The following is a 576716-nucleotide window of genomic DNA, read 5'->3' on the forward strand; positions in this document are numbered from 1 at the left end:
TACTTACTCAAAACCATGTTCTTTATTATAATCAGAAGTTTTCTCAAGGTGAAACTATTCTTTAGAATGCTATGTTGTTCCTTAATAAGCCCAAATTCTTGCTCTCATCTTTCATGTCTTTTTAATGAGTAACTAGTACAAAATTATATTTCATTAATATTTCCTACTTTAAAATCCTTATAACTGTGAAAATGTCCTAAAAATAAAGAGGTTTAAATTATTATTTTCCTTGTCTGGTTAATAAAGCTTTCTGTCTTTGGTACTTTTGGTGTCGGCCAAATATATCACCTAACACTTTGTAACTGTTTATCAGTGCATATTTTGGACTCAAGAATGGAGAACCCAATTCCATCTTTAGGTATTGTATTTACCCTCGTGAAGAGAAGCAACACGAGTAGTTGGTTGATACATTTGCAATGCCAAATTAAAACCATGAATACTACTTTTCTTTTCAATAAAAGAGTTTTGCTCTTAATAGCACAAAAATATTTGTCACTGTCCCTAAGTGGAAAATTATTATATAAAAATTATTTTCATTTAATGTTTTTCATTCCAACTGAAACACACTTTAAAATTTATAATAACCAAATGTTCACAAAATAATTTAAAAAGAATTTTTGTGTAATTTAAGAAAAAGCACTTTCCCTGTACTTTTGCCCATGCATTTTCCTTCAGAAAGTTGAGATTTCAAGAGAGAAGAAATTGTAGATTTAATTTTCTGTGCAAATAAAATGTAGTGTATCAATTTTGGGACACTTTAAATTGCTCTAATAAGAATTCTTGAATCATTGAATTCAATCTCGCATAGTTTACTTTAGGAAATGCTAAGCAAATGTTATTAATCACTCAGTATATTATGTCATGTGTCTTCAATCATGTTTCTATTTTATTTAAAATGTTTGGAATAAAATTGCATTATGAGCTCATTGAAGACTTGGGGGAAAACATGAATTTCTCAAAAATACTATGAGTCAAATTTAAATACGTATTAATGCAAATATTCTTTTGCTGGTATTGAGTGAAATGCAAAGTCATTGCTTTCCTATATTTATTGAGATGACAACCAGGCCAGCTGCAAGTTTTGATTACATATTTAGAATAAAGTTATTTGGTAATTAATACTAGATTAATTTACTCATCAAGATGAAATAGGAATGTTTACTCTTAATGGGGTAATATTGTTTTGTCTTGATTTAAGGTAGGCTTTTCTCAGTATTATGGGAAATCTCATAATGGGACACACAGATATAATGGGAAATGGGAGTTACCTGATCTTACTTCCTGTGGAGATGAGAACAGAGAACAGAAGTTAACAATGTTCCATGAATGACAACAAATTCAAAGAAGAGCAAGGTAATGAGCTAAGTAGGGGAGTGAGAGGCAAAAGTGAACCTGGAAAATGAGGCCAATGGATCAGTAGTACAACAGCAAGAATGACACGAAGCATACACTGTGATGGAACCATGAGATCAGAAGAATGATGGAAAATCCTAGCATATAAGATAAAACTATAGTTTTGGGAATTTAAGAGACTGTTGAGTGTATACCTAAGATGGGCTATATTGGTCTCTATTAAGTTGTGTGAATGACTCAGATGTATTTACAGCTTATGGCATAGGAAAAGGCAAAAACAACTTTTCTACCATTAAGATTCACTGACACCGATGGTGATTAGGCACACTGACAAATTGCCATTTTATTAACATTAACTCCCTACATATCTTGCACACAGCACAGCCTAAAAGTGTTGAAAATTTTATATCCCAGGGAATGTTCTCAATCATAGATTGACCCTAATGACAGATAAATACTGTAGCATAACTGCAGGTTGGGGGCCAAGTCTAAGGTCAATTCTACATAGTTCTTTAAATAGTTCCCAAAGAGATGAAATCCTTGTTCAATAACTAAGCTGCTTATCAATGTGCTCTTGAAGGCTTTCCTCCATTTCCTCTCTAACTTTCCCATTGCCTCACTTGTGCTTCCAATGACCACCTTCCAAATAAACACAAATCTTTGAGTTCCTGTATGTTTTAGGAGTATTTAAGTTATGTACTGACAAATAAAAGATAAAGTAAAAATGTTAGAACTAATTAATATTTTATTAATTCCAGTATTTAATATAGTTATTACTATAAGATAGAGAGTGATTGGCTTTGACCATTTTACCTTTAGAACATGAATTCAGATCACTTGCTTTGATCTAGTTTCTTTTTAGTATATCCAAATACAAAAAAAAAAAAAATCTTTTTTTTTGCCACACCTATTAGAATGGGAAAAAATACATATTCTTTTAGGTTTCCATTATTTTGAGGGGAAGGGATTCCTCTGCATTCAAAAAATAAGGTTGCTGTTGGTTTTACATAGCATCAACAAAATGTCAATGGTAGCTTCATATAGAATCAATGAAACATTAGCAAGGCCTCCAGAATTAGGTTAGTCTGAAAGCATACTCTCAATAGTTCTACAAATATGACACCAGGTTAGAGAAAAATGATCAAAATATTTTTAAGTTAAACATTTTTAAAGTGTTAAAAATGATACAAAAGAAAGTTTAAATTGACAAATGATGAGTCTTAAGTAACATTATTAGATATTTAATTTTCTTCTAAAACTGTATGCCTTTGAAATTATATTATACTCATTGAAAGTCTTCTAACATAATTTTTTATTTGCTTTTTTCTTTTCACTTGAATATTTTTACTTATGAGAAGTATAATTTGTTGCTGTTTTTAAAATTATAACTAAAGTTTCTTATTTTCTAGCCACATAGCTTGTCCAACAGTAGGCTTAAATCTCTTCCAGGCATTGTTGGTATAAACTGTTTGCCTGCAGAAACCCAATCATTGTCTAAAAAACCCTCCAATACATCTATAATCTTAACTTGAATGGTGTCGTTCATATTTCCTTTACCAAGTATAGTTTACCTGATAAAATATAACTATTGAACTTTTTAATCATAGATAATCCTTTCACACTCACACTCTTTCAAAAAATTCTAAGGTTTTCTTGTGAATTAAGGAAAATAAAGTATAGGAACTCAGTGGCAACAGTAGTCTATTAATGTACTACAAAGCTGCAAATTAATGAAATTTGAATCATCTTCATTTTACAAGCAGACAATTCATTGAATCCTTTTTGGAAGTTAAGAATCAAGATGTTGGAGATTGTAATATTTCAAATGTAATTATGAAATGTTTATTTTAAACCCAGTAATTAATTAATGAGCCTATCCATGGATGCTTATGAGCATTATTTTGTAAATCAATTTTTGACTATTTGTCTTTGCAAGTTGTTTCATTTGTTATAAGCCAAGTCATAATTTATTGTTAATGCACTTTTCAAAAAGCAAGAAAGAATTTGTTCCTCTTTGAAATCAACTTAAAATAAGTAACAACAGTCTATAATTAAAGATGAGGTAAGAATACATATTTGGAAATTTTTAAAAAATAATAGATAAAATAAAGATTCCAACTGAGATGGTGCAAGAATTGGAAATGGTTACAATAATACAATATTTTCATCTTCCAAAATAATGATTTTTCATTGCCAATGCCATTTTACAAAGAGGCCATATCATTAGGCAGCTATTTTTGCATATGCGAGATGAAACATTATGCCTTTTCTTTTCTTCACAACTTTATCTTCAAAAGAATGCTTTATATGTTGAAAATGGTAGTGTTGCAAAGCGTGGTGAAGAAAAACACTTTTTGTTTCCTAATTTACAAATGAAAGTATGGAGTTTTAATCAGAAGTTTAATATCTCCTATGCAAGCTAAACACATAATTTTTATATTCCATTATATAAGTTTGTATTTCTGTTTCAAAGACTAAAGTTATCAGCATGAAAATATGTTCTCAATACTTATAATAAGTCATTCTTTTACTCAAGAAATTTGAGTACTTATATAATGCCAGACATTTTTCAAAGTACTGGGGATACTGCAAATAAAACTAAGTGAACACTATCTCTGCATTCTGGAATGTATACTCTAGTTAAAAGAGACATACAATAAACAAATATATGATATCAGATGGAGATGAGAGTTATAGATTGAAATAAAGTAAAATAATGGGCATAAGGCATGCTGGGTATAAAGGAGGCTGCCACAAGATCTGTAAGGTGACAAAAAAAAGACTCCATTAATGCCACAAAAATATTCCCATTCATATTCATTCTAGTAATTTAATGTTTATACCCTTTACTAGCTTTAATTATTTTAATTTACCTTTGCTAATGAAATAAAAGCTTATTTCCCAAAGAGCTGTTACTCAACACCATATATTGAATAAGCTATCTTTTCTGTATTTATATAAATCACTGACTTCACCACAGGCTAAGTCTCAAAAGTACATAGAGATGCACGTTTGATTTTTTTTTCAGTATCTACTTGTCTATTTTTGTGCCAAAAGCATACTCTTTCAATAACTCTAACTTTATAATATAATTTGATTTTTTGTAGGATAACAAACACCAACCAAATTTATAAACATTGAATACTATTTTTCTTTCAAATGAACCTCAGAATCAGATTTTCAAATTTTGGAAACTGCCTTATTAGAATTAGAATTGAAATTGTACTATATTTACATAGTAATTAGAGGAAAAACTATGTAAAAATGATATGAGGCTATTTCCTAACTTTTTTGAACTCACACTTAGAATTCTGGTAACAGGGTGGCTGGCAAGATGGCCAAATAGGGACAGCTGCAGTCTGCAGCTCCCAGTGAGATTAATGCAGAAGGTGGGTAATGTCTGCATTTCCAACTGAGGCACCCAGCTTATCTCACTGGGACTGGTTAGACAATGGGTGCAGCCCAAAGAGGGAGAACAGAAGCAGGGTGGGGCGTTGCCTCACCATGAAAGCACAAGGGATCAGGGAACTCCCTCCCCTAGCCAAAGGAAGCCATGAGGGACTGTGCCTTGAGGAATAGTGCACTCCAGGCCAGATACTACGCTTTTCCCATGGTCTTTGCAACCCGCAGACCAGGAGATTCTCTAGGCTATGTACACCACCAGGATCCTGGATTTCAAGCACAAAGCTGGGCGGCCATATGGGCAGACACCGAGCTAGCTGCAGGAGTTTTTTTTTCATACCCTAATGGCACCTGGAACACCAGTGAGACAGAACCATTCACTCTCCTGGAAAGGGGGCTGAAGTCAGGGAGCCAAGGGGCCTAGCTCAGCAGATCCCACCGTGACGGAGCCCAGCAAGCTAAAATCCACTGGTTTGAAATTCTCACTGCCAGCACAGCAGTCTGAAGTCGAGCTGGGACACTCGAGCTAGGTAGGGGGAGGGGCTTAAGTAGGCTGTTTTCCCCTCACGGTGTAAACAAAGCAGCCAGGAAGTTCTTACTGTGCAGAGCCCACTGCAGCACCAGAAAGCCTCTTTAGTCAGACTGCCTCTAGATTCCTCCTCTCTGAGCAGGGTATCTCTGAAAGAAAGGCAGCAACCCCAGTCAGGGGCTTATAGATAAAACTCCCATCTCCCTGGGACAGAGCACGTGGGGGAAGGGGTGGCTGTGGGTGTGGCTTCAGCAGACTTAGATGTTCCTGCCTGCCAGCTCTGTGGCTCTCCCAGCACAGTGCTTGAGCTCTGCTAAGGGACAGACTGCCTCCTCAAGTGGGTCCCTGAATCCTGTGCCTCCTGACTGGGAGACACCTCCCAGCAGGGGTCAACAGACACCTTATATAGGAGAGCTCTAGCCAGCATCTTGTGGGTGCCTCTCTGGGACAGAGACTCCAGAGGAAGGAACAGGCAGCAATCTTTGCTGTTCTGCAGCCTCCATTGGTGATACAGGCAAACATGGTCTGGAGTGGACCTCCAGCAAACTCCAGCAGACCTGCAGCAGAGAGGCCTGTTTTAGAAGGAAAACTAACAAACAGAAAGGAATAGCATCAATATCAACCAAAAGGACATCCACACAGAAACTCCATCCAAAGCTCACCAACATCAAAAACCAAAGGTAGATAAATCCATGAAATTGAGAAAAATCCAGTGCAAAAAAGTTGAAAATTCTAAAAACCAGAATGTCTCTTCTCCTCCAATGGATCACAACTCCTTGCCAACAAGGGAACAAAACTGGACAGAGAATGAGTTTGACGAATGGACAGAAGTAGGCTTCAGAAGATGGGTAAAAACAAACTCCTCTGAGCTAAAGCAGCACATTCTAACCTAATGCAAGGAAGCTAAGAACCTTGAAAAAAGGTTAGAGAATTGCTAACTAAAATAACCAGTTTAGAGAAGAACATAAATGACCTGATGGAGATGAAAAGCATAGCACAACAACTTTCTAAAGTATACACAAGTATCAGTAGCCGAATCAATCAAGTGGAAGAAAGGATATCAGAGACTGAAGATCAACTTAATGAAATAAAGGGTGAAGACAAGATTAGAGAAAAAAGAATGAAAAGGAACAAACAAAGCCTCCAAGAAATATGGGACTATGTGAAAAGGCCAAATCTACATTTTATTGGTGTATCTGAAAGTGATGGGAAAAATGGAAACAAGTTGGAAAACAGTCTTCAGGGTATTATTCAGGGGAACTTCCACAACCTCACAAGGCAAACCAACATTCAAATTCAGGAAATACAGAGAACACCACAAAGATTCTCCTCGAGAAGAGCAACCCTAAGACACATAATTATCAGATTCACCAAGGTTGAAATGAAGGAAAAAATGTTAAGGGCAGCCAGAGAGAAAGGTCTGGTTACCCACAAAGGGAAGCCCGTCAGACTAACAGCTGATCTCTCTGCAGAAACCCTAAAAGCCAGATGAGATTGAGGGCCAATATTCAAAATTATTAAAGAAAAGATTTTCAACTCAGAATTTCATATCCACTCAAACTAAGCTTCATAATTGAAGAAGAAATACAATCCTTTACAAACAAGCAAATGCTGAGAGATTTTGTCACCACTAGGCCTGCCTTACAAGAGCTCCTGAAGGAAGCACTAAATATGGAAAGGAAAAAGCAGTACCAGCCGCTGCAAAAACATACCAAATTGTAAAGACCATTGACACTATGAAGAAACTGCATCAACTCATGGGCAAAATAACCACTAGAATCATAATGATAGGATCAAATTCACACATAATAATATTAAGCTTAAATGTAAACAGGCTAAATGCCCCAATTAAAAGACACAGACTGGCAAATTGGATAAAGAGTCAAGACTCATCGGTGTGCTGTATTCAGGAGACCTGCCTTATGTGCAAAGACAAATGCAGGCTCAAAATAAAGGGATGGGAGAATATTTAACAAGCAAATGGAAAGCAAAAAAAAGCAGGGGTTGCAATCCTAGGCTCTGATGAAACAGACTTTAAACCAGCAAAGAGCAAAACAGACAAAGAAGGGCATTACATAATGGTAAAGGGATCAACGCAACAAGAAGAGCTAGCTATCCTAAATATATATGCACCCAATACAGAAGCACTCCTATTCATAAAGCAAGTTCTTAGAGACCTACAAAAAGGCTTAGACTCCCATACAATAATAGTGGGAGACTTTAACACCCCACTGTCAATACTAGACAGATCAATGAGACAGAAAGTTAACAAGGATATTTAGGACTTGAACTCAGTGCTGGAACAAATGGACCTAATAGACATCTACAGAATTATCCACCCCAAATCAACAGAATATACATTCTTCTCAGCACCACATCACACTTATTCTAAAATTGACCACATAATTGGAAGTAAAACACTTGTCAGCAAATGCAAAAGAACAGAAATCATAACAAACAGTCTCTCAGACCACAGTGCAATCAAATTAGAACTCAGGATTAAGAAACTCACTCAAAATCACACAACTACATGGAAACTGAACAACCTGTTCCTGAATGACTACTGGGTAAATAACAAAAATAAGGCAGAAATAAATAATTTCTTTGAAACCAATGAGAACAAAGACACAAAGTACCAGAATCTCAGGGACACAGCTAAAGCAGTGTTTAGAGGGAAATTTATGGCACTAAATGCCCACAGGAGAAAGCGGGAAAGATCTAAAATTGACACCCTAACATCACAATGAAAAGAACTAGAGAAGCAAGAGCAAACACATTCAAAAGCTAGCAGAAGACAAGAAATAACTAAGATCAGAACAGAACTGAAGGAGATAGAGACACGAGAAACCCCTCAAAAAATCAGTGAATCCAGGAGCTGTTTTTTTGAAAAGATTAACAAAATAGATAGATAGTTAACTAGACTAATAAAGAAGAAAAGAGAGAAGAATCAAATAGACACAATAAAAATTGATAAAGGGGATATCACCTCTGATCCCACAGAAATACAAACTACCATCAGAGCATACTATAAACTCCTCTATGCAAATAAAGAAGAAAATCTAGAAGAAATGGATAAATTCCTGGACACATACACCCTCCCAAGACTAAACCAGGAAGAATTTGAATCCCTGAATAGGTCAATTACAAGTTCTGAAATTGAGGTAGTAATTAATAGCCTACCAACCAAGAAAAGCCCAGGACTGGATGAATTTTCAGCCAAATTCTACCAGAGGTACAAAGAGGAACTTGTACCATTCCTTCTGGAACTATTCCAAACAATAGAAAAAGAGGGACTCCTCCCAAACTCATTTTATGAGGTCAGCATCATCCTGACACCAAAACCTGGCAGAGACACACACACAAAAAAACAAAATTTCAGGCCAATATCCCTGATAAGCATTGGTGCAAAAATCCTCAATAAAATACTGGCAAATTGAATCCAGCAGCACATCGAAAAGATTATCCATCATGATCAAGTTGGCTCCCTCCCTGGGATGCAAGGCTGGTTCAACATACACAAATCAATAAATGTAATCCATCACATAAACAGAACCAAAGGCAAAAACCACGTGATTATCTCAATATATGCAGAAAAGGCCTTTGACATAATTCAACAGCCCTTCATTCTAAAAACTCTCAATAAACTAGGTATTGATGGGACATATCTCAAAATAATAAGAGCTATTTATGACAAACCCACAGCCAATATCATACTGAATGGGCAAAAGCTAGAAGCATTCCCTTTGAAAATCAGCACAAGATGAGGATGCCTTCTCTCACCACTCCTATTCAACATAATATTGGAAATTCTGGACAGGGCAATCAGACAAGAGAAAGAAATAAATGGTATTCAAATAGGAAGAGAATAAGTCAAATTGTCTCTGTTTGCAGATGACATGATTGTATATTTAAATTGTCTCTGTTTGCAGATGACATGATTGTATATTTAGAAAATCCCATTGTCTCAGCCCAAAATCTCCTTAAGCTGATAAGCAACTTCAGCAAAGTCTCAGGATACAAAATCAATGGGCAAAAAATCACAAGCATTCCTATACAGCAAGAATAGACAAACAGAGAGCCAAACCATGAGTGAACTACCATGCACAATTGCTACAAAGAAAATAAAATACCTAGGAATCCAGGTTACAAGGGGTGTGAAGGGCCTCTTCCAGGAGAACTACAAACCATTGCTCAAGTAAATAAGAGAGGACATAAACAAATGGAGAAATCTTCCATGCTCATGGATAGGAAGAATCAATATTGTGAAAACGGCCATACTGCCCAAATTAATTTATGGATTCAATGCTATACCCATCAAGATAACATTGACTTTCTTCACAGAATTAGAAAAAAACTACTTTAAATTTCATACAGAACCAAAAAAGAGCCCATATATCCAAGACAATCCTAAGCAAAAAAAGCAAAGCTGGAGGCATCACACTACCTGACTCCAAACTATACTACAAGGCTACAGTAACCAAAACAGCATGGTACTGGTACCAAAACAGATATATAGACCAATGGAACAGAACAGAGGCCTCAGAAATAATGACACACACATCTACAGTCATCTGATCTTTGACAAACCTCACAAAAACAAGCAATGGGGAAAGGATTCCCTATTTAATAAAGAGTGTTGGGAGAACTTGCTAGCCATATGCAGAAAACTGAAACTGGACCCTGTCCTTACACCTTATACAAAAATTAATTCAAGATGTATTAAAGACTTAAATGTAAGACTGAAAACCATAAAAACCCTCGAAGAAAACCTAGGCAATACCATTCAGGATATAGGCATGGGCAAAGACATCATGACTAAAACACCAAAAGCAATGGCAACAAAAGCCAGAATTGACAAACGGGATTTAATTAAAAGAAAGAGCTTCTGCATAGCAAAAGAAAATATCATCCCAGTGAACTGGCAACCTACAGAATGGGAGAAAATTTTTGCAATCTATCCATTTGACAAAGGGCTAATATCCAGAATTTACAAAGAACTTAAACAAATTTACAAGAAAGGAACAAACAACCTCATCAAAAAGTGGGCAAAGAATATGAACAGACACTTCTCCAAAGAAGACATTTCTGCAGCCAACAAACATATGAAAAAATGTTCATCATCACTAGTCATTAGATAAATGCAAATCAAAACCACGAGACACTATCTCATGACAGTCAGAATGGCAATTATTAAAAAGTCAGGAAACAACAGATGCTGGAGAGGATGTGGAGAAATAGAAACACTTTTACACTGTTGGTGGGAGTGTAAATTAGTTCAACCATTGTGGAAGAGAGTGTGACAATTCCTCAAGGATCTAGAAACAGAAATACCATTTGACCCAGCAATCCCATTGCTGGGTATATACCCAAAGGATTATAAAACTTTCTACTATAAAGACACATGCACACATATGTTTATTGTGGCACTGTTCACAATAGCAAAGACTTGGAACCAACCCTAATGCCCATCAATGATAGCCTGGATAAAGAAAATGTGGCACATATGCACCATGGAATACTATGCAGCTATAAAAAAGGATGAGTTCATGTCCTTTGCATGGATGAAACTGGAAACCATCATTCTCAGTAAACTATCACAGGAACAGAAAACCAAACACCACATGTTGTCACTTGTAAATGGAAGTTGAACAATGAGAACACATGGACCCAGGGAGGGGAACATCACATACCAGGGCCTGCCTGGGGGTGGGGGGCTAGGCGAGGGACAGCATTAGGAGAAAGACCTAATGTAGATGACAGGTTAATGGGTGCAGCAAACCACCATGGCACATGTATACCTATGTAACAAACCTGCACGTTCTGCACATGTATCCCAGAACTTAAAAGTATAATAACAATAATAATAATAATAATAATAATAATAATAATAATAATAATTCCGGTAACATCTCTTCTTTCCAAAATCAGCTGGTATTGATGAAAAACAGGTCCGTCTTTCACATAAATAAATAATTAAACAAGTGAATAAATATATGCATATGTAGATATACACACAACTGGTATAACATCAGCAAAAAACTGTGAAAAATACCTAACATGTCATTTTAAATGCTTTATTTGTTCATTTTCCTTTATTAAATTTTTAACTCTGTAGGATTGCTTTTTTTTGCTTTCTACTTAGGAGTCATTTTCTGTGTCCTGTGAATTTGAAGTTTCAGACGTTTTTCTGTTCTGGATTATTTTGTTTTCTTCTTCCCCTTCTCTCTCTTCCTCCTTTGCATTTTCTGGGTCCTTTCTTTTTATAATTTTTATTAGACATACATCAGAATATTACCTCTGTGTCAATTAACTTTTTTTCACATTTTTAATCTTTGTTCATTTTCAGTGCTCTCTAAGGCAATTCCTTGGCTCCCCCCTCCAGTTCACTCTTTTTATCTTCAGCTGTATCTCTTCTACTAATTAGTTCTTTCATTGAGATTCATTTAATTATAATCAACTTATATTTTTAAAGCAACATTTATTAATATTTTTTGAATACTTAATTATTTAAATATGATATCTTCTCAAATATCTCAATGGATGTTAATTAGATACATATAACTTTTTTATTTTTCTTTATTCTTTTATGCTGTTTTGGTTTTTGTTTTTTGTTTGGTTTAGTTTGGTGTTCTTTTTCATTGTGTTTTACTTCCTAAAAGCATTCTTGATTCTTATTTGCCTGTTCATATTTGAGACTTAAAGCCTAGATTAAGTATTGGTATCTGGAATTTATTTCCCCTTCCTATCTGGGAATTCTTGGAACTTGGATATATTGTCTTATGTCTCAGGAAGGGTCTGGTACCAATTCTGGGAACATATGATATCAAGAACCTTTACTTTAGAGGGAAATATTTTTATATTTACCTTACAGGCAAACTCCACTGTCAGTCAAGGAGTGTTTCTCCCCTACTTCGTATCATCCCCAGCCCACACCATTATTTGCAATTAATTTAGGCTCTGATATGCTTCTCTATGGCCCAAAAGTCACACTTGAAGTATTAAGATAATGTTTTCATATTGTTTAGAACTTAATATCAGGTCTTTATTACAGATTACATAGGCCAAAAGCTCAATAGTTACAGGCCAGTGCTAATTATCTACCTATGAATCTACGCATGTATGTATGTATGTATCTATTTATCTATCTATCATCTATCTATATCTATCTGTAACTCAATAGTTACATAGTACAGTACTCTAAATGCAAACTTTTTTTTAATTTTATTATTATTATACTTTAAGTTTTAGGGTACATGTGCATAATGTGCAGGTTTGTTACACATGTATACATGTGCCATGTTAATTCACTACTTCTGACGAACAGTGGAGACTCTGCTATTTGTATTTGTTGACTCTGATCTGGTAGTTTTTCTGAGGTTTTTAAAAAGATCAATTTTCCCTCTCTCATCTAGTCTGATGTTAGTAACTTTCCTATCTATGCCTGTTTTTTCAGTAATAGCATATAATATCACACAACTTGATGCACTCAGTAAACATTGTTTTAAAAGTGAAAACCTCAACCTCAACCCATTTTTAATCCATTTTATTTTTACATGTGCTCTTTCTAGTGTTTCAAGGCTTCTTGCCAACTGACACTCATTTTTACTCTCTGACTCTTATTGATGCCAAACATATTCTTTCCATTCATGTGTTTATATTTTACAATGTATTTACATATCTGTAAGTGATATATGCCACTTTCATGTGTTCTTGCATTTTACCTAAATTGTATCATACCAAACTTAATATTTCTACTAAAATTTTGAAAAATTTTCCATGAGTTACATTTATACCTAGTTCACTTAATTCAACTATGAGATAACTTGTTCTCAACTATTCTATTGAGCATTCAAATGTTTTCTATTTCCCCCCAATATAACTAAGACTTTAACCACATCATTTATGCTTTTTTGTGCACATCTGCAAGAGCTACTTGAAATCGTCAGTTCTTAAATTTTGATCTGGGAATTCTGGAAGTACCCAAGATTCTTTAAGGGCATCCATAAGGCTAAAAAAATTATAATAAAACAGATAATCCTTTGCCTTTTTCACTTTTCATTTTTTCATACTATACAATTAAAATTTCATACTATACATTTGGAAGATTTGCACGACCCAGTAAGCCAATATTTTCCAAATGCCCAATAGGTGAAGCTATAATATTATGCATGAGTATAGACTTATTCATAGCACAAGAAAGGTTGTTTCTACATCTTTGCTATTGTTAATAATGCTGTAGTGAGTATGCGGGTGCAGACCTCTTTTTGACGTTCTGATTTCAATTCTTTCGGATATTTACCCACTAGTAGGATTTCTGGATCAATGGGCACAAAGTTTCAGTTAGAAAGGTGGAATAAGTTTTGGTGTTCTGGTCATAGTATGGTGGCTGTGGTTAATAATCATGTATTACACATTCCTAAATAGTTAAAACAGAGGATTTTAAATGTTCTCACCACAAAGAAATGATAAATATTTGAGGTGACGGATATGCTAGCCTGATTTGGTCATTCTACAATGTATACACATATAGAAACATCATGGTACCCCAGAAATACATAAAATTATTATTTTCAAATTAAAAATTTTTTAAAACAAAGTAATGGATTTTAGTGTAAAAGAGTCCAAAATATTTATTGACATGGCTACAGTTTCCATGGAAGTAAGCATTTTTAAGGAACTATTTGTTGAGTCCTACTAATTGGGTTCTGATATAGTATAATAGTACATCGTATAAAAAGAATATCCATAATTGTATAAAAATATTAAAATACTCATTCATTTAGCAAATACATATCTATGTGAGACCAGATTTTCTTCATATAGTTCAACCAGAACAACATATTGAATCAGAATTATTGCAGAGGCAGCTATGTGAATCCAACCGTCTCCTATTAAACCAGATAAAAAGATATAAACAGTGCCACTGTTCTCACTATTTTTTTTATTTTGGAAAAAGCATTTTTCATAAAATATGTCATTTTAACAAGTACCAAATTTACTATGCGATTTTAAAATAAATTAATAAAGTTTATCAGGTTTAACTTCTGTGTGGTAAATGTTGACATATATAATTCACAAAAATAAAACTTCCTAAGGCCTTCAAAAAATTTTCAGAGTTTAAAGGTGTCCTGAAACAAAAAAAAAGTTTGAGAATTGCTCTTCCAAGGGTATACACTTAGCAGCAGAAATGATGAGATGTAGGATATGCATCAATTTTAGCAGATATTGGAAAAATATTCTTTGGTACTGTTATACCAAATATAATGCCACCATTTACAAAGATTCTTAGTTTTTTTTTCATATCATTGCCAATGTTTGGAATATTGGGAAGTTTTATTTTTCAATATGATGGGTGTGAAATGACATATAATTGTTTTACTTTATATTTCTCTGCCCGTTGGGAAGCCCATAATGCTTTTAAAATCATGTTTTGAAGCACGCTCTTTTTTATACTGACTTAGTTCACTAAACGAATGCCATATGCTGGTTATTTGGCTTCTCAGAGAGTAGAAGATTCCCTTTCCACCATTTCCATATACTGGAGCTTAGCAAAATGTCTCCAAAGTATATGGTAATAAAGCATTTATTTATTTATTATTATTATTATTATTATTATACTTTAGGTTTTATGGTACATGTGCGCAATGTGCAGGTAAGTTACATATGTATACATGTGCCATGCTGGTGCGCTGCACCCACTAACTCGTCATCTAGCATTCGGTATATCTCCCAATGCTATCCCTCCCCCCTCCCCCCTCACCACAGTCCCCAAAGTGTGATGTTCCCCTTCCGGTGTCCATGTGTTCTCATTGTTCAATTCCCACCTATGAGTGAGAATATGTGGTGTTTGTTTTTTTGTTCTTGTGATAGTTTATGGAGAATGATGATTTCCAATTTCATCCATGTCCCTACAAAGGACATGAACTCATCATTTTTTATGGCTGCATAGTATTCCATGGTGTATATGTGCCACATTTTCTTAATCCAGTCTATCATTGTTGGACATTTGGGTTGGTTCCAAGTCTTTGCTATTGTGAATAATGCCATAATAAACATACGTGTGCATGTGTCTTTATAGCAGCATGATTTATAGTCCTTTGGGTATATACCCAGTAATGGGATGGCTGGGTCAAATGGTATTTCTAGTTCTAGATCCCTGAGGAATCGCCACACTGACTTCCACAAGGGTTGAACTAGTTTACAGTCCCACCAACAGTGTAAAAGTGTTCCTATTTCTCCACATCCTCTCCAGCACCTGTTGTTTCCTGACTTTTTAATGATTACCCTTCTAACTGGTGTGAGATGGTATCTCATTGTGGTTTTGATTTGCATTTCTCTGATGGCCAGTGATGGTGAGCATTTTTTCATGTGTTTTTTGGCTGCATAAATGTCTTCTTTTGAGAAGTGTCTGTTCATGTCCTTCGCCCACTTTTTGATGGGGTTGTTTGTTTTTTTCTTGTAAATTTGTTGGAATTCATTGTAGATTCTGGATATTAGCCCATTGTCAGATGAGTAGGTTGCGAAAATTTTCTCCCATTTTGTAGGTTGCCTGTTCACTCTGATGGTAGTTTCCTTTGCTGTGCAGAAGCTCTTTAGTTTAATTAGATCCCATTTGTCAATTTTGGCTTTTGTTGCCATTGCTTTTGGTGTTTTAGACGTGAAGTCCTTGCCCATGCCTATGTCCTAAATGGTAATGCCTAGGTTTTCTTCTAGGGTTTTTATGGTTTTAGGTCTAACATTTAAGTCTTTAATCCATCTTGAATTGACTTTTGTATAAGGTGTAAGGAAGGGATCCAGTTTCAGCTTTCTCCATATGGCTAGCCAGTTTTCCCAGCACCATTTATTAAATAGGGAATCCTTTCCCCATTGCTTGTTTTTCTCAGGTTTGTCAAAAATCAGATAGTTGTAGATATGTGGCATTATTTCTGAGGGCTCGGTTCTGTTCCATTGATCTATGTCTCTGTTTTAGTACCAGTACCATGCTGTTTTGGTTACTGTAGCCTTGTAGTATAGTTTGAAGTCAGGTAGTGTGATGCCTCCAGCTTTGTTCTTTTAGCTTAGGATTGACTTGGCGATGCGGGCTCTTTTTTGGTTCCATATGAACTTTAAGGTAGTTTTTTTCCAATTCTGTGAAGAAAGTCATTGGTAGCTTGATGGGGATGGCATTGAATCTGTAAATTACCTTGGGAAGGTTGGCCATTTTCACAATATTGATTCTTCCTACCCATGAGCATGGAATGTTCTTCCATTTGTTTGTATCCTCTTTTATTTCCTTGAACAGTGGTTTGTAGTTCTCCTTGAAGAGGTCCTTCACATTCCTTTAAGTTGGATTCCTAGGTATTTTATTCTCTTTGAAGCAGTTGTGAATGGGAGTTCACTCATGATTTGGCTCTCTGTTTGTCTCTTATTGATGTATAAGAATGCTTGTGATTTTTGTACATTGATTTTGTATCCTGAGACTTTGCTGAAGTTTCTTATCAGCTTAAGGAGATTTTGGGCTGAGACAATGGGGTTTTCTAGATATACAATCATGTCATCTGCAAACAGGGACAATTTGACTTCCTCTTTTCCTAATTGAATACCCTTTATTTCCTTCTCCTGCCTAATTGCCCTGGACAGAACTTCCAACACTATGTTGAATAGAAGTGGTGAGAGAGGGCATCCCTGTCTTGTGCCAGTTTTCAAAGAGAATGCTTCCAGTTTTTGCCCATTTAGTATGATATTGGCTGTGGGTTTGTCATAGATAGCTCTTATTATTTTGAGATACGTCCCATCAATACCTAATTTATTGAGAGTTTTTAGCATGAAGCATTGTTGAATTTTGTCAAAGGCCTGTTCTGCATCTATTGAGATAATCGTGTGGTTTTTGTCTTTGGTTCTGTTTATAAGTTGGATTACATTTATTGATTTGCCTATGTTGAACCAGCCTTGCATCCCAGGGATGAAGCCCACTTGATCATGGTGGATAAGCCTTTTGATGTGCTGCTGGATTCGGTTTGCCAGTATTTTATTGAGGATTTTTGCATCAATGTTCATCAAGGATATTGGTCTAAAATTCTCTTTTTTTGTTGTGTCTCTACCAGGCTTTGGTATCAGGATGATGCTGGCCTCATAAAATGAGTTAGGGAGGATTCCCTCTTTTTCTATTTATTGGAATAGTTTCAGAAGGAATGGTACCAGTTCCTCCTTGTACCTCTGGTAGAATTCGGCTGTGAACCCATCTGGTCCTGGACTTTTTTTGGTTAGTATGCTATTGATTATTGCCACAATTTCAGCTCCTGTTATTGGTCTATTCAGAGATTCAACTTCTTCCTGGTTTAGTCTTGGGAGGGTGTATGTGTTGAGGAATTTATCCATTTCTTCTAGATTTTCTAGTTTATTTGCATAGAGGTGTTTGTAATATTCTCTGATGGTAGTTTGTATTTCTGTGGGATCGTTGGTGATATCCCCTTTATCATTTTTTATTGCATCTATTTGATTCTTCTCTCTTTTTTTCTTTATTAATCTTGCTAGCAGTCTATCAATTTTGTTGATCCTTTCAAAAAACCAGCTGCTGGATTTATTAATTTTTTGAAGGGTTTTTTGTGTCTCTATTTCCTTCAGTTCTGCTCTGATTTTAGTTATTTCTTGCCTTCTGCTAGCTTTTGAATGTGTTTGCTCTTGCTTTGCTAGTTCTTTTAATTGTGATGTTAGGGTGTCAATTTTGGATCTTTCCTGCTTTCTCTTGTGGGCATTTAGTGCTATAAATTTCCCTCTACACACTGCTTTGAATGCGTCCCAGAGATTCTGGTATGTTGTGTCTTGGTTCTGATTGGTTTCAAAGAACATCTTTATTTCTGCCTTCATTTCGTTATGTACCCAGTAGTCATTCAGGAGCAGGTTGTTCAGTTTCCACGTAGTTGAGCAGTTTTGAGTGAGATTCTTAATCCTGAGTTCTAGCTTGATTGCACTGTGATCTGAGAGATGGTTTGTTATAATTTCTGTTCCTTTACATTTATTGAGGAGAGCTTTACTTCCAAGTATGTGGTCAATTTTGGAATAAGTGTGGTGTGGTGCTGAAAAAAATGTATATTCTGTTGATTTGGGGTGGAGAGTTCTGTAGATGTCTATTAGGTCTGCTTGGTGCAGAGCTGAGTTCAATTCCTGGGTATCCTTGTTGACTTTCTGTCTCGTTGATCTGTCTAATGTTGACAGTGGGGTGTTAAATTCTCCCATTATTAATGTGTGGGAGTCTAAGTCTCTTTGTAGGTCACTCAGGACTTGCTTTATGAATCTGGATGCTCCTGTATTGGGTGCATATATATTTAGTATAGTTAGCTCTTCTTGTTGAATTAATCCCTTTACCATTATGTAATGGCCTTGTCTCTTTTGATCTTTGTTGGTTTAAAGTCTGTTATATCAGAGACTAGGATTGCAACCCCTGCCTTTTTTTGTTTTCCATTTGCTTGGTAGATCTTCCTCCATCCTTTTATTTTGAGGCCATGTGTGTCTCTGCACGTAAGATGGGTTTCCTGAATACAGCACACTGATGGGTCTTGAGTCTTTATCCAATTTGCCAGTCTGTGTCTTTTAATTGGATCATTTAGTCCATTTACATTTAAAGTTAATATTGTTATGTGTGAATTTGATCCTGTCATTATGATGTTAGCTGGTTATTTTGCTCATTAGTTTATGCAGTCTCTTCCTAGTCTTGATGGTCTTTACGTTTTGTCATGATTTTGCAGTGGCTGGTACCGGTTGTGCCTTTCCATGTTTAGCACTTCCTTCAGGAGCTCTTTTAGGCAGGTCTGGTGGTGACAAAATCTCTCAGCATTTGCTTGTCTGTAAAGAATTTTATTTCTCCTTCACTTATGAAGCTTAGTTTGGCTGGATATGAAATTCTGGGTTGAAAATTCTTTTCTTTAAGAATGTTGAATATTGGCCCCCACTCTCTTCTGGCTTATAGGGTTTCTGCCGAGAGATCCACTGTTAGTCTGATGGGCTTCCCTTTGATGGTAACCCAACCTTTCTCTCTGGCTGCCCTTAACATTTTTTCTTTCATTTCAACTTTGGTGAATCTGACAATTATGTGTCTTGGAGTTGCTCTTCTCGAGGAGTATCTTTGTGGCATTCTCTGTATTTCCTGAATCTGAATGTTGGCCTGCCTTGCTAGATTGGGGAAGTTCTCCTGGATAATATCCTGCAGAGTGTTTTCCAACTTGTTTCCATTCTCCCCGTCACTTTCAGGTACACCAATCAGACGTAGATTTGGTCTTTTCACATAGTCCCACATTTCTTGGAGGCTTTGTTCATTTCTTTTTATTCTTTTTTCTCTAAACTTCCCTTCTTGCTTCATTTCATTCATTTCATCTTCCAGGGCTGATACCCTTGCTTCCATTTGATCGCATCAGCTCCTGAGGCTTCTGCATTCTTCACGTAGTTCTCGAGCCTTGGTTTTCAGCTCCATCAGCTCCTTTAAGCACTTCTCTGTATTGCTTATTCTAGTTATACATTCTTCTAAATTTTTTTCAAAGTTTTCAACTTCTTTGCCTTTGGTTTGAATATCCTCCCGTAGCTCGGAGTAATTTGATCGTCTGAAGCCTTCTTCTCTCAGCTTGTCAAAGTCATTCTCCATCCAGCTTTGTTCCGTTGCTGGTGAGGAACTGCGTTCCTTTGGAGGAGGAGAGGTACTCTGCTTTTTAGAGTTTCCAGTTTTTCTGCTCTGTTTTTTCCCCATCTTTGTGGTTTTATCTACTTTTGGTCTTTGATGATGGTGATGTACAGATGGATTTTTGGTGTGGATGTCCTTTCTGTTAGTTTTCCTTCTAACAGACAGGACCCTCAGCTGCAGGTCCGTTGGAGTACCCGGCCAGCCGTGTGAGGTGTCAGTCTGCCCCTTCTGAGGGGTGCCTCCCAGTTAGGCTGCTCGGGGGTCAGGGGTCAGGGACCCACTTGTGGAGGCAGTCTGCCTGTTCTCAGATCTCCAGCTGCGTGCTGGGAGAACCACTGCTCTCCTCAAAGCTGTCAGACAGGGACATTTAAGTCTGCAGAGGTTACTGCTGTCTTTTTGTTTGTCTGTGCCCTGCCCTCAGAGGTGGAACCTACAGAGGCAGGCAGGCCTCCTTGAGCTGTGGTGGGCTCCACCCAGTTCAAGCTTCCAGGCTGCTTTGTTTACCTAAGCGAGCCTGGGCAATGGCGGGCGCTGCTCCCCCAGCGTCGCTGCCGACTTGCTGTTTGATCTCAGACTGCTGTGCTAGCAATCAGCGAGACTCTGTGGGCATAGGACCCTCTGAGCCAGGTGCGGGCTATACTCTCCTGGGGCACCGTTTCCTAAGCCCATCGGAAAAGCACAGTATTCAGGTGGGAGTGGACCGATTTTCCAGGTGCCGTCTGTCACCCCTGGAAAGGGAACTCCCTGACCCCTTGCACTTCTGGAGTGAGGGAATGCCTCGCCCCTGCTTTGGCTGGCGCACGGTGCACTCACCCACTGACCTGCACCGACTGTCTGGCACTCCCTAGTGAGATGAACACGGTACCTCAGATGGAAATGCAGAAATCACCCTTCTTCTATGTTGCTCACGCTGGGAGCTGTAGACCAAAGCTGTTCCTATTCGGCCATCTTATTCCCTCTTTTTCGGTAATAAAGCATTTTGAATGAAAGTAGGAAGGTGGTTTTGTGAACTTGCTTCACCCTGATTGGATTATGTATCATTCTGATTTCCTTAATAGTCTAGATAATGCAAGATTACCTACATGTCCAAATTGAAGTGATGCTTTGGCTTCTCGATGAGAACTAAGTAGGTCATCCCACGCTATTAGAGAAAGCAGTGTTGACTAATAAAAATAGCACAGGCTGTGGAGATTGGAAACCTGCTTCTAGTTTTGTTCCTTAATGCTTGAAATGGAATAGTAAAAAGAATAGAATAATTATTTTGCAATTTAAAGTTGTTAAAATGAGTTGAATATACTTTACTAAGAGGAAAACAGTTAAAATTTCAGCATAAAAATATAAATTGAGGGAAAATAAACATTTAATGGACAAGTCTACTAAAAGTGAAAAAAACCTAGAAATTTGAATATATAAACATAAAAGATAAAAGAAAGATAAAATTTAGTACCATTAAAGAAACGAGTCATGATCAGAAGAGTAATTAACAAAGATTTGTGGAAAAACTTGAAAGATGAAGTAAATAAACAAAATCAATAATAAGATAAAGAAATTTTCTAAGAAAAAGTTTAAAATATAATATAATTGATGTTAAAATATTAGTATCCACTTTTTAAAAAAACAAAAATATTAGTGTTGAAAAATGAGAAAATTTCATCATTAAAATGTGCTTTCTCTCATTAGATGATTGATAGATGGTATAGATTACTATATATGCATATATAATAACTGCATATGTATACATAGCCTAACTTTTAAATATAATTATTTTCATAATAAAATTACAAATTGAAATCAAAAGATATTTCTGGATTGGGTCAATCTTCCTTCTGGGCAGTAGTCAAGAAAGTACAGAATTTTTTACTTAAATCTTCTACTAATGCCCCTCTGAGAAGTCCGGCTTACTATCTTGCTGGTCATGAGTACTGACTGCACTCTTCTCTCTGTCCTTTCCCAGACACTATGGTGTTCAGGTTTCTTAGGGATGAACAATTTTCTCAGCACAAACCAAATGGCTAAACACAATTATGCTTCTTCTAATGTAATTTGAAAATAGTGGACATGGAATCACTAAGTATCTGGGACTACTGACAGCATGAGAAGTTTACTGTCTATTCCGTTCATTGTATTTCTCCCTTCACCTGCCCCCAAAACACATAGAAATGTTCATAGAAATAACCTTTGTAACTTCAAAGTCACTCCCAAAGATCATAAATCAGCATCAGTGTTATTTCCTCTACAACAGGAGACCAGCCTTATGTACAGATCATATACTCATATTTGGGATATCATGGAGCTGAAAATCAGGACAAGAACTCTAAATTGACTATTTTTATTTTAGTTCAACTGGTGGTCCACTACAGTTCCATGACAAAAAATGAACTTATTTTCTATTTATACAATAATGTAGTTTACATGGGATTTGATTCCACAGACATTATGCATGCAAGATTCAAATCATATAAAGAACTGAAAGCCATGAAAAATGATCTAAATGACAGTTGAAGTTGTAACATCATCATGTAATTCAAAGTATAGTTAAAAAGTGATTACATATTGTTTTGCCAAAAAGTGAAAATAACCACTGTATGAATTCATTTAGCATTCAATAATTCATAAAAATTAAGGTCATAGTCACTTAGTGACCAAAGGATAGATGGTAATCTCTTTTTAGGTTGTTTTAGGCTTTAATTCACCAGAATTAAAATTAACAGAATTCTGTGATTAGGTCATATACATCTCATTTGTATTCCATAGCCAACTATTGCTGCTTCTCTTTCTGTGGCTCTTCAGTTGTGCTCTACCCTTGACTAAGCACCCTGCAATGTTGAAGATGAGGATTTAACTGATTAAACCCTGCCAAAGATTGAGAGCCTCTATGTGTTCCAATTATGTCAATATCCACTGGATCTAACAGCTAAAAATATAACTAAGTCTCTTCTTGTCACTTGGGTTTTCCAATATTAACACAAACAGATTTTAAGAACCAATCATTTGTGTGACTGACTTACCATTGATCATATATATACCCTCCCACACACACAGACACATACACACAAACACATTTATTTATATATTTTTAAAAATGGACAATACCCGGGGTAAGGGAAAGAGAGAGCCTCCAAAACTGTTCATTGGAACCTCAAAAATATTATTTAGAAATGTGGTATGTAATGTAAATGCAGTGATTTTGATTTATATAATGCTTTTAAAGAAAAGATTTAGATATCACAAATATGTCAACTTAATGTATTGAGTTTGTATCCAAAATAACTGCAATAGAAATTAAGAACTGTATTTGAGGAAATTGTTAAAAAGCATTCTAAATCTGGAACTCTGTTTCATGATGATGAAATTAAGCCACTTGTTTATTTCTCTTGCCCTAAAAAAATCCCACTCAAATGTCCAAAGAAATGAAAAAAAGAAAAAGAATTCCGTAGTATCAATGGAAAAAATGAAAGAAACTATTGATGCACCAAAGCACTGAGGAATTTCTGGAAGAGATGAATAAGAGGTCAAATTGATGGAATAAAATAATCACTGCTGGCTGTATAGGCAGAGAGAGTCCTCATGAGAAATACATAGAAATGTTCAAATGTCAAGCTCAGATGCATAGGAGCTAAGTTACTAGAGCCATGAGTAGTCAGTGGGGATAACTGAAGAAGTTGTTAAAATGTAATATCTTCCAGAATGACTTTACATAATGCATGCTAAATACACTGGGAAATTTTTCTAATATGGGTAGTAAGGCCATGAAATAGCCAAGTTAAAAGGGGAATAATATTGTATTTAAATTTGGGCAGTCCCAACAGATAAGAAAAACTTCTTGCACAGTGCAGCAGCAAAATCCCCAATGCCAACGTTAGAACTATTCCCATAATTCCCAATGACACTAAAGGTTTTAAGCACACACTGCCACAACTAAATTCCTACCAGCAGAGGTTGGAAGGATGAATGAGTTACAGAGTATCATCTGGGTTGAAAAGGGGATGAGTTTAAAAGAACTTGATGGATCCTCTTGCTGAATATTTCCTAGCAACCAGATGTGCTAATCATGGTTAACCCAATGTGTTAAATGGATGAAGATTAGGAATGAAGGCTGTGTCAGTGCTCACTTGCCACACAAGGATGAAGCATGCTCAAAGACTCCCCGAAACCCCTTCAAATTCCAAGAGGGATAATCAGTAGATAAAAACTTTAAAACCAAAAACGTTTTATAAGAGACACACTCTACTTACTGATATGTGTCAACGCAAACCTGAGGGTCCCATTTGGAATGTGAAGGTGTTTGTGGAATTCCTGAGCAAGCTTCACTCTCTCTATATATATAAGCTTCACTCTATATATATTTATTTGTGGAATTCCTGAGCAAGCTTCACTCTATATGTAGTTAGTAAATACATACAAATACAAACGAAATTAATCACATGAAAGCAAAACTTATTTTTTAAAAGAAAAAAGCATGGACTTTTTAAAATCTAGTAATATAGCCAATGAGATTCAAGAGACTGTGACATCCATTAAGTTATAATGTTGCAGCCATAAAAAGAGTATGCTTATTACTAAGGGCACAATTGTTGAATCATAGGATATGTTTAGTTTAGTAAATAAACTGAACAAACTTTCTTTGCAAGTGGCTATATCATTTTGCATTTGATCAGCAAAGAATGAGAGTTTCTTTTCCCGCACATCCTTGCTGGCAGTTTTGGATTTTAGCCAATTTAATATATCTTAATGGTACCTTATTGTTGCTTAGATCATTTTAATAGAGAGTCAAATATTTCTTTGTGTCTATACCCAGTAATGAAATTGCTAGGTCAAATTATATTTCTGTCTTTAGGTCTTTCAGGAATCGCCACACTGTCTTCCACAATGGCTGAACTAACGTACATGCCCATCAACAGTGTATAAGCCTTGCTACTTCTCCACAACCTCACTAGCATTTTTGACTTGTCAATAGTAGCCATTCTGACTGGTGTTAGACGGTATCTCATTGTGATTTTGATTTGCATTTCTCTAATGATCAGTGATGTTGGGCATTTTGCATATGATTGTTGGCTGCATGTATGTCTGCTTTTGAAAAGTGTCTGTTCATGTCCTTTGCCAACTTTTTATGGGGTTGTTTGGGTTTTATTCTTGTAAATTTGTTTAATTCCTTACAGATGCTGGATATTAGATGTTTGTCAAATGCATAGTTTGCAAAAATTTTCTCCCAGTCTGTAGGGTGTCTCTTTACTCTCTTGATAGTTTCTTTTGTAGTGCAGCTCTTTAGTTTAATTAGATCCCAATCAACCTAAATGCCTATCAATGATATAATGGATAAGGAAAATGTGGTACATATTTACCATGGAACACTATATGGCCATAAAAAAGAATGAGATATTGTCCTTTTCAGGAACATGGATGGAGCTGGAGGCCATTATCCTTAGCAAACTAACATAGGAACAGAAAACTAAATACTGCATGTTCTCACTTATAAGTGGGAGCTAAATAATGAGAACACATGGACACATAGAAGGGAACAACATACACTGGGGTCTTTCAGAGGATGGAGGGTGGCAGAAGGGGGAAGATCAAGAAAAATAACTAACTGATACTAGGCTTAATACCTGTGTGATGAAATAATCTGTGCAAAACCCCAATGACACAAGTTTACCTGTGTAACAAACCCACACTTATACCCCTGAACTTAAAATAGAAGTTTAAAAAATAAAAAATAGAGAGCAGAATAAACTCAACTAAAAATCAAAATATTCATTTAGAAGGTTAGTTCAAATATTTCAATCTTTGTCAAGAACAATAGCAAAAAGAAATGAAATGAAAAATTTTAATAGCTCTTGGGACATAATTTACATATCGTAACATTCATGCATTTTAAATATACAGTTTCATGACTTTTATAACCATGTTTAGACATGTTTTATAACCATAATCACAATCCAGTTTTTAAAACATATTAATCAACCCCAAAATTCTCATCATGACACTTTTCAGTAAATCCAGGCTCTCACTCCTGGCCTTACATAACCAGGGCTGTACTTTCTCTGTCATATTTCTAGACATTTTATAGAAATGGAATCTTACTATATTTCGTTTTTTATACCTGGCTTCTTTTGTTTAAAATAATGCTTTTGAGATTCATTAATGTTGTTGCATATATCATCAGTTTGTTCCTTTCTACTTCTGGGTAGTATTGTATTATAGACATATACCTCATTTTGTTTATCCTTTCACTAGTTGATGGACTTTTGGATTTTTTTTAAGTTCAAGGCTATTATAAGCAATGATACTTATGATCAATCCCAAGCAATGTTTTGTATGAACATTTATACTTTATTATTGTTGGGTAGACACTTAGGAGTGCAATTGCTAGACTTTATGGTAATATAGATGTGTAACTTTTTAAAGAAGCTGCCAAGCTGTTTTCCAAAGTAGCTTTAACATTTCCATTTTTACCAGCAGCGTATGAAGTTTCCACGTTTTTCCAAATCCTTTCTATCGCTTGGTATTATTAGTATTTTTGCTTATAGTCCTTCTAGTTGGTATGTAATAGTATCTCATTGTGGTTAAAATGGAAATTCTGAGAGAAAACCTTACAGAGAAAAAAGAAAAAGTGAAGAGGTATGACTATGTTTGACAAACTGTTCAAAAAAGGAAATGGCATGTAGGAAAGAAAAAATAAGAAAGATAGGATTTCAATGACAAATGTTGAATAATGATCTCTATCCAGATATATTTTTGCTTGTGTTTATAAACTTCAATGATAAAGGAAAAACCATGCGGACTTCCAGGCAGACAAATATATTACCTACAAATAAAGATAATCAGATTAATATAAAAATTATTATTTACCATACTAAGTTCTGGAAGGCAATGTAGTAGCACACAGTATGAAGACAAACAATTTTGAACTTAGATAAACAGCACAATTATTATTCACAAATGAAAGCAAAGGAAAATACTAGTTAACTTGCCTGGGGAAAAAATGAGAAAATATTGTAGCTAAATGAAACCATGAAAATAAAAAACAGAATATAGAAATCAAGAAATGATAACTTTCATATAAACAAATAATTACAATGTTTAATACTGTTATTCGAATAAGGTGCTGTGAGAACACAAAGGAAGGAAAATTCAACATTGAAGATATCAAAAGAGGCCTCTAAAAGGAGGGAGCATGTGAATTAAACCTTGAAGGATAAGTCCAATCAACAGGTGAACACATATGGAAGAGGGAGCATAGAGAAAAGAATAAGGAAAATGGATGGATAAAACAGTATTCTTTAGCTCAGGTCTAAAAAATTAAAAATAAAATAAAGCATCATGTGCCTATCTGTAGCGTGAATATATTTTTGAATATAATTTACTAAACAGTTCTAACACATCTGTTCATAAAACATATATTAAATGCCTATTATTTGTTTTTCCCTGTGTCAGATTCTGGGTGTTGAAACAGAGTAAGTTATTATTCGTATTGAACACCTGCTCATAGTGTAGAAGAAATAAAATGAACAATTACACAAGATATTATAATATATAAGAAATCAAATTATTCAGGACACAGACTCTGACACTCTGAAATTTGCATCCAGAAGATTTATTCAGCAATGTTCTTGAAAAAGAGTCCCAGATGATAGAAGAGGATTTGGTGGGAGAGAGACATTTAACTGTCATGCAGGCTCAACAAGAGTTTCAGGTGATTCCATAGGGATATCTGGAGTTAGGCTTTCCCTTAAGAGATGTCCCCAATTTAGCCAAAGGAGTTAAGCCACGAAAGTCAGTGTAGAGGGGAAAAAAAATCTTCCAATGGGCAAAGCTTCTGGAAGTTCACCTGGTCACACACTGTGTGAAATGAGGAGACACTAAGATGAGTATATACATTCCTTGGCTATTGCCAATGGCCTAGTTGTCTGGTTAGGAGCTTAGAAGGAAAAGAAATGGAGAGCGGAGAAAATGAGGTCTGGAATGGTGTCATATAGATAGACATAGAGGGGAAGTGGGTGCAAAGTGTGAAGATTTTATATGGCACATTAATGTCCACCAGAAACCATCCATGATGAAAGAACCACTGTAAAGTAGTGCAGAGTAAAATATTATAAAGTGTTGCAAAGTATATAGAATGGCTCTGCCAGTAAATACTAGCCAGTTTTTACGGATTTGCCACTATCAAACTGGCACAACAGGCACATGGACTGACCATCCACAGTGGCAGAAATACCGGCTACCCATCAACCCATGCCAAATCTATCAGTAACAGAGACCAAAGCGAGCCTGATACAGCACTATTTCTCACTGAGACCAATTTGCCACTAGATGGTAAGATAACCAGATCAGGCCTCTTTCTTGAAAGAATTAGAAGTTTCCCCTCACAGAGATAGATACCTATTCAAGGTATAGGTTTGTCATTCTTGCCCACAGAGCCTTAGCTAGCACCATCTAGAGGCTGACAGAATGCCTGATTCAGAATTATAGGATCTCACACAATACAGCATCTCACTAAGGGAACTGCCAGAACATACCACCTGACCATTGGTCATATTACATACCACACTATCCAGAAGCAAGATGGCCTCATTGAACACTGGAACAGTCTTCTGAATGCGTAGCTATACTAACATCTAGAAGGCAACGCATTGAAAGAAGAAGGCACCATTCTTCAGGATACAATATATGTATTAAATCAGAGACTTCTTTGTGGCACTCTGTTCTCAATAGAAAGCATACATAGGTCCAGAGACAAAGGGTAAAAGCAGGAGCAGTGCCACATAACATCTTTCCCAGTAATCTGCTGGGGATTTGAGCTTCTAATCTTTGCAACTCTGCTCTTGTAACCCTAGGCTTTGCTGGTTTGGAGGTGCTGGTCCCCAAGGGAAGCATATTCTTGCCAGGGTGCACAGTATGGATTTCAATAGTTTATAATATATGGCTCCAAACAAGAAATTTTGGACTCCCCATCTACAGAGCGCATCATCGAAGAATGGACATCATCAGTGTGGCAGGAGTAACTGATTCTGATTGGAAGAAAGTGATGGGGCTTCTTTTACACAAAGAGGTAAATGAGGACATGTAGAACCAAAGTGATCTGTTTAGGTACCTTCTGATTATAACTTGCTCTATCTTAACTGTGAATGAACACATGCAGCAGCTGAGTCTGAAAAGGATACAAACCAAGGTCTCAGTCCACTCAGGTAGAAAGTTTTGGTTGTAATACCAGCTAAGCTAACTGAGGTGATAACTAAGGGTGAATACAATATGAAATAATGGAGAAGAGAAATGATGAATACCAGCTATAATCTTGAGACCACCTGCAACAGGAAAGGATATAGTTCCTCCCACTAACTCCTTTCCAAATTTCCCCTCAGGAAGAGAGACCATAGGAATCATGGAGAAGCTGTTCCCTAAATGCAGGATGAAATAGATCTGCACTGTCAGGTGGAGTCTGATGGCCATAAAAATTCACCACTCCTTCTTTAGAAAGCATAATTGACTAACAGCCCAACTTCTGCTCTGCTGGATCCTCCCTCACACTGTGCTGAGGCCATGCTTACTTCAGGCTGTTGGTAGCCAGCACCGCAGCACAATGAGGACACTAATGTAAGTAAGGCTGGAATCCCTTGACAGGTGACCATGGCTTGAGGACTCCCCATAAACCCAGCCAAAACTTTCTCACTCTAGAATCTTTCCAATCTTTTTTCTTCCACTTTTAACGCAAAAGAGTGAAACCAACATCATGGTCTGAAGGCTCTCCCCCCTTTCTCTGTCTTCCTCTCCTTTGTCCTTCACAAACATTTCCTGATATATATGTCTTGCATATCTAATTTCATATGGAGGACTCAATTCAGGACAGAAGGGATCATGTCTTATTCATTCTTTTACTTTCAGCACTTTAGAGAGTGCCAGGTATACATAGAGCTTAAATCTATCCCATTTTATACTCAGAACTCAAGAGAAGGTCTGACATGCAGTAGTTATTCAGTACATATTTGTTGAATAAATGGATGCAATCAAGAAATGTTTGTTGAATTAATTACAGTGATATCTAAACTAATGACTTCATATAATCTAATAAAATACAAATTTCAGTTATAGCAATTTATTGGCATAAAGTGTACCTCAAAGGATATGAATTTTAAATGCTTTGAAAATATCTTCAAAATTTTATGTGGGAAATGTGCGTATGTTAATAAATTGGTAAAGTAAAGGTAATTTAGATTAAGAATGCATTAGAGTTTTTAGACAGGTTACAAATCACCTTATCTGTTAATGTTCTTTTTTTTTTTTTTTTTGAGACGGAGTCTCCCTCTGTCGCCCAGGCTGGGGTGCGGTGGTGCAATCTCTGCTCACTGCAGCCTCCACCTCCCAGGTTCAAGTGATTCTCCTGCCTTAGCCTCTGAGGAGCTGGGATTAAAGGCGTGTACCACCACGTCCAGCTAAATTTTTTTTGTATTTTTAGGAGGGATGGGGTTTCACCATGTTGGTCAGCCTGGTCTCAAACTCCTGACCTCGTTATCTGCCCACCTTGGCCTCCCAAAGTGCTGGGATTACAGGCGTGAGCCACCGCCCCTGGCCTTGTTAATGTTCTTAAAGAATGATGAAGTACCTTGTCCTTATAAATGACAGTTTGTGATTTTCTCAAACATTTTCATATTCTTTTAGATAAAAATTAATGTTATTGGAATGTTAAAATTATCATGGTCACAAAATTTCTATAGATATTAAATACTATCATTAAAGTGGACAAGAAAGTATAGGACTAATAAATTCAACCTAAAAGGGATGATATGGCACTAGCAACGTAAAATGAACAATAATTTAATATTATTAATGTATAAGTCAGGGTGGACTACCATAACAAAATACCACAGACTGGGTGCCTTAAACAATAGAAAATTATTTTCTCATAGATCTGGAGGCTGGGAAGTCCAAGATCAAGTTGCTGGCTGATTCTGCCCCTGATGAGGGCTCTCTTCCTAGCTTACAGATGGCCATCCTCATGGTGGAGAGCAGTAAGGAGCTCTCTGGTGTATCCTTTTTTAAGGACACTGATTCTGTCAAGTTAGGACTCCATCCTTATAAGCCCATTTAACTTTAATCACTTCCTTAAATAAAATATATCCACAATGAGGGTTAGGACATTAACATATGAATTTTGAGGGGACACAGTTCAGTTTGTAGTGCCTAATAAACATTCAAAGTTGAATCTAGCTTTAGCTTTTTCTTGGACCTATGGTTACAGAATCAGTGTTCATTTAGTTCTGACAAGGAGGAAAAATATAAATCATTTTGTGAGCATTTGAAAGGAATAAATGTTGCAAGAACAAGGTTGGGAAATATGTGTAGGAACACTGCATCATTTCCACCTTTGCAAGTAATCCATTTTTGGCTTTCTGATATCTCTATATTCTCTCTCTCCCTCTCCCTCTTGTCACTCTACCACTTTTTCCACCCTCAGCCTTTTTTTCTCTTCTTCCCAAACATCTGAGTATGAAAGTTATATAATGAAGGACATGTACACACCAATTATAAAATTACAATTCTTGATGGTGTTTCCAGTTTATCAAAAGAAACAGAGTAACAAAGCATTTTACAGAAATAATACCTATTTTTCCCCTCACAAAGATAAAATTTGATGTAAGAGAATACTGCACTCCCCATACTGTCTTTATTTTTCTTTGTCTAGCTTGGGGCTTCTGAGACGATGGCAACCAAAGCACAAAACAGTCATGTCGGGAAAGGTTAGTATATTTGGTTTCTGTTGTTCCCTATCAAATTATGGCAAGCTTGGTGGTCTTAAACAACTTCTATTTATTAGTTCCAAGTTGTGTATGTCAGGGTCAGGCAGTGTGGCTGGGTTCTCCGCTCAAGGTCTTATAAGCTAAAAGCAGCGTCCACCAGGCTGCACTCCTAGCTGGAGGTTCTAAAAGGGATCTGCTTTCATGCTCATTCAGGTTGTTGTCAGAATTTGTTATTGCAGTTGGAGAACTGAGGCCCTTTCTGTTTTTCTAGCTGCGGACCTGGGATAGCTCTCAGCTTACAGACATTGTTCTCAGGCTCCCCCCTCAGGCAGCCCCTTCCACTTCAGCAGCGGACAACATCCTTTGTATCAAAACCGTCTTATACAGAAAATCTCTCTGACCTCTCTGCCTGACCACTGAGAGAAAAACTGTCTGCTTGTAAACGGCTCACGTGATTAGGTCAAGCATAACCAAATAACCTCGATATCTTGAGGTTAGCTGGGCCATAGAACGTAACCTAATCACAGGAGTAAAACTCATCACATTTACAGCTCTGTGGATCAAACAGGGATGTGTACACCACAGTTGGGAATCCTGGAGACCATCTTAGAATTCTGCCTATCATAGCCAGTTAGAGGGAAAATTACAGTTTTTAAAAAAATTATCAACAAATAAAATCTAAAACCCCATCTTGTTTTCAAAAATGTCTTTAAAAACAAGTCGCTTTAAAAAGTTTGTGTGTGTGTGTTTATAAATAGAAATAGTCTGTCACTTTTTGTGATGATTCTTCATCAGTTTTTTACTTCCTAGGCTGGTATGTACACACAATTTTAAAAAAGCAGTTGAGAGGAATTTAAGTTTAAGGTCCAACTCCATAACTCCTAAATTTATTCTTTCATTTTGGACCATTTTCCTCCTTGCTCAACTTTTGAGTTTCTGCCACAAAAACAAAGCTCTATATTATTGACATAAATGCTCTTTTTTTTTTTTTTTTTTAGGAAACAGAGATTTTCCTGCTGGAATATGCATAGTTCAGTCTAGTTCAGCATTTTTATCAAGAAAATGTATATAATTATCAATTCTAAAATGACACAAATTGTCCAAATCATCCCTATACATTACCATTAATAGCTACAAAGATAATATTTGTATCTGCCTGTCGTTTTTCTTATGAACATTATGTAAGACACTTTACCAGACTCACTTTTTGCCTTCAAACTATTACTCTCACACTTCCCACTCCCAACTCTGAGTCATATTCATTTTTATACTAATTTTTTTAACTGTGAAGTAATTTATTTGAACTGACATTCAGGTACTTTATGTGAAGTCATGTATATAGTTTTAAATTAAAGAAAAGAAAATCAACTGAAGATAGTACTCTCATTCTAGACTTTGAAACTTCACATAACTGGCTACACTGGATTTTTATTTAATTTGTATTCTCAGCTGTAATAATTCTCTGCTCTGGAAATTTATGCCAGCTATACTCTGAAATAACACTGGAGATTCATGCTTTTGAAGGCTATATTGGAACGGAAATTCCCAACTGGGAGGAGAATCCTAATTCTTAAGGTAGTGAGCTGGAGCTTTTACCTCCCTCTCCCTGAGTAAAGCAACTAGAATCAATACTGCCTAGCTGGCATGCCAAGGTGTCTTCCTAGAGTTGGATTCGGAATATGTCCACTACTGCCTTGCATCCAAAGTCACCAACACTGCCCAGCTGTGGCCATACTATACAATAGCAAAATTCTCAAATTTGAAGGTGTTCTTTGTGGACTACACGAAATGATTTCTGAATATCTGATCCTGTTAATTAATACTTTACAAAACTCTTGAAATGGAAAAAAATAATAAAGAAATGCTTTCTTTATGAAGACAGATTAAATTATCAAAATTGTTTGTTTGGAAGCAAATGAAATTAGACTACAAATGCCCCTTAGCTGGGTGTAAGCAGAGTAAGGTGAAAAGATTGGTGTTTTCATCTTGATGGCAGCTGCAGAGCACTGTGAGGCACATTTCTATTTATGTAAAGATTATTCTAGAAGTTTGCCACTGGAAACACAAGAGTGAGAAATCCAAGAAACTCATGAATCTTTTAAGTGTCAGCTAACAGGGCAAATGGAAGACAAAGTTTCTAGACCTTCTGAAACTTGATAAAAACTTACTTAGAGTATTATTTTTTGTGAAGGAAAACACAGTGTGCAGCAGACAATCCAAGCTTTTGAAATTGAGAAATGAAGGAATATTATGCTAAGTGTTGTTCTACAGGAGAAGATAAATCTTTAAGTTTATGTCAAATAAAGGTGATGTTTGAGCTGCAAAGTGCGCAGTAATGCTGATGCTTTGAAAATGCTACTGTTTAATTAAAAATTGAGTAATAGATATGGATTGGTGGTTTGGTTAATGGAACAAGCAGCATGTTACTTTTACTACTTTTCATTGTGTAAACTCAATAACCTTTTTAAGTATTTAGCTTTCATATTTATAAAATACCAGTACATAATTCTTGAAAAAATTTCTCATCAGCAGCAGCATCATCATTGTATGAAGTATCTATGAATGCTTCTCTTGATGCACAATGCCAGGCACTGTACAACTCCTATTCTGAAAGTCACAGATACGCCGTCCAAGTACTCCCAAGTGTAATAGAAAGCTATGTTGACAGGGATTGATATTTGAAAAAGGAAACTATTCAGCTAAGAAAAAAAGTAAACAAATATTTATATGTTAAGGAATAGATGCATTTGATGTTGTAGAGCATAAAGAGAATATCCAAAGCAGAGCCTGGAATAGAAAGCCAGCAAGTCAGTGGTCAACTTACTGAACACAGATAATTCCTGCTGTCCTGGAGCTTGAGTTCTAATGGTTTGTGAAAGTGAACCTCTCAGACTCACTCTGAGGAGAGCCACACACGTGAAGTGGAAACTTTCTGATAGATGGACCTGGTAAAATCGTGTTTTACCTACAGGGATTAATTCAAAAATGCAACCCAATAAAAGAGAGGCAGAGAGAGAAACTGAGTGAACAAAGAGGGTATGTAAGATATGTGCCTGTGAGAAGTTATGTAAAATGTAGTTTAACATAGATGTAGAGAGTGGAATGATAGGCAATGGAAACTCAGAGGGGGAAAGAACAGGAGGGGGTAGATGATGAGAAATTATTTAATGGGTACAATATATTATACATGATTCAGATGATACATCCCCTAAAGCCTTGACTTGACCACTATGCAATCTATACATGTAACAAAATTGTACTTTTACCCTATGGATTAAGAGATTTTTTTAAAATTAAGAAATAAAGTATAATGTCATGAAGAAAATGCATAATAGATAAAGCAGGATTTCAAAAAATATCACAAAAGAAGACATGACCAAAATGCCTGACTCTCCACAGAGCCCCTTTCTAGCAATCTCTGCTGAAACTCTCTTCAAGAGACCATTGATTGGATCTTATTGAATCTGCTTACATTTGCGTGCCACTCACATACTATGTAAATATTTGGATAAATTTTTGTTTATTTAGTCCTCATCTCTGTCCTGTTTGTTTTTGGAAACTCATAGAACCTGTCTCAGTGAAGTATATATAAGATTTCAATGTATGTGTTTTGGATTGAATAATTTGATAGTATATTTATATTCAAAATAGCAAAATGAATATTTTATTTCTCTTAGATTTTGTCACAATATATTCCACTTTCTCAGATTATATACATTAATTTGCTATCTTTGGGTCTTTTAAAATATTTTATGAAGAAAATAGCAGGGAGAATCTATTAAATAAAATAAATGATAGAATAATAATGTATCTTATAAAGTTTCAAGAATTTTTCTATCAAAGAGATATCACGTCATCCAACACTTCTAGTTTAATGACTCCAAAGAGACATCATAAAGTTAGTTTACATAAACTTCATTCTGTGACTTTATTTGTGTGTGCCTTCTTGGAGAAGTGAGCTCATGAATAAACTTCCTTGGTATTGATTGCCATGGATGATTTCACAGGTTAAGAAAGGGGCAAGGGAAACAAAAGTGTACTTGGCTGAAGGGCTTGTGTGAAAAATAAGGCTGCCTCTTGAATGGTCAAGAAATATCACAAGAAGAGAAAAATGATAATCAGAAATTTATGTAGGCTGATTGCAAGTCACACTGACCTAAGGAGAGTCCTGAGATGAAGTGAACTATTTTCCTCTATGTCTTGGACAGCTTATCCTTATGTCACTGTGACCCAACCAGTTTCCCTGGATACAGCCAGTGTCCATGTGTAGAGGGCTGAAAGGACAAGTGAATCTACACTTATGTTCTTGGTCACACACAAAAAATGCAACCTAAATTTTAAAAGCAAGTGCATGTTCATGTCTAAAATACCAAAAGCAATGGCAACAAAAGCCAAAATTGACTAATGGAATCTAATTAAACTAAAGAGCTTCTGCACAGCAAGGAAACTACCATCAGAGTGAACAGGCAACCTACAGAATGGGAGAAAAGTTTTGCAATCTACTCATCTGACAAAGGGCTAATATCCAGAATCTACAATGAACTCAAACAAATTTACAAGAAAAAAACAAACAACCCCATCAAAAAGTGGGCGAAGGATATGAACAGACACTTCTCAAAAGAAGACATTTATGCAGCCAACAGACACATGAAAAAATGCTCATCATCACTGGCCATCAGAGAAATGCAAATCAAAACCACAATGAGATACCATCTCACACCAGTTAGAATGGTGATCATTAAAAAGTCAGGAAGCAACAGGTGCTGGAGAGGATTTGGAGAAATGGGAACACTTTTACACTGTTGGTGGGACTGTAAACTAGTTCAACCTTTGTGGAAGTCAGTGTGGCGATTCCTCAGGGGTCTAGAACTAGAAATACCATTTAACCCAGCCATCCCATTACTGAGTATATACCGAAAGGATTACAAATCATGCTGCTCTAAAGACACATGCACACGTATGTGTATTGTGGCACTATTCACAATAACAAATACTTGGAACCAAGCCAAATGTCCAACAATGATAGACTGGATTAAGAAAATGTGGCACATATACACCATGGAATACTATGCAGCCATAAAAAATCATGAGTTCATGTCCTTTGTAGGGACATGGATGAAGCTGGAAACCATCATTCTCAGCAAACTATCGCAAGGACAAAAAACCAAACGCCGCATGTTCTCACTCATAGGTGGGAATTGAAGAATGAGAACACATGGCCATAGGAAGGGGAACATCACACACCGGGGCCTGTTGTGGGGTGGGGGGAGGGGAGAGGGATTGCATTTGGAGATATACCTAATGTTAAATGACGAGTTACTGGGTGGGTGCAGCACACCAACACGGCACATGTATACATATGTAACTAACTTGCACGTTGTGCACATGTACTCTAAAACTTAAAGTATAATAAAAAAATGCGCTGTAACACTTATGGCAAAAAAAACCCACAATTACCTTTGCACCAGCCTAATAGTTAACTGTCAGATCTAATGAATAATACCATTTCTACCAAGTAGTTAGAATGTTTCATTTTATCACTCTGTCCTCAATTCTTAACTCTTCCTCCTTCCTTGAATAGAAATCTGTTTTCTTCCTCTCAAATCCTACTGATATTCATTGCCTTAGTCCTCATCATCCTTATAATGGTTTTTTTTTCATTGGTTCGTCTTACTCCAGTCTCTCCCCATCCTGTGCACCAAAGTTACCAACCTCTTCCCTATCTCTTCCACCAGGGTTGCCTTCTATTACACACTTCTGATTGGATCTCCTCATAGATAATGACTTCTAATGACTCTATCTTGCCAGTTGGATAAAGTTAACTTTGCTTGACATAATATACAAAGCCCTTCTACATACAAGCCTATATTTCCTCTCCAACCTCATCTTTATCCACCTTTCCTCTATCACAATTCTAAACCGGACTTTTATATAAATGTCATGACACGTGATGTTCTAAACACACTTGCACTTTTTTTTTTGACTAGTATTGTTGGCTATTTATTGTTGCCTAGAATTGCTTCCACCACCTTGTCCTCTCATTCTTCTCCTTGGAAGCCCTCCATGACTGCCCCACACAGAATTAGTTGCACATTCTTTTTCTGCACCCATAGTATTTTGTACATAACAATATCAGTTTATAGTTATTTAACTGCTTTACAATTATCTGTTTACTTATCTTTCATCTCTACTAGATAGTGTTTTCCATAATAACAGGGCTATCTTAGTCATCTTTGAGTTCTTGGTCCACAAAATAATAGATGATCAAATGTCAATGAATTGAAATTTGATTTTTAGTTTGAAATGTAACTATTCTATTTCTCAAATACATTATGTGTATCAAAGTTTTCCTTCATTTTTTTTTTTTTTACAAAAGAATTCTCTATTACTTTAAATCTAGCCTCCAAAGTCGCACTAACAGTCTAATGGAAAATTTAAAAGCACCTTCGTAATCCCTTTTGTGACAATCTCAGGAAAACAGGTCTTGACAATTAATGAGTTCCACAACTCAGGAAGGAAAGTTTGGTCTCAGCAATAATAGTACGAAATACTTTAAAAATTCTAAATTTCAAGTGGAGGGAAGGGCCTGCCTCTGGATGTTCAAAAGTTTTTGTGTGGATCTGCAACACTGGTGTCATCTCAAAGTTTGCAAGAAACACAAAGGCCCCACCTCAGACTTTCCAAATCAGTTCACTCCGCAAGTAATTCAGATGCATGTTAAAGCTTGAGAAACACTGCTCCGGGAGAGATCAGTGTGAGTGTATGTGTGTATGTATAAACATTTATTAATATCCTAAAGTAATACTAATGTATGTATAACATTTATTAATACACACACTCTATGTGTGTGTATGTGTGTATGTATAAACATTTATTAATATCCTAAAGTAATATTCTGAGAAACGCCCTTTGGGATATGCTTGCCTAGCTCATACATTATAGGTTAGTCTCATTCCTTTTTCCTCTTCACCAGAAAACCTATTTACTTCATTTTATGTATTTCATTTAGCTTTGATATTTGACCTTTATTCCAATAAGTCTATCTCATCCCTGACCTAGGAACCAATTAAGAAGCCACTGAAAAATACAGTTTCAGGAAAGTTTTAAGCATTTACTTGCCCAAGATCATCAAGGCTCTGTGTATTTATAACTTTAGCTATCTGGTCTCCAATTTTCTGGCTTCACAGTCTGGTTTTCAAAGTGAGTCTGAATTCTTATTTTGATGTCCATTCTATCTTACCAGTTTCTCAGTTCACAAGTCTGAATGATTTCTTCATTTTCATAGTAACCGTGGCTCCGGGAAACAGAACATCCTTCTTCTGTCCTAGCAAAAAAAAAAAAAAAAAAAAAAAAAAAAAAAAAAAAAGCCATTGATAAGCTTAGTCACCTACTCAACAACACCTTTCTCTTAAGACAACTGAAATTGTAATATTTAAAAAGTTATTTCCGTTTAAACTGTACATTATTTTTTACCTAAATAAATAGCTCTGCACAAGATAAGATGTAAAAATTTCTAATGTTACACTGTGTCAATATTCATAGAGATAAGCCTTGAGGTAGAATGTTTAGCCACAGATCATCAAATATCATAGAGACTTACTTAAAAAATAATGGCATAATATTTTCTGTTTCTTTCCTTTATTAAAAATATGTTTTCCTTGTTTAGAGGAATAGCAAAATATTTTTAACCCCAGGTCCTACTTTTATACACTCATTTGCACTACAAATTCAAGATACAATAAAAGTAAATATTGGGTTCAGTAATGACAGTGTTTTCATTTACAGTGTCTTGGCTAACTGGTTTCCAATTTTCTGGCTCTGTAATATTCTGAGACAACCTTTGGAATATGCTTGCTTAGCTTATACATTACAGCCTAGTCCTATGACTTTTTCGCCAGATAACCTATTTACTTCATTTTATGCATTTCATTTAGCTCAGGTATTTGACCTATATACAAATATGTTCATCACATATGTTTGTCCTGTGCTTAAATCAAATGAATATAGGCAAAAGTTAAGATTTCATTTAGTTTTACAGTAAACTTCCACCTAACCTAGATGCCCATTTATTTACTTATTTATTTTTATTACACTTTAAGTTCTAGGGTACATGTGCAGAACATACAGGTTTGTTACATAGGTATACACGTGCCATGGTGGTTTGCTGCATCCAACAACCCATCATCTACATTAGGCATTTTTCCTAATGCTATCCCTCCCCTAGCTCCTCACCCCCTGAGACGCCCAAGTGTGTGATGTTCCCCTCCCTGTGTCCATGTGTTCTCATTGTTCAACTCCCACCTATGAGTGAGAACATGAGGTGTTTGGTTTTCTGTTCCTGTGTTAGTTTGCTGAGAATCATGGTTTCTAGCTTCATCCACATCCCTGCAAAGGACATGAACCAATCCTTTTTTATGGCTGCATAGTGTTCCATGGTGTGTATGTGCCACATTCTCTTTATCCAGTCTATCATTGATGGGCATTTGGGTTGGTTCCAAGTCTTTGCTATTGTGAACAGTGCCGCAATAAACATATGTGTGCATGTGTCTTTATAGTAGAATGATTTATAATCCTTTGGGTATATACCCAGTAATGGGATTGCTGCATCAAATGGTATTTCCAGTTCTAGATCCTTGAGGAATCGCCACATTGTCTTCCCTAATGGTTGAACTAATTTACACTCCCATCAACAGTGTAAAAGCATTCCTATTTCTCCACATCCTCTCCAGCATCTGTTGTTTCCTGAATTTTTAATGATTGCCATTCTAATTGGCATGAGATGGTATCTCATTGTGGTTTTGATTTGCATTTCTCTGATGACCAGTGAGGATGAGCATTTTTTCATATGTTTGTTGGCTGAAGAAACGTCTTCTTTTGAGAAGTGTCTGTTCATATCCTTTGACCACTTTTCGATGAGATTGTTTTTTTTTTTCAGGTAAATTTGTTTAAGTTTTTTATAGATTCTGGCTATTAGCCCTTTTTCAGATAGATAGATTGTAAAAATTTTCTCCCATTCTGTAGGTTGCCAGTTCACTCTGATAAGAGTTTCTTTTGCTGTGCAGAAGCTCTTCAGTTTAATTAGATCCTTGGTGTTTTAGTCATGAAGTCTTTGTCCATGCCTAAGTCCTGAATGGTATTGCCGAGGTTTTTTTCTAGGGATTTATGGTTTTAGGTCTTACATTTAAGTCTTTAATCCATCTTGAGTTATTTTTTGTATAAGGTGTAAGAATGGGGTCCAGTTTCAGTTTTCTGCATATGGCTAGCCAGTTTTTCCAACACCATTTATTAAATAGGGGTTTCTTTCCCCATTGCTTGTTTTTATCAGGTTTGTCAAAGATCAGATGGTTGTAGATTTGTGGTGTTATTTCTGAGGCCTCTATTCTGTTCCATTGGTCTACATATCTGTTTTGGTACCAGTACCATGCGGTTTTTGTTACTGTAGCCTTGTAGTGTAGTTTGAAGTCAGGTAGTGTGACACCTCCAGCTTTTTTCTTTTTGCTTAAGATTGTCTTGGCTATGCGGGCTCTTTTTTGGTTCCATATGAAATTTAAAGTAGTTTTTTTTTTCCAATTCTGTGAGAAAGTCAATGGTAGCTTGATGGGGAAAGCATTGAATCTATAAATTACTTTGGGCAGTATGGCCATTTTCATGATATTGATTCTTCCTATTCATGAGCATGGAATAGTTTTCTATTTGCTTGTGTCCTCTCTTATTTCTTTGAGCAGTGGTTTGTAGTTCTCCTTGAAAAGGTCCTTCACATCCCTTGTAAGTTTTATTCCTAGGTAGCTTATTCTCTTCCTAGCAGTAGTGAATGGGAGTTCACTCATGGTTTGGCTCTGTCTATTATTAGTGTATAGGAATGTTTGTGATTTTTGCACATTGATTTTGAATCCTGAGACTTTGCTGAAGTTGCTTATCAGCTTAAGGAGATTTGGGGCTGAGACGGTTGGGTTTTCTAAATATACAATCATGTCATCTGCAAACAGAGACAATTTGATTTCCTCTTTTCCTGACTGAATGTCCTTTATTTCTTTCTCTTGCCTGATTGCCCCGGCCAGAACTTTCAGTACCATGTTGAATAGGAGTGGTGAGAGAGGGCATAACCTGGATGCCCTTTTATTGGGTCAAATTAAAAAGATACAAATCCAGTCATTTCAATTAACAATTAGATGGGTGGATAATAGCAAAACATTTTGTGCACAGATTAGGACACAGCTGTTGCTGTTTTAAAAACAGCTTTTGAATAAACCTCTCAAAGATAAAGGCAACTGGGGTTGTGGAAGGGGCTGAACTCATCTTCTCATCCTTCAGGGACAGCTACTCAAAAGTGAATCTCCAAACCACCTTGAGATTATATCATGCCCAAAGCACTAGAAAGCAATTTAGGTTATTGGTTCATCAATTCTTCCCCTTCCACCACCACCTTTTTTTTTTTTTTTCAAAAGTTTCTCTACCACGAACTGAGGACAAAAGCTTGGATTTGGATCAAGTGTTGATTATAACCAGGAGTCAAATAAAAATTACCTGGTTTAAAATAACCAGTGTTATTTTGGTCAGTGACATCTTGTTGTGGCACATTCAGCGTATATTAACAATTGCACTAAAGTTTAAAAAACTGAATTTCTCACTTCTTTCTATGAAGCAATAGAGTATATAATTTTAAGCTCATCTTCTCAATTTAAGATATTTTATTTTACAGCTTTTTGGGATACATAACACTAGAATGAACTAGTGCCAAATATTCTTCAACTGTGTTCTTTTTGCTGGTCTTTCTTCATCTTTGAATCTTTTTTATAATCTCTATTCTGTCTGAAGTAGTTTGACAAAATATCAAGGAGAATGTATTTTAAGTTATGAAGGATCAACAAAAATTTTCATACAGGAGTAGTTCGTTGCAAGTCTTCAAAGTGCCACAAAATAAACTGTACTCTTTAGCCTGGCATTCAAGAGCTTTTACAATTTTACCCACTCAAGTTCCCTTCTTATACCCTTGTAAATGAAGTCTCCTATCTATTCAAACTAGCCTACTCATGGTTCCTTAACATACCCTTTGTGTTTCTGACATTTTGTCTCTTGTGCATGTCATGTCCTCTGCATGAAGTAGCTTTCTCCTTGCTTTCTTCTTCTGCCTCCAGCCTATGCGTCCTTTAAGGCACAACTAAAATCCCATTCCGCTGAGAAGTCTTTCTTTATTTCCCCCCAACATTCCTTATTATCAATGTTTCTCATGAGTCATATTAAAAACCCTAATTTACATTGTTACTTATCCTTTTATATATAATTTCTGTGATCTTTCAGAGAACAGGAATCTATATCAGTGATCAGAAAATTTTCTATAAAGATCCAGATAGTACATATTTAAGGTTTTTAGGCTAAGAGTCAAAATTTAGGATATTACATAAGTAGTCATAAAACAAGAGAGATAATGGAATTCTGCAATTTTTATGAAATTTAAATAATAAGAATTGAGTACAATCTTAAATCTACTGATGAAAAGAATAAAAATATTTGGGGGGATAGCATTTTGCTTATTTGGAGGTCAAAGTTATTTGACTACAAATATTCATCTCAGTGCTGATTTATAATTAGATTTTATGTACATTCATGTGTCACAGAATAATGTTTTGGTCAACAATGAACCGCATTTATGATGGTGTTCCCATAAAATTATAATATTGTATTTTTACTGTATTTTCTCTATGTTTAGATATGTTTAGATACACATATATTTCCCATTGTGTTACAATTGCCCAGAGTATTCAATACAGTAACATGCTGTGCAGGTTGGTAGCCTAGGAGCATAGAGCCTATGTTACACCACACAATTTCTGTTAAGTACACTCTAAAAAGTTAGCACAATGATGATATAGCCTAAAAGCCCATTTCTCAGAGCATATTTCCATCATTAAGTAATGCATGACTGTATTTCATGTTTGAAGCTGTATTTTTACATAGACAGGTATTGTCAAATACTGATGATATTGATTTCAATCCACAAGCATGATTTTAGTTGAGTACATTCATCATTTGGAAGACATCAATGGAATTCTATTAGGTTTTCTTTGATATTTGCCTTTTAGCATGTCAGTACATTGCAGATTAATCCTTCTAATTAAAAATTAAGATGAAACCCCCTCAATTGCAAATTTAGATTTTGAAATGCATAAATTTCTTTTGCACTTGCACCAAAGTTTGAACTATGTTAATGCAGCTGAGATTTAAGCAAATACATCCACTATGTTTTGTGTGAGAATGGAGATTTGCTTCTTGTTTCAACTTTTGGCAGCACAGGAAGTATATAAAGAAGTGTGACATTACTTGTGATTCAAAAATGTTAGTTGTCAAAATGACTTTACCATAGTGTGATTTTTCACATATAAACACTGTTTTTTCTTGGAGTTTTAGGTTAAATTCATTAAGAAACATTATCAAGATGATACCGCTTCTCCTTTAGAAAAAAAATGTAATCTCATTCTGGAGCCAAAAACATCACAGAAAGAGAAAAAGAAAAAAAAAAAAAACTGTGCGAAGTCATCAAACTACCCTTTGGTGAAAGAACTCAGGATATTCAAGATAAAGTTCGTCACTGACACTAGTGGTTCAATAACACATAACGGACTCAAACATTTTTTATAAAATAGTTGCTAATGAATAATACAATGAATAAGCTTTTAAAATCTTGACAGATTCCATTCCAGTTTGTATTGAATTTGAGTTTTCTAAACTTCTTTGAAAATATCATCATAGATATTCACATAGGCTAATGCTTCGGTCACTTCAAACTCAGCACCGAGTACTTGACAAAGCAATAACGACTGAGCAGTGTTGGTAGCATCAGGCAATTCATCAGGAACGAAGTAAAGCCAGGAAAAAAAAAATTGTTTTGTTTGAATTGTTGAGGTCTTTGGGAGGAGCATCAAAAAAAGAACAACTATTCTTGCCTAAAGGCTAAAAATTTAAACAAGTTTATTTTCTATGGACAGATTTCTTCAGCACCTGCAATCAAATATGATTTAATTAACTCACCATTGGTAAGTGGCTTTCCTTGACTAACAAAGGAAGTACTTGAAAAGTTACGTTGCAGCCTCGTTTTCATTTTTCTTCTTTCTTGGGAAGAAAACCGCACTGATAAGATATCTCATTTTAGATTTCCTCGTTTTTTGGCCATTGGTTTCCTATGAATTGGGAATATTATGATGGTTGCTTAGTCAGTGATATCGTTTGGCTGTGTCCTCACAGAAATCTCAACTTGAATTGTGTCTCCCAGAATTCCCACATGTTGTGGGCGGACTGAGGGAGAGGTAATTGAATCATGGGAGGTGATCTTTCCAGTGCAATTCTCATGATAGTCAATAAGTCTCACGAGATCTGATGGGTTTATCGGCGGTTCTGCTTCTGCTTCTCTCATTTTTCTCTTGCCATGTAAGAAGTGCCTTTCGCCTCCCACCATGATTCTGAGGCATCCTCAGCCACGTGGGACTGTAAGTCCATTTTTGTCTCTTGTTCTTAGTTTCGGGTATGTCTTTATCAGCAGCATGAAAACGAACTAATACAGTCTGGTAATGGTTCTTTTAACTAGCGATAGTGTCGTCACTCAATGAACAGAATGTTTTGTCATCTAAGTTCACAACAAACTTATTCACGCTTCACTTTGCCACAAAATAGTAACATTCAAAGTTCACTTTCTCTTCTTTTTATGTTTTGATGAAATGGATATGCACTGTAACTAAATACATAAATAAGTAAACAAATAAAACAAAATTTTACACAATATACATGACACTCAAAACACCTTTGAGTTATAACTGTGATTTTGTAGAGTGTAGAGCCGCAGTAAAAAACAATGAGAGCACCATATATGTTCTCTGTTCCAGTTGCCCCATTCTGCCATTGCAGCACAGAGACAGCCATGGACGATATGTAAGTGAATGAGTGTGATATGGTCCTATGAAAGTTTCTTTACAAACATTGAAATTTAAAATTCATTTAATTTTCGTGTGCCAGGAAATGTTGTTGTTATTAAACTATTTTAAAATATAAAAATTATTTAGTTTATGAACCATAGACAAATAGGAAGTAGGTTACCCTTGGCCCAAAGGCTGTAGTTTACTGACCCCTGATCTATACTATGTGCTTAATACAGACCAATGCAGAGTATGCAATCAAGAAATGTTAGTTGGCTAAAAATGACACACTTATGTATTTGGTTAACTGATGTTAATAAATTAAAATTTCTATTAAATGATTTTAATTAAAAATTTCTATTTTATGTATTTATTTAACTGATGTTAATAAGTTAAAATTTCTATAAATATGGATATACTCTTTAATCTGTGCATTGGCAAAGAAGGATACTCTCTACTATTTATTCATAAGGAACCAGAAATATGCTGTCAAGCATGTATTAGTAAAAAGAAGCAAATGACCTACTGTGTACTACTGAAGTCAATTAAGACTAAGGTAATTTGAGCTAATCTATATCCACATCCACTTGTTTGGAAAGAAAGCATTATACTGGTCAGTGCTGGGCTATTTAAAAATTTATAGTTTCAAAGTGTTTTTTTTCATTTTATTTATTTTTTTTCTTTCATTAGATTTATTCTATGTATTTTATGTTTTTGATGCTATTATGAATATTTAAAATTTTTTTTATTATTATACTTTAAGTTTTAGGGTATATGTGCACAATGTGCAGGTTAGTTACATATGTATACATGTGCCATGCTGGTGTGCTGCACCTATTAACTCGTCATTTAGCATTAGGTATATCTCCTAACGCTATCCCTCCCCCCTCCCCCAACCCCACAACAGTCCCCAAAGTGTGATGTGTTTATTGGTTATGTACCTAAACTTTAAAAATAATGCTTTTACATTTTTGCCTCTGAAGGAACTCATGGAATAACAACTGTGATGATTTAAATTTAGTTAAGTTTTTCTTATTTGACTGTTTTTCTTAGTTTAGATTTGCATCCTTGGAAAGCAGAGCAAGGTAAATAATTTATTTCTGTGCATTGGGACACTGAGTTCTGTTGTAACAACTGGGAGGTTCATTCTGCCCTAAAAACCAGTTGGGAACATATAGGCAGCTTAGAACATTTTCTATTTTTGTGTCTGTGGAAAATTAATCATGATTCAATAAATTAGCCCCACAAAAGTGAACATAAGGGGGTTACTTATAACATATTTTCAGATTGTAACTTTGTACCATCTACCTACAATGAGCCAGAACTTGAAACATTCTGAAAATATTTAGAAAAACAGCAGAACACGTGTTTAATTCACTTTATATTTAATAGAGATATATTTATTAATTTGGTACACATTTAAACTTTTCATGCTTCTTCTACATGGTTACCTAATTATTTTGTTTATCAATATTATTTAAAATATTACAGGCTAAATTAATGTTCATTCTCCAAAATACCACTAGAAAACCTGAAGCTCAACCAAAACTCACTTTAAAAAACCTATGTAGTGAAGGAGAACACCAACTTGACAGTTTTATTGATTTCTTAAAAGGAGGAAGTCAGGAAAGTGAGTTTTGAAGACAGGTCTTGCAAGACAGGCAACTGGTTGGATTGGGCAGAGTTTACGTTATGATAGCTTTGAACTTCTGGGCAACAGTGAAGCAAGGTTCTCAAAGCAAATCTTCATGAGAAAAGTGTTAGACTTGTTAAATGTGCTGTTTTTATTTTAGTGTATTAGTTTTTTATTGCCGCATAACAAATCACCACAAATTTAGTAGCTTTAAACAACATTAATTATCTTACAATTTGGGAAGGTTATGGCACAGCTTAGCTGAGTGCTCTGCTCAGGGTCTCAGAAGTCCACAATCTAGATGTCAAACTGCATTTCTTTTTAAATCTTGGCATCCTTTTCTAAGCACACGTAGTTGTTGGCAGAATTCAGTTCCTTGTGGCTATAGGACTGAGTTCCCACTTTCTTACTGACTGTTAGCTAAGTCCTTTCCTATCCCCAGAAGCCCTCACAGCCCATTCCCATGTGGACCTCTTACAGCCTCTCTCTGAACCTGGCAGCCTTACATTTTCAAAGACAGAGAATCAAAGGAGGGGATAGTCCCTCTTTTAAAGGGTTCACCTCATTTAAGACAGGTCTACCCAGAATAATGTCCTTTTTGATTTTCTCAAAGTCAGTGGACTCAGGATCTTCATTTATCTGCAAAATACCTCCACTTATTGCCATGTAACATAATTACAGGAGTGATACACCAATGCCTTGGCCACTTTCTATTGTTTAAAAGCAATGCAGAGATAACACCCACACTTAAAAAGAGGGCATTATGCAAGGACTTGGGTCATTGCAGGTCATTTTAGGATTCTGCCAAAGGTAGTTAGTTACTCTGATCTAACAAAAGCAAATTGTTTTTTTTTGGAGAAAGTAGCTCAATTATTTTTTACTAATCCTTATTCTATTTAGCACAAAAACAGGAAAGTATGCTTCATTGTAGAATTAGTTATCATAAGTACAAGAATGTTGGTTTTCTGTTCTCAAAGCACAGAGGTTTAACATTTCCTGATTTTCCAGTTAAATTCTCTCAGAGCATCTAGTTAGTGGCTCAGTTTGTACATAATTCCTACTATACAAAAGACAAAATGACAGGCCTGTAACAAATATCTAGCATCCTATGTTGGTTTGGACCATAGAAATCTGTTTCATATCTAAGCACTCTGCTTTCTATAATTCCTAGAATTGTAAAAAAAATTACTAGTAGGGAGGAAATCTCTTTACCTTAAAAGCCACTTCAACACCAAATATTATATTATTTATATAATACATGCTTACTTGATTGTGTGTTAATTTGTATCTTTCAAAATGGTTTGGAAAATTAATCAGCAAAGAGTCTTTCTTTTCTGCACACTGTATATCTCGCTTTCTGTGCCTGACCTGATGCTACTTACTGTGCATTCACCTTACCATCTTCCACTGTTCGTCATACATTTCTTGTGGCACTTTAGTCTTCTTAGGTTCAACAATCCATTATTATAATCAATCCCATGTCCCTCTATCCTTTCAAAACTCAAACACTAGTATTATCCAAATGTCAGCCTAGTCCATACCTCTTTCTTCATAGTCAAATATAATTGAAGAGAACACAAACTACACCAACACATTTTAAATACATGACCACTAAGTTCAAGAGGGCCTGTTTTTCGCTGATTCCTGTCTACCACTCTTCTGAACAAAATAAAAAAAAAACTTAAATATTCCTCTTTATTGGGGGAACCAGCCTCCAATATTTCAACGTAGGTTCTTTTCTATTTCCCTAAGTGTTGGCCGGTCTGAGACATAAAGGGAAAGAGTACAAAAGATAGAAATTTTAAAGCTTGGTGTCCGGGGGAGGCATCTCATGTCAGCAGGTTCCGTGATGCCCTCTGAGTCGCAAAACCAGCAAGTTTTTATTACCAATTTTCAAAGGGGAGGGAGTGTACGAATAGGGTGTGGGTCACAGAGATCACATGCTTCAAGGGCAATAAAATATCACAAGGCAGAAGGTCAGGGGAGATCACAAGGTCAGGGTGAAACTAGACTTGCTAATGAAGGTCCATGTCCTGCTGGGCACACGTTGTCATTGATAAACATCTTAGCAGGAAACAGGGTTCAAGACCAGAGAACTGGTCTGACTAGAATTCCCCAGGCTGGAATTTCCTAATCTTAGCAAGCCTGGGGGTGCTGCAGGAGACAAGGGCGTGTTTCATCCCTCTTCTGCAACTGCACTCCCAGAGTGGCCATTTTTGAGGCCCCCCCTGGGAATGCATTATTTTCCCAGGGCTGTTAATTATTAATATTCCTTACTGGGGAAAGAATTCAGTGATATTTCTCTTACTCATTTTTGGTAATGAGAGAAATATGACTCTGTCCTGCCCTGCTCCCAGGCAGTCAGACCTAACGGTAATCTCCCTTGTTCCCTGAACATCACTGTTATCCTGTTCTTTCTTCAAGGTGCCCAGATTTCACATTGTTCAACTACACGTGCTTTACGAACAATTTGTGCAGTTAACACAATCATCACGGGGTCCTGAGGTGACATACATCATCAGCTTATTATGAAGATGATGGGATTAAGAGATTAAAGTAAAGACAGGCATAGGAAATTATAAGAGTATTGATTGGGGAAGTGATAAATGTCCATGAACTCTTCACAATTTATGTTCAGAGATTACACTAAAGACAGGCATAAGAAATTATAAAAGTATTAATTTGGGGAACTAATAAATGTCTATGAAATCTTCCCAATTTATGTTCTTCTGCCATGGCTTCAGCCAGCCCCTCCGTTTGGGTTCCCTGACTTCCAGCAACACTCCCTCACTTTTCTTCACCTTCAAATGGTAGCCTTGCTTTCTCCATCACTGAGAAAAGTAGTGAGAACATTCACATGTTCCTTCTACCATAGCTGCAGAACCAGTTTTATCAGTTCTAATGAACTTTGCCATCCTTGCTAATATGCACAAATTCTCTGTGCCTCTGTCTAAGGCCTAACCCTCCACTGTTCTACCTCACTAAATCAAGAACGTTATTCTAGCAATGTTTCCTAGTTTATATTGCAGTATTTCTTTTTTGCCCCTCCTGTTGGATCATTCCCATGGGCACACAAAGATGCTATTGTTTCTTTTATCCTTAAATATATATCCTCAAGTGTATATATATATTTCTCATGCCCCTCCAGCTACTGACCCCAATTTTTATGCATCGTGTTCTAGCAAATTTGAAGATTATCATATATTCACTGTCCCAAAGTTCTCTCTCCCAATTGTCTTTCCTACCCACTACCATGAAATTTTAACTCCTGCCACTTTACCAAAAGAGTTACTAAATGATCACTTCTCAGCTTCACTCTGTCATATTAAGCTTTGTAAATTCAACTTTGTAAGTTGGTGCTGGGACTCTGCAAATAACATTCCTGCTTTACCTGCTTAAGATCTAGCAATAAGGCTTACTAGAGAGACTGCAAGGCTGCAGGAAGAAGAAATGATTCACTTTTTGTTTGCTATTGTGGGTTTCCTGTCTACTTCCTTTGCTTTTGCACATTCTCCACTCCGGCATTGGCAGTTCCTTACTGTAACAGTGGTTGAGTCCAGTTTGCAATGTTTCTGACACTTGTAAAACCAGCTTCATGGAGCCCCTACTCAGCAGTATCAGCACTAGATAGGTGGACGTCCCCTGTCAGAGGCAGTCTCAAATCTAAGGTGAGGCCAGTGAGGCACCTAGGACACAAATTTTAAGGAAGCACTCCCTCTCAAGGTTGTGCTCCTGCCAGTCAGGGACCTGAACTTATCCAGAGCCTGACCTTAGTGTGGTAGACTTGCCAGGGCTGAACATTCAATATTCAATGTGGGTCAGCGAATCTTATAATTAAGTTCTAGGCATTATTCCCAGCTTTTCTGCCTTCCAGTTGCAGCATATCAAATATCTTTGTGTGTTGCTGAGGAGGCCCTTCCACTTCCTCAGATTTTCATCACCCTTCTCCAGTGCAACAATGGCAGCCAACAGTTGCTGTCAGATTTTGCTGTCTTTATAATTATTGCATAATCTGAACTTCTCAAAAATCTGAGAGATTGTGACAAGAATTGCATTCTTGTCCTCTGGTATTTCATTCCAGTCAATGTTGTTATTGCACCTTGATTGCAAAACAGGTATCACTTTTCCACCTACCATTAATGACAGGGCTCCCACAGTTAGTTGGCTGGCTAGTGGTCCAACTTCAAAATCCATTTTCAAGTCTGACTTCTTAGACGACACCTGAAACCAATTGCTTAAGTTCAGATTTCCCAGGATACACACTGAGACAAAAATGTGCATGAAGGACAGAAACAGAAACCTGGGGAGCACCCTTGGCGGGGGATCAACACCTGGGAGAGAATAAATAACATAGGACTGACCATGGGGAGAAATTGAAGTTCAACACATCTACGACTGAGGCTTCAGTTGATCCAACAGGGAGCACTGAAATTGGAGTCATTGTTCCGTGTTGTACCATCCTAAGCCAAGGGACCTGAACCCCTACAGCTCCACATCTATCAGACATTGGGTCTTGTTGATCCCTGTAGAGGGGACATGACTTTGGCAAAACAACCCTCTTTGGCTGAGGGTAACTCCAAACAGGGAGACTCAGTTCAGACACATCAGCATTCATGTCCCCCAGAGGCAGGGGAGATGAGTACCTGCATTCTGAAGGAGACATCAGGAAAGCTCATCACAGCATCACTACAATTATAAAATATTAAATAAAATACAATATTTTTTTCTTTAAAATATTTTATAATCATTAATAGCATTTACATGTCAATAACTTTATGACTATGTATTCAATTTGTGGAAATGTGTGGCCACAATGTATGTCTACTAATCCGTGTAAAAAATTTAACTAATTAATAAATAGTATATTCATATATATAAATATGTATTATTAAAAATATACACATAGGCAAATATTTTAGTTTTTCTCCCTTGGAAATTTTAGTAACCAGGAAAGAGAACCATTATTGCAATGACTTATGCTTATTTTTAAATCAATTATAAATAAATCTGTGGCTGAGTGCAATGGCTCACATCTGTACTTCTAGCACTTTGGTAGGCCAAGGTGGGAGAATTGCTTGAGGCCAGGAGTTTGAGACCAACCTGGGCAACATAGCAAGACCTTGTCTCTACAAAACATAAATAGATAAAATAAATGTCTTAAACAATTAAATTTGTAGTTGCTACTTTATACTCTTCTATTCATCTTACATTCTTTTATTGTCATTTCTTTCTATGACTATGGATAACTAAGTGACTTTGTTCGTCCTGGGTAACTGAACTGAAAATATTCTTAACTAAGTTTTCATTTGCATGATAAAAGCATATCATTAAATATTTACTCAGACATCTTAAGAAGATGAATAATAAAATTGAATAAGTGTTGTTACTTAAGAATTCAAAGAGACATGAATTTATACAAAATAAATATTTGGAGTTATGAGAAATTTGTAATCTACAGTATTAGTTGTCCACAGATGTAATGTTTTCCTAATGCTTATCAAAGTATTATGATTCTAATATACTCAAAAAGATTTATAGTAGAGCACATTTTCTATTTAACAATGCTGGTAGCAGCAAGCATGTCATGTAGTAAAAATTTGAATATTGAAAGCAGTATAAGTATACCAATTAGTCTTTTATTGTGCAATCACAAGTCTTTGTTTACAGGACGATATGCAAATCAGAGTAAAGGCAGCCTTCAGGAATTACTTGGTATGATTAACCACATCATTTGCACATTGAATCAGATCATCATGAAATAAGGAAATATATTGTCAATGTCCACCTGCTTTAAAAGCTTTCACACATTTTGTGGGGGAGTTAAAACATTATGTTTTTAGAAGATAATTGCAGGAAAAAAGCTGAAAAGAATAGGTAAGAATTTTTTGTTATATGCTTACACATAGTACATAATAATTAATGGAGAAGTGGTAACATAGAAAACTCAGTTTTTGTCAAGTATTTTTGATTCATTGGTTCATTTGCTCATTCAGTATTTCCTGAGTACTGCTATGGTTGAGATGTAGCTTGTCCCCATTAAAACTCATATTAAAATTTGTTTTCCAATGTGACAGTGTTGGGAGATGGAGCCTAATGGGAAGTGTTTGGATCATGGGGGTGGATCTCTCATAAGTAGATTAATTTCATGTCACTGGAGTGAGTTCTCACTTTTCTGCTTTCTGCCGTAAGTTGAAGCAGCACAAGACCTTCACTAGATGCAGCTGCCCAATCTCGAACTTTCCAGCCACCAGCATCGAATAAACCTTTTTTCTTTTTAAATTACCTAGTGTCAAGTATTCTGTTACAGCAATACTAAACATTAAGATAAGTGCTTTCCTTTTTCCAGGTGCTGTTTTAGGACATGAGAGTACACCCAAAACAAAAATGGACAGAAATTCCAGTCTCATAGACGTGAGAGATCCAGAAGATATTTCTACAATTTCCCTTCCGTTACATATAGAGAGTTTAATAAAAGAATATTACTTTTAAGTGAAAAAACTTAAGCTTAGTCCTCAAGGTTCTAAAATTTCAATCAACTATGGAAGTGAAAAGTTCCTGGTATTTTCTATGAATATGAATTTAGTCCCACTCTCTTTGGTTTATACAAAAGGAACTTGTATCAGTTTGTTAAATCACAGCCTTAGAAATTAAGAATTAATGTTCAGGATTAGAGAGCTATAGGGTCTCATATTTTGGTTTTATTTTGTAAGAAAGTAACAAAGGGTCATTGTAGTAAAAGTTGCCAATTAAGGCTATCTCTAGAAATGAGGACCTCAGTTTTATTTTCTGTAGTGTCATATGTTTCTTCCCTTTCCACTTGTAAATTTATTTTTATTTCCTAATACATAATTTTCTAAAACATTGGTAATCACTAAAATTCTTATAGCATGAAGTAAAAAAGTTCTCTTTCACAACAAAGCACTCTCCTATGATATATTTTCTTATTTCTTAAAAAAGTTTTTATAAAATGCACGTACTTCACTAGTAACTGCGTTCAGGTGAGAAGCAAGATAATAACAATGGTTAAGTGAAAATATGCAGGACTCAGACATCCTGGGTTCATCTACATCCTAACTTGACCACCGCCTGGCCACCCTATGTTATTTAACTTGTGTGCATCACGTATTTTTTTTCATTCTTAGAATAAGGGAAATAATCTCTTACAGTATTATCATGAAAATTAAATGTGTTTATACACAAGAGCACTTATTTTAAAAATACCAAAAGAGAATTAACAATAAACGGAATAGACTAAGGCCTAACAGTTCTTTTTTCTTTTTTTGAGACAATTTCACTCTGTCTCCCATGCTGGAGTGCAGTGGCGTGATCTCTGCTCACTGCAACCTCCACCTCCCGGGTTCAAGCGATTCCCCTGCCTCAGCCTACTGAGTAGCTGGGACTTTAGATGTGGGCGACTTTAAGTGCGTGCCACCATGCCCAGCTAATTTTTTATTTTTAGTAGAGATGGGGTTTTGCCACGTTGGCCAGGCCAGTCTCGAACTCCTGACCTCAAGTGATCCACCTGCCTCGGCCTCCCAAAGTACTAGGATTACAGGCATGAACCACTGTTCCTGGTCAGGCCTCACAATTCTTATGGAGAAGTGAGTCAACCAGTTGTGATATTTATTGTGTCTATTGTGATTAGATAATATAAAAAGGAAATTAGAGATAAAGCAAAAGGGAAGTATCTCTGAATTTGAGAATCTTAATGAGAAAAGAACCATTGAAGTATTCATACATACAACAGATATAGCAACATAAGTATACAGTGGCATATTTTTACACATTACTGATGTATCACCTACATATCATAAAATTTACACATTTTTAAGTGTAAAATATAATGCCTTTTAGAAAACTTACAAAGTTGTACAATCACACTACAATCCAGTTGTAATATATTTTTATCACTCCAGACAGTTCAGTTAATCCACATTCCCGCTCCCAGTCTTAGTCAATTAACAATTTGGTTTCTGTCTCTATAGATTTGCCTCTTCTGAGCATATCATATGAAAGAAAACATAATATGAAGCTTTTGGAGCCTGTTTTCTTTCATGTAGAATACTATTTTTGTGGGTCATTATAGTTTGTATCAACTTGTCTTTATATTACTGAATAATATTCCAGTGTGTGGTTATATTACATTTTGTTCATTTACTAGTTGACAAATACTTGGACTATTTCCACTTTTTCGTGAATAAGGCTGCTATGAGCATTTATATACAAGTCTTTTTGTGAACATATGTTTTTATTTTTCTTGGGTTGATTCCTAGTCATGGACTGGCTATGTTGTTTGGTATATTTGTGTATAACCTTATTAAATATTTTCCAAAATGTCTCTATCATTTTCTATTTCTACTAGTATATATGAGGAGTCCATTTCTTCTGTATCCTCACTGTGCTATTATTAGATGACTTTTTATTATTACAACCATTCTAATTGTAGATTTAATTTGCATTTTCTTAGTGAATAATGATGTTGAGTATTATTTAATGTGCTTACTAGATATTTGTATGACTTGGTGAAAAGTCTATTAAAGGCTGGGCATGGTGGCTCATGCCTGTAACCTTAGCACTTTGAGAGGCCATGGTAGGCAGATTGCTTGAGCCCAAAAGTTCGAGAACAACCTGAGCAACATATCTAAATCTTCCTGTAAAAAATACAAAAATTAGCTGAGTGTGGTGAGCACATACCTGTAGTCCCAGCTACTAGGGAGGCTCAGCTATGAAGATTGTTTTAACCCAGGAGGTCAAGGCTGCAGTGAGCCGTGAGCATGCCATTGCACTCCAGCCTGGGCAACAGAGCGAGACCCTGTCTAAAAAAAGAAAAAAAAAGGCTATTAAAGTTATTTAGCCATTTTTAATTAATTTGTTTGTCTTAATAATGAGTAGTGGAAGATTTCATATATTTTGAATACATTATAATATATTAACATATGTTAATACATGTTTTAAAATTATCTCTCCCAGTCTAAGCCTTATTTTTCATTTTCTTAATGGTTTCTTTTGAAGTGCAACTTTTAAAATTATTTTGAAGCCAAATTTACCAAGATTTTTTTTCATGGATTGTGTTTTTAGTTTCATATCTACTAATTATTTGTCAACTAAAGGTAATAAAGATTTTCTCCTATATTTTATTCTGAAAGTTTTATAATTTGGGCTTTTACATTTCAGATTATTTTGAATTTGGTGTGAAGTAAGGATCTAAAGTCATCTTTTTGCACGCCTGTGTCCAGTTATGTTAGCACCATTTGTTGAAAAGAGTGTCCTTTCTCCTATTAAATGGTCTTGGCTTCTTTCTTGGAAAATCAATTGACTGTAAATGTAAGAGTTTATTTCTGGTGCTCTCAATTCCGCTCCATTGATCTATGTCTATCCTTACACTAGTATCATGATGTTTAATTACTATAGTTTTTAAGTACATTTGAAATGGGAAAGTTTAGATCCACAAACTTTGCTTTTTTCAAAATTACTTTGGCTATTCTCAGTCCTTTGCATTTCCATACAAATTTTAAGATCGACTTGGCAATTTATATCCCCACCGACACACACAAAACAGCCTGCTGCGATGTTTATTATGATTACACTGAATCTATAAATCAATCAGGGAAGCATTACCATGTTAACAACATTGTCTTCCAATTAATAAGTCTGGAATTTTTCTCCATTTATTTAGATCTTATTTCATAGTTTATTAGCAATATTTTATAGTTTGCAGTACACAAGTGTTGTGCTTTATTCATTAAATTTATTCCTATTTTGTTCATTTGTTCCTTTTGTCCTTTTTTTTCTTCAACATTGATTTTAATTTTGGGAGCACATGTGCAGGATGTACAGGTTTGTTACATAAGTAAACGTGTGCCATGCTGGTTTTCTGCACAGATCAACCCATCATGCACGTATTAAGCCCAGCATCCATTAGCTAATCTTCCTGAGTCTCTCTCCCCGCCTACCCTCTAACAGGCCCCACTGTGTGTTGTTCCCCACAATGTGTTGTCATTCAGCTCCTCCTTATAAGTGAGAACATGTGGTGTTTTTTTTCTGTTTCTGCATTAGTTTGCTGGGTATCACGACTTCCAGCTCCATCCGTGTTTCTACAAAGGACATGATCTTGTTCCTTCTTATGGCTACATAGTATTCCCTCATGTATATGTACCACATTTTCTTTATGCAGTCTATCAATAATGAGCATTCGGGTTGATTCTGTGTCTTTGCTATTGTGAATAGTGCTGCAATAAAGTATGTGTGCATGTATCTTTATAACAGAATGATTTATTTTCCTTTGGGTATATACCCAGTAATGGGATTGCTGAGTCAGATGGTATTTCTGCCTCTTAAGCCTTTAAGGAATCACCACACTGCCTTGAACTAATTTATACTCCCCCCAACAGTGTAAAAGCATTCCTTTCCCACTGTAACTGTGTGAGCATCCATTGTTTCTTGACTTTTTAATAATCGCCAGTCTGACTGGCATGAGATGGTATGTCATCGTGATTTTTATTTGCATTCCTCTAATAATCAGTGATGTTGAGATTTTTTTCATACATTTGTTGGTTGCATTAAAGTCTTTAGAGAAGTGTCTGTTCATATCCCTTGCCCACTTTTTAATGGGGTTTTGGGGTTTTTTTTGTTTGTTTTTTGGTAAATTTGTTTAAGTTCCTTGTAAACTCTGGATATTAGACCTTTGTCAGATGGATAAATTACAAAAATTATCTCCCATTCTGTAGGTTGTCTGTTCACTCTTATGATAGTTTCTTTAGCTGTGCAGAAACTCTTTACTATAATTCTATCCAATTTGTCAGTTTTTGCTTCTGTTGCTATTGCTCTTGGCATTTTCATTATGAACTCTTTGCCCGCACTTATGTCCTGAATGGCATTGCCTAGATTTTCTTCTAGGGCTTTTATATTTTTGGGCTTTACATTTAAGTATTTAATCCATCTCGAGTTACTTTTTGTATAAGGTGTAAGAAAGGAGTCCAGTTTCCATTTTCTGTGTGTGGCTAGCCAGTTCTCCCGGCACCATTTATTAAACAGGGAAACCTTTCCCCATTTCTTGTTTTTGCCAGTTTGTCAAAGATCAGATGGTTGTAGGTGTGCAGTCTTATTTCTGCATTCTCTATTCTGTTCCATTGGTCTATGTGTCTGTTTTTGTAACAGTACCATGCTGTTTGGTTACTGTAGCCCTGTAGTATCATTTGAAGTCCGGTAGCATGATGCCTCCAGCTTTGTCATTTCTGCTTAGAATTGTCTTGGTTATTTGGGCTCTTTTTTGGTTCCATATGAATTTTAAAATAGTTTTTTCTAATTCTGTGAAGAATGCCAATGGTAGTTTAATGGAAGTAACATTGAATCTATAAATTACTTTGGGCAGTATGGCCATCTTCCATTTGAATGAAATTGTTTCCTTAATTTCAGTTCTGGGTTGCTGGTTGCCTGTATATAATTATAATTTTGTTTTTGTTTGAGATGGAGCTCGTTCTGCCACCCAGGCTAGAGTGCAGTGGTGGGATCTCAGCTCACTGCAACCTCTGCCTTCTGGTTTCAAGAGATTCTACTGCCTCAGCCTCCGAAGTACCTGGGATTACAGGCACCCAACACCATGCCTGACTAATTTGTTTTTTTTATTTTTAGTAGAGATGGGGTTTCACCATGTTGGCCAGGCTGGCCTTGAACTCCTGACCTCATGATCTGCTCACCTTGGCCTCCCAAAGTGCTGGGATTATAGGTGTGAGCCACTGCGCCTGGCCTCCAATCCATTTTTGTATTGATATTTTATATTGTGAACTTATTGAAATTGTTTACTAGATCTATATAATTTTATTTTGAATTATTTTGGATTTTCTATATATAGAATCACACCTTCTGTATGTAAGACCATTTTATTTCTACTTTTCCAATCTAGATTCTTTACTTTTATTTTTTCTTGTCTAATTGCACTGGATAAAAACTTGTATATACTGATGAATAGTAATAACATACATGAACATCATTACCTTCATCCTGACCTTAAAGGAAAGGCATTAAGTCTTTCACTACTTACTATGTTAGCTGTAGGTTTCTGTAGATGCCCTTTACCAGGTTGAAAAACCTCCATTTTATTTTTTTCATTTTTTCGTGTAAATTTTTATCAGGAATAAGCATTTTCCTAATTAATAAGCTCAAGAGGGGTTTTAGGAATGATCCAGGGGTAAAACAGAAAGATAATGTAAAATTCATCAATTAGAGAACCTCAACTTTTTATGACATGAAATTCTTAGAACTAAAGCAGTGATGAGTAAGTTCATAGAAAATAATTCTAAGGACAGGAAGGAAAATATCTAGTAGGGGCCTAAGAAGAAATGAAGACCATCTTCTCCTTTGCCTCTGTAGTCATTTTCACTACAATTCAGACTCTGCATATTGCTTAAGAAAAGTAGTGTTTTCTTAAATGTTATGAGACAGGAAAGGTAAATAGCACCCTTGTGTGTGACTGAACTTCTCTTTAGCCGAGTGTAATCTTTACTGTTTTTGCTTTTGTTTTTAAGTTACAAAGAAGATCTTCCTGTTTCAATTCTATATTTCCTCTCTTCTAATGTCACAAATATGGAGCATGGCCCACGTGTATAAATGAAATCTTGGTGAGTGTTCGCTTATAAAACAGTCTTTGCTTTTAAATTGCTTTTGTTAATGAAGAAATAACAAAATGCTTAGCTTGTAAATCAGGCATACGTAAACTAAATGATAAACAGTATTAAAAGACAAAAAAACAGATGGGATAATGTTTGCAACAAATAGGAGAAACGTTAATATGTTAATAGTATTAATGTATATAGTTAACTTGCAGGTTTACAAAGAATACAAATTCAAAAGATAAAAATAGGAAAACTAATTAAAACACCGAAAGCAGAAATCTTGAAAAGAATTCAACTTTTGTAATAACTAAAGCAATGCAAGTTGAGACTGATTTTATTTATGAAATTGTCACAAATTTTAAAAGTAAAGGACGTGATGACAAAGACAATGAGTACATTACAGGTGGAGCATTAATTGTGATAACGCTTCTAGAAAACAGTATATGTGTGTGTCTGTGTATGCATATGTATACACATGCATGTGCACATATATTTATATGTAACATAAAATCCTTTAAAAATAGAAAATCTTATCATTTAAGCCATTATTCCTACTTATAATAAATTAACCTAAATAATGTTTAAGATGATGGTAAAAATTTGTGAACAAAGATTTTCTTCCTGGGTTATTCATAATTTTGGGGAAAACATCTTAAGAATTGACATAAAATTTTAAATAAATTATGGTACTTCCAAGTAGTTGAGTATTTTAATGAAATAGGTGAAATTTATAGTAAGTACAAATTATTTTATAAGTAAGAATCAATACATATTGTTTAAAACCATGAAAGGGGATGAGGCAGATAGAGAAATAGTCAAGAATCTGAGAAGCAAGCCTAACGTGTTGGAGACCTTCGAGTGAAGGATAAAACGTGCTTGATTGAAGAGAAAAGAAATGAATGAGGCTAGCTTGCATGATGGGAACCAGAAGAAGAATATTTGTAACTACAGAGAGCCACCTTCCCTACCAGGCTGTGATATGCACAGGTATGGTAAGAACAGAAATTCTTGTGCCCTAGTTGGATATTGAATATTTTTCTTTAAATAGTGTTTGAGCCAGAAGATGTGCATTTTAGTGATTTTAGTGCTACTTCCACCAGTGCAGTCTCTACTCCTTGAAAAATAATGTTTTAGTAGCCATACTCTCTTCTTACTTCACAATAGAGTTATGACAGCCTTCAACAAGAACATGTACAATTAAATAACCATAAAGTAGAAATGTAAAATAAAATACAGGAAAATTTTGAATACAGCAATAAAAAAACTATTTTGGATTCCTTCAATAATTTATATAACCCTATATTACAAACAGATATAACACAATCAATCATCATTTTAATAAAATCCCTCTAAACAGTAACTCTACAGTAAAACATAATTTCAGTTTTGACAAGAATGATATTTAATTTGAATCAAGATGAGTATTAACCCTTTGACTTCCAGTCTTTAGCACTGACTCCAAAGTGAGGAAGAATGGGCTCTGCATCACCAAGTAAAGCTTTCTCCTGCACCACCTCTACTTCTGCAGAGAGAAAAAGTCTTCATTTATGTAGAGTGGGGATAGAGGACTCAGGAAGATATCCCGGTGTCCCAGCAGTTGTACCAGTACTGCAGTGCTTTTCTTATTTTTTTTTTAAACAGAGAAGGTCATTATTTGGGTTAAAAAATGAAGTTTTTTAGCATGTTATTTTGTTAGTTATGCACATCTTAATATGAATTAATCCATCCCTCACTTTCATGTCCTAGGAGAAATCAGAAAGTTATGAAACATAGGATCATTGGAGAAGAGGACAGGGAGAAAATGTAATAAATTTGTCAAAAAAAAGATAAATATCGTCTACTCTACAATTTTATTCCAGGCCAAACCTGACGTCTCAAATCTATTTAATAACATAAATAAATCACTTTAAAATAATTTCTTTAGCAGATTACTGAATTTGAAGATCTGACGCAATCATTTTCAAAACTGTCTTCTGCCTAGGGAATCATAAGAATACCTGCTGAGTCATGGCAATGAGGCATCACCACATGAAGTTCAGAAAAGACTGATTCATTTTATGACAGTCTTTTGAAAAAGTCACAACTTTCAAAAGAGTGTTTTCGTAATGTTGACAGGTGTGTTGTGATTACTCATCAGGCTATAAGCTTCATAGTAAAAGGACTTCTTTTTTAACAATTAAGAAACATGGCTGTAAAACTGTTCATTCTGCCTACAAGATATATGTTAATTAGCTGAAATCATTTATTAAACTTGCAAGAATTTATGGCAGTGAATTGAACAGGAAAGATGTGAATGGGAATGTAAAGTTCAATGTTTAAGTTGACTTGGCCAGTCAAGTCAACAAAAATAACTGGTTCAAGACACAGCATGGCAGCATGGAAAAAGCATGGCCTTTTGGATGAAAGCATATGGGTTTGGATCTCCTTTTGTAAGATGCTAGTTTTGTAAGTTTAAATGAGTTACTTAACTCCTCTGTGACCCATTTCTTTCATGTTAACTTTGAATTAAATAAAAACGTAATAATTATGGAATCGCTATTAGTGTATACACACAGACACAGACACAGACACACACACACACACACACACACACACACATATATATATATATATATCCATCATCCATCCATTCCCTAATTAGTCCCTTAGAATGGAAAGAGCATATTTATTTGATGGAATCCTTTTGGTATCCTGTGACCTTATAAATTTCTTTTTAGAAAGATATTTCAAATGGAAAGAGTGAGTCTGTCTTTATTGCTACTACAAGAGCTATAATCTTTTAGTGGACAGAAAACAAAAATTAAATTATACAATTGATCTCCCACCTGGGTAAAGCCAGTACCTGAAATAGGCATGAAACTGAGCCCTGATGAGGTGGATAGAAGGAGGGATTAGGACAGAAAACTGGCAACAATGAAAGTAGCAGTGCAGAACATACCATGGCTTGTAAGGATCAAAACATTATTGTGGTGACTGAGACGTGTATTGTTATTTGCCTAGAATTCACTACGTAAGGAAATCACATGAAAGCTTGAGAACAAATTCTATCCCTATCCCTTTATTAAAGCCTGTGACTACCCGATTATGTGGTCTGAATCCTAGGGAAAAACAGAAAGTCAAGATTTCTAATGCCATCTCTTCTGAGGTCATGTGAAACCCACACTTCCTGCTTCTGGGCAATTTCTGAGATGGTACAAGTCAATGCTTCAGGGAAAGGCTTTCCAACATAAATTTCTTAATTTCTTAAAAACTTCCATTACCAATCAGGATTTGAAAGTCAAAAATTACATTTTATTAAATTTTAAAAATTGTGTGTATGTGAAATTCTCTCTACTTTCTTCATTGAAAAAAGACTTGGTTAGAATTGTCTTATTTTCCAAAGGTGAATCATATATGAGGTCAAGGAAAATAAATACATAGTTTTTCCAAAGATCACTTACAAAATTGAAAAATATACCAAATATTATGTAAAAGACACTGAATGGAAACAACTTTTAAAATAAACAATAATTATAACCACAAACACCATCTGAAGGAATAATAGTACCCAGGAAATTTTTAGTACAGTAAAGTTTAAAAAACTATTTAGGTGATTCTCTTTTAATGTAAAAAGCAAAGCTCTTCCCTCATTCATTGTTTAAAAACAGAGGAAAAAAAACAAAAAAAAATGCATAATATTCTCAATTAGAAAGTTACTGGTATTCAGGAGTTATTTACTGGAAATGTGAGACACATCTGTGAGAGACCCAGAAAGGAGAGAAAAAAGTGATTTATAGAGAGAAGAGTTCTCACCACCAAGTTGTCATCAGAGAAGCACTGCTATTAGAATTCCTCTTGATAAGGAAATACTGCGATTCTAACATGAATGACATCTGATATCAAATACGAAGTTGCTTTCTTATGTACGATACAATTACCCTCTGCTTCCCCCAAATATTCTGTAAACATTTGTAAATTTCTGCCACAAACAACATTGTGGTAAAGTGGAAAATTAAGAAATACATACATCACACTATAAAGTGTGATACTGAAAAGGAATATTAATTTAGGTATCAGCTATAAAGGCATTTATAATTAATAATAATAATATAAGCACTAGTGGAAATCTGTGGAAATAGTGGAGATGGGATTAGGGTCATATTTCGTGAAATGAGATGAAACTATGTTGCTCATTTATTAACATACAGGATGTCCTCAGATGACTGAATGGTTTGGAGGCATCTCTGTTACATTATTCAAGCACAGAAAACAAACAAGTGTTTCATTCTTGGGTCTTCAAAACAGGAATATCTTCTTTCTCCCTCTCTAGGCTCTTTGAGACCCTTCTATTCCATGAAAAATTTGACTGGCTTTATCAGTTCCCCGTTCCTTTTTATTTGAAACCTAAGTTTTCACTAACTATTGCATTTAGGAAATAATTTTGATGCTTGATGATTTTTTAGCTATCCCCAAACTTTTTAGAATCAGATGGATTAATAAACTATAAATATAAGGTAAATGCTGAGAATAAGGGAAAATAAAGTTAATACCATCAGCTATTATTAATTAATATTTCAGCATTCTAGATTTTTTAACTAGCTTTCTTTCCTAGAATAACAACTAGCTGAAGCAATGCCCATCAAAAAGGCAAACATCTCACTGGTCATAAAGATGTATAAAAGAAAGAGAAAGAAGAAAAGAGCAATAAAATATGAATTGGAAGTGGATGGATAACAAGCATATTGTACCTTTATATACTCAATTTTTCCAAATTCCATTCATTTTTTCCTGTTTGTTTCTTAACTTGGTCAGAGTAAGTGCTGCTTATAAAATAGTTTTGGCAAGTTTAAAGTGGTAAAAATAAACCAGACTAATATGACCCCATATTTTCAATTCCAGCATTAAATTGCTTAGCTGACTTTCAATCTTTGAAATGTCCTTACAGAAGCCCTTTTCAACTCAGTACACTGAAGTATGAATGTGAAAGTTTATCATTTTAAAAATTTACATTTAATGTTTTGACATTATCAGACAAAAATGACAGTCATAAAGCCCATTCCATTGCCTGTGAAATTGTAAAAAGCCTCATGGTTGATTGACTACTACAGAAGACTAGGGGATGGTGTACATTTTACACATAATGGATTTCTGAAGGGAATAAAGAGATAAAAGTACAATGTCTTGAGAGATAATACTGTTCTTAAGGTTTGCTGTGGTCCATATTTGCAAAAAAGTTGGTACTTAATAAAAACAGTCATATGGAGCTTAAAGTTGACATATGGAACATAGAATTGTACTTGATGAGCAAAGCACATACTGCTTCCATTGTATTATAATTGTGGCATTAATGAAATGTGAAGGAATTATTCTATCTCTGAGTGCATTTATTAACTCAAAGTTCACTCATAATATCAAAGCATAAACTTCAATTTTCAAAGGCCTATGCTTTTGTTATATTAAATTTGGTAAGGGAAAAATGTTTTCCAGTTATTCACAAGTAAGTAACTTACTAGTTCCAAAACAGACAATGACTTATTTCCATTTTTTTCTGCCAAGTAATAAAATTATTTCACCTTTTGACTTCTGATATTTATTTTCTAGGTAAATGAGATCATTGTTCATGGAATAGTAGAGACAGTCAATGAAAGAAACAACGTCAACAAGCCAAACACAAAACAATAACAAAACCAGTAGTTGGGCAAAGCCTAAATAAATTGAAAACAAGCAAGGAATAATCAAGATTTAAAGTTTCATTTAATTTTTGTGGATGTGTGTGTTAATTGAAGTTTTTAACAAATATCTGTACCTGTATATATCATGGATCATTTTATTTTTAATGTTTCTTTTTTACTATTTCTGGTTTCTAAATTTTCAAAAAAAAACCTGTATTGATTTTATAACCAGAAAAAAATGTTATTTAAAATAAAATTAATCTTATCCATTAACAATACAATGAAGACATTAATTTTGCAGAAAATTCTGTGTTACTTTGGAAAAGTGAACTAATCTCTCTATTCTAGAGTCCTTTTTACTTTTAAACATAAAAAATGAAATATTAATCATTGGCTTTTGGCCACCTTTAAAAGAGAGAACTTAGGCAGAAGGAATAACTAGCTCACCCTACCCCACCCACAAAAAATAACACACAGCTGTATGTTAGGGCAAGTTAAACAAATGAGAGGAGAAAGACAGATGGTGATTGACACTGTGCTTAGTACGTAGATTTGAACACTAGGTGAAGCCAAGTTTCTGTTTGAAAGAGGCATCCTTTCCAAAATATCACTGGTTTAGGTATTTGTAATATTATTTTCCATTTATAAAATGGCCCGTTTAATACATTGTAGTTTATATTGTGTATTAAATAAACAATATTTTATTTATGAAATAGTGTATAACTTTAGGAAAGAAGTATTTTACATGACATAGACATATAAATTTGTCCTTGATGAAGTTATTAAAGATATTCCATGAAATGTCAATAATAGTAATAATAATAATAATAAGAAGAAGAAGAAGAAGAAATTTCCCTTGGGAAAGGAAGAAAATCCAGATGCTATATGTTATTTATTTATTTGTTTATTTGAGACAGGGTCTTACTCTGTGACCCAGGCTGGAGTGCAAGTGGCATTATCTCGGCTCACTGAGATAATGAGCCTTCACTTCCTAGGCTCAAGCGTTCCTTCCACTTCAGCCTCCAGAGTAGCTGGGACTACTGGCACATGCCACTGCGCCTGGCTTATTTTTTTTTACTTTTGTGGAGACGGTTTCGTCTTGTTGCCCAGGCTGGTCTCAGACTCCTGAGCTTAAACAATTCACTTGACTTGGCCCCCAAAATCTTAGGATTACGAGTGTGAGCCATGGTGCCTAGCCTGTTTATTAAATATTTAGTTTTGATTTAGGTAGATAAAATGAGTAATTTTTTTTTTCTAAATGATATACCAAGAGATTTTTTATGAAAAAAAGTCAAAGTGAGGCACTTTGGTTTTTCTTGTTGTTGTTGTTTTGTTTTTTAAATTTTTTTAGAGGCAGAGTCTTACTCTGTCGCCTGGGCTGCAGTGCAGTGGTGGGATCTCGGCTCACTACAACCTCCACTTCCCAGGTTCAAGCAATTCTCCTGCTTCAGTAACCTGAGTAGATGGGACTAGAGATGCATGCCACTAGACGGGGCTATTTTTTTTTTTTTTTTTTTTTGAGAAGGAATTTCACTCTTGTTGCCCAGGCTGGAGTGCAATGGCATGATCTCGGTTCACCGCAACTTCTAGCTCCCAGGTTCAAGCAATTCTTCTTCCTCAGCCTCCCGAGGAGCTGGGATTACAGGCGCCCGCCACCACACCCAGCTAATTTTGTATTTTTTTTAGTAGAGACAGGGTTTCACTATGTTGGTCAGGCTGGTCTTGAACTCTTGACATCAGGTGATCCAACCAACTCAGCTTCCCATAGTGCAGGGATTACAGGTGTGAGCCACTGCACCCAGCCTAGGCCCTTTGCTTTTAAATTACATTTATTTTTCCCTATGTCATGCTACCTTAGACACCAAGAAGGTTTTGGGCAAGCTGTGGCCTCAATATCTGATTAATAAGACAGGAAATCTGATATAAGAAAATGATATAAGAGCCCAATAATTTAAAAAAATCTAAAGGGATAACATCAGTAAAAATCATGCCTCCAAAAACAATCTTCTCCATGAAAGCAATGAAAACACTGGCAAAAATGGAAAGAATCGGCTTTTTCAGAACTCTGTATATTAACGAAAGAATTGCAGCAATGTAGGGAGAATGTATTCAGGAAAAACACAGAAACTTGGTAAGAGAGTAAGTTTTGTCATGTGTTAACTTTCCCTGTTCCTATCTCACATTCACCAGCTCCACAATAGCCTTGTTATACAACATCCCATAGTCATGATGAAAACCAACAGGCTGGCAGCTAGTGGAGAGGAAAGAATGAGGTTGGAGATACTTTGGAACCCTCTGTCCAAAGAATTGTCACTATTTGATCTGTCTGGTAGTTTCCTGGAAGACCTAATATGCAAAACTCTTTGTTTGACCTGACTCAGAGCTTGCCCAATGCAAACAGCTGTTTCCTGAGGTGCAAATGCAAACAACCACATGCAATTACTGAACAAATCTGCTGAATGAGTAGTAAATAACAGCTGGGCCAAGCAACAAGCTTAAAAAGGAAATGTTTAAAAGGAAAAGCTAGGTAATAAAATGCCCATAGGGAGATTTGAAAAACTCTGACATATTTCTCAGAATCTGGAAGGTTGAGGCAGTGTTGTAAAACTGCCTAAAGGAGTGTTGAAGGCGTGCCCCAATATGCACAGGGGAGAGAATGGAAATAAGCAGGAGCAAAGATTTTGTATTCAGTTGAAATTCAATTGTTACTAATCAGAAAAAAAATTGTTTTAAGTTAAAAAGTAAATTGTAATCCTCATGGCAATAGGAAAAAAATAACTAAAAAAAACTCAGTAAAAGAAGTGACAAGAGAATTTAAGTGATACAGAAGAAAATATCTATTTAACACACAAAAAGACAGCAGTGGCATACTGGAATTATAATATATACAGAAAATTAACAGCAAAATGGCAAAATCTTACCTAATTACCAATCACCTTTAATGTAAATATATTAGACTTTCCAATTAAAAGGTAATGTGACAGAAAGTTAAAAAAATCTAACTGTATACTGTCTATAAGAGATACAATTTATACTAAAAGACAAAAATAGGTTAACAATAAGGTGATGGATAAATATATAGCATGCAAACAGTAGCCAAAAGAAAGCTGGAGTGGTTATACTAATATCAGAAAAAATAGACTTCCAGACAAAATTTGTTACAAGAGAAAAAGAGGGATATTTTATGATGATAAAAAAGTCCATCCTTTTAGAAGATACTGCAATTATATATTTATGGTCAATTGATTTTGACAAGTGTGTCCTGATATTTCCATGGAAAAAGAATAGCATTTTCAACAAATGGTTCTGGGACAACTGGATATCTACATACAAAACAACAAGATTGGATTCCCCAGCCTCATACCATATACAAAATTAAACTCAAAATAAATCAAAGGCTTAAAAGTAAAAAGTAAGATTATAGAATCCAAAATAAAAAACATATATGTAAATCTTTGTTACCTTGGACTAGGCAATGATTTCTTAGATATGGCAACAAATGCACAAGCAACACAAGAAAACAAGATAAGTTAAACTTAAAATTTAAAATGTCATGCTTCAAAGGACACTATCAAGAAAATGAAAATGCAGCTCAAATCAGAAGAAATATTTGCAAGTCATATATCTTATAAGGGTCTAGCATCCAAAATATATAAAAAATGATCACAACTCAACAATAAAAAGCACATGTTATAAATAAGCAAAAGATTTTCATAGATATTTCTCCAAAGAAACTAGAGAAATGGCTGACAAGCATATGAAATAATGTTTATTTGTCATTGGTGTCAATGAAAAGAGTCAAACTCTGTAAAATATTTGAAAACATTTACTTTGAGCCAAATATGAGTGACCATGGTCTGTGATACAGCCCTCAAGAGGTCCTGAGAACATGTGCCTAAAGTTGTTGGGGTACAGCTTGGTTTTATGTATTTTAGGTAGGCATAAGACATCAATCAAATACATTTAAGAAATACATTGGTTTCATTCAGAAAGCTGGATCAACTCAAAGCCAGGGGCTTCCAGGCTATAGGTAAACATTTTCTGGTTGACAGTTGGTTGAGTTTATCTAAAGACCTGGGGTCAAAGGAAATGTTCAGGTTAAGATAAAGGATTGTGGAGACCAAGTTTTATTGTGCAGAGGAAGCTCTCAGATAGCTGACTTCAGAGAGAGCAGGTTGTAAATTGTTTTTTATCAGACTTAAAAGAGTGCCTGACTCTTAGATGATTATCTCCTGGATTTGGGAAGGAAGGATGGAAAACAAAGGGAAAAAGGGATTCTCCATAGAATGTGGATTTTTCCCATAAGAGACTTTGCAGGACAATTTCAAGGTATGGCAAGGAAATAAATTTTGGGGTTAAATATTTTTTCCTTGTCTCACAATGTTATTCCAGAGTCAGATTAAAAACTAAGTCACAATATATAGGATCAAATAAAATCCATCTGATGAAAATTTATGGTTTGTAGGCATGACTTCCTAGACCCCTTAGGTAACAATTTGGGAAAGATAAAAAATCAGAGCTTAGTCCTCATTGGAAATGCAAATAAAAACTTCAGAGAGCTATGACTTTACACCAACTAGAATGACTATACTAAAATAGACAAGAAACAACTGTTGGCTAGGATGTGGAGAACTTAGAAGATTATTCATAATAATAAAAAAATGGAAACAATGCAAATATCCATCAACTGATAAATGGATAAACTTACAATGGGCTACTATCTACCTATATAAAGGAACAAATATTGGTTAATGGTATAATATGCATAAACCTGTAAAATATTTTGCTAAGTGAAAAAACCAGACCCTAAAAGCCATATGTTTTATCATTCCATGTATAGAAAATGCCCAGAATAGGCAAATCCAGAAATAGAAAGTGGGTCAAAAGTTGCAAAAGGTTGAGTGTAAGAGGAAATGCAGAGTGATTGCTAAAATCAGCAGGAGCTTTTTTTGGGGAAGGACATCAAAAAATGTAGTAAATTAGATATTAGTAATGGTCACACAACTTTGTGAATATACCAAATGCCACTGAATTTCATGGTATTTGAATTATATTTTGTTTTCTAAAATGGCTCTACAATACTCCATTTTAGCAACTAAACAACATCCCTTACTATAACCTCCTAATTGTCATTGATGGATTATATATCCATCATTGAGTTGTGGGTTAAGCACCATTACAGTTAATTTTAAAGATAAAGAAAAAGACACCGAGAAAAGCTAAGAAACTTACAGTCATGCCATGGAGGAGAAGGATTTTAAGGTCTGCTGTTTTTGATTCCAAGTTTATCCTCTAAACTTACACATAATGCTACTTCATCTGATAACTCAGGGCAATTCAGTTTTTTTAGTGTGACCTAATTAATCTCACAGAGTTAAAACTTTCTTTAGATTCAGCAATTTAGAAACACTGTTTTTGTCCATTCTGTGAATGGACATTTGGGAGCTCATTGAGGCCAACTGCAAAAAAGAAAATATCCCAGGATAAAAACTAGAAGGAAGCTATCTGGGAAACCGTATTGTGATGTAAGCATTCATCTCACAGAGTTAAAACTTTCTTTTCATTCAGCAGTTTGGAAACACTCTTTTTGTAGCATCTGCAAAGGGATATTTTGGAGCGCATTGAGGCCTGTGGTGAAAAAGAAAATAGCTTCAGATAAAAACTAGAAATAAGCTTTCTGAGAAACTGCTTTGTGAGGTTTGCATTAATCTCAAAGATTTGAACCTTTCTTTTAATTCAGTGATTTGGAAATGCTGTTTTTGTCCATTCTGTGAATGGACGTTTGGGAACTCATTGAGGCTAATAGTGAAAAAGCAAATATCTCAGGATAAAAACTAGAAGGAAGCTATCTGGGAAATGGTTTTGTGATGTGTGCATTCATCTTACACAGTTAAATCTTTCCTTTCATTCATCAGTTTGGAAACACTGTATCTGTAGAATCTGTGAAGGGATATTTTGGAGCGCATTGAGGCCTATGGTGAAAAAGAAAATATCTTCAGATAAAAACTGGAAAGAAGCTTTCTGAGAAATGGCTCTGTGATGTGTACATTCACCTTACAGAGTTAAACGTTTCTTTTGATTCAGCAGTTTGGAAACACTGTTTTGGTCCCTTCCGTGAATGGACATCTGGGAGCTCATTGAGGCCAATGGTGAAAAACCAGATATTCCGGGATAAAAACAAGAAGAAAGCTGTCTGAGAAACCGCTCTGTGATTTGTGCATTCATCTCGCAGTGTTAAGCCTTTCTTTTCATTCATCAGTTTGGACACACTGTTTTTGCAGAATCTGTGAAGGGATATTTGGCAGCGCATTGAGGCCTATGGTGTAAAAGAAAAATGTCTTCAGAAAAAAACTAGTAACAAGCTTTGTGAGAAAATGCTTTGTGATGTGTGCTTTCATCTCACATAGGTAAAACTTTCTTTGGATTCAGCAGTTTGGAAACACTGTTTTTGTCCATTCTACGAATGGACATTTGGGAGCTCGTTGTGGCCAATGGCACAAAAGCAAATATCCAGGGATAATAACTAGAAGGAAGCTATCCAAGAAAACACTTTGTGAAGTGTGCATTCATCTCACAGAATTAAACCTTTCTTTTGATTTGGCAGTTTGTAAACACTGTTTTTGTACATTCTGCGAATGGACATTTGGGAGTGCATTGAGGCCTAAGGTGAAAAAGAAAATATCTTCTGATCAAAATTAGAAGCTTTCTGAGAAACTGCTTTTTGATGTGTGCATTCATCTCTCATAGTTAAATTTTTCTTTCATTCAGCACTTTGAATACACTGTTTTTGTAGGATCTGTAGAGAGATACTTGTGAGCTCATTGAGTCCAATAGTGAAAAAGAAAATATCTTCAGATAAAACTAGAAATGAACTTTCTGAGAAACTATTTGTGTTGTGTGCATTAATCTCACATAGGTAAACCCCTTTCTTTGCATTCAGCAGCTTGGAAAAGCTGTTTTTGTAGAATCTGTGAAGAGACATTTGGGAGCGTGTTGAGGCCTATGTTGAATTAAAAAATATCTTCAGAAAAAAAATAGAAAGAGGATTTCAGAGAAACTGCTTTGTGATGTGTGCATTCTTCTCACAGAGTTAAACCTTTCTTTACTTTCAGCAGTTTGGAAACACAGATTTTGTCCATTCTGCCAGTGGACATTTGGGAGCTCATTGAGGCCAATGGCGAAAAAGCGTATCTTCCAGGATAAAAACTAGAAGGAAGCTATCAGAGAAGCTGCTTCTTGATGTGTGTATTCATCTCGCAAAGTTAAACCTTACTTTTCCTTCAGCAGTTTGTAAACACTGTTTTTCTTAGAATATGCGAACGGATATATGGGAGTGCATTGAGGCTTATGGTGAAAAAGAAAATATCTTCTGATAAAAACTAGAAAAAAGCTATCTGAGTAACCGCTTTGTGATGTGTACATTCATCTCACAGAGTTAAACCTTTGTTTAACTTTTGTTTTTATCCTGGGATATTCACTTTTTCGCCATTGGCCTCAATGAGCTCCCAAATGTCCATTCACAGAATGGACAAAAACAGGGTTTTCCAAACTCTGAATCAAAAGAAAGTTTAACTCTGTGAGACTAATGCACCCATCACAAAGCAGTTTTTCAGAAAGCTTATTTCTAGTTTTTAGCTGAAGGTATTTTCTTTTTTGCCATAGGCCTCAATGTGCTCCCAAATATCCCTTCGCAGATTCTAAAAAACAGTGCTTCCAAAATGCTGAATGAAGGGAAAGGTTTAACTCTGTGAGATGAAAGCACACATCAGAAAGCAGTTTCTCAGATCGCTTCCTTCAAGTTGTTATCCTGGGATCCTTCCTTTTTTGCCATTGGCCTCAGTAACCTCCCAAATGTCCATTCACAGAATGGACAAAAACGGTGTTTCCAAACTGCTGAATCAAAAGAAACATTTCACTCTTTGAGATGAAAACACACACCACAAAGCAGTTTCTCAGAAAGCTTATTTCTAGTTTTTATCTGAAGATATTTTCTTTTTCACCTTAGGCTTCAACGCACTCTGAAATATCTTTTCAAAGATTCTACAAAAACGGTGTTTCCACACTGCTGAATGAAGTGAAAGGTTTCCCTAAGTGAGATGAATGCACACATCACAAAGCAGTTTCTCAGAATATTCTTTCTAGTTTTTATCCGAAGATATTTTCTTTTTCACCATAGGCCTCAAGCACTCCCAAATATCCCCACACAGATTCAACAAAAACAGTGCTTCCAAACTGCTGAATGAAAAGAAAGGTTTAACTATGTAGGTTGAATGCACACATCACAAAGTGGTTTCTGAGATAGCTTCCTTCTAGTTTTTATCCTGTGACAATTGCTTTTTCACCATTGTCCTTGATGAGCTCTCGAATGTCCATTCGCAGAATGCAGAGTGCACAAAAACCATGTTTCCAAACTGCTAAGTCAAAAGAAACGTTTGACTATGTGAGATGAATGCACAAATCACAAGGCAGCTTCTCAGAAAGCATCTTTCTTGTTTTTATCTGAAGATATATTCTTTTTCACCATAGGCCTCACCACACTCCCAAATATCCTTTTGCAGATTCTACAAAAACAGTGTTTCCAAACTGCTGAATGAAAAGGAAGGTTTAACTCTGCAAGATTAATGGACACATCATGAAGAGGTTTCTCAGAGAGCTTCTTTCTATTTTTTATCCTGGGATATTCTCTTTTTCACCATTGGCCTCAAAGAGCACCCAAATGTCCATTCGCAGAATGCACAAAAATGGTGTTTCTAACCTGCTGAATCAAAAGAAAAGTTTAATTTTGTGAGATGAGTGCATACATCACAAAGCAGTTTCCCAGAATTCTTCTTTCATGTTTTTCTATGAAGATATTTTCTTTTTCACTGTAGGCCTCAATGCACTCCCAAATATCCCTTTGCAGATCCTTCAAAAACAGTGTTTCCAAACTGCTGAATGAAAGAAAGGTTTACCTTTGTGAGATGAATGCATACATCACAAAGCTGTTTCTCTGAAAGATTCTTTCTAGTTTTTACCAGAAGATATTTTCTTTTTCACCACAGGTCTCAATGCACTCCCAAATGTCCATTCACAGAATGGACAAAAACTGTTTGTACAAACTGCTCAATCAAAAGAAAGGTTTAAACATTCGAGATGAATGCTTGCATCACAAAGCAGTTTCTCAGATAGCTTCCATCTAGTTTATGTCACAGGACATCAGCTTTTTCGCAATTGGCCTCACTGAGCTCCCAAATATCCCTTCACAGATTCTACAAAAACAGTGTTTCCAAACTGTTGAATGAAAAGAAAGATTTAACTCTGTGAGATGAATGCACACGATTCAGAATGGTTTCTCAGATAGGTTCCTTCTACTTTTTATCCTCGAATATTCACTTTTTCTCCATTGGACTCAATGAGCTCCTAAATGTCCATTTGCAGAATGGACAAAAACAGTTTCCAAACTGCTGAAAAAAGGAGAAAGTTTTGACACTGTGAGATGAATGCACATACCAAAAAGCAGTTTCTCAGAAATGTTTTTTCTAGTTTTTATCTGAAGATATTTTCTTTTTCACCATAGGCCTCAATGCACTCCCAAATATCCCTTTGCAGATTCTACAAAAACAGTGTTTCCAAATGCTAAATGTAAAGAAAGGTTCATCTATGTGAGAATAATGCACACATCACAAAGCAGTTTCTCAGATAGCTTCCTTCTAGTTTTCATCCTGGGATATTTGCTTTTTCACCATTGGCCTCAAAGACCTCCCAAATGTCCATTTGCGGAATGAACAAAAACAGTGTTCCCAAACTACTGAATCAAAAGAAAGGTTTCACTCTGTGATGAAGTCACACATCAGAATGCAGTTTCTCAGAAAGCTTCTTTCTAGTTTTTATCTGAAGATATTTTCTTCTTCACCATACTCTTCAATGCGCTCCCAAATATCTTTTCACAGATTCTACAAAAACAGTGTTTCCACACTGCTGAATGAAAATAAAGGTTTACCTAGGTGAGATGAATGCACACATCACAAGGCAGTTTCTCACAAAGCTTCTTTCTACTTTTTATCCGAAGATATTTTCTTTTTCACCATAGACTTCAAAGTGTTCCCAAATGTACATTCAAAAAATGTTCAAAAACAGTGTTTCCAAACTGCTGAATGAAAAGAAAGGTTTAACTCTGTGAGATGAATGCAAACATAAAAAAGCAGTTTCTCAGATATCTTCCTTCTTGTTTTTATCCTGGGGTATTTGCTTTTTCACCATTGGCCTCAATACTCTCCCAAATGTCTATTTGTAGAATGGACAAAAATGGTGTTTCCAAACTGCTGAATAAACAGGAAAGTTTAACACTGCAAGATGAATGCACACATCACAAAGTGGTTTCTCAGATAGCTTCTGACTAGTTTTTATCCTGGGATACTCACTTTTTTGCCATTGGCCTCAACGAAATCCCAAATTTACAATTGCAGAATGGACAAGTACAGTGTTTCCAAATTGCTGAATCAAAAACAAAGATTTACCTCCGTGAGATGATAGACAGCTTCCTTCTAGTTTTTATCCTCAAATATTCACTTTTTCACCATTGGTTGCAATGAGCTCCCAATTGTCCATTGGCAGAAAGGACAAAAACAGTATTTCCAAACTGCTGAATCAAAAGAAATGCTTAACTCTGTGAGATGAATGCACACATCACAAAGCAGTTTCTCAGAAAGCTTCTTTCAAGTTTTTATGTGAAGTTGTTTTCCTTTTCACCACAGGCCTCGATACATTCACAAATATCCCACCCCAGATTCTAGAAAAACAGTGTTTCCAAACTGCTGAATAAAAAGAAAAGTTAAACTATGTGAGATGAAAGCACACATCACAAAGCAGTTTCTCAGAAAGCTTCTTTCTAGTTTTTATAGGAAGATATTATTTTTTTGCACCATATGACTCAATGCACTCCCAAATATCCCTTCACAGATTCTACAAAAACCATGTTTCCAGTGCTGAATGAAAAGAAAGTTTTAAATCTGTGAGATGAATGCACACCTCACACGGCAGTTTCTCAGATAGCTTCCTCCTAGTTTTTATCCTGGGATATTCACTTTTTCGCCAATGGCCTCAATGAGCTCCCAAATGTCCATTCACAGAATGGACTAAAACAGTGTTTCCAAACTGCTGAATCAAAAGAAATGTTTATCTCTGTGAGATGAATGCACACATCACAATGCAGTTTCTTAGAATGCTTCATTCTAGTTTTTATCTGAAGATATTTTCTTTTTCACAATAGACCTCAATGCGCTAACAAATATCTCTTCACAGATCCTACAAAAACAGTGCTTCCAAACTGCTGAAATAAAAGACAGGTTTAACTCTGCGAGGTGAATGCACACATCACAAAGAAGTTTCTCAGATAGTTTCCTTCCTGCTCATATCTCAAGATATTCACTTTTTCACCATTGACATCAAAGAGCTCCCAAATATCCGTTCACAGAATGCACAAAAACACTGTTTCCAAACTGCTGAATCAAAAGAAACGTTTAACTCTGTGAGGTGAATGCACACGTCACAAACTGGTTTCTCAGATAGATTTCTTCTAGTTTTTATCCTAGGATATTTGCTTTTTCTCCATTGGCCACATTTAGATCCCCAATGTCCATTCCCAGCATGGAAAAAAACAGTGTTTGCAAACTGCTCAATCAAAAAAAAAATGGCTTAACTCTGTGAGATGAATACACACATCACAAAGCAGTTTCTCAGAAACCTTTCTAGTTTTGATCTGAAGACATTTTCTTTTTAACCATAGGCCTCAATGCACTCCCAAATATCCCCTGGCAGATTCTACAAAAACAGTGTTTCCAAACTGCTGAATGAAAAGAAAGGTTTATCTCTGTGAGATGCATGCACACATCATGAAGCAGTTTCTCAGAAAGCTTCTTTCTACTTTTTATCTGAAGATAATTTCTTTTTCACCATAGGACTCAATGTGGTCCCAAATATCTCTGTGCGGACTCCACCAAAACAGTATTTCCAAACTGCTGCATGAAAGGAAACTTTTAACTCTGTAAGATGAATGCACACCACACAAGCCATTTCTCAGGTAGCTTCCTTCTAGTTTTTTTCCTGGGATATTCGTTTTTTCACCATTGGCCTCAAAGAGCTCACAAATGTCCATTCATGAAATGGACAAAAACGGTGTTTGCAAACTCCTCAATCAAAAGAGTGGTTTAAATCTGTGAGATGAATGCACACATCACAAAGCGGTTTCTCAGAAAGCTGCTTTCTACTTTTTATGTGAGGATATTTTTTTTTCACTGTAGGCATCAATGCACTCCCAAATATCCCTTCGGAGATTCTACAAAAACAATGTGTCCAAACTGCTGAATGAAAAGAAAGGTTTAACTCTGCCAAATGAATGCACAGATCATGAAGCAGTTTCTCAGAGAGCTTCATTCTAGCTTTTATACTTGGATATTCACTTTTTCACCATTCACCTCAATGAGCTTCATAATGTCTATTTGCTGAATGTTCAAAAACAGCATTTCCTAACTTCTCAAATGAGTTTTATTTCTGTGATATGAATGCACACATCACAAAGCAGTTTCTCAGAAACCTTTCTAGTTTTGATCTGAAGATATTTTCTTTTTAACCATAGGCCTCAATGGGCTCCCAAATATCCCTTGGCAGATTCTACAAAAACAGTGTTTCCACACTGCTGAATGAAAAGAAAGGTTTAACTCTGTGAGATGAATGCACACATCACAAAATGGTTTCTGATAGCTTCTTTCCAGTTTTTATCCTGGGATATTAACTTTTTTGCCATTGTCCTCAATGAGCTCCCAAATAGCCCAATGCAGATTCTTCAAAAATGGTGTTTCCAAACTGCTGAATCAAAAGAAAGGTTTAACTCTGTGAGATGAGTGCACACATCACAAAGCAGTTTCTCAGAAAGCTTCTTTCTACTTTTTATCTGAGGCTTTTTGATTTTTCACAGTAGGCCTCAATGTGCTCCCAAATATCCCTTCACAGATTCTACAAAAACAGTGTTTCCAAACTGCTGAATGAAAAGAAAGGTTGAACTATGTGGGATGAATGCAAATATCAAAAAGCAGTTTCTCAAATAGTTTCCTTCTAATTTTTATCATGGGATATTTGCTTTTCTGCCATTGGCCACAATGAGCTCCCAAATGTCCATTCACAGATTCTACAAAAACAATGTTTCCAAACTGCTGAATGAAAAGAAAGGTTAATTCTGTGAGATGTATGCACACATCACAAAGCAGTTTCTCAGATAGATTCCTTCTAGTTTTTATCCAGGGACGTTCACTTTTTCGCCTTTGGCCTCAATGAGCTCCCAAATGTCCATTCACAGATTCTACAAAAACAATGTTTCCAAACTGCTGAATGAAAAGAAAGCTTTATCTCTGTGAGATGAATGCACACATCACAAAGCAGTATCTCAGATAGCTTCCTTTTAGTTTTAATCCTGCGATATATGCTTTTTTGCCATTTGCCTCAAATATATCCCAAATGTTCTTTCCCAGAATGGACAAAAACAGTGTTTCCAAACTTCTCAATCCAAAGAATGGTTTACATCTGTGAGATGAATGCACACATCCCAAAGCAGTTTCTTAGAAAGCTTCTTTCTAGTTTTTATCTGAAGATAGTTTCTTTTTCACCATAGGCCTCAATGAGCTTTCAAATGTCCATTCACAGAATGGACAAAAACAATGTTTCTAAACTGCCATATCAAAAGAAACATTTAACTCTGAGAGAATAATGCACACATCACAAAGCAGTTTCTCCAAAAGATTCTTTCTAGTTTTTATCTCAACATATTTTCTTTTTCACCATATGCTTCAATGCACTCCCAAATATTCTTTTGCAGATTCTACAAAAATAGTGTTTCCAAACTGCTAGAAGAAAAGAAATGTTTGTTTCTGGTAGATGAATGCAAACATCACAAAGCTGTTTCTCATATAGCTTCCTTCTAGTTTTCATCCTGAGATATTCACTTTTTCATCATTGGCCTCAAAGAGCTCCCAAATGTCCATTCACAGAAGGGACAAAAATGGTGTTTCCAAATGGCTGAATAAAAAGAAAGGTTTAACCCTGTGAGATGAATACACATATCAAAAGGCTGTATCTCACAAGGTGCATTCTAGTTTTTCTCTGAAGATATATTCTTCTTCCCTGTAGGACTCAATGTGCTCCCAAATATCCCTTTGCAGATTCTACAAAAACAATGTTTCCAAACTGCTGAATGAAAAGAAAATTTTAACTCTGTAAGATGAATGCACACATCACAAAGCAGTTTCTCAGATAGTTCCTTCTAGTTTTTATCCTGGGATAATCCCTTTTTCACCATTGGCCTCAATGACCTCACCAATTTCCATTTGCAGAATTTTCAAAAACAGTGTTTCCTCACTGTACAGTCAAAAGAAAGTTTTAACTTTGTGAGATGAATGCACAAATCACAAATCAGTTTCTCCAAAAGCTTCTTTCTAGGTTTTATCTGAAGATATTTTCTTTTTCCCTGCAGGCCTCAATGCACTCCCAAATATCCCTTCACAGATTCTACAAAAACAGTGTTTCCAAGTGGCTGAATGAAAAGAAAGGTGTACCTCTGTGAGATGAATGCACACTTCACAAAGTGGATTCTCATATAGCTTCCTTCTAGTTTTTATCCCATGACATTTGTTTTTTTGCCATTGGCCTCAATGATCTCCAAAATGACCATTCCAGAAATGGATAAAAAGAGTGTTTCCAACCTGCTCTATCAAATGAATGGTTTAATTCTGTGAGATGAATGTATGCATCACAAAACAGTTTCTCAGATAGCTTCCTTCTAGTTTTTATTCTGAGATATTCCCTTTTTTGTGGTTGGCCTCAATGAGGTCCCAAATATCCATTTGCAGAATGGACAAAAACAGTGTTTCCAAACTGCTGTATCCCAAGAATGGTATAACTCTATGAGATGAATGCACACATCACAAAACCATTTCTCAGAAAGCTTCTTTCTAGTTTTTATCTGAAGATAGTTTCTTTTTCACCATAGGCCTCAGTGAACTTTCAAATGTTCATTCACAGTATGGACAAAAACAGTGTTTGCAAACTGCTGAATCAAAAGAAAGTTTTAACTCTGTGAGATGAATGCACACATCATAGAGGAGTTCCTCAGAAATCTTCTTTCTAGCTTTTATCTGAAGATATTTCCTTTTTCAACATAAGCCTCAGTGCACTCTCAAATATCCCATTGTGGATTCTACAAAAACAGTGTTTTCAAACTGCTGAATGAAAAGAAAGGTTTAACTCTGTGAAATGAATGCATACGTCACAAAGGAGTTCCTCAGAAATCTTCTTTCTAGCTTTTACCTGAAGATATTTCCTTTTTCAACATAGGCTTCAATGCACTCTCAAATATCCCATCGAAGATTCTACAAAAACAGTGTTTTCAAACTGCTGAATGAAAAGAAAAGTTTAACTCTGTGAAATGAATGCACACATCACAAAGCAGCTTCTCAGATAGCTTCCTCCTAGTTTTTAATTCTGAGATATTTTCTTTTTCATGATTGTCCTCAATGAGCTCCCAAATGTCCATTTGCAGAATGGACAAAAACAGTGTTTCCAAATTGGGGATTCAAAGGCAACTTTTAACTCTGTGAGATGAATGCACACGTCACAAAGCAGTTTCTCACGTAGATTCCTTCTAGTTTTTTTCCTGGGATATTCACTTTTTCGCCATTGGCCTCAATGAGCTCACAAATGTCCATTCACAGATTCTACAAAAACAGTGTTTCTAAACTGCTAAACAAAAAGAAAAATTTAACTCTGCAAGATGAATGCACACCTCAAAAAGTGATTTCTCAGATAGCTTCCTTCTAGTTTCATGCTGAGATATTCGCTTTTTTGCTGTGGGCCACAGTGAGCTCCCAAGTGTCCTTTCACAGAACACACTCAAAAACAGTGTTTCCAAACTGATGAATCGAAAGAAACATTTAACTGTGTGAGATGAATGCACACATCACAAAGCAGTTTCTCAGAAATCATCTTTCTAGTATTTATCTGAAGATATTTTCTTTTTCACCATAGGCCTCAATGGGCTCCAAAATGTCCCTTCACAGATTTTACCAAAATGGTGTTTTCAAACTGCTGAATGAAAAGAAAAGCTTAACTCTGCAAGATGAATGCACATATTTCAAAATGGTTTCTCAAATAGATTCCTTCTAGTTTTTATCCTGGGATATTAGCTTTTCTGCTATTGGCCTCAATGAGCTCACAAACGTCCATTCACAGATTCTACAAAAACAGTATTTCAAAACTGCTGTATGAAAAAAATGGTTTAACTCTGTGAGTTGAATGCACACATCACAAAGTGGTTTCTCAGTTAGCTTCCTAACAGTTTTTATCCTGAAATATTCACTTTTTCACCATTGGCCTCAATAAGCTGCCAAATGTCCATTTGCAGAATGGACAAAACCAGTGTCTCCAAACTGCTCAATCCAAAGAGCAGTTTAACTCTGTGAGATGAATGCACACATCCCAAAGCAGCTTCTCAGAAAGCTTCATTCTCATTTTTGTCTGAACTTAGTTTTCTTTTTCACCATAGGCCTCAATGAGCTTTCAAATGTCCATTCCCAGAATGGACAAAAACAGTGTTTCCAAACTGCTGAATCAAAAGAAAGTCTTAAGTCTTTGAGATGAATACACACATCACAAACGAGTTCCTCAGAAATCTTCTTTCTAGCTTTTATCTGAAGATATTTCCTTTTTCACCATAGGCCTCAATGTGCTCCCAAATATCCCATCACAGATAGTACAAAAACAGTGTTTCCAAACTGCTGAATGAAAAGAAAGTTTTAACTCTGTGAGATGAATGCACACATCACAAAGCAGTTTCTCAGACAGCTTCATTCTAGTTTTTATTCTGGGATATTTGCTTTTTCACCACTGGCCTCAATGATTTCCCACATGTCCATTTACAGAATAGACAAAAACTGTGTAACCAAACTGCTGAACCAAACAGAAAGATTTAACTGTGTGATATGAATGCACAGATCACAAAGCAGTTTCTCAGAAACCTTCTTTCTAGTTTTTATCTGAAGATATTTGATTTTTCACTGCAGGCCTCAGTGCACTCCCAAATATCCCAGCGTAGATTGTACAAAACCAGTGTTTCCAAATGGTGGAATGAAAAGAAAGTTTTAACTCTGTGTAATGAATGCACACATCACTAAGTGGTTTCTCAGATAGCTTCCTTCTAGTTTTTATCCTGAGATATTCCCTTTTTTGCCATTGGCCTCAATGAGTTCCCAAATGTCCATTCCCGGAATGGACAATAACAATGTTTCCAAACTGCTCAATCAAAGGAATGGTTTAACACTGTGAGATGAATGCACACATTATGAAGCAGTTTCACAGAAAGTTTCTTTAGTTTATATCTGAAGATATTTTCTTTTTCAACACAGACCTCAATGCGCTACCAAAAATCCCTTAGCAGATTCTACAAAAACAATGTTTCAAAACTGCTGAATGAAAAGAAACTTTTAACTCTGTGAGATGAATGTAAACGTCACAAAGCAGTTTCTCAGATAGGTTCCTTCTAGTTTTTATCCTGGGATATTTGCTTTTTCACCATTGGCTTCAGTGAGTTCTGAAATGTCCATTCCCAGAATGGAAAAACAATGTTTCCAAACTGCTCAATCAAAAGAATGGTTTAACACTGTGAGATTAATGCATACATTGTGAAGCAGTTTCACAGAAAGTTTCTTTAGTTTTTATCTGAAGATATTTTCTTTTTCACCATAGGCCTCAATGCGCTACCAAAAATCCCTTAGCAGATTATACAAAAACAGTGCTTCCAAACTGCTGAATGAAAAGAAAGGTTTAGCTCTGCATGATGAATGCTCCATCACAAAGCAGTTTCTCAGATACATTCCTTCTAGTTTTTATCCTGAGATATTCACTTTTTCACACTTGTCCTCAATGAGCTCTCAAATGTCAATTCACAGAATGGACAAAAACCATGTTTCCAAACTGCTGAATTGAAAGAAAAGTTTAAGTCTGTAAGATGAATGCACACATCACAAAGCAGTTCCTAGAAATCTTTCGAGTTTTTATCTGAAAATACTTTCTTTTTCACCATAGGTCTCAATGTGCTCCAAAATATCCCTTCACAGATTCTACAAAACCGGTGTTTCCAAACTGCTGAATGAAAAGAAAGTTTTAACTCTGAGAGATGAATGCACACATCACAAAATGATTTTGCCAGTAGCTTACTTGTAGTTTTTATCCTGGGATATTCACTTTTTTGCCATTTGCCTCAAAGATGTCCCAAATGTCCATTCCCAGAATAGACAAAAACTGAGTTCCCTAACTGCTGAATCAAAAGAAAGGTTTAACTCTGTGAGATGAATGCACACATCACAAAGCAGTGTCTCACAAAACTTCTTTCTAGTTTTTATCTGAAGATATTTCCTTTTTCACCATAGGCCTCAATGTGCTGCCAAATATCCATTTCCAGATTCTACAATAACAGTGTTTCCAAAGTGCTGAATGAAAAGAAAAGTTTAACTGTGTGAGATGAATGCACACATCACAAAGCAGTTTCTCAGAAAGCTTCTTTCTAGTTTATATCTGAAGATAACTTGTTTTTCACCATATGCCTAAATGCAATCCCAAATATCCCTTCACAGTTTCTACAAAAACAGGGTTTCCAAACTGCTGAATCAAAAAAAGGTTTAACTCTGTGAGATGAATTCACACATAACAAAGCAGTTTCTTAGAGCGCTTCTTTATATGGTTTATCTGAAGATATTTTCTTTTTCACCATAGGCCTCTATGCACTCCAAAATATCCCCTTGCAGATTCTACAAAAACAGCAATTCCAAGTGGCTGAATGAAAACAAAGGTTTAACTTTGTAATATGAATGCGCACATCACAATGTGGATTCTCTAATAGCTTCCTTCTAGTTTTTATCCTGGGATATTTGCTTTTGCACCATTGGCCTCAACGAGCTACAAAATTACCATTCCCAGAATGAACAAAAACCGTGTTTCCAAGTTGCTGAATCAAAATAAAGGTTTAAATCTTCGAGATTAATGTACACATCACAAGGCAGTTTCTCAGAAACATTCTTTCTAGTTATTATCTGCACATATTTTCTTTTTCACCATACACTTCAATGCCCTCCCAAATATCCATTCGAGGTTCTACAAGAGTGTTCCCAAACTGCTCAATGAAAAGAACAGTTTACCTCTTTGAGATGAATGCACACCTCACAAAGCAGTTACCCAGAAAGCTTCTTTCTAATTTTTATCTGAAGATATTTTGTTTTTCATCATAGGCCTCAATGCAATCCCAAATATTGCTTCACACGTTCTACAAAAAAAGTTTCCAAACTGCTGAATGAAAAGAGAGGTTTAACTCCAGGAGATGAAGGTACACATCACAAAGCATTTTCTCAGAAAGCTTCTTCTTATTTTCTATCTGAAGATATTTTCCTTTTCACCATAGGCCTCTATGAGCTCCCAAATATCCCTTTGCAGATTCTACAAAAACAGTGTTCCCAAACTGCTAAATGAATAGAAAAGATTAACTCTGAGATGAATGCACACATCACAAAGCAGTTTCTTAGATAGCTTCCTTCTAGTTTTTATCCTGGGATATTCACTTTTTCACCATTGACCTCAATGAGTTCCAAAATGTCCATTCACAGAATGGACAAGAACAGTGTATCCAAACTGCTGACCCAAAAGAAAGGTTAAACTCTGTGAGATAAATGCACACATCACAAAGCAGTTTTTCAGAAGCTTCTTTCTAGCTTTTATCTGAACATATTTTCTTTTTCACCATAAACTTCAATGTGCTACATATATCCCTTTGCAGATTCTAGAAAAACAGTGTTTCCAAACTGCTGAAAGAAAAGAAAGGTTTAACTCTGTGAGATGTATGCACACATCACAAAGTGGTATCTCAGATATCTTCCTACTAGTTTTTATCCTGGGATATTATGTTTTTCACCTTTGGACTCAAAGACATCCACAATGACCATTTGCAGAATTTTCAAAAACAATCTTTCCAAACTGCTCAGTCAAAGGAAAGTTTTAACTCTGTGAATTGAATGCACACCTCACAAAGAAGTTTTCCAGAAAGATTCTTTCTAGTTTTTATCTGAAGTTATTTTCTTTTTCAACATAGTTCTCAATACGCTCCTGAATATCCCTTCACAGATACTACAAAAAGAGTGTTTACAAACTGCTGAATGAAAAGAAAGGTTTAACTCTGAGAGATGAATGGGCACATCACAAAGTGGTTTCTCAGATAAATTTCTTATGGTTTTTATCCTGGGATATTCACTTCTTCACCATTGGCCTCAATGAGCTCCCAAATGTCCATTCCCAGAATGGACAAAAACAATGTTTTCAAACTCCTGATTCAAAAAAACGGTTCACTTTGGTGAGATGAATGTGCACATCACAAAGCATTTTCTCAGAAAGCTTCTTTCAAGTTTTTATATGAACATACATTGTTTTTCACCATAGGCCTTTATGCACTAACAAATATCCCTTCACAGATTCTACAAAAGCAGTGTTTCCAAACAGCCGAATCAAAAGAAAAGTTTAACTCTTTGAGATGAAGGCAAACATCACAAAACTTTTTCTCAAAAAGATTCTTTCTAGTTTTTATCTGTAGATATTTTCTTTTTTTTATTATACTTTAAGTTTTAGGGTACATGTGTAAAATGTGCAAGTTAGTTACATATGTATACATGTGCCATGTTTGTGTGCTGCACCCAGTAACTCATCATTTAACATTAGGTATATCCTAATGCTATCCCTCCCCCAGACCCCCATGCCACAACAGGTCCCAGTGTGTGATGTTCCCCTTCCTGTGTCCATGTGCTCTCATTGTTCAATTCCCACCTATGAGTGAGAACACGCGGTGTTTGGTTTTTTGTCCTTGCGATAGCTTGCTGAGAATGATGGTTTCCAGTTTCATCCATGTCCCTACAAAGGACATGAACTCATCCTTTTTTATGGCTGCATAGTATTCCATAGTGCATATATGCCACATTTTCTTAATCCAATCTATCATTGTTGGACATTTGGCTTGGTTCCAAGTCTTTGCTACTGTGAATAGTGCTGCAATAAACATACGTGTGCATGTGTCTTTATAGCAGCATGTTTTATAATCCTTTGGGTATATACCCAGTAATGGGATGGCTGGGTCAAATGATATTTCTAGTTGTAGATCCTTGAGGAATTGCCACACTGACTTCCAAATGGTTGAACTAGTTTACAGTCATACCAGTAGTATAAAACATTCCTATTTCTCCACATCCTCTCCAGCACCTGTTTTTTCCTGACTTTTTAATGATCACCGTTCTGACTGGTGTGAGATGGTATCTCATTGTGGTTTTGATTTGCATTTCTCCGATGGTCAGTGATAATGACCATTTTTTCATGTGTCTTTTGGCTGCATAAATGTCTTCTTCTGAGAAGTGTCTGTTCATATCCTTCACCCACTTGTGGATGGGGTTGTTTTTTTCTTGTAAATTTATTTGAGTTCATTGTAGATTCTGGATGTTAGCCTGTTGTCAGATGAGTAGATTGCAAAAATTTTCTCCCATTTTGTAGGTTGCCTGTTCACTCTGATGGTAGTTTCTTTTGCTGTGCAGAAGCTCTTTAGTTTAATTAGATCCCATTTGTCAATTTTGGCTTTTGTTGCCATTGCTTTTGGTGTTTTAGACATGAAGTCCTTGCCCATGCCTATGTCCTGAATGGTATTGCCTAGGTTTTCTTCTAGAGTTTTTATGGTTTTAGGTCTAACATTTAAGCCTTTAGTACATCTTGAATTAGTTTTTGTATAAGGTGTAAGGAAGGCATCCAGGTTCAGCTTTCTACATATGGCTAGCCAGTTTTCCCAGCACCATTTATTAAATAGGGTATCCTTTCCCCATTTCTTTTTTTTGTCAGGTTTGTCAAAGATCAGATAGTTGTAGATATGCAGCATTATTTCTGAGGGCTCTGTAATGTTTCATTGGTCTATTTGTCTGTTTTGGTACCAGTACTGTGCTGTTTTGGTTACTGTAACCTTGTAGTATAGTTTGAAGTCAGATAGCGTGATGCCTCCAGCTTTGTTCTTTTGGCTTAGGATTGACTTGGCAATGCGAGGTCTTTTTTGGTTCCATATGAACTTTGAAGTAGTTTTTTCCAATTCTGTGAAGAAAGTCATTGGTAGCTTGATGGGGATGGCATTGAATCTAGAAATTACCTTGGGAAGTATGACCAATTTCACGATACTGATTCTTCCTACCCATAAGCATGGAATGTTCTTCCATTTGTTAGTATCCTCTTTTATTTCACTGAGCAGTGGTTTGTAGTTCTCCTTGAAGAGGTCCTTCACGTCCCTTGTAAGTTAGGTTCCTTTGTATTTTATTCTCTTTGAAGAAATTGTGAATGAGAGTTCACTCATGATTTGTCTCTCTGTTTGTCGTTATTGGTGTATAAGAATGCTTGTGATTTTTGTACATTGATTTTGTATCCTGAGACTTTGCTGAAGTTGCTATCAGCTGAAGGAGATTTTGGGCTGAGATGATGGGGTTTTCTAGATACAAAATCATGTCATCTGCAAACAGGGACAATTTGAATTCCTCTTTTCCTAATTGAATGCCTTTTATTTCCTTGTCCTGCCTGATTGCCCTGGCCAGACTTCCAACACTATGTTGAACAGGAGTGGTGAGAGAGGACATCCCTGTCTTGTGCCAGTTTTCAAAGGGAAGGCTTCCAGTTTTTGCCCATTCAGTATGATATTGCTGTGAGTTTGTCATAGATAGCTCTTATTATTTTGAGATCCATCCCATCAATACCTAATTTATTGAGAGTTTTTAGCATGAAGCGATCTTGAATTTTGTCAAAGGCCTTTTCTGCATCTATTGAGATAATCATGTGGTTTTTGTCTTTGGTTCTGTTTATATGCTGGATTACGTTTATTGATTTTCATATGTTGAACCAGCCTTGCATCCCAGGGATGAAGCCCACTTGATCATGATGGATAAGCTTTTTGATGTGCTGCTGGATTCGGTTTGCCAGTATTTTATTGAGGATTTTTGCATCAATGCTCATCAAGGATATTGGTCTAAAATTCCCTTTTTTTGTTGTGTCTCTGCCAGGCTTTGGTGTTAGGATGATGCTGGTCTCATAAAATGAGTGAGGGAGGATTCCCTCTTTTTCTATTGATTGGAATAGTTTCAGAAGGAATGGTACCATGTCCTCCTTGTATGTCTGATAGAATTCAGCTATGAATCCATCTGGTCCTGGACTTTTTTTGGTTGGTAAGCCATTAATTATTACCTCAATTTCAGAGCCTGTTATTGGTCTATTAAAGATTCAACTTCTTCTTGGTTTAGTCTTGGGAGGGTGTATGTGTCGAGGAATTTATCCATTTCTTCTAGATTTTCTCGTGTATTTGCATAGAGGTGTTTATAGTATTCTCTGATGGTAGTTTGTATTTCTGTGGGATCAGTGGTGATATCCCCTTTATCATTTTTTGTTGCATCTATTTGATTCTTCTCTCTTTTATTCTTTATTAGTCTTGCTAGTGGTCTATCAGTTTTGTTGATCTTTTCAAAAACCAGCTCCTGGATTTATTGATTTTTGAAGGGTTTTTTTGTGTTTCTATTTCCTTCACTTCTGCTCTGATATTAGTGATTTCTTGCCTTTTGCCAGCTTTTGAATGTGTTTGCTCTTGCTTCTCTATTTCTTTTAATTGTGATGTTAGGGTGTCAATTTTAGATTTTTCCTGCTTTCTCTTGTGGGCATTTAATGCTATAAATTTCTCTCTACACACTGCTTTGAATGTGTCCCAGAGATTCTGGTACGTTGTGTCTTTGTTCTCATTGGCTTCAAAGAACATCTTTATTTCTTCCTTCATTTTCTTATGTACCCAGTAGTCATTCAGGAGAAGGTTGTTCAGTTTCCATGTATTTGAGGAGTTTTGAGTGAGTTTCTTAATCCTGAGTTCTAGTTTGATTGCACTGTTGTCTGAGAGAGAGTTTGTTATAATTTCTGTTCTTTTACATTGGCTGAGGAGTGCTTTACTTCCAGCTGTGCGGTCAATTTTGAAATAGGTGTGGTGTGGTTCTGAAAAGAATGTATCCTCTGTTGATTTGGGGTGGAGAGTTCTGTAGATGTCTATTAGGTCTGCTTCATGCAGAGCTGTGTTCAGTTCCTGGATATCCTTGTTAATTTTCTGTCTCATTGATCTGTCTAATGTTGACAGTGGGGTGTTAAAAATCTCCCATTGTTATTGTGTGGGAGACTAAGTCTCTTTGTAGGTCTCTAAGGACTTGCTTTATGAATCTGGGTGCTCCTGTATTGGGTGCATATATATTTAGGATAGTTAGCACTTCTTATTGAATTGATCCCTTTACCATTATGTAATGACCTTCTTTGTCTTTTTGATCTTTGTTGGTTTAAAATCTGTTTTATCAGAGACTAGGATTCCAATCCTTTTTTTGTTTTCCATTTGCTTGATAGATCTTCCTCCATCCATTTATTTTGAGACTATATGTGTCTCTGCACATGAGATGGGTTTCCTGAATACAACACACTGATGGGTCTTGACTCTTTATCCAATTTGCCAGTCTGTGTCTTTTAATTGCAGCATTTAGCCCATTTACATTTAAGGTTAATATTGTTATGTGTGAATTTGATCCTCTCATTATGATATTAGCTGGTTATTTTGCTCATTAGTTGATGCAGTTTCTTCCTAGCATTGATGGTCTTTACAATTTGGCATGTTTTTGATGCGGCTGCTACTGGTTTTTCCTTTCCATGTTTAATGCTTCCTTCAGGAGCTCATGTAGGGCAGGCCTGGTGGTGACAAATTCTCTCAGCATTTGCTTGTCTGTAAAGGATTTTATTTCTCCTTCACTTATGAAGCTTCATTTGGCTGGATATGAAATTCAGGGTTGAAAATTCTTTTCTTTAAGAATGTTGAATATTGGCCCCCATCTCTTCTGGCTTGTAGAATTTCTGCCCTGAGATCCACTGATGGTCTTATGGGCTTCCCTTTGTGGGTAATCCGACCTTTCTCTCTGGTTTCCCTGAACATTTTTTCCTTCATTTCAACTTTGGTGAATCTGACAATTATGTGTCTTGGAGTTGCTCTTCTCGAGGAGTATCTTTGTGACATTCTCTGTATTTCCTGAATCTGAATGTTGGTCTGCTTTGCTAGGTTGGGGAAGTTCTTGGATAATATCCTGCAGAGTGTTTTCCAACTTGTTTCCATTCTCCCTGTCATTTTCAGGTACACCAATCAGACTTAGATTTGGTCTTTTCACATAGTCCCATATTTCTTGGAGGCTTTTTTCTTTTCTTTTAATTCTTTTTTCTCTAAACTTCTCTCCTCCCTTCATTTCATTCATTTGATCTTCAATCACTGATACCCTTTCTTCCAGTTGATCGAATCAGCCATTGAATCTTGTGCATTTGTCACATAGTTCTCATGACATGGTTTCCAGCTCAATTAGTTCTTTAAGGACTTCTCTGCGTTGGTTATTTTAGTTGCCATTCATCTAATCTTATTTCAAGTTTTAACTTCTTTGCAATTGGTTTGAACTTCCTCCTTTAGCTCAGAGAAGTTTGAAAGTCTGAAGCCTTCTTCTCTCAGGGAAATCCCTTTCATAGCCAAGCAAAGCTGTGAGAGATGGCACCTAGAAAATCAGGTCACTCCCACCCTAATATTGTGCTTTTCCAATGGTCTTAGCAAATGACACACCAGGAGATTATATCCCATGCCTCTCTGGGAGGATCCCACACCCACAGAGCCTTGCTCTTTGCTAGCACAGCAGTCTGACATCAAACTGCAAGGTGGCGGTGAGGCTGGGGAAGTGGTGCCTGCCATTGCTGAGGCTTGAGTAGGTAAACAAAGTGACTGTAAATCTCGAACTGGATGGAGCCAACTGAAGCTCAAGGAGGCCTTCCTGCCTCTGTAGACTTCACCACTGCTTTGTGATGTGTACATGCATCTCCTAGAGTTAAACTTTTCTTTGCATTCAGCAGCTTGGTATCACTGTTTTTGCTGTATCTGCAAAGGGAAATTTCGGAGTGCACTCAAGCCTTTCATGAAACAGGAAATATCTTCAGATAAAAAGTAAAAAGATGCTTTTTGAGAAATTGCTTTGTGATGTATGCATTCATCTCACAGAGTTAAAACTTTCTTTGGAGGCAGCAGTTTGGAAACACTGTTTTTGTCCATTCGGTGAATGGACATTTTGGAACTCTTGAAGGCAATAGAGAAAGAGCAAATATCCCAGGATAAAAAATAGAAGGAAGCTATCTGAGAAACTGCTTTGTGATGGGTACATTTGTCTCCCAGAGTTAAAACGTTGTTTTCATTCAGCAGTTTGGAATCAGTGTTTTTGCAGTATCTGAGAAGGGAAATGTGGGAGTGTATTGAGGCCTTTGATTTATAGGAAATATCTCCAGATAAAAACTAGAAAGAAACTTTCTGAGAAACTGCTTTGTGATGTGTGCATTCATCTCCCAGAGTTAAAACTTTCTTTGGTTTCAGCAGTTTGGAAACAGTGTTTTTGTCCATTCTGCAAATGGACATTTTAGAACTCTTCAAGGCCAATGGTGAAAAGGCAAATATCCCAGGATAAACACTGGAAGGAAGCTATCTGATAAACTGCTTTGTGTTGTGTGCATTCATCTCCTAGAGTTAAACTTTTCTTTTCATTCAGCAGTTTGGAATCACAGTTTTTTTCACTTTCTGTGAAGGGAAATTTGGGAGTGCATTGAGACCTTTAATGAAATGAGAAATATCTCCAGATAAAAACTACAAAGAAGCTTTCTGAGAAACTGCTTTGTGATGTGTGCATGCATCTCACCAAGGTAAACTTTTCTTTGTTCTCTGCAGTTTGGAAACACTGTCTTTGCCCACTTAATGAATTGACTAATTGAGCTCACTGAAGCCTATGAGGATAAAGTGAATATCCCAGGATAAATACAATAAGGAAACTATCTGAGAAACCGCATTGTGATGTATGCATTCATCTTGCAGAGTTAAACTTTGTTTTCATTCAGGAGTTTGGAAACACTGTTTTGGAAGAATCTGTGAAGGTGTATTTGGGAATGCATTGAGGCCTATGGTGAAAAAGGAAATATCCTTAGATAAAAATTAGAAAGAAGCTTTCTGAGAAACTGTTTTGTGATGTGTGCATTCATCTCACAGAGTTAAACGTTTTTTTTAGATTCCGCAGTTTGGAAACCGTCCTTTTCTCCATTCTGCAAATGGACATTTGGGAGCTCATTGAGGTCAGTGGTGAAAATGGGAATACCCCAGGATAAAAAATTAGGATGAAGCTATGTGAGAAACCACTTTGTGATGTGTGCATTCATCTCACAGAGTTAAAACTTTGTTTTCATTCAGCAGTTTGGAAACACTGTTTTGGAAGAATCTGTGAAGGTGTATTTGGGAATGCATTGAGGCCTATGGTGAAAAAGGAAATACCCTTAGATAAAAATTAGAAAGAAGCTTTCTGAGAAACTGTTTTGTGATGTGTGCATTCATCTCAGAGAGTTAAACGTTTTTTTAGATTCCGCAGTTTGGAAACAGTCCTTTTCTCCATTCTGCAAATGGACATTTGGGAGCTCATTGTGGTCAATGGTGAAAATGGGAATATCCCAGGATAAAAAATTAGGATGAAGCTATGTGAGAAACCACTTTGTGATGTGTGCATTCATCTCACAGAGTTAAAACTTTCTTTTCATTCAGCAGTTTGGAAACACTGTTTTGGTTGAATCTGCAAAGGGATATTTGGGAGTGCACTGAGGCATTTGATGAAATAGGAAATATGTTCAGATAAAAACTAGAAGGAAACTTCCTGAGAAACTGCTTTGTGATGTGTGCATTCGTCTCATAGAGCTTTACATTTGTTTTGATTCAGCAGTTTGGAAAAAGTATTTTGGTAGAATCTACAAAGGGATATTGGGAGGGCATTGAGGACTGTGGTGAAAAAAGGAAATATCTTCAGATAAAAACTAGAAGGAAGCTTTCTGAGAAATTTCTTTGTGATGTGTGCATTCATCTCACAGAGTCAAATCTTTCTTTGAATGCAGCTGTTTGGAAACTGATTTTTCCATTCTGTGAATGGACTTTTGGGAACTCATTGAGAGCAATGGCAAAAAAAGGAATATCCCAGAATAAAAACTAGAAGGAAGCTGTCTGTATAATCACTTTGTGATGTATGCATTCATTTCACACAGTTAAACCTTTCTTTTCATTCAGCAGTTTGGAAACACTTTTTGGCAGAATCTGTGAAGGGATATTTGGGAGTGCTTTGAGGACTATGGTGAAAAAAGAAATGTCTTCAGATAAAAACTGGAAAGAAGCTTTTGAGAAATTGTTCTGGAAATGCCCATTTATCTCACAGAGATAAACTTTTCTTTGGATTCAACAGTTTGGAAACACTGTTTTGTCCATTCTGCGAATGCATATTTGTGAGCTCATTGAGGGCAATGTCAAAAAAGGGAATATCCCAGGATAAAAACTAGAAGGAAGCTATCTGAGGAACCACTTTGTGATGTGTGCATTCATCTCACAGAGTCAAAACTTTCTTTGGATTCAGCAGTTTAGAAACACTGTTTTGGTAAAATCTGTGAAGGTATATTTTGCAGCACATTGAGTCCTATGGTGAAAAAAGACATATCTTTAAATAAAAACTGGAAATAAGCCTTCTGGGAAACTGCTTTATGATGTCTGTGTTCATCTCAGGGAGTTAAAACTTTCTTTGGATTCAGCAGTTTGAAAACACTGTTTTCGTCCATTCTGCTAAAGGACATTTGAGATCTATTGAGGCCAATGTTGAAAAAGTGAATAAACCAGGGTAAATACTAAATGGAAGCTATCTGAGAACCCGTGCTGTAATGTGTGCAATCTCACAGAGTTAAAATTTTCCTTTCATTCATCATTTGGGAAACACTGTTTTGGTTAATTCTGTGAAGAGGTATTTGGGAGCACATTGAAGCCAATGGTGAAAAACGAAATATATTCAGATAAAAACTAGTAAGAAGGTTTCTGAGAAACTGCTTTGTGATAAGTACATTCATCTCACAGAGTTAAACATTTCTTCGGATTCAGCAGTTTGGAAACACTGTTTTTGTCCATTTTGTGAATGGACATTTGGGAGCTCATTGAGGCCAATGGTGAAAAAGGGAATATCCCTGGATAAAAACTGGAAAGAAGCTATCTGAGAAAGTACTTAGTGATGTGTGCATTCATCTCACAAAGTTAAACCTTTCTTTTCATTCGGCAGTTTGGAAACACTATTTTGGTAGCATCTGCAAAGGGATATTTCAGAGCACTTTGAGGCCTACTGTGAAAAAGAAAATATCTTCAGACAAAAACTAGAAAGAAGCTTTCTGAGAAGCTGCTTCTTGATGTGCATGTTCATCTACAGAGTTAAGCCATTCTTTTTATTAAGCAGTTTTGAAACACTGTTTTTGTCATTCTGCAAATGGACTCTTTGAGTCCAATGGTGAAAAAGCAAATATCCCAGGATAATTACTAGAAGGAATCTATTTGAGAGACCGTGTTGTGTTGTGGTCATTCATCTCACAGAGTTAAACCATTCTTTTCATTCAGCAGTTGGCAAACACTGTTTTGGTAGAACCTGTGAAGGGATATTTGGTAGTGCATTGAGGCCTATGGTGAAAAAGGAACTATCTTCATATAATAACTAGAAAGAAGCTTTCTGAGAAACTGCTTGGTGATGTGTGCATTCATCTCACAGAGTTAAAACTTTATTTGGTTTCATTTGTTTGGAAAGACTGTTTTTGTCGACTCTGTGAATCGACATTTAGTAACTCATTGAGACCAATGGTGAAAAAGTGAATATCCCAGGAAAAAGACAAGAAGGAAGCTATCTGACAAAATGCTTTGTGATGTGTGCATTCATCTCGCAGAGCTAAAACTTTCATTTCATTCAGCAGTTTCCAGACACTGTTTTGGTAGAATATGTGAAGGGATATTTCAGAGCACATTGAGGCCTATTTTGGAAAAGGAAATATCTTCAGATAAAAACTAGAAAGAACCTGAGAAACTGCTTTGTGATGTGTGCATTCATCTCATGGAGTTAAATATTTCTTCAGATTCAGCAATTTGGAAACACTGTTTTTGTCCATTCAGTGAATGGACATTTTGAAACTCCCTGAAGCCAATAGAGAAAGAGCAAATATCCCAGGATAAAAACTAGAAGAAAGCTATCTGAGAAACTGCTCTGTGATGGGTGCATTCATCTCCTAGAGTTAAAGTGTTGTTTTCATTCAGCAGTTTGGAGTCACTGATTTTGCAGTATCCACGAAGGGAGATTTGGGAATGAACTCAGGCCTTTGATGAAATAGGAAATATCTTCAGTTAAAAACTAGAAAGAACCTTTCTGAGAAACTGCTTTGTGATTGTGCATTTATCTCAAAGAGTTAAGCCTATCTTTGGATGCAGCAGTTTGGAAAAACTGTTTTTGTCCATTCTGTAAATGGGCATTTTGGAACTCCTTGAAGCCAATAGAGAAATGGCAAATAGCCCAGGATAAAAACTAGAAGGAAGCTATCTGAGAAATCACTTTGTGATTGGTGTATTTGTGTCCTAGAGTTAAAACACTGTTTTCATTCAGCCGTTTGGAATCACTATTTTTGCAGTCTCTGTGAAAGGAAATTTTGGAGCATATTGAGGCCCTTGATTAAATAAGAAATATCTCCAGATAAAAACTAGAAAGAAGCTTTCTGAAGAACTGATTTGTGATGTGTGCTTTCATCTCACCAGGTTAAACTCTTCTTTTCATTTTCCACTTTGGAAAGAACGTTTTGGTAGAATCTATGAAGGAATATTTTTGAGTGCATTGAGGCCTATGGCGAAAAAGGAAATATCTTCAGATAAAAAATAGAAAGATGCTTTCTGAGAAAGTGCTTTGTGAAGTGTGCATTCATCACACAGAGTTAAACGTTTCTTGGGATTCAGCAGTTTGGAAACACTGTTTTTGTGAATTCTGCAAATGGACATTTGGGAGCTCATTGAGGCCAATGGTGAAAAAGGGAATATCCCAGGATAAAATATAGAAGAAAGCTATCTGAGAAAAAGGTTTGTGATGTGTGCATTCATCTCCTAGATGTAAATCCTTCTTTTCACTCAGCAATTTGGAAGCACTGTTTTTGCAATATCTTTGAAGGGAAATTTGGGAGCGTATTGAGTCCTTTGATGAAACAGGAAATATCTTCATATGAAAACTAGAGGGAAGCTTTCTGAGAGACTGCTTTATGATGTGTGCACTAATATCACAGAGTTAACCATTCCTCTGGATCCAGCAGTTTTGAAACACTGTTTTTGTCCATTCTGCAAATGGATATTTGGGAGCTCATTGATGCCAATGGCGAAAAGGCGAATATCCTGGGGTAAATACTAGAAGGGAGCTTTCTGATACAGTGCTGTGGTGCATGCATTCATCTTGCAGAGTTAAACATTTCTTTTCATTCAGCATTTTTGAAACACTGTTTAGGTGGAATCTGTGAAGGGATATTTGGGAGTGCTTGGAGGCCTATGGTGAAAGACAAAATATCTTCAGAGAAAAACTGGAAAGACGCTTTCTGAGAAACTGCTTTGTGATGTGGGCATTCAACTCACAGACTTAAACTTTTCTTTTGATTCAGCAGTTTGGAAGCACTGTTTTTGTCCATTTTGCAAATGAAAATTTTGGAGCTCATTGATGCCAATGGCAAAAAAGTGAATATCCCAGGGTAAATACTAGAAGGAAGCTATTTGAGAAACCATGCTGTGATGTGTGCATTCATCTGGCAGAGTTAAACTTTTCTTTTCATTCAGAAGTTTGGAAACACTATTTTGGTAGCCTCTACAAAGGGATATATTGGAGCACATTGAGGCCTTTAATGAAATAGGAAATATCTTCAGATAGCAAAGACTTGGAACCAAGTCAAATGTCCAACAATGATAGACTGGATTAAGAAAATGTGGTACGTATACATCATGGAATACTATGCAGCCATAAAAAATGATGAGTTCATGTCCTTTGTAGGAACATGGATGAAGCTAGAAACCATCATTCTCAGCAAACTATCACAAGGACAAAAAACCAAACACCACATGTTGTCACTCATGGGTGGGAATTGAAGAATGAGAACACATGGCCACAGGAAGGGGAACATCATACACCGGGGCCAGTTGTGGGGTGGCAGGAGGGGGGAGGGATAGCATTAGGAGATATACCTAATGTTAAATGATGAGTTAATGGGTGCACCACACCAACATGGCACATGTATACATAAGTAACAAACCTGCTCGTTGTGCCCATGTACCCTAAAACTTGAAGTATAATTAAAAAACTGTTAAAAAACTATAAGAAAGATTTCTGAGAAGCAGCTTTCTGATGTGTGGATTCATCTCACAGAGTTAAAAGATTCTTTGGATTCTGCAGTTTGGAAACTCTGTTTTGTCCATTCTGCAAATGGATATTTGGGAGGTCATTGAGGCCAATGGTGAAGAAGCAAATACCCCAGGGGAAATACAAGAAGGAATCTATCTGAGAAGCCTCATTGTGATGTGTGCATTCACATCGAAAAGTTAAAATTTCCTTTCATTCAACAGTTTTGAAACACTGTTTTGATAGAATCTGCGAAGGAATATTTGAGAGCATATTGAGGCCTATGGTGAAAAAGGAAACATCTTCAGATAAAAACTAGAAAAAAGCTTTCTGAGCAACTGTTTTGTGACGTGTACTTTCATCTAACAGTTAAACGTTTCTTTGAATCCAGCAGGTGGAAACACTGTTTTTGTCCCTTCAGTGAATGGACATTTGGGAGCTTATTGAGGCCAATGACAAAAAAGGGATTACCCCAGGATATAAACTGGAATGAAGCTGTCTGAGAAACTGCTTTGTGATATGTGCATTCATCTCACAGAGCTAAACATTTGTTTTCATTCAGCAGTTTGGAAACACTGTTTTGTTTGAATCTGTGAAGGGATATTTGGAGTGCATTGAGGCGTTTGATGAAATAGGAAATGTCTTCAGATAAGAAATAAAAAGAAGCTTTCTTAGAAACTGTTTTGTGATGTGTGCATTCATCTCACAGAGTTAAAACTTCCCTTAGATTCAGCAGCTTCAAAACACTGTTTTTGTCTGTTCTGTGAATGGTCATTTGGAACTCATTGAGTGCAAAGGTGAAAAAGCGAAAATCCCAGGATAAATCCTAGAGGGAAGCGATCTGAGAAACCACGTTGTATTTTGCACATTCTTTCCATAGAGTTAACCCTTTATTTTCATTCAGCAGTATGGAATCACTGGTTTTGCAGTATCTGCAAAGGGAAATTTGGGAGCTTATTAAGCCCTTTGATGAAATAGGAAATATCTTTGGATAAAAAATAGAAGGAATGCTTTCTGAGAAACAGCTTTGTGATGTGTGCATTCATCCCATGGAATCCAAACAAGTTAAATGTTGTTTGGATTCAGCAGTTTGAAAACACTGTTTTTGCCTATTTTGCGAATGGACATTTGGGAGATCTTTGAGGCCAATGGTAAAAAAGTGGGTATCCCAGTATAAAAACAAGAAGGGAGCCATCTGAGAAACAGCTTTATGATATGTGCATTCATCTCCTAGATTTAAACATTCCTTTTCATTCAGCAGTTTTGAATCAATGGTTTTGCAGTAGCTGTGAAGGTAAATTTGGGAGCCATTGAAGTCTTTGATGAAATAGGAAATAACTTCAGATAAAAACTAGAAAGAAGCTTTCTGAGAAACTTCTTTGCCATGTGTGCATTCATCTCACAGAGTTAAACATTTCTTTGGAGTCAACAGTTCAAAAACACTGTTTTTGTGTATTCTGCGAATGGACATTTGGGTACTCATTGAGGCCAATGGCAAAAAAAGAGAATACTAGAAGCAAGCCATCAGAGAAAACACTTTGTGACGTGTGCATTCATCTTGCAGAGTTAAACTTTTCTTTTCATTCAGCAGTTTGCAAACACTGTTTTTGTCCATTCTGCAAATGGACATTTGGGAGCTCACTGAGGCCAGTGGAGAAAAAGGGAATATCCCAGTATAAAAACTAGAAGGAAGCTATCTGAGAAACCACTTTGTGATGTGTGCATTCATCTTGCAGAGCTAAAAGTTATTTTTGTTAAGCGGTTTGGAAACACTGTTTTGGTAGAATCTGTGAAGGGTTATTTGGGAGTGCACTGAGGCCTATGGAGAAAAAGAAAATATCTTCAGATAAAATCTATTAAGCACCTTTCTGAGAAATTGCTTTTTGGTTTGTGCATTCATCTCACAGAGTTAAATCTTTCTTTGATTCAGTAGTGTGGAAACACTGTTTTTGTCTATTCTTTGAATTGACATTTGGGAGCTCATTGAGGCCAATGGTATAAAAGCTAATATCCCAAGATAAAAACTAGAAGAAAGCTATCTGAGAAACTGCTTTCTGATGCATGCATTCATCTCCTGGAGTTAAACCTTTTTTTTCTTTCAGCAGTTTGGAATCACTGTTTTTTCAGTATCTGCAAAAGGAAATTTGGGAGTGCATTGAGGCCTTTGATGAAATTGGAAATAAATACAGATAAAAACAGGAAAAAATCTTTCTGAGAAACAGCTTGTGATGTGCGCATTCATGTCACAGAGTTAAGTGTTTCTTTGGATTCAGCAAGTGGAAACACTGTTATTGTCCCTTCTGAGAATGGACATTTGGGAGCTTATTGAGGCCAATGACGAAAAAGGGAATATCCCAAGTTAAAAACCATAACGAAGCTATCTGAGAAACTGATCTGTGATGTGTACATTCATCTCTCAGAGCTAAAAATTTATTTTCATTCAGCAGTTTGGAAATACTGTTTTAGTGGAATCTGCAAAGGAATATTTGGGAGCGCATTGTGGCCTATGGTGAAAAGGAAATATCTTCAGATAAAAACTAGAAAGAAGCTTTCTGAGAAAAGGCTTTGTGGTGTGTGCATTCATCTCACAGTGTTAAACTTTTCTTTGGATTCAGCAGTCTGGAAACACAGTTTTTGTTCATGCTTCAAATGGACATTTGGGAACTAATTGAAGGCAATGATGAAAAAGCAAATATCCCAGCATAAATACTAGAAGGAAGTGATCTCAGAAACAGCTTTGTGATGTGTGCATTCATCTGGCAGAGCTAAACCTTTCTTTTCTTTCCACAGTTTGGAAACACTGTTTTTGTAGAACCTGTAAATGGATATTTGGGAACTCATTGAGGCCAATGGTGAAAAAGGAAATATCTTCAGCTAAAAATTAGAAAGAAGCTTTTTGATACACTTCTTTGTGATGTGTGCATTCATCTCAGAGAGTTAAACGTTTCTTTGGATTAAGCAGTTTGGAAACACTGTTTTTGGCCATTCTGCTAGTGTCCATTTGGGCACTCATTGAGACCAGTGGGAAAAAAAGGAATATCCCAGTATAAAAACTAGAAGGAAGCTATCTGAGAAGCCGCCTCTGATGTGTACATACATCTCTAAGAGTTAAACTTTTCTTTGCATTCAGCAGTTTGGAAACACTGTTTTGGTAGAATCTGCAAATCGATATTTGGGAGCACATTGTGGCCTATGGTGAAAAGGAAATATCTTCAGGTAAAATCTAGAAAGTAGCTTTCTGAAAAAATGCTATGTGATGTGTCCATTCATCTCATAGATTTAAACATTCTTTAGATTCATTAGTTTGGACACACTGTTTTCCTCCATTCTGTGGATGGACATTTGCAACCTTTTTGAGGCCAATGGCAAAAAAGTGAATATCCCGGGATAAATACTAGAAAGAAGCTATCTGAGAAACCACTTTGTGATATGTACATTCATGTCACAGAGTTAAAACTTTCTTTTCATTCAGGAGTTTGGAAACACGGTTTTTATAGAATCTGTGAATGGATGTTTGCAAGCTAATTGAGGCCTTTAATGAAAAGAAAACAGCTTCAAATAAAAACTAGAAAGAAGTTTTCTGAAACTGCATTGTGATGCATTCCTTCATCTCACAGAGTTAAACCTTCCTTTGAATTCAACAGTTTGGAAACACTGTTTTTGTCCACTATGCAAACAGACACTTCAGAGTTCATAGAGACCAATGGTGAAAAAGCGAATATCCCAGGATAAAAACTAGAAGGAAGTGACCTGAGAAACCACTTTGTGATGTGAGCATTCATCTAGCAGAGTTAAAACTTTCTTTTCTTTCAGCAGTTTGGAAACACTGCTTCTGTAGGACTTGTGAAGGGATATATGGGAATGCTTTGGCCTGTGGTGAAAAAGGGAATATCTTCAGATAAAAACTAGAAAGTAGATTCAGAGAAACTGATTTGTTATTTGTCCATTCATCTCACAGAGTTAAACATTTCTTTGGATTCAGCAGTTTGGAAACATTGTTTTTGTCCATTCCGCGAATGTGCATTTTGGTGCTCATTGAGTCCAAAGCTAAAAAGCGAATATCCCAGATTAAAAACTAGAAGGAAGCTATCAGAGAAACTGCTTGTGATATATGCATTCATTTGCAGACTTAAACCTTTCCTCCCATTCAGCAATTTGGAAAAACTGTTTTGGTAGAATCCGCAAATGAATATTAAGGAGCATATTGTGGCCTATGGTGACAAAAGAAATATCTCCAGGTAAAAACTAGAAAGAAACATTCCAAAAAACTGCCAAGTGATGTGTACATTCATCTCACAGATTTAAACCTTTATTTGAATTCAATAGTTTGGACACACCATTTTTGTCCATTCTATGAATGGACATTTGGGACCCCTTTGAGGCCCATGGCAAAAAAGCGAATATCCCAGGATAAAAACTAGGAGGAAGCTATCTAAGACTGGTCTGTGATGTGTGCATTTTTCTCAGAGACTTAAAAATTTCTTTTCATCCAGCAGTTTGGAAAGACTGTTTTAGTAGAATCTGCAAAGAGATATTTGGGAGCACATTGAGGCCTATGGTAAAAAAGGAAAAAACTTCAGATAAAACTAGAAAGAAGCTTTCAGAGAAATTGCTTTGTGATGTGTGCCTTCACTTCACAGAGTTAAACATTTATTTGAATTCAGCAGTTTGGAAACACTGTTTTTGTCCATTCTGCACATGGACATTTTGGAGTTCATAGAGGCCAAAGGCAAAAAAGCAAATAACCCAGGATAAAAACCAGAAGGAAGCAATCTGAGAAACTGCTGTATGACGTGTGTTTTCATATCCTAAAGTTAAACCTTTCTTTACATTCAGCAGTTAGGAAACACTGTTTTTGCAGGATCAGCAAAGGGAAATTCGGGAACACATTAAGGCCTTTGATAAAATAGGAAATGTCTTCAGATAAAAACTAAAAAGTAGTTTGAGAGAAAGTGCTTTGTGATATGTGCATTCTTCTCAGAGAGGTAAACATTTCTTTGGATTCAGAAGTTTGGAAACACTGTTTTTGTCCATTCTGTGAATAGACATTAGTGAGCTCATTGAGGCCAAAGGCAAAAAAGGGATATCCCAGGATAAAAACTAGAAGGAAGCTATCTCAGAAACCACTTTGTGATGTGTGCAATCATCTCAGTGATGTGTGCATTCATCTCAGAAACCTTTATTTTCATTCAGCAGTGTGGAAACACTGTTTTGGTAGAATCTGCGATGGCATATTTGGGAGCCCATTGAGGCCTATGGTGAAAAAGGAAATATCTCAAATAAAAACTAGACAGAAACTTTCTGAGAAAGCATTTTGGAAACACTGTTTTGGTGGAATCTGTGAAGGGATATTTTGGAGGGCATTGAGGCCCATGGAGAAAAAGGAAATATCTTCATATAAAAATTAGAAAGAAGCTGTCTGAGAAACTGCTTTGTGATATGTGCATTCATCTCACAGAGTCAAGCATTTCTTGTGAATCAGCGGTTTGGAAACTCTGTTTTTGTCCATTCTGCAAATGGACATTTGGAAACTCATTGAGGCCAAAGGAGAAAAAGTGAATATCCCAGGATAAAAACTAGAAAGAAGTTGTCTGAGAATATGCTTTTTGATTTCTGCATTCAACTCCTAGAGGTAAACCTTTCTTTTAATTCAGCAGTGTCAAATCACTGTATTTGCAGTATCTGCAAAGGGCAATTTTTGAGCACTTTGAGGCCTTTAGTGAACTAGGAAATATCTTCAGATAAAAACTAGAAAGAAGATTTCTGAGAAACCGCTTTGTGATGTGTGCATTCATCTCCTAGAGTTCAACCACTCTTTTCATTCAGCAGTTTGGAAACACTATTTTTGTAGAATCTGCAAAGGAATATTTTGAAATTCATTGAGGTCAAAGGTGAAAAGGTGACTATCCCAGGATAAAAATTAGAAAGAAGCTATCTGAGAAACTGCTTTGTGATGTGTGCATTCATCTCACAGACCTAAACCTTTCTTTTAATTCAACAGTTTGGAAACACTGCTGTGGTAGAATCTGTGAATGGATATTTGGGAGTGCATTGAGGCCTATGGTAAAAAAAGAAATGTTTTCAAATAAAAACTAGAAAGAAACTTTCTGAGAAATTGCTTTGTGATGTGTGCATTCATCTTACAGAGTTATACCATTCTTTGGATTCATCTGTTTGGCAAAGCTGTTTTTGTCCATTCTGCGAATGGATGTTTGAGAACTCTTTGAGGCCAATGGTGAAAAAGTGAATATCCCAGGATAAACACTAGAAGGAAGCTATGTGAGAAACTGCTTTGTGATGTGTGCATTCATCTCATGAAGTTAAACCTTTCTTTTCATTGAGCAGTTTGGAAACACTATTTTGGTAGAATCTGCAAACGGATATTTGGGAGCACATTGAGACCTGTCTTGAAAAAGGAAATATCTTCAGATAAAAACTAGAAATAAGCTGTCTCAGAAACTGCTTTGTGATGTGTGCATTCATCTCACTGAGTTAAATGTTATTTGTGATTCAGTGGTTTGAAAACACTGTTTTTGTCCATTCTGCAAATGGATATTTGGGAACTCATTGAAGCCGATGATGAAACAGTGAGTATCCCAGGATAAACACTAGAAAGAAGTTATCTGATAATACGCTTTTTGATGTGTGCATTCATTTCCTAGAGTTAAAACTTTATTTTCATTCAGTAGTGTGGTATCACTGCTTTTGCAGTATCTGCAAAGGGAAATTTGGGAGCACTTTCAGGCCTTTGATGAAATAGGAAATATCTTCAGATAAAAAGTAGAAAGAAGCTTTCTGAGAAACTGCTTTGTGATGTGTGCATTCATATCACAGAGTTAAACGTTTCTTTGGAATCAACAGTTTGGAAACACTGTTTTTGTTCATCCTGTGAATGGACAATTGGGAGCTCATTGAGGCCAATGGTGAAAAAGTGAATATCCTAGGATAATTACTAGAAGGATGCTATCTGAGAAACCGTGTTGTGATGTGTGCATTCATCTTGCAGAGTTAAACTTTTCTTTTCATTCAGCCATTTGGAATCACTTGGTAGAATCTGAAAAGGGATATTTGGAAGAGCATTGAGCACTGTGTTGAAAAAGGAAATATCTTCAAATAAAAACTACAAAGATGTTTTCTGAGAAACTGCTTTGTGATGTGAGCATTCATCTCACAGAGTTAAAACTTTCTTTAGATTCATCTGTTCAGAAACACTGTTTTTGTCCATTCTGTGAATGGCCATTTGGGAACTCATTAAGGAAATGGTGAAAAAGGGAGTATCTCAGGATGAAAACTAGAAGGAAGTTATCTTAGAAACCACTTTGTGATGTGTGCATTAATCTCCTAGAGTTAAAACTTTTTTTCATTCAGCAGGTTGGAAACACAGTTTTGTTACAGTCTGCAAAGGGAAATTTGGGAGTGCATCGAGGCCTTTGATGAAACAGGAAATATCTTCAGATAAAAACTAGAAAGAAACTTTCTGAGAAACTGCTTTGTGATATGTGCATTCATCTCACAGATTTAAATGTTTCTTTGGATTCAGCAGTTTGGGAAAGCTGTTTTTGTCCATTCTGCAAATTGACATTTGGGAGCTCATTGAGGCCAATGGCAAAAAAGCAAATATCCCAGGGTAAAAACTAGAAGGATGCTATCTGAGAAAGCACTTTTTGATGTGTGCATTCATCTCACACAGCTAAAACTTTCTTTTCATTCAGCTGTTTGGAAACACTGTTTTGGTAGAATCTATGAAGGAATATTTGGGAGCACAAGGAGGCCTATGGTGAAAAAGGAAATATCTTCAGAACAAAACTAAAAAGACTCTTTCTGAGAAAATACTTTGTGATATGTGTATTCGTCTCACAGAGTAAACATTTCTTTTGCTTTAGCAGTTTGGAAACACTGTTTTAGTCCACTCTGCAAATGGACATATGGGAACTCTTTGAGTCCATGGTGAAAATTGAATATCCCTGGATAAAAACTAGAATTAAATTATATGAGAAACCACTGTGTGATGTGTGCATTCATCTCCTAGAGTTAAAGATTTCTTTTAATTCAGCAGTTTGAAAACACTGATGTGTTATAATATGCAAAGGGATATTTGGGAGCGCATTGGGTCATATGGTGAAAAAGGAAACATCTTCAGATAAAAACTAGAAAGAAGATTTCTGAGAAACTGCTTGGTGATGTGTGCATTCATCTCACAGAGTTAAACCTTTGTTTTGATTCAGTAGTTTGGAAACACTGTTTTTGTCCATTCTGCAAATGGACATTTGGAAACTTATTGAGGCTAATGGCAAAAAAGTGAATATCCCAGGATAAAAACTAGAAGGAAGCTATCTGAGAAACTGCTTGTGATGTTTGCATTCATCTCCCATAGTTAAACCATTATTTTCATTCAGCAGTTTGGAACCACTTTTTTACAGTATCTGCAAAGGGAAATTTTGTAGCACATTGAGGCCTTTGATGATAAAGGAAATATCTTCACAGAAAAACTAGAAAGAATTTTTCTGAGAAACTGCTTTGTAATGTCTGCATTTATCTCATGGACTTTAATATTTCTTTGTATTCAGTCATTTGGAAACTTTTTTTTTCCATTCTATGAATGGACATTTGGGAACTCACTGAAGCTAATGGAGAAAAAGTGAATATCCCAGGATGAAAACTGGAAGTAAGCTATCTGAGAAACTGATTTTTGATGTGTGCATTCATCACCAAGAGTTCAACATCTCTTTTCATTCAGCAGTTTGGAATCACTGTTTTTGCAATATCTGTGAATGGATATTTGGGAGTGCAATGAGGCCTTTGATGAATAGGAAATGTCTTCAGATAAAACTAGAAAGATGCTTTCTCGGAAACTGCTTTGTGATGCATGAATTTATCTCACAGACTTAACATTTCTTTGGATTCAGCAGTTTCAACCTACTGTTTTTGTCCATTCTGTGAGTGGACATTTCGGAACTCATTGAAGCCTTTGGTGAAAAAGTGAATATCCCGGGATAAAAAGTAGAAAGATCTATCTGAGAACCTGCTTTGTGATGCTTGTATTCATCTCTTTGGGTTTAAAACTTTCTTTTCATTTAGCAGTTTGGGATCACTGTTTTGAAGTATCTGCAAAGGGAAATTTTGGAGCACATTGAGGACTTATATGAAAAAGGACATATCTCCAATAGAAATAAGAAAGAATATTTCTGAGAAACTGCTTTGTGATGTGTGCATTCATCTCACAAACTTAAACACTTCTTTAGATTCAGCAGTCTGCTAACACTGTTTTTGTGCATTCTGTGAATGGACATTTGGGAGCTCATTGAGACCAATGGTGAAAAAGGAAATAACCTAGGATAAAAACTAGAAGGAAGCTATCTGAGAAATGCTTTGAGATGTGTGCCTTCATCTCACAGAGTTAAACCTTTCTTTTCATTCAACAGTTTGGAAACACTGTTTTGGTAGAATCTACAAAGGGATATTAGAGAGTGCATGTAGGCCAATGGTGAAAAAGGAAATAGCTTAAGATAAAAATTAGAAAGAAGGTTTCTGAGAAACTGCTAAGTGATGTGTTCATTCATCTCACAGAGTTAAACTTTTATTTGGGTTCAGCAGCTTGGAAACACTGCTTTTGTCCATTCTGTGAATGGACATTTAGGAGTTCATTGAGGCCAATGGCGAAAAAGTGAATATCACAGGATAAATAGCAGAAAGAAGCTATCTGAGAAACTGCATTGTGATGTCTGCATTCATCTCCTTGATTTAAACACTTCACTTCTTGTCATTCACCAGTGTGGAATCAGTTTTTCCAGTATGCATGAGGGAAATTTGGGAGTGCATTGAGGCCTTTGATGAAATAGGAAATATCTTCAGATAAAAAATAGAAAGAACATTCCTGAGAAACTGCTTTGTGATGTTTGCATTCATCTCACAGACTTAAGCATTTCTTTGTATTTAGCAGTTTGGAAACACTGTTTTTGTGCATTCTGCAAATGGACATTTGGGAGCTCATTGAGGCCAGTGGTGAAAAAGGGAATACCCTGAAATAAAAACTAGAAGAGGCTATGTGAGAAACACTTTGGGATGTGTGCCTTCATCTTTCAGTCTTAAAACTTTCTTTTCATTCAACAGTTTGGAAACAGTGTTTTGGTAGAATCTACAAAGGGATATTAGGGAGTGCATTTAGGCCAATGGTAAAAAGTGAAATAGCTTCAGATAAAAATTATAAAGAAGCTTTCTGAGAAGCTGCTATGTGATGTATGCATGCATCTTGCAGAGTTAAGCCTTTCTTTGGATTCAGCAGTTTGGAAACACTGTTTTTGTCCATTCAGCAAGTGGACATTTGGGAACTCATTGAGGCCAATAGCAAAAAAGTGAATATCCCAGGATAAAAACTAGAAAGAAGCTATCTGAGGAAGCACTTTGTGATATGTGCATTCAACTCCTAGAGTTAAACCTTTCTTTTCATTCAGCAGTTTGTATACACAGTTTTGGTAGAATCTGTGAAGGGATATTTGGGAGCACTTTGAGGCCTATGGTGAAAAAGGAAATATCTTCTGAAAAATGAGAAAGAAGCTTTCTGAGAAACTACTTTGTGATGTGTGCATTCATCTCAGAGTTAAAAGTCTCTTTGGATTCAGCAGTTTGGAAACACTGCTTTTGTCCCTTCTGTGAATGGATATTTAGGAGCTCATTGAGGCCAAAGCAAAAAAGCAAATATCCCAGGTAAATACTAGAAGGAAGATTTGTGAGAAACTGTATTGTGATGTGTGCATTCATCTTGCAAAGTTAAACTTTTCTTTCATTCAGCAGTTTGGAGACACTGTTTTGGTAGAATCTGCAAAAGGATATTTAAGATCGCTTTGAGGCTTATGGTGAAAAAGGAAATATCTTCAGATAAAAACTAGAAAGAAACTTTCTGAGAAACTGCTGTGTTGTGTGAATTCACCTCACAGAGTTAACCTTTCTTTGGATTCAGCAGTTTGGACACACTCTTTTTGTCCATTCTGCAAATGCACATTTGGGAACTCATTGAGGCTGATGCAAAGCAGCAAATATCCCAGGATGAAAATTAGAAGGATGCTATCTGAGGAACTGCTTTCTGATATGTGCACTCATTTCTTAGATTTAAACTTTTCTTTTCATTCAGCAGTTTGGAAACACTCTTTTGGTAGAATCTTTGATGGTATATTTGAGAGCACATTGAGGCATCTGGTGAAAAAAGAAATATCTTTGGATAAAAACTGTAAAGAATCTTTCTGAGAAACTGCTTTTTGAAGTTTGCATTCATCTCACAGAGTTAAAACTTTCTTTTCATTCAACAGTTTGGAAACACTGTTTTTGTCCATTATGTGAATGGATATTTGTGATCTCATTGCGACTGATGGTGAAAAAGCAAAATTCCCAGGATAAATAATAGAGCAAAGCCATCTGAGAAACCACTTTTTTTATTTCTGCATTCATCTCACTGAGTTAAACCTTTCTTTCGATTTAGCAGTTGGTAAAAACAGTTTTTATCTATTCTGAAAATGGATATTTGGGAGCTCATTGAGGCCAATGGCAAAAAGGAAAGATCTCAGGATAAAAATTAGAAGGAAGGTATCTGAGAAACTGCTTTGTTATGTGTGCATTCATCTCGTAGAGTTAAACCTTTTTTATCATTCAGCAGTTTGGAAACACTGTTTTGCTCAAATCTGTGAAGAGATAGTTGGGAGCTCATTGAGGCCTATGATTAAAAAGGAAATATCTTCGGAAAAAATCTAGAAAGAAGCTTTCTGAGAAACTGCTTTCTGATGTGTGCATTCATCTCACAAAGTTAAATTTTTCTTTGAATTCATCTGTTTGGAAACACTGTTTTTGTTCATTCTGCAAATGTACATTTGGAAACTCATTGAGGCCAATGGCAAAAAAGTGAGTATCTCAGGAAAAAAATTAGGAGGAATCTATCTGAGAAACCACTTTGTGATACATGCATTCATCTCTAAGAGCTACACCTTTCTTTTCATTCAGCATTTTGGAATCACTGTTTTTGCAGTATTGTGAAGGGAAAGTTGGGAGGTCAATGAGGCCTTTGATGAAGTGGGAAATATCTTCAGACAAAAACGAAAAAGAAGCTTTCTGAGAAACTGCTTTGTGAAGTGTGCATTCATCTCACAGAGTAAAAGTTTCTTTGTATTCAGCAGTTTGGAAACACTGTTTTTGTCCATTCTGTGAACGGATATTTGGGAGCTCATTGAGGCCAATGGGGAAAAAGTGAATATCCCAGGATAAATACTAGAAGGAAGTGGTCTGAGAAGCCACACTGTGATGTGTGCATTCATCTTGCAGAGTTAAACTCTTCTTTTCAATCAGTCATTTGGAAACACTGTTTTTGTAGAATCTGTGATGGGATACCTGGGAGCACATTGAGGCCTATGGTGAAATAGGAAATATCTTCAGATAAATACTATAAAGAAGCTTTCAGAGAAGCTGATTTGTGATGTGTGCATTCGTCCCACAGAGTAAAAACTTAGTTTGTATTCACCTTTTTGGAAATACCGCTTTTGCCCATTCTGCGGATGGACATTTGGGAACTAATTGAGGCCATTGGTGAAAAAGTGAATATCCCTGGATAAAAATAGAAGGAAACTCTCTGAGAAACCGCTTTGTGATGTGTGCATTCATCTCCTCAGCTGAAACCATTCTTGTCATTCAGCAGTTTGGAAACACTATTTTGGTAGAATCTGTGAAGGGATATTCAGGAGTGCATTGAGGCTTACAGTGAAAAAGTAAACGTCTTCAGATAAAAACTAGAAAGAGTCTTTCTGAGAAACTGCTTTGTGATGTGTGCATTCATCTCACAGAGTTAAACTTTTCTTTGGTTTCAGCAGTTTGGAAACACTGTTTTGTCCATTCTGTGAATGGACATTTGGTAACTCATTGAGGCCAATGGCAATCAATGGAATATCTGAGGATAAAAACTAGAAGGAAGCTGTCTGGGAAACCACTTTCTGATGTGTGCATTCATCTCTCAGATTTAAACCTTTGTTTTCATTCAGCAGTTTGGAAACACTGTTTTGGTACAATCTCGATAGGGGCATTTTGGAGCACAATGAGGCCTTTGATGAAATAGGAAATAACTTCAGATACAAATCTGGAGAGAAACTTTCTGAAAAACTGCTTTGTGATATGTGCATTCATCTCACAGACTTAAACATTACTTTGGATTCAGCAGTTTGGAAACACTGTTTTTATCAATTCTGTGAATGGACATTTGGGAGCTCATTGAGGCCAATGGTGAAAGAGTGAACATCCGAGGAAGAATACTAGAAGGAAGCTATCTGAGAAACCACATTGTGATGTAAGCATTCATCTCAGAGAGTTAAACTTTTCATTCAGCAGTTTGGAAACACTCTTTTGGTACAATCTGTGATTGGATATTTGGGAGTGCACTGAGTCCTAAGGTGAAAAAGGAAATAAATTCAGATAAAATCTAGAAAGAAGCTTTCTGAGAAACTGCTTTGTCATATGTGCATTCAGCTTACAGAGTTTAGCAATTCTTTGGATTCACCAGTTTGTAAACACTGTTTTTGTCCATTCTGTGAATGGACATCTGGGAACTCTTTGAGGCCAATGGAGAAAAATTGAATATCCCAGGTAAAAACTAGAAGGAAGCTATTTGAGAAACTGTTTTGTGATGTGTGCATTCATCTCCTAAAGTTAAATTTTTCTTTTCATTCAGCAATTTGGAAACCCTGTTTTGGTAGAATCTGTGAAGTGATATTTCAGAGTGCATTGAGGCCTAGGGTGAAAAAGGAAATATTTTCAGATAAAAACTAGAAAGAATCTTTCTGAGAAACTGCTTCATGGTGTGTGCATTCGTCTCACAGAGTTAAACATTTCTTTGGTTTCAGCAGTTTGGAAACACTGTTTTGTCCATTCTGCGAATGAATATTTGGTCACTCATTGAGGCCAATGGTGAAAAAGAGAATATCCCAAGGTAAATACTAGAAGGAAACTGCTTTTTCATGTGTGCATTCAGCTCACAGAGGTTAGCAATTCTTTGGATTCACCAGTTTGTAAACACTGTTTTTGTCCATTCTGCAAATGGACATCTGGGAACTCTTTGAGGCCAATGGTGAAAAATTGAATATCCCAGGTAAAAACTAGAAGGAAGCTATTCAAGAAACTGCTTTGTGATGTGTGCATTCATCTCCTAAAGTTAAACCTTTCTTTTCATTCAGCAATTTGGAAACCCTGTTTTGGTAGAATCTGCAAAGTGATATTTGGGACTGCATTGGGGCCTGTGGTGAAAAAGGAAATATTTTCAGATAAAAACCAGAAAGAATCTTTCTGAGAAACTTTCTGATGTGTGCATTCATCTCATAGAGTTTAACGTTTCTTTTGATTCAGCAGTTTGGAAACACTGCTTTTGTCCATTATATGAATGGAGATTTGGGAACTCTTTGAGGCCAATGGCAAAAAAGCTTATATCCCCAGACAAAAACTTGAAGAAAGCAACCTGATATACCATTTCATGATGTGTGCATTTGTCTCATAGAGTTAAAACTTTCTTTTCATTCAGCAATTTGCAATCTCTGTGTTTGCAGTATCTGCAAAGGGATATTTGTGAGAGCATTGAGGCCTTTGATGAAATGGGAAATATTTTCATATAAAAACTAGAATGAATCTTTCTGAGAAACTGCTCTGTGATGTGTGCATTCATCTCACAAAGTTAAAGTTTTCTCCGGATTCAGCAGTTTGGAAAAACTGTTTTTGTCCATTTGCAAATGGACATTTCAGAGCTCATTGAGGCCAAGGGCAAAAAAGTGAATATACCAGAATAAATAGTAGAAAGAAGCGATCTGAGAAACCTCTTTGTGATATGTGCATTCAACTCGCAGATGTAACTTTTCTTTTCATTCAATAGTTTGGAAACATTGTTTTGGTAGAATCAACGAAGGGATACTTGGGAGCACATTGAGGCCTATGGTGAAAAACAAAATATCTTCAGATAAAATAATGAAAGAAGCTTTCTGAGAAACTGCTTTGTGATGTATGAATTCATCTTCCAGAGATAAACCTTTCTTTGCATTTAATAGTTTGGAAATAGTGTTTTTGTTCTTTCTGTGAATAGACAATTGGGGACTCATTAAGGTCAATGGAGAAAAAGCAAATATCCCAGGACTTAAAATAGAAGGAAGCATTCTGAGAAACCACTCCATGATATGTGCATTCTTCTCCTTGAGTTAAACTTTTTTTTACATTCAGCAGCTTGGAATCACAGTTTTTGCAGTGTCTGTGAAGGGAAATTTGGGAATGCATTGAGGCCTTTGATGAAATAGGAAATATCTTCACAAAAAACTAGAAAGAAGCTTTCTGAGAAACTGCTTTTTGATGTGTGCATTCACCTCACAGACTTAAACATTTCTTTGGATTCAGCAATTTGGAAACATTGTTTTTGTCCATTCTGCAGATGGACATTTGGATACTCATTGAGGTCAATTGTAAAGAAGAGAATATCTGAGGATAAATACTAGAAGTAAACCATCTGAGAAACCGTGTTGTGATGTGTGCATTCATCTCACAGAGTTAAATGTTTCTATGGTTTCATCTGTTTGAAAACACTGCTTTGTCCATTCTGCAAATGGAAATTTCAAAGTTCATTGAGGCCAAAAGCATAAAAGGGACTATCTCAGGATAAAAACTAGGAGGAAGCTATCTGAGAAATGGCTTTGTGATGTGTGCCTTCATCTCCTAACATTAATCTTTTCTTTTCATTCAGCAGTTAGGAAACACTGTTTTGGCAGTATCTATAAAGTGAAATTTGGGAGTGCATTGAGGCCTTTGATGAAATAGGTAACATCTTCTGATAAAACTAGAAAGAAGCTTTCTGAGAAACTGCTTTGCAATGTGTGCATTCCTCTAACATAGATAAACGATTCTTTGGATTCAGCAGTTTGGAAACACTGTTATTGTCCATACTGCAAATGGACATTTAGAGACCTACCGAGGCCTATGGTAAAAAAGTGAATATCCCAGGATAAAAACTAGAAGGAAACTATCTGAGAAACCACTTTGTGATGTGAGTATTCAACTCGCAGAGTTAAACATTTCTTTTCATTCAGCAGTTTGGAAACACTGTTTTGGTATGATCTGTGAAGGGATATTTGGGAGCACGTTGACACCTTTGATAATATAGGAAATATCTTCCGATAAAAAATAGAAAGAAGCTTTCTGCCAAACTGATTTGTGATATGTGCATTTAACTCACAGAGTTAAACTTTTCTTTGGATTCAGCAGTTTGGAAACACTGTTTTTATCCATTCGGTGAATGGACATTTGTGAGCTCATTTAGGTCAATGGCAAAAAAGGGAATATTACAGGATAAAAACTAGAAGGAAGCTATCTGAGAATCCGTTTTCTGATGTGCATTCCTCTCAGAGTTAAATCTTTCTTTTCATTCAACAGTTTGGAATCATTGTCTTTTCAGTATCTGCAAAGGGAAATTTGAGAGTGCATTGAGACCTTTGATGAAATGGGAAATATATTCAGATAACAATTAGAAAGAAACTTTCTGAGAATCTGCTTTGTGATGTGTCCATTCATTTCAGAGAGTTAATCCATTCTTTGGATTCAGAAGTTTGAAAACATGGTTTTTGTCCATTCTGCCAATGGACTTTTGGGAACACGTTGAGGTCAATGGCAAAAAAGCAAATATACCAGGATAAAAATTAGAAGGAAGCTATCTTTGAAACCACTTTGTGATGTGGGAATTTGTCTCCTATAGTTGAAAACTTCTTTTCATTCAGCAGTTTAGTATCACTGTTTTTGCACTATCTGTGAAGGGAAATTTGGGAGCACAATGAGACCTTTGAAGAAATAGGAAATATCTTCACATAAAAACTAGAAAGAAGCTATCTGAGAAACTGCATTGTGATGTGTGCATTCATCTCACAGAGTTAAACCTTTTGTTTTATTCAGCCATTTAGAAACACAGCTTTGGTAGGATCTGTGAAGCACCATTTGGGAGCATATTGAGGCCTGTGATGAAATAGGAAATATCTTCAGATAAAAACTATACAGAAGCTTTCTGAGAAACTACTTTGTGATGTAAGCATTCATTTCAGAGAATTAAACCCTATTTTGGATTCATCATTTAGAAACACTGTTTTTGTCCATCTTGTGAATGACATTTAGGAGCTCATTGTGTCTGGTGGCAAACAAGTGTATGTCCCAGGTTAAATACCAGCAGGAAGCTATCTGAGAAAGCACTTTGTGATGGGTGCATTCATCTCACAGCCTTAAACTTTTCTTTTCATTCAGCAGTTTGGAAACACTTTTTTAATAGAACCAGCAAAGGTATATTTTGGAGTGTATTGAAGCCTATGGTGAAAAAGGAACTATCACCACAGAAATCCTAGAAGGAAGCTTTCTGAGAAACTGTTTTTGTAATGTTTACATTCATCTCAAAGAGTTAAACGTTTCTTTGTATTCATCAGTTTGGAAACACTGTTTTTTTTTTCTTTCTGTGAATGTACATTTGTGGGCTCATTCAGGCAAAGGTTAAACATTGAATATGCAGAATAAAAACTAGAAGGAAGCTATCTGAGAAACCATGTTGTGATGTGTGCATTCATCTTGCAGAGTTAAGCCTTTCTTTTCAATCACCAGTTTGGAAACACTGTTTTGGTAGAATCTGTGAAGGGATATTTGGGAGCACATTGAGGCCTATCGTGAAAAAGGAAATATCTTCAGATAGAAACTAGGAAGAAGCTTTCTGAGAAACTGCCTTGTGATGTGTTCATTCATTTCACAGAGTTAAACCTTTCTTTGGATTCATCTGTTGGGAAACACTGTTTTTGTCCATTCTGCAAATGGACATATGGGAACTAATTGAGGCTAAAGGCAAAAAATTGAATATCCCAGGATAAAAACTAGAAGGAAGGTATCTGAGAAAGTGCTTTGTGATGTGTGCATTCATCTCCAAGAGTTAACTCTTTCCTTTTTTTTAGCAGTTTGGAATCACTGTTTTTCCAGTATCTGTGAAGGGAAATTTGGGAGTGCATTGAAGCCTTCAATGAAATTGGAAATATCTTCAGATAAAAATTAGAAAACAGCTTTCAGAGAAACTGCTTTGTGATGTGTATATTCCTCTCATAGATTTATCTGTTTCTTTGGATTCAGCAGTTTAGAAACATTATTTTTGTCTGTTTTGTGAATGGACATATAGGAACTCATTGAGGCCAATGGCAAAGAAGAGAATATCCCATTAAAAATACTAGAAGGCAGCTATCTGAGAAACCACGTTGTGATGTGGGCATTCATCTCACAGAGTTAAAACTTTCTTTTTGTTCACCAGTTTGGCAACATTGCTTTGGTAGAATCTGTGATGTGATATTTGGGAGCACATTGAGGCCTATGGTGAAAAAGGAAGTATCTTCAGATAAAAACTAGAAAGAAGCTTTCTGAGAAACTGCTTTGAGTGTGAGCGTTCATCTCACAGAATAAAACCTTTCTTTGTATTCATCATTTAGAAACACTGTTTCTGTCCATTCTGCTAATGGATATTTAGGAGCTCATTGAGTCCAATGGCAAAAAAGTGAATATCCCAGGTTAAATACTAGAGGGAAGCTATCTGAGATAGAGCTTTTTGATGTGTGCATTCATCTCACAGAGTTAAACCTTTCTTTTCATTCAGCAGTTTGGAAACACTCTTTTAGTAGAATCTACAAAGGCATATTTGGAAGTGTATTGAAGCCTATGGTGAAAAAGGAAACATCTTCAGATAAATCCTAGAAAGCAGCTTTCTGAGAAACTGCTTTGTGATACGTGCATTCATCTCAAAAAGTTAAATGTTTCCTTGGATTCATCACTTTGGAAAAACTGTTTTCTTTCCATTCTGTGAATGGACATTTGGGGGCTCATTGAGGCCAATGGTGAAAAACTGAATATCCCAGGAGAAAAACTAAAAGGAAGCTGTTTGAGAAACCACTTTTTGACCTGTGCATTCATCCTGCAGAGTTAAACTTCTCCTTTCATTCAGCAGTTTGGAAACACTGTTTTGATAGAATCTGCAAAGGGATATTTGGGAGTACATTGATGTTTTGATGAAATAGGAAATATCTTCAGATAAAAACTAGAAAGAAGCTTTCTGAGAAACTGCTTTGTGATGTGTGCATTCATCTCACAGAGTTAAAACATTCTTTTGATTTAGCTGTTTGGAAACACTGTTTTTGACAATTTTGCAAATGGACATTTGGGAACTGATTGAGGCCAATGGCAAGAAAAGTGAATATCCCAGGATAACAACTATAAGGAAGCTATCTGAGAAACCACTTCATGATGTGTGCATTCGTCTCATAGAGTTAAACCATCCTTTTCATTCAGCAGGTTGGAATCCCTGTTTTTGCATTTCTGCAAAGGAAAATTTTGGTGTACATTGACAATTCTGAGGAAACAGGAAATATCTGAAGATAAAAACTACAAAGAAGCTTTCTGAGAAACTGCTTTGTGAAGTGTGCATTCTTCTCACAGAGTTAAACGTTTCTGTGGATTCAGCATTTTGGTAATGCTTTTTTTGTCCATTCTGCAAATGCACATTTGGGAGCTCATTGAGGCCAATGGCAAAAAAAGAAAAAACAAATAATCCAGGATAAATACTAGAAGGAAGCTATCTGAGAAACTGTGCTGTGATGTGTGTGTGTGTGAATTCATCTCACAGGGTTAAACTTTCCTTTTCAGTCAGCAATTTGGAAACACTCTTTTAGTAGAATGTGTGAAGGGATATTTGAGAATGCAATGAGGCTCTGGTGAAAACAGAAATATCTTCCAATAACCACCAGATAGAAGCTTTCTGAGAAACTGCTTTTTGATGTGTGCATTGATCTCACAGGGTTAAACGTTTCTTTAGTTTCAGCAGTATGGAAGCACTGTTTTTGTTTATTCAGGAAATGGACATTTGGGAGCTCATTGAGGCCAATAGCAAAAAAGTGAATATCCCAGAATAAATACTAGAAAGAAGCCATCTGAGAAACTGCATTGTGATGTGTACATTCATCTTGCAGAGTTGAACTTTTCTGTTCATTCAGCAGTTTGCAACCACTGTTTTGTTTGAATCTGCAAAGGGATATTTGGTAGCATATTGAGGCCTATGGTGAAAAAGGAAACATCTTCAGATAAAAACCAAAAATAATTTTTTTGAGAAACTGCTTTGTGATGTGTCCATTCACCTCACAAAGTTACACCTTTCTTTGGATTTAGCAGTTTGGAAACACGGTTTTTGTCCATTCTGTGAATGGACATTTGGGAACTCATTGAGGCCAATGGTGAAAAAGTGAATATCTGCTTTGTGATGTGTCCATTCATCTCACAGAGTCACCCCTTTCTTTGGATTCAGCAGTTTGGAAACACTGTTTTTGTCCATTCTGAGAATGGACATTTGGGAACCCATTAAGTCCAATGGCAAAAAAGTGAATATTCCAGGATAAAAACTAGAAGGAAGTTATCTGAGAAACCACTTTGTGATGTGTGCATTCATCACCTAAAGTTACACCTTTCTTTTAATTTTGCAGTTTGGAAATACTGTTTTGGTAGAATCTGCAAAGGGATATTTGGGAACGCATTGCAGCCCATGGTGAAAAATGAAATATCTTCAGATAAAAACTAGAAAGTATCTTTCTGAGAAACTGCTTTGTGATGTATGCATTCATCTCACAGAGTTAAACATTTCTTGGATTTTGCAGTGTGGAAACACTGTTTCTGTCCATTCTGTGAATGAACATTTTTAAACTCATTGAGACCAAAGGTGGATAAGTGAATATCCCAGGCTAAAAACTAGAAGGAAGCTATTTGATAAACCACTTTGTGATGTGTGCATTCATCTCCTAAATTTACACCATTCTTTTAACTCAGCAGTTTGGGAACACTGTTTTGGTAGAATCTGCAAGGGGATATTTGGGAACGCATTGTGGCATATGGTGAAAAAGGAAATATCTTCATATAAAAACCAGAAAGTATCCTTCTGAGAAATGGCTTTGTGATGTGGGCATTCATCTCACAGAGTTAAACTTTTCTTTTTAATCAGCAGTTTGAATACACTGTTTTGGTAGAATCTGAGAAGGGATATGTGGTAGCTAGCACCTTGAGGCTTATGGTGAAAAATGAAGTATCTTCAGATAAAAATTATAAAGAAGTATTTTGAGAATCTGCTTAATGTTGTGTGCATTTAACTCACAGAGTTAAACTTCTCTTTCAATTCATCCAGTTGGAAACACTGTTTTCATCCGTTCTTCAAATGGAAATTTGGGAACTCAATGAGGCCAATGTCAAAAAAGAGAATATCCCAGGGTAGAAACCAGAAGGAAGCAATCTGAGAAACTGCTTTGTGACGTGTGCATTCATGTGTTAGAATTAAAAATTTCTTTTCATTTAGCGGTTTAGAATAACAATTTTTGCAGTATCTGCAAAGGGATATTTGAGAGAACATTGAGGCTTATGTTGAAAAAGGAAACATCTTCAGATAAAAACTAGAAAGCCACTTTCTGAGAAACTTGCATTGTGGTGTGTGCACTCATCTCACAGACTTGAACATATCTTTGGATTCAGCAGTTTGGAAACACTGTTTTTGTCCACTCTGAAAATAGGCATTTGTGATCTCATGGAGTCCAATGATAAAAGGCAAACATCCAAGTATAAATACTAGAAGGAAGCTAGCTAAGAAACTGCGTTGTGATGTGTGCATACATCTTGCATGGTTATACTTTTACTTCAGCAGTTTGGAAACATTGTTTTGGTAGAATCTGCAAAGGGATATTTGTGAGTGCATTGAAGCCTATGGTGAAAAAGGCAATACCTTCAGATAAAAACTAGAAAGAAGCTTTCTGAGAAACTGCTTTGTGATGTGTGCATTCACCTCACGAAGTTAAATGTTTCTTTGTATTCAGCATTTTAGAAACACTGTTGTTGTTGTTGTTTTTTTCATTCTGTGAATGGACATTTGGGAACACTTTGAGGCCAACGGTGAAAAAGTGAATATATCAGGATAAAATTTAGAAGTAAGCCATCTGAGAAACCGCTTTATGATGTGCACCTTCATCTCCTAGATTTAAAACTTTTATTTCCTTTAGCAGTTTGAAATCACTGTTTTTGCAGTATCTGTGAAGGGATATTTGGGAATGCTTTGAGACCTTTTATGAAATAAGAAATATGTTCAGATAAAAATTAGAAAGAAGCCTTCTGAGAAACTGCTTTGAGATGTTTGCATTCATCTCACAGAGTTAAAAGTTTTTTTGGATTCAGCAGTTAGTCACACTGTTTTTGTCCATTTTGCAAATGGACATTTGGGAACTCTCTGGGGCCTGTGGTGAAAATGCAAAAATCCCAGGGCAAAAACTAGAAGGAAGTTTTTTGTTAAACCACTTTGTGATGTGTGCATTCATCTCACACAGTTACACCTTTTTTTTTCATTCAGCAGTTTGGAAAACCTGCTTTGGTAGAATCTGCAAAGGGAAATTTTGGAGTGCATTGAGGCCTATGGTGAAAAACAAAATATTTTCAGATAAAAGCTAGAAGGAAGTTTTCTGAGAAAATGCTTTGTGATGTACACTTTCATCTCACAGAGTTAAACCTTTCTTTGGATTCAGCATTTTGGAAACACTGTTTTTGTCCATTCACAGACTGGACATTTTGTAGCTCATTGAGGCCAAGGGTGAAAAAGGGAATATCCCAGGATAAATACTACAAGGAAGCTATCTGAGAAAAAGAGTCGTGATGTATACATTCATCTCACAGAGTTAAACTTTTATTTTCGTTCAGCATTTTGGAAACACTGTTTTGGAAGAATTTGTGAAGGGATATTTAGGAGTGCATTGGGGCCTATCGTGAGAAATGAATATCTTCAGATAAAAACTAGAAAGAAGCTGTCTCAGAAAATTCTTTGTGATGTGTGCATTCATATCACAGAGTTAAGCTTTTCTTTTTATTCATCTGTTTGGAAATGCTGTTTTTGTCCATTCAGCAAATGGACATTTGGGAACTCATTGAGGACAATGGCGATAAAGCAAATATCCCAGGATAAAAACTGGAAGGAAGCCATCTGAGCAACCGCTTTGTGATGTGTGCATTCATCTCCTAAAGTTAAACCTTTCTTTTCATTCAGCAGTTTGGACACACTATATTGGTAAAATCTGCACATGTTTACTTGGGTGCACATTGAGGCCTATGGTGAAAAAGGACATATGATCAGGTAAAAACTGGAAAGCACCTTTATGAGAAACTGCTTTGTGATGCCTCCATTCATCTCCTAAAGTTAAAACTTTCTTTTCATTAAGCAGGTTGGAGATACTGTACTGGTAGTATCTGCAAAGGGATATTTGGGAGCACATTGAGGCCTTTGATGAAATAGGAAACATCTTCACAAAAAAACTAGAAAGAATCTTTATGAGAAACTGCTTTGTGACATGGGCTTCATCTCACAGAATTAAAAGTTTCTTTGGATTCAGCAGTTAGGTAACACTGTTTTTGTCCATTGGCAGAATGGACATTTGGGAACTCACTGGGGCCAATGGCAAAAAAGCAAATATCCCAGGATAAAAACTAGAAAGAATGTTTTTGAGAAACCACTTTGTGATGTGTGCATTCATCTCACAGAGTTTCAGCTTTCTTTTCATTCAGCAGTTTGGAAAACCTGCTTTGGTAGAATCTGTGAAGGAATATTTGGGAGCGCATTGAGGCCTATGGTGAAAAATGAAATATCGTCAGATAAAAGCTAGAAAGAAGCTTTCTGTGAAACCGCTTTGTGATGTGCAGTTTCATCTCACACAGTTAAATCTTTCTTTGGATTCAGCAGTTTGGAAACACTGTTTCTGTCCATTCTGTAAATGGACATTTCTGAACTCTTTGAGGCCAATGCTGAAAAAGCGAATATCCCAGCATAAAAACTAGAAGGAATGTATCTGAGAAACCACATGTGATGTGTGCGCTCATCACCTACAGTTTAAACTTTCTTTTAATTCAGCAGTTTGGATTCCCTGTTTTGGTAAAATCTGCCAGGGGATATTTGGGAGTGCCTTAGGGCCTATGGTGAAAAAGGAAATAACTTCAGATAAAAACTAGAAAGGAGCTTTCTGAGAAACTACTTTGTGATGTGTGAATTCATCTCACAGGGTTAAATATTTCTTTGTATTCAGCAGTTTGGAAACACTGTTTCTGTCCATTCTGTGAATTGACATTTGGCAGCTCATTGAGGCCAGTGGCAAAAAAGGGAATATCTTAGGATAAAACCTAGAAGGAAGTTATCTGAGAAAGCACTTTGTGAATTCTCCATTCATCTCACTGAATTAAACCTTTCTTTTCATTCAGCAGTTTGGGAACACTGTTTTGGTAGAATCTGCAAAGGGATATTTTGGAGTGCATTGAGGCTTATGGTGAAAAATGAAATATCTTCAGATAAAAACAAGAAAGAAACATCTGAGAAACTGCTTTGTGATGCTTGCATTCATCTCACAGAGTTAAACCTTTCTTTGGATTCAACAGTTTGGCAAAACTGTTTTTGTCCATTCTACGAATTCACATTTGGGAACTCTTTGAGGCCAACGGTGAAAAAGCAAATATCCCAGCATAAAAACTAGAAGGAACTTATCTGAGAAACCACATGAGAAGTGTGTATTCGACTCCCAGAGTTAAACCTTTCATTTCATTCAGCAGTTAGGAATCACTGTTTTTCCAGTATCTGCAAAGGGAAATTTAGGAGTGAACTGAGGCCTTTGATGAAATAGTAAACATCTTCAGATAAAAACTAGAAAGAAACTTTCTGAGAAACTGCTTTGTGATGTGTGCATTCACCTCACAGACTTAAGCATTTCTTTGGATTCAACAGTTTGGAAACACTGTTTTTGTCCTTTCTGAAAATGGACATTTGGCAGCTCATTGAGGCCAATGGCAATAAAGCAAATATCCCAGGATAGATACTAGATGGAAGCTATCTGAGAAACCACTTCATAATGTGTGCATTCATCTCCTAAAAATAAACCTTCCTTTTCATTCAGCAGTTCAGAAACGCTGTTTTGGTAGACACTGTGAGGGGACATTTGGGAGAATATTTAGGCCTATGTTGAAAAATGAAATATCTTCAGATAAAAACTAGAAAGAAGCTTTCTGAGAAACTGCTTTGTGATGTGTTCATTCATTTCACAGAATTAAACCTTTCTTTGGATTCAGCAGTTGAGAAACACTGTTTTTGTCCATTCCATGAATGGAGATTTGGGAACTCATTGAGGCCAATGGTGAAAAACTAAATATAACAGGATAAAAACGAGAAGGAAGGTATCTGAAAAACTGCTTCATGATGTGTGCATTCATCTCCTAAAGGTAAACCTTTCTTTCATTCACCAGTTTGGAAACACTGTTTTGGTTGAATCTGTGAAGGGATATTTGGGAGCACTTTGAGGCCTATGGTGAAAAAGGAAATAAGATAAAAACTAGAAAGAATCTTTCTGAGAAACTGCTTTGTTATGTGCTCATTCATCTCACAGTGCTAAACCTTTCTTTGGATTCAGCAGTTTGGAAAAACTGTTTTTGTCTATTCACTGAATGGACATTTGGGGACTCATTGAGGCCAATGCAGAAAAAAAGAATGTCCCAGGATAAAAACTAGAAGGAAGCTATCTGAGAAACTGCATTGTGACATGTGCATTCATCTCTAAAAGTCAAACCTTTCTTTTCATTCAGCAGTTTTGAAACATTATTTTGGTTGAATCTGTGAAGGGATATTTGGGAGCACATTGAAGCCTATGGTGAAAAAGGAAATGTCTTCTGATAAAAAGTAGAAAGGGTCTTTGTGAGAAACTGCTTTGTGATGTCTGCATCCATCTCACAGAGTTAAACCTATCTTGGGATTAATCTGCTTGGAAACACTCTTTTTGTCCATTCTGTTAATGGACATTTGGGAACTCTTTAAAGCCACTGGTGAAAAAGTGAATATCCCAGGATAAAAAACAGAAGGAAGCTATCTGAGAAAATGCTTTCTGATGTGTGCATTACTTTTCTTAAGATAAACCTTTCTTTTAATTCAGCAGATTGGAAACACTACTTTGGTAGAATCTGCAAAGGGATATTTGGGAGCACACTGTGGCCTATTTTGAAAAAGGAAGTATCTTCAGATAAAAACTAGAAAGAATCTGATAAACCTCTTTGTGATGTGTGCATTTATCTCTCAGAGTTAAATCTTTCTTTTTCATTCAGAAGTTTGCAATCACTGTTTTTGCAGTATCTGCAAAGGGATATTTGAGAGAGCATTGAATCCTATGGTGAAAAATATATATCTTCATATAAAAGCTAGAAAGAATCTTTCTGAAAGTCTGCTTTGTGATGTGTGCATTCATCTCACAGAGTTGTACCTTTCTTTTGATTCAGCAGTTTGGAAACACTGTTTTTGTCCATTATGCAAATGGATATTTGGGAGATCATTGAGGCCTATGGCCTAAAAGTGAATATAACAGGAAACAAACTAGAAGGAAGCTATCTGAGAAACCGTGTTGTAATATTTGCATTCATCTCATAGATTTAAACCTTACTTTTCATTCAGCAGTTTGGAAACAGTGTTTTGGTGGAATCTGCGAAGGGATATTTGGGAGCACATTGAGGCTTATGGTGAAAAAGGAATTATCTTCAGATAAAAAACAGAAAGTAGCTTTCTGAGAAACTGCTTTGTGATTTGTGCATTCAACTCACAGTGTCCAAATTTTCTTTGGATTCATCTGTTTGGAAACACTGTTTTTGTCCACTTTGCACATGGACATTTGGGAGCTCATTGAGGCCAATGGTGAAAAAGTGAATATCCCAGGATAAAAATGAGAGGGAAGCTATTGGAGAAATATTTGTGAAGTGGGCATTCATCTTCTAAAATTAAACTCTTCTTTTCATTCAGCAGTTTGGAAACAGTTTTGGTAGAATCAGCAAAGAGATATTTGGGATTACATTATGGCCTATGGTGAAAAAGAAAATATCTTCATATAAAAACTACACAGAATCTTTCTGAGAAACTCCTTTGTGGCGTGTGCATTCTTCTCACAGAGTTAAAGATTTCTTCGGATTCAGCAGTCTGGAAATACTGTTATTATCCAGTCTGTGAATGGACATTTGGGAACTCATTGAGCCAATGGAGAAAAAGAGTGTATTCCAGGTTAAAAACTAGAAAGAAGCTATCTGAGAAAGGGCTTTGTGATGTGTGCATTCATTTCACAGCATTAAACCTTTTTTTTTCATTCAGCTGTTTGGAAACAGTGTTTTGGTAGAATCTGCAAAGGCATATTTGGGAGCTCATTGAGGCCTACAGTGAAAAACGAAACATCTTCAGATGAAAAAAAGAAAGAAGCATTATGACAAACTGCTTTGTGATGTCTGCATTCAACTCACAGAGTTAAACATTTGTTTGGATTCAGCAGTTAGGAAACAGTGTTTTTGTTCATTCATTGAAAGGACATTTGGGAGCTCATTGAGGGCAATGGGGAAAAAGTAAATATCCCAGGATAAAAATTAGAAGGGTGCAAACTCAGAAACTGCTTCATGATGTGTGTATTCATCTCGCAGAGTTAAACATTTCTTTTGATTGAGCAGTTTGGAAACACTGTTTTGGTAGAATCAGTGAAGGGATATTAAGTAGCACAAAGTGGCCTATGGTGAAAAAGGAAATATCTTCAGATAAAAACTGGAAAGAAGCTTTCTGAGAAACTGCTTTGTGATGTGTGCATTCATCACACAGAGTTAGACATATCTTTTTATTGATGTGTTTGGAAACACTGTTTTGTAGAATCTGCAAAGTTATATTTAAGAGCATATTGAGGCCTATGGTGAAAAAGGAAATATCTTTGGATAAAAAACTAGAAAGAAATTTTTTGAGAAACTGCTTTGTGATGTGTGCATTCTTCTCACAGAATTAAACCTTTCTTTTTATAGAGCTGTTTGGAAACACTTTGTGTAATCTGCAAAGTGATATTAAGTAGCACAAAGAGGCCTACAGTGAAAAAGCAGATATCTTCAGATAAAAACTGCAAAGAAGCTTTCTGAGACACTGATTTGTGATGTGTGCATTCATTTAATTGTGTTAAATTTTTCCTTTGATGGAGCCTTTTGGAAATATATTTGGCAGAATCTGTAAAGGGTTATTTTGGAATGCATTGAGGCATACAGTGAAAAAGGAAACATCTCCAGATAAAAACTCGAAAGAAGCTTTCTGAGAAACTGCTCTGCAATGTGTGCCTTAATCTCACAGAGTTAAAACTTTCTTTTGGTTGATCCGTTTGGAAACACTGTTTTTGTAGAATCGGTGAAGGGATATCTGGGATCGCATGAGGCCTATGGTCAAGAAGGAAATAACTTCAGATAAAAAAAGAAAAAGTTTCTGAGAAACCTCTTTGTGATGTGTGCATTTTTTCTCACAGATTTAAACTTTTTTTTTTTTTTTTTGCTTGAGCAGTTTGGAAACACTGTTTTTGTAGAATCTGCAAAGGGACATTTGGGAGCACGCTGATGCCTATGTGAAAAAGGAAATCTCTTCAGAAAGAAAGAGAAAGGAGCTGTTTGAGAAACTGCTTTGTGATGTATGCATTCGTCTTACACAGTTGAACTTTTATTTTCAGTGAGCAGTCTGGAAACACTGTTTTTGTATACTCTGTGAAGTGAATTTAGGTAGTGCAAAAATACCTATGGTGAACAAGGAAATATCTTCAGATAAAAATTGGAAAGGAGTGTTATGAAAGACTGCTTTCTGATGTGTGTTTTCATCTCACAGAGTTCAATCCTTCTTTTGATGGGACAGTTCAGAATCACCGTTTTTATAGAGTCGGTTAAGGGATATTTTGGAGAGCATTGAGGCCTACGGTGGAAAAGGAAATATCTTCATGAAGAACTAAACAGAAGTGATAAGAGGAACTGCTTTGTGTTGTGTGCATTCATCTCACAGAGTTAAACCTTTGTTTTGATTGATCGGTTTGGAAACACTGTTTTTGCAGAATCTGCAAAGGTATATTTGGGAGCACAAAAGGCCTATGGTGAAAAAGGAAATAACTTCTGATAAAAACTAGAAAGAAGCTTTCTGAGAAACTGTTTCATGATGTGTGCATTCTTTTCACAATGTTAAACGTTTCTTTTAATTGAGCAGTTTGGAAACACTGTTTTCGTAGAAGATCTGCCATGGAATATTCAAAAGCATAGTTAGGCCTAGGGTGAAAAAGGAAATATCTTTGGACATAAAGTAGATAGGAGTTTTTTGAGTAAATGCTTTCTGATGTGTGCATTTATCTCTTATAGTTAAACCTTTTTTTTGACTGTGCATTTTGGAAACACTCTTTTTGTTTAATCAGTGAAGTGACATTAGGTAGTGCAAAAATGCTTATGGTGGTAAAGGAAATATATTCAGATAAAAACAGGTAGAAGCGTTATTAGAAACTGCTTTCTGATGTATGCATTCATCTCAAAGAGTTAAGTCCTTCTTTTGATGGAACAGTTTGGAAAAAGTGTTTTTGTAGAACCTGTGAAGAACCTGTGACCAGTTTGAAAACACTGTTTTTGTAGAATCTGCGAAGGGAAAATTGGGAGTGCACGAAGCATATGGAGAAAAATGAAACAACTTCAGATAAAAACTAGAAAGAAACTTTCTGAAATACCACTTTGTGATGTGTGTATTCTTCTCACAGAGTTAAAACTTTCTTTTGATTCATCAGTTTGGAAGGACTGTTTTTGTAGAATTTGCAATGGCATATTTGGGAGCACACTTATGCCTATGGTGAAAAAGAAAATATCTTCTGATAAAAAATACAAAGCAGCTTTTTGAAACTGCTTTTTGATGTGTGCATTCATCTCACAGAGTTAAATTTTCTTTTGACTGAGCAGTTTGGAAATACTGTTTTTGTATAATCTTTGGAGCTATGTTAGGCAGTGAAAAAAGGTGTGTGTTGAACAAGTAAATATATTCAGATAAAAACTGGAAAGAAGCATTATGAGAAACTCCTTTCTGATGTGTGTATTCAACTCACAGTGTTAAATCTTTCTTTTAATGGAACAGTTCGGAAACACTGTTTTTATAGAATCTGGAAGTGATATTTGGGAGTGCATTGAGGACTAGGGTGAAAAAGGAAATATCTTCAGAGAAGAATTAGACAGAAGCTATCTGAGAAATTGCTTTTTGATGTGCACACTTATGTCACAGAGTTAAACCTTTGTTTTGATTGAGCAGTTTGGAAACACGGTTTTTGTAGAATCTACAAATATATATTAGGGAGCTCACAGAGCCTTGGTGAAAAAGGAAATATCTTCAGATAAAAACTACAAAGAAGGTTTTGGGAAACTGCTTTCTTATGTGTGTATTCATCTCACAGAATTAAACCTTCTTCTGGACTGAGCAGTTTGGAACACTCTTTTTCCAAAATCGAGAAGTGATATTACGTAGCACAAAAAAGCCTATGATGAAAAATGAAATATCTTCAGATAAAAACTGGAAAGATGTGTTATGAGAAACTGTTTTCTGATCTGTACACTCATCTCATAGAGTTCAGTCCTTCTTTTGATGGAATGGTTTGGAAACCCTGTTTTTGTAGAATCTGTGAAAGGATATTTTGGAACACATTGAGGCGTATAGTGGAAAAGGAAGTATCTTCAGAAAAGAACTAGACAGAATATTTCTGTAAACTGCTTTGTGATGTGTGCATTCATCTCACAGAATTAAACCTTTCTTTTGATTGAGCAGTTTGGAAGCACTGCTTTATAGAATCTGTGAAGGGATACTTTGGAGTGCTTGAGGCCCATGGTGAAAAAGGAAATAACTTCAGAAAAAACTACAAAGAAGCTTTCTGAAGAACTACTTTGTGATCTGTGCAATAAACTCACAGGGGTAAACCTGTTTTTTGGTTGAACAGTTGGAAACCCTGTTTTTGTAGAATCTACATTGGGATATTTGAAGCGCAGTTAGGATTATGGTGGAAAAGCAAATATCTTTAGATATGAACAAGAAAGAAATTTTTTGAGTAACTGCTTTGTGATGTGTGTATTCATCTCACAGAATTAAACCTTTCTTTTGACTGTGCAGTTTGGAAAAACTGTTTTTGTATAATCTGTGAAATGATATTTGCTAGCCAAAAATGCCTATGTTGATAAAGGAAAAATATCTTCAGATAAAAACTGTAAAGAAGCATTATGAAAAACTGTTTTTGGATGTGTGTGTTCATCCCACAGAGTTAAGTCCTTATTTGATGGAACAGTTTGGAAACACTGTTTTTGTAGTATCTGCAAAGGGATATTTGGGAACCCCTTGAGGCTTATAGAGGAAAATGAAATAACTGCAGAGAAGTAGACAGAGTTTTTCTAAGAAAGTATATTCTGATGTGTGCATTCATCTCACAGAGTTAAACCTTGGTTTTGATTGAGCAGTTTGGAAACACTTTTTTTGTAGAATCTGCAAGGGGATATTTGGGAATGCATTGAAGCCTATGGTGATAAAGGAAATACCTTCACATAAAAACTAGAAAGAAGCTTTCTGAGAAACTGCTTTGTGATGTGTGTGTTCATCTCATGGAATTAAACCTTTCTTTTGATAGATCAATTTGGAAACACTCTTTTTGTATAACCTATGAATTCACATTAGGTGGCACAAATAGGCCTATGGTGGAAAATAAAATATCTTCAGATAAAAACTGGAAAGAAGCTTTCTGAGACACTGGTTTGTGATGTGTGCATTCATTTCACAGGGATAAATCTTTCCTTTGATGGAGCCATTTGGAAACACCGTTTTGGCAGAATCTGCAAAGAGTTATTTGTGAGTGCGTTGAGGTCTAAAGTGAAAAAGGAAATATCTCCAGATAAAAACCAGAAAGAGTCTTTCTGATAAATTGATGTGTGCATTCATCTGAGAGAGTGAAACCTTTCTTTTGATTGAGCAGTTTGGAAACAGCATTTTGGTAGAATCTGTGAAGGGATATTTGGGAGTGCACTGTGGCCTATTGGGAAAAGGAAATGATTTCAGATAAAAATTACAAAGAAACTTTCTGAGAAACCACTTTTTGATGTGTGCAATCTTCTCACATATGTAAACTTTTCCTTTGATTGAGCAGTTTGCAAATACTATGTAGAATCTTCAATGGGATATTTGAAAGCACAGTTAGGCCTATGGTGAAAAAGGAAATATATTTGGATAAAAACAAGAATGAAGCTTATTGACAAACTGCTTTATAGTGTGTCCATTCATCTCACAGAGGTAAACATTTCTTTTGACTGAGCAGTTTGGAAACACTGTTTTTGTATAATCTGTGAAGTGATATTAAGTAGCTCAAAAAAGCCTATTGTAAAAATGGAAATATTTTCATATAAAAACTGGAAAGAAGGGTTATGAGAAACTGCTTTCTTATGTGTACATTTATACAACAGAGTTAACTCCTTCTTTTGATGGAACAGTTTGGAAACACTGTATAGAATCTGTGAAGAGATGTTTGGGAGCACATTGAGGTGTAAGCTGGAAAAGGAAATGTCTTCATTGAAGAACTAGACAGAAGCTTTATTTGTGATGTGTGCATTCATCTCACAGAGTTAAACCTTTCTTCTGATTGAGCAGGATGGAAACACTGCTTTTGTAGAATCTGTGTAGGGATATTTGGGAATGCATTGAGGCCTAAAGTGGAAAAGGAAATATCTTTGAGAAGAACTAGAGAGAAGCTTTCTGAGAAACTGTTTTGTTGTGTGTGGATTCATCTCACAGAGCTAAACCTTTCTTTTGATTGTGCACTTTGGAAACATTGTTTTTGTAGAATCTGCAAAGGGATATTTGGGAGTGCAGTGAGGCCTATGGTGGAAAAATAAATATCTTCAGGGAAAAATTAAAAAGAAGCTTTCAGAGAAACAGTTTTGTGATGTGTACATTCTCCTCACTGAGTTAAACTTTCTTTTAATTGAGCAGTTTGGAAACACTGTTTTTGTATAATCTGTGAAGTGATATTAGGTAGCTCAAAAAAGTCTATTGTGAAAATGGAATTATCTTCATATAAAAACTAGAAAGAAGGGTTATGAGAAACTGCTTTCTTATGTGTGCATTTATCCAACAGTGTTAACTCCTTCTTTTGATGGAACATTTTGGAAACACTGTTTTTATAGAATCTGTGAAGAGATGTTTGGGAGCACATTGAGGCATATGATGTAAAAGGAAATATCTTCATTGAAGAACTAGACAGAAGCTTTCTTTGTGATGTGTGCATTCATCTTGCAGTTAAACCTTTCTCCTGATTGAGCAGGTTGGAAACACTGTTTTTGTAGAATCTGCATGGGGATATTTGGGAATGCATTGAGGCCTAAGGTGGAAAAGGAAATACCTTTGAGAAAAACTAGAGAGAAGCTTTCTGAGAAACTGTTTTGTTGTGTGTGGATTCATCTCACAGAGTTAAACCTTTCTTTTGATTGTGCACTTTGCAAACACTGTTTTTGTAGAATCTGCAAAGGGATATTTGGGAGTGCAGTGAGGCCTATGGTGGAAAAATAAATATCTTCAGGGAAAAAATTAAAACGAAGCTTTCAGAGAAACAGTTTTGTGATGTGTACATTCTTCTCACAGAGTTAAACTTTCTTTTAATTGAGCAGTTTGGAAACACTGTTTTTTCAAAATCTGCCAAGCATTATTTTGTAGCAGAAAACAGCCTATGGTGAACAAGGAAATATCTTCAGATAAAAACTGGAAAGAAGTGTGAGGAGACACTGCTTTTTGTTGTGGGTATTCATCTCAGAGTTAAAAACCTTCTTTTGGTGGAACAGTTTGGGAACACTGTTTTTATGGAATCTGCAAAGGGATACTTCGGAGCCCATTGAGGCTTTTGATGGAAAAGGAAATATCTTCAGAGAAGAACTAGACAGAAGCTATCTGAGAAACTGCTTCAAGATGTGTGCATTCATCTCACAGACTTAAAACTTTCTTTTGATTGAGCAGTTTGGAAACACTGTTTTTGTAGAATCTGCAAAGTTATATTTGGGAGCGCACTTAGGCCTATGGTGAAAAAAGAAATATCTTCAGATAAAAACTAGAAAGAAGTTTTTTTAGAAACTACTTTGTGATGTGTGAGTTGAACTCACAGTGTTAAACGAGTTTTTTGTTGGAACAGTTTTGTAACACTGTTTATCTAGAATCTGCAATGGGATATTTGGGAGCATCTTGAAGCCTACAGTGATAAAGGAAATATCTTTGGATAAAAACTAGAAAGAAGGTTTTTGAGAAAGTGCTTTGTGATGTGTGCATTGATCTCACAGAGTTAACCTTTTTTTTGATGGAGCAGTTGGGAAACATTCTTTTTGCAAAACCTGTGAAACAATATCTTGTAGCACAAAAAAGCCTATGGTGAACAAGAAAATATATTCGGATTAAAACTGGAAAGAAGAGTTATGAGAGACTGCTTTCTGATGTGTACATTCATTACACAGTTAAATCCTCCTTTTGATGGAACAATTTGGAAACACTGTTTTTATAGAATGTCCAAAGGGATATTTGGGAGTGCGCTGAGGCCTATGGTGGAAAAAGGAAATCTCTTCAGAGAAGAACTAGACAGAATATATCTGAGGAGCTGCTTTGTGAAGTGTGCATTCATCTCACAGAGTTAAACCTTTCTTTAGATTGAGGAGTTAGGAAAACTGTTTTTGTACAATCTCCAAAGGTATATCTGGGAGTGTTCTGAGGCCTGTCGTGAAAAAGGAAATATCTTTGGATAAAAACCAGAAAGAACATTTTTGAGAAACTGCTTTTTGATGTGTGCATTCAACTCAAAGGGGTAAATCTTTTTTTTGATGGAGCAATTTGGAAACACTGTTTTTATAGAATCTGTAATGGGATATTTGGGAGCACATTGATGCCTATGTTGAAAAAGGAAATGTCTTCAGATTAAAAAAGACTAAGTAAGAAACTTTTTGAGAAACTGCTTTGTGATGTATGCATTCATCTGACAAAGTTAAACCTTTCTTTTGACTGAGCAGTTTGTAAACAGTTTTTGCAAAATCTGTGAAGCAAAATTAGATAGTGCAAAAAAGGCTATGGTGAACAATGAAATATCTTCAGATAAAAACAGGAAAGATGCGTTATGAGAAACTGCTTTCTGAGTCATACATTCATCTCACAGAGGTAAGTCCTTCTTTTTATGGAACAGTTTGGAAACACTGTTTTTGTAGAATCTGCGAAGGGATGTTTGGGAGCACATTGAGGCCTATGTTGGAAAAGGTAATATCTTCAAAGAAGAACTAGACAGAAATTTCCTGGGAATCTGCTTTGTGCCATGTGCATTCATCTCACAGAGATAAACACTGCTTTAATTGATCATTTTGGAAGCACTGTTTTTGAAGAATATGTCAAGGGATATTTGGGAGTACACTGATGTCTATTGTGAAAAAAGAAATACCTTCAGAAAAAACTAGAAAGAAGCATTTTGAGAAACTGATTTATGATGTGTGCATTCTACTCACAGAGTTAAATCTTTATTTTGATTGAGCAGTTTGGAAACAATGTTGTTGCAAAATGTGTGAGGTTATATTAGGTAGCGCAATAAAGCCTAAGGTGAAAAAATAAATATCTTCAGATAAAAAGTGGAAAGGGGTAATATGAAAAATTGCTTTCTGATGTGTGGATTCAGCTCACAGACCTAACTCCTTCTTTTGATGGAGCAATTTGGAAACACTCTTTTTTTGTACAATCTGTGAGGGGATATTTGGGAGCACATTGAGACCTATGGTCTGAAAGGAAATATCTTCAGAAAGGAACTAGACAGAAGCTATGTGAGAAACTGGTTTGTGGTGTGTGCATTCATCTCACAGATTTAAAGCTTTATTTTGATTGAGCAGTTTGGAAACACTGTTTTTTAAGAATCTCTGAAAGGATATTTAGGAGCATATTGAAGCCTATGGTGAAAAAGGAAATATCTTTGCATAACAGCTAGAAAGAAACTTTTTGACAAACTGCTTTGTGATGTGTGCATTCATCTCACAGAGTTAAATATTTCTTTTTATTGAGCAGTTTGGAAACCCTATTTTTGTAGAATCTCCAAAGGGATATTTGGGAGCACACTGATGCCTATGGTGAAGAAGGAAATATCTTCAGATAAAAAGTAAAAGAATCTTTTTGAAAAATTTCTTTGTGAAGTGTGCATTCATCTCCCAGGCTTAAACCTTTTATTTGATTGAGCAATTTGGAAACACTGTTTTTGTAGAATCTGCAAAGGGATATTTTGGAGTGTATTGAAGCCTACTGTGATACAGTAAGCATCTTTGGATAAAAACTAGAATTTTTTGAGAGACTGCTTTGTGATGTGTGCATTCATGTCATAGTGCTAAACCTTTCTTTTGACTGAGGAGCTTGGAAACACTCTTTTTCATAAATGTACTAAGCAATATTAGGTAGCGCAAAAACCCTGTGGTGAAAAAAGGAAACATCTTCAGACAAAAACTGGAGAGAGGCATTACAAGAAACTGCATTCTAATGTGTGTGTTCTCCTCACAGAGTTAAGTCCTTATTTTGATGGAGCAGTTTGGAAACACGGCTTTTGTAGAATCTGCAAAGGGAAATTTGGGAGAGCAGGAGGCCTATGGTGAAAAAGGAAATTTCTTCAGATAAAAACTAGACAGAAGCTTTCTGAGAAACTGGCTTTGGATGTGTGCATTCATCTCACAGAGCTAAATCATTCTTTTTGTGGAAAAGTTTGGAAACTGTGTTTTTATAGAATCTGCTTAGTGACATTTTGGAGCACATTGAGGCCTACAGTAGAAAAGGAAATATCTCCAGATAAAAACTAGAAAGAACCTTTCTGAGAAACTGGTTTGTGATGTGTGCATTCATCTCACAGAGTTAAACTTTTCTTTTGATTGAGCGCTTTGGAATAACTTTTTTTGCAGAATCTGTGAAGGGCTATTTTGGAGCCAATTGAATCCTATGGTGAAAAGGAAATATCTTCAGATAAAAACTGGAAAGAGGCATTTACAGAAACTGCTTTGTGATGTGGGCATTCATCTCACAGATTTAAACTTTTCTTTTGATTGATCTATTTCAAAACACTGTTTTTGTAGAATCTGCAAACGGATATTTGGGAGCACACTGATGCCTATGGTGAAAAACAAAATATCTTTGGATAAAAGCTAGAAACAATCCTTTTGAGAAACTGATTTGTGATTTATGCATTTATCTCACATAGTTAAATTTTTCTTTTGACTGAGTAATTTGGAAACACTGTTTTTGTAATATCTGCAAAGGGATGTTAGGTAGCTCAAAAAGGCCTATGGTGTACAAGGAAATATCTTCAGATAAATACTGGAAAGAAGTGTTATGAGAAACCAGTTTCTGATGTGTTCATTCATGTCACAGAGTTAAATTCTTCTTTTTTTTGAACAGTTTGGAAACACTGGTTTTGTAGAATCTGCGTCGGGACTTTTCAGGGTGCATTGAGGCCTATGGTGGATAAGGAAATATCTTTGGATAACAACTGGATATAAGCTTTCTGAGAAACCGCTTTGTGATGTGTGCATTCCTCTCAAAGACTTAAACATTTCTTTCAATTGATCAATTTGGAAACACTGTTTTTGTAGAATCTGCAAAGGGATATTTGGGAACACTGGAGGCCTGTGATGAAAAATTAAATAACTTTAGGTAAAAACTGAAAAGAAGCTTTCTGAGAAACTGCTTTATGATGTGTGGATTCTTCTCACAGAATTAAATGTTTCTTTTGATTGAGGAGTTTGGAAGCACTGTTTTTGTGGAATCTGCAAAGGGATATTTGGCAGCACACTTTTTCACTATGGTGAAAAAGGAAATATCATTGGAAAAAACTACAAAGAAGCTTTTTTGAGAAACTGCTGTGTGATGTGTGCATTTATCTCACAGAGTTAAACCTTTCTTTTCATTGAACAGTTTGGAAACACTGTTTTTGCAAAATCTGTGAAGTGATATTTGGTAGTGCAAAAAGCCTATGGTGAACAAGGAAAAGAAGTGGAAAGTAGCATTATGGGAAACTGCTTTCTGATATGTGCATTCATCTCCAAGAGTTAAGTGCTACTTCTTATGGAACAGTTCAGGAACACTGTTTTTATAGAATCTGTGAAGGGATATTTGGGAACGCATTGAGGACTGTGGTGTAAAAGGATATATCTTCAGAGAAGAACTAGATAGAATCTATCTGAGAAAATGCTTGGTGATGAGTGCATTCATCCTACACAGTTAAATCTTTCTCTACATTGAGCAGTTTGGAAACACAGTTTTTGTAGAATCTGTGAAGGGATATATGGGAATGCTTTGAAGCCTATGGTGAAGGAAATAACTTCAGATAAAAACTGGAAAGTAGGTTTCTGAGAAATTGCTTTGTGATATGTGCATTCTTATCACCTAGTTAAACGTTTCTCTTTTTTTGACTAGTTTGGAAACACTGTCATTGTAGAATCTGTAAAGGAATATTTTGGAGCACACTGATGCTTATGGTGAAAAAGAAAGTATCATCAGATAAAAGTTAAAAAGAGTCTCTTTGAGAAACTGCTTTGTGATGAATGCATTCACCTCAGTGAGTTAAACTTCCTTTTTGACTGAGTAGTTTGGAAACACTGTTTTTGCAAAATCTGTGAAGCAATATTATGTAGGACAAATGATCATATGGTGACAAAGGCAATAACTTCAGATAAAACCTGGAAAGAAACATCGTGAGAAACTGCTTTATGATGTGCATGTCCATTTCACAGAGTTAAGTCCCTCTATTCACGGAATTGTATGGAAACACTGTGTAGAATTTGCAATGGGTTATTTGGGAACACAGTGACACCTTTGGTGGAAAAGGAAATAGCTTCAGAAATGAAATAGACATGAGGTTTCTGAGAAACTGCTTTGTGATGTGTGCATTCAACTCACAAGGTTAAACCTTTCTTTTGATTGATCAGTTTGGAAACACTGTTATTGTAGATTTTGCAAAGGTATATTTGGGAGCATATGCAGCCTATGTGAAAATGGAAAAAACTTCAGATAAAAACAAGAAAGAAAGCTTCTGAGAAATGGCTTTGTGAAATGTGCATTCTTCTCACAGATTTAAATGTTTCATTTGATTGAGCAGTTTGGAAACACTGTTTTTGTAGAAACTGCAAAGTTATATTTGGGAGTTCATTGAGGCCTAGGATGAAAAAGGTAATATCTACAGATAAAAATAAGAAAGCAGCTTTTTCAGAAACAGCTGTGATGTGTGCATTCATCTCACTGAGTTAAAACTTTCATTTGACTGAACTGTTTGGAAACACTGTTTTTGTGTAATCTGCAAAGTGTTATTATAATCTCAAAAAAGCCTATGATGAAAAAGGAAATATCTTCAGTTAAAAACTGGGAAAAAGCGTTATGAGAAACTGCTTTCTGATATGTGCATTCATTTCACAGAGTTAAGTCCTTCTTTGTTTGGAACAGGTTGGAAACACTGTTTTTGTACAATCTGTGAAGGAATATTTGGCAGCACATTGAGGCGTATGGTGGAAAAGGAAATATTTTCAGAGAAGAACTAGACAGAAACTTTCTGAGAAACTGCTTTGTGATGTTTGTATTCAACTCACAGAGTTCAAATTTTCTTTTCATTGAGCCTTTTGGAAACACTGTTTTTGCAGAATCTGTGAAGGGATATTTGGGAGCGCATAAAAGCCCATGGTGAAAAAGATAATATCTTCAATAAAAACTATAAAGAAGGATTTTGAAAAACTGTTTTGTGATGAGTGCACTCATGTCACAGAGTTAAACCTCTCTTTTGATAGAGCAGTGTGGAAACACTTTTTTTGTCTAATCTGCATAGTGATATTTAGTTGTGCAAAGAGGCCTATTTTGAAAAAGGAAATATCTTTAGATAAAAACTGGAAAGAAGCTTTCTGAGACATTGATTTGTGATATGTGCATTCGTTTAACAGTGTTAATTTTTTCCTTTGATGGGATCTTTTGGAAACACCCCTTTGGAAGAATCTGCGAAAGGTTTTTTTGGAGTGCATTGAGGCCTATGTTGAAAAAGGAAATTTATCCAGGTTAAAACTAGAAAGAAGCTTTCTGAAAACCTGTTCTGTGCTATGTGCATTCATCTCACAGAGTTAAAACTTTCTTTCGATTGATCAGTTTGGAAACACTGTTTTTGTAGAATCTGTGAAGGGATATTTTGGAGTGCACAAGGCCTATGGCCAAGAAGGAAATAACTTCAGATAAAAACAAGAAAGAAAGTATCTGAGAAATGGCTTTGTGATGTGTGCATTCATCTCCCAGAGTTAAACTTTCATTTGAATGAGCTGTTTGGAAACACTGTTTTTATGTGATCTGCAAAGTGTTATTAGGTATCTCAAAAAATCCTATGGTGAAAAAGGAAATATCTTCAGTTAAAAACTGGAAAAAAGCATTATGAGAAACTACTTTCTGATGTGTGCATGCATGTCACAGAGTTCAGTCCTTCTTTTGATGGAACAGTTTGGAAACACTGTTTTTGTGTAATCTGCAAAGTGTTATTAGGTATCTTTAAATGTTACTTTTGATTGAGGAGTTTGGAGACACTATTTTTGTAGAATCTGTAAAGGGATAATTGGACACACACTATGTCTATGGTGAAAAACAAATATTTTCAGATAAAAACTAGAAAGAAGTTTTCTGAGAAACTGCTTAGTGACATATACATTCATCTCACAGTGTTAAACTTTTCTTTTGACTCATCCTTTTAAAAAGGCTCTTTTTGTATAATCTGCCAAGTGATGTTAACCCAAAAAGGTCTATGGTGAACAAGGAAATATCTTCAGAAAAAAACCAGAGAGAAGCGTCATGAGAAACTTCTTTCTGATGTGGGCATTCATCTCACAGGGTTAAATCCTTCTTTTGGTGGAATAGTTCAGAAACCCTGTGTTTTTAGAATCTGTGAATTGATATTTGGGAGACCATTGAGGACTAGGGTGGAAAAGGAAATATCTTCAGAGAAGAATTAGACACAACCTATTTGAGAAACTGCTTTGTAATGTGTGCTTTCATCTCACAGTGTTAAAACTTTCTTTTGAATCAACAATTTGGAAACTTTTTTGTAAATTCTGCAAAGGTATATTTGGGAGAGCACTGAGTCCTGTGGTGAAAAAGGAAATGCCTTCAGATAAAAACTTGAAAGGTTTTTGAGAAACTGCTTAGTGATATGTGAGTTCAACACACAGAGTTAAACATGTTATTTGATTGAGCAGTTTGGTAACACAGATTTGGTAGAATCTGAAATGTCATATTGGGGAGCCTATTGAAGCATATGGTGATAAAGGAAATATCTTTGGATAAAAACTAGAAAGAAGCTTTCTGAGAAAATCCTTGAGGATGTGTACATTCATCCCACAGAGTTAAACTTTTCTTTTGATAGAGCAGTTTGGAAAGACCATTTTTGTTTAAACTGCAATGTGATTTTTGATAGCGTTAAGAGCCTGTGGTGATAAAGGAAATAACTTCAGTTAAAAACTGGAAAAAAGCATTATGAGAAACTGCTTTCTGATGTGTACATTCATCTCAGGGAGTTAAGTTCTTTTGATGGAACACTTTGGAAACACTGTTTTTGTAGAATCTGTGAAGGGATATTTGGCAGTGCATTGAGACTTATTGTGGACAAGGAAGTATCGTCAGAGGAGAAATAGACAGAAGCTTCATGGGAAACTGCTTTGTGATGTCTGCGTTCATCTCAAAGTGTTCACTTTCCTTTAATTGAGCCTTTTGGAAACACTGTTTTTGCAGAATCTGCAAAGGGATATTTGGAAGCGTATTGAAGCCTATGGTGAAAAAGGAAATATCATTGGATAAAATCTAGAAACAAGCTTTTTGAGAAACTGCTTTGTGATGTGTGCATTTATCTCACAGAATTAAAATTTTCTTTGATAGTACAGTTTGGAAACATTGTTTTTGTAGAATCTGCAAAGTATTTTTGGGAGCACATTGAGGCCAAGTGTGAAAAAGGAAATATCTTCGTGTGAAAAAGGAAATATCTTCGTATAAAAATAAGAAAGAAGCTTTTTAAGAAACTGCTTGTTATGTGTGCTTTCATCTCACAGAGTTTAACTTGTTGTTTATGGAGCAGTTTGCAAACACTTTTTTGTAGAATCTGTGATGGTTTATTTGGGAGCACATTGAAGCCCGTGGTGAAAAAGGAAATAACTTAGCATTAAAACTAGAAAGATACTTTTTCAGAAACTGCTTTGTGATGTGCACATTCATCTCACAGAGTTCACCTTTATTTTAATAGAGCTGATTGGAAACACTTTTTTTGTGTAATCTGCACAGTGACATTAGGTAATGCAAAGAAGCCTATGTTAAAAAAGGAAATATCTTCAGACAAAAACTGGAATGAAGCTTTCTGAGACACTGATTTCTGATATGTGCATTCATTTCACAGTGTTAAGTTTTTCCTTTGATTAAGCCATTTGGAAACACCATTTTGGCAGAATCTGTGAAGGGTTATTTGGAAGCACATTGAGGCCAATGGTGAAAAAGGAATTATCTCCAGATAAAAACTAGAGAGAAGCCTTCTGAGAAACTGCTTGGTGATGTGTGCATTAATATCACAGAGCTAAACCTTTCTTTTGATTGACCATTTTGGAAAAACTCTTCTTTAAGATTCTGTGAAGGAATATTTGGGAGCGCACAATGCCAATGGTCAAGGAGGAAATAACATCAGATAAAAACACCAGAGAATATTTCTGAGCAAAGGCTCTGTGATGTGTGCATTCTTCTCACAGAGATAAAGGTATATTTTGATAGAGAAGTTTGAAAATACTGTTTTTGTAAATCTACCAAGGGATATTTGGGAGCTCACTAAGTCTATGGTGAAAAAGGAACTATCTTTGTCTTTGGATAAAAACTGGAAAGAAGCTTTTTGAGAAACTGACTTGTGATGTGTGAATTCCACCAATGGAGTTAAACTTTTCTTTTGATTGAGCAGTTTGGAAACACTGTTTTTGTAGAATACATGAAGGAATATTTTGAAGTGCACTAAGGACTATGGTGTAAAAGGAATTATCTTTGGATACAAACTAGAAAGAAACTTTTTTGGAAACTGCATTTTGATGTATGCATTCATCTCACACAGTTAAACTTTTCTTTTGACTGAACAGTTTGGAAACACTGTTTTTCTATAATCTGCAAAGAGATGTTAAGTAGCACAAAAAGGCCTATGCTGAACAAGGAAATATCTTCATATAAAAAATGGAAAAAAGCGTTATGAGAAAATGCGTTCTTCTCTGTGTGTTCGTCTCACAGAGTTAAATCCTTCTTTCCATGGGGCAGGTTGGAAACACTGTTTTTATAGTAGCTGCAAAGGGATATTTGGGAGTGCATTGAGGCCTATGGAGGAAAAGGAAATATCTTCAGAGAAAAACTAGACAGAAGCTATCTCAGACACTGCTTTGTGATGTGTGCATTCATCACACAGAGTTAAACCTTTCATTTGACTAAGCAATTTGGAAACACAGTTTTTGCAAAATCTGTGAAGTGATATTATGTAGTGGAAAAAAGCCTATTGTGAACAAGGAAATATCTTCAGAGAAAAACTGTAAAGAATCGTTATGAGAAACTGCATCTGATGTGTGCATTCATCTGACAGAGTTAAGTCCTTCTTTTAATGGAACAGTTTGTGAACACTGTTTTTGTAGAATCTGCCAAGGAATATTTCGGAGCACATCGAGGCCTACAGTGGAAAATGAAATATCTACAGAGAAGAACTAGACAGAAGCTCTCCAAGAAGCTGCCTTGTGATATGCACATTCATCTCACAGAGTTAAACCTTTCTTTTGATTGATCATTTTGGAAACACCAGTTTTTTAGAATCTGTGAATGGATATTTGGGAGTGAATAAGGCCTATGGTGAAAAAGGAAATAACTTCAGATAAAAACTAGAATGAAGTTTTCTGAGAAAAAACTTTGTGATGTGTGTATTCTTCTTACAGGGTTAACTGTTTCTTTTGATTGATCAGTTTGGAAACACTGATTTTGTAGAGTCTGCAAAGGGATATTTGGGCATGCACTGATGCCTATGGTGAAAAAGGAATTCTCTTCAGATAAAAACTAGAAAGAAGCCTTTTGAGAAACTGCTTTGTGAAGCATGCATTCATCTCACAGAGTTAAACTTTCCTTTTGACTGAGTAGTTTAGAAACACTTTTTTTTAAATTTGTTAAGTGATGTTAGGTAATGCAAAAAGGCCAATGGTGAACAAGGAAATATCTTCAGATAAAAACTGGAAAGAATCGTCATGAGAAACTGCTTTCTGATATGTGTGTTCATTTCAAAGAGTTAAAACCTTCTTTTGATGTAGCAGTTCAGAAACACTGTTTTCATAGAAGCTGCAAAGGAATATTTGGGAATGAATTGAGGCCTATGGTGGAAAAGGAAATATCTTCAGAGAAGAACTAGACAGAAGCTATCTGAGAAACAGCTTTGTGATGTGGGCATTCATCTCACAGAGTTAATCCTTTCTTTTGATTGAGCATTATGGAAATACTGTTTTTGTTGAATTTGCCAAGGTATATTTGGGAACGCACTGAGGCCTATGGTGAAAAAGGAAATATCTTCAGATAAAAATTGGAAGGAAGCTTTCTGAAACACTGATGTGTGATGTGTGCATTCATTCCATACTGTTAAATTATTCCTTTGATGGAGCTGTTTTGAAACACCCTTTCTGTCAGAATCTGCAAAGTGTTATTTGGAGTGCACTGAGGCCTACCATGAAAAAGGAAATATCCTCAGAAAAAAACTAGAAAGAAACTTATTGAGAAACTGCTTGCTGATGCATGCATTCATATCAAAGGGTTAAACTTTTCTTTTGACAGAGCAGTTTGGAAACACTGTGTTTATATAATCAGTGAAGCAATGTTAGGTAGTGCAAAAAGGCCAAAGGTGAACCTGGAAATATTTTCAGATACAAACTGGAAAGAACCATTATGAGAAACTGCTTTTTGATGTGTGCATTCACCTCACAAGGTTGAGTCATTCTTTTGATGGAACAGTTCAGAAACACTGTTTTTGTAGTATCTGCAAAGGGATATTTTTGAATTCACTGAAGCCTATTGTGCAAAAGGAAATATCTTCAGAGAAGAACTAGACCAAAGGTTTCTGAGAAACTGATTTGTTATGTGCGCATTCATCACACAGAGTTAAAATTTTCTTTTGTCTAAGCAATTTGGAAACACTCTTTTTGTAAAATCTGCAAAGGTATATTTGGGAGCACACTGAGGCCAATGGTGAAAAACGTAATATCTTCAGATAAAAAATACAAATAAGCTCCTTAAGAAACTGCTTTGTGATGTGTGTGTTCAAATGACAGAGATAAGCCTGTTTTTTGATTGATCAGTTTGGAAACACTCTTTTTGTAGAATTTGGGATGGGATATTTGGGAGTGCATTGAAGCCTATGGTGATAAAGGAAATACCTTTGGATAAAAACTAGAAAGAAGCTTTTAGGGAAACTGCTTTGTGATGTGTGCATTTATTTCACAGAGTTAAATCTTTCCTTTGACTGAGCAGTTTGGAAATACTGTTTTTGCAAAATCTGCTGAGCAATATTTCATAGCTCAAAAAAGCATATGGTGTACAAGGAAATATCTTCAGATGAAAACTGGAAAGAAGGATTATGAGAAACTGCTTTCCGATGTGTGCATTCCTCTAACAGAGTTGAACCATTCTTTTGATTGAGCAGTTTGAAACCACTGATTTTCTAGAATCTGCAAAGGGATATTTGTGAGCACTTTCAGGCTTATGATGAAAAAGGAAATATCCTCACATAAAAACTAGAAAGGAGCTTTCTTAGAAACTACTTTGTGATCTGTGCATTCTTCTCACAGAATTAAACCATTCTTTTGATTGAGCAGTTTGGAAACAAAGTGTTTGTAGAATCTGTGAAGGGATATTTGGGAGTGCTTTGAGGCCTATGCTGAAAAAGAAAATATCCTCACATAAAAACTAGAAAGAAGCTTTCTGAGAAACTGCTTTGTGATGTGTGCAAAAACACTCTTTTTGCAAAATCTGCTGAGAAATATTACATAGAGCAAAAAACCATATGGTGAACAAGGAAATATCTATAGATGAAAACTAGAAAGAAGAGTTATGAGAAACTCTTTTCTGATGTGTGCATTCATCTCACAGAGTTAAGTCATTCTTTAGATGGAACAGTTTGGATACATTGTTTTCATAGTATCTGCAAGGGGATATTTAGGAGCACAGTGAAAAGTATGGAGGAAAAGGAAATAACTTCAGAGAAGAACTAGAGAGAAGCTTTCTGAGAAACTGCTTTGTGATGTGTGCATTCAGCTCACACAGTTAAACCTTTCTTTTCATCGAGCAGTTTGGAAGCACTGTTTTTGTAGAATCTTGAAGGGATATTTAGGAGCACATTGAAACCTATGGTGAAAAGGAAATAACTTCAGATAAAAAGTAGATAGAAGCTTTTTGAGAAACTTATTTCTGGTGTATGCATTCAACTCACAGAGTTAAACTTGTTTTTTGATTGAGCAGTTTGGAGACACTCTTTTTGTAGAATCTGTGATGGGATATTTCAGAGCGCATTGAAACCTAATGTGATAAAAGAAATATCTTTGGGTAAAAACTAGAAAGAAACTTTCTGAGAAATTCCTTTGTGATGTGTGCATTAATCTCACAGAGATAAACCTTTCTTTTAGTTGAGCAGTTTGGAAACTTTGTTTTTGTAGAAGCAGTGAAGGGATATTTGGGAGTGCACGAGGCCTAAGGTGAAAAAGGTAATAACTTCAGATAAACACTGGAAAGAAGCTTTCTCAGAAACTGCCCTGTGATGTGTGCATTCACCTCATGGAGTAAAACTTTTTTTGATTGAGCAGTTTGGAGACACTGCTTTTGTATAATCTGTGAAGCAATGTTAGTTAGTACAAGAAGGCCTATGGTGAACACAGAAATAAATTCAGATAAAAATTGGGAAGAAGCATTATGAGAAACTGCTTTCTCATGTATGTGTTCATCTCTCAGAGTTAAATCCTTTTTCTGGTGGAACTGTTGTTTTGGGAGCACATTGAGGACTGTGGTGGAAAGAGAAATATCTTCAGAGAAGAACTAGACAAAAACATTCTGAGAAACTGCTTTGTGATGTGTGCATTCATCTCACAGAGTTAAACCTTTCTTTGGATAGAGCAGTTTGGAAGCACTCTTTTTATAATCTGTGAAACGATGTTAGGTTTTACAAAATGGCTATGGTGAAGAAGGAAATATCTTCAGATAAAAACTGGAAAGAATGTTTATGAGAAACTACTTTCTGAGGTGTGTGTTCATCTCATAGAGTTAAATCCTTGTTTTGATGGAACAGCTCAGGAACACTACTTTTTCAGAGTCTGTAAAGGGATATTTGGGAGAACATGGAGGACTATGTTGGAAAGGGAAATACCTTCAGAGAAGAAATTCAGAGAACGTTTCTGAGAAACTGCTTTGTGAGGAGTGCATTCATCTCAAGAGTTAAAACTTTCTTTTGATTCAGCAGTTAAGAAACAGTGTTTTTGTAGAATCTATGAAGCAATATTTGGGAGCGCATTGAAAACTATGGCAAAAAAAAATACATCTTTGGATAAAAACTAGAAAAAAGCTTTCTGAGAAACTGCTTTGTGATGTGTGCATTCCTCTCACAGAGTTACAAGTTTCGTTTGATTGAGCAGTTTGGAAACACTGTTTTTGTAGAACCTGAAAAGGGAAATTTTGGAGGGCGATGATGACTATGGTGAAAAAAGGAATTATCTTCAGATAAAAACTAGAAAGAAGATTTCTGAGAAACTGCTTTGTGATGTATGCCTCCAACTCACAGAGTTAAACCTTTATTTTGAATGAGCAGTTTGAAAACACTGTTTTTGTGTAATCTGTGAAGTGATACTAAATAGTGCAAAAAAGGACATATCTTCAGATAAAACCTGGAAAGAAACAATGGAAACTGCTTTCTGACGTGTGCATTCACCTCAGAAAATCCTTCTGTCAATGGAACAGTTTGGAAACACAGTTTTGTACAATCTGAAAAGGGATATTTGGTAGTGCATAGAGGCCTATGGTGGAAAAGCAAACATCTTCAGAGAATAACCTGACAGAAGATTTCTGAGAAACTGCTTTGGATAAGTGCACTCATCTCACAGAGTTAAACCTGTCTTTTAATTTAGCAGTTTGTAAACACTTTTTTGTAGAATCTGCAAAGAGATATTTGGGAGTGCGTTGAAGCCTATGGTGAAAAAGGAAGTGTCTTTGGATAAAAACTAGAAAGAAGCTTCTTGAGAATCTCCTTTGTGTTGTGTGCACTTATCTCACAGAGTTAAACCTTTCTTTTGATTGCACAATTTGGAAACACTGTTTTTGTATAACCTGTGAATTGATATTAGGTAACACAAAGAGGCCTATGGTGAAAAAGGAAATAACTTCAGATAAAAACTGGAAAGAATCGTTATGAAAAATTGCTTTCTGATGTGTGCATTCATCTCATAGTGTTAAATCCTTCTTTTGTGGAACAGTTTGGAAACATTATTTTTATAGAATCAGAGAAGGGATATTTTGGAGTGCCTTGAGGCCTATGGTGGAAAAGGAAATATATTCAGAGAAGAGCTAGACAGAAACTATCAGAGAAACTGCTTTGTGAAGTGTGCATTCATCTCACAAAGTTAAACCTCTCTTTTGATTGAGCAGTTTGGAAGCACTGTATTTGTAGAATGTGTAAAGGTATATTTCAGAGCACACTGAGGCCTATGTTGAAAAAAGAAATATCTTCAGATAAAAAAATAGAAAGAAGCTTTTTGAGAAACTGCTTTGTGATATGTGCATTCAACTCACAGAGGTAAACCTGTTTTTTGATTGAGGAGATTGGAAACACCATTGCTACAGAATCTGCGATGGGATATTTGAGCATGCATTGAAGCCTATGGTGAGAAAAGAAGCAGCTTCAGATAAAAACTAGAAAGAGGATTTTTTAGAAACTGCTTTGTGATGTGTGCATTCATCTTAGAGAGGTAAACCTTTCTTTTGACTGAGTAGTTTGGAAACCCTGTTTTGCAAATCTGCAAAGTGATATTTTGCAATGCAAAAAGCCTATGGTGAAAAAGGAAAACCTTAAAATAAAAACTGGAAAGAAGCGTTATGAGAAACTCCTTTCTTATGTGTCCTTTCATCTCACAGATTAAGTCCTTCTTCTGATGGAACAGTTTGGAAACACTGTTTATGTAGCATCTGTGAAGGGATATTTGGGAGTGCATTGATGCCTATGATGGAAACGGAAAAATTTTCAGAGAAGAACTACATAGAAGCTTTCTGAGAAACTGCTCTGTGATGTGTGCATTCAGCTCACAGAGATAAACAATTCTTTTGGTTGAGCAGTTTGGAAAACGTTTTTGTAGAATCTGTGAAGGGACATTTGGGAGTGCATTGAAGCCTATGGTGGAAAAGGAAATATCTTCGGATAAAAACTAGAAAAAAGCTTTTTGAGAAACTGCTCTGTGATGTCTTCATTCATCTCACAGAGTTAAACCTTTCTTTTGCTTGAGCAGTTTGCAAAAGTTGTTTTTGTTGAATCTGCAAAGGGATATTTGGGAGTGCACTGAGGCCTAGAGTGAAAATGAAATACCTTCAGTTAAAAATTTGAATAAGGTGTAAGGAAGGGATTCAATTTCAGCTTTCTACATATGGCTAGCCAGTTTTCCCAGAACCATTTATTAAATAGGGAATCCTTTCCCCAATGCTTGTTTTTCTCAGGTTGGTCAAAGATCAGATAGTTGTAGATATGTGGCATTATTTCTGAGGGCTCTGTTCTGATCCATTGATCTATATCTCTGTTTTGGTAACTGTACCATGCTGTTTTGGTTACTGCAGCCTTGTAGTATGGTTTGAAGTCAGGTAGCGTGTTGCCTCCAGCTTTGTTTTTTTGGCTTAGGATTGACTTGGTGATGCAGGCTCTTTTTTGGTTCTATATGAACTTTAAAGTAGTTTTTTCCAATTCTGTGAAGAAAGTCATTGGTAGCTTAATGAGGATAGCATTGAATCTATAAACTACCTTGGGCAGTTTGGCCATTTTCATTATATTGATTCTTCCTACCCAAGAGCATGGAATGTTCTTCCATTTGTTTGTAGCCTCCCTTCCTTACACCTTATACAAAAATTAATTCAAGATGGATTAAAGACTCAAACGTTAGACCTAAAACCATAAAAACCCTAGAAGAAAACCTAGGCATTACCATTCAGGACATAGCCATGGGCAAGGACTTCATGTCTAAAACACCAAAAGCAATGGCAACAAAAGCCAAAATTGACAAATGGGATCTAATTAAACTCAAGAGCTTCTGCACAGCAAAAGAAACTACCATCAGAATGAACAGGCAACCTACAAAATGGGAGAAAATTTTTGCAACCTACTCATCTGACAAAGGGCTAATATCCAGAATCTACAACGAACTCTAACAAATTTACAAGAAAAAAAAACCAAACAACCCCATCAGCAAGTGGGTGAAGGATATGAACAGACACTTCTCAAAAGAAGACATTTATTCAGCCAAAAGACACATGAACAAATGCGCATCATCACTGGCCATCAGAGAAATGCAAATCAAAACCACAATGAGATACCATCTCACACCAGTTAGAATGGTAATCATTAAAAAGTCAGGAAAAACAGGTGCTGGAGAGGATGTGGAGAAATAGGAACACTTTTCCACCATTGGTGGGACTCTAAACTAGTTCAACCATTGTGGAAGTCAGTGTGGCAATTCCTCAGGGATCTAGAACTAGAAATACCATTTGACCCAGCCATCCCATTACTGAGTATATGCCCAAAGGACTATAAATCATGCTGCTATAAAGACACATGCACATGTATGTTTATTGCAGCACTATTTCCAATAACAAAGACTTGGAACCAACTCAAATGTCCAACAATGATAGACTGGATTAAGGAAATGTGGCACATATACACCATGGAATGCTATGCAGCCATAAAAAATGATGAGTTCACGTCCTTTGTAGGGACACGGATGAAATTGGAAATCATCATTCTCAGTAAACTATCACAAGGAAAAAAACTAAACACTGCATGTTCTCACTCATAGGTGGGAATTGAACAATGAGAACACATGGACACAGGAAAGGGAACGTCACACTGGGGACTGTTTTGGGGTGGGGGAAATGGGGAGGTATAGCATTAGGAGATATACCTAATGTTAAATGATGAGTTAATGGGTGCAGCACACCAGCATGGCACATGTATACATATGTAACTAACCTGCACAGTGTGCACACGTACCGTAAAACTTAAAGTATAATAATAATTAAAAAAAAGAAAAAAAATTTTAAAGAACCTTTTTGGGAAACTGCTTTGTGATGCATGCATTCATCTCACAGAGTTAAATTTTTCTTTTGACTGAGCTGTTTGCAACACGGTTTTTGTATGGTCTATGAAGTGATGCTAGGGTGCGTAAAAAGACCTATGATGAACAAGGACATATCTTCAGATAAAAACTGAAAAGAAGTGATATGAGAAGCTGCTTTCTGATGTGTGTGGTCATCTAACAGAGTTCAGTCCTTCTTTTGATGGAACAGTTCGGAAACACTGCTTTTATACAATCTGCAAAGGGATATTTGGGAGCTCATAGAGGCCTGCATGGAAAATGAAATGTCTTCAGAGAAGAATTAGACAAAAGCTATCTGAAAAACTGCTTTGTGATGTGTGCATTCATTTCACAGAGTTAAACTTTTCTTTTGATTGAGTGGTTTGGAAATGTTGCTTTTTTAGAATCTGAAAGGTATATTTGGGAGCACCTTGATGCCTATGGTAAAAAGTAAATGTCTTCAGATAAAAACTAGAAGGAAGCTTCTTGAGAAGCTGCTTTGTGATGTGTGCATTCAACTCACAAAGTTAAAAGTGTTTATTGATTGGTCAGTTAGGAAACACTTTTTTTGTAGAATATTCAAACGGATATTTGGGAGCACATGGGGCCTATGGTGAAAAAGGGAATAACTTCAGATAAAAACTAGAAAGAATCTTTCTGAGATATGGCTTTGTGATGTGTGCATTCTTCTCTGAGAGATAAACGTTTCTTTTGATTCAACAGTTTGGAAACAGTGCTTTTTTAGGGTTTGTAAAGGTATATTTGGGAGCACACTGAGGTGTACGGTGAACAAGTAAATATCTTTGGATAAAAACTAGAAAGAATCTCCTTGAGAAACTGCTTTGTGATGGATGCATTCATCTCATGGACTTAAATTTTCTTTTGACTGAACAATTTGGAAATACTGTTTTTGTGTAATCTGTGGAGTGATGTTAGGTAGCACAAAAAGGCCTAGGATGAACAAGGAAGTATCTTCAGGTTAAAACTAGAAAGAAGTGTTATGAGAAACTCTTTTCAGATGTGTGCTTTCATTTCACAGATTTAAGTCCCTCTTTTGATGGAACAGATTGGAAACACTGTTTACATAGAACCAGTGTAGGAATATTTGGGAGCACATTGAGGCCAATGGTGGAAAAGGATATATTTTAAAAGAACTAGACAGAAGCTTTCTAAGAAACTGCTTTGTGATGTTTGCATTCATCTCACAGAGTTAAACCTTTCTTTTGATTGAGTAGTTTGGAAACATTGTTTTTGTAGAAACTGCAAAGGGATATTTTGGAGTGGTTTGAAGCCTATGGTGAAAAAGAAAGTAAGTTAGGATAAAAACTAGAAAGAAGCTTTTTGAGAAACTGCTTTGTGATGTGCATTCATCTCACAGTGTTAAACCTTTCTTTTGATTGAGCAGTTTGGAGACACTGTTTTTGAAAAATCTGAGAAGAGATATTTGGTAGCGCAAAAAGCCTATGGTGAAAAAGGAATTATCTTCAGATAATAAATGGAAAGAACAGTTATGAGGAACTGCTTTCTGATATGTGCATTCATCTCACAGAGTTATGTCTTTATTTTGATGGAACAGTTTGGAAACACTCTTTTTGTAGAATCTGTGAAGGGATATTTCAGAGCACATTGAGGCCTGTGGTGTAAAAGGAAATATCTTCAGAGAAAAACTAGAGAGAAACTTACTGAGGAACTGCATTGCAATGAGTGATTTCACCTCACAAAGTTAAACCTTTCCTTTGATGGAGTAGTTTGGAAACACCGTTTTTGTAGAAACTTCAAAGGGAGATTTGGGAGTCCATTAAGGCCTCTGGTGAAAAAGCAAACATCTTCATAGAGAAACTGGAAAGAAGCATTGTGAGAAAATGCTTTGTGGTATGTGCATCCATCTCATACAATTTTGATTGAGCAGTTTGGAAGCACTGCTTTTTTAGAATCTGTGAAGTGATATTTCAGAGGACGTTGAGGCCTATGATAAAAATGGAAATATCTTCAGAGATAAACTAGAAAGCAACTTTCTGAGAAACTGCTTAGTGATGTGTGCCTTCATCTCAGAGAGTTAAACCTTTCTTTTGATAGAGCAGTTTGGCAACATTCTTTTTTTTTTCTTTTTATTATTATTATTAGTAGTATTATTAGTATTATTATTATTATACTTTAGGCTCTATGGTACATGTGCGCAATGTGCAGGTAAGTTACATATGTATACATGTGCCATGCTGGTGTGCTGCACCCACCAACTCGTCATCTAGCATTAGGTATATCTCCCAATGCTATCCCTCCCCCCCTCCCCCCACCCCACAACAGTCCCTGAAGTGTGATGTTTCCCTTCCTGTGTCCATGTGTTCTCATTGTTCTTTTTGTAAAATTTGTGAAGGGATATTTGGGAGTGCTTTGAGCCCTATGGGGAGTAAGGAAATATCTTCAGAGAACAACTACAAAGAAAATTTCTGAGAAAATGCTTTGCATGAGTGCAGTGAACTCACAGAGTTAAACCTTTGTTTTGAAGGAGCAGTTTGGAACCGTTCTTTTTGTGGAACCTGCAGAGGGATATTTGGGAGCACACTGAGGCATATGGTGAATAAGGAAATATCTTCAGAGAAAATTTACAAAGAAGCTTTCCGAGAAATGCTTTGTGAGGTGTGCATTCATCTCACAGTGTTAAACATTTCTTTTGATGGAGCTGTCTGGAAACACTATTTTTGTAGAATCTGAGGAGAAATATTTGGAAGCACATTGAGGCCTATGGTGGAAAAGGAAACATCTTAAGATACAAACCAGAAAGAAGCTATCTGAGAAATTGTTTTATGACGTGTGCATTCATCCCACAGGGTTAAACTTTTCTTTTGATGGTGCGGTTTGGAAATAGTGTTTTTGTAGAATCTGCAAAGGTGTATTTGGGAGCATATTGAGGCTTACGGTGGAAAAGGAAATATCTTCACATAAAAACTAGAAAGAATGTTTCTGAGAAACTGCTTTGTGATGACTGCATTCATCTCACAGAGATATAAATTTCTTTTGATGGAGCAGTTGGAAACATTTTTTTGGGAATCTGCGAAGGCATATTTCTTAAATCATTGAGGGCTATGGTGAAAAAGGAAATATCTTCAGAGAAAAACTAGAAAGAATGGTTCTGAGAAACTGCTTTGTGATGTGTGCATTTGTGTCACAGAGATATAAATTTCTTTTGACAGAGCAGTTGGAAACACTTTTTTGGGGAATCTGTGAATGCGTGTTTGTTAACTCTTTGAGGGCTATGGTGAAAAAGGTAATATCTTCAGATAAAAACTAGAAAGAAGTTTTCTGGGAAACTACTTTGTGATGTGTGCATTCATCTGACAGAGTTAATATTTCTTTTGATAGAGCTGTTTGGAAACACTGTTTTTGTATAATCTGCGAAGGAATATTTGGGAGCACATTGAGGCCTATGGTGTAAAAGGAAACATCTTCAGAGAACAACTAGAAAGGAGCTTTCTGAGAAACTGCTTTGTGATATGTGCATTCAACTCACAGAGTTAAGCATTTCTTTGATGGAGAAGTTTGGAGACACCATTTTTGTAGAATCTTCAGAGAGATATTTGGGAGAGCATTGAGGCCTACAGTGAAAAAGGAAATATCCTCTGATAAAAAGTAGAAAAAAACATTCTGAGAAACTGCTTTGTGACATGTGCATTCATCTCACAGAATTAAACCTTTCATTTGATGGAACATTTTGGAAACACTCTTTTTGTAGAATCTGCATAGGGATATTTGGGAACACATTTGGGCCTATGGTGAAAAAAGTAATATCTTCAGAGGGAAACTACAAAGAAGTTTCTGAGGAACTGCTTTGTTATGTGTGCGTTTGTCTCACAGAGTTAAACCTTTCTTTTGCTGGAGTTGTTTTAAAACAGTTTTTGTTGAATCTGCCAAAGGATATTTGGGAGCACATTGATATCTATGGTGAATAAGGAAATATCTTCTGAGAACAATTAGAAAGAAGCTTTCTGAGAACCTGCTTTCTGATGTATGCAGTTAACTCACAGAGTTAAACATTTCTTTTGATGGAGGAGTTTGGAGACACTCTTTTTGTACAATCTGCAGAGGGATATTTGGGAGTGCATTGAGGCCTACAGTGATAAAGGAAATATCCTCTGATAAAAAGTAGAAAAAAGCTTTCTGAGAAAATGCTTTGTGAAGTGTGCATTCATCTCACAGAGTTAAACCTTTCATTTGAGGTAGCATTTTAGAAACACTGTTTTTGTAGAATCTGCATAGGGATATTTGGGAACGCATTTGGGCCTATGGTGAAAAAAGAAATATCTTCAGAGGGAAACTACAAAGAAGTTTCTGAGGAACTGCTTTGTTATGTGTGCATTCGTCTCACAGAGTTAAACCTTTCTTTTGCTGGAGTTGTTTTAAAACAGTTTTTGTTGAATCTGCCAAAGGATATTTGGGAGCACATTGAGACCTATGGTGAAAAAGGAAATATCTTCCGAGAACAGTTAGAAAGAAGTTTTCTGAGAAACTGATTTCTGATGTGTGCTGTTAACTCACAGAGTTAAACATTTCTTTTGATGGAGGAGTTTGGAGACACTCTTTTTGTACAATCTGCAGAGGGGTATTCAGGAGCGCATTGAGGCCTACAGTGATAAACAAAATATCTTCTGATAAAAGGTAGAAAAAACTTTCTGAAAAACTGATTTTTGATGTGTGCATTCATCTCTCAAAGCTAAACATTCCTTTGGATGGAGGAGTTTGGAAACACTGTTTCTGTAGAATCTCCAAAGGGGTATTTTGGAGCATATGGATGCTTATGGTAAAAAAGGAAATAGCTTCATAGAAAAACTAGAAAGAAGGTATCTGAGAAACTGGTCTGTGATGTGCCCTTTCATCTCACAGTGTTAAAGTTTCTGTTGATTGAGAAGTTTGGAAACAATGTTTTTGTAGAATCTGCAAATGGAAATTTGGGAGCTCATTGAGGCCTACGGTGAAAAAGGAAATATCTTCTGATAAAAAGGAGAAAAAATCGTTCTGAGAAACTGCTTTCTGATGTGTGCATTCTTCTCACAAAGCTAAACCTTTCTTTTGATGGAGCAGTTTGGAAGCATTGTTTTTGTAGAATCTCCAAAGGGATATTTGGGAGTGCATGGAGGCCTATGGTCAAAAAGGAAATATTTTTACAGAAAAACTAGAAAGAAGCTTTCTGAGAAACTGGTTTGTGATGTGTACTTTCAGCCCACAGAGTTAAAGCTTTCATTTGATTGTGCAGTTTGGAAATACTTTTTTTGTAGAATCTGCGAAGGGATATTTGGGAGCACATTGAGGTCTATGGTGAAAAACGAAATATGTTCAGGGAAAAACTGGGAAGAAGCTTTCTGAGAAACTACTTTGTGATGTGTGCATTCATCTCACAGATTTAAAAGTTTCATTTGATGGAGCATTTTGGAAACACTCTTTTTCATAGAATATGCAAATGGATATTTGGGAGTGCATTGAAGCCTATGGTGGGAAAAGAAATATCTTCAGAGAAAAACTAGAAAGAACTTTCTGAGAAACTGCTTTGTGATGTGTGCATTCATCTCACAGTGTTAAACCTTTCCCTTGAAGGAGTTGTTTGAAAACACTGTTTTTGTGAATCTGCCAAAAGATATTTGGGAATGCATTGAGGCCTATGGTGAAAAAGGAAATGTCTTCAGAGAACAATTAGAAAGAAACTTTCTGATAAACTGCTTTGTGGTATGTTCAACCAACTCATAGAGTTAAACATTTCTTTTGATGGACCAGATTGGAGACACTGTTTTTCTGGAATCTGCAGAGGGATATTTAGGAGCACTTTGAGGCCTATGGTGAAAATGGAAATATCTTTAGAGAAAAACTATAAAGAAGCTTTCTGAGAACCTGCTTTGAGATGTGTGCTTTCATCTCATAGACTTAAACCTTTGTTTTGCTGGAGCTGTTTGGAAGCCCAGTTTTTCTAGAATCTGTGAAAAAGTATTTGGGAGCACATTGATGCCTACAGGGAAAATGGAAATATCTTTAGAGAAAATCTATAAAGAAGATTTCTGAGAAAATGATTTGGGATGTGTCCATTCATTTCATAGAGTTAAACATTTCTTTTGATGGAGGCGTTTGGAAAGTTAGTTTTTCTATAATCTGTGAAGGGATATTTGGGAGCACATTGAGGCCTATTTTGAAAAAGGAAGTATTCAGAGATTCAACTTCTTCCTGGTTTAGTCTTGGGAGGGTGTATGTGTTGAGGAATTTATCCATTTCTTCTAGATTTTCTAGTTTATTTGCATAGAGGTGTTTGTAATATTCTCTGATGGTAGTTTGTATTTCTGTGGGATCGGTGGTGATATCCCCTTTATCATTTTTTATTGCATCTATTTGATTCTTCTCTCTTTTTTTCTTTATTAATCTTGCTAGCGGTCTATCAATTTTGTTGATCCTTTCAAAAAACCAGCTCCTGGATTCATTTATTTTTTGAAGGGTTTTTTGTGTCTCTATTTCCTTCAGTTCTGCTCTGATTTTAGTTATTTCTTGCCTTCTGCTAGCTTTTGAATGTGTTTGCTCTTGCTTTTCTAGTTCTTTTAATTGTGATGTTAGGGTGTCAATTTTGGATCTTTCCTGCTTTCTCTTGTGGGCATTTAGTGCTATAAATTTCCCTCTACACACTGCTTTGAATGCATCCCAGAGATTCTGGTATGTTGTGTCTTGGTTCTCGTTGGTTTCGAAGAACATCTTTATTTCTGCCTTCATTTCGTTATGTACCCAGTAGTCATTCAGGAGCAGGTTGTTCAGTTTCCACGTAGTTGAGCGGTTTTGAGTGAGATTCTTAATCCTGAGTTCTAGCTTGATTGCACTGTGATCTGAGAGACAGTTTGTTACAATTTCTGTTCTTTTACATTTATTGAGGAGAGCTTTACTTCCAAGTATATGGTCAATTTTGGAATAGGTGTGGTGTGGTGCTGAAAAAAATGTATATTCTGTTGATTTGGGGTGGAGAGTTCTGTAGATGTCTATTAGGTCTGCTTGGTGCAGAGCTGAGTTCAATTCCTGGGTATCCTTGTTGACTTTCTGTCTCGTTGATCTGTCTAATGTTGATAGTGGGGTGTTAAAGTCTCCCATTATTAATGTGTGGGAGTCTAAGTCTCTTTGTAGGTCACTCAGGACTTGCTTTATGAATCTGGGTGCTCCTGTATTGGGTGCATATATATTTAGGATAGTTAGCTCTTCTTGTTGAATTAATCCCTTTACCATTATGTAATGGCCTTCTTTGTCTCTTTTGATCTTTGTTGGTTTAAAGTCTGTTTTATCAGAGACTAGGATTGCAACCCCTGCCTTTTTTTGTTTTCCATTTGCTTGGTAGATCTTCCTCCATCCTTTTATTTTGAGCCTATGTGTGTCTCTGCACGTGAGATGGGTTTCCTGAATACAGCACACTGATGGGTCTTGAGTCTTTATCCAGTTTGCCAGTCTGTGTCTTTTAATTGGAGCATTTAGTCCATTTACATTTAAAGTTAATATTGGTGCTGGGAAAACTGGCTAGCCATATGTAGAAAGCTGAAACTGGATCCCTTCCTTACACCTTATACAAAAATCAATTCAAGATGGATTAAAGACTTAAATGTTAGACCTAAAACCATAAAAACCCTAGAAGAAAACCTAGGCATTACCATTCAGGACATAGGCATGGGCAAGGACTTCATGTCTAAAACACCAAAAGCAATGGCAACAAAAGCCAAAATTGACAAATGGGATCTAATTAAACTCAAGAGCTTCTGCACAGCAAAAGAAACTACCATCAGAGTGAACAGGCAACCTACAAAATGGGAGAAAATTTTCGCAACCTACTCATCTGACAAAGGGCTAATATCCAGAATCTACAATGAACTCCAACAAATTTACAAGAAAAAAACAAACAACCCCATCAAAAAGTGGGCAAAGGACATGAACAGACACTTCTCAAAAGAAGACATTGATGCAGCCAAAAAACACATGAAAAAATGCTCACCATCACTGGCTATCAGAGAAATGCAAATCAAAACCACAATGAGATACCATCTCACACCAGTTAGAATGGCAATCATTAAAAAGTCAGGAAACAACAGGTGCTGGAGAGGATGTGGAGAAATAGGAACACTTTTACACTGTTGGTGGGACTGTAAACTAGTTCAACCCTTGTGGAAGTCAGTGTGGCGATTCCTCAGGGATCTAGAACTAGAAATTCCATTCGACCCAGCCATCCCATTACTGGGTATATACCCAAAGGACTATAAATCATGCTGCTATAAAGACACATGCACACGTATGTTTATTGCGGCATTATTCACAATAGCAAAGACTTGGAAGCAACCCAAATGTCCAACAATGATAGACTGGATTAAGAAAATGTGGCACATATACACCATGGAATACTATGCAGCCATAAAAAATGATGAGTTCACGTCCTTTGTAGGGACATGGATGAAATTGGAAATCATCATTCTCAGTAAACTATCGCAAGAACAAAAAACCAAACACCGCATATTCTCACTCATAGGTGGGAATTGAACAATGAGAACACATGGACACAGGAAGGGGAACATCACACTCTGGGGACTGTTGTGGGGTGGGGGGAGGGGGGAGGGATAGCATTGGGAGATATACCTAATGCTAGATGACGAGTTGGTGGGTGCAGCGCACCAGCATGGCACATGTATACATATGTAACTTACCTGCACATTGTGCACATGTAACATAAAACCTAAAGTATAATAATAATAATAATAAAAGAAAAAAAAAAAAAAAAAAAAAAAAAAAAAAAAAAAGAAAAAGGAAGTATCTTCAGAGAAAAATGAGAAAGAAGTTTTCTGAGAAACTGCTTTGTTATGTGTGCATTCATGTCAGAGACTTAAACCTTTCTTTTGATGGAGCAGTTTGGAAACAGTTTTTTTGTGGAATGTGCGAAGGCATAATTGGGAACGCTTTGAGGTCTATAGTGTGAAAGGAAATATCTTTAGAGAAAAACTAGTAAGAATCTTTCAAGAAACTGCTTTGTGATGTGTGTATTCATCTCACAGAGTTAAAACTTCCTTTTGATGGAGCAGTTTGGAAACACTGTTTTTGTAGAGTCTGCAAAAGGATATTTGGCACCACATTGAGGCCTACGGTGAAAATGGCAAAGTACTTAGGGGAAAACTATAAAGAAGCGTTCTGAGAAACTGCTTCACCATGTGTGCATTCATCTCACAGAATTAAACCTTTCTTTTTATGCAGCAGTTTGGGAACTCATTTTTTTGTAGCATCTGTGAAGGGATAATTTGGAGCACATTGAGGCCTATGGTGAAGAAGGAAATATCTTTAGAGAAAAAAACTAGAATGGTGATTTCTGAGAAACTTCTTCATGATGTGTGCAATAGTCTCATAGATGTAAACCTTTCTTTTGATGGAGCAGTTTCAAAATACTGTTTTTGTAGCACCTGAGAAGGCATATTTGGGAGCGCATTGAGACCTATTTTGAAAAAGAAAATAACTGAGATAAAAACTTCAAAAAAGGTTTCTGATAAAGTGCTTTGAGTGTGTGCATTCATCTCACAGAGTTAAACGTTTCTTTTGCTGGAGCAGTTTGGAAAGACTGTTATTGTAGTTTATGTGAAGGGATATTTCAGAGTGCATAGAGTCCTATGGTGTAAAAGGAAATATCTTCATGTTCAATCTAGAAAGAAGCTTTCTGAGAAACTGCTGTGAGATGTGTGCATTCATCTCACAGAGTTAAACCTTTCCTTTATACAGAACTTTGGAAACACTGTTTTTGTAGCATTTGTGAAGGGATATTTTGGAGTGCATTGAGGCCTATGTTGAAAAAGAAAATAACTCTGATAAAAACTTCAGAAAAGGTTTCTGATAAACTGCTTTGGGTGTGTGCATTCATCTCACAGAGTTAAATCTTTCTTTTGCTGGAGCAGTTTGGAAAGATTGTTATTGTAGATTATGCGAAGGGATATTTGGGAGCACATTGAGGCCTATGTTGAAAAATGAAATATCTTTAGAGAAAAACTAAAAAGAAGCTTTCTGAGGAACTAATTTGTGATGTGTCCATTCATCTCAAAGAGTTAAATGTTTCTATTGATGGAGCTGTTTAGAAAAGATGTTTTTCTAGAATCTGTGAAGGGATATTTGGGAGCATCTAGAGCCCTATGGAGAAAAAGGAAATATCTTCAGAGAAAAACGAGAAACAAGCTTTCTGAGAATCTCCTTTGTGATGTGTGCACTCATCAAACAGACTCAACCCTTTTTCTTCATTGAGCAGTTTGAAAACACTGTCTTTGTAGAAGCTGTGAAGGCATATTTGGGAGTGCCTTGAGGCTTCTCATTAAAAAGGAAATATCTTCACATAAAAACTAGAAAAAACTTTCATAGAAACTGCTTTGTGATGTATGCATTCATCTCACTGAGATATAACTTTCTTTTGATGGAGCAGTTTGGAAACACTTTTTCTGTAGAATCTGTGAAGGCACATTTAAGAACACATTGAGGTCTATGGTGAAAAAGGAAATATCTTTTGAGAAAAAACTATAAAGAAGTTTTCTGTGAAACAGATTTGTGGTGTTTCCATTCATCTCACAGAGGTAAACCTTTATTTTGTTAGAGCTGTCTTGAAAGTCAGTTTTTCTAGAATCTGCAAAAAAGATATTTCAGAGTATGTTGTGGCCTATGGTCAAAGGGAAATATTTTTACATAAAAACAAGAAAGAAGCTTTCTGAGAAGCTTATTTGTGATGTGTGCATTCATCTCCCAGAGTTAAACTTTCCTTATGATGGAGCTGTTTGGAAACACTGTTTTTGTAGAACTGGCAAAGGGATATTTGGGAGCATATCGAGGCCTATGGTTAAAATGGAAATATCTTTAGCAAAAAGCTAGAAAGAAACTTTCTGAAAAACTGCTTTGTGATGTGGGCATTCAGCTCACAGAGTTAAACTTTTTTTTTTCATGGAGCAGTTTGGAGACAATGTTTTTGTTTAATGTGCTAAGAGATTTTTGAGAGACCATTCATGACTATGGTAAAAAAGGAAATAGCTTTAGATAAAAACTAGAAGGATGCTTTCTGAGAAACTGCTTTATATGAGTGAAATCACCTCACAGAGTTTACCCTATCTTTTATGGAGCCGTTTGCAAAACTGTTTTTGTAGAATCTGCAAAGGGATAGTTGGGAGCACATTGAGGCCTATGGTCAAAAAGAAAATATCTTCAGAGGGAAACTAGAAAGAAGTATTCTGATAAACTGCTTTGTGATGTATGCATTCATCTCTCAGAGTTAAACCTTTCTTTTGATGCAGCAGTTTGGAAAGACTGTTTTTGTAGAATCTGTGAAGAGATATTTAGGAGGGCATTGAGGTCTATGGTGATAAAGGAAATATCTTAAGAGAAAACTAGAAATAAGCTTTCAGAAAAACTGATTTGGGATATGTGCATTCATCTCATAGACTTAAAACCTTCTTTTAGTTGAATAGTTTGGAACCACAGTTTTTGTAGAATCTGTGAAGGGATATATGGGCGAGCATTATGGCCTATGGTGAAAAAGGAAATATCTTCAGATGAAAATTAGAAAGAAGCTTTCTGAGAAACTACTTTGTCGTGTGTACATTCATCTCACATTGTTAACCTTTCTTTTTATGGAGCTGTTTGGAAACACAGTTTTTTGTGAAATCTGCAAATGCATATTTGGGAAAGTGTTGTCTTCTATGGTGAAAAAGGAAATATCTTCAGAGAACACTAGAAAGAAGCTTTGTGAGAAACTGCTTTGTGATATGTACATTCATCTCACAGAGTTAAACTTTTCTTTTGATGGGGCAGTTTGGAAAGACTGTTATTGTAGATTCTGTGAATGCAAGTTTAGGAATGCATTGAAGTCTATGGTGAAAAAGGAAATATCTTTAGAGAAAAACTATAAGGAAGCTTTCTGAGGAACATATTTGCGATGTTTCCATTCATTTCACAGAGATAAACATTTCTTTTCATGGAGCTGTTTGTAAACACAGTTTTTCCAGAATCTGCAAAGAGATATTTCAGAGTATTTAGTGGCCTACAGTGAAAAGGAAATATCTTTACATAAAACCTAGAAAGAAGCTTTCTGAGAAACTGATTTGTGATGTGTGCATTCATCTCACAGAGTTAAACTTTCCTTATAATGGAGCTGTTTGGAAACACTGTTTTTGTAGAATCAGGAAAGGGAAAGGGATATTTGGGAGCATATTGAGGCATATGGGTAAAAAGAAAATATCTTTAGATAAAAACTAGAAGGAAGCTTTCTGAGAAACTGCTTTGTTTGAGTGAATTCATCTCACAACGTTTACCCTTTCTCTTATGCAGCAGTTTGGGAAACTGTTTTTGTAGAATCTGTGAAGGGATAGATTGGAACTCATTGAGGCCTATGGTCAAAAATAAAATATCTTCAGAGGAAAACTAGAAAAAAGCTTTCTGATAAACTGCTTTGTGATGTGTGTTTTCACCTCTCTGAGTTAAACCTTTCTTTTGATGCAGCAGTTTGGAAAGACTGTTTTTGTACAATCTGCAAAGATATATTTGGGAGGGCATTGAGGCCTATGGTGATAAAGGAAATATCTTAAGAGAAAAACTAGAAATAACCTTTCTGATAATCTGATTGGGGATATATGCATTCATTTCATAGACTCAAAGCTTTCTTTTGGTTGAATAGTTTGGAACCACAGTTTTTGTAGAATCTGCGAAGGGATATATGAGAGTGCATTATGGCCTATGGTGAAAAATGAAATATCTTCAGATGAAAACTAGAAAGAAACTTTCTGAGAAACCACTTTGTAAAGTGTACATTCATGTCACAGTGTTAACCTTTCTTTTGATGGAGAAGTTTGGAAATAAGTTTTTGTGGAATCTGTGAAGGGACATTTTGGTGCTCATGTAAGCCTATCTTGTAAAAGAAAACGTCTTTCAGGAAAAATTAGAAAGAAGCTTCGAAGAAACTGCTTTGTGATATGTGCATTCATCCCACAGAGTTAATCCTTTCTTTGAGCAGTTTGGATACAATGTTTTTGTAGAATCTGCAAATGGATGTTTTGGAGCACATTGAGGCCTATTGTGACAAGGAAATATCATCAGAGAAAAATAAGAAAGAAACTGTCTGTGAAAATGCTTTGTAATGAGCGAATTCATCTGACAGAATTAAATTTTTCTTTGAAAGTGCTGTTTGGCAACACAGTTTTTGTAGAATGTGTGAAGGGAAATTTGGCACCACTTTGAGGCCTATGGTGATATCTTCAGAGGAAAACTAGAAAGGAGCTTTCTGAGAAACAACTTTGTGATGTGTGCATTCATCTCAATGTGTTAAAACTTTCTTTTGATTGAGCAGTTTGGAAACACTGTTTTTGTAGAATCTGTGAAGGGATATTTCAGTGCACATTGAGGCCTATGGTGAAAAGGGAAATTTCTTCAGAAAAAGACTAGAAAGCTTTCTGAGAAACTGTATTGTGATGAGTACATTCATCTCACAGAGTTTAACCATTCATTTGATGGAGCTGTTTGGGAACACCGTTTTTGTAGAGTCTGCAAAGTGATATTTGGGAGCGCATTGAGACCTATGGTGAAAAAAGAATATCTTGAGTAAAACTAGAAAGAACCTTTCTTAGAAACTGTTTTATGATGTGTCCATTCCTTTCTCTGTGTTAAAACTGTCTGTTGATGGAGCATTTTGCAAAGAGTGTTTGTGTAGAATCTGCGAAGGGATATTTTGGAATGCATTGAGGCCTATGGTGAAAAAGGAAATATATTTAGAGAAAAATTAGAATGAAGATTTCCGAGAAACTGCTTTGCTATGTGAACATTCATCTCAGAGTTAAAACTTTCTTTTCATCGAGCTGTTTGGAAACACTGTTTTTGTAGGATCTGTGACAGGATATTTGGGAGCACGTTGAGGCCTGTTGAAAAAAGAAATATTTTCAGAGAAAAACTAGAAGGAAACTTTCATCTGCAAAGCTTTTCTCCCATTCTGTAGGTAGCCTCTTCACTCTGATGGTAGTTTCTTTTGCTGTGCAGAACCTCTTTAGTTTAATAAGATCCATTTTTGTCAATTTTGGCTTTTGTTGCCATTGCTTTTTGTGTTTTTGACATGAAGTCCTTGCCCATGCTTATGTCCTGAATGGTATTGCCTACGTTTTCTTTTAGGGTTTTTATGGTTTTAGGTCTAACATGTGAGTCTTTAATCCATCTTGAATTAATTTTTGTAAAAAGTGTAAGGAAAGGATCCAGTCTCAGCTTTCTACATATGGCTAGCCTGTTTTCCCAGCACCATTTATTAAATAGGGAATCCTTTCCCCATGTCTGGTTTTTGTCAGATTTGTCAAAGATCAGATAGCTGTAGATATGCAGCATTATTTCTGAGGGCTCTGTTTTGTTCCATTGGTCTATATCTCTGTTTTGGTAACAGTACCATGTTGTTTTGGTTACTGTAGCCTTGTAGTATAGTTTGAAGTCAGGTAGCGTGATGCCTCCAGCTTTGTTCTTTTGGTTTAGGACTGACTTGGCAATGTGGGCTCTTTTTTTTGTTCCATATGAATTTTAAAGTAGTTTTTTTCCAATTCTGTGAAGAAAGTCATTGGTAGCTTGATGGGGATGGCATTGAATCTATAAATTACCTTGGGCAGTATGGCCATTTTCACGACACTGATTCTTCCTACCCATGAGCATGGAATGTTCTTCCATTTGTTTGTATCCTCTTTTATTTCATTGCACAATGATTTGTAGTTCTTCTTGAAGAGGTCCTTCTACAGAATAGAGAAAATTTTTGCAACCGACTCATCTGACAAAAAGGGCAATATCCAGAATCTACAATGAACACAAACAAATTTACAAGAAAAAACAAACAACCCCATCAAAAATTGGGCAAAGGATATGAACAGGCACTTCTCAAAAGAAGACATTTATGTGGCCAAAAAACACATGAAAAAATGCTCGTCATCACTGGCCATCAGAGAAATGCAAATCAAAACCACAATGACATACCATCTCACACCAGTTAGGATGGAGATCATTAAAAAGTCAGGAAACAATGGGTTCCAGAGAGGATGTGGAGAAATAGGAACACTTTTACACTGTTGGTGGGATGGTAAACTAGTTCTACCATTGTGTAAGTCAGTGTGGTGATTCCTCAGGGATCTAGAACTAGAAATACCATTTGACCCAGCCATCTCATTACTGGGTATATACCCAAAGGGCTATAAATCATGCTGCTATAAAGACACATGCACATGTATGTTTATTGCAGCACTATTCACAATAGCAGAGACTAGGAACCGACCCAAATGTCCAACAATGATAGACTGGATTAAGAAAATGTAGCATATATACACCATAGAATATTAGGCAACCATAAAAAGGATGAATTCATGTCCTCTGTAGAGAAATGGATGAAGCTGGAAACCATCAGTCTCAGAAAACTATAGCAAGGAGAAAAAAACAAATACCGCATGTTCTCACTCATAGTTGGGAATTGAACAATGGGAACACATAGACACAGGACGGAGAACATCACACACTGGGGACAGTTGTAGGGTGGGAGAGGGGGGAGAGATAGCATTAGGAGATATACCTAATTCTAAATGACGAGTTAATGGGTGCAGCACACCAACATGGCACATGTATACATAAGTAACTAACCTGCACATTTTGCACATGTACCCTAAAACTTAAAGTATAATAATAATAAAATTTTAAAAAAAGAAACTTTTGGAGAATCTGCTTTGGGAGATATGCATTCAATTCAAAGACTCAAAATTTTCCTTGGTTGAGCGGTTTGGAAACACTGTTTTTGTAAATTCTTTGAAGGGATATTTAGGAGCCCACTGAGGCCTATATTGAAAAAGGAACTATCTTTACATAAAAGCTAGAAAGAAGCCTTCTGAGAAACTGCTTTGTGGTGTGTGCATTCATCTCACAAAGATGAAACTTTCTTTTGATGGAGCACTTTTGAAAAATCTTTTTGTGGAATCTGCAAAGGCATATTTGGGAACACATTGAGGTCTATGATGAAAAAGGAAATATCTTCAGAAAAAACTAGAAAGAAGGTTTCTGAGAACTGCTTTGTGACGTGTGCTTTCATCCCACAGAGGTAAACATTAAACCTATCTTTAGATGGAGCAGTTTAGAAAGACTGTTTTTGCAGAATCTGAGAAGAGATATTTGGGAGCGCATTGAGGACTTTGTGGAAACATGAAATATGCTGGGAGAAAACTAGAAAGAAGTTTTCTGAGAAACTGATTTGTGATGTGTGCATTCATCTCACAGAATTAAAGGTTGCTTTTGATGGAGCAGTTTGGAAACACTGTTGTTTTATAATCTGTGAAGGGATGTTTGGGAGTGCATTGAGGCCTATGGTGAAAAAGGAAATATCTTCAGATAATAACTAGAAAGAAGCTTCTTGGGAAACTGATTTGCAATGTGTGCGTTCACCTCACAGAATTAATCCATTCTTTTGATTGGTTAGTTTGGATACATTGTTTTTGTAGACTCTGCTTAGTGATATTAGCAAGCGCCATGAGGCCTGTGGTATAAAAGGAAATAACTTCAGAGAAAACCTAGAAAGTAGCTTTCTGAGAAACTGGTTTGCATTGTCTGCATTCCTCTCACAGAGTTAAACATTTATATGGAAGGAGCAGTTTGGAAGCACTCTTTTTTTAGAATATTTGAAGGGATATTTAGGAGTGCATTCAGGCCCATGGTGAAAAAGGAAATAGTGTAAGAGAGAAACCAGAAAGTGGTTTTCTGAGAAAATAGTTTGTGATATTTGCATTCATCTCACAGAGTGAAATCTTTGTTTTGATGGAACAGTTTGGAAACCCTGTTTTTGTTGAAAGTGAGAAAGGATATTTGTAAGCTCATTGGGGCCTGTGGTAAAAAAGTATATATCTTCAGGTAAAAGCTATAAATAATCTTTCTGAGAAACTGTTTTGTGAAGTTTGCATTCATCTCAGAGAAGTAAAGCTTTATTTTGATAAAGTAGTTCACAAACACTGTTTTTGTAGAATCTGTGAAAGTGTATGTTTGAGCACTTTACGGCCTATGGTGGAAAAGGAAATACCTTCAGAGAAAAAAAATAAAGAATCTTTCTGAGAAACTGCTTTATGATAAGTGCATTCATTTCACAGACTAAAGCTTTTCTTTCAGTTGCGATGTTTGGAAACACGGTTTTTGTAGAATCTGGGAAGGGATATTTGGAAGCGCATTGAGGCCTATGGTGACAAAAGGAAATATCTTCAGAGAAAAGTTAGAAAAAACCTTTCTAAGAAACTGCTTTGTGATGTGTGCATCCATCTCAGAGAGTTAACCCTTTCTTTTGATAGAGCAGTTTGGAAACACTGTTTTTGTAGGATCTGCAAAGGTATATTTGGGAGTGCACTGAGACCTATGGTGAAAAATTAAGTATCTTTGGATAAAAAGTAGAAAGAAACTTTCTGAGAAATTGCTTTGTGGTGTGTGCATTCATCTCAAAGAGTTAAACATTTATTTTGATGGAGAAGTTTGGAAACACTGTTTTTGTAGAACCTGCGAAGGGATATTTGTCAGGGAATTGAGGTCAAAGGTGAAAAATGACATATCTTAAGAGAAAAAACAGAAAGATCTTTCTGAGAAACTGATCTGTGAAGTGTGCATTCAAGTCACAAAGTTAAATCTTTCTTTTGATGAAGCAGTTTGGAAATGCTGTTTTTGTAGGATCTGCAAAGGGACACTTGGGAGCACATTGAGGCCTATGGTGAAAAAAAAAAGTCTCAGATAAAGAATTCACAGAAGCTTTCTGAGAAACTGCTTTGTGATTTGTGCATTCATCTCACAGACTTAAAAGTTTCCTTTGATTCAGCGGTTTAGAAACACTGTTTTTGTAGATTCTGTGAAGGGATATTTGTGAGGGAATTGAGACCAATGTTGAAAAACGACATATCTTAAGAGAAAAATCAGAAAGAAGCTTTCTGAGAAACTGATTTGTGAAGTGTGCATTCATGTCACGAAGTGAAACTTTTCTTTTGATGGAGCAGTTTGGAAGCACTATTTTTGTATAATCTGCAAAGGGACATTTGGGAGCACATTGAGGCCTGTGGTAAAAAAGGAAACATCTCAGATAAATAATTCACAGAAGATTTCTGAGAAACTGCTTTGTGATGTGTGCTTTCACCTCACAGATTTAAACATTTCTTTTGATGGAGCAGTTTGGAAACACTGTTTTTGTAGAATTGTCAAAGGGATATTTGGGAGTGCATTGAGGCCTATGGTGAAAAAGGAAATATCTTCAGAGAAAAACTAGAAAGAAGCTTTCTGACAATCTGCTTTGGAATGTGTGCATTCATCTCCCTCTGTTACAGCTTCCTTCTGGTTGAGCAGTTTGGAAACACTGTTTTTGTAAAATCTGCGAAGGGATATTTGGGATCAGATTTAGGCTTTGGTGAAAAAGGAAACATCTTCAGAGAAAAACTGGAATGAAACTTTCTGAGAAATTTCCTTTTGATGTATGCATTCATCTCACAGAGTTCAAATTTTCTTTTGACTTAGCAGTTTGGAAACACTGTTTTTCTGTAATCTGCAAAGGGATATTTGGGAGCACATTCAGGCCTATGGTGAAAAAGGAAATATCTTCACATAAAAACTATAAAGAAGCTTTCTGAGAAACTCCTTTGTGATGTGTGTATTCACCTAACAGACTCAAAACTTTCTTTTGATGGAGCAGTTTGGAAATATTGTATTTGTAGTATATGTCAAGGCATGTTTGGGAGCACAAAGAGGACTGTTCTGAAAAAGGAAATATCTGCAGAGAAAAACTAGAAGAAGCTTTCTGAGAAACTGATTTGTGTTATGTGCATTCATCTAACAGACTCAAAACATTCTGTTGGTTGAGTAGTTTGGAACCACTGTTTTTGTACAATCTGCGAAGGGATATTTGGGAGAATATTGAGGCCTATGGTGAAAAAGGAAATATCTTCAGATAAAAACTTCAAAGAAGCTTTCTAAGAAATGGCTTTGTGATGTGTGCATTCATCTCACAGAGAGAAAACTTTGTTTTGATGGAGATGTTTGGCAAAACTGTTTTTGTAGAATCTGCAAAGTGATATTAGGGAACACATTGAGGTCTATGGTGAAAAAATAAGTATCTTCAGAGAAAACCTGTAAAGAACCTTTCTGAGAAACTTCTTTGTGATGTGTGTATTCATCTTACTGAGTTAAACCTTTCTTTTGATTCAGCAATTTGGAAGGACTGTTTTTGCAGAATCTGAAAAGGGATATTTCAGGCCACATTGAGGCCTATGGTGAAAAAGGACATATCTTCAGAGAAAAAGTATAAAGAAGCTTTCTGTGAAAGTGCTATTTGATGAGTGCATTCATCTCAGAGAGTTTAACTTTTGTTTTGAAGCAGCAGTTTGGAGGCACTGTGTTTGTAGAATCAGTGAAGGGACATTTGGGAGTGCTTCAATGCCTATGGTCAAGAAGAATTATTTTTAGCTATAAACTAGAAAGAAGCTTTCTGAAAACCTGCTTTGTGATGGGTGCATTCATCTCCCTGTGTTAGAGCTTTTTTTGATTGAGCAATTTGGAAACACTCTTTTTATAGAATCTGCTTACGGATATTTAGGATCACATTTAGGCTTTTGGTAAAAAAGAATCAACTTAAGAGAGAAACTACAAAGAAACTTTCTGAGAAACTGCTTTATGATATTTGCATTCCTCTCACAGAGTTAAATCTTTCTTTTGGTTGAGCAGTTTGGAAACACTGTTTTTGTAGAATCTGCAAAGAGATATTTGGGAGCACATGGAGGCCTATAGTGAAAAAGGAAATAGCTTCAGAGAAAAACGATAAAGAAGCTTTCTGAGAAACTGCTTTGTGATGTGTGCATTCACCTAACAGACTTAAAACTTTCTTTTGGTTGAGCAGTTTGGAGCTGCTGTTTTTGTAGAATCTGTGAAGTGATATTTGGGAGTGGTTTGAGGCCTACGGTCATAAAGGAAATATCTTTAGATAAAAACTAGAAAGAAGTTTTCTGAGAAATGATTTCTGAAATGTCCATTCATCTCACAGGTTACACCTTTCTTTTAATGGGGCTTTTTGAAAACACTGTTTTTGTCAAAATTGCAAAGGGATATTTGGGAGCTCATTGAGGCCAATGGCAAAACAGTTAATATCCCAGGATAAAAGCTAGGAGAAAGCTATCTGAGTAACCACTTTGTGATGTGAGCTCTCTTGTCGTAGAGTTAAACCTTTCTTTTCATTCAGTGGTTTGGAGACACTGTATTTGTGGAATCTGCAAAGTGATATTTGGGAGCATATTGAGGCCTATGGTGAAAAAGGAAATACCTTTAGATAAAAACTAGAAAGAAGCTTTCTGAGAAACTTCTTTGGGATGTGTGCATTCATATCACAGAGTTAAACTTTTTTTGGTATTTAGCAGCTTGGGAACACCATTTTTGTTCATTCTGTGAATGGACATTTTGGAACTCAATGAGACGAATGGTGAAAGAGTGAATATCCCAGGACAAAAACTGGAAGGAAGCTACCTGAGAAACTTTTGTGATGTGTGCATTCACCTCGGAGAGTTAAACCTTTCTTTTCATTCAGTGGTTTGGACGCCCTGTATCTGTAGAATCTCTGAAGGGATATTTTGGAGCACATTGAGGCCTATGGTGAAAAATAAACATGTTTAGATAAAAACTAGAAACAAGCTTTCTAAGAAACTTCTTTGTGATGCGTGCATTTATCTTGCAGAGTTAAACTTTTCTTTGGATGCTGCAGTTTGGAAACACTGTTTTTGTCCATTCTGCAAACGGACATTTGGAAGCACATTGAGGTCAACGGTGAAAAAGTGAATATCTCAGGAGAAAAACTAGAAGGAAGCTCTCTGAGAAACTGCTTTGTGATGTGTGCATTCACCTCACAGAGTTAAATCTTTCTTTTCATTCAGCAGTTTGGAAACACTGTTTTTGCAGAATCTGCAAAGGGGTATTTGGGAGTGCTTTAAGGCCTATGATGAAAAAGGAAAACACTTTCAGTTAAAAACTACAAAGAAGCTTTCTGGGAAACTGCTTTCAGATGGATGAATTCATCTCACAGAGATAAAACTTTCTTTGGATTCAGCAATTTGAAAACACTGTTTTTGTCCATTTTCCAAAAGGACATTTTTTATCTCTTTGAGGCCAATGGTGACATATGGATTCTCCCAGATTAAAAACTTGATGGAAGCTATCCGAGAGACAGCTTTCTGATGTGTGCATTCACTTCACAGAGTTAAACCTTTCTTTTGATAGAGCAGTTTGGAAACACTGTTTTTTACCTATCTGCAAAGAGATATTTAGGAGCCTATTGAGGCCTATGGTGAAAAAGGGAACATCTTCAGATATAAACTAGAATGAATATTTCCGAGAAACTGCTTTGTGATATGTGCATTCATCCTACAGATTAAAACCTTTCTTTGTATTCAGTAGTTTGGAAATGCTGTTTATGTCCATTCTATGAATGGACATTTTGTAGCTCATCGCAGCTAATTTTGAAAAGGGGATAACCCCAGGATAAAAAGTAGAAGGAAGCTATTTGAGAAACCACTCTGGGATGGGTGTATTCATCTCACAGAATTGAACTTTTATTTTAATTCAGCAGTTTGGAGCACTGTTTTTCTAGAATCTGTATGGGATATTTTGGAGGACATTGAGGCCTACATTGAAAAAGGGAACATGTTCTGATATAAACTAGAAAGAAGCTTTCTGAGAAACTGCCATTTGATGTGTGCTTTCATCTCAGAGAGTTAAACCTTCCTTTGGATCAGCAGTTTTGAAACACAGTTTTTGTCCATTCTGCAAATAGACATTTGAGAGCTCATTGAGGACAATGGTGAAAAGCAAATATGCTAGGATAAAAACTAGAAGAAAACCATCTATGAAATTGCTTTTGAAGTGTGCATTCATCTCAAAGAGGTAAATCTTTCTTTTCATTCAGCAGTTTGGAAACACTGTTTTTGTAGAATCTGCAAAGGGATATTTCAGAGCATTTTGAAGCCTATTTAAAAAAAGAAATATCTTCAGGTAAAAACTAGAAAGAAGCTTTCTGAGAGACTGCTTTGAGATGTGTGCATTCAACTCACAGAGATAAACCATTCTTTGGATTCAGCATTTTGGAAACACTGTTTTTATCCATTCTGCAGAAGGACATTTGGGAGCTCTTTGAGGACAATGGCAAAAAACCAAATATTCCTGGGTAAAACTAGAAGGAATCTATGTGTGATACCGCTTCAGGATTTGTGAATTCATGTCACAGAGTTAAAAGTTTCCTTTCATTCAGTTGTCTGGAGACACTGTTTCTGTAGAATCTGCCAAGAGGTATTTGGGAGCACATTGAGATCAGTGTGAAAAAGTAAATATCTTCAGATAAAAACTAGAAAGAAGCTATCTAAGAAACCCCTTTGTGATGTGAGCATTCGTCTCACACATCTAAACATTTCTTCTCATACAGCAGTTTGTAAACACTGTTTTCGCAGAATCTGCGAAGGATATTTGGGAGCACATTTAGGCCTATGATATAAAAGGAAACATATTCAGATAAAAATTAGAAAGAAGCATTCTGAGAAACTGTTTTGTGATGTGTGCATTCATCTCACAGAGTTAAATCTTTCATCAGATTCAGCAGTTTGGAAACATTGTTTTTGTAGAGTCTGCAAAGCAATATTTGGGAATGTATTGAGGCCTACAGTGAAAAGAAAATAACTTCAGGTAAAAACTAGGAAGGAGCTTTCTGAGAAACTGCTTTGTGATGTGTGCATACATATCACAGTGGTAAAAGTTTCTTTTTATTAAGCAGTTTGGAAACTTTTTGTCCATTCTGTGAATGGACATTTCTTAGCTCATTGAGGCCAATGGTGAAAAAGAGACTATCCCAGGATAAAAACTAGAAGGAAGCTATCTGAGAAACAATTTTGGGAAGTGTGCATTCATCTTGCAGAGTTAAACTTTTCTTTTAATTCAGCAGTTTGTAAGCACGGTTTTTCTAGAATCTGCCAAGGGTTATTTGGGAGCGCATTGAGGCCTATGGTGAAAAGGGAAACATTTTCTGATATAAACTAGAAAGAAGATTTCTGAGAAACTGCTTTGTGATGTGTGCATTCACCTCACAGAGATAAACCTTTCTTTGGATTCAGCAGTTTGGAAACAATATTTTTGTACAATCTGCAGAAAGATAATTGTGAGCACGTAGAGGACTATGGTAAAATAGGAAACAATTTCAAGTAAAAAAAAGAAAGAAGCCATCTGAGAAACTGCTTTGGTGTGTGTGCATTCATCTCACAGATTTAAATGTTTCTTTGGAACAGCAGTTTTGAAACACTGTTTTTGTCCATTTCATGAATGCACATTTGGGAGCTCATTGAGGCCAATGGCAAAAAGCAAATATCCCAGGATAAAAACTAGAAGGAAACTATCTGAGACACTGCTTCATGATGTGTGCATTCGTGTCACAGAGGTAAACATTTCTTTTCATTCTGCAGTTTGGAAACTCTGCTTTTGTAGAAGTTGCAAAGGGATATTAGAGTGTGCATTGAGACCCATGTTGAAAAAGGAAACATCTTCACCTAAAAAGTGAAAAGAAGCTTTCTGAGAAACTTCTTTGTGATGTGTGCATTCATCTCACAGAGTTGAACCTTTGAATTGATGGAGCCATTTGGAAACAGTCTTTTTGTAGAATCTGCAAAGGGATATTTGTGAGTGCTTTGAGGTCTATGGTGAAAAAGGAAATATCTTCAGATAAAAACTAGAAAGAAGCTCTTTGAGAAACTGGTTTGTGATGTATGCCTTCGCCTCAGAGGGTTAAAGTTTTCTTTTGACTGACCACTTTGGAAACACTGTTTTTGTATAATCTGCAAAGTTATGTTTGGTAGCACAAAAAGGCCTATGATGAAAAATGAAATATATTAAGATAAAAACTCGAAAGAAGTGTTTTGAGAAACAGCTTTCTTATGCAGGCGTTTATCTCAAACATATAAATCCTCCTTTTGATGGAACATTTCAGAAACACTGTTTTTATAGAATCTGCAAAGGGATAATTGAGAGCACATGGAGGCCTATGGTGGAAAAAGCAATATCTTCAGAGAAGAACTAGACAGAAACTATCTGAGAAACTGCTTTGTGATGTGTGCATGCATATCACAGAGTTCAACATTTATTTATTGAGCAGTTTGTGATCATTGTTTTTGTAGAATCTGTAAATGTATATTTGGGAGTGCACAGAGGGCTATGGTGAAAAAGGAAATATCTTCAGATAAAAACTAGAAAGAAGCTTTTTGAGAAACTGTTCTGTGATGTGTGCTTCCAACTCACAGTGTTAAAAGTTTCTTTGATTGAGTAGTTTGGAAACACTGTTTTTGCAGAATCCACAAAGGTATATTTTGGAGTGCACTGAGACCTATGGTGAAAAAAGAAATATCTTCAGATAAAAATAGATAGAATATTTCTGAGAAATTGCTATGTGATGTGTGCTTCAACTCACAGAGCTAAACCATTTTTTTTTGACTGAGCAGTTTGGAAACACTGTTTTTAAAGAATGTGCAAAGGGATATTTGAGAGTGCATTGAGGCCTATAGTGGAAAAGGAAATATCTTCAGAGAAGAGCTAGACAGAAGCTTTCTGAGAAACTGCTTTGTGAAGTGTGCATTCATCTCACAGAGTTAAACCTTTCTTTTGACTGAGCATTTTGGAAACACTGTTTTTGTAGAATCCGTGAAGGGATATTTGGGAGTGCATTGAAGCCTATGGTGAAAAAGGATATACCCTCAGATAAAAACTGCAAAGAAGCTTTTTGAGATACTGCTTTGTGAAGTGTGCATTCATCTCACAGAGTTAAACCTTTCTTTTGACTGAGCGGTTTGGAAACACTTTTTAACAAAACATGTGAAGCAATATTAGGTAACACAAAAGACCCTATGGTGAAAAAGGAAATGTCTTCAGATAAAAACTGGAAAGAAATGTTATGAGAAAATGCTTTCCCATGTGTGTGTTCATCTCAAAGTGTTAAGTCCTTCTTTTGATGGAACATTTTGGAAACAGTGTTTTCATTGGATCTGCAAAGGGATATTTGGGAGCACTTTGAGGCCTATCGTGGAAAAGGAAATGTCTTCAGAGAAGAACTAGACAGAAGCTTTCAGAGAAACTGCTTTCTGATATGTTCATTCAGCTAAGAGATTTAAACACTCCTTTAGATTGAGCAGTTTGGAAACACTGTTTTGTAGAATCTGTGAAGAGATATTTCAGTGTGCATAGAAGCCTGTGGTGAAAAAGGAAATATCTTCTGAAAAATCTAGAAAAAGGTTTTTCGAGGAACTGCTTTGTGATATGTGCATTTATCACACACAGTTAAAAGTTTCTTTTGATTGATCAATTTGGAAACACACTTTTTGTAGAATCTTTGAAGGGATATTTGGTAGTGCATGAGGCCTATGGTGAAACAAGAAATAACTTCAGATAACAAATAGAAAGAAGCTTTCTGACAAACCACTTAGTGAAGTGTGAATTCTTCTCCCAGAATTAAAAATTTCTTTTCATTGAGCTCTTTGGACACAGTGATTATGTAGAATCTGCTAAGGGATATTTGGGAGTGCACTGATGCTTATGGTTTAAAAGGAAATATCTTCCAATAAAAACTAGATAAAAGCTTTTTGAGACACTGCTTTGTGATGTGTGTATTCATCTCAAAGAGTTAAAATTTTCTCCTGACTGAGCAGTTTGGAAACCTGCTTTTGCAAAACCTGCAAAGTGATATTTGGTAGTGCAAAAAAAAAAAGCCTATGGTGAACAAGGAAATATCTTCAGATAAAAACTGGAAAGAAGCATCATGAGAAACTGGTTTCTTTAGTGTTCATCCATCTCACAGGTTTAAATCCTTCTTTAGATGGAACAGTTTGGAAACACTGTTTTTGCAGTATCTGCAAAGGAATATTAGAGAGTGCACTGAAGCTTATGGTGAAAAATAAATATCTTCGTATAAAAACTAGAAAGAAACTTTTTGTGAAACTGCTTTGTTATGTGTGCATTCAATTCACAGAATTAAACCTGTTTTTTGAATGAGCAGTTTGGAAACAGTGTTTTTGTAGAATCTGCAAAGGGATATTACAGAGCACCTGGAGGTCTACGCTGGAAAAGGAAATATCTTCAGAAAAGAAGTAGACAGAAAATTTCTGAGAAACTGCTTTGTGATGTGTTCATTCATCTCACAGAGTTAAGCCTTTCTTTTGATGGAGCAGTTTGGAAACACTGCTTTTCTACAATCTGTGAAGGGATATTTGGGAGTGCATGAGGCCTATGGTGAAAGGAAATAACTTCAGATAAATCTAGAAAGAAGCTTTCTGAGAAACTGCTTTGTGATGTGTGCATTCTTCTCAGTGAGTTAAAAGTTTCTTTTGATTGAGCAGTTTGGAAACACTGTTTTTGTGGAATCTGGAAATGGATATTTGGGATCACATTGATGCCTATGGTGAAAAAGGAAATATCTTTGGATGAAAACTAGAAGGAAGTTTCTCTAAAACTGCTCTGTGATATATGCATTCATCTCACAAAATTAAACTTTTCTTTTGACTGAGAAGTTTTCAAACACTCTTTTTGTCTAATCTGCAAAGAGAAGTTAGGTAGGTCCAAAAGGCCTATGGTGAACAAGAAAATATTTTCAGATAAATCTGGAAAGAAGCGTTATGAGAAACTGATTTCTGATGTGTGCCTACATCTCAGAGAGTTCAATCCGCCTTTTGATGTAAGACTTTGGAAATGGTCTTTTTATAGAATCTGCGAAGGGATATTTTGAGCACATTCAGGCCTATGGTGGAAAAGGAAACATGTTTAAAGAAGGACCAGACAGACGCTATCTGAGAAACTGCTTTGTGATGTGTGCATTCAGCTGACAAAATTAAACCTTTATCTGATAGATCAGTTTGGAAACACTATTTTGTAGAATCTATAAAGGGATATGTGGGAGCTCACTAGGCCTATTGTGAAAAAGAAAATATCTTAGGATAAAAACTAGAAAGAAGATCTTTGAGAAACTGCTTTGTGTTGTGTGCATTCATCTCATAGTGTTAAAACATGCTTTTCACTGAGCAGTTTGGAAATATTGGTTTTGCAATATCTGTGAAGAGATATTTGATAGTGCATAAAAGTCAATGGTGAAAAAGGAAATATCTTCAGATAAAAACTGTAAAGAAACGTTATGAGAAGTTGCTTTCTAATGTGCGCATTCATCTCACAGAGTTAAGTACTTCTTTTGATGGAATAGTTTGGAAACACTGTTTTTGTAGAATCCTCGAAGGATTATTAGGGAGCATGTGAGACCTAACTTGGAAAAGGAAATATCTCCAGAGAAGAACTAGAGAGAAGCTTTCTGAGAAACTCCTATTGATGTGTGCATTCATCTCACAGATTTAAACCTTTCTTTAGGTTGAGCGGTTTGGAAACACTCTTTTGCAGAATCTGCAAACATGTATTTGGGCGTGCACTCAGGCCTATGGTCAAAAGGGAAATATCTTCAGATAAAAACTAGAAAGAAGTTTTTGAGAAACTGCTGTGTGATGTGTACATTCAATTCACAGAGGTAAACCTGTTTTTTGGTTGAGCGGTTTGAAAACATTGTTTTTGTATAATCTGTGAAGGAATATTTAGGAGCACATTGAAGCCTATGGAGATTTTATCTTATGGAGTTTTTATCTTCAGATAAAAACTAGAAAGAATCTTTTGGAGAAACTGCTTTGTGATATGTGCATTTATCTCATAGTGTTAAACCTTTTTGACTGAGCAGTTTGGAAACACTGCTTTTGCAAAATCTGTGAGGCGATATCAGGTAGCTCAAAAAGACTATGGTGAAAAAGGAAATATCTTCAGATAAAAACAGGAAAAAAGCGTTATGAGTAACTGCTTTCTCATGTTTGTGTTTATCTCACAGAGTTACATATTTCTTTTGATAGGAAAACTTGGAAACACTGTTTTTGTAGTATCTGCCAAGGGATATTTGGGAGCACATAGGTGTTTATGGTGGAAAAGGAAGTATCTTCAGGGAAGAACTAGACAGATTCTTGTTGAGAAACTGCTTTGTGATGTGTGCATTCATCTCACAGAGTCAAACCTTTTTTTGACTGAGCTGTTTGGGAACACTCTTTTGTAGAATCTGTGAAGGGATATTTGGGAGTGCATTGCATCCTATGATGATAAAAGAAATATATTTGGATAAATACTAGAAAGAAGCTTTTTGAGAAACTGCTTTATGATGTATGCATTCATCTCCCAGAGTTAAACTTTTCTTTGAGCAGTTTAGAAACACTGTTTTTGTACAATCAGTGAAGTTATGTTAGGTAGTGCAAAAAGGCCTATGGTGAACAAGGAAATATCTTCAGATAAAAACTGTAAAGAAGCATTATGAGAAACTGCTTTCTGATATGTGCATTCATCTAACAGTTGTAAATGCTTCTTTTGATGGAACAGTTCAGAAACACTGTATTTATAGAATCTGTGAAGGAATATTTCAGAGTGCAATGAGGCCTATGTTGGAGAAATAAATATCTTCAGGGAAGAACTAGACAGAAACTCTCTGAGAAACTGCCTTGTGATGTGTGCATTCATATCACAGAGTTAAACCTTTCTTTGATTGAGCATTTTGGAAACATTGTTTTTGTAGAATCTGTGATGGGATATTTTAGAGAGTGTTGAATCCTATGCTGATAAAGGAAAAATCTTCAGTTAAAAACTACAAGGAAGCATTATGAGAAACTGCTTTGTGATGTGCACATTCATCTGACAGAGTTAAAACTTTCTTTTCATAGAGCACTTTGGAAACACTGTTTTTGTATAAACTGTGAAGTGACATTATGTAGAACAAAGAGGCCTTGGTGAAATAGGAAATATCTTCAGATATAAGCTGGAAAGAAGCTGTCTGAGACACTGATATGTGATGTTTGTATTCATTTCACAGTGTTAAATTTTTCCTGTGATGGAGCCTATTGGTAACACTTTTCTGATGTGTGGATTCATCTGGCAGAGTTAAACCTCTGTTTTTATTGAGCACTTTGCAAAAACTGAGCAGTTAGGAAATACTATATTTGTAGAATCTGCTACGGGATATTTGGGAGCTGAATGAAGCCTATAGTGATAAAGGGAATATCTTCAGAAAAAACTAGAAAGAAGCTTTTTGAGAAACTGCTTTGTGATGTGTGCACTGATCTCACAGAGTTAAACATTTTTTTGATGGAGCAGTTTGGCAACACTGTTTTTGCAAAATCTGTGAAGTGATGTTAGGTAGCCCAAAAAAGCCTATGGTGAAAAAGGAAATATCTTCAGATAAAAAGTGGAAAGGAGTGTTTTGAGAAACTGCTTTCTGATGTGTGCATTCATCTCACAGAGTTAAGCCCTTCTTTTCATGGTACAGTTTGGAAACACTCTATTTGTAGAATTTGTGAAGGCATATTTGGGAGCACATTGATGCTTATAGTGAAAAAGGAAATATCTTCAGATAAAAATAGAAAGAAGCTTTTTGAGAAACTGCTTTGTGATATGTGCATTGAACTCACAGACTTTAATCTGTTTTCTATTGAGCAGTTTGGAAACAGTTTTACCATAGAATCTGTGATGGGATACTTGGGAGCACCTCAAAGCCTGTGGTGATAAAGGATATCTCTTCAGATAAAAACCAGTAATAAGCTTTTTGAGAAACTGCTTTTTTATGTGTGCATTGATCTCACAGAGGGAAACCTTTCTTTTGAAGGAGCACTTTGGAAACAATTTTTTTGTATAATTTCTAAAGCGATGTTTGGTAGCACAAAAAGGCCTATGGTGAACAAGGAAATAACCTCAGATAAAAACTGGAAAGAAGAGTTACGAGAAAATGTTTTCTGATGTGTGTGTTCATCTCACAGAGTTAATCCTTCTCTTGAAGGAACAGTTTGGAAACAATATTTTTGGAGAATCTGTGAAGCTATATTTGAAAGCACATTGAGCCCTATGTGGAAAATGAAATATCTTCAAAGAATAACTAGAAAGAAGCTTTCTGAGAAACTGCTTTGTGATGTAGCCATTCACCTTACAGAGTTAAAACTTTCTTTTGCTTGAGCAGTTTGGAAGCACAGTTTTTGTAGAATCTGTGAAGGTATATTAGGGAGCACATTGAAGCTTATGGTGAAAAAGGAAATATCTTCGTATAATAACAAGAAAGAAGCATTTTGAGAAACTGCTTTGTGATGTGCACATTGATCTCACACAGTTAAACCATTCTTTTGATTGATCACTTTTGAAACACTGCTTTTGTAGTATCTGCAAAGGTACATTGGGGAGTGCTTGAGGCCAATGGTGAAAAAGGAAATAACTTCAGATAAAAAATAAAAAGAAGCTTTCCGAGAAACTGCTTTTTGATGTGTGCTTTCCTCTCACAGAGTTAAACCTGTTTTTTGATTGAGCATTTGGAAACTGCTTTTGTAGAATCTGCAAAGGGATATTTGGGAGCGCACAGATGCCTGTGGTGAAAAAGGAAATATCTTCAGAGAAAAACTAGAAAGAACCTTTCTGAGAAACTGCTCTGTGATGTATGCATTCATGTCACACAGTTAGTTAAACTTTTCTTTTGACTGAGCAGTTTGGAAGCACTGTTTTTGTATAATATGCAAAGTGATGTTAGGTAGTGCAAAAATGCCTATGGTGAACAAGGAAATAACTTCAGATAAAAACTGGAAAGAAGCATTAAGAGAAACTGAAATCTGACGTGTGCTTTCATCTCACAGACTTAAGTCATTCTTTTGTTGGAACAGTTCAGAAACACTGGTTTTCTGGAATCTGTGAATGGATATTTGGGAGGGCAATGAGGCCTATTGTGGAAAAGGAAATATCCTCAGAGGATAATTACAGACAAGCTATATGAGGAACTGATTTGTGTAGTGTGCATTCATCTTACAGAGTAAAATGTTCTTTCGATTGAGCAGTTTAGAAACACTGTTTTTATAGAATCTGCAAAGTGATATTTGGGAGCACATTGAGGACTATATTGGAAATGGAAATATCCTCAGAGAAGAACTAGACAGAAGCTATCCAAGAAACTGCATTGTGACGTGTGCATTCATCTCACAGAGTGAAACCTTTCTTTTGATTGAACAGTTTGGAAACACTGCTTTTGTAGAATCTGCACAGTTATATTACAGAGTGAACTGAAGCATATGGATAAAAAAGAAATATCTTTCGATAAAAAATGAAAAGAAATTTTGTATGAAACTGCTTTGTGATGTTTGTGTTCAGCTCAGAGGTAAAACTGTTTTTTGATTGAGCATTTTGCAAACACTGTTTTTGTAGAATCTGCGACGGGATATTTGGGAGTGCATGAGACCTATGGTGAAAAAGGAAATAACTTCAGATAAAAACTAGAAAGAAGAGTTCTGAGAAACCACTTTGAAACCGCTGAGAAACAGCTTTTTAAAGTATGGTGATAAAGTAAATATCTTTGGATAAAAAAGGGAAAGAAGCTTTTTGAGAAACTGCTTTTTGATGTGTGCTTTCATCTCACAGAGTTAAACCTTTCTTTTGACAGAGCAGTTTAGAAACATTGTTTTTGAATAATGTTTGAAGTGACATTAAGTAGCACAAATAGGCCATTTTTGAAAAAGGAAATATCTTCAGATAAAAACTGAAATGAAGATTTTGAGACACAGACATGTGATGTGTGCATTCATTTCACAGCTTAAAATTTTTCCTTTGATGGAGCCCTATGTTAACACTTTTTTGGCAAAATCTACAAAGGGTTATTTGGGAGTGCATTGAAGCCTATGGTGAAAAAAGAAAGATCTCTAGATAAAAAGTAGAAAGAATCTTTTTCTGAAACTGCTTTGTGATGTGCACATTCACCTCACAGAGTTAAAACTTTTTTTGATTGAGCAGTTTTGAAACACTGTTTTTGTAGAATCTGCAAAGATATATTCAGGAGCACACTGAGGCCTATGGTGAAAAAGGAAACATCTTTGGATAAAACTCAGAAAGAAGCTTTTTGAGAAACTGTTTGGTGATGTGTTTGATCAACTCTCAGAATTAAACCGGTTTTTTTATTGATCGGTTTGGAAACACTGTTTTTGCTGAATCTGCAATGGGATATTTGGGAGCAAATTGAAGCCTATGGTGATAAAGGAATTAATGAAAAAAAAAAAACTAGAAAGAAGCCTTTTGAGAAAGTGCTTTGTGATGTGTGCATTCATCTAACACAGTTAAACCTTTCCTTTGACTGAGCAGTTTGGAAAAACTGTTTTTGAAAAATCTGCAAAGCAATATTAGGTAGCACAAGAAAGCCTACAGTGAATAAGGAAATATCTTCAGATAAAAACGGGAAAAAAGCGTTGTGAGAAACTGCATTCTGATGTGTGCACCCATCTGACAGAGTTAAGTCCTTCTTTTGATGCAACAGTTTGGAAACACTATTTTTGTTGAATCTGTGTAGGGATATTTGGGAGGACATTGAGGCCAATGGTGAAAAAAGAAATATCTTCACATAAAAACTAGACAGAAGCTTTCTGAGAAACTTCTTTTTGATGCGCGCTTTCATCTCACAGAGTTGAACCTTCCTTTTGATTGAGAATTTTGGAAACAGTCTTTTTGTAGGATCTGCAAAGGGATATTTGTGAGCCATTTGAGGCCTATGGTGAAAAAGGAAATATCATCAGAGAAGAACGACACAGAAGCTTTCTGAGAAACTACTTTGTTATGTGTGCATTCATCTTACAGTATTAAACGTTTCTTTTGATTGAGCAGTTTGGAAACAGAGCTTTTCTAGAATCCGCAAAGGTATATTTGAGAGCACACTGAGGCCAATGGTGAAAAAGTAAATATCTTCAGATAAAAACTAGGAAGAAGCTTTTTGAGAAACTGCTTTGTGATGATTGAGCAGTTTGGAAAGCCTGTTTTTGTAGAACCTGCAATGGGATATTTAGGAACACATTGAAGCCTATGGTGGTAAAGGTAAGATCTTCAAAAAACCACCGAAAAGCTTTTGGTGAAACTGCTTTGTGATGTGTGCATTCATCTCACAGAGTTCAACGTTTCTTTTGACTAAGCAGTTTGGAAACACTGCTTTTGCAAAAATCTGTGATGCGATATTAGGTAGTGTAAAAAAGCCTATGGTGAACAAGGAAATATTTTCAGATAAAAACTGGAAAGAAGTGGTGTGAGTAACCACGTACTGATGTGTGTGTTCATAACAAGAGTTAAGTCCTTCCTTTGTTGGAACAGTTTGGAAACACTATGTTTGTGGAATCTGCGAAGGGATATTTTGGAGTGCATTGAAGCCTATGGTGGAAAAGGAAATATCTTCAGAGAAGAATTAGACAGAAACTTTCTGAAACACTGTTTTGTGATGTGTGCATTAACGTCACAGAGTTAAACTTTTCTTTTGACTGAGCAGTTTGGAAACACTGTTTTTGTATAATCTTTGAAGCAATGTTTGGTTACACAAAAAGGCCTGTGGTGGAAAAGCAATTAACTGCACATAAAAACTAGAAAGAAGCATTCAGAGAAGCTGCTTTGTGATGCATTCATTCTTCTCACAGAGTTAAACGTTTATTTTGATTGAGAAGTTTCAAAACACTGATTTTGAAGAATCTGCAAAGGGATATTTCGGAGCACACTTATTCCTATGTTCAAAAAGGAAATATCTTTGGATAAAAACCACAAGAAGATTTTGAGAAACTTCCTTGGGATGTATGTGTTCATCTCACAGAGTTACACTTTTCTTTTGACTGAGTAGATTGTAAACACTGTTTTTGTATAATCTGTGAAAGATGATATGTAGTGCAAAAAGGCCTGTGGTGAATAAGTAAACATCTTCAGATAAAAAGTGGAAAGAAGCATCATGAGAAATTGCTTTCTGAAGTTTGCATTCATCTCACAGAGCTAAATATTGCTTTTGACCAAACAGTTTGCAAACACTGTTTTTATAGACTCTGCAAAGGGATATTTGAGAGTGCATTGAGGCCCATGGTGCAAAAGGAAATGTTTTCAGAAAAGAACTGGAGAAGCCATCTGAGAAACTGTTCTGTGATGTGGGCATTCATCTCACAGAGTTAAATGTTTCTTTTGATTGAGCAGTTTGGAAACACTGTTTTTGTACAATCTGCAAAGGTATATTTTGGAGTGCACTGAGGCCTATGGTGAAAAAGGAAATATCTTCAAATAAAAACTAGAAAGAAAGAAGGTTTTTGAGAAAATGCTTTGTGTTGTGTGCATTCAACTCACAGACATAAATGTGTTTTTTGATTGACCAGTTTGGAAACTCTGTTTTTGTAGATTCTGTGAAGGGATATTTGGGAGTGCCTTGAAGCCTGTATAAAAAAGGAAATACCTTCTGATAAAAACTAGAAGGAAACTTTTTGAGAAATTGCTTTGTGATGTGTGCATTCATCTCACAGAGTTAAACCTTTCTTTAGCTAGAGCAGTTTGGAAACATTCTTTTTGTAGAATCTGCAAAGTGTTATTTGGTAGCGCAAAGAGGCCTATAGTGAAAACGGAAATATCTTCATGAAAAAACTGGAAAGAAGGTTTACGAGAAATGGCTGTCTGATGAGTGTGTTCATCTCACAGAGTTAAGACTTTCTTTTGAGGGAACGTTTCAGAAACTCAGTTTTTGTAGAATCTGCAAAGAGATATTTGAGAGCACTTTGAGGCCTATGCATGGAAATGGAAATATCTTCAGAGAAGAAATAGACAAAGCTTTCTGAAAAACTACTTCATGATGGGTATATTCATCTCATAGAGTTAAACATTTCTTTTGATTGAGCAGTTTGGAAACACTGTTTTGTAGAATCTGCTAAGGGATATTTGGGAGTACATTGAAGCCTAAGGTAGAAAAGGAAATGTCTTCAGAGAAGAACTATACAGAAGCTATCTGATAAACTGTTCTGTGATGGATGCATTCGTCTCACAGAGTTAAACCTTTCTTTTGATTGTTCAGTTTGGAAATGCTATTTTTGTGGAATCTACAAAGCTATATTTTGGAGCACACTGAGGCCTGTGGTGAAAAAGGAAATATCCTCAGATGAAAACTAGAAAGAAGCATTTTGAGAACATGCTTCGTGATGTGTGCATTCAACTCACAAACTTAAATCCTTTTTATGGAACTGTTCAGAAACACTGCTTTTGTAGAATCTACGAATGGATATTTGGAAGTGCACAAGGCCTGTGCTGATAAAGGAAATAATTTCAGATATAAACTAGAAAGTACATTCTGAGAATCTGCTTCATAATGTGTACATTCTTCTCACAGACTTAAGTGTTTCTTTTGTTTGAGAAGTCTGGAAACTCTTTTTCTACAATCCATAAAGGGTTATTTGGCAGTGCAATGAAACCTATGGTGAAAAAGCAAATATCTTCAGATTAAAACAAGTAAGAAGATTTCTGATAAACAGTTTTGTGATGTGTGCATTCATCTCACACAGTTGAAGCTTCCTTTTGATTCAGCAGTTAGGAAAAACTGTTGTAGAATCTGTGAGGGGATATTGGGGAGTGGATTGATATCTAAGGTGGAAAAAGAAATATCTTCTGATAAAAACTAGAAATAAGATTTCTGAGAAACTGCGTTGTGATGTCTTCACTCACCTCACTTACATAAACCTTTCTTTTGATTGAGACGTTTGGAAATACAGTTTTTGCAGAATCTGCAAAGGTATATTTTTCAGCACAGGGATATTTTTGAGCGAATTTGGTCCTATATTGACAAAGTAAATATCTTCTGATAAAAACTAGGAGAAGTTTTCTGAGAAAGTGCTTTGTGATGTGTGCATTCTTCTAAGGGAGTTAAAACTTTCTTTTGATACAGCATTTTAGAAAAACTGTTTTGGTAGAATCTGAAAAGGGATAATTGGGAGTGCACTGAAGCCTAAGTTGGTAAAGTAAATATGTTCTGATAAAAACTAGAAGGAAGATTTTTGAGAAACTGCTTTGTGATATCTACATTCATCTCACAGAGTTAAACGTTTCTATTGACTGAGCAGTTAGGAAACACTCTTTTTATATAATCTGCGGAGGGATATTTGGGAGTGCTTTAAGGCCTGTGGTGAAAAAGGACATATCTTCAGATACAAACTAGAAAGAAGCTTTCTGGGAAACTGCTTTGTGATGTGGGTATTCAAGCTGAAGAGTTAAACCTGTTTTTTGATTTAGCAGTTTGGAAACACTGTTTTTGTAAATTCTGCAATGGAATATTTGGGAGTGCATTGAAGCCTATGGTGAAAAGGAATTATCTTTGGATAAAAAATAGAAAGAAGATTTTTGAGAAACTGCTTTGTGATATGTGCATTCATCTCACAGAGATAAAGCTTTATTTTGATACAGCAGTTTAGAAACACTGTTTTTGTATAGTGAACAAAGAGATATTAGGTAGTGCAAAGAGACCTAGGTGAGAAAGGAAACGTCTTCAGATAAAAACTGGAAAGAAGCTTTCTCGGACACTGATTTGTGATTTGTTAAATTTTACATTGATGGGGTCGTTTGGAAACAATCTTTTGGCAGAATCTGTGTAGGGTTATTTGGGAGGGCACTGAGGCTGAGGGTGAAAAAGGAAATATCTCCAGATAAAAACTAGAAAGAAGCTTTCTGAGAAACTGCTTTGTGTTGTGTTCATTCATCTCACAGAGTTAAACTTCTTTTGATTGAACAATTTCCAAACACCATTTTGGTAGAATCTGTGAAAGGATATGTGTGTGCACACTGAGGCCTATGGTGAAAAAGGAAATAACGTCAGATAAAAACTACAAAGAAGCTTTCAGGGAAACTGCTTCATCATGTGTGCATTCCCCTTACAGATATAAAACTTTGTTTTGATTGAGAAGCTTGGAAACACTGTTTTTGTACAATCTGCAATGGAATATCTGAAAGCCCAGGTAGGCCTATGATAAAAAAAGGAAAGAAGCATTTTGAGAGAGTGCTTTATAATATGTGCATTCACCTCACAGAGTTCAACATTTCTTTTGATGGATCAGTTTGGAAACACTGTTTTTCTATGATCTGTGAAGTGATATTAGGTAGTGTGAAAAAGCTTATGGTGAAAAAGGAAATATCTACAGATAAAAACTGGAAAAAGCATTTTGAGAAACTGCTTTCTGATGTGTGCATTCAGCTTACAGATTCCACTCCTTCCTTTCATGTAGCAGTTTTGAAACACAGTTTTTGTAGGGTCTGCAAAGGGATATTTGGGAGCACACTGATTCCTATGGTGATAAAGGAAATATCTCTGGATAAAAACTAGAAAGAAGGATTTTGAGAAACTGCTTTGTGATGTGTGCATTCATCTCACAGAGTTAAACATTTATTTTGACTGAGCAGTTTGGAAACACTTTTTTTTTGTAAAATCTGCCTAGTGATATTAGGTAGCACAAAAAGCCTGTGGTGAACAAGGAAATACGTTCAGATAAAAACTGGAAACAAGCAGTCTGAGAAACTGGTTTCTTACGTGTGTGTTCATCTCACAGAGATAAGTTCTCCTTTAGATGGAACAGTTTGGAAACACTGATTTTGTAAAATCTTCGAAGGGATAATTTGGAGTTCATTGAGGCCTACGGTGGAAAAGGAAATATCTTCAGAGAAGAATTAGTCAGAAGCTTTCTGAGAAATTGCTTTGTGATGTGTGCATTCACCTCACAGAGTTAAAACTTTCTTTTGATTGAGCAGTTTATAACCCCTTTTTTTGTTGAATTTGTGAAGGGATATTTGGGAAAGCATTGAAGCCTACAGTGAAAAAGGAAATATCTCCAGATAAAAGTTAGAAAGAAGCTATCTGATAAACAGCTTGGTGATGTGTGCATTCATCTCACAGAGGTAAATGTTTATTTTGATTGATCAATTTGGAAACTCTGTTTACTTAGAAACTGCAAAGGGATATTTTGGAGCACATTGAGGCCTATGGTAGAAAAGGAAATATCTTCAGAGAAAACTAGACAGTAGCTACCTGTGAAACTGCTTTGAGAAGTGTGCATTCATCTCACAGAGTTAAACATGTCTTTTGACTGAGCAGTTTGGAAACACTGTTTTTGTAGAATCTGCAAAGACATATTTGGGAGTGCACTGAGGCCTATGGTGAAAAAAGAAACAGCTTCCGATAAAAACTACAAAGAAGCTGCTTTTTGAGAAACTGCTTTTTGATATGTGCGTTCAACTCACAGAGTTAAACATGTTTTTTGACTGTGCAGTTTGGAAACACCGTTTTTGTAGAATCTGTGAAGGGATATTTGGTCGTGCATTGAAGCTTATGGTGATGAAGGAAATATCTTCTGATAAAAACTAGAAAAGCTTTTTGAGAAACTGTTGTGATCTGTGCATTCATCTCACAGAGTTCCACTTTTCTTTTGACTGAGCAGTTTGGAAACACTGTTTTTGCAAAATCTGTGAAGTGATATTAGGTAGCTCAAAAAAGCCTATGGTTAAAAAGGAAATATCTTCAGATAGAAACTGGAAAGAAGCATCATGAGAAACTTCTCTCTGATATGTGTGATCATCTCAGAGAGTGAGATATTTCCTTCATCACCATAGGCTTCATGCACTCCCAAATATCCTGTCTCATTGTACAAAAACAGTGTTTAAATACTGCTCAATCCAAAAACAGGTTTGAATTTGTGAGGTGAATGCACATATCACAAAGTAATTTCATAAAAAGCTTCTCTCTAGTTTTTATCCATAGACATCTTGTTTTTTGACAAAGGTCAGTGCACTCCCAATAATACATTTGCAGGTTCTACTAAAACAGTGTTTCCAAACTGCTCAATCAAAAGAAACTTGCAACTCTGTGAGAAGAATGCACACATCAGAAAGTGCTTTCTCAGAAAGCTTCTTTCTAGTGTTTATCTGAAGTTATTTCCTTTTTCACCATAGGACTTGTGCCCTCCCAAATATCCCTTCACAGAGTCTATAAAAACACTGTTTCCAAACTGATCAATCAAAATACAGTTTTATCCCTGTGAGATGAATGCACCCATCACAAAGCAGTTTCTTAAAAATCTTCTTTCTAGCTTTTTCTGAAGATATTTGCTATATCAAAATAGGCATCAAAGCGTTCCCAAATATACCAACGCAGGTTCTAGAAACTGTTTCCAAACTGCTCAACCAAAAAACTGTGTTTAACACAGTGAGTTGAATGCACACATCACAAAGCAGATTCACAAAAACCTTCTTTCTGGTTTTTATCTGAAGATATTTCCTTTTTCACCATAGGCCTCAGTGTGCTCCCAAATATATCTTTGCAGATTCTACAAAAACAGTGTTTCCAAAATGCTCAATCAAAAGAAAGGTTTAATTTTGTGAGATGAATGCACACATTACAAAGCAGTTTCTCAGATAACTTCTGCATAGTTCTTCTCTGCAGATATTTCCTTTTCTACTGTAGGCCTCAATGCACTCCCAAATAACCCTTCGCAGATTCTATAGAAACAGTGTTTCCAAACCTTTCCATCCAAAAAAGTATTTAACTTGGTGAGATGAATGCACACACCAGAAAGCAGTTTCTCATAATGCTTCTTTCCATTTTTTATCTGAAGATATTTTCTTGTTCACCATAGGCCTTATTGTGCTTCATAACATCACTTTCCAGACTATACAAAAACTGTGTTCCCATACTGATCAGTGGAAAAGTAAGATTAATTCTGTGAGATAAATGCATACATCACAAAGCAGTTTTTGAAAAAGCTTCTTATTTTATATCTGAAGATATTTCCATTTTCATCATAGGCATCCTGTGTTCCCAAATATCCCTTTGAAGATGTTACAAAACAGAGTTTCCAAACAGTTCCACTAAAAGAAGGATTGAACTCTGTGAAATGAACACACACATCAGGAAGCAGTTTCTCATAACACTTCTTTCCAGTTTTTATCTGAAGATATTTCCTTTCTCACCATAGGGTTTTTTGAGATACCTTATATTGTTTCACAGATTTTTCAAATACAGTGTTTCCAAGCTGCTCAGTGAAAAGAAAGTTTTAACTCTGTGAGATGAATGTACACTTCACAAATCAGTTCCACAAAAAGCTTCTATCTAGTTTTTATCCAAAAATATTTCCTTTATCACCATTGGCTTCAAAGTGCTCCCAAATAAATATCCCTTCCCAGATTTTACAAAAAACCGTGTTTCTGAACTGTTCAATCAAAAGAATGATTCAACTCTGTGAGATGAATGCACACATTAGAAAGTAGTCTCTTATACCACTTTTTTCCAGTTTTTATCTGATCATATTTCCTTCTTCACCATAGGCCTTTTTGTGCTACCTAATATAGCTTCACAGATTATACAAAAACAGTGTTTCCAAACCACTCTGTCAAAAGAAAAGTTGAACTCTGTGAAATGAATATATCCATCAAAAAGCAATTTCTCAAAGGGCTTTTTTCTACGTTTATCTAAAGATGATTCCTTTTTCACCATAGACATCACTGAGCTCCCAACTATCCCTTCCCAGATTCTACATAAACAGTGTTTCCAAACTGTTCCATTAAAGAAGGACTTAGGTCTTTGGGATGAACGCACATATCAGAAAGCAATTTCTCATATAGCTTCAGTCTAGTTCTTCTCTATTTCCTTTACCACTATAGCCCTCAATGCACTCCCAAATACTCCACCGCATATTCTATATAAACAGTGTTTCTGAACTGTTCCATCAAAAGAAGGATTGAACTCTGTGAGATAAATGCACAAATGGAAAACAGTTTTTCATAACACTTCTTTCCATTTTTTATCAGAAGATATTAACTTTTTCACCATAGGCTTTTTTATGCAACAAAATAACGCTTTGTAGATGTTGCAAAAACTGTATTTCCAAACTGCTCAGTCAAAAGAAAGGTTTAACTATGTGACATATATGCACACATCACAAAACAGTGTCTCAAAGAGGTTCTTTCTAGTTTTTATCTGAAGATGTTTTCTTTATCACTCTAGGCATCAATGCACTCCTAAATATCCCATCGCAGATTCTACAAAACCAGTGTTTTCAAACTGCTCAATCAAAAAACATGCACAACTCTGTGACTTGAACACCCCCATCAAAAAGTTCCACAGAACTCTCCACCCCAAATCAACAGAATATACATTTTTTTTTCTGCACCACACCACAGCTATTCCAAAATTTACCACATAGTTGGAAGTAAAGCACTCCTCAGCAAGTGTAAAAGAACAGAAATTATAACAAACTGTCTCTCAGAAAACAGTGCAATCAAACTAGAACTCAGGATTAAGAAATTCATTCAAAACCACACAACTACATGGAAACTAAACAACCTGCTCCTGAATGATTATTGGATACATAACGAAATGAAGGCAGAAATAAACATGTTCTTTGAAACCAACGAGAACAAAGACACAACATACCAGAATCTCTGGGACAAGTTCGAAGCAGTGTGTAGAGGAAAATTTACAGCACTAAATGTCCACAAAAGAAAGCAGGAAAGATTTAAAATTGACACCCTAACATCACAACTAAAAGAACTAGAGAAGCAAGAGCAAACTCATTCAAAAGCTAGCAGAAGGCAAGAAATAATTAAAATCGGAGCAGAACTGAAGGAAATAGAGACACAAAAACCCTTCAAAAAATCAATGAATCCAGGAGCTGGTTTTTTGAAAAGATCAACAAAATTGGTAGACCACCAACAAGACTAATAAAGAAGAAAATAGAGAATAATCAAACAGACACAATAAAAAAATGAGAAAAGGGATATCACAACTGATCCCACAGAAATACAAACTACCATCAGAGAATACTATAAACACCTCTGTGCAGATAAACTAGAAAATCTAGAAGAAATGGGTAAATTTCTCGACACATACACTCTTCCAAGTCTAAACCAGGAAGCAGCTGAATCTCTTAAGAGACAAATAACAGGCTCTGAAATTGAGGTAATAATTAATAGCTTACCAAAGAAAAAGTCCATGACCACATGGATTCACAGCCTAATTCTCTGAGGTAAAAGGAGGGGCTGTTACCATTACTTCTGAAAATATTCCAATCAACAGAAAAAAAACGAATCCTTCCTAACTCATTTTATGAGGCCAGCATCATCCCGATACCAAAGCCTAGCAGAGACAAAACAAAAAAAGAGAATTTTAGACGAATATCCTTGATGAACATTGATGCAAAAATCTTCAATAAAATACTGGCAAATCGAATCCAGCAACATATCAAAAAGCTTATCCATCATGATCAAGTGGTTTTCATCCCTGGGATGAAAGGCTGGTTCAACATACGAAATTCATTAACATAATAAGGCATATAAGCAGAACCAAAGACAAAAACCACATGATTACATCAATAGATGCAGAAAAGGCCTTTGACAAAATTCAACAAGCCTTCATGCTAAATACTCTCAATAAATTAGGTATTCATGGGATGTATCTTAAAATAATAAGAGCTATGTATGACAAACCCACAGCCAATATCATACTGAATGGACAAAAACTGGAAGTATTCTCTTTGAAAACTGGCACAACACAGAAATACCCTCACTCACCACTCCTATTCAACATAGTGTTGGAAGTTCTGGCCAGGGCAATTAGACAATAGAAGGAAATAAAGGGTATTCAATTAGGAAAAGAGGAAGTCAAATTGTCCCTGTTTGCAGAAGACATGATTGTATATCTAGAAAACCCCATCATCTCAGCCCAAAATCTCTTTAAGCTGATAAGCAACTTCAGCAAAGTCTCAGGATACAAAATCAATGTACAAAAATCACAAGCATTCTTATACACCAATAACAGACAAAGCAGAGAGCCAAATCAAGAGTGAATTCCCATTCACAATTGCTTCAAAGAGAATAAAATACCTAGGAATCCAACTTACAAGGGATGTGAAGGACCTCTTCAAGGAGAATTACAAACCACTGCTCAATGAAATAAAAGAGGATACAAACAAATGGAAGACTATTCCATGCTCATGGAAAGGAAGAATCAATATCATGAAAATGGCCATACTGCCCAAGGTAATTTATAGATTCAATAATATCCCCATCAAGCTACCAATGACTGTCTTCACAGAATTGGTAAAAACTACCTTAAAGTTCATATGGAAACAAAAAAGAACCCACATCGTGATGTCAATCCTAAGCCAAAAGAGCAAAGCTGGAGGCATCACGCTATCTGACTTCAAACTATACTACAAGGCTACAGTAACCAAAACAGCATGGTACTGGTACCAAAACAGAGATATAGACCAATGGAACAGAATAGAGCCCTCAGAAATAATGTCACATATCTACAACTCTGTGATCTTTGATAAACCTGACAAAAACAAGCAATGGGGAAATGATTCCCTATTTAATAAATGGTGCTGGGAAAACTGGCTAGCCATATGGAGAAAGCTGAAACTGGATCCCTTCCTTACACCTTATACAAAAATTAATTCAAGATGGATTAAAGACTTAAATGTTACATCTAAAACCATAAAAACCCTAGAAGAGAACCTAGGCAATACCATTCAGGACATAGGCATGGGCAAGGACTTCATGTCTAAAACACCAAAAGCAACAGCAACAAAAGCCAAAATTGAAAAATGGGATCTAATAAACTAAAGAGTTTATGCACAGCAAAAGAAACTACCATCAGAGTGAACAGGAAACCTACAGAATGGGAGAAAAATTTTGCAACCTACTCATCTGACAAAGGGCTCATATCCAGAATCTACGGTGAACTCAAACAAATTTACAAGATAATAACAAACAACCCCATAAAAAAGTGGGTGAAGGATATGAAGAGACACTTCTCAACAGAAGACATTTATGCAGCCAAAAAACACATGAAAAAATGCTCATCATCACTGGCCATCAGAGAAATGCAAATCAAAACCAGAATGAGATATCATCTCACACCAGTTAGAATGGTGATCATTAAAAAATCAGGAAACAGCAGGTGCTGGAGAGGATGTGGAGAAATAGGAACACTTTTACACTGTTGGTGGGTTGTACACTAGTTCCACCATTGTGGAAGTCAGTGTGGTGATTCCTCAGGGATCTAGAACTACAGATATCATTTGACCCAGCCAACCCATTACTGGGCATATTCCCAAAGGATTATAAATCATGCTGCTATAAAGACAGATGCACACGTATGTTTATTGTGAGACGGTTCACAATAGCAAAGACTTGGGACCAATCCAAATGTCCAACAATGATAGACTGGATTAAGAAAATGTGGCACATATACACCATGGAATACTATGCAGCCATAAAAAATGATGAGTTCGTGTCCTTTGTGGGGACATGGATGAAGCTGGAAATCATCATTCTCAGCAAACTATCTCAAGGACAAGAAACCAAACATCACATGTTCTTACTCATAGGTGGGAATTGAACAATGAGAACACATGGACTCAAGAAGCAGAACCTCACATACCAGAGGCTGTTGTGAGGTTGGGGGATGTGGGAGGGATAGCATTAGGAGATATACCTAATGCTAAATGACAAGTTAATGGGTGTAGCATGCCAATATGGCACATGTATATATATGTAACAAATCTTCAGGTTGTGCACAAGTACCATAAAACATAAAGTATAATAATAATGAAATTTTTTTAAAAAGTAATAGAAACAACATAAAAAGTGTACAAACTATGACAAGAAAATGAAAAATAATTATTCATAAGCTTCAGTCCCTGGAACATCCACTATTAACATTTTTGTGTATAATTTTCTAGCCTTTTTTTTCTCTACATGTGCTTTTTTTTTTTTTTTTTTTTTGACAGAGTTTCACTCTGTCACCCTGGCTGGAGGGCAGTGGTGTGATCTCAGCACACTGCAACCTCCATCTCCCAGGTTTAAGTGATTCTCCTGCCTCTGAATCCCAAGTAGCTGAGATTACAGATGAGTACCACAACACCCATCTAATTTTGTATTTTTAGGAGACACAGGGATTCACCATGTTTGCTAGGCTGGTCTCAAAATCCTAAGATCAGGGAATCCGCCCACTTCAGCCACCCAAATTACTGGGATTACAGAGGTGAACCACCATATCTGGCCTACATGTACTTTTAAAGAATAGTGGAATACTATTCTAAATACTGTTTTTGATTGGATTTTTTTATTTTAAAATACATCGCAAATGTCTTTCTATAGTATTATGTATTTTTTTCTTCAACTTCTTCTTAAATGTATGGATGCACAATAATCTGGAGTCAGGATGTTCCTTCAGGTATTTAGCTTATCTTTTAATTTTAGCTATTTAGGTCACTGCCAAATTTTTACTCTTCAAAACAATGCTCATTGAACATTCATATAATTAAGCCTTCACACAAATTCTTAAATATTTCAAATAGATTTATAAATATGGAATTGGAAATAAAGGGTTATGAAATTAAAAAAAAAATCTTTGATATATTATTACCAAACTGTTTCCAAAAAGGTTGTACTAATACATTGTCTACCAGCAGTATAGGAGATTTTCTGCTTTCTTCCAATTTCACCAGTGCATCATATTATTGTTTCATTTTTTTTCCAAATTAGGAGTTGTTAATTTGTATCAAATAAAATGCATATCAAAAAACACAGTGTTTACAAAGTGCCCAATCCAAATAAAGTTTTAACACTGTGAGTCAAATTCACACTTCAATAGGAGTTTCTCCGAGAGCTTCTGTCTAGTTCTTCTCTGAAGATACTTCCTTTTCCACCTTAGGCCTGAATATGCTCCCAAATATCCCTTCACAGATTCAACAAAAACAGTGTCTCCAAACTATTCCATCAAAAGAAGGACTTAACTCTGTGAGATGAATGAACACTTCAGAAACCAGCTCCTCATAACACGTCTTTCCAGTTTTTATCTGAAGATATTTCCTTTTTCACCACAGGTCTTTTTGTGCTACCTAACATCGCTTCACAGATTATACAAAAACAGTGTTTCTAAATTTCTAAGTCAAAAGAAAAATTTAAGTCTCTGAGATGAATGCATGCATCACAAAACTGTTTCTCAAAGAGCTTCCTTCCAGTTTTTACCTGAAGATATTTCCTTTCTCGCCATAGGCATCAATGCGATCCTAAATATCCCCTTGCAGATTCCACAAAAACAGTGTTTCCAAACTGCTCAATCAAGAGAAACTTTTAACTCTGTGAGAAGAATGCATACATCACAAAGCAGTTTTGCAGAAAGCTTCTTTCTAGTTTTTATCTGAAGTTATTTCCTTTTTCACGATAGGCCTTGTGTGCTCTGAAATATCGCTTCGCATATTCTACAAAAACCGTGTTTGCAAGCTAATCAATCAAAAGAAAAGTTTAACCCTGTGAGATAAGTGCACAAATCACAAAGCAGTTTCTCAAAATGCTTCTTTCCTGTTTTTATCTGAAGATATTTCTTTTTTCATCATAGGCTTCAATGCGCTCCCAAATATCCCTTCACAAATTCTACAAAAACAGAGTTTCCAAACTGCTTAATAAAAAAAAAGTATAACTCTGTAAGATGAATGCACACATTGCAAACCAGTTTCTCAGAAAACTTCTTTCTAGTTCTTCTCTGAAAATGTTTCCTTTTCCACCATTTGCCTCAAGGCATACCCATATATCCCTTGGCAGATTACACAAAAACAGTGTTTCCATACTGTTCCATCAAAAGAAGGATTTATCTGTGTGAGGTGAATGCACACATCACAAAGAAGTTGTGCATAACACTTTTTTCCACTTTCCATCTGAAGATATTTCCTTGTCACCATAGGCTTTTTTTCTCTATGTAATATCTCTTCACATATTTTGCATAAACAGTGTTTCCAAACTGCTCAGTCAAAACAAAAGTTTAACTCGTGATATCAATGCACATATCACAAAGCAGTTTCTCAGAGTTTCTTTCTAGTTTTTATATGAAGATGTTTCCTTTATCACCATAGGTGTCAATGTTCTCCCAAATATCCCCTCACAGATTCTATGAAAACAGTGCTTCCAAACTGCTCAATCAAAATACAGGTTTAGCTCTGTGAGTTGAACACACAGTTCACAAAGCAGTTTCTCTAAAACCTTCTTTCTAAATTTTTCCAAGGATATATCCTTTTTCACCATAGGCCTCAGTATGCTGCCAAATATACCTTTGCAGATTCTACAAAAGTGGTATTTCTAACCTGCTCAATCAAAAGAAAGATTTAACTCTGTGAGATGAATGCACACATCAAAATGCAGTTTCTCACAAAGCTTCTTTCTAGTTCTTATCTGAGTTATTTCTTTTTTCAAAATAAGCCTCTTGCACTCCCAAATATCCCTTTGCAGATTCTACAAAAGCAGTGTTTCCAAACTGATCAATCACAAAACAGGTTTAATTAGTTCTTCTCTGAAGATATTTAATTTTCCACTATAGGACTGAATGTGATCCAAAATGTACCTCACAGATTCTACAAAAACAATGTTCCACACTGTTACATCAAAAGAAGGACTTAACTCTTTGAGATGAATGCATACATCAGGAAGCAGTTTCTCATAATGCTTCTTTCCAGTTTTTATCTGAAGATATTTCCATGTTCACCAAAGGCTTTTTTGTGCTGCTTAATATTGCTTAGCAGATTTTGCAAAAACAGTGTTTCCAAACTGGTTAGTCAAAAGAAAGGTTTAACTCAGTGAGACGAATGTGCACATCTCAAAGCAGTTTCTCAAAAATCTTCTTTCTAGTTTTTTTCCTAAGATAATTCCTTTATCACCATAGGCTTCAATGTGCTCCCAAATATCCCATCACAGATTCTACAAAAACTGTGTTTCCAAACTGCTCCATCAAAAACTAGGTTTAGCTCTGTGAGATGAATGCACATATCACAAAGCAGTTTCTCAAATCTTTTTTCTAATTTTTATCTGGAGATATATCCTTTTTCACCATAGGTCGCAGTGTGTTCCCCAGTATACCTTTGCATATAATACAAAAACAGTGATTCCAAACTGCTCAATCAAAAGGAAGTTTTAACTCTGTGAAATGAATGTACACATCACAAAGCAGGTTCTCTGATAGCGTCTGTCTAGTTCTTCTCTGTGGATATTTCCTTTTCCACAATTGTCCTCAATGCACTCCCAAATATCCATTTGCAGATTCTATGAAAACAGTGTTTCTGAGCTCTTCTGTCAAAAGAAGGACTTAACTGTGAGACAAATGCACACATCAGAAAGTAGTTTCTCATAACGCTTCTTTCCAGTTTTTTTCTGATGATATTTCTTTTTTCTCCATAGGCTTTCTTTGTGCTACATAATATTGCTTCACATATTTTACAAAAACACTGTTTCCAAACTGCTCAGTCAAAAGAAAGTTTTAACTCTGTGAGACGAATGCACACATCACAAAGCAGTTTCTCAAAAAGTTTCAGTCTTGTTCTTCTCTAGAGATATTTCATTTTCCACCATTGGCCTCAATGTGCTCCCTAATATCCCTTCACAGATTCAACAAAAACAGTGTTTCCAAACTGTTCCATCAAGAGCAGGACTTAACCCTGTGAAAGGAATGCACACAGCAGAGAGCAGTTTTCCATAAAGCTTCTTTCTAGTTTTTATCTGAAGAGATTTGATTTTTTCACCATAGGCTTTTTTGCATTGCCTAATACCGCTTTGCAGATTTTGCAAAAACAGTGTTTCTAAACTGCTTAGTGAAAAGAAATGTTTACCTCTGTGAGATGAATGCACATATCACAAAGCACTTTCTCCAAAATCTTCTTTCTGGATTTACCCATAGATATTTCCTTTATCACCATAGGCTTCAAAGCACTCCTAAATATCCCATTGCAGATTCTACAAAAACAGTGTTTCCAAACTGCTCAATCAAAAATCAGGTTTAAATCTGTGAGTTGAATGCATACATCACAGAGCAGTTTCTCAAAAAGCTTTTATCTAGTTTTTATCTGAAGATATTTCCTTTTTCACCATAGGCTTCAGTGTGCTCCAAAATATCCCTTTGTAGAATCTACAAAAACAGTGTTTCCAAACTGCTCAATCAAAACAAAGGTTTAACTCTGTGAGATGAATGTACACATCAGAAAGCAGTTTCTCTGATAGATTCTTTCTAGTTCTTCTCTGAAGATATATCCATTTCCACCATAGGACTTAATGCACTCCCAAATATCCCTTCGCAGTTTCTATAAAAACAGTGTTTTCAAACTCTTCCATCAAACGAAGGATTTAACTTAGTGAGAAGAAAGCACATATGAGAAAGCAGTTTCTCATAATGTTTTTTTTCAAGTTTTTATCTGAAAATATTTCCTTGTTCCCCATACGCTGTTTTGTGCTACCAAATATAGCTTATCAGATTTTGCAAAAACAGTGTTTCCAAACAGCTCAGTGAAAAGAAAGCTTTAACTCTGTGATGTGAACCCATACATCACAAAGAAGTTTCTCAAAGAGCTTCTCTCTAGTTTTTATCCAAAGATATTTCCTTTTTCACCATAGACCTCAGTGTGCTCCCAAATATCCCTTTGCAGATTTTACAAAAACAGTGTTTCCAAACTGCTCAATCAAAAGAAACGTTTAAGTCTGTGAGATCAAGGCACATACTATATACTGGTTTCTCAGAAAGCTGCTTTCTAGTTTTTATCCAAAGTTAACTCCTTTTCCACCTTAGGCCTCATGCACTCACAAATATCACTTCGGAGATTCTACAAAAACAGTATTTCCAAACTGATCAATGAAAAGAAAGGTTTTGCTCTGGGAGATGAATACACACATCAGAAACAGTTTATCAAAAATCTTCTTTCTAGTTTTCATCTGAATATAATTCTTTTTTCACCATAGGTTTCAATGTGCTCCTAATTATTCCTTCACAGATTCTGCAAAAATAGTGTTTCCAAATTGCTCAATCAAAAGAAAGGTTTAACTTGATGAGATGAATGCACACATCAAAAAGCAGGTTCTCAGAAAACTTCTGTCTAGTTCTTCTCTGAAGATATTTCCCTTTCCACCGTAGACCTCAATGCACTCCCTTATATCCCTTTGCAGATTCTACAAAAAAAGTTTCCAAACTCTTCCTCCAAAAGAAGGATTTAGCTCTGTGAGATGAATGCACACATCACAAAGCAATTTCTCATAATGCTTCTTTCAAGTTTTTTTCTGCAGTTATTTCCCTGTTCACCATAGGCATTTTTGCACTACAAATATCACTTGGTAGATTTTGGAAAAACATGTTTTCCAAACTACTCAGTCAAAACAAAGGTTTAACTCTGTGAGATGAATGCACATGTCACAAATCAGTTTCTCAAAAAGCATCTTTCTAGTTTTTATCTGAAGTTATTTCCTTTATTGCCATAGGCTTCAAAGGGATCTCAAATATCCCTTCACAGATTCTGAAAATACAGTGTTTCCAAATTGCTCAATCAAAAAACAGATTTAACTCTGTAAGGAGAACACACACAACACAAAGCAGTTTCTCAAAAACCTTCTTTCTAGTTTTTATCCAAAGATATTTTCTTTTTCACCATAGGCCTCTGGGCACTCCCAAATATGCCTTTGCAGTTTGTACAAAAGCTGTGTTTCCAAACTGACCAACCAAAAGTAAAGTTTAACTCTGTGAGATGAGTGCACACCTCATGAAAGCAGCTTCTCAGATAGCTTCTGTCTAGTTCTTCTCTGAAGATATTTCCTTTTTGACCATAGGCCTCATTGTGCTCCCCAATATCCCTTCGTGGACTCTATAAAAACATGATATCCAACCTCTTCCATGAAAACAAAGATTTAATTATGTGAGATGAGTGCACACATCAGAAAGCAGTTTCTCATAATGCTTCTTTCCCATTTTTGTCTGAAGGCATTTCCTTGTTCACCACTGGCCTTTTTGCACTACATAACATCTCTTCACAGATTGTACAAAAACAGTGTTTCCAAACTGCTCAGTCAAAAGAAGGTTTAACTCTGTAAGATGAATGCATACATCACAAATCAGTTTCTCAAAAAGTTTCTTTCTAGTTTTTGTCTGAAGATAGTTCCTTTTTTATCATAAGCATCAGTGTGCTCCATAATATCCCTTTTCAGATTCTACAAAAACAGTGTTTCCAAACTGCTCAATCAAAATAAACTTTTGTCTCTGTGAGAAGAACGCACACTCCATGAAGTGGTTTCTCAGAAATGTTCTTTCTAGTTTTTATTGGAAATTGTTTGTTTTCCACCATAGACCTCTTCTGCTCCCAAATATCCCTTCGTAGATTGTACAAAAGCAGTGTTTCCAAACTGCTCAGTGAATAGGAAGGTTTAACTCCATGAGATGAATGTACAAATCACAAAGCAGTTTTTCAAAAAGCGTTTTTCAATTTTTTATCCAAAGTGATTTCCATTTCCACTATAGGCTTCAATGTTCTCAGAAATATCTCTTTGCTATTTCTACACAACAGTGTTCCAAACTGCTCAATCAAAAGAAAGTTTTAACTCTTAGATGAATGCACACATTACAAAGCAGTTTGAAAGAAATCTCCTGTCTAGTTCTTAACTGAAGATATTTCCTTTCCCACCATATGCCTCAGTACACTCCCAAGTATGCCTTTGCAGATTCTATAAAAAAAAGTGTTTCCAAACTGTTCCATCAAAGGACTTAATCTGTGAGGTGAACACACACATCAGAAAGCAGTTTCTGATAATGTTTCTTTCCAGTTTTTATCTGAAGATACATCCTTCTTCACTATAGGCCTTTTGTGCTACCTATCATCTCTTTGCAGATTATACAACAGCAGTCTTTCCAAATTGCTCAATCAAAAGAAAAGTTTAACTCTGTGAAATGAATGTCTACATCACAAAGCAGTTTCTCAAAGAGATTGTTTTCCATTTTTACCTGAAGATGTTTCATTTTTCACCACAAATATCAGTGCACTCCAATATTCCTTTGCAGATTCTACAAATACAGTGTTTCCGAACTGCTCAATCAAAAGAAACGTTTAACTCTTTGAGAAGAATCCCCACATCACAAAGTGGTTTTTCATAACGCTTCTTTCTAGTTGTTATCCAAAGATATTTCCTTTGTCATCATTGGCCTAACTGCTTTCAAGTATCCCATTGCAGATTCTATAAAAACACTGTTTCCAAACTGTTCAAACAAAAGAAAGGATTAAATCTGTGAGATGAATGCACACATCCTAAAAGAGTTTCTCAGAAAGCTTCTTTCTAGTTTTTATGTGAAAACATTTCCTTTTCCACCTTTTGCCTCAAGGTGTTCCCAAATATTCCTTCACAGAATCTACAAAAACATTCTTTCCAAACTGTTCCATCAAAAGAAGGACTTAACTCTGTGAAACGTACACACAAATCAGAAAGCAGTTTCTCATAGCACTTCTTTACAGTTTTTATCTGAAGTTATTTCCTTTTTTACCGTAGGCTTTTTGAGCTACCTAATATCCCTCTGCACATTACACAAAAACAGTGTTTCCAAACTGCTCAGTCAAAAGAAAGGTTTAACTCTTTGAGATGAATGCACGTATCACTAAACCGTTTCTCAAAAAGCTGCTTTTTTTACCATAGGCCAAACTGCACTTTCAAATATCCCATTGCAAATTCTACAAAAACAGGTTTTCCATACTCCTCAACCAAAAGAGAGGCTTAAATCTGGAGAAGAATTCACACATCGAAGAGCAGTTTCCTAGAAACCTTTGTAGTTTTTATTGGAAGTTATTTCCTTTTTCACCATAGGCTCTTTTGCGCTATCTAATATCGCTTCATACATTTTGCAAAAACAGTGTTTCAAAACTGCTCAGTCAAAAGAAATGTAACACTGTGTGATGAACGCACACATCACAAAGCAGTTTCAGAAAAAGCTTCTTTCTAGTTTTTATCTGAAGATATTCCTGTTTTCACCACAGGCCTCGTGTGCTCCCAAATATCCCTTTGCAGATTCTATAAAAACAGTGTTTCCAAGCTGCTCAATCAAAAGAAAGGTTTAACTCTGGCAGATGAACGGATAAATTGAAAGCAGTTTCTCAGAAACTCCTTTCTAGTTTTTATCTGGAGATATATTTTTTATCACTGTAGGCCTCAATGCACTCCCAAATAAACCTTTGCAGATTCTGCAAAAAGGAGTGTTTCCAAATGGCTAGATCAAAGAAAAAATTTATCACTGTGAAATGAATGCACACATCACAAATCAGTGTCTCAGAAAGCTTCTTTGTATTTTTTATGTGAACATATTTCCTTTTTCACTATAGGCCTCTTTGCACTACAAAATATCACTTCGCAGATTGTATGAAAACAGTGTTTCCAACCTGCTCTATCAAAATAAACATTTAATTCATTGAGATGAATGCATACATCACAAAGATGTTTCTGAAAAAGCTTCTGTGCAGTTTTTATCCAAAGATACTTACTTTCTCACAATATGCTTCCATGCACTCGCAAATATCCCATCATAGATTCTATAGAAACAGTGTTTCCAAACTGCTTAATCTGAAAACACATTGAAGTTGGGAATCTGAATGCACAGATCAAAAAGCAGTTTCACAAAATCTTCTTTCTAGTTTTTATCTGACCATATTTCCTTTTTCACCATAGGCCTAACTCCGCTTTCAAATATTCCATTGCAGATACTGCAAAAACAGTGTTTCCAAACTGCTGAATAAAAAAAAATATTTAAATCTGTGAGAAGAATTCAGACATCACAAAGCAGAAGAATGCAGACATCAGAAAGCAGTTTCTCAGAAAGTTTCTTTGTAGTTTTTATCCGATGTTCTTTCCTTTTTCACCATTGGCCTCATTGCACTCCCAAATATCCCTTCCCAGATTCTACTATAACAGTGTTTCCAAACTGCTCAATCAAAAGAAAGGTTTAACTCCATCAGATGAATTCACACATTAAAAAGCAGTTTCTCAGGAAGCTTCTTTCTCTTTTTTATCTGGATATATTTCCTTTTCCACCGTAGGCTTCAATGTGCTCCCAAATATCCCTTTGCAGATTCTACAAAAACAGTGTTAAAAAAAAATGCTCAATCAAAAGAAAGTTTTAACTCTGTGAGCTGAATGCACACATCACAAAGCAGTTTCTCAGAAATCTTCTGTATAGTTCTTCTCTGAAGATATTTCCTTTTCCACCATAGACCTCAATGTGCTCCAAAAAATATCCCTTTGCAGATTCTACAAAGACAGTGTTTCCAAACTGTTCCACCAAAAGAAGGAATTGTCTCTTTGAGATGAATGCACACTTTAGCAACCAGTTTCTCATAACACTTCCTTCCAGGTTTTATCTGAAGATATTTCCTTTATCTCCATAGGCACTTTGGTGCTGCATAATATGGCTTCACAGATTATATAAGAACAGTGTTTCCAAAACGCTCAGTCAAAAGAAAGGTTTAAGTCTGTCAGATGAATGCCCACAGAAAGAAGCTGTTACTCAAAAAACTTCTTTCTAGTTTATAACAGAAGATATTTCCTTTTTCACCAAAGTCCTAACTGCACTTTCAAATATCCCCTTGTAGATTCTATGAAAACTATGTTTCCAAACTGCACAATCAAAAAACAGTTTTAACTCTGGGTGTTGAATGCAGACATCACAAATCACTTTCTCAAAAACCTTTTTTCCTGTTTTTATCCAAAGATATTTCCTTTTTCAATATAGGCATATGTGCACTCCCAAATATCCCTTTGCAGATTCTACAATACTGTGTTTCCAAACTGCTCAATCAAAAGAAACGTTTAACTCTGTGAGAAGAATGCACACATCACAAAGTGGTTTCTCAGAAAGCTTCTAGTTTTATCTGAAGTTATTTCCGTTTTCAACATAAGCCTTGTACACTGTCAAATATCTCTTCACAGATTATACAAAAAGAGTGTTTCCAAACTGACCAATCAAAAGAAAGTTTTACCTCTGTGGGATGAATGCACCCTTCACAAAGCAGTTTCTCAAAAAGTTTCTTTCTAGTTTTTATCTGAAGATTTCTTTTTTTCACCATAGGCTTCAATATGCTCCCAAATATCCCCTCGCAGATTCTATAACAAAATAGTGTTTCCAAACTGACCAATCAAAATAAAGTTTAACTCTGTGAGTTGAATGAACACATCACAAAGCAGTTTCTCAGAAAGCTTTAGTCTGGCTCTTCTATGAAGGTATTTATTTTTCCACCATAGGCCTCAATGTGCTCCCAAATATTCCTTCACAGATTTTGCAAAAATAGTGTCTCCAAACTGTCAGTGAGAAGAAAAGTTTGACTCTGTGAGATGAACGCACACATCCCAAAGCAGTTTCTCAAAAAGCTTCTTTCTATTTCTTTCCTAAGATATTTACTTTTTCACCATAGGCCTCTTTGCACTACATAATGTCCCTTTGTATGATACACAAATACAGTGTTTCCAAACTGCTCAATCAAAAGAAAGGTTTAACTCCATGACCTGAATGAACACATCAAAAAGCAGTTTCTCAGATAGATTCTGTCTAGCTCTTCTCTGAAGATATTTCTTTTTCCACCATAGACCTCAATGCACTACAAAATATCCCTTCCAAATTCTATAAAAACAGTGTTTCTGAGCTGATCCATCAAAATAAGTGTTTAACACTGTGAGATCAATGCACTCATCAGAAAGCAGTTTCTCATAAGGTTTCTTTCTAGTTCTTATCTGGAGATATTACCTTGTTCTACCTAGACCTTTTCTTGATACCTAACATCCCTTCACAGAATATACAAAAACAGTATTTCCAAACTGCTCAGTCAACAGGAAAGTTTAATTCTGTGAGATTAATGCATAGGTCACAAAGCTGTTTCTCAAAAAGCTTCTTTGTAGTTTTTATCCAAAGATATTTCCTTTTTCACCATTGGCCTCACTGCACACCAAATTATCCCTTTTCACATTCTACAAAACTGTGCTTCCAAACTGCTCACTCAACAGAAAGATTTAGCTGCTTGAGAAGAAGGCACTCATCACAAAGTGGTATTTCAGGAAGCTTTTTTCTAGTTTTTATCTGAAGATATTTGCTTTTTCACCATGGACTTCAATGCACTCCAAATATCCAGTCACAGATACTACAAAAATAATGTTTTGAAACTGCTCAACCAAAAGAGAGTTTTAAGTCTGTGAGATGAATGCACACATCACAAAGCAGTTTAACAGAAAGCTTCCATCTAGTTCTTCAATGATGATATTTCTTTTTCCACCTTAGGTCTCAATGCACTTCATAATGCATTGATCTACATATCCCTTCATAGATTCCAGAAAAACAGTGTTTCCAAACTGTTTCATCAAAAGAAGGTATTAACTCTGTGAGATGAATGCACACATCAGAAAGCAGTTTCTCATAAGGCTTCTTTCCAATATTTTATCTGAAGATATTTCCTTTATCACCATTGGCTTTTTGCGCTAACAAATATCACTTCGCAGATTACACAAAAACAGTGTTTTCAAACTGCTCACTCAAAAAAAGGTTTAAAAGTGTCTGATGAATGAACACATCAGAAAGCAGTTTTTCTGAAAGCTTCTTTCTAAATTTTATCTGTAGATATTTGTTTTTTCAACCTAGGTCTCCATGCTCTCCCAAATATTTCTTTGCAGATTCTGCCAAAAATGTGTTTCCAAAGGGCTTCATCAAAGGAGTGGTTTAACACTGTGAAATGAATGCACACATCACAAATCAGTGTCTCAGAAAGCTTCTTTCCAGTTTTTATCTGAAGATATTTCCTTTTCAATATAGGCCTCTTTGCACTACATAATATCTCTTCACGGGTTATATAAAAATAGTGTTTCCAAACAACGCTATGAAAAGAAAGTTTTAACTCTGAGAGGTGAATACACACATCACAACACAGTTTCTTAAAAAGTTTTTTTTTAGTTTTTATCTGAAGAAATTTCCTTTTTCACCATTGGCTTCAAAGTGCTACCAAATATCAATTTGCAGATTCTACAAAAACAGTATTTCAAAACTGTGCCATCAAAGGAGGGAGTTAACTGTGTGAGTTGAAAACACAAATCAGAAAACAGTTTCTCATAATGCTTCTTTCCAGTTTTTATCTGAAAATATTTCCTTTATCACCATAGGCCTCTTTGCATTACCTAACATCGCTTCAAAGATTATACAAAAACAGTGTCTCCAAACTGTTCAAAAAAAGGTTTAACTCTGAGATGAAAGCACACATCAAAAACCAGTTTATCAGATAGCTTCTGTCTAGGTCTTCTCTGAAAATATTTCCTTTTGCACAATAGGCATCAATGCACTCCCAAATATCCTGTTGCAGATTCTACAAAAACAGTGTTTCAAAACTGTTCCATCAAAAGAAGGAGTTAACTCTATGAGATGAATGCTCACATCAGAAAGCAGTTTCTCATAGTCCTTCTTTCCACTTTTTTCTTAAGCTATTTCCTTTATCACCATAGGCATTTTTGTGCTATATATTGCTTCAAATATTATATAAAACAGTGTTTCAAAACTGCTCAGTGAAAAGAAAAGTTTTACTCTGTGAGGTGAATGCAAACATCACAAAGCAGTATCTCAAAAAACTTCTTTCTAGCTTTGTCCAAAGATATTTCCTTTACACCATAGTCATCAGTGTGCTCCCAAATATCCCCTAGCAGATTCTACAAAAACAATGTTTCTAAACTGCTCAATCAAAAGAAACGTTTAACTCTGAGAGAAGAATGAAAACACCACAAAGCATTTTCTCAGGAAACATCTTTCTAGTTTATATCAGAAGGTATTTCCTTTATCACCATAGGCTTTAATGCACTTCCAAATATCCCATCACAGATACCACAAAAACGGTGTTTCAAATTTGCTCCATCAAAAAACAAGTTTAAATCTGTGACTTGAACACACACATCACAAAGCAGTTTCTCAAAAAGCTTATTTCTAGTTTTTATCTGAAGGTATTTCCTTTTTCACCCTAGGCTTCAATGCGCTCCTAAATATACCCTCGCAGATTCTACAAAAAACCAGTATTTCCAAACTGCTCAATCAAAAGAAAGGTTTAACTCTGAGATGAATGTACACATCACAAAGCAGTTTCTCAGAAAGCTTCTGTCTACTTCTTCTCTAAAAGTATTTCCTTTTCCACCATAGAAATGAATACACTCCCAAATATCCCTTCACAGATTCTACAAAAACACTTTTTCCCAAATGTTCCATCATAAGAAGGATTTAACTCTGTGAGGTGAATGCACACATCAGAAAGCAGTTTCTCATAAATCTTTTTTCCAGTTTTGATCTAAAGATATTTCCTTTTTCACCATTGGCTTTTTTTTTGCTACCAAATATCGCTTAGCAGATTTTGCAAAAACAGTGTTTCCAAACTCCTTAGTCAAATGAAAGGTTTAACTCTCTGAGATGCAAGCACACATCACTAAGCAGTTTGTCAAAAAGCTTTTTCTAGTTTTTATCCAAAGATATTTCCTTTTTCACCATAGACCTTTGTGCGCTCCCTATTATACCTTTGCAGATTCTACAAAAACAGTGTTTCCAATCTGCTCAATCAAAAGAAAGGTTTAATTCAGTGTCACGAATGCACATATCAAAAAGCAATTTCTCAAACAGTTTCACTCTAGTTCTTCTCTGAACATATTTCCTTTTTCATCATAGGCCTGAATGCACTCTTAAATATCCCTTATATATAGTATAAAAACAGGGTTTCTGAACTGTTTCATTAAAAGAAGGATGTAACTCTCTGAGATGAATGCACACAACAGAAAGCAGTTTCTAATAACACTTCTTTCCAGTTTTTATCTAAAGATATTTCCTTATTCAACATAGGCATTTTTGCACTATTATCGCTTCAAAGATTATACAAAAACAGTATTTCCAAACAGCTCAGTCAAAAGAATAGTTTAACTCTGTGAGATGAACGCATATATCACAAAACAGTTACAAAAAGCTGCTTCATAGTTTTTATCCAAAGATATTTCCTATTACACCATAGGCCTCAGTGTGCTCCCAAGTATCCCTTTGCAGATTCTACAAAAACATTTGTTCCAAACTGCTCAATCAAAAGAACATTTTAACTCTGAGAAGAATGCACACATCACAAAGCTGTATTTCAGAAAGCTTCCTTCTAGTTTTTATTCGAAGATATTTCCTTTTTCACTGTAGGCTTCAATGCACGGCCAAATATCACTTTGCAGATTCTACAAAAACAGTGTTTCCAAACTGCTTGTGCAAAAGAAAGGTTTAACTCTGTGAGATGAATGCACACTTCCCAAAGCAGTCTCTCAGAAAGCTTCTGTCACCTTCTTCGTGAAGATATTTCCTTTTCTACCTTAGGCCTCAATGAGCTCTCAAATATCCCTTTGCTGATTCTACAAAAACAGTGTTTACAAACAGTTCCATCAAAAGGACTTAAATCTGTGAGATGAATGCACACATCAGAGAGCAGTCTCTCAAAACGCTTCTTTCCAGTTTTTATCTGAAGATATTTCCTTTTTTACCATGGGCTTTTTTGCACTAGGTAATATCCCTTTGCAGATTACACAAAAACGGTGTTCCAAAAAGCTCAGTCCAAAGAATGCTTTATCACTTTTAGATGAATGCACACATCACAAAGCAGTTTATCAAAAAGCTTCTTTCTAGTTTTTATCTGAATATATTTCCTTTTTCACCACAGGCATCTGTGCTTTCAAATAACCCATTGCATATTCTACAAAAACAGTTTTTCCAAATTCCTCAATCAAAAGAAAGGTTTAAATCTGTGAGAAGAATGCACACACCACAAAGAAGTTTCCAAGTAACCTTCTTTGTAGTTTTTATCCGAAGTTATTTCCTTTTTCACCACTGGGTATGTGCGATCCCAAATATCCCTTGGCAGATTCTACCAAAACAGTGTTTCCACACTGCTCATTCAAAAGAAAGGTTTAGTTCTGTCAGATGAATGCACACTTCAGAAAACAGTTTCTCAGAAAGATTCTTTCTGGGTTTTATCTGGTGATATTTCCTTTTTCACTGTAGGCATCAATGTGCTCCAAAATAACTATTTGCAGATTCTCTCAAAAGGGTTGTTCCAAACGGCTCCATCAAAGGAAAGATATAACACTGTGAAATGAATGCACACATCAAAAATCAGTGTCTCAAAATGTTTCTTTACAGTTTTTATCTGAAGATATTTCCTTTTTCAAAATAGGCCTCTTTGTGCTACATAATATCACTTTGCAGGTTATACAAAAATATTGTTTCCAAACTGCTCAGTCAAAACAAAAGTTTAACTCAGGGAGATGAATGCATACATCACAAAGCAATTTCTCAAAAAGATTATTTCTAGTTTTTGTCTGTAGATATTTCTTTATTCACCATAGGCTTCAATGTGCTCCCAAATATCCCTTCACAGATTCTGTGAAAACAGTGTTTCCAAACAGTTCAATCAGAAGAAAGGTTTTCTTTGAGATAGACGAACACATCACAAAGCAGTTTCTCATAATGCTTCTTACCTGTTTTTCTCTGAAGATATTTCCTTTTTCACCATAGGCTTTTTATGTGCTACCTAAAGTCATACTCACAAGGCAGTTTCTCAAAATGCTTCTTTGTAGTTTTTATCAGAAGATATTTCCTTTATCAACATATGTTTCAATTCTCTCCCAAATATCCAATCACAGATTCTACAACAACAGTGTTTCCAAACTGCTCAATCAAAAAACTAGTTTAACTCTGTGACTTGAAGGCACACATCACAAAGCAGTTTCTCCAAAAGCTTCTTTCTAATTTTTATCCAAAGATACTCCCTTTTTGACAATAGACTTCAATTTGCTACAATATATCACTTCACAGATTTTACAAAACAGTATTTCCAAACTGCTCAATGCAAAGCAAGTTGAAACTCTGTGAGATGAATACAAACATCACAAAGCAGTTTCTCAAAAACCTCCTGTCTAGTTACCATCTGAAGATACTTCCTTTTCCACCATAAGCACCTATGTGCTCCCAATTATCCCTTTGCAGATTGTACAAAAACAGTGCTTTCAGATTGTTCCATCAAAGAAGGAATTAACACTGTGAGATGAACACACACATATGAAAGCCATTTCTCATAATGCTTCTTTCCAGTTTTTATCTGAAGATAATTCCTTTTTCGCTATAGGCTATTTTGTGCTACTAAATATTGCTTTGCAGATTTTAAAAAACATTGTTTCCAAAACGCTCAGGCAAAAGAAAGGTTTAACTCTGTGAGATGAATGCACACATCACAAAGCAGTTTCTCAAAAAGCTTCTTTCCAGTTCTTATCAGAAGATATTTCCTTTTTCACTTTTTATTTCAATGCATTACAGAATATCCCTTCCCAGATTCTACAAATCAGTGTTTCCAAACTGCTCAATAAAAAGAAAGGTATAATTCTGTGAGATGATTGCAGTCATCACAAAGCAGTTTCTCAGAAAGCTTCAGTCTAGTTCTTCTCTGAAGATATTTCCTTTTCCACCACAGGACTCAATGCACTCCCACATATCCCATCACAGATTCTCCAAAAACAGTGTTTCTAAAATGCCCAATCAAAAAACAGGTTTAACTCTGTGAGTTGAACACACACATCACAAAGCAGTTTCTCATAACACTCCTTTCCACTTTTTATCTGAAGCTATTTAATTGTTCACCAAGGGCCTTTTTGTGCTACCTAATATCGCTTTGCAGATTTTGCAAAAAAAAAAACTGTTTCCAAAATGCTCCATCAAAAAAAGGTTTAACTTTGTGAGATCAATGCACACATGATAAAGCAGTTTCTCAGAAAGCCTATTCCTAGTTTTTATCCAAAGATATTTCCTTTTTCAACAAATGTCGCAGTGAGCTCCAAAATATCCCTTTGCAGATTTTACAAAATCAGAGTTTCCAAACTGCTCCACCAAAAGAAAAGTTTAACTCTGTGAGATGAATGCATATATCACAAAGCAGTTTCTCAGGTAGCTTGTGAGTAGTTCTTCTGTGAAGATATTTCGTTTTAAAACATAGGCCTCATTGCACTCCCAAATATCCCTTCGAAGATTCTATGAAAACAGTGTTTCTGAACTGTTCCATCCAGAGAATTATTTAATTCTGTGAGATGAAAGCACACATCAGAAAGGAGTTTCTCATAACATGTCTTTCCAGTTTTTATCTGAACATATTTAGCTGTTGACCATAAGCCTCTTTGGGCTACCTAACATCTCTTCACAGTTTATACAAAAATGGGTTTCCAAACTGCTCAGTCAAAAGAAAAATTTAACTCTGTGAGGTGAATGCATACATAACAAAGCAGTTTCTCAAAAAGCTTCTATCTAGTTTTTGTCCAAAGGTATTTCCTTTATCACCATAGGCTTCAATGCACTCCCAAATATCCCTTTGCAGATTCTACAAAAACAGTGTTTTCAGCATGCTCTATCAAAGGAAATGTTTAACTCTGTGAGAAGAATGCACATATCACAAAGCAGTTTCTCAGAAAGCTTCTTTCTAGTTTTTATGTGATGAAAGTTCCTTCATCACCATAGGCTTAAGTGCCCTCCCAAATATTCCATTGCATGTTCTACAAAAACAATGTTTCCAAGCTGTTCAATCTAAAAACAGGTTTAACTCTATGAGTTGAATGCACACAACACAAAGCAGTTTCTCGAAAACTTCTTTCTAGATTTTGTCTGAAGGTATTTCCTTTTTCACCATATGCTTCTGTGAGCTCCCTAATATATCTTTGCAGATTCTACAAAAAAAGTGTTTCCAAACTGCTCATTTGAAGGAAAGGTTTAACTATGTGAGATGAATGCTTACATCAGAACACAGTTTCTCATAACGCTTCTTTCTAGTTTTTATCTGAACATATTTCCTCGTTCACCATAGGCACTTTTGAGTTAGTTAACATTGCTTTGCAGATTATTCAAAAACAGTTTCCAAACTGCTCCATCAAAACAAAAGTTTAAATCTGTGAGACGAATGCATAGAACACAGAGTAGTTTCTCAAAAACCTTCTTTCTAGTTTTTATCTGAAGATATTTCCTTTTTCACCATAGGCCTCAGTCTGCTCCCAAATATACCTTTGCAGATACTACAAAAACACTGGTTTCCAAACTGCTCCATCAAAAGACAGGTTTAACTCTGTGAGATGAATGCAGACCTCACAAACTAGTTTCTGAGATAGCTTACCTCCAGTTCTTCTCTGAAGATATTTCCTTTTCCTCCATAGCCCATCAATGCACTCTCAAATATCCCTTCACAGATTCAATGAAAACAAACAGTGATTCTGGACTGCTACATCAAAAGAAGGATTTAACTCTGGGAGATGAATGCACATATCAGGGCTCAGTTTCTCATAATGCTTCTTTCCATTTTTTGTCTGAAGATATTTCCTTGTACGCCATAGGCCTTTTTGGGCTACCTAACATTGCTTCACAGATTATAGAAAAACGGTGCTTCCAAGCTGCTCAGTCAAAAGAAAAGTTTAACTCTGTGAGTTGAATGCATACATCAAAAAGCAGTTTCCCAAAAAGCTTCTTTCTAGTTTTTATCTGAAGGTAATTCCTTTTTCACCATAGTCTTCAGTACGCTCCAAAATATCCCTTCATGGATTCTACAAACATAGTGTTTCCAAACTGCTGAATCATATAAAAGGTTAATTCCATTGGCTGAATTCACACGTTACAAATCAGTTTCTCAAAAACTTCTTTATAGTTTTTATCTGAAGATAGTTCCTTTTTCACCATAGACGTAGTGTGCTCTCAAACATCCCTTGGCAGATTTTACAAAAACAGTCTTTCCAAACTTCTCAATCAAAAGAAACGTTTAAATCTGTGAGAAGAATGCACAAATCACAAAGCCACTTCTCAGAAACATTCTTCATTGTTTTTATCTGAAGTTATTTCCTTCTTGACCATTGGCATCATGACCTCCCAAATATCCCTTTGCAGATTCTTCAAAAAAAGTGTTTCCAAATTGATCAAAAGAAAGGTTTAACTTTGTGAGATGAATGCACACATCACAAAGCAGTTTCTCAGAAAGCTTCTCTCTAGTTTTTATCTGGAGATATTTCCTTTTTCTCCGTAGGCCTCAATACACTCCCAAATAAACCTTTACAGATTCTGCCAAAAGGGTGTTTCCATACGGCTTAATCAAAGGGAAAAACTTGGCACTGTGAAATGAATGCACACTTCACAAATCAGTGTCTCAGAAAGCTTTATTCAAGTTTTTGTCTGAAGATATTTCCTTTTTTGAACAGGGGCTTCTTTGCATTGCCTAATATCACTTCGCAGATTATACCAAAAAAGTGTTCCCAATCTACCCTCTCAAAAGAAGTGTTTAACCATGTGAGAGGAATTAACTAATGACAAAGCAGCTTCCTATATAGCTTCTGTCTAGTTCTTCTCTAGAGATATTTCCTTTTCCACCATAGGCATCCATGTGCTCCCAAATATCCCTCCACAGATTCTATAAAAACAGTGTTTCTGAAACGTTCCATCAAAAGAAGGATTCAACTCTGTGAGATGAACTCACATATCAGAAAGTTGTTTCATATAACTTTTCTTTGCAGTGTTTATCTGAAGATATTTCCTTGTTCAACATAGGCCTTTTTGTGCTACCAAACATCCATTCACAGATTTTACAAAAACAGTGTTCACAAACTGCTTAGTCAAGAGAATGTTTTAACACTGTGAGATGAATGCACACATCACAAAGCAGTTTCTCAAAATGTTTCTTTCTTCATAACCATAGGACTGAAGGTGTTCTCAAATATCCCATCACATATTCTACAAAAACACTGTTTCCAAACTGCTCGATCAAAAAAACAGGTTTAATTCTGTGAGTTAAACACACACATCCCAAAGCAGTTTCACAAAAAGCTTCTTTCTAGTTTTTTCCTGAAGATATTTCCTTTTTCACCATAGGCCCCAGTGCACTCCCAAATACACCTTTGCGGATTCTACAAAAACAGTGTTTCCAAAAGGCTCAATCAAAGGAAAGTCAACTCTTTGAGATGAATGCAGACATCACAAAGCAGTTTCTCAGAAAGCTTCTGTCTAGTTCTCCTCTGACAATATTTTCTTTTTCACCATAGGTTTCAATGCACTGCCAAATATCCCTTTGCAGGTTCTACAAAAACAGTGTTTCCAGAGTGTTCCTTCAAAAGAAGGACTTAAGTCAGAGAGATGAATGTACACATCAGAAAGTAGTTTCTCATGAAGCTTTTTTCAAGTATTTAACTGAAGGTATTTCCTTTTTCATCATAGTCTTTTTTGAGCTATCTAATATCGCTTCACAGATTAAACAAAAACAGTGTTTCCAAACTGCTCAGTGAAAAGAAATGTTTAACTCTGTGAGATGAATGCACACATAACAAGCATTTTCACAAAAGACTTCTTCCTAGTTTTTATCCAAAGATATTTCCTTTTTCACCATAGGCCTAACTGCACTTTCAAATATCCCATTGGAGATTCTACAAAAACAGTGTTTCCAAACTGCACAATCAAAAAAAGTTTTAAATCTGTGACAAGAATGCACACATCACAAAGCAGTTTCTCAGAAGTATTTTGTATTTTTTATCCAAATTTATTTTCTTTTTCACCATAGCCCTCCAGGTGCTTCCTGAAATCCCTTCACATATTCTAAAAAAAACCCTGTTTCCAAACTACTCAATCAAAAGAAAGGTTTAACTCTCTAAGATGAATGCACACAACACAAAGCAGTTTCTCAGAAAGCTTCTGTCTAGCTTTTATGTGGAGATATTTCTTTTCTTAACCTAGGCCTCAACACACTCCCAAATAATCCTTAACAAATTTTGCTGAAAGGGTTTTTCCAAGAAGCCAAATAAAAGGAAATATTTAACACTGTGAAATGAATGAACACATAACAAATCAATTTCTCAGAAAGCTTCTTTCCAGTTTTTATTAGAAGATATTTCCTTTTTCACCACAGGCCTCTTTGTGCTACCAAAAATCACTTCACGGATTATACAAAGCAGTGTTTCCAAACTGCTCTATCAAAAGAAAGGTTTAACTCTGTGGAATGAATGCATACATCACAAGGAAGTTTCTCAGGAAGCTTCTTTCTAGTTTTTATCTGAAGATATTTCCTTTATCATCATATGCTTCAATAGCGTCCTTAATATCCCATTTCAGATTCTACAAAAGTAGTGTTACCAAACTACTCAATCAAGTAATAGGTTTAACTCTTTGAGTTGAATGCACATATCAATAAGCAGTTTCTCAAAAAGCTTCTTTCTAGTTTTTATCCGAATACATTTCCTTTTGCACTGTAGGACTCAGTGCTCTCCCAAATATACCTTTTCAGAATTTACAAAAACAATGTTTCCAAACTACTGATTCAAAAGAAAGGTTTAATTCTGTGAGAGGAAAGCTTACATCACATAGCAGTTTCTCAGATCACTTGTCTCTAGTTCTTCTTTGAAGATATTTTCTTTTCCACCGTAGGTCTCAACGCACTCCCAAATGTCAATTCGTAGATACTAAAAAAACAGTGTTTATGAACTATTCCATCAAAAGAAGGATTTAGCTCTGTGAGATGAATGTCCACATCAGAAAGCAGTTTCTTATCATGCTTCTTTCCAGTTTTTTTCTGAAGATATTTTCTTTTTCACCACAGGCCTTTTTGCACTAACATCACTTGGCAGATTATACAAAAACAGTCCTTCTAAATGGATCAGTCAAAAGACAAGTTTAACCCTGTGAGATGAGTGCATACATCACAAAGCAGTTTCTCAAAAACTTCTTTCTAGTTTTTATCTGAAGATATTTGTTTTTTTACCATAGACATAGTGCACGTCCAAATATCCATTTTCAGGTTCCACAAACACAGTGTTTCCAAACTGCTCAATCAAAAGAAACGTTTAAATCTGCGAGAAGAATGCACACATCACAAAGCCGTTTCTCAGAAATTTTCTTTCTTGTTTTTATCTGAAGTTATTTTCTTGTTGATGATAGCCCTTGTGCACTCCCAAATATCCCTTCACAAATTCTACAAAAACAGTGTTTCCAACCTGATCAATCAAAAGAAAGTTTTAACTCTGTGAGATAAATGCACACATTACAGAGCAGTTTCTCAAAAAGCTTCTTTCTGGTCTTAATCTGGAGCTATATCCTTTTTCACCATAGGCCTCAATGCACTCCAAAATAACTCTTAGCAGAATCTGCAAAAAGGGTGTTTCCAAATGGCTCCATCAAAGGAAAACATTTAAAACCGTTAAAGGAATTCACACATCACACATCAGTGTCTCAGAAAGCTTCTTTCCAGTTTTTATCTGAAGATATTTCCTTTTTCACCATAGGCCTCTCTGCACTACTTAATATCACTATGCAGATTATACAAAAACAGTGTTTCCACACTGCTCTATCAAAAGAAAAGTTTAACTCTGTGAGATGAGTGCACACATCACAAAGCAGTTTCTCAAAATCTTTCTCACTATATTTTCTTTTTCACCATAGGCTTCAATGTGCCCCCAAATTATCCCTTCACAGATCCTTCAAAAACAGTGTTTCCAAAAGGCTCAATTAAAAGAAAATTTGAACTCTGTGAGATGGATGCAGACATCACAATGCAGTTCCTCAGAAGCTTCTCTCTAGTTCTTCTCTGAAGATATTTCCTTTTCTACCATAAGCCTCAACGCACTGCAAAATATCACTCTGCAGATTCTACAAAAACAATGTTTCCAAAGTGTTCCATCAAAAGAAGAACTTTATGAGATGAAGGTACACATCAAAAAGCAGTTTCTCATAAGGCTTTTTTCCTGTTTTTAACTGAAGATATTTCCTTTTTCATGATAGACTTTTTTGAACTACCTAATAACACTTTGCAGATTACACAAAAACAGTGTTTCCAAACAGCTGAATCAAAGGAAAGTTTTATCTCTGTGAGATGAATGCACACAACAAAAAGCGGTTTCTCAGAAAGCTTCCTTCTAGTTTTTATCCAAAGGTATTTCCTTTATCACCACAGGCTTCAATGCGCTCCCATATATCCCATTGCAGATTCTACAGAAACAACGTTTCCAAATTGCTCAATCAAAAACCAGGTTTAACTCAGTGAGTTAAATGCACAAATTTCAAAGCTGTTTCTCAAAAAGCTTCTTTCTAGTTTTTTTCTGAAAATATTTCCTTTTCCTCTATAGACCTCAGTGCACTCCCAACAATACCATTGAAGATTCTACAAAAACAGGGTTTCCAAACTGTTCAAACAAAAGAAAGATTTAACTCTTTGAGATGAATGCACACATCATGAAGCAGTTTCTCAGATAGCTTCTGTCTAGTTCCTCTGTGAAGGTATTTCGTTTTCCACCTTAGGCTTTAATGTGCTCCCAAATATCCCTTCACAGATTCTACAAAAACAGTGTTTCCAATCTGTTCAATCAAAATAGTTTTTAACTCTGTGGGGAGAATGTACACATTACAAAGTTGTATTTCAGAAAGTTTCTTTCTAGTTTTTATCTGAAGATATTTCCTTTTTCACTATAGACTTCAATTTGTTCTCAAATAACCCTTTGTAGATTCTGCAAAACCAATGTTTCCAAACTGCTCAATTAAAAGAAAGGTTTAACTCTGTAAGATGAAAGCACTCATCCCAAAGCAGTTTCTCAGAAACTTTCTTTCTAGTTCTTCAGTGAAGATATTTCCTTTTCCTCCTTTTGCCAGAATGCTCTCCCAAATATCCCTTCGCAGATTCTACAAAAACAGTGTTTCCAAACTGTTCAATCAAAAGAAAGGTTTAACTCTCTGAGATGAATGCCCACATCACAAAGCAGTTTCTCAGGTTGCTTATGTCTAGTTCTTCTCTGAAGATATTTCCTTTTCCACCTCAGGCCTCAATGCATTCTCAAATATCCCTTTGCAGATTCTACAAAAACAGTGTTTCCAAACTTTTCCATCAAAAGAAGGACTTAAATCTGTGAGATGAAAGCAAACATCAGAAAGCAGTTTCTCATAACGCTTCTTTCAGTTTTTTTCTGAAGATATTTCCTTTTTCTCCATAGGCTTTTTTGCACTACCTAATATCTCTTTGCAGATTTTGTAAAAACAGTGTTTCCAAACTGCTGAGTAAAAAGAAAGTTTTAACTCTGTCAGATGAATGCACACATAAGAAAGCAGTTTCTCAAAAAGCTTATTTCTAGTTTTTATCCGAAGATTTTTTCCTTTTTTACCATAGACTTCAATGTGCTCCCAAACATCCTATCACAGATTCTACAAAAACAGTGTTTCCAAACTGCTCAATCAAAACAGCTTTACTTTGGTGACTTGAATGCACATATCACAAAGTCATTTTTCAAAAAACTTCTTTCTAGTTTTTATCTGAAGACATTTCCTTTTCCACTGTAGGCCTCAGTGTTCTCCATAATATCCATTTGCAGATTTACAAAAACAGTGTTTCCAAACTGCTCAATCAAAAGAAACGTTTAAATCTGTCAGAACAATGCACACATTACAATGCAGTTCCTCAGATAGCTTCTGTCTAGTTCTTCTCTGAAGATATTTCCTTTTCCACCATAGCCTTCAATAGGCTCCTAAATATCCCTTTGCAGATTCTATAAAAACAGAGTTTCTGAACTGTTCCATCAAAAGAAGGATCTAACTCTGTGAACTGAATGTAAACATCAGAAAGCTGTTTATCATAATTCTTTCAGTTTCTATCTGATGATATTCCCTTGTTCACTATCAGCCTTTTTCTGCTACTTAATATCACTTTGCAGATTATACAAAAATAGTGTTTCAAAATTGCTGATTCAAAAGAAAAGTTTAATTCTGTGAGATGAATGCATACATCACAATGCAGTTTCTCAAAAAGCTTCTTTCTAGTTTTCATCCTAAGGTATTTCCTTTTTCACCATAGGACTGAGTGAGCTCCCAAATATACATTTGCATATTCTACAAAAACAGTGTTTCCAAACTGCTCAAACAAAAGAAAGGATTAACTGTGTGAGATAAATGCACACATCAAAAAGCAATTTTCTGAGATATCTTCTGTCAAGTTCTTCACTGAATATAATTCATTTTCTACCATAGGCCTCAAGGTGCTCCCAAATATCCCTTTGCAGATTCTACTAAAACAGTGTTTCCAAACTGCTCGATCAAAAGGAATGTTTAACTCTGTGAGAAGAATGCACACCACATAAAGGAATATCTTAGAAAGCTTCTTTCTAGTTTTTATCTGGTGTTATTTCCTTTCTCACCATAGGCCTCGTACATTCCCAAATATCCCTTCGCAGATTCTACAAAAATAGTGTTTCAAAACTACTCAATCAAAATAAAGGCTTAACTCTCTAAGATGAATGCACACATCACAAAGCAGTTTCCCAGAAAGCTTCTGTCTAGTTCTTCTCTGAAGATATTTAGATTTCCACCATAGACCTCAATGCACTCCCAAATATCCCTTCAGAGATTCTACAAAAACAGTGTTTCCAAACTGTTCCATCAAAAGAAGGACTTAACTCTGTGAGATGAATGTAAATATCACAAAGCAGTTTCTGATAACGCTTCCTCCCAGTTTTTTTCTGAAGATGTTTCCCTGTTCATCATAGGCTTTTTTGTGCTACAAAACATTGCTTCACAGATCTTACAAAAAAGTGTTTCCAAACAGGTCAGTCAAAAGAAAGATTTAACTCTGTGAGATGAATGCACACATCAAGAAGTAGTTTCTCAAAAAGGTTGTTTCTAGTTTTATCCAATGATATTTCCTTTTTACCATGGGCTTAACTGAGCTTCAAAATATCCCATCACAGATTCTTCAAAAACAGTGTTTCCAAACTGTTCAATCAAAAAACAGGTTTACCTATGTGAGTTGTATGCACACAACAAAGCAGTTCCTCAGATAGCTCTTCTCTAGTTCTTCTCTCAAAATATATCCTTTTCCCCCATGAGCCTCAATGCGCTCCCAAATATCCCTTCTCAGATTCTATGAAAACAGTGTTTCTGAACTTCTCCATCAAAGGAAAGTTTGAACTCTGTGAGATGAATGCAGACATCAGAAAGCAGTTTCACATAACGCTTCTTTCGCATTTTTATGTGAATATATTTCCTTGTTCACCATAGGTCTTTTTGCGCTACATATCATAGCTTCACAGATTATATAAAAACAGTGTTTCCAAACTTCTTAAACAAAAGAAGGTTTAAATCTGTCAGAAGAATGCACACATCACATAGAGGTTTCTCAGAAAGTTTCTTTGTAGTTTTTATCTGAAGTTATTTAATTTTTCACCATAGGCCTAACTGCACTCCCAGATATCCCTTCACAGATTCTACCAAAGCAGTGTTTCCAAATTGCTTAATCAAAATAAATGTTTAACTCTGTGAGATGAATGCACACATCACAGAGCAGTTTCTCAGAAAGCTCCTTTCTACTTTTTATCTGGAGATATTTCCTTTTTCACCATAGGCCTCAATTCACTCTCAAATAACCTTTTGCAGATTCTGCCAAAAAGGTATATCTAAACCTTTCCATCAAAGGAAAAATTTAACACTGTGAAATGAATGCACACATCACAAGTCAGTGTCTCAGAAATTTTCTTTCAAATTTTTATCTGTAGATATTTTCTTTTTCACCATAGATCTGTTTGCGCTACCTAACCACACTTCGCAGATTATACAAAAACAGTTTAACTCTGAGATGAAAGCACACGTCACAAAGCATCTTCTCAAAACAGCTTCCTTCCAGTTTTTATGTGAAGGTATTTCCTTTATCAAAATAGGCTTCAATAGGCTCTCAAATATCTCATTCTACAGAAACAGTTTTTCCGAGCTGCTCAATCAAAAAACAGATTGAAGTCTGTGAGTTGAATGCACACACCACAAAGCAGTTTCTCAAAAACATCTTTCTAGTTTTTATCCAAAGATATTTCCCTTTTCACCATATTCTTAAAAGCCTTCAAAAATATGCCTTCACAGATTCTATAAATAGTGTTTCCAAACTGCTCCTTCAAAAGAAAGTTTTGATTCTCTGAGATGAGTTCACACATCACAAACTAGTTTCTCAGAAAGCTTCTTTCTACTTTTTCTCTGAAGATATTTCTTTTCACCATAGGCCTCAAGGAGCTCCCAAAAATCCCTTCACAGATTCTTCAAAAACAGTGTCTCCAAACTGCTTCATTGAAATAAAGATTTTAATCTTTGAGGTGAATGCACACATCACAGAGCTGTTTCTCACAGAGTTTCTTTCTTGTTTTTATCTGAAAGTATTTCCCTTTTCATGATAAGTCTCAAGGCACTCCGAAATATACCTTTTCAAATACTATAAATACAGTGTTTCCAAACTGCCCCATCAAAAGAAAGGTTTAACTCTGGAGATGAATGCACACATCAGAAAGCAGTATCTCAGAAAGCTTTTTTCCAGTTCTTATCTGAAGATATTTCTTTATTCACCATTGATATCAATGAGCTCCAAAATATCCTTACACAGATCCTAGGAAAACAGTGTTTATGAACTGCTCCACCTAAAGAAATGTTTAATTCTGTGCAGTGAAAGCATACATCACAGAGCAGTTCCTCAGAAATCTTTTGTCTACTTTTTATGTGAAGTAATTTCCCTTTTCATCATAAGACTGAAAGTGCCTCAAAATATGCCTTCACAGATTCTGCAAATATGGTGTTTCCAAACTGCTCCATAAAAACAAAATTTTAACTCTGTGAGATGAAAGAACACATCACAAAGCAGTTTCTCAGAAAGCTTCTTTCCAGTGTTTATCTGAAGATACTTCACTTTTCACCATAGGCATGAAAGTGCTCCCAAATATGGCTTCAGAGATTCTACTAATACAGTGTTTTCAAACAGCTCCTTTGAAGAAACTGTTTAACTCTGTAAGATGAATGGAAACATCACAAAGCAGTTTCTCAGAAAGCTTATTTCTATTTTTTCTATGAAGATATTTCTGTTTTCAACACAGGCTTTTCTGTGCGGTAATATCCCTTTGCAGATTCTATAAAAACAGTGTTTCCAAACTGCTCCATCAAAACAAAAGTTTAACTCTGTAAGAATAATGCACACATCACAAAGCAGTTTCTCAGAAAGCTTCTTTCTAGTTTTTCTCTGAAGATATTTCCTTTTTCAAAATAGGCCTCAATGCGCACCCAAATATACCTTTGCATATTCTAAAACTAAAGTGTTTCCAAACTGTTCCATCAAAAGAAAGCTTTCAATCTCTCACATGAATGTACACATCCGAAAGCAGTCTCTCAGATAGCTTCATTCTAGTTTTTATCTAAAGATATTTCCATTTTCACCATAGGCCTCAATGTGCTCCAAAATATCCCCTCACAGTTTATACAAAAACAGGATTAACGAACTGCTCCATGAAGAGTATGGTTTAACTCTGTGAGATGAATGAACATATCAAAAGTGGTTTCTCAAAAAGTTTCTTTCTAGTTTCTCTCTGAAGATATTTCCTTTTCACCCTAGGCCTCAATGCACTCCCAAATATTCCTTCACCAATTATACAAACACAATGTTTCCAAACGGCTCCACCACAAGAAAGATTTAACTCTGTGAGATGAAAGCACACGTCACAAAGCAGTTTCTCAGAAAGCTTCTGTCTAGTTTTTATCTGAAGATATTTCCCTTTTCACTATAGGCCTGAAAGCGCTCCCATATATGACTTCGTAGATTCTGCAAATACAGTGTTTTCAAACTGCTCCTTGAAGGGAAATGTTTAACTCTCTGAGATGAATGGACACATCACAAAGCCGTTTCTCAGAAAGCTTCTTTCTAGTTTTTCTCTGAAGATAATTCTCTTTTCACCATAGATATTCATGTGCTCCCAAATATCCCTTCACATATTCTACAAAAACACGGATTCCAAACTGCTGAGTCAAAAGAAAGGTTTATCTCTGTGACATGAATGAAGACATCACAAGGCAGTTACTAAGAAAGTTTCTTTCTAGTTTTTATCTGAAGATATTTCCTTTTTCTCCATAGGCCTCAATGAGCTTCCAATTATCCCCACGCAGATTCTACAAAAACAGTGTTTCCAAACTGCTCCATCAAAGGAAAGGTTTACCTTTGTGAGATGAATGCACACATTACAAAGCAGTTTCTCACAACATTTCTTTCTAGTTTTTCTCTGAAGTTATGTCCTTTTTCACCATAGGCCTCATTGCATACTTTCAATATCTCTTCACAGATTCTACAAAAACGGTTTCCAAACTTCTCCACCAAAAGAAAAGTTTATTTCTGTGAGATGAAAGCCCACATCACAAAGCAGTTTCTCAGAAAGCTTCATTCTAGTTTTTCTCTGAAGATAGTTCACTTTCCACCACTGGCCTTAACCTGATACCCAGTATCCCTTCACAGAGTCTACAAAAAAAGTGATTCCAAAGTACCCCATTAAGAAAGGTTTATATCTCTGAGATGAATGCACACACCACAAAGTAGTTTTTCAGAAAGCTTCTTTTTAGTTTTTTTCTGCAGCTATTTCTTTCCACCATAGGCCTCAAAGCACTCCCAACTATCTCTTCACAGATTCTACAAATACAGAGTGTGCAAATTGGTCCATCAAAAGAAAGGTTTAATTCTGAGAGATGAATGCACACATCACAAGCAGTTTCTCAGAAACCTTTCTACTTTTTGTTTAAAGACATTTCCATTTTCACCATAGGCCTCAATGTGCTCTGAAGTGTCCCTTTGCATTTTATACAAAAACAAGGTTAATAAACTGCTCCAACAAAAGTTTGGTTTAACTCTGTGAGATGAATGCACACATCACAAAGCAGTTTCTCAGAAAGCTTCTGTCTAGTCTTTATCTGAAGATATTTTCCTTTTCCCTTTCCCTTTTCCCCATAGTCCTGAAAGCACTCCCAAATATGGCTTTGCAAATTCTACAAATACCATGTTTTCAAATGCTCCATCAAAGGAAAGATTTAACTCTGTGAGATGAATGGACACATCACAAAGGAATTTCTCAGAAAGTTTATTCAAGTTTTTCTGTGAAGCTATTTCTCTTTTCACCGCAGCCCTTAATGCACTCCAAAATATCAGTTCGCAGATTCTACAAAAACGGTGATTCCATACTGCTCCCTCAAAAGAAAGGTTTAACTCTGTGAGATGAATGTACACATCACAAAGCAGTTTCTCAGAAAGCTTCTTTCAAGTTTTATTCTGAAGATAATTCACTTTTCACCACAGGCCTTAAACTGCTCCCAAGTATCCTTTCACAGATTCTACAAAAGCAGTGATTACAAAGTGCCCCATTAAAAGAAAAGTTTATCTCTCTGAGATGAATGCAAACATCCAAAACTAGTTTTTCAGAAAGCTTCTTTTCAGTTTTTTCTGTAGATATTTCTTTTCGCCGCAAGCCTCAAAGCCTCAAAGTGCTCTCAACTATCTCTTTGCAGATTCTACAAAACAGTGTGTACAAACTGCTCCATCAAAAGAAAGGTTTAATTCTGAGAGATGAATGCACACATCACAAAGAAGTTTCTCAAAAGCCTTTCTACTTTTTGTCTAAAGATATTTCCATTTTCACCAAAGGCCTCAATGCGATTTGAAATATCTCTTTGTATTTTATACAAAAACAAGGTTAGCAAACTCCTCAATCAAAAGAATGGTTTAACTCTCTGAGATGAATGCAGACATCACAAAGCAGTTTCTCAGATAGCTTCTGTCTAGTCTTTATCTGAAGATATTGCCCTTTTCACCATAGTCCTGAAAGTGCTTCCAAATATGGCTTTGCAGATTCTACATATACAATGTTTTCAAACTGCTCCATCAAAAGAAAGGTTTAACTCTGTGAGATGAATAGAAGCATCACAAAGCAGTTTCTCAGAAAGCTTCATTCTAGTTTTTCTCAGAAGATATTTCTCTTTTCACCACAGGCCTTAATACACTCTGAAATATCCCTTCATAGATTCTACAAAAACAGTGATTCCATACTGCTCCATCTAAAGAAATGTTTCACACTGTGAGATGAGTGCACATATCACAAAGCAGTTTCTCAGAAATCTTCCTTCCATTTTTTTCTGAAGATATTTCTCTTTTCACCACAGGCCTCAATGTGCTGCCAAATATCCCTTCCCAGATTATAGAAAAACAGTGATTCCAAACTGCCCCATTAAAAGAAAGATTTATCTCTGTGAGATGAATGTACACATCACAAAGTAGTTTTTCTGAAAGCTTCTTTCTAGTTTTTCTATGAAGATATTTCTTTTCACAATAGGTCTCAATGCACTCCTAAATATCCCTTCTTAGATTCTACAAATACAGTGTTTTCAAACTGCTCCCTCAAAGGAAAGGTTTAACTCTTTGAGATGAAGGCACTCAACACAAAGCAGTTTATCAGAGACATTCTTTCTAGATTTTGTGTAAAGATATTTCCATTTTCACCATATGCCTGAATATTCTCTGAAATATCCTTCTGCAGTTTATTCAAAAACAAGTTTAATGAACTGCTCAATCAAAAGAAAGGTTTAACTCTATGAGATGAATGCATACATCACAAAGTAGTTTCTCAGAAAGTTTCTTTCTAGTTTTTCTGTGATGATATTACCTTTTTCACCATATGATTGAATGGGCTCATAAATATTCCTTTGCTGATTATATAAAAACAGTGTTTACAAACTACTCCATCAAAAGAAAGCTTTAACTCTGCGAGATGAATGAACATGTCACAAAGAAGTTTCTTAGAAAGCGTCTTTCTAGATTTTCTCTGAAGATATTTCCACTTTCACCATAGGCTTCAATGCACTCCCTATAGCCCTTCACAGATTCTACAACAACAGTGTTTCCTGGACTCAAGATGGTCACCAACTTTGGTTTACTTGCAATTCATTAAAAACTCACAATATTTCTTAGACTGTATTAATGAAATCAAATAAAGATAAAAAAAAGACAGTGTTTCCATACTGCTCCATCAAAACACAGGTTTGAATCTGTGAGGTGAATGCACACATCAGAAAGCAGTTTCTCAGAAAGCTTCCTTCTAGTTTTTCTCTGAAGATATTTCTCTTTTAACCACAGGCCTCAATGTGCTACCAAATATGCCTTCTCAGATTATACAAAAACAATGATTCCAAACTGCTCCATTAAAAGAAAGGTTTATCTCTGTGAGATGAATGTACACATCACAAAGCAGTTTTTCAGAAAACTTCTTTCTAGATTTTTTATGAAGATATTTCTTTTCACTATAGGCCTCAGTGTGTTCTGAAATATCCCTTCACAGGTTCTACAAATACAGTGTTTTCAAACTGCTTCATGAAAAGAAAGCTATAACTCGGTGAGATGAATGCACACATCACAAAGCAGTTTCTCAGAGACCTTATTTCTAGTTTTTGTCTAAAGATATTTCCACTTTCACCATATGCCTGAATGCACTATGAAATATCCCTTTGCAGTTTATTCAAAAACAAGGTTAACAAACTGCTCCATCAAAAGTTTAGTTTAAATCTGTGAGTACAATGCATACATCACAAAGTGGTTTCTCAGAAATTTCTTTCTAGTTTTTCTGTGAAGATATTTCCTTTTCACCACATGACCAAATGTGCTCATAATTATCCCTTTGCTGATTATATAAAAACAGTGTTTGCAAACTACTTCATGAAAAGAAAGGTTTAACTCTTTGAGATGAATTGACACATCACAAAGAATTTCCTCAGAATGCTTCTTTCTAGATTTTCTCTGAAGATATTTCTCTTTTCACCATAGGCCTCAATGAGCTCCCAAATATCCCTTCACAGATTCTATAAAAACATTGTTTCCAAACTGCTCCATGAAAATAAGGTTCAAATCTGTGAGGTGAATGCACCCTTCACAAAGCAGTTTCCTCCAAAGCTTATTTCCAGTTTTTATCTGAAGATATTTCTCTTTTCACCATAGGTCTCATATCACTCCCAAATATGCCTTCACAAATTCTACAAACTGCTCCATCAAAAGAAAGGTTTAACTCTGTGAGATGTATGAACACACCACAAAACAGTTTCTCAGGAAGCTTCTTTCTAGTTTTTCTCTGAAGATATTTCTCTTTATACTGCAAGCATTAATGAGTTCCCAAATATCCCTTCGTGGATTCTATAAAAACAGTGTTTCCAAACTGCTCCATCAAAACAAAGGTTTAACTCTGTGAGAATAATGCACACATCACAAAGCAGTTTCTCAGAAAGCTTCTTTCTAGTTTTTCTCTGAAGATATTTCCTTTTAACAAGAGGCTTCACTATGCTCTGAAATATCCCTTCACAGATTCTATAGATAGAGAGTTTCCAAACTGCTCCATCAAAACAAAGGTTTAACTCTGTGAGGTGAATGCTGCATCACAAAGCAGTTTCTCAGAAAGCTTATTTCTAGTTTTTCTCTGAAGACATTTCCTTTTAACCAGAGCCTTCAGTACACTCCAAAATATCCCTTTGCAGATTCTACAAATAGAGTGTTTCCAAATTGCTCCAGCAAAATAAACGTTTAACTCTGTAAGATGAATACACATCTCACAAAGCAGCTTCTCAGAAAGCTTCTTTTTAGTTTTTCTCTGAGATACTTCCTTTTTCACAGTAGGCCACATTGTGCTCCAAAATATCCCTTTGCAGAAACTATAAATACAGTGTTTCCAAACTGCTCCATCAAAAGAAAGGTCTAACTCAGTGAGATGAATGAACACATCACAAAGCTGTTTCTCAGAAAGATTCATTCTAGTTTTTGTCTAAAGATACTTCCATTTTCACCATAGGCCTCAATGTGCCCTGTAATATCCCTTCACAATTTATTAAAAAACAGGGTTAACAAACTGCTCCATCAAAACAGGGGTTTAACTCTGTGAGACAAATGCACACATCACAATGCAGTTTCTCATAAAGCCTCTTTCTAGTTTTTCCCTGAAGATATTTCTCTTTTCACCAAAGGCTTTAATGTGCTCCCAAATATCCTTTTGCAGATTCTACAAAAACAGTGATTCCATACTGCTATATCAAAAGAAAGGTTTAACCCTGTGAGATGAATGCACACATCACCAAGTATTTTCTTACAAAATTTGTTTCTAGTTTTTCTCTAAAGATATATCCTTTTTCACCATAGGCCTCTATGCACTCCGAAATATCCCTTCACAAATTCTAAAAATACAGTATTTCCAAACTGTTCCACCAAAAGAAAAGATTCATTCTGTGACATGAATGCACTCATCACAAAGTAATTTTTCAGAAAGCTTCTTTTAATTTTTCTCTGAAGATATTTCTTTTCAATATATGCCTCAATACACTCCAAAGTATCCCCTCACAGGTTCTACAAATATAATGTTTACACACTACTCCAACAAAAGAAATGTTTAAATGTGTGAGATGAATGCACACATCACAAAGCAGTTTCTGAGAAACTTTTCTAATTTTTGTCTAAAAGTGTTTCCATTTTCACCATAGGCCTTAGTGTGCTCTGATATATCACATTGCAGTTCATACAACAAAATGGTTAACAAATTGCTCCATCAAATTAGGTTTATCTCTGTGAAACAAAAGCACATATCACAAAGCAGTTTCTCAGAAAGTTTCTGTATAGTGTTTATGTGGCGATATTTCCCTTTACAACATAGGCATGAAAGCACTGCCAAATAAGTTTTCACAGATTTTACATATACAGTGTTTTTAAACTGCTCCTTCAAAGAAAAGATTGAACTCTGTGAGATGAAATGATGCATCAAAAATCAGTTTCTTGGAAAGCTTCTCAGTAGTTTTTCTCTGAAGATATTTCTCTTTTCACTACAGGCCTTTATGCACTCCCAATTATCCCTTCACACGTTCTACAAAAGACAGTGATTCCAAACTGCTCCATCAAAAGAAAGGTTTATCTCATTGAGAAGAATGCACACATCAGAAAGCAGTTTCTCAGAAAGATTCTTGCTAGTTTTTCTCTGAAAACTTTTCCTTGTTCACAATAGGCCTCAGTGTGCTCCTGAGTATCCCTTCACATATTCTACAAATACAGGGTTTCCAAACTGCTCCATCCAAAGAAAGGTTTAACACATTGAGATGAATGCACACATCACAAAGCAGTTTATCAGAAAGCTTCATTCTAGTTTTGACTAAAGATATTTCCATTTTCACTATAGGCTTCAATGTGCTCCAAAATATTCTTTCATCATTTATACAAAAATAGGCTTAACAAATTGCTCCAACAATAGAAAGGTTTTACTCTATGAAATGAATGCACAAATCACAGAGTAGTTTCTCTGAAAGTTTCTTTCTAGTTTTCTGTGAAGATATTTCCTTTTCATCATAGGATTCAATTCCCTCCCAAATTTTCCTTCACCAATTATACAAAAACAGTGTTTTCAAACTACTCCATCAAAAGAAAGGTTGAACTCTGTGAGATGAAAGCACACATCACAAATCAGTTTCTCAGAAAGCTTCTGTCTAGTGTTTTTCTGAAGATATTTCCCTTTTCACCATATTCCTGAAACTGCTCCCTAATACAGCTTCACAGATTCTACAAATACAGAGCTTTCAAAATGCTGCTTCAAAAGTAATGTCTAACTCTGTGAGATGAATGGACACATCACAAGGCAGTTTCTCAGAAAGCTTCTTTCTAGTTTTTCTCTGAAGATTTTTTTTTCACCACAGGTCTTAATGCACTCCCTAATATCCCTTCACAGATTCTACAAAACAGAGATGCCAATCTGCTCCATCGAATGAAAGGTTTAACTCAGTGAGAGGAATGCACATTATGAAGCAGATTCTCAGAAAGCTTCATTCTAGTTTTCATCTAAACATATTTCCAATTTCACCATAGGCCTAAATGTGCTCTGAAACATCCCTTTGCCATTTGTACAAAAACAGGCTTAACAAACTGCACCATCAAAAGAATGATTTAACTCTATGATATCAATGCACACATCTCAAAGTAGTTCTCAGAAAGATTCTTTCTAGTTTTTCTCTGAATATATTTCCTTTTCTCCATAATACTCAAAGCACTCCCAAATTTCCCTTTGCCAATTATACAAAAATGGTGTTTATAAACTACTCCATTAAAAGAAAGTTTTAACTCTGTGAGATGAAGGTACACATCATGAAGCAGTTTCTCATATAGCTTCATTCTAGCTTTTGTATACAGATATTTCCATTTTCAACATAGGCCTCAATGTGCTCCAAAATATCCCTTCACAGTTTATACAAAAACATGTTAACAAACTCCTCCATCAAAGTAAAGTTTTAAATCTGTTAGACAAATGCACACATCACATAGTAGTATCTCAGAAAGTTTTCTTCCGTTTTTTCCCTGAAGATATTTCCTTTTCACCATAGGATTCAAAGCACTCCCAAATGTCCCTTTGCCGATTATATGAAAACAGTGTTTAGAAACTACTCCAACAAAAGAAAGTTTTAACTCTGTGAGATGAAAGGGCACATCACAAAGCAGTTTCTCAGAAACCTTCATTTTAGTTTTTGTCTAAAGGCATTTCCACTTTCACCATGGGCCTCAATGCAGTCCGAAATAGCCCCTCATGGTTTATACAAAAACACAGTTTACAAACAGCTCTATCAAAAGAACGATTTAACTCTGTGAGATGCATGCAGGCATCACAAAGTATTTTCTCAGAAACTTTCTTTCTAATTTTTCTCTGAAGATATTTCCTTTTCACCATAGGGCTCAAAGAACTGCCAACTATCCCTTTGTCCATTATACTAATACAGTGTTTACAAACTACTCCATCAAAAGAAAGTTTTAACTCTGTGAGATGAAAGGACACATCACAAGGCAGTTTCTCAGAAACCTTCATTTTAGTATTTGTCTAACAGCATTTCCATTTTCACCATGGACCTCAATGCAGTCTGAAATAGCCCTTTGCAGTTTACACAAAAACACAGTTTACAAACAGCTTCATCAAAAGAACGGTTTCACTCTGTGAGATGAGTGCAGGCATCACAAAGTATTTTCTCTGAGAGTTTCTTTCTAGTTTTTCTCTGAAGTTATATCCTTTTCATCATATCACTAAATGTGCTCCCAAATATCCATTCAGAGATTATACAAAAAGAGCGTTTACAAACTGCTCCATCAAAAAAAGTTTTCACTCTGTGAGATGAATGCACACATCACAAGGCAGTTTCTCAGAAAGCTTCTTTCTATTGTCTGAAGATATTTCTTTTCACCATAGGGCCCAATGAGCTCCCAAATGTCCCTTCACAGATTCTACAAAGGAGTTTTTCCAAACTGCTCCACAAAAATAAAGATTTAACCCTGTGAGATGAAAGCACACATCACAAAGGAGGTTCACAGAAAGCTTCTGTATAGTTTTCATCTGAAGATATTTCACCTTTCACCATAGGCCTGAAAGAGTTCCCAAATATGGTTTCAGAGATCTACAAATACAGTGTTTTCCTACTGCTATTTCAAATGAAATTTAACTCTGTGAGATGAATGACCACATGACAAAGCAGATTCTACAAAACACTCATTATACAAAATGAGTGTTTCCAAACTGCTAAACCAAAAGAAATATGTAACTCAATGAGATGAATGCACACATCTCAGAGACTCTCAGAAAACTTCTGTCTAGTTTTTATCTGAAGATATTTCCCTTCTCACCATAGGGCTTCACTGCACTTACAAATATGCTCTCACAAATTCTGCAAATACAAAGTTTCCAAACTGCTCCTTCAAAAGAAAGGTTTAATTCTGCAAATGAATGCACAGATCACAAAGCAGTTTCTCTGAAAGCTTCTTTCTAGTTTTTCTCTGAAGATATTTCTCTTTTCACCACAGGCCTCAATGCACTCCAAATTATCCCTTTGCAGTTTATACTAAAACAGGGTTAACAAACTCTCCATCAAAACAAAACTTTAACTCTGAGATGAACGCACACATTACAAAGTAGTTTCTCAGGAGGTTTCTGTATAGTTTTTATCTGAACATATCTTCCTTTTCACCATAGACCTCAAAGCACTCCCAAATATGCCTTCACAGATATAACAAATACAGTGTTTCCAAACTGCTCCTTCAAAAGAAAAGTTTAACACAGTGAGATGATGAATGTACACATCACAAAGCAGTTTCTCAGAAAGCTTCTTTCTAGTTTTTCTCTAAAGATATTTTGCTTTTCACCACAGGCCTCAAAGTGCTCCCAAATATGCCTTTGCAGATTCTGCAAAAACAGTGTTTCCAAACTGCTCAATCAAAAGAAAGGTTTAACTCTGTGAGATGAATGAACACATCACAAAGCAGTTTCTCAGAAAGCTTCTTTCTAGTTTTTGTCCAAGGATATTTCCATTTTCACCACAGGCCTCCATAGGCTCTGAAATATCCCTTACAGTATATACAAAAACAAGCTTAACAAACTGTTCCATCAAAAGAAAGGTTCAACGATGTGTGATGAATGGACACATCAGAAAGCAGTTTCTCAAAAAGCTTCTTTCTAGTTTTTCTCGGAAGATACTTCCTTTTTCACAATACACCTCAATGCACACCCAGATATCCCATCGCATATTCTACAAAAACAGTGTTTACAAAGTATTCCATCAAAAGAAAGCTTTAACTCTGTGAGATGAAAGCATACATCACAAAGCAGTTTATCAGAAAACTTCTGTCTTGTGTTTATCTGAAGATAATCTCCTTTTCATCATATGCTTGAAAGTGCTCCCAAATAAGCCTTCACAGTTTCCACAAATAGTGTTTTCAAACTGCTCCTTCAAAGGAAAGGTTTCACTCTGTGAGATGCATGGACATATCACAAAGCAGTTTCTCAGAAAACTTGTTTATATTTTTTTCTGAAGCTATCTCTCTTTTCACCACAGGCCTCAATGCACTCTCAAATATCCTTTTGCAGATTCTACAGAAATGGTGATTCCAAACTTCTCTATCAAAAGAAAGGTTTAACTTTGTGAGATGAATGCACACGTCACAAAGCAGTTTCTCAGAAAACTTCTTTCTGGTTTTTCTCTGAAGATATTTCCTTTTTCACAATACGCCTCAATGTGCTGTGAAATATCCCTTCGCATATTCTACAAATACAGTGTTTCCTTGCTGCTCCATCAAAAGAAAGATTTGCATCTGTCAGATGAATGCTCACATCACAAAGCAGTTTGTCAGAAAGTTTCATTCTAGTTCTTGTCTAAAGATATTTCCATTTTCACCATAGGCCTCAATGCATTCCAAAATATACCTTCACACTTCATACAAAAACTGATTTTACAAAAAGCTCCATCAAAAGAAATGTTTAACTCTGTGAGATGAATGCACACTTCACAGAGTAGTTTCTCAGAAAGCTTCTTTCTAGTTTTTATCTGAAGATATTTCCTTTTCATGATGGGACTTATAGTGCTCCCAAATATCCCTTGGAGTTTAGATAAAAACAAGATTAAGAAACTGCTCCATCAAAAGAAAGGTTTAACACTGTGACATGAATGCTCACATCAGCAAGTAGTTTCTCAGAAATTTTCTTTCCATTTTTTTTTCTCTGAAAATATTTCCTTTTCATCATAGGACTCAATGTGCTCCTAAATATCCCTTTGCTGATTATATAAAAACAGTGCTTACAAACTACTCCATCAAAAGAAAGGCTTAACTCTGTGAGTTTAAACCACACATCACAAAGTAGTTTCTCAGAAGGTTTCTTTCTAGTTTTTGTCTAAAGATATTTCCATTTTCACTGTAACCCTCAATGTGCTCTGAAATACCATTTGCAGTTTATACAAAAACAGGTCTAACAAACTGCTCCACCAAAAGAAAGGTTTAGCTCTCTGAGGTGAATGCACACATCACAAAGTAGTTTCTGAGAAAGTTTCTTTCTACTTATTCTCTGAAGATATTTCCTTTTCACCATAGGACTCGGTGCATTCCCAAATATCTCTTCACCAATTATGCAAAAATAGTGTTTCCAAACTATTCCATCAAAAGAAGGACTTAACTCTGTGTGATGTATGCCCACATCAGGAAGCAGTTTCTCATAATGCTTCTTTCTATTTTTTATCAAGAATATTTCCTTGTTCACCATAGGCTTTTTTCCACTACTAAATATTGCTTCGCAGATTTTGCAAAAACAGTGTTTCCAAACTGCTCAGTCAAAAGAAAGTTTCAACTCCATGAGATGAATCCACACATCACAAATAAATTTATCAAATAGCTTCTTTCTAGTGCTTATCCAAAGATATTACCTTTATCACCACAGGCTTCAATGTGCTTCCAAATATCCCATCACATATTTTACAAAAAAAGTGTTTCCAAACTGCTCAATCAAAGAATAGGTTTAACTCTATGAGTTGAAAGCAGACATCACAAAGTAGTTTCTTAAAAAGCCTCTTTCTATTTTTAATGTGAAGATATTTCTTTTTTCACCATAGACCTCAGTCCACTACCAAATACACCTTTACAGATTCTATAAAAACACTGTTTCCAAACTGTTCAATCAAAAGAAATGTTTAACTCTGTGAGATGCATGCATGCATCACAAAGCCATTTCTCAGATAGCTTCTGTCTAGTTCTCTGACAATATTTCCTATTCCATCATAGACTTCAGTGTGCTCCCAAATATCCTTTTGCTGATTCTACAAAAACAGTGTTTACAAACTGTTCCATCAAATGAAGGATGTAACTTTGAGAGATGAACACACACATCAGAAAACAGTTTCTCATAATGCTCTTTTCCAGTTTTAATCTGAAGATATTTTCTTGTTCACCATAGGCCTTTCTGCGTGGCATAACATCACTTCACAGATTATACAAAAACAGTGTTTCCATACTGCTCAGTCTAAAGAAAAGTTTAACTCTGTGAGATGTATGCATACATCACAAATCAGTTTCTTTGTTTCTCAAAGAGCTTCTTTCTAGTTTTTATCTGAAGATGTTTCCTTTTTCACCATAGGCATTAGTGTGCTCCAAAATACCCTTCTGCAGGTTCTACAAAAACAGTGTTTACAAATTGCTCAATCAAAAGAAAGTTGTAACTCTGTGAGATTAATGCACACATCACGCAGCAGTTTCTCAGAAAGCTTCTGTCTAGTTCTTCTCTGAAGATATTTCCTTTTCCTCCATAGGCCTCACTACACTCTGAAATATCCCTTCACAGATTCTACAAAAACAGTGTCTCTAAACTGAACCATCAAAAGAGGGACTTAACTCTGTGAGATGAATGCACGTATCTGAAAGAAGTTTCTCGTAATGCTTCTTTCTGGGTTTCATCTGAAGATATTTCCTTTTTTACCACAGGTTTTTTTTTCTAGGTAAAATTGCTTTGCAGATTTTGCAAGTCCAGTGTTTCCAAAATGCTCAAAGAAAAGATATGTTTAACTCTGTGTGTTGAACACACACATCACAAAGCAGTTTCTCAAAAACTTTCTTTCTAGTTTTTTTCCAAAGATATTTCCTTTTTCACCATTGGCCTTGTGCACTTCCAAATATCCCTTTGCAGATGTTACAAAAGAGTGTTTCCAAACTGATCAATCAAAAGAATGATTTAACTCTGTGAGATGAATTCACACCTCACAAAGCAGTTTATCAAATAGCTTCTTTCTAGTTTTTATCTGAAGATATTTACTTTTTCACCTTAGGCTTCAATGCACTCCCAAATATGTCTTCACAGATTCTACAAAAACAGTGATTCCAAACAGTTCCATCAAAAAGACTTAACTCGGTGAGATGAACACACACATCAGAAAGCAGATTCTCACGATGCTTCTTTCCAGCTTTTATCTGAAAATATTTCCTTTTTTAATACAGGCTTTTTGTGCTACCTAATATCACTTTGCAGATTTTGCAGAAACAGTGATTGCAAACTGTTCAGTCAAAAAAAGGTTTAACCCTGTGATATGAATGCACACACCACAAAGCGGTTCTTCAAAATCTTCTTTCTAGTTTTTATCTAAGGTCATTCCTTTGTCACCATAGACTCCAAAACACTCCCTAATATCCCATCACAGATTCTACAAAAACAGTGTTTCCAAACTGCTGAATCAAAAAACAGTTTTAACTCTGTGAGCTGAATGCATACACTAGAAAGCAGTTTCTAAAAATGCTTCTTTCTAGTTTTTATCTGAAGATATTTCCTTTTTCCCCATAGGCCTCAATGTGCTCCTAATTATGCCTTCGCATATTCTACAAAAACAGGGTTTCCAAACTGCTCTATCAAAAGAAAGCTTTAACTCTGTGAGAAGAATGCACACAACACAAAGCAATTTCTCAGAAAGCTTCTGTCATGTTCTTCTCTGAAGCTATTTCCTTTTCCACCATAGGCCTCAGTGCACTCCCAAATATCCTTTCACAGATCCTACAAAAGGAGTGTTTCCAAACTGTTCCATCAAAAGGACTTAACTCATGAGATGAATGCACACATCAGAAAGTAATTTCTCATAACACTTCTTTCCAGTTTTTATCTGAAGATATTTCCTTTTTAACCAGAGGCTTTTTGGCACTACATAATATCTCTTCTTAGATTTTGCAAAAATAGTGTTTCCAAACTGCTCAGTCAAAAGAAAGGTTGACTCTGTGAGATGAACACACCCATCAGAAAGGAGTTTCTCAGAAAGCTTCTGTCTAGTTCTTCTCTGAATATATTTCCTTTTCCAACATAGGCCTCAATGAATTCCCAAATATCCCTTTGCTGATTCTATAAAAAGGGTGTTTCTGAACTGTTCCATCAAAAGAAGGATTTAACCCTGTGAAATAAACAGACAAATCAAAGCAGTTTCTCATAAAGCTTTTTCTATTTTTTATCTGTAGATATCTTCTTGTTTACCATAGGCCTTTTTGCACTAACTAACATCAATTTGCAGATTGTGAAAAAACAGTGTTTCCAAACTGCTCAGTCAAAAGAAGAGTTTAACTCTGTGAGATGAAGGCATACATCACAAGCAGTTTCTCAAAAGCTTCTTTCCTTTTTCACATTAGGCATCAGTGAGCTCCCAAATATCCCGCTGCATATTCTACAAAAAAAGTGTTTCCAAACAGCTCAATCAAAGGAAGCCTTTAACTCTGAGAGTGGAATGCACACATCACAAAGTGCTGTCTCAGAAAGCTTCCTTCTAGTTTTTATCTGAAGTTATTTCCTTTTTCACTTTAGGCCTCGTGTGCTCCAAATACCCCTTCACAGATTCTGCAAAAACAGTGTTTCCAAACTGCTCAATGAAAAGAAAGGTATAGCCCTGTGAGATGCATGCAGACATCATAAAGCAGTTCCTCAAAAACATCTTTCTAGTTTTTATCTGAAGCTATATCCTTATTCACCATAGACTTCAATGCATTCACAATTACCCCTTTGCAGCTTCTACAAAAAGTGTTTCCAAACTGCTCAATCAAAAGAAAGGTTTACCTCTGTGAGGTGAATGCACAAATCACAAAGCACTTTCTCAGAAAGCTCCTCTCTAGTTCTTCTGAAGATATTTCCTATTTCACCATATGCTCAATGTGCTCCTAAATATTCCTTTGCACATTCTACAAAAACAGTGTTTCCAAACTGTTCCATCAAAAGAAGGACTTAACTCTGTTAGAGGAATTCACACATCAGAAAGCATTTTCTCATAACGCTTCTTTCCAGTTTTTATCTGAAGATATTTCCTTTTTCACCATAGGCTCTTTTGCACTACCTAATATTGCTTCACAGATTTTGCAAAAACAGTGTTTCCAAACTGCTAAATCAAAAGAAAGGTTTAACTCTGTGATATGAAAGCACACATCACAAAGCAGTCTCTCAAACTGCTTCTTTCTAGTTTTTATCCACATATATTTCCTTTATCACCGTATGATTCAAAGCTGCCACAAATATCTCATTGCAGATTCTACAAAAACAGTGTTTCCAAATTGCTCAATCAAAAAACAGTTTTAACTCATGAGTTGAATGTGCACTTCATAAAGCAGTTTCTCAAAAGGCTTCTTCCTAGTTTATAACCGAATATATTTCCTTTTTCAACATAGGCCTCAGTGCACTCTCAAATATGCCTTTGCAGATTCTACAAAAACAGTTTTTCCCAACAGCTCATTCAAAAGAAAGTTTAATTCTGTGAGATGAATGCAGACATCACCAATCACTTTCTCAGATACCTTCTATGTAATTCTTCTCTAAAGATATTTCCTTTTCCACCAGAGGCCTCAATGCACTCCCAAATATCCCTTCACAGTTTCTATAAAAAAAGGCTTTCCAAACTGTTCCATCAAAAGAAGGATTTAACACTGTGAGATGATCACAAACATCTGAAAACAGTTTCTCATTACAGTTCTTTCCAGTTTTTATCTGAAGATATTTCCATTTTCACCATAGGCCTTTTTTTGCTACCTAACATCACTTCTCAGATTATAAAAAAAAACAGTGTTTCCAACCTGCTCAGTCAAAAGAAAAGTTTAATTTTGTGAGATGAATGTATACATCACAAAGAAGTTTCTCAGAAATCTTCTTTCTAGTTTTTATCTGAAGATATTTCCTTTTCCACCATAGGCCTCAATGCACTCCCAAATATCCCTTCACAGATTCTATAAAAACAGTGTTTCTGAACCGTCCTTTCCAACAAGGACTTAACTCTTTGAGATGAACGTACACATCAGAAAGCAGTTTCTCATAACGTTTCTTTCCAGTTTTTATCTGAAGGTATTTCCTTTTTCACCATAGGCCTTTTTCACTACCTAGTATCGCTTTGCAGATCTTACAACATCAACAGTGTTTCCAAACTGCTCAATCAAAGAACAGGTTTAACTCTGTGAGTTGGATGCAAACATCACAAAGCAGTTTCTCAAAAAACTTTTTTCTACTTTTTTTCTGAAGATATTTCCTTTTCCACCATAGGACTAAGTTTGTTCCCCAATATACCTTTGCAGATCCTACAAAAATGGTGTTTCCAAAATCCTCAAATGAAAGAAAGTTTTAACTCTGTGAGATGAACGCCTCAAAGCAGTTACTCAAAACACTTGTTTCCAATTTTTATCTGAAGATGTTTCCTTGTTCAGCATAGGCTTTTCTTGCACTACCAAATATCACTTCACAGATGTCACCAAAACAGTGTTTCCAAATTGCTCAGTGAAAAGAAAATTAATTATGTGAGACAAATGCAGACATCACAAAGCAGTTTCTCAAAAGGCTTCTTTCTAGATTTTATCCAATGATATTTCAGTTTTCACCATAGGCCTCAGGGCATCCCCAAATATACATTTGCAGATTCTACAAAAACAATGTTTCCAAAATGTTTCATCAAAATAAGAATTGACTTTTGTGAGTTGAATGCACACATCACAAAGCAGTTTCTCTTAATGCTTCTTTCCAGTTTTTATCTGAAGATATTTCCTTGTAAAACATAGGCCTTTTTGGCTACCTAACATTGTGTCACAGATTATACACAAACGGTTTTTCCAAGCTTTTTCAGAACTGCTTTGTGATGTGTGCATTCAACTCAGAGATAAACCTGTTTTTTGACTAAGCAGTTTAGAAACAACATTTTTGTAGAATTGGCAAAGGAATATTTTGGAGTGCATTGAAGCCTATGGTGAAAAAGGAAATATCTTTAGATAAAAACTAGAAAGAAGCTTTTTGACAAACTTCTTTGTGTATGTGTGCATTAATCTCACAGAGTTAAACCTTTCTTTTGACTGACTGGTTTGGAATCACCATTTTTGCAAATTCTGTGAAGCGGCATTTGGTAGTGTAAATAAACCTATGGTGAAAAACAAAATATCTTCAGATAAAAACTGGAAAGAAGTGTTATCAGAAACTGCTTTCTGATGTGTGCATTCCCCTCACAGTGTTAAGTCCTTCTTTTGATGGAACAGTTTGGAAACACTGTTTTTGTAGAATGTTCAAAGGGATATTTGGGAGTGCTTTGAGGTGTATGGTGGAAAAGGAAATATCTTCAGAAAAGAACTAGGCAGAAGCTTTCTGAGAACCTGCTTTGTGATGTGTGTGTTCATCTCACAGAGCTAAAACTCTCCTTCAATTGAGGAGTTTGGAGACCCTGTTTTTGTAGAATCTGCGAAGGGATATTGGGGAGCTCATTGAAGCCTATGGTGTAAAAGGAAATATCTCCAGATAAAAACTAGAAAGAAAGTTTTTGAGAAACTGCTTTGTGAAGTGTGCATTCTTCTCACACATTTAAAGCTTTCCTTTGATTGATCTGTTTGGAAACACTGTTTTTGTGGCATATGTGAAGGGATATTTGGGAGCACATGAAGCCTATGCTGAAAAAGGAAATAACTTCAGATAAAAACTACAAAGAACCTTTCTGAAAATGCACTTTGTGAAGTTTGCATTCTTTTCACAGAGAAAGAAGTTTATTTTGAATGAGCAGTTTTGAACGCTGTTTTTGGAGAATTTGCAAAGAGATAATTAGGAGTGCACTGATGTCTACGGTGAAAAAAATTTTCAGATAAATACTAGAAAGAAGCATTTTGATAAACTGCTTTGGGATGTACACATTCATCTCACAGAGATAAACTTTTCTTTTGGCTGAGCAGTTTGGAAACACTGTTTTTGTATAATCTTTGAAGTGATGTTAAGTACCGCAAAAAAGCCTATGGTGAACAAGAAAATATTTTCAGATAAACATGGAAAGAAGTATTATGAGAAACTGCTTTCTGATGTGTGCATTCATCTCACAGAGTTAAATTATTCTTTTGATGGAACAGTTAGGAAACACTGTTTTTATAGACTCTGCAAAGGGATATTTGGAAGGCATTGAGGCCTATGGAGGAAAAGGAAATATCTTCAGAGAAGAACTAGACAGAAGCTGTCTGAGAAACTCCTTTGTGATGTGTGCATTCATCTCACAGAGCTAAACCTTGTTTGGATTGATCAGTTTGGCAACACTGTTTTTGTAGTATCTGCGAAGTGATATTTGGGAGCATGTGAGGCTTATGTTGAAAAATGAAATAACTTCAGATAAAACAAGAAAGAAGCTTTCTGAGAAAGTGCTTTGTGATGTGTGCATTCTTCTAAAAGAGTTAAACGTTTCTTTTGACTGAGCAGTTTGGAAACACTGTTTCTGTAGAATCTGCAAAGGGATATTTGGGAGTGCACTGATGACTATGGTGAAAATGGAAATATCTTCAGAGAAAACCAAAAAGAAGCTCTTGAGATTCTGCTTTATATGTGAATTCATCTCACAGAGTTAAACCTTTCTTTTGACTGAGAAGTTTGGAAACACTGTTTTTACAAATCTGCAAAGCAATGTTAGGTAGCGCAAGAAAGCCTACAGTGAAAAAGGAAATATTTTCAAATAGAAACTGGAAAGAAGACTTACAGGAAACCACTTTCTGTTGTGCAAGTTCATCTCACAGATTTAAGCCCTTCTTTTGATGGAACAGTGTTTGAACACTGTTTCTGTAGAATCTGTGGACGGATATTTTGGAATGCCTTGAGGCCTACTGTGTGAAAGGAAATACCTTTAGAGAAGAACTAGACAGAAGCTTTCTGAGAAACTGCTTTGTGAAGTATGCATTCATCTCACAGAGTTAAGCCTTTCTTTTGATTAAGTTGTTTGGAAACAGTGTATTTGTAGAATATGTGAGGGGATATTCAGAGCATGTTGAAGCCTATGGTGAAAAAGTAAATCTCTTCAGATAAAAACTAGAAAGAAGTTTTCTGAGAAACTGCTTTGTGATGTGTGCATTCATCTCACAGAGTTAAAACTTTCTTTTCATTGAGTAGTTTGGAAACACTGTCTTTGCAAAATCTGCAACATGATATTAAGTAGCAGAAAAAGCCTGTGGTGAAAAAGGAAATATCTTCCGATAAAAACTGGAAAGAAGTGTTATGAGAAACTAGTTTCCAGTGTGTGCATTCATCTCACAGAGTTAAGTACTTTTTTGATGGAACAGTTTGTAAACAGTTTTTGTGGAATATGCAAAGAGATAATTGAGAGCAAATTTAGGCCTATGGTGAAAAATGAAACATCCTTGGGTAGAAACTAGAAAGAAGATTTTTCAGAAACGTCTTTGTGATGGGTGCATTCATCTTACAGAGTTAAACTTTTTTTTTTTTTTTGACTGAGCAGTTTGGAAACACTGTTTTTCTGTAATCTGCGAAGCGATGTTAGGTAGTGCAAAAAGGACTGGAGTGGACAAGGAAAAATCTTCAGATAAAAATGGAAAGAAACTTTATGACAAACTGTTTTCTGATATGTGTGTTCATCTTAAAGAGTTCAAACTTTCTTTTGATGGAAGAGTTTGGACACACGTTTTTATAGAATCTGCGAAGGGCTCTTTGGGAGTGCATTTATGCCTATGGTGGACAAGGAAATATCTTCAGAGATGAACTAGACAGAAGTTTTCTGAGAAACTGCTTTGTGATGAGTGTGCTCATCTCATTGAGATAAAGCTTTCTTTTGATTGAGCAGGTTGGAAACACTGTTTTTGTAGAATCCGTGAAGAGATATTGGGGAGTGCATTGAAGCCTATGGTGAAAAAGGAAATAACTTTGGATAAAAACTTGAAGGAAGCTTTTTGAGAAACTGCTTTCTGATGTGTGCTTTCATCTCACAGACTTAAACTTTTATTTTGACTGAGCAGTATGGAAATACTGTTTTTGTTTTTGTATATTCTGTGAAGTGATGTTAGGTAGTGAAAAATGGTCTACACTGAACAAGGAAAAGCTTCAGATAAAAACAGGAAAGAAGCGTTATGAAAAAGTGCTTTCTGATGTGTGCACTAATCTCAAAGAGTTCAATACTTCTTTTGATGGAGCAGTTCAGAAACACTGTTTTTACAGAATCTGTGAAGGGATATTTGGCAGGACATTGAGGCCTATGACAGAAAAAGAAATATCTTAGGAGAAGAATGAAACAGAAGCTATCAGAGAAACTGCTTTTTGATGTTGCATTCATCTCAGGGAGTTAAACCTTTCTTTTGATTGAGCTGTTTAGAAACATTGTTTTTGTAGTATCTGAAAAGGTTTATTTGGGAGCACACTGAGGCCTATGGTGAAAATGCAATTAACTTAGGATAAAAACTAGAAAGAAGCCTTTTGAGAAACTTCTTTGTGATCTGTGCTTTCAACTCCCAGAGATAAACCTGTTTTTTCATTGAGGAGTTTGGAAACACTCTTTTTGTAGAATCTTTGAAGGGATATTTTGGAGCGCATTGAAGTCTACGGTGAAAAAGGAAATATCTTCAGATAAAAACTAGAAAGAAGCTTTCTGAGAAACCTCTTCGTGATGTGTGCATTCTTTTCACAGAGTTAAACATTTCTTTTGATTGATCGGTTGGGAACCACTGTTTTTGTAGAATCTGCAAAGGGATATTTGAGAGTGTACTGATGAGTACTGTGAAAAATGAAGTAACTTCAGATAAAAACTAGAAAGCAAATCTTTGAGAAACTCCTTTGTGGTGTATGCATTCATCTCACAGAATTAAACTTTTCTCTTGACTGAGCAGTTTGGAAACACTGTTTTTTAAATCTACGAGATGATGTTAGGTAGCAGAAAAAGGCCTATGGTGAATGAGGAAATATCTTTAGATAAAAATGTGAAAGAAGAGTTATGAGAGACTGCTTTCTGACGTGTGCATTCATGTCAGAGAGTTAAATCATCATTTGATGGAACAGTTTGGAAACACTGTTTTTATAGAAACCGTGAAGGAATATTTTTGAGCATAATGAGGCATAAGGTGGAAAAGGAAATATCTTAAGAGAATAACTAGACAGAAGCTATCAGAGAAACTGCTTTGTGATGTATGAATTCATCTCACAGATTTAAACCTTTCTTTTGATAAAGCAGGTTGGAAACAGTTTTTCCAGAATCTGCAAAGGTATATTTTGGAGCACACTGGGTCTCATGTTGAAAAAGGAAATAACTTCGGATAAAAACTAGAAGAAATATGTTGAGATAATGCTTTGTGATCTGTGTGTTCATCTCACAGAGTTAAACCTTGATTGTGCAGTTTGGAAACACTGTTTTTGTATAACCAGTGATGGGATATTTGGGAGTGCATTCAAGCCAATAGAGATAAAGTTAATATCTTCAGATAAAAACTAGAAGGAGCTTTTTGAGAAACTGCTTTGTGATGTGTGAACTCATCTCACTGAGTTAAACATTTCTTTTGACTGAGCAGTTTGGAAACACTGCCTTTGCAATATCAGCAAAGAGATATTTGTAGCACAGGAAGCCTATGGTGAATGAGGAAATATCTAAAGGTAAAAACTGGAAAGAAGCATTATGAGACCTTTCTTTCTGATGTGTGTGTTCATCTCCCAGATTTAAGTCCTTCTTTTGATGGAACAGTTTGGAAACCATGTTTTTGTAAAATATGCGAAGGGATATTTGGGAGTGCATTGAGGCCTGTACTGGAAAAGAAAATACCTCCAGAGAAGAACTAGACAGAAGCTTTCTGAGAAACTGCTTTCTGATGTTGCATTCATCTCAAAGAGTTAAACTTTTCCTTTGAAGTATCAGTTTGAAAACACTGTATTTCATGGCAAAGCCATATTTGGGAGTGCTTTCAGGCCTATAGTGAAAAGGGAAATATCTTCAGAAAAAACTAGACAGAAGTTTTCTGGGAAACTGCTTTGCAATGTGTGCTTTCATCTGATGGAGTTAAACCATGCTTTTGGTGGAGCAGTTTGGAAAAACTCTTTTTGTAGAATCTATGAAGGGATATTTGGGAGCACTTTGAGCCCTTTGGTGAAAAGCAATACAGTCAGAAAAATCTAGATAAAAACTTTCTGAGAAACTACTTTGTGATGTGTACATTCATTTCACACAGTTCAACCTGTCTTTTGATTGAGCAGTTTGTAAACACTGTTTTTGTATAATCTCTGAATTGATATTTGGGAGTGCTTTGAGTCCAATGATGAAAAGGGAACATCTTCAGAGTAAAACTAGAAAGAAACTTTCTGAAAAATTACTTTGGGTTATGTGTATTCATCTCACAGAATTAAACCTTTCTTTTGATTCAGCTGTTTGTTAACCCTATTCTGTATGAACGGTGAAGGAATATTTTGGAGCACATTGAGGCCTACGGTGAAAATGGAACTATCTTTAGACAAAAACTAGAATGAAGCTTTCTGAGAAACTCCTTTCTGATGTGTGCATTCATCTCACTAAGTTAAACCTTTCTTTTGATGGAGCAGTTTGGAAACTCTGTATTTTAGAGTCTACGAAGGGATGTTTAGGGGTGCATGGAAGCATATGGTGAAAAAGGAAGTATCTTCAGAGAAAAACTGGAGAGAGGCTTTTTGAGAAACTGCTTCATGATGTGTGCATTCATATCACAGATTTAAAACTTTCTTTTGATGGAGCAGTTTGTAATCACTGTTTTTGTAGAATCTGCAAAGGGAAATTTGGGAGTGCATTAAGGCCTATGGTGAAAAGAGAAATATCTTCAGAGAAAAACTAGATAGAAGCTTTCTGAGAAACTGCTTTGTGATGTGTCCTTCATCTCACAGAGTTAAACCTTCCCTTTGAAGGAGCAATTTGAAAACACTGTGTTTGTAGAATCTATGAAGCCATATTTAAGAGCACTTTCAGGCCTGTGGTGAAAAGGAAAATATCTTCAGATGTAAACTTGACAGAACCTTTCTGAGAAACTGCTTTGTGAAGTGTGCTTTCATCTCCCTGAGTTAAAACTTTCTTTTGGTGGAGCAGTTTGGAATCACTGTTTTTGTAGAATCTGTGAAGGGATATATGGGAGTGCATTGGGGCCTAGGATAAAAAGAAATATCATCAGGGAAATCTGGACAGAAGCTTTCTGAGAAACTACTTTGTAATGTGCACATTCATCTGACAGCGATAAACCTTTCTTTTGATGGAGCAGTTTGTATACACTGTTTTTGTATAATCTGCTAGGGATATTTCTGAGTGCATGAAGGCCTATGGTGAACATGGAAATATCTCTAGAGCAAAACTAGAATGAAGCTTTCTTAGAAACTGCTTTGAGACATGAGCATTCATCTGACTGATTTAAACATTTCTTTTGAAAGAGCAGTTTGGAAACACTGTATTTTTAGAATCTGTGAAGGGATATTTGGGAGCGCATTTAGGCCTACTGTGAAAAAGGAAATATCTTCAGAGAATAACTAGAAAGAAGCATTCTGAGAAACTGCTTTGTGATGTGTCTATTAAACTCACAGATTTAAATCTTTCTTTTGATGGAGCAGCTTGGAATCACTGTATTTGTAGAATCTGTGAAGGGATATTTTTGAGCACATTAAGGCCAGTGGTGAAAAGAGGAACAACTTCAGAGAAAAACTAGAAAGAAGCTTTCTGAAAAAGTATTTTGTGCTGTCTGCATTCATCTCACACAGTTAAAACTTTATTTTGATTGAGCAATTTTTTACCAAGTTTTTGTATAAGCTGCGACAGGATACTTCAAAGTGCATTGAGGCCTATGGTGAAAATGGAAATATCTTCAGAGAAAAATTAGACAGAAGCTTTCTGAGAAACTTCTTTGTGATGTCTTCTTTCACCTCACAGAGTTAAACATTTCCTTTAAAGGAGCAGTTTGAAAACACTGTATTTGTAGTATATGCAAAGCCATATTTGGGAGCACTTTCAGGCCCCTGGTGAAAAGGGACATATCTTCAGATAAAAACTAGACTGAAGCTTTCTGAAAACTGCTTTGTGATGTGTGCTTTCAATGCACAGAGGTAAAACTTTCTTTTGGTGGATCAGTTTGGATTCACTGTTTTTTTAGGATCCGTGAAGGGATATTTGGGAGTACATTAAGGCCTGTGGTGAAAAGAGAAATACTGTCAGAGAAAAACTAGAAAGAAGCTTTCTGAGAAATTGCTTTGTGATGTGTCCATTCATCTCACAGAGTTAGTTAAACCTTTCCTTTGAAGGAGAAGTTTGAAAACACTGTATTTGTAGAATATGTAAAGCCATATTTGGGAGCACTTTAAAGAGTATGGTGAAAAGAGATATATCTTCAGATCAACCCTACACAGAAGCTTTTTGAGAAACTGCTTTGCAATGTGAGCTTTTGTCTCACAGTTAAATTTTTCTTTTGATGGAGTAGTTTGTAAACACTGTCTTTGTATAATCAGCAAAGGGATATTTGTGAGCACATTGAGTCCTATGCTGAAAAGGAAATTTGTTCAGACAAAAATTAGGAGGAAACTTTCTAAGAAAGTACTTTGTGATTTGTGCATTCATCTCACAGAGTTAAAACTTTCTTTTGATGGAGCAGTTTCTTAAACCTGTTTTTGTATCAACTGCAAATGGATAGTTCAGAGCACTTTGAGGCCTATGGTGAAAATGGAAATATCTTTAGACAAAAACTAGAATGAAACTTTCTGAGAAACTGCTTTGTTATGAGTGCCTGCATCTCACTGAGTTAAACCTGTCTTTTGATGGAGCAGCTCGAAAACACTGTATTTGTAGAATCTGTGAAGGGATAATTTGGAGTGCATTGAGGCCTATTGTGAAAAAGGAAATGTCTTTACAGAAAATCTACAAATAAGCTTTCTGAGAAACTGCTTTGTGAAGTGTTCATTCATCTCGTGGAGTTAAACCGTTCTTTGATGGAGCAGTTTGGAATCACTGTTTTTGTAGATACTGCGAAGGGATATTTTGGAGTACAGGAAGCCATATAGTGAAAAGAGAAATATGTTCAGAGAAAAAGTAGAATGAGGCTTTTTGAGAAACTGCCTTCTGACGTGTCCTTTCATCTCACAGAGTTAAACCTTTCCTTTGAAAGAGCAGCCTGAAAATGCTGTATTTGTAGAATCTGCGAAGCCATATTTGAGAGCGCTTTCAGGCGAATGGTGAAAAAGGAAATATCCTCAGATAAAATCTAGACAGAAGCTTTCTGAGAAAATGCTTTGTGATGTGTGCTCTCATCTAACAGAGTTAAACTTTTCTTTGATGGAGCAGTTTGCAATCACTCTTTTTGTAGAATCTGTGAAGAGATATTTGGGATTGCATTAAGGCCTGTGTTGAAAGTGAAATATTTTCAGAGAAAAACTGGAAAGAAGCTTTCTAATAAATTGCTTTGTGATGTCCATTCATCTCACAGAGTTAAACCTTTCATTTGAAGGAGCAGTTTGAAAACACTGTATTTGTAGAATATGCGAAGCCATATTTGGGAGCGCTTTAAGGAGTATGGTGAAAAGAGAAATATCTTCAGATCAACCCTACACAGAAGCTTTTTGACAAACTGCTTTGTGATGTGAGCTTTCATCTCACAGTCAAACTTTTCTTTTGATGGAGTAGTTCGTAAACACTGTTTTTTGTATTATTGGCAAATGGATATTTGGGAGTGCATTGAGTCCTACGCTGAAAAGAAAATTTGTTGAGACAAAAATTAGGAGGAAACTTTCTGAGAAACTACTTTGTGATTAGTGCATTCATCTCACAGAGTTAAAACTTTCTTTTGATGGAGCAGTTTCTTAAACCTGTTTTTGTATCAACTGCAAATGGATAGTTCAGGGCACATTGAGGCCTACGGTGAAAATGGAAATATCTTTAGATAAAAACTGGAATGAAACTTTCTGAGAAACTGCTTTGTAATGAGTGCCTGCATCTCACTGAGTTAAACCTGTCTTTTGATGGAGCAGTTTGGAAACACTGTATTTGTAGAATCTGTGAAGGGATAATTTGGAGCACATTGAGGCCAATTGTGAAAAAGGAAATATCTTTACAGAAAATCTACAAAGAAGCTTTCTGAGAAACTGCTTTGTGAAGTGTTTATTCATCTCACAGAGTTAAACCTTTCTTTGATGGAGCAGTTTGGAATCACTGTTTTCATAGATTCTGCGAAGGGATATAGTGGAGTGAAAGAAGGCATGTGGTGAAAGGAGAAATATGTGCAGAGGAAAAGTGGAATGAAGCTTTTTGAGAAACTGCTTTGGGATCTGTCCATTTATCTCAGAGAGTTAAACCTTTCCTTTGAAGGAGCAGTTTGAAAACACTGTATTTGTAGAATCTGCAAAACCATATTTGAGAGTGCTTTCAGGCCTATGGTGAAAAGGGAAATATCTTCAGATAAACACTAGACAGAAACTTTCTGAGAATCTGCTTTGTGATGAGTGGTTTCATCTCAGAGAGTTAAACCTTTCTTTTGATGGAGCAGTTTGAAATCACTGTTTTTGTAGAATTGGTGAAGGGGTATTTCAGAGTACTTTTATGCCTGTGGTGTAAAGAGAAATATCTTCAGAGAAAAACTACAAAGAAACTTTCTAAGAAACTGCTTTGTGATGTGTGCATTCACATCACAGAGGTAAACCTATATTTTGATGGAGCAGGTTGGAAACACTGTTTTTGTATAATCTGGGAAGGGATATTTGGGAGTACTTTGAGTCCTATGGTTAAAGGGAAATATGTTCAGAGAAAAAATACAAAGAAACTTTCTGAGAAACTTCTTTGTGATGTGCACATTCTTCTCACAGTGTTAAGCCTCTCTTTTGATGGAGCTGTTTGTAAACCCTGTTTTTGTATGAACTGCAAAGGGATATTTGGGAACACATTGAGGCCTATGGTGAAAATGGAAATGTCTTTGTTTATCTTTAAGTTTTAGTGTACATAAGCACACCGTGCAGGTTTGTTACATATGTATACATGTGCCATGTTGGTGTTAAACCTTTATTTGATGGACCTGTTTGTAAAACCTGTTTTTGTATAAACTGGGAAGGGGTATTTTGGAGCACATTGAGGCCTACAGAGAAAATGGAAATATCTCCAGACAAAAACTAGAATGAATCTTTCAGAGAAACTACTTTGTGTATTGAGAACTCATCTGACAGATTTACACTTCTCTTTTGATTGAGGAGTTTGGAAACAGTGTATTTGTAGAATCTGCAAAGGGATACTTTGGAGTGCATTGAGGCCTATGGTGAAAAAAAAAATTATCTTCAGAGAAAAACTAGAAAGAAGCTTTCTGAGAAACTGCTTTGTGATGTGTGCTTTCATCTCACAGAGTTAAGCTTTTCTTTTGATGGAGTAGTTTGTAAACACTGTTTTTGTGTGGTTGGCATAGGGATATTTGGGAGTGCATTGAGTCCTATGGTGAAAAGGAAATATCTTCAGAGAAAAATTAGAAAGAAACTTTCTGAAAAACTACTTTGTGATGTGTGAATTCACCTCCCTGGGTTAAACTTTTCTTTTGATGGAGCAGTTTATTAACCCTGTTTTTGTATAAACTGTGAAGGCATATTTTGGAGCACATTGAGGCCTATGGTGAAAATGGAAATATCTTTAGACAAAAACCAGAATGAAGATTTCAGAGAAACTGCTTTGTGATGTGTGCATTCATATCATAGATTTCAGCCTTTCTCTCGATAGAGCAGTTTGGAATCACTGTTTTTGTAGAATCTGCGAAGAGATATTTTGGAGTGCATTAAGTCCTGCCGTGAAAAGAGAAATATCTTCAGAGAAAAACTGGAGAGAAGCTTCCTGAGAAACTGCTTTGTGATGTGGGCATTCATCTCACAGAGTTAAACCTTTCCTTTCAAGGAGAATTTTGAAAACACTGTATTTGTGTAATGTGTGAAGCCATATTTGGGAGAACTTTCAGACCTATGGAGAAAAGGGAAATATCTTTAGATAAAAATGAGACAAAAGATATCTGAGAAACTGCCTTGTGATGTTTCCTTTCATCTCAAAGAGTTACACCTTTCTTTTGATGGAGTAGTTTGTAAACACTGTTTTTGTATAATTGGTGAAGGGACATATGGGAATGCATTGAGTCCTATAGTGAAAAGGAAATATCATTGTATAAAAACTAGAAAGAAACTTTCCGAGAAAGAACTTTGTGATGTGTACATTCACCTCACAGAATTAATCCTGACTTTTGATGGAGCAGTTTGTTAAGCCTGTTTTTGTATAAATGACGAATCGATATTTCAGAGCACATTGAGTCCTATGGTGAAAATGAAAATGTCTTTAGACAAAAACTAAAATGAAGTTTCTGAGAATCTGCTTTGTGATGTGTGCATTCATTACACAATGTTAAAGCTTTCTTTTCATGGAGCAGTCGGGAATCACTGTTTCTGTAGAATCTGCAAAGGGATATTTGGGAGCCAGTTAAAGCCTGTGGTGAAAAGAGAAATATATTCAAAGAAAAACAAGAAAGAAACTTTTGGAGAAAGTGCTTTGTGATGTGTCCATTCATCTCACAGAGCCAAAACTTTCTTTGAAGGAGCAGTTTGAAAAAACTGTATTTGTAGAAACTGCAAAGCCATATTTGGGAGCCCTTTCAGGCCTATGGGGAGAAGGGAAATATCTTCAGATAAAAACTAGACTGAGACTTTGTGAGAAATTGTTTTGTGATGTGTGCTTTCATCTCACACAGTTAAACCATTCTTTTGTGGAGCAGTTTGGAAACAGTTTTTGTAGAATCTGTGAAGGGATATTTTGGAGTGCATTGAGGCCTATGCTGCAAAAAAATCTTCAGATGAATCTAGAAAGAAGCTTTCTAATAAACTACTTTGTGATGTGTGCATTCATCTCACAGATTTAAAACTTTCTTTGGATGGAGAAGTTTGTAAATGCTGTTTTTTTATAATCGGTGAAGGGACAAATTGCACACATTGAGTCGTATGATGAAAAGGAAATATCTTCAGAGAAAAATGAGAAAGACATTTTCTGCGACAATACTTTGTGATGTGTGCATTCATCTCACAGAGTTAAACCTTTCTTTTGATGGAGCAGTTTGTTAAACCTGTTTCTGTATAAATGAGGAAGGAATATTTTGGAGAACATTGAGGCCTTCAGTAAAAATGGAAATACCTATAGACAAAAACCAGAATGAAGCCTTTTGAGAAACAGTGCTGTGATGTGTGCTTTCATCTCACTGAGATAAAACCTTACTTTTGATGGTACAGTTTGGACACACTGTACTTCTAGCATCTGAGAAGAGATATTTGGGAGTGCATTGAGGCCTACTGTGAAGAAAGGAAATATCTTCAGAGGAAAACTAGAAATACACTTTTTGAGAAACTTCTTTGTGACATGTGTGCATTCATCTCACAGAGATAAACCCTTCTTTTGATGGAGCAGTTGGGAATCACTGTTTCTGTAGAATCTGTGAAGGGATATTTGTGAGTGCAGTAAGGCCTGGGGTAAAAAGAGAAATATCTTCAGAGAAAAATTATAAAGAAAATTTTCTGTGAAACTGCTTTGCGATGTGTCCATTCATCTTACAGAGTTAAACGTTTCCTTTGAAAGAGCAGTTTGAAAACACTGTATTTGTAGAATCTGCAAAGCCATATTTGGGAGCACTTTCAGGCCTATGGTGAAAACGGAAATATCTTCAGATAAAAACTGGACAGACACTTTCTAAGAAACTGCTTTGTGATGTGTGCTTTCATCTCATAGGGTTTAACCTTTCTAGAATTTTTTAAACCTTTTGTAGAATCTCTGAAGTGATATTTTGCAGCACTTTGAGGCCTATGGTGAAAAAAAATATTTTCAGATAAATCTAGAAAGAAGTTTCTGAGAAACTATCTTGTGATGCATGCTTTTATCTCACAGAATTAAACCTTTCTTTTGATGGAGCATTTTGTAAACACTGTTTTTATACAATCTGCAAATCAATATTTGGTAGTTCTTTGAGTCCCATGGTGAAAAGGAAATATCTCCCGAAAAAATTAGAAAGAATCTTTCTGAGAAACTACTTTGTGATGTGTGCATTCATCTCACAGATTTAAACCTTTCTTTTGATGGAACTATTTGTAAAACCTGTTTTTGTACAAAATGCAATGGGATATTTCAGAGTGCTATGAAGCCTATGGTCAAAGTGGAAATATCTCTAGGCAAAAACTAGAATGAAGTTTTCTGAGAAACTGCTTTGTGATGTGAGCATTCATTTGACAGATTTAAACCATATTTTTAATGGAGCAGTTTGGAAACACTATTTGTGGAATCTGCAGAGGGATATTTGGGAGCGCATTGAGGCCTATAGTGAAAAAGGAAATATCTTCAGAGAATAACTAGAAAGAAGCTTCCTGAGAAACTCCTTTGTGATGTGTTCATTCATCTCAAAGATTTAAACTATTCTTTTGATGGAGCAATTTGGAATCACTGTTTTTGTAGAATCTGCAAAGGGATATTTGGGAGCACATTAAGGCCTGTGGTGAAAAGGATAATCATATTCGGAAAAAAATTAGAAAGAAATTTTCTGAAAAACTACTTTGGATGTGTGCATTCATCTCACAAAGTTAAACCTTTCCTTTGATGGGGCAGTTCATAAACACTGTTTTTGCAGAATCTGCAAAATGGTATTTTTGAGCATAAGGATAATTTTGAGTGCTTTGTGGACCAAGTTGAACAAGGAAATATCTTTGGATAAAAACTAGAGAGAAGGCTTCTGATAAACTCCTTTGTGATGTGTACATACTTCTCACACAGTTAAAGCTTTCTTTTGATTGAGCAGTTGCAAAGACTATTTTTGCAGAGTCTGCAAAGGTATATTTGGGAGTGCACTGAGGTTTAACGTGGAAAAGGAAATATCTTCAGAGAAAAACTAGACAAAATATTTCTTAGAAACTGCATTGTGATGGGTCTATTCATCTCTGACTTAAACGTTTCTTTTGAATGAGAAGTTTTCAAACACTGTTTTTTGCAAAATCTGCAAAACAATATTCAGTAGTGCAAAATAGCCTATGGTGAACAAGGAAATATCTTAAGATAAAAACTGGAAAGAATTGTTATTAGAAACTGCTTTCTGATGTGCCTTCATCTCAGAGAGTTAAGTCCTTCTTTTGATGGAACAGTTTGGAAACACTGTTTTTGTAGAATCTGCAAAGGGATATTTGGGAGCACATTGTGGCCTATGGTGAAAAATGAAATATCTTCAGATAAAAACTAAAAACAAGTTTTGGGAAACTGCGTTGTGATGTGTGCATTCATCTCACAGAGTTAAACCTTTCTTTTGACTGAGCAGTTTGGAAACACTGTTTCTGCAAAATTTGTGAGGCGATATTAGGAAGTGCAAAAAAAGCCTATGTTGAAAAAGGAAATAATTTCAGATAAAAACTGGAAAGAATCATTATGAGAAACTGCTTTCTTATGTGCACATTTATCTCACAGAGTTAAGTACTTCTTTTGATGGAACTGTTTGGAAACACTATTTTTCTAGAATGTACAAAGTGTTATTTGGGAGCAAATTTATGCCTATGGTGGAAAAGGAAATATCTTCAGAGAAAAACTAGACAGAAGCATTCTGAGAAACTTTTTGTGATGTGTGAATCCTTTTCACAGAGTTGAACCTTTCTTTTGATTGAGCACTTTGGAAACATTATTTTTGTAGTATCTGAGAAGGGATATTTAGGAGCACATTGAAGCATATGATGAAAAAGGAAATATCTTAAGATAAAAACTAAAAAGAAGCTATTTGAGAAACTACTTTGTGACGTGTGTGTTTAAACCATTCTTTTAATTGATCAGTTTGGATACACTGTTTTTTTTAGGATCTGCAAAGGTATATTTGGTGAAAAAGGAAATACCATCAGATAAAAACTAGAAAGAAGCTTTTTGAGAAACTGCTTTGTGATGTATGTGTTCAACTCACAGAGTTAAACCTGTTTTTTGATTGAGGAGTTTTGAAACAGTGTTTTTGTAGAATCTGCAAAGGGATATTTTTGAGTACATTGAGGCCTATGGTGGAAAAGGAAATATCTTCAGGGAAGAACTAGATAGAAACTATGTGAGAAACTGCTTTGTGACATATGCATTCATGTCACAGAGATAAAACTTTCTTTTGATTGAGCTGTTTGGAAACACTGTGTTTTTAGTATTGGCAAATTTATATTTGGGAGTACACTGAGGCCTATGGCGTAAAAGGAAATATCTTCAAATAAAAAATAGAAGCTTTGAGAAACTGCTTTGTGATGTGTGCATTCAAGTCAGATAGTTAAACATGTTTTTTGATTAAGCTGTTTGGAAACACTGTTGTAGAATCTGTGATGGAATATTTGGCAGTGCATTGATGCCTATGGTGATAAAGGAAATATCTTTGGATAAAAACTACAAAGAAGCATTTTGAGAAACAGCTTTGTGATGTGTGCATTCCTTGCACAGAGATAAACATTTCTTTTGACTGAGCAGTTTGGAATCACTGTTTTTGTATAATCGGTGAAGCGATGTTAAGTAGTGCAAAAATGCCTATTTTTAACAAGGAAATATCTTCAGATTAAAGCTGGAAAGAAGCATTATGAGAAACTGCTTTCTGATGTGTGCATTCATCTCACAGAGTTAATTCCTTCTTTTGATGGAACAGATCTGAAATACTGTTTTTACAGAATCTGCGAAGGGTTATTTGGGAATGCCTTGTGGCATATGGTGGAAAAAGAAATATCTTCAGAGAACTACATAGAATTTTTCTGAGAAGTTGCTTTGTTAGGTGTGCACTCAACTCACAGAGTTAAACCTGTTTTTCGATTGAGCAGCTTGGAAAAACTTTTTGTAGAATCTTCGATGGGGTGATTGGAGGTGCTTTGAAGCCTATGGTGATAAAGGAATTAACTTTGGATAAAAACTAGAAAGAAGCTTTTTGAGATACTGCTTCTGATAAAAAATAGAAAGAAGCTTTCTGAGAAACTGCTTTATGATGTGTGCATTCATCTAACAGGGTTAAAGCTGTTTCTTGATGGAGCAGCTTGGTAACACTGTTTTTGTAGAATCTTCGATGGGATATTTGGGAGTGCTTTGAAGCCTATGATGATAAAGGAAATAACCTTGGATAAAAACTAGAAAGAATATTTTTGAGAAACTGCTTTTTGATGTGTGCATTCAACTGAGAGGGTTAAACCTTTCTTTTGACAGAACAGTTTGGAAACAGTGTTTTTGCAAAATCTGGCAAGTGATAACAGGTAGTGCAAAAAAGCCTATGGTGAACAAGGAAATGTCTTCAGATAAAAACTGGAAAGAAGAACTATGAGAACATGCTTTCTGATGCATGCATTCATCCAACACAGTTAAGTCCTTTTTTCATGGAACAGTTTGGAAATACTGTTTTTGTAGAATCTGCAAAGAGATATTTGGGGTGCATTGATCCTCATGGTGGAAAAGGAAATATCTTCAGGAAAGAAGTAGACAGAAGCTTTCTGAGAAACTTCTTTGTGATTTGTGCATTCATCTCATGGAGTTACACCTTTCTTTTGATTGAGCAGTTTGGAAACACTGTTTCTGTAGAACCTGTGAAGGGTTACTAGGGAGCACATTGAAGCCTATGGTGAAAAAGGAAATACCTTCACATAAAAACTAGAAAGAAGCCTTTTGAGAAACTTCTTTGTGATGTGTGAATCCTTTTCACAGAGTTAAACCTTTCTTTTGATTGATCTGTTTGGAAACATTGTTTTTGTGGTATCTGCAAAGGGATACTTGTGAGCACATGAGGTCTATGGTGAAAAAGGAAATAACTTCAGATAAAAACTAGAAAGAAGCTTTCCCAGAAACTGCTTTGGGATGTGTGCATTCTTCTAAAAGAGTTAAATCTGCTTTTTGTTTGAACAGTTTGGAAACAGTTTTTTGTACAATCTGCAGAGGGATATTTGGGAGCACACACATGCCTATGGTAAAAAAGGAAATAACTTTGGATAAAAACTAGAAAGAACCTTTTTGAGAAACTGCTTTGTGATGTATGCATTCATCTCACAGAGTTAAATGTTTCTTTTCATGGAGAATTTTGGAAACACTGTTTTGGTATTATCTGTGAAGCGATGTTAGGTAGCCCACAATGGCTTTTGGTGAACAAGGAAATGTCTTCAGATAAAAACTGGAAAGAAGCGTTATGAGAAACTGCTTTCTGATGTGTGCATTCATCTGACAGAGATAAATATTTCCTTTGATGGAACAGTTCAGAAACACTGTTTTTCTCAAAACTATGAAGGGATATTTCAGAGCACATAGAGGCCTATGGTGGAAAACAAATATCTTGAGAGAAGAACTAGAGAGAATCTATCTGAGAAGCTGATTTGAGATGTGTGCATTCATCTCACAGAGTTAAACCTTTCTATTGATTGGGTAGTTTGGAAACACTGTTTTGTAGAATCCGCAAAGGAATATTTGGGAGCGCAGTGATGCCTATGGTGAAAAATGAAATATCTCCAGATAAAAACCAGAAAGAAGCTCTTTGAGAAACTGCTTTGTGATGCTTGCATCCATCTCAAAGAGTTAAACTTTTCTTTTGCCTGAGCAGTTTGGAAACACTGTTTTTGAATAAACTGTGAAGCAATGCTAGGTAGCATAAAAAGGCCTATGGTAAACAAGGAAATATCTTCAGGTAAAAACTGGAAAGAAGTATTATGAGAAACTGCTTTGTTATGCTTGCATTCATCTTACAGAGCTAAACCTTTCTTTCAGTTAAGCAGTTTGGAAACACCATTTTTGCAGAATCAGCAAAGGGATATTTGGGAGTTCATTGAAGCGTATGGTGAAAAGGGAAATATCTTCAGAGAAGAACTAGACAGAAGCTTTCTGAGAAATTTCTTTATGGTGTTTGTATTCATCTAACAGAGGTAAACTTTCTTTTGATTGAGCAGTTTGGAAACAGATTTTGTAGAATCTGTGAAAGGATATTTGGGAGTGCGTTGAAGCCTATGGTGAAAAAATAAATATCTTCCAATAAAAACTAGAAAGAAGATTTCAAGAAATTCCTTTGTGATGTGTATGTTCAACTCACAGAGTTTTAAAACTGTTTTTTGATTGAGGAGTTTGCAAACACTCTTTTTGTAGAATCTGCAAAGGGATATATGGGAGCATATTGAAGCCTGGTGTAAAAAAGGCAATATCTTCAGGTAAAAACTAGAAAGATGATTTTTAAGAAACTGCTTTCTGAAGTGTATGCTCAACTCACAGAGATAAACCTGTTTCTTGATTGAGTAGTTTGGAAACACTGTTTTTGTAGAATCTGTAACGGGATATTTGGGAGTGAAGGGGTGGGTTGCCCCTCCAAACCTGTGGGTTTTTCTCATTATGTGGAAAGAAAGAGTTAGAAAAGAAAGAGACAAAGAGACAAAGTGTAAAGAAAGAAAAATGAGGCCCAGGAGACTGGCGTTGAGCACACGGAGGATCCCCACTGGCCTCTGAGTTCCCTTAGTATTTATTAATCATTATTGGGTGTCTATCCAAGTCGGGGATGTGGCTGGGTCATAGGATAATACTGGAGAGAAGGTCAGCAGCTAAACACGTGAATAAAGTTCTCTGCATCATAAACAAGGTACATAATTAAGTGCTGTGCTTTAGATATGTATACACATAAACATCTCAATGCCTTAAATAGCAGTATTGCTGCCCGCATGTCCCACCTCCAGGCCTAAGGTGGTTTTCCCCTATCTCAGTAGACGGAATATACATTCGGGTTTTACACCAAGATGTTCTATTGCCCAGGGATGAGCAGGAGACAGATGACTTCCTCTTGTCTCAGCTGCAAAGAGGCATTCCTTCCTCTTTTACTAATCCTCCTCAGCACAGACCCATTATGGGTATCAGGCTGGGGGACAGTCAGGTCTTTTCCTTCCCATGAGGCCATATCTCAGGCTATCACATGGGGAGAAACCTTGGACAATACCTGGCTTTCCTAGGAAGAGGTCCCTGTGGCCTTCCACAGTGTTTTGTGTCCCTGGATACTTGAGATTAGGTAGTTGTTATGACGCTTAACAAGCTTATAGCCTTCAAGCATTTGTTTAACAAAGCACACCTTGCACAGCCTTTAATCCATGTTATCCTGAGTTGACACAGCACATGTTTCAGGGAGCACATGATTGGGGGTAGTTTTACAGATGAACAGCATCTCAAGACAGAAGAATTTTTCTTAGTACAGAACAAAATGGATTCTATTATGTCTACTTTCCATATAGACACATTAACAATCTGATCTCTCTTTCTTTTCTCCACATTTCTCCCTTTTCTTTTTGTCAAAACTGCCATCATCATCACGGCTCTTTCTCAATGGTTGCTGTCTCTTCGGAGCTGTTGGGTACACCTGTACACTAACAGACAAAGCAGGAACACAGGGATTAATGTGAAATTTATAATCGTAGTACTTCCAGTGGTCTTAATCCAAGTGACAGGGTTAAGATTTATGAGGCCGTCAGCAACTCCTGCGATTGTCTCAGTCTCTGGTACCAAATTTAAATGGGCTTTTGTTGCTTTGAAAATTTGTTAATTTAATTTGGAAATGTCTAAAGCGAGATTATCTTCTCTTCCCTGTACATGGCTTCTAACCGTGTCACATTGATGCTCAGACTCATTATAAACTTGGGGTGTAATACAAAAATCTGACGTATTCCAGTCACACTGTAACTGGAAATGATGTTTTGAGCTCATGAGCCTGTCTCCCATCCAAATGACGGTTTGCCTAAGATCATTAATTTGATTTGCCAATTTTTGATCAACACGATTGTGAATTCCACAGTCTAGTAGAATTTTTTTGCCAATCATTAACAAAGTTTACTGACTGAACACAAAAGTGCAATGCAACTCCTGCCACAGCAGCCATAGCTGTGACTGCAATTAATCCCATAATCACTGTAATTAAAGTAAAACTGAATCCTTTGGATCTATTTAAAATGACTTTTAATACTTCAGTCAAAATATGGACGAATGGTGAGGCCTCCCATATTCAGTCCATGGGCACAGGGATTCACAAGCCTTCTCTTGGTCTCACCAGCAGGATACGGTGCTGCCAATTAAAAGTCGAATCAATGCAAGTAAACAATCTACAATTTTAACAGGTTATAGTTTGAGAGTCTGGTTTAATAACTATATTTTCTACAACTAGCATATAAGGGGGCTTTACACAGCTTTGTAAAGGAACTGTTAGACTGGCATTTACGTCGATAGTATAAAATGGCTTACAATCTCTTGTTTCTAAAGTTTGATTTCCAGACCAAATTCTAATGTGATAAGAGGCTACAGTAAGCCTGCACAATTCTGAATATACAGGACCAGAAACAGGACCTATTATTTTTGGTCTTGGGGTAGAGATTACTTTTTCTCATTTCCAAAGGTAGAAAGATTGTAATTTTTTATGCTTATGATCGTGTAAACTTTCTGTTAAGTTGCTATCAACAGTTGGACTTACTTGTGCACTGGGACACGACTGAGTTTTTCCTGTGCAATTGTGGTAGAATTGACCTAGAGGTGCCCAATCTATAACAGTTCCGAATTCACTGTTTTGTAATGTCACTGAACTATTGGCCACACATTCTTCCCAAACTAAAACTTGTATATTTTTTGATCCTTTGGGAATTTCCTTGGGGCAAGGTTTCCCTTTAGGTCTAAATTTTAATGATCTTTGATAAGAAAAGCCTTGTAAATAATTTACCTGTCGCCTGAGTGTCATCCCACTTACCATGTGATAAGTTAATCTACTGATGAGACTGACAGTAGGTACTTCTCCCAACCAATTTTGGATTGCAGGCATTAAACATCCTGTTGTTCTCCCTAGGCAAATAGGAGGATAATGATACCAAGTGGAAATATTTATCATCATCCCTTCTTCCTCAGGTTTGAGAGGGCAGCAATCATCTGTGGGGCCAGGTGCGCATAAACTATCATTAACATATAATTCAATAGGATTAACCATCCATGAGACTGGTGTTTCCATCTCTGTGGAGGCGATTTTCTTTGCATCTCTGATGGGTTCACTGTAGAACTTCAAATGTCTAGTAGGTATCCAAACAGGAAGCTGATTTTCTCTTGGTGAAACAGAAGCAAAACCTACCCCCAAAATTTTCACCTTCTGTGTTTCCCATGTCTTTTTATTATCTTTCCAATAAATCAGTTTTCCTTCACTTGGGCTGTACTTTTTACCAGTAAGATGTTCTTCTGCAGAAGTAGTAGTCTGATTTCCATAAATGTTTAAAAAATTTAAAGTATAGCATGCTAGATTAAATTGCATCTGAGGCGTGGTATGCTCCTTACTGTCTCCCCCTTCTTTTTGTTTAACTAATTGAGTTTTGAGTGTTCTATTTGTTCTTTCAACTATGGCCTGTCCTTGGGAATTATAGGGAATTCCTGTTGTATGTGAAATTTTCCACTGATTTAAGAATTTTTGGAAAGCTTTAGTATAATATCCTCGTCCATTGTCAGTTTTAACTTTTTCTGGAATTCCCATTGCAGCAAATCAAGATAATAAATGTTCTTTAACATGGGAGGTACTTTCTCCTGTCTGGCAATTTGCCCATATGAAATGTGAATAAGTATCAACTTGTTACATGAACATATGATAATCTTCCAAATGAAGGTACATGCATGACATCCATTTGCATAATGCATTAGGACACAGACCTCTGGTATTAATTCCTGCCTCTTGAGTGGGCAGATGTAGGACTTGACACTGGGTGCAATGTTGTACAATATATTTTGCCTGTTTCCATGTGACATCAAATTTGTTTTTTAATCTTGCTGCATTTACATGAGTCAAAGCATGCACTTCTTGTGCTTTTATTGATGCAGATGATACCAGTAAGTCAGCTTGTTCATTTGCTTTAGTCAAAGGCCCTGGTAAACTAGTGTGTGCTCAAATGTGAGCAATATAAAATGGGAAATTTATTTCTCTTATGGTTTGTGGTAATAAATTGAATAGCTGGTTTAACTGATCATCCATGCTATATTTGATTAGAGCTGTCTCAACACTCCTTGATGCCTGTACTACATATGCAGAATCTGATATAATATTGATAGGTTGATCAAAATCTTGTAACACTGTAATGACTGCAACCAACTCTGCTCTTTGAGCCGATTGATATTGAGTTTTGATTACTCGCTCTTTTGGCCACTTTTCCATTGCTGGAAGCATTAGTAAACACCATTAAAGCATTTTCTAAAGGTTCATGTCTGTTAACTTTAGGTAAAATCCAAGTAGTCAATCTTAAAAACTGGTAGATGTTTGTTTTGGATAATGATTATCAATAATTCCCACAAAGTTAGCAAAACCAATCTGCCATGCACCAAAATTGAGGAAGCATTGTCTAAATTTTTCCTTGGTTAAAGGGACAACTATTTTGTCTGAGTCATTTCCACACAATTTTATTATTTGTAATCTTGCTTGACTAATTAATGTAGCTATATGATCCAAGTACAATGTAAAAGTCTTAACTTTACTGTGAGGAAGGAATGACCACTCCACAAGATCAGTATTTTGGACAATGATGCCTGTTGGAGAATGTGCAGTAGCAAAAACCAGAAGTTGGAGTGGGGCTAAGGTATCTATTCTACTTATTTTTGCTGACTGAATTTTTTCTTCCACTAATTTAATTTCTTTTGTTGCCTCTGGGGTTAACATTCTCTTACTATTTAAGTCTGAGTCTCCTCTTAAGATAGAGAACAAATTCGACATGGCATAAGTAGGAATGCCTAGAGCTGGCCGAATCCAATTAATATCTCCTAGCAATGTTTGAAAATCATTTAGTGCTTTTAATGTGTCTTTTCTTATTTTGATTTTTTGCGACGTAATTTTTGTATTTTCTATCTGCATCCCTAAATAATGAAAAGGAGTAGAGGTTTGAATCTTATCAGATGCTATTGCCAGTCCTGCATTGGCAACCCTGCTTTCAGAAATGTATTACAGTCAATCAATTTGTTTCTCGTTTCTGCAGCACATAAAATATCATCAACATAATTAATGATATAACAGTCTGAAAACTCGTCTCTAACTGGTTGAAGAGCTCGATCTACAGAAGTCTGACAAATAGTTGGACTATTAAGCATTCCCTGAGGTAACACTTTCCACTGAAACCTGGTGGCTGGTTCTTTATTATTTATGGCTGGTAGAGTAAAGGCAAATTTTTCGCAATCCTGCTCCACCAGAGGAATGGTAAAAAAGCAATCCTTTAGATCAATTATAATTAAAGGCCAGTTTTTTAGGATCATGGCCGGAGAGGGCAATCCAGGTTGAAGAGGCCCCATGGGTTGAATTACGGCGTCTACAGCCCTTAAGTCAGTTAACACATGCCATTTGCTGGATTTTTTCTGAATTACAAACACAGGAGAATTCCAAGGCGAGAATGAAGGTTCGATATGTCCCTTTTCTAACTCTTCATTTACTAATAAATGTAAAACCTCCAGTTTTTGTTTTGGTAGTGGCCACTGATTTACCCATACTTGTTTTTCTGTTTTCCAAGTTAATGGTATGGGTTTAGGAGGCTCTACAGTGTCCGTCCCTAAAAAGGATACCCTATTCCTTCTCTTTCTTGATTTCTTTTAGTCTCAATTGGGACTTTAATGCCATTTTCTTTCTTTTTCCAATTCCTTTCCTGGTATATATCCCAACTTAGTCATGATTTTTTGACTCGTAGGGTTATATAATGGAGTGGGCATAGGGATTTCTGCACCCTATTGTTGTAATAAATCTCAATCCCACAGATTAAGAGGAATCGAAGTAATCATTGGTTGAACAGTACTTTCTTAATTATCTGGCCCTAAACAATGTAAAATCTCAGTACTTTGATGCACTTCTGAGGCTGTGCCTATGCTGACAAGTCCTGTAACAGCCTTTTGTTTAGGCTAATTTTTTGGCCACTGATTTAAAACAATGATAGAGACATCTGCTCCAGTGTCTACTAACCCTTCAAAATGTTTTCCTTGAATAATGGCCTTTCACACAGGTCTGTTCACTGAGACCAGACTTGCCCAATATGTAGCCTTTCCTGTCGGATCAGTGCCTCCAAACCCTCCTGCTCTTTTTATCTCACTATTTCCAACCTTAATGTAACGCAGGAATAATAATCGAGCAATCCTGTCTCCTGGACTGGCACTCCAAGGAATTGAAGAGCTAATAACCAATTGAATTTCGCCTTTATAGTATGAATCAACCACACCTGTATGAATTTGAACTCCCTTTAGATTTAGACTTAATCTTCCTAAGATTAGTCCTACAGTCCCCTCAGATGGTGGGCCATATATCCCTGTGGGGATTTTTTGTGGGGGCTCCCCTGGAAGCAGAGAGACTGCTTGTATTGTACATAAATCTACTGCTGCACTGCTGCTTGTTGTGGGGGACAGTTGTTGTATTGTGTTAACTGGCTCATTTCCTGAGGCACTTGGGACAGTGGGGGTTGTTGTCCCTGAAAACCCTGAGGAAAAAAAGGCTGAATTGGGAATGCCCCAGTTTGTTGTGGGGTCTGAGGCTGGCCCCTCTGCTCGTTTCCCTACAATGGTTGCCCATTTCTATCCAATTTAGAACAACATTGACTGGCCCAGTGTTTTCCTTTTTTACATCTTGGACATAAGTCAGGTGGCTTTTTGCCTCTTGTTGTAATAGCTTGAATAGTTATATTTTGTTTATTTGAGGCTGGGCAATTCTTTTTTAAATGACCAATTTGACCACAATTCTAACATTTCCCTCCAAATGTTCTAACGTGTCCTTCTAAAGCAACTCCTGTTATTGCTTGAGCCATAAGAATAGCTTTATGCATAGCTCCTCCAATTCCATCACAGGCTTTTACATACTCTGAGATTACATCTGATCCTGCAAGAATCTTTCCTTTCAAAGACTTAATGGCTGATTGACATTCAGGATTGGCATTTTCATATGCCAACAACTCCACTATGACTTTACGGGCATTTTCATCGGCAATTGACTTTTCAGCAACACCTTGGAGCCTTGCCACAAAATCAGGGTAGGGCTCTTTAGAGCCTTGTCTTATTGTATTAAATGAGGGGCAGGCAGTTCCTGGGTCTTGGATTTTTTCCCAGGCTCTAAAGCAGATAGCTCTAACTTGCTCAATGGCCTATTTTGCGTTAATGCTTGTTGACTAATAGTGCTCCAATTTTGACCTGTTCCTAATAGTTCATCTGCATTTATGTTAACTGGAGGATTGGCAGCCCTATTTCTTCAGACCTGTTCTTGTTCCCCATCAATCCACCAAGTCTTAAATTGTACAAATTGAGAGGGTGAGAAGACGATTTTGCCAGAATCTCCCAATCATAAGGAATGAGTCTATGACCATGAGCAGTGGAATCTAATAATGTCCTCATATAAGGGGAGATGAGTCCATATTTTTTACTCCCTCTTTCATCTCTTTTAGCATTTTTATAGACAAAGACTCATATCTGGCCTCAACTGTGTGAGGCTTTCCCTCTTGAGCCCCTTCACCAGGTGGTATTGGTTCTAACATTACTGGGAATTGCCATGCCTCAATATCTCCTTGCTTTCTTGACTTATCAATAATTTTATGTAATACACTACCCTGTTGACTAGGTGGTGCTGTAGGATTAAGTCTCATAGTGGGCGGCTGAGGGCATGGCTCCCTGCTCTGTGATACTGGGAGCTTTCTTGAATGTCCATACTGACTTTCTGGGGATGGCTGATACTGAAGTTCAGCCAGCGGCCAGTACTGATAAGCTACTGGCGGTTGGGTCTTATTTTCTCTAACCTGCATTTGAGATTGTAATATTCCAGGCATCTGACCTGCTGGAAGAGGACTTGGCATTCGTGGTTTATACTCTGATGGCCCGACTAATTTTGGACCTTTTTCTTCTAATTTTAACCTTTCAGGATATATCATCTCCTGTAATTGATTATAGTCAACATTTTGGATTGACTGAGCCATTACCAGCTCTGCTACATATTAACAATGTAAACTTTCCATTTCTTTCCGGGATTTTCTCCCTATCTCTTCTTTACAATCTATTACACAGCTTCCAGGGGTATCAGAAACTGAAATGCTATATTCTTCTGTTTGAAATGGTTCTAAAGCTGCTTTAATAATGGCCCAATCATTCCATACCTTAAGTGGGATGATTTTACTCTCCCTACTTGCTTGTTTTAGTTCTTTGTCAATTTTTTCTCAATCTTTTAGATCTAAAGTTCTCTGTTCTGGAAACCATGGGCAAAATTGTTCTATTTTTCAAAATAGCTTGATTGGATTATTTGTAGAGACTCTAAATCCCCCTCTTTTTAAAAGAATTTTAATAAAGCTGAGATAAGAGGCATATTTACTTTTAGTTTTACTTTTAGTTTGCCCCATTGTTACCCTGGCTTCTTCTGAGCACACAAGCTTACCATAAGGCTGACTGTAGATGTATTCAGGATCTCTCATAAACTTGTCTCCAATAACCATGCTCGAGCGTACCTTCACCCTAGAGAAAAGCACCCACGTTGGACACAAGATGAAGGGGTGGGTTGCCCATCCCACCTGTGGGTTGTTCTCGTTAGGTGGAATGAGAGACTTGGAAAAGAAAGAGACATAGAGACAAAGTATAAAGAAAGAGAAAGGGGGCCTAGGAGACCGGCATTCAGCACATGGAGGATCCCCACCAGCCTCTGAGTTCCCTTAGTATTTATTGATCATTATTGGGTGTTTCTCAGAGAGAGGGATGTGGCAGGGTCATAAGATAATACTGGAGAGAAGGTCAGCAGGTAAACACATGAACAAAGGTCTCTGCATCATAAACAAGGTAAAGAATTCAGTGCTGTGTTTTAGATATGTATAAACATAAACATCTCAATGCCTTAAAGAGCAGTATTGCCACCTGCAAGTCCCACCACCAGCCCTAAGGCGGTTTTTCCTTATCTCAGTAGATGGAATATACAATCGGGTTTTACACCAAGACGTTCCATTGCCCAGAGATGAACAGGAGACAGATGACTTCCTCTTGTCTCAACTGCAAAGAGGCATTCCTTCCTCTTTTACTAATCCTCCTCAACACAGAGCCTTTATGGGTGTTGGGCCGGGGGATGGTCAGGTCTTTCCATTCCCATGAGGCCATATCTCGGGCTATCACATGGGGAAAAACTTTGGACAGTACCTGGCTTTCCTAGGCAGAGATCCCTGTGGCCTTCCACAGTGTTTTGTGTACCTGGGTACTTGTGATTTCGGAGTGGTTATGACTCTTAACAAGCTTGCTGCCTTCAAGCATTTGTTTAACAAAGCACACCTTGCACAGCCCTTAATCCATGTTACCTTGAGTTGACACAGCACATGTTTCAGGGAGCACATGATTGGGGGTAGGGTTACAGATTAACAGCATCTCAAGACGGAAGAATTTTTCTTAGTACAGAACAAAATGGAGTCTCTTATGTCTACTTTCTGTATAGACACATTAACAGTCTGATCTCTCTTTCTTTTCCCCACAGGGAGTGCATTGAAACCTATGGTCAAAAAGGAAATATCTTCTGATAAAAAGTAGAAAGAAGCTGTTCAAGAAAGTACTTTGTGATGTGCATTTTCATTTCACAGAGTTAAACATTTCTTTTAATGAAGTAGTCTTTAAACATTATTTTTTCAATCCACAAATCAATATTTCGTGGTGCAAAAACTCTATGCTGAACAAGGAAATATCTTCAGATAAAAACTGGAAAGAAGTGTTATGAGGAATGGTTATCTGATGTGTGTTCATCTGACAGAGTTGACCTTCTTTTGATGGAACAGCTTGGAAACATTTTTTCAAGAATCTGGGAAGGGATATTTGTGATTGCATTGAGGCCTGTGGTGGAAAAGGAAATATCTTCAGATAAAAACTAAAAAAAGCATTCTGAGAAATTGCTTTGTGATGTGTGCATTCTTCACGCAGAGTTAAACGTTTCTTTTGATTGAGCAGTGGGAAATACTGTTTTTGTAGAATCTGGAAAGGGATATTTGGAAGTGCATTGATACCTGTGGTGAGAAAAGACATATCTTTGGTTAAAAAGGAGAAAGAAATTTCTGACAAACTGCTTTGTGATGCATACATTCATCTCACAGAGTTAAACTTTTCTTTTGAATGAGCAGTTTGGAAACACTGTTTTTGCAAAATCTATGAAGCGATATTAGAAAAGCCTATGGTGAACAAGGAAATATCTTCAGATAAAACCGGAAAGAAGAATTATGAGAAACTACTTTATGATGTGTACATTCAACTCACACTGTTAAATCCTTCCTTTGATGGAAAAGCTCAGAAACACTGTTTTTATAGGATCTGTGAAGGAATATTTGGGAGTGCATTGAGGCCTATGGTGGAAAAGGAAATATCTTCAGAGAAGAACTAGACAGAAGCTTTCTAAGAAATTGCTTTGGGATGTGTGCATTCATCTCACAGTGTTAATACTTGCTTTCTTTTGATTGAGCAGCTTGGAAACTCTGTTTTGTACAATCTTTGAAGGGATATTCGGGAGCTCATTGAAGCCTAAAGTGAAAAGGAAATATCTTTGGATAAAAACTAGAAAGAAGCTTTTTTAGAAACTGCTTTTTAAAGTGTGCATTAATTTCACAGAGTTAGAACTTACTTTTGATTAATCAGTTTGGAAGTACTGTTTTTGTAGAATCTGCAAAGGGATATTTTGGAACCTATGAGTTCAATTGTGAGAAAAGAAATAACTTCAGATAAAATACTAAAAAAAATCTTTCTGAGAAACTGCTTTGTGATATGTGCATTCTTCTTACAAAGTTAAACGTTTCTTTTCATTGAGCAATTTGGAAATACTGTTTTTGTAGAATCTACCAAGTAATATTTATGAGCATAGGTATAATTTTGTGCACATTGAGTCCTATGTTGAAAAAGGAAACTTCTTCATATAAAAAGAAGACAGAAGCTTTCTGAGGAACTGCTTTGTGATGTGTGCATTCTTCTCACACAATTAAACGTTTATTTTGATTGAAGAGTTTGAAAGACTGTTTTTGTAGAATCTGAGATGGGATATTTGGGATCACATTGAAGCTCATGGTGAAAAAGGAATTATTTTCAGAAAAAAAACTAGAAAGACTCTTCCTGAGAAACTGCTCTGGTATTTATCTATACACTCCACAGTGTTAAATGTTTCCTGTGTTGGAGTCATTTGGAAAAACCCTTTTGGAAGAATCTGTGAAGGACTATTGGGAGCTCATTGAGCCCTACAGTGAAAAATGTAATATCTCCAGGTAAAAACAAGAAGGAAGCTTTCTGGGAAACTACTTCATGTTGTGTGCATTCCTCTGACAGAGTTAAAACCTTCTTTTGAGTCAGCAGTTTGGAAAAACTGTTTTGCTAGGATCTGCAAAGGGATATTTGGGAGCACAATGAGGCCTATGTTGAAAAAGGAAATAACTTTAGATAAAAACTACAAAGAAGCTATCTGAGAAATGGCTTTGTGATGTGTGCATTCTTCTCACAGATTTAAAACTTTCCTTTGACTAAACAGTTCAGAAACACTGTTTTTATAGAATCTGCAATGGGATACTTGAAACCTCAGTTAGGCCAATGGTGAAAAAGGAAATATCTTCAGATAAAAACTAGAAAGAAGCTTTTGACAAACTGATTTGTGATGTATGCATTCATCTCACAGAATTAAAACTTTCTTTTGACTGAACAGTTTGGGATCACTGTTTTTGTATAATCTGTGAAGAGCTATTTGGCATCACAAAAAAGCCTATAGTGAAAAAGAAAATATCTTCAGATAAAAACTGGAAAGAAGCGTTATGAGAAACTGCTTTCTGATTTTTGAGTTCATCTCATAGAGTTAAGTCCTTCTTTTGATGGAACACTTTGGAAACACTGTTTTTGTAGAATCTGCAAAGGGATATTTGGGATGCCATTGAGGCCTACAGTGGAAAAAGAATTATATTCAGAGAAGAAATAGACAGAATCTTCCTGACAAACTGCTTTCTTGTCAGGGCATTGAGCTCACAGAGTTAAAACTTTCTTTTAATTCAGTTTGGAAACACTGTTTTTTTGTAGAATCTGTGAAAGGGTATTTGGGTGCATTTGAGGCCTGTGGTGAAAGGGGAAATAACTTCAGATAAAAACTAGAAAGAAGCTTTTCGAGAAACTGCTTTGTGATGTGTGTGTTCAACTCACAGAGTTAAAACTTTCTTTTGATTGAGTAATTTGGAAACACTGTTTTTGTAGAATCTGCAATGGTATATTTGAAAGCATAGTTAGGACTGTGGTGAAAAAGGAAATATCTTTGGATATAAACTAGAAAGAAATTTTTTGAGTCACTGGTTTGTGACGTAGGATTTCATTTCAGAGAGTTAAACCTTTCTTTTGTCTGAGCAGTTTGGACACACTGTTTCAGCATAATCTGAAAGAAGTATTAGAACAAAAATGCCTATGTTGATAAAGGAAATATCTTCAGATAAAAACTGGAAAGAAGAGTAATTAGAAACAGCTTCAGATGTGTGCATTCATCTCATGGAGTTAAGTTCTTTTTTGATGGAACAGTTTGGAAACACTATTTTTGTAGAATCTGTGAAGGGATATTTCAGATGGCATTGAGGCCAACTGTGAAAAAGCAAATAACCTCAGACAAGAACTAGAAAGAAGCTTTCTGAGAAACTGCTTTGTGATGTGTGCATTCATCTCACAGAGTTAAACCTTTCTTTTGATTGATCAGTTTGGAAAACACTGTTTTTGTAGCATCTGCAAAGGTTTATTTGGGAGTGCATGAACCCTATGGTGAAAAAGGAAAAAAACTTCAGATAAAAACTAGAAAGAAGCTGAGAAATTGCTTTGTGATGAGTGCATTCTTCTCACAGAGTTAAACCTGTTTTTTGATTGAGCAGTTTGGAAACAATGATTTGTAGAATCTGCAAAGGGATACTTGGGGGGGCTCCGAGTCCTATGGTGAAAAAAGAAATATCTACAGATAAAAACTAGAAAGAAGCATTTTGAGAAACTGCTTTGTGATATTTGCATTCATCTCACAGAGTTAAACATTTCTTTTAATTAAGCAGTTTGGAGACACGGTTTTTGCATAATTTGTGAAGTGATGTGTGGTAGTGCAAAAAGGCTTATGGTGAACAAGGAATTATCTTCAGATAAAAACTCAAAAGAAGCGTTATGAGAAACTGCTTTCTGATTTGTGCATTCATATCACAGAGTTAAATTCTTCTTTTGATGGAACTGTTCATAAACACTGTTTTTATGGAATCTGCAAAGGGATACTTGAGAGCACATTGAGGCCTACGGTGAAAAAAAAATCTTCAGAGAAAAACTAACAAGAATCTTTCTGAAAAAATATTTTGTGATCTGTGCATTCATCTCAAGAGTTAAACCTTTCTTTTCATGGAGCAGTTTTTTAACCTTGTTGTTGTATAAACTGCTAAGGGATATTTCAGAGCACATTGAGGCTTCTGGTGAAAATGGAAATAAATTTAGACAAAAACTAGAACGAAAGTCTCTCAGAAACTGCTTTGTGATTTGTGCCTTCACCTCAAAGAGTTAAACCTTTCTTTTGATGGAGCAGTTTGTAAACACTGTATTTGTAGGATCTGGAAGGGATACTTGGGAGCACATTGAAGCCTATGGTGAAAAGAAATAGCTTCAGAAAGAAACTAAAAAGAAACTTTCTAAAAAACTACTTTGTGATGTGTGCATACATCTCACAAAGATAAAATTTTCTTTTAAGTGGACTGTTTGAATCACTGTTTTTGTTGAATCTGCCTAGAGATATTTGGTAGCACACTGAAGCCAGTGGTGAAAAGGGAAATATCTACAGAGATAAGAAGGAAGCTTATTGAGAAACTGCTTTGTGATGTGTGCTTTCATCACACAGAACCAAACATTTCTTTTCATGGTGCAGTTTGGAAATACTCTATTTGTAGAATCTGTGAAGGGTTAATTTGGAGTGCATTGAGGCCTATTTTGAAAATGGAAATATCTTGAGAGAAAAATTAGAAAGAAGCTTTGTGTGAAACTACTTTGTTATGTGTGCATTCACCTCAGAAATTTAAACATTTCTTAACACAGAGCAGTTTGGAATCACTGTTTTTGTAGAATCTGCAAAGGGGTATTTGGGAACTCATTGAGGCCTATGGTGAAAAAGGAAATACCTACAGATAAAAACTGGAAAGAAGCTTTCTGAGAAACTGCTTTTTGATGTGTGCATTGATCTCACAGAGTTAAACATTTCTTTTCATATGGCAGTTTGGAATTACTACTTTTGTACAATCTGCTAAGGGATATTTTGGAGTTCATTGAGTCCTATGGTGAAAAAGAAATATCTTCAGAGGAAAACTACAGAGAAACTTTCTAATAAACTATTTTGAGATGAGTGAATTCATCTCACAGAGATAAATCTTTCTTTTCATTGAGCAGATTGTTAATCCTGTTTTTGTATAAACTGCGATGGGATATTTCAGAGCACATTGAGGTCTGCAGCAAAAATGGAAACGTCCTTAGAGACAAACTAGAATGAAGCCTTCTGAGAAACTGATTTGTAAAGTTGAATTCATCTCGTTGAGGTAAACCTTTCTTTTGATGGAGCAGATTGGACATACTGTAATTGTAGAATCTGTGAAGGGATATTTCAGATGGCATTGAGGCCAACTGTCAAAAAGCAAATATCTTCAGAGAAGAACTAGAAAGAAGCTTTCTGAGAAACTGCTCTGTAATGTGTGCATTCATCTCACAGAGTTAAACCTTCATTTTCATTTAACAGTTTTTTTAACCCTGTTTTTGTATAATCTGCAGAGGGATACTTTGGAGAAATTGAAGCCTATGGTGAAAATGGAAATATAATTATACAAAAACTAGAATAAAGCTTTCTGAGAGACTGTTTTGTGATGTGTGCATTCATCTTACTGAGTTAAACCCTTCTTTTGATGGAGCAATTTGGAAAAACTGTATTTGTAGAATCTGCAAAGGTATAATTAGGAGCACATTGAGGCCTATTGTGAAAAAGGAAATATTTTCAGAGAAAAACAAGAAAAATGCTTTCTGAGAAACTGCTTTGTGCTGTGGGCATTCATCTCACTGTTAAGCCTTTCTTTACAAGGAGCAGTTTGGAATCACAGTTTTTGTAGAATTTGTGAAGGGATATTAGGGAGTGCATTAAGGCCAGTTTTGAAAAGAGAAACGCCTTCAGAGCAATATTAGAAATAAGGTTTCTGAGAAACAGCTTTGGATGTATCCATTCATCTCAGAGAATTAAACATTTTCTTTCAAGGAACAGTTTGAAAACAGTGTATTTGTAGAAACTATGAAGCCATATGTGGGAGTGCTTTTAGGCGTATGTTGGAAAGGGAAATATCTTGAGATAAAAACTAGACAGAAGGTTTCTGAAAAACTGCTTTGTGATGTGGCATTTATCTCACAGAGATAAAACTTTCCTTTGGTGGAGCAGTTTGTTAAACTTTTTTTGTATAAACTTCAAAGGGATATTTCAGAGAACATTGAGGCCTATGGTGAAAATGGAAATACATTTAGACAAAAATTAGAAAGAAGGTTTCTGAGAAACTGCTTTGTGATGCGTGCATTCATCTCACAGAGTTAAACCTGTCTTTTGGTGGAGAAGTTTCTAAACACTGTAGTTGTAGAATCTGTGGAGGGATAGTTGGGAGAGCATTGAAGCCTATGGTGGAAATAAATATCCACAAGGAAAAACTAAAAAGAAGCTTTATGAAAAACTACTTTGCAATGAGTCCTTTCATTTCAGAAAGATAAACCTTTCTTTTAATGGGGCTGTTTGGCATCACCGCTTCTGTAGAATCTGTGAAGGGATACTTCGGAGCAAATTAAGGCCTGTGGTGAAAAGAGAAATGTCTTCAGAGAAAAACTAGAAGGAAGCCTTCTGAGAAACAGCTTCATGATGTGTGCTTTTATCTCACAGAATCAAACGTGTCTTTTGGTGGAGCATTTTGGAAACACAGATTTCATAGTATCTGTGAAGGGATATTGGAAGAGCACAAGGAGGCCTTCGGTGAAAAAGGAAACATCTTCAAAGATAAACTAGAAAAAATTTTGTGAGAAACTGCTCTGTGATGGGTGCATTCCTCTCACAGAGTTAAACTTTCCTTTTGATGGAGCAGTTTGGAAACACTGTTTTTGGAAAACCTGGAAAGTGATTGATATTAGGTACTGCAAAAAAACCTATGGTGGTGGGGAGGAGCCAAGACGGCCGAATAGGAAGAGCTCCGGTCTACAGCTCCCAGCGTGAGTGACACATAAGATGGGTGATATCTGCATTTCCATCTGAGGCACCGGGTTCATCTCACTAGGGAGTGCCAGACAGTGGGCGCAAGTCAGTGAGTGAGTGCACCGTGAACCAGCCAAAGCAGGGGAGAGTCATTGCCTTACTCGGGAAGCACAAGGGGTCAGGGAGTTCCCTTTCCAGGGGTGATAGAAGGCACCTGGAAACTCGGGCAAATCCCACCCGAATACAGTGTTTTGTGATGGGCTTAGGAAACGGTGTACCAGGAGATTATAGTCTGCACCTGGCTCAGAGGGTCCTACACCCATGGAGTCTCACTGATTGCTAGCACAGCAGTCTGAGATCAAACAGCAAGGCGGCAGTGAGGCTGGTGGAGGGGCGCCCGCCATTGCCCAGGCTCACTTAGGTAAACAAAGCAGCCGGGAAGCTTGAACTGGGTGGAGCTCACCACAGCTCGAGGAGGCCTGCCTGCCTCTGTAGGCTACACCTCTGGGGGCAGGGCACAGACAAACAAAAAGACAGCAGTAACCTCTGCAGACATAAATGTCACTGTCTGACAGCATTGAGGAGAGCAGTGGTTCTCCCAGCATGCAGCTGGAGATCTGAGAATGGGCTGACTGCCTCCTCAAGTGGGTCCCTGACCCCTGACCCCGAGCAGCCCAACTGGGAGGCACCACCCAGCTGGGGCAGACTGACACCTCAAATGGCCAGCCGGGTACTCCAACGGACCTGCAGCTGAGGGTCCTGTCTGTTAGAAGGAAAACTAACAGAAAGGACATCCACACCAAAAACCCATCTGTACATCACCATCATCAAAGACCAAAAGTTGATAAAACCACAAAGATGGGGAAAAAACAGAGCAGAAAAACTGCGAACTCTAAAAAACAGAGTGCCTCTCCTCCTCCAAAGGAACGTAGTTCCTCACCAGCAACGAAACAAAGCTGGACGGAGAATGACTTTGAGGAGCTGAGAGAAGGCTTCAGACGATCAAATTACTCTGAGCTACGGGAGGATATTCAAACCAAAGGCAAAAAAGTTGAAAACTTTGAAAAAAATTTAGAAGAATGTATAACTAGAATAACCAATACAGAGAAGTGCTTAAAGGAGCTGATGGAGAAGAAAACCAAGGCTCGAGAACTACGTGAAGAATGCAGAAGCCTCAGGAGCCGATGCGATCAAATGGAAGAAAGGGTATCAGCCATGGCAGATGAAATGAAGTGAGAAGGGAAGTTTAGAGAAAAAATAAAAAGAAGTGAGCAAAGCCTCCAAGAAATGTGGGACTATGTGAAAAGACCAAATCTACGTCTGATCGGTGTACCCGAAAGTGACAGGGAGAATGGAACCAAGTTGGAAAACACTCTGCAGGATATTATCCAAGAGAACTTCCCCAATCTAGCAACGCAGGCCAACATTCAGATTCAGGAAATACAGAGAACACCACAAAGATACCCTTCAAGAAGAGCAACTCCAAGACACATAATTGTGAGATTCACCAAAGTTGAAATGAAGGAAAAAATGTTAAGGGAAGCCAGAGAGAAAGGTCGGGTTACCATCAAAGGGAAGCCCATCAGACTAACAGTGGATCTCTTGACAGAAACCCTACAAGCCAGAAGAGAGTGGGGGCCAATATTCAACATTCTTAAAGAAAAGAATTTTCAACCCAGAATTTCATATCCTGCCAAACTAAGCTTCATAAGTGAAGGAGAAATAAAATACTTTACAGACAAGCAAATGCTGAGAGATTTTGTCACCACCAGGCCTGCCCTAAAAGAGCTCCTGAAGGAAGTGCTAAACATGGAAAGGCACAACCAGTACCAGCCACTGCAAAATCATGCCAAAATATAAGGACCATCGAGACTAGGAAGAGACTCCATCAACTAACGAGCAAAATAACCAGCTAACATCATAATGACAGGATCAAATTCACACATAACAATATTAACTTTAAATGTAAATGGCCTAAATGCTCCAATTAAAAGACACAGACTGGCAAATTGGATAAAGAGTCAAGACCCATCAGTGTGCTGTATTCAGGAAACCCATCTCACGTGCAGAGACACATATAGGCTCAAAATAAAAGGATGGAGGAAGATCTACCAAGCAAATGGAAAACAAAAAAAGGCAGGGGTTGCAATCCTAGTCTCTAATAAAACAGACCTTAAACTAACAAAGATCAAAAGAGATAAAGAAGGCCATTACATAATGGTAAAGGGATCAAGTCTACAAGAAGAGCTAACTATCCTAAATATATATGCACCCAACACAGGAGCACCGAGATTCATAAAGCAAGTCCTGAGTGACCTACAAAGAGACTTAGACTCCCACACATTAATAATGGGAGACTTTAACACCCCACTGTCAACATTAGACAGATCAACGAGACAGAAAGTCAACAAGGATACCCAGGAATTGAACTCAGCTCTGCACCAAGCTGACCTAATGGACATCTATAGAACTCTCCACCCCAAATCAACAGAATATACATTTTTTTCAGCACCACACCACACCTATTCCAAAATTGAGCACATACTTGGAAGTAAAGCTCTCCTCAGTAAATGTAAAAAAACAGGAATTATAACAAACTATCTCTCAGATCACAGTGCAATCAAGCTAGAACTCAGGATTAAGAATCTCACTCAAAACCACTCAACTACATGGAAACTGAACAACCTGCTCCTGAATGACTACTGAGTACATCACAAAATGAAGGCAGAAATAAAGGTGTTCTTTGAAACCAACGAGAACCAAGACACAACATACCAGAATTTCTAGGATACATTCAAAGCAGTGTGTAGAGGGAGATTTATAGCACTAAATGCCCATAAGAGAAAGCAGGAAAGATCCAAAATTGACACCCTAACATCACAATTAAAAGAACTAGAAAAGCAAGAGCAAACATGTTCAAAAGCTAGCAGAAGGCAAGAAATAACTAAAATCAGAGCAGAACTGAAGGAAATTGAGACACAAAAAACTCTTCACAAAATTAATGAATTCAGGAGCTGGTTTTTTGAAAGGATCAACAAAATTGAGAGACCGCTAGCAACATTAATAAAGAAAAAAAGAGAAAGGAATCAAATACATGCAATAAAAAATGATAGAGGGGATATCACCACCAATCCCACAGAAATACAAACTACCATCAGAGAATATTACAAACATCTCTTCACAAATAAACTAGAAAATCCAGAAGAAATGGATAAATTCCTCGACACATACACGCTCCCAAGACTAAACCAGGAAGAAGTTGAATCTCTGAATAGACCAATAACAGGAGATGAAATTGTGGCAATAATCAATAGCTTACCAACCAAAAAAAGTCCAAGACCAGATGGGTTCACAGTCCAGGACCAGATGGGTTCACAGCCGAATTCTACCAGAGGTACAAGGAGGAACTGGTACCATTCTTTCTGAAACTATTCCAATCAATAGAAAAAGAGGGAATCCTCCCTAACTCATTTTCTGAGGCCAGCATCATCCTGATACCAAAGCCTGACAGAGACACAACAAAAAAAGAGAATTTTAGACCAATATCCTTGATGAACATTGATGCAAAAATTCTCAATAAAATACTGGCAAACAGATTCCAGCAGCACATCAAAAAGCTCATCCACCGTGATCAAGTGGGCTTCATTCCTGGGATGCAAGACTGGTTCAATATACGCAAATCAATAAATGTAATCCAGCATATAAACAGAACCAAAGACAAAAACCACATGATTATCTCAATAGATGCAAAAAAGGCCTTTGACAAAATTCAACAACCCTTCATGCTAAAAACTCTCAATAAATTAGGTATTGATGGGACGTATCTCAAAATAATAAGAGCTATCTATGACAAACCCACAGCCAATATCGTACTGAATGGGCAAAAACTGGAAGCATTCCCTTTGAAAACTGGCACAAGACAGGGATGCCTCCTCTCCCCACTTCTATTCAACATATTGTTGGAAGTTCTTGCCAGGGCAATGAGGCAGGAGAAGGAAATCAAGGGTATTCAATTAGGAAAAGAGGAAGTCAAATTGTCCCTGTTTGCAGATGACATGATTGTATATCTAGAAATCCCCATTCTCTCAGCCCAAAATCTCCTTAAGCTGATAAGCAACTTCAGCAAAGCCTCAGGATACAAAATCAATGTACAAAAATCACAAGCATTCTTATACACCAATAACAGACAGACAGAGAGCCAAATCATGAGTGAACTCCCATTCACAATTGCTTCAAAGAGAATAAAATACCTAGGAATCCAACTTACAAGGGATGTGAAGGACCTCTTCAAGGAGAACTACAAACCTCTGCTCGAGGAAATAAAAGAGGATACAAACAAATGGAAGAACATTCCATGCTCATGGGTAGGAAGAATCAACATTGTGAAAATGGCCATACTGCCCAAAGTAATTTATGGATTCAATGCCATCCCCATCAAGCTACCAATGACTTTCTTCACAGAACTGGAAAAATCTACTTTAAAGTTCATATGGAACCAAAAAAGAGCCCGCATCCCCAAGTCAATCCTAAGCCAAAAGAACAAAGCTGGAGGCATCACACTACATGATTTCAAACTATACTACAAGGCTACAGTAACCAAAACAGCATGGTACTGGTACCAAAACAGAGATATAGATCAATGGAACAGAACAGAGCCCTCAGAAATAATGCCACATATCTACAAGTATCTGATCTTTGACAAACCTGAGAAAAACAAGCAATGGGAAGAGGATTCCCTATTTAATAAATGGTGCTGGGAAAACTGGCTAGCCATATGGAGAAAGTTGAAACTGGATCCCTTCCTTACACCTTATACAAAAATCAATTCAAGATGGATTAAAAACTTAAACGTTAGACCCAAAACCATAAAAACCCTAGAAGAAAACCTAGGCATTGCCATTCAGGACATAGGCATGAGCAAGGACTTCATATCTAAAACACCAAAAGCAATGGCAACAAAAGCCAAAATTGACAAATGGGACCTAATTAAACTCAAGAGCTTCTGCACAGCAAAAGAAACTACCATCAGAGTGAACAGGCAACCTACAAAATGGGAGAAAATTTTCGCAACCTACTCATCTGACAAAGGGCTAGTATCCAGAATCTACAATGAACCCAAACAAATTTACAAGAAAAAAACAAACAACCCCATCAAAAAGTGGGTGAAGGACATGAACAGACACTTCTCAAAAGAAGACATTTATGCAGCCAAAAAACACATGAAAAAATGCTCACCATCACTGGCCATCAGAGAAATGCAAATCAAAACCACAATGTGATACCATCTCACACCAGTTAGAATGGCAATCATTAAAAAGTCAGGAAACAACAGGTGCTGGAGAGGATGTGGAGAATAGGAACACTTTTACACTGTTGATGGGACTGTAAACTAGTTCGACCCTTGTGGAAGTCAGTGTGGCAATTTCTCAGGGATCTAGAACTAGAAATAGCATTTGACCCAGCCATCCCATTACTGGGTACATACCCAAAGGACTATAATTCATGCTGCTATAAAGACACATGCACACGTATGTTTATTGCGGCATTGCTCACAATAGCAAAGACTTGGAAGCAATCCAAATGTCCAACAATGATAGACTGGATTAAGAAATTATGGCACATATACACCATGGAATGCTATGCAGCCATAAAAAATGATAAGTTCATGTCCTTTGTAGGGACATGGATGAAATTGGAAATCATCATTCTCAGTAAACTATCACAAGAACAAAAAACCAAACACCGCATATTCTCACTCATATGTGGGAATTGAACAATGGGAACACATGGACACAGGAAGGGGAACATCACACTTCGGGAACTGTTGTGGGGTGGGGGGAGGGGAGAGGGATAGCATTGGGAGATATACTTAATGCTGGATGACGAGTTGGTAGGTGCAGCGCACCATCATGGCACATGTATACATATGTAACTAACCTGCACATTGTGCACATGTACCATAAAACCTAAAGTGTAATAATAATAATAAAAATCCTACATTGAAAAGGGAAATAACTTCAGATAAAAACTGGAAAGAAGCATGATCAGAAACTGCTTTCTGATGTGTGCTTTCATCTAACTGAGTTAAGTCCTTTTGGTGGAACAGTTTAGGTACTCTGTTTTTGTAGAATATGCGAAGGGATATTTGGGAGCTCATTGAGGCATATGATAGAAAAGGAAATATCTTCAGGAAAGAAGTAGACAGAAGCTTTCTAAGAAACTGCTTTGTGATGTGTGCATTCATGTCACAGAGTATAATTTTTCATTTGATTGAGCAGTTTGGAAACACCGTTATTTTTGTAGAATCAGCATAGGAATATTTGGGAGTACATTGAGGCCTAGGTTGAGAAAGGAAATATCATCCGATAAAAACTAGAAAGAAGCTCTTTGAGAAACTGCTCTGTGATGTGTGCATTCATCTCCGAGTTAAACCTTTCTTTTGATTACTCACTTTGGAAACAGTCTTTTTGTAGAATCTACGAAGGGTTATTTGACAGTGAAAGTGGCCTATGTTGAAAAAGGAAATAACTTCAGATAAAAATTAGAAGGAAGCTTTCTGTGAAACCACTTTTTGATGTGTGCATTCTCCTCACTGAGTTAAACGTTTCTTTTCATGGAACAGTTAGGAAACACTGTTTTTGTAGAATATGCATAGGGATATTTCGGAGTGCACTGATGCTTATTGTGAAAAAATAAATATCTTTGGGTAAAAACTAGAAAAAAGCCCTTTGAGAAACTGCTTCATGATGTATGCATTCATACCACAGAGTTACTCTTTTCTTTTCACTGAGCAGTTTGGAAACACAGTTTTTGTATAATCTGTGAAGTGATGTTAGGTAGCACAAAATGGCCTATGGTGATCAACGAAATATCTTCATATAAAAAGTGGAAAGAAAGGACATGGGAAACTCCTTTCTTATGTGTGCTTTCATTTTACAGAGTCAAAACCTTCTTTTAATGGAGCAGTTTGGAAACACTGTTTTTATAGAATCTCTGAAGGGATATTTTGAAGTGTGTTGAGCCCTATGGTGCACAAGGAAATATCTTTAGAGAAGACCTAGAAAGAAGCTATCTGAGAAACTGCTTTGTGATGTGTGCATTCATCTCACAGAGTTAAGCCTTTCTTTTGATTGAGCAGTTTGGAAACGCTGTTTTTGTAGGATCTGCAAAAGTATATTTGGGAGTGTACTGAGGCCTATGGTGAAAAAGGAAATATCTTCAGATAAACACTAGAAATAATCTTTTTGAGAAACTGTTTTGTGATTTATGCATTCATCTCACAGAGTCAAACCTTTCCTTTTATTGAGCAGTTTGAAAACACTGTTTTGGTAGAATCTGTGAAGGGATATTTGGGAGCACAGTGAAGCCCATGGTGATACAGAAAATATCTTCGGATAAAAACTAGAAAGAAGCTTTTTGAGAAACTGCTTTGTGATGTGTGCATTTATCTCACAGAGTTAAAACTCTCTTTTGATGGAGCAGTTTGGAAACACTGCTTCTGAATAATCTTCAAATCGATATTAGGTAGCGCAAAAAGCCTATGGTGAACAAGGAAATATCTTCAGATAAAACCTGGAAAGAAGTGATATGAGAAACTGCTTTCTGATGTGTGCATTATCTCGCAGATTTAAGTCCTTGTATTAATTGAGCAGTTTGGAAACTGTTTTTGTAGAATATGGGAAGGGATAGTAGGGAACGCCTAGAACCCAATGGTGGAAAAGGAAATATCTTCAGAGAAGAACTAGACAGAAGCTTTCTGAGAAACTGCTTTGTGATGTGGGCGTTCATCTCACAGAGTTACACCTTTCTTTTTATTGAGCAGTTTGGAAACTTTGTTTTTGTAGTATCCATGAAGGGATATTAGGGAGCAAACTGAAGCCTATGATGAAAAAGGAATGATCTTCAGATAATAACTAGAAAGAAGCTTTGTGGCAGACTACTTTGTGATGTGTGCATTCTTTTCACATGGTTAAAACTTTCTTTTCATTGATCAATTTGGAAACACTTTTTTTGTAGATTCTGCAAAAGGATATTTGGGAGCACATGAGGCCTACTGTGAAAAAGGAAATAACTTCAGATAAAAACTAAAAAGAAGCTTTCTCTGAAACCGCTCTGTGATGTGTGCATTCCTCTCACAGAGGTAAACCTGTTTTTTGATTGAGCAGTTTGGGAGCATTGTTTTTGTAGAATCTGCTAAGGGATATTTGGGAGCGCACAGATGCCTGTGTGAAAAAGGAAATGTCTTCAGAGAAAAACAAAAAAGAACCATTTTGAGAAACTGCTTTGTGATGTCTGCACTCATCTCACAGAGTTAAACTTTTCCTTTGACTGAGCAGTTTAGAAACACTGTTTTTGTATAATCTGTGAAGTGATGTTTTGTAGTGCAAAAACACCAATGGTGAACAAGGAAGTATCTTCAGATAAAAACTGGAAAGAAGCCTTATGAGAAACTGCGTTCTGATGCGTGCGTTCAACTCACTGAGTTAAGTACTTCTTTTGATGGAACATTTCAGAAACACTGTTTGTTTTTGTACAATCTATGAAGGTAAATTTTGGAGTGCATTGAGGCATATGGTGGAAAAGGAAATATGTTCAGAGAAGAACTAGACAGAAGTTATCTGAGAAGCTGCTTTGTGAGGTGTGCATTTATCTCAAAGAGCTTAGCTATTCTTTTGATGGAGCAGTTTAGAAACCCTGTTTTTTATAGTATCAGCAGTGGTTAGTATATTTGGGAGTGCACTGAGGCCTATGGTGAAAAAGGAAATATCTTTGAATAAAACGTAGAAAGAAGCAATTTGAGAAAATCCTTTGTGATGTGTGCTTTCAACTCACAGAGGTAAAACTTTTTTTTTTTGATTGAGCTGTTTGGAAACATTGCTTTTGTAGAATCTGCAATGGGAAATTTGAAAACACAGGTAGGCCTATGATGAAAAAAGAAATATATTTGGATAAAAACAAGAAAGAAACTTTCTGAGAAATTGCTTTCTGATGTGTGCATTCATCTAACAGAGTTAAATTTTTCTTTTGACTCAGCAGTTTGGAAACACATTTTTTGCAAAATCTGTGAAGAGAAATTTGGTAATGCAAAAAAAGCCTACGGTGAAAAATTAAATATCTTCAGATGAAAACTGGAAAGCATTATGAGAAACTGCTTTCTGATGTGTGCATTCATCTCACAGTTAACTCTTTCTTTTCATGGAACAGTTTGGAAACCGTGCTTTTGTAGAATCTGTGAAGGGATATTTGGGAGTGCATTGAGACCTATGGTGGAAAAGGAAATATCTTCAGTGAAGAACTAGGCAGAAGCTTTCTTTGAAACTGCTTTGTGATATGTGCATTCTTCTCACAGAGTTAAAACTTTCTTTTGATTCAGCAGTTTGGAGCACTCTTTTTGTAGAATCTGTGAAGGAATATTTGGAATGCAGAGAAGCCTACGTTAAAAAAGGAAATATCTTCAGATAAAAACTAGAATGAGGCTTTTTGAGATCTTGCTTTTTGATGTGTGCATTAATCTCACAGAGTTAAACCTTCCTTTTGATTATTCAATTTGGAAAAACTTTTTGTAGAATCTGTGAAGTGATATTTCACAGCTCATGAGGCCTATGGTGAAAAAGGAAGTAACTTCTTATAAAAACTAGAAAGAAGCTTTCTGAGAATCCACTTTGGGATGTGTGCTTTCTTCTCACAGAGATAATCGTTTCTTTTGATTTAACAGTTTGGAATCACCGTTTTTGTAGAATCTGCCAAGAGATATTTGAGAGCACAATGATGCCTACGGTGAAAAAGGAAATATCTTTGGATAAACACTAGAATGTTTTTGAGAAACTGCTTCATGATTTATGAATTCATCTCATAAATTTAAACCTCTGTTTTGACTGAGCAATTTGGAAACACTGTTTTTGCAAAATCTGCAAACATTATAAAAAAAAAGCTTGTGGTCAACAAGGAAATATCTTCAGATAAAAACTCAAGGAGGCTTTATGAGAAACAGATTTCTGTGTGTGTGTACAACTCAGAGAGTTATGTCCTTCTTTTGATGGAATAGTTTAGCAACACTTCCTTTGTAGAATCTGCAAAGGGATATTTGGGAACATATTGAGGCTTAATGGGGAAAAGGAAATATCTTCAGAAAAGAACTAGACAGAAGCTTTCTGAGAAACTGCTTTGTGAAGTGTGCATTCATTTAACAGAATTAAACCTTTATTTGGTTGATCAGTTTGGAAATATTGTTTTTGCAGAATCTGTGAAGGGATATGTGGGAGCACATTGAAACCTATGGTGATGAAGGAAATATCTTTGGATACAAACTAGAAATAAGCTTTTTGAGAAACTGCTTTGTGATGTGTGCATTCATCTCACAGAGTTAAACGTTTCTTTTGACTGAGCCATTTGGAAACGCTGTTTTTGCAAAATCTGTGAAGCGATATTAGGCAGTGCAAAAATGCCTATGGTGACAAAGGAAATATCTTTGGATAAAAATAGGAAAGAGGCGTTATGACAGACTGCTTTCTGATGTGTGCGTTCATCTCACAGAGTTAAGTCCTTTTTATGGGACAGTTTGCAAATACTGTTTTTGCAGAATCTGCAAAGGGATGCTTGGGAGCACATTGAAGCCTATGGCAGAAAAGGAAATATCTTCAGAGAAGAACTAGACCAAAGCTCTCTGAGAAACTGCTTTGTGATGTGTGCATTCATTTCAGAGAGTCATACTTTTCTTTTGATTGAGAAGTTTTGAAACACTGTTTTTGTAGAATCTACAAAAGCATAATTGGAAGCACATTGAAGCCTATGGTGAAAAAGGAAATATCTTCAGATAAAAACTTGAAAGAAGCATTATAGCAAACTGCTTTACAACGTGTGCATTCACTCACAGAATTAAGTCCTTCTTTTGATGGAACAGTTTGGAAACACTGTTTTTGTGGAATCAGGGAAAGGATATTTGGGAGCACATGGAGGCCTATGGTGGAAATGGAAATATCTTCAGAGAAGAACAAGACAGAAGCTTACTGAGAATCTGCTTTGTGATGTGTGCATTCATCTCACAGAGTTAAATATTTCTTTTGATTCAGCAGTTTGGAAACACTGTTTATGTAGAATCTGCAAAGGGTTATTTGGGAGTGCATTGATGCCTACGGTGAAAAAGGATATATCTTCGCATAAAAACTAGAAAAAAACTTTTTGAGAAACTGCTTTGTGATGTGTGTATTCATCTCATAGAGTTAAAAGTTTCTTTTGATTGATCAGCTTGGAAACACTGTTTTAGTAGCATCTGCAAAGGGATATTTGGGAGCACAAGAGGCCTACAGTGAAAAAAGAAATAACTTCAGATAAAAACTAGGAAGAACCTTTCTAAGAAACTGCTTTGTGATGAGTTCATTCTTCTCACAGTGTTAAACATTCCTTTTAATTGAGCTCTTTGGAAGCACTGTTTACGTAGAATCTGCAAAGTGATATTTTGGAGTGCAAGACTCCTATGGTGAAAAAGGAAATAGCTTCAGATAAAAACTAGAAAGAAGCTTTCTGAGAAACTGCTATGTGATGTGTGCATTCTTTTCACATAGTTAAGCATTTCTTTTAATTGAGCAGTTTGGCAACACTGTTTTTGTAGAATCTGCTAAGTGATATTTGGGAGCACACTGATACCTTTGGTGATAAAGGAGATATCTTTGGATAAAAACTAGAAAGAAGCTCTTTAGAACACTGCTTTGTGAGGGATGCATTCATCTCACAGGGTTAAGATTTTCTTTTGATTGAGCACTTTGGAAGCACTTTTTTTGTATAATCTGTGTAGTGATGTTAGGTAGTGCAAAAGGCCCATGTTGAAAAGGAAGTATCTAGATAAAAATTGTAAAGGAGCATTATGAGAAACGGCATTCTGATACATGTGTTCATCTCATAGAGTTAAGTCCTTCTTTCAATGGAACAGTTTGAAAACACTGTTTTGTAGTATCTGGGAGGGGATATTTGGGAGCAAATGGAGGCCTATGGTGAAAAGGAAATATCTTCAGAGAAGAACTAGAGAGAAGTTTTATGAGAAACTGCTTTGTGATGTGCATATTCATCTCACAGAGTAAAACCTTTCTTTTGATCAAGCAGTTTGGGAACAATGTTTTTGTAGAATCTGTGAAGGGATATTTGGGAGCTCATTGAAGCTTATGGTGAAAAAGGAAATATTTTTGGATAGAAATTAGAAAAAAGCTTTTTGAGAAACTGCTTTGTGATGTGTGCATTCGTCTCATAGAGTTAAATATTTCCTTTCATTGATGAGTTTGGAAACAAAGTTTTTGAAGAATCTGAGAAGGGATATATGGGAGTGAATGAGGTGTATAGCGAAAAAGGAAATAACTTCAGATGAAAACTAGAAGGAAGCTTTCTGAGAAACTGCTTTGTGATGAATGCATTTTTCTCACACACTTAAAAGTTTCTTTTCATTGAGCAGTTTGGAAACACTGTTTACATAGAATCTGGAAAGGGATATTTGGCACAGCACTGATGCCTATGGTGAAAAAGGAAATATGTTTGGATAAACACTATAAAGAATGTTTTTGAGAAACTTCTTTGTGATGTATGCATTCAACTCACAGAGTTAAAACTTTCCTTTGATAGAGCAGTTTGGAAACACTGATTTTCTAGAATCTATGAAGGGATATTTCAGAGCACATAGAGGCCTATGGTGGAAAAGGAAATATCTTCAGAGAAGAACTAGACAGAAGCTTTCTGAGAAACAGTTTGTGATGTGTGCGTTCGTCTCAAAGAGTTAAACCATTTTTTTGATTGATCAGTTTGGAAATGCAGTTTTTGTAGAATCTGTAAAGGGATATTTGGGAGCACATGAGGCATATGGTGAAAAAGGAAATAACTTCAGATAAAGTTGGAAATGCTGTTTTTGTAGAATCTCTGAAGGGATATTTGGGAGCACAGGAAGCGTATGGTGAAAAAGGAAATAACTTGATATAAAAAGTAGAAAGAAGCTTTCTGATAAACTGGTTTGTGTAGTATGCATTCTTTTCACAGTGTTAAAAGTCTCTTTTGAGGAGTTTGGAAATACTGTTTTTGTAGAATCTGCAAAGGCATATTTGGGAGTGCACTGATGCCTATGGTGAAAAAGGAAATATCTTGAGAGAAAAACTAGAAAGAAGCTTTTTGAGAAACTGCTTTGTGAGGTATGCATTCATATCACAGATAAACATTTATTTTACCTGAGCAGTTTCAAAACACTGTTTTTCTATAAACTGTGAAGCAATGTTACATAGCACAAAAAGGAAATGTTGAACAAGGAAATATCTTCAGATAAAAACAGGAAAGAAGTGTTATGAGAAACTGCTTTCTGATGTGTGCATTCATCTCACAGAGTTAAATCCTTCTTTTGATGAAACAGTTCAGAAACACTGCTTTTATAGAATCTATGAGAGGATATATGGGAGTGCATTGAGGCCTATGATGGCAAAGGAAATATCTTAGGAGAAGAACTAGACACAAGCTTTTTGAGAAACTGCTTTGTGATGTCTGTGTTCAACTCACAGAGTTAAACCTGTTTTTTGGTTGAGGAGTTTGAAACACTGTTTACGTAAAATCTGTGATGGGATATTTGTAAGCACATTGAATCTAATTGGGAAAAGAAAATACTTTGGATAAAAAATAGAAAGAAGCTCTTTGAGAAACTGCATTGTGATGTGTGCATTCATCTCACAGAGTTAAACTTTCTTTTGATTGATCAGTATGGAAACATCATTTTTGTAGAATCTGTGAAGGGATATTTTGGAGCGCATGGAAGCCTATGGTGAAAAAGGAAATATCTTAGGACAAAATCTAGAAAGAAACTTTCTGAGAAACTGCTTTGTGATGAATCCATTCATCTCACACAGTTAAACCTTTCTTTTGACTGAGCAATATGGAAACACCATTTTGCAAAATCTGTGAAGTGATATTAGGTAATGCAAAAATGCCTATGGTGAACAACAACATATTTTCAGATAAAAACTGGAAATAAGCATTCTGAGAAACTGCTTTCTGATGTGTGCATTCATATGACAGACTTAAGTCCTTCTTTTGAAGGAAGAGTTTGGGAACAGTGTTTTTGCAAAATCTGCAAAGCGATATTAGATAGCTCAAAAAAGGCTATGGTGAAAAAGGAAATATCTTCAGATAAAAACTGGAAAGACGTGTTATGAGTAACTGCTTTCCAATGTGTGCATTCTTCTCACAGAGTTAAGTCCTTCTTTTGATGGAATAGTTTGGAAACATTGTTTTTGTAGAATCTGCAAAAGAATATTTGGGTGCACATTGAGGACTAAGGTGGAAGAGGAAATATCTTCAGAGCAGAACTAGATGGAAGCTTTCTGAGAAACTACTTTGTGATGTGTGTATTCATCTAACAGAGGTAAAACATTCTTTTGATTGAGCAGTTTGGAAACACTGTTTTTATAGAAACTTTGAGGGATATTTGAAAGCACATTGAAGTCTATGGTGAAAAAAGAAATATCTTCAGATAAAAACCAGAAAGAAGAATTTGAGAAACTGCTTTGGGATGTGTGCATTCAACTCAGAGAGTTAAATCTGCGTTTTGATTGAGCAATTTGGAAGCACTGTTTTTGTAGAATCTGCAAAGGGATATTTGGGAGCTTATGGAAGCCTATGTTGAAAAAGGAAATATCTTCGAATAAAAACTAGAAAGACAATATTTGAGAAACTGCTTTGTGTTTTGTGTGTTCAACTCACAGAGATAAACGTGTTTTTTCATTGAGTAGTTTGGGAATGCTGTTTTTGTAGAATCTGCAATGGGATGTTTAAGAGTGCATTCAGCACTTTGGTGATAAAGGAAATATCTTCAGATAAAAACTAGAAGAATGCTTTTTGAGAAACTGCTTTGTGATGTGTGCATTCATCTCACAGAATTAAACCTTAAAGCAGTTTTTAAACACTTTTCCATCTGCGAAGCATTACTAGGTGGTGCAAAAACCATATGCTGAACAAGGAAATATCTTCAGATAAAAACTGGAAAGAAGGGTTATAAGAAACTGTTCTCTGATGTGTATGTTCATCTCACAAAGTTAAGTCCTTCTTTTGATGGAACAGTTAGGAAACACTGTTTTTGTACAATCAGCAAAGGGATATTTGGGAGTGCACTGAGGCCTATGGTGGAAAAGGAAATATCTTCAGAGAAGAACTAGACAGAAACTTTTTGGGAAACTACTTTGTGATTTGTGCATTCATCCCATAGAGTTAAAACTTTTTGACTGCATATTTTGGAACCACTTTTTTTGTAGAATCTGTGAAGGGATATTTGGGAGCTCATTGAAGCCTACAGTGAAAAAAGGAAATGTCTTCATATAAAAACTAGAAAGAAGCTTTTTGAGAAACTGCTTTGTGATGTGTGAATTAACCTTACAGAGTTAAACTTTTCTTTTGAATGAACTGTTTGGAAACACTGTTTTTGCAAAATCTGTGAAGAGATATTTAGTAATGCATAAGGTCTATGGTGAACAAGGAAATATCTTCAGATAAAAACAGAAAGCAGCTTTCTGAGAAACCACTTTTGGATGTATGCATTGTTCTCACAGAGTTAGATGTTTCTTTTGATTGAGCAGTTTGGGAACACCATTTTTATAGAATCTGTAAAGGGATATTTTAGGGCGCCATCTTGTCCATGGGGAAAAAGTAAAAACTTCAGATTAAAAGTAGAAAGAAGTTCTTTGAGAAACTGCTTTGTGAAGTATGCATTCATCTCACAGAGTTCAACTTTTCTTTTGACTGAGCAGTTTGGAAACACTGTTTTTGTAATAATTTGTGAAGCGTTGTTACTTAGCAAAAAAAGGCATATGTTGAATAAGAAAATATCTTCAGATAAAAACTGGAAAGAAGCGTTATGAGAAAAGGCTTTCTGATGTGTGCATTCAACTAACAGTTTTAAATCCTTCCTTTGATGGAATACTTTGTAAACACTGTTTTTATACAATTTGTGAAGGGATATTTGGGAGCACATTGAGGCCTATGGTGGAAAAAGAAATATCTTCAGGAAAGAACAAGAAAGAAGCTATCTGAGAAAGTACTTTTGATGTGTGCATTTATCTCACAGAGTTAAGCCTGTCTTTGGATTGAGCAGTTTGGAAACACTGTTTTTGTAGAATCCGAGAAGGGATATTTGGGAGCACACTGATGCCTATGGTGAAAAAGGAAATATATATAGATAAAAACTAGAAAGAGGTTTTTTGAGAAACTGCTTTGTGATGTAGGCATTCATCTCACAGAGTTAAACTTTTCTTTTCACTGTGAAGATTGGAAACATTGTTTTTGTATAGTATGTGAAGCAATGTTTGGTAGTGTAAAAAGGCCCATGGTGAAGAAGGAAATAATTTCAGATTAAAAATTGGAAAGAACCATTATGGGAAACTGCTTTATGATGTGTGCATTCATCTTACAAGGTAAATCTTTCTTTTCACAGAACAATTGGCAAACACTGTTTGTTTAGAATCTGTGAAGGATATTTGGGAGTGCATTGAAGCCTATGGTGGAAAAGGGGATATCTTCAGAAGAAATAAAAGGAAGCCATCAGAGAACTGCTTTGATAGGTTTGCATTCGTCTCACAGAGTTAAACCTTTCTGTTCATTGAGCAGTTTGGAAACACTGTCTTTGTAGAATCTGCAAAGGCATATTTTAAAGTGCACTGAGGACTATGGTGAAAAAGATAAAAACAGGAAGGAAACTTTTGAGAAACTACTATGTGTGTCTGCCTTCATCTCACAGAATTAAACATGATTTTAGATTGAGCAGTTTGGAAACACTCTTTTAGTAGAAACTAAAATGGGATATTTTGGGGGAAAGTTGAAACCTATGTTGGAAAAGGAATTATCTTCAGAGAGGAACTAGACAGAAGCTTTCTGAGAAACTACTTTGTGAAGTGTGCATTCATCTCAAAGAGTTAAAACTTTATTTTGATTGAACAGTTTGGAAACACTGATTTGTACAACCTGTGAAGGGATATTTGGGAGCACATTGAAGCCTATAGCAATAAAGGAAATATCTTCATATAAAAACTAGAAAGAAGATTTTAGAGAACCTGCTTTTCATTGATCACTTTGGAAACACTGCTTTTGTAGAATCTGTAAAGTGATATTTGGAGTGCAAGAACCCTATTGTGAAAAAGGAAATAACTTCAGATAAAAACTAGAATGAAGCTTTCTGAGAAACAGCTTTGTGAAGAGTGTATTCTTCTAATACACTTAAACGTTTCTTTTGATTGAGCAGTTTGGAAACACTTTTTATGTAGAATCTGAAAAGGGATATTTGGGAGTGCATAGATGCCTATGGTGGAAAAGGAAATACCTTCAGGTAAAAACTAGAAAGATGGTTTTTGAGAAAATGCTTTGGGATATATGCATTCATCTCACAGAGATAAACCTTTCTTTTTATTCAGCAGTTTGGAAACACTATTTTGGAGAATCTGCAAAAGTATATTCGTGAGTGCACTGAGGCCTAGGTGGAAAAGGAAATACATTTGCATAAAAACTAGAAAGAAGCTTTCTCAGAAACTCCTTTGTAATATGTGCATTCAACTCACAGAGTTAAACCTGTTTTTTGATTGAGTAGTTTGGAAACACTGTTTTTGTAGAATCTGCAATGGGATAGTTGAGAGAACATTGAAGTCTATGGCAATAAAGGAAATATCTTTGGATAAAAACTAGAAAGAAGGTTTTTGAGAAACTGCTTTGTGATGTGTACATTCATCTCACAGAATTAAACCTTTCTTTTGAGAGACCAGTTGGGAAACACAGCTTTCGTAAAATCTGTGAAGCGATATTCAGTAGCACAAAAAAGCCTATGTTGAAAAAAAAATCTTCAGATAAAAATTGGAAAGAAGCTTTATGAGAAACTGCTTTCTAATGTGAGCATTTATCTCACAGAATTAAGTCCTTCTTCTGATGGAACAGTTTGGAAACACTGTTTTTTTAGAATATGTGAAGGCATATTTGAGAGCACAGTGAGGCCTAAGATGAAAAAAGAAATATCTTCAGAGAAGAACTAGACAGAAGCTTTCTGAGAAACTGCTTTGTGATGTGTGTATTCATCTCACAGTGTAAAACCTTTCGTTTTATTGAGAATTTTGGAAACACTGTTTTACTGGAATCTGTGAAGGGTATTTGGGAATGCATTGAAGCCTACAGTGAAAAAGGAAATTACTTCAGATAAAAACAAGAAAGAAACTTTATGACAAGCTGCCTTGTGATGTGTGGATTCATCTCACAGAGTTAAACTTTTCTTTTGATTGAGAAGTTTGGAAACACTCTTTTTTGTAGGATCTGTGAAGGGATATTTGGGAGCACACTGATTCTTACGGTGAAAAAGGATGTCTTCGGATAAAACTGGAAAGAAGTATTTTGAGAAACCACTTTGTGATACGTGCATTCATCTCACAGAGTTAAACTTTTCTTTTGACTGAGCACTTTGGAAACACTGTTTTTGTATACTCTGCGAAGCGATGTTAGGTAGCAAAAAAGGCCTAAGTCGAACAAGGAAATATCTTCAGATATAAACTGGAAAGAAGCATTATGAGAAAGTGCTTTTGATTTGTGCATTCTTTTCTCACAGGTAAATCATACTTTTGATAGGACAGTTTGGAAACACTGCCTTTGTAGGATCTGCAAAGGGATATTTGGGAGCGCTTTGAGGTCTATAGTGGAAAAAGAAATATCTTCAGAGAAATAGACAGAAGATTTCTGAGAAACTGCTTTGTGATGTGTGCATTCATCTCACAGAGTTAAACCTCTCTTTGGTTGAGGAGTTTTGAAACACTGTTTTAATAGAATATGCAAAGGGGTATTCAGAGCACATTGAAGCCTATGGTGAAAAAGGAAATATCTTTGGATAAAAACTAGAAAGAAGCTTTTTGAGAAACCGCCATGTGACATGTGCATTCATCTCACAGAACTAAGCATTTCTTATGCATGATCAGTTTGGAATAACTGTTTTGTAGAACCTGTGAAGGGATATTTTGGAGCACACAAGACCTATGGTGAAAAAGGAAATAACTTCAGATAAAAATTATAAAGAAGCTTTCTGAGAAATAGCTTTGTGATTAGTGCATTCTTCTCACAGACTTAAACGTTTCTTTTGAGTGAGCAGTTTAGAAATACTGTTTATGGAGTATCTGCAAAGGGATATTTGGGAGTGCATTGATGCCTATGGTGAAAAAGGAAATATCTTCAGATAAAAACTTGAAAAAAGGATTTTGAGAAACTGCTTTGTGATGTATGCGTTCATTTCACAGAGTTAAACTTTTCTTTTAAATGAGCATTTTGCAAACACTGTTTTGGTGTAATCTGCGAAGTGATGTAGGTAGTGCAAAAAGGCCTATGGAGAAAAAGGAAATACCATCAGATATATTATGAAAAACTGCTTTCTGATGTATGCATTAATCTCACAGAGTTAAATCCTTCTTTTGATGGAACATTTCAGAAACACTGTTTTTATAGAATCTGAGGAGGGATATTTGGCAGTGCTTTGAAGACTATGATGGAAAAGGAAATATCTTCAGAGAAGAACTAGACAGAAGCTATCTGAGAAACTGCTTTCTGATGTGTGCGTTCATCTCATGGAGATAAACCTTTTGTTTTATTGAGTAGTTTGGAAATACTGTTTTGTAGTATTTGCAAAGGTATATTTGGGAGAGCACTGGGGCCTATCATGAAAAAGGAATTATCTTCAGATAAAAACTAGAAAGAAGTTTTTCCAAAAGTGCTTTGTGATGTGTGCATTCAACTTACAGAGTTAAACCTGTTTTTGCTTGAGCAGATTGGAAACACTGTTTTTTGTGGAATCTGCAATGGGATATTTGGGAGCACATTGAAGCCTATGGTGAGAAAGAAAATATCTTCACAGAAAAACCAGAAAGAAGCATTATGAGAAACTGCTTTGTGATGTGTGCATTCAGCTCACAGAGTTAAAACTTTCTTTTGCATGTGCAGTGTGGAAACACAGTTTTTGCAAAATCTGTGAAGCAATACTAGGTATCGCAAAAAAGCCTACAGTGAAAAAGGAAATATCTTCAGATGAAAACTTGAAAGAAGCGTTATGAGAAATGTTTTCTAATGTGTGCATTCATCTCACAGAGTTAAGTCCTTCTTTTGATGGAACAGTTTGGAAACATGTTTTTGTAGAGTCTGCAAAGTGAAATTTTGGAGCAAACTGAGGCTTATGATGGAAAAGGAAATATCTTCAGAGAAGAGCTAGACAGAAGCTTTCCGAGAAACTGCTTTGTGATGTGTGTATTCATCTCAAAGAGTAAAACCTTTCTTTTGATTGAGAAGTTTTGAAACACTCTTTTTGTACAATGTAAGAAGGGATATTTGGGAGTGCATTGAAGCCTACTGTGAAAAAGGAAATATCTTCGGATAAAAACGAGAAAGAAACGTATTGACAAACTGCTTTGTGATGCGTGGATTCATCTCACAGAGTTAAACCTTTCTTTTGATTGATCAATTTGGAAGCACTGTTTTTGTAGAATCTGTAAATGGATTTTTGGGAATGCATGCAGCTGATGTTGAAAATGGAAATAACTTCAGATAAAAAGTAGAAAGAAGATTTCTGAGAAACTGCTTTGTGATGAGGGCATTCTTCTCACAGTTTTAAACGTTTCTATTGATTGAGCAGTTTGGAAACACTGTTTTCATAGAATCTGCAAAGGGATATTTTGTATCACACTGATTCCTATGGTGAAAAAGAATATATTCAAATAAAACTAGAAAAAAGCATTTTGAGAAACTTCTTTGTGATATGTCCATTCGTCTTACAGAGTAAAACATTACTTTTAACTGAGCAGTTTCAAAACACTATTTTTGTATAATCTGCAAAGTGATGTTAAGTAGCACAAAAAGGATTATGGTGAAAAAGGAAATATGTTTAGATAAAAACTGGAAAGAATCATTATGAGAAACTACATTCTGAGGTGTGCATTCTTCTGATACAGTTAAATGCCTCTTTTGAAGGAACAGTTCAGAAACACTGTTTTTATGGAATCCGTGAAGGGATATTTGGTAGCACCTTGAGGCCTATGATTGAAAAGGAAATATCTTCAGAGAAGAAGTAGACAGAAGCTATCTGAGAAACTGCTTTGTGATGTATAGATTCATCTCAGAGTTAAACTTTTCCTTTGATTGTGCTGTTGGAAACACTGCTTTTGTAGAATATGCAAAAGGATATTTCAGAGCACATTGAAGCCTATGGTGAAAAACGAAATATATCTGAATAAAAACTAGAAAGAAGATTTTTAAGAAGTTGCTTTGTAATATGTTCATTCTCCTCACAATGTTAAACGTTTCTTTTGATAAAGCAGTTGGAAACACTGTTTTTGTAGAATCTGTGATGGGATATTTGGGAGTTCATTGAAGCCTATGGTGAAAAAGGAAACATCTTCAGATAAAAATCAGTAAGAAGCTTTTTGAGAAACTGCTTTGTGATGTGTGCATTCATCTAATAGAATTAAACCTTCCGTTTCATTGATCTGTTTGTAAACACAGTTTCTGTAGAATCTGAGAAGGGATATTTTGGAGTGTATGAGGTCTATGGTGAAAAAGGCAATAACTTATGATAAAAACTAGAAAGAAGCTTTCTGAGAAACTGCTTTGTGGTTTGCATTCTTCTCACCGAGTTAAACATTTCTTTGATTGAGCAGTTTGGAAACACTCTTTTTGTAGAATCTGTAAAGGGATATTTGGGAGCACATTGATGCCTATGGTGAAAAAGGAAATATAATTAGATAAAAACTAGAAAGATGCTTTTTGAGAAACTGCTTTGTGAAGGATGTACTCATCTCACAGAGTTAAGCTTTTCTTTGGACTGAGCCGTTTGGAAACACTGTTTTTATGTAATCTGTGAAGTGATGTTTTGTAGTCCAAAGATACTATGTTGAGCAAGGAAATATCTTTAGATAAAAACTGGAAAGAAGGGTTATGAGAAACTGCATTCTGATGTGTGCATTCATCTCATAGAGTTAAGTCCTTCTTTTGATGGAAAAGTTTGGAAACACTGTTTTTGTAGGATCTGCAAATGGATATTTTGGAGGGACTTGAGGCCTATGGAGGAAAAGGAAACATCTTCAGATAACTAGACAGAAGATTTCTTAGAAACTGCTTTGTGATGTGTGCATTAATCTCATAGAGTTAAACCTTTCTTTTGATTGACGAATTTGGAAACACTGTTTTTTTAGAATCCTCATAAGGATATTTGGGAGTGCACTAGGCCTATGGTGAAAAAGGAAATAACTTCAGATAAAAACTTGAAACAAGCTTTCTCTGAAACTGTTTAGTTATGTGTGCATTTTTCTCACAGAATTAAACATTTCTTTTGATAGAACAGTTTGGAAATACTGTTTTTGTAGAATCTGCAAAGGGATATTGGGAGCACATTGATACCTGTGGTGAAAAAGAAATATCTTCGGTTATAAAGTAGAATGAAGCTTTTGAGAAACTGCTATGTGATGTGAGCTTTCATCTCATGGAGGTAAACCTTTCTTTTGACTGAGAAGTTTGGAAACACTGTTTTTGCAATAGCTGGGAAACAACATTATGTACAGCAATAAAGCCTATGGCTAAAGAGGAAATATCTTTACAGTAAAATTGGAAGGAAGTGTTATGAGAAACTGCTTTCTGATGTGTGCATTCATCTCACAGAGTTAAGTCTTCTTTTGATGGAACAGTTTGGAAACAACTTTTTGTAGATTCTGTGAAGGGATATTTGGGAGTGCATTGGAGCCTAGGGTAGAAAAGGAAATATCTTCAGATAAAAACTGGAAAGAAGCTTTCTGAGAAATTGCTTTGTGTTGTGTGCATTCATTACACAGAGTTAAAACTTTCTTTTGATTCATCAGTTTGCAAACATTATTTTTGTAGAACCTGTGAAGGGATATTTTGGAGTGCATGAGGCTTATGCTGAAAAAGGATATAACTTCAGATAAAACCTAGAAACAAGCTTTCTGAGAAAAAGCTTTGTGATATGTGCATTCTTCTCACAGAGTTAAATAATCATTTTGATTGAGAAGTTTGGAAACTGTTTTTGTAGAATCTGCCAAGGGATATTTTAGAGCACACTGATGCCAATGGTGAAAAAGGAAATATCTTCAGATAAAAATGGGAAAGAAGCGTTATGAGAAATTGCTTTCGGATGTTTGTGTTCATCTCATAGAGTTAAGTCTTTCTTTTGATGGAGCTGTGTGAAAACACTATTTTTGTAGAATCTGTGAAAGGACATTTCTGAGCACTTTCAGACCTATGGTGAAAAAAGAAATAACTTCAGAGAAGAACTAGACAAACTTTCTGAGAAACTGCTTTGTGATGTGTGGATTCATCACAGAGTAAAACCTTTCTTTTGATTGACCAGTTTGGAAACACTGTTTTTATAGAATCTGTGAAGGGAAATATGAGAGTGCATTGAAGCCTATGGTGGAAAAAGAAATACTTTCGTATAAAAACTAGAAAGAAGACATTTGAGAATCTGCTTTGTAATGTGTACATTCATCTCAAAAAGTTAAATCTTGCTTTTGTTTGATCAGTTTGGAAACACGGTTTTTGTAGAATCTGTGAAGGGATACTTGGGAGCACACGAGGTCTATCATAAAAAGGAAAAAACTTCAGATAAAAATAAGAAAGAAGCTGTTTGAGAAACTGCTTTTTGAAGTGTGCATTCAGCTCACAGAGTTAAACTTTTCTTTTTTGATCAGTTTGGAAACACCGTTTTTGTACAATCTGTGAAGAGATATTTGGATGCACATGAGGCCTCTTGTGAAAAAGGAAATAACTTCAGTTAAAAACTAGAGAGAAACTTTTTTCATTTATTTATTTATTATTATTATACTTTAGGTTTTAGGGTACATGTGCACAATGTGCAGGTTAGTTACATATGTATACATGTGCCATGCTGGTGCACTGCACCCACTAACTCGTCATCTAGCATTAGGTATAGCTCACAATGCTCTCCCTCCACCCTCCCCCTACCCCACAATCTTTTGAGAAACTTCTGTGTGATGTGTGCATTCAGCACACAGAGTTAAACCTTTCTTTTGACTCAGCAGTTTAGAAACACTGTTTTTCAAAATCTGTGAAGTGATATTTTGTAGCACAAAAAAGCCGATGGTGAAAAAGGAAATATCTTCAGAGGAAAACTGGAAAGAAGTGGTATGAGAAACTGCTTTCTGATGTGTCTGTTCATGTCCCACAGTTAAGTCCTTCTTTTGGTGGAACAGTTTGGAAACATGGTTTTTGTTGATTCTGCTAAGAGATATTTGGGAGTGCTTTGAGGCCCGTGGTAGAAAAGGAAATAACTTCAGAGAAGAACTAGACAGAAGCTTCCTGAGAAACTGTTTTGTGATAAGTGCATTCATCTCACAGAGCTAAATCTTTCTTTCCTTTGATTGAGCAGTTTGGAAACACTGTTTTTGTGGCATATGTGAAGGGATATTTGGGAATGCATTGAAGTCTATAGAGGAAAAGGAAATATCTTCTGATAAAAACTGGAAAGATTTTTGAGCAATTGCTTTGTCATGTGTGCATTCACCTCACAGAGTTAAACCTTACTTTTGATTGATCAGTTTGCAAACACTGTTTTATGTCGAATCTGTGAAGGGATATTTGGGAGCACATGAGATCTGTTGTGAAAAAGGAAATAACTTCAGATAAAAACTAGAAAGAAGGTTTCTGAGAAACCACTTTGTTATGTGTGCATTCTTCTCAGATAATTAAAATTATTTTTGATTGAGCAGTTTAGAAACACCGGTTTTATATAATCTGTGAGGTGCTATTAAGTAGTGCAAAAGGCCTATGGTGAACAAGGAAATATCCTCAGAAAAAAATGGAAAGAGTCATTATGACAAACTGCTTTCTGATGTGTGCATTCATCTCACAAATGTAAATCCCCCTTTTGGTGGAACAGTTCTGAGACACGATTTTTATAGAATCTGTGAAGGTATATTTGGGAGTGCTTTGGGGCCTATGGTGTAAAAGGAAATATCTTCAGAGAAAAACTAGACAGAATCTATCTGAGAAACTGCTTCATGATGTGTACATTCATCTCACAGAGTTAAACCTTTCTTTTCATTAAGCAGTTTGGAAACACTATTTTTGTAGTATCATCAAAGGTATACTTCAGAGCACACTGAGACCTGTGGTGAAAAAGGAAATATATTCAGGTAAAAACTAGAAAGATACTTTTTGAGAAACTGCTTTGTGATGTGGGTGTTCAACTCACAGAGTTAAACCTGTTTCTGATTGAGCAGTTTGGAAACACTGTTTTTGTAGAATCTGCAAAGGGATATTTGGGAGTGCATTTAAGCCTATGGTGACAAAGGAAACATCTTCAGATATAAACCAGAAAGATATTTTTTGAGAAACTGCTTTGTGATGTGTGCATTCATCTCACAGAGTTAAACCTTTCTTTTGATTGACCAGTTTGGAAACACTTGTTTTATAGAATCCGCAAATAGATATTTTGATGCACACGAGGCCTATAGTGAAAAAGGAAGTAACTTCAGATTAAAACTGGACAGAAGCATTCTGAGAAATGGCTTTGTGATGTGTGCATTCTTCTCAGAGAGTTAAAGGTTTATTTTGATTGAGTAGTTTGGAAACACTCTTTGTAGAATCTGCGAAGGGATATTTCAGAGCACATTGAAGCCTATGATGATAAAGAAAATATCTTCAGATAAAAACTCGGAAGAAACTTTTTGAGAAACTTGTTTGTGATGTATGCATTCATCTCACAGAGTTAAACTTTTCTTTTGACTGGGAAGTTTGGAAACACTGTTTTTCTATAATTTGTTGAGTGATGTTCTGTAGTGCAAAAAATCCTATGGTGATAAAGGATGTTTCATCAGATAAAAACTGGAAAGAAGTCTTATGAGAAACTGCTTTCTGATGTGTGTGTTCATCTCACTGAGTTAAATACTTCATTTGTTGAAAGTGTTCAGAAACACAGTTTTTATAGAATCTGCAAAGGGATATTTGGGAGAGCATTGAGAACTATGGTAGAAAAGGAAATATCTTCAGATTAGAACTAGACAGAATTGTCTCAGTAACTGCTTTGTGAACTGTGCATTCATCTCACAGCATTAAAACTTTCATTGGATTGAGCAGTTTTTAAACACTGTTTTTGTAGATCTGCAAAGGTATATTTGGGAGTGCACCAAGGCCTATGTTGAAAAAGGAAATATCTTCGGATAAAAACTGGAAAGAATATTTTTGAGAAACTAATTTGTGATGTGTGCATTCAACTCATAGAGTTAATCCTGTTTTTTGGTTGAGTGGTTTGGAAACACTGTATGTGTAGAATCTGTGATGTGATATTTGGAAGCGCATTGAAGCCTATGGCAAAAAGGAATTATCTTTGGATAAAAACCAGAAAGAAGCTTTTGGAAACTGCTTTGTGATGTGGGCATTCATCTCACAGAGTTAAACTTTTCTTTGACTGAGCAGTTGGGATATAGTCTTTTGGCAAAATCTGTGAAGTGATATTTGGTAGCACAAAAAAGCCTGTGGTGAACAAGGAAATATATTCAGATAAAAACTGGAAAGAAGGGTTATTTGAAACTTCTTTCTGATGGGTACATTCATCTCACAGAGTTAAGCCCTTCTTTTGATGGAACAGTTAGTAAAGATTGTTTTTATACAATCTGTGAAGGGCTATTTGCAAGTTCATTGAGGCTCATGGTGGAAAAGGTAACATCTTCAGAGAAGAAATTGGCAGAAGTTTTCTGAGAAACTGCTTTGTGATGCGTCCATTCATCACAGAGAGTTTAACTTTTCTTTTGATTGAGGAGTTTGGAAACCTGCCTTTGTAGAATCTGGGAAGGGATATTTGATAGTGCCTGAGACCTATGGTGAAAATGGAAATAACTTCAGATAAAAACTAGAAAGATGCTTTCTGAGAAACAGCTTTGGATATGTGCATTCTTCTCACAGAGTCAAACGTTTCTATTTATAGGGCAGTTTGGAAACACTGTTTTTATAGAATCTGCAAAGAGATATTGGGGAGCGCACTGATGCCTATGTTGAAAAAAGAAATGTCTTCAAAGAAGAAACGTTAAGAAACTTTTTGAGAAACTTCTTTGTGAAGTATGCATTCATCTACCAGAGTTAACATTTTCTTTTGATGGAGCATTTTGGAAACACTGTTTGTATATAATCTGTGAAGCAATGTTAGGTAGCGCAAAAATGGCTATGGTGAACAAGGAAATATCTTCAGATAAAAACTGGAATTTAGCATTATGAGAAACAGCTTTCTGATGTGTGCTTTAATCTCCTTGAGTTAAATCCTTCTCTTGATGGAAGAGTGTGGAAACACTGTTCATATAGAATCTGGATAGAGATATTTTGGAGTGCATTGAGGCCTCTGATGGAAAAGGAAATATCTTCGCAGAAGAACTAAAGAGAAACTATATGAGAAACTGCTTTATGATGTGTGCATTCATCTCACAGAATAAAAACTTTCTTCTGATTAAGCAGTTTGGAAACACTGTTTTTGTGGAATCTGCAAAGTTATATTTGGGAGTACCAAGATGCCTGTGGTGAAAAAGGAAATAACTTGGCATAAAAACTACAAAGAAACATTTTGAGAAACTGCTTTGTGATGTGTGCATTCATGTCACAGAGTTAAACCTTTCTTTTGCTGGATCAGTTTGGAAACACTGTTATTGCAAAACCTGCAAAGTGATATTTGTTAGTGCAAAAAAAGCCTATGGTGAACAAGAAAATATCTTCATGTAAAAACTGGAAAGAAGTGTTATGAGAAACTGCTTTTTGATGTGTGCATTCATCTCACAGAGTTAAGTCATTCTTTTGATGGAACAGTTTGGAAACACTGTTTTTGTAGAATCTTCGAAAGGATACTTAGAAGCACATTGAGGCCTATGGTGGAAAAGATAATATCTTCAGAGTGGAAATTAACAGAAACTTTCTGAGAAACTGCTTTGTGATGTGTCCATTCATCACAGAGAGTTTAACCTTTCTTTTGATTGAGGAGTTTGGAAACACTGTTTTTGTAGAATCTGAGAAGGGATATTTGGTAGTGCATGAGACCTATGGTGAGAAAGGAAATAACTTCACATAAAAACTAGAAAGAATCTTTCTGAGAATCCACTTTGGACATGTGCATTCTTCTCACAGAGCCAAATGTTTCTATTTATAGAGCAGTTTGTAAACACTGTTTTTGTAGAATCTGCAAAGGGATATCTGGGAGTGCACTGATGCCTATGTTGAAAAAGGAAAGGTTAAGAAACATTTTAAGAAACTGCTTTGTGAAGTACACATTCATTTCCAAGAATTAAAATTTACTTTTGATAGAGCAGTTTGGAAACACTGTTTCTATATAATATATGAAGCAATGTTAGGTAGCTCAAAAAGGGCTATGTTGAATAAAGAAATATATTCAGATAATAACTGGAATTTGGCATTATGAGAAACAGCTTTCTGATGTGTACTTTAATCTCCTTGAGTTAAATCCTTCTCTTGATGGAGCAGTGTGGAAACACTGTTTTTATGGAATCTGCATAGGGACATTTTGGAGCGCATTGAGGCCTTTGGTGGAAAAGGAAATATCTTTGGAGAAGAACTATACATAAACTATATGAGATACTTCTCTGTGATGTGTGCATTCAACTCACAGAGTAAAACGTTACTTTTGATTGAGCAGTTTGGAAACACTGTTTCTGTAGAATCTGCAAAGTTATATTTGGGAGAAGTCTGAGTCCTATAGTGAAAAAGGAAATAACTTTACATAAAAACTAGAAAGAAGCTTTTTGAGAAATGGCTTTGTGATGTGTACATTCATCACACAGATTTAAACCTTTCTTTTGATGGATCAGTATGGAAACACTGTTATTGCAAAATCTGCGAAACGATATTAGTTAGCCCAAAAAAGCCTATGGTGAACAAGGAAATATCTTCACATAAAAACTGGAAAGATGTGTTATGAGTAACTTCTTTTTGATGTGTGCATTCATCTCACAGAGTTAAGTCATTCTTCTGGTGGAGCAGTTTGGAAACACTGTTTTTGTAGAGCCTTCAAAGGGATAATTAGGAGCACATTGAGGCCTATGGTGGAAAAGGTAATATATTCAGAGAAGAACTAGACAGAAGTGTTCTGAGAAACTGCTTTGTGATGTGTGCGTTCATCTCACAGATTTAAACTTTTCTTTTGATTCAGCAGTTTGGAAACACTGTTTCTGTTCAATCTGCAAAGGTATATTTTGGAGCCCACTGAGGCCTATGGTGATAAATTAAATAACTTCGGATAAAAGCTAGAAAGAAGATTTTTGAGAAACTGCTTTGTGATGGGTGCATTCATCTCACAGCATTAAGCCATTGTTTTGATTGAGCAGTTTGGGAACACTGTTTTTGAAGAATCTGCAGTGGGATATTTGGGAACATATAGAAGCATATGATGATAAAGGAAATGTCTTTGGATAAAAACTAGAAAGAAGGTTTTTGAGAAACTGCTTTGTGATGTGTACATTCATCTCACAAAGTTAAAACTTTATTTTGAGTGGTCAGTTTGGAAACATTGTTTCTATAGAATCTGTGAATGGATATTTGGGAACACACAAAGCCTATGGTGAAAAAGAAATAACTTCAGGTAAAAACTAGAAAAAAGCTTTCTGAGGAACTGCTTTGTGAAGTGTCCATTCTTCTCACAGAGTTAAAAGTTTCTTTTGATTGAACAGTTTGGAAACACTGTTTTTGTAGAATCTGCCCAGGGATATTTGGGAATGTGTGGAATCCTACTGTGAAAAATGAAAGATATTCAGATAAAAACAAGAAAGAAGATTTTGATAAAATGCTTTCTGATGTTGCATTTATCTCAAAGAATTAAAACTTTCTTTTGATTGATCAGTTTGGAAATGCTGTTTTTGTAGAATCTGCAAAGGGATATTTGGGAGTGCATTTAGGCCTATGGTGAAAAAGGAAATAACTACAGATAAAAACTAGAAAGAAGCTTTCTGAGAAACTGCTTTGTAATGTTGCATTCTTCTCACAGAGTTAAACTTTTCTTTTGATAGAGCATCTTGGAAACACTGTTTTTGTCGAATCTGAAAAGCAGTATTTGGGATAACACTGATGCCTATGGTTAAAAAGGAAATATCTTCAGATAAAAACTAGACAGAAGTTTTTGAGAAACTGCTTTGTGATGTGTCCTTTCAACTCACAAAGTTAAAGTTTTCTTTTGAATGAGTAGTTTGTAAACACTGTTTTTGTATAATCTGAGAAGCTAAGTTAGGTAGCACAAGAAAGCCTGTGGTGAACAAGGAAATAACTTCAGATAAAAACTGGAAAAAAGCATTATGAGAAGCTTCTTCCTGATGTGTGCTTTGATCTCATGGAGTTAAAGCCTCCTTTAGATGGAACAGTTCACAAACAGAGATTTATAGAATTTGCAAAGGGATATTTTAGAGCAAATATAGGCCTACTGTGGAAAAGGAAATATCTACAGAGAAGAAAGAGACAGAAGTTTCTGAGAAACTGCTTTGTGATGTGTGCATTCACCTCACAGAAATCAACTTTTCCTTTGGTTGAGCAGTTTGGAAACACTGGTTTTGTAGTATCTGCAAAGGGATATATGGGAAAGCTTTGAAGCCTATGGTGAAAAATGAAATATCTTCAGATAAAAACTAGAAAGAAGCTTTTAGAGAAACTCCCTTGTGTTGTGTGTTTTATGTTTTTTGATATAGCACTTTGGAAATACTGTTATTGCAGAATCTACAATGGGATATTTGGGAGCACATTGAAGCCTATGGTGATAAAGGAAATATCTTTGGATAAAAACTAGAAATAAGCTATTTGAGAAACTTCTGTGCATTCAACTCACAGAGTTATATCCTTCTTTTTACTGAGCAATTTGGAATCACAGTTTTTGTAGAATCTGCAAAGGGATATTTGGGAGCGCATGAGGCCTATGATGAAAAAGGAAATAACTTCAGATAAAAACTAGAAAGTACCTTTCTGAGAAACTGCTTTGTGATGTGTGCCTTCCTCTCAAAGAGTTAAATGTTTCTTTTGATTGAGGAGTTTGGAAACACTATTTTTTATTATCTGAAAATGGATATTTGGGAGCCCAGTTGTTCCTATGGTGAAAAAGGAAATATCTTCAGACAAATTCTAGAAAGAAACTCTTTGAGAAACTGCTTTGTCAAGTATGAATTTATTTCACAGCATTAAAGTTTTCCTTTGACTGAGAAGTTTGGAAACTGTTTTTGCATAATCTGTGAAGTGATGCTACATAGTGCCAAAAGGCCTATGTTGAACAAGGAAATAACTTCAGATAAACACTAGAAAGAAGCTTTCCAAGAAACTGCTTTCTAATGAGTGCATTCATCTGACAGAATTAAAACTTTATTTTTGTTGAGCAGTTTGGGAACACTCTTATAGTAGAATCTACGAAGGTATATTTGGGAGAGCACTGAGGTCCATGGTGTAAAAGGAAATAACTTCGGATAAAAACTACAAAGAATCTTTCTGAGAAACCACTTTGTGAAGTCCATATTAGTCTAACAGATTTAAATATTTCTTTTGACTGAGCAGTTTGGAAACACTGTTTTTGTAGATTCTGCAATGGGATATTTGAAAGTGGAGTTAAGCCTATGGTGAAAAAGGAAATATATTAGCATAAAAACTAGAAAACAATTTTTTCATAAACTGCTCTTGATGTGTCCATTCATCAGACAGAATTAAACTTTTCTTTTGGCTGAGCAGTTTGGAAACACTGTTCTTGTATAATCTGTGAAGGGTTATATGAGAGAGCAAAAAAGCCTATGGTGAAAAAGGAAATATCTTCAGACAAAAACTGGAAAGAAGCATTATGAGAAACTGCTTTCTGATGTGTGCATTCATCTCACAGAGTTAAGTACTTCTTTTGATGGAACAGTTTGGGAACACTGTAGAATCTGCAAAGGGATATTTGGAGCACATTGAGTTCTATTGTGGAAAATGATATATCTTCAGAGAAGAAGTAGACAGAAGTATTTTTGGAAAACTGCTTTGTGACATGTCCATTCATCATACAGAGTTGAACCTTGCTTTGATGGATCAGGTTAGAAATACTGTTTTTGTAGAATCTGCAAAGGAATATTTGGGAACACATTGATGCCTATGGTGAAAAAGGAAATATCTTCAGATAAAAACTAGAAAGTAGCTTTTTGATTAACTGCTTTCTGATGTATGCATTCTTCTCACTGACTCAAGCTTTTCTTTTGACTAAGCACTTTGGAAACACTGTTTTTGTATACTTGGTGAAGCGATGTCAGATAGCGGAAAAGCCTATGGTGAGCCAGGAAATAACTTCATATAAAAACTAGGAAGAAGGGTTATTAGAAACTGCTTTCTGAAGTTTGCATTCACCTCATAGAGTTACATCCCTTTTTCAATGAATAGTTGGAAAAACTGTTTTTGTAGAATCTTGGAACGGATATTTGGGAGCACTTTGAGGCCTATTGTGGAAAAGGAAATATCTCCAGAGAAGAAATAGATGCTAGCTTTCTGAGAAACTGCTTTTTGAGGTGTGCATTTAGTTCACAGAGTTAAGTATTTCTTTGGATTGAGCAGTTTGGAAACATTGTTTTTGTTGAATCTGCAAAGGTATATTTTGGAACCCACTGAGGCCTAGGTGAAAAAGGAAATATCTTTGGATAAAAAATAGAAAGAATGTTTTTGAGAAGCTGCTTTGTGATGTCTACTTTCAACTCAATGTGTTAAATCTGTTTTTTGATTTAACTGTTTGGAAACAGTGTTTTTCTAGAATCTGTGACAAGATTTTTGGGAGCACATTGAAGCCTATGGTGATAAAGGAAATATCTTCAGATAAAAACTTGAAAAAAGGATTTTGAGAAACTGCTTTGTGATGTTTGCATTCATCTCACAGACTTACAACTTTGTTTTGACTGAGCAGTTTGGAAACCCTTTTTTTTGCAAATCTGTGAAGCGATCTTATGTACCACCAAAAACCCTATGGTGAAAAAGGAAATATCTTCAGATAAAAACTGAAAGAAGCCTTATGAGAAACTGGGCTCTGATATGTGCATTCATCTCACAGAGTTAAGTCTAGCTTTTCATGGAACAGTTTGTAAACACTGTTTTTCCAGAATCTGTGAAGGGATATTTGGGAATGCATTGTTGCCTATGGTGGAAAAGGAATGATCTTCAGAGAAGAACAAGACAGAAGCTTTCTGAGAAACTGATTTGTGATGTGTGCATTCATCCCAAGGAGTTAAACCTTTCTTTTGATTGAGCAGTTGGGAAACACAGTTTTATAGTGTCTGCAAAGGGATATTTGTGAGCTCATTGAGGCCTATGGTGGAAAATGAAATATCTTCAGAGAAGAACAAGATAGAATCTTTCTGAGGAACTGCTTTTTGATGTCTGCATTCATCACACAGAGTTAAACCATTCTATCGATTGATCAGTTTGGAAACACTACTTTTGTGGAATCTTCAAATGGATATTTGGGAGCACTTAGAAGCCTATGGTGAAAAAGGAAATATCTTCTGACAAAAACTATAAGGACGACTTTTGAGAATCTGCTTTGTGATGTGTGCATTCATCTCACAGAGTTAAATCTTTGTTCTGATTGATCATATTGCAAACACCTTCTTTGTAGAATATGTGATGGGATATTTGAGAGCCCAAGAGTTCTTTGGTGTAAATGGAATTAACTTCAGATAAAAATAGAAAGAAGCTTTTTGAGAAACGGATTTGTGATGTGTGCATTCAACTCAAAGAGTTAAAATTGTCTTTTGATGGTGCAGTTTGGAAACACTGTTGTTGTAGAATCCACAAATGGATATTTAGGAGTGCATTGAAGTCAATGGTGATAAAGGAAATATCTTCGGATAAAAACTAGAAAGAAGCCTTTTGAGAATCTACTATGTGATGTGTGCATTCATCTCACAGGGTTTAACCCTTCTCTTGATAGATCAGTTTTGAAACATTTTTTTCTTGTAGAATATGTGAAGGAATATTTGGGAGCCCATGAGGTCTTTGGTGAAAAAGGAAATTTCTTCAGAGAAATACTAAAAACAATCTTTCTTAGAAACTGCTTTGTGATGTGTGCAATCTTCTCACAGTGTTAAAAGTCTGTTTGGATTGAGCAGTTTACAAACACTCTTTTTGTGTAATCTGCAAAGGCATATTTTGGAATGCACTGATGTCTATAGTGAAAAAGGAAATATCTTTGGATAAAAACTAGAAAGAAGCTCTTTGAGAAAACGCTTTGTGATATATGCATTCATCTCACAGAGTTAAACATTTCTTTTGACTCAGCAGTTTGGAAACCCTGTTTTTGTATAATCTATGAAGCCATGTTAGGTAGCGCAAAAAGGCCTATGGTGAACAAGGAAATATCTTGAGACAAAACCTGGGAAGAAGCATTATGAGAAACTCCTTTCTGATATGGGCATTCATCTCACAGCATTCAGTCCTTCTTTTGATGAAACAGTTTGGAAACAATGTTTTTATATAATCTCTGAAGGGATATTTGGGAGCGCATTGAGACCTTTGGTGGAAAAAGAATGCTCTTCAGAGAAGAGCTAGACAGAAGAATTTTAGAAATTGCTTTGTAATGTGTGCATTCAAGTGAGAGAGATAAACCTGTTTTTTGATTGGTCAGTTTGGAAACACTGTTTTTGTAGAATCTGTGATGGGATATTTGGGAGCTCATTGAAGTCTATCGTGATAAAGAAAATATCTTTTGATAAAAACTAGAAAGAAATTTTTAGAAACTGCTTTGAGATGTGGGCATTCATCTCACAAAGGTAAAGCTTTCTTTTGAAGGAGCAGTTTGGGAACACTGTATTTGCAAAATCTGTGAAGTGATATTATGAAGCGCAAAAAGCCCATGCTGAAAAAGGTAATATCTTAAGATAAAACAGGAAAGAAGGGTTTTCAGAAACTGCTTTCTGATGTGTGCCTTCATCTCACAGATTTAAGTCGTTTTTTGATGGAACAGTTCAGAAACATTGTTTTTGCATTATCTGCAAAGGGATATTTGGAAGTGCATTGAGGTCTATGGTGGAAAAGGGAATATCTTCAGAGAAAAACTGGACAGAAGTTTTCTAAGAAACTGCTTTGGTTTTCTTCTAGGGTTTTTATGGTTTTAGGTCAATGTGTAAGTCTTTAATCCATCTTGGATTAATTTTTGTATAAGGTGTAAGGAAGGGATCCAGTTTCAGCTTTCTACATATGGCTAGCCAGTTTTCCCACCACCATTTATTAAACAGGGAATCCTCTCCCCATTGCTTGTTTTTGTCAGGTTTGTCAAAGATCAGATGGTTGTAGATATGCAGCATTATTTCTGAGGGCTCTGTTCTGTTCCATTGATCTATATCTCTGTTTTGGTACCAGTACGATGCTGTTTTGGTTACTGTAGCCTTGAAGTATAGTTTGAAGTCAGGTAGCATGAAGTCTCCAGCTTTGTTCTTTTAGCTTAGGTTTGACTTGTCAATGCAGGCAGATTTTTGGTGCCATATGAACTTTAAAGTAGTTTTTCCCAATTCTGTGAAGAAAGCCATTGGTAGCTTGATGGGGATGGCATTGAATCTATAAATTACCTTGGGCAGTATGGCCATTTTCACGATATTGATTCTTCCTATCCATTAGCATGGAATGTTCTTCCATTTGCTTGTATCCCCTTTTATTTCATTAAGCGGTGGTTTGTAGTTCTCCTTGAAGAGGTCCTTCACATCCCTTGTAAGTTGGATTCCTATGTATTTTATTATTTTGAAGCAATTGTGAATGGGAGTTCACTCATGATTTGGCTCTCTGTTTGTTTGTTATTGGTGTATAAGAATGCTTGTGACTTTTGTACATTGATTTTGTATCCTAAGATTTTGCTGAAGTTGCTTATCAGCTTAAGAAGATTTTGGGCTGAGAAAATGGGTTTTTCTAGATATACAATCACATCATCTGCAAAGAGGGACAATCTGACTTCCTCTTTTCCTAATTGAATACCTTTTATTTCGTTCTCCTGCAAGGACTTCATGTCTAAAACACCAAAGGCAATGAGAACAAAAGCCAAAATTGACAAATGGGATCTAATTAAACTAAAGAGCTTCTGCACAGCAAAAGAAACTACCATCAGAGTGAACAGGCAACCTACAAAATGGGAGAAAATTTTCGCAACCTACTTATCTGACAAAAGGCTAATATGCAGAATCTACATTGAACTCAAGCAAATTTACAAGAAAAAAGAAACAATACCGTCAAAAAGTGGGCAAAGGATATGAACAGACATTTCTCTAAAGAAGACATTTATGCATCCAAAAAACACATGAAAAAATGCTCATCAACACTGGCCATCAGAAAAATGCTAATGAAAACCACAATGAGATACCATCTCACACCAGTTAGAATGGCGATCTTTAAAAAGTCAGGAAACAACAGGTGTTGGAGAGGAGGTGGAGATGTTTACACTGCTGGTGGGACTGCAAACTAGTTCAACCATTGTGGAAGTCAGTGTGGCGATTCCTCAGGGGTCTACAGCTAGAAATACCATTTGACCCAACCATCCCATTACTGGGTATACACCCAAAGGGTTATAAATCATGCTGCTATAAAGACACTTGCACACGTATGTTTATTGCGGCACTATTCATAATAGCAAAGACTTGGAACCAACCCAAATTTCCAACAACGATAGACTGGATTAAGAAAATGTGGCACATATACACCATGGAACACTATGCAGCCATAAAAAATGATAAGTTCATGTCCTTTGTAGGGACATGGATGAAGCTGGGAACTATCATTCTCAGCAAACTATCACAAGGACAAAAAACCATACACTGCATATTCTCACTCATAAGTGGGAATTGAATAAAGAGATCACTTGGACACATTAAGAAGAACATCACACACTGGGGCCTGTTGTGGATTGGGTGGAGGGAGAAGGGATAGCATTAGGAGATATACCTAATGCTAAATGATGAGTTAACGTGTGCAGCACACCAACATGGCACATGTATACATATGTAACAAACCTGCACATTGTGCACATGTACCCTAAAACTTAAAGAATAATAATAGTAAAAGAAACTGCTTTGGGATATGTGTATTCCTCTCCCAGAGTTAAACCTTTCTTTTCGTTGAGCAGTTTGGAAACATGGTTTTTTAGAATCTGCAAAGGGATATTTGGGAGTGCATGGAAGCCTGTGGTGAAAAAGGAAATATCTTCGGATAAAAAGTAGAAAGAGGGTATATGAGAAACTGCTTTGTGATTTGTGCATTCATCTCATAGTGTTAAGCCTTTCTTTTGATTAATCAGTTAGGAAGCACTCTTTCTGTAGAATCTGCCAAGGAATATTTGTGAGCACAAGAGGCCTATGGTGAGAAAAGTAATAACCAGATTAAAATTAGAAAGAAGCTTCCTGAAAACCTAATTTGTGATGTGTGTATACATTTCACAGTATTAAATCTTTCCTTTGAGGGGGCCACTTGAAACCACCCTTTTGGCAGAATCAGCCAAGGGTTATTTCGGATCACATTGAGGCCGATAGTGAAAACGAAATATCTCCAGATAAAAACTAGAAAGAAGCTTTCTGAGAGTCTACTTTGAGATGCTTGCATTCGTCTGAGACAGTTAAACCTTTCTTTTGATTGAGTAGTTTGGAAAAACTGTTTTGCTAAAATCTGACAAGGGATATTTGGGAGTGCACTGATGCCTACAGTGAAAAAGGAAATAACTTCAGATAAAAACTACAAGGAAGATTTCTGAGAAACTGCTTTATGATGTGCACATTCTTCTCACAGATTTAAACATTTCTTTTGATTAAGCAGTTTGGGAACACTGTTTTGGTAGAATCTGCAGTGGGATAATTGAAAGCGCATTTAGGTTGATGGTGAAACAGGAAATATCTTTTTATAAAAACTAGAAAGAAACTTTTTGAGAAACTGCTTTGTGATGTGTGCATTCATCTCACAGACTTAAACTTTTCTTTGACTGAGAACTTTGGAAACACTATTTCTGTATAATCTGTGAAGTAACATTAGATAGTGCAAAAAAGCCTATGATGTAAAAGGAAATAACTTCAGATAAAAAATGGAAAGAAGCATTGTGAGAAACTGATTGCTGACATGTGCTTTCATCTTACAGAGTTAAGTCTTTCTTTTGATGGAAGAGTTTGGAAACAGTGGTTCTGTAGAATCTGTGAAGGGATATTTATTTGGGAATGTATTGACGCCTAAGTTGGAAAAGAAAATACATTCAGATAAGAACTAGACAGAAGCTTTATGAGAAACTGCTTTGTGATGTGTGTATTCATCTCACAGAGTTAAACATTTCTTTTGATTGAGCAGTTTGAAAACACTGTTTTTTGTAGAGTCTGCGAACGGATATTTGGGAGTGCACGAGGCCAATGGTGAAAAAAATTAACTTCGATATAAACTAGAAAGAAGCATTCTGAGAAATCACTTTCTGATGTGTGCATTCTTCTCAAAGAGTTAAACGTTTCTTTTGATTGAGGTGTTTGGAAACACTGTTTTCGTAGTATCTGCAAAGGTACATTTAATTAAGGCCTACAGTGGAAAGCAAATATCTTCAGATAAAAATAAGAAAGAAGCCTTTTCAGAAACTGCTTTGTTATCTGTGCTTTCACCTCACAGAGTTAAACTTGCTTTTTATTGATCAGTTTGCAAACAGTGTTTATGTGGAATCTGCAATTGTGTACTTGGGAGCGCATTGAAGCCTATGGTGAAAAAGGAAACATCTTTGGATAAAAACTGGAAAGAAGCATTTTGAGAAACTGCTTTGTGAAGTATGCATTCAACTTACAGAGTTAAACCTTTCTTTTGATAGAAGAGTTTGGAAATATTGATTTTGAATGATGTGCAAAGTGATATTTAGTAGTGCAAAGAGGCCTGTGTTGAAAAAGTAAATATCCTCAGACAAAAACTGGAAAGAAGATTTCTGAGACTGATTTGTGATGTGTGCTTTCATTTCACAGTGTTAAATTTTTTCTTTGATGGAGCCATTTGGAAACACCATTTTGGCAGTTTCTGTGACAGGTTATTTGGGAGCGCATTGAGGCATACATTGAAAAAAGAAATATCTCCAGATAAAAACTAGAAAGAACCTTACTGAGAAACTGCTTTGTGATGTGTGCATTCATCTCACAGAATTAAAGCTTTCTTTTGATTGAGCAGTTTGGAAACAGTGTTTTTGTAGAATCTGCAAAGAGATATTTTGGAGCACACTAAGGCCTATGGTGAAAAAGGATAAACTTTAGTGTAAAAACTAGAAAAAATATTTTTGAGGAACTGCTTTGTGAGGTTTGTATTCAACACACAGAGTTAAAGCTATTTTTTGATTGAGCACTTTGGAAACACTGTTTTTGTAGAATCTACAGCAGAATATTTGGGAGCACATTGAAGCCTATGGTGTTAAAGGAAATATTTATCTTCAGATAAAATCTAGAAAGAAGCTTTTTGAGAAACTGTTGTGTGATGTGTGCATTCATGTCACTGACTTAAACATGGCTTTTGATTGAGCTGTTTGGAAACACTTTGTAATCTGCAAAGTGATGCTAGGTAGCACATAAAGGCCTATTCTGAAAAAGGAAATATCTTCAGATAAAAACTGTAAGGAAGATTTCTGAGACACTGATTAGTCTCAGTGCATTGATGTGTGCATTCATTTCACAGTGATAAATTTTTCCTTTGATGGAGCCGTTTGGAAACACCCTTTTGGCAGAATTTGCAAAGAGTTTTTGGGAGTGCATTGAGGCCTACAGTGAAAAAGGAAATATTTGAAGATAAAAATTAGAAAGGAGCTTTGTGAGAAACTGCTTTGTGATATGTGAATTTATCTCATAGAGTAAAACCTTTCTTTTCACTGAGCAGTTTGGAAACACTGTTTTTGCAAAATCTGGAAGAGATATTAGGTAACACAAAAAGCTATGATGAAAAAACAAACATCTACAGATTAAACCTGGAAAGAAGCATTATGAGAAATGGCTTTCTGATGTGTGTGTTATTCTCATACAGTTAAGTCCCTCTTTTGATGGAATAGTTTGGAAAGAGTGTTTTTGTAGAATGGGTGAGTGGATATTTGGCAGTGGTCTCAGGCTAACGGTGGAAAAGGAAATGACTTCAGAGAACTAGACAGAAACTTTCTGAGAAAGTGCATTGTGATGTCTGTATTGACCTCACATATTTAAACTTTTCTTTTGTTTCAGCAGTTTGGAAATGCTGTTTTTGTAAAATCTTAAAGGCATATTTGGGAGCGAATTGGAGCCTATGGTGAAAAAGGAAATATCTTTGGATAAAAATTAGAAAGAATCTTTTTGAGAAACTGCTTTGTGATGTGTGCATTCTTCTGACAGAGGTAAACGTTTCTTTTTATTGAGCAGTTTGGAAACATTGTTTTTGTAGAATGCAACAGGATATTTTCGAGTGCATTGGTGATTATGGTGAAAAATCAAATATCTTCAGATAAAAACTAGAAAGAAGCTTTTTGAGAAACTGCTTTGTGATGTGTGCATTCTTCTCACAGAGGTAAATATTTCTTTTGATTGAGCAGTTTGGAAACTGTTTTGGTAGAAAGTGTGAAGGGATATTTGGGACAACATTGAAGTCTATATTGAAAAAGAAAATATCTTCAGATAAAAACTAGAAAGAAACTTTTTGACAAACTGCTTTATGATATGTCCATTCATCTCACAGAGGTAAACTTTCATCTGATTGATCAGTTTGGTAACAATGTTTTTTTAGATTCTGCAATGGGATATTTGGGAGTGTTTGAGGCTTATGATGAAAAAGGAAATAACTTGAGATAAAAACTACAGAGAATCTTTCTAAAAACAGCTTTGGGATGTGTGCATTCTTCACACAGAGTTAACCTTTTCTTTTGATTGAGCAGTTTGGAAACACTATTTTTGTAGAATCTGCAAAGGGATATTTGGGAGCCCACTGAGGCCTACTTTGAAAAGTAAATATCTTCAGATAAAAACTGGAAAGAAGCTTTTTGAGAAACTGCTATGTGATCTTTGCATTCATCTCACAGACTTAAATCTTTGTTTTGAGTGAACAGTTTGGAAACACTGTTTTTTTTCAAAATGTGCAAACGATATTAATTAGCCCAAAAAAGCCTGTAGTGAAAAAGTAAATATCTTCAGATAAAAACTGGAAAGAAGTGTTATGAGAAACCACTGTCTGATATGTGCATTCATCTCACAGAGTTAAGTCATTTTGATGGAAGAGCTTAGAAATACTTTTTTGTATAATGTATGAAAGGATACTTTGAAACACATTGAGTCTTATGGTGGCAAAGGAAATATCTTCAGAGAAGAACTAGACAGAATCTTTAGGAGAAACTGATTTGTGATATGTGCATTCATCTCACAGAGTTAAACATTTCTTTTGATTGAGCAGTTTAGAAACACTATTTTTGTGGAATCTGCAAAGGGATGTTTGGGAATACATTGAAGCCTAAGGTGAAAAAAGATATATCTTCAGATAAAGAGAAGAAAGAAGCTTTGGAGAAACTGCTTTGTGATGTGTGCATTCATCTCACACAGTTAAAACTTTCTTTTGATTGATCAGTTTGGGAACACTCTTTTTGCAGAATATGTGAAAGGATATTTGGGAGCTCACAAGGACTATGGTGAAAAAGGAAATAACTTCAGATAAAAACTAGAAAGAAAGTTTCTGAGAAACTGCTTTGTGCTGTATGCATTCATGTCACAGAGATAAGTACTTCTTTTTATGAAACAGTTTGGAAATACTGTTTTTATAGAATCTGCAAAGGGATATTTCAGAGGGCATTATGCCTTGGTGGAAAAGGAAATATCTTCAGAGAAGAAGTAGACAGAAGCTTTCTGAGAACCTGCTTTGTGATGTGTGCATTCATTTCACAGAGTTAAAACCTACTTTTGATTGAGCAGTTTGGAAACACTGTTTTGGTAGAATACGTGAAGGCAAATTTGGGAGCACATTGATGCCTATGGTGAAAAAGCAAATATCTTCAGATAAAAACTAGAAATATTTTTGAGAAAATGCTTTCCAATGTCTGCATTCATCTCACAGGGTTAAACCTTTCTTTTGATTGATCAATTTGGAAACATTGTTTTTGTAGAATCTATGAAAGGATGTTTGGCAGCACACAAGTCCCATGGTGAAAAAGGAAATATCTTCGGATTAAAACTTTAAAGGAGCATTTTAGAAACTGCTTTGTGATGTGTGCATTCCACTCACAGAATTAAACCTTTTTTTTTTGATTGAGCATTATGCAAACACTGTTTTTGTAGAATCTGTGACGGGACATTTGGGCACACATTTAACCCTTTGGTGATAAAGTTAATATCATCAGATGAAAACTAGAAAGAAGCTATTTGAGAAACTGCTTTATGATGGGTGCATTTATCTAACAGATTAAAACCTTTCTCTTCACTGAGCAGTTTGGAAACACTGTTTTTGCAAAATGTTGCGAGCCCATGTAAAGTAGCCCAAAATAGGTTATGGTGAAAAAGGAAACATCTTCAGATAAAAAGTGCAAAGAAGCATTATGAGAAACTGTTTTCAGATGTCTGCATTCATCTCACACAGCTAAGTCGTTCTTTTCATTGAACAGCTTGGAAACACTGTTTTTGTAGAATCTGCAAAGGGATATTTGGGAGCACACGAGATTTATGGTGAAAAAGGAAGTATCTTCAGATAAAAAATGGAAAGAAGCTTTCTGAGCATCTGCTTTGTGATCTGTGCATTCTTCTCACAGAGTTAAATCATTCTTTAGGCAGAACAGTTCAGAATCAGTGTTTTTATAAAATCCGTGAAGGGATATTTGTTAGCGCATTGAGGCCCATGGTGGAAAAGGGAATATCTCCAGGTAAAAACTTGAAAGAAGCTATTTGGGAAACTGTTTTGTGATGTGTGCATTCATCACACAGAAATAAACTTTTCTTTTGATTGATCAGATTGGAAGCACTGTTTTTGTAGAATCTGTGAAGGGAAGTTTGGGTGCACACAAGGCCTATGGTGAAAAATGAAATAACTTCCTAGAAAAACTAGAAAGAACCTTTCTTTTTTTATTTTTATTTATTTTATTTTATTTTATTATTATTATACTTTAAGTTTTAGGGTACATGTGCACAATGTGCAGGTTAGTTACATATGTATACATGTGCCATGCTGGTGTGCTGCACCCATTAACTCGTCATTTAGCATTAGGTATATCTCCTAAAGCTATCACTCCTCCCACCCCACAACAGTCCCCAGAGTGTGATGTTCCCCTTCCTGTGTCCACGTGTTCTCATTGCTCAATTAAACTGCTTTGTGATGTGTGCATTCACCTCACAGAGTTAACCTGTTTTCTGATTGAGCAGTATGGAAACACTGTTTTTGCAGAATCTACAATAGGATATTTGAGATCACATTGAAGCCTATGGTGATAAAAGAAATATCTTCAGATAAAAACTAAAGAGAAAGTTTTGGAGAAACTTCTTCACGATGCATGCATTCATCTCACAGAATTAAATGTTTCATTTGACTGAGCATTTTGGAAACACTGTTTTTGCAAAATCTGTGAAGCAATTTTAGGAAGTGCAAAAAATCCTATGGTTAAGGAAATATCTTCACATAAAAACTGGAAAGAAACATTATCAGAAACTGCTTTCTGATGTTTGCATTCGTGTTACAGAGTTAAGTCCTTTTGATGGAACTGTTTGGAAACACTGTTTTTGTAGTATCTACAAACGGATATTTGAAGGGCATGGAGGCCTATGGTGGAAAAGGAAATGTCCTCAGAGAAGAACTAGACATAAGTTTTCTGAGAAACTTCTTTGTGATGTGTGCATTCATCTCACAGAGTTAAACCTTTCTTTTGATTGAGCAGTTTGTAAACACTGTTTTTGTAGACTCTGCTAAGGGATATTTGGGAATGCTTTGAAGCCTATGGTGGAAAAGGAAATATCTTCAGAGAACAAGACAGAAGATATCTGAGGAACTGCTTGGTTATTATTACATTCATCACATGGAGTTAAACTTTTATTTGAATTGATCAGATTGGAAACACTGTTTTTGTAGAATCTGTGAAGAGATATTTGGAGCACACGAGGCCTATGATGAAAAAGGAAATAACTTCAGATAAAAACTTTCACATAAAAAGTAGAAAGAATGTTTCTGAAAAACTGCTTTGTGATGTGTGCATTCTTCTCACAGAGTTAAATGATTCTTTTGATTGCACAGTTTGGTAAAAATTCTTTTGAAGAATCTGCAAAGCGATAATTGGGAGCACAGTGACACCTATGATGAAAAAGTAAATATCTTCAGATAAAAACTACAAAGAAGTTTTTGAGAAATTGCTTTCTGATAGATACAGTAATCACACAGAGTTAAGTCTTTTGTTTGGTCAGTTTGGAAACACTGCTTTTGTAGAATCTGTGACAGTATATTTGGGAGTACATGTGGCCTATATTTAAAAAGGAAATAAATGCCAATTAAAACTAGAAAGAAAGTTTCTGAGAAACCGCTTTGTCATGTGTGCATTCTTCTCAGAGAGTTAAATGTTACTTTTGACTCAGCAGTTTGGACACACTGTGTTTTTAGAATCTGCAAAGGGATATTTGGAATCACAGTGTTGCCTATGGTGAGAAAGGAAATAACTTCAGATAAAAACTAGAAAGAAGCTTTTTGAGAAACTTCTTTGTGATGCATGCATTCTTCTCACACAGTTAAACTTTTCTTCTTACTGGGCAGTTTGGAAACACTGTTTTAGTGTAATCTGTGAAAAGATATTTGATAGTGCAAAAAGGACTATTGTGAACAAGTAAGTATCTTCAGATAAAAAGTGGAAAGAAGCGTTATGAGAAACTGCTTTCTGATGTTTGCATTCGTGACATGTAGAGAAATACTTTTGATGGAACTGTTCATAAACACTGTTTTTATGAGATCTTCAAAGGGATACTTGTGAGTGCATTGAAGCCTATGATGACAAAGGAAATATCTTCAGATAAAAACTGGAAAGAAGCTTTTTGAGAAAGTGTTGTTTGATTTCTGCATTCTTCTCTCATAGTTAAAAGTTTCTTTTTATTGAGCACGTTGGAAGCACTGTTTTTGTGTAATCTGCAAAGCAATATTTTGTAGCACAAAAAGGCCTATGGTAAATATGGAAATATCTTCAAATAAAAACTGCAAAGGAGGGTTATGAGAACCTGTTTTCTGATGGGTGCATTCATCTCACAGAGTTAAGTCCTTCTTTTGGTGGAACTGTTGGGAAACACTTTTTTAATAAGATCTGCGAAGGGATACTTTGGAGTGCAATGAGGCCTGCAGTGGAAAAGAGAATATCTTCAGAGAAGAACTAGACAGAAGCTATCTGCCAAACTGCTTTGTAAAATGTGCATACATCTCACAGAGTTAAACCTTTCTTTTGGTTGAGCAGTTTTGAAACACTGTTGTCCTAGAAACTGAAAAGGTATATTTGGGAGTGCCCTGAGGCCTATGGTGAATAAGGGAATATCTTCAGAAAAAAACTAGAAAGAAGATTTTTGAGAAACTGCTTCATGATGATTACATTCAACTGATAGAGTTGAACCTGTTTTTTGATTGAGAAGTTTGGAAACACTTTTTTTGTAGAATCTGCAATGGGATATTTGGGAGTGCATTGAAGCCTATGGTGATAAATGAAATATCTTTGGATAAATACTAGAAAGAAGCTTTTTGAGAAACTGATGTGTGCATTCATCTCACAGAGTTAAACCTCTCATTTGACTGAGGTGTTTGGAAACCCTGCTTTTGCAAAATCTGTGAAATGATATTAAATAGCACAAAACACCCTATGGAGAAAAGGAAAATACCTTCAGATAAAAACTGGAAAGAAGTGTTATGAGAAACTGCTCTCTGATGTGTGAGTTCATCTCAAAGAGTTAAGTCATTCTTTTGATGGAACAGTTTGGATACACTGTTTTGGTAGAATTTGCAAGGTGATATTAGGGAGTGCATTGAGGGCTATAGTGGAAAAGGAAATATCTTCAGAGAAGAACCAGACAGAAGGTAACTGAGAAACTGCTTTGTGATGTGTGCATTCATCTCAAAGAGTTAAAACTTTCTTTTGATTGAGCAGTTTGGAAACACTGTTTTTTAGAACCTTCAAAGGTATGTTAGTTAGCTCATTGAGGCCTGTGGAGAAAATGAAATATCTTTGGATAAAAACTAGAAAGAAGCCTTTTGAGAAACTGCTTTGTGAAGTATGCATTCATCTCACAGAGGTAAAACTTTATTTTCATTGAGCAGTTTAGAAACACTGTTTTTGTAGAATCTGTGGAGGGATATTTAGGAGAGCATTGAAACCTATCATGAAAAGGAAATATCTTTGGATAAAAACTGGATAGTAACTTTTTGATAAACTGCATTGTGATCAACACATTCATCTCACAGGGTTAAACCTTTCTTTCAATTGATCAGTTTGGAAACACTGTTTTTTTAGAATCTGTGAAAGGGTATTTGGGAGCACATTCAGGCCTATGGTGGAAAAGGAAATGTCTTCAAAGAAAAACTAGACAGAAGCTTTCTGAGAAACTGCTTTCTGAAATGCAATTTCAACTCACAGAATTAAACCTTGCTTTTGATTGAGCAGTTTGGAAACACTGTTTTTGTAGAATCTGCGAAGGGATATTTTGGAATACATTGAACTTATGGTGGAAAGCGAAACATCTTCAGATAAAAATTAGAAAGAAGCTTTTTGAGAAACTGGTTTGTGATGTGTGCATTCAACTAACAGAGGTAAAGGATTCTTTTGATGGATCATTTTGGAAACACTGTTCTTGTAGAATCTGTGAAGGAATATTTGGGAGTGCACAAGGCCTATGTTGACAAAGGAAATATCTGGATAAAAAGTAGAAAAAAGCTTTTTGGGAAACTTCTTTGTGATGTGTGCATTTAACTCATAGAGTTTAACCTGTTTCTATATGGAGCCATTTGGAAAAATCGTTTTTGTAGAAATTGTGACGGGATATTTGGGAGCGCATTCCTTTATATGTTTATAATGAAATATTTTCAGATAAAAACTAGAAACAAGCATTCTGGGAAACTACTTTGTGATGAGTGCATTCATCTCACAGAGTTAAGCATCTCTTTTGACTGAGCAGTTTGGAAAAACTGTTTTTGCAAAATCAGTGAAGCGATATTATGTAGTGCAAGAAAGCCTATGGTGAACAAACAAAAATCTTCTGGTAAATCAGGAAAGCAGCATTATGAGAAACTGCTTTGTGATGTGGGTGTTCATCTCACAGAGTTGAGTCCTTCTTTTGATGGAACAGTTTGGAAACACTGTGTTTATAGTCTCTGCAAGGTGTTATTTTGGAGCACTTTGAGGCCTATGGTGGAATAAGAAATGTCTTCAGAGAAGAACTAGAGAGAAGCTATCTGAGACAGTGCTTTGTGATGTGTGAATTCAGCTCACAGAGTTAAAACTTTCTCTTTAATGACCAGTTTGGAAACACTGTTTTTGTAGAATCTGCGATGGGGTATTTGGGAGTGTTTTGATGCCTACCGTGAAAAAGGAAATATCTTCGGATAAAAACCAGAAGAAAGTTTTTAGAGAAACTGCTTTGTGATGTGTGCATTCACCTCACAGAGTTAAACTTATGTTTTGATTGATCGGTTTGGAAACACTGTTTTTCTAGAATCTGCAAAGGGATAGTTAGGAGTGCCAAGATGCCTATGGTGAAAAAGGAAATAACTTCAGATAAAAACTAGAAAGATGCTCTTTGAGAAAATGCTTTGTGTTGTATGCATTCATCTCACAGAGTTAAACCTTTCTTATGATTGAACAGTTTGGAAACACTGTTTTTGTAGAATCTGTGATGGGATATTTGAGAGCGTAGGAGGACTATGGTGAAAAAGAATCTTCTGATAAATACTAGAAAGAAGCTTTCTGAGAAACTGCTTTGTGACGTGTGTATTCTTCTCACAGAATTAACCTTTCTGTTGATTGAATGGTTTGGAAACACTGTTTTTGAACAACATGTGAAGGGATATTTGGGAGGTCACATTGCCTATGGTGAAAAAGGAAATACCTTCAGATAGAAACTAAACAAAAGCTTTATGAGAAACTGCTTTGTGATGTGTACATTAAATTGACAGATTTAAACCTTTCTTTTGATTGAGGAGGTTGGAAACACAGTCCTTGCAGAATCTGTGAAGGGATATTTGGGAGATCACAATGCCTATGGTGAAAAAGGAAATACCTTCAGATAGAAACTAAACAAAAGCTTTCTGAGAAACTGCTTTGTGATGTGTACATTAAATTGACAGATTTAAACCTTTCTTTTGGTTGAGAAGGTTGGAAACACAGTCCTTGCAGAATCTGTGAAGGGATATTTTGGAGCACATTGAAGCCAATGGTGAAAAAGGAAATATGCTCAGATAAGAACTAGAAAGAAGATTTTGAGAAACTGCTTGTGAAGTTTGGATGCAACTGACAGAGTTAAACCTTTCTTTTGATTGATCAGTATTGAAATACTTGTAGAACCTGCAAAGGGATACTTGGGAGCAAATGAGGCCTATGGTGCAAAAGAAAATAACTTCAGATAAAAACTAGAAAGAATCTTTCTGAGAAACTGCCTTGTGATTTGTGCATTTATCTCACAGAGTTAAACTTTTCTTTCAGTTAAGCAGTTCAGAAACACTGTTTTCGTACAATCTGCAAAGGGATTGTTGGGAGTGGACAAGGCCTACGGTGAAAAAGGAAATATCTTCAGATAAAAGCTAGACAGAAGCTTTCTGAGAAACTGCTTTGAGATGTGTGCATTCAATTCCCAGATTTAAAACTTTCTTTTGACTGAGGAATTTGGAAACACAGTTTTGGTAGAATCTGTTAAGGGACATTTGGGAGCAAAATGAAGTCCATGGTGAAAAAGGAAATATCTTCAGATAAAAAGTAGAAAGAAGCTTTTCGAGAAACTACTTTGTGATGTGTGAATTCATGTCACAGAGTTAAAATGTTCTTTTGATCGAGTAGTTTAGAAACACTGTTTTTGTAGAATCTATGAAGGGACATTTGGGAGCACATGAGGCCAATGGTGAAAAAGAAAATATATTTGGATAAAAACTAGAAAGAAATTTTCTGGGAAACTTCTTTGTGATGTGTGTGTTCAACTAACAGAGTTAACCATGTTTTTCATTGGGAAGTCTGGAAACACTCTTTTTGTAGAATCTGCGATGGGATATTTGGGAGCACTTTGAAGCCTATGGGGATACAAGAATTATCTTTGGATAAAAACTAGAAATAATCTTTTAGAGAAAGTGATTTGTGTTGTGTGCTTTCATGCCATAATGTTAAACCTTTCTTTGACTGAGCAGTTTGAAACACTGTTTTTGCAAAATAGAGGAAGTGATATTATGTAGTGCATTAAGGCCTATGGTGAAAAAGGAAATATCTTGAGAAAAAAACTTGAAATAAGTGTTATGAGAAACTTCTTTCTGATGTGTGCTTTCATCTCACAGAGTTAAGTACTTCTTTTGATGGAACAGTTTTGAAACACTGTTTTTGCAGAATTGGCTAAAGGATATTTGGGAGAGCTTTGATGCCTAAGGTGGAAAAGGAAATATCTTCAGAGAAGAAAAAGACAGAAGCGTTCTGAAAAACTCCTATTGATGTGTGCATTCATCTCACACAGTTAAACCTTTCTTTTTATTGAGAACTTTGGAAATGTTGTTTTTGTAGAATCTGTGAAGGGATAGTTTGGAGCACTCTGAAGCCTATGGTGAAAAAGGAAATATTTTCAGATAAAAACTGGAAAGAAGCTTTTTGAGAAACTGCCTTGTGGTGTGTGGATTCATCTGACAGAGTTAAACCTTTCTTTTGATTGATCAGTTTTGGAATACTTGTAGAATCTGCAAAGGGATGTTTGGGAGCACAGGATGACTATGGTGAAAAAGAAAATAACTTCAGATAAAAATTAGAAAGAAGCTTTCTGAGAAACTGCTTTGTGATGAGTGCATTATTCTGACAGAGTTAATCATTTCTTTTATTGACCAGTTTGGAAACACTGTTTTTGTATAATCCATGAACCAAAGTTACGTAGTACAAAAAGGCCTATGGTGAACCAGGAAATATCTTCAGATAAAAACTGGAACAAAGTTTTATGAAAAACTGCTTTCTCATGTGCACATTCATCTCACAGTGTTAAGTCCTTTTTTTGAGGGAACAGTTTGGATACACTGTTTTTGTACAATCTGGGTAGGGATATTTGGGAGCACATTGAGGCTTATGGTGGAAAAGAAAATACCTTCAGAGAAAAATTAGACAGAAGCTTTCTAAGAAACTGCTTTGTGATGAGTGCAATCATCTCAGAGACTATATCCTTTCTTTTGATTGAGCAGTTTGGTAACACTGCTTTTGTAGAAACTGCGATGGCATATTTTGGAGTGCAATGAAGCCTATGGTGAAAAAGGAAATATCTTCAGATAAAAACTAGAAAGAAGCTTTTTGAGAAACCCTTTTGTGATGTGTGCATTCATCTCACAGAGTTAAACCTTTTTTTGTTGATTGATCCGTCTGGAAACACTGTTTTTGTAGAATCTGAGAAGGGATATTTGGGAGTGCAGGAGGCTTATGGAGAAAAAGGAAATATTTTCGGAATAAAAGGAGAAAGAATACTTTTGAAAAAATGCTTTGTGATGTGTGTGTTCAACTCACAGACTTAAACCTGTTTTTTTGATTGAGCAGTTTGGAAACAGAGTTTTTGTGGAATCTGAAATGGGATATTTGGGAGCACATTGAAGCTTATGGTGATAAATAAAATATCTTCAGATAAAATCTAGAAAGAAGCTTTCTGAGAAACTGCTTTGTAATGAGTGCATTCATATCACAGAGGTAAACCTTTCTTTTGACTGAGCAGTTTGGGAACATTATTTTTGCAAAATCTAGGAAGCAATATTCATTAGCACCAAAAAGCCTATGATGAAAAAGGAAAGATCTTCTGATAAAAACTGGAAAGAAGCTTTATGAGAAACTGTTTTCTGATGTGTGCTTTCAACTCACTGAGTTAAGTCCCTCTTTTAATCGGACGGTTTGGAAACACTGTTTTTCTGGAATTTGTGAAGGGCTATTTGGGAGCAGGTGGAAGCCTATGGTGGAAAATGAATTATCTTCAGGGAAGAATTAGACAGAAGCTTTCTTAGAAACTGCTTCATGATATGTGTATTCTTCTCACAGAGTTAAAACTTTCTTTTGATTGAGTGGTTTGGAAACACTGTTTTTGCAGAATCTGTGAAGGGATATTTGTTAGTGCATTGAAGCCTGAGGAGAAAAGGAAATATCTTTGGATAAAAACAAGAAAATATCTTTTTGAGAAACTGTTTTGTGATGTATGCATTCATCTCATGGAGTTAAACCTTTCTTTTGATTGATCAGTTTGGAAACAGTCTTTTTCTAGAATCTGCAAAGGGATATTTGGGAACACATTGAAGCCTATGGTGAGAAAGGAAATATCTTTGGATGAAAACTAGAAAGAAGCATTTTGAGGAAATACTTTGTGAAGTGTGCATTCATCTCACAGAGATAAACCTTTCTTTTCAATTGTCAGATTGGAAACATTGCTTTGTACAATCTGTGAAGGGATATTATGGAGCACAAGAGGCCTGTGTTGAAAAATGAAATATCTTCAGATAAAAACAGTAAGGAAGAGTTATGAGAAACTGCTCTCTTATGTGTGTATTCATCTCACAGAGTTAAACCCCTCTTTTTGATGGAACAGTTTGGAAACACTTTTTTTTGTAGAATCTGTGAGGGGATATTTGGGAGTCCATAGAGGTCTATGGTGGGAAAGGAAATATCTTCAGACAAGAACTAGACAGAAGCTTTCTGAGAAACTGCTTTGTGATGTGTGCCTTCTTCTGACTGAGTTAAACATTTATTTTGATTGAGCTGTTTGGAAACACTGTTTGTGTAGAATCTGCAAAGGGATGTTTGGGGGCTCACTGATGCCTATGGTAAAAAAGGAAATATCTTTGGTTAAAAACTAGAAAGAAACTCTTTGAGAAACTAGTTTGTGATGTTTGCATTCATTTCACAGAGTTAAACTTTTCTTTTGACTGAGCTATTTCAGAACACTGTTTTTGTATAATCTGTGAAGCGATAGTAGGTAGTGCAAAAAGGCCTATGGTGAACAAAGAAATGTCTTCAGATAAAAATTGGAAAGAAATTTTATGAGAAATTGTGCTCTGATCTGTGCATTTGTCTCACAGGGTTTAATCCTTCTTTTGATGGAATAGTTTGGAAACACTGTGTTTTTTATAATCTAAGAAGGGATATTTGGAAGTGTATACATTCCTATGGAGGAAGTGGAAATATGTTCAGAGAAAAACTAGACAGAAGCTATCTGAGAAACTGCTTTGTGATGTGTGCATTCATCTCACTGAGTTAAACCTTTCTTTTGATTGAGCAGTTTGGAAACACTGTATTAGTAAAATCTGCAGAGGTATATTTGGGAGTGCACTGAGGCCTATGGTGAAAAAGGAAGTATCTTTAGAAAAAAAACTAGACAGAAGATTTCTGAAAAACGCTTTGTAATGTGTGCATTGAAATCACAGAGATAGACCTGTGTTTTGGTTGAGCAGTTTGGCAACGTTGTCGTACAATCTACAACAGGATATTTGGGAATGCATTGAAGCCTATGGTGATAAAGGAAGTAACTTCAGAAAAAAACTAGAAAGAAGGGTTTTGGGAAACTACTTTTTAATTTGTGCATTCATCTCACGGAGTGAAACCTTTCTTTTGGCTGAGCAGTTTGGAAATAGAATTTTTGCAAAATCCACGAAGGAATATTTTGTAGCACAAAAAAGCCTATGGTGAAAAAGGAAATATCTTTAGATGAAAACTAGAAAGAATCACTTTGAGCAACTGCTTTGTGATGTATGTGTTTATCACACACAGTTAAACTTTTCTTTTGACTGAGCTGTTTGGAAACACTGTTTTTCTATAATCAGCGAAGCAATGTTATGTAGCACAAAAAGGCCTATGGTGAGCAAGGAAATATCTTCAGATAAAAGATGGGAAGAAGCGTTATCAGAAACTGCTTTCTGATGTGGGCATTCAGCTCACACAGTTAAATCTTTCTTTTGATGGAACAGTTCAGAAACACTCTTTTTATATAATCTGCAAAGGGATATTGGGGGCACATTGGGACCTATGGTGGAAAAGGAAGTATCTTCAGAGAAGAATTACACAGAAGATTTTTGAGAAACTGCTTTGTGAAGTGTGCATTCAGCTAATGGACTTAACCTTTCTTTTGGTTGTTTAGTTTCAAAAAACTGTTTTTGTAGAATCTGCGAAGGGATATTTGGGAGTGCATTGATGTCTAGGTGATAAATGAAATATCTTTGGATAAAAACTAGAAAGAATCTTTTAGAGAAACTGCTTTGTGATGCATACACTCATCTTGTAGAGTTAAATCTTTGTTTTGATTAAACAGTTTGGAAACACTGTTTTTGTATAATCTGTGAAGCAATGTTAGATAGTGCACATAGGCACAGGGTAAACAAGTAAATTTGTTTGGATAAAAACTGGAAAGAAGTGTTATGAGAAACTGCTTTCTGAAGTACGCATTCATCTCTCAGAGCTAAGTCCTTCTTTTGATGAAACAGTTTGGAAACTTTTTTTGTAGAATCTGCAAAGGGCTATTTGGGGACACATTTTGACCTATGGTGGAAATGCAAATATCTTCAGGGAAGAACTGGACAGAAGCTTTCTGAAAAACTGCTTTGTGGTGTGTGCATTCATCTAACAGAGGTAAACCTTTCTTTTTATTGAGCAGTTTGGAAACACTGTTTTTGTAGAAACTGTGAAGGCATATTTTGGAGTGCACTGAGGCACATTGTGAAAAAAGAAATAACTTTGGGTAAAAACTAGAAATAATATTTCTGAGAAACTGCTTTGCAATGTGTGCATTCAGCTAACAGAGTTAAACCTTTCTTTTGATTGAGAAGTTTGGAAATACTGTTTTTGTAGAATCTGTGAATGGATATTTGGGAGTGCATTGTAGCCTATGGTGGAAAAGGAAATATCTTCAGATAAAAACTAAACTAGAAAGAGTCTTTTAGAGAAATTGCTTTGTGATGTGTCCCTGCATCTCACAAAGTTTAACCTTTATTTCAATTGAGCAGTTTGGAATCACTGCTTTTGTAGAATCTGCAATGGGATATTTTGAGCCCATTGAAGCATATGGTGGTAAAATAAATATCTTCTGATAACAACTACAAAGAAGCTTTTTGTGAAAGAGCTTTGTGACTGTAGCAGGACGAGTTGCAGACAAAACTCCTCAGACACCAGATTAAAGAAGGAAGAGGTTTTTTATTTGGCCAGGAGCATCAGCAGACTAGTGTCTTAAGAGCTGAGCTCCCCGAAAAAGAAATTCCTAGCCCTTTTAAGGGCTTACAACTCTAAGGGGTCTACATAAAAAAGTCATAATAGATCAAGAAAGCATGAGGAACGTGACTGGGGGCTACATACATCAGCTAACAGAACAAAAAGTTTTACAGTGCTGTCTCATACAATATCTGGAATTTACAGATAACACCAGTAGTTTTGGTCATGGGTTAATATTATTATTATTTTAGCCACCAGTGCCAGGTGGTGGTGCCAAGCTCGTCTAGCTATTTATCTTACTTTGTTTCTTTCCAACTTTTTGCTTTCCCCCTTTTCTCCTGTCTTATAATCTAGGGAAAAGGGGAGATTGGGGAGAAACTGAGAAGGGCAACAGGAGAAGTGGTGGCCTCATACCATATGACGAGTGCATTCAACTCACAGAGTAAAAGCTTTCTTTTGACTGAGAAGTTTTTAAACCCTGTTTTTGCAAAATCTATGAACTGATGTTAAATAGCACAAAATAAGCCAATGGTGAAAAAAGAAATACCTTCAGATAAAAACTGGAAAGAAGTGTTATGAGAAACTGCTTTCTGATGTGTCCATTCATCTCACAGAGTTAAGTGCTTCTTTTGATGGAACAGTTTGGAAACACTGTTTTTGAAGAATCTGCAAAGAGACATTTGGGAGTGCATTGAGGCCTATGATGGAAAAGGAAATACCTTCAGAGAAGAACTAGACAGAAGTTGTCTCAGAAACTTCTTTGTGATATGTGCATTCATCTCACAGAGGTAAGCTTTACTTTTGATTAAGCAGTTTGGAAACACTGTTTCTGTAGAATCTGTGAAGACATATTTGGGAGTGCATTGGAGCCAATGATGGAGAAGGAACTACCTTCGGATGAAAAGGAGAAAGAAGCTTTTTGAGAAACTGCTTTGTGATATGTGCATTCTTTTCACAGAGTTAAACATTTCTTTTCTTTCAGCAGTTTGGAAACACTGTTTATGTAGAATCTGCAAAGGGATACGTTGCAGCGCAGTGTTGAATATGGTGAAAAAAGAAAAATTTTTGGATAAAAAAGAGGAAGAAGCTTTTTGAGAAACTGCTTTGTGAAGTCTGCATTCATCTCACAGTGTTAAACTTTTATTTTGACTGGGCTGTTTGGAAACACTGTTTTTGAATAATCTGTGAAGTGATGTTAAGTAGCACAAAAAGACCTACGGTGAACAAGGAAATATCTTTAGGTAAAACCTGGAAGGAAGTGTTATGAGGAATTGTTTGTGATGCATGGATTCATCTCACAGAACTAAAGCTTTCTTTCATTTGAGCACCTTTAAGCACTGTTTTGTAGAATCTGTGAAGGGATATTTGGAAGCACAATGAAGCCTATGGTGAAAAAGGAAATATCTGCAGAGAAGAACTAGACAGAAGCTTTCTGATAAACTGCTTTGTGTAGTGTGCACTCATCTGACAGATTTAAAACTTTCTTTTGATTCAGCAGTTTTGAAAGAGTACTTTGGTAAAATCTGCAGGGGTATAATTGGGAGCACACTGATACCTATGTTGAAAAAGGAAATATCTTCTGATAAAAACTAGAAAGATGATATTTTAGAAACTGATTTGTGATGTATGTGTTCAATTAACAGAGAAAACTCTTTCTTTTGATTGATCAGTTTGGAAATGATGTTTTTGTAAAATCTGCAAAGGGACATTTTGGAGTGTATTTAAGTGTATAGTGATAAAGGAAATATCTTCAGATAAAAACTAGAAAGAAGATTTTTGAGAATCTGCTTTGTGATTGTGCATTCCTCTCAAGGAGTTAAACCATTCTTTTGACTGAGCAGTTTGGAAAACTCTGTTTTTGCAAAATTTGTGATGTGATATTAGGTAGTGAAAAATAGCCTATTGTGAAAAAGACATATCTTCAGCTAAAAACTGGAAAGAACTGTTATGAGAAACTGCTTTCTGAAGTGTGAGTTCAACTCACAGAGTTAAGTCCTACTTTTCTTGGAACAGTTTGGAAACAATATTTTTGTAGAATCTGAGAAGGGATATTTGGGAGCGCTTTGAAGCCTATTGTGGAAAATGAAATATTTTCAGAATATAAATAGACAGAAACTTTCTTAGAAACTGATTTGTGATGTGTGTATTCCTCTTACAGATTTAAATGTTTCTTTTGATTGAGCAGTTTGGAAACACTGTTTTTGTATAATCTGCATAGGGATATTTAGGACTGCACTGATGACTATGTTGAAAAAGGACTTATCTTTGGATAAAAACTAGAAAGAAGTTTTCTGAAAAACTGCTTTGTGATGTATGCATTCATTTCACAGAGGTAAACTTTTCTTTTCACTGAGTAGTTTGGAAACACTGTTTTTGTAGAATCTTCAAAGTGATGTTATGTAGCGCAAAAGGCCTATGATGAACAAGGAAATACCTTCATATAAAAACTGGAAAGAAGGGTTATGAGAAACTGCTTTCTGATGTGTCCATTCAAATCACACAGCTAAATGATTCTTTTGATGGAACAGTTTGAAAACACTCTTTTTATGTAATCCGTGAAGGGATATTTGGGAGCATTGAAGCCTACAGTGGAAAAGAAAATATCTTTAGAGTAGAAGTAGAGAGAAGCCAACTGAGAAACTGCTTTGTGACGTGTGCATTCATCTCACAGTGTTAAATCTTTATTTTCATTGAGCAGTTTGGAAAAACTGTTTTTGTGGAATCTGCAAAGGGATATTTAGGAGAGCACTGATGCCTATGGTGAAAAATGAAATATCTTGGGATAAAAACTAGAGAGAAGCTTTTTGACAAACTGGTTTGTGATGTTTGCATTCATCTCACACAGTTAAAATTTTCCTTTTACTAAACAGTTTTGAAACACTGTTTTTGTATAATCTGTGAAGCGACGTTTTGTTGCGCAAAAGACCTATGGTGAACAAGGAAATATCTTCATATAAAAACTGGGAAGAAAAGTTATGAAAAACTGCTTTGTGATATGTGCATTCATCTCACTAAGTTAAATCCTTCTTTTGATGGAACAGTTAAGAAATATGCTTTTTATAGAATCTGCAAAGGGATATTTGGGGTGCATTGAGGCCTACAGTGGAAAAAGAAATATCTTCAGAAAAGAACAAGAGAAAAGCCATCTGAGAAATTATTTGTGATGTGTGCATTCATCTCACAGAGGTAAAACTTTCTGTTGATTGAGCTGTTTGGAAATATAGTTTTCATAGAATCTGCAAAGGTATATTTGAGAGTGCACTGAGGCATATGGTAAAAAAGGAAATATCTTCAGATAAAAACCAGAAAAAAGATTTTTGAGAAACTGCTGTGAGATGTGTGCATTCAACTCACAGATTTAAACCTATTTTTTGACTGAGCAGTTTAGAAACTCTGTTTTTGTAGAATCTGCAACAGGATATTTGGGAGTGCCAAGAAGAATATGGTGAAAAAGGAATTATCTTCATATAAGAACTAAAAAGAAGCTTTGTGAGAAACTGCCCTGTGATGTGTCCATTCATCTGACAGAGTTAAACCTTTCTTATGCCTGAGCAGATTAGAGACAGTGTTTTTGCAAAACCTGCAAAGGCACATTAGGTAGCGTAATATAGCCTATGGTGAACAAGGTAATATATTCAAAAAAGACTTCTGTTTTTTGGCTGCATAAATGTCTTCTTTTGAGAAGTGTTTGTTCATGTCCTTCATCCACTTTTTGATGGGGTTGTTTGTTTTTTCTTGTAAATTTGTTGGAGTTCATTGTAGATTCTGGATATTAGCCCTTTGTCAGATGAGTAGGTTGCGAAAATTTTCTCCCATTTTGTAGGTTGCCTGTTCACTCTGATGGTAGTTTCCTTTGCTGTGCAGAAGCTCTTTAGTTTAATGAGATCCCATTTGTCAATTTTGGCTTTTGTTGCCATTGCTTTCGGTGTTTTAGACATGAAGTCCTTGCCCATGCCTATGTCCTGAATGGTATTGCCTAGGTTTTCTTCTAAGGTTTTTATGGTTTTATGTCTAACATTTAAGTCTTTAATCCATCTTGAATTGATTTTTGTATAAGGTGTAAGGAAGGGATCCAGTTTCAGCTTTCTCCATATGTCTAGCCAGTTTTCCCACTACCATTTATTAAACAGGGAATCCTTTCCCCATTTCTTGTTTTTGTCAGGTTTGTCAAAGATCAGATAGTTGTAGATATGTGGCGTTATTTCTGATGGCTCGGTTCTGTTCCATTGATCTATATCTCTGTTTTGGTACCAGTACCATGCTGTTTTGGTTACTGTAGCCTTGTAGTATAGTTTGAAGTCAGGTAGTGTGATGCCTCCAGCTTTGTTCTTTTGGCTTAGGATTGACCTGGTGATGCAGGCTCTTTTTTGGTTCCATATGAACTTTAAAGTAGTTTTTTCCAATTCTGTGAAGAAAGTCATTGGTAACTTGATGGGGATGGCATTGAATCTGTAAATTACCTTGGGAAGGATGGCCATTTTCACGATATTGATTCTTCCTACCCATGAGCATGGAATGTTCTTCCATTTGTTTGTATCCTCTTTTATTTCCTTGAGCAGTGGTTTGTAGTTCTCCTTGAAGAGGACCTTCACATCTCTTGTAAGTTGGATTCCTAGGTATTTTATTCTCTTTGAAGCAATTGTGATTGGGAGTTCCCTCATGATTTGGCTCTCTGTTTGTCTGTTATTGATGTATAAGAATGCTTGTGATTTTTGTACATTGATTTTGTATCCTGAGACTTTGCTGAAGTTGCTTATCAGCTTAAGGAGACTTTGGGCTGAGAAAATGGGGTTTTCTAGATATACTATCATGTCATCTTGAAACAGGGACAATTTGACTTCCTCTTTTCCTAATTGAATACCCTTGATTTCCTTCTCTTGCTTAATTGCCCTGGCCAGAACTTCCAACAGTATGTTGAATAGAAGTGGTGAGAGAGGGCATCCCTGTCTTGTGCCAGTTTTCAAAGGGAATGCTTCCAGTTTTTGCCCATTCAGTATGATATTGGCTGTGGCAAATCAAAACCACAATGAGATACCATCTCACACCAGTTAGAATGGCAATCATTAAAAAGTCAGGAAACAACAGGTGCTGGAGAGGATGTGGAGAAATAGGAACACTTTTACACTGTTGGTGGGACTGTAAACTAGTTCAACCATTGTGGAAGTCAGTGTGGTGATTCCTCAGGGATCTAGAACTAGAAATTCCATTTGACCCAGCCATCCCATTACTGGGTATATACCCAAAGTACTATAAATCATGCTGCTATAAAGACACATGCACATGTATGTTTATTGCAGCATTATTCACAATAGCAAAGACTTGGAACCAACCCAAATGTCCAACAATGATAGACTGGATTAAGAAAATGTGGCACATATACACCATGGAATACTATGCAGCCATAAAAAATGATGAGTTCATGTCCTTTGTAGGGACATGGGTGAAATTGGAAACCGTCATTCTCAGTAAACTATCGCAAGAACAAAAAACCAAACACCGCATATTCTCACTCATAGGTGGGAATTGAACAATGAGAACACATGGACACAGGAAGGGGAACATCACACTTCGGAGACTGTTGTGGGGTGGGAGGAGGGGGGAGGGATAGCATTGAGAGATATACCTAATGCTAGATGACGAGTTGGTGGGTGCAGCGCACCAGCATGGCACGTGTATACATATGTAACTTACCTGCACATTGCGCACATGTACCATAGAGCCTAAAGTATAATAATAATGATAATAATAATAATAAAAAGAAAGAAAAAAAAGACTTGAGAAAAAGTTATGAGAAACTGCTTTCAGATGTGTGCATTCATCTCACAAAGTTAAGTCCTTCCTTTGATGGAACAGTTTGGAACAGTAATTTGCTAGAATCTGTGAAGGGATATTTGGGAGCATATTGAGGCCTATGGTGGAAAGCAAAATATCTTAGGAGAAGAACTAGACTGAAGCTTTCTCAGAAACTGATTTTGATGTGTGCATTCATCTCATATAGGTAAACTATACTTATGATTGAGCATTTTTGAAAGACTGTTTTTGTAGAATCTGTGAAGGGATATTTGGAGCACACTGAGGCCTATGGTGAAAAAGGAACTATCTTCTGATAAAAACTAGAATGAAACTTTTTGAGAAACCGCTCTGTGACATGTGCATTCAATTCACGAATTTAAACTTGTTTTTTGATTGAGCAGTTTGGAAACCCTGCTTTTGTAGAATCTGCAACGTGATATTTGGGAGTGCTTTGAAGCCTATTGTGATAAAAGAAAGAGCTTCAGATAAAAACTAGATAGAACCTTTTTGAGAAACAGCTTTGTGATGTGTGCACTCATCCCCTAGAGTTAAACCTTTCTTTTGACTGAGTAGTTTGGAAAGACTGTTATTGCCAAAACTGCGAAGCAACATTAGGTAGCAAAAAAGAGCCTATTGTGAACAAGAAAATATCTTCAGATAAACAATAGAGATACGCGTTATGAAAAACTGCTTTCTGATGTGTGTTTTCATCTCACAGAGTTAAGTCCTTCTTTTGATGAAATACTTTGGAAACCCTGTTTTTATAGAATCTGACAAGGGATATTTGGGAGCACATTGAGATCTATGGTGGAAAAGGAAATATTTTCTGAGAAGAACTAGACAGAAGACTTCTGAGAAACTGCTTTGTGATGTGTGCATTCATCTCACAATGTTAAACCATTTTTTTGATGGAACTGTTTGGAAACACAGTTTTTGAAGTATTGGCGAAGGGATATTTTGGAGTGCATGAGGCCTATGGTGAAAAAGGAAATAATTTCAGATAAAAACTAGAAAGAACCTTTCTGAGAAACCCCTTCATGCTGTGTGCATTCTTCTGACAGTGTTAAAAATTTACTTTGATTGAGCAGTTTGGAAGCACTTTTTTTGTAGAATCCACAAACGGACACTTGAGAGTGCACTGATGACTATGGTGAAAAAGAAAATATCTTCAGAGAAAACTAGAAGGAAGCTTTTTGGAAAACTGATTTGTGACATGCGCATGCACCTCACAGAGTTAAATTTTTCTTTTGATGAGCAGATTGGAAACACTGTTTTTACAAAATCTGTGAAGTGAAATTAGGTAGCACAAAAAAGCCTATGATGAACCAGGAAATTACTTCAGATAAAAACTGGAAATAAGCGTTACAAGAAACTACTTTTTGTGGTATGCATTCACCTAACAGAGTTAAAACTGTCTTTTGATTGAGCATTTTGGAAACACTGTTTTTGTAGAATAAGCAAAGGTTTATTTTGGTGAGCACTGAGGCCTATAGTGGAAAAGGAAATATCTTCAATGAGGAACTAGACAGAAGCTATCTAAGAAACTGCTTTGTGATGTGTGCATTCATCACACAGAGCTAAAAGTTTCTGTTCATTGACCAGTTTGGAAACACTGTTTTTGTAGAATCTGCAATGGTATATTTGGGAGAACACTGAGGCCTATGGTGAAAAAGGAAATATCTTCAGATAAAAACTGGAAGGAAGCTTTTTGAGAAAGTGCTTTGTGGTGTGTGCTTCCAACTCACAGAGTTAAACCTGTTTTTTGAATGAGCAGTTAGGAAGCGCTGTTTTTGTAGAATCTGCGACATTATATTTGGGAGCACATTGAAGCCTATTGTGATGAAGGAAATTCCATTTCATAAAAATTAGAAAGAAGCGTTTATGAAATTGCTTTGGGATGTCTGCATTCATCTCACAGAGTTAAAACTTTCTTTTGATAGAGCAGTTTGGAAACATTGTTTTTGTACAATGTGTGAAGTGATATTAAGTAGTGCAAAGTGGCCTAAGGTGAAAAAGGAGGTATATTTTAGATAAAAACAGGAAAAAAGCATTATTAGAAACTGCTTTCTGATGTGTGCATTCATCTCACAGACTTAAGTCATCCTTTCAAAGGTATAGTTTAGAAAGACTGTTTTTGTAGAATCTGCGAAGGGATACTTGGCAGCGCATTGAGGCCCATGCATGGAAATGGAAATATCATCCAAGAAGAATCATACAGAAACTTTCTGAGAAACTGTTTTATGATATGTGCAATCATCTCACAGAGTTAAAACTTTCTTTTTATTGAGAAGTTAAAAATCACAGTTTTTGTAGAGTCTGCAAAGGGATATTTCGGAGTGCATTGAAGCCTATGGTGAAAAAGGAAACATCTTCAAGTAAAAACTAAGAAAAAGCATAATCAGAAAATTCTTTTTGATATGTGCATTCATCTCACAGAGTTAAAACTTTCTTTTGATTGATCAGTTTGGAAACACTGTTATTGTAGAAATTGCAAAGGGATATTTGGGCGAGCACTGGGACTGTGGTGAAAAAGGAAATGACTTCAGATAAAAATTAGAAAAAAGCTTTCTGGAAACAGCTTTGTGATGTGTGCATTCTTCTCACAGTGTTAAAAGCATCTTTTGATTGACAAATTTGGAAAAACTTTTTTTAGAATCTGAAAAGGGATATTTGGGAGCACACTGATGACTATAGTAAAAAAGGAAATATCTTCAGAAGAAAACTAGAAAGAAGCTCTTTGAGAAACTTCTTTGTGATGTACACATTCATCTCAAAGAGGTAAATTTTCATTTCATGGAGTAGTTTGGAAACTCTTTTCATATAATCTGAAAAGTGATGTTTTATAGCACAAAAAGACATGATGAACAAGGAAATATCTTCAGATAAAAACTGGAAAGAAGTATTAAGAGAAACTTTTCTGATGAGAGCATTCATCACAAAGAGGTAAATCCTTCATTTGATGGAACAGTTTGGAAGACTTGTTTATATAGAATCTGTTAAGGAATATTTGGGAGCCCATTGAGGCCTATGGTGGAAACGGAACTAACTTCAGAGAAGAACTAGACAGAAGCCATATAAGAAACTGCTTGGTGATCTGTGAATTTATGTCACAGAGTTACACATTTCTTTTGATTCAGCAGTTTGGACACACTGTTTTTGTAGAGTCTGCAAAGGTATATTTTGGAGTGTATTGAAGGCTATGGTGAAAAAGGATATATCAGAGGAGCCAAGATGGCCGAATAGGAACAGCTACGGTCTACAGCTCCCAGCGTGAGTGACGCAGCAGATGGGTGATTTCTGCATTTCCACCTGAGGTACCGTGTTCATCTCACTAGGGAGTGCCAGACAGTGGGTGCAGGTCAGTGGGTGAGCACACCATGTGTGAGCCAAAGAAGGGTGAGGTATTGTCTCACTCAGGAAGCACAAGGGGTCAGGGAGTTCCCTTTCCAGGGGTGACAGAAGGCACCTGGAAAATCGGGCCACTCCCACCCGAATACTGTGCAATTCCAACTGGCTTAGGAAAACGTGTACCAGGAGATTATAGCCTGCAACTGGCTCAGAGGAGCCTATGCCCACGGAGTCTCACTGATTGCTAGCACAGCAGTCTGAGATCAAACAGCAAGGTGGCAGCGAGGCTGGGGGAGGGACGCCCACCATTGCCCAGGCTCGCTTAGGTGAACAAAGCAGCCAGGAAGCTCGAACTGGGTGGAGCCCACCACAGCTCAAGGAGGCCTGACTGCCTCTGTAGGCTCCACCTCTGGGAGCAGGGCAAAGACAAACAAAAAGACAGCAGTAACCTCTGCAGACTTAAATGTCCCTATCTGACAGCTTTGAAGAGAGCAGTGGTTCTCCCAGCATGCAACTGGAGATCTGAGAACGGGCAGACTGACTCATCAAGTGGATCCCTGACCCCTGACCCCCGAGCAGCCTAACTGGGAGGCACCCCCCAGCAGGGACAGATTGACACCTCACACGGCCAGCCGGGTACTCCAACAGACCTGGAGCTGAGGGTCCTGTCTATTAGAAGGAAAACTAACAAACAGAAAGGACATTCACACCAAAAACCCATCTGTACATCACCATCATCAAAGACCAAAAGTAGATAAAACCACAAAGATGGGGAAAAAACAGAGAAGAAAAACTGGAAACTCTAAAAAGCGGAGCACCTCTCCTCTTCCAAAGGAATGCAGTTCCTCAACAGCAATGGAACAAAGCTGGATGGAGAATGACTATGATGAGCTGAGAGAAGAAGTCTTCAGATGATCAAATTACTCTGAGCTACGGGAGGATATTCAAACCAAAGGCAAAGAAGTTGAAAACTTTGAAAAAAATTTAGAAGAATGTATAACTAGAATAACCAATACAGAGAAGTGCTTAAAGGAGCTGATGGAGTTGGAAACTAAGGCTCGAGAACTAAGTGAAGAATGTAGAAGCCTCAGGAGCCGATGCGGTCAAATGGAAGAAAGGGTATGAGCAATAGAAGACGAAATGAACGAAATGAACAAGAAGGGAAGTTAACAGAAAAAAGAATAAAAGGAAATGAGCAAAGCCTCCAAGAAATGTGGGACTGTGAAAAGACCAAATCTACGTCTGATTGGTGTACCTGAAAGTGACGGGGAGAACGGAACCAAGTTGGAAAACACTCTGCAGGATATTATCCAGGAGAACTTCCCCAATCTACCAAGGCAGGCCAACATTCACATTCAGGAAATACAGAGAATGCCACAAAGATACTCCTCGAGAAGAGCAACTCCAAGACATGTAATTGTCAGATTCACCAAAGTTGAAATGAAGGAAAAAATGTTAAGGGCAGCCAGAGAGAAAGGTCGGGTTACCATCAAAGGGAAGCCCATCAGACTAACAGCGGATCTCTTGACAGAAACCCTACAAGCCAGAAGAGAGTGGGGGCCAATATTCAACATTCTTAAAGAAAAGAAATTTCAACCCAGAATTTCATATCCAGCCAAACTAAGCTTCATAAGTGAAGGAGAAATAAAACACGTTACAGACAAGCAAATGCTGAGAGATTTTGTCACCACCAGGCCTGCCCTACAAGAGCTCCTGAAGGAGGCGCTAAACATGGAAAGGCACAAACACTACCAGCCACTGAAAAATCATACCAAAATGTAAAGACCATCGAGACTAGGAAGAGACTGCATAAACTAATGAGCAAAATAAGCAGCCAACATCATAATGACAGGCTCAAATTCACACATAACAATATTAACTTTAAATGTAAATGGACTAAATGCTCCAATTAAAAGACACAGACTGGCAAATTGGAAAAAGACTCAAGACCTATCAGTGTGCTGTATTCAGGAAACCCATCTCACACGAAGAGACACACATAGGCTCAAAATAAAAGGATGGAGGAAGATCTACCAAGCAAACGGAAAACAAAAAAGGCAGGGGTTGCAATCCTAGTCTCTCATAAAACAGACTTTAAACCAACAAAGATCAAAAGAGATAAAGAAGGCCATTACATAATGGTAAAGGGATCAAGTCTACAAGAAAAGCTAACTATCCTAAATATATATGCACCCAATACAGGAGCACACAGATTCATAAAGCGAGTCCTGAGTGACCTACAAAGAGACTTAGACTCCCACACATTAATAATGGGAGACTTTAACACCACACTGTCAACATTAGACAGATCAATGAGACAGAAAGTCAACAAGGATACCCAGGAATTGAACTCAGCTCTGCACCAAGCGGACCTAAGAGACATCTACAGAACTCTCTACCGCAAATCAACAGAATATACATTTTTTTCAGCACCACACCACACCTATGCCAAAATTGACCACATTCTTGGAAGTAAAGCTCTCCTCAGTAAATGTAAAAAAACAGAAATTATAACAAACTATCTCTCAGACCACAGTGTAATCAAGCTAGAACTCAGGATAAAGAATCTCACTCAAAACCACTCAACTACATGGAAACTGAACAACCTCTTCCTGAATGACTACTGCGTACATAACAAAATGAAGGCAGAAATCAAGATGTTCTTTGAAACCAACGAGAACCAAGACACAACATACCAGAATCTCTGGGATGCATTCAAAGCAGTGTGTAAAGGGAAATTTATAGCACTAAATGCCCACAAGAGAAAGGAGGAAAGATCCAAAATTGACACCCTAACATCACAATTAAAAGAACTAGAAAAGCAAGAGGAAACACATTCAAAAGCTAGCAGAAGGCAAGAAATGAGTAAAATCAGAGCAGAACTGAAAGAAATAGAGACACAAAAAACCCTTCAAAAAGTTAATGAATCCAGGAGCTGGTTTTTTGAAAGGATCAACAAAATTGATAGACTGCTAGCAAGATTAATAAAGAAAAAAAGAAAGAAGAATCAAATAGATGCAATAAAAAATGATAAAGGGGATATCACCACCAATCCCACAGAAATACAAACTACCATCAGAGAATATTGCAAACACCTCTAGGCAAATAAACTAGAAAATCTAGAAGAAATGGATAAATTCCTCAACACATACACCCTCCCAAGACTAAACCAGGAAGAAGTTGAATCTCTGAATAGACCAATAACAGGAGCTGAAATTGTGGCAATAATCAATAGCTTACCAACCAAAAAAAGTCCAGGACCAGATGGATTCACAGCCGAATTCTACCAAAGGTAAAAAGAGGAACTGGAACCATTCGTTCTGAAACTATTCCATTAAATAGGAAAAGAGGGAATCCTCCCTATCTCATTTTATGAGGCCAGCATCATCCTGATACTAAAGCTGGGCAGAGACACAACGAAAACAGAGAATTTTAGACTAATATCCTTGGTGAACATTGATGCAAAAATCCTCAATAAAATACTGGCTAAATGAATCCAGTAGCACATCAAAAAGCTTATCCACCATGATCAAGTGGGCTTCATCCCTGGGATGCAAGGCTGGTTCAATATATGCAAATCAATAAATGTAATCCAGCATATAAACAGAACCAAAGACAAAAACCACATGATTATCTCAATAGATGCAGAAAAGTCCTTTGACAAAATTCAAGAAATCTTCATGCTAAAAACTCTCAATAAATTATGTATCGATGGTACGTATCTCAAAATAATCAGAGCTATCCATGACAAACCCAGAGCCAATATCATACTGAATGGGTAAAAACTGGAAGCATTCCCTTTGAAAACTGGTACAAGACAGGGATGCCCTCTCTCACCACTCCTATTCAACACAGTGTTGGAAATTCCGGTCAGGGAAATTAGGCAGGAGAAGGAAATAAATGGTGTTCAATTAGGAAAGAGGAAGTCAAATTTTCCCTGTTTGCAGACAACATGATTGTATATGTAGAAAACCCCAATGTCTCAGACCAAAATCTCCTTAAGCTGATAAGCAAATTCAGCAAAGTCTGAGGATACAAAATCAATGTAAGAAAATCACAAGCATTCTTATACACCAATAACAGACAAACAGAGAGCCAAATCATGAGTGAACTCCCATTCACAATTACTTCAAAGAGAATAAAATACTTAGGAATCCAACTTACAAGGGATGTGAAGGACCTCTTCAAGGAGAACTACAAACCACTGCTCAATGAAATAAAAGAGGATACAAACAAATGGAAGAAGATTCCATGCTCATGGGTAGGAAGAATCAATATCGTGAAAATGACCATACTGCCGAAGGTAATTTGCAGATTCAATGCCATCCCCATCAAGCTACCAATGACTTTCTTCACAAAATTGGATAAAACTGCTTTAAAGTTCATATGGAACCAAAAAAGAGCCCGCATCACCATGTCAATCCTAAGCCAAAAGAACAAAGCTAGAGGCATCACACTACCTGACTTCAAACTATAATACAAGGCTACAGGAACCAAAACAGCATAGTATTGGTACCAAAACAGAGAGATAGATCAATGGAACAGAACAGAGCCCTCAGAAATAACGCCACATATCTACAACTATCTGATCTTTGACAAACCTGACAAAAACAAGAAATGCGGAAAGGATTCCCTATTTAATAAATGGTGCTGGGAAAACTGGCTAGCCATATGTAGAAAGCTGAAACTGGATCCCTTCCTTACACCTTATACAAAAATCAATTCAAGATGGATTAAAGACTTAAATGTTAGACCTATAACCATAAAAACCCTAGAAGAAAACATAGGCATTACCATTCAGGACATAGGCATGGGAAAGGACTTCATGTCTAAAACACCGAAAGCAATGGCAACAAAAGCCAAAATTGACAAATGGGATCTAATTAAACTAAAGAGCTTCTGCATAGCAAAAGAAACTACCATCAGAGTGAACAGGCAACCTACAAAATGGGAGAAAATTTTCACAACCTACTCATCTGACAAAGGGCTAATATCTGGAATCTACAATGAACTCAAACAAATCTACAAGAAAAAAACAAACAACCCCATCGAAATGTGGGTGAAGGACATGAACAGAAACTTCTCAAAAGAAGACATTTATGCAGCCGAAAAACACATGGAAAAATGCTCACCATCACCGGCCATAAGAGAAATGCAAATCAAAACCACAATGAGATGCCATCTCACACCAATTAGAATGGCAATCATTAAAAAGTCAGGAAACAACAGGTGCTGGAAAGGATGTGGAGAAATAGGAATACTTTTACATTTTTGGTGGTACTGTAACCTAGTTCAACCCTTGTGGAAGTCAGTGTGGCGATTTCTCAGGGATCTAGAACTAAAAATTCCATTTGACCCAGCCATCCCATTACTGGGTATGTACCCAAAGGACTATAAATCATGCTGCTATAAAGACAGACGCACACTTATGTTTATTGCAACATTATTCACAATAGCAGAGACTTGGAACCAACCGAAATGTCCAACAATGATAGACTGGATTAAGAAAATGTGGCACATATACACTATGGAATACTATGCAGCCATAAAAAACGATGAGTTCATGTCCTTTGCAGGGACATGGATGAAATTGGAAATCATCATTCTCAGTAAACTATTACAAGAATAAAAAACCAAACACCACATATTCTCACTCATAGGTGGGAATTGAACAATGAAAACACACGGACACAGGAAGGGGAACATCCCACTTTGGGGACAGTTGTGTGGTGGGGGGAGGTGGGAGAGATAGCATTAGGAGATATACCTAATGCTAGATGACGAGTTGGTGGGTGCTGCACACCAGTATGGCACATGTATACATATGTAACTAACCTGCACATTGTGCACATGTACCAAAAAACCTAAAGTATAAGAATAATAAATAAATAAATAAAAAGGAAAAGGATATATCTTCAGATAAAAAGTACAAAGAAGTTTTTGAAAATAGCTTTGTGATTTTTGCCTTCATGTAACAGTTAGAGATTTCTTTTGATTGAGCAGTTGGAAACACTGTTTTTGTAGAATCTATTAAGTGATTTTATTTATTCCATTGAGGCCTATTTTGAGAAAGGAAATATCCTCAGAGAAGATCTAGAAAGAGGCTTTCTGAGAAACTTCTTTGTGATGTTTGCATTCATCTCACAGAGTTTAAGCTTTCTTTTTTTATGAAGCTTGGAAACACTGTTTTTGTAGCATTTCTGAAGGGATATTTGGGAGCACATTGAAGCTAGTGGTGAAAAAGGAAATATCTGCAGATAAAAAAGATAAGAAGTTTTCTGTGAAACAGATTTATGATGTGTGAATTTATCTCAGAATGTTAAAGCTTGTTTTTGATTGAGAAGTTTGGAAACACTGTTTTTCTGTAATCTGCATAGGGATAGTTGGGATTGGATTGAGACCAATGGTGGAAAACGAAATATCTTCCAATAAAAATTAGAAAGAAGCTTTCTGAGAAACTGCTTTGTGATGTGTTCACTAACCTCACTGAATTGAACCTTTCTTTCAATTGAGATGCTTGTAAACACTGTTTTTGTAGAATTGCCAGAAAGATATTTCTAAATGCAGGGATATTTTGAGAGCATTTAGGCCTATGTTGAAATAGGAAATACCTTCAGATAAACACTAGAGAGAGTCTTTCTGAGAAACTGCTTTGTGGTGTGTTCACTCTTCTCACACAGTTAAACCTTTCATTTGATTGAGCAGTTTGGAAACACTGTTTTTATAGAATATGCAAAGGTATATTTGGGAGGACACTGATGAATTTGGTGAAAAATAAATTATCTTAGGATAAAAACTAGAAAGAAGATTTTGGAATACTGCTTTGTTATGTATGCATTCATCTCACAGAGATAAACCCTTCTTTTGACAGAGCAGTATGGAAATGCTGTTTTTGTATCTTCTGCAATGTGATGTTTTGTAGCACAAAAAGACCTATGGTGAACAAGGAATTATCTTCAGATAAAAACTGGAAAGATGCATTATGAGAAACTGCTTTCTGATGTGTGCATTCATCTCACAGTATTATGTCCTTCTTTTGATGGAACAATTTGGAAAGTTTTTTTATATAATCTTCGAAGGATAATTTGAAGGGCTTTGAGGCCTATGGTGGAAAAGGAAATAACTTCAGGCAAAAACTAGAAAGAAGCTTTCTGAGAAAGCACTTTGTGATGTGTGCATTCTTCTAACAGAGACGAATGTTTCTTTTGATTGAACAGTTTGGAAACATTCTTTTTGTAGAATCTGCAAAGGGATATTTGGGAGTGTATTGTATCCTATGATGAAAAAGGAAATATATTTGGATAAAAGCTAGAAAGAAGATTTATGAGAAGGTGCTTTCTGAAGTGGCATTCATAGTACAGAATGAAACCTTTCTTTTGATTGATCAGTTTGGAAGCACTGTTTTTGTATAAAATGCGATGGGATGTTCAGGAGATCATGAGACTTAAGTTGAAAAAGGAAATAACTTTAGATAAAAACGAGAAAGAGCACATTGAAGTTTGTGGTGAGAAAAGAAATATTTTCAGATAAAAACTTGAAAGAAAATTTGGAGAAACTGCTTTGTGTTGTGGGCATTCATCTCAAGGAGACAAACCTTTATTTTTACTGAGTACTTTGGAAAAACTGTTTTTGCAAAATCTGTGAAGCAATATTATGTAGCACAAAAAAAGCCTTTGGTGAAAAAGGAAATATCTTCAGATAAAAACTGGAAAGAAACATTATGAGAAACTTCTTTCTAATGTGTGTGTTCATCTCACAGAGTTAAACCTTTCTTTTCATGGAGCTGTTTGGAAACACTGTTGTTATACGATCTGCAAAAGTATATTTGGGAGTACATTGAGGCCTATGGTGAAAAAGGAAATATCTTTGGATAAAAACTAGAAAGAAGCTTTTTGAGAAACTGCTTTGTGATGTGTGTGTTCAACTCACAGAGTTAACCCTCTTTTTTGATTGAGCAGTTTGGAAAAAGTTTTTTTGTAGAATCTGCATTGGGATACTTGGGAGCACACAATTCCCATGGTGAAAAAGGAAATATCTTCAGACAAAAACTAGAAAGAAGCTTTTAGAGAAACTGCTTTGTCATGTATGCATTCACCTCACAGAAGTAAACTTTTCTTTTGCCTGGCAGTTTGGAAACACTGTTTTTGTATAAACTGTGAACAGAAGTTTGGTAGTGCAGAAAGGTCTATGGTGAAAAAAGAAATATCTCCAGATAAAAACTGGAAAGAAACGTAATGAGAAAATGCTTTCTGATGTGTGTATTCATCTCAGAGTTTTAAGTTCTTCTTTTAATGGAACAGTTGGGAAACACTGTTTTTATAGAATATGCAAAGGGATATTTGGGAGTGCATTGTGGTCTAGGGTGGAAAAGGAAATACCTTCAGAGAAGAAATAGACCAAAGCTATCTGAGAAACTGCTTTGTGATGTGTGCATTCATCTCACAGAGTTAGCCTTTCTTTTGATTGAGCAGTTTGTTAGCACTGTTTTTGTACAATCTGCAAAGGTATGTTTGGGAGCACACTGAGGTCTGTGGTGGAAAAGGAAATATATTTGCCCAAAAACTAGAAAGAAGATTTTGAGAAACCGTTTTGGTGATGTGTACATTCAGCTCACAGAGTTAAATCTTTTTTTTGATGGAGCAGTTTGGAAACACTGTTTTTGCAAAATCTGTGAAGCTAAATATGGTAGCGCAAAAAGCCTATGGTGAAAAAGGAAATATCTCAGGTAAACACTGGAAAAAAGCGTTATGAGAATTTTTGATGTGTGCATTCAACTCACAGAGTTAAGTATTTCTTTTGTTGGAATGGTTTGGAAACACTGTTTTTGTAGAATCTGTGAAAGAACATTTGGGAGCACATTGAGGCCTATGAAGGAAAAGGAAATACCTTCAGAAAAAAACTAGACAGAAGCATTCTGTGAAACTTCTTTGTGGTGTGTATTCATATCACAGAGTTAAACATTTCTTTTGGTTGAGCCGTTTGGAAACACGGTATTTGTAGAATTTGGGAAAGGATATTTGGAGGCACACTGAGGCCTATGGTGAAAAAAGAAAATCTAGGGAATAAAAACTAGAAAGAAGCTTTTTGAGAAACTGCTTTGGATGTGTGCATTCAACTCACAGATTTAAACCTGTTTTTTGATTGAGCAGTTTGGAAACACTGTTTTTATAGAATCTCTGAAGGGATATTTGGGGGCACATTGAGGCCTATGGTGGAAAAGGAAATATCTTTGGATAAAAATTACAGAGAAGATTTCTGAGAAACTGCTATGTGATGTGTGCATTCATCTCTCAGAGTTAAACATTTCTTTTTACTGAGCAATGTGAAAACACAGTTTTATAGAATCTGCAAATGTATGTCTGGGAGTGCCCTGAGGCCTATGGTGAAAAAGGAAATAACTTCTGATAAAAACTAGGATGACGCATTCTGAGAAACTTCTTCATGATGTATGCATTCTTCTCACAAAGTTAAATGTTTCTTTTGATTCAGCAGTTTGGAAACCCTGTTTTTGTAGAATCTGCAAAGGGGCATTTGGGAGCACACGAATGCCTATGTGAAAAAGGAAATCTCTTCTTAATAAACAAGAAAGAAGCTTTTTGAGAAACTTCTTTGTGATGCATGCTTTCATCTTACAGAGTTCAACTTTTGTTTTCACCGAGCAGCCTGGAAACACTCTTTTTGTATAATCTGTGAAGCGATGTTAGGTAGAGCAAAAATACCTATGGTGAACAAGGATATATCTTCAGATATAAATTGGAAAGGAGCAGTTTGAAAAACTGCTTTCTGTTGTGTGTGTTCATCTCACAGATTTCAATCCTTCTTTTGGTGGGACAGTTAGGAAACACTGTTTTTTAGAGTTAGCTGAGAGATATTTTGGAGAGTATTGAGGCCTACGGTGAAAAAAGAAACATCTTCAGGAAGAACTAGACAAAATCAATCAGAGAAACTGCTCTGTGATGTGTGCATTCATCTCCCAGAGTTAAAACTTTCTTTAGATTGGTCAGTTTGGAAACACTGTTTTTGTAGAACTTGCAAAGGTATATTTAGGAGAGCAAGAGGCCTATGGTGAAAAAGGAAATAAATTCTGATAAAAATTAGAAATAAGCTTTCTGAGAAACTGTTTCATGATGTGTGCATTCTTCTCAAAACATTAAAAGTTTATTTTGATTGAGCAATTTCAAAACACTGTTTTTGTAGAATCTGCCATGGAATATTTGAAAGCATAGTTAGGCCTAGGGTGAAAAAGGAAATATCTTTGGATATAAAGCAGAATGAATTTTTTTTGAGTAAATGCTTTCAGATGTGTGCATTTATCTCTCAGAGCTAAACCTTTCTTTTGACTGTGCAGTTTGGAAACACTGTTTTTGTATAATCGGTGAAGTGACATTAGGTAGTGGAAAAAGGCTTATAGTCATAAAGGAAATATCTTCAGATAAAAACAGGATAGAAGCGTTATTAGAAACTGGTTTCTGATGTATGCATTCATCTCAAGGGATTAAGTCCTTTTCATGGAACAGTTTGGAAAAAGTGTTTTTGTAGAATCGGGGAAAGGATATTTTGGAGCACATTGAGGCCTATGGTGAAAAGGAAATATCTTCAGAGAAGAACTAGAAAGAAGCTTTCTGAGAAACTGCTTTGTGATGTGTGCATTCATCTCACAGAGTTAAACCTTACTTTTTATTGAGCAGTTTGGAAACACTGTTTTTGTAGAATCTGCAAAGGGATACATGGGACTTATTGAAGCCTGTGAAAAAAAAGGAAATATCTTTGGTTAAAGACTAGAAAGAAGCTTTGTGAGACACTGCATTGTGATGTGTTCATTCATCTCACAGAGTTAAACCTTTGTTTTGATTGAGCAGTTTGGAAACACTATTTTCGTAGAATCTGTGAAGGGATATTTGGGAGCATACAAAGCCTATCATGAAAAAGGATATAACTTCAGATAAAAACTAGAAAGAAGCATTTTGAGAAACCACTTTGTGTTATGTGCATTCTTCTCACAGAGTTAAACGTGACTTTCAATTGAGCAGTTTGGAAACACTCTCTGTAGGACCTGCAAAGGGAAATTTTGAGCCTATTGAGGCCTATGATGAAGAAAGAAATATCATGATAGAAGAACTAGAAAGAATCTTTTTGAGATTTTTTTGTGATGTTTACATTCATCTGACAGAGTTGAGCCTTTCCTTTGATTTAGTAGTTTGGAAACACTTTTTTTGTAGAATCTGTGAAGGAGTATTTGGGAGCCAATTGAGGCCTAGGTTGAAAAGGAAATATCTTTAGATAAAAACTAGACAGATGTTTTTTGAGAAGCTGCTGGGTGATGTGTGCCTTCATCATACAGAGCTAAAGTTTTCTTTTATTTTAGCAGTTTGGAAACACTGTATTGTAGAATCTGTGACAGTGTATTCTGGAGCTCATTAAAGCCAATGGTGATAAGGAAATATCTTCAGATAAAAACAAGTAAGAAGATTTTTAAGAAACAACTTTGTGATGTGTACATTAATCTCACAGAGTTATAGATTTCTTTTGATTGGGCAGTTTGGAAACACTGTTAATGTAGAGTCTGTGAAGGAATATATGGGATCGCATTGAAGCCTATGGTGAAAATGGAAATTATCTCTAGATAAAAATTAGAAACAAGATTTCATTGAATCTGCTTTGTGAAGTGTGCACTAATCTCACAGAGTTAAACTTTTCTATTGATTCAGCAGTTTGGAAACACTATTTTGGTAGAATCTGTGAACAGATATTTGTCAGCACATTGAGGCCTGTGGTGAAAAAGGCAAAAAATTTGGATAAAATCTAGAAAGAAGCTTTTTGAGACACTGATTTGTGATGTGGGTATTCTTCTTACAGAGTTAAACATTTTTTTTGATTGAGCATTTTGCAAACACTGTTTTTGTAGAATCTGCACAGGTATACTTTGGAGTGCAATGGGGCCTATGTTGAAAAAGGAAAAGTCTTCAAATAAAAACAAGAAAGAAGCTTTTTGAGAAACTGCTTTGTGATGTGTGCATTCAACTCACAGAGTTAAACTAGTTTTTTGATTGAGCAGTTTGGAAACCATGTTTTTATAGAATCTGTGACAGAATATTTGGGACCACACTGAAGCCTATGGTGAAAAAGGAAATATTTTTTGATAAAAACTAGAAAGAGTTTTCTGAGAAAGTGCTTTGTGATGTGTGCAATCTTCTAACATTAAACCTATCTTTTGACTGAGCAGTGTGGAAACACTGTTTTTGCAAAATGTGCAAAGGGATACTCAGTAGTGAAAAAAGCCTACGATGAAAAATGAAATACCTTCACAGAAAAACTGGGAAGAAGCATTATGAGAAACTCCTTTCTGATGTGTGCATTCATTTCACAGAATTAAATCTTTCTTTTCATTGCATAGTTTGGGAAAAATATTTTAGTAGAATCTGCAAAGGGATATTTGGGAGCACAGTAAGGCATATGCTGGAAAATGAATTATCTTCAGAAAGGAACTAGATAGAAGCTTTCTGAGAAACTGCTTTGTGAAGTGTGCATTCATCTCAAGAGTTAAACCTTTATTTTCATTGAGCAGTTTGGAAGCACTGTTTTTGTAGAATCTGCGATGGGATATTTGAAATTGCAGTTAGGTCTGCAGTTAAAAAGAAAATAGCTTCGGATATAAACTAGAAAGAAGTTTTTTGAGTAAATGCTTTGTGATGTGTGCATCCATCTAACAGAGTTAAAATATACTTTAGACTGAGCAGTTTGGAAACTCCATTATTGTATCATATGTGAAGTAATATTTAGTAGCCCAAAGAAGCCTATAGTGATAAAGGAAATATGTTCAGACAAAAACTGGGAAGAAGCATAATGAGAAACTGCTTTCTGAGGTGTGCCCTCATCTCACAGAGTAAAGAACTTCTTTTGATTGAACAGTTTAGAAGCACAATTTTTGTAGAATCTGCAAAGGGATATTTGGGATTCCATTGAGGCCTATGGTGGAAAAGGAAATATCTTCAAAGAAGAACTAGACAGAAGCATTCTGAGAAAGTTCTTTGTGATGTGAGCACTCATCTCACAGAGCTAAACCTTTCTTTTGATTGAGCAGTTTGGAAAAACTGGTTTTGAAGAATCTGCAAAGGCATATTTGGAAGCATATTGAAGCCTACAGTGAAAAAGGAAATATTTTCGGATCAAAACGAGCAACGAGCTTTTTGAGAAACTGCTTTGTCACGTACGCATTCGTCTCACAGAGTTAAAGCTTTCAGTTTATTTAGCAGTTTGGAAACACTGTTTTTGTAGGATCTGCAAAGGGATATTTGGGAGCACAAGTGGCCTTTGGTGATAAAGGAAATATCTTTCGATAAAAACTAGACTGAAGCTATTTGAGAAATTGCTTTGTGAAGTCAGCATTCTCCTGAAAGTGTTAAATCCTTCTTTTTATGGAAGTGTTCAGAAACACTGTTTTTATAGAATCTGCAAAGGGATATTTGGGAACCCACGAGGCCTATGGTGAAAAATGAAATAACTTCAGATAAAAACCAGAAAGACATTTTCTGAAAAACTGCTTTTTAATGTGTGAATTATTTTCACAGAGTTAAAAGTTTCTTTTGATTGAGCACTTTGTAAACACTGTTTTTCTAGAATCTGCAAAGGGATATTTGGAAGTGCTCTGATTCCTATGGTAAAAAGGAAATATCTTTGGATAAAAACTAGAAAGAAGCTCTTTGAGGAACTGCTTTGTGAAGTATGCGTTAATGACACAGAGTTAAACTTTTCTTTTGACTGAGCAGTTTGGAAGCACTGTTTTTGTATAATCTGTGAAGTGATGTTAGGGAGCAGAAAAAGGCCTATGGTGAAAAAGCAAACATCTTCAGATAAAAACTGGAAAGATGAGTTATGAGAAACTGCTTTCTGATCACTGCATTTGTCTCACAGAGTTAAGTCCTTCCTTGATGGAACATTTAGGAAACACTGTTTTTATAGAATTGGTTAAAGGATATTTGGGAGATCATAGAGGCCTATGATGGAAAAGGAAATACCTTAAGAGAAGAAATAGACAGAAGCTAAATGAGAAACTGCTTTGTGATGTGTGCATTCATTTCACAGAGTTAAACCTTGCTTTAGACTGATCTGTTTTGAAAAAATGTTTTTGTGGGATCTGCAAAACTATATTTGGGAGCACACTTAGGCCTATAGTGAAAAATGAATTATCTTCAGATTAAAACTAGAAAGAAGCTTTTTGAGAAACTGCTTTGTGATGTGTGGGTTCAACTCACAGAGTTAAACCTGTTTTTTGATTGAGCAGTTTGGAAACACTGTTTTTGTAGAATCTGCCACAGATTATTTGGGAGCACATTGATGCATATGGTGTTGAAATAGCTTCAGATAGAAGCTAGAAAGAAGATTTTCGAGATACTGGTTTGTGATGTGTGCATTCATCTCACAGAGTTAAACATTTCTTTTGACTGAGAAGTTCAGCAACATTGTTTTTGCAAAATCTGTGAAGTGATATTTCATAATGCAAAAAGTCTACGGTGAAAAAGGAAATATGTCAGATAAAAACTGGAAAGAAGCCTTGTGAGAAACTGCTTTCTCATCTGTGAATTGTTCTCACAGAGTTAAGTCCTTCTTTTGATAGAAGAGTTTGGAAACACTGTTTTTGTTGGATCTGCGAAGGGATATTTGGGAGTGCAATGAGGCCAATGGTAGAAAAGGAAATATTTTCAGAGAAGAACTAGACAGAAGCTTTCTGGGAAACTGCTTTGTGATGTGTGCATTCATCTCACAGAGTTAAAATTTTATTTTGATTGAGCAGTTTGGAAACACTGTTTTCATAGAATCTGTGAGGGGATATTTGAGAGCACATTAAAGCCTAAGTTGAAAAAGGAAATATCTATGGATAAAAACTAAATAGAAGCTTTTTGAGAAAGTGCTCTGTGATGTGTGCATTCTCCTCACAGTGTTAAACCTTTCTTTTCATTTATCAGTTTGTAAACACAGTTTTTGTAGAATCTGCAAAGGGATATTTGCGAGGACATGGGGCCTATGGTGAAAAAGGAAATAACTTCAGAAAAATAGTAGAAAGAAGCTTTCTGAAAAACCGCTTTTTGATGTGTGTATTCTTCTCACTGATTTAATGGTTTCTTTTGATTGAGCACTTTGTAAACACTGTTTTTCTAGAATACGCAAAAGATATTTTGGAGTGCACTCATTCCAATGGTGAAAAAGGAAAATCCTAAGATAAAAACTAGAAAGAAGCTCTGTGAGAAACTGCTGTGTGATGTATGAATTCATCTCACAGAGTTAAAATTTTCTTTCCACTCAGCAGTTTGGAAACACTGTTTATGCAAAATCTGTGAAGTGATATTAGGTAGCACAAAAAGCCTATGGTGTAAAAGGAAATATCTTCAGATAAAAACTGGTAAGAAGTGTTCTGAGAATCTGCTTTCTGATGTGTCCATTTATCTCCCAGAGATAAGTCCTTCTTTTGATGGAACAATTTGGAAACCCTGTTTTTGTACAATCTGCAAAGGGATATTTGGGAGTGTACTGAAGCCTATGGTGAAAAAGAAAATATCTTCAGAGGAGAACTAGACATATGCTTTCTGAGAAATTGCTCTGTGATGTGTGCATTCATTTCACAGAGTTAAACCTTTCTTTTGATAGAGCAGTTTGGAAACACTGGTTTTGTAGAATCTGCGAAAGGATATTTGTGAGTGCATTGAAGCCCACAGTGAAAAAGAAAATATCTTCAGATAAAAACTAGAAAGAAGCTTTTTAAGAAACTGCTTTGTGATGCATGCATTCATCTCACAGAGTAAATCTTTTTTGACTCAGCATTTTGGAAACTGTGTTTTTTATAATCTGCAAAGTGATGTTTTGTAGCGCATAATGGCCTATGGTGAACAAGGAAATTTCTTCAGATAAAAACTGGAAAGAAGCATCATGAGAAACCGCTTTCTGACATGTACAGTTATCTCACAGGGTTAAATCCTTCTTTTGATACAACAGTTCGGAAACACTGTTTTTGTAGAAACTCTGAAAGGATATTTGAGAGTGCATTGAGGCCTATAGTGGAAAAGGAAATATCTTTAGAGAAGAGCTAGACAGAAGGTGTCTGAGAAACTGCTTTGGGATGTGTGCATTCATTTCATAGAGCTAAAACTTTCTTTTGATTGAGCGGTTTGGAAACACTGTTTTTGTAGAATCGGCAAAGGGATATTTGTGAGTGCACCAAGGCCTTGGTGGAAAAGGAAATATCTTTGGATAAAAACTAGAAAGAAGGTTTTTGATGAATTGCTTTGTGATGTGTGCATTCATCTCACAGAGTTAAACCTTTCTTTTGATAGAGAAGTTTGGAAGCACTGTTTTTGTACAACCTACAATGTGATATTATGTAATGCAAATAGGCCTATGTTGAAAAAGGGAATATCTTCAGATAAATACTGGAAAGAAGCTTTCTGAGACACTGATTTGTGATGCATGCATTCTTTTAGCAGGATTAAATATTTCCTTTGATGGAGCCATTTTGAAACACCCTTTTGACAGAAACTGCGAAGAGTTACTTTGAGTGCATTGAGGCCTATGGTGAAAAAAGAAATGTCTCCAGACAAAAACTAGAAAGTATCTTTCTGAGAAACTGCTTTCTGATCTGTGCATTCATTTGACAGAGTTAAACCTTTCTTTTGATGCAGCACTTTGGAAATACTGTTTTAGTATAATCTGCCAAGGGACATTTGATATTGCACTGACCCAATGGTTAAAAATGAAATAACTTCAGTTAACAACTAGAAAGAAACTTTCTGAAATACCACTTTGTGATGTGTGATTTCTTCCCACAGAGTTAAAATTTTCTATTGAATAAGCAGTTTGGAAACATTGTTTTTGTAAAATCTGTGAAGGGATATTTGGGAGTGCACTGATGCCTGTGGAGACAAAGGAAATATCTTCACATAAAAAAATGAGTGACAAGCTTTTTGAGAAACCGCTGCATGGTGTATGCATTCATCTCACAATGTTAAACTTTTCTTTTGACAGAGAATTTTGGAAACGCTGTTTTTATAAAATCTGTGAAGGTATGTTAAGTAGTCTAAATAAGATGAAGAAGGAAATATCTTCAGGTAAAAATTGGAATTAAGCATTATGAGAAACTGCTTTCTGATGTACTGACGTGCGTGTTCACCTCACATAGTTAAATCTTTCTTTTGAAAGAACAGTTCATGAACACTGTTATGATAGAAACTGGGAAGGGATATTTGGGAGGAAATTGTGGCCTAGGATGGAAAAGGAAATATCCTCAGAGAAGAACTAGACAGAAGTTATCTGAGAAACTGATTTGTGATGTGTGCATTTATTTCACAGTGTTAAAAGTTTCTTTTGATTGAGCAGGTTGGAAACAGTGCTTTAGTAGAATCTGCCAAGGTATAATTGGGAGTGCCCTGTGGCATACGGTGAATAAGAAAATAGCATAAAAACTTCAAAGAACCTTTATGAGAAATGGCTTTGTAATATGTGCATTCAACTCACAGAGTTAAACCTTGTTTTTTTGATTGAGCTGTGTGGAAACACTGTTTGTGTAGAATCTGTGATGGGATATTTGGGAACTCATTGAAGCCTATGGTGATAAAGAAATATATTTGGGTTAAAACTAGAAACAAGATTATTGAGAAACTGCTGTGTGATATGTGCATTCAACTCATAGAGTTAAACCTCTCTTTTGACTGACTGGTTTGGAAACACTGTTTTTGCAAAATCTGCGAAGTGATATTAGGCAGTGCAAAAAAGCCTATGGTGAAAAGGGAATATCTTCAGACAAAAACTGGAAAGAAATGTTATAAGAAACTGCTTTCTGATGTGTGCATTTATCTCACAGAGTTAATTCCTTCCTTTGATGGAACAGTTTGGAATCAGTATTTTTGTGTAATCTGCGAAGTGATGTTAGGTAGCTCAAAAAGGCCTATGGTGAACAAGGAAATATCTTCAGATAAAAAATGGAAAGAAGTGTTATGAGAAACTTCTTTCTGATGTGTGCATTCATCTCACAGACTTAAATCCATCTTTTAATGCAACAGTTCACAAACACTGTTTTTATAGAATCTGGAAGGGATATTTAGGAGCGCACTGAAGCCTAAGGTGAAAGAGGAAATATCTTCAGATAAGACATAGACAAAAGCTATCAGAGAAATTGATTTTGTTGTGTACATTCATGCCACAGATTTAAATCTTTCTTTTGATACAGCAGCTTAGAGACACTGTTTTTGTAGAATCTGCAAAGTTATATTAGGGAGTGCACTGAAGCCTATGGTGAGAAAGGAAATAACTTCGGATAAAAACTAGAAGGAGGAGAAGCTGCTTTCTGATGTTTGCATTCATCTCCCATAGTTAAATCTTTCTTTTGAGTGAGTAACTTGGAGACAGTGTTTTTGAAAACCTGTGAAGGGATATTAGGTAGCACAAAAAAGCCTATGGTGAAAAAGGGCATATCCTGAGATAAAGAATGGAAAGAAGAGTTATGAGAAGCTACTTTCTGATGTGTGCATTCTCATCTCACAGAGTTAAATCCTTCTTTTCATGGAACAGTTTGGAAAGAGTGTTTTTGTAGATTCTGCTAAGGAATATTTGGGAGTCCATTGAGGCATATGGTGGAAAAGGAAATATCTTCACAGAAGAACTAGACAGAAGCTTTGTTTCAAACTGCTTTGTGATGTGTGCATTCATCTCAAAGAGTTAAACCTTTCTTTTGATTGAGCAGTTTGGAACACTGTTTTTGTAGAATCTGCAAAGGGATATTTTGGAGCACATTGAAGCCTACAGTGAAAACAGAAATATCTTCAGATAAAAACTAGAAATAAGCTTTTTGAGAGGCTGCTTTGTGATTTGCACATTCATCTCACAGAGTCAAAACCTTTCTTTTGACTGAGCAGTTTGGAAACCCTGTTTTGTAGAATCTGTGAAGAGATATTTTGGAGCACATGTAGCCTTTGGTGAAAAAGGAAATAACTTCAGAAAAAGCTAGAAAGAAGCATTTTGAGAAACTGCTTCATGGAGTGTGCATTCTTCTCACAGAGATAAACGTTTATTTTTATTGAGCAGCTTGGAAACACTGTTTTTGTAGAATCTAGAAAGGGATATTTTGGAGTGCACTGATGCCTATGATGAAAAAGGAAATATCTTCAGATAAAAACTAGAAAGAAGCTTTTTGAGAAACTGCTTTGTGCTGTATGCATTCATCTCACAGAGTTAAACTTTTCTTTTGACTGAGACGTTTGAAAACTGTTTTTGAACAATCTCTGAAGAAATGTCATGTAGCCCAAAAAGGCCTGTGGTGAACAAGGAAATAACTTCAGGTGAAAACGAGCAAAAAGTGTTATAAGAGACTTTTCTGATGTATGCATTCATCTCCCATAGTTAAATCCTTGTTTTGATGAAACAGTTCAGAAACATTGTTTTTATAGGTTCTGCAAAGGGATATTGGAGAGTGTATTGAGGCCTATGCTGCAAGAGGAAGTATCTTCAGAGAAGAACTAGATAGAAGCTATCTGAGAAACTGCTTTGTGAATGTGCATTCATCTCACAGAGATAAACCTGTCTTTCATTTAAGCAGTTTGGAAAAACTGTTTAGGTAGAACTGCGAAGGGATATTTGGGATCACACTAGGCCTATGGTGAAAAAGGAAATATCTTTGGATAAAAACTAGAAAGAAGCTTTTTGAGAAACTGCTTTGTAGTTTGTGCTTTCATCTCACAGAGTTAAAACTTTATTTTGATTGGATAATTTGGAAAAACTGTTTTTATAGAAACTGCCAAGAGATAATTGTGAAAGCATTGAAGCTTATGATGAAAAAGGAAATGTCTTTGGATAAAAACTAGAAAGAAGTTTTGTGAGAAGCTCCTTTGTGATGTGGGCATTCATCTTACAGAGATAAACCTTTATTTTGATTGTTCAGTTTGGAAACACTCTTTTTGTACAATATGCAAAAGGATATTTGGGAGCATATGAGGATTATGGTGAAAAACGAAGTAACTTCAGATGAAAATTAGAAAGAAGTTTTCTGAGAAACCACTTTGTGATGTTTGCATTCTTCTCACAGAGTTAAACGTTTCTTTTGATTGAGAATCTTGTCAACACCGTTTTTCTAGAATCTGCAAATGGATACTTAGAAGCGCACTGATGCCTATCGTGAAAAAGAAAATATCTTTGGATCAAAACTAAAAAGAAGCTTTTTCAGAAACTGCTTTTTGATGTAAGCACTCTTCTCACAGAATTAAACTTTTCTTTTGACTGAGCAGTTTGGAAACACTGTTTTCATATAATCTGTGATGTGATGTTAGGTAGTGCAAGAAGGCATTGGGTGCACAAGGAAATATCTTCAGATAAAAACTGGAAAGAAGTGTTATGAGAAGCTCCTTTCTAACAGAGTTAAATCCTTCTTTTGATGGAACAGCTCAGAAACACTTTTTTAATAGAATGTGTAAAGGGACATTTGGGAGGGCATTGAGGCTTCTGACAGAAAAGAAAATATCTTCAGAGAAGAACTAGACAGAAGCTATATGAGAAACAGCTTTGTGATGTGTGTATTCATCTCACAGAATTAAAACTTCCTTTTTATTGAGTAGTTTGGAAACACAGTTTTTGTAGAATCTGCAAAGGTATATTTGGGAGTACACAGAGGCCTATGGTGAAAAATGAATTGCCTTCATACAAAAACTAGAAAGAAGCTTTTTGAGAAACTGTTTGTGAAATGTCCGTTTAACTAACAGGGTTAAACCTGTTTTTAGATGGAGCATTTCAGAAACACTGTGTGAAATCTGCAAAGGGATATTTGGGATTCCACTGAAGCCTGTGGTGATAAAGGAATTTTCTTTGAAGAAAAACTAGAAAGAAGCTTTTTGAGAAACTGCTTTTTGATGTGTGCTCTAATCTCACAGAGTTAAAGCTCTCTTTTCACTGAGTAGTTTGGAAACTGTTTTTGCAAAATCGGGGAAGTGATATTAGGTAGTGCAAAAATGTCTACGGTGAACTAGGAAATATCTTCAGATAAAAATTAGGAGAAAGCATTATGAGAAACCACTTACTGATGTGTGCTTTTGTCTCACACTGTTAATTCCATCTTTGATGGAAGAGTTTGGAAACACAATTTTTATAGACTCTGCAAAGGGATATTTTGGAGGGCATTTAAGCCTATGAAGGAAAAGGAAATATCTTCAGAGAAGACCCAAAAAGAAGCTTTCTGAGAAACTCCCTTGTGATGTGCGCATTCAGCTAACAAAGTTAAGCCTTTCTTTTGATTGGTCAGTTTGGAAACACTGCTTTGTAGAATCTGTGACGGGATATATGGGAGCACATTGAAGCCTCTGGTGAAAAAGGAAATATCTTGTGATAAATACTAGAAAGGAGTTTGTGAGAAACTGCATTGTCATGTGTGCATTCACCTCACAGAGTTCAAACATGGTTTCATTGATCAGTTTGGGAAAAATGTTTTGGTAGAATCTGAAAAGTGATATTTGGGAGTGCACAAGACCTATGGTGAAAAAGGAAATAACTTCAGCTAAAAACTAGAAAGAAGCTTTTGAAGAAACTGCTTTGTGATGTGTGCATTCTTCTCACAGAGTTAAACGTTTCTTTTCATTGAACAGTTTGGTCTAACTGTTTTTGTAGAATCTGCAAAAGGATCTTTGGGAGTGCACTAATGCCTATGGTGCAAAAGAAATATCTTCTGATAAAAACTAGAAAGAAGTTCTGTGAGAAACTGCTTTGTGATATATGCATTCATTTCACAGTTAAACTTTTCTCTTCACTGAGCGTTTTGCAAACACTATTTTTGTATAATCTGTGAAGTGATGTTTGGTATCATGAAAAGGCCTATGGTGAACAAGGATATATGTTCAGATAAAAAGTGGAAAGAAGAGTTATGAGAAGCTGCTTTCTGATATGTGCATTCATCTCACAGAGTTAAATCCTTCTTTTTATGGAACTATTCAGAAGCACTGTTTTTACAGAATCTGTGAGGAGATATCTGGGAATGCATTGAGGCTTATGGTGGAAAAGGAAATATCTTCAGAGAAGAACTAGACAGAAGCTATCTGAGAAACTCCCTTGTGAAGTGTGACTTCATCCCATAGAGTTAAACCATTCTTTTGATTGAGCATTTTGGAAACACTATTTTTTTAGAATTTGCAAAGGTGAATTTTGTAACACCCTGAGGCCTGTGAGGAAAAGAAAATAACTTCAGATAAAAACTAGAAGGACCATTTTTGAGAAACTACTTTGTGAATTGTGCACTCAACTAACAGAGTTAACCCTCTTTTTTGATTGTGCAGTTTAGAAACAGTGTTATTGTAGAAACTGATACGGGATATTTGGGAGTGAATTGAAGCCTAAGATAATGAAGGAATTACCTTCAGAGAAGAACTTGACAGAAGATTTCTGAGTAACTGCTTTGTGATGTGTGCATTCATCAAACAGAGTTAAACATTTCTTTTGATTGAACAGTTGGGAAACACTGTTTTTGTAGAATATGTGAAGGGATATTTGGGAGACATTGAAGCCTAAGGTGAAAAAGGAAATATCTTCAGAAAAAAACTGGAAAGAATCATTATGAGTAACTGCTTTGTGATGAGTGCATCTGTCTCTCAGAGTTAAGTCCTGCTTTTGATGGAACAGTTTGGAAACACTGCTTTTGTAGAGTCTGTGAAGGAACAATTGGGAGTGCATTGAGGCCTAGGGTGGAAAATTAAATATCTTAAGAGAAGAACTAAAGGGAAGTTTTATGAGAAACTGCTTTGTGATATGTGCATTCATCTCACAGAGTTAAACCTGTTGTTTGATTGATCAGTTTGGAATCACTGCTTTTGTAGAATCTGAGAAGGGATATTTGGGAGTGAATGAGGCCTATTTTGAAAAAAGAAATAACTTCAGGTAAAAACTAGAAAAAATATTCTGAGAAAGTGCTTTGTGATGTGTGCAATCTTTTCAAAAATTTAAGGGTTACATTTTATTGGGCAGTTTGGAAACACTGTTTTTGCATAATCTGCAAAGGGATATTTGGAAGCACGATGAGGTCTAGGGTGTAAAAGGAAATATCTTCGGATAAAAACTAGAAAGAACCTTTTTGAGAAACTGCTTTGTGATGTATGCATTCATCTCAAAGAGTTAAACTTTCATTTGACTTGACAGTTGGAAACACTGTTTTTATATAATCTGTGAAGGAATGTTATGTAACACATAACATCTTGATGGTGAACAAGGAACATCTTCAGATAAAAACTGCAAAGAAGCATTATGAGAAACTGTTTTCTGATGTGTCCATTCATCTCAAAGTGTTAAATGCTTCTTTTGGTGGAACCATTTGGAAAGACTTTACAGAGTCTGCAAAGGGATATTTTGGAGCCCTTTGAGGCCTATGGTAGAAAAGGAAATATCTTCAGAGAATTAGATGGAAGCTTTCTGAGAAACTGCTTTGTGATGTGTGCATTCAAGTCACAGAGTTAAACTTTCCTTTGATTGAGCAGTTTGGAAACACTGGATTTGTAGGATCTGTGAAGGGATATTTGGGAGTGCATTGAAGACTATGGTGAAAAAGGGAATAACCTTGGATAAAAACTAGGAAGAAGCTTTTTGAGAAACTGCTTTGTGATATGTGTCTTCATCTCACACAGTTCAGCCTTTCCTTTGTTGATCAGTTTGAAAACACTGTTTTTGTAAAATCTGCAAATGTATATTTGGGAGTGCCATAAGGCCTATTGTGAAAAAGCATATAACTTCACATGAAATTACAAAGAAGCTTTTTGAGGAACTGCTTTGTGTTTTGTGCGTTCAACTCACAAAGGTAAATCAGTTTTTTGATTGAGCAGTTTGGAAACACTGTGAAGGATCTGTGACAAGATATTTGGGAGCACATTGAAGACTATTGTGATAAAGGAAATACCTTTGGGTAAAAACTAGACAGAAGGTATCAAGAAAGAGATTTGGGATGTTTGCATTCATCTGACAGGGTTAAAACTTGCTTTGATTGAGAAGTTTGGAAACACTGTTTTGTAGAATCTGCAAAGGAATATTTGGGAGTGCATTGAATCCTATGATGAAAAGGGAAATATCTTTGGATAAAAACTAGAAAGAAGATTTTTGAGAAACTGCTTTATGATGTATGCATTCATCTCACAGAGTTAAACTTTTCTTTTGACATGTCAGTTTGGAAACACTGTTTTTGCATAATATGTGAAGCAGGGTTTTGTAGCTCAAAATGGCCTATGGTGAGCAAGGAAATATCTTCAGATAAAAAGGGGAAAGGTGTGTTAAGAGAAACTACTTTCTGATATGTGCATTCATCTCACAGAGTTAAGTCCTTCTTTTGATGGAACAATTTGGAAACAGTTTTTTAGATCTGCTAAGGGCTTTTTGGGAGTGCATTAAAGCCTATGGTGAGAAAGGAAATATCTTCAGCTAAAAACTGGAAAGAAGCTTTCTGAGACACTGATTTGTGATGTGTGCATTCATTTCACAGTGTTAAATCTTTACTTTGATGGAGTCTTTTGGAAAAACCTTTTGGCAGAATCTGCAAAGCATTATTTGGGAGCACGTTGAGGCCTATGGTGAAAAAGGAAATATCTCCAGATAAAAACCAGAAAGAAGCTTTCTGAGAAACTGTTTTCTAATGTGTGCATTCATCTGACAGAGTGAAACCTTTATTTTGATTGAGTAGTTTGGAAACAATGTTTTGGTATAATCTGCAAAGGGATTTTTGGGTGAAAAAGGAAACAACTTCAGATAAAAACTACAAAGAATATTTAGGATAAACTACATTGTGTTGTGTATTCTTCTCACAGTCTTAAACATTTCTTTTGATTGAGCAGTTTGGAAACACTATTTTTGTAGAATCAGCAAAGGGATATATGAAAGTGCAGTTAGGCCTATGACGCATAGAAGGTTATGGTGAAAAAGGAAATATCTTCAGATAAAAATTAGAAAGAAGCTTTCTGATGTGTGCATTCAACTCATGGAGATAAACCTTTCTTTTGATATAGCAGTTTGGAAACACTGTTTTTGTATAATCTGCAAAGTGATATTAGGTACTGCAAAGAGGCCTATGGTGAAAAAAGAAATATCTTCAGAAAAAACTGGAAAGAATCTTTCTGAGACACTGATTTGTGATGTTTGCATACATTTCTCAGTGTTAAATCTTTCCTTTGCTGGGGTTGTTTAGAATCACCCCTTTGGCAGAATCTGTGAATGGGTAATTGGGAACTGATTGAAGCCTATGGTGAAAAAGGAACTATCTCCAGGTAAAAACTAGAAAGAAGCTTTCTGAGAAACTACGTTGTGAAGTGTGCATTCATCTAACAGGGTTAAACCTTTCTTTTGATTGAGCAGTTTGGAAAAACTCTTTTGGTAGATCTGTGAGGGGATATTTGGGAGTGCACTGTGTCCTAAGGTGAAAAAGGAAAAAACTTCAGACAAAAACTACAAAGAAGCTTTCTGAGAAACCACTTTGTGATGTGCACTCTTCTCATAGATTTAAATCTTTCTATTGATTAAGGAGATTGGAAACACTGTTTTTATAGCATCTGCAATGGGATACATGAAAGTAGAGTTAGGCCTATGCTGAAGAAGGAAATATCTATGGATAAAAATTAGAAATAAGCATTATGACAAACTGCTTCATAATGCGGACATTCTTCTCACAGAATTAAATGTTTCCTTTGATTGCCTAGTTTGGAAACACTGTTTTTCTAGAATCTACAAAGTGATATTTGGGAGCACATTTATGACTACGGTGAAAAAGGAAATATCTTTGGATTACAGCTAGAAAGAAGCTCTTTGAGAAACTGCTTTGTGATGTATGCATTCATTTCACAGAGTTAAACTTTTTTTTTGACTGAGCATTTTGGAAACACTGTTTTTGCATAATCTGTGAAGCAATGATATCTAGTTCAAAAAGGCTTAAGGTGAACAAGGAAATATCTTCAGATAAAAACTGGAAAGAAGCATTATCAGAAACTGCTTTCTGATGTGTGCATTCATCTCACAGATGTAAGTCCTTCTTTGATGGAACAGTTTGGAAACACTTTCTGTAGAATCTGCAAAGGGATATTCGGGAGCGCATTGAGGCCTACGGTGGAAAAGGAAATAACTTCATTGAAGAACTAGAAAGAACCTTTCTTTGAAACTCCTTTATTATGTGTGCATTCATCTAAGAGTTAAACCTTTCTTCTGATTCAGCAGTTTGGAACAGTGTTTTTGTAGAATCTGCAAAGCGATATTTGGGAGTGCAATGAAGCCCATGGTGAAAAAGGAAATATCTTTGTATAAAAACTAGAAAGAAGTTTTTTGAGAAACCGCTTACTAATATGTGCATTCATCTGAGAGAGTTAAACCTTACTTTTGATTGATCAGTTTGGAACGATTGTTTTTGTAGAATCTGTGAAAGGATATTTGGGAGCACATGAGACCTATGGTGAAAAGGAAATGACTTCAGATAAAAATTAGAAGGAAGCTTTCTGAGAAACCGCTTTGTGATGTGTGCATTCTTCTCCCAGAGATAAACGTTTCTTTTAATTGAGCAGTTTGAAAACACTCTTTTTGTAGAATCTGTAAGTGGATATTTTGGAGCACACTGATGCTGATGGTGAAAATAGAAATATCTTCATATAAAACCTGGTTAAACCTTTCTTTTGGTAAAGCAGTTTGGAAACATTGTTTTCGTATAATCTGCGAAGTGATATTGTGTAGTGCAAAGAGGCCTATTGTGAAACAGGGAATATCTACAGATAAAAACTGGAAAAAAGCCTTCTGAGAAACTGATTTTTGATGCCTGCATACATTTCACAGGGTAAAATATTTCCCTTCATGCTACGTTTTGGAAACCCTCTTTTGGCAGAATCTGTGAAGGGTTACTTGAGAGCGCATTGAGGCCTATGGTGAAAAAGGAAATAAATACAGATGAAACCCAGAAAGAATTTTTCTGAGAAATTGCTTTCTGATGTGCACATTTATCTGAGAGAGTTAAACCTTTCTTTTGATTGAGCAGTTTGGAAACACAGTTTTGGTAGAATCTGCCAGGGATATTTGTGATCACATTGACCCAATGGTGAAAAAGGAAATAACTTCAGATGAAAACTACAAAGAAGGATTCTGGGGAACCACTTTTTGATGGGTGCATTCTTCTCACAGATTTAAACTTTTCTTTTGATTGAGGAGTTTAGAAAAACTGTTTTTTTAGAATTTGCAATGGGATATTTGAAAACACAGTTAGGCCTACGGTGAAAAAGAAAGTATATTTGGATAAAAAAATAGAAAGAACATTTTTGAGAAACTGCTTTGTGATGGGTGCAATCATTTCAAAGAGTTAAAACTTTCCTTTGACTGAGCAATTGGAAACACTGTTTTTGTGTAGTCTGCAAAGGGATATAAACTAGCACAAAAAAGCCTATGGTAAAAAAGGAAATACCTTCAGATAAAAACTGGAAAGAAGCGCTATAAGAAACTGCTTTCTGATATGTGCATTCATTTCACAGGGTTAAGTCCTTTTTTGATGGAACAGTTTGGAAACACTTTTTTTGTAGAATCTGCAAAGGGATATTTGGGAACGCATTGAGGCCTGTGGTATAAAAGGAAATATCTTCACTGAAGAGGTAGACAGAAGCATTCTGAGTAACTGTTTGAGGATGTGTGCATTCATCTCACAGGTTTAATCCTTTGTTTTGATTGAGAAGTTTGGAAACTGTGTTTTTTAGAATTTGCAATGGGATACTTGAAAACACACTTAAGCCAATGGTGAAAAGGGAAATATTTTAGTATAAAAACTAGAAAGAAGCTTTTTGAGAAACTGCTCTGTGATGAGGGCATTCACCTCACAGAGTTGAACCTTTCTTTTGAGTGAGTAGTTTGGAAACACTGTTTTTGCATAATCAGCGAAGCGATATTATGTGGTGCAAAAAGGCATGTGGTGAACAAGGAAATATCTGCAGACAAAAAATGGCAAGAAGCATTATCAGAAACTGCTTTCTGATGTGTGCATTCATCTCACAGTGGTAAATCTTTCTTTTGATGGAATACTTCAGAAACACTGTTTTTATAAAATCTTCAAAGGGAGCAAAATGGGACCCATGGTGGGAAAGGAAATACCTTCACAAAAGAACCAGACAGAAGCTCTCTGAGAAACAGCTTTGTGATGTGTGCATTCATCTCACAGAGGTAAACCCTTCTTCTAATTGAGTATTTTGTAAACACTATTTTTGTAGAATCTTCACAAGTATATCTGGGAGTGCCCTGAGGCTTATGGTGAAAAAGGAAATACCTTTGGATAAAAATTAGAAAGAAGCATTTTGTGAAATGGCTTTGGGATGTGTGTGTTAAACTACAAGATTTAAACCTGGTTTTTGAATGAGCAAATTGGAAACAATGTTTTTGTTATATGTGCATTGGGAGATTTGGGAGAGCTTTGAAGACTATGGTGAAAAAGGAATTCTCCTCATATAAAAATTAAAAGAATCTTTTTGAGAAACTGCATTGTGATGTGTGAATTCATCTCACAGAGATACAAAATCATTTTACAAAAATCACAAGCATTCTTATACACCAATAACAGACAGAGAGCCAAATCATGAGTGAACTCCCTTTCACAATTGCTTCAAAGAAAATGAAATACCTAGGAATCCAAATTACAAGGGACGTGAAGGACCTGTTCAAGGAGAACTACAAACCACTGCTCAATGAAATAAAAGAGGGTACAAAAAAATGGAAGAACATTCCATGCTCATGTGTAGGAAGAATCAATATCGTGAAAATAGCCATACTGCCCAAGGTAATTTATAGATTCAATGCCATCCCCATCAAGCTACCAATGACTTTCTTCACAGAATTGGAAAAAACTACTTTAAAGTTCATATGGAACAAAAAAAGAGAACTTATCGCCAAGTCAATCCTAAGCCAAAAGAACAAAGCTGGAGGCATCATGCTACCTGACTTCAAACTATGCTACAAGTCTACAGTAACCAAAACAGCATGGTACTGGTAACAAAACAGAGATATAGATCAATGGAACAGAACAGAGCCCTCAGAAATAACACCACATATCTAGAACTATCTGATGTTTGACAAACCTGAGAAAAGCAAGCAATGGGGAAAGGATTCCCTATTTAATAAATGGTGCTGGGAAAACTGGCTAGCCATATGTAGAAAGCTGAAACTGGATCCCTTCCTTACACCTTATACAAAAATTAATTCAAGATGGATTAAAGACTTAAACGTTAGACCTAAAACCATCAAAACCCTAGAAGAAAACCTAGGCATTACCATTCAGGACATAGGCATGGGCAAGGATTTCATGTCTAAAACACGAAAAGCAATGGCAACAAAAGCCAAAATTGACAAATGGAATCTAATTAAACTCAAGATCTTCTGCACAGCAAAAGAAACTACCATCAGAGTGAACAGGCAACCTACAAAATGGGAGAAAATTTTTGCAGCCTACTCATCTGACAAAGGGCTAATATCCAGAATCTACAATGAACTCAAACAAATTTACAAGAAAAAAACAAACAACCTCATCAAAAAGTGGGCGAAGGACATGAACAGACACTTCTCAAAAGAAGACATTTATGCAGCCAAAAAACACATGAAAAAATGCTCATCATCACTGGCCATCAGAAAAATGCAAATCAAAACCACAATGGGATACCATCTCACACCAGTTAGAATGGCAATCATTAAAAGTCAGGAAACAACAGGTGCTGGAGAGGATGTGGAGAAATAGGAACACTTTTACACTGTTGGGGGGACTGTAAACTAGTACAACCATTTTGGAAGTCAGTGTGGCAATTCCTCAGGGGTCTAAAACTAGAAATACCACTTGACCCAGCCATCCCATTACTGGGTATATGCCCAAAGGACTATAAATCATGCTGCTATAAAGACAGATGCACATGTATGTTTATTGTGGCATTATTCACAATAGCAAAGACTTGGAACCAACCCAAATGTCCAACAATGATAGACTGGATTAAGAAAATGTGGCACATATGCACCATGGAATACTATGCAGCCATAAAAAATGATGAGTTCATGTCCTTTGTAGGGACATGGATGAAATTGGAAATCATCATTCTCAGTAAACTATCACAAGGACAAAAAAACAAACACTGCATGTTCTCACTCATAGGTGGGAATTGAACAATGAGAACACATGGACACAGGAAGGGGAATATCACACTCTGGGGACTGTTGTGGAGTGGGAGGAAGGGGGAGGGATAACATTAGGAGATATACCTAATGCTAAATGAAGAGTGAATGGGTTCAGCACACCAGCATTGCACAGGTATACATATGTAACTAAACTGCACATTATGCACATGTACGCTAAAACTTAAAGTATAATAATAATAAAATAAAATAAAAACAAAACAAAAAAACTATCTTTTGATTGAGCAATTTGGAAACACTGTTTTTGTAGAATCTGTGAATAGGTATTTGGGAGTGCATGAGGCCTATTGTGAAAAAGGAATTATGTTCAGATAAAAACTAGAAAGAAGAGTTTTGAGAAATTAGTTTGTTCTATGTGCATTCACCTCAAAGAGTCAAAACTTTCTTTTGACTGAGCAGTTTGGAAACACTATTTTTATGTTATCTGAGAAGGGATATGAGCTAGCACAAAAAGGCCGATGGTATGAAAGTAAATATCTTCAGATAAAAACTGGAAAGATGCGCTATGAGAAACTGATTTCTGTGCATTCATTTCACAGAGTTAAGTCCTTCTTTTGATGGACTGGATTGGAAACACTGTTTTTGTAGAATCTGTGAAGGGATATTTGGTAATGCATTGAGGCCTAAAGTGGAAAAGGAAATATAATCATGGAAAAACTAGACAGATGCTTTCTGAGCAACTGCTTTAGGATGTGTGCATTCATCTCACAGAGTTAAACCTTTCTTTTGATTGAGCAGTGTGGAAACACTCTTTTTGTAGAATCTGCAAAAGGATATATGGGAACTTATTGAAGCCTATGGTGAAAAAGCAAATATCTTCTGATAAAAGCTACAAAGAATGTTTTTGAGAAAATGCTTCATGATGTGTGTATTCATCTCACAGATTTAAAACATTGTTTTTATTGATGAGTTTGGAAAAAATATTTTTGTAGAATCTGCAAAGGGATATTTGTGAGTGCACGAGGCCTATGGTGATAAATGAAATAACTTCAGTTAAAAACTAGAAAGAAGCTATTTAAGAAACTTCTTTGTGATATGTGCATTCGTCTTACAGAGTTAAACGTTTCTTTTCACTGAGCAGTTTGGACAAACTGTTTTTGTAGTATCTGAAAAGAGACATTTGGGAGTGCACTGAAGCCTATGGTGAAAAAGAAATATCTTCAGATAAAAACTGGAAAGAAACTTTCTGAGAAACTGCTTTGTTATGTATGCATTCATCTCACAGAATTAAACTTTTCTTTAGACTGAACTGTTTGGAAACACTGTTTTTGTGTAATCTGCGAAGTGATGTTTGGTATTGCAAAAAGGCCTATGGGGAACAAGGAAATATCTTCAGATAAAAACTGGAAAGAAGGGTTATGAGAAGCTGCTTTCTGTTGTGTGCATTCGTCTCAAAGAGTTAAGTCCTTCTTTTCATTGAACAGTTTGGAAACACTCTTTTTATAGAATCTGTGAAGGAATACTTAGGAGCCCCTTAAGGCCTATGGTGGAAAAGGAAATATCTTCAGAGAAGAACTAGAAGCTATCTGAGAAACTCCTCTGTGACGTGTGCCTTCATCTCACAGAGATAAACCATTCTTTTGATTGAGCAGTTTGGAAACCCTGTTTTTGTAGAATCTCCAAAGGTATATTTGGTAGCACCCTGAGGCCTATGATGTAAAAGGAAATATCTTTGGATAAAAACTAAAGAGAACCATTTTGAGAAACTACTTTGTGATGTGTGAGTTCTACTCACAGAGTTAGGCCATTTTTTGTTTGAGCAGTTTGGAAACTGTGTTATTGTAGAATCTGCGGTGGCATATTTGGGAGCACATTGAAACCTAAGATAATAAAGGAAATATCTTCAGAAAATAACTAGACAAAAGCTTTCTGAGGAACTTCTTTGTGATGTATGCATTCATCAAACAGAGTTAAAATTTCTTTTTGCCTGAACAGCTTGGAAACACTGTTTTCGTAGAATCTGTGAAGGGGTATTTGGGAGCACATTGAAGCCTATGGTGAAAAGGAAATAACTTTGTATAAAAAGTATAAAGAAGTCTTATGAGAAACTGCTTCCTGATGTGTACATTCATCTCTCAGAGTTAAGTCCTTCTTTTAATGGAACAGTTTGGAAACACTGTTTTTGTAGAAAATATGAAGGCACAATTGGGAGCACATTGAGGCCTATGGTGGAAAATTAAATATATTTGGAGAAGTGGACAGAAACTTTATAAGAAACTGCTTTGTGATGTGTGCATTCATCTCAAAGAGTTAAACCTGTTTTTTAGTTGATCAATTTTGAATCACTGCTTTGGTAGAATCTGTGAAGGGATATTTGGGAGCACACAAGGACTATTTTGAAAAAAGAAGTAACTTCAGATAAAAATTTCATAAATCTTTCTGAGAAACTGGTTTGTGATGGCTGCAATCTTCTCACAAAGTTAAACTTTACTTTTGATCGAGCAGTTCAAAAATACTATTTTTGCAGTATCTGCAAAGGGATATTGGCAGTGCTTTGAGGCCTATGGTGGAAAAGGAAATATCTTCAGGTAAGAACTGGACAGAAACTATCTGAGAAACTGCTTTGTGATGTGTGTATTCACCTCAAAGAGTTAAAACATTCTTTTGATTGAGGATTATGGAAACACTGTTTTGTAGACTCTGTAAAGGTATATTTGGGAGCGTACTGAGGCCTATGGTGAAAAAAGAAATATCTTTGGATAAAAACTACAAAGATGATTTTAGGGAAACTGCTATTTCACTTGTGCATTCAAATCACAGAATTAACCCTGTTTTTTGATTGAGCACTTTGAAAACACTGTTTTTATAGAATCTGCAAAGGTATATTTGGGAGCACTTTGAGGCCTATGGTGGAAAAGGAAATATCTTCAGAGAATAACAAGATTGAAGCTTTCTGAAAGACTGCTTTGTCATGTGTCTACTCTTCTCTCAAAGTTAAATGTTACTCTTGATTGAGGAGATTGGAAGCACTGTTTTTGCAGAATCTGCCAAGGGATATTTGGGAGCACAATGAAGCCTATGGTGTAAAAGGAAATATCTTCGGATAAAAACTAGAAAGAACATTTTTGAGAAACTGCTTCCTGATGTATGCATGCATCTCACAGAGTTAAACTTTCCTTTTACTGAGCAGTTGGGAAACACTGTTTTTGTGTAATCTGTGAGGCAATTTTAGGTAGCGTAAAAATGTATGGTGAACAAGGAATACCTTCAGATAAAAACTGCAAAGAAGCATTATGAGAAACTGCTTTCTGATGTTTTGCATTCATCTCACAGTTAAATTCTTCTTTTGATGGAACAGTTCAGAAGCACTGTTTTTACAGAATCTGCGAAGGGATATTTGGGAGCGCATTGAGGCCTATGGTGGAAAAGGATATATCTTCAGGGAATAACTAGACAGAAACTATTTGAGAAACTGCTTTGTGATGAGTATATTCATCTCACAGAATGAAACCATTCTTTTGATTGAGGAGTATGGAAACACTGTTTTTTGTGGAATCTCCCAAGTTATATTTGGGAGCACGCTGAGGCCTATGCTGAAAAAAGAAATATCTTCCAATAAAAATCACAAGGACGATTTTAGAGAAACTGCTATGTGATGTGTGCATTCAAATCACAGAGTTAAGCCTGTTTTTTGATTGAGCAGTTTGGAAGACTGTTTTTGTAGAATCTGAGAAGGGGTATTGGGGAGCACATTGAGACATATGGTGGAAAAGGAAATATCTTCAGAGAAAAACTAGACAGAAGCTTTCTGAGAAACTGAGTTGAGATGTCTGCATTCATGTCACATAGTTAAAACTTTTTTTTATTGAGCAGTTTGGAAATGCTTTTTGTATAAACTGTGAAGCAATGTTAGCACAAAAAGGCCCATGGTGAACAAGGAAATATCTTCCTATAAAAATTGGAGAGAAGAGTTATGAGAAACTGCTTTGTGAAGTGTGTGTTCATCTCACAGTTAAGTGCTCCTTTTGATGGAATAGTTTAGAAACACTGTTTTTGAAGAATCTGAGAGGAGATATTTGGGAGCACATTGAGGCCTATGGTGGAAAAGGAAATATCTTCAGATAAAAATTAGAAAGGGCTCTCTGAGAAACTGCTTAGTGAAGTGTGCATTCATCTCAGAGACTTAAAGATTTTTTTTGATTGAACAGTTTAGAAATACTGTTTTTGTAGAATCAGTGAAGGGATATTTGGGAGCTGAGTGCACTCTTCTCACAGAGTTAAACTTTGCTTTTGATTGAGCAGTTTGGAAGAATGGTTTTTGTAGAATCTGCAAAGGGATATGTTGGAGTGCATTGTTGAATATTGTGAAAAAGCAAGTAACTTCAGATGAAAACTAGGAAGAAACTTTTTGAGAAACTTCTTGTGATATCTGCATTCATCTCACTGTGTTTTCCTTTTCTTTTGACTGAGACATTTAGAAACACTGTTTTTGAATAATCTGCCAAGCAACGTTAGGTAGCACGAAAAGACGTAAGGTGAACAAGTAAATATCTTCAAGTAAAAAGTAGAAAGAAAGGTTACGAGAAACTGGTTTTGAAGTGTGGATTCATCTCACAGAGCTAAAGTTTTCTTTTGAATGAACAGTTTGCAAACACTGTTTTTGTAGAATCTGCAAAGGCATGTGGTGAAAAAGGAAATATTTTCGCATAAAAACCACAAAACAGCTTTATGAGAAACCGTTTTGTGATGTGTGCATTTATCTCACAGAGTTAAACTTGTTTTTTGATTCGGCAGTTTGTAAACACTGTTTTTGTAGAATCTGCAACCATATGTTTGGGAGTACATTGAAGCCTATGGTGATAAAGTAAATATCTTTGGATAAAAACTTGAAAGCGTTTTGAGAAACTCCTTTTGGATGTGTGCATTCCTCTCACAGAGTAAAACTTTTCTTTTGATGGAGCAATTTGGAAAAACTGTTTTTGCAAAATCTGTGAAGTGATATTTGCACAAAAAAGCCTATGGTGAAAAAGGAAATATGTTAAGATTAAAACCAGAAAGAAGCATTATTAGAAACTACTCTCTGATATGTGCATTCATCTCACAGAGTTTAGGCCTTCTTTTGATCGAACAGCTTGGAAACTCTATTTTTGTAGAATCTGCAAAGGGATATTTTGGAGCACATTGAGATCTATGGTGAAAAAAGAATTATCTTCAGATAAAAATTAGAAAGAAGTTTTTTGAGAAATTCTTTTGTGATATGTGAGTTCAACTCACATAGTTAAACCTGTTTTTTGAATGAGCAGTTTGGAAACAGTGTTTTTGTAGAATCTGTGACAAGAAATTTGGGAGCACATCAAAGCTGATAGTGATAAAGGAAATATCTTTGGATAATAACCAGAAAGAAGATTTATGAGAAACTGGTTTGTGATGTGTGAATTCATCCCACAGAGTTAAAAGTTTCCTTTACTGAGCAGTTTCAGAACACTGTTTTTGCAAAATCTGTTATGCAAACTTAGGTAGCACAAAAAAGCCTGTGGTGAAAGAGAAAATATCTTGAGAGAAAAACTGGAAAGAAGCGTTATGAGAAATTGCTTTCTGTTATGTGCTTTTTCCTCACATAGTTAAATGTTTCTTTTGATTGAGCATTTTGGAAACACTGTTTTTATAGAATCTGCAAAGGGATATTTGGGAGCATATTGAAGCCAATGGTGAAAAAGGAAATATATTCATATAAAAATTACAAAGAGCTTTTTGAGAAACTGCTTAGTGAAGTGTGCATTCATCTCAGAGACTTAAGAATCTCCTTTGATAGAGCAGTTTAGAAACACTGTTTTTGTAGAATCTGCGAAGGGATATTTGGGAGCACATGAGTCCGATGTTGAAAAAGGAAATATCTTCTGATAAAAACAAGAAAGAAGCTTTTTGAGAAACTTTTTTGTGATGTGTGCATTCATCTCACAGAGTTAAAACGTCCTTTTGACTGAGCAGCTTGGAAACACTGTTTTTGCAAAATCTGCAAAGTGATATTTTGCATTGCAAAAATCCTGTGGTGGAAAAGGAAATATCTTCAGATAAAAACTGGAAAGAAATGTAATGAGAGAATGCTTTCATATGTGTGTGCTCATCTCAGAATTAAGTCCTTCTTTTGATGGAACAGTTTGGAAATTCTGTTTTTATAGAATCTGTGAAGGGATATTTGGGGACACATTTAGTCTTGTAGTGGAAAAGGAAGTATCTTCAAAGAAGAACTAGACAGAAGCTTTCTAAGAACTGCTTTGTGATGCATGCATTCATCTCACAGAGTTAAACCTTTCTTTTGATTGAGCATTCAGGAAACACTGTTTTGTAGAATATGCAAAGGCTTATTTGGGAATGCATTGATGCCTATGGTGAAAAAAGAAATATCATTGGATGAAAACCTGAAAGAAGCTTTTTGAGAAGTGGTTATATGATGTGTGTATTCATCTCATAGAATTAAACCTTTCTTTTGATTGATCAGTTTGGAAACACTGTTTTTGTAGAATCAGTGAGGGGATATTTGGGAGTGCATGATGACTATGTTGAAAAAGGAAATATCTTTGGATAAAAACTGAAAGGGAGCTTTTTGAGGAACTGATTTATGATCTGTGTGTTCATCTCACACAATTAAACCTATTTTTTGGTTGAGCAGTTTGTACACAGTGTTTTTGTAAACTGTGATGGGATATTTGGGTACACATTGAACCCTATGATGATAAGGGAAATATATTTGGAGAAAAACTAGAAAGAAGCTTCTTGAGAAGCTGCTTTGTGATGTGTGCATTTATCTCACAGAGTAAAACCTTTCTTTTAACTAAGAAGTTTGGAAACACGTTTTTTGCAAAATGTGTAAAGTGATATTAGGTAGCTCAGAAAAAGCCTATGGTGAAAAAAGAAATATCTTCAGATGGAAACTGGAAAGAAACATTAAGAGAAACTACTCTCTGATGTGTGCATTCATCTCAGACAGTTTAGTCCTTCTTTTGATCAAACAGCTTGGAAAACTGTTTTTGCACAATCTGCAAAGGGATATTTTGGAGCACATTGAGATCTATGGTGAAAAAAGAAATATCTTCAGATACAAACCAGAAGGAAGATTTTTTAGAAAAATCCTTCATGATATGTGAGTTCAACTCACATAGTTAAAGCTGTTTTTTGAATAAGCAGTTTGGAAACAGTGTTTTTGTAGATCTGTGTCAGGGGATTTGGGAGCACATGGAAACATAGGATGATAAAGGAAATATATTCAGAAAAAAACTAGAAAGAAGCTTTTTGAGAAACTGCTTTTTGATCTGTGCATTCATCTCACAGAGTTATACCTTTCTTTTGACTGAGCAGTTTGAAAACAGTTTATGCCAAATCCGCAAAGGCTTACTAATTAGCACAAAAAAGTCAATGGTGAAAAAGGAAATATCTTCATATAAAAACTAGAAAGAAGCTCTGTGAGTAACTGCTTTGTGATGGATGCATTCATCTCACAGAGGTAAACTTTTCTTTTGACTGAGCAGATTGGAAGCACTGCTTTTATACAATCAGCAAAGTGATGGTAGGTAGCACAAAATGGTCTATGTTGAGCAAGCAAATTTCTTCAGATCAAAAATGGTAAGAAGCGTTATTAGAAGCTGCTTTCTGATGTGTGCATTCATGTCACTCAGTCAAGTCCTTCTTTTGGTGGAACTGTGTGGAAACAGTGTATTTGTAGAATCTTGGAGGGGATATTTGGGAGTGCATGGAGGCCTGCGGTGGAAAAGGAAATATCTTCAGAGAAGAAATAGACAGAAGCTTTCTGAGAAACTGCTTTGTGATGAGTGCATTCATGTCAGAGATGGAAAATTTTCTTTTGATTGAGCAGTTTGAAAACACTGTTTTTGTAGAATCTGCAAAGGGATATTTGGGAGTGCATGAAAGCCTATGGTGAAAAAGGAAGTATCTTTGGATCAAAACTAGAAAGAAGCTTTTTGTCAAACTGCTTTGTGATGTGTGAATTCATCTCACAGAGGTAAACTTCTCTTTTGATTGATCAGTTTAGAAACAATGTTTTTGTTAAATCTGCAAAGGGATATTTGGGAGTACACAAAGCCTATGGTGAAAAATGAAATAACTTCTGATAAAAAATAGAAAGAAGATTCTGAGAAACCTCTTTGTGATGAGTGCATTCTTCTCACAGTGTTAAACGTTTCTTTTGATTGAGCAGTTTGGAAACACTGTTTACATAGCATCTGCAAGGAGATATTTTGGAGTGCCCTGAAGCCTATGGTGAAAAAGGAAATACCTTCAGATAAAAGCTACAAAGAAGCATTATGAGAAACCACATTGTGATAAGAGTATTCATCTCACAGAGCAAAACTCTTCTTTTGACAGAGTTGTTTGGAAACACTGCTTTTATGCAATGTGCAAAACGATGTTATGTAGCACAAAAAGGCCTCTGGTGATCAAGGAAATATCTTCAGATAAAACCTGGAAAGAAGCGTTATGAGAAAGTGGTTTCTGATGTGTGCATTGAACTCACAGAGTTAAACCTCTTTTGTGATTGTGCAGTTTGGAAACACTGTTTTTGTAGAATCTGTGACACTATATTTGGGAGTGTATTGAAGCCTATGGTGATAAAGGAAATATCTTTGGATAAAACTAGAAACAAGCTTTTTGAGAAACTGCTTTGTGCTGCGTGCATTCATCACACAGAGTTAAACCTTTCTTTTGACCGAGCATTGTGCAAAAACTGTTTTTGTATAACCTGTGAAGCGATGTTAATTAGCACAAAAGGCCTTTGTTTGACAAGGAAATATCTTCAGATAAAAACAAGAAAGAAGCATTATGAGAAACTGCTTTCTGATGGTTACGTTCATATCATAGAGTTAAGTCCGTCTTTGCATGGAAAAATTTTGAAACACTGTTTCTGTAATTTCTGTGAAGGGGTATTTGGGAGGCCTATGGTGGAAAAGGAAATATCTTCAGAGAAGAACTAGACAGAAGCTTTCCGAGAAACTGCTTTGTGGTGTGTGCATTCATCTCACAGAGTTAAACCTTTCTTTTGATTGACCAGTTTGGAATCACTCTTTTTTAAGAATCTGCAAAGGGATATTTGGGAGCACATGAGGCCTATGGTGAAAAAGGAAATAACTTCAGATAAAAACTAGATTGAAGCTTTCTGAGAAACTGCTTTGTGAAGTGTGCATTCATCTCACAGACTTAAACATTTCTTTTGATTGAGCAGTTTGGAAACACTGTTTACATAGAATCTGCAAAGGGATATTTGGGATCACACTGATGCCTATGGTGAAAGAGGAAATATCTTCTGATAAAAACTAGAAAGAAGTTCTTTGAGAAACTGCTTTGTGATATATGCATTTATCTCAGAGGGTTAAACTTTTCTTTTAACTGACAGTTTGGAAACACTGTTCTTGTATAATCAGTGCAGCGATGTTAGGTAGCACAAAAACGCCTATTGTGAACAAGAAAACATCTTCAGATAAGTTAGAAGAAACTGCTTTCTGATGTGCATATTAATCTCACAGGGTTAAATTCTATTTCACTATTTTTGTAGAATCTGAGAAGGGATATTTGGGAGCACTTTGAGGCCTATTATATTAATGGAAATATATTCACATAAGAACTAGACAGAAGGAATCTGAGAAACTGCTTTGTGATGTGTGCCTTCATCTCAGAGTTAAAGATTTCTTTTGATTGAACAGCTTGGAAACACTGTTTATGTAGAATCTGTGAAGGGACATTTAGCAGAGCATTGAAGCCTAACTCAATAAAGGAAATATCTTCAGATTAAAAACTAGAAAGAAGCTTTTGGAGAAACTGTTTTGAGATGTGTGCATTCATCTCACAGAGCCAACCTTTCTTTTGATTGAGCAGTTTGGAAACCGTGTTTTTGTAGATTATGCAAAGGTACATTTCAGAATGTGTCAAGGCCTATGGTGAAAAAGGAAATATCTTCGCATAAAACTACAAAGAAGCTTTTTGAGAAACTGCTCTCTGATGTGTGCATTCAACTCACAGAGTTAAACCTTTTTTTTTTTACTGAGCAGTTTGGAAACATTCTTTTTGTAGAATCTGCCAAAGGATAATTGGGAGCACATTGAGGTCTATGGTGAAAAAGGAAGTATCATCAGAGAAGAAGTAGAAAGGTCTCTGAGAAATTTTTTTCTGATGTTTGAATTCATCTCACAGAGTTAAGACTTTCCTTTCATTGATCAGTTTGGAAACACTGTTTTTGTAGAATCTGCAGTGGGACATTTGGAGCTCAATGAATCCTATGGTAAAAAAGGAAATATCTTCAGATAAAAAGTAGAAAGAAGCTTTTTGATCAACTGCTTTGTGATGTTTCCTTTCATCTCAAACAGTTAAACCTTTCTTTTGACTGAGCAGTTTGAAAATGCTGCTTTTGCAAAATCTGTGAAGAAATATTAAGTAGTGCAAAAAGCCTATGGTGAACAAGGAAATATCTTGAGATAAAAATTGGAAAGAGGTGTCATGAGAAACTGCTTTCTGTTGTGTGCCTTCATTTCTCAGAGTTAAATCCTTCTTTTGATGGAACAATTTGGAAACACTGTTTTTGTGGAATCTGCAAAGGGGTGTTTTGCAGCACATTGAGAACTATGGTGGAAAGGGAAATATCTTCAGAGAAGAACTAGAAAGAAGCTTTCTGAGACATTGCTTTGGGATGTGTGCATTCATCTCACAGAGTTAAAACTTTATTTTGAGTGAACAGATAGGCGATGCTGTTTTTGTAGAATCTGTGAAGGGATATTTGGGAGTGCATTGAAGCCAATGGGGGAAAAAGGAATTAACTACAGATAAAACCTAGAAATATATGTTTTGAGAAACTGCTTTGTGATGTCTGCATTCATCTCCCAGAGTTAAACCTTTCTTTTGATTGATCACTTTGGAAGCACTCTTTTTGCAGAATCTGCAAAGGGATATTTGTAAGTGTAGGGATTTTTTTTTTTTTGGTGCACTGAGGCCTGTTTTGAAAAAGAAAGTAATTTCTGATAAAAACTCGAGAGAAGCTTTCTGAGAAACTGCTCTGTGATGTGTGCATTCTTCTCCCAGATTTAAACCTCTCTATTGATTGAACAGTTTGGGAACACTCTTTTTGTAGAATCTGTAAAGGCATATTTTGTAGTACGTTAGCTCTATCATGAAAAAGGAAATACCTTCAGATAAAAACTAGAAGGAAGTTTCTTGAGGAACTGCTTTTTTTGTGTGTGCATTCATCTCAGAGAGTTAAGTTTGTTTTTGATTGAACTGCTTGGAAACACTGTTTTTGTAGAATCTGCAAAGGGATATTTGGGAGTGCATTTAAGCATATGGTGAAAAGAAATATATTCGGATGAAACTAGAAAGAAGCTTTTTGAGAAACTGCTTTGTTATGTAGGCATTTATGTCACAGAGTTAATCTTTTCTTCTCATTGAGCAGTTTGCAAAACACTGTTTTTGCATAATCTGCAAAACGATGTAATGTAGTGCAAAAACGCCTGTAGTGAACAAAGAAATATCTTCAGATAAAAACTGGAAAGAAGCATCATAAGAAACTGCTTTCAGACTTGTGCATTCATCTCACAGAGTTAAATCCTTCTTTTGCTGGAAAAATTCGGAAACTTTTTTTTGTAGAATCTGCCAAGGTATATTTGGGACTGCATTGAGGTCCATTGTGGAAAGGAAAATTCTTCAGAGAGGAACTAGACAGAGGCTTTCTGAGAAACAGCTTTGGGATGTGTGCATTATTCTCACAGAGTTAAACCTTTCTTTTGCTTCAGCAATTTGTAACCGATGTTTTTATAGAATCTGCAAAGTGATATTTGGCAGTGCATTGAAGCCTCTGCAGATAAAGGAAATATCTTCAGATAAAAACTGGAAAGAAGCATTATGAGAAACTGCTTCCTGATTTGTTCATTCTTCTCACAGAATTAAGTCCTTCTTCTCATGGAACAGTTTGGAAACACTGTTTTGTAGAGACTGCAAAGTGATAATTGGGAACTCATTGAGGCCTATGGCAGAAAATTAAATAACTTCAGAGAAGAACTAGACAGAAGCTTTCTGAGAAACTGCTTTGTTATGTGTGCATTCATCTCACAGAGTTAAACCTGCTTGTGATTTATCAGTTTGGAAAGACTGCTTTTGTAGAATCTGTGAAGGGATATCTGGGAGTGCATGAGGCCTATTTTGAAAAAGGACATAACTTCAGGTAAAAACTAGAAGGACACTATATGAGAAACCACTTTGTGATGCATGAAATCTTTTCACAGATTTAAACGTACTTGATTGAGCAGTTTGGAAACACAGTTCTTGTAGTATATGCAATGTTCTATTTGGGAGCACACTGAGGCTTATTGGGAAAAAGGAAATATCTTCAGATAAAAACTAGAAAGAAGCTTTTTGAGAAACTGCTTTGGGATGTGGGCATTCATCTCACAGAGATAAAACTTTCTATTAATGGAGCAATTTGGAAACACTGTTTCTGCAAAATCTGAGAAGCGATATCAGGAAGCACAAAAAAGCCTAAGGTGAACCAGGAAATACCTACAGATATAAACTGTAAAGAACTGTTATGAGAAACTGCTTTCTGATGTGTACATTCATCTCACAAAGTCCTTCTTTAGATGGAACAGTTTGGAAGCACTGTTTTTGTACAATCTGTGAAGGGATATTTGGGTGTACATAGTGCTTATGGTGAAAATGGAAATAACTTCAGATAAAAACTATAAAGAAGTTTTCTGTGAAATCGCTTTGTGATGTGTGCATTCTTCTCACAAAGTTAAATGTTTCTTTGAATTTAGTAGCTTGGAAACACTGTTTTTGTAAAATCTGCAAAGGGATATTTGGGAGCCCACTGATGCCTGTGGCTAAAAAGGAAATATCTTAGAGTGAAAACTAGAAAGAAGACATTGAGAGACTGCTTTGTGATATACACATTCATCTCAAAGACTCAAACTTTTCTTTTGACAAAGCAGTTTGGTAACACTGTTTTTGCATAATATGTGAAGTGATGTTAAGTAACACAAAAAGGCCTATGGTGAAAAAGGAATTAACTTCAGATAAAAACTGGAAAGAAACATTAAGAGAAACTGCTTTCTGATGTGTGTGTTCATCTCACAGTGATAAATCCTTCTTTTGAAGGAAGAGTTCAGAAACACTGTTTCATAGAATCTGTGAAGGGATATTTGTGAGTGCATTGAGGCCTATGGTGGGAAAGGATATATCTTCAGAGAAGAACTAGACAGAAGCTATCTGGAAAACTGCTTTGTGATATGTGCATTCAACTCACAAATTTAACAGTCTTCTTTTGTTGAGCAGTTTGGAAACAGTCTTTTTGTAGAATCTGCAATGGAATATTTGGAAGCCCATTGAAGCCTATGGTGATAAAGGAAATATCTTCAGAGAATAACCAGCCAGAACTTATCTCAGGCCTATGGAGGAAAAGGAAATATATTTGGATAAAAATAGAAGCATGCTGAGAAATGGCTTTTTGACGTGACCATTCACCTCACAGAGTTGAACCTTTCCTTTGACTGAGCTGTTTGGAAACACTGTTTTTGTGTAATCTAAAAAGCAATATTAGGTAGCACAAAAAAGCCTATTGTGAAAAAGGAAATATCATCATATAAAAACAGGAAAGAAGTGTTATGAGAAACTGCTTTCTGATGTGTACATTCATCTAACAGAGTTAAGTCCTTCTTTTGATGGAACAATTTGGAAACAGTGTTTCTTTAGAATCTGCAAGGGAAAATTTTGGAGTGCATTGAGGCCTAAGGTGGAAATGGAAATATCTTCATTGAAGAACTAGATAGAAGCTTTCTGAGAAACTGCTTTGTGATGTGTGCATTCATCTCACAGAGTTAAGTTAAACCTTTCTTTTGATTGAGGAGTTTGGAAACACTGGTTTTGTGGAATATGCAAAAGGATATTTGGGAGCGCTTTGAAGCCTAAGATGATAAAGGAAATATCTTAGGATAAAAATTAGAAAGAAGGTTTTTGAGAAACTTCTTTGACATATGTGCTTTCAACTCACAGAGTTAAACTTTTTTTTGTTTGAGCAGTTTGGAAACACTGTTTTCGTGGAATCTGCAAAGGGATATTTGGGATCGCATAGAAGGGTATGGTGAAAAAGGAATTATCTTTCATTAAAAATTAGAAAGGAGCTTTTTGAGAAACTGCTTTCTGATGTGTGCATACGTCTCACAGAGCTAAACATTTCTTTTTATAGAGCAGTTTGGAAACACTGCTTTTGTATAATCTGCAAAGTGATATTATCTATTGCAAAGAGGCCTTTGGTGAAAAAGGAAATATTTTCAAATAAAAACAGGAAAGAAACTTTCTGAGACACTGATTTGTGATTTCTGCATACATTTCACAGTGTTAAATCTTTCCCTTGCTGGCACAATTTGGAAAAACACTTTTGGCAGATTCTGTAAAGTGTTATTTGGGAGCTCTTGGAGGCCTATAGTGAAAAAGGTAATATCTCCAGATAAAACTAGAAAGAAGCTTTCTGGGAAAATACTTTGCAATGTGTGCATTTATGTGACAGAGTAAAACCTTTCTTTTGACAGAGAAGTTTTGAACAACTCCTTTGGTAGAGTCTGCAATGGAATATTTGTGAGCATATTGAGGCCTAGGGTGAAAAAGGAAATGAATTCGGAAAAAAACTACCAAGAGGCTTTCTGAGAAACCGTTTTGTGGTGTGTGCATTCTTCTCACAGATTTAAATCTTTCTTCTAATTGAGCAGTTTGGAAACACTATCTTTATAGAATCTGCAATGGGATACTTGAAAGCACAGATAGGCCAAAAATGAAAAGGAAATATCTTTGGATAAAAACTGGAAGGAACCTTTTTGAGAAACTGATTTCTGAGGTGTGCCTTCATCTCACAGAGTTAAACCTTTCTTTTGACTGAGCAGTTTGGAAACTGTTTTTATATAATCTTCAAAGTGATATTAGGTAGCACAAAAGCATATGGTGAAAAGCAAAATATCTTCTGATAAAAACTGGAAAGAAGAATTATGAGAAACTGCTTTCTGATGAGTATGTTCATCCCAAAGAGTTAAGTCCTCCTTTTGATGGAACAGTTTGGAAACACTGTTTTTGTAGAATCTGAGAAGGGATATTTGGAGCACACTGAGGCCTAGGGTGGAAAAGGAAATATCTTCAGGGAAGAACTAGACAAAACCTGGCTGAGAAACTGCTTTCTGATGTGTGCATTCATATCACACAGCTAAACCATTCTTTTGATTTAGCAGTTTGGAAACACTTTGCAGAGTCTGTGAAGGGATATTTGTGAGAACACGAGACCTATGGTGAAAAAGGAAACAATTTCAGTTAAAAACTAGAAAGTAGCTTTATGAGAAACCACTTTGCAATGTGGGCATTCTTCTCAGTGATTTAAAAGGTTTTTTTTTTTTTATTCAGCAGCTCAGAATCACTGTTTTTGTAGTATCTGCAAAGGGATATTTTGGAGTGCACTGGTGTCTATGGTGAAAAAGGAAATACCATCAGATAAAAAACTACAAAGAAGCTTTCTGAGACACTGATTTGTGGTGTTTGCATTCATTTCACACTGATAAATTTTTCCTTTAATGGTGCCATTTTGAAACACCCTTTTTTCTGAATCTGTGAAGGCTTATTAGGGAGTGCATTGAGGACTACAGGGAAAAAGGAAATATCTCAATATAAAAATTGGAAAGAATATTTCTGAGAAACAGTTTTGGGATATGTGCATTCTTCTCACAGAGTTAAACTTTTCTTTTGATTGAGTAGTTTCAAAACACTGTTTTTTAGAATCTGCAAAGGGATATTTGGCAGCACATGAGGCCTATGGTGAAAAAGCAAATAACTGCAGATAAAAACTAGAAAGAAGCTTTTTGAGAAACTGCTTTGTGATATCTGCATTCATCTCACAGAGTTAAACTTTTCTTTTGACAGAGCTTTTTGGAAACACTCTTTTTGCAAAATCTGTGAAGAGATGTTAAGTAGTGCAAAAAAGCCTATTGTGAAACAGGAAATAACTTCAGATAAAACCTGGAAAGAAGCATTATGGCAAACTGCTTTCTGATTTATGCATTCACCTCAGAGAATTAAATCCTTCTTTTGATGGAACAGTTTGGAAGCACTGTTTTCATAGAATCTGAAGAGGTATATTTTGGAGAGCACTCAAGCCTGTGCTTGAAAAGGAATTATCTTCAGAGAAGACCTAGACGTAATCTATCTGAGAAACTGCTTTGTGATGTGTGCATTCTACTCACAGAGTTAAACTTTTCTTTTGGTTGAGCAGTTTGGAAGTGCTGTTTTTGTAGAATCTGCAAAGGGATATTTGAGAGCACACTGTGGTCTATGGTGAAAAGGGAAATGACTTTGGGTAAAAATTGGAAAAAAGCTGTTGGAGAAATTGCTTTGTGAAGTGTGCATTCAACTCACATAGTTAAACTTAACTTTGGATTGAGCAGTTTGGAAAAACTGTTTTTTGTAGAATCTGCAAAGGGATATTTGGGAGTGCATTGAAGCCTATGGTCATAGAGGAAATATCTTCAGATAAAAACTAGAAAGAAGATTTTTGAGAAACTGCTTTGGATGTGTGCATTCACCTCTCAGAGTTAAACGTGGCTTTTGATTGAGAAGTTTGATAACAGTGTATTTGTGTAATCTGCAAAGTGATGCTAGGTAGCGCAAAAAGACCAATAGTGAAAAAGGAAATATCTTTAGATACCAACTGGAAAGAAGCGTTATGAGAAACTGCTTTCTAATGCGTGCATTCATATCACAGAGTAAAATCCTTCTTTTGATGGAACAGCTCAGAAACACTGTTTTTATTAGAATTTCCAAAGGAATATTTGGGAGCGTAATGAGGCCTACACTGAAAAAGGATATAAATTCCGGTAAAACATACAAAAACTTTCTAAGAAACTGCTTTTTGCTGTGTGCATTCTTGACACAGATTTAAACATTTGTTTTGATTGAGCAGTTTGGAAACACTGTTTTCATAGAATTTCCAATTGGATATTTGAAAACACAGTTAGGCCTATGATGAAAAAGGAAATATCTTCAGATAAATACTAGAAAGAAGCTTTTTGAGAAACTGCTTTGTGATGTGTACATTCATCTCACTGAGTTAAACATTTCATTTGACTGAGCAGTTTGGAAACACTGTTTTTGTGTAATCTGCAAAGCAATAATAGGTAGCTCAAAAAGCCTGTAATGAAAAAGGAAATATGTTCACATAAAAACTGGAAAGAATCGTTAGGAGATACTGCTTTCTGATGTGTGCATTCATCTCACAGATTTAAGTCCTTTTTTTTGATGGAACACTTTGAAAACACTTTTGTTGTAGAATCTGTGAAGGGATAATTGGCAGCGCATTGAGGCCTATCGTGGAAAAGGCAATATCATCAGAGAAGAACTAGACAGAAGCTTTCCGAGAAACAGCTTTGCAATGTCTACATTAATCTCACAGAGTTAAACCTTTCTTTTGATTGAGCCTTTTGGAAACACTGTTTTTGAAGAATCTGCGAAAGGATATTTGGGAGCACATTGAAGCCTACATTCAAAAAGGAATTATCTTCAGATAAAAACTAGAAAGAAGCTTTTTGAAAAACTGGTTTGTGATGTGTGTATTCATCTCACAGGGTTAAACCTGTCTTTTGATAGAGCACTTTCTTTTTTTTTTTTTTTTTTTTTTTTTTTTCTTTTATTGTAATTATTATTATTATTATTATTATTATACTTTAGGTTTTATGGTACATGTGTCCAATGTGCAGTAAGTTACATATGTATACATGTGCCATGCTGGTGCACTGCACCCACCAACTCGTCATCTAGCATTAGGTATATCTCCCAATGTTATCCCTCCCCCCTCCCCCCAACCCACAACAGTCCCTGAAGTGTGATGTTCCCCTTCCTGTGTCCATGTGTTCTCATTGTTCAATTCCCACCTATGAGTGAGAATATGCGGTGTCAAAACCACAATGAGATACCATCTCACACCAGTTAGAATGGCAATCATTAAAAAGTCAGGAAACAACAGGTGCTGGAGAGGATGTGGAGAAATAGGAACACTTTTACACTGTTGGTGGGACTGTAAACTAGTTCAACCATTGTGGAAGTCAGTGTGGCGATTCCTCAGGGATCTAGAACTAGAAATTCCATTCGACCCAGCCATCCCATTACTGGGTATATACCCAAAGGACTATAAATCATGCTGCTATAAAGACACATGCACACGTATGTTTATTGCGGCTTTATTCACAATAGCAAAGACTTGGAACCAACCCAAATGTCCAACAATGATAGACTGGATTAAGAAAATGTGGCACATCTACACCATGGAATACTATGCAGCCATAAGAAATGATGAGTTCATGTCCTTTGTAGGGACATGGATGAAATTGGAAATCATCATTCTCAGTAAACTATCGATAGAGCACTTTCAACACACATTTTGGATGAACTGCAAAGTGACATTAATTAGCGTGAAGTAGCCTATGGTGAAAAATGAAACATGTGCAGATCAAAACTGGAAATAAGCTTTCTGAGAAACTGCTTTGTGATGTGGGCCTTCTTCTCATAGAGTTAGACATATCTTTTGATTGACGTGTTTGGAAGCACTGTTTTGTAGAATCTGCAAAGTTATATTTAGGAGCACATTGAGGCTTATGATGAAAAAGGAAATATCTTCGGATAAAAATAAGAAAGAAGCTTTTTGAGAAACTTGAGTGCATTCATCTCACAGAGTTAAAGTTATTTTTTATTGCCCAGTTTGGAAACACTGGTTTTGTAGAATCTGAGATGGTGTATGGGGAAAGTATTGACGCCTATGGTAAAAAAGTAAATAACTTTGGATTAAAACTAGAAAGAAGCTTTTTGAGAAACTGCTTTGTGATGTGTGCATTCATTGCACAGAGTTAAACCTCTCATTTGTTGTAGCAGTTTGGAAAAACTGTCTTCGGGTAATCTGCAAGGTGATATTGCATAGCTCAGAAAAGCCTATGATGAAAAAGGAACTATCTGCTGTTAAAAACTGTAAAAAGACATAATGAGAAATTGCTTTCTGATGTATGCATTCATGTCTCTGGCTTAAGTACTTCTTTTAATGGAACAGTTTGGAAATACTGTTTTTGTACAATCTGTAAAGGGATATTTGGCAGTGCATTGAGGTCTACAGTGGAAAAGGAAGTATCATCAGAGAAGAAGTAGACAGAAGCTTTCTGAGAAACTGCTTTGTGAAGTCTACATTCATCTCACAGAATTCAAACTTTCTTTTCATTGATCGTTTTAGAAACACCGTCTTTGTAGAATCTGCAAGGGCATATTTGGGAGTGCATTGAATCCTATGGTTAAAAAGGAAATATCTTTGGATAAAAACTAGAAAGAAGATTTTTAAGAAATTGCTTTGTGATGTGTGCATTCATCTCACAGAATTAAACCTTTCTTTTTATAGAGCTGTTTGGAAACAATATTTCTGTACAATCTTTGAAGTGATATTAAGTAGTGCAAAGAGGCCTATGGTGAAAAAGGAGATACCTTCTGATAAAAACTGGAAAGAAGCTTTCTAAGGGACACTGACTTGTGAAGTGTGTATTCACTTAACAGTGATAAATTTTTCCTTTGATGGAGCCTTTTGGAAACACACAATTGGCAGAGTCTGTGAAGGGTTATTTTGGAGACCATTGAGGCCTACAGTGAAAAATGAAATATCTCCAGGTAAAAACTAGAAAGAAGCTTTCTGAGAAACTGCTTTGCAATGTGTGCCTTCATCTTACAGAGTTAAACCTTTCTTTTCATTCATCTCTTTGGAAACAATTTTTTGGTAGGATCTGCGAAGGGATATTTGAGAGTGCATTGAAGCCTGTGGTGAAAAACGAAATATCTTCAAATAAAAACCAGACAGAAGCTTTCTGAGGGCATTGAGGTCTATTGTAAAAAAAGAAATAACTTCAGATAAAAAAAGAAGGTTTCTGAGAAATTGGTTTTTGATGCATGCATTTGTCTCACAGAATTAAATGTTTCTTTGGATTCACCAGTTTGGAAACACTGTTTTTATCCCTTCTGAGAATAGACATTTGGGAACTCATTGACACCAAGGGCAAAAAAGAGAATATCCCAGGTTAAATACTAGAGGGACAGTATCTGAGAAACCACTTTGAGATGTCTGCATTCATCTTGCAGAGATAAATCCTTCTTTTCATTCAGCAGTTTGGAATCACTCTTTTTGCAGTATATGCTAAGGGAAATATGGGAGTGCTTTGAGGCTTTGATGAAAAAGGAAATATCTTCAGACAAAAATAGAAAGATGCTTTCTGAGAAACTGCTTTGTGTTGTGAGCATTCATCTCATACAATTAAACCTCTCTTTGGATTCAGAAGTGTGGAAACACTGTTTTTGTGCATTCTGCGAATAGATATTTGGGAACCCATTGAGGCCAAAGGCAGAAAAGCCAATATCCCAGGATAAAAACTAGAAAGAAGCTATCTTAGAAACTGCGTTGTGATGTGGGCTTTCATCTCACAGAGTTAAAACTTTGTTTTCATTCAGCAGTTTGGAAACACTGTTTTGGTAGAATCTGTGAAGGGACATTTGGGAGCACATTGAGGCCTATAGTGAAAAACGAAATAACTTCAGATAAATACTAGAAGGAAAATTTCTGAGAAATTGCTTTGTGATGTGTGAATTACTCTCATAGAGTTCATCCTTTCTTTGCATTCAGCAGTTTGGAAACACTGCTTTTGTCGATTCTTCTAATGGACTTTTCAGAGCTCATTTAGGACAATGGCAAAAAAGAGAATATGCCAGGATAAAAATAGAAGGAAGCTATCAGAGAATTCACGTTGTGATGGGTGCATGCATCTCACAGAGATAAACGTTTCCTTTCATTCAGTATTTTGGAATCACTGTTTTTGCAGTATTGGCAAAGGGAAATTTGTGAGTGCATTGAGGCCTTTGATGAAATAGGAAATATCTTCAGGTAAAAACTGGAAAGATTTCTCAGAAACTTCTTTTTGATGTGTGCATTCATCTCACAGATTAAAACTTTCTTTGGATTCACCAGTTTGGATACACTGTTTTTGCCCATTCTGCAAATGGACATTTGGGAGCTCACTGAGGCCAATGGCAAAAAAGCAAATATCCCAGGATGAAAACTAGAAGGAAGCTATCTGAGAAACTGCTTCATCATGTGTGCATTCATCTTACAGAGGTAAAACTTTCTTTGCATTCAGCAGTTTGGAAACACTGCTTTTATCCATTCTTCAAATGGACTTTTGGGAGCTCATTGAGGTCAATGGCAGAAAAGCAAATATTCCAGGATAAAAACTCGAAGGAAGCTATCTGAGAAGTTGCATTGTGATGGGAGCATGCATCTCACAGAGATAAAACTTTCTTTTCATTCAGCTGTTTGGAATCACTCTTTTTGCAGTATCAGCAAAGGGAAATTTGTGAGCACATTGAGGCCTTTGATGAAATAGGAAATATCTTCAGGTAAAAACTAGAAAGAAGATTTCTCAGAAACTGTTTTGTGAAGTGTGCATTCATCTCACAGATTAAAACTTTCTTTGGATTCAGCAGTTTGGATACACTGTTGTTACCCATTCTGTGAATGGACCTTTAGGAGCTTATTGAGGAGAAAGGCGAAAAAGGGACTATCCCAGGATAAAAACTAGAAGGAAGCTATCTGATAAACCACTTTGCTATGTGTGCATTCGTCTCCTAGAGTTCAACATTTCTTTTCATAGGGCAGTTTGGAAACACTATTTTGGTACACTCTGTGAAAGGATATTTGAAGGCATATTGAGGCCTCTGCTGAAAAGAGAAATATCTTCAGATAAAAACTAGTAAGCAGCTTTCTGGGAAACTGCTTTGTGATGTTTGCATTTATCTCACAGAGATAAACGTTTGTTTTGATTTAGCAGATTGAAAACACTGTTTTTGTCCATTCTGTGAATGTACATTTAGGAGCTCCTTGAGGCCATCGTCGAAAAAGGGAGTATCACAGAATAAAAACTAGAAGAAAGTTATCTGGGAGGCCACTTTGTGATGTCTGCATTCATGTCACAGAAAGAAAACTTTCTTTTCATTCCGCAGTTCGGAAACACTCTTTTGGTAGAATCTGTGACAGAATATTTGGGAGCATATAGAGGCCTATGGAGAAAAAGGGAATTGCTTCAGATAAAAACTAGAAAGAAGATTTTGGAAACTGGTTTGTGATATGTGCATTCATCTCACAGTGTTAAACATTTTTTTGGATTCAGCAGTTTGGAAACACTGTTTTTGTTTATTCCACAAATGGATATTTGGAAAATCTTTTATGCCAAGGGCAAAAAAGAGAATATCACATTATAAAAACTAGAAGGAAGCTATTTGAGAAACTGCTTTCTGATGTGGGAATTCATCTCAAGAGATAAATCTTTCTTTTCATTCAGCATTTTGGAAACATTGTTTTGCTAGTATCTGCAAAAGGATATTTGGTAGTGCATTGAGTCGTTTGATGAAATAGGAAATATCTTCAGATAAAAACTAGAAAGAAGCTTTCTGAGAAACTGCCTTGTGATGTGTGTATTCATCACATACACTTAAACTTTTCTTTGCATTCAGCTGATTGTAAACATTATTTTTTTCCATTCTGTGAATGGATATTTGGGAGCTCATAGAGACCAATGGTGAAAAAAGGAATATCCCAGATAAAAATAAGAAGGAAATTATCTAAGAAACCATGTTGTGATGTGTGCATTCAACTCACAGATTTAACTTTTCTTTTCATTCAGCAGTTTGGAAACAGTGCTTTGGTAGAATCTCTGAAGGGATATTTGGGAGCACATTGAGGCTTATGGTGAAAAATGAAATATCTTCAGTTAACTAGAAAGAAGTTTTCTGCCAGTTTTCAAAGGGAATGCTTCCAGTTTTTGCCCATTCAGTATGATATTGGCTGTGGGTTTCTCATAAATAGCTCTTATTATTTTGAGATACATCCCATCAATACCTAATTTATTGAGAGTTTTTAGCATGAAGGTTTATTGAATTTTGTCAAAGGCCTTTTCTGCATCTATTGAGATAATCATGTGGTTTTTGTCTTTGGTTCTGTTTATATGCTAGATTACATTTATTGATTTGCATATATTGAACCAGCCTTGCATCCCAGGGATGAAGCCCACTTGATCATGGTGGATAAGCTTTTTGATGTGCTGCAGGATTCGATTTGCCAGTATTTTATTGAGGATTTTTGCATCAATGTTCATCAAGGATATTGGTCTAAAATTCTCTTTTGTTGTTGTGTCTCTGCCAGGCTTTGGTATCAGGATGATGCTGGCCTCATAAAATGAGTTAGGGAGGATTCCCTCTTTTTCTATTGATTGGAATAGTTTCAGAAGGAATGGTACCAGCTCCTCCTTGTACCTCTGGTAGAATTCTGCTGTGAACCCATCTGATCCTGGACTTTTTTTGGTTGGTAAGCTATTGATTATTGCCAAAATTTCAGCTCCTGTTATTTGTCTATTCAGAGATTCAACTTCTTCCTAGTTTAGTCTTGGTAGGGTGTATGTGTTGAGGAATTTATCCATTTCTTCTAGATTTTCTAGTTTATTTCCGTAGAGGTGTTTGTAATATTCTCTGATGGTAGTTTGTATTTCTGTGGGATTGGTGGTGATATCCCCTTTATAATTTTTTATTGCATCTATTTGATTCTTCTCTCTTTTTTTCTTTATTAATCTTGCTAGTGGTCTATCAATTTTGTTGATCCTTTCAAAAAACCAGCTCCTGGATTCATTTATTTTTGAAGGGTTTTTTGTGTCTCTATTTCCTTCAGTTCTGCTCTGATTTTAGTTATTTCTTGCCTTCTGCTAGCTTTTGAATGTGTTTGCTCTTGCTTTTCTAGTTCTTTTAATTGTGATGTTAGGGTGTCAATTTTGGATCTTTCCTGCTTTCTCTTGTGGGCATTTAGTGCTATAAATTTCCCTCTACACACTGCTTTGAATGCTTCCCAGAGATTCCGGTATGTTGTGTCTTGGTTCTCATTGGTTTCAAAGAACACCTTTATTTCTGCCTTCATTTTGTTATGTATCCAGTAGTCATTCAGGAGCAGGTTGTTCAGTTTCCACGTAGTTGAGAGGTTTTGAGTGAGGTTCTTAATCCTGAGTTCTAGCTTGATTGCACTGTGATCTGAGAGATAGTTTGTTATAATTTTTGTTCTTTTACATTTATTGAGGAGAGCTTTACTTCCAAGCATATGGTCAATTTTGGAATAGGTGTGGTGTGGTGCTGAAAAAACTGTATATTCTGTTGACTTGGGGTGGAGAGTTCTGTAGATGTCTACTAGGTCCGCTTGGTGCAGAGCTGAGTTCAATTCCTGGGTATCCTTGTTGACTTTCTGTCTCGTTGATCTGTCTAATGTTGACAGTGGGGTGTTAAAGTCTCCCATTATTAATGTGTGGGAGTCTAAGTCTCTTTGTAGGTCACTCAGGACTTGCTTTATGAATCTGGGTGCTCCTGTATTGGGTGCATATATATTTGGGATAGTTAGCTCTTCTTGTTGAATTAATCCCTTTACCACTATGTAATGGCCTTCTTTGCCTCTTTTGATCTTTGTTGGTTTAAAGTCTGTTTTATCAGAGACTAGGATTGCAACCCCTGCCTTTTTTTGTTTTCCATTTGCTTGGTAGATCTTCCTCCATCCTTTTATTCTGAGCCTAGCCCTCTCTCACCACTTCTATTCAACATAGTGTTGGAAGTTCTGGCCAGGGCAATTAGGCAAGAGAGGGAAATCAAGGGTATTCAATTAGGAAAAGAGGAAGTCAAATTGTCCCTGTTTGCAGATGACATGATAGTATACCTAGAAAACCCCATTGTCTCAGCCCAAAATCTTCTTAAGCTGACAAGCAACTTCAGCAAAGTCTCAGGATACAAAATCAATGTACAAAAATCACAAGCATTCTTATACATCAATAACAGACAAACAGAGAGCCAAATCATGAGTGAACTCCCATTCACAATTGCTTCAAAGAGAATAAAATACCTAGGAATCCAACTTACAAGGGATGTGAAGGAATTCTTCAAGGAGAACTACAAACCACTGCTCAATGAAATAAAAGAGGATACAAACAAATGGAAGAACATTCCATGCTCATGGGTAGGAAGAATCAATATCATGAAAATGGCCATCCTTCCCAAGGTAATTTACAGATTCAATGCCATCCCCATCAAGTTACCAATGACTTTCTTCACAGAATTGGAAACAACTACTTTAAAGATGATATGGAACCAAAAAAGAGCCCGCATTACCAAGTCAATCCTAGGCCAAAAGAACAAAGCTGGAGGCATCACACTACCTTACTTCAAACTATACTACAAGGCTACGGTAACCAAAACAGCATGGTACTGGTACCAAAACAGAGATATAGATCAATGGAACAGAACAGAGCCCTCAGAAATAATGCCACATATCTACAACTATCTGATCTTTGACAAACCTGAGAAAAACAAGCAATGGGGAAAGGATTCCCTATTTAATAAATGGTGCTGGGAAAACTGGCTAGCCATATGTAGAAAGCTGAAACTGGATCCCTTCCCTACATCTTATACAAAAATCAATTCCAGATGGATTAAAGACTTAAATGTTAGACCTAAAACCATAAAAACCCTAGAAGAAAACCTAGGCATTACCATTCAGTACATAGGCATGGGCAAGGACTTCATATCTAAAACACCAATAGCAATGGCAACAAAAGCCAAAATTGACAATTGGGATCTAATTAAACTAAAGAGCTTCTGCACAGCGAAGGAAACTACCATCAGAGTGAACAGGCAACCTACAAAATGGGAGAAAATTTTCGCAACCTACTCATCTGACAAAGGGCTAATATCCAGAATCTACAATGAACTCCAACAAATTTACAGGAAAAAAACAAACAACCCCATCAAAAAGTGGGCGAAGGACATGAACAGACACTTCTCAAAAGAAGACATTTATGCAGCCAAAAAACACAAGAAAAAATGCTCACCATCACTGGCCATCAGAGAAATGCAAATCAAAACCACAATGAGATACCATCTCACACCAGTTAGAATGGCACTCATTAAAAAGTCAGGAAACAACAGGTGCTGGAGAGGATGTGGAGAAATAGGAACACTTTTACACTGTTGGTGGGACTGTAAACTAGTTCAACCCTTGTGGAAGTCAGTGTGGTGATTCCTCAGGGATCCAGAACTAGAAATTCCATTTGACCCAGCCATCCCATTACTGGGTATATACCCAAAGGACTATAAATCATGCTGCTATAAAGACACATGCACACGTATGTTTATTGCAGCATTATTCACAATAGCAAAGACTTGGAACCAACCCAAATGTCCAACAATGATAGACTGGATTAAGAAAATGTGGCACATATACACCATGGAATACTATGCAGCCATAAAAAATGATGAGTTCATGTCCTTTGTAGGGACATGGATGAAATTGGAAATCATCATTCTCAGTAAACTATTGCAAGAACAAGAAACCAAACACTGCATATTCTCACTCATAGGTGGGAATTGAACAATGAGAACACATGGACACAGGAAGGGGAACATCACACTTCGGGGACTGTTGTGGGGTGGGGGGAGGGGGGAGGGATAGCTTTGGGAGATATACCTAATGCTAGATGACGAGTTGGTGGGTGCAGCGCACCAGCATGGCACATGTATACATATGTAACTTACCTGCACATTGCGCACATGTACCATAGAGCCTAAAGTATAATAATAATAATAATAATAATAATAAAAAGAAAAAAAAATAAAATAAAATCAAGTAAAAAAAAAAAGAAAGAAGCTTTCTGAGAAATGGCTTTGTGATGTGTGCATTCATCACACAGAGTTAAACCTTTCTTTGCATTCAGCAGTTTGGAAAGTTTGTTTTTGTCAATTCTGCTAATGGATATTTGGGAACCCATCGAGGCCAATGGCAAAAAAGTGAGTATCCCATGGTAAAAACTAGAAGGAAGCTATCTAAGAAACAGCTTTGTGATGTGTGCATTCAGCTCCTAGAATTAAACCTGTCTTTTCATTCAGCTGTTTGGAAAGTGTTTTGGCGGAATCTGTGAAGGGATATTTGGGAGTGCTTTGAGGTCTCTGGTGAAAAAGGAAATATTTTCAAATAAAAATTTTAAAGAAGCTTTCTGATAAACTGCATTGTGGTGTGTGCATTCATCTCACAGAGTCAAAACTTTCTTTGAATTCAGCAGTTTGGAAATTGTTTTTGTCTATTCTGCAAATGGACATGTGGGAGCTCATTGAGGCCAATGGTGAAAAAGCAAATGTCCCAGGATACTAGTAGAAGGGAAGCATCTGAGAAACCACGTTGTGATGTGTGCATTCACCTCCCAAGGTTAAATTTCTTTTCATTCATCATCTTGGAAATAATGTTTCGGTAGAATATGTGAAGGTATATTTGGGGGGCTCATTGAGGCCTACAGTTAAGAAAGAAATATCTTCAGATAAAAACTAGAAAGAGGCTTTCTGAGAAACTGCTTTGTGATGTGTGCATTTATCTCACAGAGTTAAACCTTGCTTTGGATTCATAAACTTGGAAACACTGTTTTTTGTCCCTTCTGCGAATGGATATTTGGGAACTCATTGAGGCCAATGGCGAAGAAGTGAATATCCCAGGATAAAAACTGGAAGGAAGCTATCAGAGAAACCACTTTGTCATGTTTGCATTCATCTCCTAGCATTAACCCATTTTTTGAATCAACAGTTTGGAAACACTTGGTTGGTAGAATCTGCAAAGGCATATTTGGGAGCACATTGAGGCCTTTGATGAAAAAGGAAATATCTTCTGATAGAAACTAGAAAGAATGTTTCTGAGAAATGGCCTTGTGTTGTTAGCATTTATCTCTCAGATTTAAACTTTCCTTGGATTCAACAATTTGGAAACCCTGTTTTTGTCCATTCTGTGAATGGATAATTGGGAACTCATTGAGGCCAAATGCGAAAAAGAGAATACCACAGGATTAAAACTTGAAGGAAAATATCTGACACACCGCTTTGTGATGTGTGCATTGACCTCATAGAGATAAGCCTTTCTTTTCACTCAGCAGTTTGTAATCCCTGTTTTTGCTGTATCTGTGAATGCAAATTTGGGAGCACACTGAGGCCTTTATGAAATAGGAAATATCTTCATATAAAAACCTGAAAGAAGCTTTCTGAAGAACTGCTTTGTGATGTGTGCATTCATCTCACAGAGTTAAACCTCTCTTTGGATTCAGCCATTTGCAAACACTGCTAATGGACATTTGGAAACTCATTGAGGCCAATGGACATTTGGAAACTCATTGAGGTCAATGGCAAACAAGGGAACATCCCAGGCTAAATATTAGAAGGAAGCTATCTGAGAAACTGTTTTGTGATGTGTGTACTCAACTCCTAGAGTTAAACCTGTCTTTTAATTCAGCAGTTTGGAAAAACTGTTTTGGTAGAATCTGCAAATGTATATTTGGGAGCCCATTGAGGCCTATGGTGAAAAAGGAAATATCTTCAGATAAAAACAAGAAAGAGGGTTTATGAGAAATTGATCTGTGATGTGTGCATTCATCTCAAAGAGTTAAACATTTCTTTGGATTCAGAAGTTAGGAAACACTGTTTTTGTCTATTCTGAGAATGGACATTTTGGAGCTCTTTGAGGTCAATGGGGGAAAAGGGAATATCCCAGGATAAAAATTAAAAGATGCTATCTGAAAAACCGTGTTGTTTTATGGGCATTCATCTTGCAGAGTTAAACATTTCTTTTTATTCAACAGTTTGGAAACACTGTTTGGGTAGAATCTGTGAACAGATATTTGGGATCGCATTGAAGCCTATGGTGAAAAATGAAATATCTTCAGATAAAAACTAGAAATTTTCAGAGAACCTGCTTTTTGATGGGTGCATTCATTTCATAAACTTAAACTTTTCTTTGGATTCAGCGGTTTGGAAACTTTGTTTTTGTCCTTTCTGCAAATGGATATTTGGGAACTAATTGAGGCCAATACCAAAAAAGGGAATACCCCAGGATAAAAATTAGAAGGAAGTTATCTGAGAAACTGCTTTGTGATGTGTGCATTCATCATCTAGAGTTAAACTTTTCTTTACATTAAGCAGTTTAGAAACAGTGTTTTGGTAGAATCTGCGAAGGGATGTTTAATTTTGCATTGAGGGCTCTGGTGAAAAAGGAAATATCTTCAGATTAGAAAAAGAAAGAAACTTTTTGAGAAACTGCTTTGTGATTTGTGCATTCATATCACAGAATTAAACCTTTCTTTGGATTCAACAGTTTGGAAACACTGTTTTTGTCCTTTCAGCAAATGGATATTTGGGAAATCATTGAAAACAAAGGGAAAAAGCAAATATCCCAGGATAAAATCTTGCAGGAGGCTATATGAGAAACTGATTTGTGATGTGTGCATTGATAAACTAGACTTAAAACTTTCTTTACATTCAGTAGTTTGAAAACACTGTTTTGGTAGAAACTGTGAAGGGATAATTTGGAGTGCATTCAGGCCAATGGAGAAAAAGGAAATATCTTCAGATAGAAACTAGAAAGAATCTTTCTGAGAAACTGCTTTGTGATGTGTGCATCCATCTCACAAAGTTAACTTTTCTTTGGATTCTGCAGTTTAGAAACACTGTTTTTGTCAATTCTGCAAGTGAACATTTGGAAACTCATTGAGGCCAATGGCAAAAAAGCAAATATCCCAGGATAAATGTAGAAGGAAGCTATCTGATAAACTGTTTGTTATGTTTGCATTCAACTCCTTAATTCAAAACTTTCCTTTCATTCAGCAGTTTAGAAATAATGTTTTGGTAGAATCTTCAAAGGAATATTTGGGAGAGCATTCAGGCCTATGGTGAAAAAGGAAATATCTTCAAATAAAAACTAGAAAGAAGCTTTCTGAGAAACTGCTTTGTGATGTGAGCCTTCATCTCACAGATTTTAACGTTTCTTTGGATTCTAAAATTTGGAAACACTGTTATTGTCCTGTCTGCAATTTGATATTTGGGAGCTCATTGACTTCAATGGCAAAAATGCGAGTATCCCAGGATGTAAACTACAAGGAAGCTATGTGAGAAAGTGCTTTGTGATATGTGCATTCATATTGCAAATTTAAACTTTCTTTTCATTCCGCACTTTGGACACAATGTATGGCAGATTCTGCAAAGGGATATTGGGAGCGCTTAGAGGCCTACATTGAAAAAGGAAGTATATTCAGATAAAAAGTTGAAAGAAGCTTTCTGAGAAACTGCTTTGTGATGTGTGCATTCATTTCACAGAGTTAAACCTTCCTTTGAATTCAGGAGTTGGGAAACACTGTTTTCGTCCATTCTGCAAATGGACTTTTGGGAACTCATTGAGGCTAAGGAAGAAAAAGCAAATATCCCAGTATAAATACTAGAGGGAAGCTACCTGAGAAACCACTTTGTGATGTGTGCATTATACTTATAGTGTTAAACCTTCCTTTTCATTCAGCAATTTGGTAACACTGTTTTGGTAGAATCTGGGAAGGGATATTTGGAAGCACATTGGGGCCTATTTTGAAAAAGGAAATATATTCAGATAAAGACTAGAAAGAAGCTTTCTGAGAAATTGCTTTGTGATGTGTGCAGTCATCTCAGAGTTAAACGTTTCTTTGGATTCAGCAGTTTGGAAACACTGTTTTTGTCCCTTGAATGGACATTTAAGGGCTCACTGAGGCCAATGGTGAAAAAGCAAATATCCCAGGGTTAAAACTCCAAGTAATCTACCTGAGAAAGTGTTTTGTGATATATGCATTCACCTCACCAAGTTAAACATTTCTTTTCATTCATCAGTTTGGAAATACTGTTTTGGTAGAATCTGTGAAGGGATATTTGGGAGTGAATTGTGGCCTATAGTGAAAAATGAAATATCTTCTGATAAGAACTTGAAAGAATCTTTCTGGGAAACTGCTTTGTGATGTGTGCATTCATATCACAGACATAAACCTTTCTTTGGATTCAGGAGATTGGAAAAAGAGTTTTTTCCATATGCAAATGGACATTTTGGTACTCATTGAGGCCAATGGAGAAAAGGCAAATATCCCAGGATAAAAAGAAGAAGGAAGTTATCTGAGACTCTGCTTTGTGATGTGTGCTTTCATTTCCTAGATTTAAAATGTTGTTTTCATTCAGCTGTTTGGAAACACTGTTTTGGTAGACTCTGTGAACTGATATTTGGGGGCGCATTCAGGCCTATGGTGTAAAAGGAAATATCTTCAGATAGAAACTAGAAAGAATCTTTCTGAGAGACTGCTTTGTGTTCTGTGCATTTATCTCATGGATTTAAACCTTTCTTAGGATTCAACATTTTGGAAACACCGATTTGTCCGTCCTGTGAATAGACATTTGGGGGCTCATTGAGGATAAAGGTGAAAAAGAGAACACCCCAGGATAAAATCTAGAAGGAATCTATCTGAGACATCACTTTGTGATGTATGCATTCATCTCATAGAGATACACTTTTCTTTTCATTCAGCAGTTTGGAAACACTGTTCTGGTAGAATCTACAAAGGGATATTTGAGAGTGTATTGAGGTCTCTTGTGAATAAGGAAATATCTTCAGATAAGTACTTGAATGAAGCTTTCTGAGAAACCACCTTGTGATGTGTGCATTCATCAAATAGAGTTAAACCTTTCTCTGCATTCAGCAGTTTCAAAAGTTTGTTTTTGTAAATTCTACAAATGGACATTTGGGAGATCATTGAGATCAATTGTGAAAGAGTGAATATCCCAGGATAAAAACTAGAAGAAACTATCTGAGAAACCATGTTGTGTTGTGTGCATTCGTAAAACAGAGTTAAAATTTTCTTTCAGCAGTTTGGAAACAATGTTTTGGTAGGGTCTGTGAAGGGATATTTGGGAGCACTTTGAGGTCTATGGTGAAAAAGGAAATATCTTCAGATAAAAACTAGAAAGAAGCTTTCTGAGAAACTGCTCTGTGATGTGTGCATTCATCTTACATAGTTAAAACTTTCTTTGGATTCAGGAGTTTGGTAACACTGTTTTGTCCTGTCTGTAAATCGACATTTAGGAACTTATTTAGGCCAATGGCAAAGAAGTGAATATCCCAGGATAAAAACTAGGAGGAAGCTATCTGAAAAACCGCTTTCTGATGTGTACCTTCATCTCCTAGAGTTAAACATTTCTTTTCATTCAGCAGTTTGGAAATAATGTTTTGGCAGGACCTATGAAGGGATATTTGGGAACTCTTTGAGGCCTATGGTGAAAAAGGAAATATCTTCAGATAAAAACTAGAAAAAAGCTTTTTGAGAAACTGTTTTGTGATGTGTGCATTCATCTGACAGAGGTAAACCTTACTTTTCATTCAGCAGTTTGAAATCACTGTTCTTGCATTATCTGTGAAGAAAAATTTAGGAGCATATTGAGGGCTAAGGTGCAAAAGGAAAGATCTTTAGAGAAAAACTAGAAAGAAACTTCCTGAGAGACTGATTCATGATGAGTGCGTTCATTTCCCAGAGTTAAGCATTTCTTTGTATTTGGCAGTTTGGAAACACTATTTCCCTTTGTAGATAGTGCAAAAATAGTGTCTGCAAACTGCTGAATGAAATGAAAGGTTTTGCCCTAAAAGAGAAATGCACACATCCAAAGTGGTATCTCAGATAGCTTCCTTCTAATTTTTATCTTGGGATTTTTTTTTGCCTTAGTACTCAATGAACTCCCACATATCCCTTTGCTGATTCTACTAAAACAGTGATTTCAAACTGCTGAAAGAAAACAAAGGTTTAACACTAAGAGACGAAATCAGACATCACAAAACAGTTTCTCAGATAACTTGCTTCTAGTTTTGATCATGGGTTATTTACTTTTTCACCATTGGCCTCAATGAGTTCTGAAATGTCCATTCACAGAATGGACAAAAACAGAGTTTCCAAGCCACTGAACCCAAAGAAAGTTTTAACTTTGTGAGGTGAATGCACACATCACAAAGAAGTTTCTCAGAATGCTTCTGTCTAGTTTTTCTTTGAAGATATTTTGTTTTTCACAATAAGCCTCTATGCATTCCAAAATATCCCTTCACAGATTCTATCAGAACCGTGTTTCCAAACTGTTGAATGAAAATAAAAGTTTAACTCTTCAAGATGAATGCAGACATCACTAAGCAGTTTCTCAGATAGCTTCCTTCTGCTTTTTATGCTGGGATATTTCCTTTTTCGCCTTTGGCCTCAGTGAGTTCCCATATGTCCTTTCACGGAATGGTCAAAAACATAATTGTTTCCAAACTGCTGAACCCAAACAAACGTTTAACTCTGTGAGATGGATGCACACATCACAAAGCAGTTTCTCAGAAAGATTCTTTCTAGTTTTTCTCTGAAGATATTTCCTTTTTCACCATAGGCCTCAATGCGCTCCCAAATATCCCTTCATAGATACTGCAAAAACTGTTATTCTAACCTGCTGAATGAAAAGAAAAGTTTAACTCTTGGAGATGAATACACACAACACAATGCAGTTTCTCAGATAGCTTCCTTCTAGTTTTTATCCTGGGATATTCGCTTTTTCACAATTGGCCTCAATGAGTTCCCAAATTTCCATTTGCATAATGGACAAAAACAGTGATTCAAAACTGCTGAATCAAAAGAAAGGTTTAACTCTTGGAGATGAATGCACACATAAAAAAGCAGTTTCTCAGAAAGATTCTTTCTAGTTTTTATCTGAAGATATTTCCTTTTTTCACCATAGGTCTCAATGCGCTCCCAAATATCCCTTCACAGAATCAACCAAAACAGTGTTTCCAAACCTGCTAAGTGAAAAGAACGTTTTAACTTTAGGAGATGAATGCACACATCACAAAGCATTTTCTCAAATAGCTTCCTTCTAGTTTTTATTCTGGAATATTCACTTTTTCGCCATGGGCCTCAATGGGTTCCCAAATGTCCTTTCGCAGAATGGACAAAACCTGTTTCCAAATAGATGAATCTAAAGATACTTTTAACTCTGGGAGATGAATGCAAACAACACAAAGCAGTTTCTCAGAAAGCTTCCTACTTTTTATCTGAATATATTTCATTTTTCACCATAGGCCTCACTGCACTCCCAAATATCCCTTCGCAGTTTCTACCAAAACAGCGTTTCCAAACTGCTGAGTGAAAATAAAAGTTTACTTCTGTGAGATGAATGCACACATCACAACGTGCTTTCTCAGATAGCTTCCTTCTAATTTTTATCCTGGGATATTCACTTTTTGCCATTGACCTGAATGCGTTCCCAAATGTCCATTTGCAGAACAGACAAAAACTGTGTTTTCAAGCTGCTGAATCAAAAGAAAGGTTTAACTCTGTGAGATAATGCACACATCACAAAGCAGTTTCTCAGAAGGTTTCTTTCTAGTTTATAATAAAATATATTTCATTTTTCACCACAAGCCTCAATTCACTCCAAAATATCCCTTCTCAGATTCTAAAAAAAACACTGTTTCCAATTTTCTGAATGAAAAGAAAAGTTTAAGTCTGTGAGATGAATGCATACCTCACAACACAGTTTCTCAGATAACTTCCTTCTAGTATTTAAAATGGGATGTTTTCTTTTTCACCATTAGACTCAATGAGCTCCCAAATGTCCAGTCATGGAATGAACAAAAACAGTGTTTCCAAACTGCTGCATCCAAAGAAAGGTTTAACTCAGTGAGATGAATGCACACATCACAAAGCGGTTTCTCAGAAAGCTACTGTCTAGTTTTTATCTGAAGATATTTCGTATATCATCAAAGGCCCAATGCACTCCCAAACTCCCACTCTCAGATACTGCAAAAACAGTGATCCCAAACTGCTGAGTGAAGAGAAAGCTTTAAAGGTAGGAGATGAATGCACGCATCACAAAGCGGTTTCTCAGATAGCTTCCGTCTAGTTTTTATGCTGGAATATTCAGGTTTGTGCCATTGGTCTCAGCGAGTTCTGAAATGTCCATTCGCAGAATGGATAAAAACAGTGTTTTCAAACTGCTGAATCCAAAGAAAGGTTTAACATTGTGAGATAAATGCATGCATCAGAAAGCAGTTTCTCAGAAAGATTCTTTCTAGTTTTTGTCTGAAACTATTTTTTTTCACTCTAGGCCTCAATGCACTCCCAAATATCTCTTCACATATTCTACCAAAACATATTTCCAAACTACTGAATGAAAAGAAAGTTTTAAATTTAGGAGGTGAATGCACACATAACAAAGGGGTTTCTCAGATATCTTCCTACTATTTTTAATCCTAGGATATTGCCTTCTTCACCATTGGCCTCAATGAGCTCTCAAATGTCCACTTGCAGAAAAAACAAAAACAGTCTTTCCAAACTGCTGAATCCAAAGAAAGGTTTAACCCTGTGAGATGTACCCACAGATCACAAAACAGTTTCTCAGAAAACTTCTTTCTAGTTTGTATCTGACGATATTTCCTTTTTCACCATACGCCTCAAGGCACTGCCAAATATCCCTTCACAGATTCTACCAAAACTGTGTTTCCAAAGTGCTGAATGAAAAAGGAATTTAACACTGTGAGATGAAAGCCCACATCACAACGTGGTTTTCAGATAGTTTTCATCCTAGAATATTCACTTTTTCACCATTGGCCTCAATTAGTTCCTGACTGTCCATTCACTGAATGGACAAAAACAGTGTTTCCAATCTACTGAATCAAAAGAAAGATTGAACTCGGTGAGATGAATGCACACATCACAAAGTAGTTTCTCAGAAAGATTTTTTCTAGTTTTTATCTGAAGATATTTCCTATTTCATCAAAAGCCTCAATGGCCTCCCAAATTTCCCTACACAGATACTGCAAAAACACTGATTGCAGACTGTTGAATGAATGCAAAGGTTTAAATCTAAGAGATGAATGCACACAACACAAAGCGGTTTCTCAGATAGCTTCCTCCAATTTTTACCCTGGTATATTCCCTTTTTCTCCATTGGCCTCAATTAGCTCCCAAATGTCCATTCACAGAATGGACAAAAACAGTATTTCCAAACTGCTGAATCCAAAGAAAGGCTTAACTCTGTGAGATGACTGCACACATTGAAAACCTGTTTCTCATTAAGTTTCTTTCTTGTTTTTACCTGAAGATATTTCCTTTTTCATCATAGGCCTCAATGCGCTACAAAATATGTCTTCACAGATCCTAACAAAACAGTGTGTCCAAACTGCTGGATCCAAAGAAAGCTTTAACTCTGTAAGGTGAATGCACTCATACCAAAGCAGTTTCTCAGCTTCTTTCTAGTTTTTATCTGAAGATATTTCCTTTTTCACGTTAGGCCTCAATACGCTACAACATATCTCTTTGCAGATTCTAAAAAATCAGTGTTTCCAAACTGCTGAAGGAAAAGAAAGATTTAACCATTTGAGATGAATGCACACATCACAGAGCGGTTTCTCAGATACCTTCCTCCAGTTTTTTACTCTGGGATATTTGCTTTTTTCCATTGGACTCAATTAGCTCCCAAATGTCCATTCACAGAATGGACAAAAAGAGTGTTTCCAAATTGCTGAATGCAAAGAAAGGATTAACTCTGTGAGATGAATGAATGCATCACAAAGTAGTCTCTCAGAAAGCTTCTTTCTAATTTGTATCTGAAGATATTTCCTTTTTCAGCGCAGACATCAAAGCACTACCAAATATCTATTCGTAGATTCTAAGAAAACAGTGTTTCTAAGCTGATGAATGAACAGACAGGTTTAACTCTGTGAGATGAATGCACATAGGACAAATCGGTTTCTCAGATAACATGCTTCTGGTTTTTATCCTGGGGTATAAGCTTTTACACCAGTGGCCTTAATGAGTTCCAAAATGTCCATTCACAGATTGAACAAAAACAGTGTTTCCAAACTGCTGAATCCCAAGAAAGGTTTAAATCCAGGAGGTGTATGAATTCATCAGAAAGCAGTTTCACAGAAAGCATCTTTCTTGTTTTTATCTGAAGATATTTCTTTTTTCACCATAGGTTTCAATGCACTTCCAAATATCCCTTCACAGATTGTACCAAAACAACGTTTGTACAAAAACTGTGTTTCCAAACTTGTGAACCCAAATGCACACATCACAAAGCAGAAACTCAGAAAAATTCTTTCTAGGTTTATCTGAAGATATTTACTTTTTCACCATAGACCTCAATACGCTCCTAACTATCCCTTCACAGTTTCTTCCAAAACAGGATTTCCAAACTGCTGAATGAAAAGAAAGATTTACCTCTGTGAAATGAATGCACAAATCCCAAAAGCTCAGATAGCTTCCTTTTAGTATTTATCCTGGGATATTCCCTTTTTCACCTTTGGCCTAAATGAGCTCCCAAATGTCCATTTATAGGATGGAGAAAAATAGTGTTTCCTGGGACATTCACTTTTTTGCCTTTTGCCTCTATGAGTTCCCAAATGACAAAAATCGTGTTTCCAAATTGCTGTATCCAAAGAAAGGTTTACCTCTGTGAGAGGAATGCACACACCACAAAGCAGTTTTTCAGATAGTTTCCTTGTGGTTTTTATCCTGGGATATTCCCTTTTACACCATTGGCCTCAATGAGCTCCCAAATGTCAATTCACGGAATGGACAAAAACAGTGTTTGCAAACTGTGTAATTCAAATAAACTTTAACTATGTGAGATGAATGCACACATCATGAAGCAGTTTCTCAGACAGATTCTCTCTAGTTTTTACCTGAAGATATTTCTTATTTCATCAAATGCCTGAATGCACTCCTAAATATCCTTTCAGAGATACTGCAAAAGGAGGGTATCCAAACTGCTGAATGAAAAGAAAAGTTTAACTCTAGGAGAAGAAAGCACTCATCAAAAAAGGGTTTATCAGATAGCTTCCTTCTAGTTTTTATCATGGGATATTTGTTTTTTGCCATCGTCCTCAAGGAGCTCTGAAATATTCATTCACAGGATGGACAAAAACAGTGTTTCCAAAGTGCTGAATACAAAGAACACTTTAACTCTGTGAGATGAATGTCCACAAGAGAAAGTAGTTTCTAAGAAAGCTTCATTCTAGTTTGTAACTGTAGATATTTCCTTTTTCACAATAGGCCTCAATGTGCTCCCAAATATTCCTTTACAGATTCTACCAAAACAGTGTATCCAAACTGCTGAATGAAAATAATGGTTTAACTCTGCGAGATGAATGCACACATCACAATGTGGTTTTTCAGATGTCTTCCTTGCAGTACTTATACTGGGATATTGGTTTTTTCACCATTGGCCTCAATGAGTTCCCAAATGTCCATTTGCCAAATGGACAAAAACAGTGTTTCCAAATTGCTGAATCAAAGAAATGTTTAAGTCTGTGAGATGAATGCACACATCTCAAAGCAGTTTCTCAGAAAACTTCTGTCTAGTTTTTATCTGAAGATTTTTCCTGTTTCATCAAAGGCCTCAATGTGCTTACAAGTATCCCTTCATAGATACCAAAAAAATAAAGATTCTAAAATGCTGAATGAAAAGAAAGTTTTAACTCTATGAGATGAATGGTGACATAACAAAGTAGTTCCTATGAAAGATTTTTTCTAGTTTTTATCTGAAGATATTTCTTTTTTCTCCATAGGCCTCAAAGCAATCCCAAATATCCCTTTGCAGACTCTACCAAAACAGTGTTTTCAAGCTGCTGAATGAAAAGAAAGGTTTAACTTTAGGAGATGAATGAACACATCAGAAAGCAGATTCTCAGAGAGCTTCCTTCTAGTTATTATCCTTTGATATTTGCTTTTTCACCATTAGCCTCAATGAGATCCCAAATGTCCACTTGCAGAATGGAAAAAAACCAGTGTTTCCAAACTGCTGAATCCAAAGAAACATTTAACCCTGTGAGATGAATGCACACCTCACAAAGCAGTTTCTCAGAAAGCTTCTTCCTGATTTTTATCTGAACATATATTTTTTTTTCACCATAGGCCTCAATGCACTCTCAAATATCCCTTCAGAGATTCTACCAAAATAGTGTTTCCAAACTGCAGAATGAAAAAAAGGCTTAACTCTGTGAGATGAATTCACACTTCACAACACATTTTCACAGATAGCTCCCTTCTAGTATTTTTCCTGGGATATTCACTTTTTTGCCTTTTGCCTCTATGAGTTCCCAAATGACAAAAATCATGTTTCCAAACTGCTGAATCCAAAGAAAGGTTTAACTCTGTAAGACAAATGCACACACCACAAAGCAGTTTATCAGAAAGTTTCTTTCTAGTTTTAATCTGCAGATATTTTATTTTTCACCATAGGCCTCAATATGATCCCAAATATCCCTTCGGGGATTCTACCAAAACAGTGTTTCCAAACTGCTGAATGAAAAAAAAGGTTTAACTCTGTGAGATGAATACACACACCATAAAATGGTTTCTCATATAGCTTCCTTCTACTGTTTATCCAGGGATATTCACTTTTTTGCCATTCACCTCAGTGAGTTCCCTAATGCCCATTCTCAGCATGGACAAAACCAATGTTTCCAGACTGCTCAATGCAAAGAAACGTTTAACTCTGTGAGATGAATGCACACGTCACAAAGCAGTTTCTCAGAACGCTACTTTTCAGTTTTTATCTGAAGTTATTTCCTTTTTCATTGTAGGCCTCAATGTGCTCCCAAATATCCTTTCACAAATTCAGCCAAAACAGTGTTTCCAAAATGGTGAAGGAAAAGAAAAGTTTAAAACTGTGAAGTGAATACACACATCACAATGCAGTGTCTCAGATAGCTTCATTCTAGTTTTTATCCTGTGATATTCACTTTTTTGCCATTGGCCTCAGGAGTTCTGAATTGTCCCTTGCAGAATGGCCAAAACCTGTGTTTCCATACAGACGAATCCAAACAAAGTTTTAACTCCGTGAGTTGAATGTATGCATCCCACAGCACTTTCTCAGAAAGATTCTTTCAAGTTTTTATCTGAAGATATTTCCTGTTTCACCATAGGCCTCAATGTGATCCCAAATATCCCTTGGCAGATTCTACCAAAACAGTGTTTCCAAACTGCCAAATGAAAAGAAAGGTTTAAATCTGCAAGACAAATACACACATCCCAAAATGGTTTCTCAGTTAGCTTCCTTCTACTATTTATCCTGGGATATTCCCTTTTTTGCCATTCACCTCAATGATCTCCCTAATGTCAACTTGCATAATGGACAAAAACAGTGTTTCCAGTCTGCTGAATGCAAAGAAACATTTAACTCTGTGAGATGAATGCACACGTCACAAAGTAGTTTCTCAGAAAGCTACTTTCTAGTTTTTATCTGAAGGTATTTCCATTTTCACCATAGGCCTCAATGCACTCCCAAATATCCCTTCACAGATTCAACCAAAAGAATGTTTCCAAAATGGTGAATGAAAAGAAAAGTTTAACACTGCAAAATGAATACACACATCACAATGCGGTGTCTCAGATAGCTTCATCTAGTTTTTATCCTGGGATATTCACTTTTTTTGGCCTCAAGGGGTTCCAATATGTCCATCACAGAATGGTCAAAAACAGTGTTTCCAAACAGACGAATCCAATGAAAGTTTTAACTCTGTGAGATGAATGCACACATCACAAAGCAGTTTCCCTGAATGCTTCTTTCTTGTTTTTATTTGAAGATATTTCCTTTTTCACTGTAGGCCTCAATGTGCTCCGAAATATCCCTTCACAGACTCTACCAAAAAAGTGTTTGCAAACTGCTGAATGAAAAGAAGAGTTTAACTTTAGGAGATGGATGGCAACACCACAAAGTGGTTTTTCAGATAGTTTCCTTCTACTTTTTATCCTGGGATAATCACTTTTTTGCCATTGGCCTAATGAGTTCCCAAATATCAATTCACAGAATGGGCAAAAACAGTTTTTCTAAACTGCTGAATCCAAAGGAAGTTTTAATTATTTGAGTTGATGCACATATCACAAAGCAGTTTCTCAGAATACTTCTTTCTAGCTTTTTTCAGAAGATATTTTGTTTTTCACCATAGGCCTCAAGGTGCTCCCAAATATGCCTTCACAGATTGTACCAAAACAGTGTTTCCAAACTGCTGAAGTAAAAAAAGTTTAACTCTGAGAGATGAATGCACACAACACATAGTGCTATCTCAGATAGCTTCCTTCTACTTTTTATCTTGGGATATTCCCTTTTTTTCCATTTGCCTCAAGGAGTTCCCAAATGTCCATTCACAGAATGCACAAAAACAGTGTTTCCAAACTGCTGAATCCAAAGTATGGGTTAACTCTGTGAGATGAGTGCACACATCACAAAGAACTTTCTCATAAAGATTCCTTTTAGTTTTTATCTGAAGATGTTTCCTTTTTCACCATCAGCCTCAAAGCACTCCCAAATATCCTTTCACAGATTCTACCAAAACAGTGTTTCCAAACTGCTGAGTGAAAAGTAAAGTTTAACTCTGTGAGATGAATGCACATATCACATATCAGTTTATCAGATAGCTTTCTTCTAGGTTTATCCTGGGACATTCACTTTTTCCCCATTGGCCTCAAAGGGCTCCCAAATGTCCTTTCACAGAATGGACAAAAACAGTGTTTTCAAACCGCTGAATCCAAATAAAGTCTTAACTCTGAGAGTTAAATGCACACGTCACAAAGCAGTTTCTCAGACTGCTTATTTCTTGTTTTTATCTGAAGCTATTTCATTTTTTACCATGGGCCTCAAGGTGCTCCCAAATGTCCCTTCACAGATTCTACCAAAACAGTTCTTCCAAACTACCGAATGAAAAGAAAGGTTTAAACCTGTGAGATGAAAGCAAACATCACAAAACACTTTCTCAGACAGCTTCCTTCTTGTTATTATCTTGGGATATACTGTTTTTTGCCAATGGCCTCAATGAGATTCCAAACGTCCATTAGCAGAATGGACAAAAACAGTGTTTTGAAACAGCTGAATATGAAGAAATTTTAACTCTGTGAGATGAATGCACATATCACAAAGCAGTTTCTCTGAATGATTCTAACTAAATTTTCTCTGAAGGTGTTTGTTTTTCACTGTAGGCCTCAATGCACTCCCAAATATCCCTTCATAGATACTGCAATAACAGTAATTCTAAACTGCTGAATATAAAGGAAAGTTTATCTCTGTAAGTTAAATGCACAAGTTACAAAATAGTTTTTCAGAAACTTTATTTCTAGTTTTTATCTGAAGATATTTCCTTTTTCACCATAGGCTTCAATGCTCTCCCAAATATTGCTTCACATATACTGCAAAAACAGTGACTCCAAACTGCTGAATGAAAAGAAAGGTTTGCCACTAGGAGATGAATGCACACATCACAGAGTTGTTTCTCAGATAGCTCTGCTCTGGTTTTTATCATGGGATATTTGCTTTTTCACCTTTGGCCTTAATGACTTCAGCTGTCCATTCACAGAATGGACAAAAATAGTGTTTCCAAACTGCTGACTCCAATGAGAGTTTTAACTCAGTGAGATGAATGCACAAATCTCAGAGTAGTTTATCAGAAAGATTTTTTCTAGTTTTTATATGAAGCTATTTCCTTTCTCACCATAGGCCTCAATGCGCTCCCAAATATCCCTTCAAAAATTCTACCAAAGCAGTGTTTCCAAACTGCTGAACTGAAAGAAATGTTTAACTCTGCAAGATGAATGCACACATCAAAAAGCAGTTTCTCAGATAGCTTCCTTCTAGTTTTTATCCTGGGATAATTACTTGTTCACCATTGGCCTCAATGAGTTCCCAAATGTCCATTCGCAGAATGGAAAAAAACAGTGTTCCCAAACAGATTAATCCAAGGAAAGGTTTAACTCTGTGAGATGAATGCACACATCATAAAGCAGTGTCTTAGAAAACTTTTTCTAGTTTTTCTCTGAAGATATTTCCTTTTCCACCATAGGCCTCAAAGCGTTGCTGAATATCCCTTCACAGATTCTATGAAAACAGTCTTTCCCAACTGCTGAGAGAAAAGAAAGGTTTAATCCTAGGAGGTGAATTCACACATCACCAAGAGATTTCTCAGATAGCTCACTTTTAGTATTTACCCAGCAATATTTACTTTCATGCCATTGGACTCAGTGAGCTCCCAAATGCCCATTCGGTGAATGGACAAAAACAGTGTTCCCAAACTGCTGAATCCAAAGCAAGGTTTAATTCTGTGAGTTGAATGCACATATCACAAAGCAGTTTCTCAGAATACACCTTTCTATTTTTTCTCTGAAGTATTTCCTTTTTCCCCATAGGCCTCAAGGTGCTCCCAGATATCCGTTCGTGGATTCTACCAAAATAGTGTTTTCAAACTGCTGAATGAAAAAAATGCCTAACTCTGTGAGATGAATGTACACAACACAAAACGCTATGTCAGATAGCTTCCTTCTAGTTTTTATCCTGGGATATTCACTTTTTTGCCATTTGCTTCAAGGAGTTCCCAAATGTCCATTCACAAAATAGATAAAACCAGTGTTTCCAAACTGCTGAATTCAAAGTACAGGTTAACTCTGTGAGATGAATGCACACTTCACAAAGCAGTTTCTTATAAACATTCTTTCTAGTTTTTATCTTAGGTTACTTAATTTTTCACCATCGGTTACAAAGTGCTCCCAAACATCCTTTCTCAGATTCTAGCAAAACAGTGTTTCCAAAGCGCTGAGTGAAAAGAAAAGTTTAACTCTGTGAAATGAATGCCCACATCATAAATCTTTTTCTTAGATAGCTTCCTTCTAGTTTTTATCTTGGGATATTCGCTTTTTCCCCATTTGCATCAAAGATCTCCCAAATGTCCTTTTGCAGAATGTACAAAAACAATCTTTCCAAACAGCTGAATTGAAAGAAAAGTTTATCTCTGTGAGTTGAATGCACACACCACAAAATAGTTTCTCAGAAAGATTATTTCTAGTTTTTATCTGAAGATATTTCCCTTTTCACCATAGGCTTCAATGCTCTCCTAAATATCCCTTCAGAGATACTGCAAAAACAGTGATTCCAAACTGCTGAATGAAAAGAAAGGTTTAGCTCTAGGAGATGAATGCACCCATCATAAAGCAGTTTCTCAGATAGCTCTGTTCTAGTTTTTATCATGGGATATTTGCTTTTTCACCAGTGGCTTCAAAGAGTTACAATGTCCATTCACAGAATGGACAAAAATAGTGTTTCCAAACTGCTGAGTCCAAAGAAAGGTTTAACCCAGTGAAGTGAATGTACAAATCAGAAAGCAGTTTCTCAGAAATATTCTTTCTAGTTTTTATATGAAGATATTTCCTTTTTCACCATAGGCCTCAATGTGCTCCCAAATATCCCTTCACAGATTCTACCAAAGGGGTGATTCCAAACTGCTGAATTCACAGGAATGTTTAACTCTGCAATATGAATGGACAAATCACAAAGCAGTTTCTCAGATAGCTTCCTCCTAGTTTTTATCCTGTATAATCACTTATTCACCTTAGACCTCATTGAGTTCCCAAATGTCCATTTGCAGAATGGAAAAAAAACAGTGTTCTCAAACAGATTAATCCAAAGTAACATTTAACTCTGTGAGATGAATGCACACATCCTGAAAAAGTTTCTTGGAAAATTTTTTTCTAGTTTTTCTCTGAAGATAATTTCCTTTTTCACCATAGGCCTCAATGTGTTCCCAAATATTTCTTCACAGATTCTACAAAAATAGTCTTTCCCAACTGCTGAATGAAAAGAAAGCTTTAAGTTTAGGACATGAATGCACACATCACAAAGCAGTTTCTCCAATAGCTTCCTTCTATTTTTTATCCTGGGATATTCACTTTTTCACCTTTGGCCTCAATGACTTCCCAACTGTCCTTTCACAGAATGGATAAAAATAGTGTTTCCACACGGCTGAATTGAAAGAAACGAATGACTCTGTGAGATGAATGTACACAACATGAAATAGTTTCTCAGAAAGCTTCTTTCTAGTTTTTATCAGAAGGTATTTTCTATTTCATCAAAGGCCTCAATGTGCACTATAGATTCCCTGTGCAGATACTGCAAAACCAGTGATTCGAATCTGCTGAATGAAATGAAAGTTTTAACTCTAGGAGACAAATGCATAAATCACAAAGTGGTTTCTCAGATAGCTTCCTTTTATTTTTTATCCTGGGATATTCGCTTTTTCACCACTAGCCTCATTGAGCTCTCAAATGTCCATTCACAGAATGCACAAAAACAGTGCTTCCAAACAGATTAATCCAAACAAAGGTTTAAATCTGTGAGATGAATGCAAACCTCACAAACCACTTACTTTCTCAGAAACATGTATTCTAGTTTATCTCTGAAGGTATTTCCTTTTTTATCATAGGCCTCAATATGCTCCCAAATATCTCTTCACAGATTCTACCAAAACTGTCTTTCCAAACTTTTGAATGAAAAGGATTAACTCTTCAATATTAATGCACACTTTAAAAAGCAATTTCTCAGGTACTTTCCTTCTAGTTTTTATCCTGGGATATTCCTTTTCTTGCCATTGGCCTCAATGAGCTCCCAAATGTCCATTCACAGAATGGACAAACACAGTGCTTCCAAACTGCTGAATCCAAAGAAATGTTTAACTCTGTGAGATGAATGCACACATCTCAAAGTAGTTTCTCAGAAAGCTTTCCAGTTTTTATGTGAAGATATTTCTAATTTCATCAAAGGCCTCGATTCGCTCCCAAATTTCCCTTGCAGGTACTGCAAAACAGTGATTCCAAACTGCTGAATGAAAAGAAAGGTTTAAACCAAGGAGATGAATGCACACATGAAAAAACGGTTTCTCAGATAGCTTCCTTCTAGTTTTTATCCTGGAATATTCACTTTGTCACCATTGGCCTCAAAGAGCTCCTAAATGTCCATTTGCAGAATGGACAAAAATAGTGTTTCCAAACTACTGAATTCAAAGAAACGTTTTTAACTCTGTGAGATGAATGCACACATTACAAAGCAGTTTCTCAGAATGATTCTTTCCAGTTTTTATCTGAAGATTTTCCTTTTTCACCATAGGACTCAAAGCACTCCCAAATATCCCTCCAGAGATTCTACCAAAACGGTGTTTGCAACCTGCTGAGTTAAAAGAAAAGTAAGACTCTGTGAGATGAATACACACATCACCAATCAGTTTCTCAGATAACGTGCCTCCAATTTTTATCCTGGGATATTTGCCTTTTTTTGCCATTGGCTTCAATGAGCTCTCAAATGTCCATTCATGGAATGGACAAAATAGTGTTTCCAAACTGCTGAATCCATAGAAAGTTTTACCTCTGTAAGATGAATGATTCCTTCACAAAACAGTATCTTAGAAAGCTTCTTTGTAGTTTTTATCTGAATATATTTCCTTTTTCACCACAGGCCTCAATGAGCTACTAAATATCTCTTCTCAGATTCTAAGAAAACTGTGTTTCCAAACTGCTGAATGAAAAGAATGGTTTAACTCTTTTAGATGAATGCACACATAACAAATTGGTTTCTGAGATAAATTTCCTCTAGTTTTTAACCTGGTATATTCACTTTTTCAACATTGGCCTTAATGAGGTCCCTAATGCCCATTTGCAGATTGGACAAAAACAGTATTTCCAAACTGCCGAAGCCAAAGAAAGGATTAATTCTGTAAGATGAATGGATACATCCCAAACCAGTTTGTCATTATGATCTTTCTAGTTTTCATCTGAAGATATTTCCTTTTTCACCATAGGCCTCAATGTGTTGACAAATATCCCTTCACAGATTCTATAACAACGTTTTTACAAACTGCTGAATGAAAAGGAAGGTTTAACAGTGTGAGAGGAATGGACAAATCACAAGCATTTTATCAGATATATTCCTTCTAGTTTTTAACTTGGGATAATCACTTTTTTTGCCATTGGCCTCAATGAGCTCCCAAATGTCCATTTGCAGAATGGAGAAAAACAGTGTTACCAAACTGCTGAATACAAAGAAAGACTAAACTCTCTGAGATGAATGTGCACTTCACAAAGCAGTGTCTCGGAAAGGTTCTTTATACTTTTTATGTGAAGATATTTCCTTTTACACCATAGGCCTCATTGCGCTACCAAATATCTCTTTGCAGACTCTAAGAAAACAGTGTTTCCAAACTGCTAAATTGAAAGAAACTTTTAACTCTGTGAGATGAATGCACACATCACAAATAATTTTCACAGATAACATGCTTCTAGTTTTCATCCTGGGATATTTGCTTTTTCACCACTGGCCTCAAGGAGCTCCCAAGTGTTCATTCGCAGAATGGACAAAAACTGTGTTTCCAAACAGAAGCATCCAAAGAAATGTTTAACTCTGTGAGGTGAATGAACACATCAGAAAGCAATTTCTCAGAAATCTTCTTTCTAGTTTATATCTGAAGATATTTCCTTTTTCACCATAGGCCTCAATGCACTGCCAAATAACCTTTTGCAGATTCTACAAAAACAGTGTTTCAAAACTGCTGAATGAAAGGAAAGGTTTAACTCTCTGAGATGAATGCACACATCAAAAAGCAGTTTCTCAGAGAGCTTCTTTCTACTTTTTATCCTGGGATAATCACTTTTTCACCATTGGCCTCATTGAGCTCTAAAATGTCCATTCGCAGAAAGGACAGAAACAGTATTACCAAACTGCTGTATCAACAGAAAGGTTTAACTCTGTTACATGAATGCACACATCCTGAAGAAGTTTCTCATTAAGCTTCTTTCTAGTTTTCATTTGAAGATATTTCCATTTTCACTATAGGCCTCAATGTGCTACCAAATATCTTTTTGCAGATTCTAAGAAAACAGTGTTTCCAAACTGCTGAATGAAACGAAAGGTTTAACTCTGTGAGATGAATGCACATATCACAAATCTGTTTCTCAGATAATTTCCTTATAGTTTTTATCCTAGGATATTCACATTTTCGCCATTGACCTCAATGGTCTCCCATATGCCCATTCACAGAATGGACAAAAACAGTGTTACCAAGCTGCTGAATCCAAAGAAAGGTTTAAGTCTGTGAGATGAATGCACACATCACAAAGCAGTTTCTCAGAAAGTTTCCTTCTGGTTTTTATCTGAAGATATTTCCTTTTTAAACATAGGCCTCAATGCACTACCAAAAATCCCTTTGCAGATTCTACAAAAACAGTGTTTCCAAGCTGCTGAATGAAAAGGAAGGTTTAATTCTGTGGGATGAATGCACACAACACGAAGTGGTTTCTCAGATAGCTTCCTTCTAGTTCCTATCCTGGGATATTCTCTTTTTCACCTTTGGCCTCCATGATCTCCCAAATGTCCATTTGCAGAATGGACAAAAACAGTGTTACCAAACTGCTGAATACAAAGAAAGGTTTAACTCTGTGAGCTGAATGCCCATACCCCAAACCAGTTTATCATTAAGCTTCCCAAACCAGTTTATCATTAAGCTTCTTTCTAGTTTTTATCTAAAAATATTTGCTTTTTCACCATAGGCCTCAATTCACTACTAAATGTCTCTTTGCAGATTCTAAGAAAACAGTATCTCCAAACTGGTGAATCTAAAGAAAGGTTTAACTAAGTGAGATAAATGCACACATCCCAAAGCAGTTTCTCGTAGAGCTTCTTTCTAGTTTTTATGTGAAGATATTTCCTTTTTCACCATTGACCTCAAAACGCTCCCAAATATCCCTTCACAGATTCTACCAAAACAGTGAATCCAATCTGCTGGATGAAAAGAAAAGTTTAAGTTTAGGACATCAATGCACATATCAAAAAGTAGTTTGTCAGATAGTTTCCTTCTAGTTTTTATGCTCAGATATTCACTTTTTTGCTTTGGCCTCAATGGGTTCCCAAATGTCCATTGGCAGAATGGAAAAAAACAGTTTTTCCAAACTACTGAATCCAAGGAAACGTTAACTCAGTGAGATGAATTCACACATCAAAAAGCAGTTTCTCAGAAAGTTTCTTTCTAGTTTTTATCTGAAGATATTGCATATTTAATCAAAGACATCAATGTGCTCTAAAAAATCCATTCACAGATACTCCAAAAACAGTGATTCCAAACTGCTGAATGAAAAGAAAGATTGAAATCTAGGAGATGACTACACACATCACAATGTGGTTTTGCACATAGCTTCCTTCTACTATTTATCCTGGGATATTCTCTTTTTTGCCATTGGCCTCAATGAGCTCTCAAATGTCCATTCACAGAAAGGACAAGCACAGTGTTTCCAAACTGCTGAATCCAAAGAAACGTTTAACTCTGTGATATTAATGCACACTTCAAAAAATGCTTTCTCAGATTAATCCTTCTAGTTTTTATCCTGGGATTTTCACTTTTTCACCATTGGCCTGAATGAGTTAATAAATGTCCATTCACAGAATGGACACAAACAATGTTTCCAAACTGATGAATCCAAAGAAAGTTTTAATTCTGTGAATTGAATGCACACATCACAACACAGTTTCTCAGAATGCTTCTTTCTAGGTTTTGTCTAAAGAAATTTTCTATTTAAGCAAAGGCCCCAATGCACTCCCAAATTTACCTTCACAGATACTGCATAAACTGTGATTCCAAATTCTTGAATGAAAAGACAGTTTTAACTCTAGGTGATGAATGCCCACATCACTAAATGGTTTCTCAGATACCTTCCTTCTAGTTTGTATCCTGGGATATTCACTTTTTCACCCTTGACCTCAGTGAGTTGACAAACGTCCATTCACAGAATGGACAAAAACAGGGTTTCCAAATGGGTGAATCCAGAAAAGGGTTTAACTCTGTGAGTTGAATGCACACATAACAAAGCAGTTTCTCGTAATACTTTTTTCTAGTTTTATCTGTCAAAACAGTGTTTCCAAACTGCTGAATGAAAAGAAAAGTTTAACTCTGTGAGTTGAATGCACACATCACAATGCGGTTTCTCAGACAGTTTCCTTCTAGTTTTTATCCTGGGATATTCACTTCTTCAGTCTTGGCATCAATGAGTTCCCAAATTGTCATTTGCAGAATGAACATAAACAGTGTTTCCAAATTGCTGAATGAAAATAAAGGTTTAACTCTGTGAGATGAATGCACGCATCACAAAGCAGTTTCACAAATAGATTTTTCTTTTTTTATCTGAAGATATTCCCTATTTCTTCAAAGGCCTCATTGCGCTCTGAAATTTCCCTTTGCAGTTACTGCAAAAATAGTGATTCCAAACTGCTGAATGAAAAGAAAGGTTTAACTGTAGGAGACAAATGCAACATAACAAAGCGGTTTCTCAGATAGCTTCCTTCTAGTTTTTTTCCTGGGATATTCACTTTTTTGCCATTGGCCTCAATGAGTTCCCAAGTGTCCTATCACAGAATGGACAAAATCAGTGTTTCCAAACTGCTGAATCCAAAGAAAGGTTTATCTTTTTGAGTTGAATGCACACATCACAAAGCAGTTTCTCTTAATGCTTCTTTCTAGTTTTTCTCTGAAAATATTTCATTTTTCACCATAGGCCTGAACGGGCTCCCAAACATCCCCTCTCAGATTCTACCAAAACAGTGTTTCCAAACTGCTGAAAGAAAATAAAGGTTTAACTCTAGGATATGAATCCTCACATTTCAAGGCCATTTCCCAGACAGCTTCCTTCTAGTTTTTATCCTGGGAAATTCACTTTTTCACCGTTGGCCTCAATGAGTTCACAGTTGTCCATTCGCAGAAAGGACAAAAACAGTGTTACCAAAATGCTGAATCCAAATAAAGTTTTATCTCTGTGATATGAATACACACATCCAAAGCAGCTTCTCAGAAAGTTTCTTTCTAGTTTTTATCTGAATATATTTTATTTTTCCCCATAGGCATCAATGTGCTACCAAATATCCCTTTGCTGATTTTACCAAAACAGTGTTTACAAACTGCTAAAGAAAATAAAAGTTTACCTCTGTGAGATGAATGCACACATCATATCGTGGTTTCTAAGATAGCTCCCTTCTAGTATTTATCCTGGGATAATTAATCACTTTTTCACCATAGGCCTCAATGAATTCTGAAATATCCTTTCACAGAATTGACAAAAACAGTCTTCCCAAATTGCTGAATTGAAAAAAACGTTTATATCTGTGTTGTGAATGCACACATCACAAAGCAGTTTCTCTGAAAGCTTCTTTCAAGTTTTTTTCTGAAGGTACTTCCTAGTTCATCAAAGGCCTCTACACACTCACAAATTTGTCTTTGCAGATACTGCAAAAACTGATTCCAAACTGCTGAATGAATAGAAAGGTTTATCTCTGTGAGATGAATGCACACATAACAGGGCGGTTTCTCAAATAGCTTCCTTCTCGTTTTTATCCTGGGATATTTCCTTTTTTGCTACTGGCCTCAACGGGATCTGTAATGTACATTTGCAGAATGGACAAAAACAGTGTTTCCAAACAGCTGAATCCAAAGAAAGGATTAACTCTGTGAGATGAATGGACACACCACAAAGCATTTTTCAGAAAGCTTCTTTCTAATTTTTATCTGAAGATATTACCTTTTTCACCTTAGGCCTCAATGCTCTCCCAAATATCCCTTTGCAGATTCTACCAAAACAGTGTTTCCATACTGCTGAATGATAAGAAAGGTTGAACTCTGTGAGATAAATGCTCACATCACAAAGCAGCTTCTCAGAGAGCTTCCTTCTAGTATTTATCCTAGGATATTCACTTTTTCACTTTGGGCCTCAATGAGCTCCCAAATATCCATTTGCAGAATGGACAAAAACATTTTTTCCAAACTGCTGAATCCAAAGAAAAGTTTAACTCTGTGAGATGAGTGCAACATCACAATGTGGTTTCTCAGATAGCTTCCTTCTAGTTTTTATCCTGGGATATTCACTTTTTTGCCATTGACCTCAATGAGCTCCAAATGTCCATTCATAGAATGGACAAAAACAGTGTTTCTAAACTGCTGAATTCAAAGAAATGTTTAAGTATCTGAAGTGAATGCAAACATCACAAAGCAGTTTCCCAGAGAGCTTCTTTATAGTTTTTATCTGAAGATATTTCCTATTTCATCGAAGGCCTCAATGCGCTCCCATATTTCCCTTTGTAGATACAGCAAAAGAAGTGATTCCAAACTGCTGAATGAAAACGAAAGTTTATCTCTGTGCAATGAATGCACATATCACAACGTGGTTTCTCAGATAGCATCCTTCTAATATTTATCCTGGGATATTCCGTTTTTTGCCACTGGTCTCTATGAGTTCCTAAATGTCCTAAATGTCCATTCACAGAATGGACTAAAACAGTGTTTCTAAACTGCTGAATTCAATGAAAAGTTTAAATCTGTGAGTTGAATGCAAACATCTAAAAACTGCTTATCAGACTGCTTATTTCTTGTTTTTAACTGAAGATGTTTCCTGTTTTGTCAAAGGCCGGAATGTGCTCCTTAATTTCCCTTCACTGATACTGCAAAACCAGTGATTCCAAAATGCACTATGAAAAGAAAGTTTTAACTCTAGGAGACAAATACCCACATCACAAAGCATTTTCTTTGATAGCTTCCTTCTAGTTTTTATACTGGGATATTGACTTTTTCACCATTGGTTTCAATGAGTTGCCAAATGTCCATTTGCTGAATGGACAAAAACAGTGTTTCCAAACTGCCAAATACAAGGAAATGTTTAAGTTTGTGAGGGAAATGCACACATCACAGAGTAGTTTCTCAGGAAGCTTCTTTCTAATTTTTATCTGAAGGTATTTCCTTTTTCACCATAGGCCTCAAGGCACTCCCAAATATCTCTTTGCAGATTCTTGCAAAACCACGTTTCCAATCTGGTGAATGAAAAGTTTAACTCTGCGAGATGAATGCACACATCACAACGTGGTTTCTCCAATACTTTTTTCTATGATTTATCCTGGGATATTTGCTTTTCTGCCTTTGGCCTCAAAGAGTTCAGAAATGTCCATTTGCAGAATGGACAGTAACAGTGTTTCCAAACTGCTGAATCCAAAGAAACATTTAACTCTGTTAGGTGAATGCACACATCACCATCACAAAGCAGTTTCTGAGAAAGTTTCTTTCTTGTTTTTATCTGAACATATTTCCTATTTCATCAGAGACCTCAGAGCTCTCCCAAATTTCCTTTCACAGATCCTGCAAAAAACGTGATTCCAAACTGTTGAATTAAAAGAAAGGTTTAACTCTAGGAGATGAATGCACACATCACAGAACAGTTTCCTAGAAATATTTTTTCTGGTTTTTACCTGAAGGTATTTCTCTTTTCACTATAGGACTCAATGCACTGCCAAATATCTCTCTGCAGATTCTACAGAATTGATGTTTCCAAACTGCTGAATGAAAAGAGAGGTTTAACTTTAGGGGATGAATGCACACATTGCAGGGCGGTTTCTCAGAGAGCTTCCTTCTAGTTTTTTTCCTGGGATATTCTATTTTATGCCATTGGTCTCAAAGAGTTTCCAAATGTCCATTCGAGGAATGGACAAAAACAGTGTTCCCTAACTGCTGAATCCAAAGAAAGGTTTAACTCTGTGAGAAGAAAGCGTACATCACAAAGCAGTTTCTCAGAAAGCTTCTTTCTAGCTTTTTCTGAATATATTTCATTTTTCACCATAGGCCTCAATGCACTCCCATTATCCCTTTGCAGATTCTACCAAAACAGGTTTTCCAAATTGCTGAGTAAAAAGAAAGGTGTAACTCTGTGAGATGAAGGCACACATCACAAAGTGGTTTCTCAAAAAGTTTTCCTCTAGTTTTTATCCTTGGATATTTGCTTTTTTGCCTTTGGCCCAGTGAGTTCCAAAATGTCCATTCTCAGAATGGAATAAAATATTGTTACCTAACTGCTTAATCCAAAGAAAAGTTTAACTCTGTGAAATGAATGCAAACATCACAAAGCAATTTCTCAGAAAGCTTCTTTCTAGTTTTTATCTGAAGATATTTCCTATTTCATAAAAGGCCTCAAAACTCTCCCAAATATCCCTTCAGAGATACTGTAAAAACAGATATTCCAAACTGCTGACAGAAATAAAAGTTTTAACTCTAGGAGATGAAGGTGCACACCACAAACAGGTTTCTCGGATACCTTGCTTCTAAATTTTATCCTGATATATTTGCTTTTTCACCATTGACATCAAAGAGTTCCCAAATATCCATTAACAGAATGAAAAAAATACAGTTTTTCCAAAATTCTGAATCAAAAGAAAGGTTTAACTCTGTGAGGTGAATGCACACATCATAAAGCAGTTTCTCAGAAAGCTTCTTTCTAGTTTTTATCTGAAGATATTGCCTTTTTCAACATTGGCCTCAATGCACTCACAAATACCCCTTTGCAGATTCTACCAAAAGAGTGTTTCCAAACTGCTGAATTAATAGTGTAACTCTGTGAGATGAGTGCACACATCACAGTGCAGTTCCTCAGATAGCTTCCTTCTAGTATTTATCCTCAGATATTCACTTTTTGTCATTGGCCTCCGTGAGATCCCATATGTCTACTCGCAGAATGGACAAAAACAGTGTTTCCAAACTGCTGAATCCAAAGAAATGCTCAAGTGTCTGAGATGAATACACACATCACAATGCAGTTTCTTACAAAGCACCCTTCTAGTTTTTATCTGAATATATATGCTATTTTAATAAAAAACCTCAATGCACTCCCAAATATCCCTTCACAGATACTGCAAAAACAGTTATTCCAAACTGCTGAATGAAAAGAAAGGTTTAATTCTAAGAGACGAATGCACACATCAAAAAATGGTTTCTCAGATTGCTTCCTTCTAGTTTTTACTCTGGGATATTCACTTTTCTGCCATTGGCCTCAGTGAGTTCCAAAATTTCCATTTGCAGAATTGAGAAAAAAAGTGTTTCCAAACTGCTGAATTGAAAGAAAAGTTTTGAGTTGAATGCACACAACATTAAGCAGTTTCTCAGAATGATTATAGTTTTATCTGAAGATACTTCATTTTTCACCAGAGGCCTCAAGGCAGTCCCAGATATCCCTTCGCAGAGTCTACCAAAATAGTGTTTTCAAACTGCTGAATGAAAAGAAAAGTTTAACTCTGCGAGATGAATACAACATCACAAAGCGGTTTCTCAGATAGCTTCCTTCTAATTTTTATCCTAGGATATTCCCTTTTTTGCCATTGGCCTCAGTGAGCTCCCAAATGTCCATATGCAGAATGGAAGAAAAGAGTGCTTCCAAACTGCTGAATCCAAAGAAAATTTTAACTCTGTGAGATGCATGCACACATCACAAAGCAGTTTCTCATAAAGTTTCTTTCTAGTTTTTATCTGAAGATATTTTCTTCTCCACCATCAGCCTCAATGCTCTCCCAAGTATGAATTCAAACATTTGTGATGTGAATGTGCACATCACAAAGTAGTTTCTCAGAAAGCTTATTTCTAGTTTCTATTGGAAGATATTTCATATTTCACCAAAGGCCTAAATGTGCTCCTAAATTTCCCTTCACAGATACTGCAAAAAAAGTGATTCCAAATTGCTGAATGAAAAGAAAGGTTTAACTCTAGGAGATGAATGCATGCAACACAAAGTGGTTTCTCAGATGGTTTCCTCCTATTTTTTATGCTGGTATGTTCACCTTTTTGCGTTTGGCATCAATGAGTTCCCAAATGTCCATTTGCAGAATGGAGAGAAACAGTGTTTCCAAACTGCTGAATCCAAAGAAACGTTCAACTCTGTGAGATGAATGCACACATCACAAAGCAGCCTCTCAGAAAGCTTCTTTCTAGTTTTTCTCTGAAGATAATTCCTATTTCATCAAAGGCCTCCATGCACTCCGAAATTTCCCTTCACAGTTACTGCAAAAAGTGATTCCAAACTGCTGAATGAAAAGATAGTTTTAACTCTAGGAGATGAATGCATTCATCTCAAAGTCGTTTCTCAGATAACTTTCTTCTAGTTTTTATACTGGGATATTCACTTTTTCAACATTGGCCTCAATGAGTTCCCAAATGTCCATTCACAGAATGGACAAAAAGAGTGTTTCCAAACTGATGAATCAAAAGAAAGTTTTAACTCTTTGAGATGAATGCCCCCATCCCAAAGCAGTTTCTCAGAAATCTTTCTAGTTTTTAATTGAACATATTTCCTTTTTCATCATAGGCCTCAGTGCACTCCCAAGTATCCCTTTGCAGATTCTACCAAAATAGTGTTTAAAACTGCTGAATAAAAAATAGTTTTAACTTTAGGAGATGAATACACAAATCATGGAATGGTTTTTCTGACTGATTCCTTCTAGTTTTTACCCTGGGATATTCATTTATTCGCCATAATCCTCAATGATTTCCCAAATGTCCTTTTGCAGAATGGACAAAAAAAGTGTTTCCAATCTCTTGAATCCAAAGAAAGGTTTAACTCTGTGAGATGAATACACATATCAAAAAGCACTTTCTCAGAAAGCTTCTTTCTATTTGTTCTCTGAAGATATTTACATTTTCAACATATGCCTCAATAGTTTCCCAAATATCCCTTCGCAGATTCTACCAAAACAATGTTTCCAAACTGCTGAATAAAAAGAAAAGTTTCAATCGGCGAGATGAATGCACACATCACAACGTGTTTTGTCAGATGGCTTCCTTCTAGTATTGATTCTCGGATATTCACTCTTGCCATTGGCCTCAATGAGCATCTAAATGTCTATTTGCAGAATAGACAAAAACAGTGTTTACAAACTGTTGAATCCAAAGAAATGTTTAAGTCTGTGAGATGAATGCACAGATAACAAAGCAGTTTCTCAGAAATCTCCTTTCTAGTTTTTATCTGAAGATGTTTCCTATTTCATCAAAGGCCTCTATGAGCTCCCAAATATCACTTCACTGATATTGCAAAAACAATTATTACAAACTGCTGAATGGAAAGAAAATTTTAACTCTAGGAGATGAATGCATGTATCACAAAGCAGTTTTTCAGATAGCTTCCTTCTAGTTTTTATACTGGGATATTTGCTTTTTTGACATTGGACTCAGTGAGTTCCAAAATTTTCATTTTCAGAATGGACAAAAACAGTGTTTCCAAACTGTTGAATCAAAAGAAAAGTTTAACTCTGTGAGTGGAATCCCCACATCACCAAGCAGTTTCTCAGAATGCTACTTCCCAGTTTTTCTCTCAAGATATTTTTTATTTTACCATAGATCTCCATGCACTCCCAAATATCCCTTCACAGATTCCAAAAGAACAGTGTTTCTAAACTGCTGAATGAAAAGAAATGTTTAACTCTGTGAGACGAATGCAAACATCACAATGTGGTTTCTCAGATAGCTTCCTTCTAGTATTTACCCGGGATATTTGCTTTTCAACATTGGCCTTAATGCGCTCTGAAAGATCCATTCGTAGAATGGACAAAAACAGTGTTTCAAAACTGTTGAATCCAAAGAAACAGTTAACTCTGTGATATGAGTGCACACATCACAAAGTAGTTTCTCAGAAAGATTCCTTCTAGTTTTCATCTCAAGAAATTTCCTATTTCATAGAAGGCCTCCATGAGCTCCCAAATTTCCCTTCACAGATACTGCAAAAACAGTGATTCCAAACTGCTGAATGAAAAGAAGGGTTTAACATTAGGAGATGAATGCACACATCACAAAGCAGTTTCTCAGACAGCTTCTTTCTAGGTTTTATCCTGGGATATTCACTTTATCACCGTTGTCCTCAATGAGTTCCCAAATGAACATTTGCAGAATGGACAAAAAGTGTTTTCAAACTTCTGAATCCAAAGAAAAGTTTAACTCTTTGAGTTTAATGCACACATCAAAAAGCAGTTTCTGAGAAAGCGTTTTTTTAGTTTTTATCTGAAGATATTTTCTTTTTCACCATAGACCTCAATGCACTCCCAAATATCCCTTCGAGGATTCATCCCAAACACTCTTTCCAAAATTATGAATGAAAGCCAAAGTTTAGCACTGTGAGATGAATGCACACATCACAACACAGTTTCTCAGATGATTTCCTTGTAGTATTTTTCCTAGGATATTCACTTTTTCACCATTGGCCTCAATGAGTTCCCAAGTGTCCATTCACAAAATGAACAAAAAATGTGTTTACAAACTGCTGAATCCAAAGAAAAGTTTAAATCTCTGTGATGAATTAACCCATCACCAAGCAATTTCACTGACAGCTTCTTTCCAGTTTGTATCTGAAGATATTTCCTATTTCATCAAAGGAATCAATGCACTCCCAAATTTCCCTTGACAGATACTTCAAACAGAGTGAATCCAAACTGCCGAATAGAAAGAAAGTTTTAATTCCAGGAGATGACTGCAGACATCACAAAGCAGTTTCCCAGATAGCTTCCTGCTACTTTTTAACCTGGGATATTCACTTTTTCACCATTGGCCTCAAAGAGTTTCAAATGTCCGTTCACAGAATGGACAAAAACAGTCTTTCCAAACAGCTGAATCCAAGGAAATGTTTAGCTCTTTGAGATGAATGCACATCATGAAGCAGTTTCTCAGAAAGATTCCTTATAGTTTTTATCTGAAGATTTTTTTTTCTCCTTTGGCCTCAATGTACTCCAAAAAACTATCAATATAGTTTTTCCAAGCTGCTCAATGAAAAGAAATTTTTAACTCTAGGAGACGAATGCACTCATCATAAAGCAGTTTCTTAGATAGATTCCTTCTAGTTTTTATCCTTGGATAGTCCCTTTTTTGCCATTTGCCTCAATGAGCTACAAAATGTCCATTCGCAAAATGGACAAAAACAGTGTTTCCATACTGCTGAATCCAAAGAAACGTTTAATGCTGTGAGATGAATGCACACATCACAAAGCAATTTCTCAGAAAACTTCTTTCTAGTTTTTATCTGAAGATATTTCCATTTTCACTTTATGCCTCAATGTGCTTCCAAATATCAATTTGCCGATTGTACCAAAACGGTGTTTCCAAACTGTGGAATGAAAAGAAAATTTAACTCTGAGAGATGAATGCACACATCATAATGAGGTTTTTCAGACATCTTCCTTCTAGTATTTATAATGGAATATCCCCTTTTTTGCCATTGGCCTCTATGAGCTTCCAAATGTCCATTTGTCAAATGGACAAAAACAGAGTTCCCAAGCTGCTGAGTCCAAAGAAATGATAAATTCTGTGAGATAAAGGAACACATCACAAAGCACTTTCTCAGAATGCTTCTTTCTAGGATTTATCTGAATTTATTTACTATTTCATTAACGGCCTCCATGCACTCCCAAATTTCCCTTTGCAGATTCTGCAAAAACAGTGATTCCAAACTCCTGAATGAAAAGAAACCTTTACCTCTGTGAGATGAATGCACACGTCACAAAGCTGTTTGTCAGATAGCTTCCTTCTAGTTTTTATCCCCTGATATAAGCTTTTTCACCATTGGCCTCAATAAGTTCCCAAATGTCCATTCACAGAATGGACAAAGACAGTGTTTGCAAACTGCTGAATCCAAAGAAAATTTTAACTCTATGAGAGGAATACAGTCATCACAAAGCAGTTTCTCAGAAAGATTCTTTCTGATTTTATCTGAATATATTTCCTTTTCCAACTTATTCCTCAATATGCTCCAAATATTCCATCACAGATTCTACCAAAATGGTGTATTCAAACTGGTAAATGAAAAGAAAAGTTTAAATTTAGGATATGAATGCACACATCACAACATGGTTTCTCTGATAGTTTAATTCTAGTTTTTATCCTGGAATATTCCCTTTTTCACCATTGGCCTCAATGAGTTCCAAATGTCCATTTGCAGAATGGACAAAATAAATGTTTCCAAACAGATGAATCCAAAGAATGTTTTGACTCTGTAAGATGAATGAACACATCACAAAGCAGTTTCTCAGAATGTTTCTTTCTAGTTTTTATTTGAAGATATTTTATATTTCATCAAATGCCTCAAAGTGCTCCCAAATTTCCCTTCAGAGATTCTGCAAAAACATTGATTCCAAAGTGCTGAATGAAAAGAAAAGTTTTATGTCTAGGAGATGAATGCACACATCACAAAGCAGTTTATCAGATAGCTTCCTTCTAGTTTTTATCCTGGAATATTAAGGTTTTCAATATTTGCCTTACTGAGCAACAAAATGTCAATTCCAAGAATGAACAAAAACTGTGTTTGCAAACCACTGAATCCAAAGAAATGTTTAAGTCTGTGAGAAGAATACACACATCAAAACAGCAGTTTTTCAGAAATCTCCTTTCTAGTTTTTATATGAAGATATTTCCTATTTCATCAAAGGTCTAAATGTGCTTTCAAATATCACTTTGGAAATACTGCAAAAACAGTGATTCCAAATTGCTGAATGAAAAGAATGTTTTAACTCTTGAATATGAATGTCTATATCATGAAACGGTTTCTCATATAGCCTCTTTCTTGTTTTTATCCCGGGACATTTGCTTTTTCCCCATTGACCTCAATGAGTTCCAAAATTTCCATTTGCAGAATGGGCAAAAGCAGTGTTTCCAGACTGCTGAATCCAAAGACAAGTTTAACTCTATGAGATGAATGAATAAATCACAAAGCAGTTTCTCAGAAAGCTTCTTTCTTCTTTTATCTGAAGATATTTCCTTTCTCACCATAGGTCTCAATGCACTCCAAAATATACCTATGCAGATTCTACCAAAACAGTGTTTCCAAACTGCTGAATGAAAAGAAAAGTTTAACTCTGTGAGATGAATGCACAAATCACAAAGTGGTTTCTCAGATGGTTTCTTTCTAGTTTTTATCCTGAGATGTTCACTTTTTCATCTTTGGCCTCAATGAGTTCCCAAATGTCCATTTGCAGAATGATCAAAGACAGTGTTTGCAAACTGCTGAATCCAAAGAAAGTTTTAACAGTGAGATGAATGCCCACCTCACAAAGCAGTTTCTCAGAAAGATTCTTTCTAGTTTTCACTGGGAGATCTTTCCTTTTTCACTATATTCCTAAATAAGCTCCAAATATCACTTTGCAGATTATACCACAAAAAAATTTCCAAACTGCAGAATGGTAAGAAAGCTTTAAATTTGCAAGATCCATGCACACGTCTCAAAGCAAGTCCTCAGATAGCTTCCTTCTAGTTTTTATCCAGGGATGTTCTGTTTTTAGACATTGGCCTCAATGAGTTCCAAAAAGTCCAGTCACAGAAAGGATGAAAACAGTTTTTCCAAACAGATGAATCCAAAGAAAGTTTTAAATCTGTGAGATGAATGCAAACATCAAAAAGCAGTTTCTCAGAAAACGTCTTTCTAGTTTTTATCTGAAGATATTTCCTTTTTGTCCATAGGCCTCAAAGCCCTCCCAAATAGCCCTTCACAGGTTTTACCAAAACAGTGTATCCAAACTGCTGAATGAAAAGAAAGCTTTAACTCTAGGATATGAATGCAAACATCACAAAGCAGTTTCTCAGATAGCTTCCTCCTAGTTTTTATCCTGGGATATTCACTTTTTCACCATTGGCCTCAATGAGCTCCCAAATGTCCATTCACAGAAAGACAAAAACAGTGTTTCCAAACTGATGAATCCAAAGAAATGTTTATATCTGTTAGATGAATGTGTCCCTCACAAAGAGGTTTCTCAGAATGCTTCTTTCTAGTTTTTATCTGAAGATATTTTGTTTTTCACCATAGACCTCATTACGCTCCCAAATATCTCTTTGCAGATTCAATCAAAACAGTGTTTCCAAAGTGCTGAATGAAAAGAAAAGTTTAACTCTAGGAGAAGAATGCCCAGGTCACAAAGCAGTTTCTCAGATAGATTCCTTCTAGTTTTTATCCTGACATATTCGCTTTTTTTGCCATTGGCTACAATGAGTTCCAAAATGTCCATTCCCAGAATGGACAAAAACAGGGTTTACAAAATGCTGTATAAAAAGAAATGTCTAATTCTGGGAAATGAGCACAAACATCACAAAGCAGTTGCAGAGAAACCTTCTTTCTAGTTTTATCTGAAGATATTTCCTATGTCTTCAAAGGCCTCAATGCACTCCCAAATTTCCCTTTGCAGATATTGCAAAAACAGTGATTCCAAACTGCTGAATGAAAAGTTTACCTCTGGGAGACGAATGCACATATCATAAAGCAGTTTACCAGAGAGCTAACTTCTAGTTTTCATGTAGAGATATTCACTTTTTTACCATTGGCTTCAGTGAGTTCCCAAATGTCCATTTGCAGAATGGACAAAAACAGCATTTACAAACTTATCAATCAAAAGAAAGGCTTAACTTTGTGAGTTGAATGCAAACATCACAGAGAACTTCCTCAGAAGGCTTTTTTTCTGGTTTATATCTGAAGATCTTTAGTTTTTCAACACAGGCCTCAATATGCTCTCAAATATCCCTTTGCAGATCCTACCAAAACAGTGTTTCCAAACTGATGAATGAAAAGAAAGGTTTAGCTCTGCGAGATGAATGCACACATCACAAACTGGTTTCTCTGATAGCTTCCTTCTAGTTTTTAACCTGGGATATTCAAATTTTCTCCATTGGCCTCAATGAGCTCTGAAATGTCCGTTCTCAGATAGGACAAAAACAGTTTTTCCAAACTGTCGAATCCAAAGCAAGTTTTAACTCTGTAAGATGTATGCAAATATCTCAAAGCAGTTTCTCAGAAAGCATCTTTCTAGTTTTTATCTGAAAATATTTCCTTTTTCACCATAGGATTCAATGTGCTACCAAATATGCCTTTGCAGATTCTACCATAACAGAGTTTCCAAAATGCTGAATGAAAAGAAAGGATTCACTCTATGAGATGAATGCACACATCACCAAGCAGTTTCTCAGATAGCTTTCTTCTAGTTTTTATCCTGGAGTATTCCATTTTTCACCATTGGTCTCAATGAGCTCTGAAATATCCATTTGCAAAATGGACAAATGCAGTGTTTCCTAACTGCTGACTCAGCAGAATCACTTATCTCTTTGAGATGAATGAACACATCATGAAGCAGTTGTTCAGAAAGCTTCTTTCTAGTTTTCACCTGAAGACATTTCCTTTTTCACCATAGGCCTCAATGCACTCTCAAATATCCCTTCACAGATTCAAACATAACAGGATTTCCAGACTGTTGAGTGAAAAGAAAAGTTTAAACCTGCCAGATGAATGCACACATCACAGTGCAGTTTCTCTAATAGTTTAATTCTAGTTTTTATCCTGGAATATTCCCTTTTTCACCATTGGCCCCAAAGAGTTCCAAATGTCCATTCACAGAATGGACAAAAACAGTATTTCCAAAATGTTGAATCCAAAGAAAGGTTTAACTCTGTGAGATGAATGCACACATCACAAAGCAGTTTCTCAGAAAGCTTCTTCCTAGCTTTTAACCTGAAGATATTTCCTTTTTCTCCATTGGCCTCAATGTACTCCCAAATATTCCTTCACAGATCCTGCCAAAACAGCATTTCCAAACTGATGAATGAAAAGAAAGTTTTACCTCTGCAAGATGAATGCACACATCACAAAGTTGTTTCTCTGATAACTTCCTTCTAGTTTTTATGCTGGGATATTCCCTTTTTCTCCATTGGCCTCAATGAGCTCCGAAATGTCCATTCTCACATTGGACAAAAACAGTTTTACCAAATTGTTGAATCCAAAGAAACTTTTAACTCTGAGAGATATATGCACACACCTCAAAGCAGTTTCTCAGATAATTTCCTTCTAGTTTTTATCTTGGGATATTCACTTTTTTGAAATTGGCCTCAATGAGCTTCCTAATGTTCATTCACAGAATGGACAAAATATGTGTTTCCAAATATTGAATCCAAAGAAACATTTAACTCTGTGAGATGAATGAACACATTTTAAAGCAGTTTCCAAGAAAGCTTATTTCTAGATTTTATCTGAAGATATTTACTTTATCACCATAGATGTGAATGTGCTCCAAAATATCCCTTTGCAGATACTTCCAAGACTGTGTTTCCAAACTGCTGAATGAAATGAAATTTTTACACTGCCTGATGAATGCACACATCACAAAACGATTTCTCAGATAGCTTTCTTCTTGTTTTCATCCTGGGATATTCACTTTTTCATCTTTGCCTCAGTGAGTTCCCAAGTGTCCATTTGCAGAATGGACAAAAACAGTGATTCCAAACTTCTGAATCCAAGGAAAGGTTTAACTGTCAGATGAATTCACACATCACAAAACAGTTTCTCAGAAAACATCTTTCTAGTTTTTATCTGAAGATATTTCCTTTTTCACCATAGGCCTCAAAGCACTCCCAAATATTCCTTCTCAGATACTACCAAAACAGTGCTTCCAAACTGCTGAATGAAAAGTAAGGTTTAAGTCTGTGAGATGAATAGACACATCCCAAACCGGTTTCTGAGATAGCTTCCTTCTCGTTTTTATCCTGGGATCTTTACTTTGTTGATAATGACCACAAGGAGCTCCATGATGTCCATTCAAATTATTTAATAAACAGTGTTTCCAAACTGCTGAACCCAAAGAAAGGTTTAAGTCTTTAAGATGAATGCACACATCACAAAGCAGTTTCTCAGAAAGATTCTTTCTAGTTTTTGTCTGAAGGTATTTCCTTTATCACCATAAGCCTCAACGCAACTCCAAATATCACTTTGCAGATTCTAAAAATATAGTTTTCAACTTGCTAAATGAAAAGAAACGTTTTATTGTAGGACACGAATGCATATACCACAGAACAGTTTCTCAGATAGCTTCCTTGTAGTTTTTATTCTGTGATACACACTTTTTTGCCATTGGCCCCAGTGAGCTCTCAAATGTCCATTTGCAGGATGGAGAAAAACAATGTTTACAAACTGATGAATCCACAGAAACCTTTAACACTGTGAGATGAATGCACACATCACAAACCAATTTCTCAGAAAGTTTCTTTCTAGTTTTTACCTGAAGATATTTGCTTTTTCCCCTTAGGCATCAATGTGCTCCCAAATATCCCTTTGCAGATACTACCAAAACAGTGCTTCCAAACTGCTGAATGAAAAGAAAGTTTTAGCTCTGCAAGACGAATGCACACATCATAAAGCGGTTTCTTAGATTGCTTCCTTCAAGTTTTTATCCTGGGATATTTGCTTTTTCACCATTGGCCTCAATCAGCTCCCAAATGTCCATTCGCAGATAGACAAAAACAGTGTTTCTGAAGTGCAGAATCCTAAGAAAGGTTTACCTCTGTGAGGTGAATATCCACATCATGAAGCAGTTTCTCAGAAAGCTTCTTTCTAGTTTTTATCTGAAGATATTTCGATTTTCATCATAAGCGTCACTGCTTCCCAAATATTTATTTGCAGTTTCCACCAAAATAGTGTTTTAAAACTGCTGAATTAAAAAAAAAAGTTTATTTCTACCTGATGAATGAACATATCACAGAGCACCTTCTCAGATAGCTTCCTTCTAGTTTTAACAGCGACATATTCGCATTTAAACCTTTGGCATCAATGAGCTCCCAAATGTCCATTTGCAGAATGGATAAAAACAGTGTTTACAAACTGCTGAATCCAAAGAGTCATTTAAATCCATGAGATTAATGCATACATCACAAATTGGTTGCTCTTAGAGCTTCCTTGTAGTTTTTATCCTGGGATATTCGCTTTTTCACATTTGGCCTCAATGAACTCCTAAATGTCCATATGCAAAATGGACAAAAATGCTGAATCCAAACTGCTGAATCCAAAGAAAGGTTTACCTCTATGAGATGAATGCACAAATCACAAAGAAGTCTCTCAGAAAGCTTCTTTCTACTTTTTCTCTGAAGATGTTTCCTTTTGTCCCATATACATCAATATGCTCCCAAATATCCCTTTGCAGATTCTACTAAAACAGTGTTTCCAAACTGCTGAATGAAAAGAAATTTGTAGCTCTTCCAGATGAGTGCATGCATCACAGAGCAGTTTCTGATTACTTCCTTCTAGTATTTATCCCGGGGTATTCACTTTTTAGCCTTTGGCCTCAAGGAGTTCCCAAATGTCCGTTCTCAGAACGGACAAAGCAGTGTTTTCAAAATGCTGAATCCAAAGACACGTTTAACTTTGTGAAATGAATGCACACATCACAAAGCACTTTCACAGAAACATTCTTTCTAGTTTTTATCCAAAGATATTTCCTATTTCATGAAAGGCCACAATGCACTCCCAAATTTCCCTATGCAGATGCTGTAAAAACAGTGATTCCAAAATGCTAAAGGAAAAGAAAGTTTTAAGTCTAGGAGATCAATTCACACATCACAAAGAGGTTTCTTTGATAGTTTCTTTCTAGTTTTTATTGTGGGATATTCGCTTTTTTGCCATTGTCCTCAGTGAGTTCCCAAATGTCCATTCACAGAATGGACAAAAACAGTGTTTCCAAACTGCTGAATAAAAAGAAAGGTTTAACTCTGTGATATGAAAGCACACATCAAAAAGCTGTTTCTCAGAAAGCTTCTTTCTAGTTTTATCTGAAGATATTTCCTATTTGATCAAAGGTCTCAATGAGATCCCAAATTTCCCTTTTCAGACACTGCAAAATCAGTGATTATACACTCTGGAATTAAAAGAAAGTTTTAACTCTAGGAGGTGAATGCACACATCACAAAGTGTTTTCTCAGATACCTTCCTTCTAGTTTTTATCCTGGGATATTTGCTTTTTTTCCTTTGGCCTCAATGATTTCCCAAATGTGTATTCACAGAATGGACAAAAACAGTGTTTCCAAACCACTGAATCCAAAGAAAATTTTAACTCTGTGAGATGAATGTACACATCACAAAGCAATTTCTCAGAAAGCTACTTTCCAGTTTGTATCTTAAGATATTTCCTTTTTCACCATAAGCCTCAATGTGTTCCCAAATATCCCTTCTCAGATGCTACCAAAACAGTGTTTCCAAACTGCTGAATGAAAAGACAAGTTTAAATTTAGGAGATGAATGCACACATCACTTAGCAGTTACTCAGATAGCTTACTTCTAGTAGTTATCCTGCGTTATTCACTTTTTTGCCATTGGCCTCAAGGAGTTCCCAAATGTCCATTAGCTGAACGGACAAAACCACTGTTTCCAAACTGCTGAATCCAAAGAAAAGTACGATTACATGAGAATAATGTGCACATCACAAAGCAGTTTCCCAGAATATTTCTTTTTATGGTTTATCTGAAAATATTTCTTTTTTCACCATAGGCCTCAATGCACTCCCAAATATTCCTTCTGAGATTCAATCAAAAGAATGTTTCCAATCTGCTGAATGAAAAGAAAGTTTTACCTCTGCAAGATGAATGCACACATCACATTATGGTTTCTCTGCTAGCTTCCTTCTAGTTTTTATCCTGGGATATTCACTTTTTCACCATTGGCCTCAATGAGTTCCCAAATATCCACTCAAGGAATGCACCAAAAAAGTGTTTCCAAACTGCAGAATCCAAAGTAAGTTTTACCTCTGTGAGATGAATGCACACATCACAACGCAGTTTCTCAGATAGCTTCCTTCTGATATTTATCCTAGGATATTTGCTTTTTCAGCATTGGCCTCTATGAGTTCCCAAATGTATATTCGCAGAATGAAAAAAAAAACAGTGTTTCCAAACTGATGAATCACTGATGAATCCAAAGAAACGTTTAACTCTGTGAGATGAATGCACACATGGCAAAGCAGTTTCTCATAAAGATTCTTTCTAGTTTTTATCTGAAGATATTTCCTATTTCATCAAAGGCTTCAAAGTGTTCCCAAATTTCCCTATCCAGATACTGCAAAGAAAGTGATACAAACTGCTGAAGGAAAAGAAAATTTTAACTCTAGGAGAGGAATGTACACATCATAAAGTGGTTTCTCAGATAGCTTCCTTCTAGTTTTTATCCTGGGATATTTGGTTTTTCACCTTTGGCCTCAAAGAGTTCCCAAATGTCCATTCACAGAATGGACAAAAACAGTGTTTCCAAAATGTTGAATCAAAAAATTTATAACTCTGTGAGATGAATGCATACATCACAAAGCAGTTTCTCAGAGAGATTACTTCTAATGTTTATGTGAAGATAATTCCTTTTTAACCATAGGCCTCAATGTGCTCCCAAAAATGCGTTTGCAGATTCTACCAAGGTAGTGTTTCCAAACTGTTGAATGAAAATAAAGTTTTAAATCTGCCAGATGAATGCAAACATCACAAAGTGATTTCTCAGAGAGCTTCCTTCTAGTTTTTATCCTGGAATATTCCCTTTTTTGGTATTGGCCTCAATGAACTCCCAAACTTCCATTTTCAGAATGGACAAAAACAGTGTTTACAATCTGCTGAATCCAAAGAAACGTTTAACTCTGTTAGAGAATGCACACACATCACAAAGCAGTTTCTGAGAAAGAATATTTGAAGATATTTCCTTTTTCACCATAGGCCTCAATGCACTCCCAAATAATGCTTTGCAGATTCTATCACAACAGTGTTACCAAACTGTTGAATGAAAAGAAGTGCTTAACTTTAAGAGAAGAATGCACACATCACAAATTGGTTTCTCAGATTGTTTCCTTCTAGTATTCAGCTGGGATATTCGCTTTTTCTCTTTGTCCTCAAAGAGCTTCCAAATGTCCATTCACCAAATGAACAAAAACAGTGTTTACAATCTGCTAAACCCAAAAAAAAATATGTTTAATTCTGTTAGGGAATGCACACATCATAAAGCAGTTTCTGAGAAAGATATTTTCTAGTTTTTATCTGAAGATATTGCCTTTATCATCAAAAGCCTCAATGCACTCCCAAATACCCCTTTGCAGATTCTATGAAAAGAGTGTTTCCTAACTGCTGAATGAAAAGAAAGGGTTAGCTCTCTGAGATGAATGCATACATCACAAAGCTGTTTTTCAGATAGCTTTCTTCTAGTTTTTATCCTGGGTTATTCCGTTTTGTCACCAATGACCTCAATGAGCTTTCAAATGTCCATTTGCAGAATGGACAAAAGGAGTGTTTCCTAACTTATGAATCCAGAGAAATTTACCCCTGTGAGATGAATGCACACATCACAAAGCAGTTTCTCAGAAAGATTCTTTCTAGTTTTTATGTGAATATAGTTCCTTTTTCACCATAGGCCTCAATGCGCTCTGAAAAATACCTTTGCAAATTCTACAAAAACAGTGTTTCCAAACTGCTGAATGAAAATAAATGTTTAAATTTAGGAGAAGAATGCACATATCACCAGGCAGTTTCTCAGATAGCTTCCTTCAAGTTTTTACCCTGGGATATTCACTTATTGGCCATTGGCCTCAATGAGTTCCCAAATGTCCATTCACTGAATGGACAAAAACAGTGTTTCCAAACAGATGAATCCAAAGGAAGGTTTAATTCTGTGAGATGAATGGACACATCATGAAGCAATTTCTCAGAAAGCTTCTTTCTCATTTTCATCTCAAGATATTGCCTTTTTCACCATAGGCCTCAATGCGTGCTTATATATCTCTTTGCAGGTTCTAACAAAACCGTGTTTACAAACTGCTGAATGAAAAGGAATGTTTAAATCTGCGAGATGAATGCAAATATCACAACACCATTTTCTAGATAGTTTTCTTCTAGTATTTATCCTGGGATATTCCCTTTTTTGTCATGTCCTCAATGAGCTCTGAATTGTCCATTCACAGAATGCACAAAAACAGTGATTCCAATCTCCTGAATGCAAAGAAATGTTTAAGTCTGTGACATGAATGCAGACATCACAAAGCAGTTTCTCAGAAAGTTTCTTTCTAGTTTTTATCTGAAGATATACCATATTTCATCGAAGACTTCAATTTGCTCCCAAATTTCCCTTTGCAGATACTTCAAAAACAGTGATTCCAAACTGCTGAATGAAAAGAAAGGCTTAACTCTAGGAGGTGAATTCACACATCACAAAGTAGTCTCTCAAATAGCTTCCTTCTAGTTTTTATCGTGGGATATTCACTTTTTCACCATTTTTGGCCTCAATGTGTTCCCAAATGTCTGTTCTGCAAATGGACAAAAAACAGTGTTTCCAAACTGCTGAATTAAAAGAAAGATTTAACTCTGTGAGATGTATGTATACATCACAAAGCAGTTTCTCAGAAAGATTCTTTCTACTTTTTAACAGAAGATATTTTCCTTTTCACCAAAATCCTCAATGTGCTCCAAGTATCCCTTAGCTAATTCTACCAAAGACTGTTTCCAAACTGCTGAATGAAAAGAAAGCTTTAACTTTAGGAGATCAATGTACAAATCACAAAGCAGTGTCTCAGATACCTTCCTTCTAGTTTTTATCCTGGGATATTCATTTTTTCACCGTTGGCCTCAATGAGTTCCCAAATGTGCATCAGAGGGAGGACAAAAACAGGGTTTCCAAACAGATGAATCCAAAGAAAGGTTCAACTCTGTGAGATGAATGCACACATCATGAAGGAGTTTCTCAGAAAGCTTCTTTCAACTTTTTATCTGAAGATATTTCATATTTCATCAAAGGCCTCAATACCCTCCCAAATTTCCCTCTGCAGATACTGAAAAAAATAAGTGATTCCAAACTGCTGAATGAAAGGTAGTTTTAACTCTAGGGGATTAATACACACCTTACAAAGCGGTTTCTCAGATAGTTTCCTTCTAGCTTTTCTTATGAGATATTCACTTTTTCACCAATGGCCTCAATGAGTTCCCAAATGTCCATTCACAGAATTGACAAAAAAAGTGTTTCAACACAGATGAATCCAAAGGAATGCTTATCTTTTTGAGATGAATGTAGACATCATGAAGAATTTCTCAGAAGCTTCTTGCTAGTTTTTATCTGAAGTTATTTCCTTTTTCACCACATTCCTCCATGCGCTCCAAAATATCCCCTCACAGATTCTACTAAAATAGTGTTTCCAAACTGCTGAATAAAAATAAAATTTTAACTCTGCAAGATGAATGCACACATCACAACGCATTTTCTCAGATAGCTTCCTTTCAGTAACAATCCTGGGATATTCACTTTTTCACCAGTGGCCTCGATGATCTAACAAATATCCATTCATGGAATGGACAAGAACAGTGTTTCCAAACTGCTGAATCCAAAGAAGTTTAACTCTATGAGATGAATGCACACATGACAAAGCAGTTTCTCTGAAAGAATCTTTCTAGATTTTATCTGAAGATATTTCCTATTTCATCAGAGGCTACTATGTGCTCCCAAATTTCCCCTCACAGATACTGCAATAACAGTGATTCCAAACTGCTGGTTGAAAATATAGGTTTGACTTCAGGAGATGAATGCACACATTCCAAAGCGGTTTCTCAGATATCTTCCTGTGTTTTTCTCCTGGTCTGTTCACTTTATCTCCATTGGCTTCAATGAGTTCCAAAAAGTTCACTCGCAGAGTGGACAAAAACAGTGTTTCCAAGCTGCTGAATCCAAAGAAATATTTAAATCTGTTAGGTCAATGCTCACATCACAAAGCAGTTTCACAGAAAACTTCTTTCTAGTTTTTATCTAAAAATGTTTCCTATTTCATCAAAAGCCTCAATGTGCTCTGAAATTTCTCTTCACAGATGCTGCAAAAACAGTGATTTCAAACTGCTGAATGAAAAGAGAGGTTTAACTCTAGGAGTCAAAATTCGAATGCCCACATCACAAATTGGTTTCTCAGATAGCTTCCCTCTAGTTTTTATCCTGGAATATTTGCTTTTCCGCCATTGCCCTCAGTGAGTTCCCAATGTTCATTCACAGAATGGACAAAAGCATTGTTTCCAAACTTCTGAATCCAAAGAAAGGTTTATTTCTGTGAGTTGAAAGCACACATCATAAAGCAGTTTCTCAGAATGCTTCTTTCTAGTTTTTATCTGAAGATATTTTGTTTTTCACCATAGGCCTCTATGTGCTCCAAAATATCCCTCTGCATGTGCTACCAAAAGAGTTTTTCCAAGCTGTGGAATGAAAAGAAAATTTTACTCTGTGAGATGAATGCACACAACACAACGCAGTTTCTCAGAGAGCTTCCTTCTAATTTGTATCCTGGGATATTCCATTTTTCGGCATTGGCCTCATGAGTTCCCAAATGTCCATCACAGAAAAGACAAAAACATGTTTCCAGATAGAGGAATCCAAAGAAAGGTTTCACTCTGTCAGGTGAATGCACACATCTCAAAGGAGTTTTTCAGAAAGCTTCTGTCAATTTTTTATCTGAAGATATTTCATATTTCATCTAAGGCCCCTAAGGCCCCAATGTGCTCCCAAATTTCCCTCCACAGGTACTGAAAAAAAGAAAGTGATTCCAAACTGCTAAATGAAAAGATAGTTTTAACTTTAGGAGATGAATGCATACCTCACAAAGCAGTTTATCAGATAGTTTCCTTCTAGTATTTACATGGGATGTTCACTTTTTCTCCATTGACCTCTATGAGCTCCCAAATGTCTATCCATAGAATGGACAAAAACAATGTTTTGAAACTGCTGAATCCAAAGAACAGTTTGATAGTGTTAGAAGAATGCATACATCACAAATAGTTTCTCAGAAAGCTTCTTTCTTGTTTTTATTTGAAGATATTTCCTATTTCATGAAATGCCTCAAATAACTCCCAAATTTACCTTTGCAGATACTACAAAAACAGTGATTCCAAACTACTCAATTGAAAGAAAGGTTTAACTGTAGGAGATGAATGTACATATCACACCGCAGTTTCTCAAACAGTTTCCTTCCTGTTTTTATCCTTGGATATTCACTTTTTCGCAATTAGGCTTAATGAGTTACAAAACGTCCATCGTAGAATGAACAAAAACAGTGTTTCCACACAGGTGAATCCAAAGAAAGGTTTATCTCTGTGAGATGAATGCACACTTCATGAAGCAGTTTCTCAGAAAGCTCCTTTCTAGTTTTTATCTGAAGATAATTCCTTTTTCACAATAGGCATCAAATCTCTCCCAAATATCCCATCACAGATTCTACCAAAACAGTGTTTCCAAACTGCTGAATGAAAAGTTTAATTCTACGAGATGAATGCACACATCACAACGAATTTCTCAGATAGTTCCTTCTGGTATTTATCCTGGGATATAGTCTTTTTCACCACTGGCCACAGTGAGCTCCCAAATGTCAATTCACAGAACGGACAAAAACAGTATTTCCAAACTGCTGAATCAAAAGAAACGTTTAATTCTGTGAGATGAATGCACACATCACTAACAGTTTATCAGGAAGCCTCTTTCTAGTTTTTATTTGAAGATATTTCCTATTTCAACAAATGCCTCACTGCACTCCCAAATTGCTCTTCACAGATACTGCAAATACAGTGATTCCAAACTGCTGAATAAAAAGAAAGTTTTAAATCCAGAAGATAAATGCACACATCACAAAGCAGTTTCTCAGATAGCTTCTTTCTATTTTTTATCCTGGGATAGTTATATTCACTTTTTCACCATTGGCCTCAAAGAGTTCACAAACGTCCATTCACAAAATGAACAAATACAGTTTCAGAACTGCTGAATCAAAATAAAATTTTACCTCTATGAGATGAATAAACACATCACAAACTGTTTCTCAGAAAGCTTCTTTCTAGTTTTTATCTGAAGATATTTCCTTTTCTACCATAGGCCTCAATGGTTTCCAAATATATCTTTGCAGATTCTACCAAAACAGAGTTTCCAAATGGCTGAATGACAATAAAAGTTTAACTCTGTGAGATGAATGCACACATCACAAAGGTTTCTCAGATATCTTCCACCTAATATTTTTCCTGGCATATTTGCTTTTTTGCCATTGACCTCAAGGAGCTCCAAAATGTACAGTTGCAGAATAGACGAAAAACGTGTTCCAAAAAGCTGAATCCAAAGAAACCTTTAACTCTGTGAGATGAATACACACATCACAGATAAGTTTCTCAGAAAGATTCTTTCTAGTTTTTATCTGAAGATATTTCCTTTTCACCATAGGCCTCAATGCACTAGCAAATATTCCTTCACAGATTCTACCAAAAGAGTGTTTCCAAACTGCTGAATGAAAGGAATACTTTAACTCTGTGTGATGAATGCACACATCACAAAGCAGTTTCTCAGATAACTTCCTTGTAGTATTTATCCTGGGATTATCCGTTTTTCACCATTAGTCTTAGTGAGTTCCCAATTGTTCATTCTCAAAATGGAGAAAAACAGTGTTTCCAAACTGCTAAATCCAAAGAAACGTTTAACTCTGGGAGATGAGTGCACACAACATGAAGCAGTTTCTCAGAATGCATCTGTCTAGTCTTTATCAAAAGGTATTTCATTTTTCAATATAGCCCTCCCAAATATCCCTTCACAGTTTCTACCAAAACAGTGTTTCCAAGCTGCTGAATGAAAAGAAAAGTTTAACTCTCTGAAATGAATGCACACATCACAACGAGGTCTCTCAGATAACTTCATTCTAGTATTTGCCTTTGGATATTCTCTTTTTCACCATTGGCATCAACGAGTTCCCAAAAATCCGTTTGTAGAATGGACAAAATCAGTGTTTCCAAACTGCTGAATCCAAAGAAAAGTTTCACTCTGTGAGTTGAATGCACACATCAAAAAGCAGTTTCTCAGAATGCTTCCTTCTAGTTTTTACCTGAAGATATTTCGTTTTTCACCATAGGCTTAAATGCACTACCAAATATCCCTTCACAGATTCTACCAAAACAGTGTTTACAAAATGCTGAATGAAAAGAAATTTTTAACTCTGCCAGATGAATGCACACATCACAAAGCAGTTTCTCAGAAAGCTTCTTTCTTGTTTGGATACACCGTTTCTGGAGAATCTGTGAAGGGATATTTGACAGCGCATTGAGGCCTAAGGTGAAAAAGGAAATATCTTCACTTAAAAACTACAAAGAAGCTTAATGAGAAACTGCTTTGTGATGTATTGAATCATCTGACAGAGTTAAACGTTTCTGTGGATTTAGCAGTTTGGTAACACTGCTTTTGTCTAATCTGAGAACAGACATTTGGGAGCTCATTGACATAGATGGCAAAAAAGTGAATATCCCAGGATAGAAACTAGAAGGAAGATATCTGAGAAAATGCATTGTGATGAGAGAATTCACCTCACAGTGTTAAGCCTTTTTTTTCATTCAGCAGTTTGGAAACACTGTTTTTGTAGTATCTGTGAAGGGGTATATTCCAGCTCATTGAGGTCTATGGTGAAAATGGAAATATCTTCAGATAAAAACTAGAAAGAAGCTTAAGGTGAAACTGCTCTGTGATGTGTTGAGTCATCTCACAGAGATAAACATTTCTTTTGATTCAGCAGTTTGGAAACACTGTTTTATTGGAATCTGCCAAGAGTTATTTGGTAGCACATTGTGGCCTATGGTGAAAAAGCAAATATGTTCAGATAAAAAGTAGAAAGAAACTTTATGAGAAACTGGTTTGGGATGCATAGAATCATCTCACAGAGTTAAACCTTTCTTTGGCTTCAGTAGTTTGTCAACACTATTTTTGTCTATTCTGTGAATTGACATTTAGGAGCTCATTGAGGATGATGGGTAAAAAGTGAAAATCCCAGGATAAAAACTAGAAAGAGATATATGAGTAACTGTGTTTTGATGTTTCCATTCACCTCACAGTGCTCAACCTTTCCTTTCATTCAGCATTTTGGAAACACTGTTTTCCAAGCATCTGTGAAGGGATATTGGGCATTGTATTGAGGCCTATTGTGAAAAAGGAAATATCTTCAGATAAATACTAGAAAGATGTTTTCTGAGAAACCACTTTGTGATTTTTCTTTCATCTCACAGAGTTAAAGGTTTCCTTGGATTCAGCAGCTTGAAAACACTGTTTTTCTCCACTCTGTGAATGAAATTTGGGTGGTCATTGAGGCCAATGTCGAAAAAATGCATATTCCAAGACAAAAACTCAAAACTCAAGAACGTTATCTGAGAAACTGATTTCAGGTGTGTGCATTCATCTCACAGATGTAATCCTTTATTTTGATTAATCTTTTATTTTGATTCAGCAGTTTGGAATCAATGTTTTCAAAGTATCTGAGAAGAGTTATTTGGAAGCACAGTGAAGCCAATGGTGAAAAAGGAAATATCTTCAGATAAAAACTAGAAAAAACCTTTCTGAGAAACTACTATGTGATGTGTGCATTCATCTCACAGAGGTAAAGTTTTCTTTTCATTCAGCATTTTATTAACACTGTTATGGTAGAATCTGTGAAAGGATATTTGGCAGTGCTTTGAGGCCTATGGTGTAAAAGGAAATATCTTCAGATAAAAACTAGCAAGAAGCTTTATGAGAAACTGGTTTGGGATGTGTGCATTCATCTCACTGAATTAAACATTTCTTTACATTCAGCAGTTTGGAAACACTGTTTTCTTAGAATCTGCAAAGTGATATTTGGTGGCACAATGAGGCATATTGTGAAAAAGGAAATATCTTCAGAAAAAAACTGGAAAGAACCTTTCTGAGAGACTGTTTTGTTATGTGTGCATTCATCTAACAGAGTTAAACATGTCTTTGTTCAGCAGTTTGGTAACACTGTTTTTTTCCATTCTATGAATGGACATTTGAGAGCTCATTGAGGGCAATGGCAAAAAAGAGAATATACCTCGATAAAAACTAGACGGAAGATATCAGAGAAAATGCATTGTGATGTGTGCATTCATCTCAAAGTGTTAAACTGTTCTTTTTATTCAGCAGTTTGGAAATACTGTTTCTCTAGAATCTGTGAAGGTATACTTAGTGCTTTGAGGCCTATGGTGAAAAAGCAAATATCTTCAGATAAAAACTCGAAAGAAGCTTTATGAGAAACTGGTTTGGGATGTGTTGAATCATCTCACAGAGTTAAACCTTTCTTTGTATTCAGCAGTTTGGTTGTACTGTTTTTGTCCATTCTGTGAATGGACATTTTGGAGCTCATTGAGGCCATTGGTGAAAAAGTGAATATCCCAGTATAAAAACTAGAAGGAAGATACCTGAGAAAATGCTTTGTGATGTGAGCATTCATCTCACAATGTTAAACTTTTCTTTTCATTCAGCAGTTTGGAAACACTGTTTCTGCGGAATCTGTAAAGGGATATTTGGCAGCATATTTTGGCCTATGGTGAAAATGGAAATAACTTCATACTAAAACTAAAAGAAGCTTTCTGAGAAAGTGCTTTCAGATGTGTTCATTCAAATCACAGACTAAAAAGCTTTCTTTGTATTCAACTGTTTTGAAACAATATTTTTGTCCGTTCTGCAAATGGACATTTGGGAGCTCATTGAGGCCAATGGCAAAAAAGTGCATATCACAGGATAAACACAAGATGGACGTTATTTGAGCAAGTGTTATCTGATGTGTGCATTCATCTCACAGAGGTAACCCTTTATTTTGACTCAGCAGATTGGAAACACTGTTTCAAAGAATCTGTGAAGAGATATTTTGTAGTGCTATGAGGCCAATGGTGAGAAAGGAAATAACTTCAGAGAAAAACTAGAAAGAACCTTTCTGAGAAACTGCTTTGCAATGTGTGCACACATCTCACAGAGTTAAATCTTTCTTTTCATTCAGCATTTTATAAATCTTTCTTTGTATTCAGCAGTTTGGTAACGCTGTTTTTGCCCAATCTGTGAATGGACATTTTTGAGTTCTTAGAGGCCACTGGTGAAAAAGTGAATATCCCAGGATAAAAATTAGAAGGAAGATATCTGAGAAAACTTTTGTGAAGTGTACATTCATCTCACAGACTTAAAACTTTCTTTTCATCCAGCAGTTTGAAAACACTGTTTCTGTAGAATCTCTGAAGGGGTATTTGGCAGTCCATTGAGCTCTTTGAGGCCAAAGACAAAAGATTGCATATCCCAGGATAAAAACGACAAGGACGTTATCTGAGAAACTGATTTCTGGTGTGTGCATTCATCTCACAGATGTAACCCTTTATTTTAATTCAGTAGTTTCGAATTGATGTTTTTGAATAATCTGTGAAGAGATATTTGGTAGCGCAATGAGGCTAAAGGTGAAAAAGGAAATATCTGCAGATAAACACTAGAAAGAACTTCTCTGAGAAACTGCTTTGTATTGTGTTCATTCATCCCCTAGAGTTAAACATTTCTCTTCATTCAGCATTTTTGTAACACTGTTTTGGTAGAATTTGTGAAAGGATATTTGGCAGCACTTTTTGGCCAATGGTGAAAAAGGAAATACCTTCAGATAAAAACTAGAAAGAAGCTTAATGAGAAACTGGATTGAGATGTGCACATTCATCTTACAGAGATAAAGCTTTCTTTACATTCAGCAGTTTGGAAACACTGTTTTCTTTGAATATTTGAAGTGATATTTTGTAGCACAATAAGGCCTACTGTGAAAAAGGAAATATCTTCAGATAAAAACTGGAAAGAACGTTTCTGAGAGACTGCTTTGTGATGTGTGCATTCTTCTCACAGAGGTAAACCTTTCTTTGTATTCAGTAGTTTTGTTACACTGGTTTTTCCATTCTTCAAATGGACATTTGGGAGCTCATTGACGGCAATGGTGAAAATGATTTTAATATCATATTAATTAATTAATTAATTAATTAAATATTAATTAATTAATATTTAATATCCCTGGATAAAAGCTGGAAGGAAGCTGTCTGAGAAACCGGTTTTGATGTGTGCATTTATCTCCTAGTGTTAAACCTTTGTTTTCAATCAGTACTTTGGAAACACTGTTTTGGTAGAATCTGCAAAGGGATATTTGGGAGCACATTGAGGCCTTTGATGAAAAAGTAAATATCTTCTGATAGAAACTAGAAAGAATGTTTCTGAAAAACTGCTTTGTGGTGTTAGCATTTATCTCTCAGATTTAAACCTTTCTTTGGATTCAGCAATTTGGAAACACTGTTTTTGTCCATTCTGCGAATGGACATTTGGGAGCTCATTGAGGCAATAGGCGAAAAAGTGAATATCCCAGGATAAAAACTTGATGGAAGCTATCTGAGAAGCCATTTTGTGGTGTGTGTATTCATCTCATAGAGTTAAATCTTTCTTTTCATTCAAAAGTTTGAAAACATGGTTTTGGTATAATCTGCAAAGGGATATTTGGGAGCACATTGAGGCCTATGTTGAAAAATGAAGTATCTTCAGATAAAAACCAGAAAGAGGCTTTGTGAGAAATTCCTTTGTGATATGTGCATTTATCTCACAGAGTTAAAAGTTTCTTTGGATTCAGAGATTAGGAAACACTGTTTTTGTCTATTCTGAGAATGGACATTTGGGAGCTCTTTGAGGTCAATGGTGAAAAAGGGAATATCCTAGGATAAAAACCAAAAGATGCTTTGTGAGAAACCGTGTTGTTTTATGGGCATTTGTCTTGCAGAATTAAACCTCTGTTTTCATTCAACAGTTTGGAAATACTGTTTGGGTAGAATCTGTGAACAGATATTTGAGAGCACATTGAGGTCTACGGTGAAAATGAAATATTTTCAGATAAAATCTAGAAAAAAACTTTCTGAGAAACTGCTTTTTGATGGGTGCATTCATCTCACAAACTTAAACATTTCTTTGGATTCAGCAATTTGGAAACACTGTTTTTGTCTTTTCTGCAAATGGATATTTGGGAACTCATTGAGGCCAATGGCAAAAAAGTGAATATCCCAGGATAAAAATTAGAAGGAAGCTATCTGAGAAACCGCCTTGTGATGTGTGCATTTATCACCTAGAGTTAAACCTTTGTTTTCTTTCAGCTGTTCAGAAACACGGTTTTGGTAGTATCTGTGAAGGGAAGTTTGGGAGTGCATTGAGGGCTCTGGTGAGAAAGGAAATATATTCAGATGAAAGCAAGAAAGAAAACTTTTGAGAAACTGCTTTGTGATGTATGCATTCACATCACAGAGTTAAAGGTTTCTTGGGATTCAGCAGTTTGGGAACACTGTTTTTCACCATTCTGCGAATGGAAATTTGGGAGCTCATTAGGGCAATGGTGAGAAGGTGAGTATCCCAGGATGAAAACTGGAAGGGAGCTATCTGAGAAAGTGCTTTGTTATGTGTTCGCTCATCTCACAAAGTGAAACCTTTCTTTTCATTCAGCAGCTTTTAATCACTGTTTTGGTAGAATCTCCGAAGTAGTATTTGGGAGTGCATTGAGGCCTATCTTGAAAAATGAAATATCTTCAGAAAAAAACTAGAAAGAAACTTTCTGAAAAACTGCTTTGTGATGTGTGTATTCATCTCACATAATTAAACATTTCTTTGGATTCAACAGTTTGGAAACACTGTTTTTGTCCTTTCAGCAAATGAATATTTGGGAAGTCATTGAGGCCAAAGGTGAAAAAGAAAATATCCCAGGATAAAATCTTGAAGGAAGCTATATGAGAAACCGACTTGTGATGTGTGCATTGATCTCTTAGACTTAAACCTTTCTTTACATTCAGCAGTTTGGAAACATTGTTTTGGTAGAAACTGTGAAGGGATAATTTGGAGTGCATTCAGGCCAATGGAGAAAAAGGAAATATCTTCAGATAGAAACTAGAAAGAATCTTTCTGAGAAACTGCTTTGTGATGTGTGCATCCATCTCACAGAGTTAACTTTTCTTTGGATTCTCAGTTTAGAAGCACTGTTTTTGTCAATTCCGCAAATGGACATTTGGAAACACATTGAGGCCAGTGGCAAAAAAGCAAATATCCCCGGATAAATCTAGAAGGAAGCTATCTGATAAACTGTTTGTGATGTGTGCATTCATCTCCTTAAGCTAAACCTTTCCTTTCACTCAGCAGTTTGGAAACAATGTTTTGGCAGAATCTGCAAAGGGATATTTGGGAGAGCATTCAGGCCTAAGGTGAAAAAGGAAATATCTTCAGATAAAAACTAGAAAGAAGCTTTTTGGGAAACTGCTTTGTGATGTGTGCCTTCATCTCAGAGAGTTAAAAGTTTCTTTGGATTTTACATTTTGAAAACACTGTTTCTGTCCAGTCTGTGATTTGACATTTGGGAGCTCATTGAGGTCAATGACGCAAAAGCAAATATCTCAGGATATAAACTACAAGGAAGCTATGTGAGAAAGTTCTTTGTGATACATGCATTTATCTAGCACAGTTAAAGTTTTCATGTCATTCAGCCGTTTGGAAACAATGTTTTGGTAGAATCTGCAAAGGGATATTTTGGAGCACTTTGAGGACTATAGTGAAAAAGGAATTATCCTCAGATAAAAAGTTGAAAGAAACTTTCTGAGAAACTGCTTTTTGATGCATGTGTTCATTTCAAAGAATTAAACCTTCCTTTGGATTCAGCAGTTTGGAAACTATGTTTTTGTCCATTCTGTGAATGGACATTTCAGAACTCATTGAGGCCAAGGGGAAAAAAACGAATATCCCAGGATAAAAACTAGAAGGAAGCTATCTGAGAAACTGCTTTGTGAAGTGTGCATTAATCCTCTAGAGTTAAACCTTTCTTTTCATTCTGCAGTTTGGAAACACTGTTTTCATAGAATCTTGGAAGGGATATTTAGAAGTGCATTGGGAGCTATGGAGAAAAAGAAAATATGTTCAGATAAAAATTAGAAAGAAGCTTTCTGAGAAACCAGTCTGTGAAGTGTGCATTCAGCTCACAGATTTAAACCTTTCTTTGGAGTCAGCAGTTTGCAAACACTGTTTTTGTCTCTTGAATGGACATTTGGGAGCTCACTGAAGTCAATGGCAAAAAAGTGAATATCCCAGGATATAAACTACAAGTAAGCTATCTGAGAAAGTGCTTTGTGATGTGTGCATTCCTCTCACCATGTTAAACTTTTCATTTAATTCAGCAGTTTGGAAACACTGTTTTGGTAGAACATGTGAAGGGATATTTGGGAGCGAATTGAGGCCCACTGTGAAAAATGAACTATCTTCAGATAAGAACTTGAAAGAATCTCTCTGAGAAAGTGCTTTGTGATATGTGCATTCATCTCACAGAGTTAAACCTTTCTTTGGATTGAGTAGTTTGGAAAAACAGTTTTTCATTGATTCGGCAAATGGACATTTGGGAAGTCATTGAGGCCAATGTTGAAAAAGCAAATATCCAAGGATTAAAACTAGAAGGAAGCTATCTGAGAAACCACTTTGTGATGGGTGCTTTCATCTCCTGGATTTAAATCATTCTTTTCATTCACCAGTTTTGAAACACTGTTTTGGTAGAATCTGTGAAGGGATATTTGGGGGCACATTCAGGTCTACAGTGAAAAAGGAAATATCTTCAGGTAGAAGCTAGAAAGAATCTTTCTGAGAAACTGCTTTGTGTAGTGTACGTTTATCTCACAGATTTAAAACTTTCTTTGGATTCAGCATTTTTGAAACACTGATTTCTCCATTCTGTGAATGGATATTTGGGAGCTCATTGAGGATAAAGGTGAAAAAGAGAATACCCCAGGATAAAAACTAGAAGGAAGCTATCTGATAAACTGCCTTGAGAAATGTTCATTAATCTTCTAGAGTTAAATGCTTCTTTGGATTCAGCAGTTTGGAAAGACTGTTTTTGTCTCTGTAATGCACATTTGAGAGCTCACTGAGGCCAAAAGCAAAAAAGAAAATTTCCCAGGATATAAACTGCAAGTAACTTGTCTGAGAAAGCGTTTTGTGATGTTTGCATTCATCTTGCCAAGTTAAACTTTTCCTTTAATTCAGCAGTTTGGAAACACTGTTTTGGTAGAATCTACGAAGGGATATTTGTGAGCTAATCGAGGACTAGTGTGAAAAATGAACTAACTTTAGATAAGAACTTGAAAGAATCTTTCTGAGAAACTGCTTTCCAATGTGAGCATTCAACCTACAGAGTTAAACCTTTCTTTAGATTTAGCAGTTTGGAAACACAGTTTTGTTTTGTTTTTTTTTTATTCTGTGAATGGACATTTGGGAACTCATTGAGGCCAAAGGAGAAAAAGCAAAAATCCAAGGATTAAAACTAAAAGGAAGCTTTCTGAGAAACTGCTTTGTGATGTGTGCCTTCATCTCACTGAGTTAAATATTTCTTTTCACTAAGCGGTTTGGAAACACTGTTTTGGTAGCATCTGCCAAAGGATATTTGGGAGCTCATTGAGGCCTATGGTGAAAGAGGAATTATATTCAAATAAAAACCAGAGAGAAGCTTTCTGAGAAACTGCTTTGTTATGTGTGCATTCAACTGACAGGGTTAAACTTTTCTTTAGATTCATTTGTTTGGAAACACTGTTTTTGTCCACTCTGTGAATGGACATTTGGGAACTCATTGAGGCCCATAGCAAAAAAGTGAATATCTTAGGATAAATACTAGAAGGAAGCTATCTGAGAAACTGCCTCATGATGTTTTCATTCATCTTGTAAAGTTAAATCTTTCCTTTCATTCAGCAGTTTGGAAACACAGTTTTGGTCGAATCTGCAAAGGGTTATTTGGGATCGCATGGAAGCCTACAGTGAAAAAGGAAATATCTTCAGATAAAAACTAGAAAGAATCTTTCTGAGAAGCTGCTCTGTGATGCAAGCATTCATCTCACAGAGTTAACCATTCTTTGAATTCAGCAGTTTGGAAACACTGTTTTTGTCCATTCTGCAAATGGATATTTGGGAGCTCATTGAAGCCAATGGCAAAAAGCTAGTATCCCAGGATAAATACTAGAATGAAGCTATCTGAGAAACCTCGTTGTGATGTGTGCATTCATCTCACAGAGTTAAACTTTTCTTTTCACTAAGCAGTTTGGAAACACTCTTTTGGTAGAATCTGCCAAGTGATATTTGGGAGTGTATTGAGGCCTTGTTGAAGAAGGAATTGTCTTCAGATAAAAGCTAGAAGGAATCTTTCTGAGAAAATGCTTTCTGGGGTGTGCATTCATCTCACAGAGGTAAACCTTTCTTTGGATTCAGGAGTTTGGAAACCCTGTTTATGTCCATTCTGGGAATGGGATATTTGGGAACTCATTGAGGCCAATGGTGAAAAATGGAATATCCCAGGATAAAAACTAGAAGGCAGCCGTCTGAGAAAGCACTTTGTGATGTGTGCATTTATCTCCTAGAGTTAAAAGTTTCTTTTCATTCAGAAGTTAGGAACCACTGTTTTTGCAGTATCTGTGAAGGGATATTTGTTAGAGCATTGAAGCTTAAGTTGAAAAAGGAAATATCTTCATATAAAAACTAGAAAGAATCTTTCTGAGAAACTACTTTGTGATGTGTGCATTCTTCTCATAGAGTTAAACCTTTCCTTAGATTCATATGTTTGGAAACACTGTTTTTGTCCATTCTGCGAGTGGACGTTTGTGAGCTCATTGAGGCCAATGGTGAAAAGCAAATATAAGAGGATAAATACTAGAATAAAGCTATCTGAGAAACCACGTTGTGATGTGTGCTTTCATCACACAGTTAAACCATTATTTTCATTCAGCAGTTTGGAAACACTGCTTTGGTAGAATCTGTGAAGAGATTTTGGGATCACACTGAGGTCTATGGTGAAAAAGGAAATATCTTCTGAAGATAAACATTTTAAGAGTTAAACCTTTCTTTTCATTCACCTTACAGAGTTAAACTTTTCTTTGGATTCATATGTTTGGAAACAGTGTTTTTGTCCATTCTGCAATTGGACATTTGGGAACTCATTTAGGCCAGTGGCTAAAAAATGAATATCCCAGGACAAAAACAAGAAGGAAGCAATAAGAGAAACCACTTTGTGATGTGTGCATTCATCTCCTAAAGTTACAGCATTCTATTCATTCAGCAGCTTGGAAACACTGTTTTGGTTGAATCTGCAAAATGATATTTGAAACACATTGAGGCCTACAGTGAAAAAGCAAATATATTCAGATAAAAACTAGAAAGAATCCTTCTGAGAAATTGCTTTTTGATGTTTGCATTCATCTCACAGATGTAAACCTTTATTTGGATTCAACACTTTGGAAACACTGTTCTTGTCCATTCTGCAAATGGACATTTGTGAGCTCATTGAGGCAAAAGGCAAAAAGCAAATTTCCCAGGATAAATACTTAAAGGAGGCTACCTGTGAAACCACGTTGTGATGAGTGCACTAATCTCACAGAGGTAAACTTTTATTTTCACTCAGCAGTTTGCAAACATTGTTTTGGTAGAATCTGTGAAGGGATATTTGGGAGTACACTGATACCTATGGTGAAAAATAAATATTTTCAGATAAAAACTAGAAAGAAGCTTTCTGAGAAACTGCTTTGTGTTGTCTGCATTCATCTCACAGTGTTAAAAGTATCTTCGGTTTCAACTAGTTGGAAACATTTTTTTTGTCCATTCTGTGAATAGACATTTTGGAATGCATTAAAGCCCATGGCAAAAATGTGAATATCACAGAATAAAAACTAGAAGGAAGCTATATGAGAAATCTCCTTGTGATGAGTGAATTCATCTCCTAAAGTTAAACATTTCTTTTCACTTAGCAGGTTTGGAAACATTGTTTTGGTTGATTCTGTGAAGGGATATTTGGGAGTGCATTGAGACCCATGGTGAAAAAGGAACCAACTTCAGATAAAAACTAGAAAGAATGTTTCTGAGAAACTGCTTTTTGATGTGTGCATTCATCTCACAGAAGTAAACCTTTCTTTTGATTCAGCAGTTTGGAAACGCTGTTTTTGTCCATTCTGCAAATGCACATTTCGGAACTCATTGAGGCCAGTGGTGAAAAGGTGAAGATCCCAGGATAAAAACTAGTAGGAAGCTATCTGAGAAACCACTTTGGGATGTGTGCTTTCATCTCCAAGAGCTAAACCTTTCTTTTCATTCAGCAGGTTAAAATCACAGTTTTTGCAGCATCTGCAAAGGCATATTTGGGAGCTCATTGAGGCCTATGGTGAAAAAGGAAATATCTTCAGATAAAAACTAGAAGGAATCTTTCTGAGAAACTGCTTTGTGATGTGTGCATTCATCTCAAAGAGTTAAATGTTTCTTTGGATTCAGGAGTTTGGGAAAAATATTTTTGTCCATTCTGTGAAAGGACATATGGGAACTCATTGGGGCCAATGACAAAAAAGCGAATATCCCAGGATAAAAAATAGGAGGAAGCTAACTGAGAAACTGCTTAGTGATGTGTGCATTCATCTCCTAGAGTAAAACTTATCTTTTCATTCACAGTTTGGAAACACCATTCCGGTAGAATCTGCAAAGGGATATTTGGGAGTGCATACAGGCCTGTTGTGATAAATGAAATATCCTCAGAGAAAAACTAGAAAGAATCATTTTGAGAAACTTCTTTGTGATGTGTGCATTCATCTCTCAGAGTAAAAACTCTCTTTGGATTCAGCAGTTTGGAAACACTGTTTTTGTCCATTCTGCAAATGGACATTTCAGAACTCATTGAGGCCAATGGCGTAAAAGCGAATATCCCATGATCAAAACTAGAAGCAACCTATCTGAGAAACTGCTTTGTGGTGTATAATTTCGTCTCCTAAAGTTAAAACTTTCTTTTCTTTCAGCAATTTTAAATCACTGTTTTTTGTGGAACCTGCAAAGGGATATGTTGGAGCTCATTGAGTACAAAGTCAAAAGTGAATGTCCCAGGATAAAAATTAGAAGGAAGCTATCTGAGAAACCACTTTGGATGTGTACATTCGTCTCCTAGAGTAAAACTTTTATTTTCATTCAGCAGTTTAGAGACACTGTCTTAGCATTATCTGCAAAGGGAAGTGGTGTTTCCAACTGCTGAATCCAAAGAAATGTTTAACTCTGTGTGACAAATGCATGCAACATGAATCAGTCTCTCAGAAAGCTTCTAACTAGTTTTTCTCTAAAGATATTTCCTTTTTCACTATACGGCTCAATGTGCTCCCAAATTTTTCTTCACTAATAATGCAAGAACAGTGATTTCAAACTCCTGAATGAAAAGTAAAGTTTATCTCTGTGAGATGAATGCACACATCACAAAGCAGTTTCTCAGAAAGGTGCTTTCTTGTTTTTATCTGAAGATATTTGCTTTTTCACCATAGGCTTCAAGGCACTCCCAAATATCCCTTCATAGATCGTGCCAAAACATTGTTTCCAAACTGCTGGATGAAAAGAAAGGTGTAAATCCAGGAGATGAATGCACACATCACAAAGCAGTTTCTCAGATAGATTCCCTCTAGTTTTTATCGTGGGATATTTGCTTTTCATTATTGGCCTAAATGAGCTCCCAAATGTCGATTTGCAAAATGGACAAAAACAGTGTTTGCAAACTGCTGAATCCCAAGAATGTTTTAATTCTGTGAGATGAATGCCCACATCACAAAACAGTTTCTCAGAAAGATTCTTTCTGGTTTTTATCTGAAGATATTTTCTTTCACACTGTAGGCCTCAATACGCTCCCAAATATCCCTTCACACATACTACTAAAACAATGTTTTAAACCAGTTCCAGTAAAAGACTGTTTTACCTGTGTGATATGAGTGCACACATCACAAACAGGTTTCTCAGAAAGTTTCTTTCTAGTTTTTGTCTAAATATATTTTGTTTTTCACCATAGGCCTCAAAGTGCTCCCAAATATCTTTGCAGATTCCAAAAAAAACAATGCTTCCAAACTGCTCAATCAAAAGAAAGTTTTATCTCTGTGAGACGAATGCACACATCACAAAGCAGTTTCTCAGAAATCTTCTTTCTTCTTGTTCTCTGAAGATATTTTCTTATTCACCATAGAACTCAATGTGTTCCCAAATATGCCTTTGCAGATTCTACCAAAAAAGGGTTTCCAAATTGTTCCAACAAAAGAAAGTTATATCTCCATGAGATGAATGCATACATCACAAAGCAGTTTCTACAAAAGCTTCTTCTAGTTTTTATGTGAAGATATTTCCTTTTAAGCATAAGCCTGGAGGCACTCCCAAATATCCCTTTGCAGGTTCTACAAAAACAGTGTTTTCAAACAGCTCAACCAATAGAAAGGTTTGAGTCTGTTAGAGTGCACACATCAAAAAACAGTTTCTCAGAAAGCTTGTTTCTCCTTTTTCTCTGAAGGTATTTCCTTTTTCACATAGACCTGAAGACTTTCCCAAATATCCCTCCTCAGGTTCTAAAAAGCAGTGTTTCAAATCAGCTCCATCAGTAAAAACGTTTAACTCTGTGAGATGAATGGACTCATCACAAATGAGTTATTCAGAAAGCTTCATTTTAGTTTTTCTCTAAAGATATTTCATTTTTCACAAGTCTCAGTACACTCCCAAATATCCCTTCACATAATTTGCAATAACCATCTTTCCAAACTTCTCCAGCAAAATAAAGTTTTAATTCTGTGAGATGAATGCACAGATCTCAAAGCAGTTTCTCCGAAACTTCTTTGAAGTTATTATGTGAGTTATTTTCTTTTTCAACATGGGCCTCAATGTGCTCCCAAATATCCCTTAACAGATGCTATAAAAACAGTGTTTCCAAACTGCCACATCAAAAGAAATGTTTGACTTTGTGAGAATGGACACATCACACAGAAGTTTCTTAGAAATCGTGCTTCTAAATTTTATGTGAAGATATTTCCTTTTTAACCAGTGGCCTCCAGGCACTCCCAAACATCCCTTTGCAGATTCTACAAAAACAGTATTTTCAAACTGCTCTAACAAAAGAAAGTTTAACTCTATGAGATGAATGCACAGATCACCAAGCAGTTTCTCAGAAATCTTCTTTCTAGTTTTTCTCTTAAGACATTTCCTTCTTCACCATAGACTTCAATACATTCCCAAATATCCCTTTGCAGATGTTACAAAAACGGTGTTTCCAAACTGTGGCATCAAAAGAAGGGTTTATTTCTGAGATGAATGTACACATCATGAAGCAGTTTCTCAGAAAACTTCTTTATAGTTTTCCTCTAAGTATATTGTCTTTGTCACCATAGGCCTCTATGCACTCCCAAATATCCTTTTGCAGATTCTGCAAAAACAGTGTTTCCAAACTGCTCCATGAAAGGAAAGGTTTAACTGTAAGTTGAATGCACACATCACAAAGCATTTTCTCATAAAGCTTATTTTTCTCTTAAGATACATCCCTTTTTGCCATCAGCCTCAATGTCCTTCCAATTATACTTGCTCTGATTCTATAAAAACAGTGTTTCTAAACTGTTTAATCAAAAGAGAGCTTTAACTCTGTGAGATGAAAAGACACATCACAAATCAGTTTCTCAGAAAGCTTCTTTCTATTTTTTCTTTGAAGATATTTCCTTCTTCACCGTAGACCTCAATGCATTCCCCAATATCCCTTCACAGATGCTGCAAAAACAGTGTTTCCAAACTGTTCCATCAAAAGAAGGGTTTAATTTGGTGAGATGAATGCATGCATCATGAAGCAGTTTCTCAGAAAGCTTCTTTATGGTTTTCCTGTAAGTATATTCTCTTTTTCACCATAGGCCTCCATGCACTCCCAAATATCCTTTTGCAGACTCTACAAAAACAATATTTCCAAACTGCTCCATCAAAAGAAAGGTTTAAATCTGTGAGATGAATGCACACATCACAAAGCAGTTTCTCAGAAAGCTTCTTTCTGCTTTTTCCCTAGATATTTCCCTTTTCATCATAGGACTCAATGCCCTTCCAAATATCCATTCTCAGATTCTGCAAAAACCGTGTTTCCAAACTGCTCAATCAAAAGGAAGCTTTAGCTCTGTGAGGTGAAATCACACATCACAAACCAGGTTCTCAGAAAGCTTCTTTCTAGTTTTTATCTGAAGCTCTTTCCTTTTACACCATAGGCCTCAAGATGCTCCAAATTATCCTTTTGCAGTTTCCAAAACACAGTGTTTCCAAACTGCTCAACTAAAAGTAACGTTTAACTCTGTGAAATGAATGACCACAACACAAAGCAGTTACTCAGAAAGCTTCTTTCTGATTTTTATCTGAAGATATTTCCTTTTTTCACCATAGACCTCAATGCACTCCAAAACATCCCTTCTCAGATCCCCCAGAAACAGTGTTTCCAAACTGTTGAATCAAAAGGAGGGGTTAAGCCTGTGAGACAAATGAACACAACACAAAGCAGTTTCTCAGAAAACTTCTTTCTAGTTTTTCTCTGAAGATGTTTCCTTTTTCACATTGATCAAAATGCATTCCCAAATATGCCTTTGCAGATTCTACAAAAACTGTGCTTCCAAACTGGCACTTCAAAATTAAGTTCTATCTCTGTGAGATGAATGCACACATTACAAACCCGTTTCTCAGAAAGATTTTTTGTAGTTTTTCCTAAATATAAATACTTTTTCACCACAGACCTCAATGCATTTCCAAATGTGCCTTCACAGGTTCTACAAAAACAGTGTTTCCAAACTGCTACATCAAAAGTAAGTTTTAATTATGAGATATGAATGCATACTTCACAAAGCAGTTTCTTAGAAAGCTTCTTTCTGATTTTTATGTAAAGATATTTCCTTTTCAATCATAAGACTCAATGCACTCTCAAATATCCCCTCACAGAATCTACAAAAGAAGTGTTTTCAAACTGCTCACCCAAAAGACAGGTTTGAGTCTGTGAGTTGAATAAACATATCACAATACAGTTTCTCAGAAAGCGTATTTCACATTTTTATTCTGAAGAAATTTCATTTATCACCATAGGCCTCAAAGCCCTCCCAAATATCCCTTTGCAGTTTCTAGGAAAACTGTGTTTCCAAACTGCTGCATCAAAAGAAAGGTTGACATCTGTGAGATGAGTGCACACATCAGAAAGCAGTTTCTCCGAATGCTTCTTTGGAGATTTTATCTGAGATATTTTCTTTTTCACCATAGTCCTCAATGCACTCAAAAATATCAGTTCACAGTTTCTACAAAAACAGTGTTTTCAAACTGTTGAATGAAAAGAAAGGTTTAACTCTGCAAGACAAATGCTCACATTACAAAGAAGTTCTAAGATAGCTTCTTTCTAGTTTTTATCCTGAGATATTTGCTTTTTCACGATTGTCCTCATTGAGTTCCCAAATGACCATTAGGTGAATGGACAATAACAGCATTTCCAAAAGCTGAATCTAAAGAAAGGTTTAACTCAGTGATATGAATGCACACATCACAAAACAGTTTCTCTGAAGGCATCTTTCTAGTTTTTATCTGAAGAAGTTTCCTTTTTCACCATAGGCCTCAGTGCACTCCCAAATATCCCTTCACAGATTCCACAATAACAGTGTTTATAAACTGCTGGATGGAAAAAAAGATTTTACTCTGTGAGATGAATGCACACATTACAAAGCATTTTCTCAGACACCTCTCTTGTAATTTTTATGCTGGAATATTCCCTTTTTAACCATTGGCCTCAATTAGCTTCCAAATGCCCATTCACAGAATGCACAAAAACAGTGTTTCCAGACTGCTGGCTCCAAAGAAAAGTTTAACTCTATGAGGACAATGCACATATCACAAAGCAATTTATCCGCAAGCTTCTTTCTTCTTTTTACCTGAATACGTTTCCTTTTCCACCGTAGGCCTCAATGTACTCCCAAATATCCCTTTGCAAACACTACAAAAAGAGAGTTTCCAAACTACTGAATGTAAAGAATGGTTTAACACGGCGAGGTGAATGTACACAAAACAAAGCAGTTTCCCAGACACCTTCCTGCTAATTTTATCCTTTGATATTTGCTCTTTTGCAATTAACCTCAATGTGATCCCACATGTCCATTCACAGAATGGAAGAAACAGTGTTTTTAAACTGCTGAATCCAAAGAAAGCTTTAATTCCATGAGATGAATGCACACATCACATAGCATTTTCTCAGAAAGCTTCTTTCTTGTTTTAACCTGAAGATGTTTCCTTTTCCACCATAGGCCTCAATACTCTCCCAAATATCCCTTTGCAGATTCTTAAAAAACAGTGGTACCAAACTTCTGAATGAAAAGAAAGTTTTAACTCTGCAAGATGAATGCACATGTCACAAAGAGGTTTCTCACATACATTTCTTCTAGTTTTTATCCTGAGTTATGCTCTTTTTCACCTTTGACCTAAATGAGATACAAAATGTCCATTCATGGAATGGACAAAAACAGTGTTTCTAAACTGCTGAATCCAAAGACATGTTTACCCCAGTGAGATGAATGCACATATCATGAAGCAGTTTATCAGGAAGGTTCTTTCTAGTTTTTATCTGAAGGTGTCTCCTTTTTCACCATAAGCATAATTGCTCTCCCAAATACCCCTTCCCAGATTCTACAAAAATAGTGTTTCCAAACTGCTGAATGAAAAGAAAGGTTTAACTCTGCGAGATGAATGTGCATATCACAAAGAGGTTTGTCAGAGAGCTTCCTTCTAGTTTTTATCCTGGGATATTCACTTTTTTGCCATTGGCCTCAATTAGCTCCCAAATGTCCATTCCCAGAAATGAAAAAAATTGTGTTTCCAAATTGCTGAATCAAAAGAAAGATTTAACTCTTTTAGATGAACACAGACATCACAAAGCAGTTTCTCAGAAAGCTTCATTTTCATTTTTTTCTGAACAAGTTTCCTTTTCCACCATAGGTCTCAATGCACTCCCAAATATGCCTTTGCAGATTCTACAACAACAGTGTTTCCAAACTGCTGAATGAAAAGAAAGGTTTAACACTTTGTGATGAATGCACACATCACAAACCTTTTCTCAGATAGCTTCCTTCTGGTATTTATCCTGGAATACTCCCTTTTTGCCAGTGGCCTCAATGAGCTCCCAAATGTACATTCACAGAATGGACAAAAACAGTGTTTCCAGACTTCTGAATCCAAAGAAACTTTTAACCCTGGGAGATCAATGCACATATCACAAATAATTTTCTCAGAAATCTTTCTTCTTTTTATCCGAAGACGTTCTCTTTTTCTCTGCAGGCCTCATTGCACTCCCAAATATGTTTTCTAAAATTTTTTAAAAACCGTGTGGCCCTCTCTCATCACTCCTATTCAACATAGTGTTGGAAGTTCTGGCCAGGGCAATTAGGCAGGAGAAGGAAATAAAGGGTATTCAATTGGAAAAGAGGAAGTCAGATTGTCCCTGTTTGCAGATGACATGATTGTATATCTAGAAAACCCCATTGTCTCAGCCCAAAATCTCCTTAAGCTGATAAGCAACTTCAGCAAAGTCTCAGGACACAAAATCAATGTGCAAAAATCACAAGCATTCTTACATACGAATAACAGACAAACAGAGAGACAAATCATGAGTGAAGTCCCATTCACAACTGCTTCAAAGAGAATAAAATACCTAGGAATCCAACTTACAAGGGACGTGAAGGACCTCTTCAAGGAGAACTACAAACCACTGCTCAATGAAATAAAAGAGGATAGAAACAAATGGAAGAACATTCCATGCTCATGGGTAGGAAGAATCAATATCATGAAAATGGCCATACTGTCCAAGGTAATTTACAGATTCAGTGCCATCCCCATCAAGCTATCAATGACTTTCTCCACAGAATTGGAAAAAAACTACTTTAAAGTTCATATGGAACCAAAAAGAGCCCGCATCACCAAGTAAATCCTAAGCCAAAATACAAAGCTGGAGGCATCATGCTACCTGACTTCAAACTATACTACAAGGCTACAGTAACAAAAACAGCATGGTATTGGTACCAAAACAGAGATATAGATCAATGGAACAGAACAGAGCCCTCAGAAATAATGCCGCATAACTACAATCATCTGATCTTCGACAAAGCTTCTTTCTTTTGTTTATCTGAATACAATTCCTTTTCCATAATAAGCCTTAATGTGTGCCAAAAAAACCTTCACAGATTCTACAAAACAGTGTTTCCAAAATGTGGAATGAAAGGAAAGTTTTAAATCTGCAAGATGAATGCAAACATCAAAACTGCTGAATAAAACGAAGTTTTACCTCTACGAGGTGAATGCACATATCACAAAGCAGTTTCTCAGATAGCTTCCTTCACGTTTTATGCTGGTATATATGCTTTTTCGCCATTGGACTCAATGAGCTCCCAAAGTCAATTCACAGAATGGACAAAAATATTTTTTCCAAACTGCTGAATCAAAAGAGAGGTTTAAATCTGTGACGTGAGTGTCACAGTTTCTCTGAAAGCTTCTTTCTTGTTTTTATGTATAAATATTTCCTTTTTGAACATAGGCCTCAATTCACTGCCAAATATCCTTACACAGATTCTACAAAAACAGTGTTTCCACACTACTGCATCAAAAGGAACGTTTAACTCTGTGAGATAAATGCACACAACACAAAGCAGTTTCTCAGAAAGTTTCTTTCTATTTTTTATCTGAAGATATTTCCTTTTTCACCATAAGACTCAATGTTATCCCAAATAACAATTCTCAGATTCTACAAAAACAGTGTTTCCAAACTACTCCATCAAAAGAGAGTTTTAACTCTGTGAGATGTATGCACACATCACAAAGCATTGCTCAGAGGGCTTCTTTCTAGTTTTTCTCTGAAGATTAATCCGTTTTCACCAAAGGCCTCATTGTGCTCCCAAATATCCCTTGGCAGACTCTACAAAACACTGTTGCCAAAAAGCTCCATCAGATGAAATGTTTAAGTATGTGAAATGAATGCACATATCACAAAGCAGTTTCCCAGAAGCTTCTTTCCTTTTTTTATTTTATTATTATTTTTATTATTATTATACTTTAAGTTTTAGGATACATGGGCACAATGTGCAGGTTTTTTACATATGTATACATGTGCCATGTTAATGTGCTGCACCCATTAACTCGTCATTTAGAATTAGGTATATCTCCTAATGCTATCCCTCCCTCCTCCCCCCACCCCACAGCAGTCCCTGTTGTGTCATGTTCCCCTTTCTGTGTCAATGTGTTCTCTTTGTTCAATTCCCACCTATGACTGAGAACATGCGGTGTTTGGTTCTTTGTCCTTGCAATAGATTGCTGAGAATGATGGTTTCCAGCTTCACCTATGTCCCTACAGAGGACATGAACTCATCATTTTTTATGGCTGCATAGTATTCCATGGTGTATATGTGCCACATTTTCTTAATCCAGTCCATCATTTTTGGACATTTGCGTTAGTTCCAAGTCTTTGCTATTGAGAATAGTGCCAGAATAAACATACATGTGCATGTGTCCTTATAGCAGCATGATTTAAAATCCTTTGGGTATATACCCAGTAATGGGATGGCTGGGTCAAATGGTATTCCTAGTTCTAGATCCCTGAGGAGTCACCACTCTGACTTCCACAATGGCTGAACTAGTTTACATTCCCACCAACAGTGTAAAAGTGTTCCTATTTCTCCACATCCTCTCCAACACCTGTTGTTTCCTGACTTTTTAATGATTGCCATTCTAACTGGTGTGAGATGGTATCTCATTTTTGATTTGCATTTCTCTGATGGCCAGTTTTTCTCTGAAGACATTTGCTTTTTCACCATAGTCCTCATTGTGCTCTCAAATATCCCTTCACAGATTCTACAAAAACAGTGTTTTCAAACTGCTCGATCAAAAGAAATGTTTACCTCTCTGAGGTGAATACACACATCACAAATCAGTTCCTCAGAAAGTTTCCTTCTACTTTTTATCTAAAGATATTGCCTTTTTCACCATAGGCCTCAGTGCACTCCCAAATTTCTCTTGGCAGTTTTTATAACAACAGTGTTTCCAAACTGCTCAAATAAAGGAAACCTTTAACACTGTGAGATGAATGCACACATCACATATAAGTTTCTCAGAAAGTTTTTTCTCATTTTTATCTAAAGATATTTCCTTTTTGACTATAGGCCTCAATGCAGTCCCAAATATCCCTTGGAATTTCCTACAAAAAGAGTGTTTCCAAACTGCTCCATCAAAAGAAAGGTTTAACTCTGTGAGATGAATGCACACTTCACAAAGTGCTTTCTAAGAGAACTTGTTTCTAGTTTTTCTCTGAAGATATTTCCTTTTTCAAAATAGTTGGCAATGAGCTCCCAAATATCCCTTTGCAGATTCTACAAATACACTGTTTGCAAAGTGCTCCATCAAAGCAAGGGTTAAACTATCTGAGGTGAATGCACAAATCACAAATCTGTTTCTCAGAAAGCATCTTTCTGGTTTTTCTCTTAAGATATTTACTTTTTCATCATAGGCCTCGATGCCTTCCCAAATATCCCTTCTTAGATTCTATAAATACAGTGTTTCTAAGTTTCCCCACCAAAAGAAAGGTTTAACACTGTGAGCTGAATGCACACGTCACAGAGCTCTTTCTTAGAAAGCTTCTTTGTAGTTTTTATCTGAAGATATTTATTTTTTCAACATAGACCTCAATGCTCTTCCAAATATCCCTTGGCAGTTTCTAAAAAAAGAGTGTTTCCAAACTGCCCAATCAATAGAAATTCTTAACACTGTGATATGAATGCAAACAGCACAAATAAGCTTCTCAAAAGTTTCTTTCTAGTTTTTATCTAAAGATATTTCATTTTTGACTATGGGCCTAAATGTGCTTCCAAATATCCCTTGGCAGTTTCTACAAAAACAGTCTTTCCAAATTGCACCATTCAAAGAAAGGTTTAACTCTGTGAGATGAAAGCACACATCACAAAGTACTTTCTCAGAAGGCTTCTTTCAAGTTTTTCTCTGAAGATATTTCCTTTTTCACTGTAGGCCTCAGTGTGCTCCCAATTATCTGTTGGAAGAATCTACAAAAATTGTGTTACCAAACTGCTCAATCAAAAGAAAGGTTTAACTCAGTGAGATGTATGCACCCATCACAGGCATTTTCTCATAGTTTCTTTCTAGTTTTTCTCTGCAGATATTTCCTTTTTACCATAAGCCTCAATGCAATCCCAAATATCCATTCACAGATTTCACCGTAAGCCTCAATGCACTCCCAATTATCTGTTCAAAGAATCTACAAAAACCATGTTTCCAAACTACTCAACCAAAAGTAAGGTTTCCGTCTCTAAGATGAATGCCCACATCAGAAAGCAGTTTCTCAGAAAAACTCTTTCTAATTTTTCTCTGAAAATACATCCTTTTTGACAATAGGCCTAAATGCACTGCAAATTATCCCTTTGCAGATTCTACAAAGAGGGTTTCCAACCTGCTCCATTTAAAGAAAAGTTTAACTCTGTGAAATGAATGTACTCATCACAAAGTAGTTTCTCAGAAAGCTTATTTCTAATTTTTCTCTGAAGATATTTCCTTTTTCACCATAGGCCTCAATGTGCTACAAAGTATCCATTTGCAGATTCTACAAAAACAGTGTTTCCAAACTATTCAATCAAAAGAAAGATTTAACTCTGTAAGATGAATGCACAGAGCACAAAGCAGTTTCTCAGCAAGCTTATTTCTAGTTTTTCTCTGAAGATATTTCCTTTTTCACCATAGACCTCAATGCGTTACAAAGTATCCATTTGCAGATTCTACATAAACAGTTTTTCCAAACTGCTTAATCAAAACAAAGGTGTAGCCCTGCCTAATCAATGCAAACATCACAAGTCAGTATCTCAGAAAACCTCTTTCTGGTTTTTTTCTTAAGATATTTTGTTTTTCACCATTGGCCTCCATTGCACGCCCAAATATCCCATCGCAGAGTCTGCAAAAACAGTGTCTCCAAAGTGCTCCACCAAAAGAAATATTTAACTATGTCAGATGAATGAACACATCTCAGTTTCTCAGAAAACTTCTTTCTGGTTTTTCTCTTAAGATATTTCCTTTTTCACCATTGGCCTCAATGCTCTCAAATTATCCCTAAGCAGATTCTAAAAAAACAGTGTTTCCAAACTACTCCATCAAAAGAAATGTTTAACACTGTGAGATGAATGGACACTTCACAAAGCAGTTCCTCAGAAAGCTTTTTTAGGTTTCCTCTGAAGATGTTTCCTTTTTCAGCATAGGCCTCAATGTGCTCCCAAATAAACCTTTGCACGTTCCACAAATAACGTGTTTCCAAACTGCTCCAACAAAAGAAAGGTTTAACTCTGTGAGATGGATGCACACGTCATACAGCAGCTTCTCAGAAAGCGTCTTTCTAGTTTTTTTCTGAAGATATTTCCTTTTACAACATAGGCCTTAAAGTACTCTGAAATATCACTTTGTGGATTGTACAAAAACAGTGTTTCCAAACTCCTCAATCAAGAAAAAGCTTTGCCTCTGTAAGATGAATGCAGACATCACAAAGCAGTTTCTAGGAAAAATTCTTTCTACTTTTTATGTGAAAATATTTCATTTTTCACCATAGGCCTCAATGTGCTCCCAAATGTCGCTTCATATATTCTACAAAAACAGTGTTTGAAAACTGCTCAATCAAAAGAAAGCTTTACCCCTGTGAGATGAATGCACACTTCACAAGTCAGTTTATCAGAAATATTTTTACTAGTTTTTTTCTTAAGATATTTCATTCTTCACTATTTGAAGGTGCTCCCAATTATCACTTTACAGATTCTACAAAAACAGTGTTTCCAAACTGCTCAAACAAAAGAAAGCTTTAACTCTGTGAGATGAATGCACTTGTCACAAAGCTGTTTCTCAGAACAGCTTTACTCTGAAGATGTTTCCTTTTTCACCACAGGCATCAAAGCTGTCCCAAATATTCCTTTGCAGATTCTGCAAATACAGTGTTTCCAAACTGCTCCATCAAAAGTAAGGCTTAACTCAGTGAGATGAATGCACAGATGACACAGTATTTTCTCAGAAAGCTTCTTTCTAGATTTTCTCTGAGGTTATTTCATTTTTCACAATAGGCTTCAATGTGCGCTGAATAACTCTTCACAGATTCTACAAAAAAAGTGTAGCCACACAGCTCCATCAAAAGAAAGGTTTAACTCTGTGAGGTGAATGCACACATCACAAAGCAGTATCTCAGAAAGCTTCCTTCTAGTTTTCCTCTGAGGATATTTCCTTTTTCACCATAGGTGTCAAAGCAATCCCAAATATCCCTTCATAGATTCAACAGAAACAGTGTTTCCAATCTGTTCAATCAAAATAAAGTTTTAACTCTGTGAGATCAATGCACATATCAAAAATCAGTTTCTCAGAAAATCTCTTTCTCGTTTTTCCCTTAAGATATTTTATTTTTCATCACAGGTCTCCATGCGCTTCCTGAAATCCTTTTGAAGATTCTACAAAAACAGTGTTTCTAAACTACTCCATCAAATGACAGGTTTAACACTGTGAGTTGAATGCACACATCACAAAGCAGTCTCTCAGAAAGCTTCTTTCTTGTTTTTCTCTGAAGATATTTCCTTTCTCAACATAAGCCTCAAGACACTCTCAAATATCCATTCACAGATTCTACAAAAACAGTATTTCTAAACTGCTTCATCAAAGGAAAGTTTTTCTCTGTGGGATGCATGCACACATCACAAAACAGTTTCTCAGAAATCTTCTTTGATGCTTTTATCTAATGATATTCCTTTACCACCATAGACCTCAGTGTGCTCCCAAATAACTCTTCACAGATTTTACAAAAACAATGTTTCTCAACAGCTCCTTCAAAAGAAAGTTTTATCTCATTGAGTCCAATGAACAAATCAGTTTCCCAGAAAGCTTCTTTCTACTTTTTCTCGTAAGATACTTCCTGTTTCAACATAGGCCTGAAAGCACACCCAAATTTCCCATCACAGATTCTACAAAAACAGTGTTTCCAAACTGCTCAATCAAAAGAAAAGTTTAACTCTGTGAGATGAATGCACACATCACAAACCAGTTTCTCAGAAACCTTCTTTCAAATTTTTATCTGAAGATATTTCCTTTTAGACCATGGGCCCAATTCAGTCTCAAATATCCCTTCACAGATTCTACAAAGACAGTGATTCCAAACTGCTCCACCAAAAGGATGGTTTGAGACTTTGAGAAAAATGCACACATCACAAAGCAGTTTCTCAGAAAAATTCTTTCTCGTTTTTCTCTGAAGTTATTTCCTTTTGCAAAATAGGCTTCAATGGGCTCCCAAATATCCCTTTGCAATATTCTACAAAAACAGTGTTTCCAAACTGCTCAATAAAAATAAAGGTTTAAGTCTGTGAGATGAATGCACACATGACAAAACAGCTTCTCAGAAAGCTTCTTTCTAGTTTTTCTCTGAAGGTACTTCCTTGTTCACCATAGGCTTCAATGTTCTCCTAAATATCCCTTCACTGTCTCTACAAAAACATAGTCTCCAAACTGCTCAATCAAGACAATGGTTTAACTCCATAAGGCTTATGGACACATCCAAAATCTTTTTCTCAGAAAGCTTCTTTCTACTTTTTTTCTGACTATATTTCCATTTTCACCATAGACCTCAATTCTCCCCCTATTATCCCATTGCAGATTCTACAAAAAAACTGCTCCATCAAAAGAAAGGTTTAACTCCTTGAGATGAATACACACTTCATAAAACAGTGGCTCTTAAAGCTTCTTCTACTTTCTATCTGAAGATATTTCCTTTTTCACCATAGGTCTCCTTGTGCTCTACGGTATCCCTTCACAGGTTCTACAAAAACAGCCTTTAAAAACAGCTCATTTAAAGAATCTTTTTACTCTGTGAGGTGAATGCACATATCAGACAGGAGTTTCTCAGAAAGCTTCTTTCCAATTATTTTCTGGAGATATTTTCATTCCCACCATAGACCTCAAGGCATTCCCAAATATCCCTGTGCATATTCTTCAAAAACAGTGTTTCCAAACTGCTCAATTAAAACAAAAGTTTAAATCTTTTAGATGAATGCACACATCACAAAGAAGCTTCTTAGAGAGCTTCTTTCTAGTTTTTCTCTGAAGATATTTCCTTTTTCACCATAGTTCTCAATGCGCTTCCAAATATCCCTTTGCAGAATCTACAAAAAAAAAAAAAAAGTTTTCAAACTGCTCATTCAAAATAATGGTTTAACTCTGTGAGATGAATGCACACATCACAAAGCCGTTTCTCAGAAACCTTCTTTCTAGTTTTTCTCAGAAGCTATTTCCTATTTCACCATCGGTCTCAATGTCCTCCCAAATATGCTTTGGCAATTTCTACAAAAACAATGTTTCCAAGCTTTTTCATCAAAGAAAAATTCAGCTCTGTGAGATGAATGCATACATCCCAGCACAGTTTCTCAGAAAACTTCTTTCTAGTTTTTATCTGAAGATATTTCCAATTTCACTTTAGGCCTCAATGCACTCCCAAATATCCATTTGCAGATTCTGTAACAACAGTGTTTCCAAACATCTCAATCAAAAGTAAGCTTTAACTCTGTGAGGTGAATGCACACATCACAAAAGAGTTTCTCAGAAAACATCTTTCTAGTTTTTCTCTGAAGGTATTCCCTTATTCAACATCAGTCTCAATTCCTTCCCCAATATCCCTTTGCACATTCTACAGGAAACTGCTCCATCAAAAGAGAGATTTAACTTTGTGAAATGAATGCTCACATCACAAAGTAGTTTCTCACAAAGCTTCTTTCTAATTTCTCTCTGAATATAATATATTTTTCAACATAGGTCTATATTTGCTCCAAAATATATCTTCATAGATTCTAGAAAAACAGATTCCAAACTGCTCCATCAAAAGAAAGGTTTAACTCTGTGAGATGAATGCATACATCACAGTGCAGTTTCTCAGAAAGTTTTTTATATTTTTTCTCTGAAGATATATCCTTTTTAAACTTTGGCCTCAATGCACTCCCAATACTCCATTGCCATTTCTACAAAAGCAGTGTTTCTGAGCACTTCCATGAAAAGGAAGGTTCACCTGTGAGAGATGAATGCACACATCACAAGTCAATTTCTTAGAAACCTTCTTTCTAGTTTTTATCTGAAAACATTCCCTTTTCAACCATAGGACTCAACTCACTCCCAAATATCCCTCTGCAGTTGCTACAAAAACAGTGTTTCCAAACTGCTCAATCAACAGAAAGGTTTAACTCTGTGAGATGAATACACACATCACAAAGCAGTTTCTCAGAATGTTTCTTTCAAGTTTTTCTCTGAAGATATTTCCTTTTTAACCACAGGCCTCAAAACGATCCAAAATATCCCTTTGCAGATTCTACAAAAACAGGGTTTCCAACCTGCTGCATCAAAAAGATGATTTAACTCTGTGAGATGAATTCACAGCTCACATACCAGTTTTTTAGAAGGCTTCTTTGTATGTTTTCTTTTAAATTATTTGCCTTTTCACCATAGGCCTCAATGTGCTCACATATATCCCTTCACAGAATCCACAAAAACAGAGTTCCCAAACTGCTGAATTAAAAGAAAGTTTTAAGTCATTGAGATGAAATAACTCAACAGAAAGGAGTTTCTCAGAAAGCTTCTTTCTAGTTTTTCTCTGAAGATATTTCCTTTTTCACCAGAGGCCTCAAAGCACTCCCAAATATCCCCTCATAGGTTCTACAAAAACAGTGTTTCCAAACTGCTTTATCAAAGGAAAGGTTAAACCCTGTGAGGTGGATGTACATATCACAAAACGGTTTCTCATAAAGCTTCTTTCTAGTTTTTATCTGAAGATATATCCTTTTTCACCTTAGTCTTCAGTGTGCTTCTAAATATCCCTTCACAGATTCTACAAAAACAGTGTTTCCAAACTGCTCAATCAAAAGAAAGGCTTAACTCTGTGAGATGAATGCACACATGACAAAGTAGTTTCTCCAAAAGCTTCCTTCCAGTTTTCCTCTGAAGATATTTCCTTTTTCACCATAGCCTCATGTGCTCCTAAATATCCCTTCATGGATTCTATGAAAACAGTGTTTCATACTGCTCAACCAAAAGTAAGGTTTCAGTCTTTTAGATGAATGCACACATCACAAAGCAGTTTCTCAGAAAAATTCTTCCTAATTTTTCTCTGAAGATATTTCGATTTTCTCTGTAGGCCTCAATGCGCTCCCAAATATTCCCTAACAGATACTACAAATACAGTCTTTCCTGACTGCTATACCACGGAATTGTTTAACTCTGTGAGATGAATGCACACATCACAAACCTGTTTTTCAGATAGCTTCTCTCTAGTTTTTCTCTGAAGATATTTCCCTTTCCAGCAGAGGCCTAAATGTGCTCTGAAATATCACTTCACAGATTCTACAAAAACAGTTTTCCAAACTGATCCATAAAAGAAAATTAAACTCGGTGACATGAATGCACTCATACAAAGCATTTTCTCAGAAAGATTTCTTCTGGTTCTTATCTGAAGATATTTGCTTTTTCACCATAGGCATCAATGCACTCCCGAAAATCTCTTTGCAGATTCCACAAAAACACTGTTTCAAAACTACACAATCAAAAGAAAGTTTTAACTCTGTGAGTTGAAGGCAAACAACACTAAACAGTTTCTCAGAAAGCTTCTTTCCAGTTTTTCTCTGAAGATATTTACTTTTTCTCCATAGGCCTCAATGTTTTCCCAAATATCCCTTCACAGGTTCTGCAAAAACAGTTTCTCCAAATTAATCAAAGGAAATGTTGAACACTGTGAGCCGAATGCAAACATCACAAAGCAGTTACTCTGAAAGCTTCTTTGTATTTTTTTCTGAAGATATTTCCATTTTCACCATAGACCGCGATGCGTACCCAAATATGCCTTTGCAGATTCTACAAAAACAGTGTTTTCAAACTGCACCATCAAAAGAAAGTTTTATCTCTCTTAGATGAATGCACACATCACAAAATAGTTTTTCAGGAAACTTCTTTCTAGTTTCTCTTAAGATATATCCTTTATCAGCATAGTCCTCAAGGCACTCTCAAATATCCCTTCAGTGATTCTAAAAGCAGTTTTTCCAAACTGCTCAATCAAAAGAAAGGTTGAACTCTCTGAGATGACTGGAGAGCTCACAAAGCAGTATCTCAGTAAGCTTCTTTCAAGTATTTTTCTGAAAATATACCTTTGTAACCATAGGCCTCAAGGCACTCCCAAATATCCCTTCAGAGGTTATAGAAAAACAGTGTTTCCAAACAGCTCCATCAAGAGAAAGCTTTAACTCTGTGGGATGAATGGACACAACTCAAATCAGTTTCTCAGAAAGCTTCTATAAATTTTCTCTGAAGATAGATATATCATTTTTCACTGTGGGCCTCAATGCACTCTCAAATATCCCTTCGCAGATTCTACAGAAACAGAGTTGCCAAACAGGTCCATCTGAAGAAACGTTTAACTCTGTGAGATGAATGCCTGCATCAAAAAGCAGTTTCTCAGAAAGTTTCCTTCTTTTTTTTCTCTGAAGATATTTCTATTGATACCATAAGTCTCAATGCATTCCCAAATATCCCTTCACAGATTCTACAAAAACAGTATTTCCAAACAGTTCCATGAAAAGAAAGTTTTAACTCTGTGAGATGAATGCACTCATCACCAAGCAGTTTCTCAGAAAGCTTCTGTCTTGTGTTTATCTGAAGATATCTCCCTTTCCACAATAAGCCTGAAAGTGCTCCCAAATATGGCTTTGCAGATTCTAAAAATACATTTTTTTCAATTGCTCCTTCAAAGGAAAGGCTTAACTCTTTGAGATGAATGGACACATTTCAAAGCAGTTTCTCAGAAAGATTCTTTCTAGTTTTTCTCTGAAGATATTTTCTTTTCACCACAGGCCTCAATGCATACCCAAATATCACTTTGCAGATTCTATAAAAACAGGGATTCCAAACTGAGGCATCAAAAGAAGGTTTAATACTGTGAGATGAATGCACACTTCACAAAGCAGGTTCTAAGCAAGCTTGTTTATAGTTTTTCTCTCTAGATAGTTCCTTTTTCATAATAAACCTCAATGCAATCCCAAATATCCCTTCACAGATTCTACAAATACAGTGTTTCCAAACTGTTCCATCTAAAGAAAGGTTTAACTCAGTGAGATGAATGCAGACATCACTAAGTAGGTTCTCAGAAGGCTTGTGTCTAGTTTTTCTCTGAAGATATTTCTCTTTTCACCACAGGCCTCAATGCGTACACAAATATACCTTCACAGATTCTACAAAAACTGTTTCCAAATTGCTCCATCAAGAGAAATGTTTAACTCAGTGGGTTGAATACACACATGAAAAAGCAGGTTCTAAGAGAGCTTGTTTCTAGTTTTTCTCTGAAGATATTTTCTTTTTCAACACAGGCCTTAATGCACACCAAAATGTCACTTCGCAGGTTCTACAAAAACAGTGATTCCAAAATGTTCCATCAAAAGAAAGGCTTAACTCTGTGAGATGAATGCAAATTCACAAAGCATTTTCTCAGAATGCTTCATTCTAGTTTTGGTCTAAATATATTTCCATTTTCACCATAGGCCTCAAATTGCTGCAAAATATCCCTTCACAGTTTATACAAAAACAGAGTTTAGAAATGGCTACATCAAAAGAAAGGTGTAATTCAGTGAGATGAATGCACACATCACAAAGCAGTTTCTCAGATAGGCCTCAATGTGCTCTGAAATATCCCTTTGCCGTTTATAGAAAAACAGGCTTAAAAATCTGCTCCATGAAAAGAAAGTTTTAACTCTGTGAGATGAATGTACACATCAGAAAGTAGTTTCTCAGAAAATGTCTTTCTAATTTTTCTCTGAAGATATTTCCCTTTTGCCATAGGACTCAATGGTTTCTAAAATGTCCCTTTGCCGATTGTACAAAAAGAGTGTTTACAAACTAATCCATTAAAAGAAAGGTTTAACTCTGTGAGATGTAAGCACACATCACGAAATAATTTCTCAGGAAGCTTCTTTCCAGTTTTTATCTCAAGATATTTCCCTTTTCACCTTAGTCATGAAAGCACTCAAAAATATGGCTTTGCAGATTCAACAAATACAGTGTTTTCAAACTGCTCCTTCAAAGGAAAGGTTTTACCCTGTGTGAGGATGGACAAATCACAAAGCAGCTTCTCAGAAAACTTCCTTCTAGTTTTTCTCTGAAGATATTTCTCTTTTCACAACAGATCTTAATCCACTCCCTAATATCCCTTCACAGATTATACAAAAACAGTGTTTACAAACTGCTCCATCAAAAGAAAGGCTTAACTCTGTGACATGAATGCACAGATCACAAAGCAGTTTCTCAGAAAACTTCTTTCTACTTTTTCTGTGAAGATATTTCCTTTTTCACAATAGGCCTCAATGTACTCCAAAATATGCCTTCCCAGATTCTACACATACAATGTTTCCAAATAGCTCCATCAAAATAAATTTTTAACTCAGTGAGATGAGTGCACACATCACAAAGTAGGTTCTCAGAAAGCTTTTTTCTAGTTTTTCTCTGAAGATATTTCTCTTTTCACCACAGGCCTTAATGTACACCCATATATTCCCTTGCAGATTGTACAAAAACAGTGATTCCAAACTGCTCCATCAAAAGAAAGGCTTAACTCTGTGAAATGAGTGCACACCTGAGAAAGCAGGCTCTCTGAAAGCTTGTTTCTAGTTTTTCTTTGAATATATTTCCTTTTTCAGAATAGGCCTCAATGCAATCCCAAATATCACTTTGCAGATTCTACAAATGCAGTGTTTCCAAACTGCCCCATCAAAAGAAAGGCTTAACTCAGTGAGATGAATGCATGCATCACAAAGAAGTTATTCAGAAAACTTATGTCTAGTGTTTATCTGAAGATATTTCCCTTTTCACCATAGGCGTGAAAGCACCATCAAATATGTCTTCACAGATTCTACAAATACAGTGTTTTCAAACTGCTCCTTCAAAGGAAATGTTTAGCTCTGTGAGATGAATGCACACATCAAAAAGCAGTTTCTCAGAAAGCTTTTCAGTTTTTCTCAGAAGATATTTCCTTTTTTACAATACGTTTCAATGCATTCCCAAATATCCCTTTGCAGAGTCTTCAAATACAGTGTTTCCAAACTGCCACATCAAAAGAAAGGTATAACTCAGTGAGACAAATGCAGACATCATAAAACAGTTGCTTAGAAAGCTGCAGATAAAAAATAGAAAGATACTTACTGAGGAACCGCTTGTGATGTGTGCATTCTTCTCACAGAGTTAAAGATTTCCTTTGATTCAGCAGTTTGGAAACACTGTTTATGTAGAATCCACAAAGGGATAGTTGCAAGTGCACCATAGGTCTTTTTACGCTACTTAACATTGCTTTGCAGATTATAAAAAAACAGTGCTTCCAAACTGCTCAGTCAAAAGAAAAGTATAAATCTGTGAGATGAATGCATACATCACAAAGCAGTTTCTCAAAAAGCTGCTTTCCAGTATTTATGTGAAGTTATTTCCTTTTTCACCACCGACATCAGTGTGCTCCCAAATATCTCTTTGCAGATTCTTCACAAACAGTGTTTCCAAACTGACCAATCAAAAGAAACGTTTAACACTGAAAGAAGAATGTACCCATCAAAAGGCCATTTCTCAGAAAGTTTCTTTCTAGTTTTTATCTGAAGATATTTAATTTATCAACTTAGGGTTCAATGCACTCCCATTTGACCCCTCCATCCCATTACTGGGTATATACCCAAAGGATTATAAAACATGCTGTTATAAAGACACATGCAGACATATGTTTATTGTGGCACTATTCACCATAGCAAAGACCTGGAACTAACACAAATGTCCAACAATGATAGACTGGATTAACAAAAGGTGGCACATATACACCATGGAACACTATGCAGCCATAAAAAATGATGAGATCATGTACTTTGTAGGGACATGGATGAAGCTGGAAACCATAATTCTCAGCAAACTATGGCAACCACAAAAATCCAAACATCCCATGTTCTCCCTAATAGGTGGTAACTGAACAATGAGAACACGTGGACACAGGAAGGGGAACATAACACACTGGGGCCTGTTGTGGGGTGGGGTAGTGGGGAGGGATAGCATAAGGACATATACCTAATATAAATGAGTTAATGGGTGCAGCACACCAAAATGGCACATGTATACATATCTAACAAACCTGCATGTTGTTCACATGTACCCTAGAACTAAAAGTATAATAATAAAAAAATTAAAAAATGAATAAATATATAAATAAAAAGATATTTCCTTTTCATCATTGGCTTTTATATGCTACCTAATATCCCTTTGCCGATTTTGCAAAAACAGTATTTCAAACTGCTCAGTCAAAAGAAAGGTTTAACAGTGTGAGATGAATGCAGGCCACAAAAAGCAGTTTCTCAAAAAGATTCTTTCTAGTTTTTATCCAAAGATATTTCCTTTATCACAACAGGCTTCACTGCACTCCCAAATATCCCATTGCAGATTCTACAAAAACAGTGTTTGCAAACTGCTCAATGACAAAACAGGGTTAACTCTGTGAGTCGAAAGCACACATGAAAGATCAGTTTCTCAAAAAGCTTCTTTCTAGTTTTTATCTGAAGATATTTCCGTTTTCAGCATTAGCCTCATGTGCTCCTAAATATCCCTTCTTGGATTCTAAAAAAACAGTGTTCCAAACTGATCAATCAAAAGAAAGGTTTAACTCTGTGGGATGAATGCACCCATCACAAAGCAGTTTCTCAAAAAACTTCTTTCAAATTTTTATCCAAAGACATTTCCTTTTTCACTATAGGCTTCAATGTGCTCCCAAATACACCTTTGCAGATTCTACAAAAACAGTGTTTCTGAACTCCTCAATCAAAAGAAGTTTTAACACTATGAGATGAATGCACACATCATAAGAGTTTTTCAGAAAGCTTCTGTCTAGTTCTTCTCTGAAGATATTTCTTTTTCCAATTTAGGCCTCAATGTGCTCCCAAATATCCCTTCATAGAGTCTAGAAAAACAGTGTTTCCAAACTGTTCCATCAAAAGAAGGACTTAAATCTGTGAGATGGATGCACATATCAGAAAGCTGTTTCTCATAACAATTCTTTCCAGTTTTTATCTGAAGATATTTCCTTTTTCAACAAAGGCCTTTTTGCTCTACATAACATTGCTTTGCAGATTATACAAAAACAATGTTTCCAAACTGCTCAGTCAAAAGAAAAGTTTAACTCTGTGAGTTGAATGCATCCGTCACAAAGCAGTTTCTCAAAGAGCTTCTTTCTAGTTTTTATCTGAAGATATTTCCTTTTTCACCCTTGGCACCAGTGCGCTCCCAAATATACCTTTGCAGATTATAAATAAACAGTGTTTCCAAACTGCTCAGTCAAAAGAAACTTTCAACTCTGTGAGAAGAATGCACTCATCACAGAACAATTTCTCATAAAGCTTCTTTCTAGTTTTCATCTGAAAACATTTCCTTTTTTCACTATAAGCCTCATAAGCTCCAAAATATCCCTTGGCAGATTTAGAAAAACAGTGTTTACAAACTGCTCAAGCAAAAGAGACTTTCACCTCTGTGAAAAGAATGCACACATCACAAAACAGTTTTGCTGAAAGCTTCTTTCTAGTTTTTATCTGAAGTTATTTCCTTTTCACCATAGGCTACGTGCACTCCCAAATATCCCTTTGCAGATTCTACAAAAACAGGGTTTCCAAGCTGATAAATCAAAAGAAACGTTTAACTCTGTGAGATTAGTGCACACATCACAAAGCAGTTCCTGAAGAAGCTTCTATTGTTTGTCCAAAGATATTTCCTTTTTCACCATAGGCTTCAATGTGCTCTGAAACATCCCTTCACAGATTCTACAAAAACAGTGTTTCCAAGCAGCTCAATCAAAGAAACGTTTAACTCTTTGAGATGAATGCACACATCTTAAAGCAGTTTCTCAGAAAGCTTCTGTCTAGTTCTTCTCTGAAGATCATAGGCCTCAATATGATGTTCCCAAATATCTGTTCATAAATTCTACAAAAACAGTGTTTCCAAACTGTTCCATAAAAAGAAGGTCTTAATTCTGTGAGATGAATGCACACATCAGAAAGCATTTTCTCATAGCTCTTCTTTCAAGTTTTTATCTGTAGATATTTCCTTTTTCACCAGTCTTTTTCTGCTACCAAGTATTGCTTTGAAGATTTTATAAAAACAGTATTTCCAAACAGCTCAGTCAAAAGAAAGGTTTAAATCTGTGAGATGAACACACACATCACAAAGAAGTGTTTCAAAAAGATTCTAGTTTTTATCTGAAGATATTTCCTTTATCTCCATGCACTTCAAAGTACTCCCATATACCCATTTGCAGATTCTACAAAAACAATTTTTCCAAACCTCTCAATTGAAAGAAAGGTTTAACTCTGTGAGATGAATGCACATATCAATAGGACTTTATCAGAAAACTTCTCTCTAGTTCTTCCCTGAAGATATTTCCTTTTCCACCTTAAGCTTTAATGTGCTCCCAAGTAAGCCTTCAAAGAGTCTACAAAAACAGTTTTTCCAAACTGTTCCATCAAAACCGGTACTTAACAGTGTGGGATGAACACACAAGTCAGAAAGCAGTTTCTGATAACGTTTCTTTCCAGTTTTTATCTGAAGATATTTCCTTTTTCAACATAGGCTTTTATGTGCTCCCTAATATAGCATCGCAGGCTTTGCAAAAACAGTGTTTCCATACTGCTCAGTCAAAAGAAAAGTTTAAAACTATGAGATGAATGCACACAAAACTGAGAAGTTTTTCAAAAATCTTCTTTCTAGTTTTTATCCAAAGATATTTCCTTTATCACCATAGGCTTCAATGCACTCCAAAATATCCTATTGCAGATTCTACAAAAATGAGATTCCCAAACTTCTAAATAAAAAAAACACTTTAACTCTGTGATTTGGATGCACGCATCACAAGGCAGTTTCTAAGATATCTTCTGTCCTGTTTTTGATTGAAGATATTTCCTTTTTCAACATAGGCCTCAGTGAGTTCCAAAATATACCTTTGCAGATTCTACAAAAACACTGTTTCCAAACTGCTAAATCAACAGATAGTTTTATCTCTGTTAGATGAATGCACAAGTCACAAAGCAGTTTCTCAGATAGCTTCTGTCTACTTCTTCTATGTAGATATTTCTTTTTCCACCGTAGGCCTCAATGCGCTCCCAATTATGCCTTCGCAGAACCTCTAAAAACAGTGTTTCCAAATTGTTCCATCAAAAGAAAGATTTAACTCTGTGAGATGAACACACAAATCAGAATGCAGTTTCTAATAACTCTTCTTTCCAGTTTTTATCTGAAGATATTTCCTTTTCACTGTAGGCCTTTTCACATGACCTAACATCACTTAGCAGATTACACAAAAACAGTCTTTCCAAACTGCTCAGTCAAAAGAAAGGTTTAAATCTGTGAGAAGAATCCACTCATCACAAAACAGTTTCTCAAAAAGATTCTTTCTATTTTTTATCTGAAGATATTTCCTTTTTCACCATAGGCCTCAGTGCACTCCCAAAAGTATATTTCCATATTCTACAGAAACAGTGTTTCCATACTGATCAATCAAAAGACAGGTTTAACTCTGTGAGATGAATGTGCACATCATGAAGCAGTTTCTCAAAGAGCTTCTTTCTAGTTTTTATCCGAAGATATTTTCCTTTGCACCCTGGGCTTCAATGAGCTCCCAATTATTCCTTTACAGATTCTACAAAAACAGTGTTTCCAAAGTGTTCAATCAAAAGAAAGGTTTAACTCTGTGAGATGAATGCCCACATCACAAAGCAGTTTCTAAGAAAGCTTATGTCTAATTCTTCTCTGAAGATATTTCCTTTTCCACCATAGGCCTCAATGTGCTCCCATATATCCCTTTGCATATTCTACAAAAACAGTGCTTCCAAACTGCACCATCAAAAGAAGAATTTAAGTCTGTGAGATGAACACACACATCAGAAAGCAGTTTCTCAAGTCACTTCTTTCCAGTTTTTATTTGAAGATATTTCCTTTTTCACTAAAGGATTTTTTGTGCTACCTAATATCGCTTCACAGATTTTGCATACACAGTGATTCCGAACACTCAGTCAAAAGAAAGGTTTAAATCTGTGAGATCAATGCACACATAACAAAGCAGTTTCTCAAAAAGCTTCTTTCTATTTTTCATCCGAAGATATTTCCTGTTACACCATGCCTCAGTGTGCTCTCAAGTATACCTTTGGAGATTCTATGAAAACAGTGTTCCCAAATTGCTGAAAGAAAAGAAACTTTTAACTCTGTGAGATGAATGCATACGTCACAAAGTAGTTTCTCTAAGAGCTTATTTCTAGTTTTTATCTGAAGATATTTTCTTTTTCACCATAGCCCTCAGTGCACTCCCAAATATCCCTTCACAGTTTCTACAAAAAGAGTGTTTTGAAACTGATCAATAAAAAGAAAAGGTTATTTCTGTGAGCTGAATGCACACACACAAAGCACTTTCTCAGATAGCTTTTGTCTAGTTCTTCTCAGAAGATATTTCCTTTTCCACCATAGGCCTTAATATGCTCCCAAATATCCCTTCACAGACCCTATAAAAACACTGTTTCCATACCGTTCCCTTGAAACAATGATATAACTATGTGAAGTGAACACACACATCAGAGAGCAGTTTCTCATAACTCTTCTTTCCAGTTTTTATCTGAAAATATTTCCTTTCTCACCATAGGCCTTTTTGAGCTACCAAACATCGCTTCACAGATAATCCAAACAGAGTTTTTCCAAAATGCTCAGTCAAAACAAAAATGTAACTCTGTGAGATGAATGCATACATTGCAGTTTCTCTAAAAGCTTCTTTTTAGTTTTTATCCCAAGATATTTCCTTTTTCACCATAGACATCAGTGCACTCTCAACTGTCCCTTAGAGATTCCACAAAAACAGTGTTTCCAAATTGCTCAGTCAAAATAAATGTTTAACTCTGTAGAATAATCCACTCATGACAAAGCAGTTTCTCAGAAAGCTTCCTTTTTGTTTTAACCTGAGGTTATTTCCTTTTTCACCATAGGCCTGGTGCACTCCCAAAACATCCCTTTGCAAATTCTAATAAACAGTGTTTCCAAAGTCTTCAATCAAAAGAAAGGTTTAACTCGATGAGATGAATGCATACATAAAAAAGCAGTTTCTCAAAAAGCTTCTTTCGAGTTTTTATGTGAAGATATTTCCTTTTTCATCATAAGTTTCAAAGTGCTCCCAAATGCACCTTCACAGATTCTATAAAAACATTGGGTGTACAAACTGCTCAATCAAAAGAAAGTTTTAACTTTGTGAGATGAATGCAAACATCCAAAGCCTTTTCTCAGAAAGCTTCTGTCTGCTTCTATTCTGAAGATACTTCTTTTTCCACCATAGGCCTCAATGCACTGTCAAATACCCCTTTGCAGATTCTGCAAAAACAGTGTTTCCAAACTTCTTTATTAAAAGAGGGACTTAACTCTATGACTTGAACATACACATCAGAAAACAGTTTCTCATAACGCTTCTTTCCAGTTTTCATCTGAAGATATTTCCTTTCTAACCATAGGTTTTTTTTGCGTTACCTAATATCGCTTCACAGATTATGCAAAAATATTGTTTCCAAACTGCTCAGTCAAAAGACAGGTTTAACCATTTGAGATGAATGCGTACATCACAAATCAGTTTCTCAAAAAGTTTCTTTCTAGTTTTTATCTGAAGATATTTCCTTTTACAACATAGGCTTCAATGTGCTCCCTAATATCACGTTGCAGATTCTACAAAAACAGTGTTTCCAAACTGCTCCATCAAAAAAACAGGTTTAACTCTGTGAGATGAATGCACATATCACAAAACATTTTCTCAAAAAGCTTCTTTCTAGTTTTTATCTGAAGATATTTTGTTTTTCAGCATAGGCCTCTTGCGGTACCAAATATGCTTTTGCAGATTCTACAAAAAGAGTGTTTTCAAACTGCTCAATCAAAAGAAAGGTTTAACTCTGTGACCTGAATGCACACTTCACAAATAGGTTTCTCAGAAGTCTTCTGTCTATTTCTTCTCTGAAGATATTTCCCTTTCACCCATGGCCCACAATGTGCTCCCAAATATCCCTATGCAGATTCTACAGAAACAATTTTTCCAAACTATTCCATCAAAAGAGGGACTTAACTCTGTGAGATAAAGGCACATATCAGAAAGCAGTTTCACAAAAAGTGTCTTTCTAGTTTTTATCTGAAGATATTTCCATTTTCATCATAGGTCTCAGGTGCTCCCAAATAGCCCATCACAGATTCTATGAAATCGGTGCTTCCAAACTGCTCAATCAAAAGAAAGCTTTACCTCTGTGAGATGTATGCACACATCAGAAATCAGCTTCTCAGAAAGCTTCTGTCTAGTTCTTTAAAGATATTTCCTTTTCTACCATAGGCCTCAATGCACTCCCAAATATCCCTTTACAGATTCTATAAAAACAGAGTTTCCAAACTATTCCATCAAAAGAAGGATTTAAATCTGAGAGATGAATGCACACATGGGAAAGCAGTTTCTTATAATGCCTCATTCCAGTATTTATCTGAAGATATTTCCTTCTTCACCATAGGCCTTTTTGCACTTCCTAACATTGCTTCACAGATTATACAAAAATTGTGTTTCCAAACTGCTCAATCAAAAGAAAGGCTTAACTCTGTGACATGAGTGCATATATCACAAAGCAGTTTCTCAAAAAGGTTCTTTCAAGTTTTTATATGAAGATATTTCCTTTTTCAACAGAGTCATCAGTGTGCTCCCAAATGTCCCTGCACTGATCCTACAAAAACAGTGTTTCCAAACTGCTCAAACAAAAGTAAAGTTTAACTCTGTGAGAGGAATGCACACATCACAAAGCAGTTTCTCATAAAGCTTCTTTCTAGTTTTTATCTGAAGTTATTTCTTTTTTCGCCATAGGCCTCCTGCTGTCCCAAATATCCCTTCACAGATTCCACAAAAACAGTGTTTCCAATATTCTCAACAAAAAGAAAGGTTTAACTTTGTGAGATGAAGGCACACATCATAAAGAAGTTTCCCAAAAAGCTTCTTTCTAGTTTTTATCCAAAGATATTTCCTTTTTCAACATAGGCTTCAATGCCCTCCCAAATATCCTTTTGCAGATTCTCCAATGCAGTGTTTCTAAATGGCTCAATCAAGAGAAAATTTTAACTCTGTGAGATGAATGCATACATCTTAAAGCAGTTTCTCAGAAAGCTTTTGTCTAGTTCTTTTCTGAAGATATTTCCTTTTCCACAATAGGCCTCAATGCGTTCCCAAATATCCCTTTGCAGATTCTATAAAGACAGAGTTTGCAAACTGTTCCATTAAAGGAGGACTTAACTCTGTGAGATAAACGCCCACATTAGAAGGCAGTTTCTCATAACACCTCTTTGCAGTTTTCATCTGAAGTTATTTCCTTTTTCTCCATAGGCTTTTTTCTGCTACGAAATATTGCCTCACAGGTTTTGCAAAAACAGTGTTTCCAAACTGCTCATTCAAAAGAAAGGTTTAATTCTGTGATATGAATGCTCACATCACAATGTAGTTTCTCAAAATGCTTCTTTCTAGTTTTTATCCAAAGATATTTCCTTTTTCTCCATATGCCAAATTGTGCTTTCAAACATCCCATGGCAGATTCTACAAAAACAGTGTTTCCAAACTGCTCAACCAAAAAGCAGGATTAACTCTGTAAGTTGAATGCACACATCACAAACCATTTTCTCAAAAATGTTCTTTCTAGTTCTTATATGAAGATATTTCCTTTTTCACCATAGGCCTCATTCTGCTACAAGTATACTTTGCAGATCTTACAAAAACAGTGTTTCCATACTGCTCAATCAAAAAAAAATATTTATCTCCTGTGAGATGAATGCATGCATCACAAAGCAGTTTCTCAGATAGCATCTGTCTACTTCTTCTCTGAAGATATTTCCTTTTCCACCATAGGCCTCAAAGCATTCCCAAATATCACTTTGCAGATTCTATAAATACAGTGTTTATGAACTGATCCATCAAAAGGAGGATTTAACTCTGTGAGATGGATGCACATATCAGAAAGCAGTTTCCCATAGCGCTTCATTCCAGTTTTTATCTGAAGGTATTTCCTTGTTCTCCACATGCATTTTTTCGCTACCTGTCATTGCTTAACAGATTATATATAAACAGTGTTTCCAAACTTCTCCTTCAAAAGAAAAGCTTAGCTCAGTGAGAAGAATGCATACATAATCCAGCAGTTTCTCAAAGAGCTTCTTTCCATTTTTTTCCGAAGATGTTTCCTTTTCCACCATATGTGTCATTGTGCTCCCAAACATCCTTTAGCAGATTCTACAGAAGCAGTGTTTCCAAACTGTTCCATCAAAAGAAGGACTTAAGTCTCTGAGATGAACACACACATCAGAAAGCGATTTCTCATAATGCTTCTTTCTATTTTTTATCTGAGGATAATTCCTGGTTCACATAGGCTTTTTTGCACTACCTAATATCACTTCACAGATTTTGCAAAAACAGTGATTCCAAAGTGCTCAAAGAAAGTTTTAAGTCTGTGAGATGAGAGTCTACAGCTCCCAGCATGAGCAACGCAGAAGAGGGTTGATTTCTGAATTTCCAAGTGAGGTACCAGGTTCATCTCACAGGGGAGGGTCAGACAGTAGTTTCAGGACAGTGGGTGCAGTGCACTGAAGGCAAGCTGAAGAAGGATGAGGCATCACCTCACCATAGAATCACAAGGGGTCAGGAAATTCCTTTTCCTAGTCAAAGAAAGGGGTGACAGACGGCATTTGGAAAGTCAGGTCACTTCCACCCTAATACCGTTCTTTAACAACGGTCTTAGCTAATGGCACACCAGGAGATTATATGCTGCACCTAGCTCAGAGGGTCCTACACCCATGGAGTCTCACTAATTTTGAGCACCACAGCTGAGATCAAATTGCAAGTTGGCAGTGAGGCTGGGGAAGGGGCTCCCGTGATTGCTGAGCCTTGAGTAGGTTAACAAAGCTGCTGGGAAGCTTTAACTTTGTGGAGACAACCACTGCTTAAGGAGGCCTGCCTGCCTCTGTAGAATCCACCTTTGGGGGCAGGGCATAACCAAACAATGCTCAGCAGAAACTTCTGCAGTCTTAAATGTCCCTGTCTGGCAGCACTGAAGAGAGGAGTGGTTCTCCCAGCATGCAGCTGGAGATCTGAGAATGGAAAGACAGCTTCCTCAATTGGGTCCCTGATGCCCGAGTAGCCTACCTGGGAGGCATGCCCCAGTAGGGGCAGACTGACACCTCACATGACTGGGTCCTCCTCAGAGACAAAACTTCCACAGGAATTATCAGGCAGCAATACTTGCTGTTCACCAATATTTGCTGTTCTGCACCCTCTGCTGCTGATACCCAGGCAAACAGGCTATGTAGTTTACCTCCAGCAATCTCCAACTGACCTGCAGCTGAGAGTACTGACTGGTAAAAAGAATACTAACAAACAGAAAGGACATCCAGACCAAAACCCCATCTTTACGCCACCATCATCAAAGACCAAAGGTAGACCAAATCACAAAGATGAGGTAAAAACAGAGCAGAAAAACTGGAAACACTAAAAATCAGAGTGCTGATCTCGTGGCAGAAACTCTACAAGCCAGAAGAGAGTGGGGGCCAAGATTCAACACTCTAAACAAAACAATTTGCAACCCAGAATTTCATATCCAGGTAAACGAAACTTCATAAGTGAAGGAGAAATAAAATCCTTTACAGACAAGCAAATGCTAAGAGATTTTGTCACCACCATGCCTGTCCTAAAAGAGGTCCTGAAAGAAGGACTGAACATGGAAAGGAATAACCGGTATCAGCCACTGTAAAAACATACCAAATTGTAAAGACCATTGATGCTAGGAAGAAACTGCATCAACTAATGAGCAAAATAACCAGCTAACATCATAATGACGGGATCAAATACACACATAACAATATTAGCCTTCAATGTAAATGGACTAAATGCTTCAATTAAAAGACACAGACTGGCAAACAGGATAAAGAGTCCAGACCAATCAATGTGCTGTATTCAGGAAACCCATCTCACATGCAGAGACACACATGGGCTCAAAATAAAGGGATGGAGGAAGATCTACCAAGTAAATGGAAAACAAAAAAAGGCAGGGGTTGCAATACTAGTCTCTGATAAAACAGACTTTAAACCAAAAAAGATCAAAGGAGACAAAGAAGGTAAAGGGATCAATTCAATAAGAAGAGCTAACTATCCTAAATATATATGCACCCAATGCAGGAGCACCCAGATTAATAAAGCAAGTCCTCAGTGACCTACAAAGAGACCTAGACTCCCACACAATAATAATGGGAGACGTTAACATCCCACTGTCAACATTAGACAGATCAATGAGACAGAAAGTTAACAAGGACAAGCAGGAATTGAACTCACCTCTGCACCAAGCGGACTTAATAGACATCTACCGAAATCTCCACCCCAAATCAACAGAACATACATTCTTTTCAGTACCATACCACACATATTCCAACATTTACGAGGTAGTTGGAGGTAAAGCACTCCTCAGCAAATGTAAAAGAACAGAAAATATAACAAACTGTCTCTCAGACCACAGTACAATCAAACTAGAATTCAGGATTAAGAAACACTGAAAATGGCTCAACTACATGGAAACTGAACAACCTGCTCCTGAATGACTACTGAGTACATAAGAAAATGAAGGCAGAGAGAAAGATGTTCTTTGACATTAATGAGAACAAAGACACAACATACCAGAATCTGGGACACATTCAAAGCAGTGTGTAGAGGGAAATTTATAATACTAAATGCCCATAATAGAAAGAAGGAAAGATCTAAAATTGACACCCTATTATCACAATCAAAAGAAGCAGAGAAGCAAGAGCAAACACATTCAAAAGCTAGCAGAAGGCAAGAAATAACGAAGATCAGAGCAGAAGTGAAGGAAATAGAGAAAAAAAAAGTACTTCAAAAAATCAATTACTCCAGGAGCTGGTTTTTTTGAAAAGATCAACAAAATTGATGGACTGCTAGCAAGACTAATAAAGAAGAAAAGAGAGAAGAATCAAATAGATGCAATAAAAATGGCAAAGGAGATATCACAACTGATTCCACAGAAATACAAACTACCATCAGAGAACACTATAAACACCTCTATGTGAATAAATTAGAAAATCTAGAAGAAACTGATAAATTCTTCGACACATACGTCCTCCTAAGACTAAATCAGGAAGAAGTTGAATCTCTGAAGGGACCAATAACAGGTTCTGAAGTTGAGACTATAAATAATGCCTTACCAATCAAGAAAAGTCCAGGACCTGATGGACTCACAGCTGAATTCTACAAGAGGTACAAGGAGGAGCTGGTACCATTCCTTCTGAAACTATTCCAATCAATAGAAACAGAGGGAATCCTCCCTAACTCATTTTATGAGGCCAGCATCATCCCGATACCAAATCCTGACAGAGACACAACAAAAAAGAGAATTTTAGACCAATATCCTTGATGAACATTGATGCAAAAATTCTCAATAAAATACTGGCAAAACGAATCCAGCAGCACATCAAAAAGTTTATCCACCATGAACAAGTGGGCTTCATCCCTGGGAGGCAAGTCTGGTTCAACATACATAAATGAAGAAATGTAATCCAGCATATAAACAGAACCAATGACAAAAAGCACATGATTATCTCAATAGACGCAGAAAAGTCGTTTCACAAAATTCAGCAGCCCTTGCTGCTAAAAACTCTAAGTAAATTAAGTATTGATAGGACATATCTCAAAATAATAAGAGCTATCTATGACAAACCCACAGCCAATATCATACTGAATGGGCAAAAACTGGAAGCATTCCCTTTGAAAACTGGCACAAGACAGGGATGCCCTCTCTTACCACTCCTATTCAACGTAGTGTTGGAAGTTCTGGCCAAGGCAATTAGGCAGGAGAAAGAACTAAATGGTATTCAATTAGGAATAGAGAATGTCAAATTGTCCCTGTTTGCAGATGACATGATTCTATATCTAGAAAACCCCATCGTCTTAGCCCAAAATCTCCTTAAGCTGATAGGGAACTTCAGCAAAATCTCAGGGTACAAAATCAATATGTAAAAGTCACAAGCATTCTTATACACCAATAACAAACAAACAGACCACCAAATCATGAGTGAACTCCCATTCACAATTGCTTAGAAGACAATAAAATATCTAGGAATCCAACTTACAAAGGATGTGAAGGACCTCTTCAAGGAGAACTACAAACCACTTCTCAATGAAATAAAAGAGGATACAAAAAATGGAAGAACACTCCATGCTCATGGGTAGGAAGAATCAATATCATGAAAATGGCCATACTGCCCAAGGTAATTTCTAGATTCAATGCCACCCCCATCAAGCTACCAATGACTTTCTTCACAGAATTGGAGAAAAATACTTTAAAGTTCATGTGGAACCAAAAAAGAGCCCACATTGCCAAGTCAATCCTAAGCCAAAAGAACAAAGCTGGAGACATCACGCTATCTGACTTCAAACGATACTACAAGGCTACAGTAAACAAAACAGCATGGTACTCGTACCCAAACAGAGATATAGACCAATGGAACAGAACAGAGCTCCCAGAAATAGTGCTGCATGCCTACAACCTTCTGATCTTTGACAAATCTGACAAAAACAAGAAATGGGAGAAAGGATTCCCTATTTAATAAATGATGCTGGGAAAACTGACTAGCCTTATGTAGAAAGCTGAAACTGGATCCTTTCCTTTCACCTTATACAAAAATTAATTCAAGATGGACTAAAGACTTAAATGTTAGACCTAAAACTGTAAAAACCCTAGAAGAACACGTAGGCATTACCATTCAGGACATAGGCATGGGCAAGGACTTCATGTCTAAAGCACCAAAAGCAATGGCAACAAAAGCCAAAATTGGCAAATGGGATCTCATTAAACTAAAGAGCTTCTGCACAGCAACAGAAACCACCATCAGAGTGAACAGGCAACCTGTAGAATGGAAGAAAAGTTTTGCAATCTACTCATCTGATGATGGGCTAATATCCAAAATCTACAATGAACTCAAAGAAATTCACAAGAAAAAAACAAACCACCCTATCAAAAAGTGGGCGAAGGATATGAACAGACACTTCTGAAAAGAAGACATTTTTGCAGCCAGCAAACACATGAAAAAATGCTCATCATCACTGGGCATCAGAGAAATGCAAGTCAAAACCACAATGAGATACCATCTCAAACCAGTTAGAATGGTGATCATTAAAAAGTCAGGAAACAATAGGTGCTAGAAAGGCTGTGGAGAAATAGGAAAACTTTCACACTGTTGGTGGGATGGTAAACTAGTTCAACGATTGTGGAAGTCAGTGTCGTGATTCCTCAGGGATCCTGAACTAGAAATACCATTTGACCCAGTCATCCCATTACTGGGGATATACACAAAGTAGCATAAAACATGCTGCCATAAAGACACATGCACACGTATGTGTATTGTGGCACTATTAACATTAGCAGAGACTTGGAACGAACCCAAATGTCCAACAAAGATAGACTGGATTAAGAAAATGTGGCACATATACACCATGGAATACTATGCAGCCATAAAAAATGGTGAATTCATGTCCTTTGTAGGGACACGGATGAAGCTGGAAACCATCATCCTCAGCAAAATATCACAAGGGCAAAAAACCAAACACTGCATGTTCTCACTCATAGGTGGGAATTGAGCAATGAGAACACATGGAAAGTGGAAGGAGAACATCATGCACCAGGGCTTGTTGTGGGGTTGGGGAAGGGGGGAGGGATAGCATTAGGAGATATACCTAATGTTCAATGACTTGTTAATGGGTGCAGCACACCAACGTGGCACATGTATACATATGTAACAAACCTGCACGTTGTGCATATGTACCCTAAAACTTAAAGTGTAATTTAAAAAACTAATAAAAGAAAAGCTCTGTGAGGTGAATACACACATCACAAAGCAGTTTCTCAAAAAGCTTCCTTCTGGTTTTCATCCAAAGTTATTTCCTTTATCACCATGGGCTTCAATGCACTCCCAAATATCCCGTCATTGATTCTACAAAAAGCTGTTTCTCAATAAGCTTCTTTCTAGTTTTTATCTGAAGATATTTCCTTTTTCACCATACACCTCAGTGTGCTCGAAAATATACCTTTTTAGATTCTACAAAAACCGTGTTTCCAAACTGCTCAATCAAAGAAAGGTTTTACTCTCTGAGAAGAATTCACACATCACAAAGCTGTTTCTCAGATAGCTTCTGTCTTGTTCTTCTCTGAAGATATTTGCTTTCTCACCCTAGGCCTCAATGCACTCCAAATTGTCCCTTCCAGTTGCTATAAAAGCGTTTTTCTGATCCGTTCCATTTAAAGAAGGATTTAACTCTGTGAGATGAATGCACACATCAGAAAGCAGTTTCTCGTAACACATCTTTCCAGTTTTTATCAGAAGATACTTCCTTCTTCTACATAAGCCTTTTTGTGCTACTTAACATCGCTTCACAGATTTTACAAAATGTGTTTCCAAACTACTCTGTCAAAAGAAAAGTTTAACTCTGTGAGATGAATGCATACATCAAAAAGCAGTTTCTCAATGTGCTTCTTTGTAATTTTTATCCAAAGATATTTGTTTTTTCACCATAGGCTTCAGTGTGCTCCCATGTATCCCTTTGCAGATTATAGAAAAACAGTGTTTCCAAACTGCTCAATCAAAACAAAATTTTACCTCTGTGAGAGGAATGCACACATCACAAATCAGTATTTCAGAAAGCTTCTTTCTAGTTTTTATCCGAAGATTTTTCCATTTTCACTATAGACTTCAAGGCACTCCCAAATATCCCTTTGCAGATTCTACAAAAACAGTATTTTGAAACTTCTCAATCAAAAAAAAGTTGAAATCTGTTAGATGAATGCACACATCACAAAGCGGTTTCTCAGAAAGCTTCTGTCTAGTTCTTCAAAGAAGATCCTTCCTTTCCCCCCAGGCACCTCAATGAGCTCTCAAATATCTCTTGGCAGCATCTACAAAACAGTGTCTCCAAACTCGTCCATCAAAAGAATGACTTAACTCTTTGTGATGAACGCAAACATCAGAAAGCAGTTTTCTCATAATGATTCTTTCCAGTTTTTATATGAAGATATTTCCTTTCTCATGATAGGTGTTTTTGTGCTACCTTGGCACAAAATCTGTAACCCTCGGCAGATTACAGAAAAACAGTGTTTCCAAACTGCCAGGTCAAAGAAAGGTTTAACTCTTTGAGATGAATGCACACATCACAAAGCAGTTTCTCTGAAATATTCTTTGTAGATTTGATCTGAATATATTCCCTTTTTCACCATAGGCCTAACAGCACTTTCAAATATCCCATTTCAGATTATACAAAAACCGTTTTTCCAAACTGTTCAATCAAAAGAAAGTTTTAAATCTGTGAGAAGAATACACACATAACACAGTGTTTTCCCAGAAAGCTTCTTTGTAGTTTTTATCCGAAGTTATTTCCTTTTTCACTGTAGGGTCAGTTTGCTTCCCAATATCCCTTCACAGATTCTACCCAAACAGTGTTTCCAAACTGCTCAAACTAAGAAAGTTTTAAGTCTGTCAGATGAATGTGCATGTCAGAAAGCAGTTCTTAGAAAGCTTATTTCGAGTTTTTATCTGGAGATATTTACTTTTTCACTCTAGGCATCAATGCACTCCAAAATAAATCTTAGCAGATTCTCCCAAAAGGGTGTTTCCAAATGGTTCCATCAAAGGAAAGACTTAACACTGTGAAATGAATGCACACATCACAAATCAGTGTCTCAGAAAGCTTCTTTCTAGTTTTTAGCTGAAGATATTTCCTTTTTTACCATAGGTCTCTTTGCACTACCTAATATCACTTCGCAGTCTATAAAAAAACAATGTTTCCAAACTGCTCTATCAAAAGAAAATAGTATTTCTAAAACAGTATTTTCAAACTGATCTATGAAAAGAAAGGTTTACCTCTGTGAGATAAATGCACACATCACAAAGCTGTTTCTCAAAATCTTCTTTCTAGTTTTTATCCAAAGATATTTCCTTCATCACCATAGGCTTCAATGCACTCCCAAAATATCCCATTGCAGATTCTACAATTACAATATTTCAAAAACTACTCAATCAAAAAACTGGTTTAACTCTGTGAGTTGAATGCATACATTACAAAGCATTTCTCAAAAAATTTCTTTCCAGTTTTTATCCCAAGATATTTCCTTTTTCACCATAGGCCTCAGGACATTCCCAAATATACCTTTGCAAATTCTACAAAAACGAGTTTACAAACTGCTCAATCAAAAGAAAGGCTTAACTCTGTGAAATGAAAGCACACATCATAAAGCAATTTCTCAGATAGGTTCTGTCTTGTTCTATTCTGCAGATACTTCCTTTTCCACCGTAGACCTCAATGTGGCCAAAATATCCCTTCTCAGATTCTATAAAAACTGTATTTTTGAACTGTTCCATCAGAAGAAGGTTTTAATTCTGTGAGATGAACACACACATCAGAAAGCCGTTTCTCATAACGCTTCTTTTCATTTTTTATCTGAAGATATTTCCTTCTTCAACATAGGCCTTTTTGTGCTACTTAACATCAATTCACAGAGTCTACAAAACCAATGTTTCCAGACTGCTCAGTCAAAAGAAAGTTTTAACTCTGAGATGAATGCAAACATCACAAAGCAGTTTCTCAAAAAGCTTTTTTCTGGTTTTTATCTGAAGGTATTTCATTTATCTCCATGGGCTTCATTATGCTCCCAAATATCCCATTTCAGATTCTACAAAAACAGTGTTTCTAAATTGCTCAATGTAAAAACAGGTTAAACTCTGTGAGTTGAATGCACACATCACAAAGCATTTTCTCAAAAAGCTTCTTTTTACTTTTTATCTGAATGTATTTCCTGTTTCACCATAGGCCTCATGTGCTTTGAAATATCCCTTGCATATTCTACAAGTTTTTCCAAACTGACAATCAAAAGAAAGGTTTAACTCTGTCAGATCAATGTACACATCACAAAGCAGTTTCTCAAAAAGCTTCTTTTTAGTTTTTAACTGAAGACATTTATTTTTTCACCATAGGCTTGAAAGTGCTCCCTAATATGCCTTCGCAGATTCTACATAAACAGTGTTTCCAAAGTGCTGAATCAAAGGAAAGGTTTATCTCTCTGAGACGAATGCACACATAAATAGGAGTTTCTGAGAAAGCTTCTTTCTAGTTCTTCTCTGAATATGTTTCCTTTTCCACCTTAGGCCACAATGTGCTCCCAAATATCCCTTTACAGATTCAGTAAATACAGTGATTCCAAACTCTTCCATCAAAAGAAGCACTTAACTCTGTGAGATGAACACACACATCAGAAAGCAGTTTCTCATAACGCTTCTTTTCTGTCTTTATATGAAGATATTTCCTTTTTCACCATAGGTTTTTATGTGCTACCTAATATTTATTCACAGATTTTGCAGAAAACAGTTTTAAAGCTGTGATTTGAATGCTTTCCTTTTTCACTATAGGCCTCAGTGCACTCCCAAATATAACTTTGCAAATTCGTCAAAAACAGTGTTTCCAAACTGATCAACCAAAAGATAGGTTGAACTCTGGGAGATGAATGCACACATCACAAAGCAGTTTCTCAAAAAGCTTATTTCTACTTTTTATCCAAAGGTATTTCTTTTTTCAATATAGGCTTCAATGTGCACCCAAATATCTGTTCAAGATTTTACAAAAACAATGTTTCCAAGCTGCTCAATCAAAAGAAATATTCAGCTCTGTGAGATGAATGCACACATCAGAAAGCAGTTTCTCATAACGATTTATCCAGTTTTTATCTGAACATATTTCCTTGTTCTCCATTGGCCTTTTTGTGTTCAAAAATATCCCTTCACAGATTCTACAAAAACAGTGTTTCCAAACTGCTCAATCAAAAAGAAGGTTTATCTCTGTGAGTTGAATGCACACATCACAAAGCAGTTTTTCAAAAGCTTCTGTCTATTTCTCTGAAGATATTTCCTTTTCCACCATTGGCCTCCACGTGCTCCCAAAGGTCCCTTCCCAGATTCTACGAAAACAGTGTTTCAAACTGTTCTATCTAAAGAAGGACTTAACTCTGTGCGATGATCATACTCATCCAAAAGCAGTTTCTCATAATGCTTCTTTCTAGTTTTTATCTGAAGTTGTTTCCTTGTTCACACTAGGCCTTTCTGTGCTACCAAACATTGCTTCAAAAATTATACAAAAACAGTGTTTCCAAATAGTTCCATCAAAAGAAGGACTTAACTTTGTGAGATGAATGCATACATCAGAAAGAAGTTTCTCAGATACATTTTGTCTAGTTCTTCTATGAAGATATTTCCTTTACCACCATAGGCCTAAATGCACTCTGAAATATCCCTTCGCAGATTCTATAAAAACAGTGATTTCAAACTGTTCTATAAAAAGTGGAATTGACCTCTGTGGGATGAATGCACACATCAGAAAACAGTTTCTCGTAACGTTTCTTTGCAGTTTTTACCTCAAGACATTTCCTTGTTCACCATTGGCCTTTTTGTACTACCTAACATCACTTCACAGATTATACAAAAACAGTGTTCCCAAACTGCTCAGTCAAAATAAAAGTTTAACTCTGTGAGATGAATGCATACATCACAAAGCAGTTTCTCAAAGCACTTCCTTCTTGATTTTATCTAAAGATATTTCATTTTTCACCATAGCCATACACACATAACACAGCGGTTTCTCAGAAAGCTTCTTTGTAGTTTTTATCTGAAGTTATTTCTTTTTTCACTATAGGGTCAATGCACTCCCAAATATCCCATTGCAGGTTCTACAAAAACAGTGTTTCCAAACTGCTCAATCAAAAGAAACTTTTAACTCTTAGAGAGAAATGCACACATCACAAAGCAGTTTCTCAGAAATCTTCTGTGTAGTTCTGCTCTGAAGATATTTCCTTTCCCACCATAAGCCTCAAACCACTCCCAAATATCCCTTTGCAGATTCTAAGAAAACAGTGTTTCCAAATTGTTGCATCAAAAGAAGCATTTAACTCTGTGAGATGAATGCAGACAACAGAAAGCATTACTCATAATGTTTCATTCCTGTTTTCATCTGAGGATATTTCCTTGTTCACCATAGGTCTTTTTGCACTACAAAACATCACTTCATGGATTATACAAAAAAATGTTTTGCAACTGTTCAGTCAAAAGGAAGGTTTAATAGTGTGAGATGAATGCACACATCACAAAGCATTTCTCAAAAAGCTTTCTAGTTTTTATCCAAAGATATTTCTTTTACCAAAATAGGCTTCAATGTGCTACACAATATCCCACTGCAGATTCTTCAAAAACAGTGTTTCAAAATTGCACAATCAAAAAACAGGTTTAACTCTGTGAGTAGAAGGAACACATCACAAAGCAGTTTCTCAAAAAGGTTCTTTCTAGTTTTTATTGAAGATATTTCCTCTTTCACCATAGGCCTCATTGCATTCCAAAAACAAAAACAAAAACAAAACAAAAACAAAAACAAAAAAAACACAAATATACCTTTGCAGATTCTACAAAAACGTTTCCAAACTAGTCAATCAAAAGAAAGTTTTAACTGTGTGAGATGAATGCATACATCATGGAACAGTTTCTCAGATACCTTCTGTCTTGTTCTTGTATGAAGATAATTTCTTTTCCACAATAGGCCTCAATGCACTCCCAAATATTCCTTTGCAGTTTCCATAAAAACAGTTTTTCCGAACTGGTCCATCAGGAAAAGGATTTAAACCTGTGAGATCAATGCAGACATCACAAAGCAGTTTCTCAAAAAGCTTCTTTGTAGTTTTATCAGGTGATATTTCTTTGTTCACCATAGACTAAAATGTGCACCCAAATATCCCTGTGTATATTGTACAAAAACAGTGTTTCAAAACTGGTCAATCAACAGAAATGTATACATCTGTGAGATGAATGCAAAGATCACAAAGCAGTTTCTCAGTAAACTTCTGTCTAGTTCTTCCCTGAATACATTTCCTTTTCCACCAAAGGCCTGAATGTGCTTCCAAATATCACTTCACAGATTCTACAAAAGCAGTGTTTCTAAACTGTTCCATTAAAAGAAGGACTTAACTCTGTGAGATGAAAGCACACAAAACAACACAGTTTCTCGTAACGCTTCTTTCCTGTTTTTATCTAAAGATATTCACTTTTTCAACATAGGCTTTCTTTCACTACCTAATTATTACTTCACAGATTTTGCAAACAGTGTTTCCGAACTGCACAGCCAAAAGAAGGATTTAACTGTGTGAGATGAATGCATACATCAAAAAACAGTTTCTCAGAAAGATTCTTTCTGGTTTTTATCTGAAGTTATTTCCTTTTTCACCATAGGCCTCATTCACTCCCAAATATCCCTTCACTGATTCTACAAAAACAGTGTTTCCAAACTGTTCCATCAAAAGACGAACTTAACACTGTGATATGAATGCACACATGATGAAGCAGTTTCTCATAAAGTTTCTTTCCAGTTTTTATCTCAAGATATTTCCTTATTCACCATAGACTTTTTTGCACTACCTAATATTGCTTCACATATGTTGCAAAAACACTGTTTCTGTACTGCTTAGTCAAAAGAAAGGTTTATTTCTGTGAGATGAATGCAAACATCACAAAGCCATTCCTCAAAGAGCTTTTTTCCAGTTTTTATCAGAAAATATTTCCTTTATCACCATAGGGTTCAATGCGATCCCTAATATACCATCACAGACTCTACAGAAACACTGATTCCATGCTGCTCAATCGAAAAACAGGTTTAACACTGTGAGATGAAAGCATACATCTTAAAGCAGTTTCTCACTACTCTTCTTTCCAGTATTTATCTGAAGATAATTCTGTGTTCAACATAGGCCTTTTTGCACTACCTAACATTGCTTCACAGATTACACAAAAACAGTGTTTCTAAGCTCCTCAGTCTAAAGAAAAGTTTTGCTTTGTGAGATGAATGCATACTTCACAAAGCAGTTTCTCAAAAATCTTCTTTCATTTATTTATCTGAAGATAATTCCTTTTTCACCATAGGCATCAGTGCATTCCCAAATATTGCTTTGCATATTCTGCAAAAACAGTGTTTCTGAACTGATCAATCAAAAGAAACGTTTAACTCTGTGACAAGAATGCACACATCACAAAGCAGTTTCTCAGAAAGCTTCTTTCTAGTTTTTATTTGAAGTTATTTCCTTTTTCAACTTAGGCCTCGTGCGCTCCCATATATCCCTTCTCAGATTCTCCAAAAACACAAAGCAGTTTTTCAAAAAGCTTTTTTCTATGTTTTATCAGAAGTTATTTCCTTTTTCACCATAGGCTTCAATGTGCTGCCAAATATCCCTTTGCAGATTCTGCAAAAACCACGTTTCCAAACTGCTCAATTGAAAGAAAGTGTTAACACTGTGAGATAAATACACACATAACAAAGCAGTTTCTCAGAAAGCTTATGTCTAGTTCTTCTCTGAAGATATTTCCTTTTCCACCATAAGCCTCAATGTAATCTGAAATGTCCCTTCAGAGATTCTAAAAAAACAGTTTCCAAAATGTTCCATCAAAGGAAGGAGTGTGAACACATCACAAAGCAGTTTCTCATGCTTCTTTCCAGTTTTTGTCTGAAGATATTTCCTTGTTAACCATAGGCTTTTTTGCACTACCTAATATTGCTCAGCATATTTTGCAAAAACAGCATTTCCAAACTGCTCAGTCAAAAGAAAGGTTGAACTCTGTGAGATGAATGCACACATCACAAAGTAGTTTCTCGAAAAGCTTCTTTCTAGTTTTTATCCGAAGATATTTCCTTTAAAACCATAGGCTTCAATGCACTCCCAAATATCCCATTGCAGATTCTACAAAAATAGTTTTGAAACTGCTCAATCAAAAAACAGGCTTAACTCTGTGAGTTGAATGCACATATCACAAAGCAGTTTCTCAAAAAGCTTCTTTCCATTTTTTTATGCAAAGATAATTCGTTTTTCATCATAGGCCTCAGTGTGCTACCAAATATACCTTTGTAGATTCTACAAAAGCAGTGTTTCCAAACTGTTCAATCAAAAGTAAGGTTTAACTCAGTGAGATGAATACACACTTAAGAAAGTAGTTTCTCAGATAGCTTATGTTTATTTCTTCTCTGAAGACATTTCTTTTTTCACAATATGCCTCAATATGTTCCCAAATACCCCTTCACAGATTCTACAAAAACAGGGTTCCAAATTGTTCCAACAAAAGAAAGACTTAACTCTTTGAGATGAATGCACACATTACAAAGCAGTTTCTCATAACACTTCTTTCCAGTTTTTATCTGAAAGTATTTCCTTTTTCACTATAGGCTTTTTTTTTTTTTTGCTACCAAATATCACTTTGTAGATTTTGCAAAAACAGTGTTTCCAAATGCCCCATCAAAAGAAAGACTTTACATTGTGAGATGAATACACACATCACAAGGCATTTTCTCTAAAGGTTTCTTTCTAGTTTTTATGCGAAGATATTTCCTTTATCACCATAAGCTTCAATGTGCTCCCAAATTTCCCATTGCAGATTGTACAAAAACAGTTTTTCCAAACTGCTCAATACAAAAAAAAAAGGTTTAACCCTGTGAGTTGAAGGCCTACATCATAAAGCATTTCTCAAAGTGCTTCTTTCTAGTTTTTATCAGAAGGTATTTCCTTTTTCACCATAGGCATCAGTGAGCTCCAAGATATCCCTTTGTAGATCCTACAAAAACAGTGTTTCCAAACTGCTCAATCAAAACTAAGGTTTAACTTTGTGACAGGAATGCACACATCACAAAGCAGTTTCTCAAAAATCTTCTTTTAAGTTTTTATCCAAGATATATCCTTTATCGCCACAGGCTTCAATGCACTCCAAAATATCCCGGCACAGATTTTAAAAAAACACTGTTTCCAAACTGCTCAATCAAAAGGAAGTTTTAACTCTGTGAGATGAATGCACAATTCTCAAAGCAGTTGCTCAGATAGCTTCTTTCTAGTTCCTCTCTGAAGATATTTCCTTTTCCACTATAGGCCTCAATGCACTCCAAAATATCCTTTTGCAGATTCTATAAAAACGTGTTTCCAAACTGTTCCATCAAAAGAAGGTTTTAACTCTGTGGGAAGAATGCACGTATCAGAAATATGTTTCACTTGACATTTCTTTCCAGTGTTTATCTGAAGATATTTCCTTGTTTGCCACAGGCCTTTTTGTGCTACCAAACATCCCTTCTCAGATTATACAAAAACAGTGTTTTGATGATGCTCAGTCAAAAGAATAGTTTAAATCTGTGAGATGAATGCATACCTCACAAAGCAGTCTCTTCTCAGAAGTTATTTCCTTCTGCACCATAGGGCACAATGTGCTCCTGAATATCCCATCGCAGATTCTATAAAAACATTGCTTCCAAACTACTCCATCAAAAGAAGGACTTAATACTGAGAGCTGAACACACACATCAGAAAGCAGTTTCTCATAACATTTCCTTCCAGTTTTTATCTGAAGATTTGTCATTGTTCAACATGGGCCTTTTTGTGCAACCTAACATCACTTCAAAGATTATACAAAAACAGTGTTTCTAAACTGCTCAGTGAAAAGAAAAGTGTAACTCTTTGAGATGAATGCATATATCACAAAGCAGGTTGTCCAAGAGCTTCCTTCTAGTTTTTATCGGAAGTTATTTCCTTTTTCACCATAGGCATCAGCACACTCCAAAATATCCCTTTTCAGATTCTACAAAAACAGTGTTTCCAAATTGCTCAATGAAAAGAAACGTTTACATTAGTGAGAAGAATGCACACATAACAAACCTGTTTCTCAGAAAGCTTCTTTCTAGTTTTTATCTGAAGAAATTTCCTTTTTCACCATAGGCCTCTGTGTGCTGCCAAATATACCATTACAGATTCTACAAAAACACTGTTTCCAAACTTCTCAGTCAAAACAATGTTTTAACTCTCTGAGATGAATGTACACATCACAAAGCAGTTTCTCAAATAGCTTCTGTCTTGTTGTCCTCTGAAGTTATTTCCTTTTCCACCATAGGCCTCAATGCACTCCCAAATATGCCTTTGCAGATTCTAAATAAACAGTGTTTCCACACTGTTCCATAAAAGGAAGGTTGTAACTCTGTGAGATGAACACACACTTCATAAAGCAGTTTCCCATAATGTTTCCTTCCAGTTTTTATCTGAAGATATTCCCATGTTCACCAAAGGCATTTTTGCACTACATAACTTCACATCTCAGATTATAGAAAAACAGTGTTTCCAAATGGCTCAGTCAATGGAAAATTTTAACACTGTGAGATAAATGCATACATCACAAAGCAGTTTCTCAAAAAGCTTCTTTGTATTTTTTATCAGAGATATTTCCTTTTAAAGCATAGCATCAGTGTGCTCCAAAATATCACTTTGGAGATTCTACAAAAACAGTTTTTCCAGACTTTTTAATTGAAAGAAGGACTTAATTCTGTGAGATGAAGGCACATATCAGAAAGCAGTTTCTCAGAACGCTTCTTTCCATTTTTTATCTGAAGATATTTCCTTGTTCACCATAGACAATTTTGTGCTACCTAATAGCTGTTCACAGATTATACAAAAACAGTGTTTCCAAACAACTCTGTCAAAAGAAAAGTTTAATTTTGGAGATGAATGCATACCTCACAAAGCAGTTTCTCAAAAGCTTCTTTCCAGTTTTCATCCAAAGTTATTTCCTTTTTCACCATAGGCATTAGTGTGTTCTCAAATATCCCTTTGCAGATTCTACCAAAGCTGGTTTTCCAAACTGCTCATTCAAAAGAAACTTGTAACTCTGTGGGAGGAATGCACACATCACAAAGCTGTTTCTCAGAAAGCTTCTTCCTAGTTTTTATCTGAAGTTATTTCCTTTTTCACAATAGGACTCATGTGCTCCCGAATATCCCTTAGCAGATTCTAAAAAACAGTGTTTCCAAACTGATCAATCAAAAGAAAACTTTAACTCTGTGAGACGAATACACACATCACTAAGCAGTTTCTCAAAAAGCTTTTTTTTAGTTTTTATCCAAAGATATTTCCTTTTACAATGTAGGACTCCATGCACTCAAAATTTCTCATTGCAGATTCTACAAAAACAGTGATTCCACACTGCTCAATCAAAAGAAAGCTTTATCTCGGTGAGAAGAATTCAGACATCATGAAGCAGTTTCCCAGGAAGCTTCTGTCTAGTAATTGCCTAAAGATATTTCCCATTTCACCATAGGCATGAAAGCGCTCCCAAATTTGGCTTCTCAGATTCTACAAATACAGTGTTTTCAAAGTGTTCCTTCAAAGGAAAGTTTTAACTCTGTGAGTTGAATGGACATATCTCGAAGCAATTTCTCAGAAAGCTTCTATTTTTTATCTGAAGATATTTCTCTTTTCACCACAGGCCTTAAAGTGCTCCAAAATATCTCTTCACAGATTCTACAACAACGGTGATTCCAAGCTGCTCCATCTAAAGGAAGGTTTAACTCTGTGAGATGAACACACACATCAGAAAGCAGTTTCTCATAACACTTCTTTCCAGTTTTTATCTGAAAATAATTCCTTGTACACCAAAGGCCATTTTTGCTACCTAACATCACTTCGCAGATTATACAAAAACTGTTTTTCCAAACTACTCAGGTAAAAGAAAAGTTAAACTCTGTGAGATGAATGTATACATCACAAAGCAGTTTCTGAAAAAGCTTCTTTCTAATTTTTAGCTGAAGATATTTCCTTTTTCACCATAGGCTTCAATGTGCTCCTAAATATCCCTTTGAAGATTCTACAAAAACTGTGTTTCCAAACTGATCAACCTAATGAATTCTCAGAAAGCTTCTTTCACCATAAGCCATGTGTCCTCCCAAATAACCCTTCTCAGATTCTATAAAAAGAGGGTTTCCAAACTGATCAATCAAAAGAAAGGTTTAACTCTGTGAGATGAATGCACATATCAAAAAGCAGTTTCTCCACAATCTTCTTTCCAGTTTTTGTCTAAAGATATTTCCTTGTTCACCATAGGCCTTTTTGCACTACATAACATTGCTTCACAGATTATACAAAAACATGTTACCAATCTGCTCATTCAAAAGAAAAGTTTAACTCTGTGAGATGAATGCATACATCACAAAGCAGTTTGTCAAAATCCTTCTTTATTGTTTTTATCTGAAGTTATTTCCTTTTTCACCATAGGCCTTGTGCTCTACCAAATATCCCTTCATGGATTCTACAAAAACAATGTTTCCAAACTTATCAATAAAAAGAGGTGTTTAACTCTGTAAGATGAATCCACACATCACAGAGCAGTTTCTCAGAAAGCTTCTGTGAAGTTTTTCTCTGAAGATATTTGTCTTTTCACTACAGGCCTTAAGTTTCTTCCAAATATCCCGTCGCAGATTATACAAAAAAAAGATTCCAAGGTGCTCCATCAAAGGAAAGGTTTAACTCCGTGAGATGAAAGAAAGCACACATTGCAGAGCAGTTTCTCAGAAAGCTTCTTTCTAGTTTTTCTGTGAAGATATTTATTTTTTCATGATAGGCCTCAATGCATTCTGAAATATCCCTTAGCAGATTCTACAAATACAGTGTTTCCAAATGGTTCCATCAAAACAAAGGTTTAAGTCTGTCAGATGAATACTCACATCACAAAGCAGCTTCTCAGAAAGCTTCTTTCTAGTTTTTTTCTAAAGATATTTCAATTTTCACTGCAGGCCCCAATGTGCTCTGAAATATTCCTTCAAAAATTATATAAAAAAAGGGTTAAAAAACTGCTCCATTGAAACAAAGTTTTAACTCTGTGAGTTAAATGCCCACATCACAAAGCAGTTTCTCAGAAACCTTCTCTCTAATTTTTGTCTGAAGATATTTGCAATTTCACCATAGGCCTCAATGCACTCTGAAATATCCTTTTGCAGTTTATACAAAAACAAGGTTAACAATCTGCTCCATCAAAAGAAAAGTTTAACTTTCTGAGATGAATGCACACATCTGATTTCAGTTTTTCAGAAAGCTTCTTTTTAGTTTTTCTCTGAAGATATTTCTTTTCACCATAGGCCTCAATGTGCTGCAAAATATCCCTTCACAGATTCCACAAATACAGGGTTTAAAAACTGCTCTGTAAAAAGAAAGTTTTAACTCTGTGAGATGAATGCACACATCACAAAGTAGTTTCTCAGAAAGTTTCTTTCTAGTTTTCTCTGAAGATATTTCCTTTTCACCACAGAACTCAATGTGCTCATAAATATCCCTTCATCAACTATTCAATAACAGTGTTTACAAACCACTCCCTCAAAAGAAAGGTTTAACTCTGTGAGATGAAACACAGTTCAAAAAGCAGTTTCTCAGAAAGCTTCTTTCTTGATTTCTCTGAAGATATTTCTTTTCACCATAGGCCTCAACGCACTCCCAAATAACCCTTCGCAGATTTAACAAAAACAGTGTTTCCAAACTGCTCCACCAGAAGTAAGGTTTAACTCTATGTGATAAAAGTACACACGACAAAGCAGTTTCTCAGAATGCTTCTGTCTGGTTTTTATCTAAAGATATTTCCCTATTCACCTTATGGTTGAAAGTGCTCCCAAATATAGTTTTACAGATTCTGCAAATACAGTGTTTTCAAACTGCTCCATCAAAAGAAAGTTTTAACTCTGTGAGATGAAAGCACACATAACAAAGCAGTTTCTCAGAAAGCTTCTGACTAGTGTTTATCTGAAGATATTTCCCTTTACACCATAGGCCTGAAAGTGCTCTCAAATATGGTTTCACAGATTCTACAAATACAGTGTTTTCAAACTGCTCTTTCAAAGGAAAGGTGGAACTCAGGGATGAATAGGCACATCACAAAGCAGTTTCTGAGAAAACGTCCTTCTAGTTTTTCTCTGAAGATATTTAACTGTTTCACCATAGGCCTCAATGTACTGTTCCAATATCCCTATGCAGATTCTACAAAAACAGTGTTTCCAAACTCCTCCACCAAAATAAAGGATTGATTCTGTGAAATGAAAGGACACATCAGAAAGCAGTTTCTCAGAAAGCTACCTTCTAGTTTTTCTTTACAGATATTTCTGTTTTTACAAGAGACCTCAAGGTGCTATCAAATATCCCTTCACAGATTCTACAGAAACAGTTATTCTAAAGTGCCCTGTTAAAAAGGAAGGTTTATCTCTGTGAGACGAATGCACACAACACAATGTAGTTTTTCAGAAAGCTTCTTAGTTTTCCTCTGAAGATATTTTTTCACCATAGACCTCCCTTTGAAGAATCTACAAATAGAGTGTTTACAAACTCTTCCATCAAAAGAACGTTTTAATGCTGTGAGATGAATGCACACATCACAAAGCAGTTTCTCAGAATCCTCTCTCTAGTTTTTTTCTAAAGATATTTCCATTTTCACCATAGACCTCAATGAACTCCAAAATGTCCCATTGCAGTTTATGCAAAAGCAAGCTTAACACACTGCTCCATCAAAAGAAAGATTTAACTCTGTGAGATGAATGCACACAGCAAAAAGTAGTTTTTCAGAAAGCTTCTTTTTAGTTTTTCTCTGAAGATATTTCCTTTTCACTGTAGGCCTCAAAGGGCTCCCAGTTATTCCTTCACAAATTCTACAAATACACAGTTTTCAAACACCCCATCAAAATAAAGGTTTAACACTGTTAGCTGAATGCACACATGACAAAGCAGTTTCTCAGAAACATTCTTTCTAGTTTTTGTCTAAAGATAATTCCATTTTCACCGTAGGCCTCAATGCACTCCAAAATATAACTTTCTAGTTTATAAAAAAACAAGGTTAACAAACTGATCCATCAAAATAAAGGTTTAACTCTGTGAGATGAATGCACACATCAAAAATAGTTTCTTAGAAAGTTTTTCTATTTTTTTCTCAGTAGATATTTCCTTTTCACAATTGGACTCAATGCGGTCATAAATATCCCTTCGCTGATTATACAAAAACAGTGTTTACACACTACTCCATCAAAAGAAAGGTTAAAATCTGTGACGTGAAAGTACACATCACAGTTGCTCAGAAGCTTCTACCTAGTGTTTATCTGAAGATATTTGCCTTTTCACCATAGGCCTGATTGCGCTCCCAAATATGGCTTCGCAGATTCTACAAATATAGTGTTTTCAAACTGCTCCTTCAAAGGTAAGGTTTAACTCTGAGATGAATGGACACATCACAAAGCAACTTCTCAGAAAGCTTCTTTCTGGTTTTCCGTGAAGATATTTCTCCTTTCACCACAGGCCTTAATGTGCTCCAAAATATTCCTTTGCAGATTCTACAAAAACATGATTCCAAACTGCTCCATCTAAATAAAGATTTAATTCTGTGAGATGAATGCACACATCACAAAGCAGTGTCTCAGAAATCTTATGTCCAGTTTTTATCTGAACATATTTCCCTTATCAACATAGGCCTGAAAGCGTTCCAAAATATGGCTTCACAGATTCTACAAATACAATGTTTTCAAACTGCTCCTTCAAAGGAGTTTCTCAGAAAGCTTCTTTCTAGTTTTTCTCTGAAGATATTGCTCTTGTCACCACAAGCCTTAATGCACTCCCAAATATACCTTTGAAGATTCTACAAAAATGGTGATTCCAAACTGCTCCATCAAAAGAAATATTCAACTCTGTGAGATGAAAGCACACATCACAAAGCAGTTTCTCAGAAAGATGTTCTCTAGTTTATCTCTGAAGATATGCCCCTTCTCACAATACACCTCAATGCACTCCCAAATATCTCTTCGCAGATTCTACAAATACAGTGTTTCTGAACTGCTCCATCAAAAGAATGGCTTAAGTCTGTCAGATGAATGCTCACTGCCCAAAGCATTTTCTCAGAAAGCTTCATTCTAGTCTTTGTCTAAATATATTTCCATTTTCACCAAACACCTCAAACTACTCTGAAATATCCCTTCGTGTTTCATACAAAAACTGGGTTTACAAACAGCTCCATCAAAAGAAATGTTTAACTCCGTGAGATGAATGCACACATCACAAACTAGTTTCTCAGAAAGTTTCTTCTAGTTTTTATCTGAAGATATTCTCCTTTTCACCATAGGCCTGAAAGCGCTCTCAAATATGACCTCACAGATTCTACAAATACAGTATTTTCAAACTGCTCCTTCAAAGGAAAGGTTTAACTCTGTGAGATAAATGCACACTTCAAACAGCAGTTTCTTCAGAAAGCTTCTTTCTAGTTTTTCTCTGGAGATATTTCTCTTTTCACCACAGGCCTTAATGTGCCCCCAAATATCCCTTTGCATATTCTAGAAAAACAGTGTTTCCAAACTACACCACCAAAAGAGAGGTTTAACTCAATGTCATGAATGCACACATCATAAAACAGTTTCTCAGAAAGCTTCATTGTATTTTTTGCCTAATGATATTTTCATTTTCACCACAGACCTTAATGTGTTCTGAAATATCCCTTTGTCATTTATACAAAAATAGGCTTAACAAACCACTTCATCAAAATAAAGGTTTAAATCTGTCAGATGAATGCACACATCACAAAGCAGTTTCTCAGAAAGTTTCTTTCTAGTTTTTCTCTGAAGGTTTTTCCTTTTCACCAAAGGACTCAATGCACTCCGAAATGTCCCTTCACTGGTTATAGAAAAACAGTGTTTACAAACTATTCCACCAAAAGAAAGGTTTAGCTCTGTGAGCTGAAATCATTCATCACAAAGAAGTTTCTCAGAAAGCTTCTGTCTAGTGTTTATCTGAAGATATTTCCCTTTTCACCCTAGGCCTGAAAGTGCTCCCAAGTGTCCTTTCCCAGATTCTACAAAAACAGTGATTCCAAACTGCTCCATCCAAAGAAAGGTTTAACTCAGTGAGATGAATGCACACATCACAAAGCACTTTCTCCGAAAGCTTCTTTCTAGTTTTTCTCTGAAGTCTTTTCCTTTTTCACAATAGGCCTCAAAGTGCTCCGAAATATCCCTTTGCAGGTTCTACAAACAGAGTGTTTCCAAACTCCTCCATCAAAAGTAATGTTTAACTCAGTGGGATTAATGGACATATCAGAAAGCAGTTTCTCAGAGAGGCTCATTCTAGTTTTCATCTAAAAAATTTCCATTTTCACCATAGGCCTCACTGTGCCCCGAAATGTCCCTTTGCTGTTTTTACAAAAACAAGCTTAACAAACTGTTCAATGAAAGGAAGGTTGAACTCTGTGACATGAATGCAAACATCACAAAGTAGTTTCTTGGAAAATTTCTTTCTAGTTTTTCTCTAAAGATATTTCCTTTTAACCATAAGACTCAATGTGCTCCCAAATATCCCTTTGAAAATTATACAGAAACAGTGCTTACAAACTAATCCATGAAAGTAAAGGTTTAAATCTGTGAGATGAAAGTGCACAACACAAAGTAGTTTCTCAGAAGGTTTCTGTCTAGTTTTTATCTGGAGATATTTCCCTTTTTACAATAGGCCTGAAAGAGCTCCCAAATATGGCTTTGCAGTTAGTACAAATACAGTTTTTCAAACTACTCCATCAAAAAAAGGTTTAACTCTGTGAGATGAATGCACACATCACAAAGTAGTTTCTCAGAAAATTTATTTCTAGTTTTTCTCTGAAGATATTTCTTTTCACTGTAGGACTCAATGAGCTCCCAAATGTCAATTCATCGATTTTACAAAACCTGTGTTTACAAACTACTCCATCAAAAGAAAGATTTAACACTGTGATATGAAACCACAAATCACAAAGCAGTTTCTCAGAAAGCTTTTGTCTGGTGTTTATCTGAAGATACTTCACTTTTTACCATGGGCCTGAAAGTGCTCCCAAATATAGCTTCCACTTACTACAAAAACAGTGTTTTCAAACTGCTCCTTAAAAGGAAATGTTTACCTCTGTGAGATGAATGGACGCATCACAAAGCAGTTTCTCACAAAGCTTCTTTCTAGTTTTTCATTGACGATATTTCCATTTTCACCATAGGCCTCAGTGCACTTCAAAATATCCTTTCTCAGTTTATACAAAAAGAGGGTTAACAAATTGCGCTATCAAAAGAAAGGTTTAACTCTGTGAGATGAATGCACACATCATAAAGTACTTTCCCAGAAATTTCTTTCTAGTTTTTCTCTGAAGATATTTCTGTTTTCACCACAGGCATTAATGTGCTCCCATATATCACTTTGCAGATCATACAAAAATAGTGATTATAAACTGCTCCATCAAAAGAAAGCTTTAACCCTGTGAGATGAATGCACACATCAAAATCAGTTTCTCAGAAAGCTTCTTTCCAATTTTTTCTCTGAATACATTTCCATTTTTACCACAGGCCTCAATGAGCTTTGAAATATCCCTTCACAGTTCATACAAAAACAGGGTTAACAAATTGCTCCATTGAAAGAAAGGTTTACCTCTGTGAGAGGAATGAACACATCACAAAGCAATTTCTCAAAAGCTTCTTTGTAGTATTTCTCTGAAGATATTTCCTTTTTCACAATAAGACTCAATGTGCTCCAAACTATCCCTTTGCAGATTCTACAAACACAGTGTTTCCATACTGCTCCATCAAAAGAAAGGTTTAACTCATGAGATGAAAGCACATATCACAAAGCAGTTTCTCAGAAAGCTTCATTGCAGTTTTTGACTAAAGATATTTCCAATTTCACCTTAGGCCTCAATGAGCTGTGAAATATCCCTTTGCCGTTTATGCAAAAATAGGGTTAAACAACTGGTCCATCAAAAGAATGCTTTAGCTCTGTGAGGTGAATGCATATATCACAAAGTGGTTTCTCAGAATGTTTCTTTCCAGTTTTTCTCTGAAGATATTTCCTTTTCACCACGGGACTCAATATGCTCCCAATTACCCCCTTGCCAATTATACAAAAACAGTGTTTAAAAACTGCTCCATCAATAGAAAGTTTCAACTCTGTGAGATGAAAGCACATATCACAAAGCAGTTTCTCAGAAAGCTTCTGTCTAGTTTTTATCCAATGTTATTTCCCTTTACACCATAGGCTTGATAGCGCTCCCAAATAGGGCTTTGCAGATTGTACAAATACAATGTTTTTTAACTGCTCCTGCAGAGGAAAGATTTAACTTTGTAAGATGAATGGACACATCACAAAGTAGTTTCTCAGAAACCTTCCTTCTAGTTTTTCGGTGAAGACATTTCTCTTTTCACTACAGGCCTTAATGCACTCCCAAATACCCCTTTGCAGATTCTATGAAAACAATGATTCCAAACTGCTCAATCTAAAGAAAGGTTTAACTCTGTGAGATGAATGCACACATCACAAAGCAGTTTCTCAGAAAGCTTCTTTCTAGTTTTTCCCTGATGATATGTCCATTTTCACCATGGGATTCAATGTGCTTCAGAATATCCCTTCACCGTTTATACAAGCACAGGGTTAACAAATTGCTCCATGAAAAGAAAGGTTAACTCTTTGAGATGAATGCACACATCATAAAGTACCTTTTCTCAGAAAGGTGCTTTCTAGTTTTTCTCTGAAGATATTTCCATTTACACCGTAGGCCTCAATGCACTCTGAAATATCCCTTTGCAGTTTACACAGAAACAGGGTTAACAAACTGCTCCATCAAAGGCAAGCTTAAGTCTGTGAAATGAATGCACACATCACAAAGCAGTTTCTCAGAAAGCTTCATTCTAGTTTTTGTCTGGAGATATTTCCATTTTCATCCTAGGTCTCAGTGTGCTCCGAAATATCCCTTCACAGTTTATACAAAAACAGAGTCTGCAAACAGCTCCATCAAAATAAATTTTTAAAACTGTGAGATGAAGGCACACATCAAAAAGTAGTTTCTCAGAAAAATTCTTTCTAGTTCTTCTCTGAAGATATTTCCTATTCACCATAGGCCTCAAAGCATTCCCAAATATCCATTCACAGATTACACATAAACAGTGTTTACAAACTACTCCATCAAAAGAACAGTTTAACACTGTGATATGAATGCACACATCACAAAGCAGTTTCCCAGAAAGCTTCTTTCTAGATTTAGCTGAAGATATTTCATTTCACCATAGGCCTCCATGCACTCCCAAATATCTATTCACAGATTCTACAAAAACAATGTTTCCAAACTGCTCCACCAGAAAAGACATTTAACTCTGTGAGATGAAAGCACACATCAGAACGCAGTTTCACAGAAAGCTTCCTTCTAGTTTTTATCTGAAGATATTTCCATTTTCACCATAGGCCTGAAAGTGCTCCCAAATATGGCTTTGCTGATTCTACAAATACAGTGTTTTCAAACTGCTCCTTCAAAGGAAGGTTTAACTCTGTGAGATGTATGGACACATAACAAAGCAGTTTCTCAGAAAGATTGTTTCTAGTTTTTCTCTGAAAATATTTTTTTCACCACAGACGTTAATGTGCTCCCAAATATTCCTTCACAGATTCTACAAAAACAGTGATTCCAAAATTCTCCATCAAAAGAAAAGTTTAACTCAGTTTGATGACTAAACACATCACAAAGCCGTTTCTCAGAAAGCTTCATTCTAGCTTTTGTCTAAGGATATTTTCATTTTCACCATAGACTTCAATGTGCTCTGAAATATCACTTTGCCATTCATACAGAAACAGGCTTAATAAACTGCTCCATCAAAAGAAAGGTTTAACTCTGTGAGATGAACGCACACATCACAAAATCGTTTCTCAGAAAGTTTCTTTCTAGTTTTCCTCTGAAGGTATTTCCTTTTCACCATAGGATTTAAAGCACTCCCAAATATGTATTTCGCAGATTGCACATAAAGAGTGTTTCCAAACTGCTCCACCAAAAGAAAGATTTAACTCTGTGAGATGAATGTGCACATCACAAAGTAGTTTCTCAGAAAGTTTCTTTCTAGATTTATCTGAAGATATTTCTTTTCACAATAGGCCTCAAAGCACTCCCCAATATCCCTTTGAAGATTCTACAAATATAGTGTGTACAAACTGCTCCACCAAAAGAAATGTTTAGCCAGGTGAGGTGGTTCATGTCTGTAGTCCCAGACCTTTGGCAGGCTGAGGCAGGTGGATCACGAGGTCAGGAGATCGAGACCATCCTGGCTAACATGGTGAAACCCCATCTCTACTAAAAATACAAAAAAATTAAGTGGGCATGGTGGCAGATGTCTGTAATCCTAGCTACTCAGGAGACTGATGCAGGAGAATGGCATGAACCCGGGAGGCAGAGCTTGCAGTGAGCCGAGATTGTGCCACTGCAGTCTATCTAGCCTGAGACACAGAGAGACTCCATCTAAAAAAAAAGAAATATTTAACTCAGTGACATGAATGCACACATCACAAAGCCATTTCTCAGAAAGCTTCATTCTTGTTTTTGTCTGAAGACATTTCCATTTTCACCATAGTCCTCAATGTGCTCTGAAATATCCCTTTTCCATTTACACAAAAACGAGCTTAACAAACTGCTCAATCAAAATTCAGGTTTAATTCTTTGAGATAAATGTACACATCACAAAGTAGTTTCTCAGAAAATTTCTTTCTAGTTTTTCTCCAAAGATATTTCCTTTTCACCATAAGACTCAAAGCACTCTGAAATTCCCTTTGGCTATTATACAAAAACAGTGTTTAAAAACTACTCAATCAAATAAAAAGATTTAACTCTGTGGGATGAAAGGACACATCACAAAACAGTTTCTCAGAAAGCTTCTGTCTAATGTTTGTCTGAAGATATTTCCCTTTTCACCATAGGCCTGAAAGCACTCTCAAATATGGCTTTGCAGATTGTACAAATACAGTGTTTTAAAACTGCTCTTGCAAAGGAAAGGCTTAACTCTGAGATGAATGGACACATCACAAAGCAGTTTCACAGAAAGATTCCTTCTAGTTTTTCTCTGAAGATATTGCTCTTTTCACCACAGGCCTTAATGTGCTCCCAAATATCCCGTCACAGATACTACAAAAACAGCAATTGCAAACTGCTCCATCAAAAGAAAGGTTTATCACTGTGAGATGAATGCACACATCACAAAGCACTTTCTCAGAAAGCTTCTTTCTAGTTTTTCTCTGAAGATATTTCCTTTTTCACAATAGGCCTCAATGTGCTCCCTAATATCCCTTTGCAGATTCTACAAATACAGTGTTTTCAAACTGCTCCATCAAGAGAAAGTTTTAAATCTGTCAGTGAATGCAAAAACCCCAAAGCAGTTTCTCAGAAAGCTTCATTCTAGTTTTTGCCTGGAGATATTTGTATTTTCACCATAGGCCTAAATGTGCTCTGAAATATTCCTTTGCAGTTTATGCAAAAACAGAGGTTACAAACAGATCTATCAAAAGAAAGGTTTCATTCTGTGAGATGAATGCACACATCACAAAGTAGTTTCTCAGAAGTTTCTTTCTAGTATTTCTCTGAAGAGATTTCCTTTTCACCAAAGGAGTCAATGAGCTCCTTAATATCCCTTTACCCATTGTACAAAAACAGTGTTTACAAACTACTCCATCAAAAGAAAGGTTTAACTCTGTGAGATAAAATCACAGGTCACAAAGCAGTGTCTCAGAAAGATTCTGTCTAGTGTTTATCTGAAGATATTTCCCTTTTCACCATAGGCCTGAAAGAGCTCACAAATGTGGCTTTGCAGATTCTACAAATACAGTGTTTTCAAACTGTTCCTTCAAAGGAAGGTTTTAACTTTGTGAGATGAATGGACAGACCACAAAGCAGTTTCTCAGAAAGATTCTTTCTAGTTTTTCTCTGAAGCTATTTCCTTTTTCACAATAGGCCTCAGTACACTCAGAAATTCCCTTTGCAGATTCTAAAAATACAGTGTTTCCAAACTTCACCATCAAAAGAAAGGTTTACCTCAGTAAGACGAATGTACACGTCACAAAGCAGTTTCTCAGAAAGCTTCTTTCTAGTTTTTTTCTGAAGATATTTCCTTTTTCTCAGTAGGCCTCAATTCGCTCCCAAATATCCCTTCGCCAATTATACAAAAACAATGCTTACAAACTGCTCCATCAAAAGAAAAGTTTAACACTGTGAGATTAATGCACATATGACAAAGCAGTTTCTCAGCTTTTGTGTAGTGTTTATCTGAAGATATTTCCATTTTCACCATAGGCCTGAAAGAGCTGCCAAGTATGGCTTCACAGATTCTACAAATACAGTATTTTCAAACTCCACTTTCAAAGGAAAGTTTTATCTCTGTGAGATGAATGGACACACTACAAAGCAGTTTCTCAGAAAGATTCTTTCTAGTTTTCTTCTGAAGATATTTCCTTTTTCAAAATAGACCTCAATGTGCTCTGAAACATCCCTTCACACATTCTACAAATACAGTGTTTCAAAACTGCTCCATCAAAAGAAAGGTTTACCTCAGTTAGATGAATGCACACATCACAAAGAAATTTCTCAGAAAGATTCTTTCTAGTTTTTCTCTGAAGATATTTCCTTTTTCACAATAGGCCTCAATGCACTCCCAAATATCCATTTGCTGAGTATAAAAAAACAGGGTTTACAAACTGCTCCATCAAAGAAAGGTTTATGACTGTGAGATGAAAGCACACATCACAAAGCAGTTTCTCAGAAAGCTTCTGTCTAGTTTTTATCTGAAGATATTTCCCTTTTCACCATAGGCCTGAAATCTCTCCCAAATGTGGCTTCACAGTTTCCACAAGTACAGTGTTTTCAAACTACTCTATCAAAGGAAAGGTTTAACTCTGTGAGATCAATGGACAAATCACAAAGCAGGTTCTCAGAAAGCTTCTTTGTAGTTTTTCTCTGAAGACATTTCCTTTTTCACAATAGGCCTCAATGTGCTCTGAAATATCATTCACAGTTTCTACAAAAACAGTGTTTCCAAACTGCTCCATCAAAAGAAAGGTTTAACTCAGTGAGATGAATAAAGACATCAAAAAGCAGTGTCTCAGAAAGCTTCATTCTAGTTTTTATCTAAGGATATTTCCATATTCACTGTAGGTCTCAGTATGCTCCAAAACATCCCTTTGCCATTTACAAAAAAACAGGCTTAACAAACTGTTACATCAAAAGAAAAGTTTTAACTCTGTGACATGAATGCACACATCACATAGTAGTTTCTCAGAAAATTTATTTCTAGTTTTTCTGTGAAGATATTTCCTTTTCACCACAGGACTCAATGCGCTCCCAAATATCCCTTCACTGAATATGCCAAAACAGTGTTTAAAAACTACTCCATCAAAAGAAAGTTTTAACTCTGTGAGATGAAATCACACATCACAAATCAGTTTCTCAGAAAGCTTCCGTCTAGTGTTTATCTTGAAGGTATCTCCTTTTCACAATAGGCCTGAAAGCACTCTCAAATATAGCTTTGCAGATTCTACAAATACAGTGTTTTCAAACTGCTCCTTCAAAGGAAAAGTTTAACTCTGTGAGATGAATGGACTCACGACAAAGCAGTTTCTCAGAAAGCTTCTTTCTCCTTTTTCTCTGAATGTAGTTCTCTTTTAACCACAGGTGTTAATGCATTCCCAAATATCACTTCACAGATTCTACAAAAACAGTGATTGTAAACTGCTCCATCAAAAGAAAGGTTTAACTCTGTGAGATGAATGCACACATCACAAAGCACTTTCTCAGAAAGCTTATTTCTAGTTTTTCTCTGAAGATATTTCCTTTTTCACAGTAGACCTCAATGTGCTCCCTAATATTCCTTTGCAGATTCTACAAATACAGCGTTTCCAAACTGTGCCATCAAAGGAAAGGTTTAAATCTGTCAGATGAATGCAAAGAACACAAAGCAGTTTCTCAGAAACTTCATTCTAGTTTTTGTGTAAAGATATTTCCATTTTTACTGTAGGCCTCAATGCGCTCTGAAACATCCCTTTGCAGTTTATATAAAAACAGGGGTTACAAACAGATCCATCAAAAGAAACATTTAACTCCGTGAGATGAATGCACAGATCACAAAGTGGTTTCTCAGAAAGATTTTTTCTAGATTTATCTGAAGATATTTCTATAAACCATAGGCCTCAATGCACTGCCAAATATCCTTTCACAGATTGTACAAAAACAGTGTTTCCAAACTGCTCCACCAAAAGAAAGGTTTAACTCTGTGAGAGGAAAGCACACATAACAAAGCAGTTTCTCAGAAAGCTTCTGACTGGTTTTTATCTGAAGTTATTTCCCTTTTCACCATAGGCCTGAAAGCACTCTCAAATATGTCTTTGCACACTCTACACATACAGTGTTTTCAAACTGCTCCTTCAAAGGAAACGTTTAACTCTGTGAGATGAATGGACACATCACAAAGCAGTTTCTCAGAAATCTCCTTTCTACTTTCTCTCTGAAGATATTTCTCTTTTCACCACAGGCCTTAATGTGCTCCAAAATATCCCTTTGCAGATTCTACAAAAACAGTGATTCCAAACTGCTCCATCAAAAGAAAGGCTTAACTCTGTGAGATGAATGCACATATCACACAGTAGCTTCTCAGAAAGATTCTTTCTATCTTTTCTCTGAAGATATTTCCTTTTTCACAATAGCCTCAAAGCACTCTCAAATATCACTTCACAGATTCTACAAATACAGTGTTTCCAAACTGCTTCATCAAAAGAAATGTTTAACTGCGTGAGATGAATGTTCACATCACAAAGCAGTTTCTCAGAAAGCTTCATTTTAGTTTTTTTCTAAGGATATTTTCACTTTCACCATAGGCCTCAATGCTCTCCAAAGTATCCCTTCACCATTTATACAAAAACAGGCTTAACAAACTGCTCCATCAAAAGAAAGTTTTAGCTCTGTGAGATGAATGTACACAAAACAAGGTAGTTTCTCAGAAAGTTTCTTCCTAGTTTTTCTCCGAAGATATTTCCTTTTAACCTCAGGAATCAATGCGTTCCCAAATTCCCTTTGCCATTTATACAAAAGCAGTGTTTACAAACTACTCCATCAAAAGTAATTTTTAACTCTGTGAGATGAAAGCACACATCAACAAGCAGTTTCTCAGAAAGCTTCTGTCTAGTGTTTATGTGAAGATATTTCCCTTTTCACCATAGGTATGAAAGTGCACTGAAACACAGCTTTGTAGATTCTACAAATCCAGTGTTTTCAAACTGCTCCTTCAAAGGAAAGTTTTAACTCTGTGAGATGAATGGACACATCTCAAAGCAGTTTCTCAGAAAGCTTCTTTCTAGTTTTTCTCTGAAGATATTTCCCTTTTCACCTTAGGCCTTCAAGTACTCCCAAATATGGCTTCACAGAATCTACAAATTCAGTGTATTCAAACTGCTCCTTCAAAGGAAAGATTTAACTCTGTGAAATGAAAGGACACATCACAAAGCAGTTTCTCAGAAAGCTTCTTTCTAGTTTTTCTCTGAAGAGATTTCCTTTTTCACAATAGACGTCAAAGCAATCCCAAATATCCCTTCACAGATTCTGTAAATACTGTGTTTCCAAAGTCCTCCATCAAAGGACAGGTTTAACTCAGTGAGATGAATGCTCATATCACAAAGCAGTTTCTCAGAAAGCTTCTTTCTCATTTTCCTATGAAGATATTCCCTTTTTCACAATAAGCCTCAATGCTCTCCCAAATATCTCTTCACAGATTCTGCAAATACAGCATTTCCAAACTGCTCCATCAAAATAAAGGTTTAACTCAGTGAGATGAATGCACTGATCACAAAGCATTTTCTCAGAAAGCTTCATTCTAGTTTTTGCCTAAACATATTTCCATTTTTACTGTAGGCCTCAAGGTGCTCTGAAATATCCCTTCACAGTTTATACAAAAACAGGGTTAACAAGCTGCTCCATCAAAAGAAGTTTTAACCCCTTAAGATGAATACGCACATCACAAAGTGGTTTCTCAAAATATTTCCTTCTAGTTTTTCTCTGAAGATATTTCCTTTCTATCATAGGACTCAATGCACTCCCTAATATCCATTCACCAAATATACAAAAACAGTGTTTAAAAACTACTCCATCAAGAGAACGGCTGAACTCTGTGAGATGAAAACACACATCACAAAGCAGTTTCTCAGAAAGCTTCATTCTAGTTTTTATCTGAAGATCATTCCCTTTTCACCATAGGAATGAACGTGCTCCCAAATATGGCTGTGCAGATTTGAAAAATACAGTATTTTCAAACTGCCCCTTCTAAGGACAGGTTTAACTCTTTTAGATGAATGGACACACCTCAAAGCAGTTTCTCAGAAAGTTTCTTTCTAGTTTTTATCTGAAGATATTTCTCTTCTCACCACAGGCCTTAAGGGTCTCCCAAATATCCCTTCACAGATTCTATGAAAACAGTGACTTGAAACTGATCCCTTTAAAAAGGGATTTAACTCAGATTAATGCACACATGTCAAAGAAGTTTCTCAGAAAGCTTCTTTCTAGTTTTTCTCTGAAGATATTTCTCTTTTCACCACAGGCATTAGTGGACTCCCAAAAATCCCTTCAAAGATTCTGCAAAAACAGTGATTCCAAACTGTTCCATCTAAAGAAGGGTTTGTCTCTGTGAGATGAATGCACTTATCACAAAGAAGTTTCTCAGAAAGCTTCATTCTAGTTTTTCTCTGAGGATATTTCCTTTTTCATCATAGGCCTCAATGTGCTCTGAAATATCCCTTCACCATTTATACAAAAACAGGCTTAACGAACTGCTCCATCAAAAGAAAGATTTAACTCTGTGAGATGAATGTACACATCACAAAATAATTTCTCAGAAAATTTCTTTCTAGATTTCTATGAAGATATTTCCTTTTCACTATAGGGTTCAGTGTGTTCCCAAATGTCCCTGCACTGATTATACAAAAACAGTGTTTTCAAACTACTCCATCAAAAGCAAGGTTTAACTCTGTTATGAAGGCATAAGTCACAAAAATTTTCTCAGAAAGCTTCTTTCTAGTGTTTATCTGAAGATATTTCTGTTTTCACCTTAGGCATGAAAGCTCTCCCAAATATGGTTTCACAGATTCTACAAATACAGTGTTTTCAAACTCCTACAGCAAAGGAAATGTTTAACTCTGTGAGATGAATGGACAGATGCCAAGTACATTCTTAGAAAGTTTCCTTCTAGTTTTCCTCTGAAGATATTTCTCTTTTCACCAGAGGGGCTAATGCGTTCTCAAATATCCCTTTGCAGATTCTCCAAAAACAGTGATTCCAAACTGCTCCATCAAAAGAAAGGTTTAACTCAGTGAGATGAAGGCACACATCACAAAGAAATTTCTCAGAAAGCTTCATTCTAGTTTTTGTCTAAAGATATTTCCATATTCACCATAGGCCTCAATGTGCTCTGAAATATCCCTTCGCCATTTATACAAAAACAGGCTTAATAAACTACTTCTCCAAAGGAAAGTTTTACCTCTGTGAGATGAGTGCATACATCACAAAGTAGTTTCTCAGAAAGTTTCCTTCTAGTTTTCCTCTGAAGATATTTCCTTTCACTATAGGATTCAATGCACTCCCAATTGTCCTTTCGCTGATTATGCAAAATCAGTGTTTAAAAACTACTCCATCAAAAGAAGGGTTTAACTTTGTGTGATGAAAGGAGACATCACAAAGCAGTTTCTCAGAAAGCTTGTTTCTAGTTTTTCCCTGAAGATATTTCCTTTTTCACAATAGGCCTCAAAGCACTCCAAAATAGTCCTTTGCACATTCTACAAATGCAGTGTTTCCAAACTGCTCCATCAAAAGTAATGTTTAACTCAGTGAGATGAATGCACCCATCACAAAGCAGTTTCTCAGAAAGCTTCACTCTAGTTTTTGTCTAAGAATAATTGCTTTTTCACTGAAGGCCTCAATGTGCTCTGAAATATCCCTTCACCATTTACATAAAAACAGGCTTAATAAACTGCTACATCAAAATAAAGGTTTAACTTTGTGAGAAGAATGCACACATCACAGAGTAGTTTCTCAGAAAGTTTCTTTCTAGTTTATCTCTGAAGATATTTCCTTTTCACCATAGGAGTCAAAGTGCTCCCAAATGACGCTTCACCGATTATACAAAAGCAGTGTTTACAAACTATTCCATTAAAAGAAAGGTTTAAATCTGTGAGATGAATGCACACATCAAAAAGCAGTTTCTCAAAAAGCTTCTTTCTAGTTTTTATCTGAAGATATTTTCTTTTTCAAATTACACTTCTATGCACTCCCAAATATTCCTTCACAGATTCTACAAAAACAGTGTTTCTAAAAGGCTCAATCAAAAGAAAAGTTTAACTCTGTGAGATGAATGCAGACATCACAAAGCATTTTCTCAGAAAGTTTCTTTCTACTTTTTATCCAAAGATATTTCGTTTTTCACCATAGGCCTCAAAGTGCTGCCAAATATCCCTTCGCAGATTCTACAAAAACAGAGTTTACAAAGTGTTCCATCAAAAGAAGGACTTAACACGGTGAGATGAGTGCACACCTCAGAAAGCAGTTTCTCAAAACTTCTGTCTAAATCTTCTCTGAAGATATTTCTTTTTCCAACATAGGCATTTATGTGCTGACCAATATTCCTTTGCAGATTGTATAAAAACAGTGTTTCCAAACTATTCCATCTAAAGGACTCAACACAGTGAGAGGAACACACACTTCAGAAAGCAGTTTCTCATAACACTTCTTTCCAGGTATTATCTGAAGATATTTCCTTTTTCACCATAGGCTTTCTAGCACTATCAAATATTGCTTCAAAGATTTTGCAAAAACAGTGTTTCCAAACTGCTCAGTAAAAAGAAAAGTTTAATTCTGGGAGATGAATGCGTACATCACAAAGCAGTTTATCAAAAACCTTCTTTCTCGTTTTTATGTGAAGATATTTCCTTTTTCACCATAGACATCAGTGCACTCCAAAATCTCCCCTGTAGATTCTAAAAAAACATTGTTTCCAATCTGCTTAATCAAAAGAAACTTTTGATTCTGTGAGAGGAATGCAAACATCACAAATCGGTTACTTGGAAAGCTTCTACTTTTTATCTGAAGTTATTTCCTCTTTCACCATAGGCCTCATGCATTCCCAAATATCCTTTTGCAGATTCTACAAAAACAGTTTCATAACGTGACCACTCAAAAGAAATGTTTAACTCTGTGAGATGAATGCACACATCACAAAGTGTTTTCCCAGAAAGCTTCTGTCTAGTTCTTCTCTGAAGTCATTTCCTTTTCCTTCATAGGCCTCAATGCACTCCCAAATATCCCATCGCAGATTCCACAAAAACAGTGTTTCCAAACTCTTCCATCAAAAGAAGGACTTAATTCTGTAAGATGAACTTATATATCAGAAAGCAGTTTTCTCATAACCCTTATTTCCAGTTGTTATATGAAGATATTTCCATCTGAAGATATTTCCCTCTTTCCCATAGGCTTTTTCGCACTACAAAATATCAGTTCGTAGATTTTGCAAAAACAGTGTTTACAAGGTGCTCAGTCAAATGAAAGGTTTAACTCCATGAGATGAATGCACACATCACAAAGCAGTTACCCAAAAACTTCTTTCTAGTTTTTATCCGAAGTTAATTTCTTGATCACCATGGGCTTCAACGTGCTCCCAAATATCCTGTCGCAGATTCTAAAAAAACAGTGTTTCCAAACTACTCCATCAAAAAAACAGGTTTACCTCTGTGAATTGAATGCACACATCACAAAGCCATTTCTAAAAAAGATTCTTTGCCATTTTTATCGGAAGATATTTCCTTTTTCACCATAGGCCTCAGTGCGCTCCCAAATAAACCTTTGCAGATTCTACAAAAACAGTTTTTCCAAACTACTTAATCAAAAGAAAGCTTTACATATGTGAGATGATACACACATCACAAAGCTGTTTTTCAGAAAGTTTCTGACTTCTTTGTATCTGGAAGTATTTCCTTTTTCACCATAGGCTTCACTACCCTCCCAAATATCACAACAAGGTGTTTACAAAAACTGTCTTCTAACTGCTGAATCAAAAGAAAGGTTTAACTCTGTGAGATGAAAGCTCACATCACAAAACAGTTTCTCAGAAAATTTCTGTCTAATTCTTCTCTGAAGATATTTCCTTTTCCACCATATGCCCCAATATGCTGTCAAATATCCCTTCACAGTTTCTGCAAAAAAGTGTTTCAAAACTCTTCCATCAAAAGAAGGATTTAAATCTATGAGATGAACGCACACATTAGAAAGCAGATTCTACTAATGCTTCTTTCCAGTTTTTACCTAAAGATATTTCCTTGTTCACCATAGGAATTTTTGTGCTACCTAATATTGCTTTGCAAATTACACAAAAACAGTGTTTCCAAATTGCTCAGTCAAAAGAAAAGTTTACCTCTGTGAGAAGAATGCATACATCACAAAGCAGTTTCTCAAACAGCTTCTTTTTAGTATTTATCTGAAGATATTTCCTTTTTCACCAGAGGCATCACTGCACTCCCAAATATCCCTTTGCAGTTTCTACAAAAACAGTGTTTCCACACTGCTCAATCAAAATAAATGTTTAACTGTGAGATGAATGCACACATCAGAAAGCAGTTTCTCATAATACTTCTTTTCAGTTTTTATCTGAAGATATTTCCTTGTTCACCATAGGCTTTTGCAATACCTGAAATCGCTTCACAGATATTGCAAAAACAGTGTCTACAAACTGCTCAGACAAAAGAAGGTTTAAGCCTGTGAGATAAATGCATGCCTCACAAAGCAGTTTTTCAGATAGTTTCTGTCTAGTTCTCTGAAGGAATTTACTTTTCCATCATAGGTCTCAATCCTCTCCCAAATATCACTTTGAGGATTCTATAAAAACAGTGTTTCCAAACTGTTCCATCAAAAGAAGGCCTTAACTCTATGAGACGAATGCACACGTCAGAAAGCAGTTACTCATAACTCTTCTTTCCTGTTTTTATCTGAAAATATATCCTTTTTCACCATAGCCTTTTTTGCACTATGTAATTTTGAGCTGCTGATTTTGAAAAAAAGTGTTTCCAAACTGCTCAGTCAAAAGAAAGGTTTAACACATGGCAATGAATGCCCACATCACAAAGCAGTTTCTCAAAGTCTTCTTTCCAGTTTTTATCTGAAGATATTTCCTTTATCACCATAGACTTCAACTCGCTCCGAAATATCCCATTGAAGATTCTACAAAAACAGTGATTGTAAACTGCTCCATCAAAAGAAAGGTTTAACTCTGTGCGTTGAACACACACATCACAAAGCAGTTTCTCTAAAAGCTTCTTTATAATTTTTATGCAAGGGTATTTCCTTTTTCACCATAGACCTCAGGGAGCTCCCATATATACCTTTGAAGATTCTACAAAAATGGTGTTCCAAACTGCTTAATCAAAAGTAAGGTTTAATCCTGTGAGATGAATGCACACATCACAAATCAGTTTATCAGATGGCTTCTGTCTGGTTCTTCTCTGAAGATATTTCCTGTTCCACCATAGGCCTCAATGTGCTCCCAAATATCCTTTTGCAGATTCTATAATAACAGTGTTTCTGAACTGTTCCATCAAAGAAGGATTTAACCTGTGAGATGAATGCACACATCAGAAAGCAGTTCCTCATAATGCTTAATTCCAGTTTTCATCTGAAGATATTTCCTTGTTCATTATAGGGCCTTGTTAAACTACCTAACATCACTTCGCAGATTATATAAAAACAGTGTTTCCAAAGTGCTCACTCAAAAGAAAAGTTTGACTCTGAAAGACGAATGCATACATCACAAAGGAGTTTCTCAAAAAGTTTCTTACTCGTTTTTATCTGAAGATATTTCCTTTTTCACCAGAGACATAAGTGTGCTCCCAAATATCCCTTTGCACACTCTAAAAGAAACAGTGTTTCCAAACTGCTCAATCAAAAGAAACGTTTAACTCTGTGAGAAGAAGGCACACATCAAAAAGCATCCTCTCAGAAAGTTTCTTTCTAGTTTTTTATCTGAAGTTATTTCCTTTTTCAACATAGGTCTCATGCACTCCCAAATATGCCTTCACAGATTCTGTAGAAACAGTGTTTTAAAACTGATCAATAAAAAAACAGTTAACTCTGGGAGATGAATGCACACAACACAAAGCACTTTCTCAAAAAGCTTCTTTCTACTTTTTATCCAAGATACTTCCTTTTTCAACATAGGCTTCAAGGCGCTCCCAAATATACCTTTGCAGATTCTAAAAAAAAAACAGTGTTTCTATACTGATCAATCAAAAGAAAGTTTGAAATCTGTGAGATGAATGCCAACATCACAAAGCAACTTCTCAGATATCTTCTGTCTAATTATTCTCTGAAGATATTTCCTTTTCCATCATAGGCCTCAATGGGCTCCCAAATATCACTTGGCAGATTCTACAAGAACAGTGTTTTCAAAGTGTTCCATCAAAATAAGGACTTAACTCTGAGAGATGAATGCACACATCAGAAAGCATTATCTCCCAACACTTCTTTCCAATTTTTACCTGAAGATATTACCTTCTTCACCATAGTCCTTTTTGCACTACCTAACATCTCTTAGCAGATTTTACAAAAACAGTGTTTCCAAACTACTCAGTCAAAAGAAAAGTTTACCTCTGTGAGCTGAATGCATAGTTCAAAAAGTAGTTTCTCAAAATACTTCTTTCTAATTTTTACCCAAAGATTTTTTCTTTTTCACCATAGGCATCAGAGTGCTCCCAAATATCCTTTTGTAGATTCTACAAAAACAGTGTTTTCATACTGCTCAATCAAAAAAACCGGTTTATCTCTGTGGGAAGAATGCTCACATGGCAAAGCAGTTTCTTAGAAAGCTTCTGTCTAGTTCTCTGAAGATATTTCATTTTCTACTTGGGCCTCAAAGCACTCCCAAATATCCCTTTGCAGATTCCACAAAAACACTGTTTCCAAACTGTTCCATTAAAAGAAGGACTTAAATCTGTGAGACAAAAGCACATATCAGAAGGCAGTTACACAATCGTTTTTTTTGTGCTTTCTAATATCGTTTCACAGATTATACAAAAACAGTGCTTCCAAACTGCTCAGTCAAAAGAAAGGTTTAACTCTGTGAGATAAATACACACATCACAGAGCAGTTTCTCAAAAAGTTTCTTTCTAGATTTTATCCGAAGGTATTTCCTTTTTCACCATCAGCCTAACTGTATTTTCAAGTATCCCATTGCAGAGACTACAAAAACAGTCAAACTGATCAATCAAAACAAATGTTTAAATCTGTTTGAAGAATGCACAAATCACAAAGCAGTTTCTCGTAAAGCTTATTTGTAGTTTTTATTCGAAGTTATTTCCTTTTTCACCATAGGCCTCTGTGCACTCCCAAATATCCCTTTGAAGATACTACCAAAACAGTTTTTCCAAACTGCACAATCAAAAGAAAGTTTTAACTCTATCAGATGAATGCAAACATTACAAAGTAGTTTCTCAGAAAGCTTCTTTCTGGTTTTCATATGGACTTATTTCCTCTTTCACTGTAGGCCTCAAGGCTCTCCCAAATAACTCTTTGCAGATTCTGACAAAAGGCTGTTTCCAAATGGCTCCATCAAAAGAAACATTTACTACTGTGAAATTTATGCACACATCACAAATTGGGGTCTCAGAAAGCTTCTTTACAGGTTTTATCTGAAGATATTTCCATTTTCACCATAGGCCTTTGTGCACTACCTAATACCACTTTGCAGATTGTACAAAAACACTGTTTCCAAACTTCTCTGGCAAAAGAAAGGTTTAACTATGTGAGATGAATGCACACATCATAAAGCAGTTTTTAAAAAAGCTTCTTTCTAGTTTTTATCCTAAGATATTTCCTTTTTCACCAGAGGCTTCTATGTGCTCCCAAATATCCCATTGCAGATCCTATAAAAACAGTTTTTCCAAACTGCTCAATCAAAAAACAGGTCTAACTCTGTGAATTGAATGCACACATGAAAAAGTAGTTTCTCAAAAACCTTCTTTCTAGTTTTTATTTGAGATATTTCCTTTATCACCTTAGGCTTCAAAGTGTTCCCAAACATCCCTTTACAGATTCTACAAAAACAGTATTTCCAAACTGCTCCATCAAAAGAAATTTTTAGCTCTGTGAGATGAATGCACACATCACAAAGCAGTTTCTCAGAAATTTTCTGTCTAGTTCTTCTCTGAAGATATTTCTTTTTCCACCTTAGGCCTTAATCCGCTTCCAAATATCCCTTCATAGATTCTACAAAAACAGTGTATCCAAACAGTTCCATCATAAGAAGGATGTAACTCTGTGAGATGAATGCACACATCAGAGAGCAGTTCCTCATAATGCTTCTTTCCAGTTTTTATCTGAAGATATTTCCATTTTCACCACAGGTTTTTTTGTGCTCCAATATATCACTTCACAGATTATACAAAAACAGTGTTTCAAAACTGCTCAGTCAAAAGAAAGGTTTAACTCTGTGAGATGAAGTGATACATCAGAAAGCAGTTTCTCAAAAAGCTTCTTTTCTTTTTATTTGAATATATTTCTTTTTCACCATAGGTCTAACTCTGCTTTAAAATATCCCATTGCAGATTCTACAAAAAAAGTGTTTCCAAACTGCTCAATCTAAAGAAATATTTAAATCTATGAGATGAATGCAGACATTACAAAGCAGTTTCTCAGAAATCTTCTTTGTAGTTTTATCCAAATTCTTTCCTTTTTCACCATGGGCCTCAGTGCACTCCCAAATATCCCTTCCCATATTCCACTATAACAGTGTTTCCAAACTGCTCAATCAAAAGAAAGGTTTAACTCCTTCAGATGAATGCAACATTAGAAAGCAGTTTCTCAGAAAGCTTATTTCTACCTTTTATCTGGATATAATTCCTATTTCACTGTAGGCCTCAATGTGCTCCCAAATATTCCTTCACAGATTCTACAAAAACAGTGTTTAAAAAATGCTCAATGTGTCCCAGAGGAATACCTGGCCATGTCTGACAAAGGGCTAATATCCAGAATCTACAATGAACTCAAACAAATTTACAAGAAAAAACAAACAACCCCATCAAAACGTGGGTGAAGGACATGAACAGACACTTCTCAAAAGAAGACATTTATGCAGCCAAAAAACACATGAAAAAATGCTCACCATCACTGGCCATCAGAGAAATGCAAATCAAAAGCACAATGGGATATCATCTCACACCAGTTAGAATGGTAATCATTAAAAAGTCAGGAAACAACAGGTGCTGGAGAGGATGTGGAGAAATAGGAACACTTTCACACTGTTGGTTGGACTGTAAACTAGTTCAACCCTTGTGGAAGTCAGTGTGGCAATTCCTCAGGGATCTAGAACTAGAAATACCATTTGATCCAGCCATCAAATTACTGGGTATACCCAAAGGACTATAATCATGCTGCTATAAAGACACATACACACGTATGTTTATTGTGGCACTATTCACAATAGTAAAGACTTGGAACCAACCCAAATATCCAACAATGATAGACTGGATTAAGAAAATGTTGCGCATATACACCATGGAATACTATGCAGCCATAAAAAATGATGAGTTCATGTCCTTTGTAGGGACATGGATGAAATTGGAAATCGTCTTTCTCAGTAAACTATCACAAGGACAAAAAACCAAACACTGCATGTTCTCATTCATAGGTGGGAATTGAACAATGAGAACACATGGACACAGGAAGGGGAACATCACACTCTGGGGACGGTTGTGGGGTGGGGGAAGGGGGGAAGGATAGCATGAGGAGATATACCTAATGCTAAATGACGAGTTAATGGGTGCAGCACACCAGTATGGGACATGTATACATATGTAACTAACCTGCACATTGTGCACATGTACCCTAAAACTTAAAGTTTAATAATGATAAAATAAAAAAAGAAAAAGAAAAAATAAATGCTCAATCAAAAGAAAGGCTTAACTCTATGAGTTGAATGCTCTCATCACAAAGCAGTTTCTCAGAAATCTTTGGTCTAGTTCTTCTCTTAAGATATTTCCTTTTCCACCATAGGCCTCAGTGTGCTCCCAAATATCCCTTTGCAGATTCTACAAATACGGTATTTCCAAATTTTTCCATCAAAAGAAGGACTTTTCTCTGTGAGGTGAACACACACATAAGAAAGCACCGTTTCTCATAACGCTCCTTTCCTGTTTTTATCTGAAGACATTTCCTTGTCCCCCATAGGCTTTTTGTGCTACTTAATATCATTTCACAGATTTTATAAAAAGTGTTTCCAAAATGCTCAGTCAAAAGAAAGGTTTAACTCTGTCAGATGAATACACACAGAGCAAAGCAGTTACTCAAAAAACTTCTTTCTAGTTTATAACCAAAGATAATTCCTTTTTCACCAAAGGACTGAGCTTTCAAATATCCCATTGCATATTCTACAAAAACAGTGTTTCTAAACTGCTCAATCAACAAACAGGTTTAACTCTTGGAGTTGAACACACACATCACAAAGCAGTTTTTCTTAGCACTTCTTTCTAGTTTTTATCTGAAGTTATTTCCTTGTTCACCATAGGCTTTTTTTGCACTACATAATATTGCTTTGCAGATTTTGCAGAAACAGTGTTTCCAAACTGCTTCCTCAAAAGGAAAGTTTAACTGTGTGAGATGATTGCACGCACCACAAAGCAGTTGCTCAGATAGCTTCTGTCTAGTTCTAATCTGAAGTTATTTCCTTTCCCACCCCAGGCCTCAATGCACTCCCAATTATCCCTTCTCAGATTCTATAAAAACAATGTGTCTGAGCTGTTCCATCAAAAAAAGTATTTAACTCAGTTAGTTGAATGCACACATCAGAAAGCAGTTTCTCGTAACCTTTCTTTCCAGTTTTTATCTGTAGATATTTCCTTTTTCACCACAGGCTTTTTAGCGCTACCTAATATAGCTTCACATATTTTGCAAAAACAGTGGTTCCAAACTGCTGAGTCAAAAGAAAGGTTTAACACTGAGAATTGAATGCACACAACACAAAGAAGTATCTCAAAAACTTCTCTCTACTGTTCATCTGAAGATGATTCCTTATTCACCATAGAGCTTTTTATGCTACATAACATTACTTTGCAGATTATACAAAACAAGTGTTTCCAAACTGCTCAGTCAAAAAAATTTTAACTGTGAGTTGAACACACACATCACAAAGCAGTTTCTCAAGAAGGTTCTGTCTAGTTTTTATCCAAAGGTATTCCCTTTTTTACCATAGGCTTCAGTGTGCTCCTAAATATATGTTTGCAGAATCTATAAAAAAAGTTTCCAAACTGCTCTATCAAAAGAAATGTTTAACTCTGTGAGAAGAATGCACTCATCACAAAGTTGTGTCTCAGATAGCTTCTTTCTAGTTTTTATCTGAAGCTATTTCCTTTTTTCACTGTAGGCCACGTGTGTTCCCAAATATCCCTTTGCAGATTCCACAAAAACAGTTTTTCAAAACTGATCAAACATAATAAAGTTTTAACTCTGATAGACAAATGCACACATCACAAAGCCGTTTCTCAAAAAGCTTATTTCTAGTTATTAACAGAAGTTAATTTGTTTTCCACCATAGGCTTCAATACATTCCAAAATATCCCTTCACAGATTCTACCAAACAGTGTTTCAAAACTGCTCAAACAAAAGAAAGGTTTAACTCTGTGAGATGAATGCACAAATCACAAAACAGTTTCTCAGAAATCTTCTACCTAGTTCTTCTTGAAAGATATCTCCTTTCCCACCATAGGCCTCAAAGTGCTCCAAAATATCCCCTCGCAAATACTACAAAAACAATGTTTCCAAACTGTTCCATCAAAAGAAGAATATAAAAATCAGAAAGCAGTATCTCATAACCTTCTTTCCACTTTTTATCTGAAGATATTTTCTCTTTCACCATAAATTTTTGTGCTACCTAATATTGCTTCACAGGTTTTGCAAAAACAGTGTTTCCATACTGCTCAGTCAAAAGAAAGTTTTAACTCTGTGAGATGTACGCACACATCACAAAGCAGTTTCTCAAACAGCTTCTTTCTAGTTTTTATCTGAAGATATTTCCTTTCTCACCATAGGCTTCAATGTGCTCCCAAATATCCTTTTGCAGATACTACAAAAACAGTGTTTCCAAACTGCTCAATCAAAAGAAAGGTTTAACTGTGTGAGATAAATGCACACAACACAAAGTAGTTTCTCAGAAAGCTACTGTCTAGTTCTTCTCTGAATATATTTTCTTTTCCATCACAGGCATCAGTGCGCTCCCAAATATCCTTTCACAGTTTCTAAAAAATTTTTTTTTCCAAAATGCTCAATCAAAAGAAAGGTTTAACACTTTGAGTGAATGCATACATCACATAGCAGTTTCTCCAAAACATTTTTTTCTATTTTTTATCCGAAGATATTTCATTTTTCACCGTGGGCCTCAATGTCCTCCAAAATATCCCTTGGCAGATTCTACAAAAACAGTGTTTCCAAACTGTTCCATTAAAAGTAAGACTTAACTCTGTGAGTTGAACTCACACATCACAAAGCAGTTTCTCATAATGCTTCTTTCCAGTTTTTATCTGAAGATATACATTTTTCACAATAGGCTTTTTTTCTGCTACTTAATATCCCTTCACAGATTTTGCAAAAACAGTGTTTCCCAACTGTTCAATCAAAAGAAAGGTTTAACTCCATGATATAAATGCACATATCACAAACCATTGTCTCAGAAAGCTATCTAGTTTTCTCTGAAGATAATTCATTTTCCACCTTAGACCTCAATGTTTTCCCAAATATCCCTTTGCAGATTCTACAAAAGCAGTGTTACCTTACTGTTCCATCAAAAGAACTTAAATCTGTGAGATGAATAAGCAAATCAGAAAGCAGTTTATCATAACACCTCTTTACAATTTTTATCTGAAGATATTACCTTGTGGACAATAGGCTTTATTGTGCTACCTAATATCACTTCACAGATTTTGCAAAAACAGTGTTTCCAAATGTTCAGTCAAAAGAATTGTTTAACTCTGTGAGATGAGTGCATACATCACAAAACAGTTTGTCAAAAAGCTTCTTTCTAATTTTTATACAAAGACATTTCCTTTATCACACTTGGCTTCAACACACTCCCAAATATCCCATCACAGATTCTACAAAATCAGTGTTTCCAAAGTGATCAAATAAAAGCAACATTTAATTCTGTGAGATGAATGCAAACATCACAAAGCAGTTTCTCAAACTCCTTTTTTGTTTTTATCCAAAGATATTTCCTTAGTCAACATAGGCTTCAATGTGCTCCTAAATATCCCTTCAGATTCTGCATAAACTGTGTTTCCAAACTGCTTAATCAAAAAACAGGTTTAAATCTGTGAGTTGAAAGCACACATCACAAAGCAGCCTCTGAAAAAGCTTCTTTCTAGTTTTTATCCAAATATATTTTATTTTTTAAATAGGCCTCTGTGTGCTCCCAAATATACCTTTGCAGATTCTACGAAAACAGTGTTTCCAAACTGCTCAATCAAAAGAAAGGTTTAACTCTGTGAGATGAATGCTTATGTCCCAAAGCAGTTTCTCAGTTAGCTTCTGTCTATTTCTTTTGTGAAGATATTTCCTTTTCCACCATAGGCCTCAATGCACTCCCAATTATCCTTTTGCAGTTTCTCTAAAAAGGATGTTTCCCAACTTTTCCATCAAAAGAAGGATTTAACTTTGTGAGATGAATGCACACATCAGAAAGCAGTTTCTCATAATGCTTCTTTCCAGTTTTTATCTAAAGATATTTCCTTGTTCACCATAGGCCTTTTTGCAATACCTAACATTGCTCTGCAGATTATACAAAAACAGTCTTTCCAAACTGCTCAGTCAGAAGAAAAGTTTAACTCTCTGAGATAAGTGCATTCATCATAAAGCAGTTTCTCAAAAATCTTCTTTCTACTTTTTATCCAAAGATATTTCCTTTTTCACCATAGGCAACAGTGTGCTCCCAAATATACCTTTGATGATTTTACAAAGACAGTCTTTCCAAACTGCTCAATCAAAAGAAACCTTTAGCTCTGTGAGTTGAATGCACACATCACAAAGCAGTTTCTCAGAAAGCTTCTTTCAAGTTTTTACCTGAATATATTTCCTTCTTCATCATAGGCCTCAATGCACTCCTAAATATTCCTTCAGAGATTCTACCAAAACAGTGTTTCCAAACTGCTGAATCCAAAGAAAGGTGTAATTATGTAAGATGAAAGCACACATCTCAAAGCAGTTCCTCTGAAAGCTTCCTTCTAGTTTTTATCTGAAGATATTTCCTTTTTCACTGTAGGCCTCAATGTGCTGCAAAATATCCATTTCTAGATTCTACAATAACAGTGTTTCCAAACTGCTGAATGAAAATAAAGCTGTAACTCTGTGACATGAATGCACACATCAAAAATTGGTTTCTCAGTGAGCTTCCCTCTAGTTTTTATCCCAGAATATTCACTTTTTTGCCATTGGCTTCAGTGAGCTCCCGAATGTCCATTCGCAGAAAGGACAGAAAGAGTTTTACAAAACTGCTGAGTCCAAAGAAAGGTTTAACTCTATGAGATGAATGCACACATCCCAAAGCAGTTACTCATTAATCTTCTTTCTAGTTTTCATCTAAAGATATTTTCCTTTTTTACCATAGGCCTCAATGCACTACCAATTATCTCTTTGCAGATTCTAAGAAATCAATGTTTCCAAACTGGTGAATCCAAAGAAAGGTTTAGCTCTGCAAGATGATTGATCACATCACAAAGCAGTTTCTCTGAAAGATTCTTTCTAGTTTTTACCTGAAGATATTTCCTTTTTCACCATAGGTCTCAATGCACTGCCAAATATCCCTTTACAGATTCTACAAAAACAGGGTTTCCAAACTGCTGAATGGAAAGAAAGGTTTAACACTGTGAGATGAATGCACACATTGCAAAGCGTCTTCTCAGATACCTACCTTCTAATTTTTATCCTTGTATATTCCTTTTTTTGCATTTGGCGTCAGTGAGCTCCCAAATGTCTATTCACAGAATACACAAAAAGAGTGTTACCAAACTGCTGAATCCAAAGAAAGGCTTAACCCTGTGAGATAAAGGCACACATCACAAATCACTCTCTCAGAAAAGTTATTTCTAGTTTTTATCTGAAGATATTTCCTTTTTCACTATAGGCCACAATGTGCTACCAAATATCTCTTTGCAGATTCTAAGATAAAAGTGTTTCCAAACTGCTGAATGAAAAAGAAGGTTTAACTTGGTTATATGAATGCACACATCAAAAATTGCTTTATCAGATAAATTCCTTCTAGTTTTTATCCTGGAATATTCTCTTTTTCATCTTTGGCCTCAATGATCTCCCAAATGTCCGTTTGCAGAATGGACAAAAACAGTGTTTCAAAACTGCTGAATTCAAAGCAATGTTTAACTCTGTGACTTGAATGAACACATCACAAATCCAATACTCAGAAATCTTCTTCTAGTTTTTATCTCAAGAAAATTCCTTTTTCACCATAAGCCTCAAAGTGTTCCCAAATATCCCAATGCAGATTCTACAAAAACAGTGTTTTCAACCTAATGAATGAAAAGAAAGGTTTAACTGTCCAAGATGAATGCACACATCACAAAGTCGCTTCTCTGATATCCTCCTTCTAGTTTTTATCCTGTGATATTTGCTTTTTCATCATTGGTCTCAAAGATCTCCCAAATGTCCACTCACAGAATGGACAAAAACAGTGTTACCAAAGTGCTGAATCCAAAGAACAGTTTATCTCTGTGTGATGAATGCACACATCCCAAACCAGTTTGTCATTAAGCTTCTTTCTAATTTTTATCTGAAGATTTTTCCTTTTTCACTGTAGGTCTCAATGCAGTACCAAACATCTCTTCACAGAATCTAATAAAACAGTGTTGCCAAACTGCTGAATAGAAAGAAAGGTTTAACTATGTGAGATCAATGAACACATAACAAAGCAGATTCTCAGAAAGCTTCCTTCTAGTTTTTATCTCAGCAAAATTCCTTTTTCACCATAGGCCTCAATGTGTTCCCAAATATCCCATCACAGATACTATAAAAACAATGTTTCCAAACTGCTGAATGAAGAAATGTTTAACACTGTGTGGTGAATGCACACATCACAAACAGGTATATCAGATAGTGTGCTTCTAGTTTTTATCCTAGGATATTGGTCTTTTTGCAATTGGCCTCAAAGAGTTCCCAAATGTCCATTCACAGAATGGACAAAAACAGTGTTTCCAAACTGAGGAGTCCAAAGAAAGGTTTAACCCTGTGTGATGAATGAACACATCACAAAGCAGTTTCTCAGAAAGCTATTATAGTTTTTATCTGAAGATATATCCTTTTTCACCATAGGCCTCAATGCACTGTCAAATTTCCCTTCACGGATTCTACAAAAATAATGTTTCCAAACTGCTGACTGAAAAGAAGTGTTTAACACTGCGAGATGAATGCACACATCACAAAGCATTTCTCAGATATCATCCTTCTAGTTTTTATCCTTGAATATTCACTTTTTGGCCATCGGACTCAGTGAACTCCCAAATGTCCACTCGCAAAATAGACGAAAACACTGTTACCAAACTGCTGAATCCAAAGAAAAGTTTCACTCTGTGAGTTGGATGAACACATTACACAGCACTCTCTCAGAAAGGTTCTTTCTAGTTTTTATCTGAAGATATTTCCCTTTCCACCATAGTCCTCATTGCATAACCAAATATCTCTTCACACATTCTACGATAACAGTGTTTCCAAACTGCTGAATGGAAAGAAAGGTTTAACTCTCTGAGGTGAATGAACACATCACAAATTGGTTTCTCAGATAACTTCCCTCTAGTTTTTATCCTGGGATATTTCCTTTTTCACCATTGGCCTCAATGAGTTCCCAAATGTCCATCTGTAGATTGAACAAAAACAGTTTTTCCATATTGCTGAATCCAAAGAAAGTTTTACCTCTGTGAGGTGTATGAACACATCAGAAAGCAGTTTCTCAGGAAGTTTCTTTCTAGTTCTTTAAAGATATTTCCTTTTCACCTTAGGACTCAATGTACTGCCAAATATCCCTTCTCTGATTCTACTAAAACAGTGTTTATGAACTGCTGAATGAAAGGAAGGCTTAACTCTGTGAGATGAATGCACACATTACAAAGCACTATCTCAGATCACTTCCTTCTAGTTTTATCCTGGAATATTCGCTGTTTTGGCTTTGGTCTCAATGAGTTCCCATAAGTCCATTACCAGAATGGACAAAAACAATGTTTTCAAACTGCTGAATCCACAGAATGGTTTAATTCTGTATAATGAATGCACACTCCACAAAGCAGTATCTCATAAAGATTCTTTCTAGTTTTTAGCTGAAGTTATTTCCTTTCTCACCATAGGCCTCAATGCACTCTCAAATATCTCTTCACACATTCTGCAAAACCAGTGTTTCCATACTGCTGAGTTAAAAGAAAAGTTTAACTCTGTGAGATACATGCACACATCACTTAGCCATTTCTGAGATAGCTTATTTCTAGTATTTATCCTGGGATATTCACTTTTTCCCCTTTGGCCTCAATGAGCTCCACAATGTCCATTCGCAGAGTGGACAAAAACAGTGTTTCCAAACTGCTGAATCAAAATAAATGTTTAACTCTGTGAGATGAATGCACACATCACAAAGCAGTTTTTGAGAAAAATTCTTTCTAGTTTTCATCTGAATATATTTCCTTTTTCACCAAAGGCCTCAATGCACTCCCAAATATCCCTTCGCAGATTCTACCGAAACTTTGTTTGCAAACTATGGAATGAAAAGAAAGGTTTCACTCTGCCAGATGAATGAACACATCAGAAGGGTTTTTCTCAGATAGCTTCCTTCTAGTATTCATCTTGGGATATTCACTGTTTTGTCATTGTCCCCTATGTGCTCACAAATGTCCATTTGCAGTATGGACAAAAAAAGTGTTTCCAAATGGCTGAATCCAAAGAAACATTTAACTCCGTGAGATGAATGCACACATCAAAAAGCAGTTGCTCAGAAATCTTCTTTCTCGTTGTTTTCTGAAGATATTTCCTCTTTCATCAAAGGCCTCAATGAGCTCCCAAATTTCCCTATGCAGATACTGAAAAAACTGTGATTCCAAATTGTTGAGTGAAAAGAAAGGTTTAACTCTAGGAAATAAATGCACACATCACAAAGCAGATTCTCAGGTAGCTTCCTTCTAGTTTTTATCCTGTGATATTTGCTTTTTCACCATTGGTCTCAATGAGTTCCCACTCCTTTGGATTTGTCTCTTTGGAAACATTGATTAATTGTGCGAATAGACATTTGGGAACTCACTGAGGCCAATGACGAAAAAGTGAATATCCCAGCATAAAACTAGAACTAGCTTATCTGAGTAACACTTTAAGATGTGTGCATTCATCTCATAAGTTAAAACTTTGTTTTCATTAAGTAGGTTGGAAATACTGTTTTGGTAGAGACTGCGAAGGGATATTTCAGAGGGCATTGAGGTCTATGGTGAAAAAGGAAATATCTTCAGATAAAAATTAGATAGAATCATTCCAAGACACTCCTTTTTGATGTGTGCATTCATCTCCCAAAATTAAAACTTTCTTTTGATTCAGCAGTTTCGAAACACTGTTTTTGTCCATTCTACAAATGGACTTTTGGGAACTCATTGAGGCCAATGGTTGAAAAGGGAATGTCAAAGGAAAAAACTAGAAAGAAGCTACCTGAGAAATGGCTTTGTGTTGTGTTCATTGATCTCACAGAGTGAAAACTTTCTTTTCATTCAGCAGGTAGGAAACATTCTTTTGGAAAAATCTGTGAGGGGATATTTGGGAGAGCTTTGAGGCCTCTGGTGAAAAAGGAAATATCTTCACATAAAAACTAGACAGAAGCTTTCTGAGAAATTTCTTTGTGATGTGTGCATGCATCTTACAGAGTTGAAACTTTCTTTTGATTGAGTAGTTTGGAGACAGTATTTTTGCAGAATCTGCCAAGGGATATTTGGGAGAGCTTTCAGTCCTATGGTGAAAAAGGAAATGTCTTCAAATAAAAACTAGACAGAAGTTTTCTGAGCAACAGCTTTGTGACGTGTGCATTCATCTCACAGAGGTAAACGTATCTTTTAATTGAGCAGTTTGGAAACTCTGTTCTTCTAGAATCTGTGAAGGGATATTTGTGGGTGTTTTGAGGCCTATGTTGAAAAGGGAAATATCTTCACATGAAAACTAGACAGAAGCTTTCTGAGAAACCACTTTGTGATGTGTGCATTCATCTCACAGAGTTGAACAATTATACTGATTGAGCAGTTTGGAAACAGTCTTTTTGTAGACTGTGCCAAGGGTAATTTGGGAGCACTTTGAGGCCTATGGTGAAAAAGGAAATGTCCTCACATAAACACTAGAAAGAAACTTTCTGAGAAACTGTTTTGTGTTATGTGCATTCATCTCACAGGGTTGAATATTTCTTTTCATTGAGCAATTTGGAAACTCTGCTCTTCTACAATCTGCAGAGGGATATTTCTGAGTGCTTTGTGGCTTATGTTGAAAAAAGAAATATCTTCACATGAAAACTAGATAGAAGCTTTCTGAGAAACCTCTTTGTGATGTGTGCATTCATCTCACAGAGTGGAACCATTTTTTGATTGAGTGGTTTGGAAACAATATTTTTGTACAATCTGCCAAGATATATTTGGGAGTACTTTGAGGCCTATGGTGAAAAAGGAAATGTCTTCACATAAAAACTAGACAGAAGGTTTCTGAAAAACTTCTTTGTCATGTGTGCATTCGTCTTACAGAGATGAAAATTTCTTTTGATTGAGAAGATTGGAAACAGTCTTTTTGTAGAAACTGCAAAGCGATATTTCTGAGCACTTTGAGGCCTATGGTGAAAAAGGAAATATCTTCACATAAAACCTAGACAGAAGGTTTCTGAGAAACTGCTTGGAGATGTGTGCATTCATCTGACAGAGTTAAACCTTTCTTTACATTGAACAATTTGGAAACTCTTTCCCCGTAGAATCTGCAAAGGGATATTTGTGAGGACTTTGAGGTCTATGGTGAAAAAGCAAATATCCTCATAAAAACTAGACAGAAGCTTTCTGAGAACTCCGCTGTGATGTGTGCACATATCTAACAGAGTTGAACCTTTCTTTTGATTGAGCAATTTCGAAAAATTCTTTTTGTAGAATCTTCAAAGGGATATCTGTGAGTGGTTTGAGGAATATGGTGAAAAAGGGAAAATCTTCACATAAAAATAAGACAGAAGCTTTCTGAGAAACTTCTTTGCCATGTGTACATTCATCTCAGAGAGTTGAAACTTTCTTTTGATTGAGCAGTTTGGAAACAGTCTTTTTGTAGAATCTGCAAAGGGATAATTGTCAGCACTTTTAGGACTATGGTGATAAAGGAAACATCTTCCTATAAAAACTAGACAGAGGCTTTCCCAGAAACTCCTGTGTGATGTGTGCATTCATGTCAGAGAGTTGAAACTTACTTTTGATTGAGCAGTTTGGAAATGGACTTTTCATAGAATCTACTTTTTGTAGAATCTGCAGAGGGACATTTGTGAATGCATTGAGGTCTATGAGGAAAAAGGAAATATCTTCATGTTAAAACTAGACAGAAGATTTCTGAGAAACTTCCTTGTGATATGTGCATTCATCTCACAGAGTTGAAAATTTCTCTTTGATTGAGATGTTTGGAAACAGTCTTTTTGTAGAAACTGCAAAGGGATATTTGTGAGCCCTTTGAGGCCTATATTGAAAAAGGAAATATCTTCACATAAAAACCAGACAGAAGGTTTCTGAGAAACTGCTTTGAGATGTGTGCGTTCATCTGACAGAAGTAAAAGTTTCTTTACATTCAACAGCTTGGAAAGTCTGTTCCTGTAGAATCTGCGAAGATATATTTGTGAGTGCTTGGTGGCCTATTGTGAAAAAGGAAAAATCTTCACATAAAAACTAGACAGAAGCTTTCTGATAAACTTCTTTGTGATGTGTGCATTCATCTCACAGAGTTGAACCTTTCTTTTCATAGAGTAGTTTCAAAATAGTCTCTTTGTAGAATCTACAAAGGGATATTTGTGAGCACTTAGAGGCCTGTGGTGAAAAAGGAAATATCTTCACATAAGAAATAGACAGAAGCTTTAGAAGAAACTGTTTTGGGATGTGTGCATTCATCTCACAGTGTTGAACCTTTCTTTTGATTGAGCAGTATGGAAACAGTCTTTATATAGAATCTGCAGAAGGATATTTGTGAGCACTTTGAGGCCTATGGTGAAAAAGGAAATATCTTCACAAAAAAACTAGATAGAAGCTTTCTGAAAAACCTCTTTGTCATGTATGCATTCGTCTCACAGAGACGAAAATTTCTTTTGATTGAGAAGATTGGAAACAGTCTTTTTGTAGAAACTGCAAAGGGATATTTCTGAACACTTTGAGGCCTATGGTGAAAAAGGAAATATCTTCACATAAAACCTGGACAGAAGGTTTCTGAGAAACTGCTTGGAGATGTGTGCATTCATCTGACAGAGTTAAACCTTTCTTTACATTGAACAATTTGGAAACTCTGTCTGCATAGAATCTGCAAAGGGATATTTGTGAGGACTTTGAGATCTATGGTGAAAAAGCAAATATCCTCATAAAAACTAGACAGAAGTTTTCTGAGAACTTCGTTGTGATTTGGGCATTCATCTAACAGAGTTCAACCTTTCTTTTGATTGAGCAGTTTCAAAAAATTCTTTTTGTAGAACTTTCAAAGGGATATTTGTGAGTGGTTTGAGGAATATGGTGAAAAAGGGAAAATCTTCACATAAAAACAAGACAGAAGCTTTCTAAGAAACTTCTTTAGGACGTGTGCATTCTTCTCACAGAGTTGAAACTTTCTTTTGATTGAGCAGTTTGGAAACAGTCTTTTTGTAGAATCTGCAAAGGGATAACTGTCAGCACTTTGAGGCCTATGGTGATAAAGGAAACATCTTCACATGAAAACTAGACAGAAGCTTTCCCAGAAACTCCTTTATGAGGTGGGTATTCATGTCAGAGAGTTGAAACTTCCTTTTGATTGAGCAGTTTGGAAACAGACATTTTGTAGAATCTGCAAGTGGATATTTGGAGCGCTTTGAGGCCTATGCTGGAAAAGGAAATATCTTCACATAAAGACTAGACAGAAGCATTCTCAGAAACGGACATTTCATAGAATCTACTTTTTATAGAATCTGCAGAGGGACATTTGTGAACACATTGAGGCCTATGAAGAAAAAGGAAATATCTTCATATTTAAACTAGCCAGAAGATTTCTGAGAAACTTCCTTGTGATGTGTGCATTCATCTCAAAGAGTTGAAACTTTCTTTTGATTGAGATGTTTGGAAACAGTCTTTTTGTAGAAACTGCAAAGGGATATTTGTGAGCCCTTTGAGGCCTATATTGAAAAAGGAAATATCTTCACATAAAAACCAGACAGAAGGGTTCTGAGAAACTGCTTTGAGATGTGTGCATTCATCTGACAGAGGTAAAAGTTTCTTTATATTGAACAGTTTGGAAAATCTGTTCCTGTAGAATCTGCAAAGAGATATTTGTGAATGCTTGGTGGCCTATTGTGAAAAAGAAAAAATCTTCACATAAAAACTAGACAGAAGCTTTCTGATAAACTTCTTTGTGATGTGTGCATTCATCTCACAGAGTTGAACCTTTCTTTTGATAGAGTAGTTTCAAAATAGTCTCTTTGTAGAATTTACAAAGGGATATTTGTGAGCACTTAGAGGTCTGTGGTGAAAAAGGAAATATCTTCACATAAGAAATAGACAGAAGCTTTAGGAGAAACTTCTTTGTGATGTTTGCATTCAGCTCACAGTGTTGAACCTTTCTATTGATTGAGCAGTATGGAAACAGTCTTTATGTAGAATCTGCAGAGGGATATTTGTGAGCGCTTTGAGGCCTATGGTGAAAAAGGAAATATCTTCACATAAAAACTAGATAGAAGCTTTCTGAGAAACTTCTTTGTGATGTGATCATTCGTCTTACAGAGTTGAAACTTTCTTTTGATTGGGAAGTTTGGAAACAGTCCTTTTGTAGAAACTGCAAATGGATATTTGTGAGCCCTTTGAGGCCTATGGTGAAAAAGGAAATATCTTCACATAAGACCTAGACAGAAGGTTTCTGAGAAACTGGTTTGAGATGTTTGCACTCATCTGACACATTTAAAAGTTTCTTTACATTTAGCAGTTTGGAAAGTCTGTTCCTGTAGAATCTGCAAAGGGATATTTGTGAGTGCTTTGAGGCCTATGGTGAAAAAGGAAATATCTTCAGATAAAAACTAAACAGAAGCTTTCTGAGGAACTTCTTTGTGAAGTGTGCATTCATCTCATGGAGTTGAACCTTTTTTCAGATTGAGCAGTTTGGAAACTCTGTAGGATCTGCAAAGAGAAATTTTTGAGTGCTTATAGGCCTACGATGAAAAAGGAAATATCTTCACATAAAAAACTAGACAGAAGCATTCTGAGAAACTTCTTTGTCAAGTGTGCATTCATCTCACAAAGTTGAACTTTCCTTTGATTGAGCAGTTTGGAAACTATGCTCAATAGTTTGTAGGATCGGCAAAGGGATATTTTTGAGCACTTTGAAGCCTATGGTGAAAAAGGAAATTTATTCACATAAAAACTAGACAGAAGCTTTCTGAGAAACTTCTTTTTGATGTGTGCATGCAATGCGCAGAGTTTAACATTCCTTATGATTGAGCAGATTCAAAAACGTCTTTTTGTAGAATCTGCAAAAGGATATTTGTGAGTGCTTTGAACACTATGGTGAAAAAGGAAATATCTTCACATGAAAACTAGACAGAAGATTTCAGAGAGACTTCTTTGTGATGTGTGCATTTGCCTTGCAGAGTTGAAGCTTTCTTTTGATTGAGCAGTTCAGAAACAGTCTTTTTGTAGAACTTGCAAAGTGCTTTTTCTGAGCACTTTGAGGCCTATGGTGAAAAAGGAAATATCTTCACATAAAAACTAGACAGAAATTTTTTAGAAACTTCCTTTTGATGTGTGCATTCATATCACAGATTTGAAACTTTCTTTTGATTGAGCAGATTCAGAACAGTCTTCTTGTGGTATCTAAAAAGGAATGATTTTGAGCACTTTGAGACCTATGGTGAAACAGGAAATATCTTCACATAAAAAGTAGACAGAAACATTTTTGAGACGTGCTCATTCATCTCACAGAGCTGAACCTTTCTTTTGACTGAGTAGTTTGAAAACAGTCTTTTTGTAGAATCTGCAAAGGGATATTTGGGAGTGCTTTGAGGCCTTTGGTGAAAATGTAAATATCTTCAGATAAAATCTATACAGAAAGTTTCTGAGAAACTTGTTTGTGATGTGTCCATTTATCTCACAGAATTGAACCTTTCTTTTGATTGAGAATTTTGGAAACAGTCTTTTTGTAGAATCTGCAAAGAGATATTTGTGAGTGCTTAGAGGCCTATGGTGAAAAAGGAAACATCTTCACTTAAAAATTAGACAGAAGCTTTATGAGAAACTTTTTTGTGATTGTGCATTCATCTTAAGGAGTTGAACACGTCTTTTGAATTAGCATTTTGGAAACAGTCTTTTTGTGGTATCTGCAAAGTGATATTTGTGAGTGATTTGAGGTCTATGGTGCAAAAGGAAATAACTTCACATAAAAACTAGACAGAATGTTTCTGAGGAATGTCTTTGTGATGAGTGCATTCTTCTCACAGAGTTTAACATTTCCTTAGATTGAGCACTTTGGAAAAAGTCTTTTTGTAGATTCTGCAAAGGGACATTTTTGAGCACTTTTAGGTGTATGGTGAAGAAGGACATGTCTTCACATAAAAACTAGACAGAAGCATTCTGAGACACTTCTTTTTGGTTTGTGCATTCATAACACAGGGTTGAAACTTTCCTTTGATTGAGCAGTTTGGAAACAGTCTTTTTGTAGAATTTGCAAAAGCATATTTTTGAGTGTTTTGAGGCCTCTGATGACAAAGCAAATATCTTCATGTAAAAACTCACAATCCCTATGCAGATTCTACACAATAACTGTTTCCAAACAGTTATCTTTGAGTGCTTTGAGGCCTATGGTGAAAAAGGAAATATCATCTCATAAAAGGTATACAGACACTTTCTGAGAAACTTCTATGTGATGTGTGCATTCATCTCACAGAGGTAAAAGTTTCTTTTCATTCAGCAGGTGGGAAACTCTGTTCTTCTAGAATCTGCAAAGGGATATTTGTGAGTGCTTTGAGGACTATGGTGAAAAAGGAAATATCTTCACATAAAAACAAGACAGAAGCTTTCTGAGAAACTGCTTTTTGATGTGTGCATTCATCTTACAGAGTTGAACCATTCTTTGATTGGGCAGTTTGGAAACAGTCTTTTTGCAGAATCTGTAAAAATAACTGTTTTGAAACTGATAAATAAAATGAAAGGTACAGCTCTGTGAGATGAATGCACACATCACAAAGCAGTTTCTCAGAATGCTTCTATCTAGTTTTTATGTGAAGATATTTCTTTTTTCACTGCAGGCCACAAAGAGATCACAAATATCCCTTTGCAGATTCCACAAGGACAGAGTTTCCAATCTGCTCAATGAAAAGAAATGTTAAACTCTGTGAGATGAAAGTACCCAACACAAAGCAGTTTCTCAGTAACATTCTGTCTAGTTTTTATGTGAAGATATTTCCTTTTTCACTGTAGGCCTCAAAGCCTCACGAATAGCCCTTTGCAGATTGTAGAAAAAGACTGTTTTCATACCACTCAATGACAAGAAATGTTCAACTCTGTGAGACAAAAGCACTCATCATGAAGAACTTTCTCAGAACGCTTCTGTCTAGTTTTTATGTGAACATATATCCTTTTTCACCATAGGCCTCAAAGGGCTGAAAAATATCCCTTGGCAGATTCTACAAAAAGACTGTCGCCAAACTGCTCAATCAAAAGGAAGTTTCAACTCTGTGAGATGAATGCACACATCAGAAAGTAGTTTCTCAGAAAGCATCTGTCTAGTTTTTATGTGATGATAGTTCCTTTTCACCATAGGCCTCAAAGCACTCACAAATATCCTTTTGCAGATTCTAAAAAAAGACTGGTTTCCAAATTGCCCAATCAAAAGAACTCTTCATCTCTGTGAGATGAGTGCACACATCACAAGGAAGTTTTTCAGAAAGCTTCTGTGTGGTTTTTATGTGAAGATATTTCCTTTTTCACCATAGGCCTCAAAATGCTCACAAATATCCCTTCTCAGTTTCTACAAGAACAGAGTTTCCAATCTGCTCAATGAAAAGAAACTTTTACCTCTGTGAGATGAAAGCACACATCTCAAAGCAGTTTCTCAGAAAGCTTCTGTCTAGCTTTTATGTGAAAATATTTCCTTTTTCACCATAGACCTCAAAGGGCTCAAAAGTATCCCTTTGCAGATTCAACAAAAAGACTGTTACCAAACTGCTCAATCAAAAGAAAGGTTCAACTCTGTTAGATGAATGCACACATCACAAAGAAGTTTCTCAAAAAGTTTCTGTCTAGTTTTTATGTGAAGACACTTCCTTTTTCACTATAGGCCTCAAAGTGCTCACAACTGTCCCTTTGTAGATACTACAAAAAGTCTGTTTCCAAACTGCTCAATCAAAAGAAATGTTCAACTCTGTGAGACGAATGCACTCATCATAAAGAAGTTTCTCAGAAAGCTTCTGTCTAGTTTTTATGTGAACATATTTCCTTTTTCACCATAGGCCAAAATGCACACACTAATATCCCATTGCAGGTTCTATGAGAACACATTTTCCAATCTGCTCAATGAAGAGAAACGTTTACTTGTATGAGCTGGATGTACACATCTCAAAGTAGTTTCTTAGAAACTTTCTTTCTAGTTTTTAAGTGAAGATATTTCCTTTTTCACCACAGGCCTCAAAGCGCTAACAAATATCCCTTTGGAGATACTACACAAAGACAGCTTACAAACTGCACAATCAAAAGAAATTTTCAACTCCAGAAGATGAATGCACATATCAGAAAGAACTTTCTCAGTAAGCTTCTGTCTGGTTTTTATGTGAAGATATTTCCTTTTCCCCATAGCCCTCAAAGCACTCTAAAATATACCTTTGCAGATTCTACAAGAACAGAGTTTCCAATCTGCTCATGAAAAGGAATGTTTACCTCTTTGAAATTAGTGCACACATATCAAAGCAGTTTCTCAAAAACATTCTGTATACTTTTTATGTGAAGATATTTCCTTTTTCACCATAGGCCTCAAAGGGCTCACAAATATCCCTTTGCAGATTCCACAAAAAGACAGTTTCCAAACTGCTCAATCAAAAGAAAAGTTCAACTCTGTGAGATGAATGCACACATCACAAAGAAGTTTCTCAGAAAGCTTCTGTCTAGTTTCTATGTGAAGATATGTCCTTTTTCCACATAGGCCTCAAAGCCCTCACAAATATGCCGTTGCAGATTCTGCAAGAACGGATCTTCCAATCTGCTCTCTGAAAAGAAACCTTTACCTCTGTGAGATGAATGCACATGTCTCAAATCAGTAGAAAACTTCTGTATAGTTTATATCTGAAGATATTTCCTTTTTCACCATAGGCCTCAAACGGCTCACAAATATCCCTTTGCAGATTCTACACAAAGACTGTTTCCAAACTGCTTAATCAAAATAAAGGTTCAACTCTTATGAGATGAATGCACACATCACAAAGAAGTTTCTCAGAAAGCTTCTTTCTAGTTTTTATGTGAAAACAGTTCCTTTTTCACCATAGGCCTCAAAGCACTAAAAAATATTCCTTTGGAGTTACCACAGAAAGACAGTTTCAAAACTGCTCAATCAAAACAAATTTCCAACCCTGTGAGATGAATGCACACATCATAAAGCAGTTTCTCAGAAAGATTCTGTCTAGTTTTTATGTGAAGATATTTCCTTTTTCAAAATAGGCCTCAAAGCATTCTCAAATGTATCTTTGCAGATACTACAAAAAGACAGTTTCCAAACTGCTCAATCAAAAGGAATGTTCAACTCTGTGAGAGGAATGCACTCGTTATAAGGAAGTGTCTCAGAAAGCTTCTCTCCAGTTTTTATGTGAACATATTTCCTTTTCCACCATAGGCCTCAAAGCACGCACTATCCCTATGCAGATTCTACAAAAAGACTGTTTCCAAACTTCTCTATCAAAAGAAAGGTACAGCTCCATGAGATGAATGCACAAATCACAAAACAGTTTCTCAGAAAAATTCTGTCTAGTTTTTGTGTGAGAATATTTCCTTGTTTGCCGTAGGCCTCAAAGGGCTCACAAACATCCCTTTGCAGATTCTGCCAAAAGACTGTTTCCAAACTACTCTATCAAAAGAAACGTTCATCTCTGTGAGGTGAATGCACACATCACAAAGAATTTTCTCAGAAAGCTCCTGTCTAATTTTTATTTGAAGATATTTCCTTTTTCACTGTAGGTCTTAAAGCCTAACAAGTATCCCTTTGCAGATTCTACAAAAAGACTGTTCCCAAACTCCTCAATAAAAAGAAAGGTTAAACTCAGTGAGATGAATGCACATATCACAAAGAAGTTTCTCAGAAAGCTTCGGTCTAGTTTTCTTGTGAAGATATTTCCTTTTACGCCATAGGCCTCAAAGAGCTCACAAATATCCCTTTGCAGAATCCACAAGAACAGGGTTCTCAATCTGCTCAATGAAAAGAAATTTTTCCTTTGTGAGATGAATGCACACATGTCAAAGCAGTTTCTCAGAAACCTTCTGTCTGGTTTTTATGGGAAGATATTTCCTTTTTCACTATGGTCCTCAGATGGCTCACAAATATCCCTTTGCTGATTCTACAAAAAGACTGTTTCCAATGGATAATTCAAAAGAAAGTTTCAACTCTGTGAGATGAATGCACACATCACAAAGGAGTTTCTCAGAAAGCATCTGTCTAGTTTTTATGTGAAGATATTTCCTTTTGTACCATAGGCCTCAAAGCACTCACAATTATCCCTTTGAATATTATTCAAAAAGACTCTTTCCAAACTACTATAATAAAAGAAGCGTTCAACTGTGTGAGATAAATGCACACATCTCAAAGAGTTTCTCTGAAAACTTCTGTTTAGTTTTCACGTGAAGATATTTCCTTTTTCAACATAGTCCTCAAAGCGCTCACAATCCCTTTTCAGATTCTACAGAAAGACTGTTTCTAAACTGCTCAATCCAAAGAAAGTTTCATTGCTGAAAGATGAATGCACATATCACAAAAAAGTATGTCAGAAATTTTCTGTCTAGTTTTTATGTGAAGATAGTTCCTTTATACCATAAGCCTGAAAGGGATCACAAATATACCTTTGCCGATGCTGCAAAAAGAATGTTTCCAAACTGCTCAATCAAAAGAAAGGTTATACTCTGTGAGATGAATGCATACATCCCAAAGAAGTTTCTCAGAAAGCTTCTGTCTAGTTTTTATGTGAAGATATTTCCTTTTTCACCACAGGCCTCAAAGCACTCACAAATATTCATTTGCAGATTCTACAAGAACAGAGTTTCCAATATGCTCAATGAAAAGAAATGTTTACCTCGGTGACATGAATGCACACATCTCAAAGCAGTTTCTCGGAAACCCTCTGTATAGTTTTCATGAAAGATATTTCCTTTTTCACCATAGACCTCAAAGGGCTGACAATTATCCCTGTGTAGATTCTACACAATGACCGTTTCAAACTGCTCAATGAAAAGAAAGGTTCAACTCTGTGAGATAAATGCACACATCACAAAGAAGTTTCCCAGAAAAATTCTGTCTAGTTTTTATGTGAAGATGTTACCTTTTTCACCATAGGCCTCAAAGTGTTCACAAATGTCCCTTTGCAGATACTACAGAAAGACAGATTCCAAACTGCTCAATCAAAAGAAATTTTGAACTCCATGAGATGAATGCCCACATCAGAAAGAACTTTCTCAGAAAGCTTCTGTCGGATTTTTATGTGAAGTTATTTCCTTTCTCCCCATAGGCCTAAAGCACTCACAAATATCCCTTTACGGATTCTACAAGAACAGAATTTCCAATCTGCTCAATTAAAAGAAATATTTACCTCTGTGAGATGAATGCACACATCTGAAAGCAGTTTCCCAGAAACATTCTTATATTTTTTTATGTGAAGATATTTCCTTTTTCATCATAGGCTTCAAAGGGCTCACAAATATCCCTTTGCAAATTCTACAAAAAGACAGTTTCCAAACTGCTCAATCAAAAGAAAGGTTCAACTCTGTGAGATGAATGCACACATCACAAAGAAGTTTCTCAGAAAGCTTCTGTCTAGTTTTTATGTGAAGGTATATTCTTTTTCCCCATATGCCTCAAAGTGCTGACAAATATCCCTTTGCATATTCTACAAGAACGGAGCTTCCAATCTGCACTATGAAAAGAAGACTTTATCTCTGTGAGATGAATTCACATGTCTCAAAGCAGTTTCTCGGAAACCTTCTCTATATTTTTTTTATGTGAATATATTTCCTTTTTCACCATAGGTGTCAAAAGGCTCACAAATATCCCCTGGCAGATTCTACAAAAAGACTCTTTTCCAAGTGCTCAATCAAAATAAGGGTTCAATCCTGTGAGATGAATGCATGCATCACCAAGGAGTTTCTCAGAAAACTTCTGTCTAGGTTTTATGTGAAGATATTTCCATTTTCACCATAGGCCTCAAAGTGCTCACAAATATCCCTCTTCAGCTACTATAGAAAGACAGTTTACAAACTGCTCAATCAAAAGAAAAGTTCAACTCTGTGAGATGATTGCACACATCATAAAGAAGTTTCTCAGAAAGTTTCTGTCTGGTTTTAATGTGAAGGTATTTCTTCTTTTCCCATAGTCCTCAAAGCACCTGCAAATATCCCTTTGCAGATTCTACAAAAAAAGACTTTCCAAACTGCTCAATGAAAAGAAACCTTTACCTCTGTAAGATGAATGCAGTCATCTCAAAGCAGTTTCTCAGAAACCTTCTTTATAGTTTTTATGTGAAGATATTGCCTTTTTAACCATAGGCCTCAAAGAGCTCACAAATATCCCTTTGCAGATTCTACAAAAAGACTGTTTCCAAACTGCTCAATTGAAAGAAAGGTTCAATCATGTGAGATGAATGCACACATCACAAAGAAGTTTCTCAGAAAGCATCTGACTGGTTTTATGTGGAGATACTTCCTTTATCACCATAGGCCTCAAAGCGCTCAAAACTATCCCTTTGCAGATACTACAAAAAGACAGTTTCCAAACTGCTCAATCAAAAGAAGTGTTCAATTTTCTGAGATGAGTACACTCATTATAAAGAAGTTTCTCAGAAACATCTGTCTAGTTTTTATGTGAGCATATTTCCTTTTTCACCACAGGCCAAAATGCATGCACAAATATTCCTTTGCACGTTCTACAAGAACACAGTTTCCAATCTGCTCAATGTAAAGAAACGTTTACCTGCATGACCTCAATGCACACATCTCAAAGTAGTTTCTGAGAAACTTTCTGTCTAGTTTTTTTTTTTTTTGTATTTAAAATATTTATTAGTATATGTATTTGGGCAAATTTTTACAGTCATAGAATAGACAGAGAAGAATATTAAGTTAATCAGACATGATTTAGTGAGAACAAAAATACAAATAATCTGAAAATTTAGTGAAAAGTTCTAAATATACTATCCATACCAAGCACATCAATATATTTTAGAAAATATCTATATTGACCAAGCTGGCTGAAAATAAGAATTTTGTTTTTCTTTTTTTTTTTTTCTTTTTTTTTCTTTTATTATTATTATTATTATTATCATTATTATACTTTAGGTTTTATGGTACATGTGCGCAATGTGCAGGTAAGTTACATATGTATACATGTGCCATGCTGGTACGCTGCACCCACCAACTTGTCATCTAGCATTAGGTAAATCTCCCAATGCTATCCCTCCCCCCTCCCCCCACCCCACAACAGTCCCCGAAGTGTGATGTTCCCCTTCCTGTGTCCATGTGTTCTCATTGTTCAATTCCCACCTATGAGTGAGAATATGCGGTGTTTGGTTTTTTGTTCTTGCGATAGTTTACTGAGAATGATGATTTCCAATTTCATCCATGTCCCTACAAAGGACGTGAACTCATCATTTTTTATGGCTGCATAGTATTCCATGGTGTATATGTGCCACATTTTCTTAATCCAGTCTATCATTGTTGGACATTTGGGTTGGTTCCAAGTCTTTGCTATTGTGAATAATGCGGCAATAAACATACATGTGCATGTGTCTTTATAGCAGCATGATTTATAGTCCTTTGGGTATATACCCAGTAATGGGATGGCGGGGTCAAATGGAATTTCTAGTTCTAGATCCCTGAGGAATCGCCACACTGACTTCCACAAGGGTTGAACTAGTTTACAGTCCCACCAACAGTGTAAAAGTGTTCCTATTTCTCCACATCCTCTCCAGCACCTGTTGTTTCCTGACTTTTTAATGATTGCCATTCTAACTGGTGTGAGATGGTATCTCATTGTGGTTTTGATTTGCATTTCTCTGATGGCCAGTGATGGTGAGCATTTTTTCATGTGTTTTTTGGCTGCATAAATGTCTTCTTTTGAGAAGTGTCTGCTCATGTCCTTCGCCCACTTTTTGATGGGGTTGTTTGTTTTTTTCTTGTAAATTTGTTGGAGTTCATTGTAGATTCTGGATATTAGCCTTTCATGCTAAAAACTCTCAAAAAATTAGGAATTGATGGGACGTATCTCAAAATAATAAGAGCTATTTATGACAAACCCACAGCCAATATCATACTGAATGGGCAAAAACTGGAAGCATTCCCTTTGAAAACTGGCACAAGACAGGGATGCCCTCTCTCGCCATTTCTATTCAACATAGTGTTGGAAGTTCTGTCCAGGGCAATTAGGCAGGAGAAGGAAATCAAGGGTATTCAATTAGGAAAAGAGGAAGTCAAATTGTCCTTGTTTGCAGATGACATGATAGTATATCTCGAAAACCCCATTGTCTCAGCCCAAAATCTCCTTAAGCTGATAAGCAACTTCAGCAAAGTCTCAGGATACAAAATCAATGTGCAAAAATCACAAGCATTCTTATACATCAATAACAGACAAACAGAGAGCCAAATCATGAGTGAACTCCCATTCACAATTGCTTCAAAGAGAATAAAATGCCTAGGAATCCAACTTACAAGGGATGTGAAAGACCTCTTCAAGGAGAACTACAAACCATTGCTCAAGGAAATAAAAGAGGATACAAACAAATGGAAGAACATTCCATGCTCATGGGTAGGAAGAATCAATATCATGAAAATGGCCATCCTTCCCAAGGTAATTTACAGATTCAATGCCATCCCCATCAAGCTACCAATGACTTTCTTCACAGAATTGGAAAAACTACTTTAAAGTTCATATGGAACCAAAAAAGAGCCTGCATTGCCAAGTCAATGCTAAGCCAAAAGAACAAAGCTGGAGGCATCACACTACCTGACTTCAAACTATACTACAAGGCTACAGTAACCAAAACAGCATGGTACTGGTACCAAAACAGAGATATAGATCAATGGAACAGAACAGAGCCGTCAGAAATAATGCCACATATCTACAAGTATCTGATCTTTGACAAACCTGACAAAAACAAGAAATGGGGAAAGGATTCCCTATTTAATAAATGGTGCTGGGAAAACTGGCTAGCCATATGTAGAAAGCTGAAACTGGATCCCTTCCTTACACTGTATACAAAAATCAATTCAAGATGGATTAAAGACTTAAATGTTAGACCTAAAACCATAAAAACGCTAGAAGAAAACCTAGGCATTACCATTCAGGACATAGGCATGGGCAAGGACTTCATGTCTAAAACACCAAAAGCAATGGCAACAAAAGCCAAAATTGACAAATGGGATCTAATTAAACTAAAGAGCTTCTGCACAGCAAAGGAAACTACCATCAGAGTGAACAGGCAACCTACAAAATGGGAGAACATTTTCGCAACCTACTCATCTGACAAAGGGCTAATATCTGTCTAGTTTTTAAGTGAATATATTTCCTTTTTCACCATAGGCCTCAAAGCTGTAACAAATATCCCTTTGGAGATAGTACAGAAAGATAGTTTGCAAACTGCACAATCCACAAAAAGTTTTCAACTCCAGGAGATGAATGCACAAGTCGGAAAGAACTCTATGAGAAAGCTTCTTAACAGAGTTTCCAATCTGCTCAATGAAAAGGAACGTTTACCTCTGTGAGATTAATGCACACATCTAAAAGCAGCTTCTCAGAAACATTCTGTATACTTTTTATGTGAAGATGTTTCCTTTTTCACCATAGGCCTCAAAGGGCTCACATATATCCCTTTGCAGATTCTACAAAAATATTGTTTCAAAACTGCTCAATGTAAAGAAATGTTGAACTCTGTGAGATGAATGCACACATCACAACGAAATTTCTCAGAAAACTTCTGTCTAGTTTTTGTGTGAAGATATGTCATTTTTCCCCATAGACCTCAAAGCGCTCACAAATATCCCTTTGCAGATTCTAGAAGAACAGTGCGTCCAATCTGCTCTATGAAAAGAAAAGTTTACCTCTTTGAGATGAATGCACATGTCTCAAAGAAGTTTCTCAGAAAACTTCTGTATAGTTTTTCTGTGAAGATATTTCCTTTTTCTCCATAGGCCTCAAAAGGCTCACAAACATCCCTTTGTAGATTCTACACAAAGACTGTTTCCAAACTACTAAATCAAAATAAATGTTCAACTCTGTGAGATGAATGCACTCATAACAAAGAAGTTTCTCAGAAATCTTCTGTCTAGTAGTTATGTGAAGTTATTTCCTTTTTCACCATATGCCTCAAAGCACTCACAACTGTCCCTTTGCAGATATTACAAAAAGATAGTTTCCAAAATTCTCAATCAAAAGAAATGTTCAACTCTGTGAGATGATTGCACACATCAGAAAGAAGTTTCTCAGAAAGTTTCTGTCTGGTTTCAATGTGAAGATATTTCCTTTTTCCCATAGGCCTCAAAGTGCCCGCATATATTCCTTTGCAGTTTCTACAAGAAAAGAGATTCCACGAGCTGAGTGAAAAGAACTGTTTACATCTGTGAGAAGAATGTACTAATTTCACAGCAGTTTCTCATACAACTTCTCTATAATTTTTATGTGAAGATATTTCCATTTTCACCATAGACCTCAAATAGCTCACAAATATCCCTTTGCAGAATTTACAAAAAGAATGTTTCAAAATGCTAAATCAAAACAAAGATTCAAATCTCTGGGATGAATTCACACATCACAAAGAAGTTTCTCAGAAAGCTTATGTCTATTTTTTGTCTGGAAATGTCTCCTTCTTCAGCATAGGCCTCAAAATGCTCACAAATATCCCTTTGCAGAATCTACAAGAACAGAGTTTCCAATCTGCTCAATGAAAAGAAACTTTTACCTCTCTGAGATGAATGTACCCATCACAGAGCAGTTTCTCAGAAACATTCTGTCTAGATTTTATGTGAAGATATTTCCTTTTTCACAATAGGCCTCAAAGGGCTCGCAAATATCCCTTTGCAGATTTTACAAAAAGACGGTTTCCAAACTGCTCAATCAAAGGAAAGGTTCAACTCCATGGGACAAATAAACACATCACAAAGAAGTGTCTCAGAAAGCGTCTGTCTAGTTTTTCTGTGAACATATTTCCTTTTTTACCATAGACCTCAAAGGAGTCACAAATATCCATTCACAGAATCAACAAAAAGATTGTTTGCAAACAACTGCTTTATTGAAAGAAAGGTTCAATTGTGTGAGATGAATGCACACATAAAAAAGAAGTTTCTCAGAAAGTTTCTGTCTGGTTTTAATGTGAAGATATTTCCTTTTTCCCACATCCTCAAATCACACAAAAATATCCCTTTGCAGATTCTACAAGAAAAGAGTTTCCATCTGCTGAATGAAGAGAAACGTTTATCTCTGTAAGATGAATGCATTCATCTCACAGCAGTTTCTCATAAAGTTTCTGTATAGTTTTTAGGTGAAGATATTTCCTTTTTCTCCATAGACCTCAAAATGCTCACAATTATACGTTTTCAGATTCTAGAAAAAGACTGTTTCCAAACTGCTCAATCAAATGAAAGGTTCATCTCTCTGGGATTAATTCACACATCACAAAGAAGTTTCTCAGAAAGCTTCTGTCTATTTTTTATCTGAAGAAGTCTCCTTTTTCACTGTAGGTCTCAAAGTGCTCACAAATATCCCTTGAAGATTCTACTAGAACAGAGTTTCAAAACTGCTCAATGAAAAGAAACTTTTAACTCACTGAGATGAATATACCCATCACAGAGCAGTTTCTCAGACACATTCTGTCTAGATTTTATGTGAAGATATTTCCTTTTTCACCAATAACCTCAAAGGGCTCACAAATATCCCTTTGCAGATTCTACCAAAAGAATGTTGCCAAACTGCTCAATCAAAGGAAAGGTTCAATGCTGTGGGACAAATAAACACATCACAAAGAAGTTTCTCAGAAAGCTTCATTCTAATTTTTCTGTGAAAATATTTCCCTTTTTACCACAGACCTCAAAGGGCTCACAAATATCCCTTTGCAGATTCAACAAAAAGACTGTTTGCAAATTGCTCAATCAAAAGAGGGGTTCAACTCTGTGAGATGAATGCACACATCACAAAAATGTTCCTCAGAAAGCTACCATTTAGTTTTTAGGTGAAGATATCTCCTTTTTCACCACAGGCCTCAAAGCACCCACATAATATCCCTTTACATATTCTACAAGAATACAGTTTCCAATCTACTCTATGAAATAAACGTTTATTTCTTTGAGATTAATGCACACATCTCAAAGCAGTTTCTCTGAATCTTTCTGTCTAGTTCTTATGTGAAGATATTTCCTTTTTCACCATAGGCTTCAAAACGCTCACAATCCCTATGCAGATTCTACAAAAAGACTGTTTCCAAACTGCTCAATCAAAGGAAATGCACAACTCTGTGAGCTGAATGCACAAATCACAAAGCAGTTTCTCAGAAAGATTCGGTGGGGCTGGCAGCCAAGATGGCTGAATAGGATTAGCTCCAGTCTACAGCTCACAGTGTGAGCGATGCAGAAGACGGGTGATTTCTGCATTTCCATCTAAGGAACCGAGTTCATCTCACTAGGGAGTGTCAGATAGTGGATGCAGGACAGTGGGTGCAGTGCATCATGCATAAGCCGAAGCAGGGTGAGGCATTGCCTCACATGGGAAGCACAAGAGGTCAGGGAATTCTCTTTCCTAGTCAAAGAAAGGGGTGACAGATGGCACATGGAAAATAGGGTCACTCCCACAATAATACTATGCTTTTCTGACTGGCTTAAAAAATGGCACAGCAGGAGATTATATCCCACACCGCACCTGGCTTGGAGGGTCCTATGCCCATGGAGTCTTGCTGATTGCTAGCACAGCAGTGTGAGATCAAACTCCAAGGTGGCAGCGAGGCTGGGGGAGGGGCACCCACAATTACCCAGGCTTGCTTAGGTAAACAAAGCACCCGGGAAGCTCGAACTGGGTGGAGCCCACCACAGAACGAGCAGGCCTGCCTGCCTCTGTAGGCTCTACCTCTGGGGGCAGGGCACAGACAAACAAAAAGACAGCAGTAACCTCTGCAGACTTAAATGTCCCTGTCTGACAGCTTTGAAGAGAGCAGTGGTTCTCCCAGCATGCAGATGGAGATCTGAAAAAGGGCAGAATGCCTCCTGAAGGGGGTCCCTGACCCCTGACCTGCAAGCAGCCTAACAGGGAGGCAACCCCCAGTAGCAGGAGACTGACACCTCACACGGCCAGGTACTCCTCTGAGGCAAAACTTCCAGAGGAACGATCGGACAGCAACATTTGTGGTTCACAAAAATCCGTTGCTCTGTAGCCACTGCTGCTGATACCGAGGCAAACAGGATCTGGAGTGGACCACTAGCAAACTCCAGCAGACCTGCAGCTGAGGGTCCTGTCTGATAGAAGGAAAACTAACAAACAGAAAGGACATCCACACCAAAACCCATCTGTACATCACCATCATCAAAGACCAAAAGTAGATAAAACCACAAAGATGGGGAAAAAACAGAGCAAAAAAACTGGAACCTCTAAAAAGAAGAGTGCCACTCCTCCTCCAAAGGAATTCAGTTCCTCACCAGCAATGGAAAAAAACTGGAAGGAGAATGACTATGATGAGTTGAGAGAAGAAGGCTTCAGACAATCAAACTACTCCGAGCTACAGGAGGAAATTCAAACCAAAGGCAAAAAAATTAAAAACTTTGAAAAAAATTTAGACGAATGTATAACTAGAATAACTAACACAGATAAGTGCTTAAAGGAGCTGATGGAGCTGAAAACCAAGGTTCAAGAACTACGTGAAGAATGCAGAAGCCTCATGAGCCAGTGCGATCAACTGGAAGAAAGGGTATCAGTGATGGAAGATGAAAAGAATGAAATGAAGCGAGAAGAGAAGTTTAGGGAAAAAAGAATAAAAAGAAACAAACAAAACTGCCAAGAAATATGGGACTATGTGAAAAGACCAAATCTACGTCTGATTGGTGTACTTGAGAGTTAGAGGGAGAACGGAACCAAGTTGGAAAACTCTCTGCAGGATATTATCCAGGAGAACTTCCCCAATCTAGCAAGGCAGGCCAACATTCAGATTCAGGAAATACAGAGAAAGCCACAAAGATACTCCTCGAGAAGAGCAACTCGAAGACACATAATTGTCAGATTCACCAAAGATGAAATGAAGGAAAAAATATTAAGGGCAGCCAGACAGAAAGGTCGGGTTACCATCAAAGGGAAACCCATCAGATTAACAGTGTCTCTCTCAGCAGAAACTCTACAAGCCAGAAGAGAGTGGGGGCCAATAGTCAACATTCTTACAGAAAAGAATTTTCCACCCAGAATTTCATATCCAGCCAAACTAAGCTTCATAAGTGAAGGAGAAATAAAATACTTTACAGACAAGCAAATGCTGAGAGATTTTGTCACCACCAGGCCTGCCCTAAAAGAGCTCCTGAAGGAAGCACTAAACATGGAAAGAAACAACCAGTACCAGCCACTGCAAAATCACGCCAAATTGTAAAGACCATTGAGGCTAGGAATACACTGCATCAACTAAGGAGCAGAATAACCAGCTAACATCATAATGACAGGATCAAATTTACACATAACAATATTAACTTTAAATATAAATGGACTAAATGCTCCAAATAAAAGACACAGACTGGCAAATTGGATAAAGACTCAAGACCCATCAGTGTGCTGTATTCAGGAAACCCATCTCACGTGCAGAGACACACATAGGCTCAAAATAAAAGGATGGAGGAAGATCTACCAAACAAACGGAAAAGAAAAAAAGGCAGGGTTTGCAATCCTCGCCTCTGATAAAACAGACTTTAAACTAACAAAGATCAAAAGAGACAAAGAAGGCCATTACATGATGGTAAAGGGATCAATTCAACAAGAAGAGTTAACTATTCTAAATATATATGCACACAGTACAGGAGGAACCAGATTCATAAAGCAAGTCCTGACTGACCTACAAAGAGACTTAGACTCCCACACAATAAAAATGGGAGACTTTAACACTCCACTGTCAACATTAGACAGATCAACGGGACAGAAAGTTAACAAGGATACCCAGGAATTGAACTCAGTTCTGCACCAAGCAGACCTAATAGACATCTACAGAATGCTCCACCCCAAATTAACAGAATATACATTTTTTTCAACACCACACCACACCTATTCCAAAATTGACCACATAGTTGGAAGTAAAGCTCTCATCAGCAAATGTAAAAGAACAGAAATCATAACAAACTGCATCTCAGACCACAGTGCAATCAAACCAGAACCCAGCATTAAGAAACTCACTCAAGACCACTCAACTACATGGAAACTGAACAACCTGCTCCTGAATGACTAATGGGTACATAATGAAATGAAGGCAGAAATAAAGATGCTCTTTGAAACCAATGAGAAAAAAGACACAACATATCAGAATCTCTGGGACACATTCAAAGCCGTGTGTAGAGGGAAATTTATAGCACTAAATGCCCAAAAGAGAAAGCAGGAAAGATCCAAAATTGACACCCTAACATCACAATTAAAAGAACTAGAAAAGCAAAAGCAAACACATTCAAAAGCTAGCAGAAGGCAAGAAATAACTAAAATCAGAGCACAACTGAAAGAAATAGAGAAAGAAAAAATCCTTCAAAAAATTAATGAATGCAGGAGCTGGTTTTTTGAAAGGATCAACAAAATTGATAGACCGCTAGTAAGACTAATAAAGAAGAAAAGAGAGAAGAATCAAATAGATGCAATAAAAAATGATAAAGGGGATATCACCATTGAACCCACAGAAATACAAACTACCATCAGAGAATACTATCAACATCTCTATGCAAATAAATTAGAAAATCTAGAAGAAATGGATAAATTCCTCGACACATACACCCTCCCAAGACTAAACCAGGAAGAAGTTGAATCTCTGAATAGAGCAATAACAGGCTCTGAAATTGAGGCAATAATTAATAGCTTACCAACCAAAAAAAGTCCAGGACCAGATGGATTTACAGCCGAATTCTACCAGAGGTACAAGCAGGAATTGGTACCATTCCTTCTGAAACTATTCCAATCAACAGAAAAAGAGGGAATCCTCCCTAACTCATTTTATGAGGCCAGCATCATCCTGATACCAAAGACTGGCAGAGACACCACAAAAAAAGAAAATTTTAGACAAATATCCCTGATGAACATTGATGCACAAATCCTCAATAAAATACTGACAAACCGAATCCAGCAGCACATCAAAAAGCTTATCCACCATGATCAAGTGGGCTTCATCCATAGGATGCAAGGCTGGTTCAATATACGCAAATCAAAAAATGTAATCTAGCATATAAACAGAACCAAAGACAAAAAACACATGATTATCTCAATAGATAGAGAAAAGGCCTTTGAAGAAATTCAACACCCCTTCATGCTAAAAACTCTCAATAAATAAGGTATTGATGGGACGTATCTCAAAATAATAAGAGCTATCCATGACAAACCCACAGCCAATATCATATTGAATGGGCAAAAACCGGAAGCATTCCCTTTGAAAACTGGCACATGACAGAGATGCCCTCTCTCACCACTCCTATTCAACATAGTGTTGGAAGTTCTGGCCAGGGCAATTAAGCACAAGAAGGAAATTAATGGTATTCAATTAGGAAAAGAGGAAGTCAAATTGTCCCTGTTTGCAGATGACATGATTGTATATCTAGAAAACCCCATTGTCTCAGCCCAAAATCTCCTTAAGCTGATAAGAAACTTCAGCAAAATCTCAGGATACAAAATCAATGTACAAAAATCACAAGCATTCTTATACATCAATAAGAGACAAACAGAGAGCCAAATCATGAGTGAACTCCCATTCACAATTGCTTCAAAGAGAATAAAATACCTAGGAATCCAACTTACAAGGGCTATGAAAGACCTCTTCAAGGAGAACTACAAACCACTGCTCAATGAAGTAAAAGAGGATACAAAGAAATGGAAGAACATTCCATGCTCATGGGTAGGAAGAATCAGTATCGTGAAAATGGCCATACTGCCCAAGGTAATTTCTAGATTCAATGCCATCCCCATCAAGCTACCTATCACTTTCTTCACAGAATTGGAAAAAACTACTTGATAGTTCATATGGAACCAAAAAAGAGCTCTCATTGCCAAGTCAATCCTAAGCCAAAAGAACAAAGCTGGAGGCATCCCACTACCTGACTTCAAACTATACTACAAGGCTACAGTAACCAAAACAGCATGGTACTGGTACCAAAAGAGGCATATAGACCAACGGAACAGAATGGAGCCCTCAGAAATAATGCCACATATCCTTAACTATCTGATTTTTGACAAACCTGAGAAGAACAAGCAATGGGGAAAGGGTTCCCTATTTAATAAATAGTGCTGGGAAAACTGGCTAGCCATATGTAGAAAGCTGAAACTGGATCCCTTCCTTACACCTTATACAAAAATTAATTCAAGATGGATTAAAGACTTAAACGTTAGACCTAAAACCATAAAAACTCTAGAAGAAAACCTAGGCAATACCATTCAGGCCATAGGCATGGGCAAGGACTTCATGTCTAAAGCACCAAAAGCAATGGCAACAAAAGCCAAAATTGACAAATGGGATCTCATTAAACTAAAGAGCTTCTGTACAGCAAAAGAAACCACCATCAGAGTGAACAGGCAACCTACAAAATGGGAGAAAATTTTCCCAACCTACTCATCTGACAGAGGGCTAATATCCAGAATCTACAATGAACTCAAAGAAATTTACAAGAAAAAAACAAACAACCCCATCAACAAGTGGGTGAAGGACATGAACAGACACTTCTCAAAAGAAGACATTTATGCAGCCAAAAAACACATGAAAAAATGCTCATCATCACTGGCCTTCGGAGAAACACAAATAAAAACCACAATGAGATACCATCTCACACTGGTTAGAATGGCAATCATTAAAAAGTCAGGAATCAACAGGTGCTGGAGAAGATGTGGAGAAATAGGAAAACTTTTACACTGTTGGTGGGACTGTAAACTAGTTCAACCATTGTGGAAGTCAGTGTGGCGATTCCTCAGGGATCTAGAACTAGAAAGAACATTTGACCCAGCCATCCCATTACTGGGTATATACCCAAAGGACTATAAATCATGCTGCTATAAAGACACATGCACACGTATGATTATTGCGGCACTATTCACAATAGTAAAGACTCGGAACCATCCCAAATGTCCAAAAATGATAGACTGGATTAAGAAAATGTGGCACATATACACCATGGAATACTATGCAGCCATAAAAAAGGATGAGTTCACGTCCTTTGTAGGGACATGGATGAAACTGGAAATCATCATTCTCAGTAAACTATCACAAGAACAAAAAACCAAACACCACATATTCTCACTCATAGGTGGGAATTGATCAATAAGTACACATGGACACAGGAAGGGTAACATAACACTCTGGGGATTGTTGTGTGGTGGGGGGAGGTGAAGGGATAGCTTTAAGAGATATACCTAATGCTAAATGAAGAGTTAATGGGTGTAAGACATCAGCATCGCACATGCATACATATGTAACTAACCTGCACATTGTGCTCAAGTACCCTAAAACTTAAAGTATAATAATAATAAAATAAAATAAATAAAATAAAAAAATAAAATCCAACCTTCAACCATGCAATTCAAGGCCAAATCAAAAAACAAACAAACAAAAAGGCTGTTTCCAAACTGCTCAATCAGAAGAAAATTTCAAACCTGTGAGATGAATGCCCACATCACAAAGAAGTTTCTCAGAAAACTTCTGTTTAGTTTTTATATGAAGATATTTCCTTTTTCGCCATAGGTCTCAAAGTGCTCACAAATATCCGTTTGCAGATTCTACAGAAAGAGTGTTTCCAAATTCCTCAATCAAAGAGAGGTTCAACTCTGTGAGACGAGTGCACACATCACAAAGAAATTTCTCAGAAAGCTTCCATCTAGTTTTTATTTTAAGATATCTCCTTTATCACTATAGACCTCAACGCGCTCACAAATATCCCTTTTTGTACTCTACAAGAACAGAATTTCCAAGAACAGAGTTTCCAATATACTCTTTGAAAAGAAATGTTTACTTCTGTGAGATGAATGCACACATCTCCAAGCAGTTTATCAGAAACTTTCTGTCTAGTTTTTATGTGAAGATATTTCCTTTTTCAAAATAGGCCACAAAGTGCTCACAATCTTTGTGCAGATTCTACAAAACGTTTCCAAACTGCTCAATCAAAAGAAAAGTACAGCTCTGTGGGATGAATGCAAACATCACAAAGCAGTTTCTCAGAAACTTTCCGTGTAGTTTTTGTTTGAAGATATTTCCTTTTTCACAATAGGCCTCAAAGGGCTCACAAATATTCCTTTGCAGATTCTAGAAAAAGACACTTTTCAAACTGCTCAATTGAAGGAAACGTTCAACTCTGTGAGATGAATGCACACATCACAAAGCAGTTTCTCAGAAAGCTTCTGTTTGGTTTTTATAAGAAGATATTTCCTTTTTCACCATAGGCCTCAAAGGGCTCTCAATTATCCCTTTGCAAATTAAAAAAAAAAAACTGTTTCCAAATTGCTCAATCAAAAGAAAGTTTCAACTCTGTGAGAGGAATGTACACATCACAAAGAAGTTTCTCAGAATGCCTCCATCTAGTTTATTTGTGAAGATATTTCTTTTTTCATCATAGGCCTCAAAGCATGAACAAATATACGTTTGCAGATAATGCAAAAAGACAGTTTCCAAATGGCTCAATCAGAAGAAATGTTCAGCTCTGTGAGATGAATGTACACATCTCAAAGCAGTTTCTCAGAAACTTTCTGTCTAGTTTTTATGTGAAGACATTTCCTTTTTCACCACAGACCTCAAAGGGCTTACAAATATCCCTTTGCAGATTCTACAAAAAGTCTCTTTCCCAACTGCTCAATCAAAAGAACGGTTCAACTCTGTTAGATGAATGCACACATCATGAAGAAGTTTCTCAGAAAGCATCTGTCTAGTTTTTATATGAAGATATTTCCTTTTGCACCATAGGCTTCAAAGTGCCACCAAACATCCCTTTGTAGATTCTCCAAAAAGATTGTTTCCAAATTGCTCAATCAAAAGGGAGGTTCAATTCTGTGAGACAAATGCACACTTCACAAAGGAGTTTCTCAGAAAGCTTCCATCTAGTTTTATGTTAAGATATCTCCTTTTTCAGAATAGACCTCAAAACACTCAGGAATATCCCTTTGCATATTCTACAAAAACAGAGCTTCCAATCTACTCTATGAAAAGAAACATTTACTTCTGTGAGATGAACGTACACATCTCAAAACAGTTTCTCAGAAACTTTCTGGCTGGTTTTTATGTAAAGATATTTCCTTTTTTACCATAGGACTGAAAGGGATCAGAAATATACCTTTGTTGATTATACAAAAACAGTGTTTCCAAACTGCTCAATCAAAAGAAATGTTCATCTCTGTGAGATGAATGCACACATCACAAAGTAGTTTCTCAGAAAGCTTCTGTCTAGTTTTTATGTGAAGATACTTCCTTTTTCATCATAGGCCACAAAGCACTAAAAAATACAATTTTGGAGTTACTACAGACAGACAGTTTCCAAACTGCTCAATCAAAAGTAGTTTTCAACCCTGTGAGATGAATGCACACATCATAAGGAAGTTTCTCAGAAAGATTGTGTCTAGTTCTTATGTGAAGTTATTTCCTTTTTCACCATAGGCCTCAAAGTGCTCTAAATATCCATTTGCAGATTATTCAAAAAGACTGTTTCTAAAATGCTCAATCAAAAGAAATGTTCAACTCTGTGAGATAAATGCACACATCATAAAAAAGTTTCTCAGAAATCTCCCGTATAGTTTTTTTGTGAAGATGTTTCTTTTCTCACCATAGGCCTCAAAGTGCTCCAAATATCCATTTGCAGATTCTACAAAAAGCCTGTTTGCAAACTGCTCATTCAAAAAATTGTTTCAACTCTGAGAGATGAAAGAACGCAAGAAAAGGAAGTTTCTCAAACTGCTTCTGTCTAGTTTTTATTTGAAGATATTTCCTTTTTCACCATAGGCTTCAATGGGCTAACAAATATCCTTCTGCAGATTCCACAAAAAGACTGTTTCCAAACTGTTCAATGTAAAGAAAGGTTCATCTCACTGAGATAAATGCACACAGTACAAAGCAGAAAGCTTCTGTCTAGTTTTTATGTGAAGATATTCCCTTTTTCACCATAGTCCACAAAGCTCTCCAAATATTCATTTGCAGATTCTACAAAAAGACTGATTCCAAACTGCTCAACTGAAAGAAAGGTTCAACTCCCTGAGAGGAATGCAAACATCACAAACAAGTTTCTCAAAAACAATGTTTCCAGTTTTTATGTGAAGATATTAAATTTTTGACTGTAAGCCTCAAACTGCTTACAAATACACCTCTGCAGATTCTATAAAAAGACTGTTTCCAACCTGCTCAATCAAAAGAAAAGTTTAACTCTGTGAGATGAATGCACACACCAGAAAGAAGTTTCTCAGAAAGTTTCTTTCTGGTTTTTATGTGAAGATATATCCTTTTTCACCATAGGCTTCAAAGCATTCCAAATATCCATTTGCAGATTCAGCAAAAAGACTGTTTCCAAACTGCTCAATCAAAAGAAAGGTTCAACTCTGTGAGATGAAATCACACATCAAAAGGAGGTTTCTCAGATAGCTTCTGTCTGGTTTTTATGTGAAGATATTTCCTATTTCACCATAGACCTCAAACAACTCTCAAATATCCTACTCCAAATTCTACAAATAGACTGTTTCCAAACTGCTCAATGAAAAGAAAGGTGCAACTCTGTGAGATGAAATCACACATCACAAAGAAGTTTCTCAGAAAGTTTCTATTTTTTATGTAATGATATTTCCTTTTTCACCACAGGCCTCAAATCCCTCCAGAAATCCATTTGCCGATTCTACAAAATGACCGTTTCCAAACGGCTCAATCAAAAGAAAGGCTCAACTCTGTGAGATAAATGCACACAACACAAAGATGATTCTGAGAATGCTCCTGTCTAGTTTTTATGTGAATATATTTCCTTTATCATCATAGACCTCATACTGCTCAAAAATATCCCATTGCAGTTTGTACAAAAAGACTATTTCCAAAATGCTCAATGAAAAGAAAGATTCAACTCTGTGAAAGAATTCATAAATCAGAATAATGTTTATCAAAATGCTTCTGTCTAGTTTTTATGTGAAGATATTACTTTTTCACCATAAGCCACAAACTGCTGACAAATATACCTTTGCAGATTCTACAAAAAGACTGTTTCCAAATGACTCAATGAAAAGAAAGTTTCAACTCTCTGAGATGAATGCACACATCACAACGAAGTTTCTCGAAAGTTTCTGTCTAGTTTTTATGAAAATATTTCCTTTTTCATGATAGGCATCAAAGCCCTCCAAATATCCATTTGCGGATTTTACAAAATGACTGTTTCCAAATTTCTCAATCAAAAGAAAGTTTTCACTCTGTGAGATGAAAGCACACATCACAAAGAAGTTTCTCAGAAAGCTTCTGTCTAGTTTTTATGTGAAGATGCTTCCTATTTCACCATAGGACTCAATGGGCTCACAAATACCCCTTTGCAGATTCTACAAAAAGACTCTTTCCAAACTCATCAATCAAAAGAAAGGTTCAACTCTGTGAGTTGCATGCACACATCACAAAGAAGTTTCTGAGAATGCTCTGTCTAGTTTTTATGTGAAGATATTTCCTTTTTCACCATAGACCTCAAAGCGCTCCAAATATCCATCTGCAGATTCTACAAAAAGACTGTTTCCAAACTGCTCAATCAAAAGAAAGTTTCAACTCTGTGAGATGAAAGCACACATCACAAGGAAGTTTCTCAGAGAGTTTCTGTCTATTTTTTTATGTGATGATAATTCCTTTTTCACCACAGGCCAGAAAACCCTCCAAAAATACATTTGCAGATTCTACAAAATGACTGTTTCCAAACTGCTCAATGAAAAGAAAGTTTCAACTCTGTGAGATGAATGCACACAACACAAAGACAATTCTCAGAATGCTTCTGTCTAGTTTTTATGTGTAGATATTTCCATTTTCACCAAAGACATCAAACTTCTCAGAAGTATCCCAATGCAGTTTGTAGGAAGACTGTTTCCAAAACGCTCTACAAAAAGAAAGGTTCAACTCTGTGAAATGAATGCACACATCAAAAAGAACTTTAACAAAATGCTTCTGTCTACTTTTTATGTGAAGATATTTCTTTTTCATCATAGGCCGCAAGCCGCTCACAAATAAACCTTTGCAGATTCTACAAAAGGACTGTTTATAAACTGCTCAATGAAAAGAAAGTTTCAACTTTATGAGATGAATGGAAACATCACAAACAAGTTTTTCAGAAAGTTTCTGTCTAGTTTTTCTGTGAAAATATTTCCTTTTTTACTATATGCCTCAAAGCCCTCCAGATATCCATTTGCAGATTCTATAAAAAGACTGTCTCCAAACTGCTCAATCATATGAAAGGTTTCACTCTGTAAGATGAAAGCACATATCAAAAAGAAGTTTCTCAGAAAGCTTCTGTCTAGTTTAATATGAAGATATTTCCTATGTCACCATTGACCTCAATGGGCTAAAAAATATCCCTTTGCAAATTCTACAAAAAGACTGTTTCCAAATTGCTCAATCAAAAGAAAGTTTCAACTCTGTGAGATGAATGCAAAGATGACAAATGAGTTTCTCAGAACACTTCTGTCTAGTTTTTATTTGAATATATTTCCTTTATCACCATAGCCCTCAAACCGCTCACAAATATCCCACTGCAGATCCTTCAAAAAGACTGTTTACAAACTGTTCAATCAAAAGAAACGTTCAACTCTACGGAATGAAGGCACACATCACAAGGAAGTTTCTCAGAAAGTTTCTATTTTTTATGTGATGATATTTCCTTTTTCACCACAGGGTGCAAAACCCTCAAAAATCCATTTGCAGATTCTACAAAATGACTGTCTCCCGACTGCTCAATAAAAAGAAAGCTTCAACTCTGTGAGATGAATGCACACCACTGAAAGACAATCCTCAGAATGCTTCTGTCTAGTTTTCATGAGTAGATATTTCCTTTAAGACCTTAGGCCTCAAACTGCTCAGAAATATCCCATTGCAGTTTGTACAAAACGACTGTTTCCAAACTGCTCAATAAAAAGAAAGGTGCAAATCTGTGAAATGAATGCGTACATCACAAAGAAGTTTATCAAAATGCTTCTGTCTAGTTTTTATGTGAAGATATTTCTTTTTCACCACAGGACTCAAACCACTCACAAATATACCTTTGCAGAACTACAAAAAGAATGTTTCCAAACTGCTCAATGAAAAGAAAGTTTCAACTCTCTGAGATGAATGCACACATCACAAACAAGTTTATCAGAAAGTTTCTGTCTAATTTTATGTGAAGATATTTCCTTTTTCACCATAGGACCCAAAGCGCTCCAAATATCCATTTGCGGATTCTACAAAAAGACTCTTTCCAACTACTCAATCAAAAGAAAGGTTCAAATCTGTAAAATGAAAGGACAGAACTCAAAGAAGTTTCTCAGAATGCTTCCGTCTAATTTTTATGTGAAGATATTACTTTTTTTTTTTTTACCATGAAACAGGAAAAAACACTTTATTATATGCATCATTCTAACTGTATTAAATTGACAATGGTATTGTCAACTGCAATTTTTTATAGACTAAAGTAAAAAATAGGTCCTTCTGAATTTTAAAACTACAATGTTTCACAGCAAGAAGACACATCATAACAAATTATTTTACAATAAACTGGGTTGGTTGTTTGGCTTTTTCTGCTTTGTTTCATTAGTTTTTTCTTTCTTTGTTTTTATGAAACAAGAAAGAGAAATTAAGAAAGCATAGAAATATACTCTAATTACCATTATTTTTTCTCATGTTTTAGCATGGTTTTGATTCATATTATTTCATAAGTCCATGAATACCAAATGAAAGTATGTTGGATTTTAAAAGTTGGTATTTTAGCTTAGAATATGGAGCATAAAAACCTTCTAAACAGGGAAATTCCTGAACCTTGATAACAGTTTTTGTTTTTGTTTTTTATTATTATTATTATTATTATCATTATTATACTTTAGGTTTTATGGTACATGTGCGCAATGTGCAGGTAAGTTACATATGTATACATGTGCCATGCTGGTGCGCTGCACCCACCAACTTGTCATCTATCATTAGGTATATCTCCCAATGCTATCCCTCCCCCCTCCCCCCACCCCACAACAGTCCCCAAAGTGTGATGTTCCCCTTCCTGTGTCCAAGTGTTCTCATTGTTCAATTCCCACCTATGAGTGAGAATATGCAGTGTTTGGTTTTTTATTCTTGCGATAGTTTACTGAGAATGATGATTTCCAGTTTCATCCATGTCCCTACAAAGGACATGGATAAAAATGATGATTTCCAATTTCATCCATGTCCCTACAAAGGACGTGAACTCATCCTTTTTTATGGCTGCATAGTATTCCATGGTGTATATGTGCCACATTTTCTTAATCCAGTCTATCATTGTTGGACATTTGGGTTGGTTCCAAGTCTTTGCTATTGTGAATAATGCCGCAATAAACATACGTGTGCATGTGTCTTTATAGCAGCATGATTTATAGTCCTTTGGGTATATATCCAGTAATGGGATGGCTGGGTCGAATGGAATTTCTAGTTCTAGATCCTTGAGGAATCGCCACACTGACTTCCACAAGGGTTGAACTAGTTTACAGTCCTACCAACAGTGTAAAAGTGTTCCTATTTCTCCACATCCTCTCCAGCACCCGTTGTTTCCTGACTTTTTAATGATTGCCATTCTAACTGGTCTGAGATGGTATCTCATTGTGGTTTTGATTTGCATTTCTCTGATGGTCAGTGATGATGAGCATTTTTTCATGTGTTTTTTGGCTGCATAAATGTCTTCTTTTGAGAAGTGTCTGTTCATGTCCTTTGCCCACTTTTTGATGGGGTTGTTTGTTTTTTTCTTGTAAATATGTTGGAGTTCATTGTAGATTCTGATAAGCAACTTCAGCAAAGTCTCAGGATACAAAATCAATGTGCAAAAATCACAAACATTCTTATACATCAATAACAGACAAACAGAGAGCCAAATCATGAGTGAACTCCCATTCACAATTGCTTCAAAGAGAATAAAATACCTAGGAATCCAACTTACAAGGGATGTGAAAGACCTCTTCAAGGAGAACTACAAACCACTGCTCAAGGAAATAAAAGAGGATACAAACAAACGGAAGAACATTCCATGCTCATGGGTAGGAAGAATCAATATCATGAAAATGGCCATCCTTCCCAAGGTAATTTACAGATTCAATGCCATCCCCATCAAGCTACCAATGACTTTCTTCACAGAATTGGAAAAAACTACTTTAAAGTTCATATGGAACCAAAAAAGAGCCCGCATCGCCAAGTCAATCCTAAGCCAAAAGAACAAAGCTGGAGGCATCACACTACCTGACTTCAAACTATACTACAAGGCTACAGTAACCAAAACAGCATGGTACTAGTACCAAAACAGAGATATAGATCAATGGAACAGAACAGAGCCGTCAGAAATAATGCCACATATCTACAAGTATCTGATCTTTGACAAACCTGACAAAAACAAGAAATGGGGAGAGGATTCCCTAATTAATAAATGGTGCTGGGAAAACTGGCTAGCCATATGTAGAAAGCTGAAACTGGATCCCTTCCTTACACCTTATACAAAAATCAATTCAAGATGGATTAAAGACTTAAATGTTAGACCTAAAACCATAAAAACCCTAGAAGAAAACCTAGGCATTACCATTCAGGACATAGGCATGGGCAAGGACTTCATGTCTAAAACACCAAAAGCAATGGCAACAAAAGCCAAAATTGACAAATGGGATCTAATTAAACTAAAGAGCTTCTGCACGGCAAAGGAAACTACCATCAGAGTGAACAGGCAACCTACAAAATGGGAGAACGTTTTCGCAACCTACTCATCTGACAAAGATATTACTTTTTTTAAAATAGGCCACAAAACCCTCCAAATATCGATTTGCAGATTTTACAAAATAACTGTATCCAAACTGTTCAGTCAAAAGAAAGGTTCATCACTGTGAGATGAAAGTACACATCTCAAAGAAGTTTCTCAGAAAGTTTCTGTCTATTTTTTATGTGATGATATATCCTTTTCCATGACAGTTCACAAAACCCTCCAAGAATCCATTTACAGATTCTACAAAATGACTGTTCCCAAATTGCTTAATCAAAAGAAAGGTTCAAATCTCTGAGATTAATGCACGTTTGACAAAGAAGTTTCTCAGAAATCTTCTGTCTAGTTTTTATGTGAAGATATTTCTTTCTCACCATATGCCTCAAACCACTCAGAAATATTCCCTTGCAGACTCCACAAAAAGACAGTTTCCAAATGCTCAATGAAAAGAAAGATTCAGCTCTGTGAGATGAGTGCACACAACTCAAAGAAGATTCTCAGAATTCTTCTGTCTAGTTTTTATGTGAAGATATTTCCTTTTTCACCATAGGCCTCAAACCACTTGGAAATATCCTTTTGCAAACTGCACAAAAAGACTGTTTAAAAATGGCTGAATGAAAACAAAGTCTCAACTCTGTGAGATGTATGCAAACATCACAAAGAAGTTTCTCAAAATGCTTCTGTGCACATGTCATGAAGAAGTTTCTCAGAATGCTTCTGTCTAGTTTTATGTGAAGATATTTCCCTTTTGAATACAGGCCTCAAACTGCTCAGAAAAATTCCATTGCAGTTTGTACAAAAAGACTGTTTCCAAAATGCTCAATTAAAAGAAAAGTTCAACTCTGTGAAATGAACACATACATCACAAAGAAGTTTATCAAAATGCTTCTTTCTAGTTTTCATGTTGAGATATTTCTTTTTCACCTTAGGTCTCAAACCACTGAAAAATATCCCTTTGCAGATTCTACAAAAAGAATACTTCAAACAAAGCCTCCAAGAAATACGGGACTATGTGAAAGGACAAAATCTACGTCTGATTGGTGTACCTGAAAGTGACGGAGAGAATGGAGCCAAGATGGAAAACTCTCTGCAAGATATTCTCCAGTAGAACTTCCACAATCTAGCAAGGCAGGCCAACATTCAGATTCAGGAAATACAGAGAAAGCCACAAAGATACTCCTTGAAAACAGCAATTCCAAGGCACATAATTGTCAGATTCACCAAAGTTGAAATGAAGGAAATACTGTTAAGGGCAGCCAGACAGAAAGGTCGGGTTACCCACAAAGGGAAGCCCATCAGACTAACAGCGGATCTCTTGGCAGAAACTCTACAAGCCAGAAGAGAGTGGGGGCCAATATTCAACATTCTTAAAGAAAAGAATTTTCAACCCAGAATTTCATATGCAGCCAAACTAAGCTTCATAAGTGAAGGAGAAATAAAATCTTTTACAGACAAGCAAATGTTGAGAGATTTTGTCACCACCAGGCCTGTCCTAAAAGAGCTCCTGAAGGAAGCACTGAATATGGAAAAGAATAAACAGTACCAGCCACTGCAAAATCATGCCAAATTGTAAAGACCATTGAGGCTAGGAGGAAACTACATCAACTAAGGAGCAAAATAACCAGCTAACATCATAATGACAGGAACAAATTCACACATAACAATATTAACTTTAAGTGTAAATGGACTAAATGCTCCAATTAAAAGACACAGACTGGCAAATTGGATAAAGAGTCAAGACCCATCAGTGTGCTGTATTCAGGAAACCCATCTCACATGCAGAGACACACATAGGCTCAAAATAAAAGGATGGAGGAAGATCTACCAAACAAACGGAAAAGAAAAAAAGGCAGGGGTTGCAATCCTAGTCTTGATAAAACAGACTTTAAACCAAAAAAGATCAAAAGAGAAAAAGAAGGCCATTACATGATGGTAAAGGGATCAATTCAACAAGAAGAGCTAACTATATATATGCATATATATATATCCTAAATATATATGCACACAATACAGGAGGACCCAGATTCATAAAGCAAGTCCTGACTGACCTACAAAGAGACTTAGACTCCCACACAATAAAAATGGGAGACTTTAACACTCCACTGTCAACATTAGACAGATCAACGGCACAGAAAGTTAACAAGGATATACAGGAATTGAACTCAACTCTGCACCAAGCAGACCTAATAGACATCTACAGAACGCTCCACCCCAAATTAACAGAATATACATTTTTTTCAGCACCATACCATACCTATTCCAAAATTGACCACATACTTGGAAGTAAAGATCTCCTCAGCAAATGTAAAAGAACAGAAATTATAACAAACTGTCTCTCAGACCACAGTGCAATCAAACTAGAACTCAGGATTAAGAAACTCACTAAAAACTGCTCAATTACATGGAAACTGAACAACCTGCTCCTGAATGACTAATGGGTACATAATGAAATGAAGGCAGAAATAAAGATGTTCTTTGAAACCAATGAGAAAAAAGACACAACATATCAGCATCTCTGGGACACATTCAAAGCCGTGTGTAGAGGGAAATTTATAGCACTAAATGCCCACAAGAGAAAGCAGGAAAGATCCAAAATTGACACCCTAACATCACAATTAAAAGAACTAGAAAAGCAAGAGCAAACACATTCAAAAGCTAGCAGAAGGCAAGAAATAACTAAAATCAGAGCAGAATTGAAGGAAATAGAGACACAAAAAAACCTTCAAAAAATTAATGAATCCAGGAGCTGGTTTTCTGAAAGGATCAGCAAAATTGATAGACTGCCAGCAAGACTAATAAAGAAGAAAGGAGAGAAGAATCAAATAGATGCAATAAAAAATGATAAAGGGGATATCACCACTGAACCCACAGAAATACAAACTACCATCAGAGAATACTACAAACATCTCTACACAAATAAACTAGAAAATCTAGAAGAAATGGACAAATTTTTCGACACTTACACCCTCCCAAGACTAAACCAGGAAGAAGTTGAATCTCTGAATAGACCAATAACAGGCTATGAAATTGTGGCCATAATCAATAGCTTACCAACCAAAAACAGTCCAGGACCATATGGATTCACAGCCGAATTCTACCAGAGGTACAAGGAGGAACTGTTACCATTCCTTCTGAAAACATTCCAATCAATAGAAAAAGAGGGAATCCTCCCTAACTCATTTTAAGAGGCCAGCATCATCCTGATACAAAAGCCGGGCAGAAACACAAACAAAAAAGAGAATTTTAGACCAATATCCTTGATGAACATTGATGCAAATATTCTCAATAAAATACTGGCAAACCAAATCCAGCAGCACATCAAAAAGCTTATCCACCATGATCAAGTGGGCTTCATCCCTGGGATGCAAGGCTGGTTCAATATATGCAAATCAATAAATGCAATCCAGCATATAAACAGAACCAAAGACAAAGACCACATGGTTATCTCAATAGATAGAGAAAAGGCCTTTGACAAAATTCAACAACGCTTCATGCTAAAAACTCTCAATAAATTAGGTATTGATGGGACGTATCTGAAAATAATAAGAGCTATCTATGACAAACCCACAGCCAATATCATACTGAATGGGCAAAAACAGGTGGAGGCATTCCCTTTGAAAACTGGCACGAGACAGGGATGCCCTCTCTCACCACTCCATTTCAACATAGTGTTGGAAGTTCTGGCCAGGGCAATTAGGCAGCAGATGGAAATCAAGGATATTCAATTAGGAAAAGAGGAGGTTAAATTGTCCCTGTCTGCAGATGACATGATTGTATATCTAGAAACCCCCAATGTCTCAGCCCAAAATCTCCCTAAAGTGATAAGCAACTTCAGCAAAGTCTCAGAATACAAAATCAATGTACAAAAATGACAAGCATTCTTATACACCAATAACAGACAAGCAGAGAGCCAAATCATGAGTGAATTCACATTCACAGTTGCTTCAAAGAGAATAAAATATTTAGGAATCCAACTTACAAGGGACATGAAGGACCTCTTCAAGGAGAACTACAAACCACTGCTCAATGAAATAAAAGAGGATACAAAGAAATGGAAAAACATTCCATGCTCATGGGTAGGAAGAATCAATATCGTGAAAATGGCCATACTGTCCAAGGTAATTTCCAGATTCAATGCCATCCCCATCAAGCTACCAATGACTTTCTTCACAGAATTGGAAAAAACTACTTTAAAGTTCATATGGAACTAAAAAAAGGGCCCACCTCGCCAAGTCAATCCTAAGCCAAAAGAACAAAGCTGGAGGCATCACACTACCTGACTGCAAACTATACTACAAGGCTACAGTAACCAAAACAGCATGGTACTGGTACCAAAACAGAGATAGAGATCAATGCAACAGAACAGAGCCCTCAGAAATAACGCCTCATATCTACAAATGTCTGATCTTTGACAAACCTGAGAAAAACAAACAATGGGGAAAGGAATCCTTATTTAATAAATGGTGCTGGGAAAACTGGCTAGCCATATGTAGAAATCTGAAACTGGATCCCTTCCTTACACCTTATACAAAAATTAATTCAAGATGGATTAAAGACTTAAATGTTAGACCTAAAACCATAAAAACTCTAGAAGAAAACCTAGGCATTACCATTCAGGACATAGGTATGGGCAAGAACTTCATGTCTAAAACACCAAAAGCAGTGACAACAAAAGCCAAAACTGACAAGTGGGATATAATTAAACTAAAGAGCTTCTGCACAGGAAAAGAAATTACCATCAGAATGAACAGGCAACCTACAAAATGGGAGAAAATTTTTGCAACCTACTCATCTGACAGAGGGCTAGTATCCAGAATCTACAATGAACTCAAACAAATTTACAAGAGAAAAACAAACAACCCCATCAAAAAGTGGGCAAAGGACATGAACAGACACTTCTCAAAAGAAGACATTTATGCAGCCAAAAAACACATGTAAAAATGCTCACCATCACTGGCCATCAGAGAATGCAAATCAAAACCACAATGAGATACCATCTCACACCAGTTAGAATGGCAATCATTAAAAAGCCAGCAAACAACAGGTTCTGGAGAGGACGTGGAGAAATAGGAACAATTTTACACTGTTATTGGGTCTGTTAACTAGTTCAACCATTGTGGAAGTCAGTGTGGCGATTCCTCAGGGATCTAGAACTAGAAATACCATTTGACCCAGCCATCCCATTACTGGGTATGTACCCAAAGGACTATAAATCATGCAGCTATAAAGATACATGCACATGTATGTTTATTGCGGCACTATTCTCCATAGCAAAAACTCAGAACCAGCAGAAATGTCCAACAATGATAGACTGGATTAAGAAAATGTGGCACATATACACCATGGAATAATATGCACCCATAAAAAATGATGAGTGCGTGTCCTTTGTAGGGACATAGATGAAAATGGAAATCACAATTCTCAGTACACTATCACAAGGACAAAAAACCAAACACCACATGTTCTCACTCATAGGTGAGAATTGAACAATGAGAACACATGGACACAGGAAGGGGAAGATCATACTCTGTGGACTGTTGTGTGGTGGGGGCAGGGGTGAGGGATAGCATTAGGAGATATACCTAATGCTAAATGGCGAGTTAATGGGTGCAGCACACCAGCAAGGCACATGTATACATATATAATAACCTGCACATTGTGCACATGTACCCTAAAACTTAAAGTATAATAATAATAGAATAAAAAAATAAAAAAGTGTGTTTCCAAACTGCTCAATTAAAAGAAAACTTCAACTCAGTAAGATGAATGCAGACATCACAAAGAAGTTTCTCAGAAAGCTTCTGTCTAGTTTTCATTTTAGGATAAAAACTTTTTCACCATAGGCCTCAAAGTTCTCCAAATATCCCTGTGAGATTCTACAAAAAGACTGTTTCCAAACTGCTCAAGTAAAATACATTTTCAACTCCTTGAGATGAATATACACGTCACAAAGTAGTTTCTCAGAAAGCTTCCATCTAGTTTTTATGTGTAATTATTTCCTATTTCACCACTAGCCTCAATGGGCTCAGATGTATCCCTTTACCGATTTTACAAAAAGACTGCCTCCAAACTACTCAATCAAAAGAAATCTTTAACTGTGTGAGATGAAAGCACACATCACAAAGAAGTTTCTCAGGAAGCTTCTGTCTGGTTCTTATGTGAGTATATTTCCATTTTCACCATAGGCCTCAAAGTGATCCAAATATCACTTGGCAGATTCTACAAAAATACTCTTTCCAAACAGCTCAATCAAAAGGAAGTCTCAAATCTGTGAGATGAAAGCACACATCGCAAAGATGTTTCACAGAATATTTCTGTCTAGTTTTTATGTGAAGATACTTCCTATTTCAGAATAGGTGACAATGGGTTCACAAAAACCCCTTTGCAGATCCTACAAAAAACTGTTTCCAAACTGCTCAGTCAAAAGAAAGGTTCAACTCTGTGGAATGAATGCACACATCACAAGGAAGTTTCCCTGAATGCTTCTGTCTAGTATTTATGTGAAGATATTTCCTTTTTCAGCAGAGTCCTAAAACTGCTCAGAAATATTGCTCTTCAAATTCTACAAAAAGACTGTTTCCAAACTGCTCAATCAAAAAAAAAGGTTCAGCTCTGTGAGATGAATGCACACATTGCAAAGAAGTTTCTGAGAAAGCTTCTGTCTAGTTTTCATGTGAAGATATTTCCTTTTTCACCACAGGCCTCAAATCTCTCTAAATATCCATTTGCAGATTCTATAAAAAGAGTGTTTCAAAACTGCACCATCAAAAGAAAGGTTCAATTCTGTGAGACGAATGCACACATCACAAAGAAGTTTCTCAGAAAGCTTCTGGGTGGTTTTTATGTGAAGATATTTCCTATTTCATCATAGTCCACAAACTGCTCACGAATATCCCTCACATATTCTAAAAAAAGACTGTTTCCAAACTGCTGAGTCAAAAGAAAGGTTCTACTCTGTGAGATGAAAGCAGACATCACAAAGAAATTTCTCAGAAAGCTTCTGTCTAGTTGTTATGTGAAGATATTTCCTTTTTGGCCACCGGCCTCAAGGGGTTCATAAACATCCCTTTGCATATTCTACAAAAAGACTGTTTCCATACTGCTCAATCAAAGGAAAGTTTCAACTCTGTGAGATGAATGCACACATCACAAATAAGTTTCTCAGAAGGGTTCTGTTAGTTTTTATGTGAAGATATATCCTTTTTCACCATAGGCCTCAAAGCGCTCCAAATATCCCTTTGCAGATCCTACAAAAAGACTGTTTCCAAACTGCTCAATCAAAATAAATGATCACCTCTGTGAGATGAAAGCGCACATCACAAGAAGTTTCTCAGAAAGCTTCTGTCTAGTATTTATGTGAAGATATTTCCTATTTCACCACAGGCCTCAGTGGGCTTACAAGTATCATTTGCAGATACTACAAAAAGACTGTCTCCACACTATTTAATCAAAAGAAATGTTCAATTCTGTGAGAAGAATGCACACATCACAAAGAAGTTTCTCAGAATGTTTCTGTCTGTTTCTTTTGTGAAGATATTTCCTTTTTCACCGTAGGCCCCAAACTGCTCGCAAATATCCCTCTGCACATTCTAAAAAGAAGACTGTTTCCAAGCTGCTTAATGAAAAGAAAGGTTCAACTCCGTGAGACTAATGCACACATCACAAAAAAGTTTCTCTGAATCCTTCTGTCTAGTTTTTATTTGAAGATATTTATTTTTTCACCAGAGGCCTCAAAACGCTCAGAAATATCCCTCTGCACATTCTAAAAAAAGATGGTTTCCAAACTGATCAATCAAAAGAAAGGTTCACATCTGTGAGATGAAAGTGCACATCATAAAGAAGTTTCTCAGAAAGCTTCTGTCTAATTTTTATGTGAAGATGTTTCCTATTTCACCACAGCCCTCAATGGGCTCACAAGTATCCCTTTGCAGATTCTACAAAAAGATTGTCTCCAAACTCCTCAATCAAAAGAAAGATTCAATTCTGTGAGATGAATGCACACAACCCAAAGAAGTTTCTCAGAATGCTTCTGTGTAGTATTTATGTGAAGATATTTCCTTTTTCACCATAGGCCTCAAACTGCTCGCAAATGTCCTTCTGCACATTCTACAAGAAGACTGTGTCGAAACTGCTCATTCAAAACTAAGGCTTAATTCTGTGAGATGAAAGCACTCATCACAAAGTTGTTTCACTGAAAATTTCCATCTAATTCTTATGTCAGGATATTTCCTTTTTCAGTAAAGGCCTGAAAGCCGTCCATGTATCCCTTTGCAGATTCTACAAAAATACTCTTTCCAAGTGCTCAATCCAAAAAAAGTTTCAACTCTCTGAGATGAAAGCACACATCACGAAGATGTTTCTCAGAAGTCTTCTGTCTATTTTTTATGGGAAGACATTTCCTATTTCAGCATATGCATCAATGGGCTCACAATTATCCCTTTGCAGTTCCTACAAAAGCCTATTTCCAAACTGCTCAATCAAAAGAAAGGTTCAACTCTGTCAGATGAGTGCACACATCACAAAGAAGTTCCTCATAAAACTTTGGTCTACTTTTTAATGTGAAGAGATTTCCTTTTTTAACAAAAGGTCTCAAACTGCTCACAAATATCCCTCTGCAGGTTGTACAAAAAGACTGTTTCCAAACTGCTCAGTCAACAGAAAGTTCAACTCTGTGAGATGAATGCACATATCACAGGAAGTTTCTCAGAAAGCTTCTTTCTAGTTTTTATGTGAAGATATTTCCTTTTTCACCATAGGCCACAAAGTGCTCCAAATATCCCTTTCCAGATTCTACAAAAACACTGTTTCCAAACTGCTGAATCAAAAGAACAGTTCAACTCTGTGAGATGATTGCACACATTGCAAAGGAGTCTCTCAGAAAGCTTCTGTTTAGGTTTTATTTGAAGATATTTCGTTTATTACCATAGGCTTCAAAGCACTCCAAATATCCACTTGCAGATTCTACAAAAAGACTGTTTCAAAACTGCTCAGTCAAAAGAAAGATTCAACTATGTGAGATGAATGCACACATCACAAAGAAGTTTCTCAGAATGCTCCTGTCTTGTTTTTATGTGAAGATATTTACTTTTTCACCATAGGACTCAAACCACTCAAAAATATCCCTCTGCAGAATCTACAAAAAGACTGTTTCCAAACTGCACAATCAAAAGAAGTTTAAACTCTATGAGATGAATGCACACATCACAAAGAAGTTTCTCAGAAAGCTGTCAAGTTTTTATGTGAAAATATTTCCCTTTTCACCAGAGGCCTCAAAGCGCTCCAAATATCCACTTGCAGATTCTACAAAAAGACTGTTTCCAAACTGCTCAATCAAAAGAAAGGTTCAACTCTGTGAGATGAAATCACCCATCACAAAGAAGTTTCTCTGAAAGCTTCTGTCTAGTTTTTATGTGACGATATTTCCTTTTTCACCATAAGCCACAAAGCGCTCCAAATATCCATTTGCAGAGTCTACAAAAAGATTGTTACCATACTGCTCTATCAAAAGAAACATTCAACATTGTGAGATGAAAGCACACATCATAAATAAGTTTCACAGATAGCTTCTGTCTAGTTTGTATGTGAACATAATTCCTATTTCACTTTAGGCGTCAATGGGCTCATAAATATGTATTTGCACATTCTACAAAAAGACTGTTTCCAAACTGCACAATCAAAAGAAAGGTTCAACACTATGAGATGAATGCACACAATCTCTGGCAAGTTTCTCAGAATTCTTCTGTCTCGTTTTTATGTGTAGATGTTTGCTTTTTCACCATAGGCTTCAACCAGTTCACAGCTAAACATCTGTAGATTCTACCAAAACCTAAACTGCTGAATAAAAAGAAAGCTTCAACTTTGTGAGATGAATGCACACATCAGAAAGAAGTTTCTTAGAAAGTTTCTGTCTAGTGTTTATATGAATATATTTCCTTTTTTCACCATAGGTCCCAAAAACTCTCCAAATATCCATTTGCAGATTCTACAAAAAGACTGTTTCCAAACTGCTCAGTCAAAAGAAAGGTTCAACTCTGTGAGATGATATCGCACATCACAAAGAAGTATCTCAGCAAGCTTCTGTCTAGTTTTTTTGTGAAGATGTTTCTTTTCTCACCATAGGCCTCAAAGTGCTCCAAATATCCATTTGCAGATTCTACAAA

This window comes from Pongo abelii, chromosome 4 (assembly GCF_028885655.2).
Source record: "Pongo abelii isolate AG06213 chromosome 4, NHGRI_mPonAbe1-v2.0_pri, whole genome shotgun sequence".
NCBI lineage: Eukaryota > Metazoa > Chordata > Mammalia > Primates > Hominidae > Pongo > Pongo abelii.